Below are 576716 nucleotides of genomic sequence, written 5' to 3'. Positions count from 1 at the left end.
CCGTTTTTGGTGATGAAATAAATAAATAAATATAGGGAAGTGGATGTTTTCGTTAAAGGGGAAGGGGAAGAGGAAGGTTAGGCGTTCTTGAAAGTGAAAGGGTACAATTCCCGAGGCATAGTTTGTCATAGTTTGGCTATTTCGAGGCGTCACACATCAACATGTTTATGCATATTTTGGAAATGGGAACCTTCCGTTTAAAAAAATTCTGTTGCCCTGCAATTGAATTAACTTATATTCTTTGACATTGACCTCCACTATGCTGAACTATACCGATCCATTTTCGCTCTCAATGACTTGAATTTATCACATCGTACTCCCTTCAGTGATCATAACTTCTTTTCCCAGTTTTGGCCGCGCCAGCAGCGCTGACCACGGTCAAGCGGCAGAGTTACGAACTGCTGATATCTCGGTGAAAGATCAGACAGTGGTTAATGGCTACCACGGTGCAGATTTCTGTAACGACCTAGGCTGTGTGAACTGGGTGTGAGGGGAACTTTTTCATCCGTGGTACGTCGTGATGTGGTTAATTACGGGAGATTTGAATTTTCCTTTTCGCGGTTTACTCCTTGCGTCACTGACTGTAATCGGCGCAATTTTTAATATAGGTATTCATTTAAATTTTAATTTCTAATTAATGAATTTTAAGAAAGCGAAAAGAAAATAGTGTGAAAATCTAAAAATGACGCAAATTGCAATGCAAACCAAACCGCAAACATCGTTAAGAATCACAAAATGAACTTCTTCACGAGGAGGGTTCATTGCTTTCTTTATTCTGTATTTCCGAATTAGGTCTTAAAACCGGATTATGCCACAGTTTAGCATAATATGGGCAACATTTGGTAGCACGTAAAATAAGTATCGGTAATAGTATAGTAAGTAAAATACCTACTTTAAAGGGCGTATTTCTTCGGAAAGGGATGATTTCCTCCGTGGCATTGTTGTTTCCTCGAAGAGCAATGAAATGACTCATTAAAAGGATCATTTAAAGATCCACCAGCTCTCCGAATGTGGTCATTCTCATTCGGAAACACAGGACAACCCCCAGCGGAGAGCGTCCGAGGTGGGTGGTGGATCACGTGATTTGGGACATCTTGACGTCATGCGCAGGAGCCGATGCGCCCTTATGTGGTGTATATTTCCTGTTTTTGCCTATTCACGTGACTACACTAACTCCCTCTCTTCGTATCTCAATGATTCATGTTTCATGCCATACCACTGGGCTGGGAGTCCTAGAAAAAGAGCGTTGCCAGGGAAACGGATGTTGATTGCGTAAATAAACGCGTGCTGTGCTTATGATAGCGTTGCAATGACGCTTTCAAGCTCAAAGCGAATTTCCAACTATTTCCAGAACCTGGCTATTAACCAGACAGCGGGAATAGCAATTTCCTTAAGCACATGTTTATCTGTTTATTACTCATGCAGACGAGGAAGTAACGATACTAATTATTAATCGTCTTCTTTGATGACATATAATTAGTTTACTGTGAGATTTTGGGTCAGTAGAGGTTGGGAAATCGTTATTTTTCCCAAAATTCAATCAGCCATTTTCGCTTTTCAACTCTCCAATATCGTTTCTTTGTCACAAGCGTATTCCTTTAAAAATATAAAAGTTGTATAAAACCACTACGAAGGAAGTGTTCAGGAATGAATTCAAGAATTTTGAATATTTACTCGTGGTCGTTAGCGGATAAATCAGTATGGATTTCTTTCATCCCCGCATGGCACGCTCTGTGTCACCTTTCTGATTTTCTGACTTCGCTCCTCCTTTTTTGTTTTACTTGGGGTATACAGTTTGATTTCTGAATTTACGAGCGGAAGGGAAGCTTCCTTAGTTCCCGCCACATTTAAATCTTATACTGATTCTTGAATCACGGGGAAAGAATTTTTCAGAAGACTCTTGAACCCATCAAAATCAGCTCTTTCATAAAAATGACAACTTTTCGTATTCGTTTAAAACTTTCAGCGATACTTTTAGAAAACTTAGCTTTTTACTACCCTGTGATCACTGTTTCCCTAGAGGGTGCTCACATTTATAGCATGATGTGGTATATTTTTCGCTTGTGAATCAAGAATATTTTCTCCTCCGTTAAGTACGGAATTTGTTTGAAGCAAAGAATTTTGATGAAAACCCGTGCATTAACGCCTCGCAAACGGCTTTACCTCTCCCACGGGGCATTAAGCTATAAGTCTTCCAATTTTTAGAGGGTACGTTGAAATCTCCGCCCGTCGTCAAATTTCTTTCTGGATATTTGGATGCTATGATGTTTATCTGGGTTTCAAAATCCAAATGTGGTGATGAGTAGTCTAAATACGGGCATACAAATATTGTTTTCGATTATGGACATTTAATTGAATACCACATGGATTCAACGCTTGGCTGACGTTCGAATTCTTTACAGCTACAAATACTCGGTCTCCAGCTCGATTATCTCTATATTTCCGATAAAAGGTGAACGATTTTGGGAAGACTTCACTGTCTGAATCATCACCTATTAACCAAATTTCTATTCCTATGATGGCGTTACACTTTGTACAATGGCCAAATAACCACTGCCACGGCTATTGATTCAGAACTCTTGGTATCGCTATTAGGGAATATTGCGGATTCTTTTCTGGTGATAAAGCTACTATTAGGCCCTGTATTCCTACTTCCTGGATCTGCAGATTTTTTATCTAATTAAATAACTTGAGTCTACTGATCTGATGCTCACTTTTTGTTTCGCAAACTGACCTACTCCATGCGTTTGCCATTCGTCAAACAAAGCTATTGAATTAATTTTACCCGCTTAATTTACGAATAAATGTTCGGCATCAAAATTTGCGAAACAGTGGAATCAAATGTGAGGAACACACGAAGACGACCATTCCTTTTTGAGAAAATGGGAGTATGCGGATGTCTAAAAATGCGTGGAAAGGAAGAAGGTGACGGACGAAAGAGGGAATTGATGATTAAAAAAAGGTTTTGTTCTTGGAATCAGTTGCGCTTGTAAAGGAAAATAATGCCATCTGAAAACTGTGAAGAAATTCACTAAGGAGCGTGGAAATTTATTGAAAATATGCTCCTAAAACGGTGTCCTAACATATGTAACAATTTTTTTAATCAGGGATATCTTATGAGCTGGGTGATTTTTAATTTATCGTTTGAGATCCCATACCACTCGCCAGTACTTACGCACGTTCAGAAATAATAACTATAATTACTCTCATTTGAAAATTTGTATGAGTTTAATTAATGTCGTTTTGGCAATCGCCTTAATTTAGAAATTCACTGCATTTTCCTCCGTAGGCTGGTTGATTCTAAAATTCCATGTAACTTTCCTGAGAATTCTGGGGTATTTAGATAGACGATGCAGCCCTGTAATCTTTAAGCGAACTGGAGCAATTCAAATTGTCTCATTCACTATTGATGGAGACGAAAACATCATTTGTCTTTGCTTTTAATTAGTAATTTGTTTTTAAAGAAGCTGAGAGTCAAAGGATTTAGCTATTAGTCTGCGGAATTCGTAAGCATCTGTAGTGTGTGGCGTTTATTCCGTCAAAACTAGCTTGCTCCCGCATTCTCATTATTCCTCTAGTAGACCCATCCTCGTGAATGACTGGGCTTCGCTTTGTCTTCTGAATGCAGTGAGCCATGGCAGTGAACTTGGGAAGGGAGGATTTGCCATGTCGATGCTATTTAACTTCGTGAAAGGCATTCTCAGCTATTGCGGGAATTGCAATCAAAATATGAGCCTTCTCAATAATTTTCTCCATTATCTTCGCCTTGGCTCTTGAATCGGTTGTGTAATGCACTCCAATCCTCTCCAGTCCCCCTTTGAGATCTCGGAGCTCACTGTGGGAAGATATTTTTCCATGATGCTTTAGATGAAAGGCCGATGATGCCTTTATTTACACAGATTTCTCCGTCGAAACTGTCTGAAATTCACTGCTGAATGCTTTTCTAGCTCAAACGATATAATGCTTTGAAATCCCTGAATGGAGAAACTGAAGTTTTTTTTCCTATTTCAAGTCATCCACGGGGAAATGACTCCGTAGCACTGAGGAAAGTATGCTTACTTGAAAAACCATGAGAAAAATATGCAGCTCTCATCAAGTCTAATGTTGAAGAGATGCGGAAAGATAGTGAAGACGAATATTCTACCATTGCAAGCATTTGCTCTGGCTCTGCATGTAAGAGAGGAATTTTTTGCCGTCCTTGGAGAAGATTAGACGGATACCTATCGATTTATGACAATGCTTGCGTAAAAAAATTGAAGCGACTCCGTGAAGTAATTCCGTGAGAGCTTGCTTTTTCTCATTCATTCGAGTGAATTATGTTCCCATACTTTCGAGTTAGGAACGGAGTCATTCATGTAAGCGAATGAATACGATAACTAAAATCAGGTAACGCGATTTATCGATGAATTTGGCCTGGATTATTGTTGATAATAATCAAATACATTATATTGTAAAAGTAGGATCGTAATCTTCGTAGTGAAAACTTCAGAGCACTCCCTTGGAAGAATTACCGAATACGAATTTTTTGAGAAAAAGTTAACACATAACTTGTTAGTGCTCTTATCGGAACTGAAGTGAAATACGCAAGTGAAGCTAAGAGTCGCGACTATGTATAAATGGCGGGAAATGCACGGTGGTACATTCATTGCGTAGATCGCCGGGCTATGCCATGCGAGTGGAGTTTGCATAAATGCGTCAGGTGAAGTCAAAATCTGGGGGATACGACAAATTCAAAATGTGTTGAGGAACGCATGCAAAGCCTGTATCTCACGATAATTTTTCACATAGAAGTCCAGTGATCATTCCAGGTATAATTTACAATGACAGAGAAATTGGTTACTCGACTCATCATTTTCTCTATCACTCGGCCATTTAAGGCTCCTCTATGTTTACTATGTTCGTTACAATAAATCTCGATGCTCAAAGCCAAAGCTCAAAGCCGCAGTACACGTTTGGTCACGTGTCCTGATTGGCTGTTGCTGCATTTCATGTACGTGCTCAAGATGGAAAACGCCATGGTAACAATTGATGGAATTTTGGACGCTGATCCCTATCATCGATTCCATCCCTGAAAATGACGACGTGCAAGATTTATAATTTGAGCTGCCATTGACGCCATCCCTGGACTTGTGCGTGAAAAATTAATGTAAATATTCAGGCGTAGGAGATATTTTTGGCATTCCCTGAAGACGCTAGGGTTCGTTAAGCGCTTTCTCGGATGCTTTTTGAATGAAAAAGAGACAGAGAAGTGGTTCTGAGCAATCGTCTAGCCTCACCGTGAATACGCAGCGAGCAAGCACCTGGCGCACAGTGGTCGGCGCTTTTTTCTGGACAAATTCTAGTGCCCTCATTGGCGTTGTGACGATGAGTACCTACTGCACTCGAGATATGAACCCTTATGCAAAAGTTATTATTCAAGGAAGTAACCGAGGAGTAGCCAGCGGCTTACCTCTGGGGAGTATCACTCAAATGGAAGTGTGGAAATTCCACAGAGAAAAATAATGCTCGAATTGACCGGGATTCGAATCATGCTCTCCTGAATCCGCTCCAAGTCTTGTTCGAGTAATGGAAAACATGGTGCAAATTCGGTGGGAGGTTTTTATCCCGCTTAAAATGTATGATTTTTTCATCTACAGGGTTCATACCGATTAGAGAAGTCAGAAATAAAAATCGGGGATGGAATTCGAGGATAAATATGTGGCATTTTATTAAGTACGTCCATGTTGGCGTATTACCGGTTTTTTCTGGTGTTCCAGTCCACCCGGGCAATGGCGACAGGAATTTTCCGGAGATCGGCTGACGGGAGTTAGCCAATCATCGGCGATAAAAGCGCAATGCAACCTCACCGCACTGTCTTGAACCCTCAAGGAAGGAAGCAGCTACTCCCCTAATTTTCCCTCCGTTCAAAACTCACGGAGAACTAGCCTTCGACTTCGCGCCGGTTGCAACGCAAGAATGAGAATTGCATGAGTAGGAGATATGTTCAGACATCGCCCATGATCGCCGCTTACCGGCCGAGTTTAACTGACAAAGCCTTACTAGACAAAATAGTAACAGGGTTGTTTTCGAATGCTAGCTTCTACCACTCATTGTTGAGATTTTTTCAAAAGTATTGCCTAATCGATTATTCCGTTTCTTTTTGCGTGCCTTTGTGGTGTCTTCTCTCATTTGTGTCACCGAAAGGTGGAAAAAGTTCTTGTTCTCGACACGGCGAAGATAAGTAACCTCCGGTTCGAAAACGTGACGCCAAAATTAGGTTATGGCGTGGGAAAAACTGGAGAGGAGCTGCATAAGGGTGACATTGGTGGTTGATCGCAGGGGGCATGAGAATGGCGGAACCCGAGCAGCGAGGTGGACATTTTTGTTTACTTGTGTTCCATAAAAGAGGGAGAGGGAATAAGGCAAAAAGTGGTGACCCATCCGTTGATATTTCTTCATATTTGCTGCATCGACGCGTATATATTTGTTGGTGAGTGTGTATAGTATTATTATATCACCGATCTCATCGTATTGCTGACTTTTTTGAAACTTGTTCTCTTTCGCAAAACGAGGGAAATGATGGCGGGATATTTCTGTCCTCTTTCTCGACTCTGGAAGAAAAGTAGATGAAGCATCTACATCTGCATATATCCTGCGTGCCACCTGTAGGGTGTTTGGCAGGGGTTGATGAAAAAATCAGCATGCAAGATACAAGGGGATCCCCACATGCACACCCCACGGACATAAACATGTTACGCATACTGACAAATTATGCTTCCACATTCATGCTAAGACAAAACTAGCCAACTGCTTATGAGAGGATATGCCCATTAAGCAAGAGCATGCAAAAAATGTTGATAGAAGTAATAGGAAAATTCCCACATGTCCACAAAGAAGCCAGTCATCGACAGAGTTTCGTGAAGATTTTGCAGAGCTTGCACATCTACCGAAATATACCGAATATCGTCGGGATCATGCGTATTGCGACTCGGAGATGCTTCATGAAAAAATTACGGAAAAAATGAACTGTGGGACACCGGCTGAAAGGAACGAGGTCACTGACGTAAAATCTGACCCACCCTAAGGCCAATAGGGCTAACTTAGCACTGCGGAAAATAATCATAACATAAACGATAACCGGCTTGCTGCAATGACAACAAGTTTGTTACTAGTTTCGTTTTTTTCACGATTTGTGATATATTTTTTGATCTCAGATTCTTAAGCAATGGCTGCTTAGATTTTGTATTTTGTTTCTTTTGTTTGAATTTTGACGGGAATATGTTCCCTTCCTGGAATAAATAAATTTTACATCACAATGTATTCATCTTTATGAATTTTTCTACAAAATAACTGTTTACGATTGCGTTGCGATTGGTATTGATATTGGTGTCAGGGAAAAAAACAAAAAGGAACTGGAAATCGGGGAAGAGTCGGAGAAATTGAAAATGAATGTTTGTTATGGACCCTTATCAAAGGAATTATCACACATTCTGTATTCAGCTGTCGAACTAGGAATATGAACGACGATAATATTGTCAGTTGACAATTATCAATGGCAGGTATTCTTAATGAAATTGTTTTTTGAAGAAGGATCATAGAAGGAATGGGTGTAGGTATTTCGGCGATAAAAAAGTATCTTCTTCTGCGTAGTAATTGATATTTCGATATCATGCGTAACGAGAACCACGATCTCTAGGACAACGCACCAGTGGCTTCGACCGATAACGCGCATACACCAGGCAAAACTGCCTTCCAAATACTTTCCATTCAACTTCAACAATTGATGGTCTATCTTGCATCAATTTTTTGCGACTTTTTCTCTACGAATAGGGAGTAAAACAACGCTTTAAACTTTTTTTATCTGCATTTCATGAAGCGGAAGCCATTTTTCAAAATTGTCATCCCAGTGTTTTTGTAGTCTTCTGCAAAGGATCGCACAATGTGACTCTGGATTTTCGCTGAAATTTGAGCTCACCGTGTCTACACAGGTATTCTCTCTCTCTCTCTCTCTCGGTTGTCGTTTCGTCCGAGGGTGGGGGTGCGTGCGAGGGGGAAAAAGGGGTGAGTGGAAAGGGGGTTGGCTGCCTTTGTGTTCCGAGCTGCGCTGCTGAAGTTTTCCCCGCACATTTCGTGTTTTGATAGTATGTTCATGTCTTTTGAACCGGGAACTGTTTGCGAAATTCAGTTGAATTCAGATTTTTAGGCCCTCCGCACTCGAGTCGACTGAAAAATTGCTTTTTCGTTAGACATTTTTGTATTTTTTTTCTCGCCAAAGTGTAGGAATGGGTTCGGGTTTTTGTGGGAGCAAAAGTGTTGGCTTCCAACCCTGTGGGCCCGAATTCCAATCCCGGTGATGGAGCAGCTTTTTTTCAGTGGCTGCCCTATCTATGCTGCTTGTGCAGACACTTTAAGTACACTGATCCGTCTGTCGGATGGGACGTTAACCCCTGACCCCCTTTTTCGCCTCTCTTACGGAGAATGGCTAATGCCGACGCCGGGTTTCTTTCTATACTTAATTATGTTCCCTTCCCCGTTATGCGCTTTGCCGTAGTTGTCGGTCGTTTCAATCAAATGCGATGCCTTAATAGTGCTAATGAGTATGCCCAGCAGTACTTCACAGTCGTTTTGTGGTTGGATATCGTTGAATACCGTCATATTGTGATGCAGATACATGTGGTCGGAAGTGCTGTCGTATGTTGCGATTGCTTTGTAACAGCGTGAAATTTGCTGGTGCACACTTGTAGCTGAGAGGATGTTCAGGAGAAAATAATCCCCTGCCGCACACCTTCAAAGTGACTTATTGTGTAGATGTAGATGAATATCGATGTAATCAGAAAATCAGGGTTCCTCCTCCTGAGGACGATTCACTCCTGCTAGGCCGACCTTTTTTTACCTCCTTTCACCAATGAACTACTTTTTTACTTCCTTAGTTTGCTATCGTCTTGAAATATTCTGACAAAATGAACAAATCCCTCGTCAACATTTGCCTCTACCTCAATCATGTAAACCTTTTTACAAGCATTTTATGATGTATAATATTTTTACGTTTAAGACCTGGCAAAAGTTTGGCAATGAATTATTCTCTATACACTGACATATTCAAGGTAAGATAATTAGAATTTTAAACGAGTAATTCCTTGGAAAAAAATTAATGTAACTACGCCTGGTCGAGGGGGAGAGATATTAATAATAATTTTCTCGTCCAAGAGAGGACTTTGAAGTCCTCTCTTGGATTCTTCCTCTCCTCACCCGCCTTTTCGTTGTTCCTCCTCCTCTCCATCCACTTCACCTTCTCAATTCATCGCTACACCAACATCTCGAATGCCTCGTATCTTCTCTCGTCCTCCTTCCTTGGTGTCCACGTGTCTGCGCCCTTAAGAGCTACACTCCAGATCTTTTTTCACTAACTCATTCCTTAAATTCTTACATAATGATCCTCTCAAAAGCTCCTTACCTGTTCATAAACGCCTCCTTTGCTGATGCAATTCTTTTCCTGATGTCCTTACTTCTGCATCCGATATCCTTTAATGTGCTTCCTAGATAGTTGAATTGCTCTACCTGCTCAAGTTTTTCCCCCACCTACTTTTGTCTTGACTCTCACATTCCTGCCTCGCAATGCTTTACAAAACCGCATAACCCTTGTCTTATTTTGATTACTCCTCATGCCATACTCGTCGCAACGCTTGTCTAACGCATCTACTAGATCCTACAGCCCTCTTTCTGAAGGTAAGTCAAAGCCTGATCATTCTGGAAGCTTACCAAGTAAACATCAAGGTCTACTTTAGATTCCCTTAAAATTTGTAGATGATGACATTCTTTTTAAGCGTTTAATCCCTCACTAAAAAGATCAGTGGAGAGGATGAGGTGTAAGTCCCCTTAAGACGCGGGAAGTGAGGTCGGGGAGTGGTGAGGGGCGCTCTTACTCATTCGCCTTTCGTCCGAGAGGGGCGTGGGCGAGTCTGATGTGGGGGAGGGGTGAAGGGGTCGTGAGCGGTTGCTCCCCCCTCCCCCACGGATGAGCCTTTGAGAGTCTGAGCTGCTCTCTCTCTGCCCAAGTTTCCTCTCCGCACATTTTCCCGTGTTTCAGCCCGTGTCTATCGAGCCGGGGACTGTTTGCCAAATTCGGTCGTATTCGTCGTTGTGAAGGCCATCAGCGCTCACGAGTCGTCAGTTTTGCTGCACGAGGTGCAAACCAGTCTCTGTCGCGGCTGCATGCCGACAGATGAAAGGCATACTTTGTTAAACTTAACTTTTCCAGTTTGTAGAGATTGTTGTGTTGTAATGTGTTGGGGATTTTTGTTTATCCCGTTGAGAGCCACCTCCGAACTTATAATGGAAAACGTCTTACTATAGAAAACTTTCATAGCAAGGGCAAAGAATTTTGTAATCTAATTGATATTTAACATCATGGAAATTGTAAATTAAAAGCACTTCGTGAATATTTGACTTCGATATATTGGTTTTGATGGATGTAATGTGTACTGAAGTAAATGGAAATTGTGCAGCTTAGTAAAATGGAGATTTTCCAGTAAAGAAACAGATGTAATTAAAATATTATTGATGCTCCGAACGCACGACCGAATTGCTGCAGGTCAAGGTCCTCCCTGAATATTGCAGGAATATGATATAAATACGCCTTCAGGGAATTCTTCAAAACTGACTGGGGTTATGATGACTTGGGCAAAAATTTACTCATTGAACGTCCAAGCTCCCCTCACTCTACATTTAAAAGCTCAGAGATTTTCAAAAATGTTCAAAGGGAAATACATTTAGTTCAACGCAACCATGCGATGCGTCTGAAATGCCTTTGTAAACTTAATTTCCAGATGCATGGCACCACTTCCAAATTGATTTCAATAACGTGCAATTGGTCATTGCTGAGGCTCTTCGGTTTTCGTGGGTAAAAATGTCCGTGACTTCATAAGTTTTCCATTTTTACACGATTTTAATTACGAGTGGCTTTATTTATGCTTCAAAAAATGATTTTGGATGGTGTTTGGGCTTGCATACCACGTTCAAAAACTGCAAGCAATGACTATTCCAGGAAATGAAACTCAAAAAAGTGCTAAACCAAGCAATTTTTCCAAACTGGATCGATTTGCATAAAAAATTGGGATTAGGCCTGTCTTACCCTCCACTTCAAACTCTGGGCGCTTTTTATTTTTTAGGGGTGAAAAGTACCCCTAAATCCCGAAAGTTAAAAACTACATTTTAAAACTTTTATTTACAAAAATTTAGTTTGCATTAGTTGTTTACTGATTGTTTAATGCTTTCGGTCACTTTTTCAGTATATTTCAGTCCTTAAAAATCATCCCTTATTAGGGGTTGATCTTAAAAGAAATTTACTGGAAAAATATGTTATTCGTCTCAGTATTCTAATTTTAGAAGACTGTTGCTTAAAATATATACTAACTTCATTTTGCAACTCATCAACCCTGAAAAACCACCCCTGTTTATAAACTACTTAAAATATGTATAAATAGGAAAAAAGTTAATTTACGCACAAAATTTTATACACACAAAAATACGCTAAATATTTATATGCATAGACAAAAATCAAACTTATAGGGATAGAAGATCAATATTTTAATCATCTTCATTTCTATAATTTACGTGGTCGTTGACGTCATTCTTGTCTTCTTCTTATACTGGAGAATCCTCAGCAGAGCACCCAGGACCAATCGAATTGTAATATAATTCGTCTTATCTACAGCCACATAACTCGGCGCACCCTTTCTTGTGATTATAAAAAATCATTTTGAGAAGTTATTCATGTGCAGGCGGTTTGTTCGTTTTAAAACGGTGCCATGATAAATAATTAATTGTATAATCATGTATACATTTCATACAACACAATCTAACGGATACTGCATGGCTTCCAGTATTCCCGCTACGCGCATGTACACACGTGCGAGCGCACACACGCACAAAGGTGTATGTGCGTATAGATACTAGTGATGGGTCGATTCCAAAATTTAAACGATTCCGATCCCGATTCCATCGATTCTGACGCCATTGGCTCCATGAAAAATATTACTTCCATGATAACAATTCCAGACAGCCACTTAAAAAATTATAGCTCTGTGAAAGAATCAGTTGACAAAAACATCTTTCATATCATCCCTATGTAATTAAAATATAATAGCTAAATTTCAAAACAGAACATACCTGAAAAGTGGCGTTACCTCATAGGTATTACTTAGGAATATTAGCACTCTTGTTTAAATTTAAAATAAAAGTATCTTATAAAGTAATAAATTTTTGCTCAGAGAGCAAAGCATCTTCCCTCTGTCAGGATGAAGCCTGTTGCGTTTTACATCACATATTTTTCCTGCTGAACTAAAAAGTCTTTCACTGAACACATTGGATGGCGGTATGGCAAGAAACCTTTTTGCTAATATTTTCCGCCTTGGGTAGGAGATACAAGTCTTCTAGTATTTCCCAGGGAAGGAATTTGGTGGTGCATTCATTTCTGATGAATAAGCTTCCACTTCAGCTTCAACAGTGTTTGCTATGGTTACTTTGGGTACTTTTCCAAATGCATCACTGTATCTTGACCATATACCTGTCACAGGCTCCCTAGTCTGCATTTGCTCCTTCGGAAGATAATAGCACTTTTTGATCTTGAGTCTAATATTGAGTCGAGTTGAAAATTACTCGCGAGTATCAAGTCGAGTCGAGAATGATAATTTCTGAACCAGGCAATAAAGCAACGCATACTACAATATATTCTACTCCAATTTTCTATGATGAATGTCTAGCCTAATGTAAGAAGGAAAATATAATGAGGATCGTTGATGGTTATTGTCAGAAGTAGGATATGAATGAAAATTAATGTCTCCAATAGTTCCACGGGCACAATTGAAATTAATTAACCCCAAGTAATATGTCGACCATTTAAGTCATATATGTATCCAAACTACAAGGGCGAGCCCTGAGTACAATCATTTTCACTGCTATAATAAAGATTACATACTACGTATATAAATCATGTAATATTTGGCCCTTTCAAATTCTCAAGCAGAAAAATCAATTTTTCTACATGCTCAGCCAGCAGGTTTTGACGTCTCCATGTTACAGTATTACTGCCTGCAGAAAATTTCCTTTTGGTACACACTTGTGTGACTGGGCAAGTACTTTCCAACCAAAATTGCAAGATTTCGGAAACTTAGGAATTTATATTAAAAATTATATCAACATTTTTATGGATCTTGAATCTTCATGGAATTCAAGTGGATGAAGCGAACGAACTATAGAACTAAGCTTCAGTTTTGTAGAGCCAAAAAAATTTCTATACTTCTCACGTTGTTTAATCAACCTTAAAAACTCTTGTCTTTTTAAGTTCAAGAAAGAAACTAAAAGCTACAAATGAATATCGCATCGGACGGACGCAGTATTTAATAAAAAAGGCTAAAAGATGCCTTGTAATGTGAAAAATCCCCTTTCCGCGCGACTCACCTCAGCAAAATTGGAAAGGGAAAAAGGGTATCGGTTGTTGCCTTTCGCGGAAACAGTTCATTTTTCTCTCTCTTAAGCAAGCCGACTTAATCTCGTCACTTTACTTCAATACCCGAGCCATATTTCTGATGCGTGGGATGGTTCCGAAAATATCCAATCCTTAGTATTTTCACTCGTGTGATGCGTTCAATGATCGAGTCGATCTATGTATAATCCTTTTCAACATCCTCAGTTTAGTGTTTTAAGTCAATGAGGGCGATTATCCGTGCTTTAAATGGCGATTTTCAAGACTTAAGTTTTAAAAATACTTGAAAAATCGGCTTCAGTTATCGAGCCTCAGAGTTCCGCGGCGTGTAGTTCAGCCTTGACGCGCGATTGAAAAATCGCTCTTATTATCTTCCGTTTACGAAAAATATAACTCGAAAAATTTGTACCACAATATAACGTAGGAATTTTTAAAAAGTGATTTGTAGAAATCTTGGTAAAAAAACGTTTGCGCGAAATAAATGTCTACTTTATGTCAAATTTCACGTGAAAAACGGGTCGGCCATTTTGCGTTGTAAAACCAGACAGATGAGAGCCAAAATCTTCAAAAGCCATTGAAATTATACGCAAAGCACCAGGTCTAAGGGATACTGCGTTTCTTATTCCATAAAAATCATACCATTGCAACACCACCTCGATAAATTCAAAGATTTTCAAGGAAAAACGAGATCGCGCGTGGTTTGGAAAGTTGGTCATGTTTGGAGCACTGCATCATCACTACAGGGTCGTATTTATGTAAAATGGCATATGCATCTATATATGGTAATGAGTTTTTGAGTATATACGTTAAGTTTCAAGTCTCTATCCCCTAAAAAGGTAATTTTGGACTTTATTCCAGCTTTTTCCGATTTCGGACCAGTGTGCGCCGGGTCGGAAGACGATCGGCCGCTGCGGCTGGCGTAAAGGTATTCGGCGCCCACGTCGACAACTATAGCGTATACAGCAAGCTGAAACTACCAGGCCAAGGCATTTGAATGACTTATAGGCTTTGAAAACAGCATTATTACATGAGCATCATGATAACGCTTCCTATCGGCAGATTGCTGGACCTATTAGCCTCGAAAGCTCTGCCGCAACTACTCGACTCGACTCGACATTCTTAATGCTACTCGAAATGCTCGAATCGAGTACCAGGAACTCGAGTCGACTCGAAATTTCGAGTACTGGCACATCCCAAGAAGATATGTGTTCTGTTATTACGATTACGTGGCGCGAAAATTCAAATGACTGTTGGAAACGCGGTCGTATATAAATTTGTGGTTGAAGTACTTCTGGAATCGGAATCCATTTTTCACCTTGGCAAGTACTCATTTTCGATTCCGGTTCTTGGCCGAGAATCGAGGAATCGAACCGACCCATCACTAGTACATACACATATTATTATTATTACATAAATTGTTACAAGCCGACCATGAAGTCGGGTGGTAACATAAAGTCAGGAAGTACATTAATGCAAAAATATAAAATGCAAAGTACCGGCTTGGTTGATGGGTTACGTCACACACAAAAATATTCATAAACCAAATACAAAACAAAATACTAAGCACAAAAAAGTTTTAAATAGTCCTCAAAATACCATTTTTTACACAATAATATAGGAAGACCAAAGCAAAAAAAACAAGAAACACCAAATTCAAAAAATATACGTTCATAAAGCCTTCAAAATTCAATTTTATTAATCCTATTGATAAATATAGTGGCGTTTGTTGGGAAGGGCTCAAAACAAATTTCCTCCGGTAAAGCATTCCAATCCCCCGATGTACGAAGGAACATTTTAGTTTATTTGACAGCTGCCTTGGAGCCTCAATCTTATGATTATGATTCTTCCTCGCCAGATAACTTGGTCCTTTTAACCGCTTTGTTAGGTCCCTCCACGCAGGATCACCATTGTAAGCTTTTAGTTCAGGCCTCCGTCGAGTTCGGACGTCTTGCTCCGCTCCTCGACTCAAGGTTATGCTTTGCTAAGTGTTTTCTGTACTTACTGGCTCGTGAAAGCGTGTTACCGGAATGAGTTCCTGCAAAAATTGCAGAAAGATAGTGCGAAACACAGTGTTGGAGTGCTCCGATTGTGGAAACAAATTCCACGGAAACTGTTTAGATATTCCTGTAACTAAACAGGAAATTGAAGCAATTAAAGCTAGCAAGCAAGTTTGGCGATGCATCGAGTGCACCAATGTTCGCAGGTCCAGCATGAACAGTGACTCTACTAGTGCGCCGAGTAAAAGTGCGTCCACCAGTTCTCCAACGGATTCAGTTTTAGATCTTTTTAAAGAAATCAAAGCTGATCTGAAGTCAACGGAGGCTAATCTTGGAGACTCGATCAACAAATTATATGATCGGCTGGACGATATATCCTCGGTGCTTGAGGCTCACAGTAAGAGATTCGATGAGTGCTATGCTAGAATGGACTCTTTAGAAAGTGAAAATCGATCGCTGAAGAAGCAAATTGCGCTTCTTGCAAAACACTCTGATGACCTTGAACAACGCAGTTTAGTAAATTCAGTTGAGATTCACGGTTACCCACTTCAAAAAAACGAAGACCTCCCGAGCATAATTTGTAATATCGGAGCCGAGTTGGGGGTTACAGTCAAAGCGCACGACATTGAGAGTTGTTACCGCTTCAAACCCAAGTCGGAAAGTGGGCATAGTGGTATCCACGTCAAGTTCCTCCGTCAACACATCAAAGAAGATCTACTGGCAAAAAGAAGAGTGAAGAGGGACTTCTCTACGCGGCACCTGAACCTCGATGTGTCACCCACCCCTCTCTACATAAACGAGGCTCTTTGTCCTGGGAGGAGAAAAGTGCTGCATGCTGCAAGAGCTGCTAAAAATGAGAAAGGCTATAAATACTTGTGGATACGTGGAGGTAAAGTTCTAATGCGAAAAGCTGAGAAAGAACCAGTGTTTGTTTTGACAAGTTTGGACGATATAAATTTTTTATAAAATTAAGAATGTCAGATTGTACTAATAGTAAGACGTTCCACAGTAGTGTATTAAGTATTATACACCAAAATATCCGTAGTCTCAGAGCAAACTTTGATTTATTTGAAACGTATCTACATAGCCTTTCTTATTTACCGACTATAATCATATTAAGTGAAATATGGGTTTGTGAACATGAACTCAACTATTACAAATTAAATGGTTATAAATACTTTGCCCAATGTAGTAATAGTAGTCGAGCTAGAGGTATTATTGTTTATGTGCAAAGTAAAATAGATTGCTTCTCTACTATTGTTCAAGCTGTCACTGCTGATTTTGTTCAGGTGGCCCTCAAACTTGAAAATTTTGAGTTACAGTTAATTGCTCTTTATAGAGATCAAAATTTTCCGGTCTCACAATTTTTAACTGAATTTGAACCGCTAATGTATAGTTTAAAAGGTAATGTTATTGTCATTGGTGACGTGAACATAAATGTTATGGTACCTTCTAATGATTCTGATCATTATTTAAACTTAATGAGCTCCATGGGATTAGCGTGTCTAATTGAATCGCCAACCAGGGTAACAGCAAGCTCCGCTACCTGTATTGATCACTTGTTTGCTAGGTTATATAAAATGTGCTCTCATAACCTCCAAACAGAAGTGCTTCATGAAGCAATAACCGATCACTCCTTGATTAGCTGTTGTATAAGCGTGAAAGAGCCATTATGCAAAGAAAAATTAATGACTGCGCCTATCAAAACTAAGATAGATTATGAATATTTTAAAATCAAAGTAGCCGAAGTAGATTGGGGTCCAGTTGTTAATGAAGTAGACGCATCAAAGGCTTTTTCGTTATTTCATGATTTTCTAATAGGTGCGCTATCTGCATCAAGAATTAAATCCAATACTTATGACACACGCAAAAAATTAAAACCATGGATAACTAGTCATCTACTAAACCTTATTGAAAGGAAAAATTATTTACTTAAAAAATATAGACGCCATCCACTAAACGAAAGTTTAGCAAAGGAATTCACCAACTGTAGAAATAATTTAAAAAAGGAACTCAGGATTGCCTCCAATAACTACTATTTAAAAAGATTCCAAGGAGCAAATGGGAACTCTAAAATGCAATGGAAAATATTTAAAGAAATAACCGGCCGCATACCACTCAGCCCAATTGAAATCTGTCTGGAAATAGACGGTAGTATCACTTCTACTCCGTCTAAAATAGCTACAGCATTTAACGACTATTTTGTTTCTTGCTTTGATGGCAATAATAATAGTGGTATTGATGAATTCGTCGCTGAGTGTTGCGGTTATTCACATAGCTTCGAATCAATGTATCTGGAACCAGTTGACCCCGCAGAAATAACTAAATTAGTGAGATCCTTTCCTTCCAGCAAAGCCCCCGGTTACGACAACATAAACAGTGAAACTTTGAAACTAGTAATTGATGACTTAGCTCCCGTTCTTTCACATATATTTAACCTAAGTTTTACCAGTGGTGTTTTTCCAGACGAGTTGAAAAAGGCGGTGGTCACGCCCTTATATAAAAAAGGGGATCGTTCAAGTATACTCAACTATCGTCCAATTTCATTGTTATCGATATTTTCCAAAATAATAGAGAAGCTAGTCAAGTCGAGATTAATTAAATTTCTAGACAAAAAAGGCTTCTTCAGCAAAAACCAGTTCGGGTTTTTAAGTGGAAAGGGCACAGAAGATGCTCTTGAAAATTATTTCACTCATGTTTACAGTGTCATAAACTCAAATCGACGCACTGGCAGCTTATTCATTGACATTAGCAAGGCTTTTGATTCCATCGATCACAAGATTCTGCTCTTTAAGCTTCAGAGGACCGGAATTCGTGGAATACCACTGAAATGGTTTAACAGAACTGTCATCTTGTCGTCAGAAACTTTACCTGTCATCGAGAATGCAGTGTGTAAAAATTGGTGATGTTTATAGTAATTATAGTATGATAACTTCTGGAGTGCCTCAAGGCTCTGTCTTGGGTCCAATCTTATTTCTTGTTTATATAAACGATCTGTGTAATTTCAATTTTAGAGGTCATGTGACAGCATTTGCTGATGATGTCGCCTTAAATTATTCAGGTTTAAACTGGATAGATGTAAAATATGATATACAGTCAGATCTGATCAATTTGCGACGTTGGTTTGCCTCCAACAAATTGAATATGAGTGTAGCTAAAACGAAGTATATATGTTATAACTTATGTAACAGGTACAAATTTGATTGGGTTTTACATTATCATGAAGAAAATTGTCCTATAACTTTATGCAATAGCTGTTTACCCATTGAACGGGTTTCTAGTATTAAGTACTTAGGAGTAACAATTGACGATTCCTTAAAGTGGAATCAACATATCAACAGTCTCACAAATGTTATGCGTCACACACTGGCAAATTTTTATTTCATTAGAAATAAATGTCCTGAAAGCTTTCTAAAGACAATTTATAACGCCTTAGTAAATACCAGGCTAAGCTATGGCATTTTTTGTTGGGGTGGCGCATATCTAAACTCCTTGAAACCTGCTGTTTTTTTACAAAAAAGAATTGTACGTATTATTTTGAAAAAGGACAGATTTGAAAGATCCTTCCCACTTTTTCTTCATTTGGGTTTGCTTCCGTTGAGGCATCTATATATTTATAAGGTCCTACGATGTTTTTATGCTAGAAGTGGCAACTCTAAAATATTTTAGTCCCTGCCTTCTCCCTTTGCCCTGCGTAAAATAAGTGTGCCCTTACCACAACCAAATTTGACTTTGTTTAAAAGATGTTTTTTGTACGTAGGACCAAAGGTTTTTAATTTGTTACCACAGTCATATTTTATTTCAAAGTCTTTAAAAAAGTTTTTTCTAAATTTACATTCTTGGCTTCTCACTAAAGAAAGTGTAGAACAAATATTGTTGTAAATGAGTTATAAATAGTACTTTAGTTGTTTTTTTTCATGTACGCACTTAAACTTTGGTTGCATAGATTATCAAGGTAGCACAAAATGAACACTATATGTAAAGCATAAATATTATTATTTTGGATGGTAGCCTCAAACAGGTTATCCTTCGCGGCTACCTAAAATTACTCAAATTTGTTATTGTCATGTAATTTGTGTGTGGAGTAATAAAATTATTATTATTATTATTATTTTAATATACACTTCAAGCGTATGGGTATGCGTGTATTCACTTATGTATGGGTATATTCACTTTTGAGTTTGCGTGTTTATTTTTGAGTAAATTTGAGTGTATAGGTACGTCAGTGCCGAACGTGTAGAAAGTATAGAAAGTATATACCGGTATCGTAGATTATGATGCTCTGAATTGAGCTTTTCGAATTTTTCGAAAAAATACGAATTGAATTTTATAACATATCTCCTTCGTTTCTAATGATAGAAGGTTTATTTATAACTTATTTTTTAGGTTTTTGTAGAGCTGCGAGTTACATTTCTTAAGATCTTTTTAATTCCTTAATTTTGAATGGGGGTTAGTTCAAAGGGATTAAGTAAGGTGGTGCTCACTTGTAAATAGAGACTTTAAAAGGCCATATATCAATAAATATCTATCGTTTAAAATAATTGCACAAAGCAAAATCTGTGAAATTACAGATTTTACACTTCTTTATGCTAACATTGTTTCGTATTTCCAATATTTTTGGAGTTATTTTGAAAATGAGAGTATTTTTTACGAAATTAAAGACAACCGGTTTTCAATTTCAGCTCCAATTTTTTCAAAATTAAGGATTTTAAAGTGACCAAACTTTTATGATTCATTGATAGCACTACCTTAATAAAGGGAAGTTTTGGAGGGAAACGATCAACTTCAGTCATTGTGATAATTAGGTTGTTTTTACTGATTTTTCGGAGAAGAATGTAAGGACTGACCTTATTTTTATCGTAACTCGCCCAATTCTCATGCTAAGGACTGTTTTTATGCTTATTAAGAAAGGTTTTTAAGTCAACTTAAAATGATTCCCAAGTTTTCCTCGAAAAATGCAGTTCTGCCGCTATTCGACATTGAATCTCTAAAATTTAGCGTTTCAAAAACAAAAGCTATCCATTAAGAAGCCGTATCTCGGTTCGTATTGGTTGTCAAGGGAACATAAAAACAAATTTCCTTTTTTTTATAAGATAAAATTTAAAAAAATACAGGTTAAAGTTTTTTTGCAAACAACCGATTAAAAGCATTGACCTTATCGTCGAAAACTTCAACTTCTAGTCGCAAACAACTCGAAAAAATGTTTTTTTCCGAAAACGATGTAAAGAACGTTTTTTGCGTAGAATTATTTTCTCCATCGATTTTTATGGTTTAAAAATAAAAAATTCCACCCCTGAGATAGGGTGGAAACCATCCCCAGGGTAAAAGCGCACGTCGGAAAGATATAGATGTTGGCCCTTGGTCTATTCCCTGCCTACTGTCAAAATTTCAAATAAATCGATGCAGTTTGAAAGTATTGCAAGCCAAAGTGCTTCATTTCCTGGACTAGACGAGATAATGGAAATTCACATTCGCGATCAACAAGGAGTCCCACTCAAAGCTCGTATTTCCAAAATGCCGCGAAATGCTGCTCGATCCAAAATATATCGGCACTATGTACACAAAGTCATGTGATGCCTCAACTATTTAGTCGTCGTGAGTTGATTCCATGACTATTTTAGGCAAGTAGTTGCCATATTTTTTGTGACTTCGCCTATGCATTTATATTCTTTGCCTTATTTCACTTCCATATAAATTGTAGAATTGAACTATGGGGTCAACTATTATCCTCCAAGAGTTTTCACCAAATGAAAAAAGGCGGAGTTATTTCCTTCTCCCACTTTAGGGGTCACTGTACACCTCTGTTTTCTAAGCCTGGTATTTTAACCCTTCATAGATGTTATATACATCTGTTCAGTGTGAGTCTCATGTTAATCCTCTGGAGACAAGAGCCAGTGCTCATTCTCATCTCACGAGAAATAGGGATATTGTTGAGCTACCCTACTGCCAGGTAGCCAAAGCCTGCGATTATTTTTATATTGTAAACCTGCATCTATTTAATAGCTTGCTTCCGGAGGCAGGTCATGCCAGCCTCTCTTAATTTAAACACGTAGTTCATAGCAGGCTCATAAAAAGGATTTTATTTTATCGATGAATTCTATGCAAGTGAGGAATGTGGATTAAATTGTTGTAATGTATCCCTGTTACTTTCATATTGAACTTCCGTATTGAAGTGCGTTTATATCTCATTTCTTAATTTCGTATAGTGTGTAGTAGTCCACTGTGGTGTTTTTGCGCCCAATAAATGATGAGATGATGTGGTTTTGAAATTGCGATGGAGATATTCAGCTCCGACCGCTTTTAGTCAAATTCCAATGGAATGTGCGCTGTTAATCCGAGATGGAATCGCTTTGTTGAACGTTACTGACAGCATGCAAGTAGCAGGGTGCGATGTGATTTTGGGGTCAGAAGGCTTGTATGCACCACCCGTAATTCTTTCATCTTATAAAATGATATTTTTTGCCTCCGTCTCGAAGCAGAATTACTTGGATTATGACCATTTTTATACTTTTCAAAAAGATGTATGATTCAATAATTTTTATCGACCCTCGTGATAAAGTGGTGTATGAGCCAATGGAACTTTACCACCATCAGATGTAAAGGGGATGATGATTGATTTTTATTAGACTCAGCAACCTTCAAATAAATTCCTAGCGGTGTGCATGACCAACGGTGTGACTCATTGGGAAGATTTTGGACGTTGGTGCTTTTGCGATGGCGTGACATTGGTGGCGGGGGAGAACCATGTCTCCCATTTACCGAAAAGCCATTCATATGTCTCCGGAGCTCATTATTTCGTCATAATATTACTCCGCTGGAAAGCTCATATCGGAATTAATGTGCTTTGGATGTGGATTGCTGTTATCAGTATCCACACTGATGTCTAGTCAATCATTTTCTCTTCTCGGAGATTTTCCGATAAGAGGGCCGACGTGAGCCCTGAAAAAGATAAGGATGAAGGTTCGTTAGCATCGTGATTGATGGGGATTCATTTGGAGAGGACTGCGGAGGGAGAAAGCGGATATCCACCCAATTATTGTTTTGCGAGGGAAACCCAGGGAGGATTAGAGGGAAAGACATCCGATTCAATTACTTGCCAAAGTCACCTCTGAAATACGCTCGGGAAAGCGGCTATTGTGGGTACCTTGTGGTCGATATTATTTGTTGATTGGATGAGGGAAGATTGGGCACCTGTAGCGGGTGAGAGTAGCACTGTCGGCGGAACGAACGATAAGTTTGAGAATTAATTATTTTTATCGCATAATTGGACGAAAAAAATCTTCAACCGCAGAGAAATGATGAAAAAGGACACGCTGTTGAGATGTAACCTGATATCATCATACTTTCCCGCAAGCCGCCTCAATTGACGTTTTTCGCGGAATGTTAAGACACGAGCCAGTTTGCAGGAAACTTTGAGTGCGGGTTGGAGTGATTTGTCTTATGAGTTCCCTCTAGCAATTATTTAAGGCCTTCATTGTTTGAGGGAAAAACTAAAAACTTCAGCTCTCTATTCGGCAAAATATCTCTGTTATTTTATCATTTGTGTCGGACACAGAAAAATATCCACGCTCTCAGACGATGTCCTTCGAGTTACTCTGAAAAATGTCAGGTTTCATTTGATCAATCGGTTAAAGAGTAGTAGTAGAGTAATGGCACGAGCTGCCGAAACCATGGTCGGTTTAAATAAAAGTGTGTGGAAACAGACAAATGGTTTTACTAAGCTGAATATCAAAGATTTCCACCGTATCACGCCGGAAACTGTATCTTTTATTCAGTTAGAGAGTGTCACGTAGCCTCCGAGTCCACAGCGGCTCCCTGCTATGCAAAAGCTTTGTATCGGCCTCCGTTCGCTAGTTGCTAGTTTGCCGTGGAACATGGAATGAAGAGACTAGCGGTGGTGGATGGGCCACAATCGGAAGAAAACTTAAAACCTTAATTACGTTTTTCTGCCCATTCCGAGCGATAGCTACAGCGATCGCTCCAATCATGGCGGAAAAAAGACCCTTTCCCGTGATAATTTTCCGCAATGGCTCTAAGGATGATACTCCTATCCCTTTTTCCCGGCACGTCCCTTTCTCCGTCGCTGGCGCCGTCTTTCGGCCAATCAGAACGAACGGCCTCCCACTGCGATTGTGACGTCACGTTTGGTTTTTGATGGAATTCCTGGTGTAAACATTTATCACTAGGAAACAAGCGATGGGAAATGGGACGGAAATTAAGACCGTGCGATTTATAAAATGGTCGTGATATCAGGTCCCTGAAAATGTATCGCTGGAGGTATCGCACAGAGGGACGGGAAAATGATCGAGTGATTCAGGATTAAGCAAAGATGTATGGAGGAAATTATCGTCAACCGTCACAGCAATAATAAATAGTAATATGATCATCGCTGAGGAAGCACTTTACGCGAGCATTTTTGTACCCAATTCAAAGAGGAAAACTTTAATCCTTTGAATTTATGCGACTGACTGATTGAGGCGAGTGGTTTTCTCACGTGAATACGTTGCACTGAGGTTAAGCAGTCTATCCTCTCTTAGCTGGTCCGCCTGGCAGATAAGGGTGATTAGGGTGTCATTGGCTTCAAGTGATTGTCGTTTTTTTCAGGTAATAAATTCGGTCTGAAATACGTGCATATTACTGCGTCAACTGTGTTGCAATGCGTGCAAGTCATTGCGCATGTTTTAATTTGGTTCACAGTAGTCCAAAAGCACATGTTTGTTGGGGCTGCAACTCACAAAACATGAAATTTTATTGATAACAGCTACCAATCAGAATTTTAGTCGTATTTTGAAGAGGCATACCTATGACTAAGTTCTACCAACTCGTATCTCAAATTCGGCCGGTTTCGGACAGGTACCTTAAACAAAGTGTAATAACATTAAAAAAATTAAATACAAAAAACCCTTCGTTTGCAAATGATCGCCTCTTTTTCAGTTTGATAAACTTTTGGTTTTTAATCTCAGTGTACAAGTAAAAAAATTGATCGTTTTTTTGCTCTTCTGAAAAGTTGCTACTTTAGAGATACGTGTCGTTAGAACTCAACCATCGATATAGCTAATTACTGTACAAATACTTGTGCAGAAGTCCTGTCAAACAATGTCTGACGGTTGCATTTTCATCCGGGTGACACAGACAGCAAACAACCATGGAGCCGGGCAGTAGATAGATGTAAGGAATTTTTCGCTTCTAATTGACTATTTTCTAGGAAATGAAATATTTAAGGTGAAATTTATATAAGCTGTTAGATTAACTAGCACATAAGCAATTATTCTCGCGGTAATACCGGAATATTCTCGCCAACTTCGTGAATCTTACGTCATTCACTTCCAATTCGAAGCAGAAACGAAATTGTTTGCATTTGCTGCAGAAATTATGCATATCAAAACACGTTATGTTTTCGTTTGAACGCAGGTGTAAACAGTTTATAATCTTTGTAGCAAAGTATCTCTTTGTTGCTACCCATCTCACTCTGCCTCAACCGGAGAGGCGTTCGAACGAGCGCTCACCCTTGGTCGTAGGATTGAATGCCCATATGATCCATCATTAGAGATACGTGAAAATCGCACTTTCATTTTTATTTTATCGCACTTTCAATAAGTTTATCGCATTTTGTAGCGTCTATTTTTTATTTTCATAATGAGTTAGATGACGATAAAATGTAGCGAAACACAGTTATATGACAAAATACAGAATATTTTAAATAACTATGTTGTAGAACAATAATAAATTAAGGAATAACACATATAGTGGCGGAGGTGTAGCTTGCCCGCGCCCTCTTGAAGTTCGCGGCCACGTAGAGTCCCAGCCAACTAGTAGCTGGCCAGTCGCTCACATGATTTAAGCGGTGAGTGTCGGCGGAACATTTAAACTGCACTCGGCACAAAATGTACGAATTTTTCCGTCGAAAAGGCAAATTTTCGTAAAAATATCATAAAAGTCCAGTCATCGCATCTATGTCGCATTTATTTGCGCACATCGCATCTATGTCGCATTTGCGATTTCCTCGCATCTCTATCTATTATCTTAGTATTGTTGGTCTTCGTGGAAGATGGTTTCACTGGGGCGTTCCCCATAGTCATAATTATTTATCGTATTGTTTTCTCACGGCTCGGTGATTCGATCCAAAGGTTGAATTGGGGAGGTGAGGTTGGATCTCACCTTGGACTCAGCCACAGGCCACGCGTCACATTTCATGGGTACGAGGGCCAGTTCCTTGTCCCCGAGTTGTCTGGCCCCGCGGGGTTTTTTAGGATGACTAAAGTCTTCACCCAGGATTTGAACACAGGGCCAGTTGTGGTTAAATCAAGGTTCACTCTGACATAAACACGTTGCAGTCGGGGGTAAAGTCAACCTTCATCGTCGAAGTTTAAAAAAAGGCAACGTGTATAGGTATTTCCTTCTCGTTCACTGCAAAAACACTTCCCGATTGATTCTGGTGAAACATATTTCCTGCTGAGCATGATGGTCCCTCCGTTTATATTGGGAATAACGTTTATCTTTTACTTTCCTGGGCGGGTTTGTCTGTTTTTTTTTAGAATTGAGGTCGAGGTGGGCGTCACTCTTACGGCGGACGCTAACCGCACTCAGTTCAGCTTTACCGACGCATAAGTGGGCGTATTTTATTTAATGTATGCTATTGATGAACTATTGGAAACCGTTTACTCAAGTGGATTTGTGAAATTCAACGAAGGTGACTAGTTTACATGAGTTAATGTTGATCTCTCTCAGCGATGCATACCAAAACACCCGAATTTTTTTTCGTGCTATTTTCTAATGTTTATTTTGTTATCCAGTGCTGATACGAATCCAAAAAATCAAATATAATTAAAATCGGTATAGCCTTTCTTGAGGGATAAGTGGTGTAACTAACACGATTTATGACTTTGTTTCACTTATATCGAGCAAGAGGCTGAGGGATAAATGGCTGGGGCGTGGATGATCACATTGTCTGGAAATTGACGTGTAGTTAAAAATTCGAAGCCGCGTGGTAAGGCACCTTTCGGAGTAAAATTCAAAAGCAATTTAAAAAAGTTGGTGAGCACAAAAAAATTCAAGGTGACCTTCATCTTAGACCAGCGAAAGTAGGTTCGATGTTCAGGGAAGGGAAGGAATAGACATGCCACCCACGTAGAAGAGATGGTCCAGAGATTTTTGTCTGGATAGTAAATATGGCAACGGAAAAGAAAAACTGTGGGCGGGCCCGAGGGGATACGCCCTTTGAGGCCAGGCTCATAAAATCCGAGACTTTTACAGGAAAACGTCAGAAAGATGAGGGAGAGAGGGGGAGGCCCCGACGCGCACTCGAATTTGAGGAGCCAACTTCAGATGAGGACAGCGGTGGCAATTGGGGATCGAATGGAAAAACTAATAGTGGGGCGGCGAATTTATTATTTATGTTTTCTTACGGTTTATTAGTTTAAAGTAATTGTAGGTAGTAAAAGGTTCATGGAGAAGTTCTCTTTTATATTTTCAATTAGGTACATTTTTCAAAAAAAGAATAAAATGTCTGCGAGATGATTGTTAAAGTGTGGTCTCTCAGAAAAATGGTGACGCTAAGTTCAGCTGTTATTTAGCTACATCATTTATGATTTAAAAAATATCCATTTCATACGAACAGTGTTATTTAAATAAACTACATTTTGTGTTAAACTACTAGCTTTTTTATGCAAACTAATTATTTGAATAAATTGGGAGTTGTTTCCATCTCTACTGAAGATGTTCGAATAATCGATTTTTAGATATTTTTCATTCTCCGCGGCTTTGTTTAAAAAGTACTTCCCGGAATCATTTTTTTCGGAATTATGTCAATAGATTTATGTAATACAGCCTAAATAAATAATAGTTGAGAAGATGTCATCGAGCTACTTATGGACGATGGCTACCAAGTATGATTATTGGCCATCTTTTTTATATCCGCCCACTGTGCGACGTCACCTCTTTGATGGGTGCGAAAGACAAAGAGAGGGATGCCTCGAAGTGTGCCGCGCCCTCATTTGGCGAAACTAGAGAGAAATGGTCGATCTTTCTATGAGGAGAATGATACACAGATTTTTCTCCTAAACATGTGAATATTTGATAATGTTGAGTTCAGCATTCTTTCGGGCTGCATCCGCGTCCGTTGTCGAAGAACCACAACAGTTTCGCCAGCTCTCCTGCCAGCGTCCTCAGGTGAAGGATGAACTCAAGTAATCACCGCGGAAACCTACGTACGAACATTTGATAATGTTATTTCAAATAGGACCATAAGAACGATGCATCCACGCAAAACTTTTACCTTATGACCGCTTAGAGGTCAGTTACCTCTTTTAAACATTTCTCTGTCCGTAACCGACGAATCTGCTTCTCAACAATGTGATCCCTTCCTTAGACAACATACCAGCTTACGCTCCGAAACACATGCTGTTTGAAAGGCAGACAAATATGTAAATAATTCATTTTTACTCACTTCCGACTTCGATAGCGGCGGAGTAACCTCTGAGTCTAGTGGTAGCGAGGCATTGGAGGTGCCGGAGAAAATGTTCGCTGCAATTTTAAATCTATTTTTTTCTTCTTCTCTTCCTGTTTTTTTTCAAAAATCTCTATTCGATGGAATAGAGCAGGTTCTGTTTTGTGGGAGGCACGTTTCCGGAAAACAAACAAGCCGGAAAACGCGCTAAAAAATGAAGAGGTGCCCGTCGCAGGAGAGACACGGCAAGATGAATGGCATTGGCTGGCTGTGTGGCGAAGGGAGAAAGAGATGGTTGGAGGGGGGGAAGGGTGGGGGTGAAGGGGAGGGGGAGAGCAACCGGTTGGCCATTGCCCGCGTGAGATGGTATTTCCGAATCTTTCCATTGTCTTTTTTTGGCGCCGCTGTCCGACGCGAGGGTGCGGGCCTCCTCTGCTCTTTTGTTTCCAGTTCGGAGGCGAGGTGATTGCGAAATCGCCGATTGATTCAGAAGCGATTCCGAGAAACAGGTTGGCAGTCCTACAAATATAACTCCGCACTCGATGCCCCCGCAGTCGCCATGGAAATAGCGCGAAAACAGCTACTCTGGGAAACATCGCATTTGGACGAAGTTGACTGCTCACGAGCCCACTCAACAAGGCGCTAATAACGCGCCTAAATCCGATTACAGCGGCATATTTGACAATATGGTTTTATTAGTAACACTCGCTAACTAACTGCAAGGTTGCATTGAGTTTCAAAGAGGAAAACGTTTATAAAATGGAAATTCCCATAATTATGAACATATTTCGAAATCCACTTAGATTATGGAGTTGGTCAATTGATCCTATTATGCGAAAACCTCTGTGTTCTCCTATCTGCTGTCCACAATGTTTGCTTTTCACAGGAATTTATATAAATGAGGCACGTAGTTGCACAATCTAATGCGGATTCCAAAATACTTTGTGTAAGTACGTGATTTTGAAATGAACGCAAGAATGAACTTCAAATGGCGAATTAGGCCCAGCTTTAATTCTTTAATAATTGCCTATTCCGATTGAGAGAAAGTTGCAGCTTTAAGATTGAAATTCCGTGCTCTGTGTGGAACAGGATTTATGAGCTACGAGTAAGACCCATGCGGTGTATTCGTTGCAATGAGGTGCTGTATAGGTAATGCAGAGTTGCGGTGGCTGAGAAGAGAGATTGATGGTTGACTTGTGGAAGTCTGAAATATTGTTGCGGGGAGTGATGGACAGTGTGATAAACGGGCTGAAAAACCAATTTAAAAGTGCTCTTCGCGTCGGAAGGGGGAGATTGGAAGCAGGGGGTTGTTGTGGCCTGTGAGGAGGGGGTTGGTGCGTGTGGTGTGTAGTTGGGGGTGGGAGTGACCGGATGCGGGCCCACCCCCGGGAAACATCTCCAGCGGAGAACTTCCTCCCGCTGTGAGTGGCCGGGGGAAAAAAAAGAAAAGTACTTTTTTAATAAAAAACATGCTTCGAAAAGCGATGACTGTTTGGATGGATGTTGTTTCAATCAAACGAGATCATTTTATTTACGATGCGTTAAATGTCCCGAATAGAGAAAAAAATGATTCACGGCCTTCTTTTGTTTCGGTGGAGTCCTATCCGGGTTTCGATCTGGGTCTTTCTTAGGTTTTACTTTTTCCCTGAAAATTTTAGATCAGTTGCCAGGATATTACTGTACAAATCATTTTATAAAATACAATCCTGTACAATACTTTTTAACCGCCCTATAAATGAAGACCACTCTTTCGATTTTGATTTGAACAAAACATTGGACACACAATGTAATTTATCAAAAAGATTATTTAACTGAATGCTTTGCATAAATGTGCGTGTATTTTTTTTTGTTGTAATGCGTAATATTTTGATGACCGTGTAGTGTTCGTGTGAGGAGCCTCTCGCAAGCTATTGATAGGTCACCCCATGCCAAACATCCTAAAAGGTGACTCGCAGGGTATCATGTAGATTTAGCCCGGAGCTCATATTACTTCGTAATCCGGAGTGAACTCTACCCTCACCTATTTGAGCAAATCTTGGTGCTGAATCACAGTGTAAGCTAGTAAGGATTAATGTAAAATTCGAATTTTAACCACGGGCTATCCCGATTATACTTCAATCCGCGAAATAGATACGCAGTGGCTCATGATGCGAGCACTCCAATTGGCAATCAAAGCAGTAACTCTGCCTCCAGCACCCCAAGAATGGTGAGAATGATTCAAGGAGACTATGGACTGCCCGTCTTGTGGGTAATATGTTCCCATTTCAGTGCGACCACGGCTGGACCGCATCCCTCTACTACACTTTGGGGTAGACCTACCACTAGGCGTGATTCAATGGCCCCATTTTCCGGATGTAACGTCACATTTATCCACTTTACGCGAAATTCGCGGCCAAAAGAAGACGTAGAGCGGCTGGTATAGCTGAAGGCGTGCTATGGAGGCTTTACAAAATTAAAATGGGGATACGGGCGAAATGTATGACCATATCGATGGCTTTTGTGATAACCAGCGTCAAGATTTTAAAATGGCCAATGTTTCCTCTTATGCCATATACCTCATCCACACTAATTACTATGTCGCTTTTGTTGAGCATCGATATGTTGTTGTGTTGGGAGCTGCCAGAAAGTTTTCTGGGTGTCTATCTTCATATAAATGTTTGGAAGCCATGTCTTATCTTCTGTTTTGATGGAGGCAACGGATTAAAGATTAGTTAAACATGGCTTCGAGTCGATTATAGAAAGAAAGACATCCAGAAAACTCTCTGCCAACACCCGCCACCTATATATTTATGCTCAACAAAGTCGACACGGTCATTAGCCCTGATGAGGTCTCCGGCGTGGAAGAGAAAACGTTAGCAATTTTAAAAGTTTGGAGCTAGATACCCCAAAAGCCATTAATATTGACTAAAAAAATACTGCTAAGGTTTCAGTAACTTAACGCATGACCATAATTTTTATTTTAAAAATATTATTTTTATCAATCTAAGCTCCTTTTTTAAGGTTAAAAATGGTTTTTAAACATTATGTGTTTCAAAGCGCCACATAGAAAATTTAATTGTTACCTTTTTTTTGACTCTCATTGTACGTGAGCTTCCCCAATTTTCGACTAGATATGTTTCCAAAATTCACTAACTCGTTTTTAACTGTGTGTTATTCCATTAAAAGGTTAGATTTATAATGATTTGGTCGAATTTCATGAATGTTTTGTTTATTCTCATGCCCAGCTGCCTATTTATCCCTACGTTTCAAAGTTGAAGGAGGAATAGTCTTTCTTAGTATTTTTGTTTTCTAATCCATTAATAATGCATGCAACGTAACGTCCTTGATCAAAACTGAGGCTCTTTTGTTCTACACACTTCATTCTCCATCTCGCCGCCGAAATAAGTCCTCCAACCTTCCTAAGACGCCACGATTCTCTAAGAAACGCCTAAATACACTAATAACGTAATTTATACACAAATTACCATCTTATTCCATCAATTTTATCGATACCCTTCTGCGGAACGCGGCAATAAGCGATTTTTTTTAAGTTCGTAGACGTCCTAGTTCGTAGCGGTGAGCGAGCGATTCGCTTCGGTCGTGCTCTTTCAAAAGTTTAGGGACGAAGTTTGCGGCGCTACTTCTGCTTCTCAAGAAAGTTTAGTTTCCCTTAGTACTCCTTTTGCAGTACTTGGTCTCGTACCGCAGGTATTTCGTTTGCGCGTGAATACAAATGGAGTCAAAGGGAGGAGCTACTTTATTATTCCAAATTCTTGTTCTATTCTTGTTCGATTTCTACAGGGTTTAATGATTATTCGATGAGTAATTACTGCGTGCTTACCCTAGTTTACGCTTTTCATCTGTATTTTTAGTAATATAAGACACCCAATGTAAAGAACTGCGGCCTACTGGGCCTGCCTTTGCTGATGATATTGCCTTAAGTTACGATACTGAAAATTGGGACATTCTAAAAAACAATATGCAAATTTGATTTGGTTAATCTTAGGAAATGGTTAGAAGCAAATAATTTAAAAATGAATGTAAATAAAACTAAATACATTTGCTACAATATTTGTAACAGGTATATAATTGACTGGGATTTGTACTACCACTCAAAGGATTGTCACATGTATGAGTGTTCGGATTGTTTGCCCTTACAGCGGGTGTCTAGTTTCAAGTATCTTGGAATAATCCTGGATGAGTGTTTAAAATGGCGTCAACATGTTGAAAATGTTGCAAATAGTGTGAGGCAAACTATATCAAATTTTTATTTCATCCGTAACAAATGCCCAACATATTTTTTGAAACTCATTTATAACGGCCTAGTAAATACCAGGCTAAACTACGGTCTGTTTAGTTGGGGTGCAGCTTATAAAAATTCTATAAGATCCATTGTTGTATTGCAAAAAAGGCTTATTAGAGTAATTTTAAAAAAGAGCCGTTTTGAAAGTTCCTCTCCTTTATTTCATAGTATAGGCTTGCTTCCCTTGAGACATCTTTTCATTTACAAGGTTTTACGTCGTTTTTTCATGAGAAGTGGAAATACGGGGTTATTATTATACAACCATCCTTCCTTCACCCTACGAAGATCATGTATTGCTTTACCTAGGACTAACATTACGCTGTATAAACGTTGTTTCTTGTTTATAGGGCCAAAAGTGTACAACTTATTACCCGTATCATGTCTGAAAACAAAAAATAATAATGTAATTATGAAAAATATTCAGTCTTGGCTGTTTAAAATGCAAAGTGTGGAGGATTTTTTTCTATGATGTAATACCATGTAATATATATGTACGTACTTGTTTCAATTCAAATGTTGTGCTTGCTTCATTTCATGTTGTGCTTACTTCCATTCAAATGTTTATATATATGCATGACCCTATGCAAATGATGGTAGCCAAAAAACAGGTTGTCCTTAATGGCTACCTAAAGTTACTCCGTTTTCGGTAATTAATTCTATTCTGTACTTTTATTTTTTGGAGTAATAAACAATTATTATTATAAATTATTATTATTACACGTGCTGCTGAGAAATTGATGGATGAGAGACCCGTCGCGGGATATTATAATCTAAATATTTGTTTCAGATTTTTCAATCGTCTTTTGTTTACTTTCAGTTTTATTTTCGTAGTAAATTCGCCGCAATTCATTTATTTACTTTATAAATGGTATAAACTTATATGTAAGTTAGGAATTTGGCAAGGGTTGATGTATCCGTCTTAAGAATGGCCACATTTTTAAAGGCTAGGTTGGTGTTAAAGAACTGGTTTTAGACTGGTGCCAAGGGATCATACATGCTATTTTACAATTGCAAATATGTTAATCGGTTTCAATTGAGTCTGTACATGGCATGTACTGGGGTTTTATGTTTGGATTGCAAATCAGCCTAAAGATAGGTGAGGAAGGCCACTTGCAGTCGTAATGTCGTCTCAGTACGCAGCGGAAAGGATCAGTTATTTATTTTTGAGTCGACTCCCTTCCATTTCACTCCCGCTTTTTAGGGCGGGCCATACCGCGTGTGATTACTGTCGATGATTCAAACGCATCGCCAGTTGAAGTTGGGGAATTTGAGGTCAACCTCCCACTGGTTTTACGCCACAGGTTCTCGTTCGTTTATGCGGGCCTCTGTTTGAAAGATATTTGTTCGTAGTGTACAGCCAATGAGTAAGAGCTCAGTAAAGACTGAAAGGTCGTTGCGTCTTTGCGAGTGGCTTCCGAAGTTGCCGGTCTGTATTACGAGTGCTTTCGGGCGAAGAATCGTCGCTACCGTCGTCTTCTACTGCGCAGAATTTTATTTTTTCTTGACACTTGAAGGAGGGTATTTTAACGTGGTGCCGGTGTTAATTGGTGATGTGATCATATTCCGGGTAGTGCGAATAACTGTGCTCAGTGCTGTGATACATGTAAATTAAGTGAGATATGGCAGCTGGGAATGTTTCGTGTCTTTAACCCGAGAGTATTGTGCTTTTTGCCCGAAAACTATTTGGAAACATAATCACAGATACGCTATAATTGTATGTTCCACAAATTTTGTAATGGTCTGACACAGTTTACGACACCAGACCTTACTTAAACCTTCGAGAATGACATAGTATACAGTGTCAAGACATGGGTCTGACTAATATTTATTTCTGGTACATACAATGTTAGTGCATCCGTGATTATGTTTCCTGTTACACATTTCCACCATTTATCGCCATAGAGCCTTTAATTGGCCGAAAACTATTTGATTTTATCGTGTGATTCTATGGATTCTGGGATCAAAAGTTTTCCAGTCACAGCCAATGTGCAGGAATATCCCGAGGCGTGTTGGTAAGTTAAAGAAGTACTACAGATGGTCATTTTGGGTATGAAATACTTTTATTTTGAATTTCGAATCTGGAGGGCGCAAAATTATTAATGGAATATTTTTTCGCGTGATTGCGATACAAGGTGTGGTCTGTAAAAAAATATGGTAAAATTTTCCGATCAACTCGTTCCCTTTTATGCGGTATGGATGGCAGGTAGTATCATAGGTGTTCCACTGTCATTTTTTCCGTTTTATTCTATTGTCGTTATAATAGTGAACCACGCTGTAAGATTTTTCTAGACTGGATTGAACTTAGTGTCAGAATGTGCATCAACCGTCTTAATGGAGGAAATTCAATCGTTAAGTTTTTACTTTCAGTTACTAGTTATTATTACCTTTTTCGCAAGTAACTCAATTTTAAGAAATCATAGTAACTTGCCAGTTCACTATAGTTGTATGAATATGCTCAATTTCATAGAATTTAGGAATGTTTTCACCGTTGCTTGAGGCATGCAGACGATGTAATTTTTCATGCGGATTGAAAATGAATTTTATGCAATCACTAGTAACTTGTGTGCCGATTGCATTGATTTTATTGTGTAGAAATTCATGAAATATCGTATTATTTTCAATATGACTTCTGATACCTGTATGGTATAAATCTGTGTGCTGGTAGAAACTTGCATTTTTTGTGGAGTCATGCTCTATGCTCAAATTCAAGGAATACCTCACTGTCTTTTATAATACTTTTGGTGCGAGGACGACATAATTTGCCCTTGTATTTGTTGTCATAGACAGCTGGAATTATTCATTCATATTCTTAGCGGAATAATATGTCATTCAATATTTATGAAAGCTAAATTCGTATTGTGAGTGTTCAAGGCCATAAGTATAAAGCCAAAAAAATAACCTGAAGTTTTTCTCAAAAATCAACTGAAGCATATTTCCCTAAAAACAACTATTATTGTATTAAACAGTATTTTCACTTTGAAACTTAGAATCAATATTATTGTAATTATTTTGAGTGCTAGGATTTCATGCGGATAACAATTTATCTTCCGTTTAGTATATTTACATACACATTGTGGTATATAAATATTTTCTTGCTGAATAACGCCTGCAGTGTTTTGCTGGTAGATATATGTTTAAACTTAGATAGAAAATCACGCCCTTTAGACTGAGTTAGTAGATGACCAGAGCGGACATTATCCTTTCGACTCCGCGGGAGAACGACTTGCAATCGGAAGACAGCGCTTCGATGAACTCACTTCCTTCCCCTCCCCTTCCCTCGCCCCGTCAAACGCACTGGCCGCCAGGATCACCCATCCTTTGTCCCTCCACCCCCCTTGCTAACCCTCCTGGTTTCAGGCCTCGCGAACCCCAATACAGCCGAAATTATTCCAAAACCCTTGCTCTCCATTTTCCTGACTTTCCTTTTCGCCATATATCATACGAAAGGAAAGTAAAAATAGGGTAAGAATGACCGTGCTTCGTGGGTCGTGTCGTAAAGCCTTCAAACGCCCTGTACTTTATACTTGCTAGTTCAGACCAGGAACATACTAAAATTTGAAACCCATAAAAGTTAAAAGATTTCTTTCGAATCCAGTTTATTACCTTCTCGCAAATATTTTTTTCCTTGACGAAAATATTTTTTCTGTTGAATTGCTCTATTCTTTTATTTCCACTTCAATGACTCTAACGGCAATAGCACTGACTATGAAAGTGATATTGGAATTATACAGTCTTTAAGGGAGTGAATTATGCTATTTCGTTTGCATGTATAGATACGCCTCAGTGACTGGTTACGCGAAGGCTGTGTATTTTGAGTGCCGTTGAAGATTGAGTCGAGTGTAGTGGCTAGAGTGTTGACTTCTCAAATATTAAGACTGGGTTCGAATCCCGGCGCTGGGAGAGTCTTTGCTGAGGTTGCCGGATGCCGAGTGATGTGTGGATGACACTTCAATTGACATGGGGCGTTATCCTCTTGGCGACTTTCGTTCGGGTCCGGCTAATTCCGACGCCGGGTTTCTCTCCACCCTTCCTTCCCTACCCTACCCTTCCCTGTGACGCAGATGACCTCAGCTGCAGGTAACCTCCTCCAAATAGCAAGAACTTGCTCTTTGGACAGCAGTTGGCTTTTCCTATTTGAGAGGGTGGTCAGTTCAACATTACTTTTTTTTAAATGTTCTCCGGTTTCACTTGGGTTGCCATTAGTTTTATTTTATTTTAGCCCTCCAGCCTCAGCAGCTGCCACAATTAGCCCAGTTGGTAGTCAACCATTTCGGTTTTGTATTTTTTGTTAATCGAGTGTGTTTTATTAATCTTGGTGCGAGCGTAAGCAGGCGCCCCCTTCTTCATCCAACCCAGGGCTCATCACATTCGGAGTTGAAAGTTCATGATATTTGAGATGTTCTCAAGACATAGGCTAAATCCACATATTGATGGCAATTTTCTGTAAAAAACAAGGACAAGTGCATTAAACAAATAGCTTTGTACGCAGTCACGCGTACGGGTTCAGATTCATGTACATTCAAGCAGCAGCGGCTCCAGGATAGGGACGATTGGGAGGGGCCTAGGTGTGGGGGCCTGTGGGGTAGCCTCCCAGCAGTAGTGGGGGTCCGAAAAAAATATCTTTTTATCTGGTGAAAGTTGGATATGGAAAGGGGGCTATTGTCCCCTTCCCGGTAGGGGCGTAGGGGCCCTACCCCCATTCTGGATCCGCCACTGTATCTTAGGATTACGTTCGTCTTGAAAAAATCATTTGGCTTAGCCGGGAACTCCTTGTTTGGGAATATAGAACTTGAGATTTGCCTTTGAGAAGCGGGCTTTGTAGTGTAACCGGTGGCATCCCGCATAAAAATCCGCAAACGAAAAACTTCGAAAAAAACAAGGGGAGAAAACAGTTCATTTATAATTCCGTCGTTAAGGACCGAATATTTTCAGGGCGAAATATTCTATCCCTTTGCGCACGCATATACTCTGGGTATTTGGTGGCAGTGAACTGAAAGCCCTTGCAAAATAACTGGAAAATACTGCGAAAAGGTTGGTGATTTTCAGTATTAAAGAGAAAGGTTCGATATCGTAGTTAGATGTAATCTGTATGGATATGCTCAAACTTCTCTCGCAATACTTTATGGATTATATGTCGAAAACTGGTATTTGTGATACCTTCCGATTGTCTGAGAGGTTGGCCGTTAATTGTTTATCAATGAAGTGATAATTTACTACCATTTGTTCAACGTATGCTTCGGCTTTTGTCATAACCATCTTCAGAGCTTCTTTTTCCTCTCCTCCTATAAATGATAAAGCTGGATTAACTTCTTTTACGTTACTAAAAAGTTAATTAATTTATAAAATTTATTTTTAAATGAACAACTGTATCTGCGTTTTTGATTAAAAAAATAAAATTTACGGTAATATCAATTAATGAACGTAATAATTACGGACGTAATAGCAGTTGAGTGAAATGATTCCTCCAAGGCTATACTCATATGTGGGCAGGCAAAGAAAACAATGATAGCTAAGTATTGGATAGGAAAAGGCGAAGAAGCGATTGAAATGCAGGGAACAAAATGTCCTGGAAAAGTGGGGAAGAATAAGAAATTTGACAGAAGAAGGCGCAAGTACGTTCTCACTCACTCACTAAGCAGATTTGTTCTGAAGAGATAATTTACGCGGAGATCTCTGGCGCATACAAGATTTCTCTTACGCCAGTGGCTTCACTTGCACAGTGAAATTAAAAAAAAAACGCAAGGCAAAATACACAAACACGCTCAAACACACTCCTCGCGGATTTACTCCGAAGGCAAAAATTTCCCTGAGATCCCAGCCATAATTAGTAATTAGAGAGAGGTTAATTTTTCGACTTCATTAACAGAAGGGGAGGAAAACATAATTTTTAACTCCAATCATAACGACCAACCTCCAAAATAACAGGAAGGCACTTCTCTGGCAATTTATGCAAAATTCTCCACCCTCGATCGATGCGTACTTTGTTCATTAGAGCAAGGCACTTGAGTACCAAGCGACATCCACCGTATTGGAAGTTTTACTGAGGTACCCTGTCAGATTTTCGCTTAGGCGAACTAACGGGTTCAGTAGAATCACCATAGCCAATCTCTCTCCTGCCCCCATCCCAATGGCCAGGCTCACGGTGATCACCCGTGCATGATGTGGAGGAAAACAATTCACCATGATTTTCGTGTCATGGCCTTTGAGGCATGTGTAACGATTTCTGCTGCGGCGAAGGTAAAATTTGAAGTAGCTAGAGAAAATCAGTACGTCGGGAAACAAACCTCTGCTCTCCAAAATGCCCTTATTTTCCAAGTGTTGCTATCCACTGCTACAAAAGTGCTCAATACTTTCCTCGATTGAGGCCGTCAATGAGTTTAAAGAACCCATAAAATTGAAGAATAAAGGCGCATCTGTCTCTGTATCGCCCCTGAAATCTGGCCAGTGGTTTATTGTCACGAGTCATTATAATTTTATTAGGTATTCCTTATGGAGGTAACTATGAATTCTTCAATAGAATTTATATCATTTGACTGCTGCGTGATAAGTATGTGCAGTATCAATAGGGAACTCCCTCTTTAATGTTGTTTACATAGTATAAATAACTATTTTATGCTTTTACCAGCCACGCCGTGAGCAAATGCGTAAAAATTGAGGTATTCAAAAGGAATTTCTATTGGTAGTGGTGGGAGTCAAACGGCGATAGTTGTTTAGGTCAGTTTGTTAAGCCACAATTTTATCTAATTTATGTGATATGCCTTCATGAGTATATTTTGTTTGAATAGTGACACCGATTCCTTCATCTCTGTGCGCTGAATGTTGTGACTTTTTATGGAGCATAATATTTTTCACAAATATTTCATTTTCTCATACTTCAAAGTCGTATTTAGTGAAAAATCAATTCCTTACTTAAATTGTAACTTATATAGGAGGCATTTAAAACAAGAACTGCCATTGACGCGTGTGAGAGCTGCACATTCGGCCAAATATTTTTCTTTTAGCACTATTTATGGCTGTAAAATAATTATGAAATTTCACAATTTTTTTGGTTTTTAACAGTTATGAACTTTATATTACGCTTCCCATTATAATTAAAAAAGTTTTATTAAAATTTCATAAGAATAATAAGAAACCACTCCAGGGTAAAGAGATTGTCAACAAATTTTAGACATTTGAAAATTGACTTTTTTCAATACCTCGCTAGATTGGTGCTTTGTTTTAAATAGCAGTAACGTTATGGTAAATTTCTTTGTAAATTAGAAGTGGCCAATTTATAAATGATTTATATAGGTTTGCAACGTACCTATATGATTTTGAGAAATATCCTAAATGGTGACCACGTACCTCTTGCATGCATCTTTGAATGACATGGCCCTTGTGATTGGTTAATTCTGATGCAAATGAGTCACTGACAAAATTTCTTTTTTTTACAGGTGAGTCTAACCAGTGATACAACAATAGTGATGCCAGGGATAATTTCGTCTCTTAGTTTATGATCCATGCTGGTGATCTGGTGAACCTGTGAGTAAAAATAGCAAATTTAATTTATGAAAGCAATCACTTTTTAGCGGGCGGCTCTTCAATCTCCCTTCGCCATTCCCGATTCGATCGATCTATCCGGTCACAAGCAATTTGAAGAAACGCTTTCGTGACAAATCAGGTCAATATATTCTCATTGTGGTGTCCAGTTAAAGTTCGTACTGATGTTGTTATTATTATTGCTATTATTATTAAAAGTATTGTTTCAAGTCGACCATTCGGACGGAAGGCGACATAAATTGCTCTTTACCCAAATTACTACATGAAATTGAAATGAGAAAACACATATGCATAGTAATAAAGACAATCATTAACCTAAACATGGTAAAGAGCAAATAAGACCCTTACAATTCAATTCTGCTTCTCCTGAATGTCTTCAAGTTACGCGAAACGGGTTCAAAAAATTACCTTCGGTAGACCGTTCCAGTCTCTTATCCTCAAATTTCCTATCTCAGAATTTGACAGCTTTTATGGAGGTCCAATTTTCTGCTTAGCATCTGCCTTGGCAGTTTGTGCCGTTTAAAAAAATCTATTCTTTATGTCTCTCTACGTGCAGGATCACCCAGAGAGACTTTTAAAATGGCCTTTATTCGCGTCCTTAATTCGAGTTAGTGTCGTCGCAGTACTTTAATCTCCGCTGCTGTGGCCTTCCTTTCGAATTTCCCTGTCGCGACACTGGTGGCTGAATGTTGATCTCTTGACAGCTGCGTTATGTCCTACTTCAAATGAGGATCCCTTTGGACGAACCATTGGAAATGAAGACGTTAAATTAGAAAGTTCTTGCCGACCAAAACAGATTGCTATCAGACTACATTATGGTAAAATAAAGAGTTAAGGATCGCGTTAAAAATTGCTAAAGTTATCCTGGTGCGAATATTGCGAGCGACCATAATCTAGTCATGATAAACGCTGAACTAAAATATATATTTTTTTATTAAAAAAATTTATTCTCAAATCACCGGATACAGCTCTTATTGGCCATTTAATACCGGGGTATTCAGCATATGTAACAATTAAACGTACTGTATCAACCATGCCCTGGACAGGGGTAACTTATCCGGGCGGGACTGGAACTCGTGACCTCTTGTTTGGCAGGCTAGGACATTACCCCGCCGCCACCGAGGCCGGCAAAACGTTGAAAGGCTAATGAAATCGTTAGAAGGAAGACTGAGCGGTTGCAGATGACAATGCTGAAAACTCCAAACATAACAGAATATAGTCAAATAAGAATAGACAAAGCGATGGAAAAAACAGTTTCATATTGGACAAACCAACAGAAAATCATTGGGTGGTTTACATACTAAATTTGATGATCTGTTGGTTTTGAACCAGAGCCCTACCTATCCATTCATTCAACGATTTTCTTCAAAGTTTCATTCAATCCCCTTATGAATGCTTTTGTCTTAGCTTATTTACTTCATTCATTATCATTCCTAATCCGTAGCAAAATTGACTTTGCTGATTCAAAAAGATTCCTTTTTGTTTCGGCGCTCGTTGTTTTCACGAGGCATCTATTGTTCTCTCTCTTGTGTTTAGAAATTCACATCAAAGCTGGTTTACTCATCAAAGAGCACCAAGGAGACGTGGATATTAATTTTATCTTATGAGACTGCTTTGTTTCCCAATTTAATGAGCAAATAAAGGAGTTGAGCGAAAGGGGAGCCTTATTCCTCGCGGCGATCAGCAGGTGAAGTGACGAGAACGAATTTAAGCCCATAAATCCTTTCGTCATACTTTGCGACGTTCCTTGCGACAGAAGAATTTCACCTCGGAGCATCATCTTCTAGAGAGATCATGATGGTTTGGCCACGTCAGGTGACTCCACTGTTATGCGAGAAGCTTGACTTATGGCGGTAAATATTAAGCGTAACTCAACCGAGAAAGACCAAGAGACAAGTACCAGGAATAAATTAAGGGAACGGGGAAGTAAATTAAGATGGTTGGGACGGCATATGTACTATCTGTGAACCACATGCCCTAGTGGCGATTGGCCATTGTGTGGAAGATATTGAGGGCAAAAATCATTCGAAATATTATTACCATTATTGACTTTGATAGTTTGGGTTTCCAAATCTTAGTCCAAGTCTTATCAGTGTAAATGAATAACAGGAAAAAATATAATGCCGAACTTTCGCTTCGCTTTCACAATTTTCAGATAGTTAAGTTGATTTATGCGATATATATATTTGTTAGCGTTTTTCTTGAAGGAAAAAATCAGAAAAAAACAGAGTTAAACCTAGAATGTATGCTTTATAGTGAATTATTTACTTTATTTGTATAATTATTCGCATTTACCAATACTAATCAACATAATACGTCAAAGTTGAAAAAATCACATTTGCCTATATAAAACTGCGGTATTAAATCTTTCGACATTTCTTCAGTTTTCTCAGACGCTTTCGAAGGACGCAATAGTGAGAAATATTAATTAAAATATTTAATTATGAAACATGTGTAAGGATCACAGTTGCCCCAATTACTATTATTTCAGTGTAATTGGACAAAAAATTTAAAAATACCCATGTCCAGGTGGTACTCGAACCCGCGACCATCACTTTGGCAGTCAAGGACTCAACTCCGCCAACATCGAGGCCGACTATCGAGCTTATGAGGACATTGTTTATACTCCAAAGTGAAATGGAGAAGCTTTGAGTTGACGTGTAACACAAGAGTCCTGACTGGGGTTCGTAGAATTCAGATATCGGAATCAAATAAAATAGGATTGATCATCCAAAGAAAGACACTCTTATCTTATTTAATATTCCCTTATTCATGATAAGTGATTGGAAGGATACAATGCATCGACCATGGCGTAGTCGAGAGTCGATTGGGAAGTAGGGCCGGATGACCGGAAGAGTATTAGCGGCGAGTTGTCAATCGGTGTACTAGTAGTATCGGGTAATGACGCTGTCAGGGTAATGACTAAGGTACGTTTTAATGGACGCGTTTCAAGCGACGAGACGCGAAAACGGGATCTTCAGAGCCAATAAGAAGCCTGGAATCCTTCGCGTGGATTTGCCCGCCCGAAGTTGAAATCTTCTCTACTTTCCACACGTGAAACTCGCCAATATGGCTGCCTGCGTGATTCTTGACTCTGTCGATGAATTTTTTTTTATCCGAAATTAGGATGAAATATACTTTTTTGTACAAGTTTAGAGACTACAAATACCGAAACATAAATCTCGGGGATAAATTTGAAGTTTTCTTGAATATTGCACTATTAATTATATTAAGTAATCGTGTAATATCCAAGACAACTTATAATGGAATACCGCAAAGTTTGCAATGAGTTAGTTAATTTTTCCTCGGGGATAAAGCCTGGAGAAGTATCTCTTGGAATGGACGGTAAGGAGAACATTAATTTCTGATGATTCTCAAAGGTATTGAATGTTGAAGCTTGAATAGTAGCATCACTGGGTTTTGCAGCGAAAGGTGTGTCGGCCAGGTGGAAGTCTCTTCGTGACAAATATCACACCCTTTACCTACTGCAAATTGACGTGTGGGTGAGACTAATGGGCTCCCAGAGAAAATTGGAAGAATTATACTTATTTGGGTTAGATGATCCACAAAAGATAATTAAAACACCACTACTGTGGAAGTATTCACGGTCGTTACGTTTCATTTGTTTTATTGTAATTTCTCTGCTGCAAATAGATCGCGGTAGCCTCCTCCACGTGGGTCCGACCACGCATAGGTTCGCTTTCGTGAGAATAGTTCACGCGAGGAATGACGCGTGTCGTCGCACGCGTGAGCGCTAGACACATTCCTGAAAACGTATCTTTAGGCTAATGCCTCGTTCAGATAACGATTATTCCAGCGATCGTTGGAACTATCGTGCATTCACACGACGTTGGTTAAAACCTTTGCTGCCCTCTGGTGCTGACATCTAAAGTGAACGTGAAATTGACGGTTAGCAAAGCTGTTGAGGTATGCAGTCAATACTGTGCTCAACGTGTATTTACCGAATAATTTTTCTTCCGCCCATATTCTTCCTTCCTTGGACAAATCCATGAAAAAATAGAGTTAAGAGAGCTTCACGAACTTTTCGTCTATATATTGTCGCTTCCGTTTCCGGTCTCCCAGCGCCTAACCATCGTAAAGTGGCAACTTTAGGAACTACGTGAACTATTGTCAGGACATGCATTCACACTGCTAATTCGACCAACGATCGTTTGGACGATCGCTCGGACGATCGTAATGTGAACGAGGCATATGAGTGATAGCGACTGCGAGCGAGACCCTCTGAGGGTTTATACACTCCTGCAGGTGCAGGCATTCTAGAACATTCCGCCGAAAATTCAGTGGAGGAGGAGCCTCCCTCCAGTTTACTTGACCTGTTTATGAGTTTCCGTAGTTTTGCGTCATCTGTCCTTTTCACCTTGAAGGTGAGCGGCGTTTGTAGCAATTCCTAGCATGGAGATGTTTATATATCAAGTCTTAGAAAAAAAGTAAACCTGGGAATTTAGTGTTCGATTGGGTGCGGCTCTTATGCGTGGAATGCGACAGCCTTTCCGCTCTCTGTCATCCCTGCAATCAATGTAGCAGATACGGTTCAGCGGGACAACATTAGAAAAGCATTCATTATAATCAGACTATAGACAGAGAGATTATAATATCAGAGAAGCATTATTTCGCCGGATCGCAACGCGAAATGGCGGAATATAACAACTTCGACTGACTCAGTAAATGAATGATGCCGACGCTTAATCAATGCCTGATGCCCAGTAAGAAGTGGCGCCGAATTAGGGGGGAGGGGAATTAGGAATACCCGCCGTTGGACACTACAATAATAAAGAACTCTCTCTTACCTTTATATGCGATTTTCCTCGCCATTTAATTATTAATTAAAATCCTGAATAATGCTGCCCGCGAGGGGGTGGTGGATGAGAGTGAAAACTGGAAAAATGAGTAGGGCGAGGAAATTAAAACGAGAACGTCGGATATTAAAATACCTCCTCGTAACTGATGAGAGGTCGTTTCGGGAGAATGGAGCAATGGATGCCACCAACCAAATGGCTCTCCAGCCACACGAGTGATGTTTTGGAGAGACGAGGCAATGCAGCGTAGAATGTAGGAATCTGCAAAGCGACTGCCCATCGCGTGAACGAAGTATTGAACCGCTTCGGTTGATTTACTCTTACTTCCCGACCGTGGAGATATTTGGTGACAGCATTAGCGCGTAAAAGTGAAGCCATCAGTTAGCTTGTTTATCCAGGTGTTTACGCCATCTACCGTGTGTGTTTGGTTTCCCGTAAGTGGGAGCATTGAATAAGTCGCCAATTTTTCTGCAAGATGAGGCAGCCAAATCAATTAGATGGCACATTAAATTTCATTATGAAAAATGATAATTACTATCTTCATCGTCATCAACGGTCATCAATCCTAAGATATAAGCAATAATAAGATGTGGTACTCTTTCACACAATTTATTTAAGACGACCTGTTTCGTCGCGTAGGCGACATCTTCAGGTACAGAAATCGTTTTTTTGTGGTTATTTTGTTGTTTAAGTAACGATTTCTGTACCTGAAGATGTCGCCTACGCGACGAAACAGGTCATCTTAAATAAATTGTGTGAAAAAGTGCCATGTCTTTTTATTTTTTACAATGGATTTTCACAAAGTTACGCCTGAAACAATCGAGTTTAATCCTAAGATATGTTTGACGCAGCCCTCCATACGATTCTCCTATCAGCTAATCTCCTCATACTTACATTGTTATTTTACTTTACATCCTTCATCACTATGAATCCGTGTCGTGGTCTACCTCAGCCGTAAACAAAACTCAAATACTTCTCAATACGATTCCATTAATGGGAGCATAACGAAATTTTGATGGTGTAATCCTTAACACGGGCGTCGCATTTGTGAATGATGGGCGCTCCAAATAATAAATTTTTCTGCGAGTGATATCAGATCGACTTCCTTTGGATTCGACTTTTCGCTAATAATTTTTTCATTTCATGAGGTAAAACTCACACTGAATGTTAATATTAGGTTACCCAATCAAATAAATGTTAAATATAGCAAATACTGGTAATGCAATCAAAGTTATGGCTGATAACATGGTACACTTGGTAGTTGCACGCAGCAGCATAACTATTGTGACGACGGAAATGAAATTTTACTGTGTACTTGGACAACAATATAATAATGCTATATATCATTTATAATGGTGGAGTTGCATGAAATTTTTTTTCATCGAAATCATACATGATTCATACAGCAATTTTCTCCAGGAATCCATTTTCACCGATCAAACTTCTCATTATTCCATCATGTCTCTATCTTTGGCCGATTGAATCCTCTTCCCAACGATCTCAAAAGATTCTCTCCTGCTTTTCCCATTACTTACGCAACGCACTCGTGATTATTTTCTTGGAAAAGTAATTTTAAGCGTAAATAATTGGAAACTCGGTGATAGTGGAACTATTCAACATAGGTCTAAAGGAGGGAATTTGGATGTCTATCCTAAAAATCAAATGTAAAATAAATAATGACATGCGTAGCTGCAGCCAACTTATTTTCTCACGAATCTTTAAAGCGGAGCACGTAGTGCCGTTAGGGAAAATATCGGGTTTTCGTTGCCAAATTTATCATAAAGGTCTCTGCTGGGGCACGGCTAGGAATTAAGGGGGGGGGGTTTAGGTGCAACTAATATCGGGGTGTGTGGGGCATGGAATATCCACCAGGATAGGTCCGAGATTAATAAATAGCGGAATTTTAAGGTAGATGGTTCAAAATGGTGAGTTTTACGGCTTTCCGAGGGATATTTTATTAATCCTTACACTTTTCTATTAGTAATATCAATCCAGTTAAGTAAAATGGATTAAACTTAAAAGTTTCTCCGAGCTCTGGGGGGGGGTTTATATCCCCCAAAACCTCACCCATCTCTGCGCCACTGGGTCTGTGAATCTTCACTCGAGGCGGAGCAACATTGCGGACCCCAGGGGTTCACTCTCCAAGGGTCTCCGTGTGGGCGCTGGCGATATCACTCACGCCCACTCCAGAATTGTTCCCTGCCCTATACTCTCCCCATCATAAGCAGTTTATTTTAATTCCCCGCACCCTGGATGCTGTTTATTTATCTTTCTCGGTCGAGTTACGCTTGATTTTTCCCACCATTTAGCTTCTCGCTTATGTGTGGATTTACGTAATGTGGCCAAACCTCCATGCTCTTTCTAAAAGATAGCGCTTCGAAGTGTACTTCTCCTCCTAATGTTTTATTAGGTTTATTCGTCCATTTTACACCCGTCTGTCCATAGGTTGCTTAAAATAAAACGGCTTAATCAAATGCAATGGTTAATGCAAGAATTACGGAAAAGATTCAGCATGAAAGGCAAATGTACCTTCTTTTCAGAGGAGAAATAGTTCTGTTGCATGCATCTATGCATAGGAAAGAAAGTAAATAGAATGTGCTCCACTTGGATGTAAAATGCTAGGCATAGTAAAGGAAGTAGCGTATGCTCTGGTGTGAGTGTTTTCACGTCAAAAATGAGTCCTCCCCCGTCCGGGCACTTCATTTAACAATCCCCCCTGGACACTCGTGATGGATGATACCTTCGGCAGACGGACAATATTTCACTTCTGAGAGAAGTGTGTTGCCGACGGAGAACAATGAAGAATCTGAAGAAGCGAGTCGAGTGTGTCGTCGTGGGAAAACTTGCGCTTTCAGAGCTGTTATGCTCAAAATAACGCGAATAGGTGACCGTGTTATTCGCTTGTCTAGCTGTATAGTCTACGATTAAATGTCATGAGGTTACAGTTAATGCATCATGGAGAAGAACAGGCTGCTTTTTTGGCTACACAACTGCCTTTTACAAGGGCCCTGTTCAAAACTTGGTGATGTATTGAAGTAAATAAAACTTTAAGATTGCCTCCATTTTAATGGCAAAAAATTCTCTGACAAAACGCGTTTCGGCAAATACCGTCATCATCGTGACAATTGAATATTGTTTAAATTATTATTATAATAAATATTATTTAATTGACCTTGATGATGACGCTGTGTGTCGTGGCCCACAAATTTCCGTTTTTATAAAGTAGACATTAAATAAATTTAAATATGCATCAGTTCATCGTTTAGTTCCACCAAGTCTCGCCCGATTCTGTTGAAATTGTCGATTCACTCGTTGGGCTCTGCGCGGATGGCTATGCACCTACCTCCGCGTTTTCAACGATTAGCCGTGACTGCCTTCGCTTTGAGATTAGTCTCAGTGGATGCCACCATCGGCACTCTTTCAATCCATCCTATTCCTTAAGAGGACGAGTCGGCCTCGAAATTTTCAGATTATTTGTTTCCATATCTAATGCAGTAGGTGTCAATTAGATGGAGCAATACCATACGGTACTATGGCAAATTAGAGCTGAATGTTTCTTGTGATGATGATAATAAGTTGGCGTGAATCACTCACACTCTGCGAGGCCTTGAAAAATTATTATATTCTACCTTGTTTCGTCTCAAAAAAGTTGTAACTGGCTTAGTTAAACAACCCTGTGCACATAGCGATTGCTGTCACAGCGGCTTGGAGAGATAAACCAATTATTATCGTTGCATGAAAAAACTGGAGCGATTCAACGAACATGTCATTCCTTCTTGTAATTACCCCGAAAATATTGCAAATTAATTTCAATGGAAAATTCGTTGAAGTGCGTGAATTGAGTAGTTCGTGCGCACACGAGTAAATTTGTGCATTTTTGATTGTAATGTTAAGCGTGTAATTGCCATTCTGCCGCTGTTGCCGACGGGAAAGTGCTCCATAGACTCTCACTCACGATTCCATGACGACGTCGAAGGCGCGTTTGAAGTTGCCGCCCCTATCCCTAAACAGACAGTTTATATAAACAGTGCTTTTTTGCGCATTTGCTTACGTTATCGATGTTAAGTGTGGTTTGTGTGAAAAAGTGAACTGTTGATTCAGTGTCTTGGAGTATAGGTGTTGAGGAATTTTAAACGCGAATTTCCGCCAAATCTTTGGTATTTTTGTACACATTCATCAAGGATATTATTGAATATGAGTTCATAATTTTGATACGTAAAAGAAATAGAAGGTTAGAACAATGTTTTTTACACCAATAAAGAAAGAAGCCAGTTTTAAATTCACAAAAAAGACTTTTGATTTGAAAAAGAATTTTGATTTACCGTATGAATTTAACCTGAAAAAGGAAACTTCAACAATTTGGCGATTAAACAAAAATACATTCGCATAAATCATAGAAACAAGAATTTATTTTAGTTTATTTATAGTTATTAAATGACACTAAATTTTTACGGTTTGATGTTTTTATTATAAATTACTTTTTTCATTTTCTAAAAAAAAACAAACTGATATTTTTAGTTTGATTACCTTTTTTATATTACACTTTTAGTTGAATTCAGAAATTCGGAATTCAAGATATTTTCCAGTTTATTTTTTTCGTTTTCCACTTTTTTCCAAGGTTAAAATTCATTCGCATTCCTAAGATTCGAAGGAGATTTAGACAAACTTATAGGAGAGTGGTTTTTTGAGGCAGTGTTTATGTATTTGGGATGCTCGGGTCGTTGTCCCTAATGTGTGTAAGAAGTGAGTTGGCTATCAGTGGCCTTCAGCCTTGATTTGAATTTTTTTACCATATGGGAAAAAATACTAGGCGTTATTTTCGACACGTGGAGCGAGACACCAGGGCGGGCTCGCGGGATTACACTCCTGGGGCAGTGTCTCTAAATTCTCGCTTTTCATTCCTGTACTTCGGAAGGGGGAGGACATGGAAGGAGAAAGGAAGGAGGCTCCGCCGCTAAAAGAGCCCGACGACGCCTCCAAAGAGTGGATAGGAGTGGAAGGGAAGGGATGAGGACTCACGCACCGTCACAGAGCCTACTACTTGCGAAACCATTACTTGCTGTTTCTACAGAAAAGAAAAGAATTCCCTATGAGAAAAGTTTAAATTTCCTCGATTTTCGGTTGATCGTGATTACCGACACTATACTGTCAAATACACCAACGGATGAAGTCAGCCATGAAAAAATATTTGACTTTGCCGGAATCCGGTAAAACCCATCCCGAAGTTCACTCTAAAGCTAGGTTTACACTTGCGAGAAATTGCGCGAGTTTACTGTCTGACAGTCAAAATTGCAAGTGTAAACGGGTCGGCGAGCAGTGTCGCGAGCTGGGCGGCGGAGTGTCTGACACTTCGACTCGCAGGTCTAAACATGAAACTTAGCTCTAGCAATTTCTCGCGCTCGCACTGTCGCCTGATCAAACCGCGGGAGATATTTCCCGACACTTTTGCGGAAGTTGGGCTGAAGTGCAGTTGTGTTGTCTCTCGCGTCTCCTTTAATTTGTTGTTTTTTGTTTGTTTTTTGTGTCATGTTGTTTTGTTGATGGATGAAGGGAAAAGGATGGAAAATCCCCTTTTGCAAAGTAGTTACAAATGGTCGGACTTGGAGACAAAAAAACTTACTACGTTATATGAAGAAAGCGAAATATGGTGGAATGGGACCCTGAAAGATTACAGAAACCGAGTGAAAAATCAGGAATCTTTGCGTGACATTAGCAAGAAGAATGAATACATCAGAGAATGATAAGAGTCACCTAAAAATAGAGATTGTATGACGAAGATAGTGCATAGATAGTACAGCGCCAAACATATAGCTATGCATGGTACCACTTCAGTGGCACAAATTTTCTCTCAAGTAGATTGGGATGGACAATTTTACTACTTTACTAGTATTAGCTATTCTTATAAAATTTGAAGAAAATTATAATTAAACATTCATAACTTCCTTCGGTCTGGTAATGAATTCAAATATACGATGATAATTAAGTGGAGTTAACATGGAAGTAGAGGCCACAAGCAGTATAAGCTGAGATTTGTATTTCGGAAGAAATCAGGTTCAGTGGATGATTCCTATATGTTTTCTATTTCTATGTTACCTCTTCCGCTAAAATCAAATGATAAAAACAACAACTTATGGCATAATACCAGGCCGTCTTCGATCAGGTATTGTAGACCCATTAAATTATTTCTGGAAGATGAAAGTTATGAGGTAACTGGGAAAGAAGTGAAAAAGATAAAGGCACAGATATCTCCACTGATGCCCTTGGTCATCGAAATAAACGGGAATAAATTGTACAAAGTATCACAATTTTGACGTTAAAAGAATCCTGACATTTCAACAGGCATTAGTTGAGTAGAGGTGGAATTATTTCATTGGTTTGGAACAATTCTTAGCGCACTTTCCTGTGGTTTCTCCATAAGTACAAGTGAATATGAGAAGTATGCTAAAAAAACAGAAGAAATGTACATGCGTCATACTCATGGTATTACATGCCTTTCACGATACTTAAAATATAATTCATGGGACAAAAGTGCTTGATTGCCCCCATTGCATTGCTTTCCGAAGAGGCCCAAGAAGCAAGGAATAAGCATATTCGGAAATTCAAAGAAAATCACGCGCTAAAATACTCCATTATGGAATATGGACATATGAAAGGACACAATGAGAGATGTTTTTAACCTACAATTAGTCACATCCGACCTTATGTTTTCAGTATTAGTTCGTTGCACCCAAGGCATTGTTATTCCCTCTCGATGGATGCCAGGCAGCTTCTCAGGGAACCAATATTACCTGCGCCTAATGAAATGAGTAATGTTAAAGAGTTGGAGGACGTGGAGTCGGTAAATATCGGAGATGAGGAGAGTTGGGAGAGTAATAATTATGAAGGTGACTAACGTTTCGCAGTTCACTTTCTGTGAAAAACGCTTTTACGTTTAAATCCTGTGTTTAAGAGCATATTTTTAACTTAATTAGTTCATTAAATTAAGAAAAGCGCATTACTATACAATTTTTTAATGATTTTCTTCATATATCTCAATTGTTAAGTAACATGAAATTATTTTGCAAATTAAATTAATTTTTTTCATAAAAACCACCTTTAAAAGGCCTGTGATAGTGATATTTTGTGTTTTTGTCTATAATTTGGCATTTCTGAATGTTTTCACGACAAAAGATCTAAGTTTTTTGAGAAAAATAATTTTGTCCCGCTAGATTCGCAATTGGAACCACTGTGCCATCCGTTTGGTTACTGTGGATATTTGCACATATGTAAACAGGCCAATATAACGAATTAAAACGATAATACTTATCAGAGGCAAGAAAACGTGGGGTTATAACTATCAGCCGCTGACTCGCTGATATCGATTCCCTCAAAACTATGTCCTGTTTTTGGACTTATGGCCCAACAAAGTAGAGCAGATTCTCCAGCTCTGTAGCAGACATCCTGATGAAATTCCTAGAGAGTCGTCTATTTGTAACTCATTTACTTAAAGTCGTGAAAGCTCTCAAATGTTGCCTTCTATCAATCCATTCCTTAACCCAGATACTCCTCTTCCTTTTTTTCTGTTTACGTACTCTATGCCAGTAATAAAGTAACACTATTGTAGCGGCAGTTTGCGCACGTCTACTTCGTGGCATTATAAAAAGCTACTGACCACGGTACGGGAGGGACCACTTCCGCGAGTTGAAATTGCACCGAATGCTGTCACATGTAAACGGATTTCATACCAACTGTCGCAACTAACAGTGACACTGGCTCGCGCGAGAGCTCGCAAAACAACTCGCGTCCAACTCTCGGGAAAAATTGCATCTGTGAGTTTACACTATGCGACACCACTCGCGCAACTTATGTCGCAACTTTTCTCGCAGGTGTAAACCTAGCTTAAGAAAATGGCTTGGTGGTGTAAATTGGCTAACACACCTGACCGGCAATCGGGAGATCCGGGTTCGAATCCCTGCAAAGTCAAATATTTTTTCATGACGAACTTCATCCGTTGGTGTATTTAACTTTGCACCCGTGCGCGTGACTCCGTACAATGTCACTTGTTCCTGCAGTGCTTTAGAATATACTGTCCTTCAATCATTGTTTGAATAGTAGTCTTTCGAAAGCAATAGCAGCAGTCCGTCAATAAATTAATACCATCTCTTCCCCCACCATTCTACTATTCCGTTGTTTAAGGATTCGTCTGGACTAAAGAATCATTCGGCCGGTGGTACTATGCGCATCCGAAATTTACGTCATCCAAATGAAAATCACGCAAAACACTAAGAATAGTTCCAGAATAAATGAATCCGTTCCTTCCTCACTCTGAGTTAATTAATCAACATATCATCAGATGTCGAAACTCCCAGTCGATTTCATTTCCCTCGGCTGTCGCTATCGTGGTTTGTTTAATTGGGAAATCACAGGAGGGAGTTGAGGCAATCACGACCGAATAGGTGACCGTAAACGAGTCACGTGACAACCAGGCGCGGCCTTAATGACGGAGTACGTATAGGACGATAATATATTCATTTCTCTAAAACCTTTGCTCGGACGTAATGATGGCATAAAGTTTGGACCCAAAAGAATGGAAATTTACCGACTACATGCAAACTGCCTAGACAAATTACTCGTCTATGAGTCTTTCCTATGTTTTTCCTTCTTGTAGAATTAGTTAGTAAATTATAAATGAATCATATGTTAATTATATAATTCTCTCTGAATTGTTTCGTTCTACTTGTCAAAAATAGCAGCAAAACAAAAATAAAAAATACATATTCATTGAAAAAATATATTTTCCTATATTTAATAAAAACAACTATCAATCAATAATCACAATGAAGAAAATATATAAGTTCAACTCAATTATTAGTTTTAAGTTTCTGTTCACGTAAACCCAACGCTATCCCCACAACACATACATTTGCGCACAATATTAAATCAAATGTCAACTGACTGTTTAGGGTTCGCCGGTGCAGCTACAATGCACTTGCGGCGCGTCAAATAATGAATAGAAATTTATTTTCATTGAACAGCATGACTCTTGAGAAATCTCTAAATATAAACTGTAGAGTCTGGTTTAATTTGTCGATAATTTTCAATCATGATGGTGGAAGAACTCTGAAAAAGTTGTCATTTTACTCACTTTAATAAAACCTACGCCGACTGACGTTTCGACGGATAACCGTCGAATTCTCAAGGTTGATCCTTTATCTGTTTGAACCTAGGTCGGCGTTACTTTTTGATTAAACCTCGAAATGTTTTGCCTAATTTTATCATCAATCTCTCGTTCAATGAGTCATCAATACTGGAGTCAACATGAGGAACGGGTGCTCAGAGTGCCCCTGAGCACAACAGCTCTGGAATTTTCCCTGAATGCGATCGCTACGCAGCAGCTCAGACTAAGCGCTCAGTCATTTCTCGGAGCGGCATTTCCAGCCGCTACTTGCCTGAGCAGTCGTCGCTGATTGGCGGAACTGAAAGATTATCTCCAGGTGGCTTATGGTTTGTTGGTAGATGATTAAAAAGCACCCATGCAACCTTTTTCTTTTCCATCAATGGAGGTAGAGAATATGGCGCTGCGCCGCGGTCTGCTCCCGTGGTGAGCCGAGATCTGTGAGCGCTCACTTCCCCTGAATGCACTCACATCAGGGCCACGATGGAAATGAACCGTTCGAGTGAGTCGTCGCTCATTGAACGGAGGCGGTAACTCATTGAATTTCCAAGCGAATGCGTGACGTTCGAGCCCGTGTTCGGAAGTGGAGAATATTAACCTGTGTGGAAGTGATCCACACCGCCCCTCCTTCCTCCCCGAAATCCAATTGCTCCGTAATATCCCTTTTTGGGGTGGATGTGCATTGTCTTCGTTTTATGGACGCACGATAAAATTCTCCCTCGCGGAATTTCGATATTTAATGCCAACAGGAGAGGGAGAGAAGGGTGGGGTTGGGGGGGGGGTATTAAAACGGGGGGCTCCGTGAGAGTGGGTCCCTTTTACGAGTGTTGGAGGTGGCGTCGACCCCTGGCGAACTGAGCCGCGCATGAGAGGCCAATAAAACACGTACATCGGACGGGCGGGGTCTCTCTTCTGTTTGTGTTGTGTGCCTTTTTAACGGCGCGCAGTGAAACCTCCGCTCCTCTGGTGTTCTCTCCTTCATTCCTGCCTTGCTGTGTTCTGTCGAAGGGTCGACGCTTGGCACACCCTTCCTCTCCACCTCCCTCCCTTTCCGCGAACCATGTACCATATTACAGTGGTCAGCGTACCGCTATTTTGCTCACTAGCCTAAGATATCTGAGCCTATTATTTTTAGCTTGATTTTTCATATTAGTGTATTTTGATGCGTTAGGTTAAAAAAAATATGTTTTAGAATTAGTAGTCTTAATTGAGTGCGCATTACACGCGCTCACTATAGTCTGCATACCATAAGTTGGCGCACGGGCCCGCGAAGCACCTGTAATACCTACCATAATATCTTAAATTAAATAGCATATCTGTATAGTACTAAAAAAAGCTAAAACAAAATGATATGAAACACGAAGTGCACCAATCATAAACAACGAAATGGTCGGAAGTTATTTTTTAGCCGTTTTGTTTTAACTTTCGACCATTTCGTTATTTATGATCGGAGCACTTCGTGTTTTATATCATTCTTCTTAGCTTTTTTGTTACTTTTCAAATATGCTATTTAGATTGAGATATTATGAGAGAAAGTAAAAAAATGTTAATAATTCTATTAGAGGTGCTAGTTTCCTTCGTCGGGGGGAGGATAAAGGGACGGGCGAACGGACCCGCCAGCTACCTGTGTCTGTCGGTCCCATAATTTTTTTGATCGCTTCTTTCCTCCCCTCCTTTCTCGCGGGTCAGGCACTTCGCGGGCCCGGGCGCCAACTTATGGTATACGCACTATGGTAGCCTTTGTCTCAACTTCTTCTCATATCACTCTAGATAGGTCACACCAGTCCCTGCATACCCTCGAAATGGCATTCCATTATTCTTTCTACCGCGCACTACCAGAAAGTGCAATCCGAACCGCGAGGTCGTGTCGTGTTAAAACTTGGCAGCTCCTTCGTGGACGTCGCTATTGCGCGTGGGCGAGACTATTTTGGACAAGTACCATTGTGCGGGTGTCATAGTTTGGGAGTAACTGAGCCATTAGTTTCGAAATCACTGGTAACGATTGCATTTTATTTACATTTTACTTATAATCGTTACCTTTCAAAAAATGTCACTATGACTTGTTATCTACTCATGACTTTCTGAGAGCAGTCGTTTCTCATCAAGGCACGTACCCTTCCGGACCTCGTAGTTCGAAAAAGTCACAGCGATGAACAATCATCTCACCCATGAGTCCAAGAACTATGTGAATGCGCAGATCTTGAGCGACTGGAGGGAAAGTGGATGTGGTGGAGGAACTTTGAAGCGCTGCGGACTATGTCAAGCAATGGAGTCAAGTCCCAAGGAAAAATGGCTATTTTGGCCTAAACCCCTGTCAGTCACAGAGTTTATCATTTTTTATGGATAAAGTACCAGAAAATTATTACGGGGCGCATTTACTATTACTTGGAAAATTTTGTGTTCAGTTACGAGTGCCAGTTAGAATTTTTTAAAGTAACTTGATACCACTGTTTAGGTACCTTTAATTTGACTACTACTGGTGTAGTTATAGCTACCTTTACTGTTCGGTAACTTTTTTAACAAAACGGCACACGAGCTCTACGCTGCACAGTTGGATGGCTGTTCCTCCACACTTTATTTTAGGTTTTTGGTAAAATTGAGGATCATGTACAAAATTTGGCCTACTAGTGATTAATTTTCCTAATCAAGATCCTATAGTCTTACAAAACCTGATTAACGGTAAATTCATTCATATTAAAACTTTGGACTTTGTGGTGGGTGTGCTAAATCCCGCTCAACCCTTTGAAGTCCGAGGGGTTCGTTTTATGTTCTTGAGGCTCGACCCTACCACTGATTTTGGCTGATGTTCCTCCTCCAATTTCACGGTTTTGAATAACTAATGGACCACCTACTATCCACATCCCGCAACTAATGCACGGATTTTCTTAGGTTCCCGATCAAGCCCTACCAAAAGAGAAATAACTTTCTATTCCTCTGTAATGCTTCGTTATAAATCCAGTTTTTGTTTGATTTTGACGCGTTGGCCAATGAATAATTTGCTTCCGCTGTCTTGGATTAACATTGCTCGCAACCTACACTTTATAAGGTGCTGGTGCGTGGGGCTTCCTTTGCCAGGGTAGTAACACTCCCGAATGGGCAACTGAAGAAGCCCTGGAGTCCAGGAACAAATATTTCCCGAGCAGTTGAGAATCGATATCTTTCAGAGTGAAACGGAGAACACCATATTATAACCTCACTTTATTTACAGGTCCGATAGGAACTATAAATTATGAGAGATATTTTACCGAACGGGTAGATATGGGAATTCATTTTTTCTCCGAAAATGAAGGATTTTAATTAAAGCATTAATAATAGCTTAATACTAATTTTTAAGAGGAGCTAAAATTGAGAAAATATTTCGTACATTGTTACGTACGTCTGGATTGCGGATTCCTGCGAGAGAATCGCGGGATAGCGAATCATAATTACTGCGAGATGTTAGAAATCTGGTAGTACTTGAAGGGTAGATGGATTTTGTGGGCTGAACAGTTTTTTTTTAAACCGAACTGTTTTTCTCTACTTAACGCTTTCTCCTTCTGAAACTTTTTTTTATTAAACCGGTGTTTTTATACTGAATGTCCATGGCCAATTCTCCTGTAATTTTAAAGGATACCAATTTCTTTCAGGATGGCAAGCATTGTGTTTCAGGCCACGTTGTCGTGCAACATCTTGTGTAAGTCCTCAAACACAGCAAATGTGGACTTCTTCTCTCGCATTCCCTTCTCTATGAGCAGCATAAGGATTAATATTGATTCTCTTGTGCACTTGCTTTTTCTGAATCCAAATCGGTCCTCATCTAGATATCTTTCTGCTCTTGTTTCTATTCTTCTATGCATTATCCTTTTGATTATCTTCCACGCATGTATTATCGGACTTGTGGTCCTAAAATTGTAAGTTCTCCGCTCATTCTCTCTTGGTAATAGGACTGAAAACATTCCTCTTTACGCGCTATGGTACGTCACATTTTGAGTACATTTTTCAGTTTCATGATTTTGCACAGCCGGTTCAAGGTCTTTTCTCCTGAATTTGGAATACCATTATTTACCGCTGGTACTGACATTGATCTTTTTTCTAGGAATTCTTCCAAGACTGAGCCTAATTAGGGACCAGTAGGTAGAGTTATAGTTACTTGGGAATAGCACTCCCAAATAGCGCAGTGGGTATTAAAGTATTATCGCGAGCAAATCTTTGGGGTTGTTCCTTGCTTTACGCGTGCAATTCATCTTTTTGTGGAAGTAACTGAAAACGGCGAAAATCCCCCTTCTCTCTCTCTTTCTCCGGACGCGGGCGCAGGCTTAGTCCTTCAAATCCCTCTTGGAAGAAGGAAGAGGGCTGTTTAGTTTTGATAGGCGGTCGGAGGGAGGGAGGGAGGGGTTCTGGCTTCGCCTCGCGGCGGACGGGGGACACACTCAAGATGCTTTTGCTGCTGTTGGAGGAAATCTTCTTTCGACGGCGGCGTGGATGGGGGAGTTGAACAGAGCAGAGCCTCCCTTTCCGTTTACATTCGCCACCCTCATAGCCCACCCCCTCGTCTCCCCCATAAGTCTGCCAGGAATGTAAATTAACGCGAGTGGAGTTTGAAATCCCTTAAAAATACAGTTCGCAAACACGAGTAGATCTTTTCCTAGATTTGCTAAAATTTATTCCAGTCTCCTGGGCTTCTGGAATTGCTGTTCGTCGTGCAGCTATGCCTTAATTTATGCGATACTTTGGTGGAAATGAGCCTATTTCATTGGGGTCGTAAAAATAGACACGAAAATTTAATTCATTTCTATAATTAGAAAGCTAAGTTATGGAGAAAAAATATTACTCTATCAGCCATTTTGATAGTTTAAAATTAAATGCTATATGTTAATGTTCACGCCCACTCATCATGAGTTGGTGACGTCGTTAGAGTTTAGGTTCACCACCTCGCTTTGGGAGAAATCGGTCGTTGAAGAAAGAGATCGCTTACAAAAGTTCATACTACTACGAACCGCGTGAGGTTGAAGCGCGACGCTGATATTAGCGGAGGCGTGTTGACCCACTCGGCATTAGTTCATGACGTCATCAACTTAATTGGAGAAGGATGAAGCCCGTAGATTTCTTGCCGCAAAAAGCTCGAAAACTATTTGACTGGTTGAAAAAAGGGAACGTAAAGTTCCCTTTATTTTTCAGATCATTACCATCGATAAATAAAAATGAATTAGTGAACGAAACCTAATGTCCGAAAAGTTTTTTCGCAGAATACAGGATCGAGGGGAACATCTTTTGTTTCAAGTAACCTGGAATCTGTCGAGTTTTCAAAGAAATTGATGCGAATTAATGTCTCTGTATATGTCAAGCCTCCCGCGGCGCTAAACCATTCACTTTCGTTTACATTCTCTACTCAAGACCTCTTTGTTTACCACTTCACGATGACTTAATTCACGTCTTTGTTTATTAACGCTGGCGGAGTTTGTATTTACCTAAAAAATACAATTTGTAAACAAAGGTAGATCTTTCTTGCGATAGTTTGGCCTATCCAGGAACTGCGTTTCTGGAATCTACAGCGTAATAGATTACATGACGATTCGGTGGAAAATAGACCTTATAAATTGCTCAACAATTTTTTGCAAGTATCGCATTTAAAAAATACGAAAAAAGAAAAATGGAGGGATGGAAGGAAGGAGGCATTGCAACACCAATGGGTGTAAGATGTAATGGAAACAGGAGTAAAGAAATCGATAGTCAGATGGTCAGCGCATGCACAAGGAATGGTTTTGGAGGCATTTGGGAAAAAGTTTTAGAAGGGAAAACAGAGGGAAGAAGAAGTGGTGCAAAATGAAGGATGTAGAATTTAAGTAGATGCTGAGAGTTAAGAAGCAGAGGATAAGGGAGTTTTGAATAAAGTCAGGGTCCTACCCGAACACAGAGTCCTCTAGTTTGCGCTCTCAACACTAATCCTATGCCAATGCGATTTGTCGTATACGCTTACACAATTGGGAAAGGCGGTGTCTGTGATTGTTAGGCTAAATGCCCCATAGAGTCTCATGGGGGAATGGACAGATATCATTTTTTTAATGTTCCTTAAACGTATGAAGATCGTAGGGCATTCGAGAAGAGTTGAGACGTTTTTCGTAGCTTTTAAGAATCAAATTACAAAACTTTCTAGCGTGACAATTATGGGAACGTCGGAAATAAAGTGAAAACCCTGAAGTTCGTTTATGATGTTAATACGAATGCTTTTTGCTGAACTATTTGTCTATTTTCCTGTATTGAGAATAAGTTCGCCATTGTTGATGTACCGAACAATGGTAGGCCTCGACGACTCTAATTCGTAGTTATTATGAGGCAATGTAGAGGACCCTGCCTGTGAATGGACTTTTGCGTCAAGGAAGATGACAATCGAAGAATTAAAATAGATAATAGATGGTACAGAATCGAAGGAAAACCATTTTCGATTATATAATGCCTCGATCTTTCAAAGTAATTGGTTGCAATTTTTCTCTCTGTTAATGACGGGCCTCTCACGGCGCCAAACCTTTAACTTCCGTTTTTCGCGACCCTTTGTGGAACTACATGTTTACCTCTTCTCGATGACGTAAGTTACTTTGATGTTAATTAACGATAGTGTTTATCACATTTTCCTAAAAGATACAATTCATATACACAAGTGGATTCACCAGGGAAATCACCCATACTTGTTATTGTTAGTGTGATTGTTATTCCATCAACCCATTATAATTGTTCATGGAAAGTTTTGACCTTACCGTCGCCATTACTAGTTTAGCAGTGACATTTATTTTTGTTATTTAATATACACATATCTATGGCTAATTTCTAACAACGCGTATCTCAAATTCGGCCGATTTGAGACAGGTATCTTAAACAAAGTGTAATAACATTGTAAAAGTAAAATACGAGCAAAAATCAACTCTTTGTTTGCAAATGAAGACTTGTTATCAGTTTTATGAGCTGTAGGTTTTTAATTTCAGTGAACAAGTAAAAGAAAATAATCGCTTTTTGCTCTCCCGAAAAGTTGCTATTTTTGAAGTACGTGTTGTTAGGACTTAGCCATCGATATGCTCCTTTTTGATGGTTGAAGTTTTTTATGGGTGGAGGGTGAAGCGAATGAAAATAATGATAAAAATGGAGAGTCGCGATAAAAGGGACATTGATATATCATTTCACATACGGGAAAAATTCGAGCGGTTGTAGTGCTATACATCCAAATTATAGGGGATGATAATTTGTGGAGCAGTGTGATAGGTAACATAAAAATTTACAGAATGCTTAGTGTCCACCGATTTTTACAGACTGTCTTTGACTAGCGATGCCATAATCGAGGTGAAATTACAACAACTGCGAATTAATCCATACAATTAATTTAGAATAAATAAGCTCGAAGAATATGTTTTTATTTTTGCTAATTGCATAGTTCGCCGAAACCAAGATCGGAAAAAATCTCTGGATCATACAAGCTTTTGTGTGTGACTATGTTTACCAAAATATACCATGTTGAAATCCACTGTCAAAGACATAACTAAGTATGGATGACGTATTGTACGATAGAATGCTAGATTTGCCGGGAGGAGAGGCTTTGAGCTCAAGAGGATGAGTTAGGTGGAAGGCTGTAATAGACACAATTTTGAGTGAAGAGGCAGGCTCTCATCCAGGGAAGTATATGAAACCGGCGGCCCATGAATAGTTCGCCGAAGGACGTTTCTTTTGGGGATTAAGTATATTTTTTTGAGAGCGCAAATATAGAGGTTATATACACTCACCCTTCAGCGGAATCTGTAAGCAATGTTTTGGCCAACTTCCAACTTAAACAACGGATCTTTTGCCTGCTGATGCGGAGCGGAGAAGGAAGGCTTTTGAAAGTCGATCCATTAAAAATCTTTCCTGGTGCGCCAGGAAGTGATTTGTTAAAGCCTCCAAAAGATATATGGATTTTTGTTTGTTTAACCTCTTGTTAATGGATTTCAGAAGCTGATATCACCAATCGTTACAGGAGCATCTGTGGAACACTAAAAACCTCTTAGATATGCTGGCGAAGTGTTGAATATGGAGCCAAACGGTTCACTGGGACCACAAATGGGAACGAGAGTTCGATAGCGTAAATTTGGTCGTAAATAGAGACTGCTTTTCATCCCTGACTCCTGGGGAAAATTTTCCTGGGTAATTGTATTGTGGGGGTACTTGGTTCTTAGTTTCCGCGAAATATAGGAAATAGGAATCAATCTGATATATTGAGGAGAGACTAGTCCTCTCAGTAGAAGCGTGATTCAATCACTGTCACCTCGTTCGCTTCTAAATCGGCTTTCAAAAATGGCCACATAGCAGCTATGAACGGAGGGCGATCAAATAATTCTTTAAAATCGAGCATTTTCACTCGTGAGGAATAACATCGAATAGTTATGCAGTTGATAGATTGTATGTACTTGAGTACTAGTTTAGGGTAACAGTCTTAATAAAATCTTATTTTCCTGTGAAATTTGTGTCGCTCTTCCGTTATCGAAGCGAGTGGCGACTTTTGTTAGCCTATTGTAATGCGTATGGATGTCAGCACATCTAGCGGTCGAATGGAGAATCCTCTATTCTAATATTCGTCAAACCATGATCATCGATGGCATTCTCCTGGAATATTTTGGGTGATGTTTTTTCAGTGTTTCCCGGCGTACTTGTTCGGTTTGTTGCCCGACGTTTCGCGGCCGTTGCTCGTCACTTTTTCTCAGGGAATAGATTGAGTGAAAATTCTCCAAAACTTCTCTCATAATCACCGCAGCGGAGGCGCGGATATTCGGGCTGTGCCTGTGAGTGAAAAACTAACCCCTACGCGCCCCATTTGACAAAAGCAATTGAAATAAATGGCGAATGTGTACCGTTGTCAGTATTATATGTTGTTTGTATGGAATTGGAAACTTAAATCTAATAAATTTGAAAACAAGAACAACAACTAGGTATGCGTTGAATTTCAAGTTCAAAGTTATTTATTGAACTTTGCTGCTTTTCATTTTTATTTATTTATATTTTTGTTAAAACATCTATAAATTTCCCAAAATTAAGCGGATTGAATTGTATTTCTCCTTCTTTTCCTTTGGAACATTGTAATATTGTGTTGCAGTGAATGAAACGAGGAAGCAGTGAATGAAGTTACACAGAAAAATTAATTACAAATAATAGCGTATGATATAGAAGAAGGAGAAGACATGCGAAAGGCTCATAGAAGAGAAAAGTTCTGGGCAGTAATAAATGTTTTAAAGTGTCTGAAAAAATACGCAGCGTACACCCAAAAACACCACCATCAGCTACAATGACCCACGAGAGCTTCAGCTAAGAAATCCATAAATATTATATCGATGGCTAAGTTCTAACGACACGTATCTCAAATTCAGCCGCTTTGAGACAGGTATCTTAAGCAAAGCGAAATAACATTTAAAAAATAAAATACAGGAAAAAACCACTCTTATTTTGAAAATGAATGCTTCTTCAGTTTTATGAACTTTTGGTTTTTAATTTCAGTGTACAAGTAAAAAAATTGATCGTCTTTTTGCTCTCCTGAAAAATTGCTATTTTTGAGATACGTGCTGTTAGAACTTAGCCATCGATATACATCGAACATCCACTTTCGCGACTCCTTTGATTCCCGCCGATCGCAATAAATAGCAGCGCTCCAGTCGCTAGAATACATGTCATCATACGTATTAGTCTGTAAGAGTTTTATAAATTTTTTAGAGAAAATCATGAAAAGAATTGCAAACAGCAGGCTTCTGTGAAAGAAAAATTAGAGAGAAATTATGAAAAAAAGTACTGCGGACAAGCCTCAATCGTGGAATTTACACATTGGAGGAGAACAACGTAACCACGGGACCATGACAACATGCAGTAATTGAAGTTCTGAAGGGAAATCAAAGCCAAATGTATTGACACTTACCATTCCTCGTGACAAGCGGAACCTCCTCTCGTAATATAAACTGTATGATATCTTCCCTCAAATCGTGGTGTGTGACTTGACGGTATGTACCTGGAAACACACAGCGTGAAGTATCCATCTTCTCTATTGAAATTTTTTTATTTTTTGAATTTCTATTTCTAAAAACACCATTGAATTTCAATAGAGGAGATGGATACTTCCTTCACAGCGCGTGGAAAAGAGTAATCCCAGAGAGAGCCAATCAGATAGAAGCGCCCAGTCAAACAGCCAATCATAGTGCAGCTCCCATCCAGCCTACGGTATATAAGCGAGGCAGAAACCGACAGCCGACGTTTTCCTCACGTCTCAGACAAATGTCGGACCAATAGCCATCCCGGAAGAAAAGAGTTCCAGACCTTCTGATTTTTGCCATATCTGCTACAAGCTCACAAACAATGTATAAATAATAACAAACTATGCCATGCCCTGAAGAGGAAATTTTCCTATAACGGGGACCTAATGTGTATATATATATATATTATAATACTCTACCTCACTGTGTAAATATTCATTTAAAACTTGCAGTATGGAAATAAACCTTTTTGAAATGAAATGAAAATGACAGCCGACACCTTCGACCTGAAGACGCTGGTAGGATAGCCAGCGAAACTGTTGTCTACAAACTAGCTGACGCGGAAGGAAACCCGGAAGAAATGCAGAGATCAAACCATCGCCGCGGAAACCTACGTTCTAACACACAGGGTGAAATTAAAAAAAAAACATGGCAGTCGTGGGACTGCCGTTGGAAGTGGAACTTTTTATTTTTAAAATTTTGGACTTTGATTGATGTTAAAAAAATGTACAAGAAGCCTATGCTACTCACTGGATTAGGAATATAAACTCGGAAAAGCCAAGTTACTAGCCGAAATTCAAGAAAATATTTTTTATAACTATTGCTATGAATAAAATTGACAAACTATTGTCAAAACTAAACATAGCGATCCCTTTTGCTTCAGAATATATTTTCATACATGAGGAACGAGCAAATTCAAAACTCTTTCTCTCTTTATTTCCCTCTCCTTCGTTAACAGCGAGGCGGTGACGATTTTGAGGTGACGGTAACACGAGTTCAGTTTTTTACCATTCTGAAAAAAAAGTGCCTAACAGGCCATAAAAATTTTTCTCCACGTGTTTCCTTTTTTATACTTCTACAATATATAATTGTAAACACTTCACATTTATAAATTAATTTTATGGCACAACATTCGCATAAGCTACTCCAATTGAACGTATAAAAAGAAATTCAGTTACATTGTGCTAACCTTCACTATTCTTGAATCGAGTACTCTCTCCTGCACGAGTATGGAATGGTGAGGGTGACGGTGATGTGAGTCCAATGGTTTGTACCCCTCCACAAGTACTGTATATATGGCGAATATACTGTGTGTATACAGAATATACATAATTATACATATATGTAGAAGCGGTGACAGTGACGGCGCGCCGTCACTGTCACCGCCGCGGCGTCGCGAGTCCAATGTCATTCACCCATCTACAAAAGTGTTCAACGCGCCATAAGAAGTTTTCACTGAAAAAATGAGAGCAAAACATGCATTGGAGACAACATGAAGGGAGGATGATGGTAATCTTAAAACTTCCAATTGGCCATTGTACAATTACGCATTCATCTCTGTTTACACAGGAGAAGGATATGCCTAAAGGTCCGCAATGCCGTTCTATTTTAATCGTAAACCTCTAAGTCACACCGATTTTATGAAATGCCAGGTGCTATAGGTACAAACAATTTCTTATTTCTAATTAGCAAAGAGATATCTTGAGTGTTTTTTTCAGAAAATGTAGTCCGTGTAATTATTTTCCTCCGTTTAGCAAGCCTGTTCTCTTAAAATTGAAGACTGACTTACTTAAGCAATATTTAATTAGCATGCAGTCCATGCTGCGCTACTGTAGTATGTAGTGCGTAGTTTAAAAATTAAAGAATAGCAAGAATAATGTACGATACGTGGAAGGTGTTGAAAGAACTAAAAACAGGCAAAAGAAAACAATGATGCTTTTCTCTGGTGATGCGGATCGTAGAGACGAAAGGAGGTCTTTTGAAAGTCGATGCACTGGAAATCTTTCCTGGAACGTTAGAATGTGAAAGCCTTAAAAAGATATATCAAATGTTGTTTGTTTGTGTTATCGTTTATGGCTTTTGGAAGCGTATATGACCTACCATTATGCTAGTATAAATGTTAACCTTTACCTGCACTTCTCTTTGAAATGCTGACGTGTTCTTGAATACGGAGCCAAATGGTTTACTGGAACCGCAGATGCAAAGGAGAGTTTGAACGCGTGTTCGATCGTAAATGTTGACGCCTTTTAATTTATGACTTCTGGGGAAGCATTTTCATGGTTTGTGGTTGGCCTAATTCTCTCATTTTTTTGTACACGGGCGATGAGAAATAAAGCTGACTGCACAGAGAAGAACCCAGTCTGTCCGCTGGAAGCTTCAATTACCTAAGCTGCCTCTATGCTCGCTTTTTATTTGGTTTTTGAAAATGTCCGCAGCGCGGCGTTGAGCGCGGAGCGATCCATTTATTCCTCAAGTATGGAATAGGTAAAGTATTTTTACTCGCGAGGAGTTGCATTGAATAGATATAAACTCGATATATATTGTATCATCTCGAATATAAACGTCGGTTAGCGGCTCTAAATGAAGTTTATTTCCTAGTGAATTTCAGGTAGTTCAACGAGTAGCGTCGGCTTGTGCCAACACATTTAAATACGAGATGGGTGGTGGCACACCGGGTAGCCTACTGTTATTGTAATGATCGTGAGGAAAATCATTATATGCTTACTCCTCCTATCCCTCTAGGGTTCGTATAACTTTTGAATTTGTAGAGCTCTCAAAAGTGATTACGTGGGTCCTTACTATCTGAATGAGCGGCGTTTAGTATCCATTATTCATCTACCGGTTTGGTATTTTCCTTATGAGACCTTCACTTTCCGAAATACAGTTTACGAAAAAGATGTGCGATGGCTCAAATGAGGACCAAGTTGATTCTTTTATTCTCAAGGTCTCTCAACCCTATTAACTGGCACATGAATGAAGAACAAGCGGAGTGTAGTAGAAACTGAGGTGCGAGGACTGTGCCATTGGCAAAACGGGAGAGCCAAAGTAAAAGTGAAAACAGTGAGCAATACTCTTTAAGTAAGTTTAAAAATAGTATTTTATACTTTTGTGAATCCAAGTTAATTATTTTAGCATTGTCTCATGTTTCCTTTGCTTTTTTATGGTACTGTATCTTCCTTCTCGACCTCTTGATTTAAACATATGGAGTGTAAGTCGTCAGTCTGGGAGATTAAAAAACTATTCTATGCCAACTCATGAATTTAATGAATTCAATCATAATGGATATATGTGTTAGAATTTATTACATGTTTTATAGCATGTCATTTAATAAATTACATTATTTATATATTCTCGAAAAAGACCTCAAAAATAGACTGAAAAAATATTTATATTCAATACGTTATTGTTGTTGAATAACAGTTGTTCTCTGCATGCAAGCACACTCAGCTTAGAGTTGTTGTTAGCGGCTTTGGTGCATTATTGAAACGATAGATGGGATAGATTGGACAGCGCACCTAGCGGAGAGTGTAGGCGCTAGTATAAATTTATGGGGAAATATACTCGAGTTCGTGAGCTTGTGGGGAACACGCCGGAAAATAGTGTATTGACGTTGCTTCCGCAATTACTTTTCTGCCTGTGTGCAAAGGCCTCTCAAAGGGCGAGCCAAATGCAAGCACCATTTTGTAAACAACGTGAAATACCTGAACCCCTAGGGTGTTTTACGACTCACTGTATCGTTTTTCCGAAAACTGAACACGATCGTAGTTGCTTGCATATCGAAACAGCACCTTCTTGTTCTCTATTTTTCAGGATTCTCTTAGTGAACTTGTTTTTGGTTTTCGTGGGTAAATTAGATATGTTTGGGCTTGAGGTTTGCTCGGATAATTCATATTTCAACGTGTTTCGTTAGGAAATTTGCTCCATCGATTCTTGATAGAGAAGGCGGGATGAGACAAATCAGTTGACCATGGCTGATTCTCGTGAGGACTACACGCGACGTTGGTGCAAAGCGTGCGACCGTATTCCACCCCATAATATTTGTTCCTGGAAACGGTTGCTTGGACGTAAAAATGATTGAGTTTTTCGCAATAAGAAATCATAAGTGGAAGTGTATGATCTTAGGTTTTCCCGGCTTATCAGGTGCAGAAAAGTTTATCGGGTTTTCCATCGGTTGATGTTTTTCCATGTCTCCCGACGTTTCGAGCAGCGACTTGCTGTTCATCCTCAGGGGATCTTTCGAATACGAGAAACTTTTCATCTACATCTACATAATACCCCGCAAGCCGCCTAAAAGGCGTGTGGCAGGGGGTGTTAGGACACCAGCCGTTTACAGCTATTAAAAAAAAAAAAGAAAAAAAAAAAAAGAAGTGCTCTAACGAGGTTGGGACAAGCGTTTATTAAAGTCCTTTATTGTTCGGGGGAAAAACGAATTCTTATATCTATCCGTTCGGCTAAAAATCTCTTAATTTATCGCTTCTGTCGGACCTGGAAATATAGTGTGGGTCTAAGATTATGTTCTCTGTGTCGCTCTTAAATATATCCATTCTTAATTGTTCAAGCAATCTAAGCCTAGCGCGCAGCCTCCGAGTCTCCAACGGCTCCCAGCCTTATTCGCTTAACATCTGGGTAACACTGTCTGTACGCCCGTAGCGGTTTTTGACGAAACGCGCAGCCTTCCTTTGTATCGTTTCAGCTCGCGGATTAAGTCTTTCTGCACTGGATCCCATACACTCGCTGCATATTCAAGGTGCGGTCGGACGAGAGCGAAATAGCACCTTTCTTTTACTTTCTCATCCGAAAATCTTCCCACAATACGCTTGACGAATCCTAATTTCTTCAGGGCTCTGCCGCAAATATTCTTTATATGAGTTCCCCACGTGAGGTTCGAGGTTATCGTAACTCCCAGGTACTTCACTTCGTCTGTTGCCTTTATGTTAATGCCATCCACTGCATAAACATTGTTAGTGTTGGACGAATTCCGCAAAAAATGTACCGCCATGCATTTGCTCAGATTAAGTTCGAGTCCCCACTCTTGACTCCACAAATGAACGTTGTTTAAGTCCGATGATAGATTTCCATAGTCAGAGTGATCACTAATTTCGCGATAGATGACAGCGTCGTCAGCAAATAAACGTATTTTACTGCTAATGCGGGAGCACAGATCGTTAATGTATATAATGAACAACAGGGGGCCGATTACGCTCCCTTGTGGAACACCTGATGTAACTTTTACAACATCAGAGCTAATTCCGTCAAGAACTACTTTTTGTTTACGATCTCTGAGGAAGTCGCGTATCCAGTTTACAACTGTTTCGTTTAATCCGCATGACTGTAATTTGTATAAAAGTTTGTTGTGAGGTACAGTGTCGAAAGCTTTCTTAAAATCTAGAAATAGTGCGTCACCTTGTCTTTTCGATTCACCAGATTTTATAACGTCGTGAAGAAAGAGCGCGAGCTGTGTTTCGCAGGATCTATTTTTTCGGAATCCGTGCTGACAGTCATGGAGGAAGTTACGTCTGTCCAAGAAAGTCATGATATTACTAACAACGATATGTTCAAGTATCTTGCCTATAATTGATGTTAGGGAAATTGGACGGTAGTTGCCTGGGTCATTTCTGTTTCCCTTTTTGAAAATGGGTGTAACACTTGCAATTTTCCAGTCGGGCGGTAACTTCCCTTCGGAGAGTGACTTCTTGAATATGATCTCTAAGTAAGGCGCGATCTGTGGAGCTAACTCTTTGAGGACACGCGCGGGTATTCCCTCCGGACCCGGAGATTTACTATTCTTAATCGATTGTAGTTATCTTTTCTGCATGAGTGGAAGTATTTCAACGAGGGGAGCGTTGTAGCTTAATGGCTGCTGATCGAGGGTTCAGCTACCGGGTGAAGCAATCGCACATACCCATGCATAATCCTCGGAAGTGCGAACTGGCTTTGTGAAGGGAACTGAATGTGCGAAACTCACAGGCCTGTGGCTTACTCCAGGGTACGTTCTATCCTCACCTAACGAAAACCAACATTCGGTTTGAATCACTGAGTGAGCGAAGAAATCCTGTTTTTAGTTTTACCCCCAAAAAGTATCAATTGCTCTTGTATGTTGTGCTCTTGTGCGGCCTCTAAATGTGAAAAAATCGACGCAGTTTGGTATAATACATTTTGAATCTACTCCGCATAGCACATTTGATGATCTCGGAATCGGAAATCTCGGGTAAATAAAAAAAAAGTCTTGCACCCAAGTGCCCATGTTTCCTTGCAAAGTTTCAGCGAGTGGCGCGACGCAGTTACTTGGGTGCGATAGGATTTGCAGTGAATGCGTTTGAACGCGCGTTCTTCCACCAGCTTCAATCTGAGCGAGTACGTATTCATTCTTTCCTTTGTTTTCCGGTCAGTCCAATTCTGATTATGGCTCGTGGCAGAGGAGAGAAGAATGAATACGAAGATCCGATTGGCCCAGTGAGGGGAGCATGCAGTTGGTGAGCTGCGTTGGAATGCGTTAGTTTGGAGAGGAAGGGTTGGGTTTTCGCGGGTGGAGAAACCGCTGTTGGAAAGAGTAATTCAACTACCACTCGGAGAACATCGGATCACATTAATTGAGGCAGAACCTGTCCAGTTTCGAATATGGGGAACTAGGAATTATGATGAACCGGAACTGTGATGACGTCACCAACTCACGGAGAGCGGGCGGCAACTTTCGCATTTTTATTTTAAAATCGCTAAAGATTTTATGACCGAGGGAATTTTCCATTTTCGTTTTATTTATTTTTTTAGGTACCGCCTAACCTGGTGGGATTCGAACTCGCGACCGTTTGGTTTTGCAGGCGAGGATTTTAGCCCACCGCCACCCCGACTGGCAACTTAACCTACATTTCTCTTTCATTTAGACGAATTATTTTGATTGATCGTTATTTAGGGTCTAATTGAACGACCTTTTTAGTATTCTTTCGCTGCAGAAATGAAGTTGCTCAGAGTTTGGCGTCGGCAACATAGCAGCCCCCTTACGACCTCTGTCTGTATATTCTCCGAGTTCCTGCCTTTGAACATTTCACGCTAACTCTCCCACGTTTATTCCTGTGAGCACTGGGGTCGTATTGAAACCTCGCATTTATACATGCAAGATTCACCAAGCGCGTGCTTATGGCTCTTTGCTGAGTGGCCATCATTACGTATTTATTGGGTGGCGGTCCTCAAACACGGACGGACGGAACAGTTGCCCTCTAAGCGGCGCAAGGACGAACGCTGAAGATCTCAACGATGAAGAAGCAGACGAGCGCAGCGGAAGCTTACGATAAGACGCCTCACTTCCTCTACACCTCTCATGTTTCGTCAGTTTTGGAGACTTCTTTAAAATCTTGTACTATTAACTTAGTATGGTGAATGTGTAATAAAATGGAATGGAGGAGCATTTATTTTTCTCTAGACTAGTCCTATGGGACATGCGCACGGTGCAGCCTGCCATATGACTTGCCAGTCAGAGGAACCTAAACTTTCAAAAAAAAGGTAAAATATAAATAAACTAATACTTAAAAAAGAAAGAACTAAGAATAAAAATAAATTCATTAAAAGAATCATTTCAAATTGTTCTTTTTAAAATAAAATCTAGTTCTAGCAACAATTATTAAACAGCAAGTATTTAGTTCGTAGATACCTTATAGAGATGTATCAGAAACAAAAATGCATTCGATGCCCCATAAAAAAATATCTGCAAATTATCCTCATTTACAAAAAAAGCAAGCAATACAACCCCAAAACGAGGGACGCTAATGGCGGAGTCTCGCTAATCCGACGTCATTGGGATCGAACCCTGTTCGGATTACTTGATTGTTGGGATTAGCCGAAATAATAGTAAAAACAGACCGGTTTGAAATGGAAGAACCAAGCACAAGCGTACGCAGTAGGAGATTGCCCGCTCTCCCCCTCCCCCTCTTCGGCGCACCCCCTCTCACGCTGGTAACTGGTATTATGAGGCGCTTGGCACGTTTGGCAGTCGTCATCCCCAATTAGCTTTTCATCTTTTGTTGTTGTCCGCAAAAATTTAGTCTCAAAGCTGTTCGGATTAAGCGGATTTTCGGATCAAACGTGTTCGGATAAGCGGGATTCCATTGTATGGCTTGTTTGGAGGCGTTCTACTGCTTATAACTTCAAATATTATCTGGAATTATTTTAAGCATATGGAGTTGATCTCGGTCAGTCTTTTCCGGTTTCCAAAATTTAAAATTTATGCAACTGAGAAAATAATGAGGAAAACTTTTGGAATTTTAGGTGCAGCAAAATATTTCCCGGCGATTAGTTTGTATACCGTAAATTTAAAAATTACAGAATGTGTTGTAAGCGAGTAAATCGTCACCAAAATGACCGGTCGAGCTGGAGGAGATAGATACTCGAAGGAATGGGAAAATAGGAAAACGGTGGTCTCATTGAGGATGCTTATTATACGAACGTGCGTTCATGTTTGACGAAGATGATCTGAAATGGAATCGGACAGATAGTTTATCAGGAACAACGTCATTCAAGAATGCGAAATTGGAACCATTTTCTTGATTTTCAAGCGCTGTGTAAGTCAATTCTCCCGTCCTTGTTCGAGGAAGTGGGTGAGGATCCGTCACAAATACTTTTTCTTTGGTAAAATTGTTAGCGTTATGCTCAATCCCCAACATGGAGGACCGGGTCCTCAGTTTCCTCCTTCTGCTAGATGAGTTGCTATCGCCCCGCTCTCTATCCTTATTTGGTTCATCTTAAGCATGAATCACATGGTAATTTTTCACGTAAAATTTCGGCGATAATGTCGGCATTGCTTTTCATTGACGGGGAAATGATTGCTTAAGCCATCATTTTCTATAACACGCGGTCATTTAAGGCTTCTTTAATTTTATTTTGTTCGTTATCATGACGTGCAATGGCGTCGCCACAGTTAGCGTTTGGCCTCGTTTGCTGATTGGCTGTCTTTTACGTGCAGTCGAATTCAAAAGTATTTCAACGAATTGAGCGGTGCCACTTAAGTCGCTGTTCGGAAATAGAGTTTCGGTATTTTCTGTAGTACCTACCAGCAGCTGGGAATTTTGAATAACATTCCTATCTCCCGCGATATTTTAGTGCTTTATCATCTAAGGGAAATGTATACGGGATGCGCTTAGTATTTAAAAGTACATTTATTGTCGGCTGTTTTTGTTTGATAAAAAATAACCACCTCCAGAACTTCAATTTACTTTCTCTCGTTAACTGGGTGATCCATCGAGGTATATTTTCTTACCATTAACGATGCAGTCTTATGATGAGACATAATGAACGTAAAATATGAAATGCCTGCCGCAATATCGCTGCAAAAAATGGCACAGCAATATACAATTCAGTTTCATTTTGTGACATTTTCATTCTGGAAGACTGGTGAGCTCCCGTGTAATGACATAACAAAATTTGCAACGAGGCACAAATAATTTCAGCGGATGAATAGACGTAGTGGTAATGCCGCGGGATATCGATAGCGAATGTGTGAAAGTGGAGATTCGAATCTGTTCGAGAGTCACAATTTTCAACGTCACAAAATATCTATTCAATATATTGACTATCCACGTTAATGCATGTTCTATTTCACGTTCAATATTAAGTATTGGTTATGAATAGGAATATTTTTCATTGTGGAATTGATCTATGAGGCTTTGAATCTACACTGCTTTCGTAATAAAATTTTAGTGTCCTAAATTCATTTTTTTCACTCAAAAATCGTCATTTATTTCTTGAAATTTCATTTCACGAAAAATCTGGAAGACATTCCGAGCCGGTAAACTTCTGCATCAAGTCCTCTGTCCTCTTACCCGAATTGACGCCTTCCGCAACGACTGCGACTGTCATTCACGCTGCTTGTCGCTGTAAACGATAGAGAATATAAAATGCTCTTGTTTATCACGTTTATTTGTCGTATTATTGTGCAGCTAAACATAAGCGAATTTATTTTTTGGTGGCATATCGGATTTGTGTTTCTCTAAGAGTAATAAAAGATATTTAGCAAAACAACTCACCCATTCTGAGTTCGTAATGCACTAGTCGATCGCTTGCAGTGGCTAGTTCTTTCAAGAAAAGGTTTCTCTCTGTCCTTATTTTGGATTGTATTCGTCAAATGCCATATCGTTTTATGGTCCGTACTATGGCGTATACTTTCACCGACCTGAATCTATAATTTTTTTCCAATGTCTATTGAATGTCTGCTCTCGACTAGCTTGATGCGTACTCGTGCGAAACACTGTCGTTCTGCCCCGGCCATCTGTCTTGGTTCCTATGCGGACACAACAACTTATTTCCAGTTTTTCTACCTTGTTTCTGTATGGCTATGTATCTAAGTCGTATTTATCACATTCATCTCCCACCTTGGTCCGGTCAATGCATTGCCCCTGCAGATGGTGTGTTTGAAATCTCCTCCTCTAAAGTTAAAGAATTGTGTCCACTCCCTTGGTTATCTCTATTGCGTTTGACAGTGGCTCTCATTTCGCACCTCCTGTGTCCACCCATTTCATTCTCGATAGCCTCGTCCGCGTTCAAATCTTGTAAGAACTTAAACACTCCTCTTGTCGTCTTTCCAAGGTCCACACTTCGCTTTCATTCACCTTCACGCACGATATTGAATGACAAATTTAACCCTTGGCATAAATGAGTGATATTTGATGAGCGTATTCGTGCGACGAGGCGAGAAGTGAGCTGCGGAAGAGGAAAAAGTGTGACATCCGGTAACGAAGAAGTCGCACTCAAGCACTCGCGTCGTCTCAGGCGTGCGTATCATGCTGGGAATGACGGCGTGGAAACGATTCAGTTGACGGAGGATACGCAAACATGGGATCAGATGTAAATAGAGCGCCACTACAGCGAGAAGCATTTGAAGAGAGGGAGGGTGAGACAGTTAGTGGGAGCCAAGTGGGAGGAAGAGAGGAAATTGAGTGAGGCAATGTTTGGGAAGGATGAGAACTTTGAGAGAGCTATTGTGTGCTCATCATCTACCTACTATCCGTAAAGCCACCTAAATTGGCGTGTGGCGGGGGCTGTTAAGACACCAGATGTTTGCAAAAATGGGAAAAGTAAGGAAGGTTTACGCTGGAGATAGTTGAATAATGAGCACTTTTTAGAATCATTAATGGTACGTGGGAACAACGAATTCCTCTATCTATCCGTTCGGCAAAAATATATCTTATATTTTTGTTTTCTGTAGGTTTCTATAGGAACATAGTGAGGCTCTTAAGTTCAGCTCACGGTTGAGTGTCTTGGAGATGAGAAGGTTGGAAAGCAAGGAGTGCATAATTGAGAGAGAAAGCAACACTCCAGATGAATGAATAATGGATAGAGATGATGAGACTTTAAGTGCGAGGCGACTGTCATTTGAAGAAAATGGGAATCAAACATTTGTATCCAGGAGTCATATCCAGAAGCTCATTACTTCAGCGGCAGGAATGAGAGGAGAGAGGTGGGCGTGATGGGTAGGAAACAGACACTGCTGCGATTCAGGTGACGGAGGAAACACAAACATGGACTCGACTGCAAATAACGCACTACTTGTGAGCATTTGAAGAGGGTGAGTGGGATAGAGAGAAAAAAACACGGACGAATGGAGGAAGGGAGAGAGAGAGAGAGAGAAGAAATAGAAAGCGAGAGGAAAGGAGCGATCCACTTTGAGTGTCCCATCTACATCCTAGCCCGCATTCCGCTTCAATGGGCGCATGGCAAGGATTGTTAGGAATCCAGCCTGAATATAAAGAAAGAATGGAAAGTTTAGAAAGAAATTAAAATAAAGAATGGAAGAGAAGATGCCTTTGAAGAGATTAGACCACTCCTACCGAGTCATACTTAGAATTTATTCAAGACTTATATTTAAATAGGGAAAAAAGAATTCCTATACATGTCCGGACGGAAAAATATCTCACATTTAATCATTTTTGTCGAACTGTGTAATTCCTTGAGGTTCTGAGATTGGATGTGGGTGCGGATGGAAGCCACAATTAAGTGAGAGACCAAATCAGATAAATTAAGGATTAGAAGAATTATGGGAAAGTTCGAAACTATATGACGATCATGCGAAGGTTATGTATTTGAATCCAGGCGTTTTCACATTTTAGTTCTGTTTGGCTAACTAAAAGGCTGGGGTATAGGAGAGAGGAATGGAGAGCCGATTCAAACCAATCTTAGAGTCGTTGAATAATGATGAGGGTTGCTAATTATTTCTGAGGCCGGAATCACAGTAATAAACCTTGGGCGGTGCGCTCGTGCTGGGAATGTCAGAGGCTGCTGCGATTCCGTCGGTGTAGGAGACACAAGTATGGAATCAGTTTGAATAAGGCGCCACAGTCAGTCGAGCATTTGGAGAACGTGAGTGGGAGGGTGAGTCGGAAAGAAAAAGCCAAGCGGAGGAAAGTGGAAGACAGGGCGAGAGGATTGTTCCGCTTTGAGGGGGTGGAGTGTCCTCATCTTCGTATCTACATGCTACCCCTTAAGCGCCTCAATAGGAGTGCGGCATGGGATGTCGGGACACCAGAAGTTTAGAAAAAAATGGACATTGCGTTTGAAAATTGCATTTATAAGTAAACTTAATTGATCGGGGCAGAAAGGAATACCTATAGTCAATAGCGGATCCAGGATAGGGACAAGGAGAGGTTAGTATGGGTTAAACTCCTAGAAGTATTGGGGGTCCGCAAAAAAATGCCATTCTACCTAGTGTAAATAGGATGTCCAAGGGGGGGGGGCTATAGCCTCCTTAGCCACCCCCCAATAGATCCGCCACTGCCTATAGTTATCCGTACGGAAAATATATCCCATATTTGATCATTTTGTCGGACCAAGAAATGCATTGAGGTTCTGAGGTTGAAGATGATAATGGAGGGTAGGTATCGCTGAATGCATTATTATGAAGATTTGCAATTCAGGTAACCAATAGATGGAGAGGATGAGAATTCGGGTACCAGAAGAAGGCATTGGGGATTGTAAGTTTGGATTCAGACGTTCTCTCATCAAAATTCTGCTAATTATTTCATAGACAGGAATCACACAAATGGTCAACAGGAGTATCTCTTGTGCCTTGTAATCACTCAATGAGGAGGCATCTGAGATTCAGTTGGCGTGGGATTCACAAACATGGGAGCAGGAGTAAACAACGCGCTGCTAGCGAGCATTTGAAGGAGTCGAGTGGGAAAGTGAATCGGAGAAGAGGAAGATGGCAATTAAGGGAAGAGAGAATTTGTAGGGAGAGTGGAAACAATGTGTAAATGCGATTGAGCTTCTTGATGAATATCAATACGAAAAAAACTAGATATTAGCTCGCAGCAGAAGAGAGAAAGCGAAGAATAACATTGTAATGTGAAAACAAGAGCTGCAAGGGGTGAGTGGATCCCTTATTGGGAAGCAGATTAACCTGCGGTGACAGGAGCAAGCTAGATATTATGAACAGAATTTCCCAAGAGAATTCCACAAAGAGAAGGATCTGCTTACCATGAGAAATTTAAGCATCAAAGTAAGAAAGCAAAATTCATCAAAACTTCAGTTGGAGTTTGCTTCTCAATGGCAGTGAGGCATGGACAGTGACTGCAGCAGCCAAATCACTGGTGGAGGAATTCGGAATGTGATGCAACAATTGAGAGATGGAATCGGCCGAGCGTGCTGAGAGAAGTTAAAAGAATAGCAGGAAAATAGAGGATCCCTTCGAAGTAATTCAGAAGAAGGTGGAACAAGTTAATTGGCCTTACTTTGAGGCATGGTGGACTGATGGAGACAGGTTTTGAGGGAGGAGTGGACGACAGAAAAACGCACCAAGAATGCCTCGGATATGTAAGAGGTAAATAAGGATGAGAAATGGAAGAAACACTTGGAAAGATTATCTGATGAGAGAATTTAGCGTAGAGCTGCGTCAACCTAATCTTAGGATCTTTGACTCACGGCGATGATGAGAATATTTTAAAGAGCGGAGGAATGCGATGACTGATTAGCCGTGTGGGAGAGTGTCTGCATTAGATTTGAATAACAGGTAGAGGGGAGAATGGGATGGCTGTCATTTGAAGGGATTGGGGATTACACATTTGGATCCAATCATATCATGTAATAATTATAATTATCATTTCAGGATGCAGGACTAGCTAAGTCGCAGAGCCTCTTGGTGGATAATTAATTCAATGCCGATAAATTCACCATACGAAATTTGACAGAAGGTGTCAGTTACGGCAAACGGGATTTCGAAGAAATGAAAATAATATAACCTCCCATGGCTCAGTTTCGCTTTTAAAAACATATTTTCTGATCACTCGAGCATTGCTAACTGCTAAAAATGTGCCATGCTGGTGCGAAGATTTTTTAGCATCAGTCGTTCCTTCTTTATAAAGAAATCGTTTGCATCACAAAATTATTATAAAAAATTGCGGCGAGTTATAATAATTGTGAATAAGCTGTGGTATTATTCCTTAAATAGCAATTTAAACTAAGTTTACAACTATTGAATTAACAATTTCGGAGGTTTTCATAAGGCATTGGTGTCTTCGGCTACGCTACATCAGCAGCTTTGCACAGCGCCATGAAGAAGTAGGCCGCTTCCTTCCTCGGAAAATGTCTCGATCCGATATCTCATCTTCCCACTCGTGCATCCATCAGTCTGTCTGCAGAAGAGGAGGTGTACGCGAAGAGTTGTCCTTCCTCGGTGGGTGGAGGGGTGCAGAGGGGGGGGGGGGCTCAAAGCGTATGCGACCTCGCCTCCGATTCCTTTCGCTGCATTGTGAGCAAGCGCCGGAGTGGAAGAAGCGACCGACGCAGGGAGACATTATTCAAATGCTACATTCCTTTCCCTCCTGCCGTCGAAGAACGTGCGCGGTTTATGGAGGGATTGCTTGGGAGATGAAGCCACGGACGACCAATTCCCGAGAGTCGTGCTAAAGAGTGCCTATGTCTCATCACCCACGCCTTTCTTTTGTAGCAATATGCGACGATTCCCGTGGCTCACACGATATGTGTCGCATGCGGTGTCTTCTCTCATTGAAAACGGCAAATGATTTGATGCTAAAAATTAACAGCGCCGTGACAGTCCTCGTTGAGTAGAGTACTATTCCCACGCCATTCTCATCATATCCAACCAACCAGTGGGTTCTAATAAATCACAGACGACGATGGAGATTAATGGCAGAATATAATTATCCTCGGGGAAATACACTTTCTTTACTCTACGCCATCTTCACTCTTCTTCTCTCTCTCCATTCATTCCGGGCTTCCATTCGTAGAAGATCTTCCATTAGTATGTTATCCAACCACATTTTTTTGGTCTACCTCTTCGTCTCCTCCCCTCCGGAACCATACAATTAGCTATCTCTGGATGTATTTCGGTATCCATCCCTTCCACTTGTCCTGTCCAATCCAATCTCCCTCCTTTTAATAATCCCACTCTCGTATTTTCGTCTTTGAAGGATATGTATCCCCTGATTGTGTCATTTTCTCCATTCTCCTGTTAATCCGTCCTGGACTGCGCCATATACTTTCCTTAGCATGTGCCACTGAAAGACTAATATTGTATTCAAGTCTTGTTTCCTTGTACGAGGGAAATATGCTGCCGAAAAATTGTAAGAGACGTATTGAGAATGAGAGAGATGTATTCATAAACAGCTATCCAAACATTACGAATGTTGATGTAAATTTCATGACTAAACAATGCAATAAGGCAAAAAGTGGTATCTACATTACTTTTTGGTATATTTGCCATTAAGTCGATATCTATTTAAAGGATAAATAAAGTATATAACTTGTAGATACAACAGGTTGAAAATTAAATTTCATAAAAATTCGTGCAAATTCCATCGGTGCGGTTGTACCCACCGGTGAATCGATCGAACTCCGTTATTCAGCTCATCCATTTCTCTCTCTCTTCCGCTGTCGAAGAGTACCGTATGCACGTGGTTCAACTTCCAAGGAGCACGGAGGCCTCCTGAAGTATGCGTCTACGCCTCCCTTTCTTTCCAAGTGGAATGCGACAACTCCCGCGACGTACACCGTGTCTGTCGCATATAGCGTCCTCTCATTGAAAATAATGTAATAGCAGGCGCCACACAATGGAATCTTACGAATCTTAAGTAAAGTAGAATTCCCGCACCTTTTTCATGATGCTTAAAGAAAGAGTTGGCTGCTGCAGACGTCACAATGTTGTGACAAGTAAACATAAGAGTAGCGTCGGTTGGATATTATTCCTGGGAAGCCAGACGGCAGAAAAACTTATGTGGATGTGAATCGAGACGGAGAGAAATGCGGGAAAGGAAGCTTTCAACGAGAAGAGGGTTGTTTAGTGCACCGTGTGGATCTGAAACTAAGCCGGGGGATGATGAGTGCTGGTTTCTAGGCGCTGCAGCCGCTTTTGTTGACTTGAGGATGCAACAGTTTCGAAGCCATCATCCCACTCTTGTCTTCAGGTCAGCGAAGGTGAACGAAGGACTGGTTAGTTCGCCGCTTTTCATGGCGCAGGTCGTCCTTCCGCTGTTTGGTTAGTACTCTCCTCAGCACGAAACTGATAGGGTTGCAGTTGGCATAGTATAAATAGTAAATCTTGATGATTTCCGTGGCTTCGTCATCAAGATAGACTACTTCAATGGGAACAACGGATCTCGGTGGATTTGGGGTTGAGGAAAAATAGCGCAATGGAGTAAATGGTAATGTATCTGACCGGGAGATCCGGGTTCGAATTCCGGCTAGGACGAATGATAAGTTCATGATGAGTTTCACATTCGGTTGGAATAAATTCAAACCCGTGCAACAGGCTGCATGCAAAGTGGTTTGTTTCATGCTGTAGTCTACGGAAAAATGTGTGGAGTATCTTTATTTATCGAATATTATTCCATTTCTATATAACCGTTTAATTATCGCATGGCTTCGCTGGGAGTGGACGCAGTCGTCCCAATGGCGGCGTTGGGATTTCCTCATCCTTCCCCTTCCAACCCTATCCTCACCCCGAAGGCGTCGGTGGGCTCCTTATCGCGGAGGCGCTTCCTTCCTTATCTCCTTCCTCTCCACACCCCTCCCAGGGATGACTGGGCGAATAAGTTAAGGTACTTTGTTCCCAGCCGTGGTGGTTGTATCCTTCTAAAAGCACGCCCTGGGTCCACATCTGCTATTTCATGCGGTACCTTCATGTAATATTAATTTTTATGTATCGGTTTAAAAATTTGTTTCAGCATAAATTTAATGCATGAGTGTGTTTTCTAATTTTAGCCGTTATTAATAACCATAGGAATGTAGAGAATTTTCAAAAGTGCGAATAATTTTATGCGTAATAATAGAATTAACGAAATTTCGTAATTGACTGCAGTGCAAACGTTTTCACAAACTAGAGAGAAGGGACAGCTTTGTTTTTTTTCTTGAGTCTTTCATTCTAGAATATGGCATTCTTCTGCGTGAATTATTATTTGACGTGAAAATCAATATCGCTCAAACTTCCAAAACTTTTGGAATGCATGAATAAGAGGTGTTGAAAACCAAAAACGCATACTCGATCATTGGAGGAAGGATTTCGGGTTTCTAACCCGGTCAGGATTTTGACTACTGTCAGCTTTCGCGTGGTTCCCTCTTGTTTCCTCATCGATGTCGGGTCGAGAATGAATCCCTCATATTGATCATGATCACCCTTTGCCCTCAAATACCCTGTGAACTCTAGAATGTACAAGCCATATCATACGAGCCAAAATTTTCTTCGAAAGAGCACATTTTGTTTTTTTTAATATCGTAACCTTCTAATTTTTACATCCATCAGGCAATTTGTTCATGCGAGGAAACATTTAAGAAACATTGACTCAGAAAACATTTGAGAAAAGGCTTCTCAGAGATAGGTACTTGAGAGGCACAATAAGAAGGATAGGAGGAGGAAGAGCATCAGGGAAGTGAAGGGACTAGCGTTGGGAAGGAAGAGTAGCGATGCTCGGATTGTATGACTTTGAAGACAAATCAACAACTACGGCAGTCATTGAAATTCCTGTAGTTGTAATATAAGCCTACTTTAGGTATTTATTTCTTTCATAATCGTTTCAGCTATCGGTTAGATTCACAATAGATCGATTTTTTCATTTGTGGACTTGAGGAATTAAAATTTGTGTGACAATTTTCATCAAAATCTGAGGGGTTTAAGGTCAAATTTAATCCGAGTGTGCACGGAGTGACCCGATGTAATTTGGGTTTGTTGCGCGTAAGCGACAGCTCTCAAGGTCCTTTTTCTTGCGTGTTATTTGACATCGTACAGTGTGTGTGAATAATTAAAAGGTTCGCAAAAAAGGACCCTGTGTTGTGTGTTTGAATAGCTAATATTAGCAGTGAAATGATATGGTCTGTTTTTTATAATTTTTATGTTACTTGGTTAATTCAAGTTGTTGAATTTATTAATTTGTTGATGGAATTGGTTGAGACTATTTCAGTTTAGTGTTGAAGAACGAGATTGAGATACGAGTAACATGAAAATTGATAGAAGCCTATATATTTTAACTAAGAACCCTGAATGCCTCGCTCTACCCCAGCCCATGCCTGTCTGTCTCCTCCTATGCGTTTTTTTACGAGTCGCAGCCGATCGCGGAGTGAGCTCACTGAGTTCATATCGGAGCGATGAGTGATTAGGACAAACAGCGATACTTCCACGGCCGTGTGATTGATATCTGGAGGCGCCGTGGTATCATTTCAATCGATTGGGAACGGAAAAAAGCAATGGTCTTCAAGGTTATATACCCTTTCTTTTGCTGCGCCAAGGAATGTGTTATGAGGACAGGAAACAGACGCACTCTAAGCCACAATTCTAACCGTGAGTAATGTACGCCTTTTCAATACAGCTCCAGTGAAACTGATTGCTCCATCAATGGGAACCCAAAAGGAACTGATCGATACCAAACCATGATAAACAGAGGAGGGAACGAGAAAAATTTATCGGTAGTAACCTCGGGATCGGAGGGAGGATATATATGTGACAGGATCTGAATAAAACTACGAACTCCACTGTTAGTTTTTTGATGTAAATCAATTTTAATCGCATAATACGATTTTAAAGACGGGTAGTGGGTGTTTATTTTGGATTGGACGGTATTGCCGTCAGAATCGGTCGTTCAGCGTTCAAAAATATCAGCGGGATAATTGAGTGCAATTTCAATTATTTCATCAAGTGGGATGGATGAGCTTGCTGCAAACTACGCCTGTATTTTGATAGTTACGTCCATCCAATGTTCTTGCCCAATTCATTCATTCGTTCTGGGAGAGCCGCTATTTGAGGAAAGGAGTCGCTCGCCACCAGCACAAAACCACGAAATGTCTTTGCACAAGAAAAGAAATAGCTGAAGGCCGGTCCATAGAAATATAGATATGAATCAGCAATTTACGAAAAATATAGATTGATAGATATTATGAATAGAGAATATATTGATAAAAGATAGACAACAGCTGATAGGAATGGAAATTTTTGCAATATTATTGGAAATTTTAACATGGATACTCCCAAAATATGCTTCACTTCTTAAAGCGTAGTGGACGCAGAGTTAATTTGATAGTGTCTCCTTGAGCTCACTTTATAAAATGTTCTTTCAATGCTGATAATGCACTCACGATCCGTTTTACCAGTCAATTGCAAGAGTTAATTGCTTAAGAGTAACGTGTAAACCGCAGTCAGCTGGTGTATTTCGCACAGAGTGGAGTACCCCACTGAAATTGGGCAGTGGTCCTTAAGTGAAATGTAGCAGTTGAAATCACAGGCCTCGACGATGAGAGATGGATTGTGGAGAGATGGATTGTGGGAAATTTTAACTACTGCACTGAACAGAACATGGACCACAAGTTAATTGCAACGGAGCCCCTCTCGTTAGTGGTGGCCTATTTCCCATCCCTTTTCGTCATTCACATGGCCTAAAACATCGCTTCTCAAGCGGAAAAAATCGCCGCCTGTTCAAAATTGACAGTTCACTCCCTAAACCTTTAAAATAATCACCGACCCTCCGACTTCCTCATACATTTTTCTACAACACTCACAGACAAATAAGCACTTAATTTAAAACACTTGTAAAAATATTAATAGCTTGCATGTTCACGTATTGTGTTCACGCATATTAAATCAGATTGGAGTGTGAATGCTTACAATCCCCATGTAAGTGTTCAATTTAAAGTTCAATGAAGTCATGAGAGAACTCATACCTCACTCTCGGCCGATTGTATTTTGTGTTATTTGGTGACTCATTGCTCATCTAAAACTTACTTTCTCATCTTCAAATATTTAGTGAAAGTATCAAATACATTTGTAAACGTTCGATTGTGTCTCAAGTAAAAGAAAAATTAGGTAAATTTGTCTTTTGAGGAAAAGGGAAACATCTCCTTGAGCCTGCCGTCTTTACATAACCTGAGAATTCCAAGGTGATGGCGAAGTTTTATAGCAATGAATACATTACCAAAAGAGACCGGTCGAGTCGACGGCGTGCGTCTTCTTAACAGAGTTTGCCTGACTCGCTCATCAGGGTGAAGACATGCAGATCTTTAGAAAGAGTACTTAAGAAGTTAGCGATTGCATATTTATTTCGATGTCTAACATTGATTTAAAATAACCTGAAAATGTGCTTTCACATAATTTTTTTCTGATTTTCAGAGTAAGGTTCTTTTAAATTGCCTTAAAAGGTAGCGATCACCGAAATAAATTCAAGTATAGAACATTTCCTCAGCCAATTTCACATCTAAATGGTGCGCGTGGGTATTTTTACCTCCAATGGGTAGTGATTGATTGCTCTTTTTTTCTCGTTCAAACATTCTCTTCCTCACTATCATTCATATCTATATTCATATTTTTATCATATATTCGTCATTCGGAACCTTAATTACTACACCCATCACAATTGTACTCAGCCAAATGAAACGTCAGTGTCTTACCGACGACACGACATGTCGTTGTTCCTTAGCGATGCATTGGTTCCTGATTAAACCCCTCTCTCGTTCAAAATTCTCTAAAAATGCATTCCCTCTTATTAACGCATGACACGAGCGAAAAAATGACACGGTGCACTGATTGCGATCTTTTATCCTCCACTTTCTCATATTTGACTCAATGAAATGGGTTCCTATCATCAGCATCACCACGAATTGACAATAATTATCTCAAAAATAAGCCGGTTCGTCCGCAAATAAACATTATGGCCTGTGTTCTTAACTCCATGTTATCAACTGCACAATAGCTTCATCTCTCAACCGAATTTTAATTTTGAGTGATCCCTCTTTTAGCGTTTCAACCTGATCTCCTTAATCTACCTTCTGGAAAGAGAAACGAAATTAGTATTTAGGTGATGCTGTTACTTAAGAACTAAATGGATTCTCTTGTAATTTATCCAATTAATAAATTACATTTTACCTCCTTGTTTAGCGCAAATGAAATTTTTAAATTACATTGTTTAATGGGCATGCTCTCGCCTCCAGGGTTTTGAGCGCAGATTTTTAAGCCAGGGAGAGAGAGAGGGCAGTGGGGAACTATGTACCTTTTCACGCGTTAATAATGCTTCCCGAGGAAAATGATTCTTTTCCGCGAAAGTTAAAATTACGTTCTCGGGTGGTGTGGGTGAGCTCTTTTTATAGCCTCGCTCAAATCCTTTGGGCAAACTTCTTCCGCTGTTCCCTCATTATGCTTCTTCGGGGTTTTTCTTTCACTCACCAATGAGTAGTTCATCATCCGATGGAAGTTTCTTCATTTATGAAGAAGGCGAGCGGTCCACGGAAGATATCGCCGTCCTCCTCCGATGCCAATAGACCACGCAGGGTCGACCACCGGAAACGTTCCATTCCGATCCCACGGAAGCGGCCACTATAGCGGTGTGTGATCGCTTGTCAACTCAAATGGCTCCCAGCGTCACGTGTATTAATTAAAAAATTCCCAGCATATAAAAATGTTCTCCCAAACTGCAAGTCTAACACTAAGCGAACACCATTCAAGCATTTCATTTCTCTTGAGGCTCGTAGTTAACGGGTCATTCACAATTTAACTTTTTTTTTGAGCCGCAAAATAAGTTGTAGCAGACGCGACACAGCCATAGCAACAAAATATCTTCCAACGATAATCTCTAATATATAAAATTCTCGTGTCACGCTTTTTTGTGTCCAAACTCCTCCGAAACGGCTGTAACTATTCTTATGACATTTCTATGAAATATGGTGTGTTAGTGTTCAGCGGGACTGAGAATATGTTGTAAACTATTTTCATTCTTCTCCAGGGCCCATGAGGCCCTGGAATGGGCCCTGGAGAAGAAAAATACTTTAACATTTCTATATCACTAATTTAAATATTGCATATTTAAATTAAAATAATGATATTGGTCACATTAAGTTGAGACAAATACCTGGCATCGCAAAGGAAAAAGAAATGCGCATTCTTATTCTTGTAATCAAATTTCGTTTTCCACGTGATTTACGGTGAATTTAGAAAAATAAAAACATCAAAAAAAAAAAGATGAAATTTTAGCGTTGCTGGTTTACTGTCCCCTTGACGACCGTCAGTATTGTTGATGTAATTTGACATCTCTTCTATCGATACAGTTTGCGATACCACCGGAGCTGTAAATTATCTTGCAGAGTTTTTGTCACTCATTGAATTCGCCAGGCATGTCATCGCACCGTTCACAACTGAAGATTGGATCTCCAGTTATTTTGCTTCGGAACTTGAATCCACCACGGCTGTGCAATGGCACGCGATTAGTCATTTAAAAATTAATGAGAAACGTTGTTAAAGCCAGCAAGTTCCAAGGAGGAGATGTTCTACTACCACGAATCCCTATAATTCCGATAGATATGCCAATAAAATCCAAACGGGTTAATTTTCCAATTACACTGACATTCGCAATGACAGTCAATAAGTCTTAAGGCCAAACGATGTATGTTTGCGGCTTAGATATTGGGTTCACCGTGTTTTTCATACGGAAAATTATACGTGGCGAGTAAACCATCCAGTTTGTTTGTGCTGGCTAACGATAGACTCGCTAAAAATATGGTACACTCCATTGTACTAAGAGTACATTATAATGTTTATTTTTTAATTGTCATAATTTTTTACCGAGATGTAATTTGAAATTAATTAATTAACATAATAAAAAGTACATTGTATTCAAAACGTGAACGTTAAGTGTTATGTTATTTTTACAGATCTTCATCGTTCATTCCTCTTTAAGTCATATATTACATACCCACACACTTACAATAAATCAGTTATTTTTTATTTGACCTACAAAATACTCACTAGAAATAATTTATATGACAAAACAACGCTTGCCGGGTCAGCTATTCCTGCAAGCGCAAAGCGCAAACATACAAATAAAATCAGAAGTTAGGAAAGAAAGGGATAGGAACGTATTTAATGGAAAAAGGAAGAGGACAACGGTGCCGTGGTAGATGGAAAAATTCCAGAAATGAGAGGGTAAAAATGCGGCCTGACTGGGACTCGATTACCAGCCCTCGAGTGAGGTCCCTTTTTCAATCCACTTTCCTTCTGCGCATCACCAATTCTTCCTCACAAGTGGCTCATCTGTTATTCTACATAATAAGCTGTTAAGATTACAGGGATAAAAATTGCTGCTCATTTATTAGGTGGGAGTGGTGCTGGTGGTCATTTTGGAGCAATAACTTCCAGATTTCGCTTAGAGGCAGATAGATAGCTTTGCTCAGCCTCTGATAGCAATGTAGTTAATTCGAACAATTATATTTAGTTATACTTTGAAATTAAAAGTGCTTGGCAAAATAAGGATTTTCGGCATTCAAAGGATGCAGTTTCTACCTAATGATTAGATTTTTATTAATGAAATCAAGTTATAAGTCAATGATTAGTTTGTCGCAGATCTCTTCTCCGCTTTCCTATCTAAACATTTCATATATACGTTGGGGAGAGTTGCCCAAATCACACCACCATCTTAGAAATTAGTGTATTAAACTTATATGAAATCTAATGGCTCGATATGGAACTTCCTTCATCCCCAAGCACGCCACACTTCAGTTGTTGCCACAGGTGTAATGGCAAGTATGGGGTGAGGTCAGTGGCGGATCCAGGATAGGGATAAAGTGCGGGTTAAAATTCCAGCAGTAGGGGGTAGTATTCCCCTCCTTAGTCCCCCCCATAGATCCGCCACTGGGTGAGGTTATTGTAAAGCTTTTGTTACATACTATATTTTTCATGCCTATTGCGTTTCATTTAGCGCCATTACCAGCGTGGTATTATCACGTGTTTAGGCAGTGGAAATGGTTTTAATATGAAATGGAGGTCGCTCCGAAATCGCTCAACGTCTCTCTGTACGCTTTGGATTTTCGTTATTTTATCGAGAGTCAAGAGAAATGGAGGAAGGGAAAGTAGGAGAAAAGAATTTATGGCAAATGGACCCCCTGAGGTCATGAAATCTGCCTTGAATAAATACAGGGAAGGAAAAATTAAATGAATGTTGTAGGAAATACAAAATTCCAAAAATATATTTCATTGCCAGTGCCGAGGAGAAGTTTGGTTCGTCGTGTTCATATTGCAGTTAATGGAAAAGCGATGTGTTTGCCGATAGAAGCAGAGTACGAATTAGTTCAGGATATTTTTCAATTTGGAGCTTCATTGTTTGGTCTAACGCCAATAGATGTTAGGAAGCAAGCCTTTGAAATTCTTGAAACCAACTCTAGATCAACCAACCCTTTCAACAAAGAGAAGAGAATGGCCAGTAAAAGAGTAATGGCTATCCCCTTCCGCATGCCTGGAAACGAGCTTTGCGTGGAAAAAGACACAGCAGCGACAGCCAATCACAGATGACCTAGCCTCTACGGACAGATATATAAGGCGGCCAATTCACTGCATCATTACTTCACTGACCTGAAGAAGCCGGCTGTAACGCCGGCGAAACTGTCGTCCGAGAACAATGGACCCACGCGGTGTATTACCCGAAAGAGACGTATCTTCATACTCATCGACCCGCGGAAGCCTGCATAAGGAACTTAAGTCTTCTGCTGTCCGAGAATTTAACCTTTCATAAAGTCTAATGATTCAACAAAGTGAGTGCCCACCATTTTTGACGCCCCTGAAACAATTGTTACCTACAACATAAACTAAACGGTTTTCTTATTTAATATCCATTAAATAAGCTTTCAAATTATTCATAAGTTTCTGTAGTAAAGGGAAAACGACAGGTTAGTGCGATTTCCACTGCAGAAAGAGGTGTCAACACCACTGTTGTATGCTGCACTAACACCAATGGATTTTATGTAAGAAATATTTAAAAAGCTACAGTGAAAAGACTATTCCAAAGCATGAAGACTTCTCTAAAAGACTTTTTTTCAATTATTACTGATTTTTTTATCTAGCAGAAAAAATACATATATTTTTAATGACAAAGATGTCATATTTTTACCTTTTTAATTCCTTATATGACATGTATTTTAATACATATATTTGCTCTGTTTAAGGATCTAAAAATAACCTTTAAAAATTTGCCTCTCTGTCTCTCATTGTCGTTGAAACATCACGTCCTAATTTTGCCTCCGGTGGTGCCTGGGATTTGGGAAACCTGGGTTGCTTCTGATGGACCCAAAAAAGTTTTTTTCCTGATCAAATTAGCCCTGTGCGGGAAAGTTGCGAAATGATATCAGGATCTCGCACACAAAATATTTTTCAAATCGGATGATATTAACCACTGCCGCCCGAGCTTTGAAGTTTAAAATTTTGCGAAAAATCATGCAGATTTCAGAATCAAACAGTTATGAAGACTAATTTTATGCGAATATGGGATAATGAATAATATTAAAGAGTGAAAACATTGTTATAATTTACAAAAATGAAATTTAAAGTTTATCTGACAAAATATATGGCTCAAAAAATGCCAGTTAATAAACGACTAAATTATATTATAGACCACTCGCACAGCATAAAGCATTTTTGCCCACGGAGAGCATCGTTCCAAAAATTCCATTGCGGGGGCTAAATTGAGGATAAAATACTATTTATCTCAATTTTTACTTATACTTGTACTTATATTATTTATATGGGATAATTACCATAATTTATCGTAATTATTTATTATAATATCAAAGAAAATATTTCTGTTTGAAGGTAGTTAAATTATGGCGAAGATTACGGTTCAGTAATTCTTCAGAGAAGCGTTAAGCAGATCGGAAGATCGTAAATTTTCCTAGAACTGTGATAAACTTACGTCGTTCATTGCAAGGAAAGATTTAATGATTAGCTCTTCAGTCAATGGATTGTCTCTTTGTATTACTTATCATCGCTTCTCCCATCACCCCTTCCTCGAGTAACGGTTGCCTTAATATCACCGTTTGCCAAGGTTTTTATACACGTGCTCACCTTGGAATTAATTGTCCCCAAAAGTTGTGAGTTAAGTAGACATACCTCCCTATATGAATCAGCGTTAAAAACTTATATTGCGTCGCTTATTTTTCAGTAAAGTCGTTTTTTTTCCAAAACTGGTGCGATATCGGCAACCTGCCCCTATTTCCTTTCTTTTACATCCTTCATAACTTTTCTTACGCGACTCAGTCGGAGCCTTCCTTTGGCTTCTTTCCTTCCTGCCTTCTTATCCTTCGACATCATGTCTCGTGGTGTGGCCAGTTAGGTTATCCAGCATTTTTGGGAGAGATTTTAGAAGACATTCCTTTTATCACACTCCTCGCTGAAGTTTCTCGTTACGCGCTCGGTCGGTCCATTCTATCTCCATCATTCATTCGTAGTACAGCAATTCCCAAACTTATACACTACTTCTCTGTGCCTGCTAGCACCCAGGCCTCGCTGACATCAAGAACAAATGCTCCATGTGTGGCGTCTGATGAATTATTTCGTTACTTCTATGCTTATATTCTCCGCAAGAGTCTCAATTCCACCATCGACTGCCCTGAATTGCTCTCTTTTATCAATGTTTAAGTCCCACCCCGCCCTACCCGTTCTCATCCCCTAATCCAAATGCCTATTCCCAAACTTTCACTCACTGAACGTCCGTTTTTCTACCGCATTGTTTCTGTGTAGAACTCACTCCCTCCACACATTGACCCCTTTTCACTTCCACTGAAATCCTTTATAAGCTTTTCCCTATCCTATGTGTCACCGAAGTACCTTGTACCTGCAGTTTCTTGTTGTCTTGTTTTGTAAAATTATTTCTTGTTTCCGCTTTTTTTTGTTTGTTTGTCCTCGAAATTATGTGTTGTTACCTGGCCACCATTAAATGGCATATGTATGCTTTATGTGGTTCTCTTTATTTAAAATAATTAAAAAAAGTAAAATCTTGTCTTCGTGGAAATCTATCTCATTTTAGGTGTTCTACTTTTGATTTCTTTCACCGTCCATCGCTTGTTACTCAGCTTCCCAGGTAGTAAAACTCTTTCATTTCTCCAAGCTTTTGTTTTGCTGGTTGGAGTTTGTCCTGGTCTCCTTTCTCTTGCTGCATACGAATGCCTTTGCGAAAAGGTCAACGGGATACGCGCTGTGTGAGTCCCTCTTTGTAAAAAACAGTTTCACCAACATTGCAGCTGGCTTCTTCAGGTCGATGAAATTCAGATATCAACCGTCTTTTATACATATCGGTCGGAGTAAAACGCCTTCTCATTGGTTCGTATAGCAGGTAGGAGACTTCTCATTGGCCCGTCTTCTCTGGTCCCATCCCTCTTCATTTTTATTTTTCTTCCGAGTTGGTTTGAGCGCTCTTCTCCATGAATTGGATAGCTGGCATCCGTCTCCTCTACATGACCTCCGGCATGGACCAATGAGAAGACGCCCGACTCCCACGGATGTGTATAAAAGGGGGTCGATACCAACTCATGGCACTTCATCGACCAGAAGAAGGCAGCTGCAATGTCGGCGAAACTGTTTTTTACAAAGAGGGACTCTCGTGGAACATATTCCAAACCTCCTCGCTGACTCTTCACCGGCCGCGAATGACCGCACTAGGAATACTCATATCACAGTTTTATTTTTATTTTTATCAACCAATTCATTTCAAAGACGGAAACATTTGACTGTAAACAATGAAACTTTTTCCTTGGATATTCTGCACCCCGAATTGAAACCGAAAAAAACAAATTTAAACGATTATTTGTCTTCTGCACATTCAAATAGACACCAAGTTAATTTTCATGGCTGATAATAAATGGAAAAACAGTTTAAAATTAAATATAGTATAATTCTATTCTATTTGGTCTTTGTCCTGTCCAAATTTCACTGAGTTTTCTTAAAATACTTCTCTGTCTTGGATTCTACTGCTGTATCATCGTCAAATCGCCGCAATCTATTTTTTGTCATGCAATTAAAAATGTAAATACGATGCCTCAAAACGGAGGAGGGATAGACGCGAGGCATGCTGTGGAGCGATGTTGAGGCCTCTCGTCCGGACTCGATGTGAGTTCGAGAATGTACCGTATGGATGAACGCAGCCAAGTTACCAAGACATGCGAAAATATGCAGGAGACGGAGCAGATGTGAAAAAAATACATCCCCGCTCACCGTAGTCTCGATGCGTGGATAGCGAAAGCGTCGTATCACACGCTCGAATTCCATCTCCTCATCCGTGAATCGAGTCGACCGGCGCGGCAAACACTACGTGAGTCTGAATAAAAAGGATTCCTCTTATCGCTCCCTTGCAGTTGAGTTTGTTGGTGACGTGCACTGGAATATTTGTTCAATTCTGGCGATATCTTCCGGTCTTCAAATCATTGTTTCCCGAACCGTAGTGGTTTGCACATCACTCAACCAGAATTTGAATCGTGAACTTAACACCGCCGAATTACCACCTCGCTGACGCTATCTTTCCGTGTAGCCGCTATGTACTGTGCTATTCCGATACTTCGGGATTAGCTTCTATTTTTAAAAAAATGAAACACTCAACTGCAAAGAATAAAACTTTTTCCTTGGATTTTCCTTGGATTCCTTTTCCTTGAATTGCATCCCGAATTAAAACCGAAAAAAAAGTTTTAAACTATTATTTGTCTTCTGTGCATTCAAATAGCCACCGAGTTAATTTTCGTGGCTGATAATTAATGGAAAAAGTTTAAAATTTAATATAGTATAATTATATTTTATGAATAACAGAAATGCTGCGCCATCCGATGCCTAACCAATATTTAAGTGTTAGGTGCCGATGGTACCGTGGATATATGTCCACGTTTTATTACCTTTGTTCTGGAAAAACAAATTTGAATTTGCAAGAACACAAGAAAAAATCACTTAACTTATGCATTGAAACATAGCGAAATTGGTCGTCAAATAGAATAGAACTATTCAGTCACTTGCCGCAAAGCTTACCAACACTACCGATGGCAGAAATACCTGCGCCGTAGACCTTTAAAGACCTTGCCTAGCACCACAACGCAAATCTGGTGGAGGAATATGGAATCCGAGCACAATCGGTTGGTACTGCCGCTGATAGACGAGGAATTTCGAGCATCAGAAGTCGATCTTCAGCAAATTTTATGCTATCAAATAAAACCTCTGTGTCTATATGTAATTTTTGAGTTCATAAGAGAAAGCTTAATGTTTTTCCATCCGTTTGGTGCTCAAAAGAGTACTGCTTTTCTAAATCCCTCTCTATATCGAGATTTCGTCGGGTTACTGACCTCCAGAAATGTTTTCTGAAAAAAAGGAACCCTACCTTCAGCTTCAAAATCAACGGCAAGACAATGCAAATGGCTTTCACGGGAAAAATCCGAAACCTGATTGCACGGAAGAGAGGAAAAGATGGCGTTGAGCTTACTCTTCCATTCGCGTAACCTTTGAGCGGATGGATCTTCAACAAGAAGGGTGTCTTCAACCCCACCCCCGGTCCGGAAAATCGAATTCACCCGAAATTTCTTCATGGGAGAGCTGTGATTGAAAACGGAAAGGGATAGGGAGAAAGAGGGAGAGAGATAAGAGTGGTTGGGGGTGAAATAGGGCGACCGTGGCAATTGAACATAAGACCCCTTTGAAAGACGCGGGATTCACCGTTTCAATCAAAACACAGTGGGCCTATACCTACCGTGGGGAGAATTGGCTTTTCGATTTTCGATCAATAACTTCTCAGCGGCGGCGTTCTCTTCTTCTCTCCGGAGAAACTTTTCTCCCAAGAGTCTCATCTCCCAGAATTCAACGATCTTTCCCCCACCCCCCCTCTCCGGGATAATCCTGACACTGCAGATCATTGAGGTATCCCGAGAAAGTGCAGTCAGAAGAAGTCTGTTTACCATTGCGGCCGGCATAGTGATTAATCTCGATTGTTGTAGCGTGCGGTTTAAATAAAATGCCAATTTTTTTAAATCCGAGACTGCCCAAGCATTCAGAAGCTGCATTACATTTGCAAATTTGGTCAACGTGATGGATAATTGTGAGAACGAAGGTTTCCACCGTTGTTGCTGTGATTCCAAATTCTCCGTTTTTCGGTTGCAACACTAAGGTTGCTGTACATTAAAAGACGACATTTTTGCTGGCACTACTGCCTGTGAATTTACGTCGAGAATCTGAAGAATAAACTTACATTTTGCCATGCATCAGCGTAAGCGGCATTACGAAAAATGGAGAACTTGGAATAGTGGATAAGTGTTAAATTTTACGAGCAATGAAAAATATGTTACATTTACGTATTCTACCACAGCCCTGTCTTGGCGGCATGCGAGTTATAATGTACATCCATTAAATTGATGTGTATATCAATTTTCCATACTTTGCATGACTGTTTTTACTTTCCGTTTGGTATCTACAGCAAACACCAACATTTTAAATGGGATTTTTATTCGCTTTTGTCCAACGCACAATTTTCAATTCATGTACTCTGATTCCTCTTTTATTGATATTCATAGTTGAAGCGTGAATATCCGTATAATTCAGATTTTCTCCTTTATGCTGTCGTCAGTATTAATTCACTCACTTCCAATGGAATGGATTTCATCATAAGTACCCTCACCGATTAGTATTTCAGCTTCAATGGCTTTTGTTGGCATTATAAAAATTGGAATGCACGGAACCCATAATTTTCATACCTATTTAGCGTCATTGTGTGACCAAGCATACGAAATGTACTGGAAGAAAACGGAAATTGCCATTGAGACGATTAAGTTGAAATGAAGCGTGAGCTACAGAGGTAATGGATTCTTTATAATACTAAGTAAACTTTCAGTGTATTTGTAATTGTAGGTAAACTTAATTTTATGAAGGATGAGTAAAAATATCTTCAACGGGAAATATCCACTGGTCAGAATAAATTAGTTTTCACAGCAGAGAAAGCCTCGGATGAGTGTCTTAAATTGAAGATGATAAGTGCATAATTTTCGCTTTTAAATCATGGATATTACTGCATTTACTATGCTACAATGCGCATAATAGGGAAGTACACTAGTGTTTCAAATCCACCAAAGACATTTTAAAAATTAGAGTCCAGAATAACATAATGTCGTAAAACCACAGTTTAAACCCTAATAGTGAATACTTGATTCGAGATGACCGTCCGAAATATGGAAAAATTCAAAGGCCGCTAAAACGGGTGTCCATGTTGAATATTGGCCGTGATGTCACAAGGCAGTAGCAGAAGGCAGCTTCTACGCCGTTTAGTTATACCACTATTATTGCATAGAAAAATTACCGAATTTGAGGGAATCCGTTTTTTGGTGTCATAAAATATCTTTTGAATATATATGTGGTTGCTTCTCTTTTGAGTACATGGCTTCATCATTGCGTAATATATTAATATTCATTTACGTGTCAACTTCAAGTTTGGAAAGAGTAGTGCGAATAGCACATTGAATCTTTAATAAATAGATAATGGTATTTATTTTTCGCTGGGAATATTTTGGCACAATGCCGTTTATCATGCCAAAACTTTTTGTAAGAACTGAGTCAAACTAATAAACCTATTTTAGACGTTTGCTGCAAGACTTATTCGTTGCGAATGTATTCACGCCGGCCGGAACGTTCGTCCTTCGCAACTAGAATCATGGGATGTTAGCCTTATTTCCGTGCTGGCTGGTTGTTGCAATGGTTCGCTGTCCAGGATGGGTTCAAGAAAAGTTAATCTTGGTTGGGAGAAGGAAAATTCCAACGATTTATAAATGGTATACCAAACTTTGATGCATTTACGGTCACTGAATTTTTGAAAAAGGAGGACAGGTTCAACGCTCCATAGAAATGCGAAGCTTTAAGGCTAACAAGAGGAGACCACGTACTTTGCTCCGTCTTTTACAATTAGGGCCTTAGTTAGGCTGTAATTAATTAATTTTCATGCGTTACTTTTCATAAGTTATATATATATAAATTTAAAATTTCTTAATATACATAAAGCGTTTGTTGGGGTAGTGGTAGCGTCTACGATTCCCACCCGGAGGATCAGGGATCGAGACCTAGTCGAGGCGATATACTTTTTTGTCTTCATTGTGATCATACGGCGTCAAGTTTATCATTAATTTTAATTGCAGCAATCATTGACATAAGACAATTTTTTTATCATCATAATGGCGTTTAAGTATTTTAGTTGTGTCATTACAAACGCAGAGATACGACGACTACAAGGGTTGGTGTGCGCTAAAATGTTAATTTTTTATTTGCTTATACTGACCAACTTCCACATTAAAAATGAAAACCACTCTTGCAAGAGCACATGCCATTAATGGCTCGCGGCAAGCAACAATATGCGTACAGACATAATTAATAAGAACACAAAACGAATATAAAATGCCATATTTCTCGAACACTTGTAATTCACATTACTCCAAAGGGAGTTTACTTAATCAGTACCTACCTCAGTACCTTGTACTCGAGGTACCTACCAGTATACCTCAGGGGCAGTGTTAAAAGAACCATTCCGAAGTATAATTTCAATTAACAAATAGGATGAAATAAAAGTTGATAACCCTGAACCGGGCGCGCTGGCGTATAAAATACGTCAATCTTTGAAAACCAAGGATTTCAACATTGTACGTGCATTCTGGGCTAGAATGATCTCGTGTATTCCTACAATGTACTTTGACTGCCTATATTGCGAGTTTTCAAAGTTCGAGGCATTGTAGCTAATTTTTTTAGATCAGCAAGATGAACCCGTCACCAGTGGAGTATAAATTACGCCGCGCGACCTGCCGTGTACCTTTATATCTGTATCACCTATAAATGTACTAATTTCAACATATAAACATTAACTTTAACAAAAGTCATTTGTTATCATATATGCACATATCATGGGCAAAGTACGCATTTTTCCCGATCGTGTAAAATAACAGTCGCGCCACAATTCTTTAACCAAACTACTTTCAGTTTATAAATTACGTAGGTCTAGCGGAAGATGACTCAACACACTGTATGATGTGACTGAGGTACCTATTAAGTAAAGTATTATAATATAAATATCAATTTGATCTTACAATACCTTCAAATGATCTTCAAAACAGAATATCATCGATAGGTAAGAGTCAGGAGCAGCCTTGAACCATTTATTCCGTATGGCTTGTGCTTAAGGCACGGGAATGAATATCTTCACCAGGCTTTTGTTTCGACGTCGAGATGAAATTTGGAACAAAAAATCATTTATAATTCTTTTTTGAATACATGTTTTCCGTACTAGCCGACATTTTTAGGAAGCAAACTCCACCGATTCACGGAAACTCTCGCCGCGCTAAAGGCGACGGAATACAGCGATACTCCACTGGTGACTACTGCCTTGTGACGTCACATCTCAATCAAGATGGAAGCACTGTGTTTCAGCGCAACATGAAATTTTCCGACTTTCAAAACGTTTTAAAGTGCATACCCCAGATGCAGGAAATAAAAGTGACTATACTAATGTTTCTTTTTTAGGCTAAACTTTCAAATTCAGCAATAAAAAAAAATTAGTGCACTTCCCTATTGATTGTGTTTGGGGTATTTCGGTTTTTTGCAATGTTTAATCTTTGAAAAAAATCAGGTCCGGGTGATTGGGGACTCCTTTCACAAAAATTGAGCTTTAATTCGCGACAGTAATGAATATTTTGAATTGTGTATTCAAAGAGCATTTATTTATTAAGCAAGCATTTATTGCTGAACAAATAATTGATCTCCGCGGAACAATAGACAAATTTTTAACTTTCCAATACTGGGGGGCGATGAAAGAAAAGAGCGATAAGATCGGGTGTTCGATGAATTGAGAAACTTCTCGCACATATGTGCGCTATTTCACGGACAGAGTAATTTTTAGATTATAATTCAGATAATTTACTAGAAAAAAGTTCTTTGCATTATTTCCTTACAGTTGAACATTTAAATTACCATGAAGTTCGTCCATTATCGTATAGCGTGCGTTATTTTTTTCAATATGGTGTATAAACGATTTTTTTTGGCTACCTGCTGAAATTAAAAACATTAAAACGTCTTTTTGAATCACTACAACTTAGTTTTTCACGAAAAAATCATAATGATAGATAATATTTAAATAGAAAATGCCTTCGGAGAAACCTATTTCATTCTACCTCATCCGAAATGTATATTGAATGAACCAGCAATTACCATTTGTCGAAGGCTTGAATGCCCAATGATTAATACCAGTTGGTCGTCGTATAGCGTAAAAAACACCCACTCCACCTCTTTCCATTACTCATAATGCAAATACTCCCTAAAATATAGTGGCGTGCTCAGGGACAAGCGCTCAACCGTCAAATAGCGGGCTGTCCTTTTCTAACCCGCGCTAACCATGCCCCTTTCTGTACAGATGATCCCATTCCAAAGAAGATTTTCAAATCTTCAACCAGGTAGAACTTTGGAATAGTATAGGTTCTTCGTGTTCCAAAAAGAACGATCTGTGAATAGACTAATGTATGTTTCACATTTGAACATTCAAATAATTTCTCTCAGTATATTTCAGTTATAGATTACTTTTGAATCATTTCATGATTATTAATGATAACTTCATGTTTTGCTCTGCGATACATTTCCAGTTTGGAAAATAAAAAAATAAAAACTTATTAATGTTCATTATATTTGTCTAATGGAAATGACCTGGGTTTTGGTAACATAATTAAGCATGCTAGTAATAAATGAAAAGTGATTTTACTTAGCAAATCCCATTCAATAATTATGACTTTTTTAGTCAACATGTTTCACTGTATTGCAGCATCATCAAGACAATGCATAGTTACCGTTGTCAGGAGGGTTTGTTTGGGATTCACCGTGGGAGGTTTAAGAGTGGACGGGGAAGCATGGTAATTAGCAATGGCTGACTCTTCAATCAGAGAAAAACTAGTGGACTGGAATAAATTATTAATATTTTGAGAGTAATTTTGCCAAACTATTATTTTTCTGTTATAATGGAGTTCCAGAAGGTATCAACCGCTTTAATCACTTATTTGCTGGTAATAGTTTATCTGAAGATGAAATATGTTGCGAAATCCAGATCGTTTCCATTGCATATTGAATTGTATTATTTCAATCCTGTCGTGTGAACGGCGGTGATCTTCTCATGAATTGCCATGAAAAAAATTACCATATTCCTTTGGACGGGGATTTGAACCACCTTTGGCTATCCGGGCCATTGAGTCTTGCATTTAAGTACCCATGTCCACTTCAAGTATCTATTATCATGAGGCTGGGCCACGGAATAATGAAAGGACTGGGAACAAATGCAGTGGGAAATCAGAAGAGCGTATCGAGTTGGCCCGCAAAGCCAAAGTTCCGTGATTCGATTTTCGGCGCAGGGGATTTTTTTCTAATTGCAATTTGAGTGAATGTATTGGAACCTTACTTGGTGTAGCTATAATCTCAATATTCCAACCCGAATCATGTTTTGCATGGTATCTCCCCAGTGGGCGTCAGAATCGCGGTCTTCCCGATTTTACATTTTTGCCGCATCCTCCGTCGAAATTCTCATCGGGAGTATTTTATGAGAATCGCAGAAAGTGAAAAGGGGAAACGTGCCTCGGCTGACGAAGTGGAGTCGAGGGGAGCGGTGATTTTTGGCTTCGCAGCGATTTCCCGGAGAGGGCCCTCATCATCTGCGGAGAGAGAGTCGAAAGGACGGGAGAAGAGGACCTCCGGCGGGTGTGAGGACTCCGGAAGCTCATCAGTCGGATTCAGAGGCGCTGCGCTAATACGGCGCAAAGCGGATGAAGAGGTCACTCCTCGAAAGACCTTCGCCTCCCTCTCGCGTCCTCTCGTGGAATCCGAGAAAGGATTAAAAGACATAAGGCCAAGTCACGAGGGCACAGAGAATCCCTCATCCAACGGGACTACTGCAACATATCGCAGAGGAGGCCACAGTCCATCCCGCGGACACTATGGCCCTATTTTCAAATGTCCGCTGAGGAACGACTCAACCTTCACGACGCGTTTGTAGTGGCAGCACAACCTATAAGTGTTTTTTAAACGTTCCTCTTCGTTTTTCGGGTCTACGCTCTCTACAAGGCAACAGAAGTATTACATTCTGGAGGGAAGTCGAAGGTACCCTATAACCATGCCTTTTGCGTTGAAGGGACAGTTCAAAGTCGGACACGAAGCTCAATTTTCCCACTCCGGCGTAGAGGAAGAGAGAGAGAGAGAATATTGTTTAGAAATACGGCCTTAATCATGCTTTAAGTGTCCACCTAGCGCGCATTTTGATTGGTATTCATTACTTTCCGCAATTTTCGATTTTCCAAGGAGCAATAGGTATGAAAAACTTCGCATCTTCTAAAAATTATGTGAAAAGGCGAAATTGAGCGATAAGTTACATGTTAAGTAATTGAATCATTAAGAATTGAACAATTGAGGTTAAATGACATGTCCTTGCGTGGATAGAATGTAATTGCTTGCATTTATTTGGACATATCCCATCAATAAACAATCGGCTTCACAGGATTAGTTAGTTTCTTGCATATTCCATTGGTGGATTAAGTCACTATCCTAGTGACAGTGTTGAGAATGCAGAGCTATCCGTTTATTCTCAATATTTCATTTATTTGAACTCTCGGGGAATACATTGACCATCTATGAATTTGATTTGTTAACCATTTAATATCCATTAACGATTGAAGGTTATTTTATATTCGGTTAACAGCCCTTGCAGACGAATTCTAAAATCGTAGCCCAATATCAGCTTCTATCTATCGGTCTATTTCCTCATCCTTCTCAACCTTTTCGCGTCCCCCTTTGCCATTTTTCTCAATATCGATACCATTTCCCCGTACCCCATATCTTGCGTTGATAACATACCATACCCCATACCTAGCGATGGAGATCCTACTTCGAAAGGAAACCGTTTATTAACGAGAACTGCACCTACGTCGCGAAGAAGGCTGCGGAAAGGGAATCTTAAGGCACTTAGAACTGCCCGCCCACTGCAATTTGTCCTTAATTACTTTTTAAATGAGGACTTGAGAGAGGAGACTCAAGTCTGATCCGTGAAAGACTGATATTTTATCCTCTACTTCGAAATCGATTTTCAAAAATGTCGGAAGCGCGCTGGTGAAATTAGAGCGATCATAGTCTCGTGAAATTTATATCAACTGATAAAAAACAATCCGAAGTACAAATGGAATACCTATCAAGGGATTTGGTCTAAATTTTAGTTTTATTGTTTTTTTAAGATACTCGTTTAAAACCACAGAAGTTATGGGCACAACTTCACACACATATGCAATGCTGTGACCATCTATGAATATATATTCTTATTTTTATTCTGATCACAAATAGTCTAATTATACATTTTGGAGATCTCAATCTTCCAAAGGTACTTGTTAATTGTAATAGCGAGATTTAAATGATTTACACTCTAAACTAGTGAAAACGGAAACGTAACAGCGAAATAATAATAGGCAAATATTCGGAATAATGTGGTACCCTAAATGTAAAATATCTTTTCTTGCGTTGGTATGGACGTTATACTTCAGGGTAATTATGTACTTTCCGGGCACCCGTCCTTTTGCGATTTTGTTTCGTCCAATACATTCATAACAGTGTCCTGATTACGAAAATGATAATTTTTTGTGGCGGAAAAGCCGGCAAATTACCTAAAAAGCGAAAAAAATCGGGGGAAAAAATTCCATAGAAAGTGGTCATTTGGGTACTCAAAATGTTTGTAATATTATGAAAAATACAGTCATGCAAATATTTTTTTAAATTGAATGTAAAATAAGCTCTTTATTACGAATTATAAGCTGGAACTACTTTCTGGTACTGCACCGCGCGCAGCGATTCCTTGCGTACACCGCGAAATGCGAATATGCCGAGGTGGGTTTGGGTTGTGTCAGGGCAAGGTTTTCACATAGAAATCACCGTATTTCGGACTTGTGTGTAGATTCTTGACATTTCGACCCGTCCACATAATTTCGCTAATGCCACCATTAACCCGTCTATCGGAGTCAGTCTACACATAAGTAAGAAAGAAGAGAGAGACTCTTCCGCCGTGCGCTACCCGACCCACAGATATATACAATAGATTGGCAATGGGAGTGGGGGGGGGTGAAGCCATGCCTTTCTGCTGGCGGCCATGTTGCTTTCACCGACCTATGCGTTTGCGTAAGTAGGGAACTGGAGGAAAATTACATTGTGAAAGATAATGGCGCATTTATTAAGGCTATGAACTATAGAAAACGTTGTCATTCTCGTTGAAGATGTATCCAATTAAAAAGAAAGGGACCGATCTTGACACTTACGTGGTAAATTAACCAATCTTTGAGCGGAACATAACCGTGACGAAGTTATGAAATTGGTAATATAAGCTGAGCTAAGATTAATACTAATTCGGTTCCTGCTCAATATTATGGAATTGGAATCCATATGCATGAGTTATCTCGAAAAAAAAATATTGTGTCCCAAATGTAGAAGGGGCGTAGCAGATGGGGAAAATGGTTAACTACGTCGTCTGCTAGTGTAGGAAGGTAGCCTACAATCGTGAATACATGGTATTGTTCACCCTTAGATTTACCAGCGACATTGTCACACTATTCAAACAAAATAATTCGAAAATTCCAAAGGTTTGATGCTTCCACTTACTGTATTTTTGTTGTCAAAGAGTTGTTGCTCAGTTAGAGTTGTCAATTAGACGAAAAACGTAGAAGCAATGCTACCTAACCTTTCACTGCCATAAGTAATCGGGCCAAAAATATTACGTAATTAAATTTGATTCAACCTATTTAAACCCATTATGATCTAACTTTCTGAGCAAGGCATGCTGCTTGGTGCTGTAAAATGCTTTTCTGAGGTCGTAAAGAGTCAATGCGATTGAATTCCTATCCTTAAGCATCAGAAATATAATTTACATTATTTTATATAGGCAGTGTTTTGGATTTCCCCTCACGATCACCCAATAGCGAACTTGAAAAGAAGTTATTGGCTTAAAAAACTCAACGATTTGATCCATGATCATCAATAATCAGTTTCATGTTGTTATAATATTCGAAGGGGAAGCAGACTATAATATAAATCTTACATCATGAGGGGGTACGTTTTTAATTAGAATTTCTATCTTACCGGGATAAGTGATTATAACAGACACCATGTTCTATATAGAAGCCACAAAATGATCAAATACCTGATAAGTGCTACATGGAAAGGTTGAATTATAATGAATGTGACCGCGTCATTTCACCGCGAGCACATGCAAACCATTATTTAAGCGATCGGTTTCTCGGAATTTCACTCAATAGATATTAACAAAGTCAAAACTTATGCTTTTGAAAGAAATTCGTTAAGTTTCCAGATAGAGTTAAAGGTGCATAATACACGCTCTACATATCTAAATAAATAATAATACTACAACGGAAATAAAATTCCGATACAATGTAATAATGCAACAGCGGAAAGTATATGACATAATGGAAACTGGAGAAAGTCTTTTCTTGGTAAACACAGAAAACACAACTGAAAACATCATGATGATTCCGTCATCAAAACACAGACACCGAGACAGAGAATGCACATGTTATTAACCCCTCAACGCCGTCATGCGTACCCAGTACGCTTCCTGACCTACTGTATATAATTTTTTTCCTCCGCCAGATATTGTATTTTAGATTAAAACAAATTGCTCTATCTTTTGAAGAAATGCTTTCCCTCTCCAATAAAATATTCATAACGACTTTAGGCCTTCAGAAATTTTTAAAATGATTCGATGAAATTCCGTTTTAAACCAGCACATTGACGACTTCGGTCGAAAAACTCAACGCCTATATTTATTCAAACGCTTGAAAAATTATTATATAGTAGCGCACTACATTATGCAAGTTTACAAAAAATTTTAATGATAATGATCGTATATTATGAACGATATAAATTATTGAATGATAGTATGCCAATAAGGTGAAGTCTTCTTAATCTCATCCGGCCGCTGGGATGGTATTTAAATAAATGCCCGCCGCGCTTGAGGGGTTAATTACCGATCCTAGAGATATGAAGCTACTGCATTTGAAATGATATCGCTTTCAGAAACTCCGGTAAATATCCGCTTCCGTCACACACCTTTAGAATTTGTTTTGGAGAGCAATTTGCATTTCAGCAAAAATAACGTGTCACAGTTTCATGATGCTATTTCTACAACTATGTGAATTTTGCCAACAATAAATTTAAAAAGGTAGAGCATAACCTGCACTTCACGTGATATAAATTTCGTGGCGATACGTACAAAAAAAAAGGCTTTGGAAAATATTTTCATGCTCTGTGAGATGGAAGCGGAGACATTACTGAACGCAAACCATGCTTTCCTTATATCTATTATTTACGCGTGTAGAGACACATTTTCGCCCCCAGGAAAATTTCCCCTCGTAGTATACTTAAATGTGCACCCCCACATAACGCAGTGGTTCACCATTCTTCTTTTAAAAAGCTCCAAAAGCAGGAAAAGTAGCCTCTCAAATACACGTATGTTAATGGCACATGAGCAACGGTCGGTGAAAGCAAGATGGCTAGTTGCGCAAAATTCTTCTGCCGGCCGGCTTCAGCGCCACCGTGAGGAAAACATAGGCACTGCCAATCTATTGTATATATCTGTGACCCGACCCACCCCCATGGTCCGTCGACCGCACACTGTGATTTAGCCAAGAATCGCTACGCGCGGTGCATTACTAGAAAGTAGTTCCACTTTGTAATGCGTAATAATGAGCTTATTTTACATTCGATTTAAAAAAAATTTGCATGACTGTGTTTGCCATAATATTACAAACATTTTGAGTACCCAAATGACCACCTTCGATGGAATTTTTTCCCCCGATTTTTTCGCTTTTTAGGTAATTTGCCGGCTTTTCCGCCACAAAAAATTATTATTTTCGTAATCAGGAAACTGTTATGAATGTATTGGACGAAAAAAATTGCAAAAAGACGGGTGCCCGGAAAGTATGTACATAATTACCTACTTGAGTGAACAATCGCTATCCGAGTTATTTTCTCTCGAATCACATGGGAGTACTGCGTTTTTATCGAAGCTATGAAAGAAAATGTCCTGAGATTCTTTTATGTGTCTGCGTGTTTTTAGATAACCCGAGAGTGATATTATCCAGATGCTCATGTCTTCTGTTGGGGATCGATAGTGCTGTAAAGTCCGCTGTTATGGCAACCTTATCTTATTTAATGCCGAGTCACGTTCTTTAACTGCCATTGTAACGTGAAACAAATTCATCGCATCAATTTTGGAAAGTGGAGGCGGATGAGAAGAAAGTGACGAGGTTGGCTCTGGTGGAATGTGTTTGCTTTGCTGAGGAGACGAGGGATGAATGGAAACCCCAGTGGGGAAACTTCCTCCTACGACGACGACTTTCATCGCATTCCAACTTTTTCAAAGCGTGGCTCCGCCGTTGGTCTGTTTTTATATTTACCCTTTGAAGTCGCTTTGCCTTAGGAGAATTGGAATTTAGCAAAACTGACCTTCTTGGCCCTGTTTTTTACATTCTAATTATTCAAAAGAGTAAACTTAAGAGATTTTTGATGGGATTGTTACTGGAAAAAATTAAGTTCATCGATATAGTTTGTATATGTAGAGTGGGGCAGCATCGTAACCATAGAGATTTCGGGAGATCGTATTGGCTGCACCTCCTACCGTTGGAAAGTGTCACCAGGAGTCCGCCAATCAGGCATACCACAGGTGAAGCAGAAATGCACAGGCTAATATAATTTTGTGGCTAAGAAAATTCAATATTTGTACGCTTTCGGGAGACATGAGAAGCGTAGTAGCGTAACTTGTCACTGTACGTTCAGTACGAAACGAAATACTTTCTTATGTGGTTTTAAATATTGTATGAAATACCAGGCGAGTCTGTCCGCGAAAAATAATTAAGACTATTATGATTTTTTACACGCGGCCTTGGTTATAGCCACCGAGTGCGTTGCGGATGGTGGGTCAACCTCTTGATACAGAGGTTTGCCGCGAGATAAGATAGTTTACACGTCGAAGAAAAAGTCGTGGACAATAAGCGACGGCGCACAGTGGGCTAGAATCGAAAAAAGCTGGCCAAAACCTCAAAAACAATTTTTTTTATTTTATACGAATCGCAGAGAGTGAAAATGGAAAACGATATTACCACGGAATTCCGTCAAATGACTGATACCACGTCGTTATTTGTAGCTTCTACATTGTGGATCTGAAGTAAAATCTTGCACCAACTTGCAACCCCGAATTTTAAATCCTTTTTTCGAGCGTTCGGTCAACACCGGTTCTGGCCGCCGGCGGCGGAGAGTACGGCGACGCGGCAAGCGTGTGGATGCAATATGGTCTCATTTCCTTTTATACCTGGGTAGCCAGTAATTATGCCTCACATCACCCGGGGGAGAGGGTAGCAGCTCTTCTTCACATGTGCGAAGGTGGAGACCATATTGGTCGGTACAGCGACACTCATCTAACTTCAGACATTTACTTAAGCGGCCGTTGCAATCCAACGTGGAAGGCAGGGTGAAACATTCTTATCTCGAGGAGTAGCAGATACTCCACTCATTGTTATGTTTTGAGAATTGAGTAGAGGGCTGCGTGAAATCATTCTTAGGGCTGTTGGTCGGTGATAATGAGTTTTTCAATAGTCCCCAAGCAAGTAATCTAACGTAGACTAAATAATTTACGCAAAACACAGGCATTTTTGACATAATCTGACGTGAGATTATGAATGGAACGAATCTCACTTAAACGACCGCGCCGAAGCGAAAACACGATTCCAGTTGTTGTACTGGTGAGTCCAAGACTAGCCCCAACCAGCCTGTTTACAAAGGGAAAGATGGAAATGGCGAATATGGTGTGGTACTTGGAGGAGGCGATCGAAAGCTGAGGTCACTTGCGCCATGAGGGAAGGGGTAGGCAAGGAAGGGTGGAGAGAAGCCCGAGACGAGCCCACGGGGTGGGAAGCCAACACTCTAGCCGCCACTCCAACCTTATCCCCCATGGCGAATATGTATCGTTGTTGGTGTAAAGTGATATTTTTGTGAAAAAGAAACTGAAATATAATGATTATTTATCTATTTCAGAAACAATTGAACAAAATAAACACTGAAAGTTGATGCAATGATTTCATTTTTTTTTCATTTTTATTGGGAAGTCGATCCGAGTGGTCTCTCTCTGGCCAGCTGTTTATCTTCTGTCGCCCATCTCACACTTGGCGTCTATTTTTAACACACCGCTCGCCGGTGAAAGTGGTTCGCGTAAACAAAATGAGCCTGGAATAAGGTATGACGTGTGGTGCGAGGCTGCGAATGCAACATTCTATTTATTTTTTCTGCAGAGTATCCGTTTCACTGCGATGATATCAACTTAAGAGCCCGCTTAAAGGGACACAGCTGCTGTGCTGAAGCTACCTTATGAAAATAACATCGATCACATGCACGAGGGATACGACAATGCGAACTGTTCACCCTGATGACCAAGGGTCCTAAAGGGCGTGACCTTTCGCATGCGAATTTTTAAAATTGCGACTAATGAAGCGGTCGTGGTCAGATCGCATACGCCTTTGTATGATGACAACAATTTTACCCGAGTATCTTCAGGTTGGAGTGCCTGGCCTAATATCTTCGTCTTTTTAACAAGTTTCCTCTCCCGAGAGCCGCGATTGGTCTAAATACTTTCATGACCTCTACAGCCGTCGTGTCGGACTGTAGGCGAGCCTCTCTTATCTGTTAAACGCCATCAAGTTACTCACCTTCGAGTCTTTCCTATGCCTTTCCAGTTCTCATAGTTTTAACAATGTCATTCGTCGAATATGTCCCAGCACGGGAACAGGAAATGGAGATTCTGCGGAACGCAATGGGCACTCTTTTCTCACTCTTTTTTGTTGGCCATCGAAGGAAACGACCGAATTCATACAATTTTCCTTGACCTCAAGGAATCGTCCAATAACGTGCCCCGTAACAAGTCAATAATGGAATGAAAATTTCACTTGTTGGATGATGTGAACGATATTAAATCATTCACATCAAGAGCGATAGAAAACAGTAAAACAATTTATGGAAAAGTTAAAAATATGGACTTAAGGTTTGACAGCTAGTTTCTTCTTTATTTTACTTATTGATACCGAATAATAGGCCCATTAGTATTCAGCGGCCAGTGTGTAGGTATATAGCATAGTATATAGCATTTCTTTAATACCGTATTTGTGTCTCCATCTAAAGGGCCTAACGTTCTGTTGAAGGTAACGGAATGGGAGTTGCATGATTGGTGAGAACCAACCCTTACAAACAATTGCACGTTCAATTGTGGTTGCTCCTTCCCGCGGATGACTGCATTTTGGAGAGTAATGCAGTTTCCGACAATTGCCAGTCACCTTGCGTGTGCTGTGCATTCAGCTCAGATGTTTGTCTAGAGACAGGAAGCCATAATGTATGCAATTCATTTTTTCAGTCTGAGTTTTATTGATTGTTGACCTCCTAATAAGGAGCGAAATATGAATCAGGGTTGTGGCACTGTCTTTGCAGCTCGAAGGTTCGAGGTATGACCAATTTACCAAAATCTATTTGCTCTCTGAAAAGTCAATTCTTCGCAGAAATAAAATGAGTGCTTTATTTCCGCAAAGATATTTTCCAGTTTCAAAGCCTTAGTATAATAATATCGTACACCATTTTCTCCCAACGGGTAGTAAGTGTAATTCGATATCCGCGTTGTTTATTGGGGATGCGCTGCCGTTAAAGTATCAACCGTCAACGTTCAAGTTCAGCTACGCCGAATTTAGAAGTTGACGGTTAATGGGTTCACGCATTCACAAACCCGTTCATAAGAATCCATGTATTCGAGTTTAAATTTCAAGTTGACGCCAATCTTTATCTAGGCTTTTGGCTTTGCCAAGATAGCAACCCATCTATAATCGTTCTTCAACGTGTAATGGCAGAGAAGTGCGGAGTCCGAGATAAAAGGGATGCCACCAGTAGTTCTCACAATGATCTTCCTCGGTCGAATCAATTACTGCTAGACATTTAACCCTTCTTCCTGGGGTACTGGCGAGAAATATTTTAATTAAATATAGCAAAAAACAATATGAAGCTATTTTTTACATGTCTATATGCGTATTTTTTATTATGAGGTTAAAATGGTTCATAATTATATTGGGAACGTTGAAGCTCGTACATGATGGAAGGGCTTTATATTAAAAAATGAGAGACACTTCGTTAATTCCACAATTGATTTCAAAATTACTACCGGTTTCGGCTGTTACGCCATAATCAAGTACATGAATTTGTGATTGAAAAAGTTTGCTGAAATGTTAATAGTTTTATTTCAGTTTCATAAGTTTGAAAAAAAAGAAAAAAATTCGTCCGAGCGGTAAAGGGCCCCACTGCCCTAAAATATTTACATTTCTTCCCAAATTAGCTCTTGATAATATATTCCTTTATTGAGACGAGAAATTTTCAAAGCAAAAATGAACCATGCCGCTCAATGCGTCCTGCTCTCAATAAATCTACACACGACCGTCAGCGGGAGGTTTATTGCGTCGCGAGTGGATCACTCGATACTTATGTACGGGAGGATATTTTTTCGGTTAAATATGGGAATAGTAGTATTTCGTCTCAGATATTCCATTTGTTGCCATAATTGAGTAGATTTCGGAGACGTGAAGTATCCACCACTAAAACATAAGAAAACGTCGCGTTATACGAGTCTCCTCACCTCATGCCTGTCGTCGTGGCGACGTGATGCGAGTCGATGGAGATTCGTTGCGAGGCAGCATGGATGGGTGCGCTCGCATTGTGGTTATTCGGGCGAGGCGGTGGCTCTCGGCCACTCAGCGCCACCGGAGTGGGAGGCTGGGTGCGGAGGGGCGCCTTCTCTGTTTCTCTGGGGTGGGATTGGGGGGGGGGGGGTTGAGGAGAGCCCCCTGGTCTTGGGGGTTGGAGTTTTGGAGAGCAGTGGGACTGGCGTGGGGGAAGTGTGTGTTTTCTCCGCAATTTCGAGAGAGTCGCCACGTGCAGCTCTTCATTGCCGTTCTCGGAAGTGGGTTGGCCGGATCCACGTCATATATCTCTACATTCGCTGTAATTGTGTGAAAGGCGCGCCTCTCCAAGCGATCGCTTTCCCTCGCTGTGTTTTCATTGGCTCCGGCTCGATCTGGAGCGGCAGTATTGAGTGGATATTATTTCGGGATGATAGGTGTCCGAGAACTTCATTTAGCTCCATGGACTTGTTTTTTTGAATGCTTCTTCGCAATATCCATCTTTATCTTCTGACGTCATGCCTGCGAGCAATGGAAGTAGATACTTTATCATGGATTAGGTAATATTTATTTCATCATCATAACTGATTTCATGAGGAGTTGGCTCTGGGCCACTAGCGTCATGAGTCGCATTGTGAATGCGATCGAAACCTCATTGTGCGATGAATGTCAGTTGCTGATTAAAAGCGAGCCGTAAGTGGTGGGCGGAGGTGATTGTGGGACCGATTATCTTAACAGTTAGTGTGTAAAGGGGCATCCATGTTTACATTATTGTTTATCTTCGAAGATGTTTGCGCCTCGGCAACGATACCTAGTGAAGTATTAAAAGAATAGAGAGGTGGGACTTTTCCACAGGTTTATTGAGAGTACGACACGTTTCGACCGTTAGGTCATTATCAAGTGCAATGATAGCAATTTTAAACTTTTTGTACTTGAAGATCAAGGTTCTTAGAGTAAAGGTTGCCTCATTCGGGACTCGGGCTCCCATTGGCTTGACGTCACTGTAGACCCAACTTCCAGCGCCATTTCAAATTCTAGCCTTTCCAGGGGCGTAACTACTTACCGCAGCGAGTTCTTGAAATTACCATCTATCGAACACGGTTAGCCGAATTTTAAATTGAATGCAGATTTATGAAAATAATGATGCTAATATTAAAAAAAAGATAAATTCGTGTATTCAGACGCTATAATTTCCTGATGAAGTGATGAAATGGGAAGGTGTGCGAGTTAATTCCGTGTCCACACTTCCTTCCTGTAACTCTCAAAACACTGTTTTCCTTGCTACTTCCGCAATATTATTTAAACTTAGATCAATATGGCTGGGAGAAAAATACGTAAAAAACGAATTAGTTGCTTCAAAAAATACAGTTCCGCCTCTTTTTAAATAGAAATTATGCTCGTTTTCATTCCTCGCCGGGATTTGAAAATATATGATATAGAAAATTATGCAAGAGGACATTGAAATCCTTTACTTCAATGGGAAGAAAAAAATAAGCATATAGAGTGAAAAGAGTTGTAAATTTACCGTTATTACCATTTTAAAATCATTCGTAATAGGAATTTAAAGTGATCATACGTTGAGCAAAAAATCATAATTATGAAACGGAACTAACTTCAATATTATGCTGAGAGAAATAAGAATTCCCCGGTAAAATAATTTCTAGAAATGGAAAATGAACCACCAACAATTGCCGTTATCTAAACAGCTCCATAGTTGCCCGCTTAAGTGGAGAACAGCCTTCGAATCAGAGGACTCTTCTCTATCTTAAATCCCACAGACAGCTTCCACTGTAGCCTTTGATCAAAAAACCAAAAAGAAAAATGTTTTGTGGCACCAAAAAGCACTGCAGGAAACAAATTCGATAATTTTCAGTGACAATTGCTGATACAAAAACTTAGACTAATGTATATCAGCTATTTGGTCGATCATAAGTCTGTTGTAGAAATTTAGCTCCACCGTAAAGGTTCATTTTGAAGAGGGTGTAAATAATAAGACTCAAGAATTTATGTAAAAGGATGCACTGAACAAATTTTTAAATATTTTTAGTGGCACTACCAAAGTTGCTCTTTCTTGTTGCATGTTTTTGTTCAAACATTTTATTCTTGTGAAGACCCTCTGCTTGGCGTAACATTTAATAATTGCTTTGTCCAAGTTGGAGACACAGCACAGAACATTGGTAATTTGTCGAATTAGCCCTAATTAGAGGCTAGGGTCTACTTCATTACAGTTTGCAGGTAAATATAAACGCGAAAGAGTACATAAAAATATTATATGGGTTGATTCAAGTCAACATTTATAAGTTTGTAAAGGCTATTCTTAACCAATTTTCTAGTTAGAGAGAAAAATTATGACTAAAATTAGCGTAAGTTTCTTTTATGTGAACAACGATTTAACACTTGATTCCTGATATATATTTTTATACACGCTATAAATTTTCTGTCCCTAAATTAATAAACAATTTTGCGCAACCGTGGCCTCGAAAATTTCTCAATAGCTCTCAAAGGCATGCGAAAGGACACAAATTTACAGACTTAGTACTAGAAATTTGTTTACCTGATATCTTACCATTGGCACACGATGTTACTCATAGCATACGAGTTAAACGATGAATTTGCAAAATAGCCCCTGCATGAATGAGCGCGCAAAATACTAAGTTCAATTTGCCTTAAAAGGGAAGAATTCCTGATTTTCCAATGCAATAGAGGCATCAAAGTTCTTGATTACGAAATCTGTAGCATATCCGCTGAGTTTGTCTGACTGATTCACTTTCACCACTTTTTTCACATGTTTGGGGTGCGGGACACGGTCAATGATTCGATTAGTTAATATATACAATAAAAAGATTTTTCAATTTAAGCATCCGCCTGTGATATGAGACATTCCGTCCAGCTTTCTTCGTTTTCGACGAGCTGTTGGAGCACGTTGCCACAGTACAACGGGAGCCCGGAGTATCCGACGATTAAACGCGCTCTTCACCCACAAAAAGTTTGTTTTATGAGTAGTGGATTACAAAGACGATTTCCAGTGAAATTGCAGGAAATGTATTCAGATTCGCGTTAAACACAAGGCGGCACAATGTCTCAGGAACTTGTTCTCTCTCAATTTCTAGCGTGCAAACAATGAAATGGCTAGGATCAGCTGGGATACAGGGTCTACAGTGACGTAACGGGACTTCTGCTGGCGCATGCGCAGTTACGAATGAGGCAACCTTACAGTCTAAGAACCTTGCTTGAAGATGACCTAACGGTCGAAACGCGTCGTACTCTCAATAAACCTGTGGAAAAGTCCCACCTCTCTATTATTTTAATACTTACAGAATGTCATTCAACTATATTTCGCCTGCTTCTGTTACTTTGATACATAGTGAGGTATAAATCAGTAATCGTTGATGAATCGGGCAGCAGTAAAATTTTTCGCAGGTAACGGCTTATCACTCATTGTAGATAAATACCACATTCACTTACTAATTTAAAGTCTTACTAATTCACTATTTCACTCGGTGTCAATTTTTTCCCTGCCTAAATGAGTTGCAGCTAGCAAGGGAACTGCGACTATTCTCCCAATCTAGTTTCAAAGGACAAGGGAGTCGTAGGACGCTCCCTTGCGGCACTAGTAATAACCAGATTATCTAATGATTCGTGGGTCCTCTGGGGAAATTTCAAATGCACACAGCAAATTCTCATCGCCCCATAGTGGAAGTGTTGCAGGGCACGAGATGTGGATTCCAATTTGAGGCAGTGATGTCGAAGCCAATCGCCCATCGATCTCATCTCCCAAGGCATTGCCGAATTGACGGAGATTGCCTGACTTCCAACCGCGATCCGCGCTATTGCCTTGCGGTGGTGCGATCTCCTGATCTGTTATCGCCAGAGGTCCGCAGACTATTCAGGTGGAAATAATGTCATTCGCTCGAACACCAAGTCGCTGCGTATTTTAAAATAAATCGGTGAAAGGAATTAAAAGAGTTTAATTTGGACGAAAAAATGATTCAAAGATAAGAAAATGTGAAAGTGAACGCCCTATTTTAATTATTCGGTGACGTCATGTAGAGTTTTGGTTCATTAAATCGTTCATAGAGGGCATTTCAAGGAGGGAACAATCGTGAACCCAATGGCCACTGTGAAAATATCTGTGCATTTCTCTTAAAAATTATAAACAACAACAATTAATCTAATTAATTATCTTATAATGCTCGAATTAATGAAACATGGCTGAAATGGCGCCAAGTGACTGGCGTATTGTGCGACCCTCGAATGCCCAACTGATTCAAGGCCAAAGCATACTAGACGGTATAGTCCATCCAGCGGCCCTATATGGAACAGAATGTTGGCCAGCCACAGTAAAACAAGAACAGGCCATGCATGTCATGGAAATGAGGATGCTGCGATGGATCCTCCACATCTCCCGCCTTGATCACGTCATGAATGAAGGCATCCGGAAAATTAAGAATGGGAGTTGCACCAATCACGGACAAGATGCGGGAGGCTCGACTGCGGTGGTATGGACACATGGTGCGTAGCGACGAGAACTCCGCGGCGAGAAGAGCAATGCGGCTGAGCACTGAAGGACGCCGACCACGAGGACGACCTAAGATGCGCTGGCTCGACAGAATTAAGGCAGACATGAAAACTATCAACGCCACGCCAGTAGACGCCCTGGATCGAGCCAAGTGGAGAAGACTTAGCAGAACAGCGGACCCTGCAATAGCGCGGGACAAACGCTAGGACGGAGAATATCTCTTAAAAATTATAATCGATCCATGCATGAAAAGGAATGAAAATAATTCAAATCCATACAAAGGTGGGCCCGTGTTGATCGCTGATACTATAGACTAGATCAGGCCCGTGCAGGATCCGTTCTTAGTGCGGTGGACGGCCGTGGCTAGAGGGCGTCAGCACTATGCAGGGGGAGGACTACCGGAATGATCTAGAATGAATTATATTAATTAAAGTAATTTTTTATATGTTCTCAATACCGTGATAATTATACTGATAAATGAGACATCATTGAAATAAAGTTAACTGCTCAATTTTGGTATTCTGACTGTTAAATTTGTCAGTTTCGGAACGGGAAGGCGCTGAAGATTTCCAGGCTGCAGGGTGCACCGGAATACGTCCCGGAGTCCTTTGCCCGGGCCTGGAATAGACATTTAAATACATGCAAGGAGGTTGTGAATATCTGGAGGCGCTGTTTCCGAGTTTTTGGAGTGGTCAAAGTTCCGCCATCTTGGTTTCACAATTTTTGGACTTAAGCCGTGTCCCAACTCGTTAGCCATTGGGCATCATGTATTTAGCCAGCCAGATTCTAGGAAGCCGACCACAAGGGAGCATGAATTGGGATATCCTTACGCAGGTGCTGCCATCTACTTGGCTCTAGGCCAATACAAAACAAGAGATATTCGGAATGATTTGAACAAATGATGAACATAACCCACCCAAAATTGTTAAAATGTGATGTGTCAAGTGATTTTAAGTATTAGATGTCGGAGAAGAGTATTTTATCATAATTTTAGTATCTTAGACAACCTTTTTGTTTTTGTAATAGTAAAGTAGGGGTATACTTTCAAATTCGTATTGTTTTGTTAAAGAGGTTTTAGCTAAGTTTGCGGCGAAATGTTAGCGTTTATTCCTTTTAATTGGTTTGTAATATTTCAATCGTCTCTCAACCAAGTACTTTTTCGACTTTCTTATATTTTAGCAGTTTAATTTCTAGTTTTATATTATAAAGAACAGGTCTATTTAGTCTATTCAAACGGTTACCGTCTGACTTGGGAATTATTTTCAAAATCTATTTTACGTTTTCCATGAGATTTCTAGCCAATTTGTTTATACAACTTACGGTTTACGTACATAAATCAGGTTTCGGTATAATGCTTATAATCACTAAAGATTTTAATTTTTGTTACTTATTCCGATTCCAATTTCGGGACTTAGTACAATAACATAAATAATAATTGTTTATTCTTAAGAGTGTTAGCCCACGGCCGTCTTTAGCCTAATGTACAAGAAGTGTTACATTAATAAGAATTTAGACATAGTGTTACATAATTAAGTATATAAAAGAATCATATAAACATCAATAAGCATTATTTAACACGTTCAAAAAGTAAAGGGTAGCAAAAGATAACATGTGATCGGTATAAAAAGGTATAAAATAACACATGCATATATAAGAAGCATTTAAGCATTAATTAGCATTAAAATTAACGCCGCCTTATCTTTAACTAATTTCTCCGTAATTCTTACACTTCTATTAACTCAATTTCATTATTATAAACAAAATAAAAATAGCTAATTATTCGAACAAGTCTCAAAATATCAACACTACTTGCAAACAAGTACTATCCCTTGTTGACAGCCATGATGCCCTTTCTCCTGAAGACGCTTTGCACGCTTTGAATCATGGGAAGAGTGGGGAGAAGGATGCACTCCTCGATGCCTAAATCTGGCGGCCGCGTTAGCTGCCTAAATTCCCTCCCTTATGCTGGCTAACGAGTTGGGACATCCTTCCAAGATGGCGTCATGGCTAAATCCTGGGATTGGCATAGCCAAATGGCCAATTGGGCACGGCTTAAGTCTCCGACTGATATTTTTAATGTGGCTAAGTTGTGTTTTGAAAATGAACCACAATGATTAAAAAATGCTGCTACAATCACTAGTACTTCGCCCGTGATTGTTATTGGATTTTTCCCATCATTCGCGATACTTCTATTAATGTATAAACTCTGTTGTGTCTGTTAGCCACTTTACGAATGGGAATATCCTTGAGAACATAGGTACTTTGTTACTGTTATTGTTCGATTTCCGTTGGTTATAATGAAATTCAACATCAGTATAAGTGCACTTGTTCAATCTCGTAAATTTTATTTTCAGAAGGCTGTAGAACGTAACCGTGGTGATTGATGATAATTTTTCGCTGGGAAAAGATGTTCGAGTCATAACTTCGCGGAACCTACCTATGAAGTAAGAAAAAAAGGTTTACACTGTGCGTTTCATAGGTTATTTCAATGTGCTAACGAGTTATGACAAAAAATTTCACCAAATAGAAAGCATTGACCCTTATGGAAATTTCAATGTTTTAAGCAAAGTGGGCGTGGCTTGTCCTACCAACGCTCGAAACCAATGGTGCCCCCCCTCCAGATATTTAGGAACTCCTTGATCAAATGCAACAAAAATATCACTATGACACTTTCCTCGCGAACAGTTTGCATGCACAATACAGCACAAATTACTCATCCCACATCTGTATTACAATAATTTGGGTGTCACCAGTCCTTGATGTACACGCGGTGAGCAAAAACAGGAAAACAAATTATGCAATGGCAAAGGACAAAGAATACACCGCCGAATTCCCCAACACGTCAACTCATGAGATGCATTCCGAACGATCAGAGAGTCCTGAAAGCAACTGACACGACGAATCAGTACAAGGCCGAGGAGAGGAGGAGAAGCGGCGACCCGCTCGGCATTAGTTGATGACGTCATCAAATTATTTGCGAAAGTGTTGAGGCCATCGATGTTTCGTCGTGAATTAGTCTGGAGGTAGTACATGGATCGAAATGTGCAAGTATTGTCATGTTTAAAACTCTATCGCAATCGGCAGTGAAATAAAACTGCTTCAATAGTCCATTGTAATTTAAATCGCTATGATTAGTTTCTGTAAAGAAGTTGGCTGGTGGTTGAAAATATAAGGGTTCTTCCCTGAAGCCCTTGTCAGGCTCGTGTGAACGGTGGGTTCGGCCGAAAAGTCACTTCTTGTCAGGATCAAATTTTACGACTGCAGGAAAATTGTCTACCTTAATCAGAGCCTCAGATCCGAAAATTTTTCAAAATCGGCAGCATCAACCACTGCCGGCTATACATTTTTGTTTTGCGGAAATTCAGGTGGATTTTTGGAGAACAAACCTATTGTGGAATAAATCACTGCAAAAATCGCATTTTAACATGGTGAGCATAACTTTCCCAAGAATTATATTTACGAAGTTTAAAGAGTATTTAAAGCATTTGTATGTTTATGAAATGCGTGGAATGATCAGCCTATATCGAGTGCAGACAAATCGTATAACACTCAAAATGTCTGCCTGAGTGTGGCTTCACTTTAATTTTGCCTTTTGAAAGATGAGTTTTCGGCCAATAAACAAATTTTTCGTATATTTTCCCTTGAAAAGTGTCTCAATGATCTTCTAGAGGGAAATAATGCTCGTAATGACGTCTAAACAATTGCATAGTTCGAAATGAATATAAATTTTTAATATAAAGAATCTGAAAATGAATGTAAAAAAATCCTGATCAATATAATATTATATGGCCCATAGTGGAAATTAATATTTTATAATTTGCTTCATTGTTAAAAAAGTAATTTGTTTATTCAAGTCTCAAGTCCGAATTTTTCTCGGTTGTTATCATCCTGGTTGGCGGCGCTGGTGGTAGACGCGTCATAGGTGGCGTCCTTCCCGAAACATGTATCTCTTACGAGGGCGAGGGTTGATTACATGACGACGGAACACGCGCTGTAGCAGTCGCCCCCAAGAGGAGAAACATGTAGGTAGCGAAGGGTGGTAGTACTCCCTGCTAAATTTCGGATCAACCGGCCTGGGTCGACGGATCCTAGAAAATGGGAGTGAGTTGTCGAAACTTGGGTTGTTAGTTGATATTAAATTTCGTTAGGGGTATTTAAAACTGACCCAAGAATATGTGACGGCCTATCGCCAACCTTTAGCAATGTACTCCTTGAAAATATAGTGAGGGAAATTGATAAAAATAATCATACAGTTGTTTTAGTGTGTGAAAAGATTATTACCTATCCCAGCCAATATGGATGATATTGTATTAATTTCACAGTCTCAGGAGGCGCTTAAGATAGCAATGCATACCCTGAAAATTGTAGCCAAGATATCTGGATTGAAAGTTAGCCCATGCAATACTAAATATATCATTATAGGTAAACACCGTCTACCAGATGATACAGAGGTAAAAATAAATGACGACACCTACAAGCTAGAATCCAAGCTGCCATTGAGGTGTGATATGCTCTGAGCGGTTTTCTGAAGTCCAGGAATGGGTCAAGACATCTTTAAATAAGGATGCACAAGTCACTAGCTCTATATGCAGTTTTATTGCATTTCAATGCAATTCTGTATGCAGTCTTTATGGTTGCCGAAGCTGGAACACAACGAAACGACTATTGAAAAAGGTATTGGTTTCATAGAGGCGGGTGCTTAGGAAAATATATGGTCGAGTACAGGACGAATTTATTAGGAACGGAGAAAACAACGCAATCAAGATCTATATAATCTTAATGGCGACAATTCGGTTGTGGAGTTGTTGAAAAGTAAGATTGGATTCGGTAAGATCTATGGAACGGGTGGAAAACGAAATATATCATAGATTAGCAAATCGTATGGTCCCAAAGGGAACAAGAGAAGAGGGAGACCGAATTATAGGCGGATGAATTAGATTTATAGCATAATAAGAGCTGACAGTGGCGCCGACTCCATGGGGCCTGAGGGGGCCCGAGCCCCCTCAAAGATTCGTTTGGGGGGGGCGGAGCCCCCTCAATAATTCAAGAAAATAATTAAGTTATATTATGCCTTGTGAAATCACAAAAATATATTGGTGATTTTTATTTCCCATGCTTGACGATAGTTGCCTTTTAAAATAAATTCAACAATGAGTGTTGAAACAAATAATTATAAGGTTAAGCAGGTTAACTGAGTCAAGTGGTGTGAATCATGATAGTGTTTCGGTGCTGCGACACACTTTCAATTTAACCTCTTCCTGGGGCAAGACCTCCGATATGGGCCCCCCCAATATTTTTTATAAGTCGGCGCCCCTGTAAGAGCATAATATAGCATATTTAGAGCATAATGGAAGATTTGTAGTGAATGGAAGCCCGGAATTGAGGGAAGTGTGTGGCGAGATGAAGGGAAGGTAGGGCGGTGATATGGAAGGTGGTTTTGATGCCAAGCGGTCCAATGAGAGTGATCAAGTAATGTGAGAGCAGTGTTGCCGTTGTATTTCATTATGAACATGATGTAGAGTGGGAATTATTCCCCGCGGCGATACTCATGACGAGCGTAAAACTATGGCCTTTTCGGGCGACTAATGGTAGCAGGGATCAGTGGCGCAGCGAAGGGGGGGGGGGGAGCAATAAAACCCCCCCAGAGCTCATAGAAATGTTTAAATAAAAAATCCATTTTACTTAATTGCATTAATATTACTTATAGAATATTCTAAGGATTTATAAAATATCCCTCAGAAAACTGCAAAACTCACTATTATCCTAAAACTTTTCTGGGGAGGGCCCCCGCACCATTGATTACCCTGGCGGGTATACCATACCCCCAGACACCCCAGTATTAGTTGCGCCCAAAACGCCTCCCAGCCTTAATTCCTAGCTGCGGCCCTGGCAGGGGCAATTGTTACCCAAACAGTAATGCGTGGAAGAGAGTTGCTAAGAAACAGAGGAGCAGCGAAAGGACCGCCTATGCTGTAAAAGTCGGCGAACAAACCGCATCTTGATTTACCTGCGACATGAAGACGAAAAAAAGATAAATTCCGAGAATGTTGACTTATCAAGACAATACGCGGCTAAATTAATACCGAGCGATCCTTTTCTCATGATTTACCGTAAAATCATCTTCTGAAGGAGTCATTTATAATATTTTCCTTAGTTACCATCCTAATTGGGTATTTTAAAACAATGAAACTTTCTATTTTCGTACACCTATTGTCGTATACCACGAGACTGGGGATTATAGAACTCGAATATGGAGGTCACTAGCAATAAAATTGGTCATCCAATAGAAGGCCCCCAAATCTTATTTGGCATCCGCTTATTCAAGAACAGTGAATGGGAGCATACGTATCTTTGACCATGGTGTAACCAGGAAGGGTTGATCCTGGACTTGTGAGTAGGGTCGGATGAACTGAAGGGTATTAGCGGCGAGTCAGTGTACTCCGCGTAGCGACGTAGTCACGGTGACGACTAATTGTGAGAGAGAGAGAGAGAGAGAGATTGATAGCGATGTTCCACACCATTCGATGGAATATTTAGGGGAGGCGGAGCCCCATGCAGTTTGCTTGATCTATTTATGAGTGTCTTTAGATTTGCGCCATCTGTCCTTTTCTCCTTTAAGATGAGCGGTGTTTTTAACAATTTATTCTACGGAGCTCTTTCTGGGTCAAGGCATAGGAGAAATGCAATTTCGGGGAGATAGTGGTTGCTAGGGCGCGGCTGTTTTGCGAGGGAAGCGACAGGCGGCCGTATTCGCTCTCCGATGGGTGATGGCGTGTAAAAAGGTTCGCGCGGGGTTACATACAGACTCGGCAAGAAAATTTCTGATCATTTATGGCCCTCATTTTAAAATAGTTTGCCTGTGATAAAAAGTGACGCAATCGTCGTCGTTACGTTAAAGCACATAATTACCAAATATAATGCAAAATGGATGGCCAAAGTTGGGATGGTTGAATGAAAAAGTATTTCAATTAGCCAGGATTCGAACCCGGATCTCGCGATTGTCGGTCAGGCGTGCTAGCCAATTTCACCACCAAGCCATTTTCTCAGAGGATTTGTATTGCCGAAAATTTCTCTTCAAGATTGGTTTTACCAAGGGGGCGACATGCCCATAAGGATAACGCGTATCGGTTTTGACACATCAGTGCCATCTATGCCAGTGGCCCAAGGCTGCCGCGAAGTTTGAATGCACATCTCGGCGCGTATTTCAAACTTTTTTTTCGCGTCACGATAGGGCGTGCTATCCAGGCTCAATAATGCTACTGCAATTGCGAGAAACTTACAAGCAATGAATGTAGGAAAATCTTCCTGAAGAACTTCCCCAGGTTACTAAAACAGTAACCATAATACAAGATTAATGTACAAAGTCAACTGGCGATCTGGTGGTTGGTAAGAATAATGATCTCGGAAACTTACTTCAGTGGACATTGGTATTTATTGATACAATAACCGGAAAAAGAAATACAACAATAACCATTTAAATATGACATACTAGAGATGAAATCTGTGGAAGTTAACAATTCTACAAGCACATGAGATGCACATGCAACAAATATCAATGACAATAGTACATTTCAATGAGAGATGAGCAGCTTTTGCGCAATAGGAGACAGATTCCATTACTTAAGTAAACACTCCACACTTATAGACAAAGAGGGTGACCCAATTTTCCTTGAGGTAGATGTATCTTGCAACAGCTCTGGGGCAGGGAAAATAATGCTAATCCTGAAACTATAGACCATAACACCACTTCACTAGAAATAAGCATGCAAGTTTGGAAGTCATTTCATGGAAGTTGATTATTTAATTATAAAAAGGAGAAGGACAATATTTCGTAGGGAGTAGTTCATGATGAGTACCCATTAAGATATATAACACATCTTGGCAGAGGAGTCTTAAAATGAAAGGTTCTTAGAAGTTCATCCATCACTTATACGAAAGAAAGTATTCCAAAAGTAGAAAACGAGAAAAGTGATGAATATTTTATTCCAATGTAGTAGAAATTAAGTTCTTGCTTCAAAATGAAAGAGAATATTTTAAGAAATGTAAACATTGTAGAACACTTAATGAATTATGCTCAATTGATGACAATTAAACAGTTGAAAGAACAGAGTTGAAATAGCAAATTAAATACATAACCAACAAAATGATTACCATTAGTAGTAGCATTAAACAAACCAAAGCACAGCAGTAGTGATTCATGATTAGTTTGAACACTAGAAAAACTGCAAATAAAATGAAAGACATATTGAAATATAAGGAATACAAGACACCATGAAATGTTGAAAACATGTGAAAAGGTTAGCTAATCACAGGTTGAAACCAAAATGGAATAATGAAGGAAACAGAATTACTCACATATTCATCACCAAATACATTTCATACCCACGCAATTTAGCAATAACCAAGATCATTGAGACTCATAACCTTCATCAAGAACATTCCAACATCGTAAGGGACAGTGTAAGCAATAAAAAAGTCTGCAGTTAACACTAATAACTATCAATAAGCCTCAATACCTCCTTTGTCTATAGCGGGATTCAATATGGCAGCCCCCAGTTCATTACTGCCCAGAAACACAGGCTAAACCAGCGCCTCTATGTTGGGTTGGCCGTTGGACTATTGGGGTTCCGGAAAATTTAAAACAAAAGAGGTTTTCCATACGATTTATCGCAGTTATGTCGCCCGCTTGGTTTTACCGAACAAGGTGATGATGTCACAAGTCCACACTGTGGAACAAGAGACGGAGGTCGTGCTTGCTACAGCCTTGTTGGGGAAATAAAGCCTACTTTGTCGCTAATAGGCGACGGCGAATTTCAAAGTTGTCTAGTCCACGTGCTCATATTTCTCGTTGGTGGCGCTCGATGTAGTGGCTTCGGTTTGGGGTCGCGTGGGTCTCGTCCATTTATATCTCTTGAGAGCGTCGTCTCTATGATGACAGGACATGCGTCGGCGCCCTCTCCCTGAGAGATAGATGCATGTAGTGGGGAGTGGCAAATGTCCGTGGCAGCCTTGTTGCACGCTGCCCAAGTGTCCGTGCCCGCCGTCGAGGTCGCTGGATTACTCCTCCTCATATAAATCGCGGTGCGACCTCCCCACGGCGCTTTCGTCCAGGCCAAGGATTCATCAACGGGTGCCGTGTCTCCCCTCCCATTCAATAGATTCGCTCTTTTCGACCCATTCAGTGCTCGGAAATAGACTCGCTCCGATTGTTTTCCTTTTTCGCTATTTCATGTCCGCGTGGTTCGTTCGCCATGGATTTCTGTTCTATTTCAAGTGGCGACGAGTCCACGGTGCAATATCAGTGACGTCATCATTAGCACCCTAGGTGAGACCAATATGGCTGGGCTTATAGTCACGTGACGGCAGAGGAAATTTGCGAATCAATGGGCAAATGGACTTGGATTCAAAATCGATACAAAAGGGAACTTAAGTAACTAGATACTTCGATACGCAGTATATCAAAGAAACTCGGTTGGAAAGTAGGAGACATAAGTTACCAAGAAATAAAAAAAAGGTCTTTAAGCAACCACTATCTCGAAATTTTAGAGTAGCATTAGGTAAAACTTGAGGCCCATTTTCTAGATTTGGTGACGTCTTCCAAGTTTCACGTCAATTTCTTGTTCAGTTTTTAATTTTCATTGAGAGAAGCAATCGCCTACTAGAATGTGAACATCAAAAACCATGTGAGGCAATGGAGTAGCTGAGACGCGTTGACTCGCTCTGCAAGAGTCGGTGACGTCACCAACTCATATACTAAAATAATATTTTTTGTAAATTCCCTGTTCACTTCCTTGAGGGTCGCATTTTATCATGCTATTTGTGGTGAATAATATCAATTGTATGATTGGGAATGTCCTTTTCGAATTTCGTACATACTACTTCATCGTTTTTTAAAATACAAGTAATCTCTTTCCTATTTGGGTATCAATATAATGCAGAAAGTGCATTTAATAGCATGCCGAGACGAATTTATTTAATAAAGTTTAAAGCCACTTGATTATTAAATGTTTAAAAACTTAATGTTTTTAAACCTTTTTCATATGATACTGCGTGTAAAACTTTCATAATATGTACCAATGCAAACACTGCATTTTTTGAATATCCAACGGCTTCTCTTGCCATGTATTGCGATACGTAAGGTTCCAAATGACTTTTGATAAATCATTAATGTCTATAACATTTTCTATGAATATATGTAGACTTCATATCTGATGGCATGTAACTTATTCCTTTTTTTTGCTCTCAAAGTTTGGTCGGAAAGATTCTGTTCATTAAACTCATACCACTTCATATCATGGGAAAAGTTTGAAAATATCTCCGCAAAATTTCGATAGCTTTGAAGCCAAGAGATTCGCATGAAGACCTTCGGTTTTTCTGTGGATATTAATATTCCAGCCGCCTTTATATTTGGTTTCTTACATCCGAGATGCGTGCTTGCTTCTATCATTCATTGATTTATCGGATGCGAAATGGATCGCAATTCAATATCTGTGGAATCCAAATCCCGTAAGACTTCAAGTTTCGTATGTAATCGTGCGGAAACGGATGCATATCCTATAAGTGTAGCTAGTGTATAATGCTAGCAATGCAAAACTAAGTATATTTACGTAGAATCAAATACATAAAATCACTATATTCCTTCCTGCTAGGCTTTCTGTGGTACTCAGAATCATTAATAATCTATTTTGAACGGAATTACATTGGCTTATATCCACTTTGTGATGGCATCGCACTGAAATTCTCTTGAGATAGGCGTATATCCTTTTTCACGGAATGGTGGTCTTAAGCCGAGTGAACAAATCTATCCACCTTGAAGTGTGCGTATATGTTTCGGCATTTCATTGCCTGATTAATCAAACTAAGTACTCAGAATGCCTTAATGCTTTATTGCACTGTGGTAATCAAGACTTGAAAGTGAGCTTAAATATCTAAACTGGGCTAAATCATGGCATCAAAACGCCTATTGAGTTTTCAAGCAAATTTTAAATCATCATCGTCATCACTGCTCAACAACCGTAAGATTGGTTTGACGCAGCTCTCCACTCAGTTCTCTTATCAGTTAATTTTTTCACGCATACGTATTTCTTATCTTTCATATACCTCTTTAATTGTTCCATATATTTTGCTCAGAGTCTTCCTTTTCCGTTCTTGCCTTTCACTTGTCCCTCGACGATTGTCTTAATCAGGCCATCGCGTCTCAAGATGTGGCCTATAAGGTTGTTCCGTCTTCTTATTAAGGCCTTCTTGTGCCTTCTCTTCCTTCCTACCCTTCTTCGGACTTCCTCATAACTTTCTCGGTCGATCCATTTGATCCTCATAATTCTTCTGTAGCACCACATTTCGAAGTGCCCCTATCCTTGCTTTCTCCGCTACTGTCATTGTCCATGCCTCACTTCTGCATAGGAGCATTATACTCCAAATGTAGGTTCTCATAAGTAAATTATTTAAGTTTCCCGCTGTAAGCAGGTCTCTCTTTTGGTGGAATGCTCTCTTCGCTGGGGCTATTCTGCTGATAATTTATTTCTTGTTCTCCCATCGCTAAATAATTTTTTACATTGCTAGTTAAAATTTTAAATAAATATATATATATATATATATATTAAAGGTCACAAACAACCTTTCAGGCACATCAATGGATGCCATTAATGCTAGTATCTAATCGAGGAAGTTGCTTGTTCAATGATTTCCATCTCCCATCATCATGTGAACAGCTTGGACATTGAGTTGGGAAAAAGTTACGGAGGGAGATGTGGGCGGTTTAATCACTTAGCGAGGCGGAATAAAAGGTGGAGAGCGACCCCTGGTGGGAAAAACCACCGCCATCGCACTTGCGAGGGCTCCCGACCCAACTTCCGCCGCGCTCTCTCCTGGGGCATTAAATGCTGAAGGAACTTAGTGAGGGAGGGGGGGTGGGGTGGGGGGGGGTAGGCGTTTGATTCGATTTCCTGCGGCCCACGGATTTGAACCGCTCCTCATTTCCGCCCGCAATTCACCGCCAATCTTACACGAGAAACAACTGCGCGAAAGATTTTGCCCCTCTATATATAGATTAATTGAAATCCTACTCGAGGAAACTAAGTTTTCTTTCCCAGGGGAGCCAGGAGGATAGAACATGGTGAAATAATGGACAGGCCGTACAACACACATTGCTGAAATGTGGTGAAATCTTCGAACAGAAAATCGACGCAGCGCATAGATGAGGGTTATGGGGGCTAATGGAAGGAGGCTGACCTCAGTCTGGCCCCTAGATTTGATTTTGAATGCCACCCCGGGACCATTTTAATCTGTTTTCAGTAATGCCCGCAACGTGGCAGTGAATGTATAGCGATCCACTTATTATCAACAATTACAGAAAAATACTGAAAATTGTGAGTTATAGCACTGAAAAAGTTATGAATTCGATATATTTAATTAATATGAATATAAATTTAGTTCATTAGCCCTGAGTAAATCTTATTTCTCCGAGAAATTTGAATCACGGTACCCGTCCGCGACGCGAGTGGCGAAAGCTCATTTTATTTCGCGGTGGGTGACAGCTCTATTTGAGGCTGACTGGAGATCCTCTGTCGTTATATTCGTGGATTGGGATTAAAAGTTCATATCGTTGCTTCACGTTGCCACATAATTCAGAATACGCCCACTACGGTGCCTCAATTCATTGTTTCAACCCTTGAATATGAAGGTTGGTTTTATCCTAAATTATGTATTTATAATTACTTGTATATTCAACCTATGTGGGTTTTGATGCGATAAAATGGCATAATTTAAATATTTTAGCTTCATTTTCAAGTCGTATATGACAGCGATAGTCTATCGCGTTCCAGAATTAGTTCTTTCGTGGTGCTGTAGAATACGGTGGGTTCTATTGACTTTTCAGAATCAAATATTCGCTATACTAAGGAGATTTGAACTGACATCAGGGTTACCGACAGAGCCCGACAATTTAAAAAATAAATCAAAGTAATATAGGGTACATTTCTGGAACAAACAATTATGGAGAGCTAAGGACAATAGAAAAGCCAGTGCGGTTTCGGTAAAAACTAACAAAGAGTGTATGAAACAGTGTAATGCAAACGGAAGTTATCATTTATTCTATGATATGTATGTGTGTGTCGAGCAGCTCTCGAATCAGATGTTTGGTCACGTGACTGCGGGGAAGAGTATTTTCCGTGAATGCGAGCGTTGAAGGAATTGGTGTGCGTATTGGTGTGCAGTACTTTACTTTCGCTTCCATTCGTTCCGTCTCCGATTGCATGCATTCGTCGCGTGGTAAACGAGTGGAAGGAATGGGCGGAAAACGATAGCTCGGCTTCAGGACAAGAATTGAGTGTACCTGCTGGTGTATGAACAAAGAAGCGAGGTCGAAGCAATTTGAGCGATGGCTGTTGGAATGTTTTCGTGCGAAACTCGATTCTCACCTGAGTGCTAAAGTGAGAAAGTTTGAAGAAAGGGGAGCCCACCGTCGGAGCGAAGGAACCGTCTGTCTCCTCCCCTGGCTGTGTGTATCCCATGCGTGTCACGTCCATTGGCCCGCTCTTCTTCTTTTTCCTCTTACCCTCCGACGATCCGCTTCGTTTGAATAACCTTCAACCGTGGCGTATCTGAGAGGTAAAATTCATATCAATAAAGCTTATCGAAACGTAAACGGCAAAATTAACTAACGGGTCCGACAAGGGTGTAACCTGACCGCGTTCTCTTTGGCAACGTTGATTCATTATTTGGAGACATTTTGTTTCAGGACCTGACGAGGGCGGCTGGATCGCAAGCGAAACTGTTTTCCTCACAAAATGAATCAACGCGTATTTAACCGGAATAAAATACGGTTTTGAATAACCGCGGAAGCCTTCGTACCATAAGGATGTAACCTACCTCCAGTACTCTTCAGTATGTACTATCCTTTCCGTTTGTCTATGTGCGACAATGTTCCTCTCACAGGTTGAATGAATGGGGCGAATTGCTGGAGAAACTCGCGAAGGGTTGGTTTACAATGCACAATAACAAGTTCTGGAAGAGCCCCACGTCTTAGCTGAGAGTAGAGGCCTGCAAACCTGCGGCGTCCGTATTCGAAAAAAATCGGTATTTGGACATCAAGATGTCAAATCTCAAGATTTTAAAGTATTTTCTGAACCACATTGCATCCCGAGAGTTTTCGCTGAGGTTATCGATGGCTTAACTACAATGAGAATTACAGCCATGTAGTTTGAGTTGTTGGCAACTGACCTCGGGTTTCAGGCTCGAAAACCTTCTCAGTCAGTGGCTTCTTATGGAGGGAGCTTTACTCTCACCTATCCCTACCAACCATCGGGTCGAATATTAGGTAAGTATGTGATTAGGTTGACAAGGTGGAACTGTACCGTCATATAATGTGGAATGAGAAATAAATTTCCTCTTTTTTCAGGAAGAAAAATTTTATACGACGCGTTTCATTAGTCAACACATATGGGTTGAATAATATCACTAGTGAATTTTCCTTACGCAGTTCTCCACAAAACTAGAACAAATCTCTAATCTACAGACAGGTCATCAGACATGAGGTAGTAGAAATAAAAAAATGAGAGGAGTTTTTCAATCATTTTATACAAATTTTACAAATTTTTTACAAGTTAGTTGTCGAAAGATAAAGGCTCTTCCATTTGTCATGAACTTACTGTGGCACTTATCTTTCATTGAAATGTTCTAATTGTGTATGTGGACATAACTAATGCCATAAATAATGTATGTATCTATATGATCTAGGATGCCTGTTTGTCTGTACATTATTCGTTTGTATACGGCGGTACAGGATGCGACCATAGTAAGTACACGCGTGCATCTTATGCCCTTTAACCCCGTAGTGCCACTGTCGGTTGCGTCCGACGCGTCATTTGCGTCGTTCAACTTCAGCGATTAGACATCCTGCCGAGTAGGCAAACCTCGTGGCAGTGTCGAAGGGGAAAACATAACTCAAAGGATACCAAGGATCTCCTTTTAATCTTGTCGGTTGAAACCTTTATGAAGGGTAATGCGTTCAAACGACGCTTTTGATCTCCGCACGCACGGACACACACATAACGATCAATGTTGTGGCCGAGGAATAATCTGATACGGTGCGCGGTGTACGGAAATCGTTTTATCCATTGATTACTATTCTGCGTCTTCCGCTCACCGTCTTACTCTTTTGAGTCAGCCGTGGGATGCATTGGGAAGGGGAGGTTCCAAGTTTCCCTTTATCTGGGCGCTATCCTTTCCGAGTAAATCCGGTTGGCCTGCTTGTTTCTTAAACGTATAAAATGAAATACTTTTCAGCATTTCCACGCATGACTGCGGTGCATTGCAGCATAATCAGCATGGTCCGCGCGATAGCTTACTCCCTCTAGACTTTGAGAGGGGGTGCACTCTGTGGATATCGAAATGAAAGCAGGAGATAGTGAGTAGATGGCAGGAAGATGAGCCAGCGCAAGTGTCTCGTCGCAACCATGGAAGTTTGAGTCGCAGATTCCGACACCTCGTCGTGATTCATGGACACCAGCAGTGATAAAAATCAACGTAGATATCGTATTGCCCACAATTTTATTAACATTCTCGATGATGTTTAAATAAAAATTGAAACTTGTGTAGTAATCTGTTAACGAAATGGTGGGCAAAACGATATCTTCGTTGATCATTAGTTATGTTGTTCCACGATATCTCTCCACAGAAAGTTGAATTTCCTAGCAGTAAAACACAAGACACAGGAGATAGTATAAAAAATATGCAGTTAAATTTCCTGAAAAATTAATTGAATTTAATTAATTAATTGAATTGTAATCAATTTAAATAAATAACTTATTGTTAACGCATTCTACTAGTTGAGGTAGGTCTACTACGATTGTTTTTCGAGTTAACTGAGCCATTCCGGATTGGAATTCTCTTTTCAATTCACAATCAGGCGTATTTTATCCATACTATCACTTTTTATATCCATGAATCCCATTCTCTTGCTTCTCATACCTCGCTCACCTAACATTCTTCCTTCTAGCACATTTTTAACACTAGGAATACCGGACTTGACACCCCCCCTAGAACTACCAAATGGAGTCATTTTGACTCCTACCTTATAATTGTTTATTTTTCCAGTTTATCAATGTTTTTATTTATACAATGCTTTAGTTTATCATTTTTGTTTAGTATTGCAATATTTCAGACGTGATTTTAACAAAAAAATATATTTTTTTTGAAATGCGAGATTCGTCAGGATTGCTTTGAAATTCTTTTTTCCTACATGTTATGTTGTTTTAATAGGATTTTCACAGAGTTATTGGATAAAACAGCAGACATAGACATTTTAACACATTTTATCATCATGTTTGAATGATCAAAAATATTACCTAGGCTACATGGAAGTTGGGAAGATAATTAAATACAGCAAAAAAACTGCATTTGATAAGCCACGCATTTAGCTAAGACGTTTTTACAGTTCAAGCATTGTCGTACATTTAAATTGCCCACACAAAGACTTTTGACAGGTCAAAAAATTCCCAACTGATCGATTCTTTTTGCACTTTGGTATTGCCTGGAAATATTTTTTTGTAGAATCCTGTCAGAAGAATATGCAGCATTGGACACGCCACGCTTTTGTCGAGATCTAATTTGAGTATCAGCCAACTCTGTATCGAGCCTATTCAAAAGCGTCTTGCGCGAAATATTTTAGGTAGTCTCCTTGTACACTATCCATGAATACCTGCTGTTTTCCAACGAGTGGATAGTCCATCGCTGAGTATATGTTCTTGTGGTATATTTGTGATTTCATTTTTTTGGTACTTCTCTTCTATTTATTTACCTTTCCCACAACGCTAATGCCCTAGCTTTTGGCTGTTCAGCGAGTTTGACTGAGGTAATGTAATTATCTACAGTAACATTTCACCCTTTTTCAGAAACGGTTGTATTAGTATCAGTACTACTAAACGGCAGACTCCATGAAGTGAATAATCTTTTCCATCATAAGGGAAGGCATTTGCAAGATATTTGCTTTCCTTGTCAACAGCTAGCCAATATCGTATTCATGGCCGAATTTGTCCGGCTTAGAAGGAATGTACTGGGTGAAATACACCTGATTTTACTGGGGAAAATTTGTTCAACAACCGTGATGTACGGACAAGGTTTGTAACAAGCAATGTAATTATTTGTGCATCTATCCTACACTATTGAAAAGATGGCATACTTGACAGTTTTGAGCCGCTGGAATCGATTAGATTTCTCATCAAATCTTAGATAATGCAAAATTTTTACAAACTGGTTCCCAGGCGTTCATTTTAGGAAATGGTATTCCCCAGTCGTTTGACCAAATACTTGCAATAGAGAGATCAGTTGTACCTAATATTCCGCGGGCATAAAATATGGCTATACATGCATCTAGCTCCCCATCGGAAAGAGTAAAATCTTCATACTTTTGTCTGCGTGCTACCACAATTTTACATCGCTTTATATGAGTCAGTATAAACGAATCGATAAATAATCTTAAATAATATCTTTGTTTTGCAACTCCTTATGAAAGGGAAAGTAAAAGTAAATTACTGCAAATCTTTCGCACGTGTTTTGTCTGAATCTTCAGACTACCCAGAAACGTTTTGAGGAATGAAATCTTCGACTTCGTCAGAGACGAAATGGTTTTCCTTTTCGCATTCCGATTCACCTTCCGGTATAGAATGCAACATGGAAAGGACTTCTTCACGCTTTAGCCAACTCCTGGTCATACTGCCAGTCAGGAAAAATGAAAGCCTTACTTCACAAGAGTTCTGCAGTCCACTCGAGAGTTCACTGGATTCACTAATGCAAAGGACAGCGAACGGTTTTCCTGTGCGGCGCGCGACAGTCAGAGCCGATAATGCTAGAACAATAACTTTATTTCATTCTACTGATTTCTTTTCCTGGTTCATCATTTTATCAATCGAAGGATACAAAGGCACTTTTTCAGGTTTGAAAACCAACTTCCACGTAGTCAAGACTGTATACAGTATTGTGCTGCAGCGAGTCTGACAGGCAGGGAGAAGGGAGGGGTAAGGGAGGAGGGGCAGACACGATGGCTTCTAAACACATGAATTTTAAAATGCTCAATATGAATGGCATATTCACCACTTTATCGCAGGATAAAATGATATCAGGACATTCATATGGTTTGTAGTTCCAAACACGGACCCGTAAAATTAAAAATGCCTTCAAAGTCTCGCAAATCCTATCTATATACAGCCCTTGTGGTGACTGACTGACTGATGGATACAAATTCCCGACCACTTCTAGAAGTGCTGGAGAGCTGAAATTTGGCAGGCGTGCGGGGATTCCGAAATGATCCGGAGGAAAAATCCGAAAACCGGAAGTTTCCGCCACGTGTCGTCGCTAGGACGACAAAATGGCCGAAATCGGGCTTTTTCCGGTGACCATCTTTCGGTTTTTATTTTACTGCGCGCGAACCGTGCGTGCCACACGAGTCGTTAATGCATTTTTTGAAAGCTGATAAACGTAGGCACGTAATTAAGTAAATTTATTAGTTTCCAATTGAGAAAGTTACAGCTAAAATGGCGTCCAAAAATTGATTTTTCGAAAAAAATATCAAACTTTCCCCTCCCCTCGACTTAATTTAAGGTGTTGGATAACGAAAATGATTATTATATATGCTCATAACTTCGTCTACGAAATAGAGTTAACACTTTTCTTTCATTGTGCTTGGTTACTCAGAAAAAAATTAAAGTATTCCGAAAATCACCGAAAATTACGATTCCCAAAAGATTAACACAAGGTTTTGTCAATTTTTACCCGACTGATTTCTTTCAAACTTTGTAGTTACATACAACTATGAATTGTCTTTCAGAAATCATAAACATCTTGTAAATGATTTAATGGATTTAAACGCGAAAAAATAAAAATGGCGGGCACTACTCACTTTTTTCGGGGACTGGTTTCCTTATTTTTGTATTACTCCTGAAATATGGAGTTCATAGGGAACACTACTGTTAGATATGACAGCAAATGAATGTGACCATATGGTATCGTCATATTTAAACCCCCCGAAACCCTCTAAAAATTAAAATTTGCATATAAGTAGCCTTTTCGGGTATTTTTCGTCACGATTCCGCCACTATCCCAAGCCTTGCCATCATCACTACGGTATTGATGTCGACGACTGATGACCCCTGGTAGGACAAACCTATAAACCCCCGGTTAACCCACATACACCCCCCTAAAAATAAAATTTTGCATATTACTCTACTTTTTGGGCACTTTTCGTGAGTATACCACCGCCCCCAACGATTCATCCCCACGGAAATTATTTGAACGGATGGTGACCACCTGGAATACACACGTAAACCCCCGGAATCCCCCTGAAATACCCCCCAAATGTAAAATGTGCCATTAAGTCTCCCATTTGGGAACTTCTCTCAAACATTACGCCGCACTTCCCGTCCCCTCTGAGCTCTAGATCCGGAATATTTGGTGAGGGCGACCCACCGTAAACCATACGGGAAAAATACCAGAAAACCCCCGATCACCTCCTGGAACATCACCAAAAAAATCCTCAATCCCAAGGCGGCGAAGCCGCCCCAGAACGAGGAACGGCGAAGCCGTTCCGAGGAGTAACTGGCGTAGGCGAGGAGGAGCTTCAGTAACCCTCGGGCGGCGAAGCCGCCCCGATGTTCAAGCGGCGCAGAAGCTGTGGACTCCCCTCAAACGAAAAACGGTGAAACAGCTCCGAAATGCCTTCGCCCTCTGGGCGGCTATGGCGACCTTAGACGAGGATCGGCGAAGCCGTTCCGAATATTAAGCGGGGAAGCCCCGGGGGGGCACACTGAACCCCTGGGCGGCGAAGCCGCCCTTCAGTGAGGAACGGCGAAGCCGTTCCGAGGAATGAGTGGGGCGCCTCCCTACCCCCTGGCCGGCGAAGCCGGCCCCAAGCTGAGGTGAGATTATTCGAACTTAAAAAGTCTTCGAGCGAACACAAATATAGACGGCGAAGCCGGAACCGGGGTTTTTAAGGGGCGGAGCCCCTTAACGAGCGCGCGGAGCGTGCGAGTATTAACCTAAAAGCGAAATAATTATATATTTTAGCCATCGGTTGATTTAAATTAATTATTAACATGAGAAGAAGTAAACTCTTGAACAAATATTACTATTTACCGAAAAGACAAGCAAAATATATTAGGGAGTCAAAATGACTCCATCGGTAGTTCTAGCGTTAAAATACCCTCCCCACTCAAGATTCCCTCCATCCATACCTTCTGTCTGCTCCGTATCTCATTCAGAAATTTCCTCTCCTAACCCACCATCTGTAGCACTTCGTCTTTCGTCCTCCTCTCCATCCACTTCACTCTCTCCATTCTCCTCCACTCCCACAACTCGAATGCCTCCACTATTCTCTCGTCCTCCTTCCTAAATGTCCACGTTACTGCTCCGTAGGCAGCAACGCTTCAGATCAAACTATTTACTAGACTTTTATATATGCTATAACAAAGTGATACTCCCATCAGCTCCTTTCAATCTCAGAAAAAAATACTTACTGAGCGCAATATTCTCCCCGATGTCCTTTCTACTGTGTCCGTTTTCCTCAGAAGTACCTACTATCAAAACATTTTTATGCAAATAATACTGATCCACTTGCTTATGGCTCAAGTTCCCACCTACTTTAAAAATTGTGTCTGATATATCCAGCTCTTGCTGCCAATAATAGCTTATATTATAAGAGTAGAAGACCAAATAGTGACCAATTGCCAATTCAGTGTCAATTCATTTTGAAAAATAAGGCCAAATAGTGATGTTTACGGGGCGATGAAAAGAAAAAAAAAGTTCATCAGGCCCATATCATGCAGAAAATGCAATTGGCGGTTGGTCCCCGTTGCGAGTAAAAAAATGTATTCTCTTAGTTTATGTCAGGTATGAAACACAATTTTTCTGTGAAAATAATTTTGTAGTTGTTTTAAAAATTGCTGTCAATGATATTCATGCTATATTTTTGTAATCAAACTAGGATTCACTAAAAATTTTAAGGAAAATATTTTGACTACCTCATTGCTGGTCACTCATTAGACCCCTCCAAGCGGATTGGTATTAAATACGAATTGATGTACATTTTATTTTATTTTCAATAGAGTATTTAAAAAATGAATTTTATGAATATTGAACAGCGGTTTGTAGATCCTCAGACAGCATTAAAGTAAATTATATTAAATCACCCAAGTATTTGAAACACATTGAGGATGCAATTGACTAAACTAGTCCGTAGAGAGCAGCACTATTGGCATTGATACCTATCACAGTTATCATAACTGTACCTTTCAGCTGCGTAGTATTTTTATAGAAATGATCATTAATGTATTCAAGTAGAATTGTTCTTCAGCGGTTGCAATACGCAGAGTTTGTGGTTAAGGATTCATATAATACCTTAATGTTTTAAATGTATTGTTTTTAACCGATTGTAACAATTTTTGTTTGACTATATGTATTTTATGTCTAGCCAATCATTGAATATGCACGTACTTTATGATTTCATAACATTTTCAATCAGACCCTTTGGCAATTGTATTTCCCACTCCTCATTATTATGCGATTGCCTTTATTCGATTCATTTATGCCTCGTTCGGATTACGATTGTTCCAGCAATCGTTGGAACTATCGTGCATTCACACGACGATGGTTAAAACCTGTGCCGCCCTCTAGTGCTGACATCTAAAGTGAACGAGAAATTCACGGTCAGTAAAGCTGTTGAGGTATGCAGAGTCAAGATATTACTATGTTCAACGTTTATTTAACGAATAATTTATTTATTTATATTTTATTATTTAACGAATATTCTTCCTTGCTTGGACCAATCCACGAAAAAAAAATAGAGCGAAAGGGGGCTTCACGAACTTTTCGTCTTTTTCTTGTCACTGCCTTTTCCGGTCTCCCAGCGCCTAACCATCTTAAAGTGGCAACGTTCGGAACTAAGGTAAATATGGTCAGGACATGCATTCACACTGCTAGTTCGACTAACGATCGTTAGGACGATCGCTCGGATAATCGTCATCTGAAAGAGGTCTGATGGTGACGGGCTTCCGGGGCACTTTCAGGAAATCGGTAGTATTTGTTCTCTTTGCGTGAATTAATCGTTGCTTTGGAGTAGTTACCCAGCACTCGTTCTTCAATTGTTTTAACAAAATAGGTTACCTATATTCAGGGGCCTATATCTTAACCTTCACTGCATCTGTCACAACCCATAACCCAAATTATTTTTAATCAGTATACGATTTCAATAATTTAACATATCTTATAAATTTCTGAATTTAATTTTAATTGTAAGATTCCAAATTGCATCAGAATATTTAAGAGAAATAATTTTACGGTATCTGAGTTTGTTTTTTTATTGATCTCAAGTAAAGCTGTTTGCGTTGTCTTATGATTGAAGGGTACAATAATCTTTTCTATATTCCTGATCCTCTGGGTTCAATCATATGTCTGATACCCTAAGTGATGTCGATCATGTTTATGGCTGTCCAAAATGGCATCAGTTACCATTCGTCACAGGCATACTATCAGCGGCATCATTAACTTATCGGTGCAATCCCACCGATCCCAGACGGAGTTACTGAAGCATAGATGCAACGAATATTTCTCTCATTAAGTGACCCTTGGTTCGGATCCGATTGAGTAAAGAGTGGTTACTATTCGACCACCACTTATACTCATAAGTGTTGAAAAAGGTCTACTTTACGCAAGAGTAAAGCGTCACAAAAAAGAAAAAAATATGATCGGTGACGGGGAAGATATTTCATACATTTGTTTTAATTCCAACACATTTTCACTCCGTCCAAGAGTCTTCAAATTTCGATTTAGTGACGGTACTTTCGTATTCGCCGGTTTTATTGGAATGAGCGACCGAGCAGAAGGTATAATTGGGCAAGTAATTATTGATGGGAAATCCAAGTTGCTCTGCACCATTCCATCATTTGGAGAATATCTGTGTGATAAAATAAAAAAAGGCACTTCACCCACCTATCAACTTCATGAGTATCTGTAGGGAAGGTGCATAGTAAAGTAAGTGTCATCACATAAGTCAATAAGTGTAATCATATGATGATGCAGTAGTATTAGTAGAATTGAGTGTTCGGGTGCGTCGACGGTTTGGACATTCTGCAACACTACTCAGTCATTTGATTCAAATCGTTCATTCAAAGGGTCACATATGCGTAGTTTATTTGCATAAAATAAGTAAGAACTTTTATATTTTGGTAAACAGACCGATTTCCTTGAGAAATAACATTACATTATTCAAATTAGTAGGATGGTCTCCGAGAAGGGATTCAAGGTCTCCTACTACATTGAACCGTATCCGCTCGACACGTTATTTGTCACACACTGTAAGGATGTGTCGGATACTTAAGGGGCACCTACATTCATCGCAATGAGGAGCTTGCGTCTCTTCGGTAAAGAGAAATGCATGAGTGAAAGGGCAGTGCCCTATCCTTAGCCGTGTGATTAATACTTCCTCCCTTCGATTGTTCCTGGCGAACGAGGGCCAAGCTGACGTTGTCGCCTTGATGCTTCGTAGTTTGCTATCGTTCAGAGTCCTCCACCACTCCCTCCACTGTTCAAGTACAGCTTTTCTTAGCGACGTTCTCAGGGAACTAGCAACAATGATGCAACGTCGCTCTATGTGTCAAAAATAGTTGAAGATAATGTGAGGGCGTGTACAAGGGCGAAAAGTGGCGAGAGATTATTATCATTGAACAGCAGCGCCACAGGTTGAAAGGCTTCCGCAATAGAGTATGTGCACTCGGGAGGAATACGACTGAAATGCAGTTTATTCGATAAAGTGTATCGTAAATATCATTACTTTCGATTAACAGCATTAATTGTTGCTTAGTTTATTTAATCATTACTATTTAATATGCATTGTTTTCGCAACGATATTAGGCAGACGAAAACGCTCATCTATTGGCTCCTCGGTATGTGACGTCATTCTGGTCTATCTCATCCTCAGAGGAAATATATTACTCTGAGATCTCATCAGCGTGCAAGGTGTTTATCGTGTTATGATCGTGTTTATGATTCAATAAACTTTAAGGAAATACGTTTAAGTGCTTATCGTGGAATCAGGTTTCGTGAGGGTTTCTTCGAATAATATCCCGAAGGTGGATGCTTCAATGATTGACCGTGCTGATTATGTTGGACTATACCTACATGCCTCGGCACGAAGTTTTAATGTTGAACTGGAGCTTTTCTGTTGTCTTGTCTCATTCATAATAAAGAGAAATGGACGAAAAACCTCATCGGGAATTAGGTCTAACATAAGTGAATTAAGTAAGATTGTTTACAGTAGGTAACAGGCCAAAAGTTTGTTAGCACGATTCGAAGGTTTACGGAAGTAAAAGTGCCGGTAGGTAGATAACTATCGATATTTGTATTATTGTCATTTCAAATACCGATCATAATTTAATTTATCTATTTAACTATTTTCTGTTCTATTATTATTTAACCTACTGACTCGCGAAAAATAATTTTTCATGTTCAGTTATGGCCCGTGGTGACTGCATGAATATCCATAGTTAATTATTAAATTGCCGTTACTGAGCTGGGTTCTTCTTCTTCTGGGCTATTTAAGGTTTTAAACGTAAGCACAAATAACTGAAGTTACATTTTGGTCCAGTTTAAGCAGTAATCTGATCTTAATTTCTTAAAAAAAAGCACTTTTAGTCGACGTATTTGTTCTTTCGGAAAATTAATGTATTCAAAAGCAGAGTTCTGATTATCTCAATGTTTCTACAAGTTATTTTCAGTTCGCTAACATAGATATGTCAGTCAGATTTACATTTACTTGGTTGAGGTGTATGAATAGCATTTGTGAGGTATGTCTAAAAATTGGTTATTGAAAACTTGGTCCGGATGAATGACGGAAATCTCTCGGGCTGGAAATCAAATGTTTGATAGTTAGATCAGACGATTACTTTTCATTCATTCGGTTTCAATATGCTTCTCGAAGCATTTGTTAGCACAATTTAATAATTGGTTCATTTTATATTTCTTCACAGCATAAGTTTATTGGTTTTCAAGGTACAAGTGTCTTGTTATGACCGGTTATGCTATCCATTAAGCGAGGAATCCCTGCGCGCGGTGCATTTCCAAAAAGTAGTCCCGACTTGTGATACGTAATAATGAGCTTATTTCACATTCGATTTAGAAAATATTAGCATCACTGTGTTTGGAATTAAATTACAAACATTTTGAATACCCAAACTATCACTTTTTATCGAAAATTAATTTTCCGTATTTTAGTTAGTAGTACGGGTACAGTTACTAAGTTAGTTACTAATTAGTGACTTAGTTTTCAGGAATTAAGTCGTACTATTTTCAAGGATCATCACTGTTTAAGTGTCTCTTAATTTTAATGTCACTATAAATCTGCAAACGAACGCAAATGCGAGAACCGAGGAGTAAGAAATACGATTAGGTAGTTCGAGGTAGAAAAGTTGACAGTCTTGTCGTCAGCGTAACCGAGAAACAAATGAATTAAAAGATGTAGATGATGGCATGTACACACTTTAAATCTAGTTCATAAGGCATTCCATGGCTTCTTTCCAAACTCAGTATACGCTGTAGAGGGGCTCACCCGAAAGAACAAGGAATGCCTGAGAACACGTCGAACAAAATGACGTCACAGCCTTGAGAATATGGCCGACTGGTGTTTCAGCGCATCATTAATTTTGCAAATTTTAATAATTAATATCTTGCTTAAAAAGTACCTCTCTATTCTCAGACTCGGAATTTAGCCTAATTGAGGTGTAAATTCTTTTTTAAGATCACTTCCCAAAAATGTGCACATACTCTATTGCTTGCCGTCAGACAGCCGCCAATACATCATTTGGGGACGTAGCGAGAGAGCTAATTCAGCCGTTTATGGGTTAGGAGGGCGAGTGGAAGTAGCCATGTTTTGCTGTCTAAGCGCATCAATGGAAAATGCAACAGAGCTTTATGTTCATAAGTTACTAGTTTAAAAAACATTATAAAAGATGGAACCGAAGATTCAAGACCTCCCCTCCTGAAGTGGGAAATCAGAAAAATATATAGACCCGTCGGAAATTGATCCAGAGATCCCAAAAATACGGCATAGACTTTAAAATTAACTTTTTGGCAACAATTTGACGGTTGAGGGTTATTGGGAAAACCCCAGTTACTTCGATTGAAACTGAAAGAGCTGCCTAGGAATTCACTTGTCGGCTTAGGCCAGTCTTAAAGCGAGCGCACTCTAGTCTGCCGGCGTGTTCTTGGTACGCATCTAAATTATCCTCCACTTCAGAGGGCTACATCATCACTGCAATTAAGTACTATTTGAATTCTGTCTGAAACAAAAGAAATAAGTAAGCACTTTTTGTAATTGAAATACATATATTTTTGATTTCAATTTATTTTTTTACGTTAAATAAAAAGATGTAATACCGAAAGTTAAACGTAATCAGTTAGGTAAAATGGTGTCGCAGGGTTACCTGCGCCTTCCAAAAACAACCAACTAATTCATGCTATTTCTAAAGTGTAAGCTTCAAAGTGCATGTTCGACACCTTGCAGAAGTGTGTAGATGTGAAAATAATGCTGGAAAAGTGAAAGAAACCTACAACACTACTCCTGCTTATGCCATTATATCCGCATAACCATAGTACGTAACTTAGAACAAGGAGTTTCGTAGTATCCTATCTATATACAGCCCTTGTGGTGACTGACTCACTCATGGATACAAATTCCCGACCACTTCTAGAAGTGCTGGAGAGCTGAAATTTGGCACGCGTGCGGGGAACCCGAAATGATCCGGAGGAAAAATCCGAAAACCGGAAGTTTCCGCCACGTGTCGCCGCTAGGACGACAAAATGGCCGAAATCGGGCTTTTTTCGGGGACCATCTTTCGGTTTTTATTTTACTGCGCGCGAATGGTGTGTGCCACACGGATCGCTAATGCATTTCCTGAAAGCTGATGAACGTTGGCACGTAATAACGTAATGTTGTAAATTTGTTTTTCAGAAAATTGCAGCCAAAATGGCGTCCAAAAATTCGTTTTTCTATTAAAATTTCATAACTTCCGCTCCCTTCGACTTAATTTAAGGTATAGGATAACAAAAATGATTATTATATATGCTTATATCATCGTCTACGAAATGTAGGTAACAATTTTCTTTCGTCGTCCTTGGTTACTGAGAAAAAAATTAAAATATTCCGAAAATCACCGAAAATTACGATTTCCAAAAGATTAACACAAGGTTTTGTCAATTTTAACTCAACCGATTTCTTTCAAACTTTGTAGTTACATACAGCTATGCATTGTCTTTCAGAAAACATGAACGTTTAATAAATGATTCAATATATTTAACAGCGAAAAAATAAAAATGGCGGGCACTACTCACTTTTTTCAGGGACTGGCTTTTTATTGTATTACTCTCGAAATATAGATGTCATAGGGCACACTTCTGTTAGATATGGCAGTAAATGAATGTGACCATATATTATCGTCATCTTTAAACCCCCCGAAACCCCCTAAAAAATTAAAATTTGCACATAAGTAGCTTTTTCGGGTACTTTTCGTCACAATTCCGCCGCTTTTCCAATCCTTACCACTCATCGCTACGGAACTGATGTGGACGATTGATGACCGCTGGCAGTAAAAACCTATAAACCCCCGGTAAACCCTCATACACCCCCCCAAAAAATAAAATTTTGCATATAAGTCTACTTTTTGGATACTTTTCGTGACTATTCCACCGCCCCAACGACTCATCCCCACGGAATTTATGTAAATGGATGGTGACCGCCAGGAGTACACAAATTTAAACCCTTGCTATCTCCCTGAAATCCCTCCCAAACGTAAAATGTGTCATTTAGTCTCCTATTTGGGTACTTCTCGCAAACATTACACCGCACTACCCGTCCCCTCTGAGCTCTAGATCCGGAATATTTGGTGAGGGCGAGCAACCGTAAACCATGCGGGAAAAATACCATAAACCCCCGATCACCTCCTGGAACATCGCTGAAAAAAAAATAATGAATTTTAAAGTCGCCTTTCCGAGTAGTTTTCGTCACAATTTAACCGGTGCCCCTGCCACTTATTAAACCCCCGATAACCCCGTGAAACCTCCCAAAAAATTTCTAATAAATCGCCTCTCCAGGTAAAATAATCGTCAGACCACTGTTCCGGACCCCTGGGACTTATCGGCACGGAATTTATGAGAACGATTTGTGACCACTGGCTTAACACAAGTATAAACCCCCCGGTATTCCGTTGGAACCCCCGCAAAAAATGAAAAACTTGCCATTAAGTCTTCTTTTACGGGTACTTGTCGCCACTATTACTCCGCAATGCACTACCTTTTACAATAATCGCTACGTGATCACTGTGGACGATTAGTGACCGCATGCATAACACGTTAAAACCCCCGAATCCCCCTGGGCACCCCTCTCTGTAGAGAAGAGCATTAATGAGGACTAAGCGGAGCAGCCGCGGGGGGGCTCCTCGACCCCAAGGCGGCGAAGCCGCCCCACAACGAAGAACGGCGAAGCCGTTCCGAGGAGTGACTGGCGTAGGTGAGGGGGAGCTTCAGTAACCCTCGGGCGGCGAAGCCGCCCTGATGATCAAGCGGCGCAGCCGCTGTAGACTCCACCCATCTCAACTCACACTCAACCCCTGGGCGGCGAAGCCGCCCTCCAGCAAGGAACGGCGATGCCGTTCCGAGGAATGAGTGGGGCGCCTCCCTACCCCCTGGCCGGCGAAGCCGGCCCCTAGCTGAGGTGAGATTATTCGAACTCTTCGAGCGACCACAAACGTAGACGGTGAAGGCGGAACCGGGGTTTTTAAGGGGCGGAGCCCCTTAACGAGCGCGCGGAGCGTGCGAGTATAGCTTATATCTCGAAGAGTGCGTTCGGGGAGCTCGCTATCGCGCTCTTAGCGCCACACGCTTACTTCGCCGTTCGGGGAGGCTTTTGGCGCTCTGTACTATGAAGCTCCCCGAACGCAAATTTAGCACTCGTCGCTATGGAGCTCCCAAAACACAAATTTAAAGCGCGTATTTCAAAATGGCGTCTTTGGATGACAATTTGGAAAGACGAAGGGCAATTTTGTCAGCGGTGAATTTGATTATCCGAGACTTCATTGCCGACTCCGAATCAAGCTCAGATGAGGACTTAAATGTGGCAGAGAGAATGGTTTTGAGAAGACGTAGGAAAGTGCTACGTCTTCAAAATTATGTTGAAGAGGTTTTGCCGCAGTGGACAGATGTTGACTTCAAGTCACATTTTAGGTAAAATTTGAGTATTTTACTATAAAAGATGCATTTATTGTATGAAATTCATTCATTTTAAACTATTTATCCGCAGAATGAGTCGGGTTACATTTGAATATGTCCTGGGCATAATCGCTCATAAATTACGACGGAATTATCCAGGTCTGGAAATGATTGGCCCGGAGAAGCAATTTATATTGACGATATGGCGAATGGCAACTCCCGACTCTTACAGGTAATAAAAACTATCGTGATACTAATTCACTGAAATACGGACCTCTGCCTTGCAGGTCCGTAATTCATTGCCTATACAATAAGCACCTGGACTGCACGCCGAAAGGCGTAAGAGCTTATTCAGTTTACGTTAGTAAATCGATAATATCTCCATATATTTCAACCCAGTATGAGTAGGAAATCATCCGGTGCTTAAGTCGGAGATCGCCTGCACATCGATCTATCACAGTTCTTTTTTACTGTACCCTTTTTCAGGTCAATCTGTGAAAAATTTGACGTCAGCCGGTCAACGGCCTTGTTAACAGTGAGGAGAGTGACTAGAGTTCTAGTACCTCTAGCACCTGCTGTCATTCGGTGGCCTAGGCACGATGGCGTTCAGATGAATTGGAGAGGTTTTGAGGCTATCAGTGCTTTCCCTAGAGTTCTAGGAGCCATCGATGGGACGCAAATACACATTCCTGCACCCAAAAATAACCCGGAAGCATATATCAATAGGAAAAAATACCATTCTATTCAGTTGCAGGTAATAACTGACAGACTAAACTGACCCATCACAAGTTTTAATTCGAAAGACGCAAAGTTTACTAATATATGCCATTCTTTCTCACAGTGACCACAAAGCCCGTTTTATTCATTGCTACGTTGGGCACGTGGGATCACTACATGACCAACGAGTTTTCAGTCTGTCGGAAGTAAATGATTTTCTTGGCGATGTCCAAAAATTTCCTGAAGACAGTCATTTGGTAGGTGACGCTGCGTACAAGCTCCATAAAAATTTGATGATACCATATCGAGATAATGGACACCTGACGCAGCGTCAGAAAAACTTCAATTTTTGTTTGTCATCGGCAAGAATTTCAATTGAGAGGGCATTTGGGCTCCTGAAAGGTCGTTTCCGCAGCTTGCTGCATTGCCTGCCGATGACGGACACCGCGGAAATACCCGAATTTGTCATCGCCTGTTGTGTATTACATAACATCTGCATAATGCATGGCGATGATCTAAATGAGGCGTTCATTGAAGAACCTCGGGAAGAAGGTCCACCAAATATCGAAGAGCAAGCAGGTCTTGTGGCCGCTCAAGGTGCTGCTCTTACAAAGAGGGATGAGATTTGTGATGCACTAATTATGCGAAATATTTAAAAATAATTTTTATATTTTTATCAATTTTAATTAAATTATTTCGTTATCTTATTAGATTTTATTGATTTTAAATTTCAATAATTAATTTTGGAAAAGTTATAAAATTGCTAAGTTAGTAAAAAGCTAAAAAAAATAAAATAAGAAGAGAGCGGAGAACTGTGAAAATTTTAGGACCATAAGCCTGACGACCCACGCATCGAAGATATTGATATTGACCCTTGATGATGAATTGCTAAGTAGGAAATTCTACCTTGCGAAATGTAATAAATGTATCCTTTTACTTATCACGTTGAATACTGGATATTTAATTCCAATCCATTTGGAACTAGCAGTTTAAAGGGGTTCCAACCAAGATGTATTATTTTGAAAGTTGTTTCAACTAAAAGCATGAAAATAAAACGTGATTGATATAAATGAATTCAAAAATTATAATTTATTTATCAAATCATCTAATTTGGACAATAATGCGTCCTGTCTTGCCATCCTCTCCCGGTGGCGCCTTTCCTTTCCTTCCTCAGCTATGCGCCGGCTTTCCAGTATGGCTGAGGAGAGGTCTTCCGTCTTTTTCCCTAGACGCTTCTTGGGCGGTGGTGCTGGAGAAGCATCATCCTCCATGTCTTCTTCAGCTCGTCTTCTCCTGGAACCTCCGGAGCTGGATGAGGCCAGTGCCACGGGCTCCATATAAGGGCGTTCGCCCAGGAGACTTTCCATGGCCTCCAAGTATGGCCACGTTCTAGGGCCGTTGCCAGACTTCGCATTATGGTCTTTGATTGACTTGTAGGTCCTCTTCATCCCATTTAATTTTGTATGGCATTGTGGCCCAGTTACGTCGTGGCCATGGGATTTTAAATTACTGGCTATGGTATTCCAGACCTTTTTCTGGCTCATCTTTCCGCCAACAAGGTCCCCCTCATGGCACCGGTAACTTTCCAATAGGAGGAGGATGGCGGCATGAGGCCACTTGAAGTTGGTAACTTCATCCACGCTACTGCTGGCAGAGCTTCCCGCTTTTGGCTCCTCCGGCTGCTGCTGTCCATCTTGAGCAGCTAATGCAGCCTCCATCATCTTCTGAGCGAACGCCAAATCTAAAAAAATTAATATAAAATTAAAAAAAAACCTTAAGTCCAAAATTACAAATAGGGCCCGAAACCACAGGAAGATATTATTTCACGGTCGACTGTTAGAAAATCATAATGAACTGGGATTCCAAATAAATAGTGGGCTATCACTTACCCGAATAGCCCCAACACTTTCTACGGCTAGCTTTCATTAAGCAATGTAGCTACCGTGAAGATAATTTCACCGGGAATAACACTAATTCTTTTAATGATTTCAAGGGTGTTTAAAATTAGCGTGTAATAATATGTGCTCTTACGACACTTAAAACGTAGATTTGGATCATTCAAAACTACGAATGATGTAGTGATATCATGTAACTTGCAATTAGCAAATTTAAAACAGGATATATTTACATGAAATTTTATATTAATAAAAATAAATAATTACAATTTTGTACTCGTTCGGCATCAGCTGGAGAAACTCTCGCGACTACGGAAGTTCTAGTAATGGGATCCTCGAAACGAACGTCAACAGCATCTTCAAATGAACCCGCCATTTTTTCGTCATCTGTACACAACAACGCATAGCAACGAGCGTTTGGGGAGCAAGTTGGCGCTGAAAGCATCTCGTGCCTTACCTCTCTGGCGATAGCGTTGAAATCACGAAGTAATGACGTCGGCGCTATCAAATAATGACGACACGAATTCGCTCACAGCGCCGTGAGCGAGCTCCCCGAACGGTAATAGCGCGCTATCAGCGCCAAAAGCGAGCTCCCCGAACGCACCCGAATTCATCAAATCATATTTACCATACTCGTCATTTTATCAAGCTTCATTTGTTGGCATAAGAAGAACTTATCGAAAAATCCTCTGAAATCATTAGCCTTTCCTGGTGACAAGATTTCAGGATTCCCTCCCCATAGTTTTCAATGAATCAGGCGTTGTGAGGTTCTCGAACGCCGTTGACCTTGGCATTGCCTTCATCGCGGCGTTTGTGGCGAACCTCTTTGTCCACGAACGCTGCCTTTTTCTCCACGTGCAACATAGTCCCTATCATAGGATTCAGCAACAATCAGTTGGTCGCTTCTTCGAGGGCATGATGGATGACCTGCGCCTCGTCTCGAGAAGAAGAAGGAGAAGGTGAAGAGAGGCTTGACTAATTGCTATATCTCTCTTTCTCATCACTCTGCACCGCGCTAACCTTCATTCATAAAAAGATGCTTAATGAAGGTCCTGTCGAGGGCAGTGGGTTGAGAGGAGGGGGAGCAGAGAGAGGGGTGGGGGCAAGGAGGGGAGGGGAAAGACCCGCTCATTCTTTAAACGCCTCTCCGAGCAATTGCGCTCCTCGCGGGCTTTGGAAGAAGTAGAGTGACGGCGAGGGATAGGAAAAATACGACCGATGACGCCAAAAATGTACTCTTTTGCCTTCATTAGATGTACTGAAAACATTGTACTATGGTCTATTCCATTTCAGAATTTCATTCGGGATTATATTGTGGGGAACTCCTTCCTCATTGAAAACTGTATTTTTAATGCAAAAGAAGTTGTTGATAATTATTTGCCGTCAACCTTTTCGTGCTCACTGTCGACCTCTTTTTAAGTCACTGAAAATTTTAACTCTGTCTTCATTTTTATTTATTATTCCATATTCTATGTGAGAAAACATGAAACTGATTTTATCCCAAATAAGAATTATCATACCTACGAGACAAAAAGATGCAATGATACGCATGCGCTGTCATCTGCTCTTGCCATATTTTCTAGGGGACCTCGCCATATGTGCATAAAGTTGTATACTCACCTATCTCAATTTATAAAAAAAGAAAAAAAGAATAGCTGTACACTAGACTTCAATTGATTATTATCTATCGTGTCATTGTTTTTATACTCTTAATGACTACCTAAACCATCAGCAATGATTGTATGTCTTGCTAGTATTGATGTTTTTAAATTATGTATTGACTTGCCTTATATACTTGCAGCTTGAGCTATTATGCCTCTTGGGCATATAAAGTTATTATTATTATCTTTATCACCTCAAACCCCCATACTAATTTACTCATATTTAATGAAATCGATTCGCAGGATATTTATTAAAAATGTTAACAGTCCAATGACTACGGGTCAATGTGAGATAATCAGCATAGCCAAAGATTGCTTACCAAACAGAAATCGTGCCCCTGTATTTCATTTTCTGGTGTAAATGGTGAATGAAACAGTCTTGCCGGAATTATTCTCCATCTTTTTTTTGTAAATGATAATCGACATCGATATAAACCTAGTATGCATTGCATTCCATCAGATATTCTCGTAAAGTGAATCAACACTTTCCTCATTTTTACAACGGGAGACTTGAAATTCATAAGGATTTAATGGCCATTTTACTTTATTTTAGGTTTCTTCGTCTGTTTGTTGTCTAGAGCTTTACACTGGAGCATAGTCATTTAGAGTGCCTTCTAATAAATGCATTGGTGAAGGAGTGCTGTTGAGATTGGTCATCCACATCAATGCATCGGAGTTAGTCATGACGCCATCTAGGGGGGGGGGGCTCCAGGAACTATCATTTGTAATTTCACAAATAAGCCCTTTTGAGTGCCTTGGTTATATATCCTATTTAAGATACTAACAAAAAAAAATTATCGGCACCTTCACCCTTGAGAAATATCAAGGCTTCAATTATGAAATGCTACGGTGAAGTGCGATAATATTCCGTAATACTTCGCCGCTGCTCTTCTTTTTTTATCCTTGGCGCTTTTACCCCTCTCTCTAGGGATTCGGAATGAAGGTGAATACAGAGGTATAAGGAATGCTTTTGAGGAGGACTGGATTTGAGGAGGAGTGGAAAGGAGGTGATGCAAGGGAGTGGAAAGACAAGGGGTTGGTGGGAGTGGCTGTTGCTTTACGGCATCAGCTATTCCTCTTCCTCCTGCAGTTGAGGGGCGTGGGATGTCATGCCGAATCCGCCATGTTGTTATTTACCTCGTGTATAGTTGAGGTACAGATGTTCTTGTAGTAAATATGCCTGGGAAAATTCAAGTGTGTCTTCGGGACATCTCGGACGCCTCGCATTGCAGTGAAATTGGCGATATATTGCACCTGCTGCTGGTCTTTGGGAAGCACATCTTGTTGGACCTTTCTGCGTATATAGAATGGACCACGTTTAACATTTGCTCATGCATCAACTTTATCTCAGTACCTTCTTGGATGAATATTTATTGCATTTGTTTAGAGGAATATGACGGGAAATGTTATATCTGTATAGCCAGAAAATTTAAAGATGCTAACTGAAATTTTAAAAGAATAATATCTCAATAAAAATTGCTTTACTGTGTAAATAATTTAATGTACGCAGTGATTTTGTTTCTATGCGTTACTAAAAAAAAGACAAAACACAATCGGTCGAGCGGGTGAGTATTGTCATGATGACGCCCTCTCCAGTTGCCTGAGGGGTCGGGAGGGATGAAAAGGCGGGGTGGGGAGGGGCGAAGGAGGGCGCGGAATTTCCTTTGACCATCCATCTCTCCCTCCCCCGACACCCTGCTCGTCCTCTGCCAAAGCATTCCTCGCCCTTCAAATTGCACTCCGCTTCACAAAGGCGAGTAAAGGGCATCGAAACTGTCTGTACACTCGTACCTTAAATTCCCTCTAATTGTAACGCAAAGCATTGAGGATAATAGTGTGGGCAGTAAATGACAGATATGACCCTAATCCTTTTGGTAGGAGATTGATTTATATTGGATTTTAATCGGTTTCCAAAATTGACGAGAGTGCGGCCATGAGGGTTGAGTGATTCATTTGTTCTCAATATTTGCATTGTAAAAGACACGGTACATGAGAATGTACAAGAAAATGTGAGAATGTCTGAATCTCAGAATGAACGCGAAAATGCACCGTGTAACCACGCAAAATGTAAGAATGTATGAATTTCTGAACACCTGCTCTAATTTCGTTCAGACAATCATACAATTTGAACTCAGAGTCACCTGGTGGCAGAGTACGAAAACGACACATTCATTGCATATGGCTTGTATAGGCGACTTCTTTGTTTACGTACGGTCCCGAAAGTTATTTGGATTTGATATGATCTTGCTTGACTTGGATATCTCACTGATTGGATATGGGTTGCGAAAGAATGGAACACAAGAAAAGGGGATGGGTAAAAGGAAGGATCAGATGGAAAGGCCATTTATGTATGAACCGCGAGAATTGTCCAAGAATGAGATCCAAATGATCGTTAAAAGGTCATAAAAAAGCCTGTGATAGGCAAAGAAGTAAGTTTCAAGTACTATTTACGCTGTATTTACTCGAGTTCCTGTTTTTGAGTCAAGACCGACTGCAAAACCAGTCGAAATTTTAGGTGTTAGGTTGACATGCAGCGAACGCAATGGGCATCGCAGTAATAAATATTGAATTTACCTTACCAAAAGCCTCATATTTCTAGTATATTCCTGTAGCGTGCGCCGATTCACATGAGAAGGATGGAGGGAAATCACGAAACACTCGCTTTCAAGACTAAAATTCAACTGCCTTTATTATGTCCTGTTTTTGATATCACAAGGCTTAAGGGCACGAGAAAATTTTAAAATGTGCTTTTATTATGGAACACTACTATCCAACAAAATTTGAACGATATCGGCGAAAGACACTTCGTGAATATTCCTTGTTAGTGGCTCCTTTCGACGAGAGGCCGGCCGCCCCTTACGTTCCTCATTTTTCTCCGTGGTTTAATCGTAATCAGTATTTATTCTCGTAAACAGCCACTTTCCTTATAATTTGGTCCTACAATGGGTAGAATGATAGGTACATTTATAGAGTTGTTTACAAAGTGAAATAAGTAACTTGATAAAATCCTGCGGTAACCATGATTTAAGAGTGTACTTACGTTGAGGATATCCCGTTGACAATATAGATAATGTATTTGACTCCGTTCTGTGAATTATTAACCACTTATTCCTCTTATTTTTGTCCTTTCGGACACAAGCAAAAAACTTCTCCGTCGAGTAAATAGAGGCACTAGACGACGGAGCACTTTATACGGTTTTATGGGATACACGATTTGTATGGTTTTCACACGTTTTTCTATTGAAGGTCCATGCTGCAATACTCTTACTGCATTAAGCAAATGATGTAGGTGTGTAACGTAGATCAAAATCTGCAATCAACTTATTTGGATTTATTTTTTCCAAAGCTCCCCAAACAATGGCCTTTATTTATTTCAACAACGCCTTTGCAACCCAAAATATTCACACTCCGAAGTTTGACGTTAAAACAGCAATTATATTCGCCAAATATGCGTTTGAGGCCCCACATAGACAGTTTTTCTATCCACTTCCTAGGTCTGTCATCAGTGGATACCGTGCCGTGATGTAACGTGCGCACGCTCCGTCACGTGTTTTCAAACAGCCGATGAAGATTATTTTTAATGACTCATATTTCAGCTATAAAACATTATTCATTCGCGAAATTTTCGGCAAGTACATTTGAGGTAAGTATCTTATTGTTCTAGTACTTTTAAAAAAGTTTGCATGTTCCCCATTGGTTTATATTTGAAGTTGAAATAATTTGTTGAGCATTTAAAATGTACGAAAAAATGTCCGAAAAAATGTACCGTGTAATCACCTACTCGTGGATCTTGTCCATGAGAATGTACAAGAATCTGTTCAGAAAACCATTCAGAAAAATGCACATAATCGTGTACATTCTAATGTACCGTGTAACCAGGCCTTAACACTTGCGCTCGCGAGTAATAACAGTAAAATGTTATGAAATCGATATATTTTATTACAACAAGTGTAAACTTGGGTGCGCAGCCCTAATTACAGCTGATTTGCCTGTGGAATTCGGATCGCTTTGCCCATCAGCGACGCGAGTGTGGCTTTTGTGAATGTCAAGGAGTGGAATGGAGTGTGTAATCACAATTGTATGAATAATGGGGATCCTGTGCGCTGAAAATAACAAGTGAGCTTGTACGCATAGGCGCTAATTACGTAAACACGAGCATTTCGTCGGGGAGAATGGAGCAACAAGTTAGCTTATATTCGGTGCACCTTGGTGGGAGGGGCATTGCCCACGCATGACATGGGAGTCTCACTTTCTTGTGAACATAGGATTTGAGGTTGAGTAGGGCGTTCGGTTAGTTTTGCGCTCAAAGCAATATTTTATCTAACCTACTCTGAACGCTCAATTCGTATTTAGCGTTACGATTGCCAATAACATGTTATTGATATATACTGGGGCGGAATATTTTAATTTAAATTCAATTAATTAATAAATATCTGGATAGTAGTACTTTGATGGCACGCTTTTATGTACGCTGCCATGTTCATGTGGCAAAGACTACATAGGAGAGACGTGGAGATCAATGAAAGTGCGCATCCAGGAACACAGAAGAGCCACAAGAAATAAGCAATGTCAGCTCTCCGCTATTGCGGAGCATGCATGGAGTTAACCCGGACACCAGATACTGTTTGACGAAGTTGTTGCAAAAGAAAATAGATATTTTCCCAGGCTAATAAAGGAGGCTATCGAAATATTCAAGATACCTGAAAACATGAAATAGAGAAGACGGCTACCCTCTCCACAACTCGTGGAAGAGGATCATACGAGAGAAAAGAAGGTGGACCAATCAGCATCCATCATGAAAAATTGGCGCCAAGAATGCATATAAGTCACCAAAAACTGAATCCCGACATCGACCTGAAGACGCCGGTTGAAATATCAGAGAAACTGTCGTGAAAATCCACGCGGTGAAACCCAGAAGCATGGAGACATCACGCTTTTATGTAGTAATCATGTGAAAATTTCAAAGATTTAAAAATAATGTCAACAATATTATTTTCTCAATATGGTACAGCTACTAGAAATAAAAAAATCTGTCTTAAAAAGTGGCAGAGGGTTAAAGCCAACGCTTATATTTTCTTTATTAGTATTTCCGTTTTCTGTATTTATTTAGTGTATGGCTTTCATCGATCGATGAGAAATCAGTCCGCAGTCATCATCTTTCCAGTTAAGCTAAATAGTAAGTGTTTAACCAAGATGACTTTGATGACAGTTAACAGTACTTTTACTACCTTGCATTATTTGTGTTTACGTGTTCTTTCTCAAATGTATCTAACTTTCAAGTGAGAGAGACCAAGCAATGAAAGTCCTCCACATTTTTTGTTGCCTCGTGAAATAGGATTATAATCCAACTTCTCATAGATTTGATAAAATTCTACATTGTTCATAAAAAATACGAAGGAATTAAAACGCGCGTGATATGCAGATGCGCAGATTTTCGTGTATTTTTAGTTTTCGCAGATTTAGTTTGAAGTGAATATTGTTTCACGCAGACATTTTCATCGAGATTTGAGACCCTAATGGACAAAAATGTGTTGAATTGAGGTGGAATGGCCCATTTAGTCGCAGAAAAGTTTCTCGGGTTTTCCACCGGTTGATATTCTCCATGTCTCCCGACGTTTCGAGCAGCGATTTGTTGTTCATCCTCAGGGGATCTCCTGAATTATATCTGAATCTGAATGTGTGAATCTTCAGAAGATCCCCTGAGGATGACCAGCAAGTCACTGCTCGAAACGTCGGAAGACATGGAGAACATCAACCGGTGGAATACCTGAGAAACTTTTCTGCACCTGATACGCTTGGAAAACCTAAGATCATACACCGATTTAGTTTTTTTTTCAAGCTAGATAAACATATTGTATTTCAATTTTGTTTTTTCCTGTATTACTTGTGTCCATTTTTTTAGAATAGCAATATTTTTCTCTTGGCTAACGTACTCATCACCGTATTTTGATATTTTTGATCTCAGGAAAGGAATATTGATGGATACCAATGCGAAAGTTTGAATGGGAAAGTTATGTTGTCGGCAGAAACAAGTTTGGCAAATTATCGCCCTCAGCCTTCAAACTCCTCATTTCTGTTTGATCTTTTTGGGTTCGCCTTCTCGACTTTTCTCCTCGCTCACCTCTTCGCCCCGCATGAATTGGAAATTGGCAAACTCGCCCTCCTTCGGGCGAGAAAAAAAGTTTTATTTTATCCGTTAGACCTTATGGATTCCCGTGCTTTATTCTTCCAAGCAGGACTGAACTGAGAAGCATTCAAAATGAGGACGACCAAATTTCCTCTCCTCCACTTTTACCTTCATCTTGGATTTCGTACCTTCATTCTGTATTCAAATATCGGTGAAAGTCGCAGAGAAATCGGAGAATTTATTCGAGACCATGTTGTTCAAGGTCAATGTGCACATGGGCAAGTCAAGAGATATGATTTAAGGCAACTGCTGTGCTTTAGTTTGTTCTAGAGCTGTTTTTCTTTGCGTTATAGGTTTAAAAAGCAAAATAATATCAGTTTACAAAATAGTGCACACAGCAGATTTACCCAGGTAAATTAATAAACAAGCTGTGTGCACTATTACCATGGTAAATTGACAAACGTAAAGGTTTTACCTAGGTAAATTTACCCACAAGCAAGAGATAAATTTATGCAAAAATATTCAATAAAACTGAATAAAAATAGCAGAACAGTGAAAGAAGCGATGTTATTTTGCCAGTGGGGTTTAGGTTGGTTTGGGTCGGCTTCCCACTCTGTGGGCCAGGGTTCAAATTACGGCGGTGACGGAGATTTTTTTAGAGACTACTTAGGTGTTCTTTGGGGGGGGGGACTTGTAGTATAGCACTGAGTCCGTTGGATGGAGCGATAAGCATTTTAACGCATTTCGATGCTAGCTGGACAATGCCGACGCCGGGTTTCTCTCTTCCCTTTCCTTTCCACCCTTGCCTCACTGCTCAAATGACCTCATGGCTATCGGTCGCTTCCCTAAAGCACTGTATAGTATCATGATGGACTCTGTAGGCATATCATGCGAATTAAATGTAATGTACTGAACTATCTTGAGGGGGAAAGACGTAACGCAAGAGTCTGAAGTTGATAACATGGACCAAATAATATTTGAATAAGGATAATGAAGGATAATTCCAATGACAGTAATTGAAAAATGTGTACAAATTTTGTGATGTATTGATTTCCGGGATTATGTTGATTTAAAAATGGTCCACCCCCTAGGAGAGGGTGGCAGAGTCAATTAGCGCAATGTCAAATACGTTTGTTGATGCATTCTCTGACTATTCACGAAATTTCAATTGTTTATTTTTTCAAAGAATTTGGACGTGAAAAGCTTCAATATAGGGGAAAAATCTTGATTATTCTCCTCAAAGGGTAATCTTCCATTTCTCTAGGTACGTTAAATTCGGTTTCTCTTTATTAGTACCTCCCATAGCCCTTATGACGTTGTTTTTAGATTCTCCCATTCCATTCGCCCTCCCCCCTACCCTGTCTCCATCACTTGGCAGGCGTCTTTGGGCTCTTATCACGCCGCGGCGCCGCTCTCTCCTCCCTCAGTCCTCCCCTTCTCTCTCCGCGTACGCAAGCATCAAATTCTCAGACTTTGTTCCCGGACCGGAGAGTTTTAAGGGCCCGACCTGTGTACCCGTTTCCGGTGTGAAAAACTTCAATGACTAAAATAAAGCGAGTCTGCGAACCACTACTCTAAACGAAGACATCAAAACATCGGACAAGACATCAGACAAAGCGAAGACATCAGATAGTCTCAAAAAGTGAGCGGCAAATTTCACGCCTCTCCTATTTTAAAATCAGAGATATTTGCCGATTGAGGAGGATTTTCCTCATGACTTACCATTCCCATCCATGTGCCAAATTCCTTGATCGAATTGCGCGTCTGGATCTCAGAGCACCTCATTTGATCTCACCTCATCCAGATGCTCTTTCGGAGATTTGCTTTTTTCAATCAGCCAGCCTGTTTTTAAATGCTTCCCTTTTTCCTGCTGAGCTTTATTCAGCAAGCGATTCGCTCGAGGCCTTTTAGTCGATTTGATCAGATGTTTTATATATCGTAAATGGAGTATTAATTCACTGAGTTCCTTTGGGTTCCTTTATGTTTATTGCCTGGTTATTTTTAAACAGCAGTGCAAACTGAGGCCAGAGTCCTGGGCAGGTTGTGGTAGCTGTTTCTGCAGGAAGAAATTTCTCGTACAATAGAGCCATGTTGCCGAGACTCTTGTAGCCAATTGCTGTGTTGTGTAAACATATAATCTTCAGTGTTTTATGAATTACTCTAACTTGTATTTTTGGGGTCTTTGTTTGATGTTAATTAAAAGAATGGTATCATTTAATATGACAATCGTAGGTGATTGTAAACCGTTTCAGGAGTTTTTGTTGTAGACAATGTGAAAAGATTGGTCAAGAGCGCTGAAAATATTCTACTAGTTATCTGTGATATTTGTGAAACTTATGAAACATATTGCGTAAAGCGCTTTAATACTTTTATATCTCTCAGTAAGCCTATATTAAGGAAAATGTAATCATCGAAAACATTCATATGGTCCATAGAATTTTCTTACTAACCGACCAAGGTATGTCATTTTCAAGGCGGAACTACACACAATGCGAGTAAATTTATAACTTTTTTTTAAGTACTTCAATTGCATTAATTTGCTCGCGTCATGAATTATTGTTTCTTGAAAATGGCATAAGTGTGAATATTACAGACTATAATTGCTATAGAATATGAAAGAATATTATTATTATTATTAACCTTGGCCGGTTAATAATAAAAATATTGCGTCGACTATGAAAAAGTTTTTTTGCCTTTTTGTTACTTGTCACACGGTTCCAAAAAATATCGCCTTCTATTATTAAGTTGGTTTAGTTGGAGAAATACACCATTATTACAATTCTGTATAGCTAAATAGCAGTATTACTACGATGCATTTCATGGCTCATAAATAAAAAATATTATAAGAAATAGTCTTACTACCCGTCGACTGACGCGTTCTCCGTTGGGCCAGGGGGTACCTCCTCCAGTTGCGAAGAATAAAATCGTTAATGCGTAGCAAATGGTTATTTTGCCTTAAATGGTGGCTCATACGACCTCATGAGAATTATAGATGGCGTGAGAATGCATTGTAATCTGTATTTAATCTGTACTGAAAATTTCAAGTCGATAGCTAATCGGGAAGTGGGCTAAAGTTGAGTTGCAGGATTTTTCCCAGAAGGACAAAAAAAAAACAAACCAGCAAGAAAGTCACTTCATAAAAAAACGTGCTAAAAAGCGGGAGGGGGGAGCTATGAACTCGACCTAGAAATTCGCACGAGGACTCTCTTTTTCAGTCGGCTCGAGGAGGGATTTTTTTTTATTAGTTTAGCAGCAGCCTAAACGGAGGAAAATATTTTGAAAGTTTTAAAAATAGGAAGGGAGGCAGCGCATGGTGGAGATACAATGGCCGTGTTTCCGCCTTACGTAATGCCGGATTAATTGGCTGCTCGCACGTGTGAAGGACTCCCTGGAAATAGCCAAGTGTCACACACAATCCGAGCTCACCAGGGGGGGGGGGGTAGGGGGGGTGACGAATTCTGCTCTGCTCCCGTCGCTTCCAGCTGCCTCGCAGTGCGGCCCGCCTGCCTCGGAGTGCGGCCCGTGAGCCAATTAGAGAGGCCTCCTCCTCCACTTCCGGCGACTCAGTGGACCATATTTGTTTTGCATTTAATCATAGACGCTCCGCGGAAAAAAAGTAAAACGTACGAATTAAGTATCCGAAGCTTTTGAAGTTTTCTTTTTTCCCTCGCAAGGGACTGAATTATCGCCTGATAATGAAATGTAATTTCCCGAGGCCGCACTCCCAAGTTTGAGCAATGAATGGATTTGGAGTAAGGAAATGAAGTAATTAAATGCGTAAAATGCAACGTGATTATCACCCAATCATACGATTACCAAAATACTGACAGGTATGATTATGACCCAACCATACCTGTCAGTATTTTGATAATCAACCAAAGTCAGTGCTGTAGTTAGGAAAAAAAATTAAGGCGGCACTCGCCAAAAATTATTAAACTCGTATTATGCATCCGGCCGCGATTGAAAGGTCAAACTCCAACTCTTACATTAGTTCCAAGTTGTACCACGAGGTAACTGACGAGAACAAGTAAATAATAATTTCCAATTTTTCTTTCTGAAATCTAATTGGCTGCTCGCACGTGTGAAGGACTCCCTGGAATTAGCCAAGTGTCACACACAATCGAACGTGTCGAATTTACAGTGGGGATATTTTTTACAGATTTAAAAAGGTAGTTTAACCGGTACTCTGATGATGAGTTTGGATTTTAGGGGGCACGCCGCACCGCCTCAACTACAGCACTGACCAAAGTGCAGTCACAGTGCCGCTGAAACTTAGTGCTGCCATCGTGTGGCTTAGTTTGAAATGAGTGAAAAAATCCCCATACGCTGTAAATGATTTCACTTACCAGGCATGAAACAACCAGGTGGATATCGGAAATCATGAGAGAATGTACCTTTGATCGCGGACGCCTTCCTTAAGGCCTGGTTACACGGTATGTTAACACGTACGAGTTAATGTGCGTTTGTGTGAATGTTTTTGGTGGGTATGAAGGGAATATGTACGAATGCATGAACCAAATTAGAACAGGTTCTATATTCACACAAATTGGGTGGCTACACAATGCATTTTGGCGTTCATTCTCGCGTTCGTACATTTAGACATTACACCGTACGTGTTAATGTACCGTGTAAACAGGCCTTTAGAACATATTTTTCTGTAAATGACTTGGATATTCCATTCCGTTTTCTCTTCATACTTCCTACTCCCGGTTCTGGCCGGGCCAGCAGCGATCGCCTTGGTGGCAGATTTACGAACTCTTTTTTTATATGTCAGCAGCCTACGCGTAATCAGACGGTGGTTGTTGGATATCGCGTAACGTATAGCAGTTACTACAGAGGTTATGTGAGCAGAACAGAAAACAAAAGAGAGCACAAACATGTAAGAGCTCACTCGTTCACCCAGGAAATTTGATATACATGTGTAGATTGACCCTTAGCGGAAGTTTGTCCCTTGGAGCAAACCAGCGAGGTGAATGACTTTTTTGTTTTGTATTTTCGGCAATTATTATTATTTGAGATGAGTGTGGTCTTTGTCGTAAGCGAAAAATTCGAAAAACTAAGAGTTGCGTACTTGTGACTCGCGCGGAAATGAATTCCTTCGGCAAATCTGCAAGGTAAGTTAGTGAGCGAGCTAGCAGGCGTGTGCTTTCTTTCGTTTTCCATTCCGATTTCGTCGCATATTGACGTGGTTAAGGACTGTATGTTTTCTCGGTGAACCAATGACATTAATCATGAATAAACGTTTCTCGGGTTTTCATCCGGGTGAGAGTTTGTCGTCATCAGGGAATGATGTTGGTATCACGCCGAAATATCCATCCGAAGGAGATCGCAGACATTATTCCACCCAGTGTTCCGGGTTCAATAACTTGTACAATAAAAAAGTTCAGTACTTTCTTGGTTTGACAAATCGTGCGGAGAGAGGAAAAAAGCGCAGTCCCCCATAATTTCAGTTGTCCAGGTTCACCGCGGAGGGGGGAGGAGACGGGCCAACAGTAAACTGCATCCATACCTCCATCGTACCCACCACCTCGGGTCATTCCTTGACAACACACTTTTCCCACAAACAATTATTATGCATGTACTCTGTACACCCGTTGATGACTACAAACTTGAAAAAAATTATGACAACAGCAGTAATAATGAAAAATGATATTTTTGCATAAATGAACCCCGGATAATATTCATTCAGCGTTAGTTGGGTGGGGCAACAGATACGTGTATCCCTCATCACCTGCCGCAAACGAACCAACTGTCATCCACATGTTACATAACAACACCACTTGAATTTCTTGAGCATCGATACGTACCGTATTTAATTTACAAATTATGCTAACCTGCAGATAGGTATTTTTGCTTTGATTTTTACACATAGTCTTTCTTTTTGTTTATATTTTATTTATTTGTTCTTTATTCTGAAAGAACTATCAGAAGAACTATGGAGAAATAAATAAAGACGAGTTATTTATCGTAATTATTCAGCAATTATGTTTCAAGTTTAAAATAAAAAATATGCAATATTTTCCGCCTATTTTTGCATGAGCTGGTGATTTCATTCAAGTTCTGGTCCAGGAATTCGTTGAGGGAGGGAGGACCTTCCATTGAGAGTAGGTACAGATCGCTCTAAACAGTGTTAACAATAACGACACAAGCGAGGTGTATGAAAAAGGCTGACGGCTAGCTGATTGTGGGAAGGGGTGTTTGGCCGCAGTATTCCGCCAAAAATAGCCAATCGTGTTGAAGGATTCCATAATAAATTCTTAAATGATGTTTTAATCATAATTCCTGTAGCTAGAGAGACCGATTTTTTGCGAATAGAAATGTTAGGTACAATGTGTTTTGACAATATTCGTGCCCACATTTGTAATAAAATATACAAAATATGCCTACAGAATAAGTACAAAGTTTTCGTACCGCCTATATTACAACTGTATAAACGCATATTGTTTAACTAGACCATGAGATTTCGCTTCAGCCCAATATTCGGTGGCTCTACCTCCAGCAAATGAATCTGAATTCAGAATTCGACCGTTTAACCGCTCTTTTAGCAATTATCTAGCTATGGATTTCAATTCATGTCTCGAGAGAATAGACAAGGAAGAATGGAGACGTATCGTGTTGGGTGATAATAGAGTGGTATTACAAGGTAATTAAGCTTTAATTTCTGATCCTTGTGCTGCTGTAATTGCCGCTCTCTCTCTCTCTCTTGCGTGTACGTATTTTGCTTCGAGTGGGTCGAAATGGATCCCGATGATGCGAATGGTCCATCCGAGCGATGATGGTGCTTCTCCGCGTTGTTATTATCTCATCATCAACTCGTGACCCGAGAGAAGGAGATAATTATCTGCAGAGCAGTCGGAAGGGAAGAGGCAAGCCGCTCACTCTACCCGCCAGGCCACTCCAATGGATGGATGGATGGACGGATGGATGATGTTGCTTTTGAAATCGTACCACCACCACTCACTCAGACGTCTTCCGAAAAATGTGAAAAGGAAAGGGGTGGGGAGATGAGTGGTGGAAGACAATGCCCTCTTTCTATCTGATGCAAAAAAAAAAAGAAAAACCATCTCGTTCTCTTTCCGAGCGCGGCAGCACTGGCGGCAGCGAGTGGCCCTTTTGAGGAGGAGCAAGAACAAAAGAGCATCGTGGGGAGGGCGCGGCGATCGGTTGACTGATCGAGAGCGCCCGAGTCGAATGGCACTCGAGAGAGAGAGAGAGAGAGGGGGCGCATTAGACGGCGAATGAGGCGACCCCTCCCGGAGAATGACGGAGGCGTGCATTACCCTCCCCCTCCCATAGATGGCAACCCTGGAAAGTGGGCCACTTGAAGGCGGGAGCCAGTGGACCGCAGTGACCGAGAGAAATCATTTTCGGAGGATTAGTTCCGCAGCGATCCGATGAGCCGCCTGCTCTTTATGAGTCTCTTCAGCGGCGTTTTCCTTATCCCTGGGTCATGGATCTCGCTGGGCGGTGGATTTTGGTGCGGGTCAAGAGCCACTCATATTTTTCAAGGCGTCCGTTACGATTGGGGAAGGGCAAGGTTTGCTTTCGAATGTATGAGTCGCGTCGCCGATATTTTTCATCGAAGTCTCAGAGCAGAGACAGCCTGGACTCTTCTTAACTTAATCCTGAATAACACGATCAATTTTTCCGTCCCTCTGACTGTGAGTGATAGCGCCAGCGGTAGATTTTCAGGGGCCAAATAAGTGATCGCTGGACTCATCATTTTCTGACTCACTCCGTCATTTCCTCAGTACCTTTTTCCATCGCCTCTACCGTCAATTTCCATATTTACAACTGTCATCCCATTAAAAACCAAATGCGGTGTTCCCTTTGCTGTCAGCTGCCGTGTGTTCTGTTTGGCTGATGTCAGCGATGGTTTCGGTGACGTAAAAATGGACCGGGGTAGAAATCGAGTGAAATATGTGATTATCCATCCCTCGAGCCATCGATGAAAATGATCGCGTGGAACGGTGATTTTTCCGTCGTCATTGGAGTGATCGGTGGTGCTAAACGATCGAAAGAGACGGAAAATACATGCTCGTGTGATTTTCAGTTTAGCTTTCCTAAAAAGAGTTAGTAGGGAAGCATGGGTAAAGCATGTGCTTCACTATCCGTATCAAGTTAAATAATGACTGAACATCAGCTCGCAAAATCTTCTAAAAAATCATCATTTTAGCATAATTTTATGTTCCAATTCGAGACTCAAATCATCGATGGCGGCGCTGAAGGCGCTGGCAATATGGCCGACGCAGCGAGGTTGGTTTTCTGATCATGGCCATGGTTCTGATGATAGCATAGGCGTTGTAGGAGCACAACTCTGTGGTAGAAAGGTATAAGTGATTACAGAGTAATCTTTGTAACGTTTAAAATTAATATAGCGTCCGCCGTAAAACCAAAACACAAAATTTACATATTTAATAAACGCAACTTCATTAAATTTTGCGATATGCTTAAGGACTCCTACACAAAATTCGTAGCTACATCAGAGGATAAAAGCACATATGTAACAGGGAAACACTTCTTAGAAAATCTGTGATAAGGAATCAAATAACATATTCCGCAAAAACTGAATGTAACAACCCTCTATAACCAAGAAATCAATGCGAACTGCACTGGGAAAGTTCAAGAAAAAAGTACTCAAAGAAATACTCGAAGAAAATACGTTCTCTCTCTCCTGCGGCCATTACCCACGACCAAGGAGGTTCAGCTTTAGCTGCTTTTTCGTGGGAAAGAGCGGTAACAAAAGATCCTTGGTTTTTTGTAAGTAGTCAAATATACCTTGATCTTGGGTCCGAGTGGTTTTTTGTCTACCATTAATTCTTCTTCCCATAGTTCTGCGGCAATATTTTGCAATGGGGAACTTGCATGGGTCGTCGATTGCTATAAAAAATATTTTGAATGGGTAAAACGGATATATTAGCTTGCAAAAAGACGTAAAATTTCCCCATTTATCATGAAAAGAAATTTAAAAATTGACTTTGAAGGTCGAGCAAAATTTCTCTGAGCCGACCAATGCGCGAAGACACCCGAGCTCTGCCGAGGCCAGGCGTGACGTCATTTGTGCCTAAACTGCCGTTGGGAGTCGGGAAAAACACACCGAAATCATGCTATAAACATTCATTTGAGGGAGAATCCCACGCACCCGCGCGGCAGCGGTGGATGGCGCCACCTGCAATCGTTAGTCGCACACAGGGATGCCGGCTTACAAAAATATAGGGGGGGGGATCTTGCCCCGGGAAATTTTATAAGTACTGAGTTTAAAGTTTTTTAAGCATTATAGTGGAGTCATATGATTAACATTAGAACCCTGATAACTCGAATCTCGATATCTGTACACTCCGGGTAAAATCGAAACGTCTTTGACATTTTTTCCTCACACCCATAACGAATTTTTGAGGGGGCTCGGGCCCCATGGAGTCGGCGCCACTGATCGCACATGAATTCAAGGGGCGCGCAAGCACCAGGGCGCGTGCCTGGCTACGTCCCGCTCCGACTTCGCCCGCGGCGGTGGCGGCCCAACTCGAACATTTACGTGCATTTACTGATCATGTGCCAGTCCGTTTTTTTTTCGATTTTCATTTAGCTTTTGTTCGAAACACATTTTACTTTATCTTCTTGCTGATAATATTTGAGGGATATTCGAATAGTACCTAATGTAATGACTTTATGGTGGAAATAGCTGGTGTTGCCCTAAAAAATTATATGCCAACACGTCTTTAGATGCATCGACTATAATATTTTTTAGTTTCAACAGTGTTGCAAGCCATGCCTTAGGAAAAAGCGAGTTCAACACAGTTCTGGGCCATTTCAAGTCTTCTTTTATGCATTTCATCACACCTTCAATAGATTTTCTCTTATAACACAAACCCTCTCGCATAGAAACGGTCATGATAGCAAATTTACTTCGCTCGTTAAGGAGATTTGGATTACTTAGGTAGTGCCACTTAAATAACTTTTCTAATGATAATTCATTAATGTGCAAAAGGTATCGCAGAAGCAAATTTTTAGTAAAGTTAGGTTTTCCTGGCGCATAGATTGATGAAAATTTTTAAGTGTTTCCCACGAGGCTGAGCTTGTCAGCGAAGAGTAAATTCCATTAATGCGGGAAAGAACTCGCGCGTTAAAAAGTCATTTCGGCAATATCAAGTTAATCCGTAGTATTTTTAACAATATATCTCTAGTTGGACGGCTAATCACATAATTTGCGTATATTTAAATACTTGCGTTGGTGCGATCTTCATAGACGAATCCCACTGCTTTCTTTGAAATACGTATGTCCCGGATATCTGCGAATGGGTGTCAGATTTACATGCGGTTTTATTTGTTGAATTTATAAAATAATTTTCTGCCAGCCTATTAAATAAACAAAATCATGCAAGTGCAAAACCATTCGGAATTCCTTTCATGAGACCTTATCTCGGTGATAGCAATTTCCACAGGGGAAATATCACTTGCCTAGACCGGGTATTGGGTTTGTATCCCTCCCGAGGCACATTATGTTTCCTCGGTCGAGTTTTCCCACTAATGCAAGAAAAACGTCGCCGCGGTTATTTCCTTGAATATAAATTGGTAAATAAAATGTCCTATGTTTCAAAAGTAATAGCATTTGGGGTAGATACAACTCCCGCACGTTTCCACTGAGCGAACCAATGCATTCAGATGCATTACAGATGCGAATGGAAACGAATTTCCCTAGATTGAATGAGTAGTAGAACGAAAAAGGTTGTGTTAAAATTAGGCTTACTAAAATCTTCAAATGTTGATCTGTTGTTATACTCGCTCACCGCCAGAGGCGCTCGTCGAATCAGGGAAAATGCACTGCTAGTCGAATCAGGGAAAATTAAATACGTTGAAGCGACTTTATGGATAGTGGTATGGAGGAATAAATTATTGAGATCCTCTAGTGAAAAATTCTTTCAGAAAATGCCATTCTTCATCTGGAATAGTTAAAAATGAGTTAACGAAGGCCATACACTCGCAATGGAGTTGCTCGGTCCAAACAAGTGACGCTCAAAGAGGTAGAAAGCGCGAGAGATATAGCGATAGAAATCAGTTGCTTGAGGATTAGAATTTGAAGTGAGATGTATGAACCAAATTCAATTAATTTGAGTAAAAAATAAATATTTGGAGCTGGGGTGTGTCGCTGCGCGTTATATACGTATTACCTCGCAAGTCGCCTCAATATGAGCGTGGCAGGAGATGTTAGGATACCAGCCGTCAACAGAAAAAGGGTACGTACGAACGAGTTCCTTCTAGCATTTGTTGAAGCCCTTTATTGTTCGGGGGAAAAAGAATTTCCACTCCTATCAGCTGATACCTCACTGAATTTATCCTTTCTGTAGGGCCTAGAAATATAGTGGGGTTTTATTACGATGCTCTCCGTGTCGCTCTGAAAGACATCAATCGCTCAAGCAATCCAACCCTAAGCGCGCAGCCTCCGAGGCTCCAGTGGCTCCCAGCCTAATTCGTTTAATATATGTGCAACGCTTTCTATACGCCCGTACAATTTTTTTATGAATTGCGCAGGAAGTTTTGTAGCCAATGTTATCGAGCAATGACTGTGCTCCTCACTTTTTCTGGTGCCTGCCTCTTTTGGATTTGGTATCGTACTCGTCTTCACTAAGTCCTCTTGATATATTACTTCATCGTATATTTTTTTATACAACTCTACTACTTCTTTTTGACCTTATTCTTCTAAGCGCTGAAAAATTCCATTAGGCAACTCATCAATGCCGATTACTTTTCCATTCTTCATGTTCTTCATCGCTTGTGCTATCTCGGAGTTTAAAATCCTAGGGCCTCTCTCACCTTCCGTTACCTCCAATGCAACATCTTTATCCAATAAATTCGGCATCTCTCTTGCCTCATGTAGGTATAAATTTTCCAGCTTTCCTTTATTTCTTTCTCCTCAAATATGTCTTTTCCATCTTTGGTCGTGATAAACCTTTTGCAAAAATTCCCTATGAGAGTGAATGGCAGGGGATACGCGGTGATAATTATAGGAAACTACGTGGGAAGATGTCAGCGAATTTTTAGTTCCCATCTCCCTGTATGGATCAGTTTGCTGAGCACACAATTCCATTTGTAGTTGGTTTCAACTGGTAAAGCATCATGGTTCGTTCCCATGTATTGACCTAAGTATTTGCTATCGATATTGGTGGAGTATATGATTTTCGCCTTACCTTTGTGTGATACGATCTTTTTGAGGATCATTCAGAAGCTGTATGTGACATTTGTTTCGAGCACATGATTTTAAAACTTTAACGGCGAAAGTCGTTACGTTTTTTCAAAGCAGATGGCTATTGTTAGAAAATCTTAAAAATTTAGTTAAAGATTGTCACAATATATAAGATATTTAGCAGATGAAGGAGTTAACGAAGAAGAAATTCAGCAGCAAAGTTTTGCTGAAAAAAACTGTGTCGAATTTTATTTTATTTGCCGATTATGTCATCAGCAAGAATACGTCAATTTTATTCCTCACAAGATTGCTTAAAGCAGGAAACCCGAAAACAATCATACCATTTCAAACCTTAGGCAATTAGTCAGTGGATTCATATTTATTTATAAATGAAATTTAAAACAATAGGAGGCGTGTATTGTGAGCACCTACTGCTGTGAATGAAGTATTTTCACCGTCGCATGTTGCAATTCATCAAATTCATTGCGTATCCGTGGTATTCATCGTGAAAGCAAATTTTATACTGTTAATGTTGAAATGATGTACATCTACATACTACCCCGCAAGCCGCCTATAAGGCGTGTGGCAGGGGATGTTAGGACACCAGCCATTTGCTCATAAAAAGATAATGCCCTTACGAAATTACGACTTGCATTTATTAAAGTCCTTTATTGTTCGGGGGAAGATGATGTGGATTGCTTTGCCTTCATCGCCACGCTGCGGAAAGTTTTGAAACCACCTTCAGCGGCACTACATAAATAACGCTTTTACGGGATGGTCTTCCTTCTCTGTGTATTTCGTCTGCACGACGGAGGGCCCTGAATGAGGAGGCGGGGGGCGGGGGGACGGTGACCCCTCATCCCACGCCTCTTTTCGGGCCGTTTCCGCCTAATGAGTTGGAAAATGCCCTTGTCCCTTGTTTGTACGGAAATCGGGTTGCTCATCGAACCGAGATAAACTATGCGCATTGAAAAAGGCAATAAATCAAATTTGCGGCAAGTCTAATCGACTTAAAAGCGGGACAATAATTAATCGATACATCCTCGCATTAACCAAACTGAAAGGTGAATTCCCCTTAAAATTGGGATTTAAGTAAGTAATTATAACTTCAGGAAATTGATTATTTCATTAAGATTAACGCCGCACTTTAGCATATTATAGGTACACTTTTTAATCATCTCTGTGCATTTATTAATGCCGATGAAAAACGATTATATTATATTTAGGATAGTTCCGACGTTTATCAGCCAATTGCAGTATTTTATTTAAGGCGGTGGCGTAACTAGGAATATGCTTTGGGGGGAGATGAGGGGACTTTGGGGGGAGATGAGGGGACTTTGGGGGGAGATGAGGGGACTTTGGGGGGATTAGAGGGATTAGTGGGGGATACCCCCCCAGGAAACGTGGAGATCAGGAAAAAAATTGAAAATTTAAGCAAACGCAGTTATTTTATATCAAATCCAGATGAGATTTTAAAATATTTTTTTTATTTCTCTGAGACTTTGGGGGGATGCATCCCCTCCATAGTTACGCCACTGATTTTAGGAAACTGAGTTGAAAATGTTCCATTTATTCAAATACACCTGTTTCAAATGGTGGAGAGCTAGGACTGGGTTTAGGGAGGAGGGTGTGGTTGGCGGTCGCTTTCCCACGCAGGGCTCACATTGAGGGCCAAATTCCCCGTTTGAAACTTGATCAAATGATATAATGTAGATATCCACTCCTTATTTGCAACCTCACTGCATGGAACCCTAAGATTACTAATTACGTGGGATATTGCGGTATAATTGAAAATTAAAATACAAGAGTGGGAATGAGAGCGAATGAAAGAAAATGGCAGAGAGAACTCCCTGGTAATAGATCGTGTTAGTAATGCGTATGTTCTAGGAAGAGAAGGAGAAGTCTTTTGAAGGCCCAGGGATGAAGAAGGGATAATGTTAACAGCTACATCATGAGACGCGATGTAATAGTGAGAATTATCCTCGAAGGAAATGCGGAAGGGAAGAAGGGTACAGGTAGACAACGGATAAAATACATGGATAAGGTGATGAAGGATGTACAGTAGAAGAATTCTGTGGGCATTAAAAGATTAGCCGATGGGAGAATTGTGTGGGAGGTTGCGTCAAACCAATCTTAGGATTGAAGACTGTTGACGATGATGAAGATAATAATTATCATTTTACTAATGAAATGAATAATTGTAATGCTCTATCTAATTGATTTGGCTGTCTCGTCTTGCAGAAAAATTGAAGATTTTGTTAAAACGCACGCTTGCGAGAAACAAAACAAACGCAGTAGATGGCGTCCATATTTGGATAAAGAAATAATTCTTGCCTCACTTTTACGCACTGACGCTCACACCAAATGTATCCACGGCATGTACGGGTGAATGAACCCATGCGTTGCGATTCTATTGTTACATGCTCTTAAAATGAAAGTATGAATATTCAAACGTACTTGAATCTGAATCTAAACTTAAATTGTGCAGTGTTATCGACTGCGTAAGTATCACCAATATTCTTGTTCAGCCAAGCACTCAAGATTTTTCAGATATTATTAACATTTTAGAGTTTTTTCTTCTCCTCTCCTCTTTTCTGCGAATTGCTTTTGTATACAGGTTTTATATTAAATTTTTAAAGAACTTAAACTCTCTTACTAACCAAACCAGTGATCACTGAACTATGTAGAATTTCGGGATCTGTGTGAGGAAAAATACAGAATAGTTGCGCCGTACGCGCGAACCTTCCCCTCCAACACCGTTTCCTTCCCTAATTCCCGTATGCGGCGTGTACCCTTACTTGAAGACTCAGACAGGTGATATGTCTAGAGTTATCCATGCATAGTAATCTGATATTTTTTTCGGTGTACTAATTGGGGTCGCAACTACCGAGAAACACAGCTACGGGGATATCGGGTTTCGCTATGGCACTGGGGTCTTCGGGAGGAGGGGAAAAAATAGTACGTCAAACGATCCGAAGTTGTTTCCAAAATACGTATGTATACTCATGAGGTCGGACTTGTGTTAGCGACCGTGGTGCCATCTGACGAGATAGATTCACACCTACCCGTCGCAGAGTCATGGCCTAGCAATAAGCGCGGGACGGGAGAGGGAGAGACGCGACCAGCGCCCCAGTCCATGCCGGCCGATCCACGATGCACGCGAGCGTTGTGGCGGTCCCCTGAGCGTGGGGCCCTCGGCGATTGCCGACCAGACAACTCCTGCTTCTATTCCTCTTCGTTCCTCGAATGTGACTACCCTTGGGGGCATTTAGGGAAATACGTGGCTCGCATGAGTGTTTCCGGCATCGTTCATTCGGAGGTTGGGGGAGTGGGGTGTTGATTGTTTTTTCTCATTACGGGTTGCCAAGTACGGGTAATTTTAATGCCGGTGTCCCTGTTGAAATTGTTCTTCTCTTCCTTAGTTATTTCAACGGCTTCTCTGACGAGTCTCTGTTTAAAACTTTTACTTTAAAAAGATTTTTGCTTCCTTAAGGTCGATTCCCAACTCTTCAGAATCCCTTGAGAAAGCGGCTGGCGTCGGTCGGGAAACGTTGGGGCCACCAAAGAATTGACGCAGCGACATAGCCCAAAAGTTTTTATTCAACATTTGTGGCAGTATCCTGAAGAAGTCAAGAGTGTTGTGGGAAGATTTCCGGGTGTCAAGTAAAAGAGATGTGCTATGTCGCACACGTCCGGTCACAACTCGAATATGCAGAGAGCGTATGAGATACAGTGCAGAACTTGATAAAATACAAAGGAATGCTGCGCGATTCGTCAAAAACTGCAATGGGCGTACAGAAACCGTAACACAGAATTTTAACAATTTGGCTAGGAGCCGCTGAGGACTCACAGGTTGCGTGCTAGACAGCTTGAGCAACTGATAATCGATATACATCTATTACAGCGACTCGGGGAGCAAAATATTAGAACCCCACTGTATTTTCAATCAATAGAAACGATAAATTAAGCGACATATTCTCCCGAACGAGTGAGCATGGGAATTCGTTTACCCCTCGAAAAATAAAGGACTTCAATAATGTTAGGCGGGGCATTTCCTTTTAATTCGTCGGGGGCTTTCTTAACCCCTCCTCCCCATCACATTCTCGTATGTAGTCATAGATGAATCCTGCAAAGTTTTACCAGCGACGATTGAATCATCACATGCAGTGGTATAGAGCTAGCATGTACCACACTCAGGAGTTCATCCTCGCAAGATGATCGTCGGAGGATTTTGAAGCACCAATACGCCGCGTCGATGCTTCTGCCAAAACTTTGAACTCGAATGAGAGATAAATTTTTTATGCAAATTCGAAGAAGATTCATCCTCCGTCAGCTCATCATGTTGACGCAAGCTTGAGAATATGAAGAGGCGATCGCTCAATTTCTGCTCTGCAATTTCAAAATTTTGTTTTATTTTCTACACCAATTATTTGACGTTGTTACGTGGTTATCACTTGATGCGAGGATTTACAATCCACTGACCTGTCTGTTCAGATTCTCATAACTTCACAGAGTTTCCACCTTTTTAGGATTCTCTTGCTCTGTTTGACTGTAAATAAGGAGTCTTACGTTTTCCTGTGATCGGCTTGGTGAACTAATTTTAACCCATCCAGATAAATAATGGGATATTCTGAATCAAATTTTCTCCTTCTGGTCTCTGTTCATTCAGAGGATGACCTAATTTACCGATAAGGTTTTATAAATCATCCATAAATTAGGGTACATTGTTAATGCTATTTTTTTACACATTATTTTTTCACTTTATTCACTCTGTTCCCATTAGGATCGTTTTCCATTTGCGTGCATACTATGAAAAACGTAGGCGTCTCCATTGCGAATGAGGAATCTATATATCATAAAGACCACTTACGACCACTCACTCACTCATACAAATGTTTGGGGTGAACGAGACGAGATACGACAAAAAGTCTTATGAAGACCCCCTCTAAAATTGTCTGAAACCCCAGGAAAAATTATGAAAACAATAAATTTACAATCTATATATCATAAAGACCACTTACGACCACTCACTCACTCATACAAATGTTTGGGGTGAACGAGACGAGATACGACAAAAAGTCTTATGAAGACCCCCTCTAAAATTGTCTGAAACCCCAGGAAAAATTATGAAAACAATAAATTCACAATTATTTACCCGTCTATTCAATTAAAATTGAGTATGGGGATTAGTTAAAAAAATGGCCACCAAATTCCAATGGCGGCGCGGCAGTCATACAAGCAAATAATCATAGCAACATATTTATTTATGCAAACAAGAGGAGCTAAACTGGGAAAGAAGATAAAGGAATTAAAACGAAAGGATGATAAAGGTAAGGTAGGATATTTACTCAGTCATTTTTGAAAAGTCAATCTTTTAATGGCTTCTTTCCGTATGAACAAAAATTTAATCACATCAAAGCGTATTCAAAGGAAAAGAGGAGAAATACAAAGTTAACAAACCTTCCTTTAAAGATAGGTAGGTAAAAATGATTTTATTTTCATTCTTTGTGATGGCGATAACGTTTTATATTTCTTTACGTCCTGTTTCTGTTACTAACCTTTTTAATGTGCAATGTTATCCGTGAGCTGGTGCATCAATGGCAGTGAATAATAGAATATGGAGAATACGTGCGATTATAGAATCGAAAGTGTGGTTGTTATTAATTCCATAGTTTACAAGTGCACATAATGTAGTTCGTCTCTTGTTGCCAATACACGATTGCAGTAGAAAGATATCTAAACAACCTTTCCTTAAAAGATAGGTAGGTAAAAATTATTTTTAGCGTTTTATTTTTCTTTACGTTCTTTTTCTGTTACAATTTTTTAAATGTGCAATTTTATCCGTGATCTGGTGCATCATAGGAAGTGAATAATAGAATATGGAGGATAAGTTCAATCATAGGTATTTCTTATTCAATTATTTGTCTTTCGAAAAGAACGTTTCATTGAGTGACTAAGTTATTTGGCTTAAATATATTCAAAATCATGACATTTATGATGCCTTGGTCATTAATAGTTGTCATCTGCTACTCACCAGATGATTTAATTTCGCATTATATTGGATATTAAAGCTGTAAGGAGATGTTTGTGTATACCGACCAATTAAAAAAATTATAGAGGTTTTCCTGGAGTGGTATCATTCGCGATCATGACAAATAATCTTTCAATAAAATCGTCATTTCTAAATTCGTCATACTAGGCAAAATTCATGCTATGGATCTCCACTTATCAATTATAATATAGTTTACTGTAGTTCATTTTATTTCGTAAATTCGTTATGTTATGATATTAAGTAGGTATAAATTGAGTGTTACAGGGGAACATGCTCTCGGCGTTATTTTGAATTGAATAAGTTAGAAACTCTGTCAGACTCATAAAAATCTATTTTGTTTTCTTAGTCCCTCAGAAAAACGTTCCTCTTCATTAATATTTTACTTTCATATTGTAACCCACGTACTATACGCTCGTTTTACTTGAAAGTAGAAATATTACTTAAATCTAATCTAGCCAATTGAAAAGTAAAAGATCCGTAAGTAGCACGCGGCATATAAAAAGTATAAGACTTTCCATAGCGACCAAAACAAGGCCGAAGGCCTTTTACGGGGGGTCTGGGGGGGCAAAGCGAGTGACACACATAGACACACCCTTCTCCTTCCACGACCCTGTGGCAAAGTCCCCTGGAGATGGTTCTAATTTGACGCTGGAAATTTTTGAACTTTGAACAAAAATTATGAAAACTTCCGTGTTCTCTATCTTTCGTCAAAATCAACCCATTATTGTTTTTTTCCATGACAACTTTTATATTTGAAGTTATTGAGGGTTTTCTATTCCATTTATGACATACGTACATACTTCAATCATCCCCCACCGAGGAATAAGAATTGAGTAAAATTATACATCTTACAGGAAAATTAGGAAATACAAATTTTTTGATCTCTGCATTTCTTCCGGGTTTCCTTCCGCGTCAGATTGTTCGTAGACAACAGTTTCGCCTGCTATCCTGCCAGCGTCTTCAGGTCGAAGGTGTCGGCTGTCGGTTTCTGCCTCGCTTATATACCGTAGGCTGGATGGGAGCTGCATTGTGATTGGCTGTTTGACTGGGCGCTTCTATCTGATTGACTCTCTCTTGGATTACTCTTTTCCACGCGCTGTGAAGGAAGTATCCATCTTCTCTATTGAAATTCAATGGTGTTTTTTGAATTTCTATTGCTTCCCTGATTTGCCTTGGGAAGTATCGGCACTCCTTAGCTAAAAGTTTCTTTTCTTCAAATTTAATGTCGTGGCCAGGTTCCGACCATGCATGTTCGGCGATGGCTGAGAGCTGAAATTGTTTGTTTTTGGTCGCCCTTTGATGTTCTTTGATCCTCACATGCATGGAGCGGCAAGTTTCCCCTATGTAAGATGGATACTTCCTTCACAGCGCGTGGAAAAGAGTAATCCAAGAGAGAGCCAATCAGATAGAAGCGCCCAGTCAAACAGCCAATCACAATGCAGCTCCCATCCAGCCTACGGTATATAAGCGAGGCAGAAACCGACAGCCGACACCTTCGACCTGAAGACGCTGGCAGGATAGCAGGCGAAACTGTTGTCTACGAACAATCTGACGCGGAAGGAAACCCGGAAGAAATGCAGAGATCAAACCATCGCCGCGGAAACCTACGTTCTAACACAAATTTTTTGATTTAAAAAGGGCATATATCCACTGAAAAATTGGAAAAAGTAGAAAGCAAATGATTCCATTAGGTTTTGAATACCGTACAAGTTCGTTCGGTGAAAAATAATTGAAGCCCTTTGATTTGGCATAGGGTAATCGTTGAAACAGAAAACGAATCAAAACTTTATGTTATTCCAAGATAAGTAATTAGGTCAAAAATTGCTTTTCTGAGTCGAAGAAAAGACTTTATTTTTTATGGTGTACATAATTGATGGTGCATACTTAATAGTCATTCAGGCACAAAATTATCCCTATTCCTTAATATATCTTTTTCCTTTTTATTTCTAATTAACCTCGTAATTAACTCTAGCAGGAAACAGCTTCTCGTCGATATGAAACGAATCGTTTTGCAATGGAAGTAGGCAAATAGTGCACTGCGGTACGACCACCGCTTCTAGTATGAGCGAAAAAAGAAATGATCGGGGCATGATCCTCATAATGGCCGCTTGCTTCCTCTTTCAAGAGTTTCGGAGAAATTAATTTGTCTCCGGAATTTATGGAGGCCTCATATTTCTTCGAGGAAATCGTTCCCTCGCCGATTTCTCCCTTCCGTCTGAGCTCTCAGCGGGGGGTGGCGCCTACCACTGGCGCCTCACACATCACCTCCATCCTCAAGACTTCCTTCTTTTCTCATCCGTGGTGGTCCACGCGCCCCTTCCTCCGCCTGCCTCTCCCTCACCCTCCTGACTCATTCAATGCTGTTTCTGCTGCGCCGGAGTCCCCTGAGCGGCCATTCGCAACGCTCATCTGACGCCAACGAGAGTGACCGCGTACGCTTACGCTACGGGAAAGGCGACGTCTGCCATTGCCGAGACAAACGCCACCTACAGTCTTGTGAGATAATAGGCATTGGTATTGTTTTTCTTTTTAAGTTTATTGAACGTATGACGATCTTCGGGTATTCAATAGCAGTTGAGATGTTTTGCAGAGACTTTTAGGACCTAACTTTTTAAATTGAAAGCGTGAAACTATTGGAATGTCTGCAAAATGTGTAAACCCTGAAATTTATTAATGAAGTAATTACAAAATGTTTATTGCCAACCAATTGTCCATTTTGTCTTAAATTTCAAATGGAAATTTGAAATTAAACAAACTCCACTCCTCTCGACGCCTATGATTCAGCACGGTCTGCCATTACGGACGAGGCAAAGCGTTGGTGGGCTGCAACGACTCCACTTCCTGGCTATTATGAGACAATCCAGAGGACTGTGTGTAACGTCGCTCAGTGCGACCAGGTGTAGAGAAAATGTGGACATCCAATGTAAGAATGGATTAAGTAAATGGGTTGAAGTGAATGGCGGGTTAGATGAAGAGAATTTGATGTGTAATAATACCCTGTCATGGCGGTAGTGATTATGCATTACAGAGACACTAATCTATGAAGATAATTTTCGATTCTCGCGAAAATAGAAAGGACTTAAGTGTCACTCGATGCGTACGTTTAAAAGGTGTATGCAAGTATTATTTATGTACCGAATACTTTGTACTAATGTATGTGTAATAGGTTGCCTTAATTCAGGGTAAGGGTGTCCCTGTACGTTTAATTGTTAAGTGAAACACCCTGATGTAAAAGCCTATTGGTGCTGTTTCCAGTGGTATAGGAATAAAGAATGAAGAGACAAACATTCAATGTAAGAGGCTAAATTTATAAGAGGGAAATTGATGATGGCTCTCAGAAGATATGAAAATAATTCAAATGACGCGTGTGGAGATGCGAGGCTTCGTTCGGCGACCTCAATTTATTTGCACATGTCGTCATTCCAGTGACCCTCGCGTCCACATCACGTTCACTCACGGCGGCGGCCTCAGTGCTTAAAAGCACCCACCCCTGTCATCCCTTCATTTTCCTCCCCTTTTTCGGGATTTTACGAGACAGTCTTAATGACGGGGTTTTACCACGCGCGAAGAAGAGTCCGTTAAAAGGTCGTTTACGTTAATGTAATTAATGTTACGAGTCTGTTTATAGCAACACCACACTGTTCGGTGGTAAGAACGGCCTTTTAAAATTTATGATAAACCTTTCAAGAAAGTTCCGGCCTCATCCTCTTTCCCGCAACTTTCAAGCATTTTACGAGACCTGACTTACGAGAGTAAATTCGATTATGAGCGTTAATTTAGGGAATTTAAGTTTGGAGCTGACATTAAAAAAATTTAATATTCTTTTGATGAAGAATTATGGCCGCTACACTGATCAACATGAATCTGATCGTTCATTAATTTGTGGAGCCTAATATTTAATCCTTAATGCTCTTATTATTCTCGTTTTCTTTATTCTTATTATTCTCTTTTTTAACCCTATCGTATTTATTTTTTATTCTCGTTAAAAAAATAACTAATTAACCACGCTGTCTGGCAAAAGCCCATTTTTCACATCGCACTGAATTTGTTTATGGCCTTCTACCGTGTGCAGTACAATATTGGATTTGTGTACAAGCGAATGCCTCATCGCATTCTATTCAAGTTCAGAAATCATTGTCAGCAGCGGGCGCCCTTGAGTCGATTTGACGGACTCTAATTGGATGTAGATTTCTTCTTCCTCGCCGTCTGCTGTTGTCCAGTGGTGCTCCAAATGACCTTCCCAGCCATCGCGGGGGAGTCACTGTCACGGAACAAGTGATTGAAGTAGAGACATGAATGCAAACATCACATTGGACTGCGTGCGATAGCGTTCATGAATGCCACTCGACCGATCATTTTTTTCCAATATTATTCGTATATTAAAAATAATTATTACATCAAGAGTAATTATAAAAAATAATAGTAACAATTTTTTTCGATGTAATATTTTACTTAAAAATAAAGAAAGGGGTACAATTTTTATGGCGTCATGAAAGTAATAAAGTTACTCTAAAGAAACGAAAGAAATTAAGTAAAATTGTTTTTTTCAAAAGTGATGACAAATGCATAAAGAATAAGCATTTGGTTTGGTCTTGCGAAAGCTTTAGAGGCGTATCAGTATTTGCCATTTTTAAATTCAGTGATCGTACATGAGAAACCATAGTGATAAATTTATAATAGTTAACGCTCACAAACAAATATAAAGAGGAATAGTATCTTAAAGTAGAGCACATTTATCTGATAATTGATCAAAATCAAAGGTAAAATAACCCCGTAATTTTTCTTTTATGCAACTAAAACAGGAATTTTTCATTATTGATGTCCGGTTTTTTTAACGCCGTACATAAATCCGTGATATATAATATATTTCGGTGCCAATGGGACATAAAACAGTTGTTTATATAACTTTAGGTTAGGTTTATGCGAGGAAATACGGACTCTTCGAGGGTAAAGGATGGATGGCTATAAAATAATAACCCATTATTTCCACTTCTTGAGACGATGCGACGTTAAAATTAAAAAAATGAATAGATTTTTAAAGCGGATTAAGACCAAATAACAAGCTATAGGAAGGAAATTTTCTTCTTTCAGGAAGGAATTCAGTTCTTTCCACAAAATCACTCTAAAAATTATTTTTGTTGTCCAGCAATGGATTGCAAGGAGTTTTATTCAACTTTACCTCAAATGTCTACAATAGAATTCATGAAATTATCTCATGAATTTTTTAGGGTATTTAAAAAATAATCTAATCTATGTTTGCATGTTTATCGCAATTAGAAGTTTTACTTCAAAATCTTTCTCAAGTGTAAATATTTTCAATTTGAGAAACAGTTAAATTTAGATTAGGATTTATTCTACTTCTATCGAAAATTTCTAGATAATGGCAAATTTCTTAAGTATTTAATTAGTTACCTAAAAAGACCGGTCCAACGGGAGGAATGCGACCTCTGCCATACGCTCGGAAATGCTCTTTACGCGTTTTCATGCTTTCACGAAGGAATAATTCAAATTGCGGAAAAAGGGAGAAGGGAGGTTTGTACATACCTTATTTTCAGATAGAAATTCTGCTTTTAAGATAAGTCGATTGGAACAGAGTCGATGCTTTGGAGTACATTTTATGCAATTCGAATGTACTCTACGTTGTTAGTACTGACCATGGTATGAAATCCGAATACTGCCTTTAAAGTGATCGATTTATATGCTTGTACAGTAGAAAATAAAAAAATGCATTTTCTTTAATATTTGTGATTATACTAGGTGTAACTACCAATGTCTTGAATTTCTCTTCAACTTTATAATACATGGAGAAAGCTAAACTCAATCTTTGGCTCCGTAGTCAATAATTAGTGAATCGGTTTCTACCAGTACATTAAAAATAAATTAGGAAAGTAAGAAAGTGCCAGCGAACATGTAGGGACACAAGAATTCTGCTCTTCGTGAAATAAAGCGCTGGATAGTATCCTACCAGCGAACCAAAATGCTCGCGTTTGGCGAAAGGGAACAGATTTCGGAGCTGTTCAAATTTTCAGAGTTCGCCGAAGTACCTGCAAATTACTGTGACTTCCTGAATTGAGTGCGCCAAGCCTTTCACAGAGCGAGTGAGGGGGTCCCTTTGGTAGTCGAGAGGTGTGGGGCACGACGCGCGCATGTGTCTGCGTGTATGTGGTCCCCCTCATTACCTGCGGAGGACGGCGCAGTGCGCGAATACGCGCTGTCGCCCACACAACGCCCTGTACTCACGACCCGACTCTCCCTCACTACGTACGCTCCCATAGCCAAGGCAAACCCCGGCTATGCTGCCGTTTATTCTGCTCAGATTGCATTCACACACACTGTCCACACCGCTTTCAAAGCCTCCCGGCCAAAAGTGACAAAACAAAATGAGAACGAAAGTCTTTCAAAGGGTGTCACTTTTTTTGCAAATTTGGAAAAAAACATGAAAAAGTTAGAAAATGTATTTGCTTACTTCTCCTTACAGGTTCTGCAACTTTGTAGAGATATAGGTAGCGGGTGTGACTTAGAGGAAATCCTTCATTGCAGGAGCGGAAGAAATCGCAGCTCGGCAATTTCCTCATGAGGTTTCAGTATAACAATCCATGGCTTCGTTGCTGGGTAACATTTTTAAGGTGACTTGATAATGCTACTCCGCCACGATTTCCTGAAAATTCTCAAGAGCAAGTGAGCAAGTGATTTGGATGAGGGGAAGCTAAAAAATAAAGAATTATTTCAAATCGTCAAATGTGAGATTGCGCAAATAAATTTAAATCATTAAGATGGACAAGCATTACGTGAAAAATTGCTAATACATTGGAAGTGAGCTTAATATTAAAGCGATTGTAAGAATGGCAATGTATGTGGTAACTATCGCAATCTGGAGGAATGGAATACGCCAAATAGTTCAATGAAATCTTGAAATTCAAAAACTTAGTCGATATATGCTCCGAGTCGCAAACTCAAACTAATTCATACCATGATGAAATGAAAATACTGTGCCACAAATGTTACCATGTTCCTGCAATAAATGCATTTTTTTATAACGGAAATAAATATGAAACTTTGTGATTTAGTCAGCTCGCAAAACAGTAGAAAGTCCTCAGCTATCTATTAAAATTGTACTCTTATGCTCTACTGTTTCTGTAAACAATTGACTGAGATCTTCAGAAGGAGGGAGAATAGGGAGAGAACGCTGACTCTAGTAGGGAGGCTAGTTCCAGTGTTATTTTGACTAAGCTTTTATTCTAGAGTATATGACCAATCCAGGTATTACTTCTTTTATTACCAATTTAAATTAGATATCGTTTTCCCCTTTTTGGGCATTTTGAGCACTTTCTCTTTTATGGCTCTTGCTTTCTATATCTTCTCCTCCGTGTGACTCTCCACCTTTCCGTAATTTCCTTATCCTCTTGTAAAATATCCTAGTATCACCCTAATTTTAACCTTATATTTAAAAAAAGAAGCTTTTGAACATATTGTACCCACATTCAATCCTTCCCTTTTCGATATGAACCTCTATTTCTCTAATTGTTCTCGCATAAATGCTTCCTTTGCCTGCTTCGAGAGAATATTGATTTTATTTTTCAAGTTCTTCATTCTTACTTTGCTCTTCCTGTGTTTCATAAGGTAAAAAAGCGAAGAGATAAATATCTGAAAGCATTCCCTCGAGTTATTGCTATAGATTTCTCTGCCTTTACAAAGAGATGCGAGTTTCAATCATTCCGAGAATACGAATTTCAGTAGTCAAAATTCTGCTGGTGGTCTGCGCGTAATATATTCGTTGGCGGTGTACTTGAAATTTTATAATTGTGCAAATCACGGCCAAAGTTCATCCTGCGTGTTTTACGTGAAGTCGCGATATACTTGGGAATTCAGGTTAGTATTCCTCCCGCCGTCGTATTATGGAAGATTGAGGTGCATCAGCAGCAAAAAAATGGATTTTTCATTCAAAATATTATTTATAAAAAGTCGAGACATCGATTTTGTATTGTTGACGAGTGATTAATTCAAAGGAAATCATCAGGACACGAGAAGAAATTCGTTGATTCACTTTATGCAGGAAGTGAGTTCGTTATGTAGGACAACCTGTATCATTGGAAGTTCATCCTTGAAGTGTTCACCTGATTTTGTACGAAAATGTGTGCAATTTCTGATGCAAGTGAAACGGCATCTCCATTTTTGTAAGACCTTTTTCAAGAACATAATTTTAATTTTATATACGCCGTTAAACTGCGTCCACGGTGCCTAAAGTGCTTTTAAATCGAATACTTAGTGAAACGAAGACAGCTTATTTTTTTGGACAATTTTTTGCAATATTTTAATCACTACGAAATTATGCTCAGTGATATAAATTAAGAGGATAATGAACTTCCATTATATGGAGTCTGATATCGTTGCATGAGAAAGTTATGGAAATATAGCGTAGAAAGAAAAGCAATCGTTTTATGAGGGTTGTATAAGGTACCTATTTTCGTACAAATTAGAGCATAAAAAGTTTTTAATGAAAACAAAATTACTGATTACATTGAGGAAACGTAGAAATGCATTTCCTTTTATTGAATTTTAGTAAATTATACACTTTTAGATATATTACTTTTAGTTTGAGTTTCCTGGGATTTTGCTTACACATGAAGCAAGTTCGTTATCTAGGACAACCACTATTGAAATGGAAGTCATTTGATGATAAAGAATTACCTACAACTCTTCCTGTGAAAGTAAATGTGTAATATCAGTTTTTTTCAAAGAATATAATATTACCATCGTTTATATGTATGTCAATATGCTATGATAAATTTCATCCAAGCCCTTTCAGACCCAAAGATGGAGCTTTAATCTCCAATCGGGTCGTCCATCGCCCGGACTGAACTATCCATCGTTAACTTTTAAAATGATTTTTTGCCATTATTCCAAAGATAGCATTTTATTTTAAGGTCTAATGTTTAATTATATTTTCGGTGGAAATTTCTACTGTATATCCATCAATTTAGGCAATAAGCTGCCGTCATTCAAACTGTGATAATGGGTATGAAATGCTGAAGCTTTTGGTAGATATTAAGAATTTCGTGAAGCACTCAAAGAAATTTTGCTATTTCTATAAATTTTCCTCAGTAATAATGGAATTATATTTTTAGAATTTATACTGTCAAAAAATGTATGACAAGCGTATATTTTGTAAGCAGCACTTATCCCATGGCATATCAATGCATAATACCTAAATGTCTAAATTGGCCAATTCCTTTTGAAAACTGTACAAGTGACTTTGGTTGCATAATATTCAAAGTTGACCTAGCTTTCATAATGATTCAGGCTTGTGTTATTACATCTAATCGCACTCAATCAATCTGAATGTAATGTTGTCCCACAAATACATAATATTTATCTTTAAAATGTTAGCCTCCATTGTTCATGCGTTTAAAACATTTTAAAATAACTTTTTTTGCCTCATCTTAATGTTCCAGTTGTATATAAAAATTTTGTACAACTAATTCAAAATAAGTCACTACGGCGCATAATGTTCATAATTGAAAAGTTTTATTGTGAGATTAGAGTGTCCGATGATTACTTATAACCGTCATGTTTGGTAGAATCGCGAAAAACCTGAGGTTAGCCCTAATTTGCAGGCAAGTTTCAATCAAATTTCGCCCAAGTATGAAACGCGATTCATCAGGTTCAAATTAATGCGATAAAGCTGATTCTTTCCATGTATTTTTTTTTGAAGCAAAGAAAAAATACCGGAAATTTATGTAAAAGTACACAACTACAAATAGACTATGTTTAATTTGCGGACCATCCTAATTACTCAGATGCCTGCATTCATGAATCAGGAACGCGAAGATCTTGGCGTCGGTTTGGATCGTTTGAAAAGCTGCGCTTTTATTGGAGATACCTTTGGAGAGAAGCCAGAAGTGAGAGGTATTAATGGTGAATGAAGAGAGGAGAATTATTATTCACCTTATGGGAAACGAGAGCTCTCAAAGACATCGTTGACGAGATTAAGAACATGTTGACGACACCATGTTCTGATTTCAATTAAGATGCCTCTATAAAGAGGAAAATTGAGTATAAAGGGATTAACCGAGCTGGGCACAGATTATTCTGGGCTGTTGAGGCTTCCAATTAATCACAGCATTTCTGTATTTCGTGGCTGAGTGCTTTTTAAGGTTTTTAAGGTTCTGGCAGCTGCACCAAAGACTACATCTTACCACAGAGGAAATGTAATTTGTCTCGATGGGGATTTGAAACAAGATTCTCGTATACGGCAAAAACTTTGTGATAGGATACAATTCCTCGGTAGTTCAAGTGGTAGTATAGCTGGTTCGAATTGAAGAGATCCGGGTTACGGAATGAATCACTCAGTAATGTATTCAACGATGTTTGGTGAGATGTTTTGGAACATATTAATGATAATTGAAAATTAAAACTTTTTGTATGTCTACAGTATTTATTATCGTACGACTCGTTTCAGCGAATCATTGTCGCCATCATCAGGTGCATTTTGTACATTGACATCAGGACGTTTTTTTACCTAATTATGGTGAAGCTGATTCGCTGAAATTTGCGTCGCACGATAATAAATATTGTGGACATACACGTTTTGAACCACAACGACAATCCACACTTTAAATAATCCAGATCAGTTAACGCAATAACTCGACCGACACAATAAATCAATAAACACAGCCACATAGAAAAATAACGCCATACAGAAAATGCAAAACCACACTTCGATAACCAGCAACGGCTAAACATCGGGCCAATAGCAGAAAGGTTACCATAGACAGCGTAGCGTAGCGGACGTTTTAATTTTCAATTATTAGTCAATAATGTTCCCTAAAAACTTTTATTTTTTCGACCCAGGGTTTCCATTAGTATATAGTCATTATCAAGGTGACCAAATGGTTCACCGCGAGCCCCTTATATACACAGAGAGAGGGAGTAAGAAGGTAGAGGAAGGGGAAGGAGTCAATAGGCAAGGGGTGCATCTGTCTTCTAACACCCTCTCTGTGGATATAAGGTGCTCACGGTGAATTTTTCGGTCACCTAGATAATGACCACATATTGGTCGTTAACCTGTGTCGGAACAAAATATTTAATAAAAACTCCTTCGACTTACTTATTCCTGTGGCCCAAGATGGTTTTCAGCCTCTCCAACGACCCACCTCCACTCCTCTCTGTCTCCTATCATCTCTATTTCTGCTCCAAGTCACCTTACATCCTTCAGTGTAATCTCATCTCATCTTATCAGTGTAATCTTACATCTCATCTCTTCCATCCGCTCTTGTTCTTCCTACAGGTTTCTACATTTTTTACCCATTTATGAAGTAGGAATGTCGAGAATCAGAAAAAATACAATCCTTAAAGATATTTATGAGCCTAATGTATTTGCAACCATAAAAAAAACAAAGCTATAATATAGCAGGGACTTATATTAAGAAGGGAAAATACAAGCATCTTAAATTTAAAAAAATTAATGGTAGATGGTAGAATAAAAACTCCTTCTTTTGCCTAAAAGTATACCTTATGTTTTGGAAATGCTGCAATTTTCCCAGTACTCCATAATAATAATAATCAAAAGAATAAGGCAGCCTTGAGGTCCATTTTTCATAAATGGGATTGTTATCATGGAAAATTTCAGGTCATCTAAGTGAATAGTTCGGATTGAGCGCTCTCAGACTGTCCCGTTGACTTCTTACATGCACGATAGCCGCTATTTAGATGTAATTAGTCTTGAAGCGAAAGAATGGTATAAATGGGAAAGATTTCCACAGAGGAAATATTTAAAATCCATATTTAAGAACTTCCACTAGCATTAAATATCTCAGTCGATCCTGCACGAGAACAAGGAAGTCCTTTTGGAAACGGATTTCTTCTCACGTCTGTGACATGTTTCCATGAAGAGTTTTACTCTTCTCGTTAAGACGCCCTCTCGAGGCTATGCCTAATAAAGATACTCTGCAGTTTACACGGTAATGAAATTTCGGCGTATATATTCCAGGCGACGTGACTCTTGCGAGCAAAGTGTTGGGTGGGGCTGGAGATAATCAAGGTTGCTAATGGCGTCGTGGGAGGGTGCCGCAATTAAGCGTCTTCCTCATCAAACGGTCCCCTCAATTACTTTCATTAGCTCATCGCTCTCTCTCCCTCGCAGCTGGGAAATGCCGGGGTTCGCGCCAACCGCCCCCCCTCCCCCCTTCCGTGTCATCGCGCGCCGGCGCTAATTGTCCATTGTCCTGCCTTCCTCCGGCGTATCACAGGAGGCCGCTGCATGGGGCGCCCACGGAGGAAGCAACTGACGCAGCCTCCCGTGCCTCTCCACGAAGACTGATTGTGGGGTGCTCTTCATCCCGAGTGCTTCAAGACCACCCTTCAATACACGTGGTCCGGCTGCTTGCTTCCCGATTTAGACCTTTTGCATCAGTTCTGTTTATTCCACTTTACTTATCGCGGAGGTGGTATGTTGCAAACAGAAAACGAGCAGTTGAAATAGGTCGAAAATGTAAAAAAATATAGTGCAACATTAAAGATTGATCTAGAATAACGGAAATATACAAGAAAATAAAAAAAATGGTCTAAATTAGGCAACCTTCTCTACTTGGGAGATAATTCATTTCAATAACTACTGTGGGCAGTGGCGCCGACTCCATAGGGCCTGAGGGGGCCCGAGCTCCCACGAAAATTCGTTATGGGCGTGAGGAAAAAAGGTTTCAGGCTTGTTGATTTTCCACGTAGTGTCTAGATATCGAGATTCGAGTTATCAGGGTTCTAATGTTGATCATATGACTCTTCTAAAATGCTTAAAAAACTTAAAACACATTACTTACAAAATTTCCTGGGGCAAGATCCCCGGTTCTGGCCCCCCCCCCCCCAATATTTTTCGTAAGTCGGCATCCCTGACTGTGAGAACCCCTGTAAAGGATGTTAATGAACTATTTTGAAATGAAAACCTTTGTCATAATTGACACTTTCTTAATTCACCTTGAACGGAAAGCTGTTACGTTATTTTCAAGTAGTCTGATGAGTCAATGCGGATTTTGCAAGTGAGGGCATGTCGTATTTGTCCGCAGACAGATAACCTCACTCTAACAAAATGTGCAATTTACATGGTGATATTGAAATTATCGCCGCTGCATGACACAATTGGTAACTGTCGAACGAGACATCATTCTAGACATAAAAATGTGAGTGCTAACATGCTTCATGGTTCATTAACATGCTTCGTAAAGAATCCGCAGGTGCACAATATCTCTCATTAAGATGCTGCATATAAGCTATGACTGGTTGCGAAATAACCTATTGTATCGGAGGTCACGCATGAGTTTAATGTAACTGTTGACTGAAAGGTTGAACTTAAAGCTTCTCTTTCCTAAGTATCCTATTGTTTGAATTAAAGCTCTCACATTTTTAATATCTAGAATGATGTCTCGTCCGAATGTTACCCATTGTGTCATGCAGCGGCGATAGTTTCACTATCACTATTGAAGGGCTTTTGTGCTTCTACCGTTGCGCGTGGTATTTTGTTTAGTACACAAACACTTCTCTCTCACTTCTAGTATTGCATCGGTTAATGATGAGGAGAAGTTTAATTTTGTGCGAGATTTGCGAAATCAAGAAATCACCTCTGATTGCCAGGTGTTTGACGGATGCTGGCTGCTTTGACGCATGCATCTTATTACAGATGGGGATTCTAAAGTCGACCACTAAATGTGCTGTTTCCCATCGCGCAATTTACTAAAGTCAACACTCGCGATGATGACGGCTGGTCCATCCTGATTTTATGGGAAACCAACCACAATTAGGGCTGTTAGCCAGAATTTATATCCGAAATGACGCAATTTTACGAATTCCCAGCGTTAAACTTCTATCGAATGCCGATACAAACATTGGGAATAATTGCATCTCGCTGCACTGATCACCGCGTTGTGCAAAACTTTTTAACATCGATTTAAAAGCGACCAAAGTGGCTTCAAGCGCACATCTTTGTGCGGGACTCTCCCACCCAACTTTGAGGTGCTCTGCCAAGTGTTGTAGATTCATTCAAGCCCTTTCTCTCCTGTTGCCGGATGCTGTGCCCTTAGTAGGAGAAACCCCCCCTCACTCTCATTTCGTACGCCTTTGACGGCCGCTGCTTCAATTTCAGCGGCAATTTCGGGGCGCAGGTATTTTGTCGCTGATGGGAGATTCCCATTAGAGGGAGCGTCCCGTCTCCTCGTGCCAAGAGAGGTGAGAGTCAATAAGGGACGGACGGGTCTTCGAATGGAGCAGAGCGCTTCAGTAAAAACGGGGGGGGGGGGAGGAATGGAGCATTTGGGAGCACTTCCATTCTCCACTAGCTCTCCTTGCTCCCACGGCCTGTGCGTTTTTACTCTCCCTCCCACCTGTGCCCACTCCCCCTTGGATCTACACTCGGATTCTAAAAGTGGGTTCTAAAGTTCTCAGTATTTTCTCATACGAAAAATGTTTATGCTTCACTTAAAGGCGAATTCTATTAATAGAAAAATCTGTAATATTCCTTCAAAATGTCAATGCCAAAGCAAAATTTCTAAAGGGGAGAAGCATCGCGAACATTACAATCGCGTTGAAATAGTCAGCTGGGGCGTGTAAGCAATGTACAGAGAAAAAATACACCCAGTGACGTTTCTCTTGCCCTGATTCCGATCGCAATCTCCCACTTCCGATGAATTACTTCGTATTCACTCCAATTTCTCTTCCGATATCCGCGAAGCCTCCTTTTCATTGTCAACCCCGCTAACGCTCTTTCCTCGCTCTAAAAACCATTCACCCCCTGCCCCTTATCACCGATCCCCCAGCAGTTCATCACTTATCAATTTGCTAATTGCCTCACCCCCTACGTACATTATATATTGCGAAAGCCTCGCGTATTCCTATTTATCTTCCCCTGATCGTCTTACTTGAAGCAATTCAGAAGAAAAGATGGTAAAGTGCGCTCTCTGGAATAAAAGATAATTTAAGGATTCTAGTTAATTTATATTATGTATCGCCGGTGCCTTGTCCAACTCCATTTATTTTATTTAGCTTTATTTATTTAATCTCTTTCGTTATTTTATACGTAAAGGTATGTTTTTTATTAATTTATATGTAAATTTATGTTTTTCCAGGTTGATGTATAGTATTTGTTTAAAAGAGCTCTGTCATAGAGAGAGGACGTGCAATAAAGAGGGACAATGCCAAATTTAGACTTCAAGGAAGTTCATTATTTGAGGGATGCCGACGTCACAATTATCGATATTAAGATGACTGCTTTTGTTTATTAAATCCGTAACCTCCCCAAACCTATTACGACTTTTCTTTCAAATTACACGCCTACGCTTGTACGTAATGTAAGATGCTGCACTCAATATTAGACCTCTCTTCATCTTTTTTTTCTCGGAAAATTTCCTTCCCTTATTATCATATCCCATTTGTATACATTAAGAAACATCAGAGTCCTGTTTTCAATATAATTACAGCTACTTTTCCTTGAAAATGTAATTAAAAATAAAAATACCCATCTAATTTCCGAGAAAAAAGTTTGGAAGTAACCGTGGGAGGGACATTATTTCCTCTGGCTCTTCCGAGAAAACAGAGTAACATTTGCGACCTTTAGTATTTTCGAGAGTATTGTTTTTTTCATGGCTCGGCACGTAATTCAGGTTCATTACTACATATTATAATAAATTCTACAGTTTAGGGATATAATTTTTAGTTTTTTAAATATTAATATCAAATACGTAATCACTTCTCTTCAACTTGTGTTTTATATTCAGCACAAGGCATTTCACTACTAATGGCATCGTCCTGTGCTCTAGAGTTTCCTGTCATTAATAGGTTATTGCTGTCGTTGTCACATAAATGCAGCACATTAAGTGTTGATTTAACAAACAATAAGATATTTTTACATAGAAAAATTCCATAATGGAAATACATGAAAATGAAGAATAAACAGTCTAAAATTTATCACTAAATTTATAAAAACATGCTTGAAAAAAGTAATATACTACAAATACAAGTCAATGTGTGGTTGCGAATGAAAGATCGCCGTCTTTTTAAGGATTGTTCTTCCGAAAGTAGTGGGGATGCATGCGCAAAAAATGTTCATTTCATATATTTGGAGAGTTATGCATAAAATGAATACTCCAGATTAAGTTTAGTATTATTCATGGAATAAAAGTGTCATCAGCTGTAGCTAATAAGTGGTCGGAGAACATGCATGAATTAAACATACTGTGGAGTTTTCCCTTTTGTCAACGGATAAGTGTGTACAATGAAGTTAAACCTTGGCGCTTTGTTAGTGTGTTTCATTCCTTATAGTGTATGCATTGCAATTAACATGGGGAAAGTGAGATATGCCTCTCCTGGCTGGGAGGAGGAGAGCGGCGTTCACAAAATGATTATGAATTGTTATTTAATCATCAGCTCGAATACTCCTCACTAGTCTATGGAAATTGGCTGCAGAGTGAAAAATGGCGTTAGAGAACGGACGTCTAAATCATGCCGCAAAAAAATGCGTCAGAGCCATCGTTAAAGCCTCGGACATGTTCTGCAGATGGAAACATACGCCATGGCAAAAACAGGGCGCAGGCGGAGGATTAGGGGGAAGACCTAAAGGACAGTTACGGTCAGGGTCGGGTTCTGAGAAAGGGTCCAGCTGTGTGCATGCCAACTACTAGCTCTGAAGGTGTGAGATCCCGCCTATTGGAAGGAATACAACCGTAGTATGTTTCCCTCGCATATGTCATAGCCCATGTAATAAGGCCTATTTTTTGCATATTTTGAGGTGAAAGAGGCAAGGTGGACCCCCCAATTGCTCAATTGGTAGGCATAAAAATTTAAGGAAATAAAATAATAATATAAGTAATTGATATAATAATAAGTTTAATTGTTAATATTTAGATACAGGGCACAGGCAAGAAAAAATGATTGTATTTGGAGTGAAAAATTATGGAAAATTAAAAAAAATAATTTATGGAAAAAAAACAGTTGTTAAATATCCAACAACTTAGTTTTTCCTACCTCGGTGGCGGTGCGGCGGCGGGTTGAAGTCCCCGCCTGCCAAACTAGAGGTCGCTGGTGGGTGCGACTGTCCTCTTGTCAGGTTGCCCCTTTCCAGAGTATGGCTGTTCATGCTCGTGTATTTTTAAGCTTGCTGAAAAACACCTAGGGGAAGGCCAATATGAGCTGTATTCGGTGGAATGTGATTAAATGAATAAAATAAATTTAACCCTCATATGGATTTACAAAATTAGTTACGTCGTTGGATTTTCGGCGCCGCAGCGGCGCCGCGTCATTTTTTGCTATTATCTTTCAAAGTTAGCCAGAATTTACAAGTTTTCCGATTGATAATGGTAAATACATCTATTATCTTTATTTCTTACCGTGTTTTGCTAGATTTAAACCCTTATTGTTGAAGTTATAACAAAAAATCTTGAACGCTGCATTCTTTTCCATTTCTTGCCGTAATGCTCTTTATTTCAGTTCCCTTTGTTTGTTATTTTTGAATGAAAGTTTTAATTTCATGTGTTATTGTTGTTTGAAATATTTTTCTGACATGCAGAGCTCGACAAACTTTATAATTTTATGTATCTAAATACTAAAAATGATGACCGAATAAAATTCGTTTATGCCCATATGACATAATTTTGCTTCACTACGTCCACCCATTTGTTATATCTTTGCAGTGTATATAGAAGGAAAAGTTATTAAACGTTAATAATGGAACAGCTGTAGGTTAAGTGAGAAGAGACGAGTGTTACTTTCGTGATTTTTACAAGATTCTGGCGATCAAGACAAATCTTACGAATATCTGGGAGCTTATGTCCTGCATTAAAAAAATCAAGTCTTATGGGTTTTGAAATATAAATAATATGGGATGACAAGCGACGTGTCAAAGAACCCTACGCTTCTTTGGAGTTGAAGCTAGAAGAGTCGGTACTCTTTTCCTACCACGGAGCCCTATTCCCCCACTGGGGACGTGTAGCCCAAGGGAAAGGTTTCCTTAGATATGGACGGGTAAATGTTTTGCGTGGGAGTGCATCAGATTAGGTTTTACTCCTTGATTGGTGGGAAATCCAAAAAAAATAAATTCTTAGAAGTATGTGTTATTGGTGGTAGGGGAGAAGGAGCAGCTGCCTTTTTGTCGTCCAGCTCTGCGTGAGAAACCAGTGAAAGAATGCTCTGGGGTGACAAAAATACCCTCACTTTGGAAGGACTACCCTTACATTTTCTTTCCGTTTTCTTTCTTAGCGTTTCACTGACCCAAACATTGAGACTGTCCATACCTTCCCACTGAGCTCCCTTATTCGTCATTCACCACTTCTTCCCCCCTCCCACAAAACTTGATTGAACTTCTCTCCACCCTAATGACCCACCCGAGCTAGACCTTCTCGGAATGAGGGGAGGGCCACCGCGGGGCGTTTTGACAAGGCTTTTGTTCCCTGTCCCTCATGCAGCGATAGAAGGAAGAAGAAAAAGCATGCTTTTGTATCTAATTGCCTCCTTGCACTCCCAACCTTTTCCGCGATAAGGATTTTCTACTCCTACCTGTCCTAACGATCTGGGTATTCCCCGATCCTTGGCAGTCGACACACTACCACCACTTCACCTCATACAACCTCTTGGCATTCCTTCTCCTTTCTCCTCCTCACTCACCCCTTTACGTTAGTAACACCCCCAATGCATAAAACATCTGTGCATTTCAGTACACAAAGAAACGAGAAATATGTTCACAAATTTTCACCTCACGGTAAATTGTCTTTTCACCTATTCATAATGAAACGATTTTCACCATGTAAAGTCTAAACTCGTCAGGAAAGAGAAATTATTTTCTATCACACAATTAGTTGGGTAGTTATCTGGATTTCACCCCAATGGTAAACTGTCACGTCATCAGTAACTATATAAACGCTTGCAATTTTGTATAGACTATCTTAGACGCAAAGGGATTTTTTTTCGAATGAAAGGTACAAGACATATAACAATAACTGTGCGATGTGTTCTTCACGGTAGTCGGTGAAATTTCTGAATCTCCTGGCAAGTTACAGTTACTCATTCAGCGATAAATATTCACACAACGGTGAGGAAGCATTATTCTACGAATTCGGATAATGCATTGTGTTAAAATTTTCTTAGAATTGCGGCTTGGAGTAATTCTAAACAGAGTCACCCTAGGATGTACCCAAAGGTGACTATCACCACGGCAGGTTCGTGGGCGCGGAGCGGAGAAGGTGCGCAAGCAAAACTAAGTCGGAAGCCACGGAAAAAACAAGGAAAACTTGACTAGCCATGAGTTTCTATGAATAATTCTTGCGAAAAGATGAAGTTTTGTCAATGAACATTACAACGAAGCAAACATAATGATTCTTAGCAAAAAGAGAAAGCACAGTTGATATTGTAACATTTTCCTTTTGTTGAACAATTTCACTTGGTTTATAAGTTAAAAAAATAAATAATAGGATTATAAATGTATTATTGCATTTCATATGAAACATAATTGCTTTGACATTAGCGTTGAGAGTGCAGACCCTGACGTAGCGACGAGGAAATTCTCGGCCCAAGCAAAACTAAGTCGGAGGCCCATGAAAAAAACAACTTTGACTAGCCATGAGTTTTTATGAATAATTCTCGTAAAAAGATGAAGTTTGGTCAATGAACATCATAACGAGGCAAATAGATTGATTCTTAGCAAAAATAGAAAGAAAAATTGGTATGGTAATATTTTCCTTTTGTTGAACAATTTTATTTTGTTTATAATGTTTAGAAATATAAATAATATGATTATAAATACATTATAGCATTTCATACGAAACATAATTGCTTTGACATTAACATTGAGAGTGCAGTCAACGACGTAGCGACGAGGAAATACTGAGCGCCGCAGCGGCGCCGAAAATCCAACGACGTAACTTTTTCCATTAGAGGCCAATAAAATGTAAACTATAGACACTACGCTAACAAAATTTTATATTTAGGCGCAAAAAGCAGAAAAAATACACTACTGAAAATTTCAAAATGATTCATTGGAATGGAAAATTTTTACACCACTTTTAAAACCACGAGCGCCGCTAAGGCGCAGCGAATCCATATGAGGGTTAAAAAACAGAAATACAACAATTTGTCAAGCCTAAAAATGAAGGTTGTGCTGGGTTTTATACTTGGGATCCAAAAAAAGGACTTGCATGTGATGTCCACGTATGACAAAACGAAATCCTGTCGATATTTGAGAGATCACATGGCAGAAATTAAGTGAGGATGGGAAATACTCCCTGCTATTTTAGACGAACACAGAGCCAAAATATTTCTCCACTCGTCTCTCTCAGACAAAACGGGAAAAATTATGGTCCATATTTCTCACTGCGTGGGATTTCTTCGTACCATGGCTACTACTCCTAAGCTCAGCTATTTCTCGGAACATTCCCGGAATTCTGCGGCATTGAGAACGATGTTGGTAGAATATTTGGCACAGAACTTATGAGTTCGTGCTATGTTATTCGTCAAATCCTAATTTTTTGGGGTCTTCACTTCATTTAATATAATTAGATCGTTAAGTTAAAATGTTTTCTCACAACTTTAATCAATATTTAATAGACATCATCTTGCGTTTTTGTACCTATGTCATTGCTTCATCTTGCATTTGAATTTATGTTCGTATGATCCCTTAAGGCGATACGTATCATTGGGAAGTTGACATACAGATGGCGAATATTTACGATAGCATGCATTATTACATATATACCTGATCAATTACTATCCACGCATACGAAACTGTGTCCTTCATACGTATGCTTTCTAATTAATTTCCCAATGTACCGCCTCCCGTTCCTCTCCCCATCAAATACATCATGAATGGCCACTTAAGGCCTAACGACATTCTTTCAATTTTCTCCCTCCGTGTCCCTTCCCGTAAAACACGGAACTCATCTCTTTTCCATCTACCTCTCCACCGTTATATGTGACCCAGAGATCCCTTACCTACCGGCTTCCTCTTACCTACAATTCCATCAAAGCTCCTTATGTTGATATAAGATCATCAATTTCATCATTTACGACCGCCATCAGGAAACTTCCTCTTTAAATCCCTCTTTTCTTTCTCCGCCCTTCCCAAATAACAAATGAGCGGATGAGGCGTTCATAGAAGTGAAGTACTACATGATATCTGAGTGTATTTAATCATATTTTTTGTTATTGTTTCTTGTCACACTTCATTATTTAACTATTTGTTCAAAAAATCCAATGTAAAAGGTCTCATGTACTGTTTTTGGGTTTATTGCAAATACATAAATAAATAAAATACGTCAATCTCCAAACTTCCTCTCCTTTTTAACGGCGAGGAATTTTGTTCCCACGCTCGGCCAATTCACGTGAATTCGTGCTCTCCGCAACCGACCCCTCCGCCCCCCCCCTCCAAATACCAACGACCAGTCCACCCACGCAAATAGCCCTCCCCCTCCCCCACCTCTCACCCCATCCCACCAATTTCCATCCCTCGCGCTCGAATTTCCGACTCATTGCTCGCACTTCAAATTGCGGATCGCCGCCGAGATGGAGGTTGGCGTAATGCTTTGTTCCATGGCTCTTGTGCTACGTAGAGAGTGGGCGAGAGAAGGAGAGGGGGGCAAATTGGAAAAGCAATTCCCAACGGAGCCAATTGCAGCTAGCGCGCGGTTGGTGTGGGCGGGAGACGCTCTTGAAGAGTCAAACTGTGAAATATTTGGTGCGTGTTGGCCGTGACGACGGAAATGCAGTCGATGTGAAAATGTCCCCACGTTTATCGGTGTGTTTTTTTTAGCAAAGTTTTAATCCGATGCAACATCCGCATGCATAAGCCTCCTAAATAGGTGTGTGGCCGACGGCAAAAGGAGAAAAAGAATGAATGGTGCGCATAAGTGTAACAATAATTATGAGTCCAATTTAAAGTCCTTTCTTTCTATGGGGAAAAGTTATTCCGACCCCTATTCGTTCGGAAAAAATATTTCTCGTATTTTGTCGTTGCTGTCGGAAGCATTAATATGGCAATAAGTTATTGGATGAAGATTCATGGGTTCATTTTATTTTGAATCCCTCTTTTAGAAGTACGATTAAATCATTCTGGTATGGAAATATGGGGAAATATCGTCCTGCTATGGGTATCTCTTAGGGTAAGCTAGCGAGAGAGGTAGTAAATCTGAAGACCAGTTCCCATGGAACTACTTACAGCGCGCGGATAGCAGGGAGACGATTTCGAAGGGCCACTATATGATATATTTCGAGCGTGTTGGTGGTAAGTGTGGGTGACGGCGGGGATGCAGTTGGTTTGAAAATGTACCGAATTTAATGGACGTTATGGACGCGGAAATTTCTAGAGGTAAACCACACGAATCTATTTTATTGACGACAAAATGATGAAACTGAACTTTTAAACTGTCAAAAAATCGTTAAAAATGCATTCTACCCACGATCTGATTGAAATCATGAAGACTTTGTATGATCCTGATGCCGTCGGCCGACCGTGTACGTAATACTGATGATTAATTGTGCCCTGAAAGAAGTAGAGAGAGGGAGTTCTTGGCTGATTCCCGCTCTGAAAACGCAATTGTGGTCAAATAATTTCCTGAAATACAATTTCCGTGTGCACAATAATTAATTACCATGAGGAAAATTCTTGACCACTACGACACATATCAGGTATTCAGTTTATGCGGGGTTGGTCAACTTAATTATTTTATCCCTACCTTCTCCAAAGTTTTGTTCCATTATTGTGTGGCATCATTTGGACGGGTGATGATAAAAAATTCTATTCTATAGGATTACTTAAACATTGTGTAGAATGGTTATTCTGTATACCTGGCAATCATTAATCACTTAACACAACCGTTGTTTTGATAAATGTGGCTGTTATTGTCAGTTGTATGGGAAATGAATTCTTAAGGGAGCATGCGGTAAGCAAGAGTGGATTCACTATCCTTTTTGCTTCGATTTTATGGTAGATTTAACTGATAATCCGCGTTAGTCAACTGTTAAGGGAGGAATCAATAATTGGAATGGGAGTTTCCATTCTAATTTTAAAAACAGCCAATATTTTCAGTAAAAACCTATGTGAACTCCCAATTTTCTTAAATTTACGCAAAAATATTATTAGAATTAATATCTAAAACACTAGCAATCAAAATATTCAAGAACTGTGACCTATTTCTTCTTAGAATGTGTGCAAGTACTTGAAACTTAATTTTGTGAAAATATTTCCATTTCAGATGAAAAAAATGACTTCCATTAAACACATGCTTAAATTTATAAACCAGCCCGGGTAACAACACAGTAGTATTATCGTGGTTATATGGGTAGAGTTTTATCATGTGGCCGGGTGTATGTTTGTGGAGTCGAAGGTGGGGAGGACATAATGGGGCTGGGTTGAATGCTGCATCGGGATGAGGGAAGGGAAGTGATGAGTTGATGGCTGAGGAGACAGATGCGGTGGCCAGCCCTGCTCATCCACTCGCTGGTAAAAACGGCGATTTGGTGCATGATAAAATTGGCCCTTTCTTGCTAACTTACTACTTGGCTTTCTCTGCTTCCCCGGGAAGACAGACCGAAAATAAATGGTATTTAAGGGTGGGCAACAGTTAGTCAAGAAATTCGGTAACGGTTCTGAGGCGGGGTAATTAAAGAGTGTTGTTTTAGGTACTTTTTTGTTGAAACCGAGATCGGTTTGGAATTTAAAATGCGAATTAACACTAAATTAAAATCCCATTTGTTGTTGAATGTAAAGGTTTTAACCTTGAGTGAAATTGGAGGTCGTTTTGGTGCAATGAATGCTCTTTGAGTGCTTGCATTTCCTTCGGACACACTGGGACGTTATCGGTCCTTCTCAGCGGAATGACGCGAATGAGGAAAGAGTGACTACGTTCAGGGGTGGGTTGGGACTCAGGGGCGTGCGCCCATTGGCCTCTCCTCGGGAGCAACAGCCTGGAAACCAGGGAGCGGCGGATGCAGCATCCCAGCTCCTTCTCTCTCTCTCCCGCCCCAGGAAGCTGCCTTCGCTCCCCATGCAACATTGCTGTTCCACTGGGGCGCAACGATGAGGCTACGGGACTGGCTTCTGCTCCCTTGGCCCGCCACCACCGCGCCGCGCGGGTGCGGCACGGGGGAGGGGAGGGGTGTGGTAGAGCGACGGCGGACGGCGCTGCGCGTTTGTTTCGTTCTCCAGGGTTCGAGATTTGTTCTCCGGAAGAGTTCGCCGCGCGTGCAGAGGCAGAAGAAGGATATCTCGATCAATGTCGCCTTTAATCCAGCAGATGCCATGCGGGACAGTTTAAAGAGGAAGACAGCATTTTTTTTTATCCGCTAAAAATATTGGTAATTCCGCCCCCTCCCCCAGAAGCGAGTGCACGTGGGCTGGAAACAATGTTTCCGTGCACTTGTGAAATTAATTGCGGAGTGTGCCCTCCGACGATCGAGGAGAAAATAAATGAAGACAACAGAGAAAGAGGAGAGTGAAAGAGAGAGAGATGCTTTCAGGCTTGGGATGAATTTTGAGGCAGAGGCAATTTTTCGCGGGGAATTGGAATAAACTTTTCTTATTTCGTCTCATGGAAAGATGATGGATTAATCAGGGTATATTAAAGGATGATAAATCTTAAACTCGTAGCCTATCATCCCACTCACCCCCCTATCTAGTCACCCAATAGTTATATTCTAAAATATTATGTGCCAAAATATCTCTCTTAATTTATCGTTTCTGGCCGACTTTTACATACATTGAGGTACTTAGATGATGTTATACGTGTCGCTCTGTAAGATATCTGCTATTAATTGCTCAATAAATCTAAGCCTAGTGCCTCTACAGGCTCCCAACCTAAATTGTTCAACATCTGTGTAACACTTTCTTTACGCCCGCAGGAATATCTGACCAATCACGCAGCTTTCCTTTGTATTTTATTCAGTTCATGGATTGAGCCTTCTTGCGCTGGATCCCATATTCTCGTAGCATATTCAAGGCGTGGCCGGACGAGTGAGAAATGCACCTCTCTTTTACTTTCTATCCAAAACTCCTCCCGTAACACGCATTGCAAATGCTATCACCAAACCTTGCTTTTTCACTGTGAATCTAGGTTTTTACTTGAGATCAATGAGTGGGGAAACTTCAGGAGTCAAACTGAAAAAAAACTAATTAGACCCGTCAAAATAGACATTAACCCTTGTACAAATTCCCAACAGGCTGAAAATTTACAGGAACTTTAGGAATACCACTCTAATGAGGTCCTGAAAAGTCCCCATCGATCCCGTGTGTACAAAATATTTTATTCAAGTTGTAGATAATTTACTCATCTACAATTTTGGTTGGAACGTTTTTTATCGTAAAACTAACCATTTGGCCATAAAATGAAAAAAAAATTGTGACCTTTGAACTTGAACAAAATGTTTTGCACCCACGGAATCGATGGGGACTTTTCAGGATTTCATTAAAGTGGTCTTAGTAACGTTCCTTCTGAATTTTCAGCTTGTTGGGAATTTATGTAAGGGTACCCCTATTTTTTCGGAATAATTTGACCGGGTTAATAGTAATAGGGTAGTTTCCTTCATCAAAGAAAACGAAAGGCATTGATTGGATTCGTTATCCACCATTAGTGTATTCATAATATACAAATTTTTTGGTTTTAGAAATCCCAGTTTAGACGAATGGCAAGGGTCGTTTTAACCGCATTTGAAAAAGGCCAGATTGGCGCCCATGCGATGCCACTCCACGTGACGTCACAGGGACCTAGTTTCTGTACGAGTAGATAGGAGTTTTACATCGTCTGAGATTACCAATGCATGCATGAGGCACAGAGCTCAGAGAAACATGTCTTAATAATCACCTATTAAAACTGCCTCGGAAAGGTCGGAAAGTTTTCTTGGTTTGATAAGGTATTAATAATCCTTATTTAAGCCAAGCGCTACCTGCTAGCAGCCTGCATCGCAGAGGCACACATATCCTCGCCCCAAGGTCACCTTACACGCGGACAGCGGGAACCAGGATGACGTCAAACGGGCTTTTCCCAGCATTCATACTAGCCGTCGCGTTTTCGCGCGCTTGAAAATGTTCACTTTTCAATTAATCGTGAAAAATAGATATCGTCATTTAAAGATCTAAAAGCGTGAAATGCTTTCTCCAGGAGTAATAATCTTTCGATTTCGGCAATAAAAGATAATAGGAAACCACCCTATTGATGGCTGGAAAGGCGTATCAAATGGACTTGGGAGGTGACATGGTAAAGTTTTTGCTAGGAGCCACAAAAAGGTATGCTTTATATTTCGGCGCGACAGAGGGTCGGGAAGAGGTTAAGTTCCACACGTGGCAAGGAATGGGATTAATACATGTGAGGGCATAAAACCACTGGCAAATATTCACTATGACGATGACATATTGTTCAGGCGTCCCTAGAGAAATGAGCTGATGAGAACGAGTCCGGAAAACGCGGAGGGATAAGAAGTATATTATGTTGCGGCGAGACAGCGGGTTAAGAAAAGGTTATAAATGTATATGATATCCTTCCTGTAGCAGACTCAAATTCGGCGCACAATAGCGTCAGTGAAATATGGGGAAAGATTCAAAAGTCCAAAAGATGTATAAAGGGCAAAAAGGTAGAACTTTGAAGTTCCACGCGTGGTAAGGAATGGAGTTTTACGAGAACGGCGGTGAATAAAAGTCTGAGAGAAGGAAATAAAAATTGGGAAAATGATAGGTAGGAGAGAAAAAGAACGGACGAATGATATGGCGAGGGAAGCGAAGAAAATTGTGGAAAGGAAACCATGAATCAGACGGGAAATGATTTGGAAAATGGGAGAGATAAGGGTGCGGGAAAATGCGGAACCCGGAAATAAGCAGGAGTTGTGAGAAAGTAAATTTTAGTCCTCTTACTTGGAATTTTGAAGGCGATTTTGGCGAAGGTACTGATTGATCAATAGAACAGTAGTCCTATGATTTGTAATTTGCAGGACGTTTATCCTTAAGGAATGGGAGCTAGGGAATATCGATACGACTGCTACAATATATTCTTATGGTTTGCTATCTTTAGCTATAATTAATCCTTACGGGCAAAATAAACAGAATTAACACCCAGCTCTCAAGATATCTATTTCCTATGACAGCTCTACACCCCATATTCTTCTTCGTCTTCTTCCTTCTTCCTCTTTTTCCCCAAGTCCTCAATTCTTGGCTTTCTGTCTCAGGAGACTTTTCCTACAATTTTCCCTGCCATTATATTTCTTGCACAGAGTGCCGTGCAGCGTAGTCTATCCATCAGTGCCTTCTTTGGGGTATGATACTCCTTCTTCTCTTATCCTTTGATGCACCTCCTTGTCCAAGTCCGCTAATGTATTTTCAGCATCCCCGCCTCCAACACTAGACGTCGAAGGCTTTCATCCTTTGTTAGATCATGATCATGTTAGATAAATTTTTGAGGCACAGATTCATTGTCTTCAATATAAAGAATCTCTTAAATCTCTTAGTAAAGAGTAGCCACCTATTTTCCACGAATACAATCTTCGCTTAGGCTACACGCAACTTGAGGTCTGTTGTGCTCTTTCCAGCCCAGGTAATTTCTCCTGATGTGGGTATACATATGATTACAATTGTTACTGTGTATCTCATTTGTTTTTGACGTTGGCCACTGTCACCTCTTCCTCGAACTTGGACTACTTCTTATTGGTTTTCATGACGACAGCAGTACTATACAGAAATAATTAAAAATGCCGGTGGAGGCAAAACTTCATGGAACGAATGCTGATGAGAGGCAAGAGAATGTAAACAAAGCCCCAAGTCAGTGAAAAGGAAAAAAAATGTGCTGATGGATAGAGAATCTTGACACAGTCCCTGAGACGGCTTCCGAAATTGTGCAGTGGGACTATTTAGGGAATGGGTCGTTTTTGCGAAAACCGTCCGTCATCGATGGACGGGTTGAACCATTCGGGTTACCCTACCAACTTTCGCAGCTAACTTAGTGATTTTTTCGTATTTCACTAAATGAATTTGAATCCTCAAGTAGTTTTGGAGTTGTCTTGTTATTTTTAGAACCAGCCGCAACCTCCAGCGCCACTCGAATTATTCGGCTCAGCTCGGTATTCTCTTTCCACGTTGGACAGCCAAGCAGGCATATCTATCTATGAAAGCTACCCACGGGCTCTTTTGCTACTCCCACATATTCCACCTCATCTGCTCAGCACACATAGAGGGCGTAAGGTTTTGCGACAAACTTACGTGTCAGAAATGTAAAACTGAGAAAAATTGGCTCAGGTAGGATATGGGATTACATTAGAATTCGATTAATTCGGAATTTTTTTAATTGAATGAAATGATTTTTATCGTGTGAAAAAATAATTTAAGATTGAGCCATGCTGCATGCTCACCGAATTTCTTTAATGGAAGTTTACCAGAATTGAACTGCATTAGTTCTAAAAATAAGATGGCTAGAGACATTTCTTGAGATGAATTTCTGTTTTAATCTCTGTTTCCTTTTTTTTCTAGCTGGGACATCCTCGCTTCTTGCTGAGTGTTGTCGGACTTGAATTGACTGGTGAGTACCCGTTTTCATTTTTAAATACTCTTTTATTTTGATGAAATCATTCAGATTCCACGGAAGATCAAATTATACAATAATATATTTTAAAACTCGGTTTCTAAACGCTTGAGTCTCCATCTATCGTGCGGGAAGCGATGTTTTCCGTCCAAAATTCTTCGATTACTTCGTAATATCTTATATTTCTTTGACTTGTACTACTTACTGCTTTATCTTGCGGGAACTTAATATCGATTTAAAGGCAAAGAAACTCCCTCTTCATAGTTTCCCTTATCTTCCTCGTAGTCTTCACGGAGACATTTCAGTATTAATTGTTTGTGTTGCATACGCATGAACCAATAAAAAGAAATTGATCAAGAGCTGTCCTCAATATGGAATTTTACAATGTATAAAAGGAATTGTTAATAGTTGGAGAATGTCATTTACCATCAAGAAAACAAGTATTCCGCTCAAATGTATTGAGACCCATGGGTAAACATGCTAGCTTCAATGCTACTGATTCTAAATTGCCACCATCTATTTTAGAAAATTCATCAATTTCAGTTTAAGTCATGGCCATAAAATAGATTCCAAAGCCCTGTCAGCTAGTCAATGAGTCCAAACTTTGATGACGTTACAAACTCGTGAAAAGTGGGTAAAGTTTCGCATTATTTATGTTTAATTACCAGTAAATGGGTAATTATGAAAGCTACTTATTCGTTGAAGCTTACCTCTCCCAACAATTGACCGAATTTTTGAACGAATAACGATTTCGGCATTCGAGACAGCGATATCATAGCATGAGGATTGTCAACCTAGTTACGGTAAAAAAATACCGTGAGCCGTTTTTTTGTAAGCATGAATCATATCTTACAGCCCTAGATTGAATTATATTTTACGCGTCATGTGCTATTTAGCTAAATACTACAGTAGAATTAAAGGAAAGGGTTAAAGAGCATACGAAATTTAATTTAATTTTGCATGGCCATGTACATCAACTCTTGCAGCAAAATATTATGAGACGGAGATCACGAAGCCTCTTCAAAGACGGTAAAATCAAATTTTAATTTATTCTTATGGAATAAAAAGAGATCTTCGTTATTTAGTTTTCATAAGACTAAATTGATATTTTAATTAAGTTTTTCAAACTATATTATTAGGTAATTTTTACAATTTTCTGCATCATTAATTGAGCATTAGTTTTTATCAATTTGATATCGGAGAATATTGGGCGCGGAAACCCAGGGTGGGCCCCAGGAGATACACCTCTCCTGTCTGGGATCCAAGTCAAAGACTTTATGCTCATGTATACCCGGAGAGGGGGGAGGGAAGAGAGAGAGGGGGGGATGGGAGTCGTCGCGACGCAATGAGAGTGTGACGACGCCTCCGAAGGGGTTCTAAGGAGTCAGGGAAGGTGGAAGGGTGATTGGGATGGGAGATTCTCTACGCCAACGTCATGAAGGCTGCGAAGCGAAACCGAACTTAATTAACCTACAAAATCTATGCTAATCCATGCTATGAAGAAGAATAATTCAGAGATTTCTGTGTAAAGACATCGGAAGGTAGTTAGAGCTGTCGATTGTAAAGAGATGCAGGGAGGGTAAATGAAGTTGCTACTTCTTCTCACATAAATTACCTCCAGGTACTCACGCGTGGATGTTTCCACGTCCCTTGGAGTTCAATTTCCTGCCCTTGGCGTTCTCAGAGCCTGTTCAGCCAATCACGCCCCTTGGTGACGCGGAGTGACGGTGGAAGTGAACACACAAGAGAGACGGACACACTTCAATGGAGCTCCACTTTCAATATCCCAACCATCAAACCTCATATCCGCCTCGTGATTACTCATAGAGAGATCAATTCTCGCGAGTGACTAAACACGCACATGAAGGCCTATGAGGCTAGACTGTCTTCGAGCAACTGCCGTGAATTACCCTTCGAGTTAATATTAGCTTGACATCGGCTAAATTTGCTCGGAAAAATCGGATAGGAATTTTTCTTAGACGATGTGAAAAATATTCTTCATGTACCGTCTTACTATGGTGGAAGGGGGCACGAGAAGATGATGCAGGAAATATGCTACAAAAAAGAGAGATTGATGATCTCATTCATTCCTCTTGCCACCAGAGATAACAATATTCAATCAATTCATAGCATTAAAAATCGTGGTACTCCTTAGGACGACTCAATGCATATATTTCTTGTTCCATTCGTATTTTTTGTTCTTTCCTCATTTTCACATATTTGTTTAATCTACATTTTATTGTTGTTGAGCTGCGCCGTACACCTAATTCTCTGATTAAAACTTGCGTTGACAGAATTAAAGAAATTCCAAACCGTTATTTAATTGTAAGCTTTTCATCGTAGCGTTTTGGAGTTATACGCGCAGGTTGCATGGAGCAATGTGAGGTTAACGGGAACTCAAATCACCTGAATTACTATGCAATTGCCACTTTTATCATTGGATGTTTTTATGACTATTTGGTGGGCATGAAAAGCATCTCCTGCATGCTGCATACTTGTGATTGGTCTCCCGCCGTCACACACCCCAGGGGTGACTCGCAGGGTATTATTCAGAAGCAGGCAGATGCGGGAATAAGGCCAAAACCAGAAAATTTACTGCGCTCAACCTGCCCTGACAAGAGGCTAATGTAGGTATTTATCTATTTGTGTATTTTCTCTCAGAGATACGATTGATTTGGAAATCAGGTATCTTAAAATTGCTAATGAACCACATAAAACGCTATTTCCTGGAAACAAAATGTTTTTTGAAACTTCGGAGTAAAATTCTGACACAAAATATTCATTTGTGTCGAAAAAACCACGCCTGTTATATTTGTACGGACATTGAAATTTGACCGGAGAGAAAGACCGGGAACGAGACAACCTGTGGATTTTTGCAGATACCGCCCGTCGACTTTCCCAACGAGAATAACTCGAGGTACCTGTAGAAGAAAGATAGAGAACCGAACAAATATGGGATATATATATTTTTCAAGGTCTCAATATCGGCATTGATGAAAACTGTTGAACCGGGCTATATGAGGAAATAATATTATTCAAAGACGGCAACCAAATAAAAAAATTGAAGAATGATCACAGGCTCTCCCGACGTAAAGAATCGTGGAAAGTGACCCGGAGGAATTCTCGAGTAACCTTCCTCGAAATAAATAAATAATTGTTTTATTCCACCATTGATAAACTCCAGTGCTCATTTCATGATAGTAAATATTACTCTGATCATGTATCAGAAAATAACCGAAACACATCATACATGATCAATGATCATGTATGTATTTTCTGCATATTCTCTTGAATATCATCATAGGCGCCAAAGACGTCTAATTTCTGCAATTACCCGAAAATATGCAAACAGATATTGAGGTCGTATAAAATCGTTTCAGGCTTAATTTTGTACCATAATGCTATAGCCATGATTAAAGCACAAATGTTATTATCCAAACTACTTTATTTAACACTTAACCGACCATGGTTTCGACACTTTGTGTCATTTTTAAGCTTTCAAAATATGTTTTAATCATGGAGATATTGAGGTGTTATGACTTGCGACAACTTCTGGAATTTATTCAAGTAACGTTGATTTTGAAATGTTGCTGTAAATATATTGTCCGTTTTAAATGCATTCACTGCAATCCATCAGATTATGTTTACGAGGACATGAATTGTAGCTTGGTATAATTGTATATAATGGCTACTACTAACTTAATGGAACTCTTTTTCTTTAATTTCTCAATATTTTCTGACAAATTATAATTTATGTTAATAAATCAGAAATGATTGGGGAAGTTACATTACTTTTAGAATTAACTCAGCATTAAGAGGAGATAAAAAAATCGACGTCTCGCTATGCCTCCTCTCGATTCCTCGAGTCGAGTGGAGTGAGTGCTTCGTGCCTTATCGCGTTGGAATTCGAGACAACGAAGCCATGCACAAGTTCCTTGACTTGAGAGAGACACTTATAAATTTGATTTCGTTGGAATTGATAGCGAAGGAAGGAAAATTCATTGCTTTGGCTGAGAACGTTAATGAAGGTGACCAGAAAGTTCAATCAATGATTTGAAGGTAATGCCATGATTGACACGAATCCAAATAAGACGAAAGCTCTAAGACCCGGTGAATTATTCGGGTGAGTTCTCGTCGGCTTTCTATAAAAAAACCGCGTTAGAGACTGCGCGATGTAAGCCGACGTTTCGTTAGGATATTTTAGCAGGATGCTCACGGCTAAGTTTTGGTAATCTCTACTGTAATTTTATGATATATATCTCCAATTTCTCTGGTTTTCTCCGATTAGTCTCCTTTTTCCGGGATTTCCCGCCTTCTTTTAAGTTCGGGCGCCATGTACTCCTGAGGTTGAGTTTCATATTCTTGTGTTTGGGATGAAGCTGTATTTTTATAGCTTTTTTGGTTATTCTATCCCATAAACCTCTGGTCCTTTCAATTTGGGCGATTTCCGTCGGCGTCCGTCATCCAGACTATAACCCGGTGGGAAACTCGGAAATTATTCACCACATATCCGAACAAATTTCTATGGGGGTTTCTACTGTACGATATAATTTTTAGACCCACCCACCCACGACAAACTGATGCGGCTAGCAGGTTAAATTTGTTACTTAACTAAACGTAATATGTTTGAATTAAAAACTATCTGCTGTCTCGTCCACTACAAACGGGCTGCTGGTGAGCGAATGGTATCATTTTCAATATATATTCCCCTAAATTGACAGAGTTCCTGAATCAACCCTGGGCGTTCATCCAGGTAATTGCTGGTGGTGGCCAACTCAAGTTAAATAGGTGACTTTAGGTTGGCTAGTTACTTTGAAAATTTGTCTGCCAATTAATTGGCCAGTATCTTCTTCTGTTTGCCTGACTGTAGCGATGACTAGCCCTTTAACAAGTGATAATTCTTTGAATAAGTGTTAAGATGTGTATTCATAAAACTTATGCATTTTCAAATGTGGTAGGCCACTTAATCGGGGGGGAAAAAATTTTTGCCACGATATTTTAACCATGGATAACTGATGCCAGTAAGAACAACTCGAGACTTGGATATGCTTTGCCTGCCGAGGATCGCGATGCATTCTGGGCATCCGGCAACTGGTCTAACTTGCAGCCAATCGGAGCGCTTCATGCAAACTTTCTGTACTCTAAAAATGGTGCGTTTTCGTCCAAAACATCATTTATAATTTTGCTTCCTACTGCCAACAGCTTCACCAGGGTAAACTTTCGTGACAGTATTTTTCTCCATCCTATAGAAATTAAGGACGGTTAAGGATAATTTAACGTAGTAGAATTAGATAGTCTTGAAGTAATTTGCGCCTGAAGATGATGATAATTCATTGAAACCCAAGTCGCGCTGAGAAAAAAAAAAGTGGTATAAGTAATTGTCTGATATCCAGGAAAACTTAGTCTTAAGCTTACAGGGAATTCAGAACGGTGAACCATACCTCTGGAGAGACTGGCTTTTAAACTCGTCCTAGGCAAGTAGCGACTTATGGGATTATAATTGTGGGCGCCTTGAATACGCCGTCACCACTGGGGGAGATGAGCACCCCTGTGCAACACAAAGGTGCGACCCCCTTTAAGGGGGCGTCGCTTTGAACGCGGGCGAATGCAGAGGTGGACTAATCTTCTCTCGCTCCCACTAGCAATCTGTGAGCGATTCACTTCAGCACTATGCATGCACCTCGCCACTCGGCACACCTTCGCAAGACTCCGACCCTTTCTTCTAAACGTCCTACCACGGCACCCTCCCTACTTTGGATGGGACTTGCCTCCTTCTAATTGCTGCACGTGCTTTCTTTCATGCGCCTTTCATATCACAGCTATCGGCCCACCGTTGTCGACACATCATCGCGCATGCGCCAACATGCAGTCACGCCGCAAGGGCGTTCAAAGCTGCTTCGGGGAAACCTGACTTAAGTACGACCTCCCAGGTTACAGAGAATGATTGAAATTTTTGTGCACACATTTTGCGTATTCGGCGTTGTGTCGCGTTTGCGAGAACAGAAAGCAGTGTTCGCATTTATCACACTTTCAAAGAGAGCATTCAATCACACATTAGATAAGTATTACAGATTCAGGCGTTATATGGTGGAAGCTGGACACAATTAAATAAAAATGGTATCACTTTCAATGCATTAGTACGCATTAAACTATTATGGAAAAGTCATACCATCTTTTATTTAAACACTTATTAGATCATGGCGGTTCGGAAGATTTATATTTTTACGTGCTTTCTTATTTTTGATGCCAACTTCTGATATGTATTCCTCAATTATTCGATGTTTTTTTGCCATTAAAGTTTTTTTAATGTCTGCGCCTAGCATTTTGCTTTTTGTGCTCTGCTTTTTTCTTTGCTGATAGAATCGTTGATGGAGAAGTGGCATGGAAGAATGGCAGAAGGCCTCAGATGAGGAATTTGGAGAATGGCGTAAAACAGAGGAATCGCGTAGGTGCTAAAAGATCAGCCTATATAAGAATAGAGTGGAGAGCTGCGTCAAAACGATCTAAGAACCTATTGAAATCGATATAACAGTTAATTCACTCCCCATTTTTGTTTCCAAATCCGATGTAATTTTTCTCATTTTGCTCATAGCTACCTTTTCAGCCAATAACAACCTGTTCTGAATTTATGACTTCGTCTAGTCTGGTAGTGCTCCAAATTAGTTTTCAAGGTGCCTTTTAGGTCCATAAATGAGGATGGAACGTGGAAGTATCCGGGCTTATAAAGACCTACGGGAGCTCTGTAAAGACCCAGGCAGAATAGCACGAGCGATAAGTAGAAGACTCATGTGGGCTGGCCATGTATGATAAAAGCTGAGGAGAGAAGATGCCGCTGTAATAAAAGCTGTATCTGAAGGATTAAGAAGAAAAAAATACCCTTTGGGACGGCCGCGACTCCGCTGGAACGACCACATCGTAAGAAACGTGAGAATGATTGAGCTATCATGGACCAAATAGATTTCATTTTTATTTTGTATTTACATAATTTTAAAGCTGCGAAATGTTTGTGATTCCTGTTTACTAGTTTTGACAATTTATTATTTCAATTAATTATACCTAATTGTTAAGATAAATTTTAAGTCTATGAAAAAATATAAATGATTGTTTTACCTTAAGTCTACAACTGGCTGGATAGGATACGTTAGTACAAAGCCAACGAAAACCAAATCAAAGCGGTATTTTCAGTGCCATACTGTATACCTGTAGGAAGGCGATAGTTATAGGATTGGATCGAGAGTGGTGGAGAGATGCTGTTAGCGAGGCGAAAAAGCTTCTAAGATTTAAGTGGCCTAATAGGTAAGGTGAGGTCTAGTTTGATCCTAGGGTGGTGAATGCAGGAAGGGACCAAATGGTTGCATTCACCCCACCCTGTGCTGCATTACCCTGTACTGTGAACACAGCCTCCACCCCGCTCTATCGGCTCACCGTCGTCGACACATCATCGCGAGGGGCGGGTGGGTGTTTTTTAAAGTCGGTCGGCGTCGGTGCAGATGCGGAATGTGGAGCATCGAACGAGGAGTGGCTCCCCTCTCCACCCCTCTTTCCCCTCCCCTCCCACATCCCTGCGATGATGATGAAAAGCTTTCCGAATGAAATGATTCTCGCCTCGCGGAAGCCAAGCGGTGGTTGCGGAAAGGGAGTTGATGGGAGCGAGGAGTGTAGTGCACCTGAAGGGGGCGGCCAAGACCAGAGCCCCCGGGGACAAATTAATAAGCCTCCCCCGCGAAGAAATCGTTCTTCAAACTCGCTCCTTCGAACCGAAGGTTGATTTGGATGTGTGGTGGTAGAATGTACCTGGAACTAAGCCACAAGAGTATGCACTTCACTCATCCCGAGTAATTATACATTGTAAGCTCCCCGCTCAGACTAGCGGTTAGTGGAGGTTGTTGGGAAAAGAACCGTTAGCATCAGAGAGAAATTAAGACTTTATGTGTTAACATTATTGTAAAAAAATGTGTTTATAGATTAATAAATCAGATGGCAGAGTTTTTTTTAAACAGTTAAAAGCTCAGCATTCACTTTAATGTCCTAGTAAAATAATAGTTTGGAATGAGAAGCAAAGAAAAACATACAGCGACAATGCAGAACATACAAGCATGATTATAGATCGTTGAAATGGTCAGCTAAATAGGGCTAGTTATAAGGCATCAGTATTCGAAGAAGTAAGATCTGATGCTTTCCTGGGGAATATAGTCAAAGAAGGCTGGAAGCACGTATAGCCTTCTTTGATCAGTAGTCAAAGTGTGGAAAAATTAATGAAGAGACAGGTTGACTTCGCCCACGGATAGGCAGTAGATTAATATACAATTATATATTTTTGCAACCTTTTCTATAATTTTGCCATGCATAGGAGAAATAATTATACCTATATCTAAATTCAATAAGGCAATTACCTCTCTTGTATTATTGTCATTTTCAGACTTGGGAATGGAGCTTGGCACTTAAAAGACGTTCTCTGTGCCACTCTGAATACGTCAATATGCCCGATATTAATTGTTTCAACAATATTAGCCTAGAACAAAGCCTCCAATTCGATAGTGATCACTAACCTAATTCGTGTAAAAGTTCAGTCGCTCTTTGTTTGCTAGTAGAAGTTTTCGCGCCTTTTCTTTCGAGTTTTGTTTTTCAAGAATTAAATCCTTCTTCCCCGGATTCACTTATGCTCGCCGCGCAATATAGATTAAGTATGACTAGTGCGGAGCAGAAGCTATGATTCACTGTTCAGTGGGAGAACCTTCTGTAACACACACTCGAGGAGTCCTTTGCTTCACGGCTTACCACAAGCATTTCTCGAATGCGTTCCCTACGATAGCTTAGAAGTTATTGGAACGTCGATGTATTTTTCTGAAACGGGCACCCTCCTGTCAAGGCATATTCGCATTGCTGACAATTCGTAGGCGTGTTCACGTTGTAGATTGCCAAATGTTTTATGCATGACAATTTTGTTCCAGATACCCCTGGAATACCTTATAATACTGCTTGGATAGGAAATAATGTTATTCGCACAAACTAAAGAACTCTGCGTTTGTGATAATCATGTATTTGGTGATTCAATTAATGCTAGTCCTTGATTATGGCCCTAAACTAATGAGAGTTTAATTGACAAAACGTTTTGTTTATCTAATAAGAGCATTTTATTAGTTTTCACGTATTTTGCGGTAATTTATCACATCATCTCTGAGTATTAGAATATGGCTGATAGTTATGGATATCAAGCCATTCATATTTGTTTTGAACGAAAGGGGACCAATTACGCTTCCTTGTGGAATATGTAATTAGTTATTTCTCAAGTATTGCGTCTCTTGCTTCTTAAAAATCTGTTTATCTGTTCTAAAAATTCCAACTGGTAGCAGTTTATTTTCCATCAGTTCTTTGGTTTCTGAGTTTCCTAGTATCCTATGGCCACCTGGGTCTAAATTCGCTAGAGTACCTGTAGCCATACGTTGTTTCAGCTGGGCCAGACCTTCCTACAGATATACAGCATGGCACTGAAAATACCGCTTTGATTTGGTCTGGGTTAGCTCCGTACTAAACATATCCTATCCAGCCAGGTAGATAAAGGACTTAAGGTAAAACAAGCATTCATATTTTTTCATCGACTTAAAATTTATCTTATCAATTAGGTATAATTAATTTAAATAATAAATTGTCAAAAATAGTATACAGGTATCACAAACATTCCGCAGCTTTGCAATGATGTAAATGCAAGAGGAAAATGAAATCTCTTTGGTCCAGCTTAGCCTCTTTAATAGGCTTCTCAGCCGGTGCTTCGCCTCACGATTTAATGTAGATATTTTATAATTCTGTTTTTTGTTTGATAAAAGAGTCTAAGGAGTGCGTTCATATATAACTTTTTCATTTTAAAACCAGAACTCATAGACGAAATGTTGAGGAAAATGTCGTACTATCTGATAGTGCTGGAATTCGGATCTTAAAGAGCAATGGAGGAAACAGTTTAGATTAGAAGGCAGTTTTTTTTCAAAATTTAGTATTTGATTTGACGCCATAACCTGGGAAATACGTTAATAATGGGTTACTATAATACATAATACGTTTAAAATACGTTTTCCTTATATAAGTAAAACTCTCAGAACACATAGTCAAGAATTGGTAGAAAGATTATTAGTCATGGAAATTGAATATGGTCCATAATTAGCGAGGGAGGGGATACTTCGGGTTCGGGGGAGGATAGCTATTTGTTCCACCCTTAAGAAAGAAGGAATTTGGACCAAAAAGATAAATGGGAGTGAGGATATCAGGCAAAAAGAGAAGGAAAAACACATAAGTATGTAGTACATATTTCCAGGAGTTGAAGGGTTAAGTTTATTTTCACATAAATATTCGGCTCGCACCAACACGTGCGTGAGCGTGTTTCATGAGGGCGTTGGGTGCATGATGCACGCCTTGGGACGGAGGGAAGGTCGTGGAAGGGGGGTGGGGTGGAAGATTCGCCCCCTTCCCGTTTCCTCCCTCTGAAGCACTATCAGGGTCTTTCCCTTGTCGTCGTCGCCGCCGCCGGTGCTCGCGCTGCAAGTAAATAATTAAGCGACCGCTAGTGCTGCGGGCGGGTCGCATAGGCCCTTAAAGGTGAGCTCTTGTGTCTCGCGGGACTACCAAGTCGTTTTGCTGAGTGGCTGGAAGCCATTTTATCGGAAATGTTAGCAGTAAGTTATCCGTGGGGAGCATTTAGCGTAAGGTATCAGTTCCCGAATGCAAATGTTATCCTTCATAGAAAAAACATCGCGGAAACTGGTGAAATATGGCGATTGTTAGCGTGGAATTGATTTTGATTTAACGGGAAAAATAAGCGTGAAATTTTAGGAATGCACCGTGTCGTAGTCATTTGTTTAAGCGTTCCGATTGAATATTCTCCGTGTTTTGTTAATTAAAATCATGAGTTATGAAAGAATACTCCTTGGGGATATGAATATTATGGATGTGATATGCTCAAACTCCGAAGAAAGAAAAGAAAAGGCGCCAAGCAGCGAATGAAAGAACTAAATTCAGTGTCATTATGGTGTTTGCGTCGGTTTAAAACAGTGCCGTCATATGTATAATGCAATATAGCCCCATTCACATTTGCGGAGACTCCTCTACTTTGTTGCTAAGCTCGGCTATGACCGCGGAAGCGGCTATATTTTCATTGCATTGCGTTATTCTTGCATGACTGGGAGCATAAATGCAAGAGTTTTTCTAGGTCTTACTATCGATAATGTCTGGGAAACTAAGGACCATCCCCGATTGCGTTCAACGCTGACCTCTTAAAAATTTAATTTTTTTATCGCGCTGCGAAATTTGAACGCGATCTGGTGGTGACACTTAGGCACTTACTCCCCAGGTACTACGTGATCGGCTGTGGTTATCATTCGGCGTTGTGGACTTTTTAACTGCTACTGTTTTTTTCTTAGTTTTCAATTCGACAAGTTGCCGCAGGAAACCCAGAGAGTCTTTAAATGAATGAGTTCAAAGTAATTCCGACGAGATGGAATTCCTCGGCAGTCTGTGTGCTATAAATGTTGAGCTATTCAGTTAAGCTGACATCATAGTTCATGTAGTAATCATAGTTCACCACAGCTCATCATAGTTCATGTAATTAATGCATCAATCAGCTCATTTATTTGAATACGAAGGGGGTAAATCTTATCCCAGATGAGAGTTGCTTGTGAATGACACGCAAATAGAGTCACGTTACTTTCGCTGAGTAACCATTCTCGTTGAATGCCTCTGTTTTAAGGTGCGTTTACACTGTGTAATATGTTGTATGTAACAAGTTACTTGTAACATTTGTTTTTTATAACATTTTTTTTTATAAAAAGAGTCCAGCGGAGCCAAAAATGCACAAATAACATGTTACAGATCAGGGATGCCGACTTACAAAAAATATTGGGGGGGGCCCAAACCGGGGATCTTGTCCCGGGTAATTTTATAAGTAGTGAGTTTTAAGTTTTTTAAGAATCTTAGAAGATTCATATGATCATCATTAGAACCCTTATAACTAGAATCTCGATATCTGAGCACTCGGGGGAAAATCGACAAGCCCGACACATTTTTTCCACACACCCATAACGAATTTTTGAGGGGGCTCGGGCCCCCCAGGCCCTATGGAGTCGGCGCCACTGTTACAGATTCACCCGTCAACTGGCTATCCCCACCCATCAACTGGCTAGCCTCACCTCTTTTCTGTAACATGTTACACATTTTCCCACTTCGTGCGGGAAACCAAAAACTTGTTATGTAACACGAATTTCTGTTTTGTAATACAATATTACATGTAACTTGTTCACGGAATTGTAACTTTTTCATAAACATGTTATATTTAATTTGTTTATATAACATGTTACATTGTCTATACACACATTTAGGAATATGTGTAATATTTCTAATCTTGCCGCGTGAACAGCGGTGAAATATACAAGAATTGCCATGAGAAAGAATTTCTCTGGACCGGGTATCGAACCACGAAGCTTTGGCTTTCCGGGCCACTGCGCAGACCACTACTCTATCCGTTTCAAATAAATTTATTTCCAGAAAAAAATTTGTTCTTTAATTCTCATGGAAATTATACCGAGGCTGATGGTATTAGGTGTTAGGCCCTCGCGGTCCATCAAGGACGGCAACGCGAAGGAGGAAGGACTTCCAAGAAGCCACAGCCGGATGAGAGCCTCAAACCTGCGCTAAAGCCGCGCAAACGGTACCTAGGTGTAATATTTCTAACTTTCTCACTCTGAACTAGTTGTGGCTTCTTGGTCTGCGCAGTGGGCCGGAAAGCCAAAGGTCCGTGGTTCGATTCCCGATCCAGGGGAATTTTTTCTCATGGCAATTCTTGCATACACCTTTAGGAGTTTTCGGGGGATGCCTCGATTAGCAGCCCAGCGGTTATGTATCCACCACGCTCTATCTGAGACATTAGGCGGGCACAGAAGTAGTCGCACCAGAAGCAATAGACGGCATATTCTAGCATCAGAAGTTCATTTATGATAATACTATGTAAATATTACGCAATACAGATCATTAGCAACTATATCTTCTAGAAATATCTGTGTTTCTTAGCGGAGTAAATCAATGGATGAAGGCGATACTTAGTGGGATTTCTGCATGTTAAACATTTTTAAAGGAAATAATTTGTACTTTCCACAGAGCTTTTTCATTACTCCAATCAATTTCAACAGCAATGCATCAGGTTTAAAGGGGGGTACAGCCAACTTCCCCCTTGAAAGTCACAGATTGTTGTTGTAAATGCTCGGGGTAGTTAAAAAGCTACGCGGGAAGCACAAAGCAGTTTATTTCAACGTATAAACCGTTTTTGTACCGAATGTGGATTTTCCATGTCTCAGCAGTGGTTGCATTAATAAATGTGTGTAAATAGGGTGGTTGCTTATGGTGAAATGTTATTGCCTTGGTGACTGGCACACGTCCACCGCTGGCAATCTATATAAAAAATTATTAAAACATAAAAGAGGAAATTACAAAGAGAACGAAAAAAGAAAATAATGTTGCAAAATGAAAGAAATGTACAAAAGATAACTAAATTAAGCAAAAAAATATAAAAAAATAATTTAAAACTCAAAGGAAGTTATGCAAACGGCAGAAATCATAAAAAAGTAAAAGAGAATATATCTTGAATTAAGTGTTTTTTTGTCCATTCGGGTTCTTTCCGATGCCATTTGTCGGTTAGTTCTTCTTAGATTTAAATTGCATTGCACGCACTCGGTAGTGGTCTGTCTTGCATTTTCTCCTCCATTTACACTGGAAAGCTAGCACTAATCTCTTTACACTTGTTAGTGTCATATACGTGCGTTCTGATGCACTATCACTTCTGCTATAGTGGTGGAAAATTCTCACCGGCAGCCGACTACTGCGCGCTACCGCAATACGCTATATTTATGGAGCGATTAAGAGAACTGGACTGGTCATACGGGGAGTGTTAGAAAGACGGGGCATACTAAAAGAAAGCAATCCCTTATTATTCTCTGCTAAATAATGAACTTTGAGAGAGTTAGCAGATCACAAGTCAAATATCTTGTATGTATCGGAATGATTGGTTCCGCGTTTTCCTCCGCTTCATACCTATAGTTTTCTTTCCTGATATGAGCCCGTCCGTCCTTTATTACGCTAGTAATAAAATTACGGCCTTTTTGCACATTGTTGAAAACCGGTACATCTATTTTACCTTACTTTAGAAGAATTTCTTCTTTAATTATCGCCCTAGCCTGGATATCAAAAACAAACAAGATTATTAAAATGAATATGTTTATCACTACCGCCATGAATGAATATGATTTTCATTTGCCAAATACTTGATTAAAATGCATTCAAATAATTTATACACGCTTAGTTTGTTTTTAGGCAGTTTTTCGTCGATAGTCGTGCAAAGCCAGGCTAACTACGAATAGGTTTATTATTCATAACAACTATTCTTTTTTATATTCAGGAATGCGCAGAACATCAATAAATCGGTTTATCTGTCTCGATTAGTACATTGAAGTCGATATCATCCATATGACAGTATGAATGTCCTAAGTCGTAAAATCATTAATCTGTTTCCGGTTGTCAAGCACAGGTTCAAATACACGAAATCATAATCTTCGTTATTGGTCTCTATTCTAAGGCAAAATTGTTACCAAGAAAAAAGTTATTGATTTTAACCTTATAAACGCAGTTAATCAGAACATTATTATCTTGGAAGCAATTTGGGTGAAAGAATTAGGAACTTAGTTTTTCAGTAAATTGAATGTGAAACATTCAGCCCTCAATCTCAATTTTGAGTAATTAAAAAATAAATAATAAAGAAGCTTCTGCACGATCTCCAATTTATTTTTCAGGACCGTCATGTTTTTCAGTGAAAGGCTCCACTTGAGGGGTTTACAGGTCCCCAAAACCGTCATGTAGCTTATATATGAACTACATATAACAAGGATCTTCCTTCCAAATTTTGTTCCAATCACTTCAGTGGTTTTTGTGAGAGTGTTTGAGTAACATACAAACAGATGGAAACGACTCGGTTATTATATAAAAGTATTGATTACCGCAGTCGCAATGGTAAGAAAGACCCACTAAGTAACGCCTAAGGTAACCACTCTTGAGTTATCGAGGGAGGCTGGAGAAAACACTTAAGAAACGAGTAGGGAGGAATGTAGCCTTATGTCGCCTGGGAGACTGTGGGAGAAGGAGCGCCCCCCCCCTTTCCCCGCTTGTGGCAGAAGCTCCGTGGACACGTGACCCGCCACCCCAAACAACCAACCAACCAACCCCTTCCCCTCCTCCCCATCTCGCAAAAGCGACACTTTGGCGCGCGAGAATCGATTTCGACCTGAGGATGAGGGTGGTTGGAAACGGAGGTGCTTGCGGGGCAAGACAAAGGAGGGTTGAGCCATAAAACACAGACGGGCGGATCCGGTGTTTGGGGAAATAATCGGACGACCATGACACTAAAGCATTCTTCCAATCTTTTGACAAAGTTCTCATAGCTAAGGACAGGTAGGCGAAAATACGTTCGACGATTACAAGAATGAGGTGGTGGGTATTCTCAAAAGTGCTGAGATGAAGAGGCAACTCTGACACGCAGTCACGTACACTGGGATAAAGTTCTTTGCGCCGAAGACATTGCTGGTCGATAGTTACTGGGCTCATTCACTAGCTTTATTTTACTTTCAATTGTGATAGTGTATGAGAAATAAACAGATCCGGTTTTCTGCTTTTTCGATTCGTCTACTACACCTGAATCTATTCGTGATAAAACAACTAGAAAGCCCTTTGAATTATAAGTAGATGGCGTAACGACATCGTGCCGGGCGGGCCATTCCATCTCAGCTACTTGTCTACCTTGGGTTACCACGTGCGTTGGGCGTGGTTCTTTGTTAGCACTCTTTTGAGGGACTCAGTCATTATATCTTAATTACGTTTCATATCGGAAATCTCATCCTCGACCCCAAATTCGATTAAAACTTCAGTTAAAAACTTTTAATAGCAACGGAGTAGTGATATAGGAAGGGAAGGACTCGCACACTGTTGTTGAAGATGTCTCCAAAACCTTTTATAAATGGGAGTGGGGGATGGGGGTGGGAAGAGCTCAGGGTGATTGGATTTCGCCCCCTTTCGAAGGCGATGACAACGCACCACCCGAATATTGGTTTTGAATGGAACCCGTTTCGTAGGCATGGACATTTCAAACATTCAGGATAGGTAGAGTCCAGATTCTCTTCGTAGGCCACCGAGAAATATTTTCCATGGATGTCTCTAGGCTAGGACTTCTCCTCGGTTAAAATCCCAGGATTGGTCCGCAGCAGCCTTCGAATTATCTACTCCGATATTAATGCTAATATATTCACATCTCTATGCGATTGGCAATCCAACATCCCTCCCCAACTATCCCATTAATTATAGTCATGGTCTGCCCAAATGGTTTTTTTCCTCCTACTGTACCTTCCGGTATTGACCAAGTTTTCATATCGGAGTAAATGGCCAATCCATGTGTTCCTTCTCTTATTTAACATAGAAAATGTCTTTTCCCTATCCTTTTAAACACCTCCTCGCTCTAGATTCTTGCCACCTAGGGTAGTATCAGTATGTTCATGTAACACCGCACTTCATATAATCATAATATATGAACAATAATAAGTATAATTATATGTAATATTTTTTCCTCCTTTTACATAATAAATAGCGTTTTTCAATATGCATTAGCATTAATAGAATGGAATTAAGCACCCCTGAAGAGCACATTTTTGGCTGGGTTGCCATTCGATGCATGCATATATCATCTTCGATTAAAGCTTCACTCCAGAAATTGTGATGGCAACGAAGGAGCGATAGAGGAAAGGCCGGAGGATGTCACCGTTGCGACAGAGGGATCGCTTAAACCTTTATACGTGCGGAGGGATGAGGATGGATGGGTAGAGTCCTCCATTTTAAGACGATGAGCATAGGGATCCGCCGCTGAATATGTATCCGCCTCGCGTATTCTCAAGGCCGAGAGGAAAATGGGATTCCAAAGTCACGCGCTGGCGGCGCTCCTGGCGATGGGCTCGCGAACCATCGCCGCTCGAGAGGAAATGAACGGAAGCGTAAATGACGCGACTCGTTTGGCATTAGCATTTCGAAGGGGGAGCCACATTTGCCCGCGTATTATGCATTCCATCAACAGCGGAACATCTCTTATCGCAGCGGGAAGAACATTTCGTATCCATGACTGCATCTATTAGTAATGCGAGGAGGAGAATGATTTGTGAAATCCTTGAGCACAGCAAGACATTTCCTCTCGGCTTCATGCGAGTCTTTAGGTCGAATTTCACGCGAAAGGTATCCAATAATTTCATCTTAATGATGCCTTCTCCCGTGTATCTCTGGAAATACCATTTTATATAATTTCTGACAATAACTGATACTTCTGGGGATAGAATTTTGTGGAGATGGTGATAGTGCATAAAAAAGAGGCTAGCAGAGGCTTGCTCACCGATGCGTCCACCAATGTGACATGCTGCGTTTGTTGTGTCACCTGTAGGGGTCTTGCGGAATAAAACGTCTATTTAGATGTAATCTGATTCCTCCGGAGCATTCAGACTCGTGCGATTGTATAAAAAATGTCATTAACAGAGTGAACAATAATTACCTTTGAAAAGCAGTCAAGAAAAATTGGGTGGAGGTACTAATTGACTGAAGTGACATTATAAATGCATTTCCCCTAGCCAAGTCAAATAAGAATAGGGTGGTTTCATATAATTTTTTTAATTCCTAAATCGAAAGATTATTACTCGTGGAGTACGAATTTCACACATTTAGATTTTTATATGATGATATCTATTTTTTGCGTTTAAATGAAAAGTGAAAATTTTCAAGCGCGCGAAAACGCGACGGCTAAGTATGAATGCTGGGAAATCTCCGTGTGACGTCGTTCTGGTTCCCGCTGCCGCAAATACGGTGACCTTGGGGCAAGGCTTTGAGCGCTGATACGACGCAGGATGCTAGCAGGTAGCCGAGTACCCTGCTAGCTGGTAGCGCTTGGCTTAAATAAGGATTATTAATACCTTATCAAACGAAGAAAACTTTCCGACCTTAGCCAGTTTTAATAGGTGATTATTAAGACATGTTTCCCTGAGCCCTGTGCCTCATGCACGCATTAGTAATCTCAGAGGATGTAAAACTCCTATCTACTCGTATAGAAACTAAATCCCTGTGACGTCACGTGGAGTGGAATCGCATGGGCGCCAATCTGGCCTATTTCAAATGAGAATAAAATTGACCCTTGCCATTCGTCTAAACCGGTATTTCTAAAACCAAATAATTTGTATATTAGGAATACACTAATGGTGGGTAACGAATCGCAATCAATGCCTTTCGTTTCCTTTGATGAAGGAAACCACCCTATTATTATCTCTGAAAGAGGTTTTTCGGTTGGTTAGGCGATCATCATCAGTGGGGATGAAAATGTGTCTTAACTTTTCCGAGGACAAGGTGAGAATGGTAAGGGCTCTTACGACGTTCTCTGGCAGGTTGGGAAATATTCTCCTCTGCGGTGATGGTGGCGTAGCCAACCGATAAACCTGTTTTGGAGGTATTAATTACTATTTTGATTGGCTTTTGGAAATACACTTCTGAATTTAAAATCGATTTTTAAATAATCCATATTTTTAGGTTACGAATCCAACTAACTTTGTTTGAATACGTGTTGAAGAGGAATTATTGAACTGCCATTCGATAAGATATGGAGTTTTCGTGGCCATGATAATCATGAGAACCTGTTCTTCGCTCGATGTAGAACAGCATGGCGGACTCCTGGCTTTACCTGCCAACGGTTGAGGTATAGCCAATGCCCTTTTCAGAAACCTCTATGGCTTTGTGAATTTCAAGACTGAAACACCTCAATAGTTCAACTTGATTTTTCTCAATAGCACTTACTGTCAATAAGTTACCAATTTGGTGCTTGCTTCTTAAATTTCAGCCATGAGTTTTTGGCTTATAATTGTATATTAATATTTTTTAAGTCTTTATAAATACAATTTGATGAATTTATTTCTGTTATGATCCCAACGACGAAGAGGGGGTTGCCGTGTGGGTACAGCACTTTGCTTACTGATCGATGGGGTCCCAAGTTGGAATCCTGGGTGAATTCTTCGGACAGCCCCAATTAAATAACTTATTGGAAAGGTGTGTCCCATGGAATGAAACTGGTCCCCTGTAACCAGAATGTGTGATATTCACACGCCTGTGGCTATGCCTAAGGTGAGCTCTACCCTCACCTATCCAAACCAACCGTCGGGTTTATGAACGTAGTGTGAGAGTGTGCTTGCTACCAACAAGCTTTATGCATAAGATTTCTTGATTGCGACATACGCAAGTAAACACCGTAAACCAATCTTAATATCTCCGCCTCTAAATCCAAGGAAACCTGTTGAGTCAATGCATCTCGAAATCGGGACTGCTCACTTTCGGGAGCTGAGCGATCGGTTTACGCGAAGAATCCCGGAAATGGTCGTTTAGTAACTCTGAAGAAATTAAATAGCTAAAAGGGTCGTATTATACGGCAATGGTAAAGGTACAATAGTATCTGATTTTATCTTCTCCTGTATCAAGGATATTTAAAAGGTAACTACCATCCCACCGGGCTTTTTTTGTAAAGCTATCCTTACTTAAAACTTTTCCTATCATCTTGAAATTTCCAGATGGTGTAAAATTGACTGTGACACATTGCGTACATAGTCCGTTCACAACTTACAATTAGTGGTCCCTGCGCGGGCGTCGGTTTCGGGTATGAGCAAGTCTATTTTGGAGAAGTGCCGTGAGGCAGGGGAGTAGGATAAAATATATTGAGACCTGACTTCATTCGATGACTAAGATTGACTCAGTCCGAAGAGTTTCGCCTCCCCTTTCCACCACCGCGCCCACTTTCTCCTCCACATGCTGCAGATTTGCGCATTCAGTGGCCGCGGGAAGGTTTGACCGGACTGTATTTTTATGAGTCCAATGAAATGTCAAATGAGGTCTTGCCAACAAAAAAGAGAGAATGCGTCCGGTGGAGAGGGAGAGATGAGTCCTTTTTAATGCAGAGTAATAATTGAAGGTATTTCCCTTCGGCACTCTACCACTTTCGTAACCAATCGACTTTCACAAGGTTCATTCTTCTCATCCATATGGTGGTGAGCGCCAGCGCGGAATTACTCCGTTAAATTTCAAGAATCCTACTGACTCTAGTTTCGTTTGCTTACAGAACAAATTACTGTCTTCTAAAGTCATGAGTTGCCCCGAGTCTTGACTGAATACTGCTACAGTTTATCAGTTGAAAACTATGTAAAGCCGAGTAGTTAGGTATTTCACCAATGTGAAGCGATAGTAGGAAAGAGTAAAGAAATTAGGCGTGCCAAGGTCCAGCCTTTAATTCGATCACTTGGAGCATACTCCAGTCTTGCTCAACAAAACAATGAAGACTTGAGGAAAAACCTGTTTCCCTTCAAATGCACTGATAGAACGGCTTTACTCATGTGCAATTGGGTGGGCTAATATTTTTGCGCATTGACTATACCTGATACACTGTCGTTTTTCACGATTTTGAAGACTTCTTGGTAATATTATCTCATCACTTAAAGCCCGATTTTGGGATTTACAGTGAGCGGTAAAGAGGCGGAGACATTCCCGCGGCATCCTCAAGGATCGCCGCCTAAGGAGATGAAGGACATTGCCGCACAGCAAACCAGTTTCATCCCCATTCCCTTCAGCCCTAACTGACTCATGACCTCATCAATATACTGGACGCCTTTAAACCCGTTAAACTGGCGGGGATGTTAGGCGACCGGCGGTCATTGAGAAAGAAAAGAAGCTGCGCGCAGTATATATAAATTGAGTGATTTGGAAGCCAAGGGAACAATTGATTTCTTTTTTCTATACACAGTTAGGCACAGATATTAGGAATATAAAACAAAGGAGATGAATTAGATATTTGAAATAGTGCATTTGATTTTCCACTCGATGTCAGTACAGAACTGAGAGTCACTCGTATTCCTTGGCAACCAAATTGTGCATTTCTTCTAAAAATTATCTTAACCTAACTCGGTTGAGGAAAATATCACTTGTACCCCTTTGTTTCTCACCCCCTCAATTGACTACTGAGTCCCACCTAGAATTTATTTAAGTTCATCAATGAGTGGAGGAAATACGAATTCCTATATGTTTGGTAAAAATTTTACTTTATTATGTCGTTTCTTTCGGTCCTATCCACATCTACAGGTATCGTACAAGCCACTACAAGGGTGTGTGACACGGGATGATTCAACAAAAGGCAAGCAGCAGTCACATCCTAGCCTTAATCAGACTCGTGCTCGTTATCCGGACACAGGCTAAGCACTCATGATGAAACGCGATCAGAGCAGAAACTAGTAGGCTGCTAAGGACACTAACATGTTATCATGCAAATAAAACTATTGGCTTGTAATATACGAACGAAAAGTTAGCGTAATGAGTGATGAATGCATGGGTTATTACATGCAAAAATAATGCATATAAGTACTAAGTATTTAATAACATAATAAGTTAAGAACTACACATTCAGAGCATATTTCACCTACTCCGAGACTATTCCAAAGCTAAACCGTTGCAAATATCATTGTCCCTTAATGTTGGCGGAAAAAAAAGATCTTAAATCTATTAATTATGCAGTCTCTTTCCCTGATCCTATCAATATGATTGTTTCTGCCATAGTAATTAGGCTCTTACAAAATAGGACCTTTCAACCTATAAACGTAGTGAGACTCTAAGATGATTATCTACGTCTATATTAGGAAGATATCTGATCTAATATCTCAATTAATCTGAGATTAACACCCATCTTCCGAGTTCATAGTGGCTCTCTGCATAATTCGTCACAAGCTGTATGCGGACTAATCAGTTGCAACTAATGGAATCCGATACAAGCGTTGTTGAACGCCGTCGACGCACCATAAATTCAAATACCACTAATTCCGCTTTGGCTCTAGAGCATGAGCGGAATTCATCAAAGAAAAATCGGATTGAGGCGTCAGGATGTACAGGGATAAATGTACAGAATACACCTTGAAGCTTTAATCGCTAAAGTTTTCCTTCCCAAAAATATATCCCTGCCCTTATTCATGCCGGCGGCCTTTGCTCGCAATTTTCTCTGTATTTGACGCCTGAGTAATGAAAATGGACCGGTCAGAAAGGAACAAACAGCGTGGCTGCTTCGGTCAAAGGCTGCTCCGCGTCGACCACGTTCGTTCGAGTGACATGATTTCGGCCCTCTCTCTCTCTTACCTCGCTCCACTGCACATCAAACGGGACAAAGTTTTGCTTCATAAAGCTAAAGCTTTCTCTCTGTAATAGTCAGCGAGATATTTCACCACATTCATGTGTAAACGTGTATCTCCATTGATTTCAACGGAGAAGTTTCAAATTTACCACGGTCGCTCGACGCTCCAGACCTAAACTTACGCCACGCCACGCCACTCATAGAATTCGTGGACGGTCACTCATTTTGAACAAACACTCCCTTTTAGCATCCTCACATATCAAGTGCAACACTTTTAGTGACAGTTCTCCGGCTGCGACTGTCTCACAATCAAGAGACCAAGGTCACTCCATTCATGTTGGCTCCTCGCAATTATAAGCCGAGGAAGAAATATCGACAAGAACATAGTCGCATGATATCATCTACGTTTACATACTAATCCGCAATAAGCGTGTGGCTTGGGCTCTTAGGACACTTAGCTATTAACAAAATAAGAAGAAAAGAGAAAGAAAGATGCGTGTTCAGAGAAAAACCCCTTGCAGATATGAAGTCCTTTATTGTTTTCGGGGGAAAAATGAATTCCCTCACCTATCCGTTCGGCAAAATATCTCTCTTAATATATCGTTTCTGTCAGACCAAAAACCATTGTGTGGCTATGAGATGATATTCTGGAAGGCTTTACTTCTTAAATTCTACAGCAATCTGAGTGTTGACGCTAAGAATGTCGGCGTAGATTTCACAGAAAATGATAGTCTGACATACTATCAATGGTACGCCTTGGTTGCCTAGCGGGGCGATTGCCTTCTGGTCGAAGGGTCTCGGGTTGAAATCTCAAATGTAGCCTTTGACAGCCTCCGAACAAAATTCATCCTTTTGTCATCATCCATGTCCGTGAACGTGTAACATGGCCTTTCCAACCGTTGGATTGACTTGCTGAATCAAAATTAGATACAAATAGAGCCTTAAATATACAAATATATCTAAATTAAACCTATGAATGACGTAAACAGTTCATGAAAAGGGAAACGGGAGATTTCGAGTTACCGTATTTTAAAGCATGGCAGCAAACTTATATACTCATTTTATCTATTGATTTTAGGAATGTTGGGTCTAAGTTAATAGCCTTATTATTTCAAAGCCAATAGTGCGAGCGGCGGTGAAATATACAATAATCGCAATGAGAATAATTCTCCTGGACCGGGAATCGAACTGTGGACCTTTAATTGCCGTATTTTTAATATTACACATACGTGGCTTTAGCGCAGGCTCTCAACTGGTTGTGGCATCATTGAAATCCTTTCTCCCTCGCTTTGACATCCTTGATGGACCGCGAGGGCCTAATATCTGGTATAAGGAGCCTCTCTACCATTGCCATGGGAATTCAGGAACCTGGATAGCGTAGTGGTCTGCGCCGTGATCCGTATAGACAAAGGTCTGTGGTTCGATTCCCGGGCCAGGAGAATTTTTTCTCATGACATTTCGTATATATTGTAAAACCCAGGAGATCAAATTTGATCCCTTACACGGAACAGTGATGCTGTACGTGGGACATATCAACTGCCTTATAGAACCTAGGTAATATTAAACACACCCAGCCAGACTTTGTTGAAGTTCACCTCACTTGTTTCATTTATTATGAAGGATGTGAATGTGTTCCGCACGGAGCGTGGCGGTGCGCTCAATGAATGGTTCATCGAAAAGCATTAAACATTTCTGGCATCGACGCCGTGAAGGCATCGGCGCTAAATTTTATCTGAACTTAGAAATGCTTTCCCTGTTCCCTGTCAGCAACATTTGCAAACCTTGCCAATGGACTCCGTTTTCCTTAATGTTAAAGGCTACATGTTAAAGGACCGTTCCTATAGCAGCGCTACCGGGTATTTGAAAGTGGAGGAGTCTCGTCTTTGATTGGTCAGGGCTTGAGGAGGGGCCTTTTTTTCTGCGCTGAGCTGAAAGGGCCAGAGTCCCCCCTCTATCCGTTCCGGGAATATTGACTCAAAGGGACTTGCTCCACTCAACCGCAGCACCACGGGAAGGAACGACTGGAAATTCTAAGCACTCACCTAAATATGCGAATAGGACTCAGTATCACTAAAATAAACTCACTGCGGCAACCAAAACTAAAAAAGATTGGGATTATTCAGGAATAAATCCTTAAGAAACCACTGTGGCCGATTAATTAAAAAATTATTCGCAATGTTTAGTGTATCTCAGCTATCTGAATGCACATTGAAGAGATAATTGCATTCAAAATGTGATCACTTACCAATCCCGCTTTTAAATGCTAAAAAATCAAAGGACTGAGTCCAAAACCCGATTTTAGATACATTTTCATTAATTCCATTTTTTTAAATGCAATATCAATTAAATATCCATTGAATTCACAACTTTTCAACGATATTTCATAAGTGTATTAAATGCTTTTCAATTTTGAAAACAATTCCCGCCAGGGGTCGCTGATTCTAACTAATCGCCTTTAGTTCACTCGATATTCTGGGCATTCATCCCTTTCAGTGAAACCCTTCTTTCTCCCTGAAATCAGTCTCGACACAATCTCCCTTGCCATTCTTCTCTTCTGCATTCTAAATTTCCAATTCTGTTCCCCCAATACCCCTCATCCCTTCATCAAAAACGACCAAACCATTTCATCCGCCATTCTCGCACCTTTCTCAACATCGTAATCACTCCTGTAAAATACTATACCGAAAATATTGAGAATAGATGGGTCATTCAAAACTCATCCCCACGCGGCAGACATAAAAAAAATTGAAATGCGTGGTATTGGTCAGCGGAAATGAACGCTCAACATGACAGACGCCTCCTCCATGAAGCGCAATTGGTTGGACGGCTCCCTCGGATCCGTACCCTGTATCCTCCCCACATCTTCATGGGGAGGCTGGCTTCAAGGGAGAGCGCTCGCAGCGAGCCCTTTCTCCTTGAGTAGCGCGAGGGAGCAGACGGAATGGTCGCGCGTGGATTTTCCCAGGGGAAGTGGAGCAGGTGGTGTCATTCTCTCTTCCCACAGCCGTTGTTGGCCCACCATCCTTTGGAAGGGAGAAGGGCAAACAGAATCAGAGCCCTTAAGGAGACCGCAAGGCAAGAGGGTGGACGCAAATTAAAAGCACATTCACTTTCGATTTCCTTTACATGCAGAATATTCTTTCAGGTGAGCGTGGTGTTTGATGCGGCGAACTACACAACCCATTAATGTCTGGAACTCATATTGTTCATGTCAATGGGATAGAGGGTTGTAGGTCTAGACTGAATGGCAGCATTTTTACTTCACCGAACGGATAGGTCTGGGAATCCGTTTTTCCCGCGAACGAGAGAGGAATTAAATAAATGCTAAGCGGAAATTCGTTTGAGCATTTATTTATCATTCATTAAGGGCTGGTGCCTATTGAGGCAGCTTGCGGGGTATACGTAGATGTAGATGAAATATTTTCATCCTTGAAATTCAGAAATACTCGGATTTACACGTATTTATTTTTATAAAACCTATTTAAGAGTGTGCAAAAACAATGCCATTTTAAATGCTAATCGAGTTACTTTATCCCGATACGATTTAAGGTTGATTTTTTTTAAATTTCCAATGTGGAATTCTGTTTGTCGTTTCGGAGTAAATAAAGTGAAATGCGCCTCGGGAACTCAAACATCTGTCGGGGCAGAGCAAGAGAGTAGCAATTAGGGAAATTAAAAAATCTCGGCCGTTTTAATGCGTATTCTTTGTGTGCCGTGTCCACACACAAAAAGTTTCAGCGACAGAAAACGAGAATCAAAGCGGACGCTGGATGTCATTTTGTTTCCTCACAGTTAGGAGGCAATTTGTCGGAAGGTCTGTATGCTTGGCATTTTTATTCTTCACATATGAAACGAGGAAAATTATTTTTATTTCACGCTTTTACCTTCGGCTATTTTGTGCGGTTGACATGCTTAGAATTTGAAATTTTCCCTTTCGAAGGCATTTCTCAAAAGCGCGGTTCCCTCTCAAAAAGCGTCGTGGTGACATTGGCTTTGGACTGAAGCTCTGCCTCAGGGTTGAGCGAGACCAGTGGATCAATTTTGAGAAAAGAAAAACTTTCAATTGCAGAATAATTAATTTTTTATGCTGCCAATTCAAAGAACACGAAAATAACCAGGAAAATCTGTTCCGAGATATCCAGGCGTTGATCCTTTTAATATATCTCCGGTTTTACGTTCAAAATACCTATTATCATGTAAACTAGTTACTTAACTAGTTAAATTATATTGGTTTAAAAACGTCTCGACTTCATCAAGTTATTATTTACAAGAAATTTCCTTCACCTGTGCTATTTTTGAAAACGCCTTTCTTGGAGTTTTCATCAATTTAAATTTCAGATGTTGAGCAACAAGTTTACTTTCTTGGTGACGCTAACTATATAGTCTTCAAGCATTAGGAATGAACTTGAAAAGTATAGTAAGGCACACTCTCTACTCAAGGAGGTTAAATATTGGTGCAATTTTACAGAGCCTTCAGTTTAGTTATTTTGGGCAAACATAGATGATAAATCGGTGAGGCAATGGTCGTCACTGTGTGTGCATAGTGCAAGGCGACGCGGGAAAAGATTTGCAAGCGAGACAATTTATAAATGATTGGCCATTTTTCCAGAGACTAAAATATGAGAGGAGTGCCCAAGGAGAAGGGTGCAGTCGGGAGGGAAGGATATTGAATTCTAAGGCGGTGGAGAGCGGAATGAATTCGGAAAGGCTTCGAAGGCACCTCGCGAATTCCGAATGAGAGGAGAAATGTTCGACTCCGAGTGCATCGACGGAAGGAAGGAAGGAAGGAGACTCGCTTCCAGAAGAAGGCTCGCCCGCTCGCTCGCTCTCCAATTACTATCCTTCTCACGGGTTCACGCTCCCGAATCATTCAAATGAGGACGGGCTGAGAGATCAACTCAAATATCATCGCACTCTCAAGGACTAGACTTCCACGTGGATCATGGGATGCGGAATGAATGAATTCTCCAAGGTTCACACGTCGACTGGTTGACAACTACACAGCAGGGGACCAAAAACGATATCTTGCTACTCCTGTCTACAAGTATGCTCTTTCTTGCAGCATGGGTCTTTATTTTTTATTAATTAACAAAAAAACTTTAGGCAATTCTTTTGGAACTTAATCTTTTTATTATTTATTTATTTATTTATACACATTGCTGTAAGTAGACTATTGCCTGGTGGCAGCATTAGATGTACATGAATAACAAGTGTACGTATCCAATACAAAGTTTAGAAACAGAAAAGACACCCATGGTAAAAATTAATACATATATTCTAATCTCATACTGCTAAGAATTTAATATTGCCCTAATAAACCAATTTCAAACAATCCATTAAATACATTGATTGTAATATAGTGTAACAAAAAATGATAATTTACCCAACCAACCCAATTTCACTCTCTCCCTTTTAAACCACTATGTAATTAATAAATAAATGATGCACACTTCTTCCTAAAAATTTTCGCATTTGCAGGGAAGATCTTAAAAATAACTTCAGGTCGTTCCACTCCTTTATTCCTCTATGTAGGGAGGATTATCAATGCTGGAGTGAAAATGTGACAAAGATTTACTGATACAAAAAATGTGAAAGGTTGTAATCATGTCTAACAATAATTTAGAGTGAAAGCATGACTGCACAAAAAGAAATATGCCAGGTATATATAATTAATTATTTGTTATTTCACAGTAATGTCTTTTATAAGTACTGATACATTTCTTTTTATTCCATTATTTTTGCATTATAAATGGCTGTGAGACCTTTTACATTTTTTATATCAATTAATTTTTATTATATTTTCATGCGCCCTCGTTAACGTTCGTTTCGTAGCTATACAGAGTTAGAAAAAGAGAAGAAATGGCGGAGAGAAATATTTTCATCTTCTTTTCTTTGCGAGAGAAATTTTTGCTCACAATTGTTCCCTATGAAGTGATAAATTTCTTAATTGGCACGCTGATACTATATTCTTTGCCTCCGTAGTGAAGTAAAGTCAAATAAAGTAAATACACTTAGAATACATCCACAACCGTCGATTTCTTCTGCATTATAAGTATACTCCTTCAATTTCGGCAATAGATTGAATCATACGTGGCCACTTCCTCAAACGATTTCATACTCTCGTTGCGGTAGATGTCCACACGTGCGAGTCGAGCTTAATAGTCGACTACTATGGTAACTAAAAACCAGGATCCAACAAGGCTCACGATCCTCAATTTCGTGAGCGTACAATTTTTGGGCCGAAGCGACGAAATTTAGGAAATGATGGTGTCGTTTGCTATTTATAAAACTGAATGATTCTCTTCCATGACAAGTTTTATCACTTATTTATTTAGATCAAATATAAACAAGATTAAAGAAAACCTTATATATTGGATTTATAATAAAAGGGTTTAATGATAAAGTGCGACAAATAAACAAAAAGCACTCATTTAATAAGCTTAGATGGGTATCACGTATTACATCACTAATATGACCGCCAAATCCGCTCTTTTTGCAATTGAGGGGAAAAGGAAAATGAATTTAGAGAATGCAACAATTAATTTAAAATTCCTTAACATCTTCTCCATCTACTACTATGAGTTTTCAGTGATGGAAACGGATATCATTTGCGTCCAAAGTGCAGAGGTTGGCAAGACTGATCCCCTACATCCCCTTCCACTTGTAATCGACACCGCAGAGCCTTTGTCCTCCGCCGCTATCAGTTCCATCTTGGAAGTCGACCGCCCAAGGAGCAAATCCCCCGACGCCTCCCTCGCATTTTACGTTACATTAACCCCTTCGCGCCCTCTGTTGCGTGCGCCCCGACTCATTTCCCACCCCTCTGTTTGTTTGCCTCCGACCCCACCGAGAGAGAGAGAGCGCACACATTGCCACCCTCCGGCGGCGCTTCCCTTAAATACGACTGCTTCCCTCGCAGTCACCGACACGCGTGGCAGGGGTTGTTCACATTCACTTCTACCACGGCCTCCCTCCCTTCGGGAATGGTTTCCTTCACTCCTAGAGCATTGCAAATTTCCATCTCAGAGCCAAAAGGTTTAAGAGGGCGCATAACTTCCAACCAAATATTATAATATCGTTTAGATTTCCTGACGTATTTGCTTCCTGAAAAAGAAACGCTGATATGGAATTTTAGGCAACCCTTGTCAGCCTTTACTTCTATATGCAATTAAAAACGACAAAAATACTGAAGTAAAATTTTTAAAGTTGAGTTGCCGGCAAATGTTGACAAGGCCCTTATCCAAGTACCCTGAAATGTAGATAATGAGATAAATTCTTCTTGGGTATGCAACCGAGTCAGGTTTTATGCTGCCAATAGACTTTTTAATGACTAACTCCGCCATCTTCCTCAGGGCATTGATTCTGGGCTGGATTTTCTCACCTTAATATGTGATTCTGAACTGTACTTTCCGATTTAGTTGGTTCCTGATTGGCTAGTGTCCCTCTCCCTCCTTGCTTCCCTAATTTTCTGAAGGATAGGCCTCCATGATGGCATTTATTTGTAAACAAGGAATACGCTAAGGAAAGAGAACCTTAGGTCTGGTATTTGGAGGAGGGTTTGGACAGCTGGCGTCATTTGCACCACTTAGGAAAGGAAGGGTGGAGAGAAACCCGGCGTCGGCATTAGACTGCTGATCATGATAGGCGCCAAAGGGACAACGGCTTAATGTCCCATCCGGAGGACGGAGTTTTTCACTATAAGGGTGTTCCATGCATCATTGAAGCAGGGATCGGGGCTTCCAATCAGCGTTTTGTTTTATACAAGGAATGCGTCAGGAAATCAAGACAATATGGGAACAGTCGCACGGAAATGAAGCGTTCTCTTAAACCCTACGGCTCCAGGATAGAAAGTTGTTTGCTCGGGTAAACTATCCCCGATCTGTGCGACCAACTGGAGTTTAAACCCATGATGACAAGTCAACAATCCATCCAACGCACCAACCCACGAAAAAAGTGGTCCAGCTATGGATTGTCCATGGATACTTGTGCCTTCCATCTCTCCGTCGTCATCACCCTCTAATATTCAACCCTTCCCTCGCACCTATTTCTAGCCACAGCCAATGCGCCCCTTCCGTCATTTGGGGATTTCATGTTTCTTATTTCGTTCGGACAACTATTGGTGTTGATACAGAATGGATGGCAAGAGTGTATTGGAGTTAAACCGTGACGCGTGTTTTAAGTGAATATGTTCTTTGCTTACGAAAGATTTTTCGCTATGCTTTGGGTACATAAATGCCTCCTTAGGTGACATATATTCGTTGAAAATCCATTAGTGTGTATGTAAATTAAAAGTGAACCGCCGATTTCTTTCTTGTCCTTTCAGTTCAAAATTTATGGAATCATCCCATAATTTCCTAGAAATTTCCTTGTCGGTGCTGAGTAATATCAGCATGATAATTAGGCAAATGATACGTAGACATGCAGGTTACTGGATTTACATAAGACATTTAAATTTAATAAAACGCATTTTGGATATATGTGACACACTGAATGTATTTTATAGTATGTTTTTAGTTAGTTTTTGCTATATGAGTAGAGTGCTTGCTTGTGTGCCTGTGTCCGTAACTTGCCGATATCTTAGCCGCTTGCACGAAATTCGATCTGATTCCTACGAATGTCTTTTTGCAGTCTTCTCTCGTGGACCACAGAAATGGCCGCTGGAAAGAGGAGGCTGGAGTCGGTTATCAGAATTCCTCGCACGAGAGCAAGCGTTTGTCTGCCTCGTTTCACCCCACGCCAACCCCCGTGTAAAGCCCTCCCCATCATCCCCTCCTTCGGCCGGAAGGGGTTAGTCGGCAGAAGGGAGGAGGACTTCTCTCGACGAAATTTTATGTTCCCATCAAGAAATGAGATCACTGAAATTCCTGTCAGAGCCTTAACTCCAGAAGGAACGGGCTGTATCATAAATATGATGAAACCTGATCAGTATTAAAATAAGTTCGTTTTCTGATCAGACTTTTAGACCAATTCTGATATAAAATATAGATTCGGGATACCACTATTTTCGCGTTTGATTTCTAGATTATGGTCTTCTTGTTTATGAAGGCTGGACGTGTTGCGCTTATATTCAATCCGTGCCCTCTCAGTACAAGTCCTTTCGAGTGTAAATATTCTATAGAAAATAATCAAAATGAAAGGGTTCTTCTGCGCTCTGGCCAATGAGACTAATTAAGTTCAATTTTTATTAAAGTGAAGATGACTTTGATCTCATTCACTGACTATTGCTCATTGCTCTAACTGCACATACGTTCTCTCTAGGCGTAACGCATTATAGATGGCAATTCTGACTGGAAGATGTCTTTGAAATGTTCTTTCAAGGTGAGGTTTATTAGTTTAACTAAAATATGAGTAAACTGCGGGTATTAATTCTTCAAACTATTTTATTTACTCTTTTATGTTTGCTCCTGCTTATAAATTCCAGCGTAGAATTCTAATAATTTTGTGTGATGCTCTCGCTGCTTCCGATTACCCACTCATACATAATGGATCCCTTCCGTAATTTACCGAATGGCTGATAAAATTTTCACCGAAAAATATTTCAAAGCCACAATGGATGGATGTTACTGGTGAAGTACGAAGGGTTCTACATATCTCCATGAAGTGCACGCCTGGGAAAGAAATTCCTGTCACACCTTGGGGGATATTTCCCCTTAAATATTTAACCAGTTTCCTCGGGGAGCCGAGAGTATGGAAAAATGGTCTCATTTTTGGCGTAAACTGCGCGCATATTTTCCTAGAAATTCAGTTTGCCCCTCGCCCGTCCGCCGTAAGCGACTCCACTTTTCATCGCCCTGGGACCTCGGGGGCACTTTCCTTTCCGATCGCTCCCGCCAGCCTTATTCTGTACATTTTGTGAAGGAGAGGGCTCTTCACCATTGTGTATCCTTCTACTGAGGCATTTATAATGCAGGTAGTCGTCACATGAAGTCTATAAAAAAATTGAATCTGTACTTTTCTCGTACCCATCACTTTCAGCGTATTGCTTTTACAACATAGGATATTCATCTCTGTGGTTTCTTTCAACACCGAATCATTTTTAGGCGATACATAAGAGAGTGAAGCGTTACTGAACTGATACATGTTCCAAGTCTATTTTTATGCAGAAAATAATGGATCAGATAGTAAAACGAAATGAGCACTCCATTAAACACCTCATCGTAATTGTCGTTATAAATTGACAATCCTAAGATTGGTTTGACGCAGCTCTCCATTCCTCTCTCCGGTCCGCTAGCCTTTTCATAGCGACGTATTCCTTCTCTTTTGCATCCTTTATGACGCTTTGTCCCATGTAACTCATTCGGGGCCGTCCTCTGCCCTTCTTCCCTTCCAACTATCCGTCTTCGATTTTTTTATCAGGCCATCATGCCTCATAATGTGGCCAACCATGTTATCCCGTCTTCTCGCAAGGGTTTTCAGGAGACTTCCATTTTTTCTCACTCTTTTCAGCACAATTTATCACCTAACGTTTCAAGATTTCTTCTCCTTTTTAACTAATAGCTGCCGTGTTTTCCCCTCCCTCTGCTAGTAGGCCTATCGAGGTGGTTTGTGGGGTTGTAGGTAAGGCCAAAGCCAAGAATAGATTGAAAACAGCTGATGTATCGCTGAGAAAGGCGTCCAGAAATTGTGACACAAAGGGAGTTCTGCCCATCAACAATATTTATCTTCCGAATTTCCGCAAATCCTCATAGGGGAAGGGCTCAGGCTGTTTTTCTTCGCTCCTTCCTTATCGCTGATCTGGGAGTAAGGGTCCTGTTGCTTATCCTCACAATGGCTAGAAGCACGCGGTCGAGGTCAGAGCGGGTTGGGGTTAGTGAAAAGGGTTGGCCTCGGCGACTCTTTGAGCTACTCTTTACTCGTAACGTATGCTATTTTTAGAAAAAATAGTGGCCCACCCGATCCCATACTATACTCACCCAATTATTTTCACTTCAATACATAACTTCTGCTATAAGTCTTGCCTGAAAGCTTCGGTACTTGGGTAGCACATTATAGAATCATAGCATAGTCTCGTCTTAAGCCAAAGAAAAAGAGCAGTATCCAAGAAGGTCTTTCAATTGGAGACAAGGAATTCGTTTCTGAAAGGCTATGTATGGAATAATGCTAGCATGTAGATGTGAGATTTGAACACTAAGGAAGAGTATAATTTATTAATTCGTTTCCATATAACCACGAAAGGCAGCCTTTAGAAGAGAAGGAACTTCGAAATTTCAATATGAATTATTGTATATATTATGATCTATTTTTTTCGGTCAGAAAGATGCTTTATTTGGGAAAAAGCATACATTTTGGTGAATATTGATTGGTATTTAAATTTTGACAAGCAGGTTATATGCAGGTATCTGGGTAGCATATTAGAGAAGCATAGCATAGTCTCGTCTTAAGCCAAAGGAAAAGAGCATTATCCAAGAAGGCCTTTCAATTGGAGACAAGGAATTCGTTTCTGAAAGGCTATGTATGGAATTTTGATAGATGACTACCTATATTGTCTCACGTAGTTTTCATTTTAGGCACTTGGAAATTGGCAACAAATTATCTCTTTTACCCTATTTCTGTAGTAAAAAACCGGATGAAGGCATATTTTTAGTCTAATGCGTAGACAATTTGCAAATAATTGTCAAGGTAACCACAATACATGGAGAAGTGACTTCATTACACCATGAATGACGATGAAATATGCAAAATAGTGAAAATCAGTGAGCCGTTCATGGTGTAGCTAATTTTATCGACTGTAAAATAAACATATAATGGGTTATTTAGAGAAAAATAGAGATAATTGAGGGAATGTGTTTTGACGTTCTAAAATCCTACAGTGACAAATTCGTGGAATCCTGTGTTAAGTTCCATTTGATGTAAATTACAACCGGTATAATGTGATTTAAACCTTAAGGATTGGTTCTGACGTCTATTTGCCTAAAATTGTGGTTATTCTTGACGAAATAAATGAATGAAATTTAAAAAATCAAAATTTCGAAACATTTCGGCACAAATGTTGACAAAATATACGAAGAGGGCTTGATCGTTCTTTTTTAACTCGCTCAACGGATTTCCCGCTGAAAATTTAAGCTATCATGTTCATAATGTTCAGGAAATGCCAATTAAATTCTTTACTGAATCTCAAATTTTCAAATTCCAAATATGCTGTTTCTCAGATGAAAATTTTATGTTGGAGACACGGGAAAAAGTAGACCCTAAGTACGTAGAAAATATCTAAATGATAGTTTGAGCTTGAAATAAAAACTACGCCACCAAAGAAGACAAAATACGACCAGTGGAGATGGAGAAAGAGCTTTCTTCTTATATACGGAAATAATACATATTTGAACGCATGTTCACATAATGTGTAAAAACCTTTTGCTGGGAATTCTTTTTCGCCTCGAGAAAAAATACAGCTACTTTTTTTATCGTATTTGACGTATATAATCACTGCGGTAGTCTTATTTGTTGGAAAATTGTTTGCACGAGGGTTGCCCAGAAAGTAATGCACCAATATTTTTTCTTCAACATTTATTCTTTGGACACAATGAGAATTGTACGGACGAAAGAATGATGCTTCAAATACACATGCTATTTTTCCACGAAATCTCCGTCCCGATCTACGGCTTTTCTCCACCGCGAAACACGGGCGTGTATGGGCTGCTGGTAGCAATTCTTGTTCTGGTCACTGAGCCAATTCTTCACTGAGTGAATCGTCGTCCTCAAAATGTCTTCCACGAATGGCATCCTGCAAGTGCCCAAAGAAGTGGAAGTCCAAGGGGCCCAGGTGGGGCTGTACGGAGAATGCGGTAACGCTGCCCAACCCCGTTTTGTCATGTGCTCAAACTTGTGTGGGGCCGAGGGATATCTTGGTGAATCAAAACATTTCCTCGGTTGGTATGGCGCCGAAGTCCCTCGAAGAAAATCTTGAGGTTTGTTAACATGTTGACATATCATTCTGAATTGATGCTTCTGGCTCTTGGCATTATTAATGGCATGGCAACGGCAACATCAGCTCGCTGCAACATGCCACGCTATCACGTACGCTACAAATATTAGGACACCGCCGAACCGCCTTCTGCTGTCCTTACCCTCAGAGCTCAGCGAATAACTGTATTCCTGTTGAGAGCAGATGCTCCGTAGACTTTGCACAAAAATTTGTGAATACTTTCCTCAGTTTCTCTCTCTGCAGTGAGAAATTCAATGACGGCACGCTGATTATAACGTACATCCCTTGCATACGCAATTTTGAAACGATTCTGCAACTAAGCTATCGATCGGAAAAGCCAGAAATTTTGCGTGTGAGCTCACGACATATCCGATAATGCATACCTATATTAATTTTGGCATTCGCATCATTGTTGTCGGCTGAGAAAAAAAATGTTGTCCAATACTTTCTGGGCAACCCTCGAATTTTTATTAATTGTGTAATTACAAAGAGATTGAAAACAATTAAGAACAATAGACTTAACCTCCTCTAACTAGTACCAAAGGTTGGTTAACTTAGGATACATGTGGTCACTATGGTTGCTCTGAAATGTTATGTTTTGGAAGTGACTGAGACAGTTTCCATTTCGTGGTATGTGAATGGACTTGCAATAAATATCCTTCATTTGGTTGAGTGAAAAAAAATGTATAATCCAGGATGCTGTCATTACACTTTATGCTATTTTTATGTCAATTCGTATTTTATCAAAAAAAGTCGTACTTATTCGGAACACAAATCACAATATTTGTATCAAATGTAAGAAATCGGATAATACATTTAAGGGCAAGCACTCATTTTAAGCATAAAACAGAGTTAATGTTTGGAAAGGAAATTGCTTAGCTTTTCTACAAAACACACACTTTATTGCCGACTAGTTTCGGTTACACTGTACCATTATCAAGACTAGTGTTGATAATGGTACAGTGTAACCGAAACTAGTCGGCAATAAAGTGTGTGTTTTGTAGAAAAGCTAAGCAATTTCCTTTCCAAACATTAAATATGGAATTCTACAAAGTGAAGGCCTCAACAATTGAATAAAACAGAGTATTTACATATCAGTTTATAAAATCAAGTTATGAAGGAAGCTCAATTACAAGCATAAAAGTTAGAATTCGTTTGAGTTAATTAATATTTGTTTGGAAACATGAACTTTGAAAAATGAATAGCTTGTGTGATTTCAAACTATGGATGGAGCTGCCATGCTTAAAAAATAGTTTCGTTACTTAGCGAATCAAAAACTGCCGCGCTGTTTTCCGTCTTGGTGCGAAATCTTCAGTTGGACGGGAAGAGCCTGGGATTCGTTGGAAAGGGAAGCGTCCTCTGCTTTGTCGCTCCTGAACGTTCGTCTCGCTCTGTCCCTGCGGAGAGAGTTGTAGGCTCCGCTTAAAGGTCATTGTCGCCGATCCGCTTTCACGAGGATTTGCGGCCGAAAGGGATTGTGGGCCGGGATTTCGAGGAATGCGGTGGCGCCGTGAATCACATCTCCAAGACGCTGGTCTAATCCGCGACGCTTAACTGTGAGGCTGTTTATCGATGCCTCCAGAGAGGGCTGGTCCACTTTTCACCTTTCACGGAGCCACAGGATATCCTGTAGCATGCCACCCCTACCCACCGAACATACTTGTCCCTAATTTACTGAAGTGAAAGCCTCTTCCTGGTTATCTGTCCCAAGCAGTATTGGTCAAGGGAGGAGGCGATGAACTAGGTCTCACACCCCTAGCATTTATTAACGCCTTCTTCATTTAATAATTGAAAGCGGTGCTCAGTAACTTGACCTTTGATATAATTTCCACCGAAATCGAGGGCTTTGAATAGACCGGGAAATTGGAAGGCAGAATGAGAAAAGTAAAAAGCATGAATTTGTGCGTTTTCATACGCTCATGATATGAACAAAATGTGAAAATAATAAAACTTTTTCTGAGTCATTATGATGGGTCGTAATGTTTATGGGTGGTTATCCAATCTCTACTGTTCTAACGTAAACAAATTTTCTCAATTCAGATTATTCCTTTGGCCGTAAGTGAATCCAGATGGCAGAGGGTATTTGGAGGAGGGAATATACTTTCAGGCTTATAACATAATGGTAACCTAACATAAAAGGGAAGGGAGTCATCTGTAATACGGCATTGAGAGCTTTTGCTTAAGATCAAATGAGAGATATGATTTAGAAAAGTAAACAGGCAGCCTTCTGGACAGTAGAGAAGGAGATGGTATGTGAATCACGGGAGCAATATCCAGATGGTAAACTCGTAATTTGTAGGTGTCATGTTTACAAGGGAGCATAATCAGGTTGTATACGAGGTATAGGTTATTAAAATCATGGCTACGTTGTTTTCTCCTCCACGTGTAAACAAGTATAAATAATGCAAGTGAGTCTTTTGAGCCCTGTTGCTATTAGAATGGATGAAATTCTAGAGATTATTTTGAAAATGGCCAGGAGCACTGCTCCTCGGCTTCACCCTTGGAGGGTACCTATATCAGCATTCAATTGTTTAGAGTCCAGTGAGCCACAACTCACAATTGGACTCGAGAATGGTCGACAGAAGTTTTTTTTTCCTTCCCAGAAATGAAAAATATAAAGAAATATCATTTCATCATAAATTTCCATTAAATGCTTATGGCTGTCGAAATATATCTTTAAAAATACAATTTCAATGTTCCATGAGAATATCTTTAGCAAAAACTGCATGTAATCGAGGGCATTTTTGAGGTAAATTCATCCACCCTGTTTTCTTTCTGATTTACCCACTCCTTCCATTATATTTGGCATTTTCTCAGTCATCCACAACCGTACTCTTGCCTAACTTTGGCCGTTTTCCATTATCTTCAATTTATTTTAAATTTAAGACCCTACCGTTCATACTATGGGATATACTAACATAGAAATTGGTAAAAATTAAACATCAAAGAAAGGAATTCCAAAATATATGGCGAAATTGTTCTCCAACTTATTTAGAGCACACTCATTTATGGTTAAAAATATGTTATAATGCCTCAAATAGCATAAAAAATGCTGTGCATGCCAAGCATTTGTTCTAGGAAAATATAAAGATAAAAGTGACCGTAATGGGATATATCTAAACGGTATTTGCAAAGTGTGGTATTTCATGGATTCTGAATGGAGACTATCCAGTATATCTTTAAAACACTGATAAAATTGAACAATTTGGATTCAGACACTTTCTTTCTGTTTTGTAGGTAGTTCTAAATGTCACTGTGATTGCTGAAGGGATTCTCATATCACTTGAAATATGCCAAGCGCAGAGAATTTATGTCATAATCTTTTTTGTCGGCGGCCATGGCTGAGATAAAAGTATTTTTTTAGGAATAAGGAGAAGATGGAGGCAAAAACTATTTGTATATGATATTTATTTTGTGTGCTTTTGTTCAATTTACACTCTCTATACATCTAAATGCTATTAAGTGTCAGGTTACCCAACGTAGATTTCATCCAAGTGACCGATTCAACACAAAATTCTTCGTTTCACCTCGAACCCCCATTTATTACGCTGGGCTCATAAGTCATGGAGCAACTCCATTCCATTCGCGGAACTGAATAATATTCATTCCACCACAGTGGTTGGCTATCGTATTTAAGACATTTTAACCGGCTCCAAAATAAATTTCCCCCCGATCACCGAAGTCTATCATCGTTGGTCTGAGTAAAGTTCTTTCACGCGAATTCTTTCTCACGAGTGGCCCTAAATGCCTTGCTAGGCCCTGTTGCTCCTGTTTCCAGGCCACTGAATTATTGGCAAAAATGTGAAAAATGAGACGGTTGCCATGGAGTCAGGTTAATATGTATTATTACTAATTCGAATTCAACTGAAATGCTGAAAAAGCGGCCTCAGAGGGATCATCCTTTGAATGTATTTCACTATGCTGTGTGCGCAATGTTTACAGCTCCTGAATCAGGCGCGTAGTCATGGAGTTTAAAGTTTTATCGGGGTATTTTTTGTCCACCAATTGCCTTTTTTTCTGTCGTGGTTCTGCCCTAAACTGGGTACATTTTGTCTAATGGAGTAGAACAGTAGAAGAAAAATATTCTTGCTTAATTTATTTTATTTTTAGAACGAAAAATAGGGAAGCTAAACCTCTAAGTTAAAAAAATTAACGGCTGTGGGAAGTTTAATATTGGTAATCCATTTCAGGGATAACAATAATTAACTTCAGCGCAGAATAAGATAAAAGATAGAAAATAAAATCAAAACGTAAAACGTGCAAAAAGAGATCTCTTAGGAAATAATTAGAACATCAGCGTGGTAATGAAATACTTACATTGCAATCCACACAGGGAGAAGTTTTGCGTAAAAAGGTACAAAGAAGGATACAAAACATTTATGGCCGTTAGTAGTTGAAGGCACAAATTACCTAGAACATTACTTTCTAAAAATAAAGTAAATAGAAATGTAATTCTTTCATTAGTCCTCCCATGAATGTTCATCACTTTTACTCGTTGCATCGAATTGTTCATCATCTATGTTATCCCATATTAATAATGTTTTCATTTAGTTTAGCATTCTCATTCTTTTCTTCGCTTATAAATGTGAAAAGGAGGAAAGTAGTGGGTTGGAGGTTAGCAAAAGCCAATTGAATAAATCCGTTGGTGGTCGCCCTGGAGTGTTTTCTAGTAAATCACTCGCGAAATTTTCTGGTGCCTTAATTTCTGGCCTCCAGTTCCTCTTCCGAAATCTCACCTAATGGAATTATCTCCTTTTTTGATATCTAACTCCTAAGCAGGAGGACCTTATGCACCGTTTATATATAGCATGTAATACCTGGGGTTAAAACTCCATCTATAGTTCGGCAGTCCTCTGGTAATATTGATACAATGCCACATCGTTGCGTAGTAGGCCGCATGCACAAAACAAAACGAACGTCAACCGTATAAAAATTTTTGTCTATTTTTTGAGTGTTTGGAGGGGAGCACGTGCCCCCTTTACCTCCCCCCCCCAAATCCACTGATGCCGCTTGATATTGCTTTCAAGATAATTGTGAATATATTTATGAGATCTTCGTTTACTCTTAGAATGTAAAATCAGAACAGTTAGATTAACAATGCAGGTTTCGAAAGAACTCTTTTAGCGCGAGTAGGCGTCGATGTTATATTTTTGTAACTAACTGAATTGCTGCAGTAGCTGTCTTCCTTCTCTCTCATACTCACGGATGCCGCGAGAACAAGCTCAGCAGTATAAGAAATTTTTAAGTTTGAATTTTTTCTTCGTGATATAACACTAGGTGTGAAATTCTATTTCTGGTCGCCCGGGATGGCCTGGCAAATTTAAATATGAATCATGAGGCTAAATATTAAATATGAATCATAAGGCTGAAGGTAGAGTAGCAATGATCTAATCAATTTAAAAAGAATAAGTTATCAAAAAACACAAAATGGCTCTAGTAAAGTACAAGGCAAGTGCTGAATTAAAAATTCCGAAAATTATATAGATTTCGCGAGCCAGTTTTTGTAGCGACAGGAAAATAGTTCATTGTTTCGGGTACTCTGCCGATTTCTTATTATGACACCATAAGATGCGTTTTGTTTGGAAATCTCAGAGAGATTTCAGAGCACCAGAGTTTTAAGCCTGCGTGATAAATAGCCCAGCAAATATTTATTTTTCTGGAAGTATGATATTTTCTCCGATTTCAATACCATTGTATGGACGTTTTATCATGTAACCAAGTTAGGAGGCATTTTACACTGAATGACGGAAGGAGCCGATAGAAGGTTAAAAAATAGATTTAAAATTTTTAGAGCCCGTGGTTAGCTACTGTCCTAACGAGTTTACGCGGTAGATCGCGTTGTAAGTGTATCATATACATGGTTAATCCAATAAATATCTTTCTCAGGAACATTGGTAAAAAACAGACGTGACGATTAAAAGTCGAGAAAAAGAAAATAAATACCATACCTGATAGAATGGTGCGATGTACCTATAGCCAAAATAAATTACCGCTGACGAACACCAGTTAATGACGGGAAAAGCATTTGCACTCTTCACAAACTAATACATACCTCTTATACAATTATGGGAGCTCAAGAGAACTCATTTCACCTTAACACAGTAAAGAAACTGAGAGTATGATGCACATGTTTAAAAATCTAGGAGAAATTCCTCAGGAAATGCACAAATGATCCTTTCCGCGATGACATAAAACTACCGTTTTCGCATTAAAATTCTAGAGGATCGGAGGGTAAAGAAGGTATAAGGACCTCAGTTGGTGTTTTTCTAGGAGATCATTGTGCATGATTCTAAGGAAAACAACGTACTTTTTCGAGGTTTGGACGCTTTTAATAAAGGCATGGTCCCCTATTGTATCCAAAGAAAACTAAATCACCTTCAATGAATTGGGAACTTACCTTTGCTAAAAATCCTCCGTTGTCTTCTGACTGTTTTAGGATCGATATGTTTAAGCATAGCTTAAAAAAGTTGAATGCTGAGCGTTAAAATCCATACAGTTACAATAACCTTACCGCGTCGCGGCTAATCCAACTCCCGACGCGCGGAGACGAACCTTGCCGCGCGATAGAAAAATCAATTTAATTTCCGGCGTCGCAAACTTATTTCAAAGATAACTGTATATAAACCTTATGAAATCTTCAAATAATGATTTGATGTAAGTCACTTTGCCGAAAACCCATTCGAAACTCATACTAAATTTAAAATTTTGCCGAAAAACAGTGCCCGCCTTATTGTAACTGTATGGGAGGAATTCATCGAATTTTCACTTTAAGATTACGGAACTGAAGAAAAAAACAGCAGGTTAACATGATAAAGTTTTTTATTCCTTAAGAATCCACCTGTAAATTCACCATCTGCTTACTTTGTAAGATTTTCAGTGAAAATTGAACACGGGCATTTTTATGGAAAATTTCTCACGTTTGAGACTCTATATCTCAATAACGGGTGAGATCCATGTCAAATAAAGTGCATATCCATAAAGTCCAATCATAAAGTTCAACCATTTAAATGCGAAGTTTCAAGTTTCTCTCTCCGAAAAAGCGACCTTGTAATTTTGTCCGGCTTTTTCCGATTTCCGCCCACTGTGCGACGCCTAAATCTTCGATGGAAAACCATCGACGGCCTTCATGTCTTTGGGTCACTTCATTTAGCTAATCCTTGGTGTCGCTCATCGTGTTCGCGTGTTTGGTTGTGTTCATATTTGGGTTCAAATCCCGGTCAAGGCAAACAATTTTTTTTCCTTTTCGAAATTATCGCACTTCAGGTACACTAGTGAGTCGTTGGATGACGTTTAGCTGCTGGAAAGTTTGCGTTATATACTTGAAATATGCAACCCAGCTGATGAGAAATCTGTAGACTTTTGTTAATGTACGTGAACAGAAATTAAAGACAAATTGTGGCGGAATTCGGTAGCTGCCTTGGTGTAAATTGTGGTGGCTAAAAATCTGCTTTGGATGGCTTGATGATCACAGCATTTTCAAGTTTCCTCAATTTCGAAAAATCCATGGTCTGTTAAGTTAAATTTGATTCAAACTGTTTCCTCTTACACTCGAACTGTTTGCTAATCGCCAATTGAGCGACCCTTGGAATTCACTTGGGTATTTTGATTACCGTGTGTGACAGTGTTTTAAATAATCTTCCTACCATTCTTTATTGGGGACCTTAGCTGGTTCATGAGCGGAATCTACGTGTCGCTTGAATTGGCATATAGGCAACGAAAACGCCATTATTAGCTTTTTCATGTATTATTTAATATAATTCTCCTATTCTATGAAAAATAGCCAATACCTGACGACCACTATGATCTGGTGGTCAGAAGGTCGGACGTAGAAACTTCCATTCTCGCTACAAGCATCCTATTTGCCGTGAAAATATTGTCTTGATGAATTCCAGGGAATTAAAACAGATCCGCATTTCCTACTACATGCGATTATTTCGAGGACAAACTTTATTGAAGATGTCAAATGTCCACTTTAAACGTGTAATTTTCACCGTTTGCAAGCCAGCGGTTGATTCCTTGAATACTCGAGGGCACTAACATAAATCTTTGGAACCTTCTCCACTAGTCCTTTGAATATGACACGAATGAAGCAATAAACCATCCCGAATCGTCTCTCATGAGTGCATTTATTTGAGGCAGGCTCCCATTGACCCCGACAACCTAAAATTTCTTTTATTTATGGACGCATCAAGATTTTCGCGCAAAAAATATGCGCCTCCATGTTTCGAGGCGTTGTTCCCTCATCCGGGCGGTAGGCGGCGCTGCTCTCCTCCTCCTCCTCATATATTGACGCGGGTGAATGTTGCCCGATGTGTTTGCGTTTTTCATTTTGTTTTTCGGGATGAAAAAAAAAGTGAACGCGAAATACAAAAGGAACGCGAGAGGTCTGTGTTTTTTCACCTCCAAAAACTTCCCACTCTCGCCATTTTCCCCATTCTGCCTCGAATCCATTGAGATCAAACTCGCTGCCTCCCTCTTCCGCCGCCGCTCGCACCGCCATATTTCAGCGCGCCCTCTAACCAACCCCTCCCGAATGTTACAGGGGGACCTGTTCCCTCCCCCACCCCCGAACTGCTCGCACCCGTCTCTGACCGCCGAATAACTTCCTTCCCCCCGTCGCTCTCTTCTCCAACCTGTAGATTTATGTCCTCGCGTCTTCACTCTGGCGTGATATTCTGTTTTCGCTTGGAATAATATTCCTAAAAATGTCTTTGCTTTTCCCTCTATTTCTACATGTCGCAAAAACGACTTTATGACAGATATATGAGCGTTTCTACGTAACTGTCATACCAGGGTTCAAAAATTCAATTTGAGATAAATGGACGGTTCAAAGTCCTGAAATGGTGTAAATATTTCAAATTTTAATAATCCGTACTTGTTTATCCCCATACTCCAACCATTTTTTACGAAAACGCCGCGGAATTGAGCTCTTGTTTCATATGAGCAAATGATTCCGTTTACAGAGCCATTCTATTACTGAAGATTTCGCAACGAAGATACGATTTTTCCATGAAAATTTCCAGTTAACCATCCTCCCCAATCATGACTATTACTTACCAATCCATTTCATCAATACTTGAAAGTCACATGTTCCTGCAGAGGAATGTAATGCAACAGTGCGTCGTTTTGGTGTCAGTCAGTGACAATTGACATCCATTTTTTTCCGCTGACCGAAAACGAAGAATGCGGGAGATAAATCGTTTCGTATCCTAATCAAGTCCATCACAAGGATGAAAGATCAGAATAAAAAAATTCTCTAGTATTCACCGTTTTTGCTCTTGAGCGCCGTCACTGACTGACATTTTAAGCTTTGGCAGTGCTCAGGTTTCAAATTTTGGTGCGTGCGCTTCATTGGCCCCGACTGGTACACTAAATTTGTGGCATAATATGTTCCTCGAGTAATAATGCCATGTAAGTTTTATTGTTCTCAGTAAATTATTTGTTTACACAGCGGAGTATTTAATTTTTTTTGCCAATTGTTGCCTTCGGCATGCCGCTTGTCACCGTCACCTTCATTGTCGTCGCGTCGCTTCGGTACGTTTGTTGTGAAAGCGGGACATAGGAGTGGAATGATTGTTAAGACCTGAAATCCTTAATTGTACCATCTGTCAGGATTGATTCAGATGGCAAAGATGGGAGCTGAAAGACACCGCTAGCATCGTGAGAGGAAAAAGCATAGCGGGGAATGCGAGGAATTAAAAGGGAAGAATAGAGAGCGGCAATAAAATCGTAACAGATCATGGCAAGGGTGGTGTTGATGTAGTTGAGGGCAAAGGCAGAAACATGACCTGGGAAGCTTTTAAGTCGGGTTCTCCTCTGATAAATGCAGTGCAAGTGTGCAATTAAAACAGCAAGAAAATAAAACTTGCAGAGATCCCTGTACACGGCGTTTCTCCCTCTAATGAAATGCTGGAATAACAGTGGCACGGCATTTAACCCATACAACATACACTCTTTGTTCACCATGTGGAGTTAGTTGCTATAAATATAATTAAGATGTCTCCTTAGATAATAGATCACAGTGCTAGGCGTACTCACTATTTTAAGCGAGACTAAAGAAATGGAAGCAAAAGTACTGGATATAATACATAATATGTGCTTACGTTTCAGTGAGGTAGCCAAGAATTTCGTTCGGGGGGGGGGGGGGGTCCGATACAGGGGGAAAATTTTTTAATAACAGGGTACAAGGTAGGGGTTTTTAAACTAATGTTAACACTTTTTCTTAAGGAAAATAATTGTGTTTTTTATATTTCGGGGGGGGGGGGGGGTCCGGACCCCCTGGACGTACCCCCTGGGCATACCTCCTGGCTATACCACTCTTATGTTTCTTTTATATGAGTTTCTGGGTTCAATATATATATTTTGCAATGCTCATTCCATGAAAAAGAAAAGTTAACCAGCGTCAAATCACATGTGTCAGTCAGTGACAATTCCCGTTAGTCAGTGACACTCCATTTTTATGACCAAAGAGAGGAAACCATTACTTACACAAAGCCACGATTTTGCATACGTTTGGACAACAACTAGAACTAATTTCCGTATTTCTAGAATTTTCTTTATCATGAATAATTTCAGAGCAATCATAAGAAACGTGACGATGTCAAAAAACGGAGTTTCATTTTTGTCAGTCAGTGACGACGACTTTGAAGTTTAAAATCTCCGGTACTACAGGGGTCACAGGGTTGTACCAAAGCCAGTGTATGCTTTCACTAACTTATTTTTGGAGGAATCCTCCAGAAAGTTCCTACATTGATTTGTATTGAGTCCAAGGGGAAATATATGAACAAAAACTGGGTGTAACGGTCAGTCAGTGACGCGTAGAAACGCTCATATCTGGATTTCCCTGCGAGTAGCTAGGATGAATACTTCTCGGGTGGTACATCGGAACAGATCTTGTTGGCCAACAACTGACCCCTTGTTATAATGCCCGAGAAGTATATTTTGGTGGTGTATTTAGTTTTGATTTTTTTTGTATTCTCCCCAGCTTACTGGAGGTTTTGAGGGAATTTTGGTGTCAAACTGTGGGAAATAGCGAAGGAATGAGATAAATATGTAAGAATTGCGCTCAAAAATCAGCTTATTTATTTTATCATACTTATTTTACCAATATTTTACCAATAATTTTAATCGATTGGACTCAATAATTGTGATGGCATAATCACCGTCGACGGTCCGCGTAATTATATTATCAGGCTGAAATTACCTGGAAATTACCCTCCCTGTGGCACCAACCCGCCTTTCAGCCAATCCCATTAAAGGATGTTGCTGTGTTCCGTTCGCCCGTTACGCTCCTCCCCGTTCACGACCACTCCCGCCGCCGAATAACTTCCTCCAGCCGTCAACGTCGCTTCCTCCTCCAACCTGTGGATTTATGTCCTCACGGACGACGGATCTCTCCTCTCTGCCGTGAAACACACTATTCGCACGGAATTATATTTATTGAACAGTCTTTCCTTTACCCTTATTACCTACACTTTGGTAACTATATTTGAAAATTTGCTCACAAAGGTCATATTTTGCAGACTATTTTTAATATTCAACTTAAATTTTTGGACCCCTGATTTCTGATGTCTTCCGGGGCTTTTCTGAGGATTTTCCGGAATAAATCCTCTGACGAAAATTCCTGGAGTTTAAAAAGCATAGCTTTTGAAAGTACAAACATTAGCTCAATATCCTTATTAACCCTTAGAGGACCAAGGGAGGGCTAAAAAATGTCCACCTTTTTACTTTTTCAATATTTTAAGTACTCATTCACCCAATAAAGATTTATAACTTCGTTATATTGTCAAATATAGGTTTAAAAAGATAAATACATCTTTATGTATATGGAAAATTTTGTTCATACAACGTTATGAGAGCGTAAATACGCGGTGGACACAAAGTAACCCTCCCTTGGTCCAACCTGTGACATATTTTTCGACCGAATGGAATCGGGTAATGGAACAAATAGTTTTATTTGGCATTATAATTTATAACTTAATTAGTTTAAATTAAGTATTAACGTTTATTTTAATTCAACAATAGGCTCCATATTGCATTTATGAATTTAAACTATAGGATGTAATTACTTTGATTTTATTTCACAAATTTCTACTTTACATAGTTTCAATTATTATTCTATTCTAAGAAATCAGAATTCGTAAAAATAGTTTTCAATGTATTTATCTTACATATTGATTAATTTTCTTTAAAAATATTGAACTGTATGTTTAAAATAAATACTCTCTGTTTCTAATCACTTTGCTTACTCTTATAGGCTCTGCTTGACAGAATTATAAACTGATACATTATATCGAAAAAAAGCTTCTGAATACCCTTCTGAAATTTTGAATATTGAAGTCATTCCCTCTATAATACTTTCACAAAAACCTTTTTACTGTATTTATTTTATTCACTCATGAACAGGAAAGGGTGCAAAGAGCTCTATCCAGCCATTCATGAAGATCTTTTACAAAATGAATTTTTGCATACCCCCGAAACACTTTGGTTACCTATCTAAACAGACTCGCAAGAATTCTAAGTATTTTACCTTCATGTCAAACTGGAATGCTATTGATGCGAAAATATGAGTGCAACAAGAACTAGCCAACTTTCTTACCGTGATATTAGTGTTTTTAAATTTATGACTAATTTATGCTAATTTACTCAATACCTTCACCCTCACCCTCAGCTGCTGCGTGATTTGAACTCTCGCTATTCAAGATGCAATCTGTATACAATATAATGCAATTTATACAATCCCAAAATTACCTATCATACGGTGAGCATTTACGATGCATGGCATGCTGTCGGCAAAGCTCCTGTGAAATTTTGGTCCTCATGTTGACATCTAGAGCTACTATGCGGTGGCTTTAGAGTGGAAGGGTTTATATCTTTGAAAAGTTTTCCTATCTGCTTATCTACTTGACTGAGAGTGACGTGTAATGAGAATTAGAAATTACAAGTGACACAGAATAAATCAGTAATGAAGAATTGAGTAAAACTGTAGTCCATGTTAGTGAAATCAGTTCAAATAATGAAGTAAGGCAGGTGAAGGAAGTGACTTTTGTAGGAAAAAAGGCAGCTAGGAAGATATCGAGTACGTTGCAAAAATGGCAAGGAAAAACCTGAGTGATCCTCCTCGCGTGACTAGGCGAACCATTCAAAATATATTGCGGAAAAAGTAATGCTTACTGCCTGCTGGTAAGGAAAAGGATATGCAAAAGTCATTTGAAAAAATTTCAGCACTGAAATTCTTGACATGATTTTACGGCATACAAATGAAGAAGCAGAACGAGCTCGAAGTCTAAAAATGATGCGGTAAAACTAAAATCCTTCGTAGGAGTTTAGATATTGTTCGGTGCAAACAGTGATAGCAAGTTAGAATCGCATGATTGGTGGTTACATAGATTTGGAAGGTATATATTGCTGCGAAGAGTTGAAACTGATTTCAGGAACTATTGCCTTATGTGATGAAAAGTCTACTCGGGGAAGGACAAAGATGAAAAGACAAAGTTGCGCTTATTTTTCGGTATTCCAAATGGTCAATGGGATATCACCCAAATATTACATTTGTGAACCCGATATGTTAGTTGATGAAATGTTATCGTTGTTTAGGGGAAGGTGTAAATTTATAGTATTCATGAAACAATAACCAGGGTGGTATGGGATACTTATAAGAATGTTATGAGAGGTATGTGCTCAACATGGAAATTGTTGCCTCAGAAAATAATGAACCATCAACAAGCAGAGGTTCAAACGAGTGAACGCCTGGCGGTCCCAATCAAGAATTACGGGAGAAATATGTCAATGGGTAGATACTATAATTCTGTGGAGCCAGCACAAGAACTTTATGGATTGACTATGGTTGGAACTATGCAGAGTAACAGAAAACGTATTCCTGAACAATCGAAGGGAACAGCTAGTCAGAAGATTTTTTCAAGTTTGTTTGAATTTACAGACCCGAGATCTGGGGGTCTGGGCCAATCTGCCTTCTTTGCACTAATCAACATTGCTGCCCTAAATGGATTCTCTCTTTTTATACTCATAACCACATTTTATTGATGATGGAAGGGGTCGCGGATAGAAAAATACAGCCGTCATATGTTCCTGTCAAAGTAATTGGCAAAGGAAGTTTCCACACGTGCAGCAACGCACTCACATCAAAAAGAGTAAAACCAAACAAATTATAAAAAACTATGATTATATGTACTATATGTAACAGTTATATTTGCGGTAAACATAGCATAAAAACTAACGTATACAATACAGGCAATAATGCTGCCTTATCAGAAGATTCGAGTTGATTATTCATTAGTTATTGCTAATGTTAATAATTTTATAACTTTATCGGAATGATATGGTTATTGATAAATAAATGCTACGAACAATATAGAACATATTTTTTTTAATTAGGAGACGTATTATGATTTATCATGTACTTTTAAATTGCGTGACTGAAAACGGAGTGGAAAATTTTAGGTTTATTTTAAATAATTATAAAATTGTTGTCCTGGAGTACGGTTGCTGAAAATTGACTTAAATTTGAAATACTATGCCTTATTGTTATTTTAGATACACAGTTATCGGTGATTTAGAAACTTAATTTTCAAATTAGAGCATGAAATCCGGAACCTCTGTGAAGAAGTTTTATCATAATTTCGTTTATGATCAGTTTAAAAAGATTTGAAAATTTCAATATTTTTATTGCGATTTTATGACTTTCAGCTGGATAAACAACTTTTAAAATGTTTTAACAATGTAAAAACACAATTGTTGAAGATATATTCTGTTTCATGATTAGTTAAAACGAAAAGATATAAGTGGACATTTTTTGACCCTCCCTTGGGCCACGGTGTAACCGGAAAAAGGTTGGTCCTTTAAGGGTTAAGCTTATAACTATTTTATTAATTTAATTCTTCTTATTTTCGCCATTTCCTCGAAAAGCAATTATTTTTATGTAATTTAATTATACCATTATTAATTCATCCACGACGGTAACTATACTTATCATTAATTTTAAAAGCATGCGGGTCATTTAATGTTGCCAATGTAATTTTTTGGAACAATACAATTAAAATTCATTCTCATTTTTTCCTTCGTTTACTTGAGGAAAAGTCAGAGGTTACGTGATTTACTGTGATGAAGTCTCCAGTCAGAGAACAAGGAAATACGTGAAAATTTATAGAAAATGCTAAAAAAATAAAACAATTTTCATTCGAATACATTAACTTTCCTTGGTGCTTTCATTAACTGTCGAAGATACATTGGTTGAGACACATTTAGAATTATTAAAGAAGATAACAAAAAATTAAGGTGCACGCGGCCAATTCAATAATACTCAAATATATTTGTCGCACCTCTCTTCGCCTCATCCATCCTTAATTGTCTCTTTACAATGTACCTATTCATATCCTCACTGACGCAACCTTACTTTGTTTTCAGCTATGCTCTCGAGAAGTATGCAAATTTAGGTTTAGAGCTTCTTTTCCTCTCGATTTATCGCTGGCAACTGTCTTTTCTCTTCATGCATGGCTATTTCATTTAGAAATTAGCTGAACTTTCGTGATCTATTCATAGAAATGAAATTTTTCCCGCAGTTTTTTGTACTATGCTCCTACATTTCCCTCTTCCTAGTGGAGGCTCTATTGAATTTTTATAGTTTTCCCAGGTGAAGATTAACACAAAAAGGACTACTGTTAAAAATATGGAGTACTTCATGAGAAAATATCCAAAATCTATTTTATAAGTTTAGTTCTATTTGTTTTTTCATGAAGAACTTCACAGTTTTGCATAATGGTTTAACTGAATCAGAATTGCATGGGAATACTTTACCTTTTCTAAAATAGTTGAACGAATAGATGCTCCCAACGCAAGTTGTGCCTTAAAGTTCTATATTCCGTAAACACTGTTACAAAGAAATAAGCGGCTGGATAGCTAATTGTAAGTACTAACGTTTTACACAATGGAATAATATTTTCTTGCTTTTTCCACAGTAATAGCTACTTTCAGCTAAGTCTTAATCAGTCCATTAATATGCCGGGATTTTCTCTTGTCTCCTTTTGAAAGGCCTTGTTCTTTCCAATATCTTCCGTTGATAGACTCCATCGTAAGTAATCAAAACTTAGGAGAAAATGAAGTTTTTAACTCAATTTTGAATTAAAAAATCTCAAATAACTTTTTATATTCGTTATTATTTACGTAGAAAATAAAATGATTAACCCCAAAATAATTCACGAATGCCATAAAATAGATAGGTACGGGTAATGGCAAGATCATGGCAAAAAATAAATTTAGGCCTTAGGAAATTATTTGGATTTGATGCCCCTGACCTCATCTCTTCTTTTGCTGCATATTCTAGCCTATCTATTTTTTCCTCTCAGGCGTATGATCATCATCAGCATCTATAATAATTCTTTTGTCCTTATTTTTCTAACTTGAAGATTTGCCTATACTATTTTTTTCTTAGTCGAGACGTTTTTCCTTTGTTTAAAATTCATGAAAAAGTGTAAAATTTTATTTGGCCTTCATCAATTTGATAAATAAATGAATATTTCAAAGTTAACCCTCGGTAATTTTTTATGTTTTATGAATAAGATTTTGTGAAAACCGTTTGGTGTATTAGCATGAGTGGAAGAGCACTGGGCTAGAAAGATAAGTCCGTGATTCAGATCCATATTATCGTTTAGTTTACACCTCCTTAGATAGAATTCCTTGCAGAGCAAGTTGGCTTAGGAAAAGTAACTGGCCCCATATCATGAATGCTTGAAGTTTGCACGCGATTGGCTTTGTCTCGGGTGTACTCTAACTTCTCCTGTCCAAACCAATATTGAGGTAGAAGCGTTGAGTAGAATTGCAAATTATCTAAGGGAAAACGAGTCAATGAAGAGGACTCATTGCTCAAAATTTCCCAATTTTCACTCGTCGTTGCCTCCTTTTCCACTAACCTGCAGATTCATGTCCTATCGGACGCAGTCCTTACTCTGGTATGGACTGTTTTTTTTCTGAAATAATATCTCACGCTAAATACTCAAGTATTTAAATTATATCTCTTACTTTCCCAGTGATCAATACGCTGGAATGTATCATAGATTTTTAACCCGTAAATGACTTGATTTTCCCCCTACGTGATTAAATCACCGAGGCAATGGACCGATTATTTTTCTTTAATCCTTCGATTAATTTTCTTTAAAAAGTTATATTTGATAGACTTTGATGATTATCAAGTGGTCAAATTAGCGTACCATAGGAACTGTAGCATAGACATATAACTCCTGGTATTCCTTTTCCGTTTTCTTCCTTGTCCATACTGTAAATTTATGCCCTCCTGGGTTGCAGTGCTTACTCTGGTGTGAATCGCTTTCGGGCAATATTATTTATTGATGTCCTTCTCTGATTTTGTTTTTCCCATGTCAATATTTCCCCCGATTAGCTGTTCAAAAATTTAGCGGACCATTTGCAATAACTGATTATAATAATATCTCAGTAAATATCTATTATAATAGTGTATCTTTGAGTGAGTCTTTTAAGTATTCTCCTTGATTTCCTTCGAATTTAGGTTTTTAGTGATTTATTCATAAAAATTCAACCAGCATTAGTATTTTACAGTGACGTGCCTCATGTACCATACATAGATTTGGCCTTCATCCCCACTCGTCTCCCGCCTCTTCCTATCAATCCCAACCTCTAGATACATTTCCTCACCGACGCAGTCCTCACTCTGAATAATAGTCATTGAAATGTTTTTTCTTCATCTTTGCTATACACTCGCTAAAATTTCCGTCAATTATTTCTAGCTTCTGAAACCCATTTTGAATAACCGATAGAGGATTTTAAGTGAATATTTACGCTAAAAACTAATTATTCCGAAGGTTATCTATCGCCTGCTGTAGGTTTCTTCACAGGGCATGATTTCTTCCTTGAAATCTTCAGCATGCTAGCTAAAGTTTAAAAAAAGTATTTTCCTATGCTGACTACTTCCTCGAAAATTTGGCTTCAGCTTTTTTATAAGCATCAAATTCATGTGATTTTGACACGGTGTTCGTCCATGCGGAGAAAACAAAATGCCGAAGACTGGAAACTTTGGAAGAACTGGAAATTGTGCAAGAAGGAGGCATTTATGTTATGAACGAACAAATACTTTTTGGACATTCCCCACTCCTTACCATACCTTTCCCAAAGCGCACCAGGCAATGACGCATAAGTACTCCATCTTCCTAAACTTCCCCTTCCATCTGCCACCCATCCGTTCCGTATAAATACAGCTCCGCGACCAACTAATCCTCATTGTACATACTTGATAATGACCAAACGGTTGAAACGCGTCGTACTTAAAAATAAACCTGCGGAAAAGTGCCATCTCTATTTTCTTTTAAGACTTATAGAATGTGATTCCACTACATTTCGCCTGCTTATGTCACTTTCATTTAGCTCTTTTAGCCTAATAATGTTGTTCCTCAGACGGTACTTTGTAATGAAACCAGAACACGAAGGACTTAATTTACGCTGTAGCTAATAGCCTTTACAGCTCATTGAACCCTCAGCCTCATTACGCCCAACTCCAGCGCCCATGCCGACATAAATGCCTTAAGAATTGCATTACAGCAGGATACCACAGGCTTAGAAATTGCCATTTTCAGTTTTTACAGGTGAACTCTCACCTCATTCTCTGTCCAGGCCATTTATTCCAGTTTATTAGTTGATAACAAATAGTGAAATATAATATATGGTAGATTTTATCAGTTAACATCGCATAATGCATAAAAACGTGGCATTTATCGCTGAATTTTGAGTAGCATTTCAGGAACTGAAGGCATCGAAAATTTGAAAGAACTGGTGAACTGCAGCGTTCTCAAGGACTTTTTATGTGATGTTTGCTCCAATTGCACGGAATGTCCACAAATATTTGAATTATTAGCGCTCTCCTATTCATGTGTCCTCTCATATACATATATCACATTCTGGATGGCCATGTATTGTAAAAAGCCATCAGCGAACATGCGGATGAGCAAAATTTCCAATGAGTGAAATAAGGTATTTAGAGGAGGCGACCGACAGCTGAGGTCATTTGCGCCATGAGGGAAGGGTATGGAAGGAGTATGGAAGGGTGGAGAGAAACCCGGCGTCGGCATTAGCCTGCTCTTAACGAAAGGCACCAAGGGGACCACGGCTTAACGTCCCATCCGACGGACGGAGTGTTGCGCTTGAAATGTCCTCCACACAACACTGAAGCAGGGATCGGGCAGTCTCTAAAACTTCTCTACCACTGCCGGGATTTGAACCCTAGCCCGCCGGGTGGGAAGCCAACACTATAGCCACCACACCAACCCGATCCCTATGAGTGAGATAAGGTGTATTACATCGTAATCAATAAATTTTGGTACTGCATTATGAGGTTTGACAGAGAGCCATAGATGTTTTGCAGATGTTTGACACTCCATGCATAAATCCTTTTTGCTATTTTAACCTTCTGGTTTCTGCCATTCATCTAATGGAAAAATTAAAAAATCACAATTTTTTGTTTCAGCCTAATATTGGCCACTACAAATTTGAATTTTGAAAAATCCGTTCTGGAAGCATATAAAGAGAGAGAACTTTCATCATACATTGGGGGAGTCACGCCATAGATTTCTAAGACTTAGTAAATCGCACTGCAATAGGTATAATGGGCCGGTTTTTACAAGTGGGCATATGAAGGGTACTGTGATCTGTTAAAAGTGCGCTAGATTTGATTCCCGTCGCTTCCTTAAAACCATTTAATATTCCGATTCTGTTTGAAAACGAAAAGGAAAGAGACTCCTAATCCATGAAGGTGAGTGCGCGGCTGAGTTTTCTTTTCCCTGTCAATATTATGCCAATCTTTCGCAGCGTTTACTCAGCGTGAAAATGGATGGAATGAACGAGGTGTGTTGACAGCGCAGGACAGCAGGCGACTCGACCGGCCGCGCTATAATCACGGGGGCGAAGAAATGGGCCTCACGAAAATATTGGGTCAACAGGAGCCTAAAACTAATTTGAAAGTGGTATTGGAAGTTTTCATCAATAATCCTCCTTGGCATTTATTAAAGCAAACAGCATAAAAAAAAACTTTGGGTTCGGAGGGAAGGATGGGGGTGGGAAAGGAGGGGAAGGGGGGGAGGGGGGGAGAGTATTTGCGTCAGATGAGTGGGGAGGGATGAGAATGGGGAGGAACTACCCCCTCACAAACACACTTTCGCCCCCGTGGGAGTTGGAGTGGTCGTGCAGAGAGAGAGGGTTCCTTTAAAGGGGTTGCGTCCAGCCGTGCTTCAGCGCCGCCAGCCGCTAAGGTGGGGTTGGAGGGGGGGGAGATTGGGGGTCAGGGGGGGAGGAGGGTAAGGGAGGGTGCGAAAGGGAAGGAAACAAGCTCGAATGTATGGAGAGAGAGAGAGAGAGAGGGAATGCGCGTCTGGAACGAAGGAGGTGAGGTTGAGTAAATGCGGCGCCATTTTGTGAAAGGAAAAAGTATGTTGCGTGGCTGCGGTTGAAGAGAGGAAACATTTACGTCTACATGCTAAACCGCTGGCCAACTCAATGGACGCATGGCGGGGGGTGCAAGTGTACCAGCCGTGGGCAAAAAGAGAAGAAGGCACCCGCTTTGTGTGGTAGGCATGAGTGTTATATTTCATCCAGTAGTTTTAAATACCTTTATCGTTTGGGAGACAAACGGATTCCTATGCCTTATGGTCCAGAAAATAAATCTTTTACTTTATCGTTTCTGTCGCACCCAGAAATACTTTCGGGTTCAAATATGATGTTCTCCGTGTCTCTCTGAAAAATTTCGGCTCTAAATTGCGCAAGTGATCTATGTCTAGCCTCTTCAACCCTGGTGACTACTAGCTCTATCAATATAGAAGCCGTTCATATCAGTTATTGACGAATCGTTTTGCTCTTATTTGTATTTCATTAGATCACGGTTTTTTCCCCTCGATCCCGATTTCTCCCCGACTATTCAAGATGCGGCGTAGCGAGCGTGGAGTGGAACCTGTCTCTGACTTTTTCATCCGAAATCCCTCCAATGAGAGAAGGGCAGAGGGCGAGGGAGATGGAGGAAAGATTGATGGCCAACAATGTATTTGGCGTGAGCGAGGGCAGAGGGATGGTTTTAATGCGAGCGTCGGAATGAGAGATTCGTCCGCCCCATTTACTCAAATGACTGACTCACTCACGCAGTCACTTCGTCCGCGGACGAAGCAACCATTACAAACCGTGTGATTAGAGGCATCAGAGGCTTTGGGATATCCACCTGATGGATACATGCTAACGAGAGTGTTGTTTTCTTCACCGAGATCCCATTATGCTCGCTTATTGCAGCCCAAAAACTCATAGTTGGATAAAGCAAACCTTCCTGCATTCCGTCTTGCCCCAGTGGCACATATTTATTCCCTCACGCTCCCTGCAACGCGCAGCCACCCCAGAGTCCCCCGTGACTTCAAATGCCGATTATGGCGTCTCATTACACTGATGAATACAATGCTTGGCACACATGCAATAGCAACTACATTTAGGCCTGGTGGGAAACCTTGAAATATGATCTGCAGATGTTTTCATCATATGACCTATTCTTCAATGTGGCAAGCTAATTTTCATAGGCTCATTTTAATAAGTTTTAGATATTTATAGACATTGATATAGAACGAAATTCTTCAGAAATCATCTGCCAACTGCATCTCTAGAAGTTGATAAATTAGCTTAGATAAATTAGCATTATAAAATAGTTAACGCGTTTTGATAGTGTTATAGGCAGTCAAGGTGGTTTTACGATCTCAGTGGCAAGTTTCCTTTTGTAAACAGCCATAAGCATAGGAAACTTTTTTTAAATAGATCCTTATATGCAATTATTTTCAGAGAGAATAATGAGCCAAAAACTGTAGTAGTGAGTTTTTATTTTCAATAAAAAGGGGTTGGCTTCATAATTTTTTAAAGGAATTTACATTTGCAAGCATTTGATAATTTGGGGGAAAGATAATTTTGAGGATGGCTGACTATGTATATTTGTCTTTCTCTCAACTTATATATTTTTAAACTTTATTTTATTTTGTCATGTCAGGTCACCAGAACATAGAGCTCTAAAATAATAGATTTCGGACAGCGCCACCATTAATCTTTTAGTATTTATCCGTCCTGCTGTATTCACAAACCAAAGCTACCATTTACAGCTGGACGTACAATACCAGTCAAAGTGTATGCCTAATTGAATATTCGCTCTATTTTAGTCGTCATTGTCCTCCCTTCTTGAAAAAGCCATATGCTTCAGCCATACTCACCATTTACGAAACCTGATAACACTTTATCACCCCAGACTGCGTTTGTGGCTTCATCATGTCTCTAATGCACGTCACCCAAAGGTCATAGCTTTTCACATATTTGATTCTCCATGTATCGCATCCCCAAACAAATGTATAAAAAGAAATGTTTTGATGACCCAAAGAAATATTAGCGGCCGACGAATGGCAGGAATTTGAGGGAATTATGTATTATGTTACAGAATTCAATAACAATGGAATAAGAAACATATCAAGTTTTATGCGCTACCATTCAATAATTATAGCTGTTATTATCAGCATCTTTATTTTAAATTGCCTATTTCAAATGCATTATAGGTTTTTATTTATTTTATTAAGGTTGACGCAGTAGCTTTTAATGTGTTGAATACGTTTTTACGAAAGTTGATACAAATAATTCATTGCTAATGCAATAAGGAATTATCGCAATGCCTGGATTATAAAGTGTGACCCTACATTTCACTCATATTTCTTCTTTTCTTAATTTTAATTTTTTTCATCAGTCACCACAGGTAGCTCTACCGCGGATCTTTGTCACGAGCGTGAAAAAAAATAATTTTAGGTTTGCAATTGTTGTAAGATTTCATATTGCTGCAGAGGGATAATCTCCTAATGATTTATGCTTCTATTGAAAATTAGTAGGAGTGTTAAATGTATGGAGCAAGTGATGATGGAGGTATAACGGAAGAATTATATAGGTGCTACAAGATGGTGCGAAATAGAAGAATAGAGCATCCAACCCCATCAAACGAATGTACTGAATGATGTCTGTCGATGGTTCGGGTTATTGAAAATGTTAATGTCTTGAGAATGTATTTCTTTCATTCCATACGTAACAGCACATAATTTTATGTAATGGTTAATATTTGGATTGTGAAAAGAAATGAGGAATTTGGTACTATTTTCCCTTCTGGAATATTAATCTTGCCTAAATTTCTAAAATTTCACCGAAGAATCTTTATTAACCAGTTTTTATCTTGTAAGAAATTTTCTCGCGCCCTCTTTTTTTCGTGGAAAACGGGAATTTCATTATCCTTCTTTTTACCCATTTCTTTATCATGCCGTTCATCTCCATCGCCTGGATCGTCCAAAGAGATATGAGACAGCCTTCCGCTGCGAGTTTGATGGTTCCACGGAGCACCCGAGAGAGGGCAGGGAAGAAGTCCTGTGTGTCTTCCTCTCATCTCTCCCGAAAGAAAGAAAGAAAGAAAAAAACAAATGACTCCCCGCCATCATCCCTTGACATGAGATCCACAATTTTCTTACGAGCCATGTTCCTCCTCGAGCAGATCCATTTCCGACGAACGCAGTAAACAACCGCTGACAGAGAGAGAGGGAGAAGAAAATAATTTGGGGAGAGCGGAGATTTTTATCCAGACACACACAGACAAGCGCACCCGCCGAAAGCTCTGCTTTTTCTCTTGTTCATGTGCGGACATGTTCCGCAGAAAGGGAAAGGAGGAGGCGAATGAATTATTGTTTGCTCTAAAGTTGGAAGCTGAAGTTGGTATCTGCAAAAAGTAGAGAGATGTTGAATCTTTACTATAACCGTCCTTCGTAATCTCCCTACTGACGATCAGCTCTACTAACTTGAAATAGTTCTCTTTCAAGATCGCCGCGCACTTAGCATCCTCGAGATTTTCCACCTTATAATGAATGGCCGCTTCAGATCTAACGATGTTCTTCCCATGCTGTCCCACCGTGAAACACGGAACTCTTCTCTCCTCCATCACCCTTACCACCATTTATCTATGACCCGGAGAAACTTTGCCTACTGGCTACATCTTACCTTCAATTACCTCAACGATCCCTCCGTGGGCACTGCATCATCAACTTCATATCTGCCATCAGGTGAATCACGCCGCCCCACTTCTCTTTTCTCCCTCTCCCCTCCATATTTACTGCTGTGGAGGTGTTAGTCATCAATACTACTTGTCTCACACCGTGTGTTGTTAAAAGATGTATTCATTTGATTTACGCATTTTTAAATATTTGTTAAAGAAATCCGACGAAAAGGTCATATCGGCTTTTTTTAGACTCGTTCCATGAAAATAAAAGTTTTATTCCAAAAAAGAAAATAATTTTGTTTTGAAATGAATAAGAGGGGAACGTGATACCCTTGTAGGGTAGAGTGCTTGGCTAATTAACGAAGGGTTCTATGTTCATATCCTGCGCGAAGCCTTAGTACACCATCAAACATGATCCTTGAAGTGCGATGTAGACCAGACACAGGGTGAGTGACTTCATACTCTTCTCCTAATCATTCCGATTTCGCCTTTCATTTTAAATGACTGATTCCCACACTGCTTGCGAAGTGATCGGAATCTCTTGTTGCATGAATTCCTCTCGGGATCTCCACCGTGTGAGGTTTTCCATGGCTGACGTTTTGGATCTCAACTCGCGCGTCGTCATCAAGGAGAATTTGCATCGATTGTAACGGGACTCGTCTGCCTTTGTGGCAATGCGCGCGCCAACCATCTAAACATGTGACATGCAGAAGATGACCTGGTTGAGAACCCGAAAAGAGTTCTGCAACTATCTCGCTAGGAAAGCTGTTTCGGAAATATTTTGCTTTGAAATTTCATTCCGACGACGATATAAACCCTCGAATTTAGTCGAAGGATTGTAAAATCACAAGCATGAATAATTCTAATCACGTTGGAACCAGTCGGAATCAATCGGAAATTAGTCGGAATCAATTGTTAGGGAACTGACCCCCTTCACTGAATTTATGAAGTTAATCTTGAATATTATGTGGCACCGTGAAGTTATTAGAATACACTGAAGAATACATTATAATCCCTATTCCTAAGAAGAAAAGAGCGGAGAAGTGCGAAGATTTTAGGACCATAAGCCTTACTACACATGCGTCAAAGATACTGACAAGGATCATCTATAGAAGAATAGAACGAGAAGCAGAAGAGTACTTGGATGAGGACCAATTTGGATTCAGAAAAAACAAAGGCACAAGGGAAGCAATATTGGCCCTAAGACTGCTCATAGAGAAGAGAATGGAAAAGAACAAGCCAACATTCGTTGCGTTTGTGGACTTAGAGAAAGCATTTGACAACGTGGATTGGAGCACAATGCTTGGAATCCTAAAGGAAATTGGGGTTCTTTATAATGACAGAAGAATCATCCACAGTTTATACAAAAACCAAGTAGCCGTGATAATCAGGGCCCAGCTGTGAAGAAGCAAGAATTAAGAAAGGAGTGCGACAAGGCTGTTCATTGTCACCCGTAATTTTCAACGTTTACATTGAGAAAGCCATTAATGAAATCAAAGAAAAGGAATTGGGAGTGAATATCCATGGAGAAAAAATTAGCATGCTAAGATTTGCCGATGACATAGCCGTTATAGCAGAAACAGAGAAGGATTTGAAAAATATTCTGGCTAATATGGGTAGGGTAATGAGTAGATATCAACTGAAAATAAGCACGAAGAAAACCAAGATCTTAGTATGCAGCAGAAGAGAAGAAGTCAAGACCAACATTAAAATAGGGAGGCAAAAACTGATAGAGGTGGATGAATTCTGTTATTTGGGAAGCAAGATAACTAGTGACGGGAGAAGCAAGAAAGAAATTATCAGCAGAATAGCCCAGGCGAAGAGAGCATTCCACCAAAAGAGAGACCTGCTTACAGCGGGAAACTTAAATATGGAAGTAAAGAAACAATTCATAAGAACCTACATCTGGAGTATGCTCCTATACGGAAGTGAGGCATGGACAATGACCGCAGCGGAGAAAGCAAGGATAGAGGCCTTTGAAATGTGGTGCTACAGAAGAATGATAAAAATCAAATGGATCGACCGAGTTAGTAACGAGGAAGTCCTAAGAAGGGTAGGAGAGAAGAGAAGCCTCATGAAAACCTTAATAAGAAGACGGAACAACCTTATAGGCCACATCTTGAGACATGATGGCCCGATGAAGACAATCGTCGAAGGGCAAGTGGAAGGCAAGAATGGAAAAGGAAGACCTCGGAAAAAATATATGGAATAAGTAAAGAGAGATGTGAAAGAGAAGAATTACGTAGGTGTGAAAAGATTAGCTGATAGGAGAACTGAGTGGAGAGCTGCGTCAAACCAATCCTAGGATTGTTGACCAGTGATGATGATGATGACCGTGAAGTGGAAGTTATTAATATTAGCTAAATAAGGCAATGCAATATTTTCTCTGAACTTACATTCGCACGACTTTTTATTTACCTTGGAACCTTCCTTCGTCTTAAGAGATCTTAAAGAACGACTCTTTCTCCCACAGCCTTCAATATTCCCGATTCTCGACTCCCAACCCCCATCCGTTCTCTTATCTAATTTCCTTTCGCAGTAGGACGTATTTAAAGAACTTAGCTGCACATGCTGCTATTGAATATGTTGTTGTAGCAACGAAACACGCCATGGGAAAATATATTCATTGGAACTATTGCAACGTCTATTTTAACTAGTGTGAAATTCAAACTATTTTGGCTTATTAAGGGATGAAATTTTCCCTTTAGTGCTCAAAGCCACCTTAAGATTGAATTCTTGAATTAGTTGGAGCAAAAAATAGCAATTAGAGTTTAAAAATTTAAAAGCCAGCTGGCCTAAATTTTAAGGAGGGGAAACGGAAGAACTTCGAATTTTTTGGCAACCTATTTTATTTCAGGCCACTTTAATGAAAAAATCATTATTCTCTCAAAAAAATAAAACTTTCCTTTACCTCTTAGTCCTTAAGTTTATTGTCATAATCATGAATCCATTACCATTTGACGATATGTACCTTTTCTTTCGATATTTTTGGGTAAAAATCGAAATTTCTAATAGAGAAGTATCATTCATGAATTTCGACTAAAATACCCGCAAGTAAGGTGATTAAAAACTTGACTTAACAAATGTTATCGTTTATTGCGGCAAATGGGTCGTCATCCAATTCCATGGTATTGATAATCCTCCATATTTGTCACTGCAGTTCTGATGTTTGATGAAATATAGTGTTTACTGGTAATGTTCCAAGGTCAAGTTTTCATAAAATCTGATTTGTTTTAATTTTAGTCTGAATTCCTGAAATAATTTTTTCCTGGGTATACACAATTACTTACACCACTTATTTCAGTAATTGTGTATGTACAGGAAAAACTTATAATGGAATACCACAAAGTAAACCAAGAGTTAGCGAATTTTGAATTCCTGAAATGTTTTGGGAAGAGCGTTGGTTACACCTTCTGCCTTTGCAGATGAAACAGTAGGTCTACTTCAGGTGAAGTAGAAATACACAGTCTCTTACGTCAAATATGGCTGCGAAAGCAGAGCATGCTCTCTATCAGAATACCATAATCCCTTTTCAACAAATGCGTGGAAAATATCAGTTCAACATATAAAGTAGGCATATGTATACTTTAATTTGTTTTTCAAAGTTAATAATTGCCCATTGAGGTGGTGAAATGTGTAGTATATAGGTACCTTCAGAATTCTTTGAAAATCTTCTATTGGAGCAAAACTGATGGTCAACTAAACTTGCACGCTCACATGAAGCACATGGATCGCGGTAAACCATAAGAGCAAAGATTATTCTAGTAGAGGGCGGGTGGACAGCACCCTCTTCAGTGTACCTGTGTGCCTATCATATGTATCACGCTACGTGGGAACTTCAATGATGAACTGAAAGGAAACAATTAAGCATGTATAAAAATGATATCCATTAAAATATTTTTAACTTCAATCATTTATGAAAGGTCACAGAGCTTCCATCTACTGATTTTTGTTGGAACCAAAACACTCAGTAATTGTTTACCACAACTCGCTAATCGAACGCAAGTCACGTGACGCAACAGTGCGTTACCATATCGATAATCGAGGTGTGTTGGGACCAAGGTAGTGACGTCACCCGGCTTTTATTAATCCTTACTCTGAAACCCTAAGGCATCCACATCGGTAAACGGCCTTCTGCTGGCTCGCATACCTCTCTATACCGCTATACATCTTCCATGGTCTGAATAATGTTCCAGAAATTCTCGTAATGGCATATTACGTTTAAATATCCGCATATATACAATTTGTCCCCAAAATTGCTCAGTTAGTTGACATAAAATGTCCTTTAAAAGAAATAAACTCGTCTGTTAGTTTTCATCCCAGTGCTATGCAAGCACAGAGGTAGGAAAATTTGAGCACACCATACTGACGTATTTTCTGGATAATTACAGTGGAAAAAGCCCAGTGTGAAGCAAAGTGAAAAAATAATGGTTACGCAGTTTTGGAGAGCACACATTTTTTCGCAACTGCGCTCCTAAAAGCACCAGTGCTGCCCTCTTTGTCCTGCACGTGTCCTACATGCGAATATTCCGTCCGAATTATTTTATGCACATTCAGGACATCCCTAAATTTGGCAAAGAAGGTCAAATTCGAATTTTTAGTGCGTGGGCATCATCTGCCTGAACGAAGACAAAGAGCAACCATATCTTATCTTAGTCGGCGATGTACGATTTATTGAAATCACTCAGAGCAATGTTTAGTTTTTTTTACGCAGTGAGGTAACAACTTATTAGAATAGTCACGAAGCAGACGGAACTAGTGGTAAAAGTGGTATAGTATGTACTTATATAGGAACAAGGGAATCCCCACTTCCTAGAATCAATCTGGCGCTCAAAAGAAAAGTTTATTTTTGAAAGTAATATATAAATCAGTGCAAAACCGCTAACAAGAATGTAATACCTTTATCTGGTTTGAAATAAATTCAATCTTAGATGAAAAATGGAGAAGCAATGGCCGTATACAATCTCCAATGCTGTCCAAATAACTCCAAAGGCCTTTTTTTTTGAGAGAATGTGTCCTGAAATTAATTAACTTTGGATCTTTGATCTGAAGAAGGAATGGAGTAACTTCTAAAGTAGTGAATAAAAATTGATATAAAAAATATTTTCTTTTGGAGGTACCGCTTCTTTTAACAACCACTGATATCCAGCCGGTATCTCACATCATTCTAGCACCCCTGGTACATATTAGAGCTTCACTCTCTCCTGAATCATGTCTCTAACTTAAAAACATTTTCTCTTTTAACCCTAATCATAAAACACTGTAAAAGACTCCTAAGTGATAAAAGGCTTGCGGGTATCTTCCCTATTCTTTCGTTGCTTAGGTGGCTGCCAATCTTACGAAACATTTATTTCCTTCTTACCTAATATTGGTTTTGATTATTACCCCTTAATTATTAAGTCCACTTATGCATGGAAACATTATGGGTAATAGGCGATATAGGTGACTTCTTAGGCCATGAGGCCAGGAACAAGCCACCAACAGATTAAATAAAAAGTAATCCACTAAGTGATCACAATACCAGTTTCAAATTTACAAAAGTTAAATAGCCTACATTTTCAAGTAAAGTAGCCTAGTTTTTATATTTAATTAATATTTTTTAGAATATAGAATCTCTAATTAAAGAAAAGAGGTTTTTGAATATATGTCCCCAAACGCATATGTAGCGTGCGTTTTATGTTGTATTTTTTGTTTCATACGTTTTATTACTTGACGTATATTATATTTGAATAACCCCAATGTGCTAGGCGTATTGCCGCTTTTGCTGATACATATGTTTTGACATTGTATATGTCCTCATACGTATGAGATAAAATGTAAGAACAATATAAGACTAAATGGCCAGGGTGTGCATATAAGTTTAAGATTACATGATCCGGGTATTTTTCAAACCTACTACGCATTTAAGCATGTTAAAGTATAAAATTATCCAGCAGTGAATGCGGTAAGAAACTTAAGAACGAGCACGAGCATAAGAATTTATACGCTACGCGCATTTATATTTATACGTGCTGCTTTATTTACGCGCACATTATTTATTGCAGATGTGAACATGAATCGAATAAGAAGTTAAATTGGGACAAGTGACTTCCTAATGAAATGAAATAGCATTCATTTACAGTAGGCAAATGTTAAACATATGCTTGTATGAAATTATCTCTTATATTTCCAGAATTTTGCTGATTATGTATCTACTAGTTTGATTTATCATCGAAGTAACGTGTACTATGGTTATCTATAAAATATATATGATATTTCCTTATGAAGTCGTTTTTATTAAATACTCGGAAAATGCAGCAGAATGTTTTAGGCCTGCCTGATGAATTCAAAGATTAGTAATATTTAGCCATCGACTAAATATCCAGTAAATCTAAAGTAGGTGACGGCTACCACGCCAGCGCCTATGATTCGCTGCCCCCCTCTCCCGAATGTCGCTTTCCCCTCGCTGTCACTCTAATTGGCTTCCGGTCTTATTGGTGTCAAGTCTCACCATCTCAGAAATGATCGAGCAGTTTTCACTCCGTTTATGCCCGGAGACGTAACGCTGTTTTTCGCCATTATTTTATTTCCCTCGACCGCGACATCATTAAGAGCTCATTTTTTTACGGCGAGGAACGGCGACGAGTAGCATTCCCCAACTCAGCATCGATCAGGACAGCTGAATAAAAAAAAGCAACCCTCCCCCTTCGCTCCCCTCCTCCCTGGGCATGTAAACACGCTGCTTGTAGCCACGACACTCTCAGCGGGCGACCCTGCTCATGTTCACCTTCCGAGACACGGGACCGCCGCGTACGCAATAAAACGCCACGGGGCCACAAAAGTCGCACCTTCAACTGTCATGTTATGTTGTTGTCGTTGTTTAGCTGGTATGAAGTTGCTTCGTACTGCGTAGCGCATGTCGGGTAAATTTACGTTCCTACCCCCAGTGAATCGATGGTGTTGACAAAGGGTGGTCAGCTGTGGGGGAAAGACTTCTGGAATAGAATATGTAAAGAAGAAAACTCTTTGCGCATGATGCTTCTTTGAAAAAATAATGTTGGCTATCTTAAACTGTAAAAATATAAATTTCAGTGGAGAAAAATGATATTTTACCTTGATGCATAGATTTTTGGGTACCAGAGCTTTTCTGCGGTAAAAATTGCGAACACTACATTTGACTTAAGTGCTAACCCTACTTTCGAAAGAGTCAAAGGAAGTGAAAAATGGCCGAGAGGATTCTGAAATGGAAAGTACGGTGTCCGTTCGTTTGTAATTAATAACGAGTGAAGCGGTATTATTATATACAAGGTTGTACATAGAGGATATAAAGAAGCAGGGTATTACATAATTCGTCGTGATGAACAATTTGGAGGGAAATCGCCGAAAGATTGAGAAGCAGTATTACAGTTTTGTCAAGATGGTAGTAAAAATTGCTTGGTGGAAGAGTGATTAGTTTTTTTCAAAGACTACGTTGAAAAATAATGAATGAAATTATTAATGATTAGGTTTTCCCATAGGAGCAAATACAAACAAATACAAGAATTTCTGCTCAAACAACAAAAATAAATACACCTGGGGCATTTTTCTTTGCAAAAAAAGTAGAAAAACATCACCGAAGCATTAACTACCCCAATTAAACGATGAGAACATACGGAAACGAACCAGGGGGAGTGGAAAAATCCGACAAAAACTTTGAGATAACTTTTAATGGCACACATTAAAATCATATAATTTACCGGCATAAGTTCTTGTTGAGGTAGGTCTCGATGATTAATCAGCTTTTACTTTAAAAATGTAACGAAAAGAGGAAGATTTTTACAGATGCCGGCAGGGAATTTCAGGGATTACAACTACATATGAGACAAGAAATGAGATAAGTATTCGTGAGAAGTTTTAGACATAGGAGGCGGGAGGAGTCAACTGAGTCAGTAGTGGTTCTAGAATCAGAGACAATGATTTTGTTTCGAACATTGAAAAAAGATATTCTGGGTATTCAGTCTAAAAAAAAGAAATTAGCCAAGTAAATATTCCTGAAGGAAGAGGTTGGAGGCCATGGCAATTTGTTAAGGTGATGACCATGTTTACGAAGGTCAGGGACAAATCTAGGTCGGACATTTAAGAGTCGCAGTTGTTTATTCTCCAAATCCAATGGAAATTCATCATAGACCAAGGAGCAGTAATTAAGTGAATAATCGTTGAAATAAGCATTTTTTAAACTTAAGGATTTATTTAACTTATTAGTGTTTTCATCTATGTGATGATTCCACGAGAAATTATTAGTGAGATAAAATGAAACATTTCGAACAGAGTTGCTGAATCCGTCATCGGCGTCACCGAATTTAATGGGGAGGGATGGGGAAAATTAATTTTTCCGAGTTTTCTCGAGTTACCAAAAATGATTGCCGGTGTTTTAGCGGAGTCAAAAACCAAAATCTCTTTCTGAGACAACGCATGGATCGCTGAAACTGACAAGGAAGATTGCGTCCGCCAATTAAGTGGGATTAGAATCTAAAGAAATCTGAGGATCATCGGCATAAAGCATGTATTTGCATTGTCTAAAGGCCGTTTTACACAGGGCACGGAATAGGGTGGTTCCCTATTATTTTTTTATATATTTAAGAAAGAGTGAAAATCGTATTTTCGGTCTGGACTGCCCTGGTGGGCCTCTAGCGGGCTGGAAATGTGGGAAGGTTTGTCTTATTTGATCCTAAATCGCATACCCCAAGTACGGGAAAAATCCCGGAGGGGGGACTTTTCACCTTCTTATCCGGCTATGCCCTTTAAGGCAACTTGGAATTAATCATCTAAAAAAGAAATGTACCCTCCAGGTGCCTTGATACCCATTAAAACACCTACTGATCACCTGATTTAGAGCTCTCTATACAATTAAAGTGTAATAGTAATTTGCATTCGCCGAAAAATTAAGTTTTATTTGATGCCCCCTCCCGCATTTGGCAGTCGATAAGCTTAATTAAGACATTTACTGGAGAAAACTGAAATGAAACACACTATTGACCGCAATAAGGGAACAAACGTCGGCGCTCTTAGAATATCTTACCCGCGCGGAAACAAAAGTTTAAATAATGGGCGAACAAGCTTTACCATTAATGGAAAGATTGCGTGTACACTGTACACCGACTAGCCGACATCGAGCAAATCACTTAGGTATTTAATGAAATGTGACGAGACCACTTAATTCTCCTTGCTTCTCCGACTTTGCAATTTATTATTAGTTATCATGGAACAGGCATGGTTTAATTGTAAAAGTACAGCTTCTACGTAGGTATTTTAGTGTTTATTTGAGAGTAGTGATTTGGGCTCACCAACCCATCGGATGCTTCTGCTAATGTTGAGAATGAAATGTTACTTTGAATCAGTGATAATTCAGACAGAACTGGAAGAGTTTTTTTTTAAGATGAAATATGATTTTTTTTGAAACATTGAAGCTACTAAAAAGCGCCACCCGATAGAAAGCCCGAGAAACATTTTTACCGGGAACAATTTCTTTATTAACGTATTTATTGGGTCACCACGCACGGAAGGTGTTTTAAGGGATTGTAGGAATACTTCATCCGAGGTCTGAACCTGGGATCATGAGGCAGAGCGTCCTAGACCTAGTAAGTCATCAAGCTTCCTCAGAAGTGGGATATTGTTTTTGGATTTTTTTCCAAGGACCATCTTGCACGCTCATAAAAACTTTGTCAAAGGAGCGATTTTTTATTGGAAAGGGAAAGTTTTTCCTTCTCCTATCATGCGAGACCAAAGAACTTTGAGGTAATATATATGAGAATGTTTCCACCAAATGGCTGTCGATCCGTTTCTTTCCGCATGGCCGCCATGCAAGGAACTAACTGATCGCCCCCTTTCCTTCCCCAACAATCAAATCCTCACTTCCCCAGTGTCTCCATGGCGCTCGGCACTAAGGAAACGGTCGTTTACTCAACTAATGCTTTTGGAATGGATGCCGTTATCCTTTCATTTGGACCAAGTCAAAGAAATATCGTCCTTTTATTGGCAGTTGCCGAGTTTATTGCCGTGGCCGCAAATGTTCATTACGACCCTCACACTGATGGATGGAGTTCAATGTTTTTTTTCCATTTCATCCGTATTTTTTCGTAATTATTTCTATTTTTTTCAATTTTAATGTGCATTTGGATTGAATTGATATGCACTGCAGAAATCAGTAACCCGCTTAGCTGGAACGCAAGTATTGCAAATACAAAATGTGACGATTGCATTGAATAAACGATCAATTGCGAATTATTATCAAGACCACTTTGGCCGTCACTTTGACGAGGAAGAATAGCACAGAAAAAGTTAAACTGTGCCTTTTCACAGTAATTTTATTTTCCCGGATGGTTTCAGCATTTCTGTGATCAGCTTATCTTTAAATTCCACAAAATTGCTGAAACAGCTTTTTGGCATAAGAATGAGCTTGGAGAGTTAAAAATTTATTATTTTCTCGAAATGCGATATTCCATACCTGATACTTCTTGAGTCTCAATCGATGTATACTATAAAATTCAACATTATTCTTCTGAAATTCTACGAAATCCATTTAATCTACGATGAATAGATGACTTAAGAAAATCTTTTAAACAGACCCGATGAATGGAAATAAGATTTTGAGGAAGGAGGAGGAGGGGCGAGTGTCAAATCAAATTAATTTTGCGCTATCAGTAGGTACTCCTATCGAAAAGTCTTGACTTTTTTTCGTGTAATCGAATTTTTATCATAACCTATTCATAATTAAAATGAATCCTTTCATCGGCCTGAAGAAGGCAGCTGCAATGCTGGCGAAACTGTCGTCGGCAAATAAGGACGCACGAGGCGCCTACCCTGTAAACCTCTCCGCTGATAATTATCCAGGCAATAAGTAAAATGTCATTTGAAGAAGTGCGAAGAGAACAGTTTGGCCTGCTGTGGAAATGCGTGCTCCGAATTTACACTCCTATTCCAGCGCTTCCCTTAAATTCTCTTTGAAGCCTACGTAAACACCCTAAAAATCATCGAAATGTGAGGTGGGCCAGGAATATGTCCCGAATGAGGGAGCCTGAGGCTGAGAAGGGTGAGCTCAACCCTCGCCTATTCTAATCAACATTCGAGGGTTATCGCTCAATTTAAATCCGAAGTTTAAGGATAAATAAAATTATAAAGATATGTGTCTTAAAAATCCATGGAAAAGACCACAAGTCCTCATGAATTCGGCATTCTCACGCGTCGCATTTTGGTGACTCCTTGATTGGATGACATAACTGTCAAGAGAAAGGTGAAAAGTCTCCAATGAGATACATGCTGAGCTGAGGGCTGGTGATGAAGTGTTTAGGAGAAAATAATTATTATGTCAGTGTTATAAAACTATCTGGTGGGAGGATTAAGTGGGACGTAGCTTCCACAATCAATCTTCGGATTCATGACTGATGATGATAGTGATACTCAAATTAAAATTTTGTCCGGAAACAAGTTAAACTCGCTATCCTGGAAAAAAAATCGGGTAGAATGATCGCCCTCTCATCATCATCTATGGCCTGACGACGATGGACCACTCGCGCATGGAAACGTCGGTCGAGAAGTAGTTGGAGAACGTGACCCGGTGGAATTCCCGAGAAACCATTCACGAAAGAAAACGGGTATTTCAAATCCCGTCGTCTTGGAGCCCGGCTCTTAGATCCAGAAAGTTTGGAGAACAAGGGCAGAAGAGCAAATTTCAAGTTTTTTCATCGTATCATCTCACCGGCATTGTCCTCTCTTTTAAAAAATATGTTCCTAGGATGAAGAAAAAATCGGGTGATTTTGAGTTTATCGCTTTTTATAGGTCAACGAACCGCTCTTTTTCATAAATGAATCCTAAAGTCTAGGTTAGATGCTTCCTAGAGCATGTAGTTTTTTTTAAGCGTTTGGGGTTGTTTTTTTGTCAGGTCAAATTCAAAATCAATGCCATAGGACGTATACATATGAATCCATGAAGGTTATATGTATAATGTTGTTTTACCAAGTGAACTATATTGCGCGATTATTTTGCATTCAAATATTAATTCAAGGGCCGCATAGATCGATTAGAGGCGAGGATTATTGTAACACTTCTCTCCCAACTTAAGTAGAGATTATAGTTTTATTTTAATTTTAGCGATCATTGGTGGTATTTCATTTTGAATTATAGGGTTTGGTTTGAATTATTTGGTATTGAATTTGGTTTGCTGTACTTCAAACGAGTTGCTTCTTCTCATAAATCAATTTTTGAGACTTAGACAGAAAGACGCAGGGATAAAATTGCATCCTTTGAGTCGCGCCGATGAGCGTGTTTTACGAGCATCTAATGTAGCATTCGGCCCGTTTTATTATAGAAACGTAATTACACCTAGTTCATGTGCGAACTTGCATTAGGTTGTGTGAGTACGAATGTGTCGTGTGAAGCAATGAATTACATACACTTACTCGTTGACTTATAAACATGATGCGGCAACATAGTCGCTGCTTTAAGAGTAAAATGATTGCTCATTCGATTGAGGACAAAGCATGAAGATAGACAAATTCGTGGTGAATGATTAGCTCGCAGTGTCCGAGTCCTCAGCGGTAAATTGGAAAACATTCAGAAAAAAGGCAGGGTATCTCTTACTTAAAAAGAATCATGTTTCTATGCTACAAATTTTTAATTGAAGTTTTTTTATAATGAGTAATTTTTAGAATTAAATGTATTAGGAGTATAATAAAGATAAATAACTTACTTAAAATTATTTTACAAGTGACCGTGCCCATTGAATTCCTGTTGCATTAAGAATGATAAGTCAGCATGGGACACCGCGACCAATTACCTGAAGTTAAGCCCGTAGAAATCTTGGATAAAGCATGTCGTATTCGGGCAAAGATTTGGCATTCCGCAGCCAAATTAATCGTTAGAAGTGAAGAAATGGGTTTAGGAGTTGAACGCAAGCCCGTAGCCATAAAGTGCTTTCGTTTATTCGGAGGGGGTCTGCATTGCAAGGGGGGGTGAGATTATTTGAACAAAAATTCTTCGAACGACCACAAATGTAGACAGCGAAGCCGGAACCGGGGTTTTTAAGGGGCGGAGCCCCTTCACGAGCGCGAGTATACATAATTATAAACACGAGTCTGACGAGAAAACTATTCCATGAGGACTACATAGAGTCGAGGGGATCCCATACCATCATCCTATAGAAGGTTGAATCCTGTAACCGCTTTGGTCGTCTTTTAATCGGCTAGCAATAATGTCAACAACGTGGCAATAAGTGCCGAGTGATCAATTTTTTCTAAAGTTTTGCAATAGATTATTTTCATTCGCATTGAATAAATATGACCAGTGAGTTGATAAATCGTACCACCGTGAAGATACGTTTCGGACAAAAGCCTTGTATTTTGTATTTAAAATTTATGTTCTTACGAAACTGTTAGTTTTTTAAATTATAATGCCATAATTTGTCAAAAGAATGTATCGTGCTTTGCTTTGAGCTCCACAATTAATATTTATTTCATATTCTTGGTACGTAAAGGAGTATAACAACAGAAAAACTTGTATTCTTCCCACATGGTGCTTTTCATGGCTGTTCAGCGTGTACGCATAAAATTGGAGACGAAATATACATTTACGTATTGCTTCCGGAAAAAATTAAAAAAGGAAAGTTATAATCTGAAATGTATTTTTGTAACATTTTTTCATCTATTCAATGAAGAGTCCACTTTGCGTATGCTTTCCATCTCCGTCTATTTTTTGGAAGATATTCTTCTAAATCCTTACATGAAGACTAACTTTGTTATATTTTGCATGTAACATGACATTAGCTTTCACTCAGTAGATTTTCGCTGGTTTTTCACGCCCCCCTTCTTGTGTGGGCGTTCCCTGCAGTGGGCTTTTTTCGCTCAAGGATACTACTCCCTTATCCTCATGTTTTTTTTCCCATAAACAGAAATCTTTTTTCTTACAGAAAATTTTTACATATACTTGTTTATCTTTTTTGGCATTTAAAAAACAGTGTATATTGTATATCTTTTATGTTGTAAACGTTTATCTACCGTTTTTAAATATGTTTGCATTGACACTATCGAGGGGTTAGGTAGGGGTTAGGTTATAGAGGGGACTTCTTAGTCTCAACCTCACCCGAATAAAGACATCTTATTGTTGCTATTATTATTATTATTATTATTATTATTATTATTAAATACAGGTAATGCGTAGCCTGTATGTCCCAAGTAATATAATTAATGATCAGCTGTATTTATAGGTACCAAAAAGTGTCGAACCGTCTCCTAAAACTAGCAATAGCGCAAATCCGCCCTGAATACATTTGAGACTCGCTCGCCGCTGCGTTTTAAGTTTTCAACTTGCCTTCGTGGGTAGAGGGTCAGTGAATTTCAAAACTGTTCAGTGGAGTACGATATACATCCGAATACCGACTCCCAGAGAGAGATAGAAAGAGGGAGCCCTTCCAACGGGAGCAGGGATCATGCAGGAAAGACATCCGGGCACATTGAGAAAGTCCCGACGAAATCTCCGAGAAGAGTCACTCGAGGGAGAGGAGGACACGACGGTCGTATCTCGTGCTTTCGACTCCCCGGAGACTTTGTCCTCGCTGCAGAGAAAGAAGAAGAACAAGTTTGGGTCATTTCTCGGAGCCCTTCTGCAATCTGTCTGGACTCAATGTCGATGTCCCAAATTGCCACGGGAGAGAGGAGGGTAAGATAGGCGCCCCTCCGAAGCTGCCTGGGTTGATGGCGCACATTGGAGAAACGGCTTGACGGGCAGAGTAAGTTATATTCGAGGGATGACGACGACTGGAAAGTTTTGATATAGCCGCCGCTGTGCAGCGGATGGCCGCCCCCCAGACATTCCGTTGAGAGAGGGGGGAAGACTAATGGATACGTCTTAAAGAGAAGCCGTAAAGAGGGAGGAGTTGACAAGACCCTAAGGACTTCCTTCCCCCTGCCGACTTATCCAACAGCCGATTGCCAGACGCTGAGACAGATAGAGAGAAAAGGGTCCAGGTTTGAGTTCCAGGCAACACAGCACGCTAAAGTATTTGTACTGACAAATAAGTACTTAACTGAATTCCGAATTCATTTCTATTATTTGGAATACCAACCTCAAATTTTTCACCTAGATTAACATTAAATCGATCCGAGTCAATGTTAATAAGAATTACTCGTGCAGTTACTCGTTGTGAGGAAACAAATGATGTTAAGTTTAGCCAATTTTGGAGGAAATTCTGGGAAGAAGGGAGATAGTAGGAGAAGGAAGTGAAGAGCAGTGGACAGCGGGGGAATTATTTCAGCCCGACCGGCATTAGCAGGCACGTGCCATTACAAACGTAGCTATAACAAGCTGTTTTAATTACAGCCAAGCCATTGCAAAGATTAGGGCAACTTCTTGCATGCGACTCTAATGGCACCACCTGAGTTGCTTCCATACTCTACAAATGTCAATCCGCTGATTATAATAATAGTGTATTTTTAATAAGAGTCTACGAAGAGAAACATGTTTACATGCCGTTTGAACATTAGACGTTATCAGGGCTGCTACCTCTTCTAGACATTTCTCGAAAACGATGGATAACTCTCTCTTCGTAACTTCGGCAGCCACGGACCTGATCATTCGGACGGAAGGTTTAACTCAAAGATATTGCATAAGATAGTCCTCAAGTCGTCCGATAGATGTGTCATCCATCACACATTTAAATGGGTTCACATAAATATTTGCCACTATAATTAATCGTAGCGGGCGTAACTTGGTGAAAATCCATAATAGCAGGAATAGAAGGATCAACAGCTTTGCTATATCCATATGGTAATTGGTAGTTGTTGATCCTTCTATTCCTGCAATTTGCCACCAGAAGTCATCATTGTCGCTGAAAACCCCTTTTTTTCTCTGAAAATACCATTGCATATTCTCTTGACAACCAGTGATTACAATAATTAATTTTGATATTTGCGTTTTCTCAATTTTTTACATAGTGTTGATTTCACATATTGATGAAAATAACTTAATTTTGAATGCGCTGAATGACGAAAAATAAGAATATCATTTGAAAATATACAGACTTCCTCGAACAGAAGAGAAATATAGCGGTCAGGGCCGAGTTAAAAAAAATATGCATCGAATTTTCAATGATAGGTACCAAAGTGATTAATTGCTTTCCAACGTCTTCCGTGATCAATTCAGCTCGAAATCAAGTTTACTTGATTTTTGGCGATTTTGAAAACGCCAAATTGTTTAACACCACTTTCTCTCAATATAAGTTGAATGCTGGACGTTCTTATTGAATATCTCAAGAATACTGCATAAGAGAATCCTCAGTTGGCCTGTAGATGCGTTGCCACCAGCCGCACGTTTACTAATGTCATCACTACCGTCGCTGATGTGCGAAGAGATCCGAATTTCAATGGGAAGTAACAACGAGAGGAGAGGCCGACGGTTTTCCACAGTGACCATTTCCATAAATAGACAGGTAGGATGGAAAACGAAAGACTATGGGTCTTGTGATTTATCACTCCTGAAAAAGATGGGCAATTAAAACACTAAGGACTCCTTTATCCATAAAACTACCTACTATTGCTGTGTGCCCTGCAGCGCATAAAAATTATTCCGAACCAGTATAATTCTTGAATATTTATCACTTTTTCCCATTCTAATTCAGATCATTGATGAACCATCGCAAAAGGGCATCGAAAAAAACATTTTTTCAGCAAAGCCTAATTTTCCATGTTTCACACACGTGAAACGACATATGATTTTAAATTAGGTGAATTATATCCCATTGACCATCATTGAATTGTTACGCTCGCCGAGGAGGAGTATAAAATCGTATGACGTTGATTCAAAGTCGTTGAATCTCAAATTCCTGCCGTCATCATTAGATCTTATGTAATATGGTCGCGCTACAATGTATGCATGTGTATATAAATGTATATTGTTATCATATAGTTATCATCATAAATCCAACGATGCTGTGCCTCACCCGTTTCGCCCCTGTAATCCTAGAGGGTGTAGCCTATTTTTCAGTTTTCCACGGTCTGTAGCAGAAGAATTCCACTCACTCCGATGCACAGTGGGCTAGAATCGAAAAAAGCCGGCCAAAACCCCAAAATCGATTTTTTTGACCTAGGAAGTTGAAACTTCGCATACATATTTTCAAATAAATTGTGCATACTTTTCCCGATTGTTTTGGTCCTGTGTTTTCACTTTAACAATATATGTGAGGTCAAAGTTGAACAAAAGCGGAAAACGACCACCCGCGATTTTTTCTGAAATTTGCCGATTTTATTCTCGTGCAATGGTTTCATGAATAGTTTTATCGACAAAACTGTTATACCATCTTCATTAATACTTCTTTGTCTTTCATTTGGAGGGATTTTAAAGATTTTGTTTCATCAATAGCCATAGATATATAACAAAATGGCGGAGCCTGTTTTAAGCACTTTTTTTACATAAACGTAGAGAAAAAGTAGACATTATCATCGACTTCCACTAAGTAACTAATACCACGTCGCTCTTTGAAGCTTCTTTATTGTGAATCTAAAGTAAAACCTTGCACCAATTTGCAACTTCGAATTTAAAATCGTTTTTCGAGCGTGCGGTCGACTGCGCTTCTGGCCCGCGGCGGCGGAGAGTACGGCGACGCGGCTAGCGCGTGGATGCAATATGGTCTCATTCACTTTTATATTTGGATAACAGATATAACAGTGATAGAAAATAATCACCAGAAAGATAAATTAATAAATATTACTACGAATGGCTCTTACTATGCAATCGCTGGGCACTGCAAGAGGTGCACTGCAAGGTTTCTTTTTTTTGAGAGCATTCCATATACTACTACGGAGAATGGACTTAAATCGTGTGCTTTAAGTAAGGAAACGGACTCTTTTATTAACAAACAAACTGTATTTCGAGGCAAGAGCCCTCGATGATCAATGGCCTCCACTTCCTAACCTCCCATGCATATTTAAAGGCCTGCTGACAACGGTCGTTTTATAGTATTGTTGTAGTGCGGAGCCCTACGACCTTCTTTTTATTATGGACTGCTGCTAGCTGTAAACGTTTCGAAAGGCATATTACTCACATCGCATAATGTATGCTTTCAAAGAAATACAGTTAATTTTAACTTATGCCTTATGCTCAATTTGACGTATCAATTTAAATCTCTCACGTATATATCAACGTATTTATTCCTAATAAACTACGCTGCTGACAAAATCGTTATTTCCTAGAAATATTTTACAAACAATACATAAACAAAAACAACACAATTTACACTTTTCCCAACTAACATATTGCAATTAGCACTTTTAGCAATAAAAAGTTACTGTTTTTAATTCACTATCTGTCGAGTCCTTATCACTTTTACTATCTGAGCTCAAGCATTGTTTTCCTTTTTCGAAAACAGATCCATTACATTTTTCGGCAAGCTGTATGTTTCTTCCACTTCATTTGGTGTAATTTTTGTAATTTTCAGTTATGACATTAGGAGGTGTCTTCGGAATAATCCTGATTTGTGGCCACTCGTGCTATTTTTCTAGCCAACCGTTCACGGATCTTTCTCACGTCCTTATTGCGAGTCTCTATTGCTTCCCCTGACAGTTGTCACCATTAAGAATGGACTCTGAAATGTAACCTCCGTGAATGAAGACCTTATGTGCGGTCGGTGGCATATAATAATTGGTTTAAAGCGTCAGTGATGGCTATTTAGAGAGGAAATCTAGAATAATTGTGTTGACTTTTGAATACTCGTACCTGTTTCATACTTAACCGAACGAAGAGCATCTTTTACCAAAACAAGAAGGCACAAGGGTGCTCACGAGCAAGAATTCATGAGACATAGGCTCTCGTTCCAACATGTGATTATATTGAGCATGTCCTAACTGCTGTCAAAGCCGTGTTTGCAAATTAAAGTGCACTTTATATGCGACGCGAGACTTGGATCTGTTGAAATGCACGTTGTGATTAGAGACGCGGTATGGTCCAGAACCATTTTTGGAAACTTCATATACAGTCTCTGCTACAATAATTTCACTCGCGTAAATGGTATCGTATGCTCGCCTCATTCTCTCATAATTAGTGCTAAGATTACATCCAGGGAATTTCAGATTTTCGAAGACCCTTGTACTGAAATTTTGTGAGCTGCATTGACACAATTACTTAGTGAGAGGGCTTCTTAATCTGACATCACATAGTACTCGGGGTTGCATTTTATCCACTTGGCAGGGGTCATTCTTGCCTCCGAGGATGGTCACTGTATCTTACTTTTGCAATCGTTTTCCCCCTTTTCGTTCTCTTGCTGCAACCCTGAAAACATACGACTTGACGTCCACCTGCACTGGCTAAACTAAAGCAACTTGTACATTATGCTGCATAGGGAATAGTTATTAATTACTTTAAATCAAGGATATAAACTAAATAAACTTACTGGATAAGAATAATGTACTCTTCAAGCACCAAGACAGTACTTGATATTTCGATAAAATCAAGTACTGTCTTGAGCCATTTTCCATCACGTTTAAGGAATATATTATTTGTTATTGTTATAGAGTTTGTTTATAAAAGAGTCCGTTTCCCTACTTTAAGCACACGATTTAAGTTCATTCTCCGTAGTAGTATATGGAATGCACTCAAAAAAAGAAACCTTGCAGTGCACCTCTTGCAGTGCCCAGCGATTGCATAGTAAGAGCCATTCGTAGTAATATTTATTAATTTATCTTTCTGGTGATTATTTTCTATCACTGTTATAGCTGTTATCCAAATATAAAAGTGAATGAGACCATATTGCATCCACGCGCTTGCCGCGTCGCCGTACTCTCCGCCGCCGCGGGCCAGAAGCGGAGTCGACCGCACGCTCGGAAAAACTATTTTAAATTCAAAGTTGCAAATTGGTGCAAGGTTTTTACTTTAGATTCACAATAAAGAAGCTTCAAAGAGCGACGTGGTATTAGTTACTTAGTGGAAGTCGATGATAATGTCTACTTTTTCTCTACGTTTATGTAAAAAAAGTGCTTAAAACAGGCTCCGCCATTTTGTTATATATCTATGGCTATTGATGAAACAAAATCTTTAAAATCCCTCCAAATGAAAGACAAAGAAGTATTAATGAAGATGGTATAACAGTTTTGTCGATAAAACTATTCATGAAACCATTGCACGAGAATAAAATCGGCAAATTTCAGAAAAAATCGCGGGTGGTCGTTTTCCGCTTTTGTTCAACTTTGACCTCACATATATTGTTAAAGTGAAAACACAGGACCAAAACAATCGGGAAAAGTATGCACAATTTATTTGAAAATATGTATGCGAAGTTTCAACTTCCTAGGTCAAAAAAATCGATTTTGGGGTTTTGGCCGGCTTTTTTCGATTCTAGCCCACTGTGCGATGTCCTGTTTGGTGAAAAACCCACACAGCAGTTACTCGAACCCGGCATTAGCAAGCAAGAATCTTATCCCGTCGCCACCACGGCCGAAACAATTTAAATTTTATATTTTTATGTCAATGTATTTTTTTCACTTCATCAAGAAATAGCTCTTTTAATGAAATTGTAGATTCGCTCTACTTCTTTTCAGATCATCCGATTGGTCAAGTGTTTTCAATAAATCGCTGTCATCCTCCCCCACCCATCGGGAATATGAGTGATTTTATGCCTGAGACTGTCAGGACTATGAGTGTGATCTATTTTAGTGACGCTTATTTTCCGGTGGCCACATCGGAAATGATTCAGAGCCTTAGCGAGTAATGTTTCCGGCTTTAATAGCCCATAACGCCGATACAGCATCACGCTAGAACCATCACGCAGATGGAATTTATACTGAAAACGTGATGATTTTAATGTAGCCATTAAATCCAGGAGATGAACCCACTAGAGTGTGAGTTAGTGCTTACGTAGACTGCCGCTGTTATGGATACAGATTCCATAGCAACCAATGAGAGAGAATGAAAATGTTTATGCATTTTGCTCATTAGCAATCGAAGGGAGTATTTCATGACCGAAACACTGTAATGAGTGAGTCATCTTGCTTTTTAGAGACATTTGATGCCATTTAGTGACGTTATGCTTCACTATCTTTCCTCTCATATTGAATGCTACTATATCGTCAAATGAAATGCGACATGGGTATGAATATCACTCAGTTTATAAATTAAAATATTAATTACAAATACACACAAAAACACCACTTCTAAAATAATTGACCATAAATATACATTTTAATCTACTCACTACGATACTTATAATTCCGAATTCTGATATTGTTTGTCAAAGCACGGGAATTTATCGTAAGTGTGCGAGTTGTGTGATATTAAAGATGAGTTTGGTGCAGTCGAAACATGTTGAAGATTAAATGCATCGACGGAATTAGTAGGTAATGAGGAAGTCTAAATGAGAGCGAAAGAAAAGAATGTCCTCCGGAAGTGCACCGATGAAGACTCTTAATTCGAAAAGTATGACACGTGATGTCCGTTTTAAGACAATGGTCGTAGAGAAAGTTGAAGGGAAGAAATCCAACGAGAGACGCAAAATGAGTTATATTGGACAAGTTATTACGAATGTACAAGGGCAGATACAGGCAGTAAGCATGAAAAGATTGGAGAAATTGGAGTTCATTGGAGAGATAACTTACGGCTACAAAAAAATCTTCCTTATCCAGCCATATTCTCTGATAGGATTTAAAAAAATAAGGCGTAAAATCTACCCACCATTTTTAATGATTTGTTGACGTCATTAGAGCTCTGATTCATTTATGAGCTCAGGGAGATCTGCTTATTGAGGATAAATTGCTCACAACGACAGCAAAAAAAACATTAAGGACGTTAAGCGGATGTGGGAAGCCGAGGAGTAGGGGAGAAGCAATGACTAACAAGAAAAGAGTTTGTGACGTCATCAACTTATCTGCGCAAGGGTCACGGCCATCGATCATTATAATTAAAATCGTTGATAAAATTTTTAAGCGCTGCAGGCCACACAGCAATGGTAGGTCGGATTATGGAGTCCTTAGCTTTTTGATTGCCCATTTTGTTCGAGTGTGATAAATCACAAGACCCATAGTTGTTCGTTTTCCATCATTCGCCTACTTATGGAGATAGTCACTGTGGAAAACCGACCGCCTTCCCTTTCGTAAATAAGCTGACGACGTCACAAACTCTTAAAGACAAGCAGACCGCCGCTTCTCTGTTACTCATTCAGGTCGCACTTCTGCCGCACACGGTTCGGTTTCAACTGTTTACATTCTCGGGAGCGAGTCCTTCCTCCAATGCGCGGTTCCTCCGGAGTGAGTCAATTAGCCGTTACTCTAATGACGCCACCAACTCATGAAAAGTGGGCGGCGGCAACTTGTGTTTTTCATTATTTTAATGAGTTAGATTTTGTGAGTGAGTTATGTTTTTGCTCTCAAGTCAACTTTCCCTTCCATTTTAAGAAGTCTCTAAATGAACTGCGATTACGGCGTTGAGTAAGCGATCACATTCTGGATCTTTTTAATATTCCTGATGAGTACGTAATCATCTTAAGTCAATAATCCTAAGATTGGTTTGACGCAGGTCTCCATTCCTCTCTCCTATGCAATAGCCTTTACAAAGCTACGTATTTTTTCTCATTTACATCGTTTATTACCTGTCACATGTAACTCATTCGGGGCCGTCCTCTGCCCTTCTTCCCTTTCACCTGTCCCTCCACGATTTTTTTCTTCAGGCCTCATAATGTGGCCAACTAAGTTGTCCCGTCTTTTCCTTAAGGTCTTTGGAAGATTTATTTTCTCCTACTCTGCGGACTTCCTCATTACTTTCTCGGTTGATTCATTTTATCTTCATCATTCTTCGGTAGAACCTCATTTCAAATGCTTCTACTTTTACTTTCCCTGCTCCTTAGGCCGGCCCTTATTTTTCAGAATTGAGAAAAGTTATGATTTCCTAGACTCAAAATGATCCAAATGAGTTTAAAATTCACGCAATAAAATGTGGTTACTTAGAAAATAACGGGAACCCGTGCCCCAAGTTCCTTAAGTACTGAGGACTTTCAATTGAGTTTATTTGGGTTAAAAAGACACTATCCTTACGAAAAACGTGAAAGTAAAGTCCTTTATGGCCGAATTTCTGTTTGTTTTGACCTACCTCTAAGCGTTTACGAAATATCGTCCGTCGCAATGCGATTCACCCTCTAGGGCGCTACCTGCACCGCGGCGCCGCTGAGGTGAAGCCCGCACCACTTACTAGAGACTTACACTCCACTCCCTCTCCTCCCTCGGCTAAGTCTTAGCTCCTACTGGCAAGATCTAGCCTCTGAAGAAATATGCTTACGTTAAGGGTTCAATCGACATGAAAAAATTTCCAATCAAGAATGATCGATTTGTTTTCACTTTGTCCACGAATTTAAGTACCTACATATTAACCAAAATAAAATACATTTTCACTGTTTTTCTAGTCTTCTTTTCTGGCAGACAGTATTTAACAAAGAATGTGTTATTGCTCACGTTAGGGGATGTACTACGATATAAATTTACACTTATCCGAGGGCGGTTATTCAGCTTACTCGGCAACAAAAATCTTTTACCTCTCCAAAGATGTGTTTTCCTAGTTTAATGTTTGTTTGCATGAGCGCAGAGTCAAAATAAAAACGAATTGATGAAGAGGAATTCCCAGTGGCAGGAGGAATGCCCAATATGCAAAGTATAACTGATAGCGAGCTCTTTTGTGAATAAATTAAGGTTATCTGCATGGCGCATAAATCAGTTGATTGCTGGCATCTGTAATGCCACCGTAACCTTCGCAATGGTGTCATTAATCATTTTGCGAAAATTTCAAAAGCAAAGAGTGGATATTTGGGAAAAAAGCTCCACCGCAAAAGTTCTCTGATAACGACACTCGGCCAGCGCAACTAGGTTTTTCCGGTTTTAAATATCCCTTAAACAGTTTTATGGGGCAGGGAACGAAAGTTCAGGAAGTTTTTCAATTAAGCCATGCACTCATTTCGAGAGCTGGAGAGGCGGGCGTGACTGTCTGCCTTTATTCTGAAAAAAAATCAACCCGTTCTAACAGATTTTTTTACATTTTTCATGCCAAGGGCAGAGTTGAAAGGCATCAGGGCTCAGCTCTTTGTCTGTCTGTCTCTGTGGTAGAAGAGAAAGGGCAAGGTTGTATGTAGATACATATAGAGCGAGGCGGAGAGGGCTAAATGAAAGTTAAGGCTTTGGCATGTCCCAGGAAGTGCCCAGGAGGTAGCAGCAACGATTTCTTCGCAGATTCCCTCCTCAAAAGAGCACGCCGATGCTCGCTTATTTTGTGCAAACACGCAGCAGCTTTCCGCGCTGTTACTCCGCTTGCGTTGGGGAAATGCATGCCTTCAGGAGATGGGAATTGGTTTAGTGATACTCGGCAAAGCAACGGAATGCCGCAGGGATGCTGCACGGGTTTATTCCGTGCAGTTCATTGAGGGAGCAACAATTTCCCAGAGCAAAGTTGTTTTTTTGGTGGAAATCCGGATTTCGGCTCGCAAATACGGTGAGGAGATCAGTTGATTCTAGAACGCGGGTACGAAGTTAACGCGAAATGAGCTTGAGAGTCCCAGAGGAATTTCTGCGCAGAAGTTTCCGCACTCGTTTCATGTAAAGGCAATCTCCGGTGATTCAATCAATTCGTTAGTTAGCTTGTCAAATGCAAAGAGACTTAAAAATAATTAAAGGCAAGAGAACATATGCCGGATCTAGTTCCAATGATGAACATGCAAGAAATTTGTTTACACTGCCACTACGTCTCTTTTCGCAGGATATTTTCTCGCGAATCCAAATTCATTTGCAAAGTTCTTTCCGTTCGCCACAAATGTCATTAAATGCTAATTAAAAATGAGATGAGAGACTTGATGACATAGATTTGAAGATTCGACGTAAATAAATGGTATTGAATTTTCTAGGGGAAAAAATGTTTAAACAGGGATTTAAGAAGGCTTATTCCAATAATTTACCTTTGGCGGTCTCCTTTATGGCGGCCAATTTGCTTCCCCAAATCAAAGCGAATTCTTCGTCCGAGGAAAATTTCAAGCTAGAATTACTGAACGAGATGCTAATATCTCAAGCACACATTGTGACATTGGATACTAAACTACTGTATAAAAGAACAATCCTAAGCAGTTACAATCCAGCGATGAATTTTTTCCACAGCATAGTATGAGACAAATAATTTTGTACGAGCACGGGTGACAATCCGGTCACGGCATTAGGAAGATCCGGATTCGATTCCCGGCTATACTTACTGATTTATTCACTGCGTATTTCAATGATGGAGTGATGAACTTTGCACCCGTGCTTGTGAGTGCGTACAAAGTCACGTGTTACATGCAGTGCCGTAAAAGGCGTTGATATTGCAAAAAAAATCTCAATTGTGATGTTTATGCATCTGAAATATTATATTGGCTTTTCAATGTAGCTAGAATTGATTAAAATGGGTGAAATCAATAAAATTCCTTAGCATGTGCTCTTTAAATCAATGGAGTCTGTAGCAAAGTGGCCTTTTATTTCATGGAGTTACAAGAGATTGCGTTTCGATAATATGTCAGGTGTTATGGTAATGTGCATGACCTTTGATATGTAGTATTCGCTTTACAATAAAGCTGTAAGTGATTTAAAGCGGAGAAATTAGTAAAATTCCATAGCTCTATCAAACAATCGCATCTGCTGCAAAGTGGTGTTTAATTCCATGGAATTACAAGGTATGGTATTTTATTCCAAGTAAATAGTTAGGATTTTCTTTGAAGGTAAATTTTCATATATCCTCAAAAACGGATTAAGATACAAAAAAAAAAAACAATAAAACATGAATATTTAATCGTGCTTCAGTAGTTTCATCTCTCTCATTTAATAATCGTTTCCGGAATTGCTTTTAATTAATGAATGGCCGAGGAGAGTGGGTCGCTTCTCCATTAATTAATAACTTCTGGAATTTCGTACAAAAATGAGCGATAGCTTTTGATAGGGAAAATTTCACCTACAACGCTTCAGCAAAACATCACATCCCACATGATACGTTGTTTATTGAGAAGAGAAAGGTGTCCGGTAATCAAACGTCGCCTTTACTGTTGCGGCGTTCTCATACATAAGACCGGTGAACGATTGACATATTTGTGTATTATAATACAAATTTATATTATATGGGTTATACTATTATAGAAATAATAATTTTAAGGTGAAAATAATTGATTTCACTGGAGTGTATGTCCTTCACCTCCTATTTGGTGGGTTTCTTCGTTTCATTTTCGATGTTCATCCTCACCTATTGCTGTGTTATTTAAAAATTGATAAATACATCTGGTATGCCAATTGTATATCTGGAGATATTTAGTGGCGTAATATCTGTAAACCTTGAAATATGAAATGAATAGCCCCGTAAAATTTTTATAGAAATATCTCTGCGGGAGGCGCACATACTTATTACTTTCATGTACTTTTTATGTAGGATAGCGGTTTTGATCCTTTCGTTGCTCATAGATGTTTCTGATATACCGTTTGGCATATTTCCTGGTATCAGGTCCTCAAGCCGATTAATTTGACGGATGGTTGTGTGCTGCCTATAATCGCTGTACATTTGAAACGTTCAATATTTTCCCCTGGACGTTCTACTTTTTACGTATAGATGTAATGGTAGTGGAAAATATAGAATTTTGGTTTAAAACTCTAACTTTTCATTAAAATCCTGACTTTTTTTGGTCTATTACTTCCTAGCAACTCTTCCTTTCCCGTTTTATATTTCTCTAATGCACCTTTTCTCTTCTGCACCTCGTACCATGGAATTCTGTTTTAGTGTTTGGGATCTTCCGTTGAATAATAGCATGGTTTTTAATGAGTTTTCTTTCTTTGCAGGAGTAGCTGTACAACGGCCTCTTCTCGTGCTCGTCTGTACGTATCTGAATTAAAGTATTGCTTATACTTTGGTATATTGCTCCCTCAATTGATACACTGCAAAGCTAACTGAATTATACTCGGGAGTTTATTGGAAAGTAAAATCGATACGCCGAAAAAGCTTAGAATACAAAATTTACCGGCGTTATGTTGAGGAAGTGATGACTTATGAGGATCAAGGTTGAAAAAAACTTCATTCCAGAAAAATCAGAAATCATAAATATTGAGTTTTTCTAACTCTATGAATTTGACTCTTAGTCATAGAGAATGTACTTTTTTCATTTTTTTCAATGGACGAATTTTTTTTCTTAATTAACTTAGTTCATTTTTACCCTGTGGAGGGCGTGATACTGGGTTGAAAGCTCTCCCATATCCTCTTCTTCGTCTTATTATGGCAATATGCTTCTTCCAATCTTCCCCGACTTCTATTTACTCCAGATCCTCTCTATTTGCTATCCGTTCATCTGTCCTTTGGCCTGATCCTTAGCTCTATTCCCCAAACGGACTCATATAATTTGTTAGCTAAGGATGCCTATCCATTCTATGAGCTCAAGCCATTCCAGTCACCTGTTTCTAAATATTTCCTTTATAATATTTTCTCTGCAATGATTTACTTTGGTCTTGTATGCATTGCATCGTCCATTTTCCTGTTATTTCATCTTGGACTGGCCCATTTTTTTCCCCCGAGTACCCAACCCTCAAATATGAAGAGCTTCCTTAGATCTTCCTTCCGTATGCTTTATTATTTTTTCAGTTATCTTGTTTTCTATTTTGATTTCCGCATCGGTTACACATAAGTGCAATAATATTATTTAAAAACCAAAATTCGAGTTTTTGTATTAATAAACGAAGGGCCTTTTTTCGGCTATGGTTACTATTTTCATATGGTACCTATTATCATTGAGGGTAGAATTCATAGTTTCCGAAAAATCAAGTATAGAATATCCAGAACATATTCGTAAGAAATTAAAAACGGTTAAATTTCCATCCATTAGTTCTGTCGCTGCCTTTATTGCAGCGAAAAATCATTAAAGTACAGGGTTATTACAAGAAAATAGGGCGGTTTCAGTAATTCATAGAAAGATAGTAGGGATAGGATAGCAGAGATTTTTGTATTGCTTGCTAGGGGCAAGGACATCAGGTGCAGCTCTCCGTCCGTCGGAAGGGACGTCAGGCCGGTGTCCTTTTGGCGTCTTTAATCAGGAGTAGGCTAATGTCGATGACGGGTTTCTCTCTAGTCGAACGACTAAGGGCGCACATGAGACGAAAAATTATATAAACTGTAAGTAATTCTATTTTCAATAAAGCCATGCTCAAAACCGCGCCATTGTTTCATGATGATGAGTATTTTCGAATTTTTTACATAAAGCTGTAGTTCGAAACAACTGAATGCTGTTTTCATTTAACTATTTGCGTGTGTTACTTATCGTGGAGGAGTTATGTGCCAACATTTGCCATTAAGGTATTATTTACAGTATTTTTAATAGCATTATGGTTTAATCACCTTCAATCAACTTCTTGTTATTGCATAGTTAATATTTTGTACTTGGGAATTGCTTTTGGAAATTTCAGTTGTTTTAAATTTATTGAAGAACTACGTTTTTACAGTGAAAATGTTGACCATTTTATACTACGCTTATATCGCATACGAGATTTATAGAATGCTATTTTCAGGTTTAGCTACAGAAAAGTTTACTCTGCTGGAAATAATAATTTTTGTGAATTGTGATAGTTGGGCGATGATATTAAGTGATGTCGCTGGCTCAATAAAAGAGGGGCATATTAAAAAGATTTCATGCCATGAAAATTAAATTCTATTTTCAATGGAAGGCATATGACTAACTATAGATAACTAATATCACGATAAAAAAAAGCATGTTGGCAAAGCTGGAGGAAGTCTGGTCTACTGATCGAAGGGTCTTAGGTTCGAATCCCGAGGGAATCCCTTGTACATCCATAAGACAAAAATCATCGAATTAAAAGCTTACCCAAGGGAAGGAACATCTGAATTGGTTTCATTTAAACTGTACCTTAGCATGGGGTAAGTTCTTACCTTACCTATCCAAACTAACCTACAGTTAAAGTCACTGGATGGGAGAAAAAGCTACAAAAGTTATAAAATTTGTGGGATTAATTTGAGATTCTAGTTCACTGTGTGGACGGTTCCTAAGAATGGATATCCGAATAAGCTTAGAAACGGAATGTCTCCGAAATAAAGTTTTTCGATTGGCTTCGGAAATTATTATTTGGGAGTGAAACTGGTGTAGCCCCACTGTGGGCTAGACTATGAGTGATATAATGGGCGAGGCAACACCCGTTCACCCCTGTTGAGGAATAACTAGGTCTATAGAAACCCATTTCAGGAGATATTTTATAATACCTATGATTAATTCGCATTCGTATTTGTTGTTTTCGGACATGTATATTTGTGCTTTCCGGTTTGGAGAGTCAAGTCAGCTTTTACTTCTCCCCCGTGCATACACATTAGGACACGGAAACTTGGGCGCTCACCAAAAAGAGTTTTTTCTCCACGTAAAAGGTTCTTTAAAAATGAAATTATGGTTAATTATTCATGAAACCCACTTTAGAAAGTTTGTCGACTGATTCCGGGCCATTTATGGTAGTAAGTGAACAAATACCTTTTTCCAGTGAATTTTCCTTTCCTTGACAGATTTCAGTCATAATTTATGCTGTCAATCACATTCTCCTCCAAGCCAGGAGAACCCAAGCGTTATAGCCTCGGCAGGGAGCTCAAAATCAACACTTTGTCGAGAGATAAGAGACCGGTGCGTGAATATATTCGGTTTTAGTGAGTTTCCTTATTTCGCCGGAAGTCTTTCTCGAGGCCAACGTTTTGAATTGCGATGGAAAAGTAAACTGCGTCTCCAGGAAAAGCTTAAATTTTGAAACGCCTTAAGGAAGATTGATATTGGTTTTGCTTCTCTTCTGTATGGGTTTAAAGAAAGTCAAGTGAAGCCATTAAAATGCGTACATTATTTTTTTTGTTCAAAAGGAGGAAAAGGAAGATTGCGATAAAAAAATTTACAGAGCCCGAAAAGTCGTTTGAATGTCGGCCAGGGAGCGTGGGGTGGGCGGGGTGGTGAAATTGAGCGAGTTAAGTGAGTTGGGGGTGGAAATGGGGTGGGAATGGGGGTGGAGATGTGCGAAGGAAGGGGGGGAGGTACGCGGTCGCGATGACAGCGCCCCGGGGCCTTTAAACGAATTAGACGGGGCGAGAACAATTCCTGGAAAACAAGTGAAGGGAGGGGAGCGCGCTACGCCACCACGAGACGCGAGGGAAGTTTCAGTCGTGGCGGAGATTAGAGTCGGATAATGGGAGTTTAGCTCTCTGACGAAAACTCTCTGATAACCAACCAATCGTAATCTGCATATCACTTTCGCCGATGGAAAATCGAGTTTGCTAACTCAATGCTTCCAGGCTCAACTTTGCGAAATTTTTTTTCACTCTCAAAACGAAAGTAAAAATTTGTGATATTTTGCGGAACTTTATAGAATTTTCCCCAATTTTGTGCAAGAATGCGCATCCTAAAATAATAATAGAGACGACGCATCAATTTTTCACTCTATATTTATTAATCCTCAACCAGTTTCTACGTGTCTGACGGCGCTCTCAAGAGTGGTATACCTAAAGACAATTGGCCTCGTATTTATTTTACAGATGAGAGGAAAAGGCGGAGTAAGAAGCAGTAACTTAAAAGCAGTGGGGGTGAGGTTTATGGACTATTTTAAGAGAAAATAGATGGGCCATGGCTTTATAAAATGGTCCTACGACGGAGAAGGGATTGGCACATTAAGAAACGGTGAATTTGTCATCGGCGCCACGTCATTTGCGAGATTTTCATTGCGAATTCAATAAAATGCCCCAATATCTAAGTTTTCAATGAATTCCAAGTCAGCACAACGCTTTTTCATCCACGTGTTAAATATCAAATATAAAATCAGGTGAATTGCCATAGTTGTTTTAATGATTCTCAAAATCAGATTTTCTGTGAGAATTGAATACAAATTTTTCATTTTTTAATAAAAATTGCGTGGAAAATTACTTCGTCGTCTTTTTTATCATTTTGAGATGAGCTTTCAACAGTTAAACTAATCGACTTGATAGTCCACATCATTGGACAAGTGTATAGCCACCCTTGCGCGATAGAAATAAAGTCTCAAAATCGTTTTCTTTGGTTTTAGCTTCGCGGCTAAGCCTCTCAGATCTGGTTTTCGATTAATCAAAGATGAGTTGGGCGTAAATTCTGTGGTCTGATTTTTATATTATTCCTCTAATGATAAATAAAGTTACCGGTATCGTCAAAACTCCTTAGTGAAAATAAATATTACACCCATATGTAAATGAAGTATTTGCCCATTCAATTAGGTACAGATTTTAAATTCTTAAGTTGTGGATACACTGTGACTTTCAACCCATGTATAATGATTGAAACCGTTCTTACGAGAAGACTATGTTTTTATTATTAAAAAAACTTCATATTTTTGTGAATCAATATTGAGATTTGAGAACCCGCATCATAGTACCGTAATTCATTGGCAAGGTGCATGCGTGAGGTTCATGACGCTAAAATTGTGCAGTAAAATTGCGTGAATGTTCACATTTGCGCCTTCTGTTTGTTTTCGTAGATATGTATTGAGGAGTGAAACTAACCAGGTCCACTGCGCAATATCTCAATGGAAGTGTCTTTCACTTCGGCCGATTTGAGCTCTTACATCTTGAAAAATAGTATTTCCTAAGAAACTAGTAGATTCTTTACATCTAAGAAAAACAAGGGTAGTAGCTGATTCTGAGGTTAGATCCCTTTACCTCATATTTTCCTCCTTATTCTTCAGTATTCCTTATCCTTGTTTTTTTTACTATTTACGCTTTTATTTACTTTCAAGATTTTTTACGTCAATTTTCACCCGATGATGTTTATTTTTCCACGAAATCGATCGCATATGATAAGATAAAACTGTAAACTTTGAAAGAGTTTGGATTTCATCGAGAAGAGTTTACAAACTCCCTCTCCTGGAATGGCTGGAATTGCCTCATGCAAACTCAAATATTTCCCCTTGCTTATTACTGGGGACATGAAGTTTTTAAGCTATGATCATGGCCATATATTAAGGCTGGTTTAGAGAAAAATGGCAATCGATTTGCCGTAGGAAGTGAAAAAACTCTTTTTGAACCTTTGTTTATGTATCAATATTGTAAAACATTGTATTTTATTGTACTCTCATTTTTTTCATTCATAGCCCTGATGAAGGTTTTAAAATAAACTGAAACGTTGTCTAACAACTTTTTTGCATTCTATAGGACCTAACTCCAAGAATTATTTAATCATTACTTTTTTCGTGATTTGGTGTTTGTATGGGTTTTTGCAGATTCAGCTCCTCTCATGGATTACTCTGAATTGAATGCGCCGGGAAAAGCTTTCAGGAGAAAAAAATTGCATCATATTTTATTCAAAAATGTATCTCTTACCAGCTTCAATTAATTTCTTACGATAAAAAAATAGATACATGTAAACACTCCGGTGCAATATGGTCTTGAGTGGGGAATCGTTGTTGTGTTTGATTGAGTTTCTTGAAAATATTTTGAATAAATAAGGGAATTTCTTGAATAAACTAAACAAGTGGATGGGATGAGGGCGTTGGAGCACATTTAAATTTTGTACACTGTCATATCATGAGCAAATTTTTGTATAGTGGTGAAGAATTTGCTGTGACCAGGTTTTATTTATATCACAAAAGTTTGAGTTCTGCTGAAGTCGAGATTGCGTGATAGCTTGAGCTCCGCATTGCTGATGGAAATGAAAAAAAACCTCGTATTTCGCTGGAAGAATAACTGCATGAAAATTAATTAATCGTAGCGGGCGTAACTTGGTGGAAATCCATAATCGCAGGATTAGAAGGTGGAAATAGCGAAGTTGTTGATCCTTCTATTCCTGCAAATACATGAAAGTTGCAAAGACCAATCACTATATGCATAAATGTTACATTTATTCTTCGAAAAACATTGATTACACATGCCTTTACTGGAATAATGAAAATATGAAAGACCAGTGACATTGCTTCGAAATTTTACGAGTCTTATTCATATTAAGTGTCACAATCATAATATTAGTTACTCTGGTATTGTATTACACTATAAATGAGCCAACTGCCTTGGGGCTGCCTCTTCCCGACAGAAATAATCTTTACGATATAGATCATATATTATTTTAAAAGTTTTTTTTTCCACCAAAAATATTTATAGGATATTTCGTTTATTAGTTAAACATTTTGCGGTCTTTGATACCCATTGATGATCGTTTGGGCAAATCCGCGTCACAGTTTAAAAATATTCACCAAAAGGTTTTATCTCCGTAGCGGAAGATTTTATAAAGTCAATGGTGAATGAGGAATTACTAAGCTAAGGAAGTCTCCAGCAAGAGAAACGTAACTCTTGGTGGAAATGTCGAAATTGCGTTGCTGGTTCTCCCAAGAGGATCGCTGAATATCCTTAGGAAACGTGTGATTTACTTGACGTAAGGCAGGAACTCACGAATGATACTTTTCAGAATCACACGCAATCTACTCAAACGATAAGAAGTTTTGATGAATTATATTTCAATTCATTATATTTTACCCAAATTACTTTCAAATACGGTGAAAATGGGATAGAGGTTGAAATAGATTATTTAGTGGTTGGCGAAGATAAAGAAAATGATTTGTGGCCAAACGGATAATAATTTACTATCTAATATACTTTACCAGGATAATAATATATCATCTATTGTTGATGAAGATAAAATGGATCGACCGTGAGAGTAACGAGAAAATGCTAAGAAGAGTGGGAGAAAAGAGAAGCCTCCTAAAAACCCTAAGCAGAAGAGGGGACAAATTAGTTGGCCACATCATGAGGCACGATGGCCTGATGAAGACAATCGTTGAAGGACAGGTGGAAGGGAAGAAGGGCAAGGGACGGCCCCAAATGAGTTTCATAGGACAAGTGATAAAGGATGAAAGGAAGTAATATGTTGCTATGAAAAGGTTAGCGGATAGGAGAGAGGAATGGAGAGCTGCGTCAAACCAATCTTGGGATTGTTGACTAATGATGATGATCAGAAGATAAAATGCACTATTGTGCTATTTGCTAAAATGTTTCAAAAAGAGATGGAACCATGAAGGAATCTCTACTCTTATCATTATGATCGTGTCGAATGTAGCGGTTTAACCCCGTAAACCTTGTGCGGATCCATGTCATAAAATGGAGCAAGCCAAAGTTATGAGAATCTAGTGAAGCCCGTTATCGCTTGAGGCGCAAACGACTGCGCGAAGCACTGAGATAACTTTTTACGACTTTGCTAACGTCGCCTATGTGTAGCCGTTGCTGTGGATAAGAATGAGCACTAAAGGACGTGTAATCACGACTACGTGGACCAAAATAATACCTTTCACGAATTATATAATTCATAGACGTCGAGGTTAAAAAGGAAGATTAAGAAAGTAAAAATAATGCAGATAGTTAATATCTTATATTTTTAAAATTATGATTTTTGCCACCAATTTGTGTTAACCACGGCGCAAATTTCGTATAAATGCTGTGATTTGACTTCAACTACAGCGTTAATTGCCGCTAGCTCTAAAGAAACTCGGTGGCGTACGTAAATTATATTGCTAACGGAATTTTTACAGCCTGAGGAATATGAAATAATTTTTTTTACTCAATTGGAATGTATTTCTAGAAATATTCAACGTTTTTCTATCATTAGACAAGTAATTCGCTGAAAGCTTATATGCAGAAATACGGATTTGCAAATGCCAATACCAGTTATGGAAAGCCTATTTATTGTGGCTACGAGCATAATTGAAATTTGCATGGCGATGACTTAAACTTTCTTTATCTCATTGGCCTCCTTTATTTTGTCATTGCAAGCAGAAATATTATTGCATGTTGCGGCCGAAAAAATCAAAGCAGGCTTGTGCGTGTTTACCCCATTGCTACGGCGATTGGAGGAGCGTTTTATCCGATAAGCAATCCCAAAACCAGAGTATTTTCACAGCGTTGACGTATAAGCTTTGCCATTTTTCTCCTGTAACATTTTTTTCAAGTTTTAAGGATGAATTTTTGTGGTGCAGGTCTCCAAGTGAAGATCTGTGGAGTCACTGAAAGCTATAAAATGATGGAGACTCTTTACGACGCGCTTCGGTCTGACCCTATAAAGCACTTGCAGAAATATTTTAGCAAGCTCTTAGGATTTGAAAAGACCTTGAGTGCAATGACTGAATGAGATATCAAGGAATTATGTGTTTTCTTGACGGTTGACTCATTTACCTACCTTAATTACGCCAAGGGCAAAATTCAGTCGTCACTTGGTTTAGCCGGTGTACGAACCCAGATCTCTCAATCACTAGTCAGGCACGATCTTAGTTGCACCACCAAGACATAGTCCCCAAAGGTGTATTTCAGACTGGGTTTACTGAATTAGATGCGGAAAAGACCATATAGTGGCACAGGAGACTATGATTGTTATTTCAAAGCTATTTATTGATAGAAAAAAACCTATTTTCTGTATTCAACCGATTTAGGCGTGATGTGGTGGAAGTTTGACATATTAAAATAAAATGCAAATTATATTTGAATGTAATTTCCCTACCCCTTCCTCAAACTCATCAAATTCTTCTCCACCTCCTCCTCGAATGTATAAATTCGATGTTCTCACACACTGCGATGACTTTTACCAGATGATGGCTCTGGAAAGTAAAACGCGTCGTACACATTAAAATAATTGTGCAAAAGTGTAGGTACATTAAATTTTATCCCCTTTTTGTTGCTACTCAGCGACGGACGTTTTCCAAAACACTGCACTGAACGAGTCAATTTGTAGGAAAACATGCTCACCGGTACTAACACGTATATCATAGTGGCATATATAATAGCATTGAAATGATTACTTTGTTTAGCTGGGATACGAGCCCGACTCTCCTTACTACCGGTTAGGCATGCTACCAGGGTTTCCTTCCGCGTCAGCTTGTTTGTGGGCAACAGTTTCGCTGGCTATCCTGCCAGTGTCTTCAGGTCGAAGGTGTCGGCTGTTGGTTTCTGCCTCGCTCATATACCGCAGGCTGGATGGGAGCTGCACATCCAGCCTACGGGATATAAGCGAGGCAGAAACAAACAGCCGACACCTTCGACCTGAAGACACTGGCAGGATAGCCAGCGAAACTGTTGCCCACAAACAAGCTGACGCGGAAGAAAACCCTGAAGAAATGCAGAGATCAAACCATCGCCGCGGAAACCTACGTTCCAACAGGTATGCTACCAGTTGCATTATCAAGTCATTCTCCTCCTAAAATAATTGCAGATAGGGTTTCCCAAACAAGGTGTTAACTCTCTTTGCTATCTCTTGACCTCTTATAGAGTCTTAAAATTAGAAACAGCGGCCTCTGTCTCATGCGCCACAGTATGAGCTAGAGAGCCAAACACCTTGTACGGGAAACCATCTTAAAAATTCACCTGGGAAGAAGATGACTTGTAGCTGTAATTAGTTGAATACCAAACCGGTAGTTGAGAGATCCTGATTCGAATCCTGGCGAAACCGAATGATTTTTTCCGTGGCCAATTTTACCCATGGTGTATAAATGTATTTCCACCTATTCCACTGACTGCGTACAAAGCTATCTGCTTAGTGCGGTACTAGAGCACCCCAGACAAAATCACAGCCATCGATATTAAGTAGGGTATGATGAGTACCAAAATTCCTTTCCACCATTAGGGAACATCGAAGCAAAGATGCCTTAACTCAAAGAGGCAAAGGCGCGTATATTCTCTCATGTGATTTTGGATTTATCTTTGGATACAGAAAAGCACGAGTGTTGTCATTGCAAGCGAAAATTGCGGTTGAAAACAAGGGCTGTTTGTGCGTATTGCATTAGCATTTTCCCAGAAGTGTGTTGTTTTTTGAAATTCTTTTGTGAGTATCCTAACCAGAATATGTGCATAGCCTTAGAGAAAAAACTAGACCTTTTTTTCTATTGGCAATGGTTTCCAAGTTTTCCATGATAGATTAGAGTGGCGTAAACCCCCCAGCGAAGAACTAAAGGATTGTTCTGTGGGTTGTTTGGCCTGGCGAGGGACTTTTGTGCGGTGACCAAACTTGGGAAGACAAGAATTTATCTGCCTTCTCGGAGTTTGACTAAAGCGATCCGGCAGAAGTCATAGGTATTGATAACGAAGCTGGGTGCGTTGATTTCAACGTCCCTTCCATTAACAAGAAAAATCGAAGTAAAGTTCAGATAAATAATAAAGAGAGAAATAAATTTCTCACAGATGCTCTTTATTATGAATGAATTACCTCACTTGAAGTTCTAACTACCATCGTATCTAGTGAAGAACCCATTGTCGGTTTACTCCGTAAAACGCGTTATGAATTCCTCTCCTGAAATACAGATAAAAATATCACACGAGGTCAAGGGAGCTTGCAATCGCTGGAAGTTTAAATGATAGTGTAAAGCTTCGGCATAAAGTTTGACGATTCTGGTTAAGTCGACTGTGTTGTTAGCTGATGGACGCGGAGGAACTCTAGCCATAAAAGTTATCATCGCAAGTTCTTTTCGTACTAGTAGATTTTGCGGTCGGAAACAAGGCAGAATCATGCGTATTCCGATTGTATTGGTTTACGATGGTTAATACGTTTTCCAAAGCTCTTTATAGAATCAGAAATCCCAATACCAGAATACTTTCATAGTCCTGGAGTACATAATTTGCCATTCTATATTCTATAATCATTTACAGGTTTTGAGGTTATATTGTAATGGTTTTAGCCCTCAAGTGAATTCCAGGAGTCTCGGCAAGAGTTGTGAAATGATGCAGACGTTATATAGATGATATATTGGGTGCAATGGGGATAGATGTGACTTCTCGGTGAATGAGTGAAGCACACTAGACCAAATCGTAGCCAACATAGATTACTCTTGACGATTCTCCAGTCGACCACTAAAGGTACTGTGCGCACCTCACATTGAAATGGGTTTTCTCAAGTCTTCATTTGGTTCTCTGTTTGTAGAGCTAGCTCATTTTTCCAATTTTCTAAGGAAAGAAGGCGTAAGTATGGATGTTAATCTGAAGTTAAATTTTGAATGAATCTATCAAATTCATATGTTTTCTACGCTATTTACGAGGAGAGAGAAATTCAATAGCAATGGTGGGGGATGGCTAGATCCTTCTGCACTCACGGCCACGCTGCGTACATTTTTGAAAACCGATTAAAAAACGACCGAAATGACTCCAAAAATCAACCTTCGAGGTACGGATTGATGTCTCCTCTTTGCAGTCATGTTGGATGTGTATTCTTGGTATTGCACTCAAGCACGCTCGGTGATATCACGGGCTGTGATACTGAGCTGAGGGTGCCGATATCAAAACTGCCCTTCTATCAGCAGGAAACATTGATGCGAAGTAACGATGACTCGTAAAGTGAGAGGGAATATGCGCATGAATTCTCTTCCCATGGATTTTGGATGTAGATGACCCTGCGTTACGTATACACACACACACACACATAAACATTGGAGAATTTATAAGGAAGAAATGGCCCGGGAATTCAAAGCCATCTGCCTTGAAAATCAATACGCCGATCGAAGGCTTTCTCGTGACGGTGAGAGGTCCGTATTTGGAAAGAAGAGCTAATTTCACTTGTGCACCTAAGAACGTGTTTTTTTTACGTCGCTTAAAATATTTGAGCCTCATACGGTAAGGCTAATCCGCTAATGGATTTATGTTTTCACTACTGAATATTTCAGCGCCTTACCTGACTTTATGTGCACTATAACATTCAGTATATTTCGTGTAAACATGCTTAAGTAAAATATCGACACGTTTGGTTTGTAAATTCGAGTTTCCAGGGTACATTTATTTATCTTATGAGGTAAAGTGCACTTTAGATATCACTCATGCCCGCTACGGATTTCACAAATTATGTAGTCTTTGTTACTGCTTCTGGTCTACCTCTTCCTTGGGAAGATGCCTCGGTGGTTCAAGCGACAGAACACCTGGTAGGAATCCGAAAGATGCGGGTTGGAATCCCGGCCAAGGCGAAAGATATTTCCTTTACGTAAATTTTGCACTTCATAATTTGGGGTCAATTGATTGTATGGTTTCTTGATAAAAATTTGTTATCCTACATAGATGACAGGGCAGCATTAAAATTTGATTTTCTGTTGTGATTAAACTAGAATTTCTGAATATAACTGCCTACTGCAATGTCTGCGTTAATATTGGAAAGTTATTAATTCAAAATTTCAGCATGTTAGGAAGGAATAAAAGGCTAATGGAAATGTAATTGATATAAGGAGGAGGAAAGGCAGTATATTTTGACATTCCCGCACATGTAACTTTATAAAGACCAGGCTGCCTCGAATCCTACTCCAGTTAGATATATGATTGGAAAAATTAATGAAAAGAGCTATTTGTAATGCAAATTCAAATTAATCGTTCAAATTCGCAATTACATTCGATAAAATTATCATCGACAGTTTATTTATCGGCCTATATCGGTACTTCAATTCTCTTTTTAGAGATTAAAGCTTTTTTTATGAGCTATACTCAGGGGTGGTCGCACTACATTTGTCCATCATTCTGAGGATATGGTATAAAATTTAACTGATGTATTTAAAATATTTCCTGATTGAAGGATTTATGCTGCTTTTTAAAGGAATATTTCCAAAGGCATTGATTGAAAATATTACGCTGATTTATCGCTTAATACAACAAGTAAGCACAATAAATGATCATTCAGCCCCGATAATGTTTTTCAGCTCACTGATGAAATTCAATGTACTCGTACTTGGTTTCTTCTCATACCATTCATAAGTTCAGCCAATCAATAAATAGATTCATCATTCGGTACAACTACAACGTACGTCGATGCCTTTCTGAAACAAATCTTTACAGTAATAAGAATATTGCTTAGTAATTTTTAGTAAAAAATGTTATTTTTTTAAATCCAATATTGTGTTGCAGTTTCCTCATAATTGTCTTCCCTCGGCTCCTAATATAATTTCTTTCTCTATTTTGATATTTTTTCGTCAACCATTGGGAGACCAACATAATTTCTATCTTCCGTTAGTTTATATTTCTTATTCTTGAGCTCAATTCATTTTAATTTTTGAAAACGCGACTCATTAGATTGATTTCATTCCTTTTTGAATGAATATAATAAATTTAAGTTATATATAGAGCTTAGAATTAATAGCTATTTCAACAAATATTTCTACTAATCATTTTATCTATCACAAATCCTATTTTGTACGCCCATATACCTTTAGGGCTCCAATTTTATTCACTCAATGAATGTTATATGATCATTAAATTATTCTCAGGATATAGTGGGTTTTAATAGCCAGAAAGCACTCACACGCTACCGGTTGCTTATCTGTGGGTTTATTTCGAGAGAAGTTTCAAGTATTGAACTGCAGGAATTGTGTCGGTTACTAAAACAATGCCGCATGAACGGTTTCGAGAGCAATCGATTCATTATTGTTTTTTCAAATTCGCATCAGCCCTTTGAAAGAGTGGTGCACAAAATAATAATGTTGGCAAACGTGATCGAAGACGGCGGTGTCTCTTCCTATATTTCATTAAATAATAAATAATTCTTACATTTCTTCCGAGGATTCATGAAATACGATTGTTTTTATCTCTGCTCTAATTCTGCATGCATGAGAAATCTTAATTTTTTCCAGAGAAATCCTCGTTGGGCATTCACTCTCTTCTCTTGAGCCAAATACCTCGCGCAGAAGTTCCGTCACCGACCATCTCAATTTACACAGAAAATACGCCAGGTGAAAGAATCGTAATTTTTCAGGTGGAAATACTGATAAAATTTATAATTGTTTTCGCTTTCACGTGAATAAAATGAGCAGAGGACGACGCCCGACTACTGTTGGATACCCTGAGTAAACGGTGCCTACGATAGGTCATGCTAAACATTTATTAAGAACAAAAGTCGAGCGATTTTATAAAGTTTTGAGAGCGAAGAGAGAATAATAATAAAATTTTATTTCCAAAAATTTGAGCAATTCATATAATAATGATGTAAGAGCTGTTGACTGTTAAGAGTCGGAAAGAAAGTCAAAGTATGAGTGAGAAAAAGGAACAGGGAAAGCGTTCGTTCATTGCATGAAAAAAACGAGAGGATCGATGTATACGACTATAAAGATAAATTGAGCGAAAAGGTTGAAATAGGCATGAGCCGTGAGGAGACGTAACTGGCAGATAGTAAGAGAATATGCTTATGGCATTTGGGAAAGGATTCTACGATAGGGTATTAGAAAAAGTTGTATGAGAGGAAAGAATTCCCAAAGCCTTGGTACGGAGAGTGCGGAGGGGAAATTCGGAGGAGAGGTATAATGCCGGCAATTGGTGCGAGTGGAGTTACTATCAAGGGGCAGTGGGCCATACAGGAAGCCGTAACGAAGGTGAGGGTGCATGGTAATGGGAGGGAAAAGGGTGTTTACTGAGTTTCTTCAGTCTCTAAAGGTTTTATGCAGATAGCATTAGCCGGAAGATAATGCAATAATCGTAGTTGAAATCGCTAAAGTTTTTGCTGATTTTATTTAGCGACCACTGGTGCTATAACCTGAATAGATGCCCAGGATACATGGACGAAATGATAAAAAAGTTAATCGTACGCTGAAATCACTCTTATAAGTGATTAAACCCGAATTTTGATTAAGATGGGTGAACATATAGCCTACCACAGGCTAGCAAGGGAAACTAACCCAGAGAGTTCACCAAGATACCCAATGAAAGATTGCGTTCGAACTTCGCATTGTGATAGAAAATGGCATAAGCGTTTTGCTCAAGCTTCAAATGGCCCTTACTTTATGACCTATTATCGATAGAATGCACCGGCAAAACTCCTAGATTTAATCAAACAGCGATTCTGTACTACCCGCCTTATCATGGCAATATGACCCCATTCTTATTCACTAGGATTCTTCTTCTCCTTTGCAAGGCTCAATATTTTACTCAACACTAACTGTGCATTATTCGACTTTGCTTTACATGTATATTCTCCGATTCATTTCGACGACTGTCATTTTCAAGAGGAGCCAACTGACAAAAATATTTCGCACGAGGCTTTTGTACATATATTTGGTGTAGGAGTAGGGGAAGGGAGAGGGAAGGGAATACTTGGGGTTGGAGGGCGGAGGGTGGGAGTTGTGCGGGGGAGGGGGGAGAGATGAGGGAGGGGGGAGTTAGTTTCCATCAAGGACAGCAGTGGGAGCACAATTGTGATGGAGTAAAACGGTTTTGACGGGGTAAAGTAACGAGTAAGACTGAAGATGTGCATGTGAGAAGAGAGGCCTCGTGAAAACCTTAATAAGAATATAGGAGAACTTAATCGGACATATATTGAGGCGTAGTGGCCTGATGGAGACAAACGTCGAGGGATAAGTAGATGGCAGGAAAGGAAAAGGAGTACCTTTTATAAAATATATGGAATGGGTAAAGGAATATGTATTAGGGAAGAAATTCGTAGGTATGAAATGATTAGCTATTAGGAGAATAGAGTGGAGAGCTGCGCCAAATCAATCAATCGAGTCTTTTTGACCGTTGGTGAGTGCCAATGGCAAGTGAAGTTGCGGTCGGAAATCGCTCATTGGCTCATTCCATGTTTCGCGAAAGAATCGATTATTCCATTTCCTCCCTGCAGCCCCCTCCCCGCTTGTTGGCTGTGGTGGGGGTTGTGAAGACGCGAACTTCACGAAACGAGCGCCCACAAGAGGGGTGGTTGAGGGGTGGATTCGAGTGGGAGCGAATATCCACCCTCTTCTCGCAACCCCTCTGCATCAGTCACCACCAACAATCACGCAAAAGAATTATTCATTGCAGAGTTATAAATATAATTTCATATTTAATTTTTTTAAAGCAAAGCAAACGCTTGGCAATCCTAATGTTGTTACAAAGACTTTTTGTTTTCCATGTGCGTGAGCCAAGTACAACCCGATTATATGCCCAAGAGTGACACATGAATGATTCATTCAATATCTGGTTTCTATTTGTAATATTCTGCGCAATTTTGCCAATCGTTACGTCGAAATCTGAAAATAATTTCCGCGAGAGATGACTGACTTAACTTCCCTAACGAAATGTGTTACTATAATCAAAATACTTTTGATAAGGTAAAATCTTTTGGCAATCAAGTAGTTTTTTATGGTATAAATAATTGGAACCCTTATGCGTCATAAAATGAAAGGCTAGTCTTTCAATCCATCATCTGTAAATTTTGTTCATAAGTACGACTTTGACGTACAGTGAGCCCTCACAAAATGGCAAAAAGGCTGTAATAGGGTAGGATTTAAGTTGAAAATAATCCAAATTCCTCAGTTTCTATCCATCCACTTTCCTCTCGAACACTCCCGCTATCCTTTTCTACGCAAAATTTATCTATTCATCATTAGGCTTACTAACTCGCTTCGTATTAAAAATTTGTGAACCCAAACTAATGCATTTTTCATTTTACCTAAACTAATTTAGTTAACAGGGCCCACTAGGTTCATTAATATTAGTTTCTTTCAGCAAATTGTAACAGTTTGTAAGAATTTAATGCTTTCAATTTGTATTTGGATGAAAAATCTTGTTCATCAGGCTATCGTGCGATACGCATTTTTCCCAAAAAACCATGCACTGTTCTAAACATTATGTAAATTAGGCTGTAGTTGGCTTAAAATACTTGAAAGTATCCTGGAGAGATGAAAAGATGAAAGTCATTGAATCCGTCATTCATAAATTTGGTCGTGCTATGTCTACTTCCATGTGAATAATAAAAAATGCGGTGATTATAAATGGACGGCCAGATGCGAGGGCAAACGTTCATTTGGAGGGAGATCATTTTGGTTCCAGGGAGGCAAACCCATGATATGATAGAGGTAACGTGGACCCTGGTGGAACGGAGCCTGGAATGCTGCTAGGGCCTGTTCGCTCACTTTGTGAATTTTGAGAATGCATTTGATAGAGTGGACTTGGTTATGTTAAGATGATTGGAAGAACAATGACGATAGGGTTGAATTTAAGTTGAAAACAGCGTTAGAGGGCCGGCTGATGGGTGAAAGAGGAAGTGAAAGGAAGAGATTACGATTTTTGGACAGAATGATAGAGAGTAGGAATATTATTGTGAATTTAAGAGTGGAGTCCATGGGGGAAGGGGAGACTGCTAGAACACTACATAAAAACTCCATGCAAACCTACCTTAATCGGTGGATTACTTTAATATTAATAACAAAATATCCACCCTCCCCTCTCTCTCGAGTTTCCCCCCCCCTCTCCACGCCTCCTCCCCCTGTCGACCCCCACCGCAGTTCAGTGCACACACTGTCTGTCCTCCTCCCTCGGTTGCCACGCGCAACAGACTGAGCTCGCACCATTCTGCCTCTCCTCTCTCTCGCGCGCGCAATTGTTCTCCCCTCTCGCTGAACACACGCACCTCCTCGGATATTCTTCCGTCCGCCCAAGCAGGTTTCTGCCCGGGGCCACCGCTCCCGCCCCGGGCGCTCCCCGGATGCCTGCTGCCTCTCTGCAACGATTTTCCGGCCGTCGTCTCTTGCTCCTGCCCCAAAGGGAAAAATATCACCAAGTGACAATAACTTCAAATTTATCACGGGGGACTTTTATTTTCCATTTGTTTGTATTTATCGCCACACCACCGGAGAAAATGGCTATTCTGTCTTTACATCGGGGGTTTCATAACATTTAGCAATTAAATGTATACTCACATCCATGCACTGGATAGGGAGAACCTACCCAGATGGGACTGGAACCCACGACCTCTTGCTTGGCAGGAAAGGACTTGAACTTGCTACCAAACCGAGGCCAGCAAATATAATAAATAATTCTCAACTTCATGATAAATACTTATGATTGAACCATAGAGAAACTAAGATTCCCCAAGCAATTTCTGGTAAGGTACATTAAAGATATGTGATAGAAATATGTCACTTTTCTCTCGTCAGGCCACTGCATTAATGCGCGGAAATATCCTGCAATGGAATGTGTGGTCTGAGAGCTAAATTAAAATGCATAGGAAAATAGCGGGATTCGTAAAAAAAACTGCTACGAGCGAACAGACTTTGTCACAAATCTTTTACGCGCATTGCCGTGGGAGTCGCCAGTAACTCTGAGGCTACTTACTAGGCTCAGATTGCATGGAAAATATAAGAGCAACCTTTCATAGTGGCATGGAGAATATCATCTCGGAACCTCACTAAGTTTCTAAGTCTCAAGGAAACGATAAATTGACAGAGGTATTTTGCCGCACGGATACTCATAAGAATTCAAATTTTCCCGAAAACTGAATGGCTTCAGTAAACGCTCGGTTTGGATGTGTTACCCCAATAGAATTCGCCCGTGCCCTCGTGTCTTAGACGCTAGATATTACAATTTGAAAACAACTGGCAAGGAAACAGCTCAAAACACTGTTAGAATTTCTAAAGGGCAGGAGCCGGCCGTTACTACAGACACCTTGACCATTCCGCATGGATTATTTAAATGTGCTCATGAGGGTACCAGAGATTTAGCGAGGTTCGCTTTTCTATTAAGGAAATACAGAATATGAATGAAATCAATGGCTAGAGATTCGTGAATGCTTCACGTAAGTAGTGAAATTACTCCAATGAGAAACGTCTTTTCTTTTAATTTGTAAACGGCTGGTGTACTAATACTCGTGTCCCTGAGGCCTAGTTAAAGATAGCTATTCACCAGTCTTTAACATCACACATTAGGAGGAAATCTAAAAAAAATTCATCAACTGTTTTAATTGGTAAAACATGTTTCAAATTTTGACGAAATAAGATCTTTAAACATAAAAGGACCATTATTTAGGGTGTAAGATAACAATGGATAACGATAAGCGCTCTACGTACATTTCAGAGGTAAGGTTCAAATTTTTAAGCAGAAAAAATTTGCGCGAAGACCCAATTTCTTGCAGCAATTCAAGCGGGGAGGATAATGTGTGGGACAAAATCCGACCGTGCACCTTTTGAAGTAAATTTTGGGGTATTATGTGGACGCTCACTAGCTTTTTTTCTTATATTAGACATCATCTCACGAATTGGATGCCGCGCTATCGCGGGATATTACCATCATAGCCTTGGTCGCTGGAGCCGAAGCCGAAAATTCGCCGTAGTTTATAATTAGTGTGTTGCTGCGGCTGCGACCGTCGCCCGGTTGTCCCTTGGACGCGCGTGTCCTCGTCGTGAGGGAGCAATATCGATTGTGGCCTGGAATTTTTTCGCGGCGAGGCGCGCAAGTGTCCGAAATTTTTAATTTTAATGGACTAAGCTCATTTAAAGGGAACGAGCATCTGGGAAAAAATGGTGGTCACGTGACTCGCGCGGGCTGAAGAACTTGTTGGATCAAGGAGAGCGCGTTGGATGAAGCTTTGGCCCCTCTGAGCCAAACTGGGTAATGAAATGGCGTCATTATTAATGTTCATTCTCATTGTGCTGTTATTTTTTCTTAACGTGGAAGCTGTGATAAATTTAAATTCATTTATAGAGACCACGCCTCAATTTTGAAGTTATCATGAAATTCAAATTTCTGCAAATAGTTAAAGCTACTGCAGAGAATCGTGCCTCTACATCAATTTTCTGCTTGAAAATGTTATCCTCTGGATTTTTCGTGACCCGCATACTTATTTTATCGCCGATCTTTATCCATTTTAATCTAATTCCCTTGTTCGCCTTATCCTAGAATTAAAAAAAAATATTATTGGGTCAAACTTTGCAATATTTGTCTAATTAAAAAGGCTGCAGAGATTTTTGTCCATATTTATGCTGAATATGCGATGAAAGAATTTGTCGAATGAACGCCATTTTCGAGGAATTAAGAACTTAGTGAGGGCAGTCACCTGTTGATCCCTTTTTCTGTGTTGTTATTTAATGATGAGAATCAATACTGTAGCTAGTGAGTTCTCTGTTAAAGCAATTATTTTCATAGATTAATTCGGAAATAGCTTCATTTACCATTGCCATGGCAATTCCTGTGTCCACTTTGTTAATGAAATTCATCCCTTTTTTCGGTTTTAATGGTATTTTTGTTCACTAATTCTTTTATGGCTGCCGAATGAGATGGAATTAAAAAAAAGCTTTTTATTCATTATACCCTTACTTTGCCTACTTCATGAGCCATTTACATCGACAATTCATTCGCCTTTTACATTTCACGGATAAGAACATTCCTTCAAAATAAACGCGTACACCTGAATAAATCCCTTATGCAAAGTTTAACGACAATTTGCTATGACTACTTTTTTTTTTTAAGCATGCGTTTCTCGTTTACTCTCACAAAATTTACCGGGCACGTATATCTCCCACGGCTAGATCGCTGTTTCTCCCATCCGCTCTTCTTTTCTCGGAGATAAGCATAGAGCACTTGATATTTTCTTTGCCTCCGACCACTACTCTTCTCTGCATTCTTTCTGCCATGCTGGATGGCTGTAAACACGTTCCTTATAATAAATAAATAATCTGGGTACATTAAATGGACGCTCGTCAATAATCGTCCAGAAAACGATTTCGCTTAGAAGTCTTCATTTTTTCTAAGTAGTCAACCCTTGAGCTGGTTTGCGGTAGTCTTTCATTGTTGTCTGTCTTCCGCCAGCCTTGTCAGCTCCAGGTGATCGTTGCAGCCTTTGTCTTTCATTACTTGGGCAATTTCATTCAACCTCGGTCTTCCTCTGCTGTTCTTTCTTTCTCCGGACCTTACAAAATTGTCTTTACAAATCCATCATGTCTCTGTAAATGACCAACCCACTTGTTTCTCCTGGCAGTTAAAATATTTCACAGGTCTGCTTTCACTCCCAGTCTGTCCAGTATTTCCTCAGTCGTAACCCGGTCTACCCATGAAAATTTTAACATTCTTCGGTATCACCTTAGCTCAAAAGCATCAATTCTTTTTTTCTCTGCTGCTCCTATTGCCCACGTTTCACTACCATAAAGCATTATGCCTTATACAGAAGTTTTGAGTAGATTCATATTAATCTTGATACTCCTGTTTTTTTAAACGTATATCTCTCTCTTCTCGTGGAAAGCTATTTTTGCCTGTTGTATTCTTCTGCTAATTTCCCTTTTGCTTTTCGCATCCATCGTGATCTTGCTTCCTAAATACGTGAATTCTTCTGCATTGTGCTTGAAAGCAAGGAAACAATTTATCAATACTTTCGTTTGGATGTATGGCTGTCCACGGAAGTGGAGCATTTTCAATGACAGCAGCAGAGAAATCAAGGGTGAAGGCTTTCAAAATGCAGAGCTTAAGAAGAACTATGAGGATGCAAGGGGTACTTTACAGTGAGCAGTGTGGGAATCGTAAAAGGAGTTGCAAAGAAGATAAGCCTTATCCTTAATAAGCCGGTGAAACAGCTTAATCGGTCATTTTTTGAGGCATGAGGTGAAAACAATCGTCGATGGGACGAATGGACGGCAAAAATGGAGAGACCTAAAATAAAATATGTACTTAGAGCAGGTAAAGAAGGATATGAAAGAGTAAAAATAAATAGGACTCAAAAGATCAGTTGATAAGACAGTTGAGTGGAGAGCTGCGTCAAACCGATGTTAAAACTGTCGACCAATAGATTATGAGGATAACGAATATGAAAAGTTGTCTTTGTTTTTCAAATTAGGCCAGAATTTTCATAATTGAGACCTGTTCTTACCTCCACCTCTATAAAATATTAATCCTCTAGTCACTGTTGGTTTTTTCACAGTACTTCTGTACATATGTTAAATCCTTTATTATATGGATCTCGTGTATATTCATTTATGTAGGTAGTTTTAAACACATTTGCTGCAGGGAATCAGAATAAAATACGATCAGTATGGCGAGAGTCCTGAAAAAAATAGCCTGGAGACATCGTGAAAGAAAGTCGTCCATCCTGAAAGAAAACCGAGAGAATTGATAATTTTATCGATTGGCAAAGTGTGGAAAAGCTAAACTAACAGCGTCATCATATCCCTCTCAAATTTCTCACTTATTTTCGGTGAAGGCACGAAAAGCATCGAAAGAGTCTGCACACATTCTCTCCGGCATTCCGCGTCCCTGCGAAGGCACAAGAGCACAAAACATGAGGGATATGGGAGGGTAGAGGGAGGGTGTCAGCAAGACTTTCACTCGCCTCCCTTCACATTCTCTTCTGCTTGATTCCCATATTATCCCTCACGGAGAAAGGGGACCCCTCCCATTACCATGAAAATTTCTGGATGCATGAAATAGTCTTGTCAATAATTGCCTGCATAATTATACCTTACCAAATATAATATGATGAAAATTTCCTTGATTTAGATATCTGCCGAATATTGCATTTACTTATATAAAATTTTCATGCTCAAAATAATGAGAATAATAGTATTAATTTTAACTCCTCATAATGCAAATAATGCATAATATGCCTATAATTAAACACAGACTTGGAATTGGACACCCTTTGAGACTTTCGCCTCCCTTTGGAGTTGCCGACTCGCTCATTAACAAATTATCCCAAAGTTATATTTTTATTTGACCTGTGCTGCATACATTTTTTCTCTTTTCTACGCATTCATCCGACTGCCGGACCCCATATATGTGCGGTTATTGATTATTATATGTACAGTAATTACAAAATGTATTCAGGTATGAACGTAAGTTTTTAATATATTATTCGTCACGAATTCAGAGCTGAATACGAACGCCTGTCACAAGAGGATGCATCAATCTCACTTCACAATAGTTGGTGAGAAATCCTCTCAGCGTTTTGCTGTTGTTAAAGAAGCCGTCCATTGGGAGACGAAATGATTTGTATTTAGAGATAAAAATTTGCACTCATTGCTTTCCCTTTTTAAGAGCGTGTAGCCATGTTCGACAAATAGCATCAAAGCATCCTTTCCAACTTCTCGCTTCCTTAAGGGAAAAGAATGGGCCAGCATGGCTGATATCGTTACATATTTCCCTCGCTCGATCAGTTATCTCTGTGTGGAGAGGAGGATCAAGCATGTCATTTGAGAGGAAAGGATGGAATCATCCTTGCTCTTTTCCTGTTCTCTCGTGGTTGGTTACCGCCATTCTTAACGGACAGGACATCCATTTGTTATGAAAATTTATGGATACATTAAGATCATAGTCAATAAGGGCCTGCATAATATATTTTGAAAATCATGTCTTCAAACTAATTTAAAAATTTTCTTAATTGTGGTTTGTGGCAACTTTTACCTTTGCTAATACAATTCAATTGTAATGCTCAAAATATGGAAGGTTATTGATAGTGGCCTACTGTAATTACCGCACGAGTACAGGGGTTAATGTTAGTTTTTAGCCAGTGAAAATTTTATCAAGGAGTGAATTCTATTTCGGTAGTTAGGAAAGGATATATTATCCTCGTTTCACGATGGAGGGTGATAAATTCTCTTGGCATTTAGAAAAAGGTATCGTGGAAGAAGCCGTCCAAAAGGAGACAAAGCGAAGAGAATGCAGAGTTGAGAGTGTGCATGGAATGCTTTCCCTTTTTCGAGCATGTACAGTCCAGTTTGAAAAACCGTGAAAAAATTCTTCTCAAACTTCTCGCTTCCCTTTGAGAAAAAAAAAGATAGTCGGGCAAGCTCGGCCGATAGTTGAACACATTTCCACGGCGCGGTCGGCATTCCGCGTCTTCTCAGGCGAGGGCTACAAAACATGTCACGAGGGGAGGGAGGGCGGAGGCTTGTCTTTTGCTTGCCACCCTCTTCGTCATTCTCTCCTCCTGCTTCGATGCTAATGTTTATATGAATAGATTAAGGTGTAAATATAAGTTTGTAACAAATTTACTGTCCGGAAATCAACTAAAAATCATTCTTTTTGAAACATTTGGCTACTTGTGCTAACACATAACGATAAGTCAAGTGTACATGCTGGAAGCGTTTCCATTTTTACACAGTCTACATCTACATCTACATAATACACCTCGAGCCACCTCTAGGGTGTTTGGCAGGGGGTGATCAATCACCAGCATGCAGCATGCATTTGGACTCCCACATGCACTCCACACCGTCTAAAAAAACGTCCCGTAAACTAACAAACTATACTACTATATGCTGTTAGAAATAATAATTGAATTAAGAAACATGCATTAATTTTTACATATGTTAGTAGGCTACACTACAAGTCATGCAATCTACTTACGAGTTCTATTGCTGCCGTTATAATCTCTTATTGATCGTGGAAAAATGACATTCGGAATCTGTCTGTTCTGCAATCTATCTCTCTTATTTTATTTATATGATCTGATCTTCCGTAGTATGTTGGCGTCCGTAAGATATGGCTAACTTCGTCAGAAAAGACAGCGCTCTTAAATTTATCTAAAAGGTTTAGTCTATTTTTCAATCTACGGTCCGACAGAGATTCCCATCCGAGTTTATCTAAGAGGTCAGTTACACTAACCAGACCATCGTAACGACCTTTCACATACCTGGCAGCTCTTCTTTGCACGCGTTCTAACTCTGTTATTAAGCCTTTTTCATGAGGGTCCCAAACACTGGCAGCGTATTCCAAATGTGGTCTAACGAGGGAAAAGCAGCTAATTTCTCTCACTTTGTCGTCGATAGTCCAGAGGGGGTGATGTATCTTATTATGATATCTGATGTCTCCTCTCATTTATTTCGTGCGATCAGCATATCTCGTCTCTTCACTCTTCTCTGTGAATAGGCGAGCATATAATACGTCATGAGTGGGTGGTTTAGCCTTATTCTGTTGCCTCCGAAATGTACAGGCCATGCCAATCGAATTTCGATCGTCATCTGTTTAAAATTAGCAGACCTCTCTTCGTGTACGCTCTTAAGGGAACAATGTGAAGTTTTTATCATTTAACGTCACTTGGACTGTTTATATTCGGCTCGTAGATTAATATTCTAAAAAATAATTATTAATTAAACGTCACTCACAACTCACAAAACGATCTATTTGATTTTATCCAATATAAGTCACCATTTTTATGCAACACAGAATTTGCACCAACCGCTCTGATTGGTCGCGAGTTTGCCCTGTATCCCAGCTACTACTAATAATAAGATAGCAGGTTGCTTGGATACGTTGCGATCTCCTTCAGGAAAAGCGTTCGAGGCCGTGAGTTGTCCAGAGCATCTAGCAACAGCGCGAATTCGCGGCCAATCGGAGCGCTTGGCACAAAGGTAACTACTGAATTTAAAAAAAATGCTGCGTTTTCGATCTAAACATCACTAGTAATTTTGTTTTCTGCTGGCATCAGATACCCTGGATTAAAATTTCGTTACACTATTTTTCTCCATGAGCAGGTCGAGGTCGAGAAAAATTGAGGATCGTGACAATTTTAATTCACCATTTGTCTGCTTTGTTTTCCCTGAGGTACAATAATGCATTGATTTTTTTAATGATAGAAATAGCCGATAAAAAAAGATTTGCGACCATATTTATTGATTTATGTTTCTTGAACTCTGTCATGAGATTACTCTAAGACGGAATGGAACTTATAACTGTTTTCTGGCAATGACTGCTTAAAATTCTTCCTTAAATAATACTAATGCTTTCCCTTGGCCATAGATACTCTTAAAAAGATTGAATTGGAACATAAAATGACGCGAGTGAGAGGATGTAAAGGTTTAACTTTATAGAGCTCTCTCATAAGAATACCACTGAAAGTGCATTCGCCTAATTTAAAGGGTGGGAGAGGCGGGCGAGAATGCAACTGGGAAGCTATGCCTCACTCTTTGCCTTCCTTCGTATTCTCTTTTTGTTCGTTCCCGTCATGCCCCGCGGCGGGAGCGGCGACGGAGAGTGAGAAGCCGGAGGCAGTGAGAAAGAGGGAGGGGGAAGAAGAAGAAGGAGTCTTAAAACAGTTAAAGCCGTGGCTCATTGTTTCCGTGACCCACTTTCAAGGTTATTTTTGAGCTTAGCCAGTGAAGCGACGTCGGAGGGATTTGAAAAGGGATGATCTCTCTCTCTCTCTCTCACTCGATGCATCCCATCCATTCAGTTGCAGTTCGATCTCTCTTTTCCTGATGACATCCTTCGAGCAGCATCGCACCGCATCGGCGTGGAACTCACTCGGGCGCATGGCGCATAACTCCAGGTATGGATTCCTTCGGTGGCGATTGCCTGTTAACTGGAGTGTGTGTCTCTCCTTGGAGAGGAATGAATACGCCTCGAGTGAATTGCACTCGGAAATTCGGCGGGGTCAAATATCTATTGAGGCGCGCCTTGTCGTGGAAGGAGGGCTCACTGCTCTCTCTCGATGATTCGATCCGGAGGTTGGCTCATATAGGTGAGGGTAGAGCTCACACCAGACTTAGCCACGGACGTGAAAATATCGCACATTCAGTTTGCCTTTTTGCTGCCGTTGAAAGTTTTACATTGCTCTCACTTAAAGGATACGCATAATCATATTACATAATACATGAGAGTAAATATTTTCATGGCATCAAAACTATATATTAAAATAAAAAAGGTATTTTCATGGTGTGAACATACAAAGGAATAAAAAATTTTAGTTGCTTATATAGATATTTAAAAAAGTAATTTTTATCGTAATAATCATTATAAATATCTAACAAAAAATAGTATGATAACAAATTCCTTTGTACGGCATAGTTTAAAGAATTTCACCTTTGTTGCAGTAGACGCTCACAATTAAAGGAGTCAGTAATTCCAGCATCATCTTGCGGAGCGCCAGTCCATATTTTTTCTGACATTGAAATATTTGTATTGCTCTCATTTTTAATGGATATAAAGTATAAAAAAGCAACGCATGTGTGCTGTTCTATTCAATTAATGCGAGGAAAGATAAATCAATGGAGAGTTAGGTTAACTATTTTCATGACTTCAAAAACATTTATAAACAAATAAATAAGATGTTTAAATGCTTTAAATATGCATGGAGATGATTTTTTTATAATTCCACATCAAATGACTCAAAAGTAATGCCGATAATATTATATATATATTCCTGTCTATATTTCCTCGGGTACTCGAGTGGGCTGCGGTGTCAGGAAATACGGATATTCAAGCGATGATTAAGTATTAGCGCTCCTCTGAGCACTTCAGTTTGCATAAAGATTATTAGGAGGACTGCTAGACCCTTGAAATTATTTTAAGCATGGCAGAATATTTATATTCGTGTCAAATGAAGCAAGAGGTGGGAATTCTGGGCGGAGAATCATTGAGAAATGCGTTGCATTTTTTTTTCGAAAGGCAATCCGGGGGGTGTCGATGAAATATTCCATTGGCCTCATAAATTCACTCCCAGTGTCCCTATTTTACAATGCGAGAAGCCCGAAAGCGACGGCATCTGCTCCGAGGCGTGTTTTTCCCGAGAGGATTCCGTATCACTCCAGAAGAGCGGGCGCCCAAAATTAATGTCATCCGTCGCTGCTGTTCACAAATGAGTTCCCGAAACGACCTCCTCGCGAAATTTTTCGTGTTTTATTTTGCCCCGCAAATGCTCATAAAACATGCTTCTATTCGCTCAAGGTGTCTCTTTGTGAACTGTATCATGGAGTCTTTTGAACGATTTTAAAGTCAGAGATTCTTTTTCGACTCATTGCGGTGATGGAACATGAATCTGGTATGCGCACTGCACAGTGCTTTTCGGATCTGAATAGGACCCATAATTACCCTTTCAACGAACGTTAATTCGTGACTTATTTCTTGTTAAAATCACGCTTAAATTTTGAAGTTGTTAGATTACAAAGAAATAGCAGACGTCAATCAGCAATTTCCTGCAAGGAACATATAATAACTTTGTTTCAGTTTCAAGAAGTTCCCTCGGGTCTTCCTCCTGGTTAGGGGGTCCAATAGACCGACGCGAAGTTACGATGCTTGAGTAGAGGATCATTTTCAAGGAGATAAGAATGCGGATGCCGTCTAACTATTGCCATATGTTAACATCATCCACAGCACATGCCACAGCGTGTGCTGTGGATGATGTTAACATAAAGACGACAGGTGATATCGTGTATCTTAGCCAACAATACCGTTAGTTTCAAGCTGATGGTAGTGGTGAGTGAACATAAGTGGCACCGAGACATTGGAGCTGTACCCCATCCATCTTGAAGTCCAAATTTGGCTCCTTGAGACTTCTGGCTGTACCCTGAACTCAAGTTTCCTCTCAGGGGAGAGAAATTCAAGAGGAATGACGAGATCATCAAAACCGTGTGGTTGCGCTGCAAGGATCTAGGGAGAGATGGTCGGGCGTTCATGTTCAAAAAAGGCAGGAACTATGGCTAAAGTCTATTATAGCTGGGAGGCATTTCTACGCAAAAGAGCATGTAAAGTAGGAAGATTGATTTAGTATTTTATCTGCTCCGCGTTTTTTATCGTTACTTTTTGAACAGCCCTCGCACAATTGTTTCGTACACCTATTTATTTTTATCGCAGACCTTGATAGAGTTTTAAACGTAAGGATACCCTTATTTTTCCGCTTCTCCATCCATCTCCTACTTCTTGAGCTATTATGGGGGCAAATTCGACGGTCTTCTTACCCTTACACTGGTAGCTGATGACGTCACGAGCATGTACCGAGTGAGTGACCGCTCCATTGAAGTCCACGCTCTTTTGAAGACCCCTTTCCTCGGGGTTCACTGAAAGATCTGGGATCCAGCAGACCAGGATTCTGTCCGCCTACATCGGAGACAGTTTTATGGGAAATACTGAACTTTTTAATGAATTGCTGCTAATAAAGTATTCTCGTCGATGAAATATTCTTAATCGACGAATGAATGAAACAAAAGTGTACTGCCACATAGAGAGAGGGTGTAGGATTTAACTGTTTGTTAATTTAAAATTGTGTGAGTTTGCCTGAATGGGAAATGGCTTTTTCGTTGCCTTCATTTGTCTTTTCCTTCCATGCACTGAATTCTTCAAAATAATTGGACTTTCGGGTTCGAGGTAGCCATCAAAATTCCCAAGGCACTCAAACTTTTTTATTACTGATCGCTGAAAGAAATCCTATAAGCTCTTTTGAAGACCCCTTTCCTCGGGGTTCACTGAAAGATCTGGGATCCAGCAGACCAGGATTCTGTCCGCCTACATCGGAGACAGTTTTATGGGAAATACTGAACTTTTTAATGAATTCTTCGGATAGATTTAAATTTGAATCGCTTTCTTTAGATGCTGATTCAATACATTGCATTGGTTCGATTATAATCTCTCTTGCTAAGCCACTTTCGTGACAGTTTTAAGATGTATATTTTGGGAATTCAAAATTTAGAAAGTTATGATCCTAATCACTGAAAAGTAACTTTTAATCTTCTTTTTATTCATCCTGCTGTTTTCTTTATGATTACCTATTGAAAAATTCTTTTACCAAATGTGAGCCGAAACGCATCGTACGCATTAAATAATTGTGGAAAAAGTTCCACTGTCTTTAATTTCAATGCTGACAAATTGTCTCGATATTGTATTGGTTGTCGAAATTGTGTTGCCAAATATTTAGCTCTCATGATTTTGTCATCGCCAAATGGTTGCCGATTCTTTCTCAACCCTGAATCTGACCTGACCATCTTTGCCTGGTTGATGTTTTAAATCAACCGTGGCCCTCGTAGACTAGGATCAAGGCTGCTCTCCATTGATTTCCTGAGCTAGAAACCCGCCTGGAGATTTAAGTCTCTTTACTCTTAATGATTTTCTCTCTTCAGCCTTTAATATGATCGATTTATCTTGACCTGAGTTTGAATTTAAGAAACTTGTCAACTGATTCACGACAACTTTTAGCGTTTCTACTAAATTCCGCTTTGTCAAAAAATTGGAACCATTACTTTTAGCCATCACTTAGCTTGAGTAAACATCTCGAGGTTAAACGTTTGGCGGGTTAACGTTTGTTCCTCTCCCTATTGATTGATATACATAGTTGAATATTTCAATCCAAAGGTCAGTTTCGAAGATAATTTTCATTTCCGCTCTTTAACCTATTCTCCAAGGAATGGTGACGTTTACTCCTCCTCATCGATGATCACCCAATTCAATCGAAAAATCAATCACGGTTTGTTGACTTTTTTCCAGATTCAATTGACAATCGGAACTCCTGTGTCCGGACATATTCCATTTAGAACAGCTCTCTTTTCATTAAAAGAGCAGGGAAAATAGTAATGATATCTATTTTCAGTCTTGTAAATCATTGGTAAACTTGGTTAGTCCCTTAACTTCTATGTCATGGTTGATGTTCTGTCTGTAGTAAGATTAAGTGGATGATTTCACTCAGTAGTCTCGGTAATATAAGTGAATATACAGCAAGTTATGCTGTAGTAATAATCTAATTAACATATCTTACAAACATTAATGTTCTGAATCTATTCATGTATTTGGATTTTAATGTGCAGGTATGGTTATGGAGAGTAAAGGAACTTCTAATATACATGCACCAATAGATGGCTAATACACATTTACCCGCTTTATTAAGGAATTAGTTGATTGAAATGGCATACTAACATTTTAAAGTGTGCCAGAAATGAGAGCGTGTCGAGAAGTGTGGAAGTTCTACAAGCAAATTTTTTATTTCCCAATAATGTGATAACGTCCCGCGAGTTTCGCCTGGGGCCATTTCATTCAAAATATCGGCGCCTTAATCTCCGTCTTATCCATAACCGGGGAAAAATTATTCGGATTTTATCCATCATATCAGGGTGCTGAAACTTTTATATTCCATATTTCACAAAACTGCCTAATCACCCTTGGAACTTAGCTCCTCTCAATATGCTGAACTGTGCTCATTAGGGTTATCTACGTTCATTAGCCGACCCGAAGGAGAAAATTTGTACAATAAATCACCTATTTAAGTGGCAGCCCGTTAACTCTAATTTTCTCATCATCTTTCCTCGCCGAGATACTCATGTCACCACCATCGCTGCTAATTTTAGACTCTAAAACAGGAAATAAACTCTCCAACCTAACTTCCTGCAACTTTCGATCGTGTTATCAAATCTTCTTAGCTTCAATTACCATTAATGTTGTTTTCCAGATGAGCGGATTGAAACAGACGTCAATTAATTAGCATTTCCGAAACTCTAACCGACGCTACGTTCCGTTCATAAGCGCGTGAGGCAAATGGAAATGTATTGGAGAGTGGAATTATGAGATTGTGAGATCTGAAGAAAAGTTGGAAAGGCTGTGAAGTAGATCTTACATGATACCCTATCAGTCATAATCCGGGACACATCACGTCCTCCACATCCTAAATTCTCCTCCAAATTACTCGACCCGTGCCAACGAGCCCATGTTGGCTCCATGTGAATCGAAAGTCCCTAATTACGTTCATTCCCTCCTCTTAACACCCTTATCGAATCCTGTTGTTCATTGAGCCACTTGTTATCCACATTCGGAAATATTTTAATAACTATTAGAAAGAAAGTAGTAACGTGATCGCTATGAACTATCTAATGAATCTATTGTTTTAGGTTTTGAAAAAAAAACAAGGAATAACCAATTCAATATAAAATTCAATGGTGACCTCACAGCATTCAGAGTACTCCGTGCTGATGAAGGAAAACGATCTTGTGGCATTAAGTGTTAATTAGGCTCTTTTCAATCTTGCCTGATGTATATCTTCAATTGCATTCTCGTGAATATATATATATAACTTTGTGTATTCCGCACACTTTATTTGGCACATCTCGACCGGTTTCAAAAGTACCGTGTAATTTTTTTATAGGAAGTGCAATCTTTTGTGTGTGGAACAGACAAAGTTAACTATGCTCCATTTATTTTATCTGATGTACTTCGTCGAGAAAAGTTAATGATCATGCATAAGTGAATCCATTGGCGTAACTGGGAATACGCCTTGTTGCGAATTGGGGGGAGTGGCACGCCGGAGGGGGCGCTCACCCCCCTTGACATCTTAGTCGCTGGTCGGTATTTTAGTGGCTCATCTCACTTCCATGATATTAATAAATGATCTTTAACTTTAAGCGGATGCAGTTATCATATGTCAAAACTAGGCAATAGTTTTAAATATTTTTTAAATCTTTGAGGATTGGAGGGGGGGGAATCTATCCCCCTCTCCCCCCATAATTACGCCACCGAGTAAACAAATAAATGTGTTAGCCTTCAGTGTCTAAGTGAGCGCATAATTTTCGCCATTTAGAGCCACTTGGCGTGCATTTTAAAGTAGCATTCTTTCTAAGTTCACTCTTAAATGTACATTGGGTTACTATGGCACATTTATTTTTAATATGTATATAACCAAGCTAAATTAAGTTTTTGAATTATTAGGGTTTGCTTCAATGACGAAGATTACACAAATTGATGGTAGAACTCATGAGCTTGCTTTAAGGGTAGGTACCCTTAACCATTTAAAATTGCTATTTTTACCTCTTTTAACAGTTTGCTTACTTTTACGGTCAAGTTAAGGGAAAGATGTCATAGCGATGCTATGACTAAGCGCATAAGACCATACTGAAGAAAGGCTTAGTATTATCTTATGTATTAGAGTAGGAAGTTCTGCTGTTTTTCACACAGTTTAAAATTTGTCTGCGAGATGCGGAACAACAAGGTAGTATGTCGTGCTTTTCACACGGCTAACGTTGTCTTGGTTGAGCGTAGATACGACTCATTCAAGTTCCCCTAGGCATTTGCCTCAATTTACATTCCCGGTACAAATATTTTCATCCAATGGTGGCTCGCCATCTGGACTTAAATGAAGACAAATTCATTTTGTCTCTCCTGAAAGCCTGAATATATGGAGAACGGCTTGTTTTTTTGCCCAGCTTTTTGCTCTGTTTTTTTCCCGTCGCGTTGAAAAGAGGGAATTTTTCGAGGACCACAATATGGGCTGATTAGCAGTCAAGGGCGGCCATATTTTTTGCCGCGAAGCTATTAAACGTCCGGAGAGAGAGAGAGAGGGGCTTTGCTGTCTCCATTAAGCATATCCGACAGCCGCGTGCGTCTATCGGTGGGGAGTGATCAGATAAGGGTCGTGGGCGACGCGAGAGCCATCTCTCCCTCTGTTTGAGGGCTTCGCGAGGCTCACTTAGTGGGGCCAAAGTGCGCCTCTGATCAAACCGGAGTGGAGCAAGGATAAAAATAGAGGACGGGTGGACAGCACCCTCTTCAGTCAACCAGCGCAACCATCACGTGCATCACGTAGTGTGGAAAATTTAGCACATGAAAGGGCGCGAGAGGAAATATTTGGTACACATGAAAATTAAATATTATGTGTTGGAAAGTATTTTAAAAATTTCTCACCCTCATACGAAAGACCAATAGGCTTTCCTTGAAAGATTTTTCTTGACTGTCACTTACACATCAGTAGTGCATCATTCCGCTAATTGTATGTAAGCCGGATGACTCAATACCATGTTATCATTGAGATGCTCTTGGTATGTTGAAACCAAGGAACTTTATTAACAAGGCACAAATATCGGCTTAATCGCCAATGCGAATAAGATTAAATCGGGCAAACCACTAGTTATTCCTTAGAAAACCTCCAGCCCTTCTCTAGGTCAGCATTATTTATAAATGAGGTATGGTAAAAATCGATGTTCGGGAAATTCAAGTGGTGTGGTAATGTAGCCACAAGGTGACAATCGGTCCGTTTGAGGCGAATGATGATGGATACTGTATCTGTCGATCTGTATCTGTCAACCAATCAGTCACTGAATGAATATTATCCTAGCTTCATTTATGCACAAATATTATATTTATTTATATTTCCATTTCCTTATTTTAACGATATTGTAGTCATCAAAGAGCGTAAATTTATAAAATAAATTTTCGGGAAAATTTTGTTGGCAAGGAAAGACCCGAGGCGATGGTGGGTACGATGAAGGCAGGTGAAGAGGCATCTAGGTTGCTGTTGCCACGTGCTCCCATCTACCGACCAAGTGGTTAAACTGAACGGATAAAATTACGGGCGACTGCACCTTTTACCATTCATTGAGTGATTTGTTCTATTAAGAGTGTACTGAATGGGAGATTGTGGTATATTATTCATTCAATCATAAACTCCTAAGAGCGGGAAATCAGATACGTTTGTATCACGAGTCCCGGGGATTTAGTTTAGAGTTCATATAGGCAAATAGAATTTTTGGTACGTAAATAAGAAAAAATAGCCTAATTTCTGGATAAAAAAACTCCTAGGAGTTGGAGGGGCCCCTAGGAGCACGGCAGTTGGCAGTTATAATACGAATTAGTAAAGTTTTTGAGTTAGTGTAAACTAATTATATATATACCAATTAGTAATTATTTGGCTTTGCACTTGCGAATAAGATTGAAATGGTAAAACCTCAGGCCCAAAAATCTTTGTAGATGGAAAGGACCTCTGAAAGCAGGACTGTGGATGATCTAGGGGTGGAGCAAATATATATTTACAAGGGTGATTTTCGGCTACAGCACATGCGAATGAAATTGAACCGACAAAACCCCCGGTCACGTGATGGGTCTGTTTATGAATAATCCAGAGCTCTAACAACGTCATTAAATCAAGAAAAGTAGGCGGCAACATCTACGCTTTCTTAATTTTAAACCTTCAGAAAAATGGCTTGCCTAAGTCACGTCAAGAAAGATACGCGAAAGAAGAGGCTGAGGAAGGTAAAATAATTAGCTGGGATGAAAAAAATGGAGGGCTACAGTAACACCAATACTTACAATACCAATACTAATCTTAGGATTGCGATTATATATTGTATACTGCAACAATATTTATAAATGTGTCTCTCCTATATACATTTTATGTTTAGACATGTTTCTCGTGCGTTATATACCGAATTATTTTAACCTCTTCCGTATAGGGTATTACTTTAATAAATTGCAAATATGTTTCTGGGTGAAAAAAGGTTTATTTTGATGACTGCGCAGCCGCCTTGGATATTCACGTTGACATTTACTCTTTGATCATGAGTCCCCGGGCGCCATTACGTTGACGGCGCCGTGGGGGAGTGGCGTGTGCCTACTTTCACCGTTATCTCTCGCTCTGGAGGATGTCAGCCTCTCTGCGCGGCCACGGCTAAGTGAATGAGAGCAGTGCGTGAGTGGGGAAGCCGCTGTCGCCGCCGAAGCAGAAGTCGTCGCCTCCGCTGAGACTTTCAATTAGCGACGGAACCGCCGCCCACGTCCATCAGGATATAGAGGAGATATAGAGGAGAGTGGTGATCCCGTGACTAGAGCATTGGACGGCCGAGTGATAAGTGGTGGGTTCAAATCCAGGCGATGGACTCAGACAATCATGTTCCCTTTTTGCCGTGAAATGTAGGCATCGGAAAGAAATTGAGTTCCTTTCCTCAAGTGCGAGTCATCCAAGCGAACTATCAAACGTGAATCACCGAAACGATCTAGACTCTACCTTCTCATCAACCCCATCCCTGCAACTACCAAGATTTGACACGCCAAGTGAAAGTAAACATATTTTTCATGTTCTCAAATTTTCCCTTTTTTGAGCGTATGAGCTCATGGAAGAGAATCAAAAATTCAAAACCAATATTTAAGTCAAGTGCATAATGAGTGAAAGTGAAATGTGTGAATGAGTTTCCGCTGCGATCTGAACATAAAATTCCAACGCCAGCCTTTCAGTTCATTTTAATTACTTGAAGGAATCTCTTTATTGACTCAAATCAGGTGAGTAATAGTATTTAAAAAGCAAGATTCGGGCGTTAGCTTTTTGTTCTGATCGTCAATGTTTTTTTCCAGGAATACTGCGACTGAGGGGGAGATTGAATTGGTGTGGTGGCCTTAGTGTTAGCTTCCCACCCGGTGGGCTCGGATTCAGATCCCGGCGGTGGCAGAGAATTTTCAGAGACTGCCCGATCCCTGCTTGAATGTAGTGTGGAGGACATTTCAAGCGCAACACTCCGTCCGCCAAACGGTACGTTAAGCCGTGGTTCCCTTGGAGCCTTTCGTTAAGAGCAGGTTAATGCCGACGCCGGGTTTCTCTCCAACCTTCCCTCCATAACCTTCCCTCCAAATACTGCACTGCAATCGAGGAGTCTTCAGTCAGCCTCAAGACATTTTGTCACTAACGCGTATTTTCACGGATTGACTGAAGTCGCCGCTTGAGTCTGTGACGGGTAAAGCGATTCGAATTCCTCGGAGAAATAGGGAAATTCGAGATATTTACCGAAATTTACATTTTTAAAGATAGTATCATTCAAATTCCTATATTTTAAATTCTAATCCTTGCAAGAAAAAGTACTCTAGCGCAAATATTAATAAGTAATTAAAGAATTTCTCTGTACCTTATAATCGCCGCGCTGTTTGAAATGAGATGAGACTGTGTCCTCTTTTTGCAATATAACTGAGGTTCCAAGGGAGCGACTGAAGTCTCCTTCATGTTGTCCCCTTGGATATTGCCTCCCATTGGTAATTTCGTCGCTTTCGGCAAATGGTATCACCTATCAGGATTTTGAGTGAACGGGACTTCGTCATGCATTGACTCGTGTTGCTCCCGTTCTTATGCTCATCAGAGTAGAGTTACCGAGTATCATTAGAATTACACAGCTGATCTATTTGCACTGGTCAAAAATGCATACTCTGTCAATGCTTTTTAAACAAATTTATATTACTAATCTCGCGCTCATATTGCAGTAACAATGCCATTAGCCAAAAGTAATTTTTTGTCAATACAGAGCCATCAATGGGTGAAACATTGAGAAGGCGGTCGCCAGGAAAGGGAAAATAATATCTAAATTAGGGCAGTTGATGCTCTGCGAGAGACCACTTCCCACTGTTTTCATGCAGAAGGAAAACTTTTGCTGGAAGCAAGTGCAACTCTTTTTACTCCTCCGAAGCCCGAAATGTGTACATATATTTCCCCCTCAGCTGCCTGTACCTATTCCACTTCCGACAGGGTCGATGCCGGCATCGTTTCGCCAACATTACAAAAACCGTTGGAAATGAAAATCATTTTCACGGTTAAACCCATACTAGTTTTACTAAGTGATCAGTACATGCTCATTTATCCTTGTAGTCTTTTCTAAATTCCATGTTTCTCCTACATTCGACTTCTTTTTTAAAGAGGCAAAGAATCTTAGGCAGGAATTCTGCCAATGGCTGATTCAATTTAGAGCAAGGAAATATTACTAATAATGTAGCAATAAGGGCAATTAAAACTAATATGGCATATTTCAGGCGAACAGAATTAAATTACTTGATATTCGGTGATTATTCACATTAAAAGTCAAAGAAAGTGTCATTAAATATCAACATTAATGATAAGAGATCAATTAAAGCAATACATTAAATTATGGCTATTTAAAGGAAAGAAAGGGCGTTTTTTTAATATAGCAATCATTGTATTGAGTCAATAGTGACTTGGAACGGCCAGAGAGTTATTGCTAAGTAAAGTAACATAAAATTCGACTCTCAATCGAGAGCAACTTAAGAAAAATGACTGAAAATATTAACAGCATTTTGTTAAAGAAATATTCCGAGAGAAAAAAGTCCCCAAAGGAAACAGAGAGACGAACGCTGCGAGAGATGTTTAATTCAATTCCTAACGTTTTGGATGTGCGCTCTGGAAATTCAGCCCGAAATTCATGTGAGCACTAGGGCTGCGAAATGACGTGTATTTTCTCCAAACCGCACAGGCCCAAAGGCAAATAATTGATCAACGTCTGTGACCACAAACGCGATTTAATGGCACTGAAGAGAAAGCGTTCCATGTAACGAAATTTGTTTTGCTGCTTGATTGCCTAGGGGTGCTCTTATTTCGATGATTACAGCTCACTTTGATGCGAATGGATTACAAATTAAATATTAATATAACTTTGGCCATTTATAAAATATTAATCTCGTCAACAGAGTCATGAAGAAAATCAGCTGCTTGAATGTTTTCCTGTTTTATAACTCGATATTCAAATTGTTTCAGTACGCAAAACAGTGATTAGTTTATTTTGGCAAGATCATTGCACGGGTAATCATATGCTCCATTTAACAAAGTTAATTCCACGAAGTTATCATATATTAAAAGAAAGCCATGATTCCACTATTTAAGTTAGTATAAAAATAAAAAGCATTTTTTATGTTTTCAACGGGAGCTACTTAAAATACATTTTTCCTTAAGTTCGAACAAAATATACCGTGGGAATTTATTTCTCACGGTACTTTCTTCGTTCAGTTGCGGTAATAGAGCGATTTTAGCCATAATGATATCTATTCTGAACTAATACACATAAGTAAAAATTTCTGCTACAATTATATTGCCCACTTGCCAAATTTATTTTTCAAAGTACTTGAAGGTTTGGTCAAATAATAAAAAATTGTCAGATCAACCTTTTTGATTATTTTGGAAACATCCTCAGTGCTGATAAACCAAACGAACCAATAAAAAGTTCAGGAATAGAACACGTTCGAACAGCTTACCGCAAGTGCAGTTAGTTTGAAATATCATAAAAAATGAAAATTACGTAGCGTCATTGACTCAACACTAACAAAACTTATAGACAAGAGAACATTTACAATAAATAAATAAGGGGATATATAAACGTATAGTATGTATTTATTACACGTTTAGGACAGAGGAAGTTGGATGCACGACGCATTGACAATGAAAAACTCAAGTTCTATACATTGTGTATCCTGAACCATCTGTTTTTTTCTACACTTGTTGTTATTTTTGAATTAAAACTGTCCGTCAGAAGTTCTACCGTTTTATTCCTCCTGTCAACTACGCCCAATAACTAAGTCTTGGTGTGGAGGGAAAAGGGATCTCATAGAGGAGGATTTAATCTGTCTCGCAAAAGTTTCATTAATGTTGCCAATTTAGGTGAACTTAAATCGCTTTTAAAAATGTCAGCAGTGTGGTGGTGAGCAAAGAGCAACCCATTTATTCTCAATATTTGCAATAGAGTAATGGCAATCACGAAGAATTGCACTGAGCATTCAGGATGATGCAAGAATAGCACCTACAAGGAAGATGAGTAAGTACGTTAAAATGTTCGAATCATTTTTAAGTGATGCACCGATATCCGCAAATGACACTCTTACACACTATGACTCGTTAATTACGTCCCAAGATCAGTGATAGTTTGATTTGAAGGGCTATTACTTGGAAGCACTCCACACGTATGGAATACGTGAAAAAATGACGGGTCGACTGTCTCCCACGGCTTCCCATATCACGTAATCTTAGCCCTCTCGACTTCTTTGTGTGGACGATATGAAACAGTCTGCGTGTCAGACTTGAGTGGAGTCATGCATGGTTATTTTTTTGGTGCATGGATTTTGGATATAAAGAGCGACTTGCGGATTAGCATGTAGCTATTGATTTTATTTTTTTCGCACAGCGACTTTCATCTTCTTATGGTAACTGAGGCATTATGAGGAGGAAATACTTCAGCATATCCATCGAGCACCTACTCCGTGATACAGCAGTCTTTTCTTACTTAGAAGCACTTGTTTTGAAATTCATTGAAAGAAACTCGAGAATATTGGAAAAAATAGTTCAGAATCGAATTTCATACGATGTGCACCTACCTTCTGGGGACTTTTAAATTTCCTGGACGTGTTTATTGTTCACATGAACACACATTTGGAAATACCTTACCTTCCATAGTGTCGGTTTCAATGCTCACTGTGAGTTAATTAAGGTCAGCCAATCATCTAAAAACATCCTACCAAAAAATTTAATCGTGTATCATCTCACATCAGTGAAATAGCATTTAAATACACAACCAGGTTGTTGATCAATTTCGAGGTATTTCCTGTGAGGCTGAATGGATATTTGTTTTAAAAAAGTAGTCACTTTTTCTGCTGTCTTGATTGCAAACTGTAGCGGCTAAAACTCGACTTTGAATGGGTTTGACGACATTTCAGAGTTTCCTCCATTTCGGCTAATCGAAGGCCTGTAGAGTCAACATTTACGTAATATGTTCCCAATTATTTCGCTTTAGTGAGCTCTTTGTTGATTGCCCATCGGGTGAGCCTTTAGCATTCAAAGCCTTGTTTTGGTGATCGTGGGCTGCAATGCTTTCCTTGACCTTCATACCATTCCATGCCTTGTTACTTTAGCTACCCCATAATTGGTTATACACACTACGCTAATTTGGTTAACAGGGGACGAGTACACCATTATTAACTGTTAGGGTTGTGCTTCGATACTTGACATGACATAGGGAACTATCAACGAATTTCATCAGCATCCATTATAGGAAAGGTACTCGAACATATCGTCGTTAGTAGTAGCATACATTTCCTGGACAGTCGCAACTTCCTCCATGGCTCTAAGCACGGCTTCGGGATAGGTAAATACTTAATGCGAAACACAGCTCGCGCTCTTTCTTCAAAACGTTCTCTAATCTGGTGAATTGAACAACGCATAATTCCTTGATTTAAAGTAACCTTTGGGTACGGTTCATCACAAATAACTTTCATACCATTACAGTAACGCGGCTTCAACAAAACTGTAGTAAAACGAATATGCGACACTCTGAGTTATCGTAAGCGAAATGTATTCCTTGATAGAATTAGCTCTGATGCAGTTGAAGTGATATCAGGTGTCCCATTGGGAAGCGTAATCGGCCTTACTTAATTTATTGTATGCATAAATTACCCACTATCTTCTCAGATTATCAGTAAAAACGTGTGGTGTGCTGAAAATACCCATCCCAGGCGTATTGAGCTGGCTTGCGGGGGTAGTATGTGGAAATCAATGCAGATCATCGTCAGCAATCCTATCATAGGTTTGATGCAGCTCTATATTCCGCTCTCTCTGTTAGCCTTTTCATAGCAACGTTTCAACGCGTTGTTATCACGTCTGTTACTAAAAAATTGATGTTGTTACATCGGGATAATAATGCTGTCATTTCCACTTGCCTTCGTCATCGCAGAACTACAGCTGTTAAAAAAATGCTACCACTCCTGAAGTGAAATGATTGTCACTGTACTGATCACTGTGGTTCCACCTTCACTCGCATGGGGAAGAGCTTCTGCCCTCTACCCCGGGAAAACTTAATTGTTGGCGTCCTCCGGTCGCCAATTCATGGCATCTTCACAGCCTTGTATCATTATCTTACCCAGGAATAGACCTATGTCCCCTCGGAATGCCGTCGTTTTTTGTCCACGAATTCTCATTCATTAGACGAGCAAACTCAAACTTACATCTTAGCTAAACTCTTTGTCTAGGGGTCGACCCACAATCCTTCCCTAGGGGTTGGCACAACATCTGCAGCCCGGTGGACGCAGACGACCGCTTTGAGCTCAGCCGCGAGTCGATGGCAACAGAGTACGACAGGTCGCCTGATACCTTTTAAGAAGAGTATTTCTAAATATTGAATCACAGTGGTAATAACACTTTATTTAATTTAAACCTATCCACATTTAGTTGGCTTTGTGCCGCTTTCTTGGCGCAAAATCAAGTAGAGGTCGAGTTTACGTTGTTTAAGTGGTGTTATGCAGAGTTTACGAGAGAATGAGAGAACGAAGGGCGAATTTGGGCAACAAAGGGAAATGGAAGATGCCTCATAACGAATTTGTGGTTTTGAAGGAGCATAAGCAGCCATTGTGAGGAGATGAGCATGAGGGTCTAAGGTTTGTGAAGTGAGTTAGAGTAGAACGCAGCTGGTTCAGTGACGAGTGTATGAGTCTTTTTCTTTGCCTTCTTACCATTCAATATCTTGGGATGTTAGCTAATTCACAGGTGATATGCATGTTACGATTAACTGGGTAAACAGAAAGCGAAAGCACCATTATTTACTATCATTACAATGTATTTGCATATGTTGCTCCTTTTATATAAAAACAAGAGGGATCTGCTCCTCTTGGCACTTAAACTGACGACCGAGAGGTGGAAGGTTCCGACTTCCATTCTCGTGATAATCATAACATTTCCCTTCAAAATGTTTTCTTGATCTAACTAAAACACAATCGAATTTCATACTACCTTTCGGGCACTCCGGCATTCACTGAACGTGTTTATTGTTCAATTAATGCACGTTTCAAAATACACTCGACTTCCAAAGCATCGAATGCTGAAAGGAAGTTTATTTAAGTAAGCCAAGCATCTAAAAACATAACACCTAAAAGCTTAAGCGCGCATAATCTCTCACTACTTAAAAAGTATTTAAGTATATTTTCCGATGAATTAGATTTCTGAATTTTTATTTGGTTTTCCGATAGTTAAAAAAGTTAACTGTTATAAATAAAGCATTTAACAATAAATTCAACCGATTCAGATGTGATATAGTGATTAAATATAGTTCGACACATTAAAATAATAGTTAATTTGCAATATTCTTCAATAGTTTTAATGTTATGACGCTCATCGGTCCACAGAGCCATCATCTGGTACAACACATCATATTACAAGAGGACATCACATTTATACATTTGAGGATGAGGTTGGGTGAGGCCTTACTCGAACTTGCAACATCCTCCCCCACCTCTTCATCGAATTTGTAAATGCGATCTTATCATATTTCGTCATGTCTTATACCAGATAATGGCTCCGTGAGCTGAAATGTGTCTTACGCGTTAAAATAACTGTGGAAAATTGCTACTATAGTTTATTTCAATGAAATGTCGTTTATCTTCGGTTCGACGTCAACCTTTTGACTTTTCCTCCAAAAATTCCTTAGTTCTCTGTTTAAACCCAATCTTCCAGTACGCAATACAGGTAAAAAAACTCTCTTGCTCTGAATAGGGATGTTTCCTTCATTGGGCAGTGATTGCGATTCGTTGTCCACCATTAGTGTATTCATAGTATACAAATTAATAGGTTTTAGAAATCCTAGTTTAGACGAATGGCAATGGTCAATTTTATCCTCATTTGAAAAAGGTCTGATTGGCGCCCATGCGATGCCACTCCACGTGACGTCACAAGGACGTAGTTTCTATGCGAATAGATAGAAGTTTTACATCGTCTGAGATTACCAATGCATGCATGAGGCTCAGAGCTTAGGGAAACATCTCTTAATAATCACCCATTAAAATTGCCTAAGGTCGGAAAGTTTTCTTCGTTTGATAAGGTATTAGTAACCCTTATTTAAGCCAAGCGCTACCTGCTAGCTGGGTACTCTACGCTACCGCCATGCTCGGCAGCAAGCAGCCTTCATTGTAGCAACGTTCATAGCCTGGCACCCAGGTGGCCTCAAACAGCAGCAGCCAGACGTCACACGGGCTTTTCCCAGCATTCATACTTAGCCGTCGCGTTTTCGCGCGCTTGAAAATTTTCACTTTTCATTTAATCGCGAAAAATGGATATCGTCATTTAAAAATCCAAAAGCGTGAAATATATACTCCAGGAGTAATAATATTTCGATTTAGGCAATAAAAAATAATAGGAAACATCCAATTTGAAACCCCTTGGGAATGGTAATGAAGTGCGTCGCAGTGAGAGTACTGAAACCATTGGTGAATCGACGGCTTTTGTGTCTGCGTATTGCCCTTTGTCGCGCGAGCTTTCGCGGCCATTGAAGCTCAACGAAACGGTTTTACCAATGAATATCACCGCAAAAGCCTTCGTCTTAAGCACTAAAACCGATTGAGCAAATCATAGTACTGAGGAAAGGTACAGTTTATGTTTTCGTGAAGTGGACTCTTAAAAAGGGTGATCAAATTTGTTTACTAAATGTTTAGACATTCGAGAAAAGCATCGTGTGAGGTTGGAACAAAAACCAAGTATCAATCGGAAATCTTTTTTCCATCAATCTTATGTTAGTTATCGACGTAAAATTCCATGGACCCTGAGCAAAAAGGGCTCTGGGTCTCACCCAAGTTTTTGGGCGCTCTTTTCCGCATTGAGGATCTGGTTAGAGTTCGGTGGATAGGTAATTTCCGTAATCGAATTCCCTCTGATTCCCCAAAATTGGCTCTCCATTCCAGTCCAAATGCCTCAACAGACGCGTGCATTCCAATGAAATCTCGACCTTTATCCAGAAACCATTAGGGTAGGTGTAGGTGCTTCAATCGCTGAATAGGATGAGATACGATACGCTATTAGATGCCTGTCGATAAAGACACAGTGCGCAGTGTTTCGCGGAGTTTCCGAACGGAAATTGAAGACGATGCCGACCTCGGTGACGGTGGGGTTAAGTTTTCGACTGCAAAAACGAAGTCGTACAATTTACCCTTTTGCTTTTAATAAATTCTCAGCGATCGATTTAAACGTATTTATCCATGGGTGGCTATGTTCTACGTCTATGAATGACTGTTATGCCATCGAATAAAACGATTACGTATAATTACTGTGAACGTCAAAGAATACGCGATCTTATTGTTCACACCAGCAATATGTCAAAGAATATCGAACCTCATACGTTACATTTGCTGTTCAGAGATTCGTGTTAAACATAGTATCCACGAAGCGTTTGGTTTACTCTTCTTTTGCATCCCTGTAAGCGTTTGAGGAGTATTGACGGATCCGCGGAGATCGAAGTGCTAAAGAAGCAGTGAACATTCGCCGCTCACTCTCATTCAGGGAACGTGTATGGAGTTCAGTATAACAAGTAAAACGACCTCTTCTAGAAAGCAGCTAACTCCACGCTGATGATTCCTCTACGCTGGGGCGAGCGTCGGATTTTTACCACGCTAGTGATAACAGTCATGAAGACTAATACAATCGTCGTCGGAATCAGGTGGATGGATGACGAATCTTAACCAGTGCAGCATAACTAATGATCTCTCCATTATAGAGCTAACATGATTGCAAATCCTAATCTTATCCATTCTATTTAATTTGCTTTCATTCTGTTCCTTTTCACAGAATAGATGAATATAAATTCCGTATGCTAAATTATTATCTCGTGTATGCAAAGGAATTATTCGCTCTTCACAAAAAAATGGGCCACGAGAGAGCGATGAGTGTCACACAGTTTTTGCACGAAATAGGCTGTGAGCCGCTGGAGGCTTGTAGGCTGTGTGCTAGGCTTAGATTGATTGAGTAAGTAAGAACGGATGTCTTTCTGAGAGGACAAAATCATCCAGGGACCTCGCTATGTTCTTCCCTTGAACAATAAAGGACTCGATAAATCCTTGGTGGAGCTCAGTAGTCGAGTCACTAAAACGCGCAACTTTTTCTTTGCAAACGACTCGCTACCTTGAGGAGGGATGCGGGGTAGTATGCATAAGAGTCTCGGTCAGAAAAGTTCTTTGTTCTTCGCTTTTAGCTAGTTTTAGCAACATTTCTCCATAATAGCCATTCTAATTAATTACGGCAGCAGTTCCCTATCGTAAGGCACTCCGGCGAAGATGTGTCCGGGAGCGTGCTCCGGGATAATGTAATAGCTGCCTCCCTCAACTGCGCTTCGAGGAAACTTGCCGCAGGTGTCTCCTCCTCGAGAGCGGAGTGAGAACTAATTTGCGAGGCCTTTATCCCTTTCAGGCCCAATTTCTTGACGTGGTCACGTGGCGCCCTTCAGCGGCCAACGGCGGAACTGCGCTGCATTGGTGGTGGAGGACGAACGGGGTGGCCTCTCTCGCCACAGATTCAACCTCCTCGCCCTCCTCAAACTCACTTCAAAATGGACCGTAATATTTCCAGGCGCCGGAAAGCACCTTCCGTGAAGGAGTGGCGTATTAAGTTTGGCAGAGGAGGGAGACAATCCCATTGGGAGCAATCCGTACAAGTTCGTCGGAATCGCTTCGGCGAAAAATTAATGAGGATTAGGGAACGAAGTCGCTTCTCAGAATGGGGCCAAGAGTAGGCCTTCCTCCTTCACTGCTCCTTCCTTGAACACTTTTTCGGTGGGAAGGGTAAAGGTTCCTTCGAGTAAAATTCGACCGTGGTTCCTAGTTGAAGTAGGAAGTATATTATAGGCGTCTTGATGTTAAAGCAGACGAAGTTTCCTCCCCTTATCGGACGGTAATCTTCAAGGCCGATGAATGGCTAGATGGGTGCCCGCGCCGCTAGCTAGTTCACAGATATTCCTTGAATAACAAGAATTTCAATTAGTTGGAAAAAGATCATTTCTTCTGCTGCTAGTTTTAGTACTTGGGTGGCACCTACCAATGAAATAAAGTTAATGAACTATTTTTAAAGAGTCTAAAAATTAAGTGATGGTTAATGAGTTGATGCATACTATTCATCCTGGCTGGTGCGTTACGTTACCAAATCAATATTTGATTGAAGCTCACAATTAATTGATATATTAAGTACGTGAAGAAGAGAATCTTTCAGGTTTGAAAATGAAATGGAAGTGATATACTCATTTACAGCAATTTTTTTCAAAATGTAATAATGTAAACCAAAATAAGCTATTAATAAATTGTACGTTTTTTGACGAACTTAGAGTCGTACCATTCATTGGTGAAATGCATTGTGTTTCATTTTTGCTTCGTTCATTTCGGCTGTCACCTCAAATTCTCCTATAATGTTAGAATACCTAATTTTCCCCAGCGTAGATCTAAATCTCCAGCATTGCTCATAATAAATCGTCCCTATAGTATTAAGATATATTGGAATATATTCCAGCGTTATACTGTCACCGAAATCGATTGCTTGAAAAAATAAAAGTCGGGGAATTTCGCAGTGTTTTTCTTTGCAATCAAACATGGTCAGATATGTTTGTTTTGTAGCAACCGTAACGAGCTAACTTTCCCAGGAAGAGCAGGGTGCAGGACGCCATATGTGCGTCACTTCCGGCGTGAATCGAATGAGATTATTTTGCTTGTTGCCCGTGGGTGACTGGGAGAGAGAGTCAACTTTGCTTTGGCCGTGCGATCACCTTGATTTCGGAAACTACAGAAGAACGGCGTTTGGATAAAGCTGATTGCAAATTTGAATGGCCTCTAGGAAAATTTCACAGTTGATTGGAGTTGATAAATTGATTTTAGGCACCATTCAAACAAATAGAGACCATTTTTTAGTTCTGCTTGGCTGAGCACCAAGCATTTCTACTCGGATGTAAATTAATAGGATTGCCAAAAGCCTGAAAAATATGAAGAGGATTCGGAATTGGAAACAACTGCGAGATGAAAACGATTCTTTTTTATTCGAGATGTTACGAATTCTCCGAAGCTAAAAATTCCAAAAAACTGGAGAAAATTGCCACATTTAACTACATCGAGGATTTGGTGAACGCCTTTAATATTCCTATATCCCTTGAGAATATCCGGTTGATGGTTTCTGCTCCACTTATCCACATTCTTTTGATGTGGGATGCAATCTCACATACGCAATCCTAAAATGACACATTGGGAAGCTCATTTTTATCGCTGGTAGGCAGGTGCATAGACTTTTATCGCAGTATTCTGAATCTTAGGGAAACCGAGTTCATATACTCCTTAAAGACGCACGAAATGCCACAAAATATCCTCGAAGTACGAGGTGGCCCACGGGAAAGGAACTCATTCCCCGTATCATAGATGTGTGAATTTCCCACGCCTGTGCCTTAGTTCAGGGTGAATATTACCCACACCATATGGCGTACCGAGGCTACTTGACTTTAGCTTACCCCTTTACACTTACATTTTATAGGATTTATGAGTTCTTAGGTTCAAGTTTGCCGCCCCTTTTCCTCGCCTTCGGTACCCTAATACCGTTAATCTTTTTATAATAAACGCACCACCGGTTGAATCAATCTTTACCTCAGCGCATATTATTTTCTTCAGTTGTGTTACACATGTATGGACTGTTAACTAGTTCACTATACCTATACGTTCTCGTTATTGAGAGTAACATTTTTTTCTGGCAGTGTATTTTATTTTCGTATATTATAATGCTCACAGCCACTTTTCTGCATTACTAAAAAATCTTCCCTTCTGCTATATCGTCTCCATAGAGATGCTATTTGTAAATTTTCATATTGCTCTTTTGTTTTCTTATACCAATAACGTAATACTTTAAATTATCCAATGAATTTTAAACTCATTCATATGTTATGCCTTGTTGATTTTTTATTTTATATCAATTTAATAAATACAATTATTTAATATTAACCAAAAAAGCCTATTTTTATCTATACGTACGAATTTAATATGGGCATATGCATATATTATAGGCTAAAGTACTCAAATATCAGAAATGATATGAAAATATTCCTGCCACATCCGCATTTTAAACTTACGACGCGTCTTATTATCTCCATAGATGTTTCGAGGCACCTCTCCGGGTGTGGGCGACTTCATTGGTCGACCTACCCGATGGAAATATGTATTTTCTTATCTTTTTTCTTTCTCATGGAACGTTTACAACTTCTTTACCCTTGCATTCAACCGTTTCATTCAAAAATTATGTTCAACATATTATTCCCCCGAGTCTCCCCATAAAAATGTCGATTACATTTCCCTTTTCTCTAGAGACCCAATTGCTCCAGATATATTCGCCAGCCGTGCCGCAAGTGTCGACTCAAGTCCCAGGAAAACGTTTAAATGACTCTTTCATTTTTCATTTAGATATCTATGAAGAGTTTTCACTGATTAATCATTCCCAAAATTTTGTTGTAACCAATGAAAAAAACGGACATGCATCAGACAACAAAGGAAACTGAGATGATGCAGTTGTGAATGTCATTGCGACCCTGGACACGATTAGACACCTTGTGAAAATCATTTGAGTCCTTTTCGTGCCGTGAGGGTGTTTGATAATATCGGGTGTCAATAGAGTACCGAAAATAATAATAATAATGATAATATAATAATATATTTTATTCCACATTATGGTACATGAAATTTTAACAGCTTACCTAAGCATGAGTTTTTACAAGGTGGAATATAGGCACCCCTGTGGTAGGGACCAATGTTGGGGTTGCCACCTCTTAAATTAACAAGCTGACAGCTAGCTGGTGCGGCCAAAACAAAATAATATGCCTTAACTAATGAGTCAAAGTATGATTTTCTTTAACGTGTGTTCCTTTGAGAATATTGTGAAGGATTGAAACATAAAAAATATATGCAGCACATTTCGCTTCTCACGTGTCGTACGAAACCGAAAACGAATCGAATGCCGAATTCATGCCGAACGGAGCTGTGTGTGTGTGTAAAACGGTTCTAACGCTCCACCGTTTCATTCGGAATTTATGCTCTGCATGCTTTCCTTGGGTCCTTAAAAACGTCTCTTATGTTTTCTTTTTCATGGGAGCCTCACTTGCCGCAGTTATCTTTACCAGCTGCGACACTCCCTCGCTGTAGGGGTCAATCACTTCCATCACATTATGCTGAACCTCATATCGACGTCTCACCCACCTTGGGAAAACGACTCCATCCAACCAAGTGCAGCCATTCGAGTTTTCACGTCGAGGCGGCTTCTCCCGCTCTTTGCCGAAAGCCATAGAGCCTTACCCACCCGCCACCTATAGCCGTAAAATATTATTGGAACTTCAACCATGACTTTACGTGAAAGGAACACCTCCCGTGAAACTTAGGATTTTTTTTCCACGGGTAAAAGCGTACTTAAGGGCGAAGTGTCACGCTTCAGTAGAGCGGCCGATTTTCTTTATATGCCGTTTGAGGATCATAGGCTGTGGAACTAAAAGTGTTACCAGTAGCTTTAAAGGATATTTGGCTGCGCTCAAACGTAAAAATAGAGGGAAATGAAATATTCCATTTTATACTCGAGGCGTGTTTCACGTTTTTCTTTCAGGCTGTTGACTTCTGACCGTGTCGGGCAATAAAATGTGTTCGGCGATGTCATATGAAGCAAAACTATAAACTTTTATGCTTCATGAAGAAATATCACCACTACATCGCTGATGAGTTTATTCTTTTGTAAAATTTATATTTTATAAAATTTATATGCTATGGTTTCAGAATAAAGGTCTTACCTACGTGATATATTTTGACTTCAGTGATTATTTTTTTTCAGTTGCCTTCATCTTTGTCAGATCTCTAGAATTGATGCTTTAGTTAATATTCACATTAGCGATTAACAAAATTGAAAAAGATGGATATGTATAAAGAGGGCAGTCCTAAAATAAAGATGAAGAGGAGCGTGATTTTTATGGCCTTTCAAGCCGTACTAAATAATGGAAATACACGACTACTACACAAACTATACTGTAACGTTTGATATTTATGTTTATGTTTAATAAATGCTGTCATTGGTTTGAGTTTTACGTTGGATTAGATGTTTCTGTGTAAAGAGGAGGGACGGAAGGTTGCCAGGGGGTTGTTGTGAGATGATAGGGGGATTATTGAGAGAGAAGGCGTTAAGATAGGATCTTGAAAGAATGAGACGAGGAAATAAATTGTATTTTTCAAAGAAATAAAAGGGTTTAGGAGGCAAGAATTGACTTATGCTACAATACCAATCGACTTGAAATTTTTAGTTAATTTGAAACGACTTTTAAGCACATTCATGAAATTTGCAGTCGTAGTATTTATAAAATCATTTCTTTGTCCGTTACTTGACGTAGGGTGCATCAACCTGAGTAATTTTCAGGAAGAAATTCCTTTCCACCAACCATATCTCGTTTTTTATTCCACTAAATCAATTGCCAAAAAACTTTTCTCTTTTTAATTTGCTACTCTATTATTTATAACATACTTTTGATAATACTCTTAATATTTGAGTAACGCGTCAATAACTGTTTAAAACGTGTTATTCTCCAACAAATTCTAAGTTTCTCGATGTGAAAATTTCAAAAAGTATTGATATACTATAAAAACTTCAGGCTAGATTTGTCCTTAAAATTTGATCCTCTATCGATTTCCGGAGTTGTTCTAAGAAAAAATTGCACCCCCGAGAAGGGGTGGCAACCACCCCTGGAGTTGAAGCGTTACTCGACGCTATGTTTGTGATGCTCTTTGATACATTGTCTTAACTATGTACGAAATTTCAAGTCAGTTGGTTTAGTTTTTTGAACTTTCGGAGCCTATAGCTGATTTTAATCCTCATAGATTGGACTAATTATTATTGTTTCAGTAAATAAAAATCAAGGGAAGACGTGAGATAATTCATGTGCAAGTCTTATGTTCATAAGAACTCCAAATGAATGTGGAGGATGTTGATGGAATATCTGATGACGACTAAAATCAGCTCTGAAACCGTGATTGAGTTGAGAACTTTCCATTTGGAGGGATATTGCCGATCAGAAAAATAGGAGTGCCGGAAAACCTCTAAACGCAGAAGCCTGTCAGGTGAGAGAAAATTCAATTTCGTAGAAATACGGTCTATCAAATACGTTCTCTGCGGTAGATTCTATCCCGTTATGACAGAGGCTGCCAACTCTATGGATACTCATGGGCATGTATTCCGTAAGTGCAAAGCGATGCCCGTCTTGGTGATTTTCTACACTGGTCCCAGAATAATTGATGGGTTTTTATCTCGAGGCATTTAAGCCGGGCAGCACTTCCAGCTTTGGCCAAAAAATCTAAAACATTTTGAACCTCTACTCGCGTGAGTCAAAAATTGCTGCGTTTCATCGTTTTCCACAAACCAGGATTGTGCCTACCAGGTACTCAAAGGCTATGTGCTAGGCTTATATTGTTTGAGCCATCAGTGACAAATATATTTCAGAGTGACACATAGAACATCCTAATTGAACCTTACTCTGCTTGCATAGCTTTCGGAAACGATTTTGCCCAACAAAAAGGAGTAGGAATTTTAATAATTCCCGGAATAGTGCAGTGTTTCTTTTAGGAATGAAAAAAATTGCGTTATTAGTGGCGGTTTGATGGTCATAAATTCTGAGCACAAGAAAAGCTAGTCAGAAAAGAGTGATAGCTTGTACTCCTGGGAATTTATTTTAGTGTTTTCGTCGCTTAGGATTAACTACCGCAATCACTATCTAGCTATAAAAAATAAGAGAGATGCTTGGTTTATTTTGTTTGCCCGTGCGTAGTGTGAAATGGAACTGTTCAAACTATTATCAATTTCAAAAGGCTACGGCGAGTCATTATTTAGCCATATTGATTGAGCAGGCCGACCCTTATTGTTCAGAATTGAGAAAAGTTATGTTTTCCAAAAGTCTGAAAATGATCCCGATGAGGTTAATGCTCTCGTGTTAAAAGTTGGTTACTTTGAAATAAAGGGAAACCGTTCCCCAAGGGCACTAAGTACTGAGGACCTTCAATTGAGTTTTTTGGGGCTGAAAACTTGCGCATTGCACGGTTAAATTTGGAAAAATTTCTCGTTACAAAATGAAATAAGCAAAATCAATGATTTCTTTACTTCTAAGCGAGTGGTGTTTGTTTGTACGCGAATTAAAATGTGTAAATGTATCGAGGATTTCGAACATTTTTTGAGTAATTGCTTTGCGTAATTTTGTAATTTCTAATTTGTTTTTGACTATTCTGAAGTGGTTAAATTAACACGATGGCTTCCGCGGCGAATTAATCGGTGATTGTATTTCGGGTTCATTCCGCGTTCACTCATATGTTGCGGACGACAGTTTCGGGTCTTCGGGTCCCGAACCGAGCTGACCGAGCAAGAACAGCTAACAGCTGACTAACAGTCAGTTAGCCGAGTTGTTCGCTGGCCGGTTCGGGTCGGGACCCGAAGACGGGAGCTGGAACGCGCCCGAATGTATCGTCCGCAAAATATGAGTGAACGCGGAATGAACCCGAAAAAACAATTACCTATTCTGAAGTGGTATTTGAAATAAAAAAGATAAATTTCAGCTGCTTCAAATTCCTACCGCTTTATATGTGCATGGCACAATTTAGCGTAAAATAGCGGCTATCTCTAGGTCACCCTCGTCTTGCGGATACCTCTCCCTTGTGGACACATATTTTAGAACTTTCAATGTCGGCGAGTGCGAGGTTTCACTGTGTGTGACCCGATCGCGTGCAAATCTGCAGCTGGTCAGTGGTCGGAGGCGTGAGCGTGGAAGCGATGGGAAATGATTTCATGGAGGAGTGGAGGAGATCACAGTGTTTGAAACATTTGGTGGTGGATCACACCGGGATTTGGATGTAAAAGAGAGCGATGTTTAGAGGGCGCGGATGCGTGGAAGTGGGCGTCGGGCGTTGTTGAAGTGAAGGGCGACCCCTCGTGTTCCCAGAATCTGCTTCGCTCGCTCGAGAGATTGCGAACGGTGATCGCACTCGCGGATGGAATGCTGGGCTCCAAATGCCTCGATTAGCGAATACACGGTCGCAGGTGCGAGGGCCCTCTCTGGGCCTTTGAAGCCCACTCATTTCTCTTCAGAGCTGCTGTGCGCATCGTGGTGGATGAAAGAGTGCCGTTGGCAGGGCGGGCTCTTTGACTCGGGTGGTGCGCGAATGAAAAACCTCAAAGCGGTTGCAGGAAAGAGTCCATTTCGGATATGGGCCAAAGAGGCGTGGAGAACTGAGATGTTGCCGTAAACGACTGAAGAGCATTAAAAATGAATACGCATCTTCTATTCCTGGTAAAACCAGTTTATATTGCACTTTAATAACCTGAACAACATGTCGCAGCAGTACTAGTATTGAGCGTTAGGGTACGTCGACGGCTAGGTCATTCTGCATCATTGCTACATGTCACCATCATAAGTTAAAACTCAAAAGATTGGTTTGACGCGGCTATCCATTCTGCTCTCCAATCCGCTAGGCCGTTCGTTGTCCTTTTTCCCTTCCATCTGTTCTTCTACGATTGTCTTCATCAGACATCATGCCTCATAATGTGATCAACTAAGTTGTCACGTTGGTGTTTTTATAAGACTTCTCTTTTCTCCCACTCATCTTAAACATATCTTGATTTCAAGCCTTGAAAAGAGGGAAGGAGAAGAAGGCATTGAAATTCGGGAACCAGGGGATTCTCCTTAAATACCTCGTGTGGTTATGGTCTGCATCATGAATGTGAACGACTCATTGCGAGACTTTCCAACATCTTCGGGGCTGATGAACGAAAATTCGGCATCCACGGTCATATACTTATATACTACCCTGACGACTGCCAAAATAGTCATGTGGCGGGTGTTGCTAGAACACCAGCTATCAACGAAAAGAGGAAGAAAAAAACTATGTGAATGCGGGTACTGAGTTCCCCCTAGCATTTACAAAATTCCTTTGTTGTTTGGGGAAAAACGAATACCCATGCCTATCCGGTCGGAAAATTATCTCTTTTAATTTTTGGTTGCTGATGGAACTAGAAATATGGTGGGATACTACACTGATGTTCTCCATGTCTCTGTGAAACATTTATCTTCTCAATTCCTCAGGGTGTCTAAGCCTAGCACGCAGCTTACAAGCCTCTAGCTGCTCGAAGTCTAATTTGTTTAAAACCTGTGTCAAACTTCCTATTCGCGCGCAGCAAGTCCATGATGAAGACTCTAAACTAGAGAGAAACCCGAGAAGAATATCCCCAAATAATTCACCAGGAGGGCATATGGTTATTGAAAAATTGAAATCGTTAAATGAGATGGTGATTTGTGGATCATGGTAAGTGTGTGGTAACAATATAGGACTTTAAAAGGCTTTATTTGGTTTTTAGGAGAATAGAGGAAGTGGAGTGATTGACCAGCCTTAGGAACACCATTGCCTAGGACGATAGAAGCAAGAAAAACATCAAGAGTCGAATTTCCCAAGCTAATGCGTCTTTCCTGGAAAAGAGGCACCCGCTAAGCTCGACGAGTCGGGTAAAAGAGACAAGGAAGCAGTACGTGAAAACATATGTCTGACCAGTGGTTCATGAGCTTGAGCAATGAAAAAAATGATAAGAAAAGAATAGAGGTTTTCGCTATCGGATGCTGGAGGAGGATGCTAAAAAATGAAATGGACAGATAGGGTCAGGAATAGCAGGTGTGTGATAACGGCCCGCCCGGATTAAACTTTGGGTGTGGGTTGGGTGAAATGTGTGGATAAATCCTCGTGGATCCCTCTCGCACAAGATCCACAGGGCAAGCCTTCGTCATCCGAGACAAAACACAAAGAAGGGGGACCCTTTAAGAGAGAGTTCCCCGACCTTTCACAATTTGCACGCTCCCTGGTGTTAACGCCGTGGCAGAACGCACTCAGGTAGAAAAGGATGTGGCAGGGGGTGCCTAGCCTCTCAAGATACCCGAAGATATGGATGAGAGCCACGAACACTCTCCCATTCATTTAACCACACATTATCATTTCAGAAATTGGCATTTTTTTTTAACCAAATATGATAATCTATTTTATAACTCGTGAAGGATGAACGAATGTAATGAATTTTTATGAAGCATTAATGGAGAAGTAATGACAAAAAAGATGTAAAATCATTGCACAAAAGTAAGTAAAACCGTCATAGGCGGTGAGTAAGCAACAACAATTTAAATTGTTCCCTCAGAGAGAGGTAATTATCTGTCCTTCTTTTTTTATTTATGCACTCGGCCCTTCGACAAGCGATAACAATGCCTTAGTTCGCGCGTTCACAGGAAACGGTAGTATTCGTAATTTAAGGACAGTGCTGTAGGTGAAACAGGGAGAGGTTGGAGTTAGCAGCGAATATACGTCGGATGGCGACAATCTAACGTGATCGCACCATGACTCTTGGAGATATCGCAGTCTCGACTGTTCAAACAGCAAGCTCCTTCACAACGGGATCGAAGCGTTTGGCACACGACGTTTTAGATTTCTATTCTGCCCGTACTTACTTCAAAATATGGAGTCTCTTGTCATGTACCTACCGTAGGTAGCTGGCGGGCCCGTGCGGCACCCTACGGTATAAAGACTATAGGTCTATGCGAGCAAAACTCCGCCCGCGAATTAGTTTTGTCGATCAGTCTTCCTTTTGGCGTTGCTTCCTCCGCCTGTCCTTTTACCTGTCTGATGACCGGGTGGGTTTACTAATTGGGGGGAGGGACGGGACATTAGGATGAGGGGTGGGTTCGATCAAAAATACAACGTCTCACTTCACTTCTAAGTTGCTCCAGGCTCACTCCATGAATCGTGACGCGCACTCATATACCTCACTCACCCTCATTAACCTGCATGGGCCGAATTCAGAGGGAGTGGGGTCAATGGAAGGTGGGAAAAAATCTAGCAAAGGAGCACACGGTGTTATAGTGCCAACCATTGCAGTGTAGAAGAATAGGAGAAGGAAGGACACTATGGATCACTGCACGTAGACCTCGGTGCATTGGCCACGTAATGGGATAAAGTAGTTACGTGGAAAACATAATGCGAGAAAAATGATGGAAAGCACCCAGAGGAAGGGACAAGCACCTAGGACAGATAGAATAGGGGAAGACGGAGGGATATGGGGAAGAATAGCCTAAGGGGGTAAATGGTACTTATAGAGAGATATGGAGTGCTGCAGTGCACAAATATTGGGGTTCAATACTTCTTACGTATTGGTTGCTAAGATTTTTCTCCACTTCCTATGATATCTTTCTACCTTGAGGTCATTTATATTTATCAAACAGTAGGGCTTTGGAGAAAAAATGGTGGCTTTCTGAGTTAGGATGTCGCATGAAATATTATGTAAACTCAAGATCTTGAATGTTGGTCAGTTCTGTCTCGGACATCGTGACTTAGGTTTTTACAGTAAGTGGGCGAGGGTGTTTTACATATGCAGGATCATAAAGAAGAGTAATTGAAACTCCTATCCTATATCATTCTATATATCTACTCAAAACAAAAATCCGTTATTCTTCTATTTACAAGTCAGTAGCTTTTCTTTGAAGCCCTTTTCTGCAAACTTTCTTTTTCATTGGCCGATGAAATTAATCACCATCAACAGTTATTTATGCTAAGATTTATTTTACGCAGCCTTTCCCACAGCTTATGTATTGGCTAATCTTTTAATGCCTACAAAATTCTCCTACTTAACATCCTAATCACCTATGTGCTCTATGCATTTCTTCCAAGGCCTACCTCTGCGAATCCATCACTACATCAGTCCCTCTGAATTTGGAGAAGGCATTGGTTTATCCTTTGGTAAGACAGACCATTTAAATGACACCGAGCCTGTAAAGAAGCCGTTACGTGAAGGTGCCGAAAAATATGCTTTCCAACACTCGGAGGAATGGGCAGCAGCTCCTCTTTATAAGAATGAAGAATTGGACTGGAAGTGATTGGTGCAACGACACTTATGTCACTGCAGGCGTGGTAAAAATTGGTGTAACGGTTGCAGCTCTGTGGTGTGGAAGACAAGGGGAAAACACGACATTATTATCCCTAGGAGTCGCGGCTACACCAATCATTAGCATTAATGACAAAAATTTATGACCGGTGAGAACCCAGCAATAAAAGAGTGATGGAGTTGAACTTCATTTATTTAAATATTCAAACTTGTCAGAAGGATGGGCACGTATTTGGTCACAAAGTTCCTCGAATTTATTTTCTTTCTGATCCATAGTTATGTGATCGTATATTAGGTTCCGCAGTTGCCGAATGTTTTCAATTCCTTGCAGCCAGAATCATAAAATTGTTTACAGTACGAATTTTATGTGAAGGAAACAACTTTCGTTTGAATATTCAGAATATTTGTGTACAGAGGGAGTGTAAGGCATAAAAGTTACATTGTTAATGAGGTGACTTCGATCCCTTTTCCATTGAAACAAAAATCTCGCCCGGGAGGAAGTGACGACGGAGCATTATTTATTATTCGCTCGCCTTTCAAATCCCTTTCCAGTTCGGCTTCATGAAAAAAGCACCCTTTCCTCATTACGGGTCACCAAAATATGAGACGAACTTTCGAAAAGCTAAACGAATAATTTGCGTAAGCGGATTGCGATTTTTTTAACGAAGCTCCAAAAATCCTGGATAAACGTTGGGCAGGTTTAGTTAGTTTGTGGATTTCAGCCATGCCGACGAACCAACTTCCAGTGATAATATGGTATGTATGTGACAGTATGATGATAAGTATCCTTATCGCAGAACGTTGAAAGTTTTTTTAATACACGGAGAAATATATCTCCTTGATCTCTCAGGTCCCGCAATTTAACCATTAAAGTTTAAAAAAAAAACTTCAAATGCTTTTTAACGCAAAAAAATAAGTAGCAGCTACTTTAGAGAGCAACTTACCCAGGTCCCCTCGCGTATTAGCTTCACTTTCAAATTTTAAAATCTTAAAGTAATATAAAAAGTGCATGTAAATAACAATCATAGATACACTTATAATAATATATTCTACATTAATTGAAATGCAAAAAAATTAGTTCTATTCTATGGACTAAGTAAAACAAAACATTTTTCAATAATATGCTATGTATTACAGTTTTTATGTACGTGAGTATGCGGGTGTGCTTATATCTATAAAAAACCTGGTATTTACGCATTAGGTTTAAAATTCCGAATTTTTATTGCGAAGCGTAAGCTATTTTGTAGACTTCGATCTATCCAATAAACAAGCTCCCAGTGATTATTTAAGCTCGCACATGAAGTTGGGGAGGAAATGGACTACCTGTCTTACATAATGCAGCACTGAAATGGAGGTGATTGGCAGCCACTATCCGCGAGAACCTATGATTGACCTAATTTACTGCCCGCAATAATTCCACTGGAGCGTGTTTTCGTGCCGTTACGAATTGCTTCCACAATGTTCCATCTCCAATTGGAACTTTTGCAATTAACGATTAGAATCTGAAATAATGTTTCCCGGAGTCAACTCAAAATTATTTTAAATGCATCCACGTTTTCATGACTCCCTTGAGCTTTCTCAACGGAATAATATTTATTTTATAATACTATGAGATGAATATTTTTTACTGATTTGTAAACTCATCAATACATTCAGATGACTCCTCTCGTATTGATGCAAGTAACGAGGAATGTTTTGATTAATTTTAAAACCGCTTCTGTATATCATCACTCTAAATATCACTGCACATAAAAATGGCTATAATTTCCTCTAAAGATTTCTTTAACGAACATAAGTAAAGCGTAAACACAACCACAAAGTTTTCATGTATTTCACCAAAACAAATTGTTTACCATTTCTTCTCAAATCAGAGGCAATGCTGTCCCACTCTGCTTTCAACTTTTGTTAGCCTTCTTGATTAGTACTTGCATAAAAATAATGAATGAAACTGAGACTCTCAAGAAGTCATTTAAATTAAAGAAAATGTATATTTTCACAAAATATTTTTTCTGCCTTATTTTATTAAAATTTGGGTATTTGATGTTATGTTAAAATATTTCTTGGAGTGTAGGTCAACGTATGTTATGCAAAAAGGTTATAGCCAACGTTTCTGCTTATTTAAAACCATCATCAGGGATTAACTTTGTACATATTTATTGATATTATTATTTATTGTTATTTTTTTATTTTGTTTAATATCAATAAATATGCACAAAGTTAATCCCTGATGATGGTTTTAAATAAACAGAAACCTTGGCTATAACTTTTTTGCATAAAATACGTTGACCTACACTCCAAGAAATATTTTAGCATGAATTAAACGAGGTCAAGATAAGGAAAATAATGATTATCTAATTTGATGTTATACATTAACCTGGGCCCGGTTATAAATTAACCGTTAACCTGTGCCCCAGGGTGTTTTCTTGCCCAATAAAGCCTCTCCATTAAAGATCTTCATTAAATCTCTGTTTATTCCCCATCGAATCATTTAAATAAATTTCTCCCTCTACGCTCTCTCTCTCTGGCTCAATAGCAATTTGTGCTGATGTGGTACTTTTCTTAATGTTGTAATAGGGCCTGACGTTTTTTTGGCGTTAGAACCCATGAACCCGAAATACAAGCATATTGTTTTATTGTTTTATTTGTCATAGAATTAGATGAATCGAGATACATGAAAATTCGTCAATTACTTATAAAATTTCAGCTTTAAATAAAATATAATAATTATGGGTAAGCTGCATTGTATTAGAAAATAGCAAAATACTTGTTAATTTTTATTCTGTTAACTCATGGTTTTCCTAATCATCTCTTTTGGTGCGTATTTAAAATAATAGAGTAATTAAGCATGCTTTATCTAATAAATACACTATTAATTTATCAATGCTTGCATCGGTTGAGTGATGGGGCAAGATGAACAGTCAAAGATCTAATTTTTAACATATTATCTTAAACATACGAAAACCAACGACTGCCTGGCGTACGGCGTTTATATTTTTAAATGCCTATAAAAGGTCACTGTTTTTGTGTTAGCTTTCAAGAAAATAATTATAAACCATCGATAATCATTGTATTACTCGCATTAGCTTAGTTAGTTAGCAGGTATCATCTCCGAGATAGGAAAATATAAGCAATGTTGGCAGCATCACGTACCACATACCTATTACATATCATTTGTGTAACATGTTTTGTATTGCAATTGATGTATTTGTTTTGTTGTTCTCAGTTATCATTTGCCTGCGATGTTTTGTTTTGCAATAGATGTTGTTCTCCTAATCCCTCGCTCGAGACCTGTATATTTATAATGAAGAGTGTTCTTGTTTTCTTAAGCATTTTTAATTTTTCTCAAAATATCCAATCATCTATTTATATTTAGTCGTAATGTCTTGAATTCTACGTGCCAAGCATAAGGTCAGCTGGTAATATTTGGAATGGAAAAGTTTACACCATCCAAGTTTTATGGTTTGATTGCAGAAATTGGAATTTTTTAGGGGTTTTGCGCATTTAATTGTGTGTGGTGGAGTTCAGAGTGTAATGAGGGGATTGAGGGTATATGCGAAACCTCTAATTATTCGGCCGCAACCCAGGGATCCCACCCGTTTATTCTCCACGGAGAACTCTGGTCGTCGCCTCGGAATTCGTAAATGGGTTTCATGCGTCGGCGCCCTCCCTCGGACCAAACTGCCCATCGCCATAGCAACTAGTTTCCATCTCATGAATATTGAGAGCGGTCCCCGGACGACGGGACGAGATTCGAACTTGCCCGATGGTCAGCAGGAGAGCCGCGCACTTCATGAGTGAATCGTTCATCTTCAACAGTTCATTGCCATGAAGCGAATGGACTGGGTCACGGTACACATTAGTTTGTAAGGGTTCATATAGAATAGTAAATGGTTCATGAAGAATCGTCGCATGAAGGGAAATGGAATCACACGGAAAAGTAGTGGCTCCATGGATATATTCTAGCTCGTCGGTAGCTTAAAAGTATTAATTAATGTATAAACAGGAAAATTCCTAGCAAGGAAAATTATAGTGAAGGGTAAATAAATCATATTTTGGACAAATTTCGGCGTTAGCAATGTAAGTGGAAGAATAAAATTTAAACAACCAATAAGTAAAAGTCTTGAAACTTTAAAAAATGGAATTTATAATATTCAACTGAAAAATGTGCTTTATTTAACTAACCCTAATGAGACATTGACGATGTAAGTAAAGGGCAAGAGGTAAAACAACTAAATCAGCAATAATTATGAATAAATATCTCAAAAATGCACTGACTCAAAAGGTCTGTTATTTATTTAACTCTTTCGATAATCCATCGACATAATCTATATCAATACGACGCGCAGTCTACGATGGATTCGTTGATCGTTTATTATATTGCATCGTTATTTTTAACGCTCGTTTTAGCTCAGATACCTTATTTAGTTTGCAGTGCACATTTTGATCCAGAGTTTTCATTTGGTTCGCTCTGTCGTTCATTGTGTTTTCTTGGTTCACACGGTTCTTTGCTGTCGTTCAATGCACATGGAAAGAATGATTCATTGGAATGAGCTGCATCGCATGTCTTGAATTGCCGAAACGAATTGAAGTCTTTGTTGCGTGTGTAGTGGTGGTGCCGGGTGGACAACAAAACCCCTCTCGGCATGCCAAGAGAGGCGAGTGGACCCCTGATTCCAGAGAAGACTGGAGTTGTCCCATAAGGACGGGGGCGATGAAATATTCGGGAGGTAAAATGCGGATTACAGCCCATCAATTCGTTACGAGGGATCTTCATCATTTATGCAAATTTGCCGAGGATCGCTCCATCACCCGCTGCATGCAATGCTTTGAATGACTGAAGGAGGCGGGTGAGAATATAACTCCCCCCAGATTAATCCGCGGACGTGTCGTGAGCACAGCATATTCAGAGTGGTGAGTTAAGGAAGAACAACGTTTCGTATTGAGCCTCTTGTGTGGCAAAACCTTTCGGCAGCATGATAATCTACCAATTAAGGGGAGCATGGATAAGAGAACACCTCGACAGGTCTTTTTTAATGACGGATAACTCGCTGTAACCTCATATTATCATCTTGGAATTTTGTAGAGTACCTATATTTATCCTAGTTAACATTTGCTGTATATGTCAGACTTGAAAATTTTACTTTTGTGTTTTCTCAGTTGGTGATTTTTTATTCCTTGATACGCATATTGACGAAAGTAAATTGCAGGGGGGATTCGATATTCGAATGACTCCATTTGAACATTTCCTTTCCTTAAATGGATGGCGACCTAACTCTCCCCTTCCAACGGTCGTCGTTGTTCCATTGAGCCATCCGTTTTCTCACCAATTTTTATTTTTGAAACCGAAAATTTCTCAGCTATCACTGCGTAAGACCGGAAATTTAATTACAATTTAAGGTTAAAAAGTCGAAGAAAAATTTCTATCTATTTTCTTGGTCAATCATCAACGAGGAGAACTAAATAACTGGTTTTAAACTGCCGAAGGCTAGGCCAAGACACTCTTAGCCTAGCCCTTCAAGAGGTAATGCCTGTTCTTTCCATTGATGTTTTACTAAGACAATCGAAATAAAGGCTACCTAGATATTCTTCTACAAGCTTTAATGCATAGCGTGTATATTTAGCGTTTCCTCGGTTACATTAGGACGCGTATTGAGGTGGCTGTTGGGGTCATGTGTTGACGAAGTGCTTCTAAAATGTTCGCACCATCTCCACTGATGTTTATTGCGGATTTAAGTAAGGATCAACGAGTGTCAAACGATCTCAGTGCGGTCCAGATCATCTCTCATCGGGGAGGTGGGGAGCGGACGCATTCCAGTCCGACCACGCCCCTTCCCTTTCGGCCTTCCTCCGCGAATCCGCTTCCTCCGAATCCCCTCTGAAGTGGCGAAGAGGGAGCAAAGGGGTCACTCCTCTCTCGTAGTACTCTGCCGAAGGGGCGGCCAATCGATAATCCCCTCTCTCAAGCCAATCAAAATTTATTTTTTTAGCAATAAATATTTGAGCTGAAAGTGATTCTAGTGTTTTGCCAGAACTTGAATTTGATTCATCAAACTAGGTTTTATATTATTTTTTTGTGAATTTAAAGCAAAGAATTAGTTTTCACATGTGTCATTATGGTTTGATAGTAATTGATTTTCCAATGGCAGGGTCCTAATAATTTTTTGTTCGAAATGCTTTCGTCTATTGATGCAAGGTCAAAATGAAAACCTTACTAATATCTTGGCAGTGTAAGTCGCCGAGGCTCTCTCGTCGTCGTCCGCCCAAGAAAGATAGGAAAGTCGCGCAGAAAAAAGGAAGAACTCATGTCGGGAACAACCTCGCTTTCCTCTGAATGCAGTAACATGCCCACGCCAACTGCCCAACGTGTCGTCGTCGCCTCCCTCTCGTCAGAGCTTTAGTTATTGCCTCGGGTGCATAGCAAGATCACTTTAGCAGCATGCCTTACGTTACGCGGTCATGCAAGCACTTCCTGCGGCCGATGGGGTTGGGTGGTGGGGAATGTGGGAAATGAAACGGAAGGATAAAACGCTGACTTTGAATGGGAAAGGAAATGAAGCAAGAAATACGACGGCCGCGTCTTACAGCAGAGTACATAGTTTTCTATCTATAGTCTCTTTTAGGCGATTCGTAGGTAAAGATAGTCTCAATAAATCATATTTTTATTCTAGTATTCTTATCAACCATTTATTTATCGACAATTTATTTGAGTGTTTTATGGTAGATTTGGCTAAGAAAAAAATATAAAAAAAACAAAGTCGAGGTTTGGGCGAATTTATTCACCACATTTAGGGCTTACTCTATGTTTTTTTATGATTATATCTCAGAAAGTATAAGACCTTACTGAGGATCCGTTTGAATGTATTAGTCAACAAATAATGTTTTTTCGTTCATTTTAACGAATATCCGGTGTGGTCACAGCTTTTTTCGCAGAAAGAGGTTGAGTTAGCTCTCAAAATACTATTTTATTTCCTCGGCCAAAAATCCGAAACAGATTCGACGTAATTGTAAATGAATTACGTTTCTCCGCGTGATATTTGGCTTCTGCCCTCGTCGCCATGTTTCCGCAAATTCCCGACTTCCCTTTCGAAGAATCGCTCTCTCGAAAAGCTTTCCGACTAACGCGAGCGGTGAAAGTCTCTCTCTCTCTTAGGCTGCATTCCGTGCGAAGGACTCTCCAACACTCCCACCACTCCACCCACTCGAATTCTGCCTCGCACGCATCCAACCCTCTCTGCACTCGCCTACAAAATCCTCCAAATCCCATTCCCCCCGTCCACCCCCGGGGTCCTCTGCTCATTCACATTCCCAGCTCAAAGGGATCGGGTTGCTGCGGTGGCAGCGGACGTCGCTCCCCGCCCAGTTCAAATCCCGGCGGCGGTGGCAGAGATTGTGCAGAAGATCATCGCCATCCCTGCCTGAGCATTGTTTGTAGAGGGCACTTCAAGCACAACACTCGGACGGTCGGATGGGACGTAAAACCATGGATGCCTTTCGTTAAGATCAGGCTAATGTCTTCTCCGGTTATCTCTCGTCCCTTCCCTCTCGGCGCAAATGAGCTCATCTGTCGGTAGCCTCCCCTAAGTACCATACCACACCTAACTCGGATGTCCTCCTCTGAGTTCAGTCCTTTGGAACAGGTAAACGTGTGTAGCATTCAAATCTACGATTGCAGCCCTCTTTTTCTCCCGATCTTGTCAGATTTCTTTTAGTCCGCTGGAGTGCTTCTGCTGCGCAGGTACCTATTTAAATTTTGCACCTAATAATGACACTGTTACAGCGATGTGTCAAAACATTCAGCCCGTATAATTAAAATAAATGAAATGAATTAAGTGAATCCCTTTTTTTTCATAAAAGAATAAGCCTGTGATTAGTCGAACGAGGTACCAGATAAAAGTGGACTAACTAGCGCCGCATGTTGAAATCAGGACTAACTTAAACCAGATCGGCCGAATAGGGAAGTGCACTAATTTTTTTTTATTGCTGAATTTGAAAGTTTAGCCTAAAAAAGAAACATTAGTATAGTCACTTTTATTTCCTGCATCTGAGATATGCACTTTAAAACGTTTTGAAAGTCGTAAAATTTCATGTTGCGCTGAAACACAGTGCCTCCATCTTGATTGAGATGTGACGTCACTAGGCAGTAGTCACCAGTGGAGTATCGCTGTATTCCGTCGCCTTCTTTAGCGCGGCGAGAGTTTCCGGGAATCGGTGGAGTTGGCTTCCTAAAAATGTCGGCTAGTACGGAAAACATGAATTCAAAAAAGAATTATAAATGATTTTTTGTTCCAAATTTCATCACGACGTCGAAACAAAAGCCGGTAGAAGATATTCATTCCCGTGCCTTAAGCACAAGCCATACGGAATAAATGGTTCAAGGCTGCTCCTGACTTTTACCTATCGATGATATTCTGTTTTGAAGATCATTTGAAGGTATTGTAAGATCAAAATGATATTTATATTATAATAATTTACTTAATAGGTACCTCAGTCATATCAGAAAGTGTGTTGAGTCAAAATATAGCATCTTCCGCGTAGACCTATGTAATGTATAAACTGAAAGTAGTTTGGTTAAAGCATTATGGCGCTACTTTTATTTTACACGACCGGGCAAAATGCGTACTTTGCCCATGATATGTGCATATATGATAACAAACGATTTTTGTTAAAGTTAATCTTTATTTGTTGAAATTAGTACATTTATAGGTGATACAGATATAAAGGTACACGGCAGGTCGCGCGGCGTAATTTGTACTCCACTGGTGACGGGTTCAACTTGCTGATCTAAAAAATTAGCTACAATACCTCGAACTTTGAAAACTCGCAATATAGGCAGTCAAAGTACATTGTAGGAATACACGAGACCATTCTAGCCCAGAATGTACGTACAATGTTGAAATCCTTGGTTTACAAAGATTGACGTATTTTATACGCCAGCGCGCCCGGTCCAGGATTATCAACTTTTATTTCATCCTATTTGTTAATTGAAATTATATTTCGGAATGGTTCTTTTAGCACTGCTACTGAGGTAAACTGGTAGGTACTGAGTACTAGGTACTGAGTAAGTAAACTCCCTTTGGAGTAATGTGAATTACAAGTGTTCGAGATATATGGCATTTTATATTCGTTTTGTGTTCTTATTAATTATGTCTGTACGCATAGTGTTGCTTGCCGCGAGCCTTTAATGGTATGTGCTCTTGCAAGAGTGGTTTTCATTTTTAATGTGGAAGTTGGTCAGTATAAGCAAAGAAAAAATTAACATTTTAGCGCACACCAACCCCAGCAGTCGTCGTAACTCTGAGTTTGTAATAACTCTGCTAAAATACCTAAACGCTATTATGATGATAAAAAAATTATCTCATGTCTATGATTGCTGCAATTAAAATTAATGATAAACTTGACGCCGTATGACCACAATGAAGACAACAAAATATACTGACATGACCATGACTTGAACCCAGTTCTTTAGGGCGGGAGTCGTACACGCAACCACTACCCCAACTGAACCATTGGAAAGATTGAGAATATTTTGCATTTATATATGACTTGTGAAAAGTACCGCATGAAAATTAATTAATTACAGCCTAACTAAGGCCCTAATTGAAAAAGACGGAGCAAGGTACGTGGTCTCCCCTTGTTAGCCTTGACGCCTCGCATTTCTATGGAGCGTTGAACCTGTCCTCCTTTTTCAAAAATTCAGTGACCATAAATACATCAAAGTTTGGTATACCATTTATAAATCGTTGGAATTTTCCTTCTCCCAACCAGGATTAACTTTTCTTTAACCCATCCTGGACAGCGAACCATTGCAACAACCAGCCAGCACAGAAATAAGGCTAACATCCCATGATTCTAGTTGCGATGGGCGAACGTTCCGGCCGGCGTGAATACATACGCAACGAAGTCTTGCAGCAAACTTCTGAAATAGGTTTATTAGTTTGACTCAGTTCTTACAAAAAAAGTTTTGGCATGATAAACGGCATTGTGCCAAAATATACCCAGCGAAAAATAAATACCATCATCTATTTATTTAAGATTCAATGTGCTATTCGCACTACTCTTTCCAAACTTGAAGTTGACACGTAAATGAATATTAATATATTACGCAATGATGAAGTCATGTACTCAAAAGAGAAGCAGCCACATACATAATCTGAAGATATTTTATAACAGCAAAAAACGGATACCCTCAAATTCAGTAATTTTTCTATGCAATAATAGTGGTAGAACTAAACGGCGTAGAAGCTGCCTTGTGCTACTGCCTTGTGACGTCACGGCCAATATTCAACATGGACACCCGTTTTAGCGGCCTTTGAATTTTTCCATATTTCGGACGGTTATCTCGAATCAAGTATTCACTATTAGGATTTAAACTGTGGTTTTACGACATTATGTTATTCTGAACTCTAATTTAAAAAATGTTTTTGGTGCATTTGAAACACTAGTGTACTTCCCTATTGGGAAGATCCTTGAGCCATGTATTTCAAATGGAAAAAGCTTAATGCAAAAGAGCCGCGCAGATGTAATCGCTCAAAGAATCGGTAGATATTTCAGTTTCCCAGTAAAAATTCGAATTAGGCTGTAACTGCAAAAATGCTAAAAGCTTGATGGTGTGGAAAAGGCGCATGCCACCGCCAGACTCGGAGCGCGACTACAACTCCACAGAGTTAGCATGCCAGCTAAATGAAGAAGAGGAAGGAGTATGTCCTACTGATTCACGCCACCGTCCAGATCAGCGCTTCATGGAACAGGGTCAATGGGATGCAGGGATTGCTGAGGAGTTACGCCTGGAGGAGAAGCAGTGCGCAGCACGAAGAAAAAGGGAGGCTGAGGCAGAAAAAGCTGCTGCTGATGGACGTCCGTATCCTCCATATGAACCTGTGTGCTTTAAGAAACAGACCGAGCAATATACTGGTAAGATTTTTCATGTGTACCAAGGAAAATATTGGGAAAACAAATAAAAGGGTGATTGGAGCATTTGTCCGGACGTCTTTTAGGGAGCACACAACGGGTTTAGTGAGTTTTTGTTTCGTACAGTAAGGCCTGGTCTCCACTGGTCATGCATCAAATCAAGCCACTGACAGCCATGGACAGAAGTTGTGTGATTTTGCTTGCTATAATTGTATAAAGCTCCTTGTCTTGTCCAAATGGAGTTACCTGTGTGTTGGAAGGAATAGGTCAATTGGCTGTGTATGAAATTCCCCTAAAATTTTCCTAATTTTTTTCTTTATTTTCCTTTAAAGCATCAGACTTTACTTCATGATCAAAGCTGCTTTCACAAATTTGAATGGATCGCGATGCCAAGAGATTCTTCTGAAGAAGTTCTATTTACACTTTATTGGCATCATTTTAGAATAGTCTATCCCTTTTAATGGCTAAATTATATTAATCAAGCATTAATTGTTACCAGTCTTTACTCTAATCTTCGTACAGAAAATTTATGTGAAAATTTTCTTTGCTTCATTATTACCTATATTTTAGTACATTGCCTTTCTGATGGAAGCCCTATAACACGTATACCGTCATGAGCTGCGAATCTGCTTCATGTTACCGCCTTTTTACAATTCATGGACATTGTGGATTCAATTAAAATTATTACTATTACTATTTTGGCGACTGTCATCTCTTCACCAGAAAATATCTGTTTGGATAAGAATGTAAAATCATGACACATCCAATCATTCTTTCCAACGTAATATTGTTCATTGAATGATATCACTTTATTAGAGCAGATAAAAGTATGAGCTTGACTCTTCAATATTCCTTAACATTAACACGCATTTCATTAATTACTAAAATATTAAGGAAATGAAATTGCGAGAAAATCAAAATAATATATCAAGCCTCATATTGTTCGATTCGTTCCCCGCAACATTTCTGATTTAATATACATTTGTAGCTTTTGGAGCCCGAAAGGCATCGTATCCGTCCAAGGCTCATTCAGTAAATGGACGTAAAGAAATTTTTGTTATTATGAATTCACGAGAAATAAAATAAATAAGAGAACAGTTTTCCATTTGGCTTAGTGGTTACGAAAAAAAATCTAAAAAAAATTCCTCGCCAATATTCAAAGGAATATTGTGCGACGTCTAAAATATCCTTGATTTCATTTCCGTGTGACGGAAGAGTGGTCTCGTTCTGCATAAGATGTTAGGTCTCCCCAGAATATTCTTGGAGACGAAGCGGTGGAAACTCAGCAACTTGCGGGAAAAGCCGTGAGTTTAGCAAAGAAATTCAGTGCGACAGATTGGAGCGGAGAGATAGGGAGGGTAGTATGGGGGGGAGTGGGTTGAAATAAAATTCTTAAATTAATATTTTTCAAAAGAGCTCCACATGCCACGGCATCGTTTGATCGTCTCTTTTGCGAGAGCAAAGTATTTCTCGCTTGTACGAGAGAAGGGGATGGAGAATTTTTCCAAACCATTGAAATTTAATCCGTCTTTGAGCTAAGCTTTCTCTACGGAACTCTTAAAACACTGAGTAAAGTATTAGTGAGCAAAAATAAGTATTGACTGCTTGACTGGAATCTTTTTCTTGGACTTATCCTGGGGGATAAGAGATGAGGCTTCAGTTTGCCCCGTTGAAGCTTGGAATATATATATCCTTATATACCCTTATAATCGGTGTCCCTAGAGCAGCAAGCAATTATAACGGAAAATAAACGTGTTTCGCTGGTTGTGATTATGTCTATTATACTGATTTTTCTTCCGTGGTGAGAGAATGGTTTAAAATACTTTCTTTAATTTTGAATCATTACCGTTTGATAGAAAACAGCGGTTTTATTTCAAAGCCATCGCGACGAACGGACAAATAAGAATATATTCTGCAGAAATGTTTCTCGGGTTTTCCACCGGTTGATGTTATCCATGTTTACCGACGTTTCGAGCAGTGACTTGCTGATCATCCTCAGGGGATCTTCTTCAGGGGATTCTCTGTTCGAAACGTCGGGAGAAATGGAGAACATCAACCGGTGGAAAACCCGGGAAACGTTTCTGCTCCAGATACGCCGGGAAAATCTAAGATAATAAATGATTGTATTCTGTTAGTATTTTGTGCTCATAATTTTTGTAACACCAGTGGTCTTTTCCGTCGGAGAAGTCACGCCACGACAAGCGTGCAATCCGCTGTCCAGCGAAGGAGTGCCCCATGAAAGAGGATTATATAAGGGGGAGGCTCCAGCCCGCACCGTTGAAGCTTCACATATTTTTCCACTTCGAGTGCATTGTAATTGGTTTTAAAAATATCCCCAGCGCAGCAAGCAATTTCGACTCATGTGTAGCATATCGAGCTGATAGTGATGTCGTGTTCTATAATAACTTTGTTACTACAATCGGAGAACGGTTTATTCATGTACGTATTAGGTACTACCGTTTGAGAGAGTGCTGCGATAAAACCACCACAAATATAAGTGCCCCACTTGAAATGGCTATACCTATGTAATACTAGGTTTTATTTGTCTTATTGTTAGTATGATCTCATGCATATATATTCCTATCCTGAGTGTATAGATACTATTATTATCGTCATCATGACATGAAGGAGGACGCCACAGTCCGTCACGTCGAAGCTTCTCTGATCTCTGCTGTCTTTTCAGATGCTTTTCAATTGTTTTTAAATGACCGCTGCGCGGCGCTGACGACAGAGCAATTCATTCGCTCTATGTTTACTATAAAATATTTGTACTCGCAAGAAATAGTATTGAAAAATTATTCATTCGATATATTATGACATTATACAAATAAATTTGGGTAAAAGCTCTAATTTCAATTTATTTATCCTTAAAATAACTCCCGGAGGTGGTTTGGCATTATAAATACCATTAAAATACACCGAGGTTGGAAGCACATTTTATGCTCATAATTTTGTAATACCGTCTTTGGTCTTTACCGACGTAGAAGCCACGCCACCATTAGGTAGAGAAGCGTACAGTCCCCGAGGAAGTTTACGGCTCTGAAAACTGCGGCTTGTTGTCTAAATATCGTTATTAAAAGAAATAAACGCGGCTCAGCTTGCTCTTTACCTTTACAGAATCACCCGTAAGTGCGCATTGAAGTTTCTCAACCCCACAGAGAAAAATACATTTGCCTTGATCGGGTTCCGAACTCCGATCTCTCAGATTTTCGAACTTAAAGTCACCGGTGACTTCGTGACGGTACGTCGTTAGCGAGACCACGATTTCCTCCAATTCTAGGAACCTAGCGTTCTGATTTAAGTTCAAGACCGAAGCGATATGCATAAAAACATACTGGACTTTGACATATTATTTATTTTGTTATTATCATTGAAAATAATTGTATATTTCTTGGTATAATTAGTTACATTGACTTTTAATCATTACGTAATATATTTTTGTGCTTCTGGTAGCATAAACCATCTTGTCCTCTAAAACAAAAAAAATCTGAAAGAAGATGCTTTGGTAGTTGAAGTGCTCGAATATTTGGTGCGTTGTCGTCAGATCCGGGGTCGAATCTAAGCCATGGCAAGTGGTTTTTTTTCCTTTGTGGAATATTCGGACTTCCGGATAATGTCTGGAGCTACTACATCATAATTTTGTTTTCCTTTTCTTTCTTGAAAGTTTTTGCTAAAGTTATCATTGTCCATATCAATTTCTTCATTTGGATGGAATTAAATTTAATTTTTATGTCAAATCCTTTTAATCGTCCCGCATGTCTTCAGATGGTACATCTCGTAAGCATTCTATCTGAGCCGCGCTGTCAATGGGGCGGCGTGGATACTAGTCACGGAGAGCAGTTTTAAGGCTGACTTTTATAATAAGTAATTTTATTAGCATTTTGTTATTCCTACAAAATGTTTTTTGTATGTATTGTGCGGGAAATTTGATCACAATCCGAACATTTCCATTCATCGTTGCCGTAACTTTCACACGAAAAATTTGTGCATAAAGCACTGAAACAACATCGATATTTTTACGAGAAACATCGTTTCCTAGTAAAAGATTTTATTGGAAAACCTCGGAACTTATTCAGCGACGATAATTACATTTAGGTATCAAAACTCGTCTCTTCATCAAAATTTCACAGCTACAACTTTCATTTCAGTCCTGGTTGCTTGGGTTAAGAAGCTGCCAAGGTCCATTGCAAACACACTCAATTACTCTTCATCCTCCACATTGTAGAGGAACCAGCGATGGACGACATTGAGTGCATCCTCCAATGCAGCAAGCGGATGCGCATGCACTTGCAGCAGTTGTGCTTCCGATGGCTTTGTGGACCGCTCCACTTGATTCCATCCATCGAGTGGAGCGCTCGATCCAACTGCTTTATAAGCACCCGACTGATTCATGGCGTTTCCCAAACACGAGAGCTCTCTTGTGAAACCTTTTACCATTGTACATGCAGGCCAGGTCCATGCCTATTTTTCGCCCCTGATTCAAGAAAAATGAGACGAGATTGCTTCTGACATAATGCTCTAATACAAATTGCTAATGCTGTAATTACTTTTCCGATGAGAGATCTATGCAAACTATTAATTCACCCAAAATTTCAGGAATATTATAAATAAACGATCTTGCAATACGAGTGCTTACTATAATGGTTGAGTAAATGAAGCATTAAAATACGGCCAACCTCAGTTTTCTCAACAATGGTGACTGGAGCTCAAGCCTAGTCAAAGCCTTCATACGAAGTATTCACAATCAGGCTTATTAACCTTAAAGATATTTTTATTAAATTAACACATTAAATCAAGCATCTTACGACATTGAACCAATTGAAGTCATAAGTACACTTCCACAGAGACAGAATTGTGAGTCGCTTTCATTAAATTTCACTCCTAAAAAGTAGAGTTAATAGTTTTATTGTGATGCAATGAATTTTATTAGTCTCAAATTCGTTTTCTATGCTAATAATTAATGCAAGCGCCATTATTTAGATACCCAAAAAAGAAAATTACCGTAAAATACAAAAGTGACAGATAAATATGAATTTCATAAAATACGAAAGCAGGAATGCATCAATAATGTTCGAATTAAGTATAGACACATTTATTTTGACCTATAGAGTTAAGTGTATTTATTTTACGTTAATAGCATTCGTGAGGTTTTATGCGGGTCAAAGCTTAATGTCATTCAAGTGGTAATATTATAAAGAGGGAAATTCGATGCTGACTAAATCGCCGAGGTTGATAATGTAAGATTATTAAAATGTTTAGGCCTTGCTAAGGTTTTTCATAATCATTCTCGGCCATTATTTGTTTGAATGCTCTTAATACTATGTCATCATCATCATCACTGGTCAACAATCCTAGGATTGGTTTGACGCAGCTCTCCACTCAGTTCTCCAATCAGCTAATCTTTTCACACCTACGTATTTCTCCTCTTTCACATCCGTCTTCACTTGTTCCATATATTTTGTTCGAGGTCTTCCTTTTCCGTTCTATTTCCTTCCACTTGTCCCTCGACACTTGGCTTCATCAAGCCATCATGTCTCAAGATGTGGCCTATAAGGTTGTTTCGTCTTCTTGTTAAGGTTTTCATGAGGCTTCTCTTCTCTCCCACTCTTCTTAGGACTTCCTCGTTACTAACTCGGTCGATCCATTTGATTTTCATCATTCTTCTGTAGCACCACGTTTCGAAGGCCTCTATCCTTTCTTTCTCCGCTGCGGTCATTGTCCATGCCTCACTTCCGTATAGGAGCATACTCCAAATGTAGGTTCTTATAAATTGTTTCTTTACTTCCATATTTAAGTTTCCCGCTGTGAGCAGGTCTATCTTTTGGTGGAATGCTCTCCTCGCCTGGACTATTCTGCTGATAATTTCTTTCTTACTCCTCCCGTCACTAGTTATCTTGCTTCCCAAATAACCGAATTCATCCACCTCTATCAGTTTTTGCTTCCCTATTTTAATTTTAGTCTTGACTTCTCCTCTTCTGCTGCATACTAAGATCTTGGTTTTCTTCGTGCTTATTTTCAGTTGATATCTACCCATTACCCTACCCATATTAATCAGAATATTTTTCAAATCCCTCTCTGTTTCTGCTATAACGGCTATGTCATCGGCAAATCTTAGCATGCTAATTTTTTCTCCGTGAACCTTAAAAATATTCTTTTACTGTAGGTAATTTGTAATAATTATCTCTTGTATCGGTGGTAACCATCTGTTTTCTCGTGCTCATGTAACATTCGTCAGAGTTTTGGGAAAGGACGTTGAGGGGGAATTATTACCTCCATCGAAATGGATCTGACATCGAATCGAATGGACATGGAATTATTACCTCCATCGGAAAATAAGGTTCAAGGGAACAGGGAAAACTGGACGGAGACGGTAACTCTTACCATTTATCATCCCAAAGTGCAGCACTTTAAATTCTAAGTAGCCGAAAATTGGTAAGGATTCTAAGTAATGGTAATTTTTGTAATCCATTACTCAATAACCCGTATTTATTTTTCCGTAGTCTGTTAAGAGTTCACCGGTGGCATTAATGTAAAAAACGGTTGCCTTTGACCCAACCTAAACGTGCTTCTACTCTACTTTCAATTGTAACTCACTTTAGTCACTAAGGAAACTCATGTTGATCTGTGTCCCTCTCTGTGTATCTCCCTCAAGAATATTTTATAGGATATTCTCTTCATTTTCCTTCATATCATGAGGAGAGAAGAGTATCCCTTCTTTGTCACGAGCTGTCCATCACGGCAAGAGACAATAGTCTCTCGCAGGCATATGGATCCATCTTCTTTAAGCTGGAGCCGCCTGCTTTGATGTGGACTTAGCCCTAAGGATGCCATTGCTTTCATTTTACGTTTCATTCTCATGCTGTGGCCATAACACCGCTGCCTTTGCGCGCGCCCGACTCTCGCAAAGACCGTAAACCTCGGTGCTCTCTTCATTCCCGTCACTTGATCGTCCATAAATTTGACGCAAAAGGTTTCTCTTTCCCCGCCGTAAAAGCGGAGGCGAAAGCAAAATGAGGTCTCTGTGCTAGGTAGAAAAACATTCCCAATTCATTCCGTGCAAAAACAAAAATGGTCTGCATATTCATTGTAACAATTTTCATGAAGGATTCGACATTGCTTCCATGTTGAGTCTTAGATGGCGATCCTCATTGCTACATCGCATTTTGGCACCTTGCATTTGACCTAAATATGCGCTCTAATTCAAGCCAGAAGCAAAGTGCCCGATTTTGATCCGCCGCTATATTATTTTGATTTGTAAGTTGCTCTCTGTATATCTGTATTAGCGCAAGTAATTTAGTCCAGTTTTTTTCTGACGCTTAGCCAGATGAAGTCGTTTCCTAAAATTAATCTGCTCTTTTTTTCGCGAACTTAATGCTAAAGCCTCCTAGTGCATTAAGGATGTAAAAATATACAACGTCTTCGAAAAGATGTATAGAAAAAAAATAATTTAGGACAGATATTTAATACATTTTCATTTAGAAGTTCCATGGAATTGGTAACTTGAATATCGACCCTGAATAGATGGGGAAGGATATTCATTGGACATACCTTGTTTTATTAATAACCACCCTTGATTTTGACAAAAATTCTTCATATCTCGGTTAAAATCCCTCAGTCACATTGAAAACCGTAGTTTCATTAGTCCTCGGTGCATCCAATTAAATATTTCAGTATATCAATTGAATTAATTCTTTCAAACTATCCTATGACCAAGAAAGATTTTGTGCGATTGGTCAAAGCAATTTAACAACATTATACAGTATAAGGCCCAAAACTGTGGATTTTATCCCTATTTTCATTTAATTACCTGAAAAAGCATTCACACTTCCCCCCAGTTATTCCCAGCTGACCGATTCTGTGGCTCTTTTTCTGGAATTAGAGCCATCCTTTTTAATCCCTTTCACATTTTGCTTGAAAGGAGCAAAGTAAAAACAATAAGCGGGTCTTTGGAAAAGCTCTCGTTTTTCATCATGAGTGGTGAGCTATTGTAGCGTTTCCACGTAGAAAAAATGGAAACGGGATCCTAACTCATCGGGGGAGAAACACCAACTATGCCAGATACATTATGTAGAAATCAATTAATACATGAGAAATATTTTCCCCTTGATGCTGGTCATTATTGAAAGAAAATAGTGGGATCATCTCGGCAGCATTTTTCTGCCAAAGGATAAGAATCCAAAGCTTTTTTGGTTGTTTCATACTTGCTACCAATGACGTCGCATCTATTCGAGGCTGGACATGACGTCACTCAGTGAATGAGTAAGATGGGGCTGAATTTCATTGAAGTTAAGGAAAACCTTTCCGTAATATAGAATAGGAATTCGCATTTTCTCCCTTTAACATTGCTTCGCATCTACAGATGAAAGTGATTGAGTGCGTGTAATGGAGAGAAAAAGGCGAAATTTAAACAGAAAGTAAAAGTCGCCGTATTAGGTGTACGGGAAAGTCTGTGTCCTTTAAGGAAATTCCAAATTTTAGGTGGACTGCTATGCTACTTCTGGCTGAAATGATTTTGTAATTTCAAATTTCCTCGTTGCCGCAGTTTTGTGGCCAGCTGACGAACCTTGGGCAGGATCATCCGAGATATCGTGCTACTTCCTCAGTGATCACTGCATTCCAAGAGGAGCTTATTCAAAACGATGATTTAATACCAAACGCAAATAAATAATATGAGAGGAGTACGTAGTCAATATTACATTGATGTTAGTTGCGATCAAATATTCAATATTTAATGGTATATTGATGTAATTTTACGTTGTCAAGGTAATTAATATAATGAAAACCCAAGACACTATGCTGTATTGATAAAGGTGTACGATTACCAACTACAGTAATTTAACATTGTGAATAAAATTAAAAAAAGGATTATTTACTAGAAACGCTTCATTGGAAAAATTATCATAAAAATGATTGTTTATTACAATCGCTTCGTTACTTGATAAATTCTCATAATGATAAGAAATAAATTGACCAATTTTATTTGTGTGTGAGTATGCACTCCATTGTGGGACTTGACAGCCAAACCTTCCTCCCATATTTCTCTGATGATAGCGGCTTATACCGCATAGATCCACCTGAGATTACAATCGGAACGTAACTTCCCTATTTTCATGAAAATGTTAAGGCCTATTTGTGCGTTCGTGACCGGGTTCGTTCGTTATAGAATCTTATAGGGTTGTTAGATCTTATAAGGCAGCAGTAGGAGGCGTAAAATGCTCATATATATATACTGCCTACCTTCGAGTGGTGCAAACGTGGACATGCTCCTCTCATGCAGGAGATTAGGACTCTGAGAAGAACCAATAACATCTCGACATCATTCAGTAGGCGTGGCATATGGTAAATGTATTTACTTGAAAAATATTCTCCGGAATCGTTTTTAATATACTTTTACTCCGGCATAAATCACTTTTAAAGTGAGTTTTCGTCGTTGGGATGAAAATAAGGCGACCGCTTAGCAAATCAAATAACCCACATCTGAATCCTCCGTGATCTCATCAATCAAAGAGAACAAAAAAGGGAAAAGAGGCGCCACGACGACTCTGAGGTCGAGGAAAGGAAAGAAAAAAATGCTGCTCAGCGATTGGTTGATCGGGGACGGGGGTGGGGGGGCAGAGAGAATCTGCTGGAAGACGGATCAGATGTCGTTCGGCGACGGTGGACATTCATCGCTGGATTCTCTCATCCTCTTCCACTATGGGCTTCTGCTCTTTTCTCTTTCCCTCAATTTCCTCATAGAATGCCTTGCACTTATTTTTACAGACTATTTAACTTTTGAGGCTTTACTTGGTGTAATCACGACATAGGAACAAGAAAATGAACAATGGTATATCTTCCGTTAAAATAAGTACAATGTGGACTAAAATGTCTTTTATCATCTTAAATATTAGATGGAATTTATTTATAAACTCTACAAATTATTATTTGTGTATTTAAGTTTCTGCATGGTTTTATTCACTAAGAAGAGAGATCATAATTGATGTAAAAAGTTAAAACGTTAGTTCAAACCTATCTGTTACTTCTGCGGTGAATCAACTAGGTCGTCAGCAAAGAAAAGCGGATAAGTCGTTTTGAGAATTAAAAATAATGAGTGTTGGAGAGAATCTCGTGCCGAGTACTATCAAGTATTTATTATCATCCTTTATTATTCATAGGAAAGGAATTTCTACTGCAATCCACAAAGAAAAATATCTTTCATATTTTATCGGACCTTGAGAAAGATACCTCGGAAAGATGTACATTCTTAACAAGTCAAGCAGTTGTAGCTCGCAGCTTTCGAGTCCCTTGCATCTCTCAGCCAATTCGTTAAAATCTGCGTTATAAATACTATGCACGTAAATTTATGACGTTTAATTAATTAAATCATTGAATTTTTTTCCAATCTAGACAATGAAAAGGCATATAGTGAATATTTCAAATATTTAAGATACAGCAATCATGCTGTGCTCATTTGAAGCTTGAATATGTTTTATTATGAATGGGTTTCTCTCTTTTCACACCCCTCGTTCGCTTTACGGCATGTTACGAATGGTTGTTAGGGAAGTGGGAGCAAATGGCTCTTTTCCCCCTCCTGCCGCCCTCCGAAGAAACGGGGGGCGTGCGGTAAGAGCTGGATATGCGGTTTGATGCTAAACGCGGGTAGAGTTTTATCTTTTACTCTCCGAATAGGAATGAGGGTGCGGTTTGTTTTTTTTGTCCCGGATCGGGAGGGAGATTGGTGAGCGAGAGAAGGGGTAAGTTTTCCGCGTGGAAGCGATGAAAATTGCCGAAATTCGGAGGGAATCAGTGAGTGGCTCTTGAGCCCTCTGGGAATTGTATTCGTGCGCCTCCCCTATTTACCATCGCTGCGGTTTGCGTGCCGAAGACCCAAAGTCATAATCGAGGGATTGTGTGAGATTGATATCTCAGCTTCGAGAGAGATTTCCCTTCAAATCCACTCTCGTTACCCACTTACAAACCACGTGGCGCCTCGCGTGATCACGAACTCAGAGTAAACACCGCTCATTTTCAACTGCGCGTTTAGATATAATCAAGGAGGTCCGTATAAACAGAAGCCGCAATTGAAAGCTCCCTCGCGTGTTAAGCCTTAAAACGGAGATCTCACGGTAGCTAAGCAGTCGCCGAAAGCCAAGACCAGCAGCGCAATTCTCAACTGAAATATTATTACCATCTTTAACAGTCTGAGCTTACCACATAGTAGTTAACACCGCTCAAGGGTAGATATAGTAAAACTCATCTGCACACTTTCTTCACGACATTCTTAAATCAAATTAATTAAAAAAAAGCTGATGCATTTTTTTCACAATTTCAAGGAAGCATTTGGCTATGTAGGATTAATAGTATTGATGATCATATACGGCGATTTAGGAGATTATCCTTTTTCCATTTAGTTCAACAATATTGATTGTTTAATGGATAAAGGCATTGAAAGGTGAGGTGTTCAGAAATATATTTCTGCTATCAACTATATGCCTAATATTAGTGTAAACATTTTGCATATCAATAGACGGACTATTCTGTTCTCTCTCTGGAAGTCATCAGCAAAGGATTTGGGCCAATTTTGCCTCGTGATATTTTTCAGATTGATCTTTAATGCTATATCATATAGAAATGTGACTTTTCAATCGTATTCTTCCATTATCCTGACCTTCAAGTAAATTCCCTCTTTATCATAGTCCACACTCTCTATTTTGTCTTCTTAAGTCCTGCAGTATCCTATTTCATTCTTTGATTTAAGAAGTAGTTTTAGTACGCAATAAATAGAGTGCAGAAGTCAGAAATGAAGTAATTTTGTGTAGGCTCGCAACTTCTAATATCTGTTGCTTATAGCGACATTTGTGGGCGTTATATTTTATAAACAAAACTAAATTTGATATACCATTGCAACGTTGCAATCATAGAAATAGTGCATAAAATTTACCTTACAAATTTGTGCCATGCAATAGTCTGCACGTAAGTATGCTCATTTTGTTATAGTATAGATAATTATTATAGAAGCGTTTTACCTTAAACAGTTGTGTCCTTCGATAATGTCACGAAAATGTCATCAACTGTAATTTCTGTTCCAAAATATGTCCAAAATTTCATTTTATTTGCAGATTGACTGCTGCCATGCAGAGTGTGACCTATGACAAGAAAATCCCGGGTTGTAATCGGATCACTTTTGGCGATTAATCCAGTCTTCTGGACCCCTTTTGTGGCTGCATTGCGGAGGAGAGGATCGCAGCTAGATAGAAAAGTAAGGAGGAATCGTTTCTATGTATTTCTAATTTATAAAATATTGGTTTATATCCTACTTAGAGTTCTTTTGAGAAGTTGTGTTTGACACCGAGTCCAGTGGAAGTATTTCACCAAAACTAATATTCTAATTATAATGCAAAATATTGGGGAATTGTAAAGTTCATTAAAATTTTACTTTTTACGGTTTAATCATACTTTTCAAGGAGATTTGAAATCATTAAAAGAGGAAGTAGAATCAGCTAGAATTTTTAAGCTCAGTTCTGCACGTTGATTATGTATATCCAAATGCACGAATATCTCAGGCAAAAAGGCAAAAAAACGCTCAAGGCATCTACCGATTTCTTGTGGCACATTGTAACTAAAAATATTTCAGCATGATCCCGAAACTTTCAAGATATATGGAGTAAATGTTGGTAAAAAATTTTAATACATCTCAAATTTGGAAATTTAATCTCTATATTTTATCAAAGGTAGGAATTATTTAAGGACAAAACCCATTTCGATATTTACGAACTCAATTTGCTGAGGAAAATGCTCTTATGAAACTTAATATGGATCAGAAGGTCGGGAGAAGAAGCGTATTATAATGAAGTGGTAAAATACGGTTTGGAAGAAGATACCAAATACCTTTGCAAGTGGTGGCACTGAAGGCTACTGGTGACATGTTTGTGACTGCAAACGTGGGGATTTTGATTTGAATTCAGTGGTGGTTTTGGGTGGTATTTATTGGCGAGGGCCGAGACTCAGGCGCACAATCTGCTGAAGGCACCTGCGCCCCGTTGTGAATCACACAAACCTCGCTGCAGTATTTCAAAAGAGAGCAAAAGAGGAAAGGGTAGAATTAGGTGTGATTCACTGATTTTCCAACGAAATGGAATTCGTACGAACAAGGAAAATTTTCGGAAACGCGGATGGAAATTCTCCTGAGCTGAGAGCAATCACATAATATGTATGTATGTATGACGCGTTAATTAACGAGGACGAGTCCAATACGAACTTTCCCCTCTTACGTCCAGCATAAAATCTCGGATATGCTAAAATTACACCTTAATTAAATGTTGTGACACACGTGTGTGAGGTCAGTGGTGAAATCGTAACTTTAAAATAAATTCTGCGTACATTTGTTCGTATTTAATGATATCAATTTCCATCGAGGTCTCTTGGTTGAAAAAAGAGACCGTAAAATAATACGCTGCGTGCCATCTCACCTCATGAGCTAAATTTCAATAATTTATTAAATCAACAATTTTTCCTACCTGAGTTTTTTATAAACTAACACAAAACTGAAAAGGTCATAGAAACTTTTCAGCTTTAAAATTTAAGAGAAAATTCAACACCAATAGAAATCAACTGCAAAACAAAATTTTGGGCATTTTGGCGAATGAATTTGTTGATTTAAAATAAAGGTTTATATAACCAATCTCCAACAACCTTGTGTTAATTTAAAAATTTCGTCAAGTTGTACTCATCCATTTAACATATATCAATTTACCGTCTGTGATTATCCTTTCTTTTGGTACTTCCAATCGAATAGTATTTATCCTATCTTTTATAATACTGGTGTCATCATCAATTTTATCTAGTAGTGTGTATTTTTCAAGTAATCGATGCGAGCGTGACCTCGTGAAAATCCTTACTTGAGTTAAATTTTGAAATAATTTCAAATTAGCATTTTTCACGCAAAAAATTATTGAATGAGACTGTGGCTTCATCTGACGGGGACACTAACAAGATAAAACCGTGCGTGTTTGATGAAGCATCGGTAGTATGATAAAAAACGGTCAGTTTCAATCTTGAGATTACTGCAGAAGGCGTTGGCTATAACTCCTATGGTTTACAGGTGGAGCAAGGGTCCACCATATGGTTCTAGGTGGCGTGAATCAGATATACCAACATGAAATTCTAATAGAAAATATCACCACGAGCATTCGATATTTTATCCAATGATTGTACGGCAAATTTGCATCGGAATTATATTGAATGTGTAGTCTAAAATTATGCATTTCTATTTTTAATCGTGAAAGGCAATTATTATCTATTACGCTGTTGGTATTTATATCTGCAACATACTTTCAGAATGCTTCGGCATCCCAGGGTAAGAGACAAAGTGACAATTTGTTCAAACAAGAACGCTTACGAGAAATACAAAATATCGTGATAGATCACTATGGAGGTGAGGGGGATGGGCACCTTGAGAAAAACCGGAACGTTTGAAAAAAAAACTTTTTTTCCATTCGGCTCGAGAATAATGTGAAAAAAATGTCTGAAACATTTTATTCGGCTCATTTAGCATACTGAATCTAATTGTCATACTTGTAATATTTTTTATTTGCGATGTGCTTCTTTCTTCAGTTTCTTAATAATGAGTCTCCAAAATGTGTGTTCGAGACCACGGACAATGAGTGTGATTACACAGACGCCATGTACCTATCTCATTGTTAATACCTTTCGTAATTCATATTCGATGCTTCAAAAATGTTACATAGGTCATATTAAATGTTTCAATATTTACATGTAAACACTAATCCTTCAAAATGATTACATCATATAATTAAACATCAGTTTATAACACTCGTCAATAATATATTTTTAATACCTAAAGGACAGCCTTTTCAGGTAACAACTTAATATAAGAAAGGAAAAAATATTAAAAAAGCTTTGTATGAAAAAAGCGTTAATTATTCGAAGTCCAAGAATTTTTTTTTTCCCTTCACTAGGTAGCAGTATAGGTGAACGGACTTCTACAGGCTTTCCTTACATTCAGTAACATGCCCTCTTTTCCCCTATGGTTTCTAATTAATATTCATGAGTAAATAGCAAATTTGAAATGATTTTAAATTCTCCAAATCATGCCTTTACAAAGATGCTACTAATATTCATTGTATTTACTACAGGGGAGTGTGAAAATAATATTATTCTGGTCCATGATATAAGCCACCATTTCGCGCCTTTTGCTGCATTGAGAACGAAGACATCATGTTTCGTGGATGTTCTTTGCCCGAGAATCCTCGCATTCGGAAAACGACAGTGTTAAGCTTTGAGGATTCATGCCTCATGTTTTCGCTCGGCAAAAAGGACCTCATCCCGCGGCAGCTTCTAATTGCTTTCAAGTCCTCTAGGCGGGTTCTTTTCTTCAAGAAAAACCTGTGGAGCTCAAAGCCTTCATCACGGCTGCTTCTGTGGTTTTCCCCGAAATCTTAACTCGAGGATTAAAGTGGTCACACACTTAGCTGCCCTTGCAACACTTTTTGGGGGCGTCTGGCCCCCGAGACGCGATCTTAATCGGCTTCCCTCGTGAACAAAAAGAAAAACGAAAAGCATTAATCCAACGTACTCGAGGCTGGCGAATGGAATGGCTCTCTCTTGTCTCCTCTCTCCATCCGCCGTCGTCGCCGTCTCCGAGGTCAATGTCGCCATTCTCCTTTCTCACCCTTCCTCCCTCCCCTCTATAATATTCTCCGAGACCAGAAGGGGTGCTGCCCCGCCTTGCGATGTTGATGGATCCAGGGGGCGTGGGTGGGGGGTTGCGCGGGGGCGGAGGGGTGCACGTAACACCCCCATCATCCATCCCCCTTTCGCCCTCCCCCGTTCACTTCACTTTCCCGGATAATTTCTCGCCCCGGTGACGAATGCCACCCCCTCTGCATATATCGATTGTTCCGTGCGTAGCCACCGCACCCCCCTTCCCCCCCCCCCCCGCCCCCGCGCCGAGTGATGTTTCAATTCCGTGACGGAGCTTGCGAACAACTGTTTTTCCTGCTGGCAGACGGGCGGAGTGAGCAGATAGCTATGTGGGTGGGATGGGCCGATAATTCTCAGATCGGAAGATGGAGAATGTTCTGGATGGAAGAATGGCATCTGGGACGCTCCATTTCCCTTGGCGACAGTGCTGACAAATAGCAGGAATGCACTCATAAATAACATAAAACACGCTCAAAGGCATTCACCAATATTTTTTTGCGCACTGTATCCATGAAATCTACAGAATACCATGCGAGCCACCTCTAGGGTGTTTTGCAGGGGGTGACAAATCACCAACATTCAGCATGCAAGAGGACTGTCACATGCACACCGCACGGTCATAGAAATATGTTATTCACAAAAAATTGCTAATGGTTAGTAACACATTCATTAATGAGACACTGAGACCATGATCTTGTCATCTTCAGAGTATATAGAGTATATATTTTAAAAATATGTCATTAAAAATATGGTGAATTTGCACCTTAAATCTCACTGTACTGTACAGATCGTCAGTTTGGAGCAAGCATTCCGTTTAACTATTAGATGAAATGAGATTGAGTGGGAGTGAAGCGTAAGTCATCTGACAAGTCTTACATGACGATTCCTACACTGCAAGGGCGAAAAATACGTTTTAAATTCCACGAAGGAGCTTCAGAACTACTGTTTTTCCACCGGCAGAGTTCGCCGTGTTCTTCCCTTATGACAGGTGGGTGGCAAGCGATACCTCTCAGATCGGAAAGAGAATAATATTACGGATGAAAGGATGTCATCTGGAACGCTCCATTTCTGAGATATCTCTCGATAGAGTGTCGAATGACGCAGGCAATGCTCGAATATTTCAAGGAAAATAGAAAGAACGTTTCAGGAATGCACCAATTTTTGTATCGCATCTACAAAAATTAGACCATCATCTCAACATTTTCAGGGTATGTAGAGATAATATCTGTGAAAATTTTTCTTATATCTTAAATTTACATAGGTGTCTTCGCTAATTCCTTTTCATACTTAAATTTTGAAAGTTAATTCACGAGTTTACGGTGAAAAAATTCCACACTCTTGGTACAACCTGAAAATTTCAAGATGATTGCGAAGTTTTAAAGCAAAAAATGTCTCGAGAAATCGGAGAATCAGAACAAATCCTCAGACGGGTAACAAATATCACTTCAACTGAAAGGATGAAAAAAGTCGTAGAAACTCAACAGGGATATGAATCCACTTACCGGTAGCGTAATGTTTGATCCCGCGAACTTCTGAATCAATTGTCGAGTTACCAGCTTATACGGGCAACAACCATGTTACTTTCGTAGTGGGAATAATAGGAGTAGCCTAACATGCCACAACCATAGCGATCGAGAATCAAACATACACCGACCTCAGCTTAAATGACATTTTATACCTTAACTAGGTAGATACTTTTAGAAGCCATCGCTCTAATTGAATTCATTTATTAAATGATTCAGTGATGAGCTGCGTGAAACAATTTTTATGATTAAAAGCTGATGACTATGATTGAACAATTCTCAGCGGAAAGAAAAAAATCTGTTTTTGCTTTAAGAGAGCATAATTTATTAAATTTCTCATTCAAATTCGAAATACAAAATATAAACCTAAAGATATTTCAATCATAGGTCACTATCTATTGTCAGCGGTTCCATAAATATTGGAGGATTGTTAAGAAGCATAACTAAGCATTAAGACATTTCCAGTATAGAAACATTATTATATTAATAATGTATCTGGATAAAGTTAATACAACATACTTATGAACACATTCTATCCAAATAAAAACAAATATTCCAAATTAATTGTGAGTGACATTACTTTAACCAAACGCCAATATTTATTTACCTCGCTACCACTACTATATCTTGAGTTTTCCTCCTATATCTTGAGCTTTTTGGTAATTCCCGAAATATTGCTGTATTTTATTGAATATATCAGTACTATTAATTCAAAAGTGGACTGATTTTGTGTTTGACAGTGGTGCAATATTTTTTATAAATATCGAAGTATATCAGAGTATTGGATTCCACGGAATTTTTAAGAGTGAAAAAAAATTCAAATATTAATATAACTGTCTTAAATAATAGGTAGTGTTTATATGCAATATATTCATTCTAAATTGACCTAGATATGAGTAGTTGCGGTCATTAAATATTCCTCTAATTTTTCCATAACGAGTTTTAACAAGGTTATCTTGATTTGTAATTAATAATTTGACATACTTACGTTATTCAAATTTACTAATATCGTAATACCAACATTTGATGTTAATAGTATTGAAGAAACACTACCCCTGACCTGAGTGTATTCTTAAAATGATATATTTCTTTATAAGCCGTATGCTCTCCATTTATCACTCCTGAGAAGCTAGAAGCCTTATCTCGTTTAAAAGCTTCCTGGAACAACTGCTCTTCCTGCTCATTTACTCCTTGTGGAGCAAATCTTGTGTCAGCTCATCGATTGTTTGCCCATCTCAAGGAAAGAACGGGGAGGAATGTTATTTAAAGCCAGCAAGGCCATTGATAATTAATCCTATCAGTGCGATTTTTATCTACTGTACTGATTTGCTACGATCCTGAGTCTCTACTTGAAGGCTCGCTGTATCTGTATCGTCAGTAAATATTTTTCAGTCTATATATTCACATATTAAATTTAAATTAATTACGAAACACCTTTAAAATGTGTTCATGGAATTTTTAGGAGTATATTTAGACATGATATAGTTAGAATAACTTTGACTGAGATGAGGACATTGAAGAATCTATATCAGCTGGCTTGCAAGCAGTGAACGGCGAGCAATTTAATTCGCACGCTATTAAATATTTTTTATCCGCTACTAGTAAATATTTTGCACAATAAATCGTCAATTAGATGCTACATCATGTTCTTGTGTCTGTTCTGACATGAGTGACGTGCTTTTTTTTATTATGTAAAACATTTAGTCCCGTATTTCTCCGTGAAAGGCATAAAGAAATTCCTTAAGGATAAATTTTTATTTACCTTTGCCTTTGAAATTGTTTTTACATTTTAGAAGGAATATTATGGAGCCTTCTTTAATTATAATTGGGATCTTTAAAGCCACTGCCTGGTTAATCCATCCCACTGTTTGCCCTCAGTTACCGTCGCATAGTTGTGGACCTCTAATGAATACCAAAGGATCGCGGGACCGTGCTCGGGAAATGTGACATAGACAAAGATTTTCCGCGACCGAGCTTTCTCGCTTTCTCACCGAAAGGTCGCCGTCTCACATTTGATAGCGAGTGGGTGTGATAAGATGGAAATCCTCACACAATTACTATTAACTCGACTCTTCGTTCCCACAGCGAGCTCAACATTGCTTCCATTAAAATTCAATATTTGCACACGAGTAGGCATCAGATGTTGGCCGGTCCTCCACTTCCATTCGGCCTCTTCATTTATACATCTACAGGGTACCTAGCATGCCGCATCAGTAGGAGTCAACTGCGGGTTATTAGGACACAGCCCGTTCACAAAAACAAGAGAATAAAATAGGTTGGGCATTGGAGTTGGATAGTTGGTCCCAATTAGCATTTTTGAAAGTCCTTTATTTTAAAGTGGAGGAACGATTTCAATACCTTCCCATTGAGCCAAAGATATCTCTCAAATTATCGCATCTCTCGGACCTGAATTCAACTATAGTGAGGTTTTTAAAAAGACTGCTTTCGTGTCGCTCTAGAAGATAAACAATGCCCTCGCAATCTACGCCTACCTCGCAGCCTCCTAATCTGTTGCGTTCTTGCCGTTCACTTATCAATGCTGCGTGACGTTTTCTCTGTCCAACTCTTCGAAGCTATTTTTCACGTGTTTCACTCGTTTACTTCACCATTTCCTTAACCTATGGTTTAGATATTTCTAAGAAGGGTCCATTACGCTTGAGGCATATCGGAGATACGACCTGTCAAGTGGGAAGCAGGACATATCTGTCACCTTTTAATCTGGTTTCTCGAAATATCTTCAGAAACCTTATTCCTTCTCCCCTTGAAGAAAATCCCATAGTTATGGAGATATTGTTCTCTTTTTGAGGAGAATATACAAGAGGAGTAAAAGAACTGCATGGCTGCAACAATTTTCGTACCGTCAATGGCAATAAGTTTTCTCTTAACCGCCGAGACTGTAATGCTGTTTGACTGCTATCATCAACTCTCGCACCTGCTAGCATGGATTTTTTGTGAAATCATTCGTGTGGATAGTAGCACTATATAGCTCAAAAGATTAGGCCAACGGAAAAAGGGATCAGAAATCAGTTGACGCCTTCGAGATCTGCACCCTGATTATACAACTGTGAGAAGGGTGAGAGCGATGTCGTTGCCAGGGGCAACGCGATTCCCACGACGGAAGGTGATAGCAGCGATTATGAAACCGTGATCGCTCTCTTTATCACGCTGCCAGCGTCATCGGCCTATCACGTTCGAAACCGATGGTGACAAGCATATGCTGGCATAAAAATGAGCACTAAATGCAAATATTAGCAAAAAATTATTGTTTATTTAATTTAAAAATGCCCTATGATCTAGTAAAAACCAATAAAATTTTTAATTATTTCTACTAGAGTGCTCTCATGGCATTATAAGTTGTCCACTTTGTTCAATTGTTATCTGCGCATGGTGGTGAATTCGATTGAGCAGCTTTATTTTCACATAGCAAATTGGAAAGTACTGCTAATTGAAGTACATCCGTGGTTTAAACGTCAATTACTTTCTATCGAAGTTTAATTATCAACATTTACCTAGTACGTTCTCCAATACATCAACATCGTTAAACTCCTTTTAGATTTTTTAATCATCATAAATCAACTATTAACTACTTACACTCAAATCGCTAGCGCGATTGCACTTCCATTATCATTTCAACATTAATTAGCTTCAATCCAAGGTTACGACTTTTCGACCATTCTCTACGATATAGCATATATAATGACTGCAGCATCTCCCGGCGAGCATTAGAATAATATATTACGTTATCACACATCGAAAAGTAATACAACACTCTCCCCATAACTTTACCATAATACGAGTACTTTATCATGTTGAGTGATCCCACTTATATAGTATGGGTTCCTAGTCAGGTGACTTGTGATTGGTCTGCCTTTTCCCGCCTTTTTTCCCGGGCCTCGAAGACGTATTTAAGCACCGGTTTCCAGGAGTTGCGTTAGTCGTCGTTCGAATTTCAATAGCTTACTTGGTCAGCCTTTCCCAGAACCTGTCCACACGGCACAGGACCTTCGTGTTCTCCCAGCGAATGGCATGGGCTCGTGATATGCTGTGCTCAGCCACGGCGGATTTTTCGGGTTGGCCGAGCCTGAAATGCCGCTGGTGTTCTTTTATCCTGGTGGCGATAGTCCTTCATGTCTCACCGACATATACCTGGCCGCATTCACATGGAATCTGGTAGACCCCTGGTTTCATGAGGCCACAGGGATCCTTGGCCGTCACTAGTTGGTTTCTAAGTTTTGCAGGTGGGCGAAAATATGTTTTAACATCATGCCTCTTGATTATTCTAGCTTGAAATGGTCGAGACGAAAGGTAGGCCAGCAAATGATATTGGTTTTTCTCCTGGCCAGCCTAGGCCGGTCATTTTGGTCGGTCTGCACAATATAAGGCCGGGGATAACTGTTACTGACAGTCGAGACTTGCAGATGGTTTCGAGAGGAACGAGCACCCTCTCTCTCTGTGTTCCCACAAGTGACCTGTGTTTACACCCTGTCTTACTTGCTCGCATCTTTAGCACTAGCGGCTCATACGCTCGCAGCTTCATGGGTCCAAAGGCTCGCAAAGGATGCGGTTCTGCGAACCCCCCCGCTTCGCCGGGGAGCCGCGGCAGAGGACGGAGCCGCTCACGCTCGCCGCGGCAGGGGCCTCTCTCGCCGGCACTCATACCCAATACATCGCCTACGGGGTCGCATATGTCCTATGAGCCCTCCAGCATTATGAACACCCGGGTGCAGCCGCCAGCAGCAGAGGAGCCACCCTCCTGGCTCCCGATTCTTCTGAAGGCCATCACTGAGTCCAGGGCCCCGGGGACGGTTAGCGTCCAACATCCACTGTCCTCGCAGCAGCCGCAGCCCCTGGACCTTGGGCTCAGGGAAACTTCGGCAGAGATGGAGAACCTCATCCGGTGGGAAACCCGAAATAACTTCAACATCGTGACGGTCATCTATCGCCGTCGTTGCTGTCACATTTACATAATCGAGGTGCTGGTGCTGGGGGAGAATTCTGAAGATAAAATGGAGGGGTAATGTCAGCAATGAGGAGGTGTATAGAGGAATAGGAGGAGAAAGAACACTATGGATCACTGTGCGCCAACGAAGCACTCTGTGGATTTCTTCATGTGATGGGACGCAGCATTTCCGAAGGAAACTTGATAAAAATTGGCAGAAAAATCCCCAGGGAATGACCAATGGACAAGTAAAGAGGGAGTAAGGGACAAGGGCAGTAGAAGGAGGATACGGGGAAGAGGAGCCTGGAGGAGGTGAAAGAACTGTCATGGGATTTAGATGAAATAAGGGCTGCGGCATACCAACGTTAAGATTGCAATATCATATACGTATTTATAGCCGTTAAAGGTCAGGGCATTGGTGCAAGTGATTAAACAGCTTTACTGTGGAGTCTGGTGTAGAGAGATTCAATTTGTGAGCTGAATAAAATTCAAAGCAAAGGTGCTCTAATCATCAATAACTGTTATGAATGAACGAAGCTCATTACAAGGCTTTTTAGATTGGGAAACGATAGGGAATCGGGATTTTCTTTTTTATTAAACGGTTTATGCTCTAAGAGTGGCCTAAAAGGCAGTTTGCAGATAAAATAGAGTTATCTGCGGTTAGTTGGCAGATTATTGCCCTCGTAGGTGCGAGGATTATTTCGAAATCCGGGATGCTTTAGAATTTCATACATGCGCCTCAGAGATCTCTTCCTCTTTACACTTAGACGGGATAGAGATAGAAACAGATCATCGAATTAATCCTATAAATGCTAGTCAGGCCCCTAAAAATGAACTTTTTAAATGAGAATTCAATTTTAACTAGTTATTTTTAATAAATGTCACAATCAAAATCTTTTGCAACAAGCTACAGAGCGTGCTCCTGTAGTGTGTAACTTGTAGGAGTTCAGAAAATTCCAAAAGCAGGGGTTCAGGAGTAAATACACCATTGCAATTTTTCATAGTTCGCAAACTTACCCCCAAAAAATCACCTTATATTATGGTTTTTAGGTAGCGTTAAAACACGAAAGATATTCTTCCTCAATTCTTCGGTTTATCCAGTTCTAAGTTACATTACATATGTTATAATAAGGAAAATGCCAACAGGTCGTATAGAAGTAGAAACCTTAGCCATTCAATATCTAAATATGTGTTTGTAAATGTCTTCAATTGAAATATTTTATAGTTGAAAATGTCAATGTTATGAGTTATTTAAAATCATTTGAGATTTAACTACATTAGAAAAATTCCTCGTTCACAGGCTCAAGTATTGTCTAATTATGAATTACATAAAGAAAAGATTGGATTAACAGATAATGAAATTGAAATGCGTGTTCAAATGTATAGAATGATACGTGCACCTCATGTGTTTTATTTTATGTCTCAAATTAAATGTAATAAATATTATCGTGTAATTTTTAGCATTCCATAAAATAATAATGTTTCGCCAAAGTTTCCTTCCTAACAGTCCCCAACTTTTTCATCTTCGTGATTTGACGTGGGTATGTACACCTACACCTCAGCAGTTACGTCATAGGCCCTTTATCATTAAACTGCAGGTTGCTCATCACACATATCCCAACGCTTTTCTAAACATTATCCCCACCTCAGGAAAACCATTCAGTGATCCTGTATCTTACACACCAATAGTTTCTTTCTTCAGGCCACTTCACTTTGCTGATTCCTAATACGTCGAGGTGCGTTATTTATATTTCATCATCAATTTCTCTTCCCTATTGCTGGCACGAAGCGATCTAACGTGTTATTAATCCATTCTCAATAAACCTAGATATGAGTACCTTCGTTTGGTCTCTACATGTGCTTTACCGTAAACCTTTTTACAAAGATTTTTTAAAAAGTTTCAATTAAAAATTTTAAATATTGCTTATATGGATTTCTTCATAAAATAGCACTATAATTTATTAGCGACGCTGAAGAAACGTAACCTCTAACCTGAGTTATTTCTTCAAATGAATTGTATCTTTCCAGACCACTTTGCCTCCATTTATAACTCCAAAAAGCAAGAAGTCTATCATCTATCCTTATCATGGAGATATTAACTCCTCTGGTCGATGTGCCATCTTCATTAATAGAGTACTGCATCGCCTTTTGCGATTGGATCGTGTGATGTCAAAAGGCACCAAACTATGATCACGGAAACTAAGGAAACACACTTGCGGTCAGTCACTGTTCTACTGTCTCACGAGATCAGGTAGCGCTGAAAATATGGGAGAAATTCTGGTTAAACCTTGTTTTTCTGCGAAATTTAAGGCCACAATCAACTTCTCCGTGAAAGGCGGGAAACTGCAATTTATCATAATTTTTCTCTCTGCTTGGTTTCCCAACGCGCCTGCTAAGTGCACCCGGGCAGTAATAGAGGACCCTTGATGAAAAAGGCCGCCTTCCTCACGCTTAATATTCAATTCCGTGCACGAGATACCTAGCTCCTTTTTAGATCCGAGTTATACGCTTATATTTTATGCGCAATTCCAGGAACACTTCGTGCTACACCTTTCAATATTATGGCTTAATTACGGCTTTACCCTATCTTACTCACGCCCATTCTCTCAGACTGAAACTTCGATCTTTATGGTGGTGCAGATGAAGAATAGCATGCTGCCGTCCAAATTCTTTTGTAACATTCTTATTTAATATAAAATAAATAATATGAAATGCCCGTTGTATGAGCTTTAACTTTCAATTTGAGTTAGCATTTTCACTTTTGGAGCCACTTTTCGCACCCCCAGACCGAGTGTCTCTGCTAGCATCTTTAAGGAACGCTACCCCAATTATGATGGAATGCCAAAAATAAAGATGCCAAGAATGCCAAAAATAAGAATAAATATTTGGAATTCAATGAAAATTTGATATTTTTTTGGCTCTTCAGAATGTCAATTTATTATTTTTTTAAGGTCCAGTAAAAATTGTGGCACAATCAATACGAGTTTCAGCCTTATATAAATATAAAATCAATTAATCTGTCTCTTAATCAACAACGGCCTTACTTTTGTTGTATTAATAAAGCAAATACTTATTTTCCAATTATTCTTTAAATTATTTGAGACCATTGTACTTAGACCAATCAAGGAAATTGTGCTTTCATGGATAAAAATGACGTATACTCCATATGGATCCAGGAGACTGAAGTCACTACATATGTCGTTGTTGTTTACGCCACTACTGTTGGGTTAAGCCATCATTTGCTAAATCGTCCCTAAATATGGGATGGTAGCGGCATCTTACTGAGTAGAACGTTTGGCTGCTATTCGATGGTTCCGAGTTTCAGTCCCGGGTGCTTCCTTTGTGAATTCCCACATCAAAATCCTTTAAGTGCAAGACTTCCCAAGCAAAGAAGCTCCCCACCCCCTGCCCTGAAATTCACACGACTCAGAGTGAACTCTACCCTCACTTATTCAAACAAACCCCTCGGGTTGAATAACTAACGATTCCCTCGCCAATAATTCCGTGGAACATGGAACGCGCACGTGTTCAATAGGGTCAGCGCCAGAATCGCCCTCGTGCTCCAAAATGCAGGGGAAAATTGCGTTAGCCTCATCTTTCTGCGAAAGTATATGTAGCATTAAATTTTTCCGTGAAAAGCAGGAAAATGCGCCTACCTATTCATTGCGTTTCACTGTGCGTGGTTCTCCACAAAATGCACGCGAGCTACAGATGAAAAGGACCGCCTAAACCGCTTTTAGTTCTAAATCCGTGCCACGAGGTCCCTAATTCCTTTTTTGGCTTGGATCATCCAGTCGTTTCAGAAATCACACAGTTTCGAAAATCCTTCCAGCTACACTTTTATTCGACAGGGAAAAATTAATTCTAAAGCCATAGTCTAGTTTAAAATACTGCCCTTTGTGAAGAGATTGGGTTCCTCATTTGCGGAAATGTGATTCTTTCACGGAAAATATGTAGTTTTAGCGAAGGAAATTTAATGTTCTTGCGAATAAAATGAAACTATTAGAGGATTTGCAGCTAATTTATTAAATAATGCGGTAGATTTACCTACTATGACGACTTTAAATTAAATGTAATGGCTTTTTTCATAACTTAAAAGGATGGAGTGGGTTTCTAATTTGACTGCTTTTATCATTGAATGCTATTGCATAAATTTATTTTAAATCTAGACGGGCAGTGTTACTCGTCTTGGACAATGGATCACACCCATCATCCCCCACTAACCATTCGCACTTCTATCAAGGAATGGACCACGTCACTTAATAATCCATTGCCACGAATAGCCGTCAGCATTAAAATTCATTGAAAGGATGTGGCAAATTTCAAAGTTGGCAACGAAAATCGTAAGTGGAATCCTACCGGTGTCTTCATCCATCAACTGTTTTTTATACAGTTGTCTCCGCTCCCGTAATAGCCAACTGTGCAATACTATTAGCTAACTCGAAGGCCCTACATTCCTGATTCTGCGCTCTTTATCCAAGTTAACCCACGTTTGTGCACCAAAATGTCCACCACGTTCCGCATTTTAAGAGCTGAAAGTATATTAATTCGTCAAAATCTGCTGCGAACAAGCTAAGAGCGTTATATGTATATTACATGAGATCGAACAGAATATTGGAGGCTACGTGCTAGTCTTACAAATAGATTAAATGGAGGACTGAGAACATATGTTTTGGAATGACACGGAGAGACCCTTACTAAGTTTCTGGGTACGACTGACACGATAAAACCGGAGGAATATTTTTCCGGACGGGTTGGTGAAGGGATTCGCTTTTCCCTCGAACAATGAAGGACTTTTATAAATGCTGGGTGTGACTTGGTAGGCGCACATCACCTTTTTTTGTCTTTTTATAATATTCGTCATCGGATGATTCCCACGCCTATCGAGGCGGTTGTGGGGTAGTATTTAAATATGTGAAGACCAAGCTGATGCACAGTCTCAAATACAAAAAAATCATCAATATTGAACTTTTTATGAAATTTTATCCAAATTTATAAATAGACGTTGTTAAATAGTTCATTTTAAGGAGTTAAGCATTTATAACCATAGAAAAATTAACTAAGTACTTAATATTGATTTTACGAGGTGCTGGGAGTATGCGTGGGTGTGGTTGGGAAGTTCGCTTTTCTGAACCCAATAGCAGCTGGACCGATTATATCTCTTTTCGTTCCCGTTCAGCAATTGATGATTTTTTTAATATTGTCAAAGTGATATATCCCGTGAATCCGAGAGCTCAAGGTGAATGCTTATTGGGACGCAACCTTTTTTTTAATTTTCTGCGGTGAACCTTGATATACTTGATATGGATTTGCTACACGTGAGCCATCCTATCTGCCTGGCCATAATCAGTGCGTGAGAAATAACAGTGAGTGTACGATTTCGTTCTATCCCGCGGCAGCAAGTGTGCGTGAGTTTGAGACTTGACTTTTGTTTTTTCTTACCTGTCTCGGGTGAGGCCACACTCCGGCCCTCTCTTCCCCCGAGCCAGGGCCCCTTTACATAGGTATTCAAGTTCATTCTTAGTACAGTACAAAATATGATATCGGTATGTATTATTTTCTTTTTTTAGTACATTTGCCTCAGCTCCTTTGACATTCAATGGTCATTGGATGTCGAGCTGGTCAAGTCTTTTCTTTGCTTCATTCGAGTCCATCTCAGGAAATCCAGTCCAAAGAGCCAAAAATCGGGAGTTGAGCACGCGACTGTGGCGCTTCCTGCTCATCGCGGAATCTTTAGCAATCACTCATGAAGCAATGAAAAGAAAAAAAGTAGATTGGAGGCGAATCGGATTTAGAGATGAGGTGTGAGGGCTTGCTTGATTTAAGCGTTCGCTTCCGGGGAGAGAGTCGTCGTAATTGAAACTCGGCCATTTAAAACACCACCACTGCCCCCTGGATTATCGCTCCGTTTCCACGAATTCCTTCGCAGAGCGCGAAGGAATTATTCATCGGGCGCGGATTCGAAAATTGATCCATGTTATTTGGTGCCCCTCTTAATCGCCCATGACGCTTCCAAAGAGTTTGTTTGGGCTTCATTTTCCCCGAAATCGCCCGTGGGCATGCAGAGCCCATTTGTCTCGGTTGGGGGGGAGAGGGCGGCTATTCGGTGGCGCGGCACCGCGGCGAGATGGGACAGTCCAGTGACATTATCCCGTGGCCTCGAAGGCCAGGGGCGAGGCAAGAAAGAAAAGATCCACATTAAAAAATATAAGTAAATCAATTCAAGACTTCAAAAAATGAGAGTGATTTTAAAGTGGCTTTATTTAGTCGAGCATATTTTATATCTCATGGCGGCGGCGCGGATAAGTCATCACGTGTTAAACAGTAGGCCATGGGTTCGAGTCCCGCCTGGGTGTCCAGGGTATCGTTGGTTTTAATTGTTGGAATTGTGAGGACGTATGTTTCATTTGAAATCATTTGTACGTATTTGGGGGATTATTTTTTATTACTATGGGAGTTATTGCTACATTTCATTGTTATTATTATTATTTAAAATGTAATAACTGAATTGAAAAACATTGTTCCCTTCTTCATACATTTTGTGATATTGCCTGCTTTTTTGTTTGCCTGTTCACCACCGGTTTAAAAAAAAGTATGCGTGAAGAAGCAAAATGTTTTGCAACGCAGCCTATTGCCTTTGAAATCATTCATCTAAGATCATTTAACTACTTTTGTTTTTAACTATCCACAAATAGCAATGGAAACTCTCAGTAAATATAAATTTTAACATAAGGGACCTCAAAGTGTTTCTAAGATAATATTTTCATATTATTATAATTTTAATCTTTTCTGATATTTTCTGAAGTAGATAGTTACAAAAAATAATAAAAATGAACGTCACTCTCTTCGTTTCTCCGTTTTTTTATTAAACCTGCCATCTCCAGGGCTACAAGTCCCTCATTGGATTTAAAAAATTACTCCCACTCCTTCAAGATAGTATATTTTTTATAGCTCTAAAGATATTTGTAATAAAAAACGAAACGTTGGAAGAGGAGCACTTTTTAATCACCATTAATTTTAAATGAATAAGAAATACGACCAGCCGCAGAGAAAATCAGAAGGCAATATAAATAGAATGGTTGAAAAGTAATCCAAACCTGATATTACTTCATATCATTTGTTTATAACACATATATAAATCGATTCCTATTTCGACCGAATGAACACCCTCACCAAAGCTTTAACGTCAGACTTACCCTCCGATTTACGTTAAAAAAGGGAAGCCTTGAGTGAAGCATCCCGAGACATTTCCTCGCTATCCTCTTGGGCAGTGACGAGCGGCGACAGTCTTGGTGTCCTTCTTGCTTGGAAGGGCGACGGCTAATAGGAAGGGCGCGGAAGTGGTGCCACCTGGTGACTAAGTAAGGGAGTGGTCCTCAGCTGTGCATTCGGTCACTCCTTTAAGGCGACGTGACATGAATAACCGTAAGCGGAGAATGAAACACTTTTCTCTCTGATGCCTTTTATACTCGATAACTGGCCGATATTGCATTTTAGCTAACAGAAAACTTCTTGTTTCATATTTTGTGCAATTTTCAAATAATAACAATAATTACTATTTCTCCAAATATCGTTCTCAACTTGAGTCGATTTCGGTAGTCAATAAGGAGGACCGGAATTTGGAATAGCATGATGTGATATGTATTTATTACCATTAAGTATAATATAATTAAACATGGTAAAAAATTGCGTTTTATTGTTGGTACTTATATATTCTTACTTACACGGTGTAATAGTGCCGGCGAAGCGGGGATTCTAAACGAATGAGAATCTACTTGCGGTCGAGAATAAGTAATCGAGTAAGGAAATAATTAATGAGATCTTACAAATGGAGCATCCGTATGAGAGCGTGGCATCAGAGAGGCGAAGAGTGGAAGCATTTGAAATGTTTTTAAACTGAAGAATGATGAATGTAAATTGGATCGTTTGAGTGAGTTTTGAGGTAGTTCCTCGTAGAAATGAGAAGCCGTCTGAAAACCCAAAGAAGAAGACGAAATAACTTAGTTGGCCTTATCTGATATGAAAAGACATGATGGCCAGACGAATAAAACCGTCGAAGGAAGGAAAGGAATGCAAAACAAGACCCTGAATGAGTTACAGAGGATAAATTATTAAGTATGTAAAAGAGAATAAATACATCTCTATGAAAAGGTATTATCTGCTGATATTAAAAGATATGAGCCAAATGGAATTTTCTAATACATAGAGGAGATATATGTCCACAGCTTATAACTAATAAGGATATAAATGTCTCCATAAAATGAGTTATAAAAATAAAATTTATACGAATTTCATTAAAAAAATTTCATTTAATGCATGACAATTCTTTATTACCAACCAAATTTACATAAAGATAATATATATATTTTTTTTAAATCACGAGATGTGGGTGTGGACGTAATTTTGTTTAGAGCAATTTATATAATAAAACATGATGGTATATATAAAAGGGCAAGAAGTCAAGAAGGCAGGAAGGCAAGAACGGAAAAGGAAGACCTCGAACAAAATATATGGAACAAGTGAAGAAGGATATGAAAGAGAAGAAATACGTAGGTGTGAAAAGATTAGCTGATAGGAGAACTGAGTGGAGAGCTGCGTCAAACCAATCCTAGGATTGTTGACGAGTGATGGTGATGATATATTAAGGGGCACTGGGTTAGTACTACATTTGGCGTCATGCCATTGCAAATAACTTATTGTAAATAACTGCGATTCTCACTCGGTATTGGTTTAGAGAGTTTAAAGCTCTCTCTCGTTACTCACTCAGTAAATCAACCCGAAGGTTTTATCTTATATGAGATGAAATTTATCAGGATATAGTGAAGTTAAGCGAAGCGGTTAAGGCATAATAATGAAAGCGTTGCTGAAGAATGAAATTAATTTGGAGTAAGGCCTGAATTCGCGAGGGATAATACCACTTTGGCGAAGGATTAAATTAAGCGACCGCCGAGGATTTACGAAGAAGGAGGGAAATTTTCAGTTTCCTCCCTCAACTCAACAAGAATTCTGAAAGACATTGTGTCCACATTCATTCACTCAGATGCAAGAGAAATCACACATCCCTTGGCAAATAAGTTAGAGAAAAGCGTTTGAAGTAGAAAGAGAATATGAATGGTAAACAGCCCGTTTTATTTTATTTGAATGGGAAGCTTCTTCCGCAGCAAACTTTTACAGAATTAATATAAATGATTAAAATAAAGCCAACTTTGAGATGAAGAAAAAAAAAATATATATATCAAATCCTCAACTCCCCTTAACCTTAGAATCAATAACCACACAGCATCTTGCTCTTCCTCTGACTTTGCATCCTTCCCGGTGGCGAAACATGCGGCCACTCATCAGCGTCAATTCAATGATTGCTACAATGTTTCAGTTTTAGCCTCCCTTCCCCCCACAGACCACCCACTCAAACTTAATTCTATTGAATTAAGTTACATTTGGCTATTCAAAGCATTTCTTCCTCCCGGGTTAAACATCCACCGCTAATCCCTTAATTGCCTCAACCCACTTCTTTCCCCCCCTCTTTGGACCCTACCTCCCCTCTATTTCCCCTTCCCTCAGCTATCCTTTACCCTCTACCTACAGTCTTTTACCTAACTCCGAGGAAGGTGGTAATGCTACCGAAAATTTAGTTATTTAGTGAGTGTGAGTTTCTATTCTTTATTGTGTGTTCTGTTACTGCCCATCCTAGGGTTTTTTTATGATATATATATATATATATAAGTGGAATATTAATAAAATGTAATAAAAAAATAATCTATCCATTTCTTAAGGCAACAAGCACCAAAGTTATACTTTTTTGAAACAGGACATTTTTCCCGAGATTCTTGAAGCATGCCTCCACAGCTTTGATTTCCACGTGTTTGTAACAAACGGTATTGTTGGTTAAGTTATTAACATCATTTTTTGAACAGCCCTTGCAAGAAGATAAGTCAAAGAAAAAGTGGAGTGAGCTTGAATTTTTAACCAAACATGCAATTAATTCCTTTGGCCTCGTTAAGCTAGACGTCGTACATTGCGTCTATGATATTAAATCATACACGCATTAGATAAATTTCCATTATATCAGACAAGTGTATATACTACCTAAAGAATCGCCACAGTCAGCATGGGCAATTTCAGGATACCTACCGTTTACGTAAAAATGAATATATTAATTAAGAATAAAAAAGATACATGTTAGAGTGATTTGACTAAAGCTTCATTTAAGCACTTTATTCTTCGGAGGAAAAAAGATTTCCCTACTGCTTGGAAAATTACTCCTTTTCCATGGTCTCTACTCGATGTGGAAATGTAGTAAGTTTCAAAGGTGTTCCCCGCATCTATCTGATATGTATCTGTTTTTAAGTCATTCAACCTAAGCCTAGCATGTAGTCACCGAGCCTAGAGCGGCCCTTAAACATGCCTTCACCATGTAATGCTGTATGAGGCAAAAACTTGAAGAAAATGCAAGAGTTCTCAATGGAAAACCTCTTAGTCCCCTCGGTCTAAAAAAAGCACGTCAATCAAAGTCGAAAATGAAGACATGGTCATTGCGCTTTTCGATTGTGAGAACATATTACGATAAAAGTCTGTTTTAAGGAGAACAACTGGATATTCCGAGTTTTACAAAGGCGTACTGCAACCGAAATACGACAACAGAGGCCAGAAGAATGGGATTTCTTCTTCACCATAATAATGCACCTACTGCCACAGGTCGCTTCTTTGGCGTGTGTTTGGCTGGGAAAAATCTTCCCATAAGTCCACACAACCCCACTTACCAGTTTTAACACCATGTGGTTTCGGGCTCTTCTAAAAAATAAAAACCACAATGAAAGGAAAACATTTTGACACCATTCCTGACATTGAGATGGCGTCAGCAGCAGAACAAAGAGAAATTGAGCGCCCTTCCGAAAGAAGCCTTCCAAAAATGTTTCCATTCACGGATTCAACGTTGTCTTCACTCAATCCTCAGCCAAGGACAGCACTTGGAAAAGTAACACATCAATACCCATGCAAACTTATTACTCTGTTTGTAACAATGCTATTTACCGTATTTTTCATAAGACCTCTTACGTATTAATATTACTTCAATACGAGCCAAAGCCAAATTAAATATTCCGTGAACGCCTTCATTAATTTGAATAGTGCTTATAATCCCCACCTTGTATAACAAATCCCCTTGAAAAGTATCCTTTGCTCTTCATCACTTAATATGATTTTGCGCCTCGTCTCCTTTGTCTTATTTCGTAATAAATTCAGTGGGATTTCACCAGCGGTGTAAATTATCGCTCTAGGTTGGAGAGAATAAGTGATGCAGGCGCTTGCGCACTTGGCGCCGACGCATCAAGGATGAACTTTGCTACTTCCCTTCGCAACTAATTTCAGCGTAGAATACTCATCAAAACACAAACAAAAACCGACTAAAATAAATTATAAATGCCATTTTTCTTAAAAAACGTTCAACAATTCTATACATTTCTGGCCGGCCTTGGTGATAGTCGGGTAAATTTGTCGCGTGCCAAACAGAAGTTCACAGGTTCGAGTTCACCTGGGATGGCTGCCCCTATCTAGGTCATACTTGTTGTTGACTGCCCTGATTTTAAGGCCTTACATATGCTTTTTTTCGGGGAGGTGAAGACTAATAAAAAAGTATATGAAACGTAGTATAGAAACTTGCGAACTGCATCAAGGTTGAGTTTTAGTGCCTCCCTACAGAGCTGATTTTTCAGTAGAAAAACAAGTTAAAGTCAAACTTGCACCGAATAAAATTCTAGCTAGAAGCCAATTTTTCATGTAAAATTGCCAGTGGTTCCCTTGATGAATTCGAAGCAATTTTGTCCCAGTCTTCGAGGAATACCTTGAGCCGTGAGCATACCTTCCTGACGTGATGTGTGTTCCCTCGGCTATTAACTGTGGGCTATAATGGCGCTCCAAAGGGAAAGGCAAAAAAATCTTGATACAAGGGCAGCAGGCGCATGGAGGCCAAATAGACCGCACTTCGCCTTCAGAACTAATTAGGGGTGGGTGTGGCTAATGGCGTTTTCAAGACGGCCCTCCGCTCGCGCTTCTCCCCGTCGACTGCGCATCCATCATCATCCGGAGGCGCCTCATTAACTCCCTCAGGGCGCCACCCTCAGGGTGGGCAACGCGACCCGCCTCCCGCTCACTCTATTTCTCACCTATATCCTCCCGTGCGATGATCGCTCAGCCAATCCCCCTCCACACGCCCCCCGTCACCAAACCGACCCCTTTGTCGTTGCGAGGCATTTCGGAAGCACTGCAGGAAGCACTTCGTGGTCGCCCTTCCCCTTTTTGAATTTCCAGGAATACAAACACGCGCTCATATGGCTCCGGAGAGGACCTTTTGCCAAATGTCGACGCTGAAGACACCCTTAAAAAAGACGGTGAGCATGTGCAAGGTCAGTTTTGGAACTTGAAAAGTTCAGCGATGGATGTGACTCTAAAAAATTTACATAATCCTCATTATTTTTCCTAGTTTCTAGAAAAAAAGAGCAAATGTGAAAATGTAATGTTTCATAATAGCACTTATACAGGAGTGTATAAGAGATTTACGCCATTATGACCGCTTACAAAGTTGTTTTCGGATAGAGGTCAGCTCATTCTCGACCAAAAGTGCGAGCCATAAAACAGACGAAGGCAAAATACGTACACATTACTAAATGAGTACTACTGCAAAAGAACTTGGAGCTAACAGTAAGTAATAAAGTAATCATGTGGATGATTGAAATGACTACTTTAGTACTGATTGTTAATTCAATGATCATCAATATAATCGGTAATCATTAGTCGGGCCTTTGGAACCTTTGTAAATACACTCAGCTTTAAGTTGACATCGGAACACAAATAATGAGTATAGTGTGTAATAAAAAATAGTATTTATCATGTTAAAGTAAAATAATGGACAGTTTTTAAGATTGTATTTGATGACTTGTGACACAGGGCTAGCGATAGAGTTTATTTCAACACTTTAGCTAGTCCTTTTATTGTTTGTCTCATACCTTGTGTTCACCTTAGCCTTATAGAATTTCCCTCCACACGGATTGTTTGTTTCTACTACGGTGCTAAGACACCAAAGTGCACATTTAACACGTTTAGCGAAGGGAGGGCATCATTAGCATGGGAAAACCTTTGACGTTACATTCTCGTCCAAATCCCGTGTGTCGAGAGGTTTTTCTCCAAGCCCTTGATGAGGGTCGCAACCTTCGCCTTTATATTCCGCTTGCTTCTTGTATTCTTCGATCAAAACCCTTTTTCAAGGACGCACGCTCGCCCTATCGACACATAATGAGGGGATCCTAAAGGAAATCCACTTTAGGGATGCTCCCAGCGCATGTTTTACAATCCCTTCATGAACCAAGATGACAAACACTCTAATGGAGATTAAATATATTTTTAAACAGCTGCTGTGGCAAGATGATGGCTCTGCCCGTCAAATTGGTGTCCATGGACATACTCTGTTCTTCTATTTGATATAAGATATTTTAATTTAAATCTTTACCACGGGATATGTTACCGGGGACAATATTTCTTTTGAAGTCGTCACTGTAGGTCCAGTTCTTGCAAGTGTTGCTTATATTCGTATCATCATAAAGAGCGTAAAATTATTTTAATTCAAGGTTAATTAGGCTTATTGCTGTTATTATTTGTCCGAATTTAAAAGTGTTTGAACCGAAAATGGAATAATTGTGCAAAAATTATAAATATTTAATTTATGGCTTCATCATCATCACTGGTCAACAATCCTAGGATTGGTTTGACGCAGCTCTCCACTCAGTTCTCCTATCAGCTAATCTTTTCACTCCTACGTATTTCTTCTCTTTCACATTCTTCTTTACTTGTTCCATATATTTTGTTCGAGGTCTTCCTTTTCCATTCTTGCCTTCCGTCTGTCCTTCGACGATTGTCTTCATCAGGCCATCATGTCTCAAGATGTGGCCTATAAGGTTGTTCCGTCTTCTTATTAAGGTTTTCATGAGGCTTCTCTTCTCTCCTACCCTTCTTAGGACTTCCTCGTTACTAACTCGGTCGATCCATTTGATTTTCATCATTCTTCTGTAGCACCACATTTCAAAGGCCTCTATCCTTGCTTTCTCCGCTGCGGTCATTGTCCATGCCTCACTTCCGTATAGGAGCATACTCCAGATGTAGGTTCTCATAAATTGTTTCTTTACATCCATATTTAAGTTTCCCGCTGTAAGCAGGTCTCTCTTTTGGTGGAATGCTCTCTTCGCCTGGGCTATTCTGCTGATAATTTCTTTCTTGCTTCTCCCGTCACTAGTTATCTTGCTTCCCAAATAACAGAATTCATCCACTTCTATCAGTTTTTGCCTCCCTATTTTAATGTTGGTCTTGACTTCTTCTCTTCTGCTGCTTACTAAGATCTTGGTTTTCTTCGTGCTTATTTTCAGTTGATATCTACTCATTACCCTACCCATATTAACCAGAATATTTTTCAAATCCTTCTCTGTTTCTGCTATAACGGCTATGTCATCGGCAAATCTTAGCATGCTTATTTTTTCTCCATGGATATTCACTCCCAATGCCTTTTCTTTGATTTCCTTAATGGCTTTTTCAATGTAAACGTTGAAAATTACGGGTGACAATGTACAGCCTTGTCGCACTCCTTTCTTAATTCTTGCTTCTTCACAGCTGGGCCCTGATTTTATCACGGCTATTTGGTTTTTGTATAAACTGTGGATGATTCTTCTGTCATTATAAAGAACCCCATTTTCCTTTAGGATTCCAAGCATTGTGCTCCAATCCAAGTTATCAAATGCTTTCTCTAAGTCCACAAACGCAACGAATGTTGGCTTGTTCTTTTCCATTCTCTTTTCTATGAGCAGTCTTAGGGCCAATATTGCTTCCCTTGTGCCTTTGTTTTTCCTGAATCCAAATTGGTCCTCATCCAAGTACTCTTCTGCTTTTCGTTCTATTCTTCTATAGATGATCCTTGTCAGTATCTTTGATGCATGTGTAGTAAGGCTTATGGTCCTAAAATCTTCGCACTTCTCCGCTCGTTTCTTCTTAGGAATAGGGATTATAATGTTCCTCTCGAAATCCTTTGGTATCTCACCTGTCGTATACATTTCACTAATGATTTTGTATAGCTGGCTCAACGTCCTCTCTCCTGAATTTTTGATTAGTTCTGCAGGAATGTCATCAATGCCAGACGCTTTATTTATCCTGAGGTCTCTTACAGCCGCATCAAATTCCGATCTTAAAATTGGGGCTCCCATGTCATCGGCATCCACTTCCCTCTCGTTTTCGATAGCATTCGTTCTGAGGCGACTTCCTTTGTACAAATCTTCCAGATATTCCTTCCATCTCTTCCCTTTTTCTTCGTTTTCAATCAATAGCTCTCCGTTTTTGTCCCTAAGGGTATTACATCTTACGCCCCTTTCCTTAAAGTGGTTCCTCACTATCCTATAAGCGGCCTCTACTTTTCCATGTTTAAGATTGTTTTGCACGTCTTCGCAAATGCTTTTCATCCACGTTTCTCTAGCCTTCCGCGCTTTACGACATATTTCGTTCCTTATCCTCTTGTAACGATTCTGTCCTTCCTCTGTTTTCGCAGCCTTGTATTTTCTTCTTTCTTCAATGAGATCTAATACTTCCTGCGTGATCCATGGTTTTTTCATAACGACTCTTCTTTTACCAAGAACTTCCTCAGCTGCCGCCTGCAGACCACTTCTAATGGTTTTCCAACTCTCTTCCATTGGTTTGTTGGTCGGATCCTCCCCTATTTTATTTTCTACAGCCTCTTTAAAAGCCAGTTGATGCTGAACCTCCCTCAATTTTTCAACCTGCCATATGTTTTTCACGGCTTTCTTCAACTTTTTAAATTTAAGGTGGCATTTCATCATAACTAGGTTATGGTCACTATCGATATCTGCCCCTGGATAGCTTTTGCAGTCCTTCACCTGGTTCCTGAATCTTTGTTTCACTAGAATGTAGTCGATTTGGAATCTTCTACGGTCTCCTGGCATCTTCCACGTGTATCTTCTTCGCAGGGGATTTTTGAATAAAGTGTTGGCAACCACTAGCCTGTGCTCCGTGCAGAATTCAAGTAGCCTTTCTCCTCTTTCATTTCGGTTACCTAACCCATATTTCCCAGTTATTATTCCGTCTTGACCTTCGCCGACGACAGCGTTCCAGTCCCCTAAAATAATAAGATTTTCTTCCCCTCTTACCTGCTTGATAACTTCCGCTATATCTTGGTAGACATCTTCTACTTCTTCGTCTTCATAATCTGACGTAGGCATGTAAGCCTGTACCACTACAGTAGCTACGGGTTTAGTATCTATCTTCACCATTACTATCCTTTCATTAAACTGCAGGTAGCTTTTACATAACCTATTATGCAAGCAAACCTTAGAAGGCCTCACCAACAACTCTTCGTCTTCTCTTTCTATCTTCCATTCAATTTTTCATGCTTCCAATCTTCACATGTCTTATCCGATCTTATCTTTTCAGCCTAGCCACGGTCGTCCTAAAGGTCGCCTTCCCTTTGATGGGCCTACTGACACCGCACTAAACGTACCATTTCTTCTCTTTTCCAAATGCCCACCCAATTATTCTGCTTTTGATTTTATCTACTCTATCAGGAGCCTAAAATTTGGCTCATTGCTGGTTTTGAATTCTCCACATTCTGTCTTCACTATTAGGATCATAAGTGCATCATAAAACTTTACTACCAAATACTATCAGCTACTATTAGTCCTTTGTGTGTCATTTCCCGTATTTATAATCCACAAAAGGCCACTCATTGTTCGATGTTCGTAGATTATATCGTAATTTAATTTTAACTTAAAATATTTTGATTTTTACTAGCCTTTGTATAGACCAGAAGCATATCTTAACAGTTGATTTTCTGGAATTATTTCTGTTTCCCGTTGGTATGCCTGGTCAATATTTATGCAGGCCGGTTTCAACAGTGGCAGGGTAAAGTCCTCGCATGCCAAATCGAAGGTCAGGGTACGAATACCCTCGTTGGGTTTATTTTATCCGTAGTATAGATATTTTTGATCGTCCATTCATATCTATTGTAAAATCCCCAAAGAAAAGATCTATTTTTACTATTTTCAGAGCACCCTGTGCAAATGATTAATGCAAACATATAAAAACTTTTATGAAACAACATTTTCCTCATTTTACCTGATAAATATTTCAATTCAGCCACTCTTTCAAACGAACATTTTTCTGAAAATATAGAATAAATAAAATTATAGAATTTTTAATATTGAGTTTAAGTCTGTTCACCGTAGGTATTTTGTTTCCTGCTAATTTATCTCCAGTCTTCATTTTTTTCATCCCTAATTATAATTTCGGCAAGGCAACATATAACTACAAATTCATGAAAATTCATCGTTCTGGAATGATGTGCATTGTTCCGACATCGACTGAAGGTATCATCCGGCGCTCTCTGTCGACTTGCTAATGAACGACGGAGAACTTATACAATTTTTTTCCCGCGTTTTCTCTAAAGATATAATGGCTTAAGTCAATTTATACTAGCCAAAGCAGCAAAAGATGAAATATTTTCCCCAAAATTGATTATTTTTATAATCTATTGCATTTTGCTCAAGAAACAATTTCCTCAAAGTGCCCACAGGTCAATCAAATGCATTGTCTTCCATGACATCCCTCATTCATCGTGTACTTCCGAATTATGTCAATGCGGCACACGCATTTTGAACTCTTCCTAATGGCCAACGATTCAATATTTCCTAACCTCCACTTGGATAAGTCTATTTTCACTAATTATCCATAGAAAACTTCATGAGAAGTCTTTATTATTTCTTAATTTAACTGAATTGCTTAATTAACTAAAAAATCTGATAAAACTTTGCATTCGGTATTGCCCTATCTTTCTTTACTCCATCTCGATTTCATTCCGACCTTTTGCAGCCTTTCCTCTACGTACTTCCATCAGAAGATCATTCTGGGTTTTTTAATACCGATTACAATGCCTGAATAATGGCATAGATTGTGGAAACCTTAGTAAAAAGATGAAGCATGGAATAAAAAAGCGAGCAGCGATCTCTACTCAGCTTTTTCACATGAATCATGTTTGGATCAGCTCGAGGAGGTTATTGTATGTGGGTCCCGGATCACATAAGACATACCTACGTGGAAGGGCCTCCGATTACTATAACGTGTTGTAGGAAAGATTTTAGGATGATGAAATGAAAGAGAGGTGCTTCTCTATCTGATTTGCACTCATCAGTCCGGGCCTCGACTATGCGGCGAGTATGTGGGATCCGGCGCAGATAGATTTTGTGCGTGAAAAAAAATACAAATAAAAATTCGGAATTCATTAAAAATGCTACGAGCAAACAGAAGAAGTTGCACATATTTCATACGAGGTAGAGTGGGAGCTGCTAGAGACTCGGATGCTGAGTGCTTTGCCTAGATGCTTTGAGGATTAAGGATGGATATCTTTCAGAGCTTCGACAATGATCATATGCCTAGAGTTTCACTTCATTTCCAAGTCCAACAGAAATGATAAAATTAAAGAAATATTTCGCCGATCGCGTAGGTATAAGAATTAATTTTCCCTTCGATAACAATAATGGGCTATAATTAATGCTAGGTCTCTCTCTTTAGTCAAATCAATCCAACGGGTGCCTTTATTCCTGTATCGTTAAATAAACGGCCTATGCCTGGGCACCCCCACGAATATTGATGTGGCTTATAATAATAACAGTAATATTTATTTAATCTGGGTACAATACCCCTAAGAGCACAAATTATACATTAGTGGTGAGCAAAGTACATACATAATACAGTTGATAACATATTAATTATAAGTGAATTACATATAAACATATATAAATGGCATATTACAGCAGATAATTCAGTTTTGGTTTATCAAGTTGAATTTAATCGAAACATGAAAACTTAAACATGTAATTTAATAAGGTATTTTTAACGTAATAATAAATCAAAAATTTGACACTTGATAACATTTTATCATTTCATAAAATTAAAGGAGTAATAAGCAAAAAGAATGGTTAAGAAAAAAAGAGGAAAACCGTCATAAATTCTATTGGGGATTTGAAGGACTGCACATTTAAAATATTCTTTAAGTTTATGGGGAGGGAATTCCATAACTTTTATTTGAGCTTACGAGGGAGGAGTGATGGTATTTGGTGGTTCTGTGGGTGGGGAAATAAAGGTCGGACGCCGCGGTTCTGGTATGCATTTTTACGCGCGACTTTTAAGAAATTGAAACCATCTTGAACGTGATGGATGGTCTCGTAAAAAAACTCCAAATTTGAGTCTCATTATCTTTATTTCGAAGTAATTATTTGGCATATTCTTTGGGCTGTCGTCATATTCTGGCCATATAAATGTAATGCATTGTATGTTACAAAATTTCCAAAGTGCGGGACTGTGGTTGGTGGTCGAACATTTCTATTAGGTATTTTGGTTCTGAGGTGGAGAATAAGGAGAATAGGAAAACACTGAGCAGATAATTAAGTCTGTCCTTGTCAGGCTTACAGAGTAGTTTAGGTAGATTTAGTCATACTTATTTTGAAGTATCTTTTCCTAGCATTTTTTCAAGTCCAAGGAAGAATTTTCACACGCATGAAGCTCTTTTCCTCATTTACGTCCATATTTGGTCAAAATGTCAGGTCTTGGTGACCCTATTCCAACCACGGAGATGGAGAATGTCAAGAGGAGGGTTGAAAAGCAATCAATCAAATACCACCCAGGACGGAAACGTTTGGGAACGGAGTATCTAGACCACAGCCGATATCTCGAAAATAATTGATGAAATACGGCCCACAAACAGTATCTGAAAGCAATCGGTGGCTACAGGGTAAGTGAGAGATCGGTTACATGATGAATGGAGTTTAGGAGAGTGATTGACATCTCTGAATTGACCATGGCTGTATCCAGTCCTGACTTCAGGCTTTCGACTACGAGGGGATAAAAATTTAGTGGCCAGCTCTGAGGTACTTTAAATTTTGTTTCAATATAAACAGGAATTGTAAAAAATGATTTTTGCGTATTCTGGGAAAAATTACTAGTAGAAGTACAAGTAGAATGCAATCAAAGCAGTTGTACGAACTGTTGAGGTGTTCAATGTACTGCAATAAACGGTTTTTGCATGCAGTCGCGAAAACTTATGTATTTCAGATGCAGTGGCTTTTTGGTGTAACTAGTAGCGTACCTGATCGGCAATGTGAGATTTGGGTTCGAATCTCGAAAAATTCAAATGATTTTATCATGACCTATTTCACTCCTGTTGGGGTTTTAATTAGTTGTTTCTTGGTACGTACGACTTTTAAGAAATTGAAACCATCTTGAACGTGATGGATGGTCTCGTAAAAAAACTCCAAATTTGAGTCTCATTATCTTTATTTCGAAGTAATTATTTGGCATATTCTTTGGGCTGTCGTCATATTCTGGCCATATAAATGTAATGCATTGTATGTTACAAAATTTCCAAAATGCTTTATACGATATTTTAGTAATGAAAATTCAAAAAGTATTACAAATACCTCGTATATCACCTCATAATGCTCTAATAGAAATTTTGGAGATCGTTATTTAAGTTTTTGTAAATCCAAATTAAATGGATACATTAATCTGCTCTGCAAATTATTCCAAAATATATTAGTTCCCGAATACGCTACGGCCTTGAAAACTGCTACTTAGGATAGTAGTTCTCATAATGCTGTTTGATATTAGTTTAAGATAATCTGAGATAGGCGTTAAGGATATTTACTCTTTTAAGACTGATAGTTGCTCTGGCTGAAAAGCGAGAGTTTTAGCCACTGTTTTTTAGTCTGATTGTTGGATTGTAAGCATAAATAATAAAAGAGATCGTTGTCTCTAAGCACTTATAGTCCTTCAGATGTGAAAATGCTATAGACGTGCATTGATGGAACTTGTCTCATCGTTGAACTCAATACATTGGTTTTATTGTGTTCTACCTAAACTGTAGGTGGAAGATGATGACGTTACAAAGTAAAACTCCGGATTGAAATCTGCTTCAAAGGAAAAAGTGTGATTCTGGTGAAAGGCCAAGGAGGAAGAAATCCAGTACCAACAATTTTAGCTTGATTATTTAAAAACTAAACAGGAGCAACAGATTAACTCATTTGTGTATAATCGAATTTGGTTGCACATATGCACACCCCGATACCCATGAAGATGAAACTGGAATATATAAGCTAACATTTTATATAGCCTAGGCTACGCGTTAGATTTGGATTTCATGAATAGTTAAGAACTTGTATCTTCACAGCGGCATGGAGAACATCATCTTACAATTTCTAGACATTTCAAGGTCCAACATAAACGATAAATTAGGAGATATGTTTTGCCGAACGGACAGGAGTGGTCTTTCGTATATCCCTAGTTAAGAATGAAGGACTTTCATAAATGCTAATCTGAACTTCATTAGAGCATTTTCATTTTATTTTGTATTCTTCTATATTTCATCGGTCGGCAGCCAAACACCCTCTGCCCCACGCCTATTAGATGGCTGGCGAGGTGGTATATAGATTTGCATGTATTTCATCAGTTGTTCATTTTTTCAGTATCACATGAAACACATCGATACTTTGTGACTGTTCACAAATACAAAAAAGTCCCGAGTTTTAGAATATTTATTTAAAAATATCGGCGTTGAATTGTCTGTGATTCGGAGGTTTATATTTTAAAATAACCGCCAAGCAGTTGGTCTTTGTGTACATTATACTATTTAAGCGTTTTATATTGCTGAGGCGAAATTTTTGTCGGAACATTCATTTTCTCTCCGCCCTTACTCTTCCCTCATGCCGTGCGACCCTAGCTCCTCGTTTCCTCCTCCAAATGCAAGACTTTACCACACCATACGGGTGAAACTCTTTTTTCTCTACAATTCCAGTCAGAGCATCAACAAACTTAGGCGGCGATAGATCAAAGGCCTCGCCTGTCAAAGAGGAGCTCAGCCCATGGGTGTTTATCATCTTCCTACATTGTTTTTATCTGTTTTTTTATTTTTTTAGTGTGATTGTTAGACTGTAAGCATAAATAATAAAACAGATCGTTGTCTCTAAGCACTTATAGTCCCTCACATGTGAAAATGTTATAGTCGTGCATTGAAGGAAACTGTCTCATCGTTGAACTCAATGCATTGGTTTTTTTACGTTCTCACTGAACTGTTGGTGGAAGATGATGACGTTACAAAGTAAAACTCCGTATTAACATTGTCTTTAGTTAGATTAAATGCGCCGTTATCGGAGCGGCGGGGATAAATACATAAAAATAAATCAATGATACGAACTCCATTTCTTGAAGGGCGCTTATGTGGTGCCCCAAATGACTTCCTTCAAGTCCTCAGTCCATAATTCGAATCGCTACCTATCCCAAGATTTACCCTTTTCTCATTCTTTGCCCACATGGGCGCCACCGGTCTCAGGAGTCCACCGTGATAAATCACCGTGCACCCTCCCTCCCCTCCCCACCCTTCCCCCACCCCACCGCTTCCCCATTGTTACGACCCCTTTCCCTCCTATCCCTCGCATTTCGTATTCCAAGCTGCGCTTCCTCCGTAATGATCCGGAAAGAGAAAAAAAAGCACTCGCGTTCCGCGTCGCTTCCAAATTAGCTTTGCGAGTGCGTTACTCACGGAATAGTCGCTTCCACGTTCTCAATCCTTTTATTTTTCCACCTCTTATAATTATGGCATGCCACGCTGCATGCCGGAAGGGGCTTGGCGTTGCATGAGATATTTTTAAAAGCCTATTAGTCAAACGCCAGCGATTAAAAGATAAAGCAGCGGATGAGAGGGTGTTATTCCGTCTAAACTAGCGAATCATTTCGTTCCGTTTTGACGGTCTCCATAACAAGAGCCATTTAGGAAGGATTCAGGCGGAAGGCATCTGCTATTCAAATATTATTGTGGATATTTCAATGAAAAATGAGCGGTTTTGTTACCCGGGAATTAATAACAGGTAATTTATGGGGACAAGTATTTAAAAAAATCTATTCATGAAGACAAGAGCTACCTAAATTCTCACCTCAATATGTTAGTTTTTGAAGATATATTCACGCACATATTACTTGTTGTAAGAGTATTCCTGGATTTAACATCAATCAATGGAGATTACCAACCCTGTTTACGTAAGCAAAACTTATTCCAAATTTAGCAGTAAGTAACTTCACTCATATGGTTAGAATGTTTCCGAAAGATGCATTTCATGATATTTATTGTTGAAATGATAAAAAATATGTTAATTATATTTGCTTTAATTTCCACCATAACAGCCTAACTTCAACAATTTTTGTCTTGGACAACTACTTGATGATTCTAGTGTCTTTATTGTCATTGAAACCTGCATGTCTATTATAACATTGGTATTTTGATGATTTAAAACGGAATAAATTTATCTTCTGTTATAATGTTAAATAAATCGTAAGCCCTGAGATGAAGCTACGGTTATTTTGTTCTGTTACTCAATATTCGGTTCGCGAGCGAGTACAAAATGTAATCTTGGGATGGAGGGAAATGAGGGACGCTTCTGAAGCACTCTCGGAATATTCTCACTTCCGCTTGGTGTACTTACAGCGTTTGTCCATGCATTCCCACCTGAACGTCCGGTAGGTCTGCAATAGGAGCTTTTGATTTATGAAATTCACAACGTTTTCTAGCATCTGAAATTGTGTCAGACGATGCCACAATGAAGGAGGAGGAGTGCTAGCTCGCATCCTATTGCCATCGAATTTGGCTATCACTCAGCTTTTGTCCTTTTGTGGGTCATGCCCAAAGGTACAAAAAGTACTCCATGTGTCAGAGGCTTTATGGACTTGGACAAGTGTGACTTTTTGCTAATCTCACGCGTTATAGTTAGCAAAAATTATGGTATGACAAGAAGGTAAACGCATCTAACTTCTTTAGTGATTGTTTTAAACGATCTTTATTTTCACCTAATTTACCGCTTTCAAAGATCCCAGTAATCTACAGTGGCCGTAAATTTGGGTAACGTTTACTTTTTATTTCACTTTTGAGTGTTATTTTGGGGTTTTTAAGTTTTGCGTGCTTAGAGCTTAGTGCTCACTTTATACTCTCACAGGGTTTAATTTGAGCGTATTACCGTTACGGTAAAGCTGGTTGTATGCTCGCATTAAATCCTATGGGAGAACAAAGTGTTTACTGAATGCCATAATATCATAAGAATAAGTCATCAACTGGCTTTAATTACCTCACGAAGATCTTAGCCTGTTATAAGCTAACTTATCCAACAATGTTGCTGTATTTTAACATTTTGCCCATTTTTTATCCTACAAACATGCAACTTGATTTCCTGAAAGTAATGAGGGTAGCATAAAGGTAATTTACAAATGTAGAAGTTATTTTTGTTTCATATTTCCTTCGGGGAATGACGACTTTGGAGAAGGCCTAGCTATTGAGCGATTATCATAAGTGCATCGCCCAGCCTTAAAATAATATACTTCTGGTACTTAGCGTCAATAATTTATAATTCAGACAAAGAATTCCTCCTAATGGTCATCCCGCATGGTTTCAATAAATTGTATACCCTCAGGATCAAAGTCATCGATAGGAATTTGTGAATCTCCAACAATAAAAGTACGTGCAAAAATCTCTATGTAATCTCTCAAATATCATTTGACGGGTAAAGCATTGTGCGCGACTAGTGCCTGTATATTATTTCAAAAGTTTCCAAAAAAGAGCCATGAATGATTCTACTTGTTGCTCTTAATCGAAATACTGTTTTTGGAAACAAGGTTTAATTTTTAAGTACCCTCTCGACCCCGAAACCTTTGTGCTACTTGCGTGAATGAAACGGTAGTTTATCATGTTTTTGGCGAACATTAGAGGTTGGGTTTGGCGGAGAAAGCTAATTCATGGTCTCGGGAGTTTATTTTGGCCCATTCTATATTCAGAATAAGCAATATCAATAGATTTATTTTCTTGATATCATTAATGACCTTGCTACCTATTCATATAATTTTATAGTTTTTGAATGATGAAAATGCAGTTAGGTTGACCATAATGACACAGGAATATATACTATTAACTTGATTGTTTATGATCAGCAATCGACTACCAGGAAGGAAATTTATATTTTACAAGATATAAAATGCCGAAATGCGAGAGTAAAAAATAAAAAAATAAAACAAGGCCTTGATATTGGCAATAACTAACTAAAGCCTTAATCTATAGATTAAATGAATATTTATTTACTCTCGTGAAATTTATGGTGTAAATTTTATTTAAAATTGCCACTCACTGAATACCTTACATTATTGAATACCTTCCTTATTATTAAATGTACTCGGCGCAAATATAGACTATGTGGATTGGAAATAATGTTGCACTCAGCATGCTTTGATTGGGCACTACATATTTCCACTGCAATGGTAAATGACACAAGCAGTTGGATGGAACCTCAGTGGAAAAACCCGCAGTCTTATTTGTGGCCTACACCTTTTTGCGCTCCTTTAAATATATTAAAAAAGCAACTGCAGCTATTTTCTCGGGTTGTGCGTAAGATGCGTAATGATACGTTTTCCATTTGGGCAAAAATGAATCCAAAAACTATTTTGTTAACTTGTATGTTGTATCGTTATATACAAGCATTGAATGGTACTTCATAGGAAAAAATTGTACTCTGCACTTCACTGCGTTTGTGATCGCTTATACTTTACGACTTTACTCTAATTAAGTTAACTTACTCTCAGGAGAAAAAGGGATCTCTTCCCTTTTTAAATATCTTGTTTATGAAAAACCTAGGTATTATAGAATTCGACGTCTTTGCCGTCACATAGCTACTTGCTTACTTATTCATTCCAACGGCGCAGTTACTTGCTAAAATACAATGTTTGTGCTTACGTACATATAATAATTTCATGAATTTGGCATATAAATTATTTATTATTGTTTAGCACTTTCATTTTTATTATAATGGGGTGTTTTTAATGTTTGAAGGAAGAAATAACTCGCTTTCATTTTTAAATACCATGTTCATAAAAAAGCACCAAAGCAAATCGGAATTTGACATGGTGTATTACACATACTGACAATAACATAGAGCCGACTCATATTACCGATATCAGCAGAAAATGACCACTTTGTGCTTTCTAATTAAAAGATTACTCAATGTGTTACACTCATAGTCAGAGTTATAAAAAATATATACGCCCAAAATGTTGGTTTAATTTTATTCTATGAAAAAGTTACTTGGTGCGTGTTATTACGTATTGCTAATATTTTCCTGTGTAACCCACTGAGTGCGAATATTTTTAGATCAGAAGCGAAAACTCGTAGAGATACAAAAATCATCAAAAAGACTTATAATATTGATTCTTATTTGAATGACTTACGCCATAAGCAAGTATTTCCTTGATAATGGCTACAATTTCCTAAAATCTGGGTCGGTTATGCAAGAAAATTCGGGGTGGAAATTCATGAGATGTTGTTTTTGTGATCATGAAAGTGCAAAATTTGTTTGCCCTTGCTCAGAATATTTCAAAGAAGGGACGAAAACGGAAAGCAGACGAGACCAGTCGTCTTTTGTCGAGATTGAGCGCTGCTTTGGCCCGCATGTCGTCGCGAAAAAAGAGATTTCTCCTCCCTCCAGATCCTCCCATTCCTCTCTCTTTATCCCTGCACCCCCCTCTCTTGTGAGCGGCCCTTTCCCTCGTATGCGTGGCAGGCGGGAGAGAGAGAGAGAGAGAGAGAGAGAGAGAGAGAGAGAGAGAGAAGTAATTGGCTTAGCAGGGAAAGGGGGGAGACGCACGGTTACCCTCGCAACCGAGTGGCGGTCAGTCCCTTTTGCGAGAGGGTTGTTGCTCCGAGGCTGGGCTGTGATGGATGGGAGAGGTTGACGCCGGGGGCGGCGGGGGAGGGAGGAAGCCCCTTTTGTCCAGAAGGGATTATTTCGCTCCCCCAGATTAATATTATTAATTGTTCTGTTGACTTTATGAATGGCCCAGCCACCTATTCATCCGCTCTCCGAGTTAAACTGCCCGGTGCGTGCGTGCGGAGCAGTCTCGCTCGCACGCACGCCTTGCCGGGAACTCGTTTACGAGCGAGGGATTATAATTCCAGAGGCCGTTGAGTGAGATGGAATCTGTGATGAATTTGGAGGAGCATTTGTGGAATTCCGTGCCTTCTGAGGCCGCCACCTAACTGCTTCATTCCTTTGTCCCGCCGGTGGCGCAATCACTTGTCAAAATACAGTGTCCGCGCTTTGACCTGGTCGAATAATTTTATGCATTTTTGAATAAGTAATTGATATGTTTTCTTTAAAATTCATTTGTTATTGCTATAAAGGCTCTGTTTACAATAAATTATAAAAAAATAAGCTAATTTTGACGCAAATTTATCCAAGTGATATGTTTTAAACTTATTTGCGCAGAAAGGACTTCATAGCTACCTGTGGGGAACTGTTCGAAATTACTATGCTAATTCAATTCTTGCCTGGGTACATGGCCATTATCCAGAGATTGGTTGTTTACAACCGTTAATTTTTTTCTATCAGAAACTCTCAATATGACTCTCTGTGCTTTTTTCGGAGGTATTTGAGAAACATCGAAAAATGAGAAGGTACAAGAAAATGACCGAAACAGATATCATGCAATCTTCTGCCCCATTGCAAGCTTAAACACCGATAATGCCTCGCTAATTCTTTTTAGGATAATCCATCAGCAGTCATTAATCTTTTTCAATTTGTTGTTGCATTGGTCTTTCATGGTTTTCTAAAGTGTTATTTATATAAGTGATCTGGACGAATACTTCCGTAATCACTATTTTAGAGAAGTAAAATTTAGGGATGAATGTTATTTCATTAATCGCTGTAATGGTTTTGTTTTAGAGACATTCCTAAATGAGTCGGAGACCTCGGAGCTTTAGCCAAATGGGATGTAGATCGACCTTTTCGCCCCACGAAAATGTGATGTTTTGTGTGAGAAGAAGGCTTCCTACGTATGCCTGGGCCGAGAAATGTTTTCCAAATAAACTTTCACATGAGTTAGTCTTGATTTGCAAGCATTTCAGGGTGCTTCTTCGTGTATGGCATGATTTAAATGAGTTTTCCAAGGCTAATTTGCGAGGATTGATCGCTTACTGCGGGCACAAACACTAATTTGCATTTATAAAGCCAATAAGTAATAATAAAATATGAGAATTGCGGTAAGCATTAATAGCGGACTTGCCTAAATAAATCTTCATGGCAGATCATCCTCCTTCAGATGTTAATGAATTAATACACTTAATTTTTTGGGGAAGGTATATGTATAATCACATATAATTGGATACCGTAAATAAATTTAAAAAAACTGAAAGATTTATTTGAATGGTAGAGTGAGATCCAGAAATTTAATAGTTGTGAAGTTATATTGCGTACAAAAAATACAAGTATATGTACAACAGGAAAATGTATGTTTTGTGCTTTTGGGTCACTAATTAAATATTTTGTCTCCCAAAGCAACGTTTGTGAATTTAAATTATAAGTTTAGGCTTGCACAAGCTATAGTCATAGTAATTATTTCAGGAGTAAGTAGGTTTTGGAAATTCGCAAATAAGCGCAATTGGAGAAGTTCATACTTCTGATGAATCAAATGAGATCAAAACTGGTTAAATAATTCGTTCTATGAAATAAAATTTAGCAATCCATTGAAATCAAGAGTAGTTTTCACTAAAACGGCTGCGATTGTTGAGTGAATATGAGTGGGATAGAAAAGTAGTGCGTGAAATGAAATTATAACCATCCCAATGTAATATCTATGAATCTTCTAGTATACGGGATCTTCCGAAGATGGTATCTACCGATAAGGAAGGAGAGACATCAAGAAACCAAATGGTGTGAGGATATAGACGTCTAGTTCTGTACTCAGCAGAACACAGCGGAGAAGCCTCTTGACCTCACTCGAGATTTGAGTGTTTCTCGAGGGTTGCCTGAAGAGTTGAAGCAGACACATCCCGAAAGGGATTGCTGCCATTGAAGAAAAAAGCGCCATTTAGATTGCATAGAAAGCCATATTCTGGGAATTGGACTCCGCAAGAGGTCATACCTACTCTTGCCAAATTGTTCTTGTGGAAGCAATTAGAGTTACATAATATCGAGCCAGATTTCAAAATTTGTAAAGCAAAGTCAAGGATAGACATTATCTTTTCCGGCAAAAAAAAGAGTGCCTACTTATATGTAGGTACGTTTCTTTTTTTGATCACAAAATTTCACTCCAGGACAATTAAATCTGTACCATCGTGAGAGTATTGTCTAGAAACTCTCAGCAAAATGAAGGAATGTGGATGATAATGGGTATGTACATTAGTAACCGAATAGAATATAAGTTCATATTTTTTCAGATATGAAGTATATTCTATTCGGCGTTCGCAACTGTTAAACATAAAGTGATATTTATAAAGATATTGACTACGGTAGTGTGTTGGGGTTACTTCCTTGATTTCTTAATAGCCATGTATTCTGAATAGAATAATCATTTAAGTCTTAACCAAGTTGGTTTTCCATGAATCGTTGGAAGCCAAATTGGTCTGCAATGAGTAAACTTTATCATAATTAATTACGACGCTTTCTACAAATTATCATTGCATTTTCTCAGCTGCAAAATATTTTCAGAGCAACATCCTATCTTTATCAAATCATAGGTATTAATGCTGAAATGTCTTCCACCCGTAAACATATCATTTAGTTGGAAATAAAAAAAAGCTTGGAAGGGGTATTCGTTGTAGAAAATCAGGATATTTATATTTAAAAGAGGAGGCGTAACGTGAAACTATGTCTTACTTATGCTTTTATTAAATGAATGTATTATGTGTAATTTCCTACACCATAGCTGTATAATAATAACCATCACCACTGGACAAAAAAGTAAAGATTGGTTTTAACACAGCTCTCGACTCAATTCTCCTCTCATCTAACATAAATAATATAATAAACAAAGTCCCTGCATCATACGTCATTCAAAAAACAAGCAATTACTTTTATTAGCATGTAGTACAGCATTTACTTGCATCTACTCGCAAGCCACCTCAATGGGCGTGTAACGGGGGCGATTGGACACCAGCCGTAAAAAACAAAAGGAAATGTGTGTACGAAGCTCCGTTTAGAATTTTCTTAAGTCCTTTAATGTTTGGACGAAATTAAATTCCCATATATCTGATAACTTCAGGCTTTACTTTTTGAAACCTCTCCATATTGGAAATAAAGAAATCATGGTAACCAACTTACGAAACCCTGGTTGTGCCCATACTTAAATAATAGCGAACCTTACAAAGTTTTATTCCTTTATTAAAATTCCCATGCCTACCAGTTCGGAAAAATATCTCTCTCATAATTTATCATTATTCTTTCGGATCTCGAAATACGGTGAGAGACTCCAAATGTGATGTTCATCGCGTCGATCTGAAAGATTTGATTTCAATTTAAGAACTATCCCTTATTTCTCAAGCAGAGTTATCCAAGCGCGTAGCCTCTGATTCTCCAGCCGCTCCCGGGCTATTTATATTAATTTTAATAAGAAAATCATTTTTCATCGATTTCCGAACCATTTGAATAATTGGAAAGCGGCGTTTTAAAAGGCTCCATTACGGTATGAGCAGGCTCAGAGGAAGCAGATAATATTTATTAGGTTTCCGTGTGTGCATCGTTAAAAATGAGACTCATTATAAAAATCAAAATAAATGTTATTAAAACGAATGAGAGGAACGCTTTTAGTTAATGGTTTCTCTCCTGTTTCAGTGCGTGGAGGAAAAATGGTGTTTTTATTGCGTGAGATGGAAAGGGTCCCGATAAAATGTTTGTATTTTGAAATCCGAGAAATTTTCAGTGCGGGCGGAAATAAAGAACTCGTAATGGAATATAGATAATGAGGCAATGTTAATGCCGAAGAAAGTGAGTTTGCGCTCAAGGAAGAAGAAGGAAAAGGCGTGTTTATTCCCTACTAAGGGCGCTGTGAAACGGCGGAGGGAATGCTCCGTGGAATGGGATCAGGGAATGAAGAATCGGCGATGCTGGGAATGCAATGCGAATGAAAAAAAAGGAATGGATTGAGTGAAATGAGGAAAACGGAGAGAGCGCCATTTAAAGGCGGCGGCGGCGAGTCGAGTTACCAACGAAGAATCGCTTGTTTTAATTCCACTGAGAATATCCACCCGTACTCCGTTACTTAATTTACTTTATTTCCTCATGTATACATACCTACTCATGTCATAATAACTCGTGTCGGCTAATGATTGTACATATTTTTATAATATTTATACCACACTTATATGTTTGAAGAAAATTCTTCTGTAGATGACTCTTGAATAAATAAATAACTACATTTTGAAAAGATAACAACAGTTATTTTTAATGGTATATATCGCTTAATTTATATTTATGCTGGTGAAAAATATAATTAACGATTGGTTCCCGAGCCATTTGAATAATTGGAGAGGCTCGTTTGAAAGGCCTCCATTAGGAACTCTGCAGGTTCGAAGGAAGAAGCATTAAACCCACCAACCACCAACGATTTCCTCTACGAAGGGTGAAAAGCTTATTGTTTACTTTTTAGTACATTTTTATTTCGGGAAAAGCGTGTTTTTTATTCTTTTTTTTATTATTACATAAACTCACAAGACTATTTACACCGTGGTGTTTGGGGATATCGTGTAATCCTTTCGTATTTGGCATGAAATCATAGACTCAGACACGAAATCGTAATTCATTGTATCATTACGGTGTATAGAAGGGAATTTTTAGTCATTCTTAGGAGGAATTCTGCCCAATTCAGACAATCTCTCCTAAGTTTAAACAAAGAAAACGATGAAGATGATGCCCACTATTAATCAGTCCTTGACGTCATTACAGTTATGGTTCTTTTAGGCGGCGATTCTTCCGGGTTTCTTTCCACGTTTATCCATTTTTCTGGACAATATTTCGCCAAAGTTGCAGTGGGCTTCCTCAGGTCCATTGAATTGTCGATACAGAATTTTTTCCTAATTAAATCCACCCTGTTTGGCGCCTATTATGTGGAGGTGTGCCCTGATTGATTGAGATCTTGGAAGACCTGTTTCCATGCGCTGACGAGAGTGTAGCTGTCTTCACGGTTGAAGCTCGGTCTCTCCAGCACGTGGAAACAGGTCTTTCAAGATCAGGGAACACCTCCAAAAATAGGCGCCAAACAGGATGGATATAAATAGGAAAAAATTCTGCATCAACATTTAGGTGGACCTGAGGAAGCCAACTGGAACTTTGACGAAATATTGTCCAGTGAAAATGGATTAACGTGGAAGGAAACCCGGAAATATCGCTACCTACCGTCATTATCTCCGCAAAGGCCTACTTGGAAGCTTATGGTTCATTTACTCGTTCAGGGAATATTTTTTTTTACTGAGTGAATGTATCATTTTCTAGAGTTTTGAATGGCGAGGAACCACGTGAGGTCGATGTAAGGATAAACGGTGTCACTAATAGATCGATACATAAGCGATGAATCGAAAAACGTCAACGAAAAAAATACTAGTCACTTATGAATTCGAAACAGTTAGTGATAGACTAGCTCGTGCCGATTCTTGAATTACGGTGAAAAAAGGCCTCTGAAGCATCGATTATCGTTTTATTCATGTTTTTATTTCAAACTTGCAGAACGCAACGTATGAAATGATAAGCATATTTTTATGCTCACAGTGTATGTAATAGGGAGCGCGTTCATCTAAAAGGCAGTGTACTTAGTTTTGCGGTTTGATAAGCATTGTATTTTCTGTAATTAAAAATTACGTGGAGATTGATCAATAATACGAAGCTATAATTTTGAGATTCACATGAATATTATTTATTTCATGACTTCGGAAGGTTTTTTAAAAAATCTAATGCTACCAATTAGAATACCCTGCTTTAGAAATTTTTAAATACATAATATGTCATTATCTTCTATAAAACAGACCATGAAATGAAAAAAAACTTAATGCTTTTAAAACCAGTTTAGGTCAAAAGACTACTATCCGTCCTTAAAGTTAGGATGGAACTACCGCCCTCCTAGTGTTTGCCAAGGGATCTGAGAACAAATATCAGGTGAAGCCTTTAGGTGATTCGAAGTAAGCCCTATAAGTGCTAAGTTTCCCACGAATAGGAGGTCGTCTTTATACCCTCAATGAGTGACATTTACAATACATCAGCTCTATTTTCCTCTGGCTCAATCCTCACCAGTAAAATAGACGTTCTTGTTAAAGCATGGAGCTCAAAGAGTGAATGTATCTACAACATTAATTATATGTCTATTCCTATAAAACTTTTCATTACTTCTTGTTCAGGGAGAAACATATTTTAGGGAGATTTTGCTACTTAAAAGATTTCATGTTTTCCTGATGAGTAAGCAGGATTTGCGAAGAGCTATGCTATAAGAGAATAAGACTGGAGACTACAAAATATTGCGTGACAGCATTCGTGTGGGCGTTGGAACTCTATAATTCCTAAGCTTGGACCAATCGCAAAAAGTGACCAGAAAAGAATCTAGGATTGTGAGACCTGTTGTTGGAGGATGATGTTGAAGATTAAATGGTTGAATAGGGTCGGAAATGAGGAGGTTTATTTTGGAATAGGAGAGGATAGGAAACTTTGGAGCACAGCGCGCCAAAAAAGAACTCGATGGATTGGTCACGTGATGAGGCACGGGAGTTGAGTGGGAAACATGATGGAAGGAAAAATTGATAGAGTCCCTAGAGAAAGAACGAGGGTCAAGTACCAATGAAAGATCGAGAAGGATGGACTGGGCGTTCTTCGATCTTTGTTAACTCATTAATTTTTTATGCATGACTTGGAGCATTGGCTTAGCCCTCCTTTTTAAATGACTAATTATTATGTTAATAATACACCCTGAACATGATACTAGGCTGGAAATGCGTAACCCATTCTAGATACCTGTGAAATATTTCAAGAATATTGTCTCATTAAGTCGAGAAAAGGGTGCGTGATACAACATGCTGTAATGTGTTACCATAGGTTTAGAGTGCTGAGTTGTGTGTCGCCAAGTAGAATGAACGATTCACAATCACAGCTAAGATATTCAATTTACGCCTATTGATGCATAGAGTAATTCCGCGGCTATTTTTACGACACATATCTCCCGCTAAAGTGGTATTTTCATCAAGTATTGCTTCATTAAAAATCATTCATCATACTTGATAAATCTGTTTGCCGTCGCAATTTCTGATGAAGGTACACAAGTAGAAAGCCGAAACGTAGGACGGCATGTAGTCACTGACCCGGCTGGAAGCCATAGGGCGGTTACGTACTGAAGAGAGCTGTTCGCCAGGAAAGTACAAAGTCGCATTGGGCTATAATCTTCAAACTGCCTCAGTAAATAGCATGTGCCTCCAGTTTTTCATACTTTCCTGTAACTCAGAAATTAATAAAAATTTTCTATTTATCTGAACTTGAATTATCGTATTCAAGATTAAAGAAAAAAGGAAGATCTTTTGATACATAATAGAAATTACAGTCGAAAGCCCCATTTGTTTTTAATTAATTACGAGTGGATGGGTGCTTGAATTCTTCAAGCGGGTTGGAGAGGGTAGAGAAAACATATTTGTGTCGCGTGGTTTCGAGTCTCGTGTCCATAAGTTGTTGAAAAGTTCTAGAATTCCACCACGTAATGTCAAAGCAATTCGATATATTTTATGATAGCGCAGATTCGTTATTTATCGAAAGTTGGCCCATCCTCTGCATTGATTTCTATTGAACAGTAAGTGGAATACTAATATATACTCACACACCAAATTTTATTGGTCTAACTGATATAGTTATGAAAATATGTATATTTGAATATTGGCTACAATAATGGAATCGAACGTATGAATAAAGTGACATCTGTATTGAAAAACACGCAATTCTATTCAATTTTATAATTTTATCCATTTCTGTTCATTCTATTCATCCACTATCTATTACCTTCTCAACTATGCCCTTGGATGGTAAATTCTATGTGGTATAGCAATTCGATATATTTTAAGGATACGCAGATTCGATATATATCGAATGTGAGACTACATAGATAACATATTTACCGTGTGCATTATGAGGAATACCAATATGTACCCATTTACCAAATTTCATTCATTTACCTCAAATACTTTTAAGTTCGCACGCAATTTAATAAGTTATGTCAACATTCATGCATGTTATAATAATCGAATCGAACTGTCGATTATATTGACATATGTACAGTAAAATGCTTATAGCTATTGAATAAAATTTCATTCTATGGTCGTACACTACCTATTACCGTCTCCACCATGCCGGTGGTTGCTAAATTCTATGTGGTATAGCAATTCGATATATTTTACGGAAACGCAGATTCGATATATATCGAATGTGAGACTACATAAGAAGCATATTTCCCCTGTGCGTTATGGGGAATACGAAAATGTACCCATTTACCAAATTTAATTAATATACCTCAAATGCTTATCAAGTTATGTCAATATTCGTATTTGTTATAATAATCGAATCGAAATTTCGATTATGCGGACGCTTGTAAGATAAAATTCGCATTTGAATACATTCAAAATTAATTCTATTGTCATCCACAACAAAATCCAGCCTCAACTTTGCCCGTAGGTATTAAATCCTATGTGTTATAGCAATTCGATATATTTTTAGAGAACGCAGATTCGATATTAATCGAATGTGAGACTACATACAGTACGTATTCTCAATGTACATCTTGAGGAATACCAAGATGTACGCATTTACCAAATTTCGTTGGTGTAACGAAAATACTTATCAAGTTATGCCAATTTACTTACTTGGTATAATAATCGAATTGAAATTTCGATTATACCGACACCTGCACAGTAAAATTCGCAATGCTCTTTATTCAAATTTCATTCTATGGTTATCCACTACATATTTACATATCAACTTTGTCCGTGGATGTTAAATCCTATGTGGTATCGCAATTCGATTTATTTTAAGAAAACGCAGATTCGATATACATCGAATATGAGACTACATACAGTACGTATTCTCAATGTACATCATGAGGAATACCAAGATGTACTCATTTACCAAATTTGCCTGGTGTAACGAAAATACTTATCAAGTTATGCCAATTTACTTATTTGGTATAACAATCGAATCGAACTTTCGATTATACTGACCCCGGTACGCTGGAATACGCAATTCCGTTGGTTTAAATTTCATAAGTTGGTAATTCTACATGCTATGCCGGCACATCTATCCCCAGCGATGAATATTCCAAGTACTTATTACCATTCGATAAAATACAATAAAACTTAGATTCGATATATATCGAAAATTATCCCACCAGCATCAGTCCATTTAACATTGATCAGTGAATAATACCAAGATGTACCATTCCTCCAAATTTCATTGGTCTATCCGAAACACTAAGCAAGTTGTGCTAATTTGCGTTTTTCAATGGCAGTATAGGTCAGCGAAACAGGCAATGGCCGCCCTTACATTAAATTCATATACATATCCATGTGGCATGAGGCATAAGATAATAATTTGAGAACAAAAGAGCAATGCATTTCGAAGAATGGACCGCGATGGTTGATTGGGTATCGTCCCATACTTATCATATTTCTCCCGTCTACTGCCATACTCCCTCGTATAAGGCGATGCCAGTATTTCTTACGGAGCCCGACCTCGAACGTTTGCCGGGAAGGAATGGCGGCGATTGCCGGGGACTCAAAAAAATAATTTGGGAAAATTTCGGATTTAAATAATTCATTAACTATTAGGATACCTAATTAAAAAAGAAAACCCAAAGTCTACCGAATAGGTAGGCTTGTGCCAACAACTTCGCGAGCTACATAGCTTAAGTTTTGTTCGCCAGCTCTCAAATCGAAATCACATAAGAACGCGTGTAAATCGATATCTCGAAATCGGATCGACTTGGGAGCTTCTAACCCATGCCAAAAAAATCGGCCAAAAAACTAATGTTTCCCATTTGGATCTCGTCCGCGTGCGGCGATTTTAAGTGGGTCATATCGCGAATTTATTTTTTTTCCATAAGAGCCCATGTTAAAGTAGATCAATATATCTCGAAAAGTATCGCACTTTTTGGCATTTTCAGATTTTTTCTCCCGATGAATATTTTTTTAGTTTTACCCCAAAAAATTTCACCTCGATCGGCCCGGTAGTTTGGGCTGCGAATTATGGTCAATCACCCAATCAGTGAATCAGATTCCAGCTATTATTATGCGCAGCATACGCAATGTTACGTTATGAAATGAGAGAAATTCGCATCGTTTGATATGGCGTGATCGTCTTGATAAAAAAAGCAATTTCATGTAAAACGTACCTATTGGATATCGTTTGCTGGAAGAGAAATTATGATTTTAGTAATAAATAGAAAATAAATCCTGGAAATGATATTTTCCTGTGTCATAAATATGAAATAATTATTTATTCATATCAGAGTCGAAAATTTCATATTTTAGACCAAAGAATATACTGATGAAGATTTCGTAATTTTACTCAGGAAATTTCAAGTTGATGGCCTTATTTTTTAAAATTAGTTCGCTAGGAAATACGATTCAAAATACGATCGGGGGGGGGGGGGGGGGGGCAGTGAATGTGTTCTAATAAAAACGAAAAGAAATTCATGTGGAACGTATTGGTGTTTATCGTTTCCCGGATGAGAAATGAGAAATCGGCCGTGGAGGGCGCGCGATGGATCCGTGGACTTCGATTCCAATGAAGCGAACTCGCTGGCGCGCTCCGTTGAGTTTTTCGAGCGAGGAACCATTGAAATTCGGAAATGCCGGAGAGTAATTTTGACTCCGGCCAAGGACTCAGCACTTCCTGGAAAAACCTCCTTTTGAGACGGGTCGAAGGAAATGAAAATTATGCATAGCTCGAAGCTTGCTAGTCTGTTCGCCATCTGTCTCTGTTATGAGTGACCTCTAGTGAGTTAAATATTCAATGTTAGTTCCTATATCTCATAATTTTTAATGATTTTGTGGCGTAAACAGATTGATGAATTTTTGCGTTTAACTTAGCTGCCGTAGTTGCTGCTTCACGTAATCTTTCGTAGTCATGGAGAAAATCTGTATAGAGGTTATTGAGTAGCAACACAAGTGCCAGATGGTAACACCGTAAAGTAAACAATAAGAAATACTAATATCCTTTGAGTGAACCTAGTACCCCCCGGCTGATATCCAGTCAATTGTTTGAAATGCTAGCCGTTAGGTAATCAGGGGCAAGAGAATGCATCTAACAAGCATTCAGATAAAAATATGCATTCAGGTACAAACAATAATTTTTATTTTTGCGCAATTTGTTCGCAGTTACATTTGCCACACTACTCATCTTCCATTGCTGCAGAATAAAATAAATAACTGCCGTTATTCATCAAAATGCAAAGGAAAAGCAAATCGCTTCGCAAAAGTTGAAACGCTTCATGATCGTTTGTGAGCTTCAAATAAAACTTCGTGAACGAAAAATACGCGGATATTATAATAAAGGATCATACAGTTAGTCACTAAATCTGTCGCAATCTGCAGCGTGTTGGAATTTGCTCACTAAAATCGCCACTTATAATGTATTTGATCCGAATATCAAGCGAAGATAAATTAAATTAGGCCTTTAAACCTGAATTAAATTTGTGACTGAAGATCTATCTTTTCTTACCATAACTTACTAAGTCATCATTAAGACTAAAAATTCCATTAAGTTCAGTTTTTATCCACGAGGATTCCCGGGTTTAGTCATTCGTAAGAAAATCCGCATGTACGCGCATAGCATGAAATGAACCAAATGTGGTGGCTGATTGGCTTAAAGTTCGTCCCTATGCGAACTGGGGCATCGTGAATCACCAATGCTATTCATCGCAATTAAAAAGACAAAATGGCTAATTTTAATGTAATTAAAGAATTAGAAACTGAAATCGGGGTTTTCTGGAGCTCATTTCGAGTTCAGCACCGCGTCCGCCACATGGGACGCTAAACCGCAGTCCCCGGGGCACCTTTAGCTAAGAAGACGCTAATGTCGATGCCGAATTTCTCTCTGCCCTTCCCTGATTGCCCTTCTAAAAAGGCACAAGCGAAATTGGCACAAATGACATTAGTTGACTGTCACCTCCTCCAAATACCAAACCCTACCTTCCGATATTTGCCTTCTCTTTGTACTTACCTTGACACTCTACTAGGTAGCACACCTCCGCGAGTTTTACTTTGCTAGTACTCATTGTACTCCATGTATAAAGTTAACAAATGTATTGCCCAAAATATGATCTGTTGCAGGCTTTTTACATATCCTATTGTTATGGCCTCAAAATGGAGATCTTTGACCGAAAGGCAGAGGTCATGAGTTATTTTTTTTGCTTTTTTTTAAGGCAATGGTCTGAATACGAGGCGGGTAAAATGGGAGGCCTTTCCGAATGTCATTTCTCTTGGAAGTGATAAGGAAAGGAAATTCGAGGACGATAAAAGGGAGTTCGATGGAAGCGACAAAAAAGAGGTTCGTGAAGAGGAGCCATGGTTGTGACATTATGGGGTCGGAGAGGAATAAGAAGCTCGATTCATTCAGGGACGAAGTAAAGCGATTCAGAAGGCCTAAATCAGTCTTTAGGGCTTGAATCTAGCAAATACATAGGGATAAAAAAGTGAATGTGTAATGCAAAGAAAATGAAAATGCCATATTTGTACGAGACTCTACCATATATAAAGAGAAGATTTTGTCAATCATTGTAGATTTTCTACGAGTTAACTGTTTTGATGTATATAATTTTGCATATTATTTTATAGCCTTCAGATTTTTTTCATATTTGTTTTAGTATTGAAATAAATTTGCCCTAAACAGTATAAAATTGGCTCCTTTACACAATTTTCGTTGAAAAAATTGCTTTATGTTTCAATGGATAATCTTTTATGAGTTTTTTAACATAAAATACCATTCAAAACAATTAGTCATCACCGTTAAGGGTACAGGTCTGCTAATAATTAAATTCAAGCGTCCTATTCGCAGTTTCAGTAAATGATGATAAATGATAGTGTTCAGAGTACGTTTATAACGGGATAGAATTCAACGCTATTCAACAAAAAGGATTCTTTTGTCACAATGGTAAACGAGTCATATTACCCCTTCACATATTTTAGGACCATTTATTAGAGTAAAATGCATCCAATGACACTTTAAATACAATTCACACATTTTATTTGAGTGGGACAGTGGCGTGGCATGTTTTGATGTATACCAACGCTTTCCGGTGAGGGCCACAAAGCAACTATTTAGTTGCTTTGTGGATGTTCAAAATAAACACACGAAATTGACTGTGGCCCCGCGCACGGGCAACTTTTTAGTTGCCGCAACTGCCGTGTGTTCCATAGGGACTTCCTTAAAGCAACTAAATAGTTGCTTTGTAAAAGTTGCCAGTGCGCGGGGGCCCTGACATTCCGCTGAATTGTTATAAAATAAAGGCTCTCGTTATCACACGGATTGGATTCTAACATTTTCTGATCTAAATTTCAAATTAAACCTGATCTAAAATCATCGAATGTTAGCCGGCTTCGGAAACAATTAAATTAAAATTCTGTCCTTTTTTCTCCGATTTCCAGATCGGATTTCGTTATTAAACCGCTAGGACTCATTATTGGGAACTAATGTGAATCGCTGATTTAAAAAAAAGAGTTCGAAGTTCATTTTTATTTTCTTTAAATTGCCCGAAGGAAATCGGTATCGGGGCCAAAAGTGTCGGATCAGCGCCAAACTTCCTGAATGGAAGCCTCTCGAACGGATTCGATGAGGATGGCAGTGTTCCATTGTTCACAGTAATTCAATCACCAATGCGATAGAGAGGGAACTTATATTGCCTCCAGGTGTGAATGCTGTTATGTGCTCCTGAATGAATAGAAATTTTTCCATAAATGCAAACGAATTTTAATTCCAATTAATATTTTCCTTGAAATTATGGAAATTGAATCGGTTTCGTATCATTTTCCGGACAAGTGAAAAGGGGATAATTTGGACATTTCCTATTCAAAATAATTTGATTCTGCATAAAATATTCAAAATTTACCCATGAAAATAGGGGCATATCAGGTGCAGTAACATTAATATTCTTGGTATTTATTCAGAACGGTAATTTGAGGTAATAACGGAATTTCCTATTTTATGATTTTTGATACAAAATCTGAATTTTAGATGTGGACTCGGAGTACTATTGTAAACAAGAGCGTTTTCAACGGCTGCTTAGTAAAGATAAACCATGGCTGACATTGAAATCCCAACTTCCGTACTCTAATAGTAGTAATTGAAAAAGTAAGCTACGCAAATATCTATGGATGGATTGTATTAAATATATGAAATGTTCCCCTATTTCGGAGCATCGAATTTATGGGAAATACTATTTTAAATCTCGATAAACAAAATAAAATAATGTTCGTGGTCGACCAGTCACAATAATCATACCTCGCACGTGATCTAGGATTTTTTTGCAATCCTAACTTTGGCACCGTTCACGGATATCGATTGAACATTTCGTTCATTGCCTTTTCTCTATGACTGTGGAAATGATACTCGTGATGCGGCACGTGACTCGTGTACGAATAGCAAAATGGTACATCATTCCCTTGTATTTGGCTGCCAAGAAATATCATAATACATTTTAAACGGAGGCTTCGCAGAGTGGTTCAGTAGGCGCAGCTTGGCTTCCGGGTTCTCCTGCGCGTCGATTCATCTTCGTACCTCGCACATCTTCATTCAGTATAATTGATGCAGAGGACAACCTGGAAGCCTAGCCACGCACGTCATGCTATTCATAGGACGGATACACGAGTTTACTGAATACCTAGAGTAATACCACCCTAAGTAAGCACCCTCTACTCTTTTCCTTCCCTATAGATAGAAACAAACACACACGTTAGCAACTGACCACGATGAGCGCTATTATTGTGGTAAGAAACGATATCACCTTATGTTTCTTTTAAATGTAAATAAGATGTAGTTAAGTTCTAATTTCTAGTCTTTAAATTCTGAATTATATAGCTGTAGCTGCCTTCGTGTGGCTGTTCTAAGAGCAGCATCTTGAATAGAAATGACTCCAGATCCCCTTAATGTCTCTCATGAGGAAACTTCGATGTGCAACCGTAGGTTAAATGCTAATAGGGAATAGATAGATTAAAGTCTAAGAGATTAAAGGGAATCTAGGAGACAAATTGAGGGCAGGAAGGGGCTAGAGTCACCATACATTTCTTATTTTTAGGAGCAGTCTGACCAGCAAAATAGTGATCAAGGTAAACCATGTCGTTATTTTCTTATTCTCTCCTATGCCAATGGGCAATTCGTCCGTAAAATTTTAGGTGATATTTAACGGTGTAACCCGGTGGAAATTCCGAGAAGACGGTATAATGTTGAGTTCATTGTTTGTAAAGTGGATGATAATTTAAAGAAAAAGATATTTGTGATAGATATATCATATAATGAAATATTAGTTTACTAACTGAATGTAAATAGCGAAACAATTAAAATTTAATCAATTAGCAGAGACTACATTTCCTTTGAATGAGTTCTTTTAAATTTGGAGTTTAAATTTTGCAGTCAATCATAGGTCACGTCGCAACCTTTCCTTGGCTGTTTCGGAAGATATATTTATGCTTGAATGCACTATGCGCAATGGGATTAAATGAGTATTTTTCGTCAATGTGTGGGCTAATGTAGCATTTAATCTGGTGGTGTATTTTCGGCGACAGTTTTTGCTGCATCTTTCAAAGCTTGTATATCTATTTATGGAGGGTATTTCGAAAAACAGGGCTGGCATTGCCTAATCAATTTCATTAGGCGGGATACGCTTTTGCAATTTATAGTTCAGGACAAATAAATATTTATTTCGCAATGGAAAGTGATTTATTTCCTTACAAAATGGATGTTGCTTCAAAAAGGATAGGGCTATTTTACAGAGGACTTTTATTAAATAATATATCGATTGATGAACATAGTTTTGTTAAGAAAATAGTCGAGTTTTAATCAACTAATGGCCGTTTCTATCTCTTTCAATTTATTAAAATGTAAAAGTATGATTCATCAGTTTCTCGCTCAACTTTTGGGAACTCCGCCAGGATGGTGGGATTAATAACAACTTAGTATTTTCCAACACGACGCTTATTCATCAAACCGGTTCTGGCACTTACTGCGCCAGAGAGTAACTGATGCGTAGAATATTAAAAAGATCTAAGCATTCCCATTGCTAAGGAATTAGTTTCACCAATTCCTGCCACCAATTCCTTGTATCCTATAAGTCCAGGAATTTGTATTCTCTTTTCATGAATTGTCGTATTACTTTAATTATCCAGAATACGACTTTAGTTGATTGTGGTTCAGGGTGATCATCTTTTTCATGGGAAAGTGATTGAATTGCTTGTGAAATAGATAATAAATCGAGGTGAAAGAAATACAGATTTTGGATCAATTATAATGATTTGGTTTGTTCTCAATTGATAAATTATTCAATTAGCTGAGTTTTAACAAGTAAATCTTTGAGATTTAATGGACCAATAGATAATTATATCATTTGTAATACATTTTCAGAGAAGGAAGTTACATACGCCCCGTCGTGTGCTTCAGTCAAATATCTTGAAAGATATAGACATGCGTTCCGAATTTAATGCAATTATTTTTTTAAAAGACTGCCATTATCAGTATGCTTCCTTCCAGGAAGGCTTCTTCAAGGATCCCACTCTGACCAATAGGAACGACGCAGGAAATTCAATTCCATTACTTTCGTAACGCACCCTGTACAGATTTGCGTAAACTGCACGTTCAGGCAAACTAAATGGGATATTTTTCGTCAGTAGATGCGTAATTTTGATAATTTTTTGAGGGAATTCGTCAAGCCTCAATCTCTCGGTGCCTTCAAAAGATTTTTATTTTTTTATTTTTAAGGATGTCGCAAAAACATTGCCTATCATTGTCTTGTTGATCCGATAAACTAGACCACAGCCGTCGTGTGTTCTTTTCATTGAGAGGCATTTATTTCTTGAGGAAACCGGTGGAATCGTACGCAAAGTGAGTGATCAATCAAGAGATTAATTGAGATAAATATATCGCACAGGCTTATAATTAAAAGATATTTCGATTGATTAACTGAATTTTTCCAAGGGAATAGTTCTGCCATAGTCTAATAAAAGTTCCAAAATCCTTTCGAATAATTCTTTTAAATGTGGATAATCATGTTTCAATGGAACTGTGTATGGAATTGACACGTTGCAATAAATAAAAAAAATTAATAATCTCGGGGTCCGGAGGGAATACCCGCGCACACTCGCATTCAATTAGTTTGTCCCACCATTCTTAGAGAAGTCATTGTCTGCAGGAGAGACATCGATGCGATGGAAAATTGCAAACGCCACACCTATGTTCAAATGGGGAATCAGGCATACCTTGGGGGGCTATTGGCAAATTTCATCAACGTCGACTTCTGGCACGATTCTCGAACATATCGCTGTTAGCAATATCATGACTTTCTTAGACAGTCGTAACTTACTAAATATCTGTCAGTATACGTTCCGCAAAGATAAATAATTCAAAATTCAGCTCGCGCTCTTCATTCATGATGATCCTAATGATGATGAATCGAAAAGACTAGTTGACGAATTATTTCTTGATTTTCGGAAAGCTTTCGACGTACCGTACCTGGCAAAAAACTTTATTTAGATTTCACTCATGGGAGTTAAGCAAAACTTGATACGCGCATTTCTGAATAAAAAGAAAAAAGTAGTTATTAACGGAATTTATCTTTGCTATAGTTGAAGTTACATCAGGTGTCCCAAAAGAAAGCGTAATTGGACTCCTTTTGTTCATTACATACATAAATAGCCTCTGCTCCCTAATTAGCGTTAATATTCGGTTATTTTCTGACGAAGTTCTCATACATCGCAAGATTAGTGATTACTCTGGCTTTGATATTCTTTCATAGGATCTAAACAATGCCCATGTGTGGCGCCAAGATTGGGGACTCTCGTCGGAAATATGTGATACGAGAGGTTTTTTTTTCGATATAAACTTACATTCAGTTAAGTATTTTAGCGATTTGCGTCCCATGCAATTTCATAACGTACTTTTCTCATTCTATATGCCATATTTGTGCCCGGATACTTTTACTCTATGCATCATAAAATTGCGATTTGACCCGACGCGAGGGATTGCGTCTTGAAAATTACCACTGTACCACTCCTCGCGAGCGACAGCGGGAATTTTGACGAACGAAGACAGTAACTGTAAATTATCTGTAAAAATTTGTGTTAAATACTAAATGTAAAGGATCATCAACGTAAACTGCAAAAATGGAAGTGATTTCCAGGATTCAATGCGACAGTGGAGTAACTTATCTGACATTTAGTCCTTGAAATATCTTTGCTGCCAGTTACACTTGCAGTTAATATTCAGTAAATCCATCAAGCAACACGAAGTACCTAACGACTGGAAAATCGCTAATGTAACGCCTATATTTAAAAGTGGAGACAAGGAACAGCCATCTAATTACAGGCCGATATCTTTAACGTCCATCTCTTGCAAAGTCCTTGAACACATCGTAGTCAGCTCGGTAATGAAACACCTAGACGCGCAAAACTTATTAATGGGAAATCAACATGGATTCAGGAAAAGCAGATCGTGCGAAACTCAGTTAGCGCTTTTCGCCCACGATATTTTAGTCTCCGGGGAAGACAACATTCCAGTAGACGCGATTTTTCTTGATTTCAAAAGGGCATTTGATAAAGTACCCCACGGAAAGTTAATATTAAAACTGAAATCTTATGGTCTAGACGAAGATGTCATTTCCTGGATTAGAGAATTTTTGAGCGACCGCGTCCAAAGAGTAGTATTAGACGGTGCAGTCTCCAATGAGGTTAGAGTGACTTCTGGCGTTCCTCAGGGTAGTGTCATTGGCCCACTCCTATTCCTTCTTTATATAAACGACATTGGCGAAGTAGTGCAGAGTAAGTTACGATTATTTGCAGACGACGCTGTAGTTTACAGAGAAATTCGTTCCAGCAAAGATATAGATGAACTAACGAATGACCTTGCTGCTATCCAAGCTTGGTGCGATGCTTGGCAGTTAGAATTAAATTTGGAAAAATGCGTCGTAATGAATTTCTGGAAGAAGAATAACTCCCTACAGCGTAACTATGTCATTCGGGGCGCGCAGTTAAAGGCAGTTGAATCTGTGAAATATCTAGGGGTTAGACTCAATAATGATCTATCGTGGAATAAACATATTCGAGAAATAACCGGTCAAGCTAATCGTAAAATGGGTTTTGTTAAAAGAATATTAGGAAAGTGCGACGACAAAGTGAGAGAAATTAGCTACTTTTCCCTCGTTAGACCACATTTGGAATACGCTGCCAGTGTTTGGGACCCTCATGAAAAAGGCTTAATAACAGAGTTAGAACGCGTGCAAAGAAGAGCTACCAGGTATGTGAAAGGTCGTTACGATAGTCTTGTTAGTGTAACTGACCTCTTACATAAACTCGGATGGGAATCTCTGTCGGACCGTAGATTGAAAAATAGACTAAACCTTTTAGATAAATTCAAGAGCAGTGTCTTTTCTGACGAAGTTAACCATATCTTGCGGACGCCAACGTACTACGGAAGATCAGATCATATAAATAAAATAAGAGAGATAGATTGCAGAACAGACAGATTCCGAATGTCATTTTTTCCACGATCAATAAGAGATCATAACGGCAGCAATAGAACGCGTAAATAGATTGCATGACTTGTAGTGTAGCCTACTAACCTATGTAAAACTTACTGCATGTTTCTGAATTTCTATTCTATATTCTATTTCTAACAGCATATAGTAGTATAGTTTGTTATTATACGGGACGTTTCTTGGACGGTGTGGTGTGCATGTGCGAGTCCAAATGCATGCTGCATGCTGGTGATTGATCACCCCCTGCCAAACACCCTAGAGGTGGCTCGCAGGGTAATTTGTAGATGTAGATGTAGATGTAGATGTACACATGAGTCATTCAGTACTTATCTGTGTATTTTAGGAGGGAATTCCAAAAATAAAATACAATCTCGAATTAGCGCGGCCTTATCAACCAACAACCCTATCTTTCCTTTGAATATATTAGTGAAAAATATACGTGTCCTTTTTTCACTATTTTGAGAGGTATGTTTACTAGTATTGTAGTATTTTAAGGAACTGGCTGGGTAATGGAAACATATATAAATTTTCTGCGTCAGTAGATGAACTAATGAGACATTTTATTAGTGAAGCGTGTAAGGTGGTAGGTTTGTCTGTGACTTCAAGACCCTATCCTTTCTATTTTTGGAGGGAATTCCAAAATGAAAACATTGCTAGCATTGCGAAATTAATCCAGTAAGCCCGGCCGTGCCCGTCGTAGATTCTAGTCCAGGGCAGAGCAGAGCAGAGGACAATTTCTCGTGGCGGGGCACAATGGTCCGAAGTCGCCCACGTCCTCCTGCGATCCCTTCGAAATGCCTCCCGTTCACGCCCTCCCCCCTGGGGGCAGGAAATCTGGGGGGGGGGGGGGGAGGGCCTAACCCCCTACAGCCACGGATTCCTTGGACCGCCCGCCCCCATTCACCCGCAAATGCGAATTCATTTCGCCTGCTCACCGTTAGGGGCGCGCGCACGTCTCTGCCATGCGGCTTAGCGGAGGCGTCGGTCGCTTCAATTGGGCTCTCATTTCTTGGGGTTAGTTGGGTCGACTGCCGCGGGCAATGGCGCTTTTTCTCATCTTTACTTTTGTGACTCGCATCAAATGGATATGAACCGTGCGTGACATCGACGAAACACCTACAAGGGAGGATTTGCGGTGGTGATTAACTGTGGGAAATAATTTTTGAGTTTACCAACTCCCTTGTCTATGCTTCGCAAATTCTATTTTTCCATTATTAATATTTTGAAGTGCAGGTTTGGTGGAGGTTTACGCCTTTTCCTTCTATGTTTCAGTCTATGAAACTTTTCAAGCCACTTTTTCCCAAAGTAAAACTTTCAAAACCTTGCAGGAAGATTCGTTTATTAAAAAAATTCACCGAAAAATGCGAATTCATTTCGCCTGCTCACCGCTAGGGGGACAAGGTCGCCTCTGCCATGGGACTTAGTGGAAGCGGCGCGGCGCTTCAATTGGACCGTCATATCGATATTTGCTGTGGAGGTATATCCAACAAATTAGAGGAAAATATGGAAGTATTTTCCCATGACATAAAATGAACTTTGTAAGTGCAGCGAAGTTCGTATATCAGTTACTCCCTCATGAACCACTGAACAAACAGCCTAAGATGTATTTTATCTTTAAACTGTTATATATTTTAAGCATAGTTTTCGACAAAGTAATATTAAATGATTTCTTCCGAAGTTTTTTACTCATATTCGTCAAAATGGTGGTACAACAGTGTGATGTAATCATATTCATTCACTTACGTAAACTTTTCATCGAAAATTGAGCTTTGAAAGCGACTAACTGTAAGTGAAAATTTTTCCAATTGAATCAATTCCCAATAGCTTCAGTAAATCCTATTCCCAATGGATCGTAATTGTGACCATGAATAAATTTTATATAAAACAATATCCTATATCTACTCTGTTGTTAGATTTGACCCGATTATACATATATCGATTGGCTGATGTGCTGCACACAAAATATGAATCGTGTGCCTTTTCTTAGCTCATAGCAGTGGGATCACTTTCGTGGAAGTGTCTCAGTTTCAAGATCAGATTTCATTGAACGCTTGGATTTTAATAATCCTGAACACCAACCTGCTTGCATTTTCCTCAGGTTTCTCGTGTATGAGCTGTAAGGTTTCATGGTCTATACCAGTGTTTCCCAAACTTTTTCGAGCCACTTGGATCCATAAACCTATACTCAACGCCCCCTTAATCGGTATCTTTCAAATAATAATCAGGATCACATACTAATTAACCAAATGAGGAACATTGTAATAATTAAATTAAAAACAATGACTAATTAAAAGACGAATAAATAATTAAGTTATCTGTGTCGTGAAGTTGTACCAACGATAGACCAAATGAAACGGTAGCGCCCACTTTGGGAACCACTGGTCTTTACGATAAATAACGGAGACTCCATAAGTAAGGGGGGAATTTTTTCATCACAAACCTACGCACTTATCCTTCGATATTTCCATCATACCAAAAGAGAAATCGAGGTGGACGACAAAAAGCTGTATTACAGTAGTGCCTGACCATATTAATATTTACATAGTATTCATCTATCAGCATGTTTTTCCGGTGCATGCAGCCGCTTTTCCTTTTGAGATTTAGGGAAATATATCCTTGCACTCCTGTAGCGGCATTCTCTAACACTTCTATAATTCCAATTTTTAAATTCGACATTCGATCAGCAATATGGCAAATTTTTGATTGCAATTCAAGAGTCTTTCCGTCTTTGGCATTGGAAGTGCAAATTAATTGAGGCTATAAACGAATAATTTTCATTTACTATATTGTACTAGAAATAAAAATATACGTTGCAAGATCTTTTCTTCAGGTAAGGCGATAAAGCTGTCTCTTGCAAACACTTTTGAACGATATAGTCATTTATTATTAATGCTTAGTAAGAGATTTTGTAAACAATAGCAGGTCATCTGGAAAAAACTACACAGGAACAATGAAATGAAAGTACCACATTCAAACATTTTAATGCAGCAATCGTGAAACTGCCACTCATTTTTAGTAACCTTAATTATGCTTTTCTGGTGCATCAAAGCCGCATTAATATTTTCTATGATTCATTCTTATTAATTACTTGATAATTTACAAGCTAAATAGCATTATGCCTTATGCAGGGCTTTCGTTGCATGCGAGCGACTGACATGATTCGTAAGGAGTGTAAATTCCTTCTCGTGAACTTTTTCCCGGGTCATATTTGTGGGCATTTTCCTTTCCTGGAATTATTTCAGATTCAAGGACAATTTTTATTGACCGGCTGGAAGCCCCGAAATATGAACCAATGATAATTATCCTTGGTTTCGTCTGAAGTCGGTCGTAAATTTCCGTGGCCCGAATGATATCTGACGAAGGCTCCATATTTTAAGGTAGGGTATGTTTTCCTCACGACCAAACCCAATTGCTCCCACGACATTCTCAGGATATCAATCGAAAAGTCGGTCGTAAAAAAAATGCGAGGCTACACCTAATACCTGAGCATATTCATATGCGTTTCTCTGTCGGCGCGGAACATTACGTTTCGCGGCGGCCAATACCGCTATCGCCGTGGCCTAGTGCTCTCCGCCGGCAACGTGCCTGGAAATAGCCGAGGCCGTAAATCTGCCTCGCTCGCGGTAGCCTCGATCTGCCTTCGGAGAGCGAGTTAATATCAAAGGCAATTCCGCGCGATTTGCCCCAGTCGTATTTCCTTCCCTTTTTGCGGCGAACGGCGAACCCCGTGTGTAGATATAGCGGAGCCCTTCTGCACCCGAGGCCGCTGCGATATGAGAGAGACACTCTGTCCTCGCCCTAATCCCCGCAAAAAACCAGGTTGCGTCCTTCGCGTGTCAATTCTCCCGGGCCATTGGACGCACTTTTTTCCTTCTTCCTTCTTCTTTCCATAAACGCTAACGACTGAATCAATATGCTGGAAAATATGTATTCATATCCCACCGAGAAACTCTGGATCAGTATCATATTTCATAGTGGCGCCGAGCTGCGGCCGGAGTTCATACTTCCACGAATTGATTGTGAAAGAAACCTGTTGCGTTATGACATTAAACTACAGCCGTATAATGTGTTCAGTCATGGAAATATTTCTGGTTAGAAATTAAAATTTGATGCAAGAGTGTTCATAAGTTTTGGAAAAAGCCATTTCATATTGTGTAGTTTTGAGCAGTGCAGTGACGGGAAGTTATTTGTGACAAAGGGAAATAGGATTTTGTTTTGGATTTTGAAACTGAGAGATGAACTTATTTTAACCATGATAACCGGACGGTCAAATAACCAATAACCTTATTAAAAATACGTGATATTATTTCTTCAATCGTTCAGCCTTTTTTTAACCTGAAAATATGTATTTTTAATCAATTTTTACCAATGCAACTAAAATTCTAGATATTATGGCATTATTCGTCTGCCCTAGTTATCCTCGCAAAATAAAGTTTTGTATGTATCACATTTTCAATTCTACTGCTGGCTTTATTTGTAAATTTGAAAATTGAATCAAAACAGAGGAAAATAACAGCTCATATAACTTATGGCTTTGCGCTGATAAGGGCTACATTAATTGGTTTAATTTTATTGATTATTGTGGTAGAAGATTTGTTGGCAATAAACCTTTTCTTATACAATTAATATTTTCAAGTGGGCAACCCAGGATTAAGTGAGTAATCGCTATCATTTGATCGGATTATAGATTTCATAGTCGCGGAAGGTGAGATGAAGTTTTAATCAGAGGTCAGAAGAGATTTATTATACTTCTCTTCCTGCGTTTCAAACAGCACTTTCACTTACTCTATGTAGCTACGGGAGCGATATTGGGATGAACAAATGGACTGGACTCGTGATGGTGATTATTAGCTAAACCCCAGGTTGCCTGCATAAAAATAATAGTGGTATTTGTAAAATGTTTTAACGTACAATGCTTATCATGTAATGCCGCCAATTTAAGCAAGAAATAGTGAGTTAATATTGCGATATAGTGTTTAAAATAAGGAAAAATGAATATTTCCGTTTGCTAACCCTTGCTGTTTTTTTGATGATATTGATGCAGATAAGTTGATGACAAAAGCCCACCGGTGGTTCACTGCTTCTCCGCTACTGCTCGTCTTTGTTCAATGGCCTCGCTCATTTGTTTGTTGTTCACATTGCTGTAACGTATTCCATCCCTCAATCAAAGTTTGACTTTGAATGAATAAATTACCCACATCTCTATTGACGTCACCAACTCCTTGGAAGTGGGTGGCAACTTTACCATTTTTATTCTGTTTAATCATTTGAGAGAAGGCTGAAAGATAGAATCTTTGCAACTTATCTCCCACTTCCATTAACCAAATTCTTTCCCAGAGATTGTGGCGGTGTGGAGGATAGTATAGGTTTCCCACTCAGTGTGCCTGAGTTCAAATCCCGGCTGTTGCATCGATATTTCAGGGACTTCGCAATCGCTGCCTGATTGCATTGTGGAGGACATCTTAGGTACAGCACGCCGTCCGTCTGATGGGACGTTAAGCCGTGGTCCTCTTGCCGCCTAACGGAAAGAGGAGGGTAATGCCGGCGCCGGATTTCCCTCCCACCTTCCATCCCCTTCCATCCCTCATGGCGGAAATGACCTTAAAATTAGCTTTCGGTCCTTTCCTTCTAGTACCATACCACGTTAAATTCTTTTAATGATTGTGCGATTGACTAAATGATCCTTTTTCAACACTGCCCCACCTACTATACAAGGTAACAAATCCCATCAGTCTACGAAAAGACTCTTGATTTAAACTTCATTAAAAGCATAAAGGAATTTCTTTTCTCATTCCGCGCTCTCATCAAACAGGCAAAAGATGATACCGTGCCATTTTCCGAATTACTTCCTCTTCTTTCTCTTCCTGCATTCAATGAAGAATATGTATTTGAACAACTTAAGGCTGGACGGCGATATTTGGTGGAACTTGCTGACAGGAAACACAATAAGATACACTGTTGTATGTTCCAGAGAAGTTTTAATGACTGACCGAGATTTCGACAACACACAATGTCCTTGAAACCTTATGACATAGTGTAATGTCGAAACCTGGGTAATTATTAAAACTTTTGTGGAACATACAAAAGTGTACCTTTTATTATTTTTCATGTATTTGAAGTAACATTGTGCATAAGCTAATTCCGTAAGATTACCTGTTAACTTTCTTATCGTGTAAGAAGGATTGTTTGACTAAAATATCGTTCAATTTTATAATAATACATAATGAGTTGTTAGTTGGAGGAGCGTAGTTGCCAAGTGGGTCGCACGCTTGGCTAATCTTCGTCGAGGGGATCACGGGTTCAAATCCCGGTGTAAGTCTTGGGACACTCTAAAATAAATCCTCGGGAGTAACTCGCCCCCCCCCTTCCTTGAATGTATGCAATTCGCGATGGTGGCTTATTGTGAGGTGAGCTTTAACCTTACCTATCACAGCTAACCTTCCGCTTTAATCGGTGAGTGACTGAGTGAAGGCATTTTTAATGCTCTGTGGCTAAGCCACCTAAGGCCTAAATTTTAAAATACCCCAATTGTAATTTTCGCAGTAAGAAAAAAAATTATGAAGCAAAAATATCTTAAATTCCAATGTAAATTACCCCATTAAGACCTTAGGCACCACAAACAGGTAATTATAAAAAGAATCACGTTAATGCAAAGAAGTTATTGATAATATATTGAAATTTAAAGAATTGGCATTGGATTTGAAGGCGGGTATAGGTAGACGTCACTCACACAATCATTCTAATCGTAGATTGGTTTAGATAGGTGAGAGTGAAGCTCACCCCGAACTAAGGCACAGGTGTTTGCAAATCACACATTCAGGATCAAGGATTCCTTTCCCTCGGACGCCTATCACTTTGAGGATTTTTGATTGTGGCCGCCGACTGCTTCACCCCAGATAACACACACTTCGTAAAATGGTCCGTTTTTATATATTCGCATTTTTCTTTCGGAACTACGGAAGAATTTATTTTCAGCTCTGCTCCGATGTGGAAATATATATAGATGTCGCACCCATTCCATAGATTTTCTCAGGCATCGAGGAATGACTTAAAAAAAGTCATGTCGGTACGGTCTATCCGTACTCAACAAAATACATCCTACTAAATCGCATACCAGGTGTACAACGTTAACCATAAGAGTTTTGGTCATAATACGGATGCCGTGATACAAATCTTATAAAAGCCTATTTTCAAATGAAGACGCAGGCCCAAACAATAAATTCAAAAACAAGCGACGGAACTCCTGAATTCAAATATTCAGCCTATTTTTCATGACTTCTGTGTAAATCAGTTTCGATTGACAAAGAGGTAATAGTGAATAGCTATTAGTGGAGAGGAGAATCTTTGGGTTAGGGTCACGGATTTTTAACCCCGATGAAGAGTCTGTTTTGGGGTATTGCGTTTAGCTATGCAGAATAGGTGGACGCTGAAGAAAGAGATTAAAATACACTGTCTCATTGATTATGGTTCCACACTGCTTTAACATAGGTATTCAAAATATAGGTGCGCTTAAGAATACAATAAAATATATTTGTATTAGAAATTTGAATGAATAGAGGCATTAAAAATAATTTACAATGAAGAATGTTAATGATGAATTTTAGAATTTCTCCGCAAAAATAGTGATTTAAAAGATACTGTAATTTAATCTCACTCAAGGTAGAAACTAAAGGCACCCGTACTCAATAAAAAAATTGGTTGTAAACATAAACCTATCTACCGTTTTGAAACTTACTTTTATTCTGTTAACGAATTTAATAATAAAAAATTAAAATAATTCTATATTGAAAAGTTATAAGAAGTACATTTTAGGATATTTTGACTCAAAATAGCGACTTTGAAGATGTTGTAAATTAGCACACTATAAAAAACAGGATGCATAAGGTATTACGTATCACCACCGGTCAGTGGGGTGGGGATGAGAAAGGGTGAATTGAAAGGGCAGGGTGAGTTGAAGGGGTGGGGGTAGGAGGACGAAGGCGCCTCTGGTGAGGGCGAGAGAGAGAGGGGCCGAGGAATGCCTCGAGTCTAACTACATGCGCGCAGCGGGTCGGAGGGAGGAATATGAATGAAGCCTGCGTGAAACTGCTGGAGGAGAGAATGAGATGCTGTGGTCCCGTGGGGAAAGGTTGCAGGGAGAGGGGTTGGGAGAGAGGAGGGAGGTGCGAAAACCTAATTTAAAGAGCAAATCAGGGCTGGGAAATGCTTTCTCTCCCACCCCCAATGCCACCACCCTCCCTTAACCAAATAATCTTCTCTCAAAAGCTTTATTACGCCTTCTCTCCGTTGATTAGGCGTTGAAGCGCCGCTATGCCCTCAGTCTTCCAAAGTGCCTGATTCGTTTAAGCTGGGGATTCCCCCTCGAGGGCTGGCTTCTCATCGCCATATCAAAAGAAATAAAAAGTCTTCGTCACATCCATGGAAACAAGGACTGAAAGTCGTCGCCGCGTCGCCGAAAGACATTGAGTGCCAGTTACATCCTTGCGGGACGCCTCCCGCCAGCAGGCAAAGTGAATGTGAAGGAGATTCCATCACTCTGTGGATTATTTCGCGCTGAATTAGATTTCCCATTCTACATAAATTTCTTTTTGTCGAAGAAATGCACTCGTCTCCCACCTGAATAGCTTTACATTTATTCTTGTCTTACATCCGAGCGCGCTAAGTCTGCACTCTCTAAATTCTTGCTCCTCAAGGATCCTCAACGGTGCGGAAATCGGTTCGAGTTCCCGAAATGTAAATTTTCTTGATACTGAACAGTGATACATAGTTTCGTTCCTCATATCATCAAACAAGTTAAGCCCATTCTGGTATTTTGGTTGGTGAAATAAATGCATTCATAGCAAAGCTGACGTTTTGCATAAACTATTGGGCATCTACAAGGCTAAAAATGTAAAATGAAACCACTATATATGTAATTAAGAGAATATTTTGACAGTTGAAACCTGGCTAATCCTCCTATATTCAGTCAATGAATGAAATAATTGATCAAGCTGACTCACCTCTTTGTCTAATACCTTTCCTGTGAACATGCTAACTGCTTTTCAAGTACAATGGACGTCAATTTCCTGCACTTGTAACTGCGTAAGCTACAGAGCAATCATTCTCGCTTGAAGTCAGAAACCTATAGCAGCCAAAGATACAAAATCTCACCGCTACATTTCACCTTTAAATATATATGTCTAGACCAAAATGCATTTATTTTTCCGTTTTTGCGTACACTATGACGAAATTGAGATGAAAGTACGAGATGTTTGTTTCTTTTAACATTGGCCGTAAATAGCGAAAGCTAAAAACCTAAAACTGGAAAAAAGTTTTTTTTTACATTCCCGACACCAATTAATTCTGTAATATTTCTGGTTGAGTCACTTTGCAAGGATCATTCCATAGCCATCAAATTCAACTTTAAATAACTTCATAGTACAGCAAAGATTCGCAGTTCAAAGAAGGTGTATGATTTTGAGTAGATTTTAAACAGTAAAGAAAGTTCAGCCGATTATAATCGTTTGGTGTGAGTGTTATTCCCGCATAGATGTCTTGATTTTAACTCGGAAATGGTGACTGAAAATCGCCAGCCACGGATTAAAATCTCGGTCAATTGTTAATTGATTCTATCAATATATTTGGTATTGAATGTGATACTGGATTTTTTAACTTTTTCATGCTTTATCTACTACATTGACCTTTATGCATTCCTACACCATAAATACGATCACCTCGGAAGTGGGCAAATTTTTGCATTTTTCAAGGAGAAGGTTTATGTTATAATCTTATCTTTCTGTAACAGGCCAATAATGCCCTTTGAGGTCATTAATTTGGCGGTTCACAAGGTCAGCATTGGTCTCATTGAAACAGTTATTTTATTGAAAGATAGTGAGGTATTATATTTAAAATACCTTCAATAGATATTATTTTACGTTGCGTATTTTCCTGAAGATCTCGATTTTAAGTGAAACCCTCTTACTTTTATTTAAAATCAACAAAAAAAATAATTTAAATACACCAAAGGATGAAGTTCGCCATGAAAAAAATATTTGACTTAGCCGGGATTCGAGCCCGGATCTTCCGGTTGCCGGTCAGGCGTGTTAACCAGTTACACTACCAAGCCATTTCCTCAGAGCGAACTTCCGAATGGGTTTTACCGAACAAGATGAACCCATTCGGAAGTTCGTTCTGAGATAATGGCTTGGTGGTGTAACTGGTTAACACGCCTGACCGGCAACCGGGAGAACCGGGCTCGAATCTCTGTAAAGTAAAATATTTTTTCATGGCGAACTTCATCATTTGTTGTATTTAACTTTGCACCCGTGCGCGTGACTGCGTACAAAGTCACTTGTTCCTGCAGTGCTTTAAAAAATAATTTCCTAGCAACCATTTGCAATAATTGTATTATTAAATAGTGGATTTTACTACCCTTTACAGTCATTATGTGAGTTTAGAGTGCAAAGCCTCTCGCAATCGGATTATGCAACGAGTCTGAGAGAATTGTTGCACAATGATTCTTCAACCGATTACTTTATGAATTATATATGCATTACTTTAGTATGCATTACAAACTGAGGTAAAGAAACAGGACAGACTGGACGATATCGGGTATTGCTGGTTCATTGCATTAAAAAATCAAAACAGGACAGGGGTGCATTAGTCAGACTTTGTGAAAATTTGTCCCCGAGAAACTCAATTGCGTATATTTCAGGGAAATTAGGGCGAGTGGACTGTGGGGAAAGAATACCCTAAGGATAAGTTTTCGGTGGAACTTTACCTCTCCAAAAACCATCCGTCCGACTGTTTGAATACAGTTGAACATCAGGAGAAGGACGGAGTGGAGTGCTCCTACTTTGACGGTGGCTGTCCGGGGAAGTGGAAACGTACTTCCTGCTTTAGAGGACGAATGCCTCTGGACCGCCGCTCCTGGGGGAACGACTTCAAAACACAAAGCCCCACAGCAACGAAGTTGGCGGAATCCTCTTATGCACAGTCGTAACTTACGTACCTTAAAATACGCTGTCGGCCAAATATCCACGCCCGTTGCACTCTTGCATTTCTTCATACTATCGCGGCTTGCCGCGGGGTGCTAAGACAATCACCGTTTGCAAAATAAATAAGAAGGGAAGGTGCGCGTTGCAGTTATTTGATTACTGAGTTATACCCAGAATTAATATAAGCCTTTTATTGTTCGGGGGAAAATGTACCTATAACTATACTCTTTGTTAATATTTCTCTTATTTTATAATGTGCAAATGTTTTCTCAAACACGTTCTGCAATCCAACGGGAAATAGCAATGCATTTCAAGAGTATTTAAATCTTTTGAAAGAAACATTAAAATATGTTGTAGACGGAAAGCAAAGGTGTTTTCATTAAAATAAATTATAAAGCACGTGTTAAATAGTGACTGGAACCTAATTATTCCCTGTTCTTTCTTCTGTCATGACGTGCGTGAACCGTCACCAGTATTTTTCCAAACTGTTTTCCGCATGTTCTTTCTTCATGCCCCCCTTCCCACCTTCAAAAGTTAACCTTACCTCCCATTACCACTTGCGCTCACCGCCTATCTGTTCTAAGCGATAACTTCCATCTCCTGTCACTCAAAGTTTTGCTGATGTGAAGAACTAACACGGTCCAGCAAACCAGCACGGTCATTTTTGTCTTACCTATGACTCGACCCTAACTTCGCGGCTGTTGGAGACCACATTTCTGTTTCACTGTTGAGGCCATAGAGCTCACCTTCCCTGTTATATCATGGCTGTATGGACACCGCTTCTCGTCTATTCTATGGCCGCCTTTTGTGTAAACCTCGAGTGGTTTATTGTTATTTGCACCCTTGAGAGCGATTATTTTTTCACAATATAGGGTTTCCTCCCTCGTGTTTAATCAAAAATAATAATAAGAAAAACATTTGCGCAGTTTTTTGTATGATTTTGGCTGAGAGTTGCTTGAGACACGTAGGTTACTTCTAGGTTTAGATTACTGAAGCAATTTAGAGCCGATAATTTTCAGTGCGATTCGGAGAAAATAATCTTAGAACTTAACTATAGGCCCGGCGGAAACGATATAATTTACAAGAGATATTTTTCGGATATGATAATTATGGGAAATCGTTTTGAGCTCCTGACAATAAAATACTACAATAAATGCTATTTGCATCTCAATAGATAAATAACTCTATAGCGGTCCCTCATTTCTTCTTTTTTAAATAATCGTATTGTAATATACCCCGCCACACGTTTATCGAGGAGGCTTACGCTGTAGTATGTAGGTATACATGTTCTCTCTATTCAACCGCAGCCACGCATCATATGTTTTCCTTAAAATAAGGGAGAACTATCTTTCATAACAACATGGAGAGTACCATCATGGAAACACGATATTTCTTGGTCCGACAGAGACGACAAACTACGATAGATATTTTGCCGAACCGATAGGTATAGGAATTAATTTTTCCTCCGAACTATAAAGGATTTTTATGAATGCTAGGAGGCGTGCAATAAGTATATATTTTCCTTGTGTATACTTTTCATTAATTTTTCTAGCACCCCCCGCCCCACGCCAATTGAGGCGACTTTCCAGGTAGAATGTAGGTGTAGATTTAATATTCAGACAAAAGTTATGCGACGTCACAAGTTCATGAAATGTGTGAGGAAACATAGTTCTCTTATATTTTACTTATAGAACAATAACTAGAGGCTGAAATCAGTTTGATGATGAAAATTTACTTTCCACTTACACCAATCTTTCTCTTCCATCTATGGAACTATTTCAGTGATTTTATGTTGCGTGTCGTAGCGAATGGATTCACATTTAGTTCACTTATTGAAATGCACACCATCATCTATTCCAATGGCTGTGGCTAACGAAGCGCGACCTCACCTGTCAGCTGGCAGTTGGAATGTCAAGGCTACGGTTGGAACTGTTTCGCTCGAGGAATAAAGAGATGGGCTCCAGCGAGAGCTATGCGAACGTTTTCGATGAGGAGAGGTTCTCGAGGGACGGCTGCCCCTCCGGTGGTCGTGAGGCTTCCCGAGAGAGATCGCTGAGAGGTTGGTCGCGAGGTCCGTTCCTTCGCTGAAGTGCCCACCCAGCGAATTCCAGTAATCGGCTTTCTCTCTCTTTCCCTGGAGGACCCTCCCGGCCCCATCCTCAAACTTCTGAGCTCGATAAACAAGCATAATTCAGCGCACCATTTTTAGTAGAACTAAGTAAATATATGCTATTACATTAAAATTGAGTGGTAAAATTGTAGCCCGGAAAGGTCCTCAAGTGAGAATTTCTTTTGAAAATGCATGATGGCCCTGGGGGACAACATGGGATCGTGCAGAGGTTTCTTCATTCGCTTTTTCAAAGTACTTGACTTTTGAGATTGTGGATTGTCTTTAATTTAATAGCAAAGGAATGACAGAACGAAGTTTCTCATTACCTCACTCAATTTGCTTCTATGTTTATAATTGTTTTCCGAGTAAATGTTTTTACGAGGTTAAACTCTTTAAAATTTTATTTATTCCACAGTAGTGTCTTCCAATAGTAACTTGGAATATTTTTTCGTGCATCTTAACCTGTGCTTTACAAACTACAAACAAACTAACGAATTCTGATGCTACTCATGCAGTCATATGGATATTATCAACTGCAATTCACTTCAATTATTTTAACTGCAATAATCGAGATAATTATACGATTTATTGATATTTTCTGCACGGTTATCCATTGATAAATATGAACACGAAGGCCAACAGTGGTATGTTTGTATCGACGACCAAATGTGTATAAACAAGGTGAAGCTTTTTAAATTTATTTGAATGCATGGTACTCAGTGTATATCGCAAAGATTATATTAATTCATCGAGATTCTGATAAAATATATGCATATAAATAACCATGTCTTTAATATCTAGGTGTATTGACAACTGAATGAGAAAAGCTAAGTAAATTATTACTACTTAACAAATAAGTCCTTTGGATAAATTAATAGTGGCGTTGTTACGCAAAGCACAAAAAGGTCGTCAAAACGTTTGGTGGGGGAATGGTAGGCGAAAAAACAAATATCTGAAAAAACTGGATATCAAGCAAAGTGAATCACAGAATCAATTTTTTCAAGAGAGGTGAATAACGAGGTTTGCGAAACTGCATTCATAAAGTTATAGGATAAACTAAAATGTGAACTCTGGAAGTAATTGAATTGGAAATTAGATATACGGAAAGAAGAAATAGGGAGGATGGTTCTCGATTTGCTTATGTTAACTTTATTTCTTTAATTTTCCGTGGAAACTCCACGGGTACTCACGCTATTAGATAGTAAATTAGATAGGTAATCAATGTTTTCAGGTAGCGACAAGCATAAGTATTTGGATAACTGATATTTTTCATTTAAAACTAATCTCTCTTTGTTATGACGATAATAAAACTTTCAATCTGATTATATACCAAAGCGTTAAAAAACGGTGTTTTTAAAGTTATAAAAGTGTGATAAGTATATAATATTTGTCCGTCGTGAAACTGACGCATTTGAATTACGTTTTCATACCAATAAACCAGTGCTTGTTATAAGTAAATTGAACCTAATAATAATTATTATTCATTGGAACATTAAGTAAAGCAGCCCCTTGAGTCACCGAAAAATCCGCTTGATGATTCACAGCAGCAAAGTGAAGTTGTTGAGTAAATTTCATCAGATTTAGCACAGTTATCTTTGCCCTGATCAATCGTACTATGCGGATTATTCTTGCAGATATATATATATATCCGGCAGGATCCCCACTAACATGTCACGTATTACGTTGGGAGCAAAATACGAAAATCAAGGGAACATACCTTAAATGAAATTAGATAAACCCCATCATGTTTGCTCTTTGCAATTTTTTGTAATAAATTCATAGGAGAATGCGATAGGCAACGCATATGAATAATTAACTCTTTAATTTCAAAGTCGTCGTACGAGAATTAGGTATTCAGTAGAATTCAGGCGAAGGCGAATGACTTCATCATAGTTCTTATGCGATTTTCCTGAGGTCTTTCTAATGTATGTGTGTACTAGGATTCTCTACAATAGTGTGTAGACGTTTTCATTGGAGATGGATCTACGTAGAATACCTATTTTTTCCTCTTTTTCAGGTTAAGTTATTTTTAAAGCCACGAAGTCCAACCTCTACTTTTTCTACAATCTCCATCTTTATCTATCATCTCCATCTTTATTTCCCCCGAACCATAAAGGACTTTAATAAACGCTAATCCCAACCTCGTTAGAGCACTTCTTTTTTTTATAGTTGTAAACGGCTGGTGTCCTAACACCCCCTGCCACACGCCTTTTGGGCGGCTCGCGGGGTATTATGTAGATGTAGATCCGAGGCAGTCGTCGGTGCTTTCAGGTACTATCTTTTTCAGGTACAAAGTTCTCGTCTTCTTCTATGCTTAGATTTTTCGTTCCATAAATTTTGCATGATGTTTCGTGCCTTTGTGGTCCATTTTTTCAATTCAAATAGTCAAGTCAAAAAATGAAATAATTGACAGGATCCATTGGTGCCTTTTAAACATTTTCTATGTGTGACATCTCTTGAAACACTTCCCTTGTATACACTCACCTTATATAACCTTGTGATGTTGTGCTCAACGTGATATTGGACCTGATGTTTGCACCAGGACTGTCGATCCAGCCTCGACGTTGGACCGCTAAAGGTTAAAGAGTGTACGACGATCTCATTTAAATTGCTTCCAATACTTTTCTTTTTGCATGGATTAAACCCAGTGCCATTTGAATAATAGTCATTCGGTCGATCATCCTCGTTATTGTAACCATTCCTGATAACCACATTCCTAAAGCTTCAATTTGGCGATTTAACCGATGAAAGATGACCTTTAAAAATTTCAGAGCGGAATCAAACTATGGTTAATTCTGTAAAAGTATAAAGTCACTGGTTATTTAAATGTCCTACAGTTGTCACTGACTATTTTTTTAGCCAAATAAGAGCATGAATACTCACTCATAACGCATTTATTAAAAATGCATTAAAATTTAACGTTTTGAAAGATTGCAAATGTTTTATTAAAAGTGCTTTCATATTATCCGCAATTAGTGAATTAATATATATTAATGCACCGAAGGAGCTATCAAGATGGAGTAGATTTTTTCCGCAATAGGGGAGGGCGAAGTTAAAAAAACTTTTAATTCGATCCACAATTCAATTTTATTTTTATGGGAAGTAAATTTTTTTGGGAAATTATTCTTTTCAATTCCAGCGTTAAATTGGCAATATTAAAAAAATGATGAAAAAGTCCTTGAAATAAGGATATCTTTTAAGTTTAAAGGGCTGGATTTCTCTAATCTCATGAGCTTTGAGTATCATTAAAAGAGCCTAAAATAGCTGAGGTCGTAAACGCAAGTCTTCATTCAATTTGAAAACTACCCGCTTACTCTCAAATAACATTTCACGACGTTTACCTTGGCTATTACCCATGGCACAAAAGACTTAGCGACGGGCATAAAAGCCGAAATGGAAGATCCGAATCTAATTACTTCAGCCTCTGTCCGCCGGCCAGCATGCAAATGAGGCTGTGGGTCTCCCGTGGGGTGGACAGAATTAAGAAATTATACAACTCCGCGACCTTTTTAACCGCATTCACATTACCATCTCTCCTCAACGGCCAGAGTTGTTCCACTATTCTGAAAATGCATTGCGGAAGGAGTGGCATACGTTCAAAGTGATGGTAGAATTTTTCACGGGTTTCCAACCGGCACAGGATTGAATGCGTAAACTTTGTAATTTCCACACATTTACTTCAGACCTGCAAAATGAGTTTCACCGCGCTATGGCATAAGCCGAAGCAAGTCGGTGTCCTCCCTCAATCTCCAAATTTTTCTCCAAGATCCAGAGTCTCCAACAAGGCGCTAAGGTTATTTTACTTTCGTAGTGGTAAAAGCCCTAAAGTTTTTGAATAAGCCCCATTCATACTATCTACGCACAAATACTTTAGAAGTATAGCACAAACCACTTGTTTATTTGTTCAAAAGAACCTTTGTGTAGTTGGGGTACAAAATTTACAGCCGTAGGTCAAAAATACTCAGAGGGAGCAATAGCATATTTAACCTCCTAAATAATTTTATCTCAATTTGTCATTTGCCAACAAATATATTATAGGGAATATCTCATTAGAGTTTTTTCACACCATATTCTCGCCTAGGCATTTGTTGATAATTTTTGTCAAAAAAGGATTATGGAGTAATCTGACCTCATTTAATCTGAATTGCCGAGCGAAATTGTGTGTCCTAAATGCTAAATGCGAGACCGCTGCCTTGTTAGTGGAGATATTTATAACCGAGCATGCTCTGTACTTAAGCACACTTATTAAGGAGACCATATGAGACCTTTATGAGCAAAAAATTACTTACCGAGGGGGTTGTAAGGGCTCAAAAATTGCGAAATTTAAATTAGCGATAATTTTGAAAAATAAACAATAACATAGTGTTTTTGTGATGTCATGTATCAATCATCTCAAAAAGGAGGGTTTGAGAACTTTGCTATAGCCGTTCATTTATGTACATGGGAATGCCTATCTTGAGACATGATAGCCTGGTGAAGGCATCCGCCGAGAGAGAAATGGATGACAAGAACGGAAAAGGAAAACCTCGAATATAATAAGTGGAAAATATTGCCCTAGGGACGTAAAATAGAATAAGTACGTTGGCGTTAAATGATTAGATGATGGAAGAATTGAAGAAGAGAGTTGCGTCAAACCAGTCTTCGGATTGCTGACAGTGATGATGATGAGAATGTCCCACGAATCTGAGTGTAGTCACGATCCTAGCCAATAAATTTACGAATGTAAAAGATGGTAATGAAACTCCTTTTTTTCCGTGAGTGTACTGAAGCACGATCGGAGAAGTCCGAGTAATGTTCGTGCAGTCACCGGATGTCTTCCCTCGAGTGGTCCCCTTTCCCTTTGCTGCTGCGTCTTCCCCTCACGAGAAGTGTTGCTCCGTTGCTGGGCGACCAAGTGGGCCGAAGGAGAAACGGGAGGAGGGCAACAATAGCCTCCCTTCCACGTCGCTCGTGGCAATGGAGAGAGGGATGGGACATGGCCAGTTTGCCATGAAGAGGGGTGGATTATCCCCGGGAGATAGAGAGAGAGGGGCCAAAAAACAAACAAGGGAGACGGAGGAAGCGATCCGCGCAAGTATTGTGGGAAACTTATGGAGTCAATATCATTCTTGTCGATTATTGTTTTTTTTTGTCGCATGTGATCCGCTTTCGAAAAGATTAATGCGGTTACGGCAAACAGATTGCGAATCCCAGGGAAGGGGAGAGAGCCGCTCGGGCAGAGGGAGTCCGGCATTCGGCCACCCGGGTCCCCTCTCCGCTATCACTGCATGCCCGGTGAAATTGGCAAACGCAGCAACTTCAAGCCCTGAAAAGACTGAGCTTATCAGCCTGCCTATGAATCCAAATGCACTGATTTCAACCACTGATGCTATCATGATAAAACGGATTTTTACTGCACATATAACGATAGCATATGGCTATGTTGCCAGGATGGCATAATGGTCTCCGGTATAGTTATGTAGAAAAATTTTGATTATTTCTAACTAATAGAGAAAATGTGTAATAGTAAAACTTTGCATACCTCTGAGTGATATAAATTCAATTTAAAATATGTATGAATTTCAACCATAGCGTCCAAACACAAAAGTATAACAAGAATGACAACAAATTGAGAAATTGATTTTCACACGTTGCACCTGAAGCCAAAACGACCACTTCAGCATTGTGGGTAGAATTCATTAGAATTAATATTTTATAGGGATCTAATTTAGTATTTGGACATATTTATGTGGACGTAATTCCTTTATTAAGTTAGGAAAATTAACCGAAGGACATTATTTTTCGTCTAAAAATAAACATGTGGTGTTCAGATTAAATCTATATTGGAGTAAAAGCGACCGCCTTTCAAATAATAATTTTGATGACAAGCTCATTTAAAACGGGGAAAATAATTGCGTACATTGAAGCTTCACCTTTTTATCACTCGGCTGATCATTAATTATAGTTAGTGCTGCCACCATGCGCTCTTCAACAAAGCGATCATGCGTTAATGCATGGATTGTATGCATTATGGAATGAACGGCTTTAGAGGATGCATTTAGAATTTAACGTCAATTGTAACTGCTGCCCAATCATGTGCCACGTGCAAGGAGGGCTTTATAATGGTCCCAGAATATCCGATTTAAATTTAATCTTTCTATTTATCCGATAGTAAAATATATGATTCTTCTCCTATACTCCGTGATAATAGGCTTAGTCTGTACACAATAAGTTTTGTTTTGAGACTTATTTAGCGATTAACACAGCCATAAACAGTTTTCGGGTGGACCGCAGCGAGGATTGCGAATTCAAGTTCAACAGTCTCCAAACGAAATTCGCAGCCGGAGGAACGAAACGCTGAGCATTGAAAATTCATTCTACGTGCCATTACATCCCATTGTAGATTACGTTAGTGTGTATGAGGCACTGTTTTATTTTTATTGTTAAAAATAATGTTAAATCACATCTCAAAATCAAAACGAGGAAAATGTAAATTGGAAAGTCAATTCCTGAGAATAAGGGAAAAGTATTTCGGGAAACTTGAATCAAATTAGACTAGCGGTCAGCAAAAAACTGGTCAATTGATGCCAATGGTGAAAGGATTAATGAATATAAAAATGAACCAGCTTCAAGCGCAAGTGATTTTAAAAGTAGATCCTCTTGAGTTCCTAGAAATATTTTGGAAAAAAGGCATACATGTTGACTATTTAATTAAAAACGTCATCACGTCTGAGTTATTCCACGGCTGAGTGGCCTAGAAATATTTCATTAGTTGTTGCATATTCTTAATGCTGGTATGTGAGTATTTTACTTACCCAAAGCACGCAGAATTAGCAGGAAATTTTTAAATAAATCACTAGAACTACCCTAATTTGTACAAAAAAGTGAGAGCATTTATTCCTGTGGAATAAATTAAACAAATTCCAATCATGAAAAATATTCGTATTATAAAAATGAATAATAAATCATAATCGCTATCTATTGTTTCTTTGAGTTATTTTCGTATGTCATTTCCGTTTTTTTCTCACCAAAACTCAAATTCTGGCTAAAATGTTTAACTTTTAGCGAGATAATGGTGTATCCACGAGGATTATGCCTCGATAAAGAAAGACCGTTAAAAATTGAATGGAAGTTTTTCTAAAATTATGAATTTCTGGCCGTAGAAAAGATAGAAGAATTTCTAAAACTTATAGGCTCAAAAGTGTTGCGACTGATTATTTTCTGTCATCTTGCAATAGGGTTTTATCACTCTACATATTTGTGAAGTATTTGCGCCAGTGCAAAAACCGCATGAGCAGAAGTCCCACAGTTACAATGGTTAAACTCCATGTCACTCAATTGTCGATGTTTGACCCTCATGAGAGATAAAGCCATGTTTTAAATTATCGTTGACGTGGGCTCGGAAATCTCCCTTTTCAAAATATATTTTGTATGATGTGACGACTAAAAAATGTGACCTCAACCCATTAAGGAGCGTCAACGAATTTGTCAAAAATTCCATTTCCAGGCACTCAGCCTCAGAGTAAGAGGCGCTTATTTAATTTGGGCATGAAATTCACGCAGAAATTGCATTTTGGGAATGGATATCCAACATTTATTCAAAGTGACACCTGATTATATTTCATGCAAAACCCATTCCCTGTAAGATGCAAATCTATAGTTTACGTTTTCAAAGAAATTTTGATGCTACGGATGAATTGAATTGCCTCTTTTAAGGAGGCCAATTTATTGCCAATAACGATTCCCAAGAGAGTCATTAAAATTCTAATCAGGATCCTTTGCTATAATCCTCCAAAATCGTTCGCCTTCGCGACGGGAATCCAATTCTTTGGACCTTTAAGCAATTCAAATTCCATGCATTACTAATGAGTGGTTGCTCACTGGGCTCGCTGCCAACTTGCGGAAGTCGAAAACATCCTCTTCCCGTGGGGCAAACTGCGCGCTTTCATAGCAAGAAACGCCTCTCAGACTTCAAGGACGTATTTATCTAATGAATTTTTAGCCCTAATACAGCATTTTTTCGTCATTTTAACCTATATTCACCCGTTCAACAAATACTTATTTGCGAATCAAGGCACAACGGAGGATGAGGACAGCTAGATAACTACGAATACCGATTTTTTCCCAACACATTTTTCACAAAATTTAATGCGAAATTTTGATTTGATTTTAATACTATTCATGTGGAATAAGCCGTAATTATTCTTTATGCCTAAGGGAGTCAAATAACCAAAAAGGCTCGAAAAATGTTCCTATGAATTAAAATTTACGCTTTCGATGCAGAAAAAAAACTCTCAAAGCTTCAAGATTTATTTATCTAATGATTATCAGGTGGTGCACTGAATTAAGATACACGGGAAGAATTTTAAATTACTAAGAGTTAAAAATAATAAACATAAAAAGAATTAAGTTAATTAATGGGTGGTGATTTTAGAAGTGTCAAAGATCTCCATGAGAATAACTAAAGTGGTAATTAATTCTCATGGAGATCAAACATTGCCACAAGATGTCGCCGGACGCCGTTAATTAGTGTCAAAGATTTTTAAGCGTAATATGTAGCATAGAACTGAGGAAGTGCAAAATGCTGATCATTACATAACTTTGGGAAATGCTTGATAAAATTACTTATCTCACTTACATCTATTTCCAACTACCACCTCTTCAAACAGATTTTGTAGCAACTCCCTGTTTTGAAAAGTACGAGTTTATAAAATTATAATTTATTATAATTTTAATATTTACTGTCCATTCATTTATTTCATTTTAAATATCACCTGTCAATTAAAAAATGATTTCAAAGTTTACTAATATTTTTTCTTTTTTATCTATAAATGTCAGTAACACCTTATGAACAGTTACTTATCTTTTTGCGCCTTCTTCAATTTGTTGCCATACTTCATTGAACAGCGGCGAGTATTTAAGAGCGTAAAGTACAGGCATTTTTTTTACGGATTTTACTCAATGCCATTCATGTGGAGGTTGCGATGATGCTCACTGCCTAAGATGGGATACATTCTTAGTGTCTTATCTGCGATAATAAAAGTTATGCAAATATTTGGCGTGAAGATTATGAATCACATTATCGTCATTCGATCCGATATCGTTTTTCACAGCCGCTATTTATCTTACGCACCACAAGGTGGATTTAAATTTTATTCAAAAGTTGTAAATTATCACAAGAATATCGCCTAAATTCTTTGTTTCTAAAAGTTCAGATTTTTACTTGCATAAAATAACAATTTCCATTTTCACCGATCTACTCTAAAGTATATGATCGGTACAAAATGTTAATATCAGTTTTTAGTTTGATTCAGCGGTCATAATGCAATGCGTTAAGTTTAATTTAATAATGATAGCGCATTTTTTATACTTTATTGTGTCACTTTGGCTCCGTCATCTACAATTTAGGAACGCAGAAGAAAAAGAAGTCCTCTCTCCGTTATTAAATCGATCCTTTAAATTGTAAGTTCTGGCAGATATAGAATTAAAAGTATCCATATTTAACTAGAAAGATCCCCATTTTCCCTCTGATATAAAATATTTTGACTTATTTTTCACCACCCTCCGGTTTTTGTCAGCTATCTTCATCCCCTTATTATTTCTCGCACACTATTTCAACTAACTCCCGGAAAATCTGTGATATAAGTGGAATATTATGAGTCTTTCTCAATATTATCTTGAATTTTCAAATTATCTTGATTTTTTCTTCCCAATGTTCATCCGTTCCATGCGTCTCATCACTCTTTTCTCTTCTCCTAAAATTCCTTTCCCGGTCTCGAGTTTTCTCCATTCATTTTCTCCATTCTTAATTAAAATTATTCGCTATCTGCGGAACGCTTTCGAAATCATATTTATGGCTAATTTCCTGTTTAAAGTCAATTCAATAAAATTAAAATTGTTAAAATTTATTTCTTTGAAAATTAAAATAATTTGAATTTGTTTTATTTAATATTAAAATAATATAATTTTGGGTGCTAATGCAACAAAAATTTTTAACAGAAAGTATACATTATGCCTGCGGGAAAATATTTCTTTAAATCAGCAAATGTGATAGGTTCACTGTATAATATTTATATAATTGTTTTGGTATTTCGTTTGCTTGGATGATGTTAATTGAAACGCCCTAATTTAAAGGTTTCATTCTTTGGTCTCCGTCTAAACTGTATCCTCGTGCTGCGGCAACTCTATGTACACATGAGTTATGCGTGAAGCACAGATTGAGCGATTATCCTGTTTTGTGCAAGCAGTGACGAAGGCAAGCCAGCGGTTCCATCATTCCTACTTCTTCCTCGACACATATCCTTGATAAGCTTAGACCGCGTTCACGTTATTTGACTGAAAGCAGTAGTTTATAAAGGTTAGGAGGACCGGAGTTCTGCATTGCCTAGAGAACTTCGACTCGTGAACAGTGTTCTCCTCGAACACCCAACATTTGTATTGGTACATCGAGCTCTTTTTTTAGCGTATGGAATAAAAAGGACTTAACCTTAATATTTTTAGGAGAAAAATGAATTTTTATCCGTTAATTACATAAATTAAAGTCATATATTTGTTCAAATTTAAGCAATATTCAAGCGTTGTAGCGTAGAATGCAAAGAATGGACTTGCTGCCTTCCTTTTCAAAAGTATATAGGGCCAAAAATTAATCAACTGAGCAGTTCTTTTATGTACGTATATAGTCATGGTATGTTTCTCTTGAAATGTTTTCTCTCTGTTCCTGTGTGCACTAAATGTATCTTTTCTTCCCTACAATTCTACTCTTATCTTTTCCAAACCCCTCCCCTACGAATTCCATATTTTTAATTTAATCGATTAAGTGATCAAGATACTATGTAGCCTGTGTCATGCTCATTAAGAATGCATGTTGAAACGTTTTGAGTCTAATAGTTTTTTAATTTTTTTTCGTTATAATCGGTTTTTTGATATTTTCCGCCTTTTTCACCACAAAACATTATCAATGTTCTCAACATATTTAAGAGAAACAGTTCTCTTAAAGACGCACGTAGTAAAATGTATAAAGACACAATTTTTATAAATAAATATATCGTATTAAATCGTAAAATTGTAGAATTCCTTAGCGATGAGGGAGTAAAATTTTTCACTGATTTTTTGTAATCATTAGGAGTCAAATAATATTCAGGTCATGTTAATTAAACTGGTGGAGAAAAAAGGTGGAGAAAAGTTGTCTGACGAAATTTTGACTCAGGATAGTTCATGTCATTAAGACCCAAAATTATCAGTAATGTTTAGGTCGAAAACTCACCATTTTTAAACTACTGAAATTTACTCGCCAGCTCATTGATAGCGCCTCAGCCTTCCAATCATTGATAGCCTCAGTCTTTGGTTCGAATTTACCCACCGAATCGACAGTTCAATTTTATTTTCACTGTCCAGAAACTTTTATTGCTTAAAACGTCCCGCCTTGCAAACCTATTTGACCGCTCGTCGATTGCCCGGCAGCGCGATGGTTTACTCAGAAAAACTTCCCTCGTCCCACTATTTTCCATCGTGATACGCAAGTAAGATAAGGTCTTGCGGTTCGTCTCCACCTCCACCGCCTCCGGCGGACAAAGCGTTCGAGATCATGTGTTGTTCAAATCACCTTGCAACAGAACAATGGGAGCGCTTGGCTCAAAGTTTCCGTAGTTACAAAATAGTGCATTTTCGACCTAAACTTGATTGTTCATTTTGGTTGATACTGGTATCAGCTATCCAGGGCTAAAATTTAGCGACACAATTGTTCTCCATTCTGTATAATGAACCTATCTTATTTATATCTATATTTATTATCTATAATATTTTCAATTACAATCGGTTTACTTCGATGCCACGACTTGACTCCCTTTGAGCCGAACCCCCGTAGACCGGTCACCCCCTCCTCCTTCCCCTCCCACCCCTCACCCCCAACTCAGCCCCACGCGAGTCTCTCACACGTCCGCCAAACATTTTATGCCCTCAGCCCCGGAGTGGAGAGCACTCTCCACGTCTCCACTAACTCTCACGGATATTATGCGCTGTTTCCTTCGAAACATTTCTGTTTTATGCCTTTAGGATCACTCGAGTAGGCTCCCTCCATCGCACTAGCAACACGCTTCGGACCTACTATTTCTGCTGAACATGTGCGAAGGGAGTAAATGCATTTCATGCCTCGTTCAGAATGGGTGACCTCAAAATGGTAAATGCTGTTTAAGAGAAGCGATTAAAGTTATGTAGGATACCAGGTAATAATATGTTCTTACTCTAAAAGAAGAAAGAAATGGATGTCTCTGTATCAGTAGACTGAATTTTCGCCTTTTATACATTTGAAACTGAAGATAACAAGTCAATTAGAATGCCACTAAGTATTGGTCGACTGAATTTGAAATTTTTATAATGGTATCTGATTTCAGTTATTTAAAGTTTCTTCGCTATACATGGCTCTTACAGAATAATTTGAGTTGCCTGTTGAGTTTGGACAACACCGCATCATTTTCAGTCTGTAAAAATTTCATTGCGTAGTATTTTCATTACATTGGGTGTGTTTATAAGCAACACTCAGTACTGGATAGAGTTAAGTTACCACCCGGGAGTGGACATTCCTCTTGATATAAGTCTGACTAGGCATCGCAATAGCGTTGTACCCTATCCATGCCTCCGATAGAGATTTAAGAGATACTCCGACCGTAGATCGTACAATAAATGTACAGCGTTGAAACTAACATGACCTAAATATCTTTGAAGGTTTTAATTTGATTAATAAGCCCTGCAGATCCCTTTTAAATGACTAACTCACCCAAAAACATTCCTTCCTTTAAAACGCAGTTGTATTGGTAAGCGCTTCAGGACTTAAATTATCACTAAATGTAATGAAAATGAGACTCTGGTTGAGACGATTCAAAAATCTCCTTTCAGTTTCAGACCATTCAGTTCTACTGCATCCATTTATTTTACTAACTACTTTTTTTGCAGCTGGCGCAGAAACTTGCTTACATCGACTAAAGTGCCTCCATTTACAGTGATTGGGGGTCATATCATTGCACATATTTATCATTTCGCGCCATAGCCATGCCGAGGAAAATGCCTTCCAATTCACCTTGCGCACATTTTTCGGTACATCGTTATTTTATTTCCGTACACGATACATCGGTACCAGTGGACTTTGGGGTTATTGAATTTATTGATGAAATCGATAGTATGATCATGACTATCGGTCCCTTTAGTAGAGATTTAGAATTGCAATTTCTATTAATTGTGGATTTGACACATTCACGCCACAAAAATCAATAAATCGTTTATTTTCATCAAACGACAGTATTATAAAGGCTGAAATATTTGTAATAAATCTATCTTAATAATAATGCATAAAGAATATGAAAGAAAAGAAAAAAATCCCCATGAAATATATTTCATTATTCTAAATTTATATTAGTCAATGATCCTGGAAAAGCAATTACTAACTAATTGCTTTTATCCCAATGAGCACGAAAGATAGTGTAAGAAATGTGACCATAAAACTAATAATGAAATCTCGAGCGAAATTTTCGAGTGAATGATTTAGAATGGGATTGAATCCTTCATTAACCCTCGTGTATAAAGTGAAATTAGGCCAAATTTTGGATGAATATTCAACAAAGAAATGTTTTTGACCCTTCATAAGTTGCGTTTGGATTGAAGACGTAGTTATTTTTTGAAGTGGATACTCACTGCCAAAAATGGATACCATAAACCCCAGCAATGGAGCCATTGATCTTACGAAGCACATTTTTGGAAAACAAAGAGAATTCTTATGGAAAGCCTCAGATAAGGGGGCCATGAGACAAATAAATGGAACAGAATTGAATGAGGAGAGCGAGGAAAGAACAAAGGGAAAGAAGGGATGAGATTAAAATAGTGGTGAGGTGGGCGGCAGCTGCTTTTTAAATAGAGCGGTGCAGACGCTGGGCTGGGCCACAAAGACCTTCGGTGAATGCTTGTGGAGAGAGATGTAATCAAAAAGTAAGGGATGGGAAGGGTAGGTGCCTCAGAAAGGAAGCGAAGGATCTAGTGGACTGACTGTAAGAGAGTGGCGGGTTTGGAGCAAAGTGGAACGCAAACAGTGATCTGGAATAGACGAAAGCGAAGGCAAAGGTCTCAATGGAAACCTTTGAACCTTGGCCGTGGCCACACTCAAAGGATGCGTACGATTTGGGTGAATTAGTCCCTCCACGGGAGTATGAAGAGAAGTATGCTGAGAAAAAGTCTGAGAAATGACTCTACATTTAAAAAAATTAAGGATTCTCTCAAAAATCAGCGGAGTTCTTTAGTGCGTGTTGGTCTCTAAAAAGGCAAACACAAAATGTCACGTCCCTCATGCATCTTTGAGATAAAAGGGAAAACAATCACCTTTTGAAGTGGCAAGGTGACATACTCGTGGTTTTTCTGTACGATTACCACTCACATGCACACTGAAAAAGGTAGAAGGGGAGCACATATATTTAACTGAATTAATCAATGCGACTGATTATTTAGGGCATATTTTTTCTCATTCCTTTTTAAAATTAAAAATGCGTCACCAGCGGAAAATAAAAAATACGTTGATTCCCGATATCTCAAATAAACATTTCTCAGTTGGTGGAAGATGTTTTGTCATTTGAAATTGAATTTTGTTTTTCAACTGAAATTTTCGGTATTCATCATCAATCGTCATCAAAAGTCAAAAATTCAAATATTTGATTGGGCCAGCTACCTTATCCGCTCCCCTATCAGCTAACCTGTTTAATGTTACCTAATTACTCTCTTCTGAATTACTCTTATGTTGGTAATAAAAAGCAAAGCACCCTAGAGGTAGCTCGCAGGGTATCATATAGATATATTTCTAAAAAGAAATGCATTGAATGGGGATTGTGTTGATGTAGTGGCTAGATTGTTGGTTTCCCATCGCGAGGGGCAAGGTTTTACGACCGTCGGTGGAGTAGATTTTTCAAAGACTGCCAAGCTGAGTGGTTTGTGGAGGGCGTTTCAATTATGGCGCTCCGTCCGTTAGATAGGACGTTAATCCGTGGTCCCCTTGGCGCCTCTCGCCAAGATCAAGCTAAGTCTGATGCCGAAACTCCCTCAACGCCTCCTTGCCTATTCTCCCCAATGGCGCAAATGACTTTCTAAGCTGCCTGACGTCTTCTGCGAACACTATACCCCAGTAATGTTTGATATACACAGACACAAACTACAATGAAAAGTATCTCACCGTAACATTGAGTGGAAAGGAATATAAAATGCAGAAAATTGTTGATACATGTAGTAAAGAATTTCATAGTTGCTGTAAGCCATAATCAATTACTGATAAGGAAATAACAACAATATTCAACTCATACAGTAATGCCATTAATGTAGTAATACGGAAAATAAGTGACAAAAAGAGGAAGAGTAATGACACCTCTTGGATCCTGCTGAGCTCAAGCAGGTTGTTCAGCAGATGATGTCAAAGATGGTGCAATAATAATTTCAAAATATGTTTATGTTTACTGTCTTATGCCTTTGTGGCGGATAATACTCGCGAACAAGGCGGGGTAACCACCCTTATTAGTTAATTCTTCTATTTTTTGTGTTTCTGGACGTAAGATTTTATTTATCACAGAAATAATACCCATTTTCCATATAATATTGCAAATTAATCCTTATCAGGAAATAGGATATGGTAAGCAGAAGTTTTTGTGTTTTACCAAATGATGTGAGTGCCAAAGCTAGTTTTAAAATTTTTATAAACATGCCACAACTTTTGAAACAGTGATAGGGGAAAAAATCAATAGATCTAGAATATATTACCACTGATCTGATAGATAATAATAGACGTAAATACAATCATGGAGTGTTAATTATGCAGGTAAATTCAGGGTAGGTATTAATATGTAATGAATGCGTATATTTTGCTGGAGTTGTTTACCTCTGCTGCTAGCCAAAGAGTTAGAAACCTTAATGCATCTTGCATAAGTGAAATCTCGCCTTGCACAGGCATAGACCTTATCAAGTGTTTTGGAAAGTTTTGGACGAAGCGTTTACCTTGATTTTTTTTGCATGAACAGAAGTTATGAGATAGAAGTTTGGCTTCATCGCTTTCCCGCCTGGATTTTCAGTTGTCGGACGGTAAATATAAAACTCTCGCCGCATCGTGGCCAACTTGATATAGCGCTGGAGTTGAGTTTTTCACTCAAGTTTTCAGAGCCGCGCTATAAATTTGCAGGGCTCAGTTATTCATACCGCTCCCACTAAGCCGTCCTTAAAGTTGCTTAACCTTTCACCTTTTCTCTTGCGTGGCTGTTTCCGGGACAGGGCATGTATCGAAGGGTGAACGGTTGGCCGCCCATACGTCACACAAATTAGTGCCTTCTGCGGTGAGACGTGGATGACATCCGTCTGATAAAAATTATTATATTTTAACTTTTTAATTAAGTCGTGAGCTTTCTTTCTCTGTTCCGAGAGGGAAAGAAAAAAATTAAGTGCCTAGGTAAGCCATTTTATCCTCATCCATAAGTAGAGAAATCGAATATTCGCGAATTCAAATTATAAGTACAGTTTATTTCAACAATATTTGAACCCATAGTTGTAATAGATGGGTAAAATATGCCTTAAGGGTATGCATTACATTTCCATGGAGTTCATTTCACAAAAATGTATCTGTTACTCGAATCGGTTATCTGAACTTTAAGATATACTTACCTACTCATGAGCATTTGGTGGCTCTACCCATTAGAAATATACGTGTACACAGTGGGCATGAAGTACTAATTTATGAATGCACTAATTACTCCAAACCACCGAATAGTCTCTTGGGCGTAAATTTAAAAAAAGGTAGTTGGTAAAGTATTCGGAAAATGAGAATTCTCTTCGAATACATGGACTCTTAAAACGGGGACTGCATCTAGAAATTTAATTGTCCTAAAACCTAATTGTCCAGGTAGAAGCTTCCTACGCTTTATGACTCTGCCTAGAGGGCAACCGGAGCCCTTCCTTGGAAACTGAATAGGAATAGTCATAAGACCCTTTCCCCGGAGGTAGCCCATCGCGGCCGCGGCACATGCGGTCAGATTAGTGTTACTAGGGCGATTGTGATTTTTTTAATCGTTGCTTTGGCAGCAAACGACAGCACGCTAATATAAAATTTTAATTTTACACTGCCTATAGAACCTATAAATGATGATCTACGGTTATTTTTAGGGTTTTTTAGCAAAAGGACATTATATCAAAGACCAACAAATACTAAAAGGGTAATGAATCATTTGAGTGCGCATCGCACATTTCTAGATGTTTGCGATTTCGGGTGTTTGGATATTTTTCATCTCTGAAGCCCAAAACGACCCTCTCATCACTCGCGTCTCCCATCCATGATCATTCTCAAAACTTATGCATGAAACAGTTAGCACTTTTTCAAGAAAATCTTCCCGATCACTTATCGTAAAACAACAGATTTATTGTTTGAAATGCCGAAATATTATTTAAAATGTAATTTTACTTAGTTTAATACAAATTATTCATATAATGAACCAGATATGGAAAATACAAAACGCAGATCACACAAAAAATTCCTACCCTTCATTGTCATCCGGGCTTCGGGTCGTCCTCATTGCCTCTTCTGTTCCATATTTTTAGGATGGATTCATTCGTGGTTAGCTTGGATACTTTTTCAGAACAACCAAATTCGCGTCCGTGGAATTTGCTGAATGCTCCACTCGTCCAAGAAACAAATGATGTCATCGAAACCCATGGAGTAGGTATATACTCCATGGGTTTCGATGGTCCATGGGTCCAAAATTCACGAAAACTATAAGGAACTTGCAAAAGTTATTTCAAGGAAAAAACCCTGACCATATAATTCCAAGATAACTTTAATTATACCTAATTAACATTTGAAAGGAAATACTTGCAGGAGGAAAAAGTAAAATGCAAACTAAACGTATACGGCTCAATTTGAATGAAGAATAAGGAAAGAAAATTAGTCATTTTGAGAACAGTGAGGTTGTATTATTCCAAATATTTCAGTGTAAGCCTACTTGCGCCAATCTACTCGTGGATGTGCCGGTTGAAGGGTAATATGTTTTTTCAAGCAAACATTAATGAAGTCGAAACTTGACGCATTTACGTGGTGGAAGGGTTCCATATTAATAATGAAAAACATTAATGCACTAATGTGTTCCTGCGCAAGTCTCGGTGCTACACAAGCCAGTCCGCCTCCATAATGTGTCCTGACCAGAGAACCAAAGTATGAGAGGAAAGTGAGAGAAGAGGAGTAGTTCCCTTTCCAGTCATAGTATGGGCTGCTTTGAACAGCACGTATCTATGGAAACCGTCCCTTATTTTGTTCTGTGAATTTGCGAATTTTGAGGATAGGCATTTATATGCGTGTATAGTAAAATGTATTTATGATGCGTGTGTATTTGACATTTTTATTTTGAGAGGTTTTTGAAAATAATCAGTGTAATTTTTGGCCACGGAAAAGAAATGAGAGAATCATGTTTTTATTGCATTATTTAGGGTATTTTTGAAAGTGGTCCAATCGGAAATTTCACCACAAATGTATAGTTACGATGTGGCAAACTGGGTAACGTATGTTTGACCGATCAAAACTTAGGAATCTTATTGGGAATTTAAACATGTTTCACCATTATTTTAATGAACGAAAACATATCAGCCGTAGAAACCCCAAAAATGTGTGGGTCGCCGCGGTGATGTAAGCGAGTTCAAATTAAGTTGATTGTTTCCTTATTAAACTACGCCAACATTCATCCGCAATTGCGAATTTAAAAAATCAATGTGTTCTTTGATGACCCACATGTGGCATCGCGTTTAAATTAACTTTTGTTTGCCTCTTTACTAAATGGCTACCAGCAGTGGCGGACAAGGGGGGCTAATGTAAGTGGGGGTTGAAATTCCAGCATTGGTGGGGGTCAGAAAAAATACTCTCTGGTGTAAATTAGATACCCTAAGGGGGGGGGATATCACCCCTTAAGTCCCCCCCCATAGTCCCCCACCACTGGCTACCAGATATATGCATATTTAATCGTCGTCTAGGAGGGCATCATCAAAGAGGCTGCATCATCAACACATCCTCGTGGAAGGTGATCTTTGTGAGTCTCAGCCAGCAGTTTTCGCATGCATGCATTCATTAGCTTGCGTGACCCACTCGCTCTTCTGCCCCTAATTAGTCTGGAGTACTTAAAAGTCTCGGAAGGGATTGCATATACAAGGGGAAAAAGGTTCCGGCAGAATCATCGCATATGACCGCGAAGCCGGAAAGGGGCTCTTTCGCGCTCCCAACGGAAAACAGTGTAAGATCACAGTGATAGCTGGTGAGATGTGGAGTGGACTAGGATATGAAAGCAGCAGCACAAAAGGCAAAGGTTCATCTGGTGTTCCGCGGTGGCCCATTTCATTTGTGCCTCCTCGATTTCATTCAAATTCTAGACCACTCTGAAAAGGTTTTTGTTTACAAATGGTAGCACCAGGTGACATTACGTGAAATTTGCCGTGACGTTAATGTTAAAATTATGCATATTTCCCTGTAAAAGATTGGCTGACGACCCCATTTTCGACAAAGTTTGTCGTACTTAGGTGCGGAAATAGACTTTTGGCTAGACATATATTCTTAAAAGAAGGAGTTAGCATAAGTTGAATAGGTGAAGGCTCTTTCTCTTTACCTCTGCCTATCCTATTCATTCATGTTGGGCTACATATTGAAACCAAACATTGAATCCGAGTCTGATGATAACGTAATTCGGTGGATCCCGGCCCGTTCACTAATTTGCATTCGATAATCATCGACGCCGTCATTTATTTACTTCTGGTTCACCTTTAAGGATTCAAGAACGCACTTTGTCTGAAGTTTGGAAATATTAAGTTATTAGATGGGAAATAATAAAATATCCGGTTAGAGATACCTTGCTATTTTTTGTTCAGCCCGCCTCGTCTGTGAAAGAATTAGTTTTTTTGTAGTCCCCCAAATGGTGGATTTAATTATTCCTGACTCCGGAAGTGTTCTTAGATGAGAGAAGTGTCAAAGTTTGAAAATAATTATTTCCGTATTACGAAGACTGAAATTAATTGATGCAAAGATTCAATGGCCTTCTTGACCCTTTACCACCGCGAATTGACGTTTTCTTATATGCATTTCGGTGAGATGAATGAAAAATATTCATAGTTTACACAATACCTTCATGTTTATACAAATGACTAATGGGCCACCCGGGTTTAATAGGGAAGGATAGTACCCATAAGTAGAAGTGGGACACTTAGAACCCAATGTATTCCGCGGTTGAGTCGAAACTGAAGCAAGACGGTGAGCGGAAGACGCACAACAGTAAACAATGGATAAAATGATTTCCGTGTACCGCGCACCGTATCAGCTTATACCTTGCTCCACAACACAATGGCCAAAAACGTCTTTTGAACGCATACCCCAGCAAAAATGTTTGCACTGAGAAGATTAATCTATCTACGAAAAATTGTAGGATTTTTCTTCTTCATAGGAAAATCTTTCCTTTTCGTAGAAACATTAAGTGATGGTTTCGCTGGTGGTGGGCCCTTGTGGCTTCTAAAGCGGCGAGGGTATTCCCGTGCCGCTCGTCCTTCCCTATCCCTTCCTTGGAGGCGTCGTCGGGCACCTTTCGCGGCGGCGCCTCCTTCCTTTCTCCTGCCTTGTCCTCCCCCTCCTGCGGTGCAGAGGTGTAAAGATTATGGCTTCAGACTTCGGCCCAGGAGAGTAACCCCGCGAGCCCGCCCCGTGTGTCTCGTATCCGCTGAGAAGATTAATAGGCGAGTGTATGGTCCTTTGATTTATATTTTCCCTTTTATTGTCTCAAGAGATTTATCTACCTGGCAGGATGTCCAATCGCAGAAGTTGTATGATGTGACGCAATAAATAGTAATGAGAGGACGACGCGACGCAAAAGTACGCGTCGAACGCAATCGAAAGTACCATTAAGTGGGCTTTGGGAGCAAGAAATACACCTATATTCAAAATTTGGTCGCAATCCATGAAGCAGCATGGAAACGCATAGGGAACAGACAAACAGACATCCTCTTTTATATTTATATGTATATTGGCTCTTCCTTATTATAGGCAAATAAAAAATCCCACAAATATTGCAGGGAGATTATTTGACCCTTTTACTATGATTTTCTCAGACTTTATAGTACACTTACATATGACTTCGTTTCTGATGCTTCCAATTTGTTTATACATGATAATTCATTGATGAAAATTTTGGTTTTATTTTAAGAAAGGAGAAAGGTATATCTATCTATAAATAAAACAAAAACATTGATCATACACCAGTTATAATTGAAATATGAGGCAGAATTAATTTTTTGTTTATTAGCATTTTATTTCTAGTATGGTCATGATATTGTGATAGTTTGGAATTTTTAACTTGAATAGTAATGATGATTATCGGCTGAAAAATCTAAGTTGAAATATATTTCTTCTGTATGAAAACTAAAATAATGCTCTTGTTCCAAAATCTATAAATTCCAAATAATCCATATCAGAAAAATGCCATTCAGCTGTTAAGAAAGAGGTAAGGAGTTAAAATCGTGCTCATTGAATTCATTTCACAGATATTCCAAAGATAAACTGGAGACTTCTTTGAAATGTTTAAATATTTTGAAGCCAAGTACATTGTCTCTCACTGATCCGCAATTCTATCCTTTGTCAGTGGCTGGGTAAAGCAGCTGCAACTTTCTTCCTTCCTCTTTCTTCCTCTCCATTTAACGCCGATGATCCAGTCCACAACGTTCAACTCTGCCGCTATTTATCATCATCATATTTTGCGAACAAAAATCACGGAAAAAATTAAATCTATTTTCATTGGTAAAAATGATTTTGTTTGCTCCAGTGTTCCAACTTAAGCCTATAAATTATTTGCGTCTTAAATATGCTTAAATAAATCAAAATCTGTTGGCAATATTTTTGCTTATGAGCATTTTTGCTAGTCCCAGCTCTTTCCTGTTATTCAACGATTTAAAATGTTTGGCATGCAAAATATTTTGCCGATTGTTTTGTTAGCATTAAACAGTAATTAATTTGGAATCAGAAAAGCATACACTGAAAAAAAAAAATCATGGTTTTGGAGAGGAAGTATGGATTAATTAAAATGCAAATTTAAACTAATGAGACAAAATCCAATTGAAAATACTCGAAAAATAAATAAGTTCGTGGTAGAGAGCATGTGTATTCAGAAAAAAGACGGAAGTCAGCGAATTATTATTTAACTATAGGAATTAAATTTAGCAAGCGTGTTTAACAGGTAAAAAATTTATTAAAAAACTAACATTTCTAGCAATGGCCGGAATGCCCACCTTCTCTAATTTAAACTAATCCTTTTTATTATAGGTGTTTTTTGTACATACCATATTTATATGTCGCATGAAAGTGAAACTAGAAAATTACTAATGCCTTTCTTCCACTTACTAAGAAATGACAACTATTGCCTAATTTTAAACTTTTTACTTTTATTAAGGCAATATATAATGCAAGAGTATTAATAATCAACCATAATATGGGGATAGCAGTTTTAAGGAGTTCTTACATGAAGAAAGATTTCGTGCTTTCCCGGCGAATGGACTTGGTAAAGAGTTCTCGGGATCGCCACCGGGTCAGGAACTCCATATCTGCCAACGTTTCGATGTCCGACTCGGTCATCGTCATCGTCATTCACAGCCCTGATGACGATGACCGAGTCGGACATCGAAACGTTGGCAGATATGGAGTTCCTGACCCGGTGGCTATCCCGAGAACTCTTTACCAAGTTCTTACATGCTTTGTTTTCATAGGGTTGAAAAGCTCATGACCATTGTCTTCCAGATTTCTTTTGAACTGAATTATTTTCAATAATTAATTACATTTTTGTCCCTAATTTAGCAGGAGTACGTGACATCATCGACTAATTCGTGAAGGAGCAAATTCCGTTGATTTTTATCCATTAACATCTGGAAAAGTAGGTGCCGTATCAACAATTGGAAAAGTGTGTATGTTTACGTTTACTTTTAAACGTCACCACAATCGTAAATAAAATAAATTTGGCACACATACCTTAGCTAATAAATTTCCTTCACTTTTTTTCGTTTCTTCAGGGGTTAGGATTTGGTTGCCATCACATTCCTTTCGGAGGAGAGCCTGACCTCTATCAGCCCTACGTCCGCAGCACTCCCCTCGCCTGGCATCCACTGCTCACTAAAGGTATGCCACTGCTTAACGTTTGTCGAATACTAATTCATGCTTGGATACAACAGGGTAATTTCCTTCATCAAATAAAACGAAAGGCATTGATTGCGATTCGTTACCCGCCATTAGTGTATTCATAATATACAAATTATTTGGTTTTAGAAATCCCAGTTTAGACGAATGGCAACGGTCAATTTTAACCGCATTTGAAAAAGGCCAGATTGGCGCCCATGCGATGCCATTTCACGTGACGTCACAGGGACCTAGTTTCTACACGAATAGATAGGATTTTTACATCGTCTGAGATTACCAAGCATGCATGAGTCACAGAGCTCAGGGAAACATCTCTTAATAATCACCTATTAAAATTGGCTAAGGTCGGAAAGTTTTCTTCGTTTGATAAAGTATTAATAATCCTTATTTAAGCCAAGCACTACCAGCTAGTAGGGTACTCTGCTACCTGCCAGCATCCTGCGTCGTATCAGCGCTCAAAGCCTCGCCCCAAGGTCACCTCACTTGCGGCAGCGGGAACCAGAACGACGTCACACGAAGTTTTCCCATCATTCATACTTAGCCGTCGCGTTTTCACGCGCTTGAAAATTTTCACTTTTCATTTCATCGCGAAAAATATATGTCATCATTTAAAAATGTAAAAGCCTGAAATACGTAATCCAGGAGGAATAATCTTTCGATTTAGACAATAAAAAATAGTAATAAACCACCCGTCAAACTGATCAAATGGATTCTCCTCTACTTTCCTACTCGGTCAGGTGTTATGCTGCCGACGTTTCAATGGATTACTCCGCGTAGCAGAGCGTTGATCCTCGATTGGATTATTTTCTCACCTCTATTTAAGTGTCCAAACCGTCGTTTCCGAGTCAGGTGACTCCTGATTGGCTGGTGTCCTTCTCGCACGTCGATTTTATAATTTACCGAAGGATAGGCCTCCACGATTGGTTCAGAGCAGATTGAATTTCTTCTCCTCCTGCTGAATCTCAAGGGCTTCTTTTGTCAATCTGTCTCAATATGTGACTGTCCAACTGATCATTTATTTTGATGCTTTACTCTGCAAATCTGATAATTAATATTCAACTTTTATCTGCGAAAAATCCACAGAGGAAAAATCATTCGCCTTGACGCACTATCTGTGCATTGCGGGTGACTCCGTAAAAAGTTATCACCGTGGCTAGTCCCGGTACACTTTAATAAGTTTTATCTGTATCATATTACTCATTTCTCTTTTTCTCCAATACCTTCTTAATAGGATAATATTTGTATTGAACGTGTCGTTTAGAAACCTCTTACTCTGTCTTAAATGCATTTAATTTTAGAAGACAATAACCCAATGGATTAAGATAAAAAATTAAGTTCATAAACTTACAAATGCTTTAAGTTCGTCTCTATAGATGTCGAAACAGGAGATAATTTGGGGAGAGATGCATATGAGTTCCGAGAACGCTTGAGGAAATTCAGCAGTTACTATTAGCAACTAATGCATTTGAAATTTTTTAGTGATTTTTATTTTGAGATTTAACATATGGAATTTTTCATTATTCTGAAATTTATATGGAATGGGTGCTAAGCAAAATTTTAGGGCCCTTATTAATAATCCGAATATTCCTCTGTCATTTATTTCAACCCATGCATTTTGAAAATATTGATAAGTACTCGTATTAAAATGAGAATGATTTCTATAACTTTTAAAGTTAAAGTTGCGGGCAGAAACGTTTGTAATAGCGGCAAAACAAAAAATTATTAGATATTTACTCTTGATAAACCAGGCAGATGGGTCTTTACAGGAAGAGTAGCGAGGCAAGATGGAGCTGAGGAATAATTTTGGCTTTCCGTGGCGTCCAAATGAGCTCCCTTTTACGAGTATTCCTCCACTTTAATACCTCATGCACCCTTCTTCTTAGCTAGCTAGATTATAACTAGAGAAGCTTCCTACATTAATGTGCACGCTTAGCAGGCCTCTGTTATCAGCACTCCACCCATGCATCCGGCTTGTCGTCAGCTGAACGAATTAGTCTGAAACGTAAATTTCCATTGCCTCTCCCAAAGTAAAGGCTGACGATCAACATGCTGAAACAACATTAGAGCTTTAAAGATATTAGATTTTTCTGATAAATAATGTTTTGTTAGCAAAGTATGAATACACACTTTGACAAAAATTATTTAATGTTTGGGTATATTGACGAGACTTTTACATTAGCCGTTGACTGAGTTCACAATTACGCGTTTGATTAATTTTTTTCATGCGTGAGTTTTGTGGACATTTTTAATCGAGGAATGATAATTGAAACAACAATAACATTTTTTATAAAGATGGAGGATATGTGTCCTGAAAACCATGCCTGCTTTCCACTGAGAATATTTTGCCGTAATAGTAATCAGTGATTTTAATTGCGTCTCGAACTTCATAAACCAATAATTTTAGTTGGTTTCTGGCGATATGTGGAATTTTCTGAACATTTTGAATGAAAAAAAATATTAAAAGGAGCATATTGAATGAGATAAATTGCAAACTTTTTGGAGATGCTTCTCAAAATAAGAATCCCTTTTTCTGTTTTTAAATTCTTTGTGCCTTTTAGCCTAACCTATGCGATTAGAATAATAAATTGCATACCATTAAGTAGTTGGAAACAATAATGTCTCTCCAATCTACTAGACATCATACTACATAGTGATCTTTATAGTTTATCTAAACGACCAAGGATAATGGGATTTTTTACGCTTTCTTGCTCTTTGGTAGAGGTCTTAAAGTAAATAAAACCATTTTATGAGGGAGGATATTCTTGAAAGACGCATAAAAAATGCTTTACGTCATGTTGTATTTTATGATGATATTTGCAGAAAATTGAGGCAAGCTTGCTGCTGCTAATTAATCCATAGAATCAACCGTGATAATTATACTCATTACTCCTTGATTGTCGTAAGCATAATTCGCAAATTGAACGAGAAAAACTACGAAAATGCGATGGTGTGTAACAAATCAAGAGAAAATTGTTTCTAAAGCCTTTTTTCTTGTCGTTGTGGATGTAGTAACATAAGTGTCTCAAAAACTAGTCATTTTTAGTTGATTAAAGCGTATCATGTAGGCGTAACTTGAGTCGGTCTTAGTGGGTGTTACTTGTCCCTACAATAGAATCGACAGGGTACAATCACCATACTGCCTTAGTACGGCATCTAAATGACCCCTGGATAACAAGTCAACTATTTATCAATTTTATGAATTGAAAGAATGAATTACTTGCCTTGTGATTCGCACATTTTGCAATAAGAAGGAAATTTAGGGGATTTTAAATGATATACTTACTCAAAGTTTTTCACATAATTTGGGATTTTCTGATGAAGAATATTACTGATTAGGCGGTTAATTTATACGCGAGATGCAATTAAATTTTCACTGAGAAGTAATTTAGGGTAGTAGGAGTCTTTCGTGCAGCAAGTGCCCTCTCCTGGGGCCATGAATATGCATTGGAGGAGGAAGCAGAGTGTCGCTGGCCCATGGGCCCGGGAAATGGCGGAGGAAAGAAAGAGAGAGAGGGAAGAAGAATGAATGTTTTGAGGAGGAGCCTTCTGCGGAGAGTCATCGGAGCGAGAGAGGGGGAGGGCGGGAGAGAGAGAAAGCACTCTGGCGGATGGAATTTGCATGTTTGTTGCTGCTGGGGAAAGTTTAATTCAAAGTGGGGAGGAGGAGGGGGAGTGCAAGGGTCGCCCTATAAAAAAAAGCAGCGGTTGAAATGGCGGTGGATGACGACTGCCTGGGATTTGCGGCAAGGAAGAGCAATCCTCATGCAATGCCTGCGATGCGCTTTTCCGGCTTACCTACATCCCGACGCATTCATGGTTTTTGGTTTGCTGGCTTTATAAAATAACTGTTGAGTGGGATAAAAGGTTGCGTGAGAGAGACTTAATCACAGGGGTCTCCCTGGCCACAAGTAAGGTTGTTCTGTGGGACAATGATCCAGAGAGCAACCTCTCTTTTATGCGACCAGGGTAACCCCAATGTACCCCCTCTCATGCATTCTCCCACCCAGTTTATTTTAAAAAGCCACTTACACTATTGAGAAAACCACAATTCATGAATACAGGATGTTAGGCTGGCGAAAATAAATTCAATCCTTACTTTTAGATACCTCTATCATTTGCAAGCAAATAAAGCATGCAGTAGAAAGTATAGTATTATAAAATTGTAATGGGGCTCAGTTACACTCAATGCTAAAAATTTGTAATCAATGCCGAGCAATAGAATTTTAAGACGTCACAGTTACTTACAAATATAGTTCACGTTACTTTTCGGTAACATCTTTAAAATGTCACACGAGGTTTACGCACCACAATTGGACAGGTTTTGCAAAGAAATTAAAAGCTAATTAGTTCATGTTTCAAAGAATGCATTTTTATTATAATCTGCATCACTAAATGAAGAGTAGAGAAATATTATATTACGTTACACATTCAACTAAGAGAGCAAGTGGAGTTGACAAAAATCATTGTGCATTATTGCGCATATTTCGAGGGCCGAGTTTGAAATGGCATAACTCGTGTGGTATACTATTTGAGAGCTTTCTGTGATTGCATTTTCAGTTCATTTCCTCTTACCAGTTGGGCTGCGAATACAGTGCTCATTAAAGGTGACTTTGTGAAGCTACGCTTGAGGCGACACATTCGCCAAGGTGCCGGATTGCAGAACTCCGTGTTCCGGTAGGCATACGTGCCCCAATAATAAACGATTGCTTTCAGAAAGCATTGAGTGGATTACAACTAATAGTTATATTTTTTTAAACGAAACACTTAAAACTAAAAAGTAAAGAAATATAATCGTTACCAGTAGCGCAGTTATTTTACTCAGTTATTCTGCCACTGAAAATTTTCATACCATTCAGATGCATACAATCTTAGTGTCTTCGTATGATAGCGTTAATGGCGAAAGGGAGAATGTCTACCAGCAGGTTTAAAGGATACATCTCTACAAGAATGCAACATTATAATAGAGAACAAAATTTTCTCCAATAATAGGGATAAATAGATAGATTAATCCAGGCCTATGAAGCTTTAATGACAATTTTATTCTTCTTTTCATTGGTACGCCAAGGACATGAAGGTATTTTTTTCTTCCGTTTTTGTGGAATTTTAGAATTAGGTGCATAGGCGGGTCTAGGGGGAGCACGGGGGCACGTGGTCACGTACCCCCTCCAGAACCTTAAAACATACGCAAGATTTTTAATGCGGTCCCATTATCATTGCGTTCGTTTTGTATTATGAGGTATCCTTGTGCCCCCCCTCAGGCCAAAATCCTGGATACGCCCATGCTTGTGCCCCCCCAGAAAGAAATCCTGGATTCACCCCTGACTAGGTTGATTCTAAGACGGGCGTACAAGCTTTATATGCTGATAGCATCCAACTTATTTATGGATATTATCTTTAGGTACAGTTTAGGACAGTAATTTTTTCTTCCTCAGTGGACTCGCTTTATTAATGTTCACTTGCGGGAATTTACGACGGGGAGAAGGTTTTGAAGGACCTGGGGTAGAATTTGGGGGTTGAGGTAGTTGGGGGTGGCGCTCATCAGGGTGCACACCGGGGATCTTAATGGATAAAGTGCTGTATGGAAAAGAAAAACCACCCTTAGGCCCTCTATCTCCCTCACCTCTTAAAGTTAAAGAGGCTTATAAACTTAGGCAGTAATATGTAGGGATTAAAAAATTTATTCTATACATATTTTTAGTTCCTGTAAGAACTGGCAAATTCCATACATACATATTTAATAAATATGAATGTAAAGTCTGGCATTCCTGGAGCTCTTTCGGTCACCTTAGCTCTCAAATGAGTCAGGAGGACGCATACCCCCTTCTCGAACGGTCTTAGTAGGTAATTTATCACGATTTACAAAGTTTTGCTATAGTTTTGTAAAATGTATATATATAAATAAGACTTGAGAATATTTGCCAGTGGATAAATTCTTCTCTGGTGTTACAATAGGTTAGTAAGAACTTACCTCAGCCCTGAGGACACCAGAGACGAATTCTAGGCGAGCGTTGGCCTTTAAATGGACCATCTGACCTGGTGTAATACTCGAGAGGAATTAATCCAAGGCATCCGCCGGAAAAGTCTGAAATCTCATAACATTTGCGTGTCTCAAGCTGAAATCTCATAACATGTGTCTCAAGTTTGAGAATTTAACGTTTCCACTATTAACACAGACATAATTTTGTTATTATTTGTGATTCCAATAAATATTCATTAAGTTCGACTCTTTAAACTAAACACACAATATGATTCCATAAGTATTACGCGAGTTATCTTTCGCCAAAGATGAGCGAGGGTGAAGAGGGTGATCCTCAAAAGGAATCCTCACCTTCTGTCAACACTTTAAAGTGAAAGGTGATAGAATGGTAGAGAACCCATATTTGCCATGCTAATTGTATTTATTGACTCAAAATGATTTATCTCTATCGTCTACATTTTTACAGCACAAAACAGGGCAAAATACCAAGCGCTCAAAGTTAAACAGCAATATAAAAATACAAATAAACTTTTCCGGGTCTTACCACATAGTTCAGATTATATGTCAACGTTTTGCGGCCCCTGGTGGTCGCTTCTTCAGGAGAAGGTGATTGGGCTACTTTAGGTGTTGTTTGAAATGTATACCCTTCAAGTGGGTTGGGTGGAGAGTATTTACTTCAACCCATACCGAAAGCAGCCCAATCTCCTCCAAAGAAGTGACCAAGAGAACAAGTCAAGTCAGCGGGGGTCGCGAGGTCGGGGTACAACCTGAACCACGCCATAAAACCTGAAAAAATTTATTTTTATTTTTATCAACCGAATGAAAAATGAACCGCGAAAACCTCAATGAAGAATTAGATAGTATGATTTTACGTTCAAAAAACGGTTACATTATTGAGGAAGAAAATTAATCAAAAACGTGGAGACTGATTTTTAAAAATCGTTTATCACGTAGCATAGAAATAATTGGTTAGTCTCACGTATTATGCCGTACTTAGGTTGATTAAATCGCTTGAACGTTAAATCTCCTCAGTACTAGGGCTTGATTTTCTATAAAATCAACAGTTATATTCGGTGAAATAAGAATTCATTCCGTTTAATAATAATAATAAATAATAAAAATTTACTCTCGCGGTCTCATTGGTCTTTTAGACATAGGTAAATGAACAATTAAAATAAATCATTTACCTAATTGACAATTAAATAAAACGTTATCAAAATATACAACTCATAAATCCTGAATAATATGTACTCATAGATTGAATAAGTAGATGATACAAAAATACATAGCGTGAATGAGAATGCAACAATACTAAAGAAAATTTTTATAGAGTAGACAAGGACTAAATGTGTCACCAATTAAGCACTCTGAGAGTATGATTATGAAGAGAATAGGTTGGTATGTCATGGAAGAGGACCCTACCACCCTCCCTGTTACCCTTTCCCGTCAGGCCACACGCAATCCACCACGAGGGGAGGCAAGCAAAGCCGTAAGCACTTCCAGGAAGCTATAGACACCCTCTCGCGACCTTTACTGCCTGGTGCACGTGGCAATGATGAAATTTGTGCTCGCGTGTGACTCAAAACTCTGGTGGGACGTCTATGCACTCAACGACAAGTTTAGAAGTAACTGACAATGGCCTCAGAAACCACAAGTTTAGGCATATAAACACTTTTCAAGGGATACTTGTCGTAGAGGTCACACATACAAAAACGAAATCAATGTTTTCCACTATATTTAAATTATCAAAGAACGTAACAGGCGTTATTCACTCGCCGGAATTGACCGCTGTAGAAGCTGACTATTCTGCTTGGCTTTAGCAAACTACTGTGAAGAGCCAAAGAGAGAGTCGATTGGGACCTTAATTCTATCTATTTGTCAACTTGATGAGTTCAAATTGCAAAGCCTGTGAATGGATGACTCTGAATTTACGCCATGTGCAGCAATGGATGACTATGTAAACAGAGCAATAATCGTTGATTCAACAATGCAGCCAAAGAATTTTATTGCAGTTTGATTTTTTTTCAATTAATGAATTGTGAAAGAAAAATGGTAAGAAAATTTTTAATTTTGTCTATTTTTGTATTTGTCACACAAAGATGAAAATATTTCCCTTTTTTCGGTATCATTTTCTTTGTTTTTCTACTTCTGCTAACACGAAACTTGTTGGTACTATTGCGACACTCCTGTCATTATAATAATGCCAATATCTCGCTTTTAAGCTGCTAATATAAAACACTAACTTGGAAATGTCAATATAGGTTCAACTTAAAAGTTCAATATTCCAGCAAAATTTCGGCGATTGCAGCTCCGATGGAAACGATGAAACTACATTCTAATTGTGAGGAGGCAGGGACTAATTTCATAATTTTAGCAGCCGGGGTGGATGATGTTGAAGAGAAGGGGTTGCAACCCTCGAGGAGAACACTCCTTCCCGTCATGCCTGCATGGCGCTGAGAGGGGTGGGTGTTGAGAGGGCCCCAGCAGCACGAACCCCCGCGCACCCAACCACGACCCTCGCCGAAATTTCCGTCTCTGTGACGCTCCCTTTTGGATTCGCACCCCGTGAAGCGCCCCCCCCCCCCACAAATTATTGCACGCGGCTGCAAAAACAATTAAGATCCTGCCAAAGGCAGCACAGGGCTGACTCGCTGGAGTTGCTGGGTGTTGAAAAAAGGAACGGTGGCTACTCCTTATTTATTTTTTTTTAATTCGTGCCCACAAGAGTTTCCACTCCGGGCGAAATGTTTCCTTTGCCGTAAAGATTTTCAAGCAACCTTTCTCCTGGGATGAATGGAAGGCATTAAATCCTCTCTCTTCTTCCTTCCTTCCTGCCTTTATGGGCACTTGTGGCTTAAGCCAAAAATAGCGTCAGCAATGTGGAAGGTGCTCCGTGAGTCATTGCAAATGGTCCGCTGAGATGGCGCTTGACGACGTTGCCAAGTATTTTATTTAGGAGGAAGTACGCGAAAGACATGCGAATACCTTCATGGGCTTCAAAAACATTTCTTCCAGCCAACCTCCTGATGTCTTCAGGTCACTTCTGACTAGTGGTTTTCATTCAGCAGACCGTAATTCGAATATAAAGCAAGAAGAATAAGTAATGAGAGATTAAATCCATGAACGAAAAATAATACAAGGAAAATCAGTGCATTACATGAAGAACTGCTTCCAGTAAATTCAATGGTTTTCGGCTCAACTTTGTGGAAATTAATACACGAAAATGAAAAGGAGACTTCGTTGCTTTCCACAGATTTATTTCGTCCGTACGACATGTTTCGACCATAGAGGTCATTATCAAGTACAAAGATTTCGAATTTTAAGCAAACCCACTCCTTCCACTCTTTCCCCCAATTCCTTCAAGATTATATATGTTTGCTCAAAATTCGAAATCTTTGTACTTGATAATGACCTCTATGGTCGAAACATGTAGTACGGACGAAATAAATCTGTGGAAAGAACTGCTTCCAGTGTAGAGAGATCGTTACATAGCTTTTACTTGAGTCAGGCTAGATAGTTTGATAGAGACTCGGAGGCTGTATGATAGACGTAGATTGTAGGAGAAATATAGAAAAGATATCTGACAGAGCGAAAGGAAAAAATCATCTTAGAGCATTCCAACAGGAGCCATAAAATAATAGGGATATTTTACAATACGAAAAATTATGGGCATTTGTTTTTCCCTTAGACAATAAAGGAATTAAAAATGCTGGGAGGGAGTCTAAAGTCAAATTACTCCGGCGTGCTAAGAATAATTATCTTAATTCATTGTTTTTAGCTACTGTATGCTATGTATTTATTATAATACCTGATTCCCTTACATTTCCCGCCTATAGTACTATTGAAAGCTTATATTTATATCCTATAGAAGCTGGTTACGGGGTAAAAATAATAAAAATCGCACGAGAATGGAGATTCCCGTAAGGAATGACTTCCTAGATTCTCGTAACAACCCACAGTCCCATGCAGTCAGTGTCTCGCAAGAACGATACGAAATAATAATCCATTTCAGCGGTTTAGTCAGCGATAATGGCTCATTCCCATGTGTTTTGTCTCTGGATTTGAAACCGAAGAGGATAATTATCTCGGCTCATAATATTCAACGATAGCAATGTTCGATTTTATATAATGTTTAATGAATTCAATTGATTCGGCTTTTACTTTGTGAAAATCCATGTTGAAATGAAAATACACAACCTTGATAACTTTTCACTGGAAAAATATTTATTGGTAGGACGCGTTTCGACGCTGAGGCGTCACTCTCAAATACACTGTTTATAATATTGACAATCCAATATATACCATAATTCTAGCGGAGGGGGGGGAAGAAGGGTTATACAGGGGGGGGGGAGATTTGGGGAGGAGTGGGAGGGTTGGTGAGGGAATGGTTGGGAAGCGTGACTAAGCCCACGCTAGGAGAGGCAGGTAGGGTTCCTGGGCCGGGGGAAAGGGCCGCTTTGGAGAGGGGTAAATTGTGAAGGTTATGTGCAGTGGTAATGAGAGGTAAATATCTTCTTGAAATTCTCTTTCTCATAATATTTAATGATTATATACTTTTATGATTAGCAATAATGGTAAATATTGACAACATTCGATCATGTATCCTGAAAATTTCAGTATCACTATTATTGATGTATGCGTTACAACTTAATGTAGTACTTTGAATAGATACCATGGGTTTCTATGTATGAAACTGCAAAGCATTATAAGATGAAATGTAGAAATTTGTCGCTCTCTCAGTTCACTTCGACGTCATCTCACGGCGGACTACGGCCATATTTCGTCATCTGAATGACGTGGATATAGAGTGAGTGGGTGAATGCCTTGCTTGTATCCTGCCGTTTGAATTAAGCTTGGCATTTGCGTCACATTGGAGGATTATCAAATATGCCTTCACTGAACCGCACTGAGAGCAAATCCTACGAACAATCCACGGCCGAATCTCAAGCTAAAGCGTAAAGAGTGCAGGTGGAAAGTCATCTGGGATTGGACGGTAATGTTGGGAAATACTTGTTAAATACTACGAATTCCTGTGTGAAGTGTGTAAGGACATAAACTTGTAATGGTGCATAAACTATCTAATATGTGTGAAATTTCAGATATCCCCTTCTGCAGTTACTTGCGTAAATAATAATGGTATCGTTCGATATCGTGGGCTGATTTTTAGCATGAGATAATTTGGTACACATGTGTGAGTTTTTTGGAGACCATGATTAGAAACACCTATATAATGTAGAATTTTTAATTTAGCTTAACAAAATTACAGTGGTAATATTTTATTTAAATTTGACAAAATGCCTTGTAAAATTAAGAAAAGGCGAGAGAAATATATTGACCATCTTCCGGACTATAGCATTTTATGAGTAACAATAGCGGTTAATGTAGAAAAAATTCGATTATGTATCCTGAAAATTTCAGGATGACTATTATTTATGTATGCATGACAGTGAATTTACAACTTAATGTAATACTTTGAATAGATACAATACCAATATATGAAAACGTAAAGTATAATAAGAAAAAGCTAACGTAGGCTCTATCATAAAAATGCAGCAGAAAAAGAAAGAAAAACCTGTGGGTTAACCAGAACGACAAATGGCGAAGATATTATAAAATAAAATATTATTTATTTAATAAAAAGTTATGCTACATGATGGTGATAAATCAAAATAAATATGGAAGCCTAGAACTGGATTAACAACTTCATTGAAGAGATATCATTTTGTCCTTGAGCCTTCGGGCCTTCATCACCTCGAACTCATGCATAAATTCTCCTGTAAATCTCTTGTCAATATCAATGCTATGAAAATAAATTGTGTTTGATATTGTTCGGGAAATTATAGTGTTATAGGAAGCGATAGTTCTCAATGGAGTCATTTGGCTGTGCTTTAACATTCAAGACTTTCATTGAGAAAAAAATGTGAGCGAGTAAAGAGCCTCTTGATCCTCTAGTTTCGCAGTTATCATTTTCGCTTTCACTCCTTGGTGAACTGAGCGGTTAGAACGCTGGATTAAAGACCAAGGAACCCTAACTCGATTCTCGGTAATACCTCACATTATTTTACACTAAAAGTCGGCATAAATTATCAAATGATGGAGTCAGTCACTAGAAAAATGGAAACATGCAAGCTTTTGAAATGATAATTACGAATTCTATCAAAGATGCCGCAAAAATGTTCGTTCGCTCATACTCCATGCCAATAAATTGATTATCAATCTTAAGACGGATATACTGACGCTGTTGTTTCTCCCTCCCCCAAGCTAGTTCCTCTAAAGCCGCTCTCTCTATTATCCTTCTTCATCCGTCCCAAGCACTTTGTATCTTCGGGCGTTCCTTGAGAGACTTCTCCAACAATTTCCTCCTCCATTACATTTATCACGTAGTTTCCTAGTCTTATGACATGGCCCATATCCATCAGTGGGTCCTCCTCTCGCGTGTAATGCTTCCCTTTCTTCTTTTCCTATTGTTTGCAGCGCATCCACGTTTCTTGCCTTTTCCACCCGTATGAAGATTTGAGGATGATTGCTTCATAATTGATGATTTCAAAGTGCACAGGCTACAACGCTTTGAGGTAGTTATTGGATTGAAAAACGAACTGAAATGAAAAATGATGCGAAATACCAGATGCTTACCCTTCGACTCCATCATGGCCTCACAGCGATTGCATGAGAGCGGACAATCAAAGCCCGAATGGTTGTCGTCAGGCATTGTATTGTCACGTCATAGTCGACAGCTGTGAGCCTTAGGTCCGGAATTACAGAACGGAGGGAGGGATTTCTGGGTGTCCTGTCTGTCCATGAAATGGAGACGTTGATTGGGAGCCAGAGGATGTTGGGGACTCGAGGGCCCGCGAAGGTGATGTCAGGAAGCCTTTGTTCATCTACCACCAAGGGGTGATGAGGAGAACAATGAGGAATTTGATGGAGGGATATTTTATCTCTCTTAGTCTTTTACAAGCAGATCTTTGTCATGGCATCAAAGAAATGCATGGAAACTTGTAATTTACTCACATGGTAAAAATCAGGGTGCTGGGTTATCGACGCGGTGAAGATTCAACACTACTCGTTGATCCAAACAGTCAACGAGGAAGAAAAAGCTTTCCATTGGAGAGCTATTTGTTGATAAATTATGTAAAATACGTAAAAGAACATCCGTAAAACCCTAATTCGATTTGAAACTGCTTTGGATTATTCGCACTAATTTTTTTTTGAGTTGCAACATTGTTAAGTTGTAAGCAATAACATAAAGAGAAAAGTTATCCCGTAAAACTGAGTGTTATTCAAATCAGGGTCGTACTTGTTGATAAGGAATAATGAAAAATGCTTTAGAAAGGCGATTGAGTGATATAGTATGGTAAAGAGAGACAAACTGGGTGAAATGTCATTAAGTATTTGTAGCACTGAAACCTTTGTGAGTTATCAGGAATGTATTACAACGCATGAAAAATTTTGCGCACTTTCCCTGACTTACACTCAACTTGGGTTTTTGCGATTCAGTTTTGTTCAGGGTTGAGAATGGCAAGGGTACGGAAGAAATAGGCGTGCCGCGGCATGATCAATACGCATACGCAATACAAATGTGCATTTGCAGAAGAGCGTACTTTTATTCTCTGGTGAACAGCAAACATTTGCTCATATTATTGCTTGCCACTTTTAAATCCGTTTGTAGAAATCTGTCGGAACCGTTGGCAGTTGGTTTAAAAAAAAGCTAGAATCCCGGATAAAACAAACGATTTTTTCATGGAAAAAGTCATTATTGGTGTATATAACAAAAACAATTGGATTATATTTTGAAATTTTTAATATTTCGTCACCATATTTTATATCTGCCGTTCCTTTTTTGATTAATTGAATTTGAACGAACCCTGCTGGCATATACCTAGGCCTTGTCTTTAGCGAGTAGAGAAGGCGGAAGGTCAGCGGAGAAGCTACGCATCGTACGTTTCCAATTTTACAGAACAAGTCGGCCTGTCCACTATGGCATAGAATTGCTTTTCCACACTGAGATGCTATGCCGGCCACTCTTTCTGCCGACCATTCACTCATTCCTTCGTTCCTCTGCATCATCCGTCTCCCTCTTACCACATTCTCTACACAGCAATTGGACATTTTGGGCATAGGCTATCTCTAGGAGCACTAACCAATTAAAGATGATGTGAATACTGACAAAGGTCAACTGCATACAAGTATTTCAACATGATTATTATTCGAGTATTCTAACGGTTTCGGTCGGTTCAACCCATTATAACCTAATGTTGCTTAACTAAGAAACATCAAAAAATGTATAATTTTCAGCTCAATTCAGAAAAGATTTAAAATTCGTTTTCTTTTGTTCCTTACAGTTTAATGGCGAAATACGTAGCTGCCACAATAATTATGATTGAGCAGAAAATTTATATACCTTAAAATGACAAGTCTTGAAATTTAATTTTCCCAGAAGCAGCTCTGAGTTAGAAAGGGTTGAATGGTGTGTTTGCGAGTCAGCCCAGCCTGCTTCCCTTAACTTTTTATTTTATCTAAATATCCTATTCTCTTTCTCACCATCCTTCACGTACATCCCTCCCTCTAACACAGATGTAAACATCCCATCCCCGCTCCACCCAAACCTCATATCTCATCCAAAAATGTCTTCTCCTCACCCACCAAGTCCAGCACTTCGTCGTTCTCCTCTGCTCCGTTTATTTTACCCTCTACATTCTATTCCACTCTCATATCTCGAAGGCCTGAAGTCCTTCCTTCCCCCTCCTTTATCATCGTCCACGCCTCTGCACCGTGAGGCACAACACTCAAGATAAAACTCTTCTCAGGCCTTTTTCTCATACTCTTTCTTACATTGAGATCTTCAAATCATCCCTTTCCTCTAATGAATGCCTATTTTTCTAGCTTAATTTTCCTCCCGAAATCCTCAAACTCTCTGGGTTCAATTTTAATGACGGTCGATCTGAAATGATTCATAAGTTAAGTCGTAAGGTAATGCGTAAGTGTGTAAGGGATATAGAGAGAGAATTGACCGTCGTATATCTCAAGTCGGCTTACCATCTTGAACGCCAGGTTATCATCTTGAAATTTCCTCACTGTAAAAAGTAGATACTTGTGAATATTTACCGATTTTCAAACATTAAAATTTTACCTCAAAGAAAATACCGTGGTAGCAGTTGGAGATGCAAATTAAACTTGACAAGGGTCTAAATTATACCCAGGAAATTTCGTGGTGATTGCTTAATTTTATTTAATAAACAAGTAATGATTCCGTAGAAGAGGTATAAGCCGGTCCAACAGAATGTATTCGTCTTTTTTATGAGTTTTAAATGTAACGATTTTTCACAAGTAATGTTGTTTGATGTGAATACTTTATGCACGGTGCGGGAAAATGTCGGGAAGAGCTAATTCAACATACTGTGAATTTTGATCGATCAACTGTATTTTGCATTTCTTTGCGGCGTATTTTTACTTTTAAACGATCATTCTTGTCATAAAATTGTAATTTTACATTCAATTGACTATTGCTAACATTTCCCTGTCTTTTTTTCAAAATTTATGCTTTTAAAAATTCTGAGACAAATTTTCACGTTTAAGACACTGTTGACTAAACCCACGGAAACAACTCGATGTACCCGCAAAATGTCAAGATGATAGATTTTAGTTTAAAAGAAGTATTGCGTCAGGTAATCTGGACAATGACGCGGTAGTAATCTGATGCATCGATTTTTTGATCAGTAACCTTTGACTGTGCCTTAAATATAGTATTTAACTACGTAGGAAATATTGAAATAAAATTTTCACGTTTATGAAATTGCTCATAGGGGTCCATTGCAGGTAGTCGAACATTGCAATGAGATAGAGTCAGGTTTAAAAAGAAGAAAGACGTGTGGCGTGTAGCACAGGGGTGATGCGTCCTCTTAAGTCTCGATCCTTCAAGTGTCATCGATTGCTTCGCATCTTATTGGAGTGGACACCTTCTTCTTCCTTCCACTTGGAGGCGCGCAAAGCGGCGAAGGGAAGAGCCTCCACTCGCCATCTCGACTAATCTGATTACGCGGCGCGACACAACGCAGGGGGGGGGGGGGGGGGGGGGTGGATGAACGAGGGGGTGACTCTCATCCCCTCGCAGTGAAATGCGAGGAGAACTTTTGGGCCATAATGGAGACAAAAAGTGGAAAAAAACACGTCAAACGATTTCGGGACTACATAAAGATTCACGGCATGATAAAATTAGGAGGAAGGCACGGATGCACGCAGGTATCTTTCTTTCAAAATGCTGCATTTTACTGAATACTTCATCAGCTTCTTTAAGTAGCCACTGTTAATTTGGAATAAATAAGTAAAAAACCATTTTAAAAAATAAGCGAAAACTATTTTAGAGTCTCACAGTCATTGATATTAAGCAGTAAAAATACAAGCATATATAATGTTAAACCGCCTTGATTCCATTAATTTGCATATTTATTACTCAGGAATAAATTGTAGCCTCCTATTTTTGAAATTCCTGGAATCACTTTTGATAAATTTGATAAGAAATTTAGTAAACTTCTTATCAAATTTAGTAAATTTCTTATCAAAACTGATCTCTGATCAACTTTCGACCTTTGCCAAGCAATTTGTCCCATAGAGTTTTGCACGTTTTTCAGAGCAGAGATGTAGTTATAAATGTCTTTCCTTTGCAAGCATCATTTCATCGCTCTTAGGCGACAAGAATTTCCATTCATTCCTTTTTTTATAGCATTTACGGATCTTTAAGTGAAATAATGATATCTTTCTCCGTATAAAAATCCGTTATCAATCTAATAAGATATTCAAGTGTATGTCAGAAAGACGGTTCCTATGAACTGGATTGGCATAAATTGGCCCTTACATGAGCCTCCTTCTACATTTCTTAATGAGATGTACTATTTCATCAAGTATTGAGGTATTTAATAAATATATACCTCGCCACTTCTTTCTACTATGAAAACCTTTCTTCTTGCTTTCGCTTGATATTTGACTCTCTTCTTACTGGCTGAATTAGTTTCACCAATCGTTTTTAGGACAGTAATGACGGTAACTCACATCCAGTTTAAATATTTTTGCGGGTATAAAGGTATCTCAATAATTATTATCTTTTGAAAAATGGCATTTTTAATGCAGTAAAATTATCAGTAAAAATATCAGTAAAAATTGTTTTGTTTTTAATTGAGTTATTTCTGAGGCAAATGCAACGCTAACTGCAATTACGATATTATGTGCATATCACTCGTAGTCATTAACGAGATGATAGCATTAAAAACTGCTCGAAGGTTTCTCAAGCATTTAAAGTTTGCTTTCATTAAATGGAAATTTCTTTTTGTTCACTTTTACTCATGATATACCTAAGAATGCTGTTTTCTGGATATATAAATGATTGCTTGGTATTGTCGATTTAACCCTTCTATTTACTTTTTTACGTTCACGTATATAATAATAATAATAATAATAACTTTATTTGCCCATGTGATACATTGTAGACTAAACTCCAAGTATATAAGGCACGTCAAAAAAAACATATCAATACTAGCAAGACATACACAATCATTGCTGATGTTTTAAGTAGTCATTTACATTATAAAAACAGTAACACAATAGATAATTATAGACTAAATTATTGAATACAGCCATTGTTTTTTCTTTTTTTATAAATTTTGGTAGGTTGTTTTACAATTTTACACACATATGACGAGGTCCTTTAGAATACATGGCAAGAGTAGATGACAGCACATGCATATCATTACTCCTTTTTGTCTCATAGTTATGGAAGTTCTTATTTGAGATAAAATCAGCTTCATGCCTTCTTACATAGAGTATGGAATAATAAATAAATAATGAAGGCAGAGTTAAAATTTTTTGTGACTGAAAAAGAGGCCGACAGTGAGCACGAAAAGGTTTACGACAAATCATTCTTAATAGCTTCTTTTGTATTAAAAATACAGTATTTAATGAGGAAGGAGTTCCCCACAATATATTCCCGTATGAAATTCTAGAATAGAAAAGACCATAGTACAATGTTTTCAGTACATTAAGGCTTACAGTATGTTTTAAAACAGACAATATATAAAATACTGAGTTCAATTGTTTACATAAATATGACACATGAACATCCCACTTTATATTTTGTTCAATATATACTCCAAGAAACTTAAAATTATTCACAACATTAAAATTTTGTAGTTGAGACAGAGTACTATTATTTACAATTTTGCTGAGAAAAACGTAGCTTGTGTTTTGTTACTATTTAATTCATTCAGTTCATAATTGAGTTCATTGTGATTACACCAGTTTATCATTTGCCGTTCACCAGCTGTGATTAAATTTCTTGCAGATTTATTAGATGTTACTACACTCACATCATCAGCATTTGTGTGAATTTACTGTTAGGTTCTTTGGTAGGTCATTTATAAAAATCAAAAAGAGTATAGGCCCCAGAACAGATCCCTGAGGAATACCTTTAATTACTTCCAGCGGAGTGGACAAGTAAATATTACCTTCTTGTTGATAGGCTACTTTCTGATATCTATGATCTAGGTATGTTTTCAACCAATTTAATGCAACACCTCTGATGCCTAATGCCTGGCATTTGGAGAGCAGTCTATCATGATTGACTGCATCGAAAGCTTTACTAAGAACAAAGAAAATTCCTAGAACTTTACTTTTCTCATTGATCTGATCCAGTATGTGATCAATAGTGCTAAAAAGGGCCTGTTCAGTAGACCTAGCTTTTCTGAAGCCAAATTGTTGTGCAGATAGCAGATTCTGACTATCCAAGAAGTCAATAAGTCTTTTTGAGTACACTCGTTCCAGAACTTTACCAAATGTGGGAATAATGGATATTGGCCGATAGCTATTCAAGTTACTTCTTTTTCCTTTATTTTTGTAAACAGGAACCACCTTGGACACCTTAAGTGCATCAGGATAAACACCTTCTAACAAAGACTGATTTACTAGAGATAGGAGAGGATCAAGAATGAGGTCCCCGCACTGACAAAGTAATTTCCCATATAAACCATCAATATCCACAGTACTTTTACCTCCTACCTACGGGTTGCCTACATTAAAACTAAATTCGTTTTTTGTTCTAATGCCTTGATTAAACCATGAAATTCTTTAGGGTAGACTTTGGTAATTTGGACTTTATATTTGATGCTGGTGGTTATAATCATCACTTGTTAGGCTAACCTGCCATCCCCTTGGGTGTCCAAAGTCAGTCTGAGTTTTCGCAAAATTTGAATTTTTAGGGTTCGGGAGGCAGAATATTATACGATATTGAAAAATTCCGGATCTATGACCCTGAAATAAATTTCCAACTTTCCCACTAAGGGCTCACTTTATACTGGAATAATTCATTTTTTGTCCCACACTATGACAAAGCCGCCTTGACCACAATGATTTTGGAGGCATTGCCCTTTTTGAAAGAGATTTAGTGTATGTTATTCAATAATTATTAACTTCTTCGTAATATTCAAACCTTTAATCTAGCTCTCATTTAACATATGCCTCATTGAATGCTGGCTGTATTTGCTGCGCCTGCTGTGGGAAATTTAATTATAAGGGTCACTTCTGTCCAGTTAAATATTAATCTACCCCGCAAGCCACCTCGCAGGCGTGTGACGGGGGTGTTGCAAAACTAATGAAAAGGGAATGCTCTAAAGAAGTTGCGCCCTGCATTTATTAAAGCCCTTCATTTTTGGTGGAAAATCGAATTTCCAACATATCCGTTTGGCATAATATCCCTCTTAATTTACCGTTTCTGTGGGACCTGGGAATATAGGAGGGTTCTAATATATTCTCCGTGTCGTACCTCAAGCAACCTCACCTTTGCGCGCAGTCTCCGAGTCTCTAGCGGCACGCAACCTAATCTGTATAACATTGGTGTAGCGCCATCTGTACGCTCGTAGCTAGAGCTTCGACGAATCGCGCATTTTTCCTTTTAATTTTTATCGAGTTCTTTCCTCGCCACATCTCGTGTGCTCGGTGTATATTCAAGGAACTGTAAGTACGGATGCATAGGTATCACAGTAGCTATTATCTTTTTGGAAACAAGCATAAATATGTAACTGGACACGGGTCATATGCAATCGCGGTGGTTGAGGAGTTCAAAGGATACTCTGGAATCGAAGCCGGGACTTTTCGAAGAGTAATCCGGAGTTAAATCCTCTCTGCCAGTACCACCTCGTTTATTTGCATGCCCTTATTAGGCATAGTTAACCCTTTAAAGACCAAACTAGCTTACCAACTGATTTTTATTATTTTTTTTGCATATCCTATTTATTTTACTGCTAATTAAGACATTGTATGAAAGAAATCCCGAACAAAAATTTTTAAATGCGTTTTCAAGCATGTTCCCAAATGGGAACATTGGACACTCCAGTGAATAAAATTTCGAAGTTCTACTTTTTTTTGAGCATGTATATTTTTCGAAAATATCATAAGTGCGGTAGAAAATACGTGTAATAATGACATCATTCTCTTTATACAGTGTATAAATTGCATTTATGGATTGAAAAACAGTGAAGATGCATTTTTTTCCACATTCGGTGGATTAGAGGCGAGTGTTTTTTTTCGCAGACTACGCACCTTCCCCAAGAAGGTGTATTTAGAATATGCCCCCAGTTTTTCTTCGTTTCACTTAAGAGTGCGTCTTAGGTCCAGGATGAGAGATGATTTTTGGGTGCAGTCACGTGAGACTTGTCGCTACGTCGCGGAGAAACTCCAAGTGCGTTTTCGACCCTTTTCCGCAGATTTTCCTATGCAAAAGCCATGCACTGGCGACACTCATATTCAAAGCATTTGTAAACAGATTTCACCTCCATTTCTTGCTTCGAAGTTTTGGCCTGTAGCTACTCAAAAGTTTGTCCAATACATCAACTCCCCCCATTCCCAAATTATATTTTTTTATCAATTGCGGTTGTGTAATTTCTATCCTTTTCCCTTCCTTCCTAGAAAATCTCTTCACAGAGCCCAATGACTCATTAGTGAAGCAGTTGGACCCTAATGTAACCACTGAATTATCATTCCATCGACAGAAAAATACCACTCCATCACATATGAAATCAAAATCCCCTCGGTGAAAATTTTCCATCACTTTTGATGATCTTAGCGGGTATTTGGCTATCCTACCTTCGCTAATTGTACTCGTTGCCTTTATGCTTCTATCTGCCAGTTCTTCTAGCAGTGAGTGGGATGAAAAGAAATTATTGAAGTATAACTCAATTTGCTTAGGGTGCTCTACAACAGCCAAAAGATTGCATACTACCCTACCTCCCAGCAGTCCAGTAGAATTTTTTTCTTTCCCTGCGTATATTTGCATCGCATAAGGATATCCTGATGATGAACATAGCATCCAGATGTTGTACCCAAAACGAATTGGTTTTCCTTTGATAAACATTTTGTTCGAGTGATGGTCGTAGTATGGAACCAAAGATTCGTCAAGGCTTAGTTCCTTATGGAAGATTCCAAATTGCACAACTCTCTATACAAAGGAGATATTTTTCCTAATTTGTCACCCTTTTGCAGCATGCTGTTACGAGACAAGTGAAAGTATCTTTTTATTTTTTGGAAATGATTCCTGGGCATCACTGATGCAATGATATGAATTGACATATCCTCTGCAGAACACCAATACAACTTTTCTTGGGGGACTGTGTGGTATCCACTAAACAAAAGTATTCCGAAGAACTGACCAATCTCTTCCCACGTAGCATCAAGAGATGAGCCTTTTTGCTGAGCATAAAGAGAGGACATGTTTGCAACATGATTCAGGTATACTGCTGTGGTAAACACTAGAAGAAGATTTCAATCGGCTCCAAGGCAACCAGTTCCTCCAGATGATTATCTAGCCCCCGCATTGGTTCTGACGGAATTTCTTTTTCAAATTGATTCTGCTTTTTCCAAACATTGCCTGTGATTGATACAATCATTCAATTACGTCATGACTTAGAAATATATAAATTGAAAAATTAAAAGTTTTGAATTCTTAAAAGATGCTGAATTGTAATTTAAAAAAGAACATAACTCCAAAACGAAGTAAGAGGACGATTTATTTTACTGACATTCTCCCAAAGTACTTCTTTTCTGTTTTACTCCTTTCGTTCTAGTTAGACTGTCTTTCTCTTTCTCTCCATCATCATCTCTGTTTGGTAGAGTAAGGCTGATTTTCCCTAATTTGTCAGCCGGAATTATTTCCCCTAGATCATTTTCATTGACATCTTCTTCATCCGCCAAACGGGGGTCTTCTTCAGGAGGAAGCTGGCACAACTCGTATTCCGACAGTTCATCGTCACTTAGAATGTCTAAATATTCGACTGCTTCCAAACTAAGAAACCCCTTAGAGCTCATTTTAATGAAGTTTCTAAAGAAAGTATGTTCTTCAAAGATAGTGATCACAAAACCGACTCTCAGAATGACTAAATATAGATTCCCTAGAATGAGTTGACCGGGTATATTTCATACCACAATGTCCAACAAGAAACTACAATGTACTTATATATCTGCAAGCAGTCTGAGGTGGCGAATTCAGATATAATTAGGCCAAAGAAGTTATAATGTTTCAAAACTCCTTTGTATTGGACGAAAAAAATTGAACAACAAGAGTTTAGGGATATCTCATCGGAGGCAAAAAACAGCAACTGACTTAGATATGCCGACAGTCCAATGTTCCCAAATGGGAACACACCTCAAAATTTTGTTATTGCTTGAAAAATAAATACAAACTTGACCAAAAAACTGAGTTTAACAATGTAATGTACATTGATCTTTTGAATAAATGAGTATTTGTTACTTGAGAGGTAGTGTAGAGAAAAATATTGGATAAACCGCATGCTCACCTCAGAGGTAATGAAAATGACCAACTTTAAAAATGTATAATTAACAACAAATGTATTTACAAGTAATGCGATTCACTTTAAAAAATACTTCCTTACTTTATTTACATAACAAAAGCTATAAAATTAATCAGAGATATAAAATATAATTTTTATGAATTTTTAAAAATCTGTTCCCAAATGGGAACATTGGACTGTAAACGGTTAAAATTCACTTAGAGCATGTTGGATTGCTATGTAGGACGATGCGACACTAAGTGAAGTCTCCCCGGTTTCTACTCCTGGATTTACGAATCTTGCCATCCTCTAATTACGAGGTGGCAAATAAGCAAAAGTAATTGCCCTATTTGGGCTGAATTCGCACACATCTAGCTTAGTCTGGATTGAGTTCTACTCTCTCAACTGTCCTATCAAACCTTATGGTTTCGTCATGAGTGGTTGGCTTTTTTTATCCATTCCTCATAATTATAATTTTTTTATTGAGATTGGGATATTTTAATTGGGTTGGGCCGTTATTCCAGAACTTTACTCGAGCGGTGATCCTGACTCAAAGGTGACTCGGTTGCCATGTTGTCGTTACGAGACCTCACTTGAGTGTTGACTCGAATTGAGTCTCCAAGTCCCTAGTTATCCGACTCCATCGCCTCACGTTTTTAAAATAAAATATCTCAGGTAAAAATATTATACTTCTTCGAGTGATACTGTACTTTTGTAATGCTATTTGGGATGAGCAGTAGACCAATAATGAAAACAGTTTGGGCAAATGCATAATTTTGTATATTTTACCACATTTAATCTACCTGAAGTAAGTTCAATTGGAGTCGGTTTCTAAAATATTCTCTTCCTCCACCTGGGTAAGAGATCTCAACCACCGAGGTGGAGTAAAATACATTTTGGAATACGGCACTAATTTTAGCCAGTGGTTTAAGTATTTGTGGAGATTCCTTAAACACTCAGTTTATATTGTTTATATTTATTTTAAGGAGTTGTCAGGAACCATGAAAAATTTTATTGAAGATTTCGCCGTTTTTCCTCTGATTTCAACTCGGAACCCTTGGAAGAGTAGCCTAACTTCTCTACCCTTCCTTTCCTTACTTTATTCCATCCATCTTGGCCTAAATTTCGTCACTATCTCCTTAGTCAGCATGCCATTGTCAAACGCAGTTCAAAATAGAATTTCGGATGCTTTTAGCACGGGCTTGAGCTAGTTTAATCACTGCGTTGTGCGATAAAAAGCAGATAAGGAAGAGCACAAACAAAGGATTTACAGGGAAGGCGGCATATGGCGGTGAGTGGAAAAGCGATACCCGCGCGAGAGAGAGCTTGCCCCGCTGATGGTTCCACGAAGTAAAAGGATTTGCGAAATGAGATGAAAGTCCGCTCACATGAAAGCCTTAACTGAATTTTGAGGGGTCGGGTTTGCCCTATCTTATGGCCGAGAACACATTGTTAACATCATTGTTGGTGAAAATTTATGGCTTATGGCCTGAGGCAAGCACTTAATCATCTGTCCACGCATTGGAAACAACAAGTGTGACACACATCGTCATTATGTCATCGGCGAGATAAACTCCGCGGTGGAACTGGACTTTCTTGGAAGCACCATAAAGTAATATCATGATCTCGTAAATTATATCTCAAATTGAGTCCAGAACATTATGATAGAGATACTATTAAAAGCCTCCGTATTATTTCTTTTTGGTTGGTACTTCCTTCTCTTTCAAAAGTATCATGAACATAAATCTGACGATGGCTTACTCATTTTTAAATTTATTTTTTTATTTACGAGCTAAAACCCTGTTCCAGTTTGTTTAGCTGCCATTGCGTAAAAAGGCAATTAGGTCAGCCGTATCGAGAAATATAAACCTACGCACCTGGCAGGTAACACGTTTCACTGTAATTATTCTCTGCTGTGGAGGCTAGACATACGAGGGAATATGTGAAAATATGAGTTCATGATGGGAACATGATATCATTAGATACGTAAAACGGACCTACCTATGACATTTTATTCAAATCGTCAGTAAATTTCCATGGCTTTAAATTAGAGTTTTTACTATAAAAATCGAAATTCTTTTTAAAGCAAAAAGCCAATTCTTGCCTCTTTCAGTTATAAAATTTCATTGATATTTATTATTTCGAGGCTTCACGTAATTACTTTTATGCTTCATTTCTCTGTTTGCAACGGTGAATTAAGATTGATTTTACGGTAAATATATAACTTAAGGTATGATCTTGTGATATAATCATAGCATTTGACAACAGAAAATAATAGATTTTAAAAAGTCAAAAATATTTGGTAAAAATAGTATTACCAGCATTATAAATTTTTGTCTTCAATATTTTGACGTGTCTGAAAGTTTCGATAACATCAAAGTTGTGGTGGGAAGCCGCAATGAAAAATATTTGCACCAGTGCCCGGACGAAACAAGGATTTCTTGAGCATAGCCAGCGAAGAATATTAAGAATTATTGCCTGACAATCGGTAGTTGCTACAGGAGATCTGATTTAGACAATTCATTAAGTAGAATTGAAGAAGAATTCATCATATTTTAATGAACATCATATATCTTAGTAAGCATTAATAACTCTTTGCATGAAAGAAAATAAACTGTAGGTATTATAAGTTATCATTTGCTTAATTACTTGTAAATTGCTTTATGTCGAGTTTTTTATAATGCAATAAATTTATTTATTTTTGCATTCTAGACTAAATTGGGACGAGATTAATGCCTTTGAAAATTTTCATATCACAAAAATGTGGACATATTTTCATGCCTGCAATGATAATGGAAAAATGAATCTCCAGATCGTTGGTACTACATCGCTGATCTTTATTTAATTACGAAATGAGTACAACAGTAAATTAAAATAATAATTGAAAAATCCATCTTTTCATCCGAACTAAGTAAAAGAAAATTACTACCTTGCAGTGGTCCAAGGTCATACGCATAATTTTACAGATAGTAGACTACATGTTCAAAACATAAATCGTGGTGCACTTTCACTTTGTATTTGACACTGTCGAGATGTATATTCATCGTCGTATACAGTAATAGTAGACTTTAACCTAGTAATAAGTAAATAGTAGACTTTAATTGTAGTATCGTAATAAATATTAACAAAGATAGAATTTTTATTCAGACGCTGAATGCGCACTACATATTGGTTTTGAAAATGTAATCTTTTATTTGTAAAAATTAAGCATGAGACTTCTTGCAAGGATAAGGCTGTTATTTTCTCAATTTTAACCTGAATAAGAACCTTGGCTTTATAAACTTAAGGCTGGAAGGCGATACTTGGTGGAACTTGGTGACAGGAAACATAATGAAGACACTTTTGTATGTTCCACAGGAGTTTTAATTACTGACCCAGGTTTCGACAGTACACTATGTCATTATGAAGGTAATTGATAATGAGATAGTGTGCTGTCGAAACCTGGGTCAGTAATTAAAACTCCTGTGGAACATAGAAAAGTGTGTCTTCATTATGTTTCTTGGCTTTATACTTAATTTTTTAATTAATTACTTTGTATTCTCCATTTTAATTTTTTTATTTTAATTTTTGAATCCACTGCAGTGTTCTCAAATTGAAAATTTTAAGAGTGAAGCTTATATTAAAGCTAACAAAACTTTCGCGCAGAGAAGTGCAAAACAGCAAAGCCTAAACCGATGAAGGACATGCAAAGCCAAATTAAAAAAAAATCATTTGTTAAAATTGACTTCTGTGCCATTTTAACTTAGGACATTCTGCTTGGCAGTTGGTCGCGTTATGCTTTGCATCACAGGACGCTAATTATGCAGCAGAGCGATGGAGAAAATATTAAATTGTCAAAAAAGAAGTTTCATGTAGCGTAAGAATCCATTTTTATCTGGTTATTACCTTTACGGACAACTTTTAAGTTGATATTTGATCCAGAATTAGGTTAAACGTGAGTTGTAACATTTTTCCCGGAAGGACAACCAAACATGCAGACAAGAAAGTGACTTTTAAAAAAACATGGCGTTAAAAGACAACGAGACTCGACGACGTTTGCAAATGTATAGAGGGATCAAGAATTATGGAGACGCATGAAAACTCAGAACCCACCTTGCGCAGCAAGGAGTCTTTTTATTATTAGTCAGTATAATATTTTTCCTTGATGACCATATAAGTATTAGGAATAGGGAGAAGAGTAATGTTACATAGCTTACACAAATCAGTTTTCTATTGTGCGGGAAAATTTTTAAAGACGCTTGGTTTTCCAAGCAAGTTAAATCTTGGATATTTTTTGTACGGAAAAAACAAAACAGAGTACGAATTAGAGAACATATTTTAAAGTGAAACGGATTTTAACTAGTATTAAAAATAACCCTAATTTTCCGATGAAATTTTGGCAAGCATAGAATCTTATACGAATGCAACGAATCGTACACGGCAAAACTTAAGAATGTATTTTTTTGGGAGAGTTGATGAAATGAAATATGTGTTTAAAAGATGTTAATCGTACGCTATTGCAGTAATAGCCATATTATTCGATGAGATAATGAAAATGGAGCGTAAAAGTAATAAATCAAATGACACACAATACATTTAGCTGACGTTCTCGCAGAAATTGGAAAGTTTGAACGAGCATATGCATTTTTTTAAACTAATCCCTACCTTCATTATGCATCTGTTGGAAAACGTGGGATGGAAAGTCATTTGCGATGAATTAAAACCGTTTCAGCGCGGGGCACTCTCTTCACATTCGATAAATTGACTTTTAAATGGAACGGATGGACTGCACTAAGTTTACATTCAACACGCGTGGCAAATGGAGTCCACCGCTTCCACTCGGTGTACTTTTTCTTGCTCGGCACGTGCAGCCATGGAAACCATTCAGCAACGCGAAAAAATGATTCCTCACTTGGCTAACATTTAAAATTCGACCATTGCGTAGAAATGGGCTTAGCTCCCTAGGGTTCACCTACGTTGTCAATTGCATTTCTCTAATTTAGAGGCTTACAGACTGAAACCCTGTGGACCTTGTGCGGCCCGAAATATTTATCAACTTAGTTTAGATGACATTGTTTGCCAGCATCATTTAAGGACCATTACCGATCGTCAATACTTTTCATAGAGTTACGAAGGCAATGATGGAGTGAGAATATTATTTAACAAGGACATTTCAACCGATTGCACTTCCGATAAGTTTGCCATATCTTGCTATTTCATGTTATTGTATCACTTATAGAATTAATAGCTGACCCGGCGAACTTCGTGCCACTTAACATTCAATGAACTTATAGTTAATTTGCACCATTTATAAATAAAGAGCGGCTGTATCGTTTTAATCATATTTGATTTATTATAAATTAAATGAGGAAATATTGATGAAATAAAAATTATACGCATTCATTTGTTGGCTATTTGTGTTATTAACCGTAAAAAAATATATTTAGGTCTAAGTCCGTAATGTAAACCTGGCTCGTTCACGGGGCAGGTTAACGCAACGCTAGAACGACGCAAGGTGGGGCCAAACCCCACTTTAGTCGGACAAAAGTCAAAAACTTTTACTAACAATCCTAAAATATTCATATATATGTTTTAGGGACCGCTTTAATGAAACCAAATATTGAGTTTTCAATATTTTCGATTTTTTTCAATTTTATTACTATTAGAATTTTAAAAGTAACTGTGTTTAGTTGTAAAAATAGATTATATATAAATATTTGAAATAATAAAAAAAGTTCAAGTCAATAATCCTAGTGGTCAGACATAATCTGATATAAAATTTTCTGAATTATTTTAGCAATATCTTTGAAAAAACCTTCATTCTTAATAGAAAAATAAAGATTTGCTCTAAAGTTTGCATGTACCATTTTCCAATACACAAAGAAAGAAAATACTGCATTGAAGAGGTAGTTTTAACCATCATAAATAAAATACAATATAATATGGTTTATTGCGCGTAGAGAGTGAAAAAGTACTAAATTGGCATTCCGGAATCGAATAAGTACACCTCAGTTGAACGGAAATAACCTTTTCGAGCACTTCATTCACGACAGGGTGGGAGCCTCGGGAATGGCCTCTCTACATTTCAAAAATCTCAGCTCTTGTGTAAAAAACTTCACAGCTTATATCTAAGAGTAGACAAAATGTGTAATGTATGCAAATTTCATTTATTACAACATAATAATGTCTTAATGGACACTGTTTATATTATAGTTTACCCGTTGCTATGCGGCCATTACGGCCGGATGGATTCCCTTTCGGCTTGTCATGCATAGCTAATCTTTTATCATAAAACTCTTTTTGCAACTCGATGGCAGTTGATTTCTTTTACATTATTTAGCTTATTCTTCAATTAATAACATATCTAAAAATCACGTTACGATTCCGTCCGATTATAGAACTTTTCTCTAATTAAATAAAACTTTTCATCGTGAAAAATCAACGACGTTCTTTCAAGTTAATTAATTTCTCCAAGGCTATTTTTTCCAAAATATAAGTATTAAAAGAAAATTTATAATTTCTGTACTTATTCCAATTGATTGCAAGTTAAAAAAATAAAATCTAAATGGCCAGTATACTGTAATCATAGTTTAAAATCGACCGTCCATTTAGGCGTCTGCGACTCCGGGACCAGTGCTTCGCTTTTCTCTCACTCTGACACTTATTTCTACGCAAAGGTGCACACATACCAACTCGTGAAATACACAGTTATGCAGTTCAAACATCCTATTACCCAAACTAATGTTTAAAAAACCCCATTTCAAACTTTCATTTTTGGACTTTTGTCCACTTAAAGTGGGGTTTGGCCCCACTGTGCGACGCTTGACTGATGCTCAAAATAGTGTAAGAAAAGCCCCTATGAAGCAGCATTCGTATCAAATGACTTTAGGCGCGCCAGTTATAGTATCTCTATTTGGAAAAAATGCACTGCGTAAACGTGCTGCATGCGCAAACGCACCACGGTGTGCCCTACACATTCGGATTTAATGTCTTGCGTCAAGCACCTTCTGATAAACAACAGTTTTTGTTTTGTTATCAGGCGAATGACAAAGCGAATGAAGCTAAATAAAAATAGCGAAGCGAAGCAGGGACGCAGCGAGGGGGGTTTTTGGGGGTTAAACCCCCCCCCCCCCCCCCAAAAGCTCAGAGAATCCTTTTATAAAACATTTGGTTATTAATATTAGGGGGACGGACGAGTCACAAAATATTTAACTGTTCACACAGCCGCAAAACCTACCATTTTGAACCTTTTATCCTAAAAAATGTCTGGGGAGGGCCCCCATACCTCTCGCTTACCTTGACGAGTTTTCTATACCCTGCAGACCCGCCAGTATTAGCTGCGCCTATCCTTAATTCCTAGCTGCGCCCTTGAAGCGAAGGAAGAAATACAGCGGATGATTTACCGACTCGTTAACATACCACATATTATTTACCATGAGAAAATCATGGGTTTTCACTGACACATGAGAACAAACATCACAAAAACTGAAAGACTGACCATGCGATTTGTTAATCGTTATCACGAATGCAACACGAATTGGAAATTGAATACGATTAAGCTCAAAATGGCATTTAAGTTGGGATCATGGAATCTTCGGATTGAGAACTTCCTCATCTTTGAATTTTATTTTGAGTATCGTGGCGTGAATCACTTTCATTATCAGTTTTTTAATAACCAAACACGTTCCGTTGAATAGTTTTAGTTGGTTTAGGTTCCGAAAGATCATGAACACAGAGCCTACCTTTAGCTGTAAATCGTGCCGTGGTAAGCCAGGTATGTCCAAGGACTTTAAATATTCAGATAGATAGTTGGTGACTTCGTCTTCGTTTATTACGAAGTTAAAAGATTTGAATTCATGCAGAGTACACGGACATTACTGATAATAAACAATTGCTTGGAGATTTGTTTACACACACGGTAGGTAGTTATGTGTTTGTTGACAACTCAATTCGAGCTGAGCTTACCTCTAATTCAATTATTTTAATACTATTAAAATGATTGAATTAATTTTTAAGCCTCCGTAATATTTTAATACTATTTTAATATTACTTTAATATTTTTAACATGTTTGAAAATTTAATTTTTTTAAATATTGTTAAAAAGATCAGTCAATACATTAGTAAAAACGAAAAAAATCTTATTTTTTTGACCGTCTTAACAATCAACTCCTAAAAACATATCTCTAAGATAAAGTTGAATTTTTTTGTGAAATTTTCCTATTTTTTAATGCCCTATATGTTATCCGGGGCTGAGACGTATCCAAAGAGCCTAATATCACTAAAATCGGTGCAGCCGTTCTCGAATTATAAGTGTTCTAACTAGCACGATTTTCGACTTTCTTTTACATATATAGATTCAGTGAGTAAGGAGGCATTAATTGTAGATGTAGATGTTATTAGATGTACAGAAAAGATATAAGCAGATGTGATGGATGAGATAAAGATGAATTACTCTTGTTCGAAAAGATTGGATAGGTAGTAGAAGTGTAGATATCTACATAAAACCAATTCTCGTGTTTTTGGTGTCGAAATGGCTATAACTGAAAGTGAAATTTGTTTTGGAAAATCATGATAGTTCTTGAATGACACATACATTTCTGATAATTCCAGCATTCGACGAGAAACTTAGTTATCACTCGTTGACCACTAATAAGTGGGAATAACGCCATCCATCAAATCCATTCCGTAAATAAACATTCTCATATCCGAATCTTTTAAATATGGTTAAAATCTACTAACTGGGAATGAGATTTTTCATTTATGCTTTTGTGTTACAATAAGTCATTTAGTATAAGAATTTCATCTCATTCATGCTCTTTTATTACACGCTTTTATTTAATACACTGTCTGTTTCTTTGTATGTTTATTTCAAATCTTGCAATCAAAAATTCGACCACTTTCCGACTTCCAATCGATCTGAAACTTTACATGAAGTCGTATTCCCGGTGACAATACAATATTTTACCACTTTCGAACATCTAAAGTGTGTATTTTGATCATTCATATTTGATATTCATAAATTTTAAATATGGAATTTTCAGCATGGCGGATTTTTTCGAAAATAATACAACGAGGTGGCCTTTTACAGTTAAACAAAACTTATGAAAGTGGTCAAGTATACGATTAAGATGTGAAGACTAAAAAGTAGAGAATAAATACTTCTTTAAAAAAAGCTTTTTAAAAATCACGCTTTTATTTTGCTTGGAACAAGCAGTAAAAAAATATTTCAAAAAATGGACTAAAAAGTAAAAAAGAAATTTTTATATGAATAGTTCAAAGAACCTGGGCAATCCATAATATTTTCACTAATAAATTTTTGAAATGATAATTCAAAGAACCTGGGTAATCTATTATGTTTTCACTAAAAACAAAATCGTCTGGGCCTCACGGATATAAAATGTAATAGAAATTTAGTGGAGTAGTATTTTTATGTAATGGAGTAATACGTTATGGTGAGGCCCCCACGCTTTTATTTTTAGTGAAAACATTATAGATTGCCCAGGTTCTTTGAATTATCATTTCAAAATTTTATTAGTGAAAATATTATGGATTACCTAGGTTCTTTGAACTATTCATATAAAAATTTATTTTTTACTTTTTAGTCCATTTTTTGAAATATATTTTTTTATTACTTGTTCCAAGCGAAATAAAAGCGTGTTTTTTAAAAAGATTTTTTTAAAGAAGTATTTTATTTATTTATTGTCAATACTGCGAACAAAACATTATAAGCCTTGTTAATGATGTATTTATTTTTGCCGCAGAGCTTTTGAATAATTATTCAATAAATACCTTTTTCTCAAATATTTTGTACTTTACATGAGTGTTTCGTTTATTGTATTGTTGAAACTGATATAATTTTTACACGAGATCAACAAAGTTGGTGAAGGAGTTCCAAATGTTATATAGAGCAAAAAAAATCAAGGCAATACACAACGCTGATGGAGATAAATATATAGACCATGTAATAAAAGAAATAGACCATAAGAGATTACGAAGACATTACGTTGTGTGAGTCAGAATATAAATTAGAACTAGAAAAATAACACGTTATCTTAGAAAAGAAGTGGGAAAATATGACACGGTGGCAAGAACTCTAAGGCGCCAAAATGAAAATAAAATATTTAACTAAATAAATAAATATTTCGTTTCATAATTAATGACCAAATACTGAATTTTACATGAAACATTCTCAGCTTTAAGTATGACGAGTCGATTGGGCGCTTGAATTCATCAAGCGGGTAATTAGGGGGGTGGAAACATAGTTGTGTCACATATTTTCGAGTCATGTGCCCATAAGTGGTTTAATATTCAAAAATTTCCCCGCCGTTTTTTGAAAGGGTAAGGAAATAAATTTTTCACTGTTAGAAATATTTGTTATTTTCAATGTGATTGTATTTGACGGATAATTGATTCTTTGATCCATTAAGTTAACCATTGACACATAATCGGAATAAGGTTTTAAAAATTTCAAGAGAGTGTTGATTATGTGGTTATTTTTCAACTGTTAAAGTTCATAAGCATTGTGATAAGCCACTCTTGAAAATACAACGCAGATTCTTTAGATAAATATATAAAGATATTCCACTTGCAAAACGAATATCCATAATGCAGTTTGTAAAATACTGAATTGTAACGATTCCTCTAATTTCTTTGGTCTTAAAAAATAGTTATTCTCAAGATATTCCATTTTGCAAAAAAGATTTGGCATATTTGATATCATAATCGTATCGAATTATCAAGTATACTGACACGTGCATTGAAAATACGCATTCCGATTGATTTACCTTCCAATCTTTGATCATCAACACTAAAATTCCTGGTCGACTATGTACGTGCATGCAAAATCCTATGTTATAACGATTCGATATATTTTAAGAAAAAGCATATTCGATAGGAATCAATCGTGAGACTACATGCAAAACATATTACCTTTGGGAATTGTGAGGAATACCAAGATGTACCAAGCACCAAATTTAATTGGTCCAACGGATACACTATTCAACTTGTGCCAATGTTATGTATCTGTTATAATAATCGAATCCATTCTTCGATTATACTGGCATTTGTATCGTTGAATCCGCAATGCTATTGATTTAACTTACAGTCTATGGCTATCTTCCACATAATTATATTGGTCAACTATGTCCTTGGATGTAAAATCCTATATGTTATAGCAATACGATATATTTTAAGAAAAAGTAGATTCGATTAATACCGAACGTGAGACTATACACAAAATATGTTTCATTTGGGCATTGTGAGGAATACCAAGATGTACCCATTTGCCAAATTTCATTGGACCAACGTATAAACTAATCAAGTTTTGCAAATTTGCGTATTTGATAGAATAATCGAATCGATCTTGCGATTACACTGCCATCTGTACTGTAAAATCCGCATGGCTATTGGTTTAATTTTCAGTCTGTGTGTCTACTATACAATACCTGGCCAACTATGCCCTTGGATGTAAAATCCTATATGTTATAGCGGTTCGATATATATGAAGAAGAAGCATATTCGATATATATCGCACGTTAGACAACATACAGATTAGATTAGATTAGTTTATGCGGTGGGGGATCAGCTCCCAGGGCACTTAGACCTATAGGTCCATTGTGCTAACCACCGATAATGGATCATCCATAGAGGCCAATGTCCTTAACGAAGGACAAAAGGTCCCCAATGGGAAGATCTCTTACTTCCTTGGGCTCTATGAAAGGTGAGCCCAGGTGTCTATATCGAGTCCTCATGATTGCGGGACACTCGCATATTAGATGGGTGGTTGTTTCTTCTTCCATCTCACACCATCTACACCTATCTGAGTCTGTTATTCCCAGCAGGTGCATATGTCTCATTACGTGATAGTGACCCGTAAGCAGGCCTACTACCGTCCGCACTTGACTTCTGTTCATAAGAAGAAGTCTTCTCTCGAGTCTAGGAGAGATCTCTCCTATAAGGGTTTTTGCCTGACGTAAACCCGGTGTTTCCCGCCAGATCTTTAGGTGTTGGGTTGCTCCCCACACTTTAATTCCAGCCATCCCAATCGATGGGGCAACTGGCACAATTGGTTCTGGGCCAATTGGATTCTGTTCAGCGCCGGCATTTGCCAGTTCATCTGCCTTCTCGTTTCCGGTGATACCTGAATGTCCCGGTACCCAGAAAAGTTCTATTTTGCAGCGGCTGCCCAGAATATTGAGAGCCTTGTAGCATTCAGCCAATAGTTTAGATCTGCACCAAGGTGAGTTCAGGGCTTTTAGAGCAGCCTGACTGTCAGTGCATATATGGATTGGTCTCTTGTAGAGACCTGTCTCCTCAATAGCGTGCACACAGGTTAGGATAGCAAAAATTTCTGCCTGAAACACTGTGGCATATCTTCCTAGGGGAACATGTATGCTCCTAGGGGGGGACTGGCTGTAAACGCCTGCCCCTGCTTTCCCTTCTTTCATGGAGCCATCGGTGAACCACACTTGGGCTCCATTATGAAGGGCTTTCCCCTCTTCTTTTGCCCAGCATTCCCTGTTTGGGAAATGGGTTTTAAAAAGAGGCGGTGAAGAATTGAACGTCGCCATCATGGAATCCGACCCCATCTCAAAAATGGTGCTAGACTCCCTCAGTCCCGTCCACAGTTGTCTGTGTCCAGAGAAATTTCCTCTGTCGTACCACATACCTAGATTTCTCAATCTGTATAACGTGGCTCTTGCATGAACCTCTACTTCCACATAAAGTGGGGGAAGGTTCAGCAGAGTTTCCATCGCCAAGGTTGGAGTCGTCCTCATTGCTCCTGTAATGCCCATACAGGCCATTCTTTGTAGGTGGTTAAGCTTGTTCCTAACAGTAATTTGTTTGGTCTTTTTCCACCATACAATTGAGCAGTGGAGGAAACTAGGTTTCACCACTACATTGTATAGCCAGCTAATGGCTTTGGGTTGAAGGCCCCATGATTTACCAAGGGCTCTTCTACATGTCCATAATGAGGCACATGCTTTTTTGAGTTTGCTATCCATGTGCTCTCTCCAGTTGAGCTTGGAATCTAGAGTGACTCCAAGATATTTGACCGATGAGGACGGTGTTAGTCTCTTTCCCAAGAGGTAGGGGGAAGTGAATCCCTCTCTCTTCCTTTTCTTAGTGAAGAGAACAAGATTGGTCTTCTCTGGATTAACAGAGAGTCCTGTTTCGGAACACCACTGGGCTGTTTTGTCCAGGGCTTTCTGCAAAAGCTCACATACTGTGTCTAGGAATCTGCCTGAAACCAAGATCACGATATCATCAGCGTATCCTTGTGTGAATACACCGGTATTGTGGAGGTTTGACAGCAGACTGTCGACTACCATATTCCACAGTAATGGGGACAACACCCCACCCTGTGGACACCCTCTTGTCACAGTCACCGTCAGTGAGCTCCCTCCAAGACGGGCGGTAACAGATCTTTGCTCAAGCATGTATCTGATCCATCTCACAATGTGTGTATGGATTCCATGCCTGTCCGCTGCCAGGCAGATTTGTTCAAAGGATGTATTGTTGAAGGCTCCTTCTATATCTAGAAACGCTCCAAACCCATACAAACCATGTTCCAGTACGTTCTCTATCCTACAGACTAGGTTGTGGAGTGCAGTTTCCACAGACCTGCCCTTCTGGTAGGCGTGCTGATGTGGATGCAGAGGATGGTCCCTAAGGGGACCATCTCTGATATATCTGTCAACTATCTTCTCCAGCGTTTTCAGCAGGAAAGACATTAGGCTAATGCCCCTAAATGAGCTAGCCAAAGTGTAGTCCGTCTTCCCTGGTTTTGGGATAAAGACAACTTTGGTAGCTCTCCACTTCTTTGGGATATACCCATATGCAAGACAGGAGCGGAATATCCTTACCATGGGGAGTAATACCAGCTCCTGTCCCTCTTGTAAAAGTGCCGGGAAAATTCCATCTTCGCCGGCCGATTTGTAAGGGCTAAAACTCATTATAGCCCATCTAGTTACTTCATATTTAACGATGCTGGAGGCCAGTCTCCAGTCCGTCACAGCCGGACGGGTGGGAGGCTTCCATTGTTGCATCTCCTCCGACTCTTTGGAGCCTGGAAAGTGAGTCTCCAACAGAAGTTTTAATGCTTCCTTGTCAGAAGACGTATATTCTCCCGAGGGAAGCAAAAGAGACCCTACTCCGGCTTCCGGGTCTTTTGCAATGATTTTATGAAATCTTGAGAGTTGTGGAACTGACTCCACATTCTCGCAAAAGCGCCTCCAAGACTTCTTTTTTGAGCTTTTGATCGCTGATTTGTACCTACGTTGGGTGTCCTTAAAGGTTTCCCAATCTTGCGGCAACCTGGTTCTCTTTGCTTTATTAAAGAGTTTTCTTGTCTCCTTTCGGAGACTTTCTAACTCTGCTCCCCACCAGGGTGGATTACCACTCTCTTTCCTGGTTCTTAACGGGCAGCTGACCTCGTAAGAGGTGATGATGCACTTCTGCAGATGTTCCGCAGCAGCATCAATCTCCTCCACTTTGTTGAATTTGTTAGGAATAGTCTGTGACAGGCTATCCCTTAAATAGTCTCGGTACATTACCCAGTTCGTGCTCCTAGGATTCCGGTATGTGGTTCGCTTTTCAGCGGCGAGCATAAGTGTGAAGAGAATATGCCTGTGGTCTGACAGTGAGACCTCGTTGGATACTCTCCATTCACCCACTGAACTTACCAGTGTATTGGTACAAAAAGTAATGTCTAGCACCTCCTCCCTCAAACTGTTTGAGAATGTGGGTAAGGAGCCCCTGTTGAGCACCTGGAGGTTAGTTGTCATGAGGTATTCCACTAGGGCTCTGCCTCTATCGTTGGAGTCACTGCTCCCCCACACAAAATGATGTGAGTTAGCATCACACCCCACTAGTAATTCTAGACCATTAGATCTGCAATAACTTACCAACCTCTCCAACTCCGCAGTCGGCGGCAGCTCCGGAGAGTCATATGGTAGGTAGGAGGAACAGGTAACAATCCTCCTTATGTTGGCACCAGTCCCCAGAGTCAGCAGGACTGCCGTCTGGTCCCTGGAGGTAAATTGTGGTAAGAGCATGGCTCTCAACCCATTAACAAAGACACATGTCCTTGGTCTATCAGCATTGGTGCAATGAAACATTTTACCAGATGTTGTACTCAAGCCTCTGACCCTACCTTGGAAAGCCCATGGTTCTTGGATCAGAGCAACATTGACCTTACCTTCATAAAGGATCCTTTGCAGGACCCCTGAGGCGGCCTTGGAGTGTTGGAGATTGGCCTGGAGCATAGTGATGCCTGCCATGACTATTTCTCCACTCCCTCCTTGCTGGTTGAGGCAGCTTCTTCATCAGGGGGTTTCGGTTTATCCGTCCCCCCTGCAGTCCCCAGGAAAGCAACCTCAACTTTGCTAAGGCCGATATGCCTTTGAAAGTTGGGGCCCGATATGATGTCGGCAGATGGCTCATCGACACCCAAGATGAAACGGGTGCCCTTTGCAAGCACCTGCCTGTCATACGTCCTCCAAAGGCTGATGTTGAGCCCAGGATTGACGCGTTTAAGTCGCTCTTGAAGAGGCTTGACCTCTGGCCTGCTGTGTCCTGGGACCCAGACCATCAGTCTCCTCCTCTTTATGAGGGTGTCCGCCTCAACACACTTACAGACGATCCCTTCTACAGGTCCCATCTGTTCCGTGGCGGTCACCAGCCACGACGCTGATAGATCGTTGCAGCAGGCAACCTCCATGGCACCATTGATGAGCCTGGTGCCCATAAAAATCGGGAGCTCCTGGCCCTCTGGGACAGCGTCCCAGAGTTTTTCCAGTCGCCCCTCGATCTCCGCAATCCATTCCTCCGTCACCACCCCTGTCGGGTAGTTATGAGGAACGATGGCCATCCTCTTGAGGTCCTTGGTGACCTCAGCATATGAGGGTTTAACCCTCTTATTGTCTCTCGCCTCGCCGGAAGGAGTGTCGCCAGGGGTTCGGCTCCGTTTTGCCGCGGCCTTCGGGGTCTCCGCACCAACCACACCCCGCTCGGGGCCCCTGCTGGGTACATTGTCCCCAGCAGTACACCCTTTCGCAGGGGGGGGCGCAGATCCTCCGGCAGCCTTAGCAGCCCTTTGCCTCTCCCTCTTCCGCAACCTCTTATTCCTCTTGGCGGAAATCTTGCTCTCTGTGAAGAGCCTTCTCATGTCAGAGGCCACACTCCCTAAGGTGGAAGCACCGGAGTCGGACTCCACTGTCATGGGAGTATGAGGCATCTCTTTCAGTGTTGACTCCGAGGAGTCTGATAATAAGCCCTCCTCCTCCCCCGAGGGGTTGGAAGTAGGGCCAACTTTGGTGGGGATCCCCGAAGGGCCCCCTTTTGTCAGGGCGGTTGAGTTGCTCCCGTCTCGATCCCCACAGGGGCTCATCAACAGGGCCTCCTCCTCCTGCCCAGATAGAGACAGAGACCGCCTTGCGGCAGCCTCCGATGAGGTTTTAGATTTTTGTTTGATATCCATGAAAATCCCACGAGTAGCTAGGGAAATAAAGGTCCTGCCCATACAGAGCCCCGCATGTATGAGTAAGGCTAAATAAAACCGGAGGTCGCCTGGTTTCCGGAGTCGCCCCTGCTAGAGACTTCTCACCCTCCGCCCCACCTCACGTGGTCACCTTGGCGCAGGGGCCCACCGTAGTGAAGGGAGCAGTTTATCGACCAGCCAGGTCTAGATCCGTCATGTTCTGCGAAAACCAGGGGCACCTCGTGGAGGATGTGGCTCTACACCACGCATGACGGTCTTGGCAGGCAGCAAGTCCAAAGGCCCGCTAGCCTGCCCTAGGATCACTTATCCTTCGCCCCCTAGACAACATACAAAGCATATTTCTGTTGGGCAGTGTGAGGATTACCAAGATGTGCACATTCGCCAAATTTCATTGGTCCAACGGGTATACTTTTCAAGTTATACCAATTTGTGTATATGCTATAATAATCGAATCGATTTTTCGATCATACTGACATCTGTACGGTAAAGTCCGCAATCCCATTGGTTTAATTTTCAGTCTATGGGTATCTACTATTTAATACCTGGTCAACTATGCCTGTGGATGTAAAATCCTACATGTTAAAGCAATTCGATATACTTTAAGAAAAAGTAGATTCGATATATATCGAATGTGAGACTACTTACAAAATAAATTTTCATTGGGCATCGTGAGCAATACCAATATGTACCCAATCACCAAATTTCATTGATCCAACGGTAAATCTATGGAAGTTATGCCCATTTACGTATTTGCTATAATAATCGAATCGATTTTTCGATCATACTTACATCTGTACGGTAAAGTCCGCAATCCTATAGGTTTAAAATCCAGTCTATGGGTATCTACTATTTAATCCTTAGTTAACTATGTCCTTGGATGTAAAATCCTACATGTTATAGCAATTCGATATATTTTAAGAAAAAGTAGATTCGATATATATCGAATGTGAGACTACTTACAAAATAAATATTCATTGGGCATCGTGAGGAATACCAATATGTACCCAATCACCAAATTTCATTGATCCAACGGTAAATCTATGGAAGTTATGCCCATTTACGTATTTGCTATAATAATCGAATCGATTTTTCGATCATACTGACATCTGTACTGTAAAATCCGCAATGCTATTGGTTTTAAATCCAGTCTATGGGTATCTACTATTTAATCCCTAGTAAACTATGTCCTTGAATGTTAAATCCTACATGTTATAGCAATTCGATATATTTTAAGAAAAAGTAGATTCGATATATATCGAACGTGAGACTGAATACAAAACATACTACCATAGAGTATCGTGAGGAATACCAAGATGTACCTGTTTACCAAGTTTCATTGGTCCAACGTACACACTTATCAAGTTATGCCAATTTGCGTATTTGCTATACTAATCGAATCGTACTTTAGACACTGCTGACATCTGTACTGTAAAATCCGCAATCCTCATGATATCCCTTCTATGGTCACTCCCTTATCCCTGCCTTCTCTAATATCCCCGCTTTCAAAATTAAGCCTATGTTCTTATATTGGTGACGTAATTGGACGGGATGCGTGTATTTCTTACGGGGGCCTAATACAAAAAGATATAAATTCAAATCGATGTATCTTCAGTAGGAAACATAATTCATCTAAATAATTTATGTGTGCGCATAATTCATTTTTTTTCCTTACATATTGTTAAAATTTTTATTTCCGTAACTATGTAAATAAGCCCAAAAAATGGCTCAATCGAATACAACCTTGTATCGATCATAACTTCGAGTCTAATCAATCGATTCGCCTGATTTAACTTTTGTCGGATGAATGACATTTTCAGTCGTATTTTGTATGACATTCATGTTCAAAACTTGATTAATAAAAAAGTTATTAGCGATTAAAGCGTATCCAAGGAGATTCGTATCGATATAACTCGCACATGAATCGATCGAGCGGAATGGTCATCATTGCAAAAGTTGACCATTTTGATAATAGTATTACCCTAAAAATTTCATTCATATAGCTTGAACGGTTGCTATGATATTCAAGATTGCATGCTCCACAAAAAAATGGCGACAATGATTTTTCGCTTGCAGGACATTTTTCGGAATTTAATTATTAATTAACCAAGAGGGTTACGGCGAAAGTAAGCTCAAACGTGAGGGTTCGGAGAACCCTCTAACGGTTTTTCTTGGAGATTCCAAATTTTCATATGGCACATGTCTCAACGCCGAAATCCAAGATTGAAAATTCGCCCATCTCGACAATGTAAAATCGAAATCGTTTATTCCTCGGAATTGTTTCGACGCACGAAAATTCCAAGATAGCCAAAAAATCAACCAAAAAATCTCGTGTCAGGCGTTTCAAGGAATTTGTCCTGCGATGATAGCAAGTTGGTCAAAAAAATTCTTTACGTAGTGCCATAAGAAAAGCATGGGGCACTTTCAAAAAATCATAAAAAATACTAAATATCAATTTTTCGAAATGACAACCACACTGAAAAATCAACCAAAAATCGTCCAGGGAATCTCATGTTCCTGACGCATTTATAAATACCGAAAAAAACCTAAAAAATTATAGTCCCATAAGGCTCCCATGTTAATTCAAGTCGATATATCTCGAAAACTAATCGACTTTTTCAACTTTTCAGATTTTTCCTCCCGATGAATTTTTTTTTACTTTTACGTCCAATATTCCATATACCCACACCTATCACAGTTTGGGCTGCTAATTTTGATGAATCACCCAATCAATGAATTACTTTCCAGCTTTAAATAGCGTAACGAGTCGATTGGGTGCTTGAATTCTTCAAGCGGGTAATTAGGAGGGTGGGAATATTGTTGTGTCACGTGTTGTCGAGTATTGTGTCCATCAGTGTTTAAAATATTCAAAAATTTCCCTGCCGGTTTTTGAAAGGGTAAGGAACTTAATTGTTTACTTTTATAATTATTTGTTATTTTCATTATGATTTCATTTGACGGATAGTTCATTATTTGAATAGGCTAAGTTTAGCACTGAGACATAATTGGAATAAGGTTTTTAGAATTTCAAAACAGTGCTGATTTTTTGGATATTTTTCAACTCTTAAAGCCCAAAAGCGTTGTGATAAGCGAAACTTGAAAATGAAACGCAGATTCCTTAGATAAATATATAAAGATATACATACCACTCGCAAAACATATGTCCATAATGCAGTGTGTAAAATACTAAATTGTAACGATTCCCCAAATTTCTTTGGTACTAAAAAATAGTTATTCTCAAGATATTCCAATTTGAAAAAATAGCTTTGGCATGTTTGCTATCATTATCGTATCGAATTATCAAGTATACTGACACGTTTATTGAAAATTCGCAATCCTGTTCCAGTCGTCGATCATCAACCCTAAAATTCCTGGTCAACTATGTACGTGGATAGAAAATCCTGTATGTAATAACGATTCGATATATTTTAAGAAAAAGCATATTCAATATATATATAGATCGTGAGACTACACGCAAAGCATATTTCCATTGGGCATTGTGAGGAAGTACCCATTCACCAAATTTCATTGGTCCAACGGATACACTAATCAAGTTATGCCAATTTAAATATTTGCTAAAATAATCAAATCGATTTTTCAATTATACTGACATCTGTACTGTTAATTCCGCAATGCTATTGGTTTAACTTCCAGTCTATGGGTATCTACTACATAATTCCTGGTCAACTATGTCCTTGGATGTAAAATCCTATATGTTATAGCAATTCGATATATTTTAAGAAAAAGTAGATTCGATATATATCGAACGTGAGACTATATACAAAACATATTTCAATTGGGCATTGTGAGGAATCCCAAGATGTACCCATTCACAAAATTTCATTGGACCAACGTATATACTAATCAAAATATGCTAATTTCAGCATTTAATATAACTATCGAATCGATCTTTCGATTATACTGACATCTGTACTGTAAAATCCGCAACAATATTGATTTTATTTCCACGCCATGGTCACCTTCTATATAATTGCTGGTCAACAATGCCCGTGGGTGTAAAATCCTATATGCTATAGCTATTCAATATAATTTGTGAAAAAGCAGATTCGATATGTATCGAATGTGAGACTACATGCAAAACATATTTCCATTGGGCAATGTGAGGAATACCAAGATGTACCCATTCACCAATTGTCATTGGTCCAACGTATATACTAATCCAGTTATGCCAATTTTCGTATTTGCTACAATAATCGATTCGATCTTTCGATTATACTGACATCTGTAATGTAAAATCCGCAATGACATTTTTTTATATCCAGCCTATGGTCATCTACTATATAATTCCTGGTCAACAATGCCCGTGGGTGTAAAATCCTATATGTTATAGCTATTCGATATAAATTGTGAAAAAGCAGATTCGATATATATCGAATGTGAGACTACATGCAAAACATATTTTCATTGGGCATTGTGAGGAATAAAAAGATGTACCCATTCACCAAATTTCATTGGTCAAACGGAAACACTATTGAAGTTATGCCAATTAACGTATTTGCTAGAATAATCGAATCGATTCTTCGATCATACTGACATCTGTACTTTAAAATCCGCATTGCTTTTGGTTTAACTTACAGTCTATGGGTATCTACTATATAATTCCTGGTCAACTATGTCCTTGGATGTAAAATCCTATGTGTTATAGCAATTCGATATATTTTAATAAAAATTTTATTCGATATATATCGATCGTGAGACTACATACAAAAAAAATTTCCATTGGGCATTGTGAGGAATACAAAGATGTACCCATTCACCAAATTTCATTGGTCCAACGGAAACAGAATTGAAGTTATGCCAATTAACGTATTTGCTATAATAATCGAATCGATTTTTCGATCATACTGACATCTGTACTTTAAAATTCGCAATGTTTTTGGTTTATTTTTTGGTCTATGGGTATCTACTATATATTTCCTGTTCTACTATGTCCTTAGATGTAAAATCCTATATGCTATAGCAATTCGATATATTTTAAGAAAAAGTAGATTCGATATATATCGAGCGTGAGGCTATATACAAAACATGTTTCCATTGCGCATTATGAGGAATACCATGATGTACCAATTCACTAATTTTCATTGGTCCAACGTATACACTTATCATTTTATGCCAAGTTGCGTATTTGCTATAAAAATCGAATCGTACATTCGACTATACTGCCACCTGTATTGAAAAATTCGCATCCTATTGATAACACCTCCATTCGATGGCCATACCCTTATCCCTCTCTTCTCTACCATCCCCGCTTTCAAAATTTCGCCTATGTTCTTATATTGGTGACGTATATAGGGCGATGCGTGTATTTCTTACGGGGACCTAATACAAAAAGATATAAATTCATATTGATATATCTTCGTTAGGAAAATTACTCATCTAAATAATTAATGTGTACGCATAATTCATTTCTTCCCTTACATTTTATTATAATTTTTATCCCCGTAACTATGTAAATAGGTCTGAGAAATGGCTCAATTGAATGCAACGTTATATCGATCATAACTTCGACTCTAATCGCTCGATCTCCTTGATTAAACTTTTGTCGGAAAACAAACATTAACAGTAGTATTATATACGACTTTCATATTCATAACTTGATTTAGAAAAAAGTTATTAGCGTTTAAAGCGTATCCAAGGAGATTGGTATCGATATAACTCGCACATGAATCGATCGATCGGAATGGTCATCATTGCAAAAGTTGACCATTTTGATAAAAGTATTACTCTGAAAATTTCATTTCTCTAGCTTAAACGGTTGCTAAGATATTCAAGATTGCATGCTCCACAAAAAAATGGCGACAATGATTTTTCGCGTGCAGGACATTTTTCGGAATTTAATTATTAATTAACGAAGAGGGATACGGAGAAAGTGAGCTCAAACGTGAGGGTACGAAGTACCCTCTAACGGTTTTTCCAGAAGAGTCCAAATTTTCATATGGCACATGTCTCAAGGCTGAAATCCGAGTTTGAAAATTCGCCCATCACGACAATGTTAAATCGAAATCGTTTATTCCTCGGAATTGTTTCGACGTACGAAAATTTTAAGATAGCCAAAAAATTAACCAAAGAATTATCTAACTTTTTGGCAAAGGAATTTGTCGTACGATTATTGGAAGTTGGTCAAAGAAATTCCTAAAGTTTTCCCATAAGAAAAGCATTGAGAGCATTCAAACAGTAATAAAAAATACTAAATATCAATTCGTCGCTATGGCAACCACACCAAAAAATGGAACAAAAAATCTAGTCCATGTCCATTGAATATCATGTTCCTCGGGCGTTTAAAAGTACAAAATAAAAGCGATAAAGTTGTAGTCCCATAAGGCTCCCATGTTAATTCAAGTCGATATATCTCGAAAACTAATCGACTTTTTCAACTTTTCAGATTTTTCCTCCCGATGAATTTTTTTTTACTTTCACGTCCAATATTCCATGTACCCACACCTATCACAGTTTGGGCTGCTAATTTGTATCAATCACCCAATCAATGATCACTTTCCCACTTTATAGACGCAATGAGTCGATTGGGTGCCTGAATTCTTCAAGCGGGTAATTAGGGGGGTGGGAACATTGTTGTGTCACGTGTTGTCGAGTATTGTGTCCAAAAGTGTTTAAAATATTCAAAAATTTCCCTGCCGGTTTTTGAAAGGGCAAGGAACTTAATTGTTTACTTTTAAAATAATTTGTTATTTTCAATATGATTTCATTTGACGGATAGTTCATTATTTGAATAGGTTAAGTTTAGCACTGAGACATAATTGGAATAAATTTTTTAAAATTTCAAGACAGTGATGATTTTGTGGTTATTTTTCAACTCTTAAAGTCCAAAAGCGTTGTGATAAGCGAAACTTGAAAATGAAACGCAGATTCCTCAGATAAATATATAAAGATGTACCACTCGCAAAACATATGTCCATAATGCAGTGTGTAAAATACAAAATTGTAACGATTCCCCAAATTTCTTTGGTACTAAAAAATAGTTATTCTCAAGATATTCCAATTTGAAAAAAATAGCTTTGGTATATTTGCTATCATTATCGTATCGAATTATCAAGTATACTGACACGTGTATTGAAAATTCGCAATCCTGTTCCAGTCTTCGATCATCAACCCTAAAATTCCTGGTCAACTATGCACGTGGATAGAAAATCCTGTATGTAATAACGATTCGATATATTTTAAGAAAAAGCATATTCAATATATATAGATCGTGATACTACACGCAAAGCCTATTTCCATTGGGCATTGTGAGGAAGACCAAGATGTACCCATTCACCAAATTTAATTGGTCCAACGGATACACTATTCAACTTGTGCCAATGTTATGTATTTGTTATAATAATCGAATCCATTCTTCGATTATAATGGCATTTGTACTGTTGAATCCGCAATGTTATTGATTTAACTTACAGTCTATGGCTATCTTCCACATAATTATATTGGTCAACTATGTCCTTGGATGTAAAATCCTATATGTTATAGCAATACGATATATTTTAAGAAAAAGTAGATTCGATTAATACCGAACGTGAGACTATACACAAAATATGTTTCATTTGGGCATTGTGAGGAATACCAAGATGTACCCATTTGCCAAATTTCATTGGTCCAACGTATAAACTAATCAAGTTTTGCAAATTTGCGTATTTGATAGAATAATCGAATCGATCTTGCGATTACACTGCCATCTGTACTGTAAAATCCGCAATGCTATTGGTTTAATTTTCAGTCTACTATACAATACCTGGCCAACTATGCCCTTGGATGTAAAATCCTATATGTTATAGCGGTTCGATATATTTGAAGGAAAAGCATATTCGATATATATCGCACGTTAGACAACATACAAAGCATATTTCTGTTGGGCAGTGTGAGGATTACCAAGATGTGCACATTCGCCAAATTTCATTGGTCCAACGGGTATACTTTTCAAGTTATACCAATTTGTGTATATGCTATAATATTCGAATCGATTTTTCGATCATACTGACATCTGTACGGTAAAGTCCGCAATCCCATTGGTTTAATTTTCAGTCTATGGGTATCTACTATTTAATATCTGGTCAACTATGCCTGTGGATGTAAAATCCTACATGTTATAGCAATTCGATATACTTTAAGAAAAAGTAGATTCGATATATATCGAATGTGAGACTACGTACAGAACAAATTTTCATTGGGCATTGTGAGGAATACCAATATGTACCCATTCACCAAATTTCATTGATCCAACGGTAAATCTATTGAAGTTATGCCCATTTACGAATTTGCTATAATAATCGAATCGATTTTTCGATCATACTTACATCTGTACGGTAAAGTCCGCAATCCTATAGGTTTAAAATCCAGTCTATGGGTATCTACTATTTAATCCTTAGTCAACTATGTCCTTGGATGTAAAATCCTACATGTTATAGCAATTCAATACACTTTAAGAAAAAGTAGATTCGATATATATCGAATGTGAGACTACGTACAAAACAAATTTTCATTGGGCATCGTGAGGAATACCAATATGTACCCAATCACCAATTTTCATTGACCCAACGGTAAATCTATGGAAGTTATGCCCATTTACGTATTTGCTATAATAATTGAATCGATTTTTCGATCATACTGACATCTGTACTGTAAAATCCGCAAGGCTATTGGTTTAAAATCCAGTCAATGGGTATCTACTATTTAATCCCTAGTAAACTATGTCCTTGGATGTAAAATCCTACATGTTATAGCAATTCAATACACTTTAAGAAAAAGTAGATTCGATATATATCGAATGTGAGACTACGTACAAAACAAATTTTCATTGGGCATCGTGAGGAATACCAATATGTACCCAATCACCAATTTTCATTGACCCAACGGTAAATCTATGGAAGTTATGCCCATTTACGTATTTGCTATAATAATCGAATCGATTTTTCGATCATACTGACATCTGTACTGTAAAATCCGCAATGCTATTGGTTTTAAATCCAGTCTATGGGTATCTACTATTTAATCCCTAGTAAACTATGTCCTTGAATGTTAAATCCTACATGTTATAGCAATTCGATATATTTTAAGAAAAAGTAGATTCGATATATATCGAACGTGAGACTGAATACAAAACATACTACTATAGAGTATCGTGAGGAATACCAAGATGTACCTGTTTACCAAGTTTCATTGGTCCAACGTACACACTTATCAAGTTATGCCAATTTGCGTATTTGCTATACTAATCGAATCGTACTTTAGACGCTGCTGACATCTGTACTGTAAAATCCGCAATCCTATTGATATCCCTTCTATGGTCACTCCCTTATCCCTGCCTTCTCTAATATCCCCGCTTTCAAAATTTAGCCTATGTTCTTATATTGGTGACGTAGACAGACGGGATGCGTGTATTTCTTACGGGGGCCTAATACAAAAAGATATAAATTCAAATCGATGTATCTTTATAAGGAAACATAATTCATCTAAATAATTTATGTGTGCGCATAATTCATTTTTTTCCTCACATATTGTTAAAATTTTTATTTCCGTAACTATGTAAATAAGCCCAAAAAATGGCTCAATCGAATACAACCTTGTATCGATCATAACTTCGAGTCTAATCAATCGATTCGCCTGATTTAACTTTTGTCGGATGAATGACATTTTCAGTCGTATTTTGTATGACATTCATGTTCAAAACTTGATTAATAAAAAAGTTATTAGCGATTAAAGCGTATCCAAGGAGATTCGTATCGATATAACTCGCACATGAATCGATCGAGCGGAATGATCATCATTGCAAAAGTTGACCATTTTAATAATGTTATTTATCTGAAAATTTCATTCCTCTAGCTTAAACGGTTGCTAAGATATTCAAGAATGCATGCTCCACAAAAAAATGGCGACAATGATTTTTCGCTTGCAGGACATTTTTCGGAATTTAATTATTAATTAACCAAGAGGGATACGGCGAAAGTAAGCTCAAACGTGAGGGTTCGGAGAACCCTCTAACGGTTTTTCTTGGAGATTCCAAATTTTCATATGGCACATGTCTCAACGCCGAAATCCAAGATTGAAAATTCGACCACCTCTACAATGGAAAATCGAAATCGTTTATTCCTCGGAATTGTTTTCACGTACGAAAATTTTAAGATAGCCAAAAAATTAACCAAAGAATTATCTAACTTTTTGGCAAAGGAATTTGTCGTGCGATTATTGCAAGTTGGTCAAAAAAATTCCTAAAGTTTTCCCATAAGAAAAGCATTGAGAGCATTCAAACAGTAATAAAAAATACTAAATATCAATTCGTCGCTATGGCAACCACACCAAAAAATCGACCAAAAAATCTAGTCCATGTCCATTGAATATCATGTTCCTCGGGCGTTTAAAAGTACAAAATAAAAGCGATAAAGTTGTAGTCCCATAAGGCTCCCATGTTAATTCAAGTCGATATATCTCGAAAACTAATCGACTTTTTCAAGTTTTCAGATTTTTCCTCCCGATGAATTTTTTTTTACTTTTACGTCCAATATTCCATATACCTACACCTATCACAGTTTGGCCTGCTAATTTGTATCAATCACACAATCAATGAGTCAGTTTCCCACTTTATAGACGCAATGAGTCAATTGGGTGCCTGAATTCTTCAAGCGGGTAATTAGGGGGGTGGGAACATTGTTGTGTCACGTGTTGTCGAGTATTGTGTCCATAAGTGTTTCAAATATTCACAAATTTCCCCGCCGTTTTTTTTTTAATGGGAAAGGATCTTAATTGTTCACTCATAAAAGATTTATAATGTTCAATAGGATTTCATTTGACGGATAATTCATTCTATGGATAGGTTTAGTATAGCATTGAGAAATAACTGAACTGAGATTTCAAGATAGTGGCGATTTTGTGGTTATTTTTCATCTCTTAAAGTCCATAAGCGTTGTGATAGGCGAACCTTGAAAATGAAACGCAGATTCGTTAGATAAATATATTAAAAATATACCGCTCACAAAATATATGTCCATCATGCATTATGTAAAATACTAAATTGTAACCATTGCCCAAATTTCTTTAGTTTTAAACTAATAGTTTTCAAGATATTTCAATTTGCAAAATGGCCTTGATAATGGTCACGGTATTTCAACTAAACAGACATCTACTACAGACATATACTATTGATTTCTTTCTATTAAATTGTTGTCCCCAATAATTGCAAACAAATCTATACCCGCAATGCTATAGATTTTATTCCTTTCATTGGTCATCTACTCTATAATTCCTGGCCAACAATGCCCGTAGATGTACAACTCTAAATGTAATAGCAAATCGATATATATTGTGAAAACGCAGATCGATATATAACGAATGTGAAACTACAAACAAAACATATTTCCATTGCTTATTGTGAGGAATACAAAGATGCACTCATTCACAAAATTTTATTCGCCTAACAGGTATAGTAATCAAGTTATGCCAATTTGCGTATTTCCTACATTAATCGATTCTATATTACGATCATCCTGACATCTGTACTGTAAAATCCGCAATGCTATAGATTTTAATTCCAGTCAATGGTCGCCTACTATATACCTCCTGGTCAACAATGTTCGTCGATGTAAAATTCTAAATGTAATAGTTAATCGATATTATTTAGTGAAAAAGAAGATTCGATATATATCGAATGCAAGGCTGCATAAAATACATATTTCTATTGGGCATTGTAAGGAATGCCAAGATGAACCCATTCACCAAATATCATTGGTCCAACTTACATAGTAATCAAGTTAAGGCAATTTGCGTATTTGCTATAATTATCGAATCGATCTTTCGATTACACTGCCATCTGTACTGCAATATCCGCAATGACATTGATTTATTTCCAGTCTACGGTCATCTACTACAGAATTCCTGGTCAACTATGTCCTTGGACGTAAAAACCTGTATGTTATAGAAATTCGATATATTTTAGGAAAAAGCATATTCGATATATATCGAACGTGAGACTACATACAAAACATATTTCCATTGGGCATTGTGTAGAATATCAAGATGTACCCATTCACCAAATTTCATTTGTCCAACGGAAACACTATTGAAGTTATGCCAATTTACGTATATGCTGTAATAATCGATTCGATCTTTCGATAGTACTGCCATCTGTACTGTAAAATCCGCAATGCTATTGGTTCAACTTCCAGTCTATAGGTATTTTCTATATAATTCCTGGTCAGCGATGCCCGTGGTTGTAAAATCCTACGTGTTATAGCAGTTCGATATATTTGAAGAAAATGCACATTCGATATATATCGCACGTTAGACTACGTACAAAACACATTTCTGTTGGGAATTGTGAGGAAAACCAAGATGTGCACATTCGCCAAATTTCATTGGTCCAACGGGTATACTTTTCAAGTTATACCAATTTGTGTATTTACTATGAGAATCGTATCGCTTTTTCGATCATACTGACATCTGGACTGTAAAATACGCAATGCTATCGGTTTAAAATCCAGTCTATGGGTATCTACTATTTAATCCTTAGTCAACTATGTCCTTGGGTGTAAAATCCTATATGTTATAGCTATTCGATATAAATTGTGAAAAGGCAGATTCGATATATATCGAATGTGAGACTACATGCAAAACATATTTTCATTGGACATTGTGAGGAATACAAAGATGTACCCATTCACCAAATTTCATTGGTCAAACGGAAACACTATTGAAGTTATGCCAATTAACGTATTTGCTATAATAATCGAATCGATTTTTCGATCATACTGACATCTGTACTTAAAAATTCGCAATGTTTTTGGTTTAATTTCTGGTCTATGGGTATCTACTATATATTTCATGGTCTACTATGTCCTTAGATGTAAAATCCTATATGCTATAGCAATTCGATATATTTTAAGAAAAAGTAGATTCGATATATATCGAGCGTGAGACCATATACAAAACATGTTTCCATTGCGCATTGTGAGGAATACCATGATGTACCAATTCACTAAATTTCATTGGTCCTACGTATACACTTATCATTTTATGCCAATTTCCGTATTTGCTATAAAAATGGAATCGTACATTCGACTAAACTGCCACCTGTATTGAAAAATTCGCATCCTATTGATAACCCCTCCATTCTATGGCCATACTCTTATCCCTCTCTTCTCTACTATCCCCGCTTTCAAAATTTCGCCTATGTTGTCATATTGGTTACGTATATAGGGCGATGCGTGTATTTCTTACGGGGACCTAATACAAAAAGATATAAATTCATATTGATATATCTTCGTTAGGAAACAATACTCATCTAAATAATTTATGTGTACGCATAATTCATTTCTTCCCTTACATATTTTTAAAATTTTTTTCCCCGTAACTATGTAAATAGGTCTGAAAAATGGCTCAATCGAATGCAACCTTTTATCGATCATAACTTCGACTGTAATCGCTCGATTCGCTTCATTTTACTTTTGTCGAGGAAAAGACATTAACAGTAGTATTATATATGACTTTCACATTCATGCCTTGATTTAGAAAAAAGTTATTAGCGATTTAAGCGTAACCAAGGAGATTGGTATCGATATAACTCGCACATGAATCGGTCGAGCGAAATGGTCATCATTGCAAAAGTTGACCATTTTGATAAAAGTATTACCCTAAAAATTTCATTCATGTAGCTGGAACGGTTGCTAAGATATTCAAGATTGTATGTTCCACAAAAAAATGGCGACAATGATTTTTCGCTTGCAGGACATTTTTCGGAATTTAATTATGAATTAACCAAGAGGGATACGGCGAAAGTAAGCTCAAACGTGAGGGTTCGGAGAACCCTCTAACGGTTTTTCTTGGAGATTCCAAATTTTCATATGGCACATGTCTCAACGCCGAAATCCAAGATTGAAAATTCGCCCATCTCGACAATGTAAAATCGAAATCGTTTATTCCTCGGAATTGTTTCGACGCACGAAAATTCCAAGATAGCCAAAAAATTAACCAAAGAATTCTCTAACTTTTTGGCAAAGGAATTTGTCGTACAATTATTGCAAGTTGGTCAAAAAAATTCCTAAAGTTTTCTCATAAGAAAAGCATTGAGAGTGTTCAAACAGTAATAAAAAATACTAAAAATCAATTCGTCGCTATGACAACCACACCAAAAAATCGACCAAAAAATCTAGTCCATGTCCATTGAATATCATGTTCCTCGGAAGGTTAAAAGTACAAAATTAAAGCGAAAAAGTTGTAGTCCCATAAGGCTCCCATGTTAATTCAAGTCGATATATCTCGAAAACTAATCGACTTTTTCAAGTTTTCAGATTTTTCCTCCCGATGAATATTTTTTTACTTTTACGTCCAATATTCCATATACCCACACCTATCACAGTTTGGGCTACTAATTTGTGTCAATCACACAATCAATCAATTAGTTTCCCACTTTATATATGCTAACGAGTCGATTGGGTGCTTGAATTCTTCAAGCGGGTAATTAGGAGGGTGGGAACATTGTTGTGTCACGTGTTGTCGAGCATTGTGTCCATAAGTGTTAAAATATTCAAAAATTTGCCTGCCGGTTTTAGATAGGTTAAGACACTTAATTGTTTATTTTTAAAATTATTTGTTATTTTCAATATGATTTCATTTGACGGATAGTTCATTATTTGAATAGGCTACATTTAGCATTGAGACATAATTGGAATAAGGTTTTTAAAATTTCAAGACAGTGATGATTTTGTGGTTATTTTTCAACTCTTAAAGTCCAAAAGCGTTGTGATAAGCGAAACTTGAAAATGAAACGCAGATACGTTAGATAAATATATAAAGATATACCACTCGCAAAACATATGTCCATAATGCAGTGTGTAAAATACTAAATTGTAACGATTCCCCAAATTTCTTTGGTACTAAAAAATAGTTATTCTCAAGATATTCCAATTTGAAAAAAATAGCTTTGGCATATTTGCTATTATTATCGTATGGAATTATCAAGTATACTGACACGTGTATTGAAAATTCGCAATCCTGTTCCAGTCTTCGATCATCAACCCTAAAATTCCTGGTCAACTATGTACGTGGATAGAAAATCCTGTATGTAATAACGATTCGATATATTTTAAGATAAAGCATATTCAATATATATAGATCGTGAGACTACACGCAAAGCATATTTCCATTGGGCATTGTGAGGAAGACCAAGATGTATCCATTCACCAAATTTCATTGGTCAAACGGAAATACTATTGAAGTTATGCCAATTTAAATATTTGCTAAAATAATCAAATCGATTTTTCAATTATACTGACATCTGTACTGTTAAATCCGCGATGCTATTGGTTTAACTTCCAGTGTATGGGTATCTACTACATAATTCCTGGTCAACTATGTCCTTGGATGTAAAATCCTACCTGTAATAGCAATTCGATATATTTTAAGAAAAAGTAAATTCGATTTATATCGAACGTGAGACTATAAACAAAAAATATTTCAACTGGCCATTGTGAGGAATACCAAGATGTACCCATTTACCAAGTGTCATTGGTCCAACGTAAATACTAATCATGTTATGCCAATTCGCGTATTTGCTACAATTATGGAATCGATCTTTCGATAAAACTGCAATCTGCACTGTAATATCCGCAAAGCCGTGGATTTTAATTCCAGTTAATAGAAATCTTCTCTATATTTCCTTGTCAACTATGTCCTTGGATGTAAAATCCTATATGTTATAGCAATTCGATATATTTTAAGAAAAAGTAGATTCGATATATATCGAACGTGAGACTAAACATAAACAATATTTCAATTGGGCATTGTGAGGAATCCCAAGATGTACCCATTCACAAAATGTCATTGGTGCAACGTATATACTAATCAAAATATGCTAATTTCAGCATTTGCTATAACTATCGAATAGATCTTTCGATTATACTGACATCTGCACTGTAAAATCCGCAACGATATTGATTTTATTTCCACGCTATGGTCATCTTCTATATAATTGCTGGTCAACAATGCCCGTGGGTGTAAAATCCTAAATGTTATAGCTATTCGGTATAATTTGTGAAAAAGCAGATTCGATATGTATCGAATGTGAGACTACATGCAAAACATATTTCCATTGGGCAATAGGAGGAATACCAAGATGTACCCATTCACCAATTTTCATTGGTCCAACGTATTTACTAATCCAGTTATGCCAATTTGCGTATTTGCTAAAATAATCGATTCGATCTTTCGATTATACTGACATCTGTAATGTAAAATCCGCAATGACATTTTTTTAATATCCAGTCTATGGTCATCTTCTATATAATTGCTGGTCAACAATGCCCGTGGGAGTAAAATCCTATATGTTATAGCAATTCGATATATTTTAAGAAAAAGTAGATTCGATATATATCGAACGTGAGACTAAACATAAACAATATTTCCATTTGGCAATGTGAGGAATACCAAGATGTACCCATTCACCAATTTTCATTGGTCCAACGTATTTACTAATCCAGTTATGCCAATTTGCGTATTTGCTAAAATAATCTATTCGATCTTTCGATTATACTGACATCTGTAATGTAAAATTCGCAATGACATTTTTTTTATATCCAGTCTATGGTCATCTACTATATAATTCCTGGTCAACAATGCCCGTGGGTGTAAAATCCTATATGTTGGGTGCTTTCCATTCATTGACACACGTCGACACAAGTCGACTTGCGTCGCGGTTTTCGTGTTCCATTCGGTGTGTGTCGCCGACTGTTGTGACACAAGTCAACAAACGGTAACGCACAGGAATAGGAGAGTTAAAAACAAATGCCGCGAGCCGACACAAGTCGACTCATGAGTCGCATGAATGGAAAGCACCCGTTATAGCTATTCGATATAAATTGTGAAAAAGCAGATTCGATATATATCGAATGTGAGACTACATGCAAAACATATTTTCATTGGGCATTGTGAGGAATACAAAGATGTACCAATTCACAAAATTTCATTGGTCAAACGGAAATACTATTGAAGTTATGCCAATTAACATATTTGCTATAATAATCGAATCGATTTTTCGATCATACTGACATCTGTACTGTAAAATCCGCAATGCTATTGGTTTAATTTCTGGTCTATGGGTATCTACTATATATTTCCTGGTCTACTATGTCCTTAGATGTAAAATCCTATATGCTATAGCAATTCGATATATTTTAAGAAAAAGTAGATTCGATATATATCGAGCGTGAGACTATATACAAAACATGTTTCCATTGCACATTGTGAGGAATACCATGATGTACCAATTCACTAAATTTCATTGGTCCAACGTATACACTTATCATTTTATGCCAATTTGCGCATTTGCTATAAAAATCGAATCGTACATTCGACTATACTGCCACCTGTATTGAAAAATTCGCATCCTATTGATAACCCCTCCATTCTATGGCCATACCCTTATCCCTCTCTTCTCTACTATCCCCGCTTTCAAAATTTCGCCTATGTTCTTATATTGGTGACGTATATAGGGCGATGCGTGTATTTCTTATGGGGACCTAATACAAAAAGATATAAATTCATATTGATATATCTTCGTTAGGAAACAATACTTATCTAAATAATTAATGTGTACGCATAATTCATTTCTTCCCTTACATATTTTTATAATTTTTATTCCCGTAACTATGTAAATAGGTCTGAAAAATGGCTCAATCGAATGCAACCTTTTATCGATCATAACTTCGACTGTAATCGCTCGATTCGCTTGATTTAACTTTTGTCGAAGAAAAGACATTAACAGTAGTATTATATATGACTTTCACATTCATGCCTTGATTTAGAAAAAAGTTATTAGCGATTTAAGCGTAACCAAGGAGATTGGTATCGATATAACTCGCACATGAATCGATCGAGCGAAATGGTCATCATTGCAAAAGTTGACCATTGTGATAAAAGTATTACTCTGAAAATTTCATTTCTCTAGCTTAAACGGTTGCTAAGATATTCAAGATTGCATGCTCCACAAAAAAATGGCGACAATGATTTTTCGCGTGCAGGACATTTTTCGGAATTTAATTATTAATTAACGAAGAGGGATACGGAGAAAGTGAGCTCAAACGTGAGGGTTCGGAGAACCCTCTAACGGTTTTTCTTAAAGATTCCAAATATTCACATGGCACATGTCTCAAGGCTGAAATCCGAGTTTGAAAATTCGCCCATCACGACAATGTTAAATCGAAATCGTTTATTCCTCGGAATTTTTTCGACGTACGAAAATTTCAAGATAGCCAAAAAATTAACCAAAGAATTCTCTAACTTTTTGGCAAAGGAATTTGTCGTGCGATTATTGCAAGTTGGTCAAAAAAATTCCTAAAGTTTTCCCATAAGAAAAGCATTGAGAGCATTCAAAAAGTAATAAAAAATACTAAATATCAATTCGGCGCTATGGCAACCACACCAAAAAATCGACCAAAAAATCTAGTCCATGTCCATTGAATATCATAATCCTAGGACGTTTAAAAGTACAAAATAAAAGCGATAAAGTCGTAGTCCCATAAGGCTCCCATGTTAATTCAAGTCGATATATCTCGAAAACTAATCGACTTTTTCAACTTTTCAGATTTTTCCTCCCGATGAATATTTTTTTACTTTTACGTCCAATATTCCACATACCCACACCTATCACAGTTTGGGCTACTAATTTGTGTCAATCACACAATCAATCAATTAGTTTCCCACTTTATATATGCGCAGCATACGCAACGAGTCGATTGGGTGCTTGAATTCTTCAAGCGGGTAATTAGGAGGGTGGGAACATTGTTGTGTCACGTGTTGTCGAGCATTGTGTCCATAAGTGTTAAAAATATTCAAAAATTTCCCTGCCGGTTTTTGAAAGGGTAAGGAACTTAATTGTTTACTTTTAAAATTATTTGTTATTTTCAATATGATTTCATTTGACGGATAGTTCATTATTTGAATAGGCTAAGTTTAGCATTGAGACATAATTGGAATAAGGTTTTTAAAATTTCAAGACAGTGATGATTTTGTGGTTATTTTTCAACTCTTAAAGTCCAAAAGCGTTGTGATAAGCGAAACTTGAAAATTAAACGCAGATTCCTTAGATAAATATATAAAGATGTACCACTCGCAAAACATATGTCCATAATGCAGTGTGTAAAATACTAAATTGTAACGATTCCCCAAATTTCTTTGGTACTAAAAAATAGTTATTCTCAAGATATTCCAATTTGAAAAAAATAGCTTTGGTATATTTGCTATCATTATCGTATCGAATTATCAAGTATACTGACACGTGTATTGAAAATTCGCAATTCTGTTCCAGTCTTCGATCATCAACCCTAAAATTCCTGGTCAACTATGTACGTGGATAGAAAATCCTGTATGTAATAACGATTCGATATATTTTAAGAAAAAGCATATTCAATATATATAGATCGTGAGACTACACGCAAAGCATATTTCCATTGGGCATTGTGAGGAAGACCAAGATGTACCCATTCACCAAATTTCATTGGTCCAACGTAAATACTAATCAAAATATGCCAATTCGCGTATTTGCTACAATTATCGAATCGATCTTTCGATAAAACTGCTATCTGCACTGTAATATCCGCAATGCCGTAGATTTTAATTCCAGTTAATAGAAATCTTCTCTATATTTCCTGGTCAACTATATCCTTGGATGTAAAATCCTATATGTTATAGCAATTCGACATATTTTAAGAAAAAGTAGATTCGATGTATATCGAACGTGAGACTAAACGCAAACAATATTTCAATTGTATACTAATCCAGTTATGCCAATTTGCGTATTTGCTACAATAATCGATTCGATCTTTCGATTATACTGACATCTGTAATGTAAAATCCGCAATGACATTTTTTTAATATCCAGTCTATGGTCATCTACTATATAATTCCTGGTCAACAATGCCCGTGGGTGTAAAATCCTATATGTTATAGCTATTCGATATAAATTGTGAAAAAGCAGATTCGATATATATCGATTGTGAGACTACATGCAAGACATATTTTCATTGGATATTGTGAGGAATAAAAAGATGTACCCATTCACCATATTTCATTGGTCAAACGGAAACACTATTGAAGTTATGCCAATTAACGTATTTGCTAGAATAATCGAATCGATTCTTCGATCGTACTGACATCTGTACTTTAAAATCCGCATTTCTTTTGGTTTAACTTACAGTCTATGGGTATCTACTATATAATTCCTGGTCAAATATGTCCTGTCATTGGTCCAACGTAAATACTAATCATGTTATGCCAATTCGCGTATTTGCTACAATTATGGAATCGATCTTTCGATAAAACTGCAATCTGCACTGTAATATCCGCAAAGCCGTAGATTTTAATTCCAGTTAATAGAAATCTTCTCTATATTTCCTTGTCAACTATGTCCTTGGATGTAAAATCCTATATGTTATAGCAATTCGATATATTTTAAGAAAAAGTAGATTCGATATATATCGAACGTGAGACTAAACATAAACAATATTTCAATTGGGCATTGTGAGGAATCCCAAGATGTACCCATTCACAAAATGTCATTGGTGCAACGTATATACTAATCAAAATATGCTAATTTCAGCATTTGCTATAACTATCGAATAGATCTTTCGATTATACTGACATCTGCACTGTAAAATCCGCAACGATATTGATTTTATTTCCACGCTATGGTCATCTTCTATATAATTGCTGGTCAACAATGCCCGTGGGTGTAAAATCCTAAATGTTATAGCTATTCGGTATAATTTGTGAAAAAGCAGATTCGATATGTATCGAATGTGAGACTACATGCAAAACATATTTCCATTGGGCAATAGGAGGAATACCAAGATGTACCCATTCACCAATTTTCATTGGTCCAACGTATTTACTAATCCAGTTATGCCAATTTGCGTATTTGCTAAAATAATCGATTCGATCTTTCGATTATACTGACATCTGTAATGTAAAATCCGCAATGACATTTTTTTAATATCCAGTCTATGGTCATCTTCTATATAATTGCTGGTCAACAATGCCCGTGGGAGTAAAATCCTATATGTTATAGCAATTCGATATATTTTAAGAAAAAGTAGATTCGATATATATCGAACGTGAGACTAAACATAAACAATATTTCCATTTGGCAATGTGAGGAATACCAAGATGTACCCATTCACCAATTTTCATTGGTCCAACGTATTTACTAATCCAGTTATGCCAATTTGCGTATTTGCTAAAATAATCTATTCGATCTTTCGATTATACTGACATCTGTAATGTAAAATTCGCAATGACATTTTTTTTATATCCAGTCTATGGTCATCTACTATATAATTCCTGGTCAACAATGCCCGTGGGTGTAAAATCCTATATGTTATAGCTATTCGATATAAATTGTGAAAAAGCAGATTCGATATATATCGAATGTGAGACTACATGCAAAACATATTTTCATTGGGCATTGTGAGGAATACAAAGATGTACCAATTCACAAAATTTCATTGGTCAAACGGAAATACTATTGAAGTTATGCCAATTAACATATTTGCTATAATAATCGAATCGATTTTTCGATCATACTGACATCTGTACTGTAAAATCCGCAATGCTATTGGTTTAATTTCTGGTCTATGGGTATCTACTATATATTTCCTGGTCTACTATGTCCTTAGATGTAAAATCCTATATGCTATAGCAATTCGATATATTTTAAGAAAAAGTAGATTCGATATATATCGAGCGTGAGACTATATACAAAACATGTTTCCATTGCACATTGTGAGGAATACCATGATGTACCAATTCACTAAATTTCATTGGTCCAACGTATACACTTATCATTTTATGCCAATTTGCGCATTTGCTATAAAAATCGAATCGTACATTCGACTATACTGCCACCTGTATTGAAAAATTCGCATCCTATTGATAACCCCTCCATTCTATGGCCATACCCTTATCCCTCTCTTCTCTACTATCCCCGCTTTCAAAATTTCGCCTATGTTCTTATATTGGTGACGTATATAGGGCGATGCGTGTATTTCTTATGGGGACCTAATACAAAAAGATATAAATTCATATTGATATATCTTCGTTAGGAAACAATACTTATCTAAATAATTAATGTGTACGCATAATTCATTTCTTCCCTTACATATTTTTATAATTTTTATTCCCGTAACTATGTAAATAGGTCTGAAAAATGGCTCAATCGAATGCAACCTTTTATCGATCATAACTTCGACTGTAATCGCTCGATTCGCTTGATTTAACTTTTGTCGAAGAAAAGACATTAACAGTAGTATTATATATGACTTTCACATTCATGCCTTGATTTAGAAAAAAGTTATTAGCGATTTAAGCGTAACCAAGGAGATTGGTATCGATATAACTCGCACATGAATCGATCGAGCGAAATGGTCATCATTGCAAAAGTTGACCATTGTGATAAAAGTATTACTCTGAAAATTTCATTTCTCTAGCTTAAACGGTTGCTAAGATATTCAAGATTGCATGCTCCACAAAAAAATGGCGACAATGATTTTTCGCGTGCAGGACATTTTTCGGAATTTAATTATTAATTAACGAAGAGGGATACGGAGAAAGTGAGCTCAAACGTGAGGGTTCGGAGAACCCTCTAACGGTTTTTCTTAAAGATTCCAAATATTCACATGGCACATGTCTCAAGGCTGAAATCCGAGTTTGAAAATTCGCCCATCACGACAATGTTAAATCGAAATCGTTTATTCCTCGGAATTGTTTCGACGTACGAAAATTTCAAGATAGCCAAAAAATTAACCAAAGAATTCTCTAACTTTTTGGCAAAGGAATTTGTCGTGCGATTATTGCAAGTTGGTCAAAAAAATTCCTAAAGTTTTCCCATAAGAAAAGCATTGAGAGCATTCAAAAAGTAATAAAAAATACTAAATATCAATTCGGCGCTATGGCAACCACACCAAAAAATCGACCAAAAAATCTAGTCCATGTCCATTGAATATCATGTTCCTCGGACGTTTAAAAGTACAAAATTAAAGCGAAAAAGTCGTAGTCCCATAAGGCTCCCATGTTAATCCAAGTCGATATATCTCGAAAACTAATCGACTTTTTCAACTTTTCAGATTTTTCCTCCCGATGAATTTTTTTTTACTATCACGTCCAATATTCCATATACCCACAAATATCACAGTTTGGGCTACTAATTTGTGTCAATCACCCAATCAATCAATTACTTTCCCACTTTATATATGCGCAGCATACGCAACGAGTCGATTGGGTGCTTGAATTCTTCAAGCGGGTAATTAGGAGGGTGGGAACATTGTTGTGTCACGTGTTGTCGAGTATTGTGTCCATAAGTGTTTAAAATATTCAAAAATTTCCCTGCCGGTTTTTGAAAGGGTAAGTAACCTAATTGTTTACTTTTAAAATTATTTTTTATTTTCAATGTGATTTTATTTGGCGGATAATTGATTCTTTGATCCATCAAGTTAACCATTGACACATAATCGGAATAAGGTTCTAAAAATTTCAAGAGAGTGTTGATTATGTGGTTATTTTTCAACTGTTAGAGTTCATAAGCATTGTGATAAGCCACTCTTGAAAAAACAACGCAGATTCTTTAGATAAATATATAAAGATATTCCACTTGCAAAACGAATATCCATAATGCAGTTTGTAAAATACTGACTTTAACGATTCCTCTAATGTGAGACTACGTACAGAACAAATTTTCATTGGGCATCGTGAGGAATACCAATATGTACCCAATCACCAAATTTCATTGATCCAACGGTAAATCTATTGAAGTTATGCCCATTTACGTATTTGCTATAATAATCGAATCGATTTTTCGATCATACTGACATCTGTACTGTAAAATCCGCAAGGCTATTGCTTTAAAACCCAGTCAATGGGTATCTACTATTTAATCCCTAGTAAACTATGTGCTTGGATGTAAAATCCTACATGTTTTAGCAATTCGATACATTTGAAGAAAAAGTAGATTCGATATATATCGAATGTGAGACTACGTACAAAACAAATTTTCATTGGGCATCGTGAGGAATACCAATATGTACCCAATCACCAAATTTCATTGATCCAACGGTAAATCTATGGAAGTTGTGCCCATTTACGTATTTGCTATAATAATCGAATCGATTTTTCGATCTTACTGACATCTGTACTGTAAAATCCGCAATGCTATTGGTTTTAAATCCAGTCTATGGGTATCTATTATTTAATCCCTAGTAAACTATGTCCTTGAATGTTAAATACTACATGTTATAGCAATTCGATACATTTTAAGAAAAAGTAGATTCGATATATATCGAACGTGAGACTGAATACAAAACATACTACCATTGAGTATCGTGAGGAATACCAAGATGTACCTGTTTACCAATTTTCATTGGTCCAACGTACACACTTATCAAGTTATGGCAATTTGCGTTTTTGCTATACTAATCGAATCGTACTTTAGACACTGCTGACATCTGTACTGTAAAATCCGCAGTCCTATTGATATCCCTTCTATGGTCACTCCCTTATCCCATCCTTCTCTAATATCCCCGCTTTCAAAATTTAGCCTATGTTCTTATATTGGTGACGTAGATAGACGGGATGCGTGTATTTCTTACGGGGGCCTAATACAAAAAGATATAAATTCAAATCGATGTATCTTCATTAGGAAACATAATTCATCTAAATAATTTATGTGTGTGCATAATTAATTTTTTTCCTTACATATTGTTAAAAATTTTATTTCCGTAACTATGTAAATAAGCCCAAAAAATGGCTCAATCGAATACAACATTGTATCGATCATAACTTCGAGTCTAGTCAATCGATTCGCCTGATTAAACTTTTGTCGGATGAATGACATTTTCAGTCGTATTTTGTATGACATTCATGTTCAAGACTTGATTAATAAAAAAGTTATTAGCGATTAAAGCGTATCCAAGGAGATTCGTATCGATATAACTCGCACATGAATCGATCGAGCGGAATGGTCATCATTGCAAAAGTTGACCATTTTAATAATATTATTACTCTGAAAATTTCATTCATCTACCTTAAACGGTTGCTATGATATTCAAGATTTCATGCTCCACAAAAAAATGGCGACAATGATTTTTTGCTTACAGGACATTTTTCGGAATTTAATTATTAATTAACTAAGAGGGATACGGCGAAAGTAAGCTCAAACGTGAGGGTTCGGAGAACCCTCTAACGGTTTTTCTTGGAGATTCCAAATTTTCATATGGCACATGTCTCAACGCCGAAATCCAAGATTGAAAATTCGACCACCTCTACAATGGAAAGTCGAAATCGTTTATTTCTCGGAATTGTTTCGACATATGAAAATTCCGAGATAGCCAAAAAATCAACCAAAAAATCTAGTATCTTGCGTTTCAAGGAATTTGTCCTGCAAAGATTGCAAGTTGGTCAAAAAAAATCCTAACGTAGTGGCTTAAGAAAAGCATGGGGCACTTTCAAAAAATCATAAAAAATACTAAATATCAATTCATCGCAATGACAACCACACCAAAAAATCAACCAAAAAATCTAGTTTTCGTCCAGGGAATCTCATGTTCCTGACGCATTTATAAATACCGAAAAAAACCTAAAAAATTTTAGTCCCATAAGGCTCCCATGTTAATTCAAGTCGATATATCTCGAAAAGTTATCGACTTTTTTAAGATTTCAGATCTTTCCTCCCGATGAATATTTTTTTACTTTTACGTCGAATATTCCATTTAGCCACACATATCACAGTTTAGGCTACTAATTTGTGTCAATCACACAATCAATGAGTCAGTTTGCAGCTTTAATAGGGACGGTAACAAGAAAATGTTCGAAACCTTGCTGAGCAATTAATGTAGTTTTTTTTATTTTTCAAAACAAATGATAAATAGTATAGGTACATATCTGTTGAATAAAGTGGTTACCGAAATGCATTCATTTAGCTAGAAATATGTAAAAATTTCAGCTGCGAATGAGTCCCAAAATTCGTAAATCTTCTAAAATCAACTCTGCTATGGAAACTCAACTATGACATGAAGAGATAAGATGCAAGAAGGTGTGGGGGTTGTGGAAGGGGCAAGTTAACCAAGTCTGAAACGACTGGTAGATGGAACAGTGGAGTAGAACATTCCTGAGACCAATCATAGCATTGATGATGATGGCAAGGTTTGCAGGAATAAGCGAAAGTAAAATTCCAAATTGACGAGTAAAACCTGGAATGGAATGAAGCATTTAAATTCCAATGAGATTTCCAACGGCAAACTTCATCGTCTTCGCACAAATTTAATTAGTTACATTATTAGAACATTGCCCAGTTTATGTTTTATATGCTTTCAATTTTTACTACTTCGTCACAACGAGGGTACTAGTTGGAAGCCATTTAAGAGGGAAAGCAAAATCTCACGCCGTCCGGTGGGAATAACTCTTTGCTGAAGAGAAGTAGTGGGAAGACAAAAGAAAGCAGCAGAAGGAGAATGAAGACACGACAAAGGCATGACGTTGAGGACGTCAGCATCTTCCATTGTATCCGGTAGACATTCTTCTCTGGCAACTGGGTCACGAAACTCAAGTATGTCCTTCTCGCAGCCTAGGTTTTCATTCTCTTGCTCTGTCTCTCGCATTTGATTTAAAGCATTGTTCCTGTTGACTTCTGGTTCATTTTCTTCAAGATTATCTACCAGGACAAATGAGCTCTTAAAGTAAGATGGGGAACTTGGGGAACTCACGGACAATTTTTGGAGTTTTTCCTTCTGTAAACCACTGGGGCACGGAAATGGGATGGAGGAAATATTTTGAATTTTAACTAATTTTCTTTAATTTTTGGTCAGTTGAAGGCAGTAAGGCCTTATTCCCAAGGCCAGAATGGATTAAGTATCTATACTAGCATTAAATACAATAGAATGGGTTCACAGCCTATCCAAAATGAATTTCAATTGCTGTTGACGATGAAAAATGATAATTATCATTTTCCTATATCCACATGTATATCGGTAATCATATTTAGGGATAAAAATTAGGTTTTTTGAAATATATTTTCATGACACTGATGGTAACCCTAAAGATAAGTAAATGATCCAATAATGCTTCCGAAACAAGGACTAAGAGAATTAGAGTTTCACTTCACCTGAAAGGCGTATTTTTTGTAAGTACCATAAAGTTTTTGAAAGTATTTGGCTCACCAACATATTCTCATGGAGATGCCCTATTCTCCGTCTTACTAAATAATTATGTTTACAAGGTCACATTATAATAATTAGGACTAACAATCAATCATATTCAGCTGAAAAATGTAATAATTACTCCAAGGAATAAGAGCTTGTTCCTGATATAGACAATCCGCAACACAACTACTTTCACAGTCGATGAAATACCAATTGAATTAAACAGCTACAGAAAGTGATCCAAATATATCCTGATGTGAATTTTATATTGCTGCGAATTGAATTCTGACGCTGGCTGTGTTGGAGAGGAGACAGAGTAAATCTATCCTTCGGACGCTGGAAGAAATGGCCAATAGCCATCTAAAAAAATCCATTTGAAAATTTCCTTCGAGCTCATGAAATTTTTCTGCTTTATAAGTATAGCACCAGTAACTACACTAAAAGTTGGAAAATTTCAGAAGAGCGTGATAGAAAATGAGTGGTATTTTTCATTTTGATCATCGCGTGCTCTGTCCGGCCCTTCTTTTTCTAAATTAAATTTGAATTTCAAGAGCGATTACGCCAGAGTACTTGAAGTAGGCAAACAAGTGGCAAAGAATAAATGACTAATCACAGAACTGATTTCTTGGAAATTCGACGTCAAAAATCAAAGTCAAATTTGAAGCCAATAACGATTTGCATAACCTGTTTCATTTCCTCAAAATATTTCCATGAAAGTATCCTTCATCAAAAATTTCTCGCATTTTTCATCTAAAGTATTATTATAGTCTCCATCAAAATAACTATATTAGTCAAACATTTGAAATGATTTAACGCTGAAAAGAATCAATCAAATCAAAGAACCGAAGAAGACTCGGGCATTCTCCCTGAGGGTATAATTAGTAGGACTTGTGCTTGTGCTCCCATAAATGCTAACTTTGCATGACTGCTTATTTTGATGGTAGAGCTAGAAAGATATTCAGTAATATACTTCTACTTAAAGAATCCTTACCCTACTGTAATTGATAATTCGCCGTTTTAATTTCTTACTGAAATATATACTTTTTTTCCTTTTGTACCGCGTTTTAGATATTTTCAATCATATTTACTAATTTTACCCAACTTAAGCGTTTGTATTTTGGCTATATGGAAAGTGTAATTAAAATATCGTGCCTTATGATCATAAGAATTAGCTTACCCCAAGCGTCAGCTTCTTTAAATCAGTAAAAAATGTGTACTAAATTAATTAATTACTAGATGTCTTCTTACTATTAAACATTGGAAGTCAAACTAAAAGTTGCAATAATCAATAAATTTTGTTTCCTGATAAATAAAACTAAATTCAAAATTTAAAATTACCTCACCACTTAATAACCACTAAAAATTGAATTATCAATCGCCTAAAACCCTCTTTGGAAGAAAAATAAAGACCATTTATAGATAATAGATGGCATATTCCCGTAATAAATATATTCTTTAGTCAAGGGGCATTTTTATAGAAAAATACATTAACTCCTGCTTATGAGAAATATTCATTGAATATCAAGAAATCGACCTGTTTCGATGTATAGAGATCAAGACCTGTTGGCTGGGAATGATTCTGCATGTCGCCTTGTAAGTTGCCTCAAAAGACGCTCGGAGTGAGTTCAAAGTACCTCATCCATTTACTTGAATACGCAGTAGCATAAAAGAAGTAATTGGGTCATCGAAATAAAATTCATGCTGGCCCTTGTTCGAGGTCACAATCTTGGGTGCATATGTTTTAGATCAATTTGACTGATTTACACATTGAACAATTTTAGCCCTTAACCATCTCACAGAGGTCTCGCAGACCTAAACGATTAAATAATCGTAAATATTTCGGCGCCCCAGTATCTTATTGACTTGTTCGCCTCTCAGTGTCGCTCAAACGCTCGCCCGGGTGCATGCGTTTGTCACGGATTAGTAGCACCTCTGGTCTGAGAGACTCATACTTGGTGGTTATGTGATTTTTCTAAAATTATGTATTTTTCATTGCTTAAGTGATGATGATTCAATCGCGAATTTATTGGAGCACGGTCTGTCAGACGATAAAAACCTATCGAACGACGAATACAACCATGTGGAGTCTGATATTGGGCTAGATCATGTTTTATCCCTCAATATTGCTCCCTCAAATTTAAGTCGAGACAAAGAGTTTTCATCAGATGATAAAATAACCTTAATCTCGTATTCGATGGAGACTGAGAAGGAAGAATTATTTCATTAAGATTCAGTTTTGTGGGTCATCCGTCTCACAGTATTTGCAATGAAGAACTTTACAACATAATTGAGGTGTACAAAAGATTGAAATCAGCTTCAAGTTTTTGAAGAAACAGGGCTGGAAAGTGGACGAGACCGCACATGAAACGTCGTGAAAGCAATTACAAATTCAAACGTGATATACAGGTCGGTACTCTATGCATCCTCCATGGAGACATGACACTCTATCACCAGGTTCAAGACGCAATAATACCGATGAAAAGTTGGTGATTCGCAAAAATTATTCAAGTTGCACATATAGTAAGAGCAGACAAATATAATTCATGTGTTTCGAATTCAAAGCACCAATTTGCCTCGAATGCTGAACCAAGCCGTGTTTTGGCTGCCGTGAAAAACTAATTTGAGAGTTTGCAATTTTGTTGATTTTTAAAATTTTATTTAGAGTTTGAATTTTTTCTAAGATGAACGTTAAGCATTTTAAAAACATCGAACGTTTTAAAAAAGTTACGACTAAATTTATATTCTGTGTTATAAATTGTGTGGATCCCATTTTTCAAAGATATGCGTGTGTATCCTAAAAATAAGACCTGCTTCCACTTATTGGAGATTGAACAAAAAAAATAAAGTCCATTTTCATGTTCCTTTATTTCAAATAAATAATTAATTATACTCCTAAACCGACTGTCAATTAATGACCAAACCTTTCTGCGTACATTTTATAAAGTTGAATTATTTTACTCTCAGTCAATTTTATAATATGAAAATAATAAATCTCTTCATTGACAACAAAAATACTAAATATTCACATAAATAAGATAAAAGGAATATGCAGTTCACCGCTAAGTCATAAAGACCTCGTCAGCAGGTGACATCATTTAAAGATTACATTTTTAGCAACTTTTTTTATACATACCGTATCCAATTCCAGTTTCAATAGTTTGAACAATAGTAAAACAAGAATTCATTGATATTTTTTACTGATACTTAAGAAATTATTTTTGTTTGAATGAGACACGTGTCATAAATATCTTCATTATTTTTATTAATCGCTTGGGGTAAAAGTTCTGAGCTCACCAATGCATCTTTCTCATTTCACCAATGCTTTTCTTTTCCAGGTCTTTAAAGGTGATGCTAACCGTATCAAACAGAAAAGTGTTTGACCCTAATAACAAAAGCATTCTAAGTGCAGCTTATGCCCTACGAACCTCTACTAGCACTCAATAGTAAAGCTTCCTCCTCGATTAGTCTGTTACCTAAAAAGCCCCATGTAGCTAAAAATATTTTGGGACTTCGCACAGAATATTGTGTAATGTAATATATTCCACATTTTTATTTCCACGAGCAATTCCAGCATCTTCTCGATGCATCTTAGCAATTAGAAGCATTCTTCGGCTTTGCACTCATAAAAGTTTCTTTTTGTTTTTTGGAGAAAAAATCCTGTATCAATCATTTTGGTGATATCTTTCGTATTTTACCGATGCTGTCGGGCATGGAAATGGAATGCAGCAGTGAGATGATATTCTCCGAGGCAATCTGAAAGATGCGTGTTCCTACTTCCTTGAAATTGAAGAATTATTAGAGCAGTACAGTAATCAGAATCTCTAGTGGCTCCCAACCTAATCAGTGTGAAAGCAAGCACGTAAAAAGCGCCTTGGGGCAATAAGTCTCCTGCAATTGGAACAAGAATTTGATGACATGTTCAATTATCACAACCATATCTTGGATTTGTTTCTCATCTGATAAAAAATAAATAAATAAATATAAACAGCAAAACAAAAAACACAGCAAAAAAACAGCATAATATGAAGATAATGCACAGGGTCGAATCCAGGATTTTTTTTCTGGGGGGGGGGGAGGGGCACAAGGGTCTGACAGATCTTCTCATATTTAAGATTTTAAAAAAATACAACAATTACTGCAGAAAATATTCTCTTTACTTTGATATGAAAGCTATTAATTTTAAATCAAATGATTGAGGCTCCGTAATATATAATATAAAACGAACGTAATATTAACCGTATTTAAAATCTTATCTTTTTTTTGAGCGTCTGGATGGAGGGTGGGGGGCATTTGCCCCTGTGCCTCCCCTCCCCCTAAATCCGTCTATGATAATGAATATGCAATAATGCATGCGTTCCAATATACGATTAGAATAAAAACACCGTATGCTCTGGAATTTACAATGATTTCCGAAAGAATACCCCTTGTAAAGACATCCCATTCTTTTATTCACCGACTAACCAAACGCAAATGTTATACGATATGCTGTACATCAATGTAACCCGGCCTTGCGGTAATCCATCACGTCCACTTATCCGGCGTGCAGGGCTGACGTCTCCCCTTTGTCTGATATAATTTCATCAATTTTAAATAAAAGGATTTTTCCATGCATGGTAAGTATATTTTATCATTATGTAGGTAGGCGTTCGTCAGTTTACATTTTCTATGAAGTTTTGGTTACGTGACCCACTGAATCGGAATGAGAAATGTTCTTCACAGAGTGACAGTGGTGTCCAAGGTTTATACTGCCCTTATTGGCAATAGTCGTTATTACTAATTTGGTTATCTACTCATACCCTAAGCGGGAGGGAGAGTTGGCGTCAATATATGTATTTTTTTGCAAGATTATAACTTAAATATTTTTATGTGGGCTATGTTTATTTCCTGTATGTTTCTAATAATTCTGCCTTGCCACTGCTGTATAGGTGTCGAATTACCTCTATTGCATTGTAAAAAAGAATTAAACGGTGCCACAAAAATCTTTTCAAGCGCATTTTTCTTCGCCAGGATCCCGGTGGTAGTCATGGACACTTTGGACTTGGCCGAGTACAGCATGATCGCTGGCCTGGCGATGGACGATAGCGAGGAGGGTGGCGGATTGGCGGATGGCGCCGAAGCGACAATGGCAGAGCACGGTCGGCCGGCGCACTCTATTTCGGGCCCACAGCCACCGATGCCGCCACCGTCGCTCCCGCCATCGCTCCGCCACACTTTCGGACACGCCAACATCTCTGAGCTGCTGCTGCGCAACCTCTCGTGGATCCTCAACGCGTCCAGGGGCATCGACCCCTCGCTTCTATCCAAGTGAGTGCATGGGAATGATATACGTAGGTGTATGGGTGGAGAAAAATTATGTTACGAAATCTCACCCCAGGACAGCTGATTCCAGTAGGAACCAAAATAACCAAGGATGATTAGGTCAGAAAGACACCATTTTTTAACCACAGAAACTTTGAGCCAAGCACTCCGATTGGCCGCGAGTTTGCCCCGTTTCCTGATGCTCTGGACAAAGGGACTGAGACAAATGCGGGGAAGCATTCGTAGTAAAGTGTTTTCCAGAGCATCCAGCAACAGCACAAACTCGCGGCCTGGTTTCTGTATAAGACACGGTCTCCGGCGTTACTTTGTGGAAATGCTTCGTCATAAAATAAAAATACTTTGTTCTAATCTACACTTTATTTCAAATAGTACGACCCGAGTTTCTGCATATCATGCTATCAGCAGGTGATGATATCATCAGATGATCATCAGGTGATGATAGCATGAGATCCTGATGATAGCATGATATGCAGAAACCCGGGTCGTACTATTTGAAATAAAGTCTTCTTTCTGATGGTTAAAAAATGGTGCGTTTTCGTCCTAAATATCGTGTGTAACTTTGGTCCCCACCTGGCATCACCTATTATGGGTTCAAATTTCACGACAAAATTTTGCTCCACACTGCATAAACGTGGGGATATTTACAGTTTTCTAGGACTCCAATGGGAGGTAGTTTCTATTCCCGAATGAAAATGACCACATTCGGAGAGCTATTGGATCGTTACTTGAGTCACTCGTTGCTGCGGACAACAAAGATATCGCGATGGAAATCAATCTAATGTTCCCAAGTCTTTTGAGTGAGCCATAATTAACCGTACGTACGAGAACAATTATTGAACTTACAACCAATGCCCTTATTGGGAAAAAAATCTGTGATGCCATCCCCACTAGTGCTGAAATTTGCAAATACAGAATAACCCCCAAAGTGTGAGACAGAATAGTGAGGAATAGGAAAGAACGTGAATTGCAGTGTTGCGATTGCATATTTTCTTTGGAGAGCAATTTTTTGCGTTAAAATTAAAAAAAGTTAAATATTTTTCAGCACTACAATATAATTTTTTTAAAAGGATCCATACAAAAGCAGGCTATCACAAGGATGATGGCATCATAAATACTTCAAAAGGAAACATGGGAAGTATGGGATTATTTTATTCCAAGTGATACCGGCAAATCAATGAGAAGTACTCAATGTTAAAATAAATAATTATTGGTATGCTATAAACGTTTTAGGAAAATAAATTTTGAATCAATCAACCCTTGATAAATTTGGAACCTCTTGGGATAATATCACTGAAATGAATTGTACACATATTAAAAAACTCGGTTTAAGGTTATTTATCCCTCGGCAATTGATCGCTCTTACAAAGTCAAGATGAGCAAAAGAATATTAAAGCAATCAAAAATCACACACACCGTATTTTATACTATTTATTTTTGCTCTTTCAATCTTTTGTAAGTGCAAGTGAGGGTCTCTCCCGAGGGATCGATCCCCGTAAAAAAACACTGAGTGTGAGACGTGCGAACAATATTGCTCTGTTAAGCAAATCCAGGAGGGCTGAGGGACTCTGCCTGTGGTATTCATTTTTGCCGACCGTACCGTGCATCGGGAGTACATTGTGAGCGAGTTTTCTTTAAACTTAACTTAATAACTTTCGGGTTGTACATTTTCCCTAGAAATACCAGGATTTCTACGTGTAGATAGACACTTAGGTTTTACGGAAGACAAGAATACAATCCTCATTTGCCTCTTCAGAAATCATAAGACCGAAACGCAGTGTAACTTAATTCTTAAATTGAATTGCTAAGTTAACACATTTAAAAAATGGTCACGCAATTGTATTCTTTCTTATTTTTGTGTGGAGAATGAGCCTTTGCGGGCGCCTTGATGACGTCGTCGATTGGATCTTGGATTTCCACTTCGCTCATGTATTTTTTTGTCTAATTATACCGTACTTGATCCTTGTTTCGCTATTTAGCACACAAAAAGTACGACCTTGGGGACATATCATTCATTTTAATTGCGCCAAGAATGTACTACGTTCATTATACCTATGCAACAGTGCATGCTTTAAATATGCATGGGTGAGCTGGTAAGCAGATCGTTTATAAATCCTTGATAAATCTCAGGATATTTGACCATGTGGAAGTCCTTGGATTCCTGTGAGAGCATGCGTTTCATGACTCATCCGAATAATGCTCAAAACCGTTCTTTCTTCACTCAAACTCGAAGTTGCACATGGTTTGATTGGGTTTGATGTTTGGTTGAGAGATAATTAATATTAATTAATTTGGTCGATAAAGACCATCGAAGTACACAGGCCCATATGAAAACACTTTATTTCCGAAAATGATTATTTTTAATAATTATCAACAAATGACAATCGCCTCTGATTATTAGATTATTGGCCCCAAGCCCAAGTGTAAATGGGAAAACTGGGATATCCAATCTATAATAAAAGCGATTGTTTCCGTAGGAGAAAAGAAGAACATATTTTGTGTGCCAGTTGTGAAAATGAGAACTACATTTGTGACTTTTGCAAGTGAACATTTTATTGAAAATTGCTATTTTATAAGCCTTTGCGTTGATTTTTCAATGGATAATAAGCAGATGATCTGATACATCACTTTCCTAAAGTATGATAGCCAGAATATAAACGTTTCCACATTAACAGCACATTTTGAAAATCTAATCAAAGTGTCAGTTTATAATGTACTATTTTTTTACGGAGTAAACGATAATTTTAGCATAAAACAAAAATGGTTATAAATGTTAATATCTTTGTGAGTATTTCATGAATTTAGAGAAATTCCATTGGAAAACAAGCTAGTTATAGCATAATTCAAAATAGGGTTTCCACTTATGCACCACTCCGTGTATTAATTATTTTTGTTAATAAAGACCATCGAGGATACACAGGTACATATTAAAATACGTAATTTCCGAAGATTTTTATTTTTAATAAATATGAACAAATGACGATCGCCTCTGATGTCCTCCGATGTTTCTATTTAGGTACGCCAACAACCGCAACGTGGATGGCCCGGCTTTCGTCGCCCTCATCATCGCATACGCCGTGCTCATCTGCGTGGGAGCCGCCGGGAACAGCCTCGTGGTGGCGGCAGTGGTGAGGAAGCCCGCGATGCGAACCGCGCGGAACATGTTCATCGTGAACCTGGCCGTTTCCGACCTCCTCCTCTGCCTCGTCACCATGCCACTCACACTCATGGAGATACTCACCAAGTACTGGCCGCTGGGGAAGCACGACCTGCTCTGCAAGACGGTGGCCACGCTGCAGGCCACCAGCATCTTCGTGTCCACCATCAGCATCACGGCCATCGCCCTAGACCGGCACCGCGTCATCGTCTATCCGACTCGCGAATCCCTGCAGCGCGTGGGGGCGGTGGCCATTCTGGGAGGCATTTGGGTCGTCGCGGCCCTCCTGGCCACGCCCCTTTTCATCTGGAAGAAGCTGCGGCACCACGAGATCAACCTGGAGGCCTTCGGACTGTCCGACATCGCTTATTGCCTCGAGGAGTGGCCCGTCCTCCACGGCAGGGCCTACTACTCCCTCTTCTCCCTCCTCTTCCAATACCTCCTGCCCATAATCACCGTGTCCGTCGCGTACTCGCGCATCTGCAAGAAGCTGCGATACCGCTACAACCACTCCCCGGGCACCGTGGGCTCCGTGTGCATCGGGTCAGGGGCGGCGGCCAAGGGGACAGGGGCGAACGCGGCCCTGGCCAAGGGTTCGCAGCGGCGGAAGAAAGAGGAGGAGCGCAGGAGGCGGAGGACCAACTCGCTGCTCGTCTCCATAGCTCTCATCTTCTGCGTCTCCTGGCTGCCGCTCAACATCTTCAACCTCGTGGTGGACGTGTGGAACCCTTTCGGCGAGGACCGCCAGACCATGATGGTGGCGTACGCCGTCTGCCACATGGCGGGAATGTCTTCCGCCTGCTCCAACCCGCTGCTCTACGGCTGGCTCAACGACAACTTCCGCAAGGAGTTCAAGGAGATCCTGTCGTGTCTGTGTCCTTGCAACCTGGAGCGGCTCTGCCCCACCGAGGAGATCCGCCTCCGGATGCACACCCTCCAGAGCAGTATGAGGGGGCGGCGGGGGCGAGGAGGGGGCGGGGAGGAGGCGGAGGGGGTCGCCGGGGGCGGAGGCGAGGGCCCCACGGTCGACGGGGCCGAGGAGAACAGCGCGGAGGGCCCGGGGGCGACGAGCGCGCTGCTGGGGGCGGGAGAGGAGGCGGCCGGGACCGGCGGGGGCAGCAGCGGTGGGGGCGGGGTACGGGACACGTTCTTCGGGGGCAGCGATGGGTCGAAGGGCAGCGGTCGGAAGAGCAGCGGGGGCCGGCGGTCGGGGGGCTCGGGCCACACCTATCGGAGGCCCCCGGAGACCATGACGACGACTGAGAACGGTATCGGAGGCCAGGGCGACACGGAGGTGACCTTCATCACTAGCGTCGCTCCGCCTCCTATCAGCGTGTTCGCCCCCCAGTGAAGATGACTCCCAGTCGTGCGAAGGTAAGTTGAAAGGGCTAATAGACGTCCGATTGAGGGGCTCTGGGATTTAGGAAGGAAAACTCCATAGTTATTTAAAAGACCTTGTCAGAATCTTTATTGACGAACTGTTTAATAGCCCAATCCTTCTCTTCCTCTCTGCCTTCCGTCCATCCATTTCACTCTTCCACTTGCTGATTGCAATTTGTTGGTTTATCTGCTGGTGACATCTCGCAGGTAAATCCAGAATCGGCGGAAATCGAATGGAGGCAGGAGTTGTGGGGCTGGGTGGGATTGATGGCATGGAGATGGCCGGGTGAGCGGGTGAATGGACGTGGAGGTCATTGCGGTGGGAAGGTTGCAGAGAGCACTTGCCTTCCACCAATGTAAAGCATACGGAAATTCCACAGAAAAAATTATTTGCTTAAACCGAAATACGAATGATTTTTTGCTCTGTGCTGTTTTCGCACAATTTGTGCATACTGGGTGACTATTAAAGTTTTCACCGTCTGATCACGTTTTTGTTTACAACACGGAGTAATATTGCAGACTATAAAATTCCACATTAACAAAAATTCCCCAACTCGTATTCCTCCAGAAGATATCGTTTTAAAGTTTTATTTCAGATCTGGCGCTGAATCGAGCATTCACCATTGTCATTATGTAGTAACGTAACCTCGACAGCGATCATGCAGGGAATCACTGAGCACTTCATTGAATTCGCTTAGTGATTCGCTCACCACCGAAGTAACTAAATACTTTCCAGTATTTAGTTCCTTCAGTGGTGAATATAAAGTTTACCGAGCGTGTGCCTTTATTAATTATTTATGGAAATTCCTGGTATGTCAAATTGGGACAATAATCTCAAAATCTGAATTTCAAAACTTTTGGCAACAGATGAAATTTTTCACTTTCAGTTTTTCACTGTGATATTCCCACTTATCGGAATGCAATTCATTCAATGCAATGCAATTCCATATTACCTATTTAGACAAGAGACTGCTGGACAATCTAGCTCTATGCGCGCTCTTTTTGCGATACAGACGATGTCACTTTTACAGTTGCGTCTGATGATTTTCCTCAATCGATAGAAATACAGAAAGCAACGTAATTCAATGAAGTCATCCTGGGGCTGATCCACTGGCCGGAAATGGAATCGGGAAATGGAATCCGTGGTCCAACTGAGATATCTTGTCTTCCCTTCCGACTGAATTTGAACTGTCTGACTTCCGAGTGAATGTTTTTTGCCACGAAGGAGGGGATCACCCCAGGAGGAGAACGCTTGAGTTTCGGTGGTTTCGGTCGAACATGAGGATGATAGGTGTGCAATCGCCTGCGGTCGGATATTTCTCCTTAATTGAAATGTGTTTCTTTGGGTCGGATGAACATTCGTTAAGGCTGAGAAGGGGCGTGTATTGAGCGAAGGGGTGATTTGCCGAGTGTGTAATCACTTTTTCTCGCAATGAGGAGTATTTAGGCTCGTTCGTATAGAATGCGTTCGAAAAGGAAATGCTGGTTTTTGGCGGCGCGCCGTTGTTTTCTGGTGCATAACACAATCGATGTTAGGTTCGACTGTAGCCAAGAGGCGAAGGGGACATCGAGTGGGAATCGTATTATAATACTGGTTATTTTTTCTCACCTGAAACCGAGGAGGAAATGTAACCGCTGCATGATGCGGAAGAATATGGAAGGTCATTTGTAATGGATCCATCCACATCTACCCGCTGCTTTGCGAGGTGTTTCAATGGGTGGTGGTGGGGGACAGTGGCACAGCGAGGGGTTTTGGGGGATAACCTCCCCCCCCCCAGAGCTCAGAAATTTTTAAAAGTTTAATCCATTTTACTTAATTGGATTAATATTACTTACAGAACAGTGTAAATATTAAAATTTTACTAAAATATCGCTCCGAAAGCCGTAAAACTCACCATTTAGAACCGTATCTTGAAATTTTTCTGAAGGAGTGCTCTCGACCCCAGTATTAGTTGTGTGTGTCCAAGCCTTAATTCCTTGCTGCGGTGGGAGGTGCTACGATAACAGTCATTTACGATGAATAGGAGGTGCAGATTATAGATATTAGGGTAATGTGTTTGACCTAAAATTATGAATAACGAATTTCTATATTTCTCTGTTCTACAAAATGCCCTTTTTTCACCGTTGATGCCAAAACTGGAATCACTGTAACTTTTTTAAATGATGGTCTTCGAATCGATCTGAAAGATATCTTTTAGTAATTGCTCAAGAAATCCAAGCCTAACAGGTGGCATCTGAGTCTCCATTGGCTTCCGGCCTGATAAAACCGAAGCATATCTCTTCATGCGTTCCCAGCATTTTTTCCACGAATCGCGCAGTTTTTCTTCGAGTGTTAATGAGGTCACCGTTTAAACATTTCTCCGACCGAACCTTAATGGCCACCGCGTATTCCAGGTGCGGCCTGGCGATTGCAAATTCCCTCTCTCTTGTTGTCCATCCGAAAACCTGCTTGGAACAAGATGGACGAATTATCACCTCGACGAGGGCCTAGTTTTTACGCAGTGTGTATGTGATAACTGATGTTTAATGTGATAAATATTAATTTGAGCTTATAGTGGGGAAAACTTAAAAAAAAATTACTAAACCCCACATCATTAATTTTTATATCGAAAATTTTCTGAGGATATTTCAAATGCAAAAAGCCTCGAAAAGTGAAAACCTACAAGCAAATATTTAAGAAAAATTCCAGTAAATTCTAAAAAAAGATTATTTTAAAATTAAAGAGAAGGAATTCAATATAAATGGCAAAAACGCGATTGATGGAATTTGAATTTCAATATTTGAATTAGAAATAAATAAATTTTATTTCTTTTAGAATGACAATGCATTCGACCAGAGGTGAATTTTGTGTTCCTCCTTATAGTTGAAATAATAAATTTATCAAATTAAATGATGATGAAACAGTGAAGAACGCATTAAAACTCGTAATTAGTTATTTCCTTATGAGCATCTTTTAAAACAGCAACAGAAGGGAAAAAAGGGCATTTTGACTGAGTTTCTCATCTGAAACGGTAGAATAAACATAAGCCATACGAAGAGAGGAGTCCTCTAACAGCTGAGAATGCATCAGATAAGGAAGCAATTCATCAGGACTTAAATTTGGAGAATGCTTCTTTATGGCAGTTAGGCATGAAAGATAACAAGAATATGGAAGTCAAGGTTAAAATCTTTCGAAATGTGGTTTTGCAGACGATTGCTGAAAATCTAAAGCTTCTTCTAGACTTCTGGGTAAGTATTTGAAGTTTTATTTTTTATTTTGTCGATTATAATTTAATTATGTTGTTTTTTAGAATGAGATATTCAAATTTAGAGACATTTCATATAAATTATGGTTAGGGTTATTCTTTCAAAAATCTGAAACTATTGAAATGATTATAAAGGCTTGATGACTCCACTTTTATTACTTATTTATGGTGACTAAAATATTTGAACATATGAACGTATGTATGAATTTTTTTCATAATATTATTTAATTTTTTACTCTTGAGGAGTAAACATTGCACGGAAAAAAATATTTCAACAATGTACAATATGAAGATTAAATAAAATTACTAATTTAACTTGGTAAAAACTAGCTTATTATTCATTAATCACTCATACATATTAGAAAAGCCGCAATTAATTTCGGTAAATGCGAAAAATATTCCAGTGAATTAAAGAATCCGGCAACGCCTGATAATTTCCGGAGGAACGTTTATTTATTTCACTCAAAGGTCGAGGTCTCGTAAGATATCAAATGGAAAACAAATTTTCCCAGCGTACAGCCCGAATGGGAGTAACTGTTGGAAGCTTTGACGTTGGCAGGAAACTAGACCAGAGGTGAGATTGGAAGGCATTATCTTCGCAAGAGAAAAAGTCGCAGTGAGAGGAGAGAATTCTGTTGGCAGACGGCAAACGAGATAAAGGATAGGTTTCAGAGCGGATGAGGTTCTGGGTGGACAAGGCTCCCTTTTAGCGAGGAGAATGCAGGGAGTGATCGAAAAGCTTTGGGGGTCCCATCGCGTGCGATCAGAGAGTTCTCCTTCCCAATGCTACGCTGATTGTCCAAGGCCACGAAGCTGTTTACATCTCGCAGCATACAATAATTACATGATTTTTATTTATTATCGCCCATGAAATCCTCTTACGATCTTGTTTTGAAGATACACGTCTTACCGGGCATAACTTCACCTTATTCTGAATCGCAGTTTCTTCGACTTTGGGCTAGACATCTTCAGCGCACGAAAGTGTTGATGCATCCCTCTTGCTACACTATATATAAAATCAGCCGGTATAAGGTACTCGTGATTGCGTTTGTCATGTATTTCGAAGCGCATCTCCGTGTATGGATGCATCAGCATTTCAGTGACCTGAATAAGACGGCTTCAACGCCGGCGAAACTGTCGTCTAAGAATTAAATTGACAAACGCCGAGTATAGCCAAGAAGAAGAGAATATATTTATATTTTGAAGCCCATATAAAGATCATCATCATCATCACTGGTCAACAATCTTAGGATTGGTTTGACGCAGCTCTCCACTCTATTCTCCTATCAGCTAATCTTTTCACACCTACGTATTTCTTCTCTATCACATCTCTCTAATCCTCCATAAATCTCCATTAATCCATCTCTCCATATAAAGATAAAATCTTTAATTGAACTAATAACCTCGTGAAAAAACGCATTACTGAAATGAATAATTCCATTTTAGCCTTCTTACTGTCACCCTGGGGTCATTATTAAAGTATTCCACCGCTTACGGTTCTATGGAGCATAATGTGATTTATCTTACGTTTCCCCTGCTAATGTAGACTTCCGTTTCAATTCAAAATAAGGCCTATTTCCTTGCATTCTAATCACAAATCCTATTCCCTTCATGACTCACCTAACATTCTTGCCCCTAAGACTTCTGGTTCAAATTAGGTGCTTTCCTCGCGCCATGTATCGAGTTCAATGAAATATTTCGAGAAAGGAAACTCAATGAAGAAATCACCTGTCGGTAATTGCTCTGATATGTTTTTCTCTTGAACTCTGATTTTGCAATTTGGTATTTTCCCTTGAAAAAATATAGTAACAAAACTAATTTTATTTTTTTAAGCAATTCAAGTTATAGTTACTCATACTTCAGTTTCAAATAGTTAATATCGTGAAACTCTTCCCATAAATCACAACACAATCAACTACTTTTGGAACTTTTAATTTTAAGTTTTCAAGCACATTATTCTCTTGCGTCATGACCGGCATTAATATTTTTCGCACTTCAACAGCATTCGGTTTTTTTTCTGATTGGAAATTGGTCCTCATCTGACGACAAAAATACCAATACCATGTACCAATTATAATATTGAATCTTGGATTTAAGTTTAAATAAAGGTAATTTAAAATTGATGGGAGCGATTATAGATCTTTAATATATCATAAAACTTGTGAAATATTATAAGTTTGCAATTGCTTCCATCAAGGCAAATTTACGCAGAGTATAACAAAAGAATGTTGAATCAATGCATAGTAGATGTTTAAGGTAGCATAGAACTAGAAGATATCGTGTAGGTATCCAGTAAAGCTACGTTATCTCACCATATAGCGGCAGGCTTGTTTTCATCCTTCTCATCGCGTGCTCCAAGTGGGAAATGTCTACGTGAACGGATTGCGACGTCAACATCGGACAGGAATGGCTCCCCACTCTCGGTGTAAATTAATGAGTCGGGGATATCCTACCATTCGTCCCTCCGACGAGAAATAAGAAATCCACCGACAAAGACTCCATCCTTCTTCTTTATTCGTTCCTTCAGCTCTCTCTCTCTCTCTCTCCACCCCTCCATTGTTCTTTGCTGGCGCGTTGGTCCCCCTGTCTCCACGTGCGATACATTAATCATCCAGGTTGTGCCTAGGAGACAAAGCCTTTTAAATTCTACCGCAGTCAACTGATAGTCCAATACATTCAATTTGCTTGTAGTCCTCTAGCTTTTCTTATGCGTGAGTTGTTCCATTTTTTTTGTTAGATACATGGATTTGCAATCAGATATATATTTTTTTAACTTACCCCCGTGAGCATTCAACACTCAATGCCCTTAGTGCTTTTTTATTTGTTGTTTTTTTATTGGAACTATCTTCAAATTCATGGAACAATCAATTATCCAATTAAAATGCTACTATACATGGTATACGGGTATTTCATCTGACACGTATTACTAAAAAAATATAAAATTGATATATTTTTAAGGTATGGTGGAGCCGAGGCTGAAGATATAAATAGGAATTTCGTGGAGTTGCAATCAAAATGTTAATTCCTGCAAATGATTCAGTCGTCCAATATTTATGATTTATTCTTCGCCAGTGATTAATGACGAAAATATGGCAATAATATGCGCACACTACTTTTAAAATTCCAAAAATGAGGAATTTAATACTTATGAATTTCTATAAATACAAAAACTCAAAGAGTTAATCGAAAAAAAGATGCGCCTCACCCAGCAAAGGTACCTCTCTTTGACGCCCCAAAAAAATTAATTTTCATGTATCGCTCAATGCAGCAGGTCAGGCTAATTGTGAACGTATGCATCGAAGCCTACACAGTCTCGCTATTTATTTGTTACCGATAACGGCAGTTCATTTCATTTGCACGAAATTTAGATAATAATGCTAGCATGGAGCGATGCACCAATATTTTTAATGCTGATTTTTTAAGCATGCTTCCAAGTATATCACGATAGATGACAGAATTTTTTACGAATTATTACCAGCCTACACTATAATGCCCATTTATTCAATACAAGAATGTAACTCTATAAAACCTTCTTCAAAGCTGGGTCAAGCTATAAGGTAAACCAAATAATGGCGTTCATGCGAGAGAGGAAATTTGTTATCAAGGGTTACAGATGTTCTTGGACTCCTACCATTAGCTTTCGATGTGTTCTTTACAAAGCGCGCTGATCTTTGTGCAGGGGCGGTCTGGCTAGGTCGTCTGGTCGGCGATCGCAAAGGGCTCCGAGCACCAAAGTGCTCCCCAAAACGCTCGCGTGTGTCGTGAATCGGCCGGCATGGACTGGGGCGCTGGTCGAGTCTCTTCTCTCCCTCCCCTGTCCCGCGCTTCGTAATTTTTTCCCCTCCTCCTCTCTTGCGTAAGTCTCCAGTTCCCCAGCGAAACTCGATACCCACGCAGCTGTGTTTCTAGATAGCTGAGACCCCAATTAAGTCACAGAGAAAAATATATCAGATTACAATGTATGGGTACGATTACGCTTGTCTCTTGTCCGAATCGTTGTTAATAAGGTAGCCAAGCATAGTGAAACTCAGTGCCGCGGACGGGAAGTTAGGACGGAAGCTGTTCTTGAGGTGGATGACGCGCGCGCACGGCGCAACTATTCTCTATTTTTACTCACAGTTCGCAAATTCACGCATAGTTCAATAATGGCTCGTTAGAGAAGAGTTGAAATGACACATGTATACGGAAGTGGTGCGCAGAAAAGAAATGAAAAGATGAAAAAACTCTTAGATGCTAATAATAACTCAAAAAACGAGTGCTCAGCTGAACAAGAACAGTAGTTCCAGTACAAATAGGCAATCGACATCACTACGCAATGAAAATTTAGACACATTGGAAACATTAGTAGGAATATTCACATTTTCAATTTAAGAGTGTTTAAAAATGCCATCTTGTTTCTTCATAATCACGATTAGTTTTTAGAATGTTTTGTACACATATTTTTATTTTTTGCGCTACATTTTCAATGTATATTACGCCAATATATTACAATTCGTTTCCATTTGACCTGATAATGTAGTGAGGTTCTAATATGATGTCCTCCGTGTCGCTCTAAAAAAACATATCTATTCTCAATCGCTTAAGTAATCTAAGCCTTACGTGCAGCCTTTAGCGGCCTCTAGAGTCTCTAGCGGCTCCAAAACTTATGCGCGACTTTAAATTAGTTTAACATCTGTGTAACGCTTTCATTACGACTGTTGCAGTTTTAGCGAATAACACAGATTTCCTTCCTATTTTATTAATTTCACGGATTACATGTTTCTTCACACGATTCCATATGCTCACTGCATATTGAGGGAGCGGTCGGACGAGTGCGAAATAGCACCTCTCTTTTCCTTTCTCGTCAGAAAATCTTTCCGCCATACGCAATCCTATCTTCTTTAGGAATCTGTCACAATTATTCCATAAGTGTGTTCCCCACGAGAGGTTCGAAGTTATCGTTTTCATAGACTTTATGAGTCACCTTTATGTTTACACCATCCACAGCATAAGCATTGTTATAGTTGGACGATCTTCACAAAAAGTCCATCTTTGTGCATTTGCTCAGATTAAGTTGGAGTCCCCACTCTTGGCTACACTCATGGACGTACTTAGCTCAATTTTAGCGGAAGTTTTTATTCACTCTTTAAAACAATAATCAACGAGTATGGATAAAAGCTTCGTATTTATGATTACATATAAATGCCATGCAAAAATGAATTATAAATAGTGAATTGATAACTACCAAAGGTTTCATGAAACCCCAAATTTGTTAGTATCGTAATATTTTACACCTTTACTTTTGATTTTAATAAAAAAATACACATATTACTGTACCAGAGTGTTATTGCATTGATAAAATTCTGCGTTGTATTCACTTGATTTATTTACTGACTTATAGAATTTTTTATTACGAAATTGCTTTGTTTTAAAATTGATATAATTTTCAAGAGTAGCGTTAAAATCCATTTCTTGGCATGTGATTTCCTAAAAGTTTCCAGTAAGTTTCCATTATGAACCCCATCCGAGGGTCCCCAATCACCCAGAACCGGTCCTGAATTTTTGTTGATGATAAGTGCTAATTTCGTATTTTACGAAGAGTACTACTTGCAGAAAAGATGAAATTAAGCAGTGGCAGTATTTCATTTGAAATTATGCTCGGTGTTCAATGTCAGTGAGACTAATTCCTTGATATCCTAGCGAAGAATATCGACGATATAGCAATAAGAATTAAGTATTATGTAATAAAGAGGGCTGTGCAAAGAGCGACGCATCATCAAATTAGCAAGTGCTGTACGATATGAATGCTTAAAAAATGGTGCCTATTGAAATATCGGCTAAGAAATATTAGTTGGAAATCAGGTGGAAACGAAAGGTTGAAGGGGAAGAGTTGGACTGGCGAACGGACCCGCCAGCTACTTGTCTCGGTCCCATACAGTTTTCTTATCTGTCCTTTCCTCCCGTCATTTCCTTTGCTCGCTGCTGAGGCCCGTGACCAACTTACCGTATACACGCTAGAGCATCAAATGTTTGAAATTCATCTGATATTTTAACACCAAAATTAGCCAAATCGGTTTCGCCGTTTTTAGCGGGTATAATTAACTTCAATCGATTTATACATATGTAGATGGATACAAAGGTGATACGAAGTTCTCCGGGTCATCTAGTCTTTCTTTAAAATCCTTGTATGAATGCCATACAAACGATAAATAATTCCTATGCTTCTGATAATATAACTTTAATTGCAATTCCCGACCGAAAGAGATGCTTTTACACTGTTTTATCTTGGGTACTTTAAAATTTGAATCCATTTTGAAACGAAAACTATTTATGTAACAAAGAGCATTAATTTATTTTCCATTTTCCTGCGAGGCTGTTTCCCTCGCTTCCAGGGAATTTCCACTCTCTTAAGATATTGGGATTAGTTCTGGGCTAAGCATTAAGGGTTGAATGGGGCTCCTAACAGGAAAGGACTCCTTCCCCTCCGCCCCATTACACCCCCTTCCCCTTCCCTTAATCCGCTCCTCGAACGCGGCCTCGTCCACGACCAGCTAACTCACGCAGTCGGCCGAGCGAAGCGCCACTGTAGCTCGCGGTAATGGCCCCGGAAAGAGGATTTGCGGTTGTTTCCATCCTTGAAATAATTTCCTGGAAATAGGCAGTAGATGGCACTGTTAAGAATTCTTAGGAGAGATTCATGCCATAGTTGCCCGACTACGTATAAAATAAGACGCATCCGACGTCGAAATTACGTGAAAATATATCCTTATCAAACACTTTTGTATTACAACGCAATATTTCAAGCAGAAAATAAAATTTGCCGTAAATATGTACCCGACATTGCCAAGATATTATGAGAAAACGGTTTGCTAGTAAATTAATGCGCTGTTGCCGATACTTCTTAAAGTCTTCAAAATATTTTCATTGAAAATAGTAAAAAGGTTCTTGGTTTAATCCATATAATTGCATAAATTACAAGTTACATTTTAAAGTAAGTAATTGAGCGATGAATTAAGGGTTGAGTAGGGCTCCTGACATGAGAGGACACATTCCTCTACGTAAAACACTGCGAACATAACGTTTCTTTTAGTAATGGAGCTTTGTAAAATTTAAGATACTGGATGTTTTTGATGGTCCTTCGCTACTATTCGTTAGATTTACCCGCTGTAAAGCCCTATAATGCGCTGTTTCCTGGGTGATGGAAATAAAAATATACTTAACAATACAGTATAGTTCATTAGCACTTAGAGCGTAGTATTTCAAATTCTGACAAATGGAGTTCGAGTTGTTTCCATAAAAACTTGTGCAATATAAAGTATAACGACCTCTTTTGTCGGGTACTGAGAAGAACGAGTTTTAAATATAAGAAATAAATCTATTGTCTAATCCATCTAAGTCATGACTTGGGCAGTTTTTCAATTTGCACAATCTTGGGGCAGAAGATAAAAATGCATGCAGAAGCGATAATATATTTTATTTATCCATGCATGGAATAAAATAATATCCACAATTTTAATTAAAATTGATGTTATTTTCTCAGCGAGCGTTTCAAAACAATAATACATAAAAAAATGAATTTTGTTATCACAATTATTTTGATGCCACCATCTTTTTTATTGACCGAAGCGAGGAATGCCAGGATATATTTGAACAATCCAAGTTTGACAATAACTTCAACACGAATGAGTGTAATCTCTATTTATTTGCATTACTTATACAATGATTTAAAAAAATTCAGCTGTTTTTTCTTTTCTGTTTATCTCCGGAATAATGTATAATTTCAATATGAATTAAAAGAAACAACTGGAGTATATAACGAAACGTGGAATTCCTCGCATATTCCACTTGGACCGATAGATCTTAAAGGGTAAATTGTAAGATCTTTTTAACTCCGCCTACCCGCAGGTTCCATCTCACAAAGGTCCTCTTCTCAACGTTGCTCTCGGCGCATTTTCCGCTATCGTGCAGAATCCTTTGAATACTGCGGACGAAACTTTTTCTGTTATTTAAAGAGTATTTCAAAATCGATCGTGGAATATTCTCGTCACGCTTGAAACCATTCTCTTGCATATGCCATTATGTTTTGTGAATAGCAATTTGACGACAATTAAGAACTTCAAAAAATACAAAAATCCAGTGAATTTAAGTAATCATTAGATGAAAACGACAGGACAGGATAATTTATCCTCTGCGTGCTGATGGAGTGAGGAAAAAATATTTGGATGGGAGGCAGTATAGTTTTAACATTTATTAAATCAGCAATAAAAATCGTCACCTTATTGGTCATGGTTCTTACTTCTTCTAAATGTCGGCTCTTAAAAAATAGCGCGCGAGGGGTACAACTATGTGTTTGATTTGCAGCAAGAAACAATTTGAATGCAAGGAAGAAGGTGTCTACCTGCATTTCAATGGATTTATCAGCTGATGTTTTATTTTGCCTAAACGTAAGCTGAGAGAGATGCCTAAACGTAATTGTCCCTCAGTTCCTTAATCTCATTCCGTTATCTATTCGCTGAGAGCACAATGTTATGAAACCAACAAACCATAATCATCCTTGGCCATTATGAATACGAAGCAATGCGATGGAAACCAATAATTAAACTAACTTAATCATTCTCAGTGCACTTGAGTTCTATTATCACCACTAAGGTGTTATATAGTACCGTAGTTGAGTAATGCAATATATGGATGACCTGAAACTTACTCTAACCTCGCGAAGTTGCCGAGAAAAAACTTTTATCAAAAATGTCTATTTTAGAGTTGTGGAATGCCTTTCATCTGGAGAGCTCTTTCATCTTTCATGTAACGAAGTCGCGTCCAGGATTGAACGAAAATAAAAGACACGTGTTTCAATTAATTTCCTTATCACTTAAAAATTTATAACTGTACATGCTGTTAAAATTAAAAAAGCGAAGGTGTGTATCTAGGGATTGTTGACTTTTTTTGCCTGTGATGACTCGAAAATTGGCGCTTTTGTTTCGTCGTACTTGCAATAAAACTATATTTTTGTAAATGCACATTATTTTATTCAAAACTCGTGTAAAAATAATGCATTTTCAAGCACGAAACAAGCATTTACTGCATTTAGTTTACGTCGTGACGAAATCAAATCAGAATAATTTTTGTGCCTTGAGTCATTACGTATTTGTTAACTTCTGTAGCTCGTTGTAAAATCTACTGTTTTTCATGGAAACTGGAACAAATCTCATATGAAGAAATATAACTTAAAAAGTTCCAGTTACTGTTCGCTGCTTTGTATTGATAGCGTTTGTTTACTGTGGCAAGATGGGATCTAGCAGCCATAAAGTTTTTCCTCGTGAGTCAGTACTTCAGGACTTCGGTCCTCCCCGTCATTCACATGGAAGAACCGATTGGAAATCGAGGGTCTTCTCCCTATTATGAACGCAGGTGCAGCTCTACGAATGTATTGAGTACTGCATTTATCGCAATGAAAATTTGAGGGAAGCAGCATTCTTGGGAGAAAATTGAGGGCTCTCTTGTCATCATCACGCAAACACGTTTCCCGGCTTAGTGAGAGGAGAAATATAACTCGAGGAATCGTTCAAAGTATACCCAATATTACGGCTATAAAAAAGCCGATATCTTAAGTAAACCATGCAAAAATAAATTTGATTTTCTGAGATGTCATTGCCAGTTCTATACATTGGTGACATGAAGTACTCCTATCGCCTCATAAATAACTTTCAATGATAGGTCACTGATTCTAAATAAAAAATATAAACTATAAGGAGGATTTTGTAGGAATACTTTAGCATATTTTCAACACGGACTAGCTTATATTTCTTTGGATTTTAATTTATGTGTATATTTTATATTCACGTGAACTTATATTTTAAATTAATCTATAACTACAATGCAGTGGGAATTACAATTATTCGTTCCCACTTCAAAGGCTTAAAGCAGATAGACTGCGTGTTTTAGGCGTCTTACAGTTCGTATACCGAAGCTCAAATTCGTCACCAGACTTAAGATATAGCAATTTGAAGCATCCCGTTATTCAATAAATTTAAAAAAGAAATACATGCGTCCCAGCTATGATGGCAAACGTAACCTTAAGAACCGAACATAAAAAAACATGTTTTCCGTCAAAAAACCAGAAGAATGAATGCGGTAAATAATTTATGAGCTCCCGTGTGTGCTTTCGAGCAATTTATATGCGTTCGTGGTTTTATCCATTCATGGGAGTGTAAAGTGTTTTCGGCGAAAGTTGTCCGAGACGAACGGGATTTGGTCCTTGGATCACGCGGGGGGAGGGAGTCAGAGAGAGGATAGTTTCTATGGTATGGAGGCGACGAAGTGTGAAGAAGCGAGAATGGGCTCGCTCAGTGGAAGCGAAGAAACGCCACCGTCCAGCGGAGAGATATGCGGACGAATGGGGGTCAAGGGTTGCATGACGTCACTCACAAATATGAACGCAAAAGGGTATGAACGATAAGGGCATGCAGGGATACAGCCAGAAGAAGATTCTATCGTCATTCATTTGGTGATGTAGAAAAGCGGTTGTAATTTGTTGCGATACGTTTTAAAAGGACGTATTCCATTAAAGAAAAGCGACGTAAATTAACCACATCAGGATTTCATTCAGAATAATTTTTTTTTTAGATTTTTTGCAGTGGTTATATGTATTATAGTAACTGATTTTAGGGTGTAGGTACCACTGGGTGGTATGAAATATAAATGCTCTGGAAAACTCCCGATGACGTTCACCAACATTACGATACCTTTTAAAATGATTTGCTCAATAAAAGAGTACACACTAAAACTAAGTCATACAGCTTTGAGAATGATGAGAGAGAAAGATTAAAATTGCATGAAAGAATAGAAAACTGAAGAGATTTCATAATAGGTGGATGGCATTAGTGGAATTTTTCTGGCAAATGAAATATTTTAATTTTGCATCAAATAAAATCACATTTTGAGCAGCACCAAATTCCCTATGTGAGAAATAACTGTTAAAAATCAGCCAAAGTGATGTAATTAGAGTAAGTCTTCTAAGGTGTTCAGTGAAGTCGCAAAAAATTCCATAGTACATCGTTTCCCTAACTATACGAAAAAATATTCATAGCTTGAAAGCATTTTGCTCATTGAATCTTGAATATTATTTGAAAGTCTTCGGTAATTTCTCCATGGTTGCTTAGGTTAGAAAAGAATTTTCGAAAATGTTGACGTATGGGATTAGATTGCAAAGAGTATGAAGAAGTTGCGGTGAAGAAGAGGTAATCTTTCATGCGGAAAAGCTGCAAGGTAGAGAACATTTAAAAGACAGCAACAACAAAAAGAGCTCTAATGGATGAGGGATAAGTTGGCCAGCATTTTCAAACTACCAAACAGCTACAGTCCCTGTAGACATTCGAAGGACTGGAAACATTTTGACAGGGTGGAAGCTGCGGGTAGAAGAGGAAGATACCTGCTTTGTAGCACAATTTCATTCTGTTCAAGAGATAGTGCGTCGCAGTGGTCGGAAATGGAGCGGTAAAAGGAGTCTCATGAGATTCTATGAGCGATGGTTTGGAGTTGGGAAGTGGAGGCTGTGGACGGGATCAGGAAGGAAGGAAGGAAGGAGCGATGGCTTGTATGTGGGTAGAGACGAGAGTTCCGTGGAGGGTAAACAAAAGAATTTACGAAGAAATGATGCAAAGACGACGAAAAGTTTCCCCGCAAGAATGCTGGAATGAGGAAGACTTTGTATCATTGAAAGTCAGAAACACAGGTTTCTTAGCAATGACAGGGAACCATGCGTGATTCAAAAGTACACCTGGTTGTTAAATTGAGTACCTATTTTAATATATTTGTGGGGAAATACGCCTTTGAGATAGAAGCGGGAGAATTATATGCATTATTTATGCGCATATCTTAATAATTTGAAACCACCTATTTTGACCTAGACAGGTTAAAGAAATAAAATATAATTCTGTCGACTTAATTTTTGGGGTAATTTGTTTCTCTTTCTAGTCATGGCTGGGTAAAGAGTTTCCATGAAAACTTATTATCCAATCCTAGCTATTTAACAAATAATTAGAACGAATGGAGAGAGAAACGGGGTTTATTTACAGTATCAATCAAAGTGTGAAAACAGGTTTTATGAGTGCGAATCAATCCTGCTCGATAGAATGCATTTATTCTTGTTTCCTTGCGTATTTCTTCAGCAAAACTTTCGCTGTTTTCTTGAATTCATTGGTATGTAGAAAAATTCCAAATATGTCTCATCTTTATTATATACAAACATTTTCCCTCGAACTCAGGGGTGAGATACAAATTTGATATTTGAAATATTGATAAGGGATGATATGTAACTTTTTTAACCAAATAAAATTGGGCATTGATGAGTGCTCTCGTTGAGAGTTTGAACTGCAGTCTCGTTGCATTGCAGTCTCTTATTTACGAACAGGTTCGAAAAAGTCGTGACTAAGAGTAGAGTGATAAACATGAATAAAGCGATAAATACATGATAAAAAAATAAAACTTTTGTCCTTAAGTCTGGGACTACCGAATTTGCGAAGTAATGCGTTCTGAGTAAAAAACGCAATCTTAAACGGTATTGGTAATTTAATCTCGGCTTGTGATTGGCAGTATTATATTACCCGGATTCCTTCATCGAGCCCCGAATAACAAAGACTTCGCTGAAACTTAAAAGAAATAACGCCATTGAGACTCTATTTAGTGCCTATAATTAAGGTGATTATCAGTGTAGTGTTCTGGCTTATTATTATCAATATTAATCCCAAAATTGCAGTCCAAATATGAGTCAACAGTTTTTTCACTCCATTTTTGTACATGGAAACAGAAACATAGCTCTAGTTATCTTGCAATTGTTAGCGATATCTTTTGGTTGCAATTACATATGATATTCCACTCCGCTATAACATATAAAGGAAGTAACCTCTGGATACACCGTCAAGGTTATGAATTGAGTCTATCCACGACCATCTACTTGTCATCATCGTCATGATCTCTCATCAATCTGAAGAATGAGTTGACGCAGTTTTCCTCTCAATGTCAGCATTTCCTTTCGCACTTACATTTTTCTTTTGATCTACATACCATATTACCTGCTCTATTTATCTAATCCCATCGTTTTCTAAGCCTTTCATCCCTTCAGGCTATCGTACTACGATTATAGATTTTCATCAAAATGTCGTGACCTAAGTTGTGGCCGATTATGTTGTCCCCCGTCTTCTGCCCAAGGTTTTCATGGAATTATCTTCTATTCCACTTAAACTCCCGCATTGATGCATTCAAGAGTTAAATATCACCAATATCTTGTCAATTAAATTTATGCAACACACCTCTATGTTGTTTCACTTTCGTAACTTTTCTACGCGTTAACTTCGCTCCATTGTAGGAGTACGCAAGTGTATCTGCATGCAAAAAGACAGAGAAAAGTGACTACGACACCAGTGGAATACCGTTTATCATGTGCCATCATGCTGATTAAATGTGTTATTCTTGCATTTACTTCGTATCTTGAGCAAATTTGGAGTCAATAAATCTTAAAGAGGTTAATGAGTTAAAGATTATCACCTGTGCTTTTGTCACGCATAGGTATGCAACTTTACTTAGAGGTAATGTTGGTTTCATAACGTTCATAAGTAATCTGCGAATGTGTACCTGCATGAACAAAAGAAACGGGGCAGTGACAAAGAGTCTACCAGGTTACGAAAGATTTAATTAATCCCTTGAGGATACACGGAATAAAAGTTGCCTCGAAAACTGCCGTACAGAATTTGTGGGAAGCAAATAAGACACACAACGTCAAGAACACACAAAAAAAGCAAGTTGTATCTCTACCTGCCTACGTTATTCTAGCACCGGCCGCAAAGTTTTTCCACTTTTGAACTGCGTTAGACCCAAGAGGAAAGAACTAATAAAAAAAGAAGGAGGGAACGTGGCGCAAGGGAACAAAAGACGAGCTCCGCTCGTCGCGAGTTTTTCGGGGCCGCCGCGAGAGGGCGCCCGCGAACAAAGCGAAGGAGAGAGAGAGAGAGGCGTATAAAGAGGGCAACGCAGTGGAAAGGATGAGTTGAGACGCGAAAAGAGCGAAAGCGCAAACAATAGGAACGAAGAGAGAGAGAGAAGGGAGAAAGAAAAGGGCTAAAAGGTGAAGAAGATGGAGGAGAAAGAGTTTGCACGCGGAGAGGAAGTGACGGATGTTGTTATGGAGACCATTGAGGTTTCTGGAGAAAGCGTTAGCTACCATTGGCAGGTGAAACCAAGGGCGAGCCATATTTTTCTACCTGCGGTGAAGTGCAAATGGACATGCTTTTAGGATAAATATGCTTATCTGGCAATTTATAGTGGATAGGCAAACAATATGCCCTCCTCTCCGGTGATGATTGTCAAAGAAAATGGAAAATATCGTTCCTAAGTTTAATAATTAGCATTTAGATTCTCTGCTTTCGGACATATTCACTCATGCCAATGAGATGCGTTATTTTTTTTTAATTTTTAAGAGATTTCTTTTGTTAAAAGGTGAGGAGGAGATTCAGTCAAGTGAAGCAATAGGTGGTGAAAAATTGTTAAAAGACATTAATATTTGATGATACGTTTATACCATTGATGATATAATGGCTTCGTGCCGCTTCCGTCATCTAGACTAGAATTTTCGTACTTGTTTGCGAAGAGCAAATGAGCATTTGGATTTTCTGAAGAGTCCTGAAGAGGGCTCCAATCGTTAGCAGGTGAAGCCGTGGGTCTGCCGCACGCATTATTCTACCTGGGATGAAGTAAGAATTCGTGTGCTATTCGAATGTGCATGCTCATCTGACGATTCGAATTGGTAGAGAAAGGCAGGAGCAAAATTTCATCACCCCGTAGATGATTGCGTAACCCAATCTAAAAACAACATTTTTGGGAAAATGCGTCCTTGCAACTTGAATAACAAGCATTAGGATTTGCCGTCTTCAGAAATGTTCGCTCTTGCCAAGGAAACCGAAATACCGTTTTTAAGTTTAATAGTAAGCATTTGGATTTTATGTCTTCACACATATTCACTCATGCCAATGATGTACTCAACTTATTTTTTTTAATTTATGGTACTTATCAGCTTCATCTTTGAAATTTGTTATTGATTTTATTTTGCGGAAAGGCAAGTGGAAGATGCCAAATCAGTCGAGTGAAGCTATCGGTGATGAAAAATTGATATGAGAGAATGATTGAGCACGAATTATATGCTAATATTTGTTGCCCATGTAATAAGTGCCCTTAGTAAAGCCGTTACGGCTCCTTAAAGAGTCCTTCAGCTGAATTATACTTCTCGTACACGTAAGCATGCACGAGTGGATTAAGTCGGATGGGCAGCCTTGAAAAATTCACATTTCGCTTGTATAGGCTGATTGTTCTTCTCTTAGTCCTACATCTACATGCAACCTCGCAGGAATCCTAAAACGCGTTTGGCAGGGGACACCAGCCGTTCGCATATAAAGAGGATATACTAAAAAAAATTATGAACAGCATTTATTTATATAGCCCTTTATGGCTCGGTGGATAAACGAATTCCCATATCGAAACCGTTTGGCTAAATCTCTTTCTTAATTTATGCCTTCTGTCAGACCTTGAAATTGTGTATAAGGGCTGTAAGATGATATTCTCCGTGTCGCTCGTGATGATATCGATTCTTATTTGCTAAAGCAATCTAAGTTTAACGCGCAGCTTCCGAGTTTCTAGCGACTCCTAGCCTAATTTTCTTAACATCTGGGTAACGCTGTCTGAACACCCCTAGCAGTTTTTGACGAATCGCTCAGCTATCCTTTGTATTTTATTCAGATTAAGTCTTTCTGCACCGGATTTCTTATGCTGGCTGCATATTCAAAGTTTGGTCGGACGAGTGCGAAATAGCTCACTTATTTTACTTTCTCATCCGAAAATCAGCCCACAATACGCTTGACGATTCCTAACTTCTTCAGAGCTATGCCGCAAATATTCTATGTGTTTCCCTCGAGAGGTTCGAAGATATCGTAACTCCCAGGCACTTCACTTCCTATTTTGCCTTCATGTATGCAATGGTTACAGCAAATATTATAGTTGAAATTCTAATTAATGATTTTCAATAGTTGACGATTAATTCAGTCATCAAAATAATCCGAATATCCACTTTTTACACATTCTACAAAACAAAAAATCGGAAGCACAAAATTATTTTTACGTATTTATAGAAATTTTTACTGAAATTAAAGTGATTAATGAAAATTACTGAATAAAGTTTTGTTGCTGATCATTTAATACTTATGTATAAGTTCAATTGGTCTCCAACGAATGTCGCGTTTCAAAGAGCACCACAAACGAAGCCACCGAGTATGATCCTTTTTAAACGGATTCGAACTAAATTTTTCATCAATCAAAGTTTATTTTGAAAATCATCAATGATGATCTGCCAATTCCTTAGTACTTTACTAGGCAAAATTGTTCCCCAAAAAATCTCAAATGAAAGAAATACCTCGCTGGCTAGAGGTAATTTTTAAAACACATTAGTTTGTATAGGAGTGCTGAATTTTTAAAAGCTCATCATGAATTCTTCGTTAGTTTAAATTATCACCGTCATTTGTCGTTGGATATCACTCGTGGTCACAACTCATACTCTTAGTTTACTTAAAAGCAACTATATAATTCCAACACATAATTAGGAAGTAATTAGTAGTTTATCTAGCCTAAAGAGTTTCAGCCGAATATCAATCCAGGAACTGCGTGACTGTCAGAAAATTTGCTCGGTGTCACAGCTTTGTATTAATTCCACGTTTATCTATTTCATTCTCACCACGAATCTTAGGCGTAATTTCATTTTCAATCCTGTCCCATGGAATCGGTGAATGTAAAATTGTTCCTGCACGAACTCGTGGCTAATACTCGAATTTTAGTCGCAACATGGTCCACTCTTTATGTTAAGATAACCCCTAGCGATACATATTCTCCGCTTGAGCTTTTATTTTACTTTGAAATTTTTAATTAAATGCAGTCATTAAATTATTGATCCTTATTCACTTTTTGCACATATTTTGTCTTTATTTATGAGTTACGACACTTAATTTTACAGCATTAACATTTCTTAGATTTAAAATGTCCCTAGATTTCTTTTGAATTTTAAGCAAACCCCTCTACCGTTCCTTCTTTGGAGTAATATAACAATGTTTTCTTTTTATTGCTAAAATGCAGTCCTGTATTACCATGTCTTATTGTCATTATATGTACTATACATTTTAAAGTTACCAGTTAAAGTTTTTTTTTACATTTTCTGTAAGCCCCAAGATTGCAAGATCCCAATTTTTAGCGGTGCCAATAATTTAGCTATTTAAATTCAGTCGCTGTCGGAATTATATGTTTTAATCTTATATAATTTTTATTCCTTTCGCCTTATTCCTCGTAATTGAAAATACCGTTGGAATTTCATTGCTCCATACGCACACTTTCTCACACTTTCGACTTTTATTTTACTATGCAACAAATATTAGGTATTCTAGTAATTAGCACCTACTCGTATTTCACACTTGCAGATTCTAAGGTACTGTAAAAATTAATTTTTTTATTTTATTTATATAATAGCTTACCACACATTGTTAGCTATTATTTCATTATATCAGGAATTACGTGAATTTCACAATCTTGTCATTGCAGACATTATGTTGCGTTTAGAAATTTTTAAATGCGTTAATTATACAATATATCTTAGATAATATCCTAGAATAATACTAAGACAGCATTTAAAAAATAAAAGATAATGGTGATGACGCGATGGTTACAAATTTATTCACAGAATCGCAACATGGATATTTTTTTAGCGTTCCTGTATTGGACAAAATGTGCGGTTAAAAGGTTTGAAGGAATTCCAAATCATGAAAAATAGTGAGATGAGAGAGCTGTTTCACACTTTAACGGCAGTTTTGTCCATGCATATTAGCGACTTATATTTTTACTGATAAATACTACGGTGCAATTTATCAAAAGTTGAATATTTTTAAATTTATTTTCCTTGTAGTGGTAAGGATTTGAGGAAAACGAAAAATAATAAAATGTGTCACAAAATGTACTGTCCTTCTTGCGTGCCTGACCAGCTCGTTTCTTCAATACGTCACCCTTTTGTCATCTGAAATAGAGCGGTGTCAATAGTTAATTTATTTCAATTACCGAGCATTTTTCAAAATATTTTCTATTGGTCCGCTTTTCCTTATTTTTTTTCTAATTCTTATTCAGTTTTGATTAAAGTGAGTAATGTATATGATTTATTTTTTATAGAGTATATATAAAATTGTTAAAGTGTTTTCAGGGCTACTTTTCATTAGTTTTAATTAGTGTAATTTTTAAACTAATTATGCAAATGTACGAACAATCACCCCGCATAACTTTACCACCGCACTTATTTAGCACCAATGGCCGTAGAATCTACACAGTGTGGAAACCGGGGTGTTTATAAGAAGCCATCCTGTAGGTGGAAGGGTTTTATCATGAATTAGTTTGAAATATGAAGTATTTGTAATAATGTGATTACACATTTTAAAGCATTGATAAAAGGATCCATTACATACATTCTGAGAAATGAAATCTAAGCATTAGATTTAATATTATGCCTTTTTCCTAACTCAGAGGTACATTTGCCGGCAGTTACGAATGCCATCCGTTGATAAACCTCCGTTAATTTTCAGGTTTGAAACAGATTTGCTTAGAATTGTGAATTTTGTTAGCATATTGTATTATGTTGTGATAGCAGAGATATTTCCCGTTATGCGTGTTTTTATTTTGATGTCGATATTTATGATGGCGCTTTAATAGTGAAAGCGTAATTCTCAAAGTATAGGCTATGAAAAATTGGACTTAAATTTAAATTGATCAATTTAGTGCCTGTTTAGTAACGTATGCGTGAAGACTTCATGTATTTCATTTTTTGTGTTAGATAAGAAAATCAGCATTTCATGAGAATGTAGTGTAAAATTATTCCTAAAATATTGTATGTGTGAGTGTGATAGACAGAAAATAAATTTGTGGTTTGTATGTTTTAGTGAAGGCTTGAGAAGTATCATTTGAGAATTTCCGATTCAAATTACTTGTGGATAGTTTTAATCCGTTCTTTTTCATCCGTTGACGCGCCATCGAATGTGACAGAATTTTTTATTTTGCTCAAAAAGCGAATGAAAATCAAATCGGCTTTGTGTTCGTTGAATTAATGAGTTAGAAGCAAACACTTCTGCCGCAGTTAATGAATGGGTGAATGCGAAGAAACGGAGTGGATTGAGAGGAAGCCGGGAATATTGGGCAGTGAAACTTTCAATTGCGGGAGCACCGGCTAACAAATCTACTCAAAGTTGAGCGGACGATAAAGATGGCGTCTTCCCTCGAGCTGAAACGGACGAAGAGATGCTGAGAAGACCGCACTCGATAAGGCTATCTGCTGAGAGAGAGAGGGGGGAATATATATAGGGAATGCTCGCAGAGTGTTCGCAGAAGAACGGAACGAAGGAGTTAGTGGGGGTGAATTCTCCGAAGTACTTTTGTGAGGCAATTCGGACGAAGGCAGGGAGGGTGGTGCTGAAAAGCCTTCACAACAAGGAAAAAGGGCAAATATCCATCGTAAATCCAATATAGAAGTCATAGGCGTGACTCCACGGAATTAACCTATAAGCCATTGAAGATCAAAAGTTAAAACATTTATAATTCACATAGTTTACAATCACAGCTTCTTTTTAATTTTTTTGTGAAAACTATGATTAATCCACGTGTATTGAATTATAGAATTGTAAGTTAGAACAACATTTTCTTGGCAGCTTACTAAAATACCACGTATATCGTTTGATCTTCATGATATTTGTAACTTTTGAAACTGAATTTCATCGGAGCATCCTTTAGTTGCTCTGTATCCTTTAGTTTACATCTAACACCCTGGTATCGCTGTTTTATCAGTCGCTGTTGCCCATGAGTACCTATAGCGACAAGAGGATCACGGTAGCTCTACTGATGTTAGTCTGTTTAATTAGGTGCCATTAACAGTGAGCAAGACTATTAACCATACCATATTATCTACCATATTATCTACCATATTTTTAGTTTGAATAAGCAAATAGAAACTTTTTTTTAGAAAAAAAAAATTCACAGTAGTTTCTCATAGCTTGTTCTGTTTTTACAATTTTTGACGAAGCAATTCACATCAACAGCATTTTGGGTTCAGTTTAAATTGGTATTCGATGTGATACTCAAGAGTTTAAAATGGAAAATTGGCATCATTCTATATTTTAAAATATATTTCAATTACTTTTGCATATAATTAATATTTTGCCTACTAATTTGGTTCCGTCGGGAGTTGTGATGAGCTGCTCCGAGCAGAAGCAAGTGATGGAGAATTAATTATTTTGTAGCGCGGTGGTATTTTAGGAAGAGCAGGGTGCGATGGCTCTTAAGTGCTTGGGAATGAGCACTTGCCTGTTGGCTAACTCGCTGACACATTAGCGGCCCTTAGTGAGTCTCGGCCATTGAGTCGACGTCACGCATCGCTGAAGGAAGGGGTCCATTTCCAGCTCGGCCTGAAGGGTGAGGGCAAAGACGGGGCTATACCCCGCCCCCCCTTGGACATCCAATTTACTCCAGATAGAATGGCAGTTTTTGTTCGGATCCGCAATACTTCTGGGAGTTTAACCCATACTTAGCCCCCCTTGTCCCTATCCTGGATCCACTACTGGGTGAAGGTGAAGGAAAGCTTTGAGGTCCACTCGACCGAATCGATTGACGTTATTATTTTACACGAGTTGATCTGGGAGCGACTGCAGACGCTGGTATGAGCAATTGGTTTCGTTTTACGGGTTAATTGATAAAATCGTGGTTTCTTGTGGTTTAAATACGGAATTATTTTTAAAATATTGGAAAATCTGCTTTTAAACTTTGACGAAAAACGCTGCATTGATTAGTCCTGATGGTTTTAGTTTCGGTTTGAATCGCCTCCGTTTAGAATTATAAAGTTCATTGATATGTATTTCGTGTGGTCAAAATGTTTGAATAATTCCTTTTTGAAATCGGAATCGACACTTTTCATATAAATTTGAATTTAATAGTTTTAAGTTTTCAATGTAGATTTAAAACGGGTCCCTTGTGGATTGCAGAGGAACATTTGTGTTCCATTTTACTTGATAGATGCTGGAAACTGTTGTTTCTTGAAGAGATATTTTTCAGAGACGCACGAAATCATGTTAGAATATCACTAATTTGGTTTCAAACGTATGCGTTGATAATTAAGGTTTTTTTAATGAACTAGTAGCATATATTTGTTCGTTTTTACTTGCAAGGTATGGGTTTACTTGGGTTCACAACACGCATAGCGAAATCGGCTAAGAAACTTCAATTTGTAATGACGGGATCTACCTTTTAGAGCAGGTTTACAAGGTATACAAACATGTGAGTGTTATGGATCAGAGTTATATATTTTTTGTGGTCAAATTGATCCCAAAGTTTCGGAAAATCGTTAATAAAGGTTTTAATTTAATTTAAAATTAATCGATTTACAAAGTATGTAATTTAGAGTAGGGCCATAACAATTCTGTTGAGATTTGTGAATATTCCTAGCAATTGTTACGTGTGTTTGAAGTTTTAAAATATTCCTGATGTATTGGGGAACCAGCAATATAACCTTGTTAATTATTCTTTAAGTTATTCGAATCTTCGTTACTGAGTAAACGTGAGAAATAATTCCTATGAAATTGGGAAATCAACAATGAGGCAGAGCAAATGACATTGAACAAACACCTTTTTTTTAAGGAAACGTAGAATGATCCATAGAAAAGAAAGCATTTCGTTCCTATATATGTTCTGTTTTGCTTGACGAGTTTTGAAAAATGTGTGCTCCTGTACTAATGGTGTAGAAGAATTTTGTTTTTTGCAATGAAGGCTTCTTGAAGAAATAATTATAAAATCTACTGTGGAAATTTCCTAATATTTATTAATTGAACGTTTAACTACAGATGAGTTGTTCTTATCAACATTTGTCTGGAGCAGAGTGATTCTTTAAGACTCACTCATCCGCAAATCCGCAACGTGAAATTGTTGACTGATTTATATTCTGCTTCTGTGGATTTTACACGGATATGTTCTATTTCGTGGATTTTGTTGAAACATGTGCTCCAGATACGTCACACCACCGAAATTTTGACCAAAATGTTCGAGAGGCAAAGAGAGGGAGAGTGTCGACTTTGATCTTGGAAGAAGACGTTTCGCCTTGAGAAAGAAAGGCTTCGCGTTCGGATGCGTTGATTCACCTCCTGCTCACCCACACAATGGAGAGAAGGATTTGCGACGTCCCACGCCGCACATATTCATTATTTTTTCGTCATTTTGAATTCTGAAAGCGCCGTCTGCTGCTCACTCATCCATCAAGAAGAACCAAATCCCTGAGTCGAGGGGAGCGCTCAATCATCTGGGGTTATGGAGGTGGGCTTGCCCCCCAGATGACCCCCCCCCCGTATTCTCAACACATTTTACCGTGCGCGTCAATACTGATGAAGTGAGAATCTTGAGAAATAATTTATCTATATCATATTTATTTTTTAGAAGACCATTCGTATGAACATTGATAATTTTTCTTGCATTGGGGCAATCGGAATGAGGTGCGAACAAAGCAGATGCCCTGCTGGGCAGTTAGTTCCTTGCTTTCCCACCCTCCTTTGCTTGCCCCATGACCCGAAACTTCAAAGTACAACCAGGGGAGGGTTTACTAGAAACATTGTGTACTTAGTGTGCTTCACTCCCTCTATTGGCTATATATTTAACTCATGTTCGCCAAGTCATATTTTTATTTAATTTTAAGCGTTTTCCCCTGTGTACTTCGGACATTAAAGCCAAATTTCACTATGTAAACATCTTATTTCTCTTTGTACAGATGGTATTATCTTTGATTTTTTAAAGAGCTAATATTTATGATCCATCTCTGATTATATGGCACATCTTGAAGCTCTTGTTACTCTGACTGGGGTTTAATTTAAGCTTGGTGTGCTGTCATTTGTATTTATTCAGCGAATATTTTTACATTATTACATTTTCTAATTTTACTTTACAGTTTATTGAATATTAGCGGCACAAGTAATTAAAGATTTCTGATAAATTTGACCGTAACATACCAAGGTAAATGTCAGCCATTAGTACCAAATTAGTATCTACATCAACTAACTATTCCACAAGTTGCCTCAACAGACGAGTGGCCGAAAACGTTTGCCTTTAATGTGAAAGGAAACATTAGTTAGCAAAATACACAAATCTCTACGGGTCCCTACATGCAATTAGAGACCATCAAAAAAAATATATATTCTAATGTTTAATGAGGAATTCTCAGTGCATTATGCAATCATTTCATTTTCTAACCGTACGAATCATATGTTTGTAAAATCCGCAACTCACCTTTCAATCCTGTTGTGTACCATAAAACTTAGAAAAATATTTATAATGTATCGTTCAATATGTATCATTCCAATATTTATGCGCACGAAACACATGTTAATGAAATCCGCAATTATCAACGGATCCCATTCAGGCTGGAGCTGGAACGTAGAAAACAGCAATATAAATTTATGTGCAAAGTTTCATTGTCATTTTCCTAATGTTTTACGGAATATTTCACACTATCTATCTTTATCTTATCTTAGAAGTAAACATAATTTTGTCTATAAATTGTCTTGAGTGACATTCACAATTTAAAATGCAAAATGAAGTTAAGGACTGAACATTGTGTCTAAGCAACATTTGAATATATCCCCAAGTCCACAATTCTGATTGGTTTTCATTAAAACCTTCACATGAACACAATGGAAAAGCGTGGCCTGCCTAATTCATGAAGGTTAAATAGCCAATGTTTCCCAAGCGGCTCATGTTAATGCTCTCTGTTCGCTTCGTCCGACGCGTCCTTCTCTCGGATTTCAGTTCGTCGCCGCCATTCCCTCGTTTCCGTTAATTTCCGCGCTTCCCTCGTACGCGAGGTGCGGCCTCCCGATTGCGTTTCTCTTTTGCTTTTTCGTCCTTGGATGGGTCCCCCTCATAGGTCCGCCGTGGGCTTCAGGCCGTTCGCTTCGGATTTTTGGCTTCGCACGGTTGGTTTGAAGCAGGAATCTTGCCTCTTGAAACTCGGCGAATGGAGCGAACAAAGCAGGCGCCCTGCTGCCGGGGGGCAGTTAGTTCCTTGCCTACCCACCCTCCTTTGCTTGCCCCGTGACCCGAAACTTCAAAGTGCCTCCTCCGTTGTGGCTCCTACCTACCTGTGTTTGTTCCTCCCGGGTAATTTAACAAAGGAGTTTTGGAGGCTTGAAAAGCTTCCGGAGTTCTACTTACTTAGAAGCCAAGATTTGCCGTATTATCGCTTCGCTGAAATTCACTCCTTCGATCCTACCTTTGCACTATGGTCCGTTTGAAAACTTATGGCCTCCTCGGCTTTGTACAAACCAGATAGCGTAACACTCCTGTTATTTTTTAACGCTTTTCTTTTCTCAAAAAATATTTGTTTCTGAGACGGAGCTGATAGGTAATTCTGAAATTATATGGGAATTTATGACTGATTTCATTGGTGGAAGAATATACTGCAGAACTTTGGAGGAGAATAAATCATTTTTTAACTGGCCTTGAAGTACATCACTACAGCATGCAAACTTTGCCTTATTGAATCGTAAAAATAGGAATAATTTTTTTAAATATATTGTAATTTGTAACATTCAAAATTGAAACATAAAAAATGGAGTTGAGAATTGTACATTGTGGCATATGAACGAATTATCAAGAAAATCTCAAAATTTTTAATATAACACTTGAGCTTTGGAATAATTTTCATCAATTTTACCAAAATAATAGTGTTTATGAGAGTACCTACCTGCACCAATGAGAGTTTAATAAGGTATAACTAGCATAATTTTTTTCACTTGAAAACAAAGAACTTTGTAGCTAGTTTCTTAAACAGTTTCAAATTGGAAAAAAGATATAAGGGAAAAATAATGTTTTTAATTAGGTTTTTTTACATTTTTAGATTTTGTTTTTGTTATAAGAGTGAATAAAAGCATATTGAATAGAATAACCGAACTTGTTATAACACCCTCGCCGGCATAATAATTAACACACGTTTTCTTCTCCTTCCAGGCCCCGAATGGAATTCATTGCTCGAGCATGGAGCACTTTCAACGCTTGGAGCTCATATTTGAACAATCGTCACTTCTTTGACGAAAGGAGTACTTCTTATTTTACAGCATGGTTAACATATGAAAGTTTAATAAAACCTAATCTAACTTTTATGAATCGTTCGCAAAGAACCAGTTGGAGAATATAACAATTACCATAACGGGATGCATTAAATATATTTTTAAGAATTGTAAACACTGTCACCTAACTCTAGTTTTATATAATATAAAAAATTATGAGATATTTATATCCAATGGAAATGGTTGTACATTAACTGCGAATGACCCTATCGCTCAAAATTGAGTGATTGCTGAAAAAGTACTGTTATCGTATTTAGTGTGTATGCTGCTGTACAAACCTAATTCACTCTAACGAAAAATGTCTATTGAAAATAAATGGTGCCCGTTCCACACCGAAAGAATGCTTTCGGTCGTGTGTTGCATCTCAAGTGTGTTTCCAGAGTTGTCTTGGCGAATATTTACATGGAGAGATATTCTATGCGAGAGGTTGTAAAAATAAACAGAAGGTATAATGTTGAACACACTGTGTCCGTATTTCATGTGTAATAATGGAACTTTGATGTGAGTACGTGAAGCTGCGCGCGCATATACTTGAGTGAGTGAGATTCTTAAAGGCATGCCTAAGGAATGCCCCTTTTTTATAAAGTATTTTGTACCATGAGGAAGCTTGCGTAAGACTATAACTGGACAGAATAGTAACAAAAGGAATAATGCCTCCCAACTGAATGCATATATTTCTTCTGTACATGACAAATCACTGTTCAAGTACCTTGATTGAATGTATGATCTTTATGAGTGCATTACGAAGAGTTATCAATGAGCATTACGTTCTGCTAATGCTAAGGCTCTTTCGGAAACATAATAATTATCAGTTGGTTTTTTTTTAAATTAGCGGTCACATTGACATGAAGGAATTCCTATGTTGAAATTTAAGATGGTACTGGAAAATAGTAAGTAAATAAATCGTCACAATATTGATCTGTGACCAGGAAACCCTTATTCGAAGCATTTTCAGATAAGATAAAATTTCCATCAAAAGGGAACCTATGCGGAGTTATCATACCTTGATTGAAATGGAGAAATGAGAACGCAAACCCTGTGAAAAATGAATGGTTAATATTCGTTGCATAACGAAGTTTGCTCTCAATATTTCGTCAGAGCCTTTTCCCGAAAATTTGTTCCCAAGTGACTTGGTTGTAGTTATTGCTGGCCTTTTTTTGAGGCACTAAGGTCCATACGTTGAGAATAAATCGCAATTTTAACGATTTTTCCGACAATTTTAGGAGAAAAATCGTTAAAATATTACTAATTTTCCAGACGTTTACGAGACTCGACAATGATGAAGTGTGGCTCATTGAAACATACTGACAAGTGTGTGATTGCAAGTACATGCCTTTTACTAGTTGACACTTCCATTTGATTACACCTCGAATATTGTCTGAGATGTCGTAGATCCGTTTAGTTCATCCAGTTACTATCGGACTTCTAACTTTATTTAGCTGTAGCATTCTGAAATCTGAGTATCCAGATTAAAGGATGCTACCGCTCAATGGAGTCGGCGTCTCCTCTCATTTCCAACATTGTTGCAGTCATTTGGGCCCCTTCCCACCTTCCTCCCCCACCCGCTAGTCGTCGAGTCCCCTCTCCTGGCAGTAGCCCCGGCGAGGCAGAGGGGCCTCTGCGCCACACCCACCCCTAATCCACCCCCAAATAGGCCCTCAAACAGACGAAAGCGAGCGCTCGCAAGGCGGATGCATCGCTTCACACTCAACCGCAATCGTAAATTAGGGTATCAACTTGCTATTTCTAGGGTGTTTGATTAAATTAGATCATTGCTAACATTTTTCTGGATCTAAAGTTTGAAATTTTATCGTAGTACATTCAAAGCCTGCCTTGTGACCGACGACGAAATGCTCATCTAACCGCTCCAGGAGCCAAGCAAAATGATAGCGTCTGCGCAGTTGCCGGGAAGCCGTTCCTCGATTCCAGGCTTAAGGAGAGTTTTGCCCGTGGCAATAAAAGTTTTTTACTCCTGTATTTTCTCTTTTTGGTAAATAAAAAATGAAAAGGTAAAATTGGTGTGTATTTGACACAAGGGCGAATTTTTAAAACACTACTCCTAATAAAGTTCAAGATGTCAGACTATAATTTCAACGAGCATTTTTCCACGATAAAAACCATAATACCAAGCAAAAGGTCGAATCAATGTCCCTCGGACCTTTTGAAGGCTCCAATTCCGGACGATCATCGCTTTTCCATCCTGATCGCCTGGCTAAGAGGGCGGCATTCTCTAAGTCCATTACTAGCCCTATTGTCCCTAATAAAGAGATTTGATCGCGGTAACCGGTAAGCTTCGGAAACATTAGTCAAAGCGTTTACCCCCGTTCATATTACCTTCGTTACCACGATTTTATTTAAAATGATTCACGCTATAGTGGTGTAAACTGCTACTCACTCCCACGCTGATCGTGGAAATAATCGAAATAAAATTAAAAATAGTAAGATAGCAAAACATATCATTAATCCTCATAATTTCTTTGAATTGATTTTGATGTGGCTGACAGTGTGAAATTAGTATTTCATTAACTTTTTTAATTTCTTTGGTCACGTCTTCTCCCGGCTCAGAAGCGCATTATCCTTGTAAAGTGAGAGATATATAAACTAATATAAATTTATGCTAAGGTTTAATTTATGCTAATCTGCGATTGCTCGGGAAATTGTAAGCACGACAGTAATGTGAAGATGGCATTGGTCGTTAATGGGTATTCCACCTCATTCTCCTCGCGCTCCGAGGTATCTGCCCCTGTCGCCTGCACGCCGTTCACTTCAAAGCCATCTCAGTGGTGCCATCTCAGCAACAGGACACCGACAGCTCGCGCGGTCGCTGAACGAAGGCATTAAAATGCACTCGCAGTTGGGAGAGGAGAGAGCAGTTTCACCGGCTTAGACGCGTGCGGCCAGAATTCCACCAACTAGGAATAAAAGAAATATACTCAAAATTAAGCCAAACTGAATGTTTTTTACCATTACGTACCGCCATATTTGCTGAAATGCCAAGCTCATACCATCTCTCTAGAAGGAATCAGTAAAATGACATAGTAGCAGTCCGCTCAGAGGCCCTGGAAGCAATCGCTCTACTCCCGGTTTAAGGAGAATTTTGTCCCTGTGAATAAATGTGAATGAGTATCTGTTTGAAACCTGAAATGTGGATGGCAAAGACATCCACATTTCAGGTTCGATAGGCCACCCTAACAGATCCCAAGGCGTGAATGAACGTTATTGATCTGTTTTAGCCTAACCACAGTGTCATAGGCCTTAATATTCTGTTATTAATGTAGACAGCACTGCTGAGATGTCGACTGGGGCGCGAGATATGCCAGAGCACTCTGTTCCACACTGAGGGAATCGCGACAGTACCCTGCTACGGCTGACAAAGTCGAAAATACCTTGAATAAATCATTCTCCAAGCAACGTCAGTAAGGTATAAATATATCGCGGCACACTATTCTCTTCGAGTTGTTGTGTGACACTGATAGCGAGCACTCGCGGGTGAAAAAATGTTGTGCACCGCTGTGACGAAGCTTGAGTTGGTTCCTTGAGTCAAAGGAGCAACCGCTCCTCAAACTGCTACTTGTATGCCACACATTCTCGTGTGAGAAACTGAGAGAAAGAGTGATTTGTCCTCTACGATGTACTTATGTTTAAACTTTATTCTCAACAGAGTATGAATGGGCAAACTGCCTAAGTAATTATAATGGAGAGCATAATATGGTGGGCCATGAATATATCTGTAATAATAATTTTTAATAAAATTATTTTTTTCTGAAAGAAAAGCGGACTTTTTTATTTTCCCAATTCATTTATAACAGTACTACGCGTTGCAAGAACGAGGAGAGACAGAATTCTTTAAAGAGAAAGACCGTAGGAACGAAAGAATTGAGAGGTCATTTTTAGGCATAACATTTCGTAATGAACAACTGGCTTGTTTGGGACCGAAAAATTCGAATCCATTCAGACTGGATTTAGTTTTTACCCGATAATTTTTGGATCATTTTGCAACAGTTGCATCGCTTAGGCACTTTAAATATTATGTTACGCAATGAGTCAAGACAGCATCTTATTTCTATCAGCAGTTTTAGGGAAAAGTTATCAACGAAAATAATTGGGGTTAAAAAAATTCCACATATTTTGAATAAATGACGCAGCGATATATTCTCACAATTTTGGGCGGGGATAACCAGTGAGATAGAAATCAATGCAGGATAATTTTTAGCCTAAAATAATTTTAATTCCTCTTCTATTGAAGCGAGATTTTAGATTATGCTGTGCTAAGTAAAACCTGCGTAGCAACGCCCATTTATCGACCAGTCAAGATAAATTCAGCAAGATTAAATGCTGATGATGAATATGTATAATCTGTCAGATAAAAAAACTTCGGATCAATTGAAGAAAGTTTCTGTGAAATGAAACCAGGATAACAATATTGCACTATAATACTATATAAAGGGGAATATTCAATAAAGTATGGAAATAATAATGGCTAAGAGTAAAGTTTTAGCTTTGTCATAAATTATTATCGGAAAAAAATGAAGCAATGGTTATGTTTACTCTTCCTCCTTCATTGCCACTTCATAAAAATGTATATAAATTTAGCGTACAAATTATACGTAAATTTAATTGTTTAACTAAAATAGATGACAGAAGATAATGCTGTAGATTTTTTCCTTACTTTTGCATGACACTATTTTTATATGGAAATGTGAGATTTTTAAATATCGCCCAGTAGATAAATCCTGCTGAACAAATTCACATAATGAGGGAGGTAAAATCCGCTCCACGAGAGAAAAAACGTTTTTCGCAGCATGTACACCATGCACACATTTTTAATCTTGACCAATGAAATTTTGCCATTGGATACTAAACTTACACAACAACACATTCACATTTTCGATAGGTGATAATAGCGATAGAAATTTAGCATGGAAAATTATTTACGTCTTCTATTTGACATTATTTCATATAAAGAGCAGAACGGTTTCTGTTTTTTTTAATGAATCATGCACAGCAAATTCAAATTTTACGAGAGGTGGGAGTAATATGTGCAAAATGAAACTTTCCAAATTTTTCTTACTAACACCCAGATTTTTCAAGAGGTGAGAAATATCCCAAACAAATTCACATTTTTCGGCGAGTGAGGTTAAAATCAGCAAAAAAAAATAAGTTTAACGGCTCAGGATTTATTTCAACTTTCTAATTATATTACATCACATTCTCATATTTATTATTATTTTTTTTAAGAGACAGTGGAGCATTTATTTTGTCTGCAATAAAGTTATACTCGAATAAAAAAGATATAAACACAGGGAGTTACAATTACTTCTTAGGATCTATTTCACTCTAAACCTAGCAATTTGTACTCATAAAGAAGTGGCAATTGTCAGAAACAACATTAATATCCAAAATGCGGTTTTTCGTGAAATGAAAATAAAAACGGAGAGAAGTAATAACGATTCAGGATTTTTAACTTAACATTGTTTTAGTTATGAGTTCTGAGGAAATATTCAGTTTTTAAGTAGACAACATATTTCGATGTGAAAAATCAAAATATTCAGTCGATAAAAACGAAAGCACGAACGTCTCAGGATAGATTTCAATTTTTTTCGCATTCCTTTTTTTATGAAGCAGTGTAACTTTTAGATTATATGTGCAAAATTGTTGCAATTTTTTTCTTTCGCATGACTTTTTCTTATTTATTTTTGTTATTTTAAATTATGAAGAGGTGAAAATTTTATGATATCAAAAGTAAAAACCGGCACAAAAAATAACGTTCTTGCGTAACATTTCTGCTCACGTTAAATTCTATTGTTGTATAGCAGTAATAATTTTCATTTTGACCATTCAATATCTATTTACAATTAAGAAAAAGATTTTGTGGAGGTCTGAAAGTTGTAATGAACCCAGAAAATTACGTCTTAGTTTTTATTTTTCTATTTACAAGAAATTAAATTACATGCATCAGTGATTTTTTAAAGCTTTTCTGTAACTAAATTATTTTAGCTGAAAATTAGTTTCTTGGAGATGAGAACCAGTTAATGATAAAGCAAAGATGAAATATATTTTTTCTTCATATATAAAGTTTTTATTGGTGTAGCAGTTGCAATTTTCAGTTTGAGCTTACAGTGTAAAAACATACTCAGAAAATTACGATCTGTAATTTATTTGTTGTTTACAAGAATTTTTTTTGTTTATACGTCTGTGAAAGTTGTCCTTTATTTCCTTAATAAATTATTTTTTAACTTAAAATTAGTTTCTGAGAGATGAAAAGTTGTTAAAGGTAAAGAAATCAAGGATAACAATTTCTATGCAAATGTCATGTAAAATTATTTTTAGTCATGCAGCAGTGATGTTTTTCAGTTTAACCATAAAATATGAATTTACAATTCTAAAGCAAGTAATTAGGGAAATCATAAGTAATAACGCATAAAAAAATAAAGATCATGATTTATTTTTTTTCAAATGAAATTTTTTCTTTCTGATCATATTAGTAATTTAAAATTCATTATTACGTTATTTTACAAAAGTTATTTTACGATGTCAAATGAAAAAGTGGCCACACCAAATTTCGTTCCTGCATTCATTTCGATATTGGCATGGAATTTTTTCACCTTCGATTAAGTAAAAATGTTCAGTTTATCTGAATTAAAATAATTTAACTTAAAATTTGTTTCTGAGGAATGAAAATTAATATTTTACAGGGAAAGTTAACAAAAGAAAGTTAACTTTTTTTGCATAATTTCTTTTTAGAAATTTAGCTATGACATTTTTTCTTTGAAGATTTAATATTTATTAATTAATAATTGAGATTAAATATTCAAAAAAGGTGTTTTGGAGTAAAAGTGAAAAACGGCACCAAAAATTACGTTCTCGCATTATTTTGTGCTGACATGAAATTCTTTTCTCATAGGAGCAGTAATCAATATGAAGTATATCTTTTTTGTTTGCAAGAAATTTTTTTATAAATCTAAATAGTTATTCAAATTCATTTATAAATCAAAAGTAAAACTGGGCACCGAAAATAATAATCTAGCATTTAATTTTGTTGTTAATAATATTATTTTTATTTATACATCAGTGAAGAGTTTCAGCTTTTCTGTATTTGAATTTTTTTAACCTAGAAAAATTTCTGGAAGATTATAAGAAATTATTGATAAAGAATGTAAAGTTTATTCATTTATTCATTATTCATTTGGTCAATTAGTCACTTACAATTAAAATAATTTATTTGGTGTATTATTATTTTAGTAATGTTAGTTTAGTATGTTTAGTTGTGTTGGCAGTGATATTTTTTATTTTGAACATACGGTATTTGTTTACAATTCATAAAAGGTAATCCGGGATGTCAAAAAAAAAACACCTGCATAGATAATCTATAATTATTATGTCCTTCACGTGAATTTTTTGTCATGAATATTTATTTAATGAATATCATTTATTTTAACTATTGATTCTTGATAAAATATTTATGTATTTATGAATTGTCAACTAGTAAATAATTTACGATTCAAATCAATAGTTTACAATTAAATTTTATTTAAACTAAAAAGGTCATTTAGGGATACCAAAGTTAAAAACGGCACAGATATTAACGTTCCAGTATATATTTTGTCTTCACCTGAAATTTTTTTAGCTATGCAGGAATGGTATTTTTGAGTTTGAACAAACAATATTAATTTGCGAATCAAGATAAGATGTTTTAGGAAGTCAACAGTAAATACTTACATAAAAAATGATGATCTAGAATTTATTTTGTTGCTTACATAAAACTTTTTCTCCATAAAATCAAGAAAATATTTATTTACATAAAAAATATTTTAAGGATGTCAAAGGTAACATTGGTCACAGAAAAATACAATCTAGCATTTATTATGTTTACCAAGGTTTTTTAATTAACATAAATTTTTATACAAGAATTGCCATGAGAAAAAATTCCCCTGGACCGGATTTCTTTCTCATGGCATTTCTTGTGTATTTCACCGCCGTTCATGCGGCAGGGTTTGACAAATTACAAACATAAATTTTTATTTATTTATGCACTTATGCAAAGATGTGGCATTTATTTTCTATTTACATGAAATATTTTTAGTTAATTAGTAGTGATATTTTCAAAATGACCATATGTTATTTCTTTGAAAAAAAATGTACTTTGGGATGTCAAATTTAAAAACGTACTTGGAAGAGGTAATCTCTAATTCTTATGTTTTTAACATGAAAATTTTCACAAATGAATCAAGAAAATATTTAATTAAAATTCGGATAATATAAGTGTGGAATATCCACGGTAAAAACGTACGCAAAAAATTATGTCTTGCATTCGTTTTGCGTCTACTAGAAAAGTGATATTTTTCACTAAGAGCATACAGTGTTTTTACAATTAAAGTTTCGTATTTGGGGATGTCAAAAGTAAAAACGAATATAAAAAATAATTAATTAATTGCATATTAATTTATTAATTATTAAATTAAAAAATTAAAGTTTTGATCGTTAATTAATATAATATAAATTAATAACAGAAGCAACAAATTACGACCATATATTAATATTTTTAACATGAAAAATTTCACTTAACCTTCATAGGACTATTAATTAAAAATTCATGAAGCTAAATACTTTTAGAAAGCCAAAAGAAAAAACGTACACAGAATTGCATCCAAATATTAATTTTGTTTTTTAACTTAATTGATTTTAAAAAACTTTTTAAACTTAAAATAAGTAAATAAATTCACCAATTAATTTTTAATATTTTTTTTTCAATTCGAAAAAGGTTATTTTGTAATGTTAAAAGTGAAAACAGAAACAGAAAATTACAAACTTAAATCTATTCGCTTGTGTTGTTGTTTACAAGAATTTCTTTATGTAAACTTCAGTTATTTTTCAGGTTTTCTGTAACTTAATTTTTTAGCCTAAAAAACTTTCTGAGAAATTTTAAATTGATGACGTAAAGGATGTTGTTAAATTTGAGGTTTTAATAATTTTTTTAACATCAGTGATATTTTTTAAACGTAAAACCTGATAGTGTATTTAAAGATAAGGAAATACTTTTTTGTTCACATGAAATAGTTCGATTATGAAGCAGTAATAAATTTTTCTGATTTATAAACCAATAAATAATATACGTATCTATTCAATATTTACGAGTTAATTTCTTTAAATTTAAAAATTAATCAGGGATGTTAAAGTTTAAATAGGAACAGAAATTTACGCTCGAGCGAAATAAGAAATAAGTAAGTAAATACATTAAATAAAAAAATTTTTAGTTCAAACATTCAAAATTTATTTACAGTTGAAGAAAGGTTGTTTTGAGATGTCAAAAAACGGACATATATAATGATAATTTACAATATATTTTATTGCCACAAGAAATGTTTTCAAAACAATATAAAAAAATTCAAGAAAATATTTTGTGATTATACAGGTAATACGGAAAAATAACATTACTTTTTGCATTTATTTTCTGCTCACAAGAAATGGTTATTTTGGTAGAAATGATTATTTCTGTTTGAATATATGATATTTATTTACAATTGCAGAAAGTGTATTATGGGATGTCGGAAGTGATATCGGACGTAGAAAATGATGGTATGATTTTCAATTTACTTTGCTGTTCAGAAGAAGTTATTTTCACAAATTTATCTAGAGAATATCTATTTCCATTCAAAAAGAAATTTACTTGGGTTTGTAATATGTAAAAGCGGACACAGAAAATTAGAATCACGGTTATTAAGTTGTTAAATGAAATATTTTTATTTGCACAGTAATAAAGGATAAAGACAGAAGTGTTGTACGTTATTTTGCCTATTCACATGAAATATTTTTATTTAGGTAGCAGTGACATTTTTAGTTTACCCGTAAAGTAATTCTTTAAAATTGAAAAAAAGTATTTTGGGATACTAAAATTAAAAACGGAAACAAAAAAATACGACCGTACATTAATTTTTAAATGAAAATTTTAACATCGTCTTCATAACAATATTATTTAAAAATTAATGAAGAGTAGTTTTTGTAAATCAAAAGAAAAACGGACACTCAAAATTGCACCCTTACACTTATTTTCTTATTCACCTGGATATTTTTATCCTTACAATAGGAAAAAAGAATTCACTCTTTAATAAAAAAAATATTTTTAAAATCAGAAAAAGTTAATTTTTGATGTCAAAAATAATAATGGGCACAGAAAAATCCAATCTAAAATTTATTAATTTATTTTGTTGTTTACAATGTTTTTTTATTTAAACTTCAAGTTTAATTAATTAGGAATACTTTAAAAGCTTTTCTTTACCCTTGTTAAATTAACCCTAAAAAGGTTTTAGGAGACGATAACTAATTTTATATATTGTGGCGGACGGGATCGCGTTCCACTAATTTAGAGCAAGAAATATCTCGGGTCGCGGACGACGTAGGAACGAGTAGGTCAGGGCACGAAACGACGGAACAATTGGGGATTTGGGGTTGGATTCGGAGGAAAACACACGTACTCGTGGGTTGCATTAAACAAATAAACATTTATTCTCAAAAGCATGAGAAAATAACATGAAGCACACAAAATATGAGATACATCACTCGGGAAAAAGGGACGTTAGTGGGGATGGAATGGGGCGACTTAAAACTAATTGACATGGAAATAGCACTTACAAGGAATCAAAAAGCAACTTGACAAAAATTAAAATAAATCAGAGTTGAACTGCGTTCAACAAACTGCAGGGTTTAAGAGTCCACTGCGACACAATATGACTTTATGGTTCACTGACCGTTCCAGCGCAATCTTGAGGAGGAAAATAGGGGATGAATGGGGTAAAAAACGTGGTTGTTTCAGTTTCACACGGGGAAAGTGGTGGAGGGCACGGCTTTACTGCACCTTAATCTGGGAAACTCGTTGTGCGAGAGAAGTGACGATGTCGGCCGGCGTCTCGTCAATTCGCGATGTTTTCCCGTTGGGTGTGGAGCCGTGTCTATCCCCGGGATGATTTCCCACGGTGGTTGGCAGAGGCTGATGGGGTTGCAGGCTACGGGATGCGTCTACATCGGGCTGTTGGCTAGGAAGTTTCCACGCGCCGTAGCTCCTGACGCAATAGTGGCTCAATCGCTCAGCTGTTGAGCAGGCAGAAGTTGAACCGCCTTCCCCGATCATCTGCCGTGTTCTTTCTCTTCCTTGACCCACTTTCTTCCACGTAAACTTCGTAAGAGGGGAAGGGAGGGGAGGGCGGTGGCCAGTAGTACACTTTATTCTCTAAAGGCGGAGCACTTTTCGCTGTGCGCGAGATTTAAATATGGCACACGCACGTGCACACATAGCATAAAATAAGATGAACCTTCACAAAACAAAACAAATGAAACAAAACAAAAGGGAAGGGAAGAAAAAAGGAAGAGTGCTTCTCAAAATAAGGGTGAATAGAAACTTATCAGGTGCTGCCGTTACATTGCCCCCACGACGAAATTTCAAAATTTTCCTTCACTCGTGATTAAAACAAAACATACATGTTTGAAAAGTGATTACAGTACGAGGAGGAAGGGAAATTTAGAAATTTTGTCCGTTGGACGGCCAGCTGATATGGGCAAAAAAAGAAATTTCCTACTTAAATTTAAATTTAAAAAAATACTTTAGAAACAACAACCCAAGATTACAGGTTTAGGAGGTCAGGTTGGGGTCAGGGCAGGGTTACAGGTAGGGTAACCGCTCTGAGATACTCCTTATGCGTTATCCCTCAAAATAAGGCCTCAGGTTATAAAAATTATAAACTCCGATATCCTTTCCTTCGGAATTCGTTAAATGACACGCATTTGGACCAGACATCCTTGAAATTTGGAACGGGCCAGTAAATAAATGGAAAAACTTCCGGAAAAGTTTGAGCTCCTTACTAGATTCACGCGGCGTTCGCAATAGCACTTTTTGTCCTAACGAAAAGGCGCGCGTTTTTCCTTTCTGGTTACGGACACGCGTCCTAGCGGCACGCCTCAAACGGCGAGATGCGAATTCCAGCAATAATTCAGGGGTATAGGAACCTTCCACATCCTGTTGGGTGACGGGGTGGAAAGGGAAGCAAAGGTGGGGGTGTAGAATAAGGGGTGGTAAGTAGAGTAGGGACGGGTCTGTTTGTATGCCCACGCGGTCGTGAGTCAGCTGATTCACGCGCTGGCGAGTGAGGGGAATGTGAGGAAGGAGGGTTAAAAAATGCGCGGTTCTGGATCCCTCGTTCGGGGGACATGATATTGAATGACTCATGAATGTCGCGTCGGGTGAAACGGCTTCTTTAAGAGAGACGGGTCGCTCGGAACCTAGTTCGGCGATGCGCCCATTCAACCTGGCCACTTCACCTACAACACGTGGTATCACCCCTTTTAATTCCGCGATCTCGTGTTCCACGTTAGCTGTTACTTCCTCGCGAACATCGGAAATTTCCTTACGACATACATTTACCTCAGCGGTTTTCGCTCGGGACATTGTTTCAAGTTGTAACTCAAAGTTATT

General features: G+C 38.8%; 2 protein-coding genes and 1 long non-coding RNA gene across 3 annotated transcripts; all 3 read left to right on the top strand.

The window, feature by feature from the left end:
* Positions 1 to 15489: 15489 nt before the first annotated feature.
* On the top strand, positions 15490 to 16425 carry LOC124153279. The gene has a single exon (XM_046526377.1). The coding sequence runs from the start codon at positions 15490 to 15492 to the stop codon at positions 16423 to 16425; it is 936 nt and encodes a 311-aa protein (XP_046382333.1).
* A 184156-nt stretch (positions 16426 to 200581) lies between these two features.
* Positions 200582 to 535426, top strand: LOC124153278 (neuropeptide F receptor; the record flags this gene model as incomplete). Its single annotated transcript, XM_046526376.1, has 6 exons — positions 200582 to 200621; positions 286677 to 286712; positions 366514 to 366653; positions 459365 to 459470; positions 530970 to 531266; positions 534295 to 535426. Coding segments are annotated over exons 5-6 (1413 nt in total), but the record flags the coding sequence as incomplete, so codon positions are not given.
* A 177-nt stretch (positions 535427 to 535603) lies between these two features.
* Positions 535604 to 566357, top strand: LOC124154700. The gene is made up of 2 exons (XR_006863983.1): positions 535604 to 535809; positions 564135 to 566357. It is a non-coding gene; the product is annotated as an uncharacterized LOC124154700 (long non-coding RNA).
* The last annotated feature ends 10359 nt before the right edge of the window (positions 566358 to 576716 follow it).

Source organism: Ischnura elegans, chromosome 2, assembly GCF_921293095.1.
Source record: "Ischnura elegans chromosome 2, ioIscEleg1.1, whole genome shotgun sequence".
NCBI lineage: Eukaryota > Metazoa > Arthropoda > Insecta > Odonata > Coenagrionidae > Ischnura > Ischnura elegans.
This window is presented reverse-complemented; position numbering and strand designations above follow the sequence as displayed.

What these genes read in the sequence shown, in the direction of transcription:
- LOC124153279 (XM_046526377.1), top strand. Translation starts at nt 15,490, where the DNA reads ATGAGTTCCTGCAAAAATTGCAGAAAGATAGTGCGAAACACAGTGTTG.